General features: G+C 37.3%; 5 protein-coding genes, 1 long non-coding RNA gene, 1 other non-coding gene and 3 pseudogenes across 22 annotated transcripts; 2 read left to right on the forward strand and 8 right to left on the reverse strand.

Annotated features, from left to right (window-relative positions):
* Positions 1-9,906: 9,906 nt before the first annotated feature.
* Positions 9,907-466,724, reverse strand: LOC115065952 (uncharacterized). Of its 15 annotated transcripts, none has more exons than XM_049459696.1 (8): positions 466,612-466,724; positions 382,570-382,891; positions 285,047-285,479; positions 152,212-152,507; positions 151,969-152,019; positions 10,751-10,943; positions 10,517-10,696; positions 9,907-10,435 (listed from the first exon to the last, which is right to left on the reverse strand). In XM_049459696.1, the coding sequence occupies exons 2-6, from the start codon at positions 382,867-382,869 to the stop codon at positions 10,872-10,874; spliced, it is 1,152 nt and encodes a 383-aa protein (XP_049315653.1). In that variant the 5' UTR covers positions 382,870-382,891; positions 466,612-466,724; the 3' UTR covers positions 9,907-10,435; positions 10,517-10,696; positions 10,751-10,871. The 15 variants fall into 15 exon arrangements, with proteins under 15 accessions (XP_049315653.1, XP_049315662.1, XP_049315663.1 ...); XM_049459705.1 differs by adding an exon at positions 12,999-16,135 and having other exon boundaries at positions 10,517-10,943; XM_049459706.1 differs by adding an exon at positions 105,767-106,651 and having other exon boundaries at positions 10,517-16,135.
* LOC125779206 (uncharacterized) lies at positions 84,059-94,387 on the reverse strand. Its single transcript, XR_007423173.1, has 2 exons — positions 94,193-94,387; positions 84,059-86,483 (listed from the first exon to the last, which is right to left on the reverse strand). It is a non-coding gene; the product is annotated as an uncharacterized LOC125779206 (long non-coding RNA).
* On the reverse strand, positions 108,833-123,202 carry LOC125779125 (uncharacterized). Of its 2 annotated transcripts, XR_007423159.1 has the most exons (3): positions 114,759-123,202; positions 114,355-114,685; positions 108,833-114,286 (listed from the first exon to the last, which is right to left on the reverse strand). XR_007423159.1 is itself a non-coding variant. In XM_049459717.1 (2 exons), exons 1-2 carry the CDS (start codon positions 115,800-115,802, stop codon positions 114,476-114,478), a joined length of 1,254 nt encoding a protein of 417 aa, XP_049315674.1. In that variant the 5' UTR covers positions 115,803-123,202; the 3' UTR covers positions 108,833-114,475. The 2 variants fall into 2 exon arrangements, 1 of the variants encoding a protein (XP_049315674.1); XM_049459717.1 differs by having other exon boundaries at positions 108,833-114,685.
* Positions 159,935-160,042, reverse strand: LOC125779882 (small nucleolar RNA U3; annotated as a pseudogene).
* A 4,507-nt stretch (positions 466,725-471,231) lies between the features above and the next one.
* Positions 471,232-473,233, forward strand: LOC125779203 (uncharacterized). The gene is made up of 2 exons (XM_049459849.1): positions 471,232-472,009; positions 472,066-473,233. The coding sequence occupies exons 1-2, from the start codon at positions 471,523-471,525 to the stop codon at positions 472,503-472,505; spliced, it is 927 nt and encodes a 308-aa protein (XP_049315806.1). The 5' UTR covers positions 471,232-471,522; the 3' UTR covers positions 472,506-473,233.
* A 1,923-nt stretch (positions 473,234-475,156) lies between these two features.
* On the forward strand, positions 475,157-478,426 carry LOC125779241 (uncharacterized; annotated as a pseudogene).
* Positions 478,427-486,363: 7,937 nt separating this feature from the next.
* On the reverse strand, positions 486,364-487,332 carry LOC125779242 (zinc finger MYM-type protein 1-like). Its single transcript, XM_049459879.1, has one exon. It carries the CDS (start codon positions 487,330-487,332, stop codon positions 486,364-486,366), a length of 969 nt encoding a protein of 322 aa, XP_049315836.1.
* Positions 487,333-492,268: 4,936 nt separating this feature from the next.
* LOC125779889 (5.8S ribosomal RNA) lies at positions 492,269-492,447 on the reverse strand. The gene has a single exon (XR_007423452.1). It is a non-coding gene; the product is annotated as a 5.8S ribosomal RNA (ribosomal RNA).
* Positions 492,448-505,279: 12,832 nt separating this feature from the next.
* On the reverse strand, positions 505,280-509,192 carry LOC125779243 (uncharacterized). The gene is made up of 3 exons (XM_049459880.1): positions 509,184-509,192; positions 506,813-507,506; positions 505,280-505,305 (listed from the first exon to the last, which is right to left on the reverse strand). Exons 1-3 carry the CDS (start codon positions 509,190-509,192, stop codon positions 505,280-505,282), a joined length of 729 nt encoding a protein of 242 aa, XP_049315837.1.
* Positions 509,193-546,648: 37,456 nt separating this feature from the next.
* On the reverse strand, positions 546,649-546,778 carry LOC125779837 (small nucleolar RNA U3; annotated as a pseudogene).
* Positions 546,779-576,716: the final 29,938 nt, after the last annotated feature.

A 576,716-nucleotide genomic window follows, 5' to 3' on the forward strand; every position in this document is an offset into this window, starting at 1 on the left:
GGCCTCTGATACTGATGTATTGATAATTTTGCTGGGCAACATGCATAAAATTCCAGAAGCAGAAATTTGGTTAGCGGGCTCAGCAAGTAAAACTAAAAACAATAAAGATATTAGCTGCGTAAATTGTACTGAATTAGCAACAAAGTTAGGGGTCTCATTATGCCAAAGTTTACCGGCGTTCCACGCTTTTACAGGCTGTGACTATACTGCAGCTTTTTGCAATAAAGGAAAAGTCAGGCCTTATACAATTTTTTCAAAAAATTAAACTTATCAGAAAGTGTTTGCCTCATTGAAAAATAGTGCCGATCTTTTTATAGACGAAAAAATTGACGTGGTCCAAAAAAAATTTCACAAATGTTAATGATGCAAGATATCACATTTTTCAAAAAAATTATTCAGCCAATAAAAGTAACGAACAATTTTTGAGAAAAGTTAGAAGCTTTAATTCCAACACAATTCCACCTTGTTGGAAATCGTTGAAACAAAAAATTCTACGAACAATATACGTGAATGGCATGTGGCGTAATGCTACTGATCCGTACTGTGCTCAGCTGCAACCCGTAAATTGTGGATGGTACATAGATGACAAATTATTAAAACCAATAGAGTTCCTTGGAGATACGACGCCCTTGCAAGTTGATGACATTTTGCAGGCTACAATTGAAGAAAATGGCGACGATAACTCTGAATTCGATTTCAAGATTGCAAGTTCTGATGAATCAGATAATGAATATTTTTTTGTATTATAGTAACTAATCATAATTTAAAGATAAAAAATACTTTTATATCGTTTTATAATAAAAAATATTTTTTCAACAATTGACTACTTAAATTATTTACGTTTTTATTTCATTAATATTGAATCTAATAATATATTTTATTTTTTAATATTTAATATTTCTTTTTTTAATTATTTAATTGGTTTAAGTATGATGTAAGAAAATTTAAAAAGTAATTTAATATAAAGTAAAACTTGTTAATACACGTTAAACAAATTATGTTCTTTAATTGCAATAAATTTTAAAACATATTACAATATATTACAACTTTTTAAAGCTAATAATGATATAACGTGGTAAGGCTCCAAAATAATTTTAAGTGGGGGGAATACATTTATTTTTGTCTTATACACACAGAACTGAACTCACGCCTTTCTCTTTCTGGCAAGAGTCTTATGCGCAGCTGTAATTGTACATTCTTCTCTGCCGTACATGAAAAAAGATATAGCGCTTGCAGTCACACTTTATGTTTACAAGAAATTATTGAATTTTTAGATCGTGTCAATCATTAGCTTTGCCACGATTTAGAAAATCAATCATATATCGTTCAATTCGTAATAAAATTCTGAATATTTACATATTTAATTTTTAAATAAAAAGAATGAGGGTAAATCACTACATCCGCTTACCTGTTTACACCTGGTTGACACGTATTGTTGCCTAAAAAAAGGTAGTCAAACATTGTATGGCATTTTCTATATACTTTTTTTCTTTGATTGAGATTAAATTTATAAAGGAAAATACTGACGGTAACCAAGGAAAAAATGAAATTAATTAATTTTTAATTAGAAATAGTCTTGCTAAGATATAGACTGTCAATCATTTCTCATTGGATTAATCAATAAGTTTTATTATTAAAAATATTATTTTATCACGGAAAAGAATGAGGGGTGTTGTTCTTAAACCGGATCTTAGACTAAAATAGGTACAGAGAGGACTACGAAGAACTGAGAACGACGGGCCGATAAAAAATTATAAAAGAGTAAAACACAAGAGCGAACGGTATTTTCGAATCACCCCCTTGCAAAATATTCATGTAGCAAACATAAAAAGATCAGATTAGATAAAGTAGGGATGGAAAATGAAGATGATAGGTTAAGCACAATAGTACACAATGGCGATGCATTTGAAAGTGTTAATTCACGAGTTAACACATTAAATACAATATATCGTATATATTATACATCCGAAAAGCTAGCAAGTTTGGTAGAGGAAATCATTGTAGAAACATACAAGTAACAAACAATCATATGGTCGTCAACAGCTGAGATCACCTGATCGAATTGCAGTATAGGCGCGTTAGCAATATTTTTTGGGGTTTAGGCCTGCTTTCACACATATAAAATATATATAAAAATACTAAATAAAATTCTTTGTAATAATTTAAACAAAAAAAGATAGATTCTTCAAATATAAAATAGAAAATATTTACCAATATTTTGATACAATAAATAAAATTTTAATCAAAACTAGGTAAATTTAATCTTTACGAATTTTTTTAATCGAAATATATTTGAAAATTTAACAAAAACGTACTCAAGATAATAAATTGGATAGCATAACACGGCAACACACTAGTGCCTTTTCTAAGGCATTTGGCCGTTTTAGTAGTAGAATATTGTATTTAGGAAGCCCTAACGAACTGCCTGGGCGTTTGCCCTGAGTCTTCCTTCATTCTATTGCATTCTTAATGTAATTTTTGTCATTCTACGAGCTTTCGCCTGTGTATGTATGGGTGAAAATGATAGGATTTGTTACTTGTAGGTTTATACAATGGAGGAAATGGAAGAAAACATAAGACAAGCAGACATAATTACAAAGCACCGCTTTTTAACAAAATTAAAGTAATTAAAGCAAAAACTAGATCGATTACTCCCAAGGAAGAGGGAAGAAAGAAGAGAGGTGTAAGCAGTTTTGGAGGGACAATGTACTCGTATCAATGAGCAGATTATCGTAAATGAGCATTTTAACGATTCAATTAATTTAATGAAAGCAATAGTAAAAAATGACAGCAGTCAATTACAATGATAAAATGAATAAATTAAGACATGTTGAAGGAAAGACACATGAAATTCAAAATAACATAGCCGCCGCTAAAAACAATTTATTACATCCGGGGATGTTAACAAAAGAGGAAATAGATATTTTCGACATAGATTCTTATAAGCTGAAACTAGCCAAAGTAGGAGTAGTAACTTTCAAGAATGAAACATTTGTGTTCGCCATTGAAATACCAAAAAGATATTTTTCTACAGATTTGAAATTAATTACACCAATGCCGAACAGGAATAATTTAGAATTTAGATGAGGAAATAGTAATGTTAGAATCTAGACATTATCAATACAAAGTTAATACATTGTTAAGAAAATTAAAATTAAGTGAAAATTGTATTTTTAATGATAATTGTATATTTAAGTATAATAATAAAAATTATATGCATGAGTTGTCTGATGATACTCTGCTAATTAAAAATGCCAATAATAATGAAATGATCCAAAACTCTGATAAGCGAAAATTTACACTTCCAAAAAAATTATATAATTTTGGTAACTGTAGAATCGAAATAAAAAATAAATCATATGAAAATTGCAAAAAAGAATTTTGACAAATATATACAGTGGCGGACAAAAGTCTACATACACCCCCTGTTTTCTTCGATGTGAGAGTACAAAAAGTTTTTAGAAAAATGTATTTATACAGTTTTATTCTAATATTTATTATAATAGCAATTAACTAAAAAAATCCATTATTTAACATAAAACAACAAATTTATGGAAGAAAAACTCAAAAATTGCTTTGACAAAAGTCTACATACAGTTCGAATCTCATACATTGTTATATTAACAGTAAGGTAACGTTAGCCTTTTTCTTTTATTTCAATATGTTTATTGTTTGATATTTATTGAATTTAGTTGTGGTTTAAACACTTCAATAGCTATAATGGCTCCGCGAAATGAAATATCAATTGATGTAAGAAATTTGGTAATAAAACAAAGAAAAGAAAACAATCATATGATCAAATTTCTAAAATTTTAAACTTGAGTCGAGCAACAGTACAGACAATTCTAAAAAACTTTAAAAATAATGGTTCCAACGAAAATAAACCGCGCAGTGGACCCCCAAAAAAACAATCTCGTAGATACGTCAGCCTGATTCTCAACGAAGTAGACCAAAATCCAAAAGTAAATGCTCCAAATATAGCCGAACGCATAGCGAGTACGTCACAAATGAGTATCCAACCAAGAACAATAAAAAAAACTCTAAACGATAACGGATTCCACAGTAGAACACCACGGAAGAAACCTTTTATTTCTGAAAAAATCGGAAAATTCGTTTAAAGTTCGCCAAAAAACACAAAGAAAAGGAAATGGATTTTTGGAAAAAAGTTTCATTTACAGATGATTCTAAATTCACTCTTTTTGGTAGTGATGAAAGTGCTAAAATTTGATGGAAAACTAACGCCACGCTTGAACCGAAGAACGTAGTATCAATTGTGAAGCTCGGTGGCGGCAGCGTAATGGTTTGGGGAGTTGTTGCGGCCTCTGGAGTTAGAAATTCGGACTTTATTGAAGGTGAAATGGACGGTTATAAGTATAAGTCTCTCTTGGAACATAATTTGAAGCTTTTGGTGGATAATTTAGGGCTCGGTTCCGGTTGGACATTTCAACAAGATAACGATCCGATGCATGTGGCGCAAATTGTTAAGGAGTGGTTGCCTTATTATACTCCCAGGCAATTAAATACACCGCCTCAAAGCCAAAATTGGAGTATTATTGAACATGTCTGGGAGATTTTGGAGCGTAGAATTAGAAAGCACCAAATTTCTAGCTCTGCTATACTCAAAGAGCGCATATTGGAATATTGGAACAGCATTACATCTGCAGCGTTGACAAATTTAGCAGAATCAATGCCACGGCGTCTTCAAGCAGTTATAGATACCAATGGGGACCCAACTAAATACTAAAACGTCTTAATAACTAGCATTTTTTACAGTTTTTCGCACTGAACTAAGATATTTTTGTACTGTATGTAGACTTTTGTCAACACAATATTAAAGTTTTTATTCCATAAATTTGTAGTTTTATATTAATTAATGGATTTTTTAAGTTTGTTGTTATTAGAAAGAAGATTAGAATAAAACTGTATCAACACATTTTTCTAAAAAGTTTTTGTACTCTCACATCGAAGAAAACAGGGGGCGTATGTAGACTGTAGTCCGCCACTGTATATCCTGCACTAGGTCCTGTTGGTATGTAGGTTCTGGTGTTGGCAGTGATGGGACTTCATTTTCGGCTGTGTTGAAGTAGTGGCTGTAGGGAGAGGCTTACATATATCATTTAGCCAATACCATTCCAAAGATATGGAATTTTTTGTCCCTCTACCACCCTTAACAGGTATGGCACAGTCATGGTATGAATGAACAAACATTTTTTGCACATTATTAAAGGTGAATATTTTCCGCGTTGTGTCACATACTTTTCAGTCTTTCTTAGCGTGAAGAACACATGGAAAATTTTAATTGTTTGACAAAAAATTATGTAAAATATTATTATTTAAACAAGTGGATCGTGAAAAAATGTCTATATTGTAGCACGAACATTTTCTTTGACTTCAAAAATTTCATCGATTTATCTGTATCAATTTATGAGAAAATAGTTTTACAATTTTATAGTGCTCTAAATTTCAAACTTCAAAACCATAACAAAAAATATAATTTTGATGAAATATTTATATGACGGGTTTTGCGTCTTATCCCCTTTCTAATGAACTACTAATTTTCAAAATCGATGATTTTGCGAAATTTTCATGGATCACTTGACGTGGTTTGACCCAGAATATACAATTATACGAGAGAGTGATATACAAGTTAAAGCTTTCGATGATCGATGGAAAAGTGTTAAGCGTAGTTGCTGATTTATCTTAACGAAGATCTGACCTTTGTAACGCTACGCACAAAATAATGAATGACCTAGATGTCATTTGCAATTTGCCCAGATACAGTGACTTACTCAAATTCGGACTATCTTCTTACTTTATTAGTGGATTTACCAATGGAAGGTTCTGGCAATGCTAATAGTGGGAATACGGAATAATTACACATTGTGTGCACATTGTGCACTGCACAAACAACCGGAGTGAACCGGGAATTAAATAAAAGGGTTTCAATGATTCTTCGCTATATGGCTTCTGGATATACCAAAAACATTTATAGATTTTGCAAATATGCTTTCGAAACTGCGCGGATTTTTTTCAATAGAATATCCGTGGTTCTGCATGCCTTCCTCAATACACAAGGTAACGGGTGATTTTTTTGAGGTTAGGATTTTCATGCATTAGTATTTGACAGATCACGTGGGATTTCAGACATGGTGTCAAAGAGAAAGATGCTCAGTATGCTTTGACATTTCATCATGAATAGACTTACTAACGAGCAACGCTTGCAAATCATTGAATTTTATTACCAAAATCAGTGTTCGGTTCGAAATGTGTTTCGCGCTTTACGTCCGATTTATGGTCTACATAATCGACCAAGTGAGCAAACAATTAATGCGATTGTGACCAAGTTTCGCACTCAGTTTACTTTATTGGACATTAAACCAACCACACGAATGCGTACAGTGCGTACAGAAGAGAATATTGCGTCTGTTTCTGAGAGTGTGGCTGAAGACCGTGAAATGTCGATTCGTCGCCGTTCGCAGCAATTGGGTTTGTGTTATTCGACCACATGGAAGATTTTACGCAAAGATCTTGGTGTAAAACCGTATAAAATACAGCTCGTGCAAGAACTGAAGCCGAACAATCTGCCACAACGTCGAATTTTCAGTGAATGGGCCCTAGAAAAGTTGGCAGAAAATCCGCTTTTTTATCGACAAATTTTGTTCAGCGATGAGGCTCATTTCTGGTTGAATGGCTACGTAAATAAGCAAAATTGCCGCATTTGGGGTGAAGAGCAACCAGAAGCCGTTCAAGAACTGCCCATGCATCCCGAAAAATGCACTGTTTGGTGTGGTTTGTACGCTGGTGGAATCATTGGACCGTATTTTTTCAAAGATGCTGTTGGACGCAACGTTACGGTGAATGGCGATCGCTATCGTTCGATGCTAACAAACTTTTTGTTGCCAAAAATGGAAGAACTGAACTTGGTTGACATGTGGTTTCAACAAGATGGCGCTACATGCCACACAGCTCGCGATTCTATGGCCATTTTGAGGGAAAACTTCGGACAACAATTCATCTCAAGAAATGGACCCGTAAGTTGGCCACCAAGATCATGCGATTTAACGCCTTTAGACTATTTTTTGTGGGGCTACGTCAAGTCTAAAGTCTACAGAAATAAGCCAGCAACTATTCCAGCTTTGGAAGACAACATTTCCGAAGAAATTCGGGCTATTCCGGCCGAAATGCTCGAAAAAGTTGCCCAAAATTGGACTTTCCGAATGGACCACCTAAGACGCAGCCGCGGTCAACATTTAAATGAAATTATCTTCAAAAAGTAAATGTCATGAACCAATCTAACGTTTCAAATAAAGAACCGATGAGATTTTGCAAATTTTATGCGTTTTTTTTTTTAAAAAAGTTATCAAGCTCTTAAAAAATCACCCTTTATTTTTACTTATTGTTAGTATCTTCAAATCAAGTAATAAAAGGTTAAGCAAATTCCATCCTGAAACTAGATTTAATTCCTTTTCTTAAACTAGATTGGTCAAATCTATGCAGCGTGGAGACTGCTGACTTTCCATTACACGAAAAATATTCGACTTTTTACATCTTGCAGCACATTTAGAAAACGGACAGCGTGTTTATTGTAATGAGAATACATTTAAACCCTAGACGTGCTTTGTTAGTCGATTCGACTAACAATTATCGTGTTTTGCAAACAGTAGCAAAATAACGATGGCCATCCTCCAAAACAACACTGAGTGAATTTTTCAGTCAGAGCGATCCTTTCGCAATGATATTAGTTTACCCTGAGGTTCCCCGTTATTATACATGGAACACCTCAAGAAAAGAATGGCATTGTCGTGTACAAGGTATACCTGTTCAAAATCATCTTGAGATTAAATCATCGGACGCTCTTTGTCGTGTCTGTGTATGTCACTATATCGTATTCAATGTTCAGGAAGGTCAAAATTATGGAGAAGCATCTGAAGCTCGGTGAAAATGATAACCAATGGGACAAAACTATAAATGAATCTTTAAAATGTCAATCACCAGATAAAATAAGGCAACTTTAAGCAACTTTTATCTTCTTGCGGTTTTGCTAATCTTCAAACACATTGGGACAAGTACAAAGAATAAAGGGAGGAAGATAGTTTACTATACATGAATGGTAGAAAGTGCATCCAGATATAACTTTCACAAATACATACACCCTGTCCAGAAAGTATCGGGAACTCTTTATTTAAATCTTCCGCTTATATGGAAGACAGGTAAACTTTTTTTTAATACGTTGGTACAACTGTCCTTAATTATGATGTCAAAAATTAGCGCGATCTCTCAATAAGTGTGTTTATGTGTGTGTGTCAGTAATCAAAACTGGATTAATGCGCCAGTGTTGGCACCAACAAATGAAGTGATTGATAGAAGGAATACCGAAATTTTTAAAGAAGTGCAAGAAGAGATCAAAGAGTATTTGACAATGGACACAATCGTAGAATCAGAATTAAGTACATCATATCTTGTAGAGCTTTTAAATTCATTTGAAATATCGGGTGTACCGTCACCCAAACTTAAATTGAAACTAATAGCGGGATTCTGTAACCAGTCTCTATTTGTGACTAGTTACTATTCACTAAACAGTCTCTGCGTTAGTCTCAAAATATTGACTTAAATTTGAGACCTGATAGTTAGCAGGTCACAAACAAAAAATAACTCTTGCTGCCATTTTGAATATACTGAATAGAGATCATCATAGATATTAATCGATTGTCGTTGTTGCGCCAAGCGACATCTTTTGTAAATCTAAATCTAAATTAAAAAAAAATAAATTAAGCATATAATTATATAATTATGAAATTGAATTTATAAATATTGATTTGTACAAAATAGCATACTTACCTTAATAATACATTTATATTACCTTCATTTATTACTTACCTTAATTCTATTACAATATTTAACGAAAGATAATTACTTACCCCTTGTATTTACATTACCACTAGCTTAAGCCGTATGTTTCAGATACAAAGAAGGGGTTAGATAAATAAATAAAAATAAATATAAATAAATAAATAAATTTTCTCTTAAAGATTTTGCACGAAATTTGGGATCAAGGGCACAATCGGCGCAATCGATTGTACCCATATTGGGATTGTTTCACCCTCAAGCACAGACGCCACTACTCCTCTCTCACTTTTCATGCACCGGAAAGGATTTTACAGCCTTAATGTAGAAGCAGTACGTAATGTTCTATTTTATACAAACTATTTATCAATCTTTCTATTAATACATATGTATATATCTGCATTTTTGGCAGGTTTGTGATCATCGACTTCTGTTCACCGCTGTCAATGCGAGATATCCCGGGTCTTGCCATGATTCTGGTATTTGGACCACATCCCCAACACGTATGCACAAGTATCTATAACACGCAAAGTGATTCGTGGTTGTTAGGTGACCAAGGATATCCATTGGAGCCATGGCTGTTAACTCCAGTCGCTGAACCTTCAAATGTAAGGGAAGTGCGTTACAATAAGTTGCACGCCAAAGCACGTAATACCATTGAGAGAGCCTTTGGTGTTTTGAAGTCACGATTCCGGTGCCTCTCAAAACACCACATTCTTCATTACATCCCTGAAAAAACGTCTTTGATTATTTACGCGTGTACAATTCTTCACAACATTTTACTGAAGCATGGTGTGACTGCAGACCTTGGTTTCGAAGAAGTTTAAGAAGAATCACAAGACACCGAAATTGTTTTCGAAACCTCCAATTTTAAGGAGGGTGCTAGAGTAAGAGAACGTTTTATCATGTCTTTATAATATACATATATATGTACATATTTCCAGTGGCGTTATGTACTATAAATATATATACATATTATATATACATACATATATGTAAATTACTTACTGTCTCTGTACATTTTACTTCCTCTAAGAATGAATAAAATGGCATCTACATATGTATGTTTAAATAATTCATTTTATTTTATTACATTTATTAAATAATTTATTTTATTTTATTTTATTTATTTAATTTTTTTTATGTTTTTACATTTTTACTTCATTTTTTTTTTTACATTTTTAGCAGCGAGGTTAGTGCTTGTGTCATTTGGGTCAGCACCCCTGTCATCTGCACATTTTGCTCTACAATTTTCCTTTGTAGAGCAATGGCCTCCTCCTCTCGTTTTTCTCGATCCTCCATTTTTTTTAGCTCTGTCCCAAGCATCTTCGCTGCAGTCAATTTTTCAGAAAGGATGTAAGAAAGCGATGGCATAAGAGAAGATAAGATGGGAGGAGATAAGGAAGAAGATGGAGGTGATGGTGAGGAAGAAAAATGAGGTGATGGCGAGGAAAAAAAAATTTATAGACAGAGCAGGAGAAGCTGGAGCAGGCGATGTGACTGCTGGTGAGGGTGCTGGAGCAGGCGATGCGACTGTTGGTGTTGGCGAGGAAGCTGGAGCTTGAGCTGTATTTAAATACAACGGCAAAACCTGTAAGTATAAAACGGACCAATTATTGCCTCATGTAATAATAAAATATATAGTCCGACAAATATTAAATTAAAATATTACCTGGTGACCCAAAGTCGCAACATCCGGCAATCCATCCACCGCTACTGCCCCAAAAGTTGTAATTGCTTGCTCCTCGAATTCAGTCATTCCATTTATCGGAGGGCCTCCACCAGTCGCTTGCGCATGTGCCTTCAGTTTGCGCGCTCGCGATCGCTACTGATGTTTCCATTGCATCAATGGCTATGGAAACATATTTTAATAATTTGAAACGTACACAAGCATTTATGAACTTACCTCCCTCCACTTGGCTGCCGACCGAGTTGGACCTCTTAAGGCATTTAAATTATCTGCTAACTTCGACCAAAGAATTCGCAGCCCTTGAGGGTTGGTCGGAGTTAGCTTCCTCCGTTGCAACTCAGGATGCTGCTTGCAAAACATTATTTAATGTTGCAGCTGCTCCTGAGTTGTCCTTTCCGTTTTTGTACGCCTAGGAATATATGAAATTATTGAATATATATATATTTAAAATTTGCAAAATTACTTACACAAATGATTATCCATTTGTGTGTCAATTTGTGTTTGCCTATTTTTATTAAAACAGCTGTTTGACAGCAAAAAACTTTTTACCTCATGTGGTGATTTTTTTAAGCTTTTTTCTTATGAGGTTTGAGCAAGAATAGCCTCACAAAATATGCCTCACAAGAAATGTTTCAAATTTTTCCTCTCAACTCAGTTGAGAGGTTTTTTCAGAATAGGGCTGTTGGGCTAAGCAATTCCAAGAACGGAATAATTGAAGCATTGTATTAAAAACCTTGAAATCGAACGGACGTGCCTTTTTCATTATCGAAATATTTTGCTATCATGACAGGCAAAACAAGTGCAAGTCAAAAAAGTCTTGCGGTATTTTCGCTAGTTGGCGCTGAAAGCGCGTAGTTCTAGTTACAGTAGAAACTCGTTTATCCGGCCCTCAGTTATACGGATTCGCGATTATCCGGACTACCAATCGCGACCAATTTATATGTACCTACGTAGAAATTATGGAATCATGAACGTGTCGGAACTTGCGTATTCCGCTCGCGCAGATGGGGTCGTTGCCGCTGCCCCGCGCGTTTCATTATTGTTTTAGTTCATTTGCAATTGTGACTCCGCTCTGACGTGCGTGTCACGTCTACATATTTAAACCTGCCAACGCTATATGACTTTATGTAAAATGTCAGCTAAAACAGGGTTGCAATTATATTTTTCCATGACATTGCACGCAAACATACATGGTTTTTGGTCTGACATATTTTACAGCCCTTGCAAATAATTTTCTGCGTGTGTTTGTTGTTGTGCCGGTGCACCGAGAGGAAATATATGCAATTCTTGCACCGTGCAAGGGGTTTGCAAGAGCGAGAGAATACCCCTAGAGTGATACTGTGAGTCTACTACAACTGAAACGAATTCGTGATATAGCAGCAATGAAGAGAAAAAGTTGCTTACGTCAAATGACAATTACCAAATATTTTAAACCAAATTAAACTTATTACCTACCTACTTATTTCATGATTACCAAATGCAAATTACCAAATACATACATATTGTAGACAAATTATTCGTACATACGTACCTAAATATTTTATTGTATTTCATGATTAATGCTGCAGTTTAGTATTACGTATGTAGTGTAATCTAAGAAAATATGTACATACATACATAAGTAAGTGTTCATTTCTTAATAAACATTGATTTTCGTTGCAGGATATGAATATCTATTTGTTTTTCTTCATACATTCGATTATCCGGATTTTCGATTATCCGAATGCCTATCGACAACAATTAGTCCGGTTAATCGAGTTTCTACTGTATTTTATACATTTTTGGAAAACTCATTTCACGCGCTAACACGTGTTTGATTGATTGTCGTTTCTTTTAAGTCGTTCGTGAGTTATAGCGTCGCAAACATGGAGCAAAATAAAGAGAAATACGGCATATTTTACAGTACTACTACGATAAAGGCAAAAATGCATCTCAAGCCGCCAATAAAATTTGTGCATTTTATGGACCCGATACAGTTTCCATTTCCACCGCACAACGATGGTTTCAACGTTTTCGTTCTGGTGTAGAGGTATAGCATGACCCGATGTAACGAATAAAACTAGAACTACGCGCTTTCAGCGCCAACTAGCGGAAATACCGCAAGACTTTTTTGACGACCCAAAAACCCAGAAACTGTAATTCTTAATTTTTCTAAATTTGTTTCATCAAAATCGGACAAGTGGTTCGCGAGTTATGTTAAACTACGTTTTTGCCAAAATATTACAACTAAGCGAAAAAACATCAAGATAAGGAAAAAATTAAAAAGGTCATAAAAAAAGTGACACATACGAACGCCAAACCCTTTGATGGTTTTACTATACTACCTATACTATAGTACCATCACCCTGATTTGGAATTTCTCACCCCCCAGATTAGCTGTTGTACTGTGTAATACATTTATATTACCTTCATTTATTACTTACCTTAATTCTATTACAATATTTAACGAAAGATAATTACTTACCCCTTGCATTTACATTGCCACTAGCTTAAGCCGTTAGTTTTAAGATTTTGGCTAAGCAATTCCAAGAACGGAATAATTGAATCTCCAAAACGCTTGAGATTTTTCAGTCGTTCTTTTATATGCAAAAAGGTTAAAAATAAACCATTTTTCCATAAATTTTGTAATTATTATGAAACAAAGTCAACATATATTTTTATTTTTATTGATAATGATGTAGTCAAAAATGTTATAGAAAATTTAATATTTGTTATCGACATATTTATATTCCTTCAATTGCAAAAACATCTCTGAATAATGAAATGTAATAGGTTTTGTGACTGTCACTTACAGAATAGCAAAATCGTCTCAAGTCTCAAAAATTGTCTCTAACTCAAAATCTCAAATTTAGAGACTTGAGACTGTATCACAGTACAGAATCGCACGGTAAATGTACCAATAATGCTTCTCCGTAATCGAGATGCTCCGAGGTTGTTATGTAGTAGAATAAGGCTTCGGTTTACAAAATTGACACAAAATATTGTTGAAGCCACTATAATAACAGGTGTTGGTACCAATTAAATTTTAACTTTTGTAAATTGCCCTGGACGGGCAAAGATTTAATGTTCTTTGATATTTATAGAAAGGATTCGGGGCGAAAGATGCCGTGGGTAAGGCTACTACATGTAAAAATGATGATGATGATGAGGTGAGTTGAATTCCGATTGAATTTCTGTACGACCGTGAAAGCTGTGAATTGAATAAAGACTGATATTGATAAAACTTGGTGCCACTTATCCCACAGCATCACCAGAAGTTCGTTGTTGGATGGGCTAAGCCGAAAATTAAGATACAAAACTTTAATTTGAGACAGTGAATCGCAGTAGGAACGGCGATCTGCGGTGTGAATAGTTTTAAAAGTGGGCATAAACACTTTCAATAAAATTAATGTACATATCTCACAAATCACTGAAGCTATATTGAAATATTTTCGGCACGCACCTTGCAAACAGTGAACCTTCAGTGGACTGATGCAATGGGATGAACTGCTTTTATATATTATAACTGCTTGATAGATGGCAATCCTAATTAATATTTCAAAATGTTTTGAGATTATTGGTACTAAAGAAATATATGACCTTTAGTACGTTTTGTAACTGATACACTTCAGCTGTAATTAGATCAAGTCGTGGTGCTGTCTTAACTTTAAGTTTCAAGAATGATTTGTTTGCGAGTTTATTTCTTAAATATGGATTGAGGAATTTTATTCGAACCTGTTGTACATTGTTGAGCACAATTTTGAAAATATAGGGTAATCGTTCTGAAGGATTCGTGGGGTAATGATGGGGACTTGTAAAGTATGATCTTTTTCCGTCGAGATATAACTTCACATTTCAATTACCTACTCAGAGTAGTTGTTCTTCATAGTCGGACAATAGAACATCCATTTCATTGTCATCGATTGAAGAATTCAGATCGCCTTATGTACCAATGCACTGTCACAGCCGTTCAGCAGGCTGAACAAGCGTTCCTCCCATTAATTCAGTATGATGTAGGTATCAGCTGCTAAACAACCTCTTTGTGTCCTTCACGAGTATCCCCTGTTCTGTTGATCTTACCAAAAACCAATAATTTCGCTTGCAGTTTTACGTAAGAAGCACACTTAACAAAATTTTAAGAAACGCAGGCGAAATTGCTAACAAATCGTCCACGCGCAAATTGTCTGCAAAAAGAATGAGGCAAGGTAAAGAAGCCCAGGTGGAGCAGGCGTTAATGATATGGTTTATTCAACTGAGATCCTCTGGAGCAGTAATCTCTTCAAACTTAACGCTGGAAAAAACCAAGCAGCTTGCAGTGAAGCTAAAAAAGATTTTACGTCAACGCAAGGATGGCTCTGGCAATTACAGAAGCACAATGGCATTCAGCTAAGAAATATTCACGGCGAAGAACGCTTCACTGATAAGGAAAATGCAGAAATATTTCTGAGCACAACTCTTTTACATATTACAGCGAACTATGATCAGGGGAATATTTTTAATGCAGACGAAAGTGCATTGTTCTTTGAAGCATTGCCGCAAAAAACGCTTACACATAAGGGACAAACAGTAAAAGGGTTCAAGACCTCTAAGGACCGACTAACGCTCATTTTTATTTGCAATGCCACAGGAGATTTTAAGGAAGTCATTGTATCAATTCAAAACTGTTTCAAAAAGGTAAGTTCGTTATAATTTCACAATTTTTGCTTATTATATGTATTCATTAATGTTTTTTTTTATTATTTTTTTAACAGGCAAAATTTATAACAACACTCTTCTTCTTCTTCTTTACAGGCGTAGACACCGCTTACGCGATTATAGCCGAGTCAACAACAGCGCGCCAGTCGTTTCTTCTCTTCGCTACGTGGCGCCAATTGGATACTCCAAGCGAGGCCAGGTCCTTCTCCACTTTGTTCTCCCAAAGGAGTGGAGGTCTTCCTCTTCCTCTGCTTCCCACGGCGGGTACTGCGTCGAATACTTTCAGAGCTGGAGTGTTTTCATCCATCCGGACAACATGACCTAGCCAGCGTAGCCGCTGTCTTTTAATTCGCTGAACTATGTCAATGTCGTCGTATATCTCGTACAGTTCATCGTTCCATTGAATGCGATATTCGCCGTGGCCAATGCGCAAAGGACCATTAATCTTTCGCAGAACCTTTCTCTCGAAAACTCGCAACGTCGACGCATCGGTTATTGTCATCGTCCAAGCTCTGTCCTCTGTACCATATAGCAGGACGGGAATTATGAGCGACTTATAGAGTTTGGCTTATGTTCGTCGAGAGAAGACTTTACTTTTCAATTGCCTACTCAGTCCGAAGTAGCACCACTACACTCCTTGATCAGCAATTTGAAGATACAAGCGCTGAAGTAGAAAAAATAGTTAAGAGCCTGGCAGGTGCTAATACACAAAGCTCATTTGAAGCATATCTTCTATGTGATGACGACATTGCGTGCTATGGCAATTGGACTGATGAGGAAATTGTCAGTTCCATTGTTGATACAGAAGCAAATCCACTGCAAATTGATAACGACGGGTCTGAAGATGAAGAGGAGACTGAGAAAGTGCTAAAAACACCGTCACTTGCGGAAGTTCTGTATTGCATTCACAGCCTCAGAGCCCACTTTCTGCCAAAAAATAAATACATTGCTGAATTAGAAAGCATGAAAGGAGACATTCTCCGTTCTCCAATCTAAAATATCAATTTTTTTTAATGTAATTTTTTAAAATAATGTAATTTTTTAAGACTTCGTTCTGTGCAAAATTTTTTCAAGCATGGGCGACAAAAATCTCATTTTGATGTTTTGTTTTTTATATGAATTTTACTTTCGTTTTTTCTTTTCACTATGTAGTGATGAATACATATACTGAAGTACTTTTAAAAAGTGTCTATTAAATATTTACATATTTGTAGCTTAAAAAAGTAGTTGTTTCATATGTGAACTTTTATATAAGCCTCAAAAGGTACCTAAAGGGGGATTTTTATATAAGCCCCAAAAGTGCTATTAACCGGAGTTTTCATATAAGACTTCCCCGCATAAAGTGTTCCAATTTTGAGCATTTCGCTCGGCTCTTATATCCGAAAAATACTGTAAACATTTTTTCAATAAAATGCGAATATGGCAAACCAGGTTTTGCGAAGAATCATGAAAATTGTTTCTTGAAGGAAATTCAAAGTAATCGTTAAATTCATCCTAAATTAGTTAAAATCATTATTATGAAGTATATTTCATTTTGAAATGTTGTATAAAACTTACCAATCATCAGCAGCATTCCTTAAATCGCAATGAAAATATTTATGTTACTACACACATACATACTTACATATTACGCACAAAGTTTTTTTTCTTTGCTTATTCTCTCTTGCTCTTCTAATGTGGGTTGTTCACAAAAAGCTGTTAAAATTACTTGAAGAAATAATGTTTTTTTTTTGAACAATTACTTAAGAGCTGAATGCGGACCTTAAAGGTTGGTACGCAGCTCTCAAGTAATTGCTCAAGAACAAAAATACATTATTTCTCAAGTAATTTTGACAGCTGGTTACGCATTGTGAATGATCCACACTAGAAGAGCAAGAGAGAATAAACAAAGTAAACAAACTTTGTGCGTATGTATGTATGTATGTATGTGTATGGTAACACAAATATTTTCATTGAGATTTAAGGAATGTTGTTGACGATTGGTTGGTTTTATACAACATTTCAAAATAGAACATACTTTATAATAATGATTTCAACTAATTTAGGATGAATTTGACGATTACTTCGAATTTCCTGCAAGAAACAATTGTTGATTTGATGTTTCTTTGCAAAACCAGGTTTGCCATATTCACATTTTATTGAAAAAAAGTATTAAAAATTAGTACTAGATTTCTTGAGAGCTGCGTACTAGCACAAGTAAGTTTATCGCAGGAACGTTTCTGGACCGTTTCTTAAGCGTTTTTTATATGAAGTTTTTACGTTTCTTGAGAGCTGCGTACTAAGCTTAACAAGCAAACAAAGACATTCATTTTTTTGAGCCACCCTACTGCAGTTCATTAGGAGGGCGACTAGACGCATACCCCATGATATATAAATTTTATCAATTGAGGAGAGTTACGAGTTACGCTTGAAAAAAGACGAAAACACTCCAGCTCCGAAAGTATTCTACGCAATACTCGCCGTGGAAGACCTCCACTTCGTTGGAAAGACCAGGTGAAGACCAGGTGGACCTGGCTTCGCTTGGAATTTCCAATTGGCCCAACGACAGGTCTTGATAAAAATATATCCAATTGAATTGTACTAGTTGTATCGATGAATGAGTTTGGCCTACTATTTTTCCTGTTTCCCTTAACGTTTTGGTTTTATCATGTGTTTTCTTTCACTGGTACCAATTTGCCTTGCCTTTCATTATTTAACTCTTTCAGTCGTGGTGGTTAGTGTCAATAACCACCTCTTTCCGATTTTGCCATCTACGACAATCGCGTGAATTATTATGTACCTTTTTTGACAAGGTGCGACCGGTTAGCGGCATATTCGATGAATGACAGTTCATTTGTTTTCATTTGAAAATTGCGCTAACGTACATTTTTTCTTGTGTTTGAAAAAAAATATCTTTGAAGCGGGTAAGTAACGTGTTTCTTTAATGTTTTGTATTCAACTTATTCTCCTATATCTATTTCATATGTATGTGTATGAAACTATCATTAATTTTTTATTTTCAATGTGTATTAACGACGAAAATATAGTGGTTAGTAAACTAACCACCGTGACTGCTGCAGGTTTATAGGTTTAATCTACATATGAGTTAGGCATGTAAGTATTCATGTATTTTTATATTTATTTCAGTATGTCGCGCAAGCTAGATATTCCTTCAGATAGCGAGAGTATTTGTAGCGATGAGGATACAGAAGATCAGCCAAATCCGCTGGTGTTAGGCGATTCGATTGGAGAAGTTCAAATTACTGATTATGACAACTTTGATTCCGATGATGACATCCCTCTGTCTAACTTAGTACTTCGGAATCCTGAATCTACAGAGTCTAACACTATAAACTCAAACAGACCGGCTGCAATGGATCCAAAATGAAAGAAGAATTATAGAATGGACGTACCTGGTGAATTTACTGAAAATGTGTGAATATCCGATCAAATTCTTAGCATGGAGAATGTGCAACCTCTTCTACTATTTTGCCTTTTTAGGACAGAGCATTTACAAGATATTTTATGCTTTCAATCTAATCTTTACGCTACTCAATCAGGAAAGCTTTATACACCCACCACTACAGGAGAGCTTGATGTTTTTATTGCTTTGAACTTGGTAATAGGTACAAAGAAATTGCCGAGCTACAGAGATTACTGGTCATCAGCACCTGATTTGCATGACGGCTATGTACTGAGGTCCATGAGCTTCAATAGATTCAGTTGGCTTTTGAATTACTTACATGTAAATGACAATAGCCTAATGCCCAATAGAAAATGCCCAGATTTTGACAAAGTTTATAAAATTAGACCACTACTGGACGTCATGCGAACTAATTTAAAAAAAAACTACAAACCATCAGAAAAAGTTGCGATTTATGAAAGGCATATCATTTATCATAGGCAGGAACTATCTGAAACAATACATGCCGAAAAAACCTACTAAACGAGGGTACAATTTTGGATGAGGTGTGCATGGTCAGGTTATTGCCTAGATTTTGATGTTTACACGGGAAGACAGGGTGCTAGCGTTGAAACTGACTTAGGTGGTAAAGTTGTAAGAAATTTTTGCGAAATTTGAAACACAAAAATCATAAAGTCTATTTTGACGATTACTTCAACTGTAACCATTTGCAAGTTAAATTACGAGAAGATAATATTTTCGCCTGTGGAACTGTGAACTCAAATAGAAAGTTCTTAACAACGCTAAAAGAAGACAAGCATTTGCAAAGACAGAACATGATTACCGGATGAGTGACACAAAAATATGTTTTTTGAAATGGAAAGATAAGAGATCAGTTTTCATGTTATCAAATTATCATGACCCTAAGGATGTCGGAAAAGTTACCCGCCGAGAGCGTGATGCTACCAGTATTGAAGTATCATGTCCGGAATCAGTGAAAGATTACAATGCGAATATGAACTTCGTTGATAAATTCGATCAACTGAAAAAAAGTTATGCTGTTGATAGAAAATCCCACAAGTGGTGGCACAGGATTTTCTTTCATTTTCTTGATTATAGTATTGTCAATGCTTTTTTAATTTATAAAGAACTCTTCACGCAGGGATCTATGCCTTTTGACTTTGAAAGCAGCGTATACTAGGGTCCCTCAGCATATGTCAGAGACAAACGAAGGCCCGAATCAGTGAAAAGCAACCGCAATTCTACAGCTTCTTCTACAGGCCCTGCATTTATAAAACGTCACAAGCCAACAGTCCCTTCAGAAATTCGTCTTGAATCCAGTCGCCATCAACCTGAAAGAAGGCCATCAAGAAGATGCTGTCTATGCAGCACTAAAATATTTCCAGCCCGTACTGTATGGCAGTGTGGTACATGCAAAGTGCCTCTTTGTCTACGCAAGGGAAAAGCTTGTTTTTTCAGATTTTCATGAAAAAAATGGACCTTAGTTTCATTCCGGAGAATTTCATTATATCATATAATATTAATAAACAATATAAGTAACTCATAATTGTTTTGTTTCTATCAATAGTCACGGTGGTTAGTGCCACTAACCACCTCATACCTCGAAAACCTTCATACGTAGATTTTTTTCATACTTTCAGTGATATTTTAGCTGTAGATAATGCCAAAACAATAATCGAAACATTCATCATATTCTTAATCTAAAAGCGTGACTGAAAGCGTTAAGTTTATTTCTTAGTCACTTGAAACAAACTACGGTAAAATTGCACAAGTTATCAGGAAAAAACCAAACTAACGGAACTCGTGCATTGCTGATGTGCTGCTGTACGCAGACTTTTTCGTGTATTTCACTTCGTGATGGCAAGTGTATAAATGTGTATATTAAAGGAAACTAGGATATTAAAAGAAATAGGATACTTAGTAATCACAATCTCTTTTTATCATTCAACCAAATAACCAAATATTCTCCTGTTACTAAAACTTTTTTCAATAACTTTAAAAAATTGTTAACGTTTTTTACGGTGTCACAAAATTCGACGAAATCTTGATTAGATAATAATCAAATTTAGTATTTTATTAATTTATGTTGAAGGTCATAAATTCAATTATTTTTGTACTCTTGCAAACAGTTGCTCAGAGCATTATAGTTTTGTTCACCTAACTGTTGTACGTATCACCTTAAATTAATCGAGATAGATATAGGGTTATATATACATATGTACATATACAAATGATCAGGATGAAGAGAAAAGTTGAAATACGGTAGATTGTCTGTATGTCCGCCCGTCCGTCCGTCCGTGAAGGCTCTAACTTGAGTAAAAATTAAGATCTTGATTTAACTTCGTATACAGGTTCCGTAGCACAAAAAGAACTCGCCCACAAACCACCATTAACCGAAAACCTATAAATGCCATAACTTTGCATTAAATTGAGATATAGAACTGTAATTTGACACAGGGAATCGCAATAATATCGGCTATAATCGCGTAAGCGGTGTCTACGCCAGTAAAGAAAAAGAAGATCGCAGTAGTAAGGGGCACCTGTGGATAAATTTTTTTGTAAAAGGTGGCGTGACCCCGCCCCCTAATATGATTAATGTGCATATCTCCTAAACCCCTTAAGCTACAACCACCAAATTTGCTCAGCATAAATATATCACAAACTACTACCTATGGCTGAAAATCATATGAAAATCTCGCTCACTGCCCATATAACGGTACTGTTTAAAAGTAATAAAAATGCAATAAATCAATAACTGAATGCGCCAGAAACGAAAAATTTTGCTGCCTGGATAGTAGGACAAGGCGTTATAAAAGCCGGGGTAAAAATCGGACAATGGGGGTGGCACCACCCACTTTATGATGTAATCCCATATCTCGGAACCCGATTGACCGATTCCGTCAAAATTTGGAACGTGTCCTTTCATATTCCTATGTCACTCTGTGAAAGTGAGTGAAATCGAACAACAACCACGCCTACCAACCATAAAGCACAATTTTAAATTCCACTTGATTCGTTCAGTTTCCAGTACACAAATCAAGAAGAAATTAATATAATGGGATTAAACTTTGCACGAATAATGCCTTTGGTATATGCCACTTTATGACAAAAAATTGTTCAAATCCAACCAAAACTGTTCAAGACCCTAGGTACCGTATATGTGGACCCCAGTATCTATAGTTGACTTTTGTTCGAAAATATCGGTGAATGTGTGAGATCTGCAATAGAAAATCAAACAGAATCCTTTTCCTGCAGTACTAATTCTGTGTATCAAAAATGGATGGAATCGGGTCAATACTTCCCTCAGCCTCCATATACCTAATATAAAGATTTTTGAACTTCCTGGTGACTTTATACTAGATATATCGGCCAATATTTGAGTTATTTTTGTAGCATAGAGCGGTGTCCCATTTTGCGTTTGAGACACTGTATATCGATTAGATTTAGGTGATACTGACAACCGTTAGAAGAACAAAACTGAATTCCTGTGTAGCAGCTGGTTGCAAGAGTATAAAAAAGCAAATTTACTAATTGGCGCCCAACAACGTGGTACTTCTTAAAAATTTCTAACCACTGCACTGTCATATTCAAGGACATTAAAGAAGATCACCAATTACCCTGAGGACAAGATTGATAATTATATTTAAATTCTCAGGAAAACTTGTAATAATCCAAATTCAATTGGAGGATGGAGTCATGTGTAGAAGTTCACGCAAGGGAGTGGCCAGAAACTATTCTTTTACATATGGCTCAATCAGCTCACGACTTCCGGTCTTTGAACAAGTATCCTCTGGGTAGCCGAAAAACATCCGTTTGAAGCGAGCTAAAGTGAGAAGGCAAAACATCCCCTGTATAGGGTTGTGGGCTGGGTTTGGTACCCGCCACGTAAAAAAACATCCCCAATGAATATTAACAATCAGCCTCCGATGAGAGACCCCCTCTTTTGATGACGACCGTAGCAAACGAAATAAGGACTAAGAATTGAGGGCATGCACCTGGAATGTCCGGTCCCTTAATTATCCTCGTTAGAGTGAAGGCTGACAGCACTGCCGTCCAAGAAATGCGATGGACGGAACAAGAACTAAGACGAGTAGGTCCTTGTGGCATTTACTACAGTGGCCATATAAAAGAGCGCAAGTTTCGTGTGGGGTTCGTGGTGGGAGAGAGACTGCGTCGCCCACTACTGTCATTTACCTTAGTAGATGAACGTCTAGCCACAATCCGCATCAAAGCGAGGTTCTTCAACATATCGCTAATTTGCGCCCACGCCCCGACGGAAGAGAAGGACGATGTGACCAAAGATGCCTTTTATGAGTGCTTGGAGCGCACCTATGTGAGATGCCCCCGCCACGATGTAAAAATCGTGCTTGGCGACTTCAACGCCAGGGTGGGCAAATAAGGTATCTTTGGCACCACGGTCGGTAAATTCAGCCACGAGGAAACATCCCCAAATGGGTTGAGGCTGATCGACTTCGCCGGGACCCGAAATATGGTTATCTGTAGTACTAGATTCCAGCATAAGAAGATACATCAAGCCACCTGGCTGTCTCCGAATCGAAAAACCACCAACCAGATCGATCATGTTGTGATAGACGGAAGACACGTCTCCAGTGTCTTAGATGTGCGTGCGCTCCGAGGTCCTAACATCGACTCGGACCACTATATTGTTGCAGCTAAAATTCGCACCCGCCCCTGTGCAGCAAAAAACGCACGCCAACAAACACAAGGAAGGTTCGACGTCGAGAAGCTGCAATCACACCAGACAGCCGAACGATTTTCTACTCGACTTGCATTCCTGCTCTCTGAGAGCACTCGTCAACAACTCGGTATAAGGGAATTGTGGGACGGCATTTCAAAAGAACAGCTGGTACGACGAGGAGTGTCGTGTCGCAGCGGAAGGAAAACAGGCTGTCTACCTCGCAACGTTACGATCGACCACAACACGTGCGGGATGGGACAAATACCGAGAGTTGAAGAGGGAAGCAAGACGATTTGCAGACTGAAAATGAAATAGGCTGAAATGCGTGAGTATGAAGAGCTTGATAAGCTAGCCGACAGGGGTAATGCTCGAAAATTCTACGAAAAAATGCGGCGGCTTACAGAAGGTTTCAAAACCGGAACATACTTTTGTAGAACCCCCAAAGCAGATCTACCCGCCGATGCCCAAAGCATACTTAAATTATGGAGGGAGCGACCCGATAAATTGACGTTGAGCAACACCAAAAGCTCCGTCAGGATCGGGAAGGACATCTTGAGCCGTTCGATACCAAACGAGGTTTCAGACAGGGCGACCCCCCATCGTGCGACTTCTTCAATCTGCAGCTGGAGCTGGAGAAAATAATTCGAGCTGCCGAGCTTAATCGAACAGGTACAATCTTTTATAAAAGTGTACAGGTGCTGGCGTATGCCGATGATATTGATATCATCGGTCTCAACAACCGCACCGTTAGTTCTGCTTTCTCCAGACTGGACACGGAAGTAAAGCAAATGGGTCTGGCAGTGGACGAGGGCAAGTCGAAATATCTCCTGCCATCAAACAAACAGTCGTTGCACTCGCGACTTGGCTCTCACGTCACTGTTGACAGTCATAACTCTGAAATTGTAAATAGTTTCGTACATTTGGGAACCAGTATAAATACCCCCAACAGTGTCAGCCTGGAAATCCAATACAGGATAACTCTTGCCAACAAGTGCTACTTCGGACTGAGAAGGCAATTGAGAAGTAAAGTCCTCTCTGAACGAACAAAAACCAAGCTCTATAAGTCACTCATAATTCCCGTCCTGCTATATGATGCAGAGGCTTTTACGATGAGAACAACTCATGAGCCAACGTTGCGAGTTTTCGAGAGAAAAGTTCTGCGAAAGATTTATAGTCCTTTGCGTGTTGGCTATGGCGAATATCGCATTCGAGATATACGACGACATTGACATAATTCAGCGAATTAAAAGACAGGGGCTACGCTGGCTAGGTCATGTTGACCGAATGAACGAAAACACTCCAGCTCTGAAAGCGTTCGACGCAGTACCCGCCGGGGGAAGCAGAGGAGGGGAAAGACCTCCACTCCGTTGGAAGGACTAGGTGGAGAAGGATCTGGCTTCGCTGGGGATATCCAATTCGCGCCACGTAACGAAAATAAGAAACGACTTGCGCGCTGTTGTTAATTAACTCGGCTATAATCGCGTAACTGATGTCTACGCCAGTAAAGAAGTTCAAAATCATAAAAAGTAATAGATTAGTGTTTAAAAAAAAATACTTTAGAGTCAAAAAGCATTGTTAAAAAACTCGTGCAAAGTGTGAAAAGTAATTAAAATTATTTCATTTAAACAATAAGGTTTACGCTTTTCTAAAATGTCATAAAAGGGAAACGTTAAATACTAGCAATAACACAATTCTTCCAGAACGTTTTATTCTATAAATTCAGTATTTTTACCGCAATAAAGGTAATAAAATGAACTAAAATCAATAATACATATGTGTTTTTGTAGTTCTTAGAAATATTAAATGTAATGTTCAGATCTCAAAGTGCATAGAGAGTTATAATCCTCGATCTGGCTTAGTAAAACGGTATTTTTCATTATTCGCATATCACATTGAATAATTCGCTTTTTCTCCAATTTTCAAATTAAATTTGTTTCTTAAAACAGTAGTATCTCTTCATATTTGCTACCAACTACGATTTAAAGCTTTTTAAAAAAGAAAATTAATAGTTTTTAGATATCAACATGACCTTTAGCAGGGAACAAGTTCTAGAAATAGTTAGCACTGCTACTGAGCGGACTAGGCAAGCATTTTCCAATTAGCTTGATCAATTAACTTCACGATTGAATCGATTAACGTCTCCTACTGTTCAGACTTATGCTCCGGTATTTATTGACCCTTTAGTTGCAGATAATAATGCTAGCTTGGACCAAATTAAGTTGTTGCCTGAGTTTAAAGGCGATTCGTCATCATATCCGGCATGGCGTACCGCTGTCCGGTTTGCAATGAATTATTATAAAGAGGGTTCGGTAAAATACTACATGGCAACGGGAATATTTCGAAATAAGATTACTGAATCTGCTAATTCGACTCTTTCGTCGTTCAATGCAGTGCTTAATTTTCAAGCAATCATTGCAAGGTTGGATCAATCGTACTCCAAAAAAAGACCATTGTATGTCCTGGAGAACGAACTTAGTGTGTTAAGGCAAGGTAGGATGTCAATTTCGAATATTATGACAAAGTTGACAAACAATTAACTCTCATAATTAACAAACAAAAAATAACGCATAGGAGTAATAGGGAAATTGTTGCAGCTCTTAACGATCAAGCAAGAGAAAACGCTTTACGGGTATTCATTTCGGGGCTTTGTCGTCCACTATGCGACACTCTATTTTCGGCAAGGACAAAGGATCTTCCCTGCGCACTCGCAGTAGCTCAAGAGCTTGAATTTACTCACATGCGTCATGACTTTGCCCGCGATTTGCCGCAGGAAACTCATTAACAGCAAAACCTTATTCGCAACCGCATACTGAACGCATTACCCACAATTTTCAAAACACTCATACTAGGTAATACGAAATGCTCCGCCACAGTAGCCTTTAACGATTTATCCTACGATATTTAAGCGATCACGCGAGCAATCAGACACGCCTAAATAAAATGCAAAAAGTTAACTTTCCGCCTGATCTTTGATCAAGTAGATTGCGAAGGATATAACGAAGAGTATTCTCAAGGCGATAATTTCAGAAATTATGCTGAAAGTTGTTACCTTCATGATGATACTAATAACCATAATCAAGTTGAAGAAATTAATTATTTAAACTGAAGTCGCTCTTGCCGTTTATAACTAAAACTTCCAAAAGCGGTCAGGAGCTACACCTTTTAATCGACAAAGGAGCTTCTAAGAACTATGTTAAAAAGTTTTCGTTTCTGCATGACATCAAAAGTATCGGTAAACCTTTCAAGTTAAAGTCTATCAATGGGACAAATTTAATACATAAGGAATGCCTGATGAATGTTCTCGATCATACCTCAACATTTTACTTACTTCCCAACTTAAGTACATTTGATGGTATCATTGGATACGATTTTCTAAGGGAAATTGAGGCAAATGTAACGGTAAAGAGAAATACCAGCATCTCTTATGCAACCAAAGCAATACGTTCTCCATATAATCCCCCATCCATGTTGTATACAAAAAGGGTTTATGAAAGTGGTAATCCGAAGCTAAGACTGGTAATCGACTATAGGAAAATTAACGAACAAACAGTTCCTGATCGATATCCAATACCGGACACAACTATAATTTTAGCCAATTTGGGAAATTCAAAATATTTTACCAGCTTAGATTTAAAATCTAATTTTCATCAGATTGTTATGTGCGAAAAAGATAGAAAAAAAATGCATTTAACATTAACAACGACGAAAACTCACATTTGGCTAGCATCGATAGAATCTTAAGTAAGTTGGAAAAAGTGGGAATGAGAGTATCGACAGAAAGTTCAAAGTCTTACAAAACCGAAGTTGAGTTTCCGGGTTTTTAGTTTCAGAAAAAAGTATAAGAACTTGTCCAGATAAAGTCCACGCAATATTGAATTATAAACTTCCAACAACACTGCGCGCACTGCGATCATTTCTCGGTCTATCAGGTTACTATCGTCGCTTTGTAAAAAATTATGCCGATATGGTAAAACCAAGTATCTTCGTGGCTAGAACGGACATGTAGGGGCAAAAAAATAGAAAAATGTTGAAATTGTACTTAATTGTGAGGCGCTGAAAGCTTTTGAAAAAGTAAAGCGAGTGTTAGCTTCCGAAGACGTTCTTCTTCAATATCCAAATTACACCCAAGCTTTCGATCTGACAACGGATGCCTCGTCAACCGCTTTGAGTGCAGTTTTGTGTCAAAATGGCCGCCCCATTACAATGATATCGAGAACTCTTTCTGCTACAGAACAAAATTACGCCACGAATGAACGAGAGCTTCTTGCTATCGTATGGGCTTTGAAAACGTTGCGACATTACCTTTACGGTCAGTTTTCGACAGGTGCTCGCTCTGAGAAGTCGTGTTTCGCTCTTTACGTATTGTTGACTGTTTAAACGTGGACAAGAAAATGCTTTGATATTTTTCAATAGAATTTCCTTTAATTAAATACATATGTATATGAATTTGGACACTTCACATTTAACAATAAAAATTTATGATAAGTATATAAAGGCATTCAATACATGAAAAGATACGATCGTATAAATGAAAATGACGATATGTGCAGGTTCCCGGTCGAATTAGTTGTTGAATAATGAATGCAGGATTGATCCGATTTAGTATATGTATGTATATGATGTATAAGCGAGAGATACTTGCAGCGCGCGGATTGGGTGTGGAAGCAACGAAAATTGATGTGCGAAGTGTCTATGACGAATGTTGACGTGCGAAAGTTGATGTGTTGAAGGGCGAACTGCTGCTGACGAATTATGAGCTTGCGCACGAGAGTGGTGTGTTACATTGGTGTTGTGTTGTAATGTCATCAGCTGTGGTGAATTAAGCTGGCGTATTAGGATGCGTCAGTTTTACCGTGTAGAGGGGGTGGATGCTTAACTCATTTAAACATCTTGGGCCCCCTAGGCGAATATTTTGCCAAATTTTCCACGAATATGTGGTTGTCTGTATTTTGGCATACTGCTGGTGGAGTAGCCGAGGCGCAGAATACATTCTGACAGCAGAAGTATTTGATGATGCAGTTGTAATATACTCACATTTATTCGGGTGTGCAGAAAACGGATTTTGATTTAAACATGACACAGGTATTTTGTATGCATTTTAATTTGCGTGCAGGTATTTAAAAGAAGCAAAATATTCTTATTTGAAATTTTGTTTATTTGATTTGCTATTTTTTTGGGAGTCATTATTACAGTTTACAAGTGTATGCGTTTTTTTTTTGCTTTTATTCATTTCATTGGCGGTCTTTTAATTTTTAATTTCATCGGTATGGAATACCGGTTGTTTATTATTTGCCTTTTCTGTGTTATCGGCTTATAAAGGATAGTATCTCCCTAGCCTTGGAGTTAGGGCTGTGCCAATAGAGGGATCTTGCGAGAGAGTAGCCGGTAATTGCGAACGGCTTCATTTAGAATTATAATTTTTTAAGTGGGGTGTTCAAGTTGTACAACAGATTCCCATCCACTAACCTTATGTGTAGCGCTTATGCAGGGACGATAAGAGCGACCTCTGCTTTTGTTAGTTTTTTTTTACTTATTAAGCAATATTTATGAGAAGTGTCGATTTTCTATCCTTTTGGAACAATTATGTTTAAGTGCGTATGCATTAATTTTCCAAGTAGTAGCCCGCCACCGCTCAAGGATTTATTCAGGATTGTTTTTTTCCATTATTGGCGAAAGCCATCCTGCGGGGTCGAAAAGTAACATATATTTGAGTTTTTAATATTGTTAGAACGAAATCTTACTTAGTTTTTTCTACCAATATGTGAGGTATTGGAAAATTGTGGCTCTAGTGGTAGTCGTACGCCGTACCGGCCATTATTTGATCGAGTAATTGTAGCTTTAGAGCAGTCTTCACAATACTGATCTTCTAGAGTTTGAAATTTCCTTAATTGTGAATTAAGGTATTTATTTGTATTGTACTCTACTTGAGTTGGTATAGTTGTAACTAGTTCGGTAACTAGTCCACTTTGTGTTTGACTGTAGAGCGTTTGAACTTTTTGTGCCTTTGGGCAACATGCTGTGCCTTGGCAATTTTTAGAATTGTGGATTTCGGGATTTGCTTTTGTTAAACGCGTGGTTCTTTTTGTGTAAGCGCTTTTTTGGAGTGAGTTAGGATGTCTGCTGTAATAAAGCATTGAATGGTGTCTTTTGTGACAATGTAAGCAATTAAATTTGCTTTTGCAATTTTTATATGTATGCGCATATGACAGACAATTTGTGCAAAGTCTTTTTGACCTGACAAAATTATTTCGTTCGTTAACTTTTAAGTTTTTAAACCTCTTGTAAGATTTAAGTTTATGCCCTCTTTTACATAGTTCGCATGACGTATGTTTTCGTTGTTCAGATGTCAACGATTGTGTTTTGTTAGAAATTCTTTTTGATTTGGTTTTGCTTCTAGCTTGGGGTCTACTTAAGCTTCTATTTTGGTCGTGTGTAATGTTCTTAGTTTTGATTATATTTTCTTCTAACCTTTCTGCAATTTCATATTGGGTGGTGAGAAAATCTTTCATTTGTTGCCACGTTGGCAACTTTTTCCGTGATGAGAGCGATTGCTCCCATAGAAGTAACGACATTTCTGGTAATGCGGAGGTGCAAATGTTTACCAGAATAGGATCCCAGCTGTCTGTGGGAATATTTAGTGTCGATAGAATCGACAAGCAATTTGAAACAGTGGATTCTAATTTGATGAATTCTACACTTGTTCCTTTCTTAACTTTTGGCAAGTTCATTAGTGTCGTTACTTGTTTATCGACCAGTATTCTTTCGTTTTCAAATCTAACTTTTAGAGCTTCCCAAGCCAAATTGAAATTGTCGTCATTTAATGCGAACTGTTTAACTATTTCGCCTGCTTGACCTTTTGTTTTGTATCGGAGGTGATACAGTTTTTGTGCCTTTGATAGTTGTGGATGGTTGATGTAAACGGCTGTGAATATGTCCCGGAAGGACGGCCATTCTTCATAACCTCCGTAAAAGGTTTCTGTATCACAAGCGGGCAACTCGAGTTGGATGCCTGAACTTGTTTGTTATGCTTTGTTCGTAAGCAATTGAGAGCTCGTTAGAGAGATCAATTCGCTTTGCGCCTAAGTATGCACAAATTGTTTGTGCTAATGTATGATGGCAAGGAATAAGCTGTATTGTTTTGTAATTCTGTTTGGTTTGTTTTTGTTCTTAAGCAATTGAGAGCTCGTTAGATAGATCAATTCGCTTTTTGTACGCAATCCTGCTTGTTTTTGTTTGCCAAAGAACAAAAGGTATTGCCGTATAGTTGCCAATCTGGACTTTGGATATTTGTTTGTACTAATATGTGCCACAGGCAGATTCTTTGCCATGTCTTTGTATATAAATGTAAATATATTTGTTTAAAAAAATGAGAGCGAGATTTAAAACGGAATTGAAAAAATGTTTTTTTCCTTTTTTTATTTTCGTTCTGCTTTTATGTATTAGACCCGCCGTCTAATATGCAATACAGATATACATATGTACATACATATATAACCGTGTAGGTTATATATATTTTGTTTCTGTTTTTATATTTTCAAATATTTCTTTTCGCAATTGTTTTGACTCACTCCTAGTTAATGCTTTATTTAGCATAAAGAGTATTGTCGGAAAATATTGCAAGTATGTAAATAGGTAATAGAATTTGTTTTAATTTTTTAATTTTGTTTTTGTTAAACATATGTATTTGTTTTAATAAACAAAGCTGAGTATAGAAGGCATCGAAAATTTTAATATTTGTATTTATGTATGCATGCATATGTGTATATACATATATTAAAGGACTTGATACGCTCACTTGGTATGATATGGTTTGCTGGGTATACATATGTTCATATGTTGCGCTAATGCGTTTTGCGTTTTGTTCCTCTTTCAGGCTACATCCTTCTGCTGTTGGTTTGTTGTGTGTATGTATATCTGTTTTAATGTTCGCGCCCGTTTGTTTCGTTTTATTGGTGCTTTAGTTTTTCGCGCCCGATTTATGTTTTGTGCTTAGGTTTCGCCCGTTTTCGTTTGTTGAAATTGTTTTGTTTATTTTGGGAGTTTCGCGCCCGTTTTATGTATGTGTTTTTTGTTTGTGTTATATTTGAACATTTATTATTTTTGCAACTTCACCGTGTTTTTTTTTTTGAACTGCTTGGTAAATGACTCTTTTAAATGCACTTTCCGCTGATTTCCTTTTTTGTTTATTATGTATATATGTATGTATATAAGTATATGTTTTTTTGGCTGGGTCACTGCACTTTTTTTTTGTCTTTTTTCCACTGCACACTGTTTTGTTTTTTTGTTTAGTTCACCGCACAGATTTGTATATTTATATGAGTTTTGTGGATTTTGTTTCTCCACTGGTACCATTCTGTAAGGCTCGAAGGACCATGTTTAAACGGGGACAAGAAAATGCTTTGATATTTTTCAATAGAATTTCCTTTAATTAAATACATATGTATATGAATTTGGACACTTTACATTTAACAATAAAAATTTATGATAAGTATATAAAGGCATTCGATACATGTTAAGATACGATCGTATAAATGAAAATGACGATATTTGCAGGTTCCCGGTCGAATTAGTTGTTGAATAATGAATGCAGGATTGATCCGATTTAGTATATGTATATATATGATGTTTAAGCGAGAGATACTTGCAGCGCGCGGATTGGGTGTCGAAGCAACGAAAATTGATGTGCGAAGTGTCTATGACGAATGTTGACGTGCGAAAGTTGATGTGTTGAAGGGCGAACTGCTGCTGACAAATTTATGAGCTTTCCCGTTGTCCCTTCCTTTTGTGCGTTGGGTTGCGCACAAGAGTGGTATGTTACATTGGTGTTGTGTTGTAATGTCATCAGCTGTGGTGAATTAAGCTGGCGTATTAGGTTGCGCCAGTTTTACCGTGTATAGGGGGTGGATGCTCAACTCATTTAAACATTCTGCGCATCGTACATTTTCGGATACGTACACATGTTTACATTTCCAATCTTCTTGAATTCTTTCAATCCATAAGTGTATCGCAGATAAGTGCATCAAGTGTGAAGATTTGTTTGATATGGCCCCCGGGCCGCCCAACCTTGGCGATAACAGGTTTGCATTGCTTGCCCCTGGATCCCAGCCAAAAAGAAAGAAACCCACCTACTCCCCCCTCAACTTTCCTGACCTGCCGCAGGCCAAGAAAGAAAACCCGAAATATATCTCATTAATGCAACTGACCCAAACAAGCCAATTTCGAAGTATTCTTGCTTCGCTGTCCACAAGGCCTTAGAAGCTATTAGCAAAGAAATCATCTCAATTTCTGAGCTGCGTGCTGGTAATCTTCTGCTGCTGGTAAAAAATAACCAAATTGCCCAAAAGTTCATTTCAACCAAAAAACTTCCTGGTGTGTGTGAAATTGAAGCGAAATACCATGACAACCTCAATAGCGTGAAAAGTACAATCTTTGCTCCCTGTCTCAACAATGTCAGCGAGAAAGAGATAATATAAAACATGAGAAGACAAGGTGTAGTCGATGTTTACAAATTTACTAGGCGGACGGAGGGAGTACCACTACCCCAACCCACGGGTGTAGTTTTACTTACCTTTGATCTTTTTGAGTTACCTGAAAAGGTAGAAGTATCTTGGAGAAGTGCAAAAGTAAAACCCTATTACCCCAACCCAATGCGATGCAAATCTTGCCAACTGCTTGGGCATACCGCGAAACGATGCAATAAACCTCCCGTGTGTGCTTCTTGCAGTCTTCCTATTCATTCTTCACCATGCACACACACACTATGTGCAAACTGCTCAGGAGATCACCCATCCTCTGCCAACACTTCCCCAAAATATGTGCAAACGAAGGAGATACTAAAAATAAAATGTCAAAATAAATGCTCCATGAGAGAAGCAATTAAACTTCACAAAGCACAATCACCATCAATATTGAGCACTTCTTTCGCCATAGTTGCCAGAGAAGCACAGCTGTCAAATAGTAACACTATGTCAACCTCCAATTCTTTTGATATACCTACACACTCTTTAGTCAAAATCACCCATTACGATTTCACACGATCTTTCTTCCAAGAACTCACCACCGGAAAAATCACCTCAAAACATCAGCAATCAGCAAGTCAGCAATAGCTCAGCCTCCTCTTTCACTCCTGCTTCACAGTCTTTCATACACACACAACTAAACCTCGAATCAACTCTCGCCAACATTATCGCTCAATCCAACTCCTATCAATATAACGCAGGTTCACCTGCATTCTCAACAGAGACAACTGATACCTCCGTTATCAATCTCTGTCTCACGCAAAACAATTTAGATGACAAAGCCAACAACGATGCTCTGATCATGTCAGTAGACGACGGCCACTAAGTATCCACCACTCACAACATAGCATATAAACACCTCCTTAGCAACAATGTTTAATATCTTACAGTGGAATATGCACGGATACTACAACAACTTTCACGAATTGGATATACTAATTAAAGAATACGCTCTTAAACAGTTCGTGGGTGTTTTGCGGGAGTAGCGTTTTTATTTTGTACATAAGACAATCTAACCATACTCGATCAAAAGCCTGCGCGACATCAAGAAATATTGCAGAACAATATTCCCCTTTTTCAAAAGCTGTTCGAATTTCAGATGTGATCCTATGTACTTGCTCGATCGTTCCATGCTTTTCCCTGAAGCCAAATTGGTGAGATGGTATTATGTTGTGGGTTTCAAGATGTGGCTTAATGTGGAGCATAAGAAGTCTTTCAAATAATTTCGACATGCACGATAACAAGCTGATGGGCCTATAGGAGGATGGCTGCGTTTTGTCCTTTCCAGGCTTAGGTATCATCACTATAGTTGACTTTTTCCATTGTTGAAGAAAGTGAGCTTGTTTTGTGATTGCATTGAAAAACATACAGATACAGATTATAGCACAATTTGGTAGCTCAATAATCATTTTTGGAGTAATTAAGTCGTGCCCAGGAGCTTTTCTTGGTTTCAATTTCTCCAAAATTATTTTTGATATCTCTTCAGGTACGAATTTCACTGGCTGAGATTCCATCAAATAGGGTACGGTTGGAAGTGTAAAGTCATTAGTTTCTGGGTTTGGCTGGAAGACATTTTTTAGATGAGCAGCGAAAGTTGCTGACTTTTCTGCATCACTCCGAGCCCATTTGCCATTATTGTCACGTATTGGCATTTCACACTCTATTGGCGCACTTAGAGTTTGATGTGCTTTCCACAACGGGTGCTTTGTACTAGTCGGTGACAGCTTTTGAATATACTGGTACTGCGCACGCTGTTCCTCACTTCTGACGGCTCTCGTCAGTGCATATGTGGCCGCTTTCAACAGTTGTTTTGAGGCTGGTGATCTATGAGCCTACCACTCCCTTTGTAGGCGCCGTTTTTGTGATATTAGTATTTAAATTTCCCTATTAGTTAAGCTGTGCTTTTTGTTTTCCATATAACCTTTTTGAGTAGTTGAAATTTTGGCGGCTGTTATAATGGTTGATTCGAATGCTGCGATGGTGTTTTCAATATCTACCGGTGTATGTAAATTTGGTTCAAGTTCTATGTTTGTGCTGATGTATTTTTTGTAACTTAACCAGTTTGTAGCTTTTGTCGTGAGCATATAGGGTAACTCTTTATAATGTGACTGATGCCGCAAAGTGAAGAGAACTGGTGTGTGGTCTGCTCTTGTTACTGCGAAGTCAATTAAATCTGGCAGCTTATTCTGGTCTGTCGGCCAATATGTAGGCTTTCCAGGAGACACGTAGTCCAGTTTGTTTCTTTTACATATATTGTATTTATTGGTTAAGTGAGTTTCTGCAAGAAGCATTATATCTCATTCCTTGTCGTTGAGAAATTTTGACAGCTCCAGTTTATGACGAGGTATACCATTTGCATTCCATAAAACAATTTTAAGCGAGCTCATTATTTTGAACTTTGATTAGCAAGCAGTTGCAGCAATGTGTTTTGATTTCGCATGAGTTCTTGCATGAAGATCATCATGCTATGTTGCATTGACGCTATCATTGCTTCGATATTCGATTGACTACCGGATTGCACGTGGGGCTTGCAGCTCAATAAGACTCGCTGTTTCTGTGGTTGTGGGTTTTCCTATGCCTGATTTTAAGACGTTTGCAAACGATACGCCCTTGACGGTTTTTGATGGAGCTGTCAGGGGATTCATATTGGAGGATACAACGTTCGGTACATTATGATTGCGATCGGAGACTACACGTTGGTTGATCCGATTTTTTAGCTCCTTGTAGACTGGACATCCTCTGTAGTTTGCTGTGTGGTTTCCACCGCAGTTTCCACACTTTTTTGCATTTGGGTCTTTTTTGTTTGACGTGCAAGTGGCAGAATCATGCAACTCTCCACAGACTACACATACTGCGCGAAGTTTGAAGTAAGACCTGGTGTGACCATACTCTTGGCAATTGGTGCATTGTACAGGGCCGTTTCTTTTATGCGGTTCCTCCACAGTGATCCTACGATGTAGCAAATATTGAAGTTTGTAAATGGGGTGCTCACAATTTTTTTCAAGTTGTTTGTTTTCTGGTTCTAACTCAACCTTGAACATAGGCTGTGGGATTTTATTTTTATTAAAAATATTTGCAACATTTTTGGGGTTAAACCCGTGATCTTTAAGTGCTTCGTGGATTTCCATGGGTTCTACACTTGGCTCAATACCTTTAATAACAACTTGCAGGCCTCTCGCACTTTTAAGTTGAGAAGTGTAGAATTTAATCTTTTTCTCAATTAGGTATTTTGACAATGTACGAAAGTTCTGTTCGGAGTATATTTGCACTTTCGTTTCTCGAATGTTTCCCTTCGACAGCGGAACTATAGGAAAGTGATTATTGCCGATAAGTTCAGTAAATATTTTAACGAGAGCGCCAGAGTTTTTCTCTCTTACGTATATTGGCGGAGGTTTGGTGTTAGTGACTTTTGTAAGGCTTTCAGGAGTTTTGTTACTCTCACCGTCAACGTTGTCACTTAAAAGCGCAAATCGATTTGTGCTTAATGGCTCAGTTGCATTTCCTCGGTCTATTTTTTGCTTAGCGTTTGTTGAGTTTTGCGGACTAAGCTTACGCTTAATGGTAATGTACCGATCCATTCCGGTCTGTATAGCCACTTTTTTAGGTGTTTGGGTTTTCTTATCTTGCGCTTTGCTTTTGTTCCCGGAGTCAGAGCATGCACCGACCTCAACTTGTAGAACATCAGCCATAACGAGCTCTGCCGTTGGAATCGTTGACATTGAACAAGATCGGACTTTTAAATTTGGAGGGGGTTGAAGCGTGGACGATGAGTTTGATTTTACGCTTTCACTGTCACTCTGAGACCTGATCGAAAAGTATGCATTGTTGCGCTGGACGGAGAACCGGCGTGCATCTTGTTCGCGTTGTCTCTGGGCACGGATATCGCTTTGGCTCATGATTTTATCATTTAATAATATGGCACACCAACACCAACTTAAGTCGCTAGTGGAGAGTCATCCAGCACCAATACACTGTAAATAACCCAGATAGGAGCAAACCAACCTATCCACCAAACTGTCGATGTAACGATGTTAAATCATTTGTCCGCATACGTTTAGGGCACACAATAGCCACACATTCGTACTTCTTCAATCGGTCCAGTCCGCCTTACTGCCAACTAGGACTAGGACTATCTTCGATAACCAACCACCTACAACACTTTTGAAAACTACGTCTCTCGAGAACATTACAAAAATATCAAAATATGTGGATAAGTGCGGTCTAAAACATTTAATATGACATTTTACCTAGCTTAGATATGAATTTTGTTTTTGTTTTACTTAAGCGTGTATATAGATTTTATGAAGATTTTAAATATATAAAGCGTGGACAATAGAACTTAATTTTTAGTCATCTAGCCTTAGATCCACCAGCGAGCTGAAGGTCCTGGCAGCCAGTGCTCCTTTTTTCGTGTAAAAGTAATTGTATTATTTTTTTCACATTTATAAATAAATAAATATCTTTACGGTGTAAAAAATTTAAACATTTTTACCGACCGCAAACCCCTTATTTTTTCAATATCGGAAAAAAACCCAAATGGTAAAATGAAAATATGACTCGCATTTATAGAAGAATTTTCGCCAAATTTTCACTATAAACCTGGAAAAGAAAATAAGGTAGCTGACGCTCTCTCTAGGCAGTACGTTAATAATTTGAAAGAATCTGTAACAATCGAAACCGCTCAATGTGAAGAGCCATTTTGTGACACTATAAAAACTATAAAGCAACCTGTTAATCAATTCAAAAATCAACTCATCTTATCTAAATCGAATACTTTCAATAAAAACACTAGAATTTGGTTCCAGAAATTTATTCGACACACCATTTTTTTGATACTGTTGAAAAATTAATAAGCTACCTAAAATCTTCATTAAATTATAACGTAACAAATGGTTTTCATTGTAACCTTTTTACTTCAGCGGAAATACAGAGTCCCATATTATCCAAATTTCAAGGCGTTAAATTTGATTACACCGACTTACTCGTTATTGATTTGGCAAACAGTCGCTACTGAACATAATGGAGCACACCGCTGTTTTTTGAAAACTTTCGCCAAATTTCCAGAGAATATAATTGTTAGATTTGCTTGGAAAATAAGTACCAGCGCAAGCCACCAAACCCTGGCATTGGTAAAACTAATATCCCAAATTTTCCAGGGGAAATTCTTCATCTCGATAATTTTACTACTAGTTACTAAACATAACTTTTTGACATGCGTCGTCAATTTTTCAAAGTTTGGCGTTGTGAAGGCAATCGCATTAAGATCCACTGTTGATGTCAAAGATGCTCTTCTACACGTTTTATTAACTTTCAACAATACAAAAACCGTTGTATCCGACAACGAAAACGCTTTCACCTCCACTTTAATAAAAAAACACTATTAAGAGATCACTTTTTATTCGATCAATTCTTCATTTCCACACTTCACAGCGAAAGCAACGGCCAAGTGGAAAGGTTTCACCCTACCTTGCTTGAAATACTTAGCGCGTTGTATTAAGGAGCAGCAGCAAATATATGAAACTACTGACCTAATTTTTCTATTAACCCACAAATATAATCATAGCATTCACTCTGTCATAAACGTTAAGCCTATTGACGTATTTCACAATTATCCAGCTGAAAAATTAAATGGTGTTAAAAGAAGGTTAGTAGAAGCGTAAGAAAAAACTCTTAAAAGATTTAACGCAAGTAAAACTCTTAAAACATATGAAGTTGGAGAAAAGTTTTTTTGAGAAGAAACAAACGATTGGTAATAAAGAAACAGATCTCGGTACTGCATTTATGATCGAAGGGAAAAGAATCTACAATAGCAATTTGCGGTAGTTTTCTTTTATGATTTCCTAAAAATAAAAATTTAATTTAAACAATAAAATCAATTTGAATTATTACCATTTCTTTAAAACTACTTTGTAAGTCTGGCTCTGAGCAACTACAACTGTAACAAAAAACACAAAAAAATGAATATTTCTTTTCTCATTATCACATCGACTTATTACCATTTGTGAGAACTAAATATCTATACAGAATTTAGTCCACACAACCCATAAAGATTCACCCTATTGTTCACAACACAACGGGAAAGCCACGCCACTTCTAGAAACACAAGAAGATTGAGAAACCAAACATGCAGATGAAATGGCAACAGGCATGCAAGTAAGCAACATTAAAGTTAACTGCGATAAACAGAATTCCAGCATTATTCCGCAGTTAACTTTAAACAATATATCAATCAACATCCGGCACGCGCAGTATAAACTACAGCCAGGAATTAATGCTGACCTACAATAATGCAGCCATTGCAACAATTGTCGGACCATTAACAAATCAACATCCGGCACACGGGGAATAACGAGACAAATAAATAAATCAATAGTGCTAGCATAAGTAATTTTTAAGTTATAAATAATTGATAATTAAAATTGTAATTTAGTCTTAGCAGAACAATTAACAATAAAGGTCATCTTGACCAAAAAAATACAAATTTTTTTAGCCGTTTCAATTTAACCGGTAATAATTGGCGCCCGAGCTTAAATAAAGCTTGTTCGGTTCGTGAAGGTCTAAAAGTCCCGTTAAGAAATATAAAAAGAAAACGCCGCGAAAAAGACAGTGTTAAGAAAAACCAACACACAGAGCGTGAAAAGGATAGGAAAAGAGACTTCCTGGATGCTCCAACGATACCAACAAGAAATAGCAACGAAAGCCTACAGACAAGGTAACAAAAACAGTGTGAGAAGGTGTACCTCAGTACGAACAAGGAAAAGGGATAAATACACTATCATCGGTTACGAGGATAATGAAGCTGTATATAGTGTAAGTATCATAAGAAATATAATTAATAATAAAAAAAACAGAGAGGAAAAAATTGTGAAAAAAGTTAAAAAAAAAATGTTCTTAACCCCTTCGCTATATTGTATCCATATGGATACACTCAACTTTGCAAGCATTTAAAAATACGCCAAGGCTAAGAATTGACTTACATTTCGACACTATACTGTTTTTTAAGACCTTATGAATCATTCTACATAAAAAACATTGGGATATTTATAAAACTGAGAATAATATAGCATTTTTAAAAATTGACTTTTTTTTTTGTGAAAGATGTTTTTTATTTTACAAATAACATTCATATAATTGCATTCTTTTAAAAGAAAAATACACTCAACATAAAGAAAAGTACTTATTTTAACTTTTCGCATCATTAAATTTATGGTTTAAACAAAAAAAAAGCTCTACGGATTTTTTAAACATTGCATGTATGATGCTGCTATGATACAGACGTTCTTGTTTTAGCTCTGATATCATCTATTTAATTAAAAAATGCCAAGAGAATTAAAGGACGCTGAAATTGAAAAAAAATTTAAATAATTTTGTCAATTCCGATGTTTCTGATTTAGACGAACCAGAAGAATCTGAAGTTATTAACAATTTATTTGGTGCACTCGATAGAAATAACAGCTTTATACTAGAAGAACTTTCTAGGGAAGGTCCGTATGAGATCAACATAGAAGATATTAATGTAGACAATAACGAAGATGATTGATAGATGATTGATATAGTAGACAGTAACGTAGTTGATGGGGCAGTTCAGAAGAGTCCAATAATTTTTAACACTCCACAGGTTCCATTTAAAAAAGTTCAAAAATTTCGTTGGAAAAGAGCATCCTGGACTAGTCCAGAAACATCGTTTTCTGGAACATACCCAAAGAAAAATACAAAATTACCTATGGAGTATTTTTTAGAGTACTTTACAGAAGAATTTCTTCAACAAGTGGTATTTTCAACAAACCAGGCTTCAATTATTAAAAATGGAAAAGGCGTTAATTTAACCAAAGAAGAACTTCTGAAATATCTAGGTCTACAAATAATGATTGGTACCATTAGTTATCCGCGTTTGGAAATGTATTGGACTATTGGTACCGTATTACCGTCATTCCCGGAAAATATGTCCAGGCAAAGATTCCATTTTGTACGAAATAATTTAAAGGATGAAATGATGGTCCCCTTTAAAGGTAGAACCTGTCTGAGACAGTATATGCGCAACAAGCCCATCAAATGGGAATGAAGATATTTTGTCTTTGCAGCTCAAAAGGCATAGTTTACGATTTGGAAATATATCAGGGAAAAGGGAAAATTTTGAGTGGCTCAAAGCTGGGATTTTGTTCTGATATAGTGATTCATCTAGCAAAAACTATTCCTGAGGAAAAAAATCATAAGCTATTTTTTGATAATTATTTTACTACTTTGAATTTAGTATTACATTTAAGACAAAAAGGAATTTAGGCTACAGGTACTAGGAAATAGATTCGGAAAAATTAATTTAAAATCTGAAAAAGAACTGAAGAAAGAAGGCCGTGGAAGTTTTGACTATCGTGTCGAAAGAGCAGATAATATTTTTCTTCTCAGATGGTTAGATGGGGGCATTGTACAACTTGTGTCATCAATCCATGGCCATGAACCCGTGAGTAAAGTCTCCCGATTTTCTTCTGATAAAAAGAAAAATATTGAAATAATACAACCAAGTATTGTATCAGAGTACAATATCAATATGAGAGGAGTAGATAAAATGGATTTCCTCCTTTCTTCATACAGAATTTCGATAAGATCTAGGAAGTGGACTCTTAAGATTTTTGAACATTTCATTGATTTAGCGGTGCGTAACTCGTGGTTAGAGTATCGAATGGACCACGAAAATAACAACCCGAAGAATAAGTGTTTGGTCCTATTGAGCTTTCGCACCGATATAGCAAATGGGCTTTCAGCTCAGTCCAATCAACAGGCATGTTCCCGTAAAAGAGGACGCCCAACGTCAAGCCTAAATCAAGATATTAATATTACTCCCATGACCACAAACAAAAAGCGTATTACTACTGCCTCAACTTCTTCACGATATGACGGAAATCAACATTGGCCGGAACACACAAAAGACAAGGGAAGATACAAACTGAAAGGATGTAAGGGTCAAACAAGATACAGATGCTCAAAGTGTAATGTTTTGCTGTGCATTTCCAACGGATCAAGAAATTGCTTCAAAGAATATCATTATTTATAAAATATATGAATTATTAGTAAGATATTATTACTTCCTTTAGATTATATGGAAGTTAAAAAAGTTTTTTCACTGAATTCCAATAGAATCTTTTCCAGAACCTGTTCAATGCAACCGGGTTTTAGAGAAAGGTTTCATTAGAACTAATTTTAAAAAATATTCTTGTAACTTTTAGCCTCTTTTTATATTGTAATAATTTAAGTATGTAAGCTTTCTCAGTATTTGCTTTTATTGTAATAAATGAATTTTAAGTTTTATAACTTCTGAAATAAATAAAAACTTACAAAAAAACACACTAGCATTTTTTACTTCTGAATATATAATAAGCATTTTTCTTTACCATAAGCGAAGTATGTATCCATATGGATACAGTCCAAAAAACACATTTTTGATAACTTTTTTTTTCAAATCGAGCATTGATTGTTGTTGTTAGGGCCAAATATAGTAAACACTCAAAAAATTGGATTTTTTTGCAACTGAGTAAATACTTGTAGCGAAAGGGTTAATAATAAATAAATTATTAAGTGAAAGGAAAATTTTAATAAATTATTAAGCTACAGAAAAATTGTAAAAGAAATGTAAATATTGCCTTAGTTTTGCGAAAAACAAAAGAGAGAGATTTTAAAATTAACCAAAAACTTTATGCATTTATATTAATAAATCAAGAACCAAACAGAATTCTCGTTTTAGCTATAATGTAAGTAAATATTATTAACCAAAAAAATAAAATACGGTTTGTACAGCCAATAACATAAACTAAACTGAAAATAATATTGCTTAACTCTGCGATTCCGTAACCAACTCAGGAGTTGACCGGGTAAAAAAGCCCCGTTCCTAGAAGGTATAACAAAAAATATAAATATTCAAACTAAAATAGTGGTATAAAATTTTGAAAAAAATAAAAAAAATTTAAAAATGGCAAATCCAAACAATCTAATTAGACCCCCCGAACTCAAGATTAATTCTCCTGCTGCATCAACAGCACCGTCATGCCCTAATAACACAATTCCGCCAGAATTGGCGAACATGATAAAAAACATGGTAACTTTAGCAATGGAGGCAAGTGTACCTAATGTAGTACATAATATTCTTAATAATAAAATAAACCCGGGCATTACGGACCAAACAATAGACGAATAATTTAAAAAAAACACGAATCAAATAGATAAGATTCCAGACGTTGTGAGATTCCTAAGGGAATTTTCAGGAAATGCCTCAGAAATTAGTTCCTAGAAAAAAAGTGTCGAACGCATTTTAAGAATCTACGAACCCTCAAAAGGGACACCTAAATATTTCGGCATTTTAAATTTCATCAAAAATAAGATATCTGGAAAGGCAGATATAGCCTTAGAATCCTACAACACCCCCCTAGACTGGACAGCAATCTCCCGCTGCTTAACTACTCACTACGCAGACAAACGAGACATAGGCACTCTAGAGTACCAAATGACATGTCTCATACAAGGACGAATGAGAATTAACGAATTTTACTAAAAGGTGTACGGAAACTTATCTTTACTTCTGAACAAGATAGGATGCATGGAAATAGAAGAAGAAGCAGTCCACTTGTTAACGCAGAATTACCGCGCTAAAGCCCTCGATACTTTTATAAGAGGACTTTCTGGTGATCTTCCCCGGCTACTTGGCATTAAATAACCAAAAAGCCTACCCAAAGCCCTCTAACTTTGTCTCAAATTAGAAAACCAAAGCTTCATAGCTTCTCACGCTAATAACCAAACCTCTATCACACCATCAACTTCTCGTCAACAACTCATAAATCAGCAACAGCCACGACAGCAATACACCCACATTCAAATTTTATCCTGAACTAGCTTACCTTCGTAAAAGAATTATATGTGCAAAATTTTTTTTCAGTGTATCTCGAGAATTAATAACGGTAAATTTTTTTCCAGTACGCAGTATTCGTCGTTCACATATTTAGTTTGTATATAAGGTTTAACATTCTTTCATTTGTTTCATTTGAATTACCGTTAATTGAAAATGTCATTGCGATTTGTATTTTTCATAGAAAATAATTATATGTGCAAATTCATCTATTTGTGCTCTGGCAGCTGAACAGACAACATATAAAGTTTGTTTTTTAACTAAAGTGAAAAATTGGTAAATAAGTAAGTTATAGGTATTAAATATAGTGCGTAGAATAATAATATATTATTTTTGAATAGTTATATAGTTAAAATTCCACGTGGTACAGAACTATCGGATGAAGAGCGGGGTAGGGTAATTGGAATGCACGAAGCCGGCATAAGCATTGGACGAATTGCTGCGTCAGTGAACCGACATCGTAATACAGTTTCAAATTATTTGAAAAATCCTGAAAATTATGTTGGTTACCAGCAGTTGATAAGCGCACCAAGAGACGCATTCATCAATTAGCAATTAGCGGAGGTATGAGTTGCAGGCAGATAAAAGTAGAATTAGGCTTACCAATCACTAGACAGCGTGTTCAGCAAAGTATGAAGCATGAATTGGGCCTCAAGTTTGAATCAAAACTAGCTCAGCCGCGAATGAAAAAGCAACATAAAGATGCTCGTATTTCATTTTGCGACAAATATCGGTTTTGGGAGGAGGAGTTTGAAAATGTAATTTTTGGTGACGAAAAAAGTTTAATTTGGATGGTCCAGATGGTCATCACAAATATTGGAGAGATACAAGACATCTAAGAGAGACTTGCTATAAGCGAAACCATGGTGGGGGATCTTTAATGGTATGGGCTGCCTTTAGTTCCAAAGGAAAATCTCGTATGTGTTTTTTACCTACTAAAGTGAATTCCGAAGTATACATTGATCTACTAGATAGTGAGCTCATCCCTTTTGCTGAGGATTTTCATGACGACAATTGGATATTTCAGCAAGACAACGCCCCCATTCATGTGTCTCGCGCTACGAAAGCATTTTTTCAGTCCCGAAATATCCAATTATTGGATTGGCCAGATTTGAGTCCTGATCTTAATCCCATAGAGGACCTTTGGGGCATACTTACTGCTAAAATATATGCACATGCAAAGCAGTATGATACTATTAAGCAGCTAAAAAGTGCCATTGTATCAGAGTGGGAGAAAATTGAGCTAACCACTCCGCAAAACTTAGTAGGATCCATGCCACGAAGACTGTGCATGGTAAAACTGCAAAAGGGTAATACTATTACATACTAAAAATATTTAAAACATCAATTACTTAAAGTTTTTTTTATTATATACGTGTTAAGATAACATTGGATATGAATTTTGAGAAGTTTTCTATTTTGCACATATAATTATTTTCTATGGAATTAAAGTAAAATCGTTTTTTTTTTTATTAAAAAAATGTATAAATAATTCGAATTTTGTTTTTCTTTAATACATCTTATAAAGCCATAAATAATGTATATAGTCCACAGCAAAACATTGATCGACCTCACTGACGTACATTTTTTAGACTAAATAGCTTTTCGATACTTTATTTCAAAAGCAGGACGAAGAGCGGCGAAATAATGCAAATATTAGTACTCACCGGATCCAATAAAAATTACATACAATCAAGCTTAGTAGAAAAAGCAATAGCGAACAATACTACTTTTCTAGCCAACTCAGTAGGCGGCAAAATAAAAATTACTCACCTTACATATCTAAATCTTTTCAATTTGGAAAATTGCAAATTAAAATTTTTCCTATTGCCAACACTCACCACTTTCCATGCCATATTAGGAAACGATACCTTAAAAGCACTTTCAGCAATCATACACACAAAAGAAAATTACATGGTAATAGCAAATACGAAAATAATCTATCTGAGACAATATAGTGTACAGGACGTTAATTTAATACATATCCGCGACGAACATATGAGTACAGTAGAAAAACATGCAATTAGAAAACTTGTACAAAAGCACCGAAACCTATTTTCGGAACCGGGCGAAAAACTAACCTACACAACAAAAGTAGTTGCAGGAATCGAACAAATTCAGACACGCCTTTATACTCCAAGTCCTACCCTTATCCTATTAGTCTTAAACAGGAAGTTGAAAAGCAAGTAAATAAATTATTAGACGACGGTATCATACGACATCACCCTATAACTCACCTGTATGGGTGAGGTAAGGATTCTGACGTGGAAAAAACAGCATTTTCGGTGAACAATGGGAAATACGAGTTCACCCGACTTCCGTTTGGTTTGAAAAATGCCAACGACGCTTGGCGACATACTAAGACAATACATAGGCAAAATATGCTATGTATATATAGACGATATAATTATACTCGCATTAGGTTGTCAAAAAAGTCTTGCGGTATTTTCGCTAGTTGGCGCTGAAAGCGCGTAGTTCTAGTTTTATTCGTCGCATCGGGCCATGCTATACCTTTTTGGAGAGCTCATTTCACGCGCTAACACGTTTGATTGATTGTCGTTTCTTTTAAGTCGTTCGTGAGTTATAGCGTCGCAAACATGGAGAAAAATAAAGAGAAAATATGGCATATTTTCAGTACTACTACGATAAAGGCAAAAATGCATCTCAAGCCGCCAATAAAATTTGTGCAGTTTATGGACCCGATACAGTTTCCATTTCCACCGCACAGCGATGGTTTCAACGTTTTCGTTCTGGGGTAGAGGTGGTCGAAGATGCGCTACGCTACGGAAGGCCTGTCGTCGAAAATTGCGATAAAATCGCTGAATTGGTCGAAAGAGACCGACATAGTAGCAGCCGTAGCATCAGTTAAGAGCGGGGCATGAGTCATCAAAAATTCATTTCAATTTCAATAAAAAAAAAAATTCAATAAAAATACCGCAAGACTCTTTTGACAACCTACTATTTCGTAGAGACGAAAAATCACACTCCGAACACATAGACACAGTTTTTGATACCCTCAGTAAAGCAAACATGAAGGTTCAAACCGATAAATGCGAATTCTTCAAAAAGCAGGTCGAATTCCTAGGATTCGTTGTATCTTCCAAGGGAATTTCTACAAACGCTTCCAAAGACAATTAATATCAAATTTTCCATACCCCCAGACGATCAGGGACTTACGATCATTCTTAGGCTTATCCGGATATTATAGAAGATTTATCAAGGATTATGCCAAATTGGCCAAGCCACTTACATCCTTTCTTAGAGGTGAGGAAGGAAGAATGGGGAAAAGAAGCTCGAAAAAAATCCAAATAAATCTAAATGAAGAAGCTAAATCTGTATTCAACAAAATTAAATCCACACCGACATCTAAATACGTAATTTTACAATATCCTGATTAGAAGAAAGAATTTGACCTAACTACTGACGCCTCAAAGTATGCCATAGGCGCCGTTTTAGAGCAAAATGGCACACCAATAAACTTTATATCAAGAACATTGAACAAGGCCGAAGAAAATTACGCAGTCAACGAAAAAGAAATGCTTGCCATTATATGGGCACTGAACTTATTTAGAAACTATCTACACGATACAGCTAAAGTTGTAATACATACAGACCACCAACCACGCTTACATACGCTCTCAGTAATAAAAATAATAACTCCAAACTAAAGCGATGGAAAGCCATACTTGAAGAATACAATTATGATTTATAGTACAAACCTGGGAAAGCCAATGTATTTGCAGATACATTATCCAGGCCTTTTGAAGTAAACTCCCTATCAGTTGCTACACATTCCGACAAAAGCTCATCACACAATCTAATTCCAGCAGTAGTAGGACCCATAAATGCATTCAAATACTTGGATCTCGTTAGCAGATGAAGACAGCTACCAATTTAAAATACCATTCCCGACCTACCATAGACATACAAGACAAATAATCCCCAAACCAACTTAGCAACAGAGAACTTAATTTCACTATTGAAACGATACCTTAATCCCTCAGTGATAAATGGTATATTTACCTCTGAAGAAATAATAGAGAAAATCCAAGAAATTTAACCACTTCACTTTGGTAATTATAAAATTCGTTACACCTAAACAGAAGTAAAGGACATAACAAGCGAGGATGCACAAAACGAGGAAATACTAAACGAACACAAGCGGGCACATAGGAATAGAGACGAAAATAAAAAACAACTAATACAAAGATGTTACTTTCCAAAGATGAAAACAAAAATAGAAAATATAATTAAACAGTGTAGAGTCTGCAAGGAAAACAAGTATGACCGCAACCCTAATAAACCGCAACTATTAGAAACCCCAATACCTCAATACCCTGGAGAAAATGTGCATATAGATATTTACAGTACGGAAAAAAAATTAGTTCTAACAGCAGTAGATAAATTCTCCAGTTAAAATAATAGAGTCAAAATAAATAGAAGATATCAGAGAACCTTTACGACAAATACTTTTCGCTTTTGGTATACCCAAAACAATAGTTATCGACAACGAGAAATCTTTAAATTCAGCTTCCATACAATTTATGGTCGAAGATCAACTCGGTATTAAAGCTTTTAAAACTCCCCAATGCACACGCACAGTTTACGGACAAGTAGAAAGATTTCACTTTACCCTGTCTGAAATTATGCGCTGCCTTCAAACGGAACGTACACACCGCTTTGTGACATCAATTTTCAAAATTTGTGATGTACAAACGTGAAATTTATTGGTAAATAAAAAATATTGTATTAAATATTTATAAACACAATCTTTGTTTTTTAATACTTAAGTTGTAACGAAGCTTTTTACTCCCCCTGCTTCTTACAAGTATAACTTGCTGAGGTATACTCGCCGTGCCCAGGGTTCGTTACAATAAATTTGTAAACATTAGGGCTCTTCTGCGAATCGTACTTTATTTTATTTTATATTATAATTTTAGTCAAAAATTATCTCCCGCGATATAGTTTTTTATATAGCTACAAATGCCCCAAGAAAGAGTGCATTTAACGGAGTTGAACGACGCATGGCACCTATCAGTCGCGAACTTACTCAACGCAAGTTAGTCATTGATAATTTTCCAGTCGTTGCTGAATGTGTTGCACCAACAGGCTATGATTTTGAAAAATAATGCTACTTGGTATGCTAATCATGTACGTGAATCACATAATTTTTTACAAATAGTTAAATGTGAAACTATTGCATGTTGCGGTGTAAGACGTTCTAGTCTTTGGAAATTATTAAAAGAAGGATTTTTACCACCACCTGTATTAATTAAATAGACAACAGAAGGTTTTGGAGTCACAGGGAGTGATGACAACGACGCTAAGTTTGCTCTATTATTACTACAGATATTATTAAATCTCCAACGAACATCCTCTTTGAAACAAGTTCCATGTGATAGTTATTGCCCTAGTGTCAAGTCATACTTATTTAAAAGATCGTGTAGTATATGTGACCTATATTTTTCTTCATATAAAGCCACCAATCAACACAAACAATCACATAGAAAACAAGAGCTGCTACCTATCTCGAAAATTCGTCATCAAAGAATTGCGGCTAGACGTGCACGAGAGATTCTCTGTTTAATGAATGATGACGATGCTTTATGGATGGAAGAAGGCGATGTTGATACGAAAGATGTTCCTGACATCCAAATTCAGAACGAAAATTAAGTGCCTGATTTACCAGTAATAAATGATATAAAGGAGTGGGTCAAAAGTTCATGGACACAAGATGATTGAGTTTCGTATTTTTAATTAGCATAATGAAGTATCTATTATTTCTTGACTAGTCATTCGTTGTGTCTGTACTTTAATATTTAACTAAATGTTGATTTTATTAAAGATTATTCAATAAATAGAAGCATAAATAGCATAACCTGTTTCTTTTTATTTTTTAAGACCTTATGAATCATTCTACATAAAAAACATTGGGATATTTATAAAACTGAGAATAATATAGCATTTTTAAAAATTGACTTTTTTTTTTGTGAAAGATGTTTTTTATTTTACAAATAACATTCATATAATTGCATTCTTTTAAAAGAAAAATACACTCAACATAAAGAAAAGTACTTATTTTAACTTTTCGCATCATTAAATTTATGGTTTAAACAAAAAAAAAGCTCTACGGATTTTTTAAACATTGCATGTATGATGCTGCTATGATACAGACGTTCTTGTTTTAGCTCTGATATCATCTATTTAATTAAAAAATGCCAAGAGAATTAAAGGACGCTGAAATTGAAAAAAAATTTAAATAATTTTGTCAATTCCGATGTTTCTGATTTAGACGAACCAGAAGAATCTGAAGTTATTAACAATTTATTTGGTGCACTCGATAGAAATAACAGCTTTATACTAGAAGAACTTTCTAGGGAAGGTCCGTATGAGATCAACATAGAAGATATTAATGTAGACAATAACGAAGATGATTGATAGATGATTGATATAGTAGACAGTAACGTAGTTGATGGGGCAGTTCAGAAGAGTCCAATAATTTTTAACACTCCACAGGTTCCATTTAAAAAAGTTCAAAAATTTCGTTGGAAAAGAGCATCCTGGACTAGTCCAGAAACATCGTTTTCTGGAACATACCCAAAGAAAAATACAAAATTACCTATGGAGTATTTTTTAGAGTACTTTACAGAAGAATTTCTTCAACAAGTGGTATTTTCAACAAACCAGGCTTCAATTATTAAAAATGGAAAAGGCGTTAATTTAACCAAAGAAGAACTTCTGAAATATCTAGGTCTACAAATAATGATTGGTACCATTAGTTATCCGCGTTTGGAAATGTATTGGACTATTGGTACCGTATTACCGTCATTCCCGGAAAATATGTCCAGGCAAAGATTCCATTTTGTACGAAATAATTTAAAGGATGAAATGATGGTCCCCTTTAAAGGTAGAACCTGTCTGAGACAGTATATGCGCAACAAGCCCATCAAATGGGAATGAAGATATTTTGTCTTTGCAGCTCAAAAGGCATAGTTTACGATTTGGAAATATATCAGGGAAAAGGGAAAATTTTGAGTGGCTCAAAGCTGGGATTTTGTTCTGATATAGTGATTCATCTAGCAAAAACTATTCCTGAGGAAAAAAATCATAAGCTATTTTTTGATAATTATTTTACTACTTTGAATTTAGTATTACATTTAAGACAAAAAGGAATTTAGGCTACAGGTACTAGGAAATAGATTCGGAAAAATTAATTTAAAATCTGAAAAAGAACTGAAGAAAGAAGGCCGTGGAAGTTTTGACTATCGTGTCGAAAGAGCAGATAATATTTTTCTTCTCAGATGGTTAGATGGGGGCATTGTACAACTTGTGTCATCAATCCATGGCCATGAACCCGTGAGTAAAGTCTCCCGATTTTCTTCTGATAAAAAGAAAAATATTGAAATAATACAACCAAGTATTGTATCAGAGTACAATATCAATATGAGAGGAGTAGATAAAATGGATTTCCTCCTTTCTTCATACAGAATTTCGATAAGATCTAGGAAGTGGACTCTTAAGATTTTTGAACATTTCATTGATTTAGCGGTGCGTAACTCGTGGTTAGAGTATCGAATGGACCACGAAAATAACAACCCGAAGAATAAGTGTTTGGTCCTATTGAGCTTTCGCACCGATATAGCAAATGGGCTTTCAGCTCAGTCCAATCAACAGGCATGTTCCCGTAAAAGAGGACGCCCAACGTCAAGCCTAAATCAAGATATTAATATTACTCCCATGACCACAAACAAAAAGCGTATTACTACTGCCTCAACTTCTTCACGATATGACGGAAATCAACATTGGCCGGAACACACAAAAGACAAGGGAAGATACAAACTGAAAGGATGTAAGGGTCAAACAAGATACAGATGCTCAAAGTGTAATGTTTTGCTGTGCATTTCCAACGGATCAAGAAATTGCTTCAAAGAATATCATTATTTATAAAATATATGAATTATTAGTAAGATATTATTACTTCCTTTAGATTATATGGAAGTTAAAAAAGTTTTTTCACTGAATTCCAATAGAATCTTTTCCAGAACCTGTTCAATGCAACCGGGTTTTAGAGAAAGGTTTCATTAGAACTAATTTTAAAAAATATTCTTGTAACTTTTAGCCTCTTTTTATATTGTAATAATTTAAGTATGTAAGCTTTCTCAGTATTTGCTTTTATTGTAATAAATGAATTTTAAGTTTTATAACTTCTGAAATAAATAAAAACTTACAAAAAAACACACTAGCATTTTTTACTTCTGAATATATAATAAGCATTTTTCTTTACCATAAGCGAAGTATGTATCCATATGGATACAGTCCAAAAAACACATTTTTGATAACTTTTTTTTTCAAATCGAGCATTGATTGTTGTTGTTAGGGCCAAATATAGTAAACACTCAAAAAATTGGATTTTTTTGCAACTGAGTAAATACTTGTAGCGAAAGGGTTAATAATAAATAAATTATTAAGTGAAAGGAAAATTTTAATAAATTATTAAGCTACAGAAAAATTGTAAAAGAAATGTAAATATTGCCTTAGTTTTGCGAAAAACAAAAGAGAGAGATTTTAAAATTAACCAAAAACTTTATGCATTTATATTAATAAATCAAGAACCAAACAGAATTCTCGTTTTAGCTATAATGTAAGTAAATATTATTAACCAAAAAAATAAAATACGGTTTGTACAGCCAATAACATAAACTAAACTGAAAATAATATTGCTTAACTCTGCGATTCCGTAACCAACTCAGGAGTTGACCGGGTAAAAAAGCCCCGTTCCTAGAAGGTATAACAAAAAATATAAATATTCAAACTAAAATAGTGGTATAAAATTTTGAAAAAAATAAAAAAAATTTAAAAATGGCAAATCCAAACAATCTAATTAGACCCCCCGAACTCAAGATTAATTCTCCTGCTGCATCAACAGCACCGTCATGCCCTAATAACACAATTCCGCCAGAATTGGCGAACATGATAAAAAACATGGTAACTTTAGCAATGGAGGCAAGTGTACCTAATGTAGTACATAATATTCTTAATAATAAAATAAACCCGGGCATTACGGACCAAACAATAGACGAATAATTTAAAAAAAACACGAATCAAATAGATAAGATTCCAGACGTTGTGAGATTCCTAAGGGAATTTTCAGGAAATGCCTCAGAAATTAGTTCCTAGAAAAAAAGTGTCGAACGCATTTTAAGAATCTACGAACCCTCAAAAGGGACACCTAAATATTTCGGCATTTTAAATTTCATCAAAAATAAGATATCTGGAAAGGCAGATATAGCCTTAGAATCCTACAACACCCCCCTAGACTGGACAGCAATCTCCCGCTGCTTAACTACTCACTACGCAGACAAACGAGACATAGGCACTCTAGAGTACCAAATGACATGTCTCATACAAGGACGAATGAGAATTAACGAATTTTACTAAAAGGTGTACGGAAACTTATCTTTACTTCTGAACAAGATAGGATGCATGGAAATAGAAGAAGAAGCAGTCCACTTGTTAACGCAGAATTACCGCGCTAAAGCCCTCGATACTTTTATAAGAGGACTTTCTGGTGATCTTCCCCGGCTACTTGGCATTAAATAACCAAAAAGCCTACCCAAAGCCCTCTAACTTTGTCTCAAATTAGAAAACCAAAGCTTCATAGCTTCTCACGCTAATAACCAAACCTCTATCACACCATCAACTTCTCGTCAACAACTCATAAATCAGCAACAGCCACGACAGCAATACACCCACATTCAAATTTTATCCTGAACTAGCTTACCTTCGTAAAAGAATTATATGTGCAAAATTTTTTTTCAGTGTATCTCGAGAATTAATAACGGTAAATTTTTTTCCAGTACGCAGTATTCGTCGTTCACATATTTAGTTTGTATATAAGGTTTAACATTCTTTCATTTGTTTCATTTGAATTACCGTTAATTGAAAATGTCATTGCGATTTGTATTTTTCATAGAAAATAATTATATGTGCAAATTCATCTATTTGTGCTCTGGCAGCTGAACAGACAACATATAAAGTTTGTTTTTTAACTAAAGTGAAAAATTGGTAAATAAGTAAGTTATAGGTATTAAATATAGTGCGTAGAATAATAATATATTATTTTTGAATAGTTATATAGTTAAAATTCCACGTGGTACAGAACTATCGGATGAAGAGCGGGGTAGGGTAATTGGAATGCACGAAGCCGGCATAAGCATTGGACGAATTGCTGCGTCAGTGAACCGACATCGTAATACAGTTTCAAATTATTTGAAAAATCCTGAAAATTATGTTGGTTACCAGCAGTTGATAAGCGCACCAAGAGACGCATTCATCAATTAGCAATTAGCGGAGGTATGAGTTGCAGGCAGATAAAAGTAGAATTAGGCTTACCAATCACTAGACAGCGTGTTCAGCAAAGTATGAAGCATGAATTGGGCCTCAAGTTTGAATCAAAACTAGCTCAGCCGCGAATGAAAAAGCAACATAAAGATGCTCGTATTTCATTTTGCGACAAATATCGGTTTTGGGAGGAGGAGTTTGAAAATGTAATTTTTGGTGACGAAAAAAGTTTAATTTGGATGGTCCAGATGGTCATCACAAATATTGGAGAGATACAAGACATCTAAGAGAGACTTGCTATAAGCGAAACCATGGTGGGGGATCTTTAATGGTATGGGCTGCCTTTAGTTCCAAAGGAAAATCTCGTATGTGTTTTTTACCTACTAAAGTGAATTCCGAAGTATACATTGATCTACTAGATAGTGAGCTCATCCCTTTTGCTGAGGATTTTCATGACGACAATTGGATATTTCAGCAAGACAACGCCCCCATTCATGTGTCTCGCGCTACGAAAGCATTTTTTCAGTCCCGAAATATCCAATTATTGGATTGGCCAGATTTGAGTCCTGATCTTAATCCCATAGAGGACCTTTGGGGCATACTTACTGCTAAAATATATGCACATGCAAAGCAGTATGATACTATTAAGCAGCTAAAAAGTGCCATTGTATCAGAGTGGGAGAAAATTGAGCTAACCACTCCGCAAAACTTAGTAGGATCCATGCCACGAAGACTGTGCATGGTAAAACTGCAAAAGGGTAATACTATTACATACTAAAAATATTTAAAACATCAATTACTTAAAGTTTTTTTTATTATATACGTGTTAAGATAACATTGGATATGAATTTTGAGAAGTTTTCTATTTTGCACATATAATTATTTTCTATGGAATTAAAGTAAAATCGTTTTTTTTTTTATTAAAAAAATGTATAAATAATTCGAATTTTGTTTTTCTTTAATACATCTTATAAAGCCATAAATAATGTATATAGTCCACAGCAAAACATTGATCGACCTCACTGACGTACATTTTTTAGACTAAATAGCTTTTCGATACTTTATTTCAAAAGCAGGACGAAGAGCGGCGAAATAATGCAAATATTAGTACTCACCGGATCCAATAAAAATTACATACAATCAAGCTTAGTAGAAAAAGCAATAGCGAACAATACTACTTTTCTAGCCAACTCAGTAGGCGGCAAAATAAAAATTACTCACCTTACATATCTAAATCTTTTCAATTTGGAAAATTGCAAATTAAAATTTTTCCTATTGCCAACACTCACCACTTTCCATGCCATATTAGGAAACGATACCTTAAAAGCACTTTCAGCAATCATACACACAAAAGAAAATTACATGGTAATAGCAAATACGAAAATAATCTATCTGAGACAATATAGTGTACAGGACGTTAATTTAATACATATCCGCGACGAACATATGAGTACAGTAGAAAAACATGCAATTAGAAAACTTGTACAAAAGCACCGAAACCTATTTTCGGAACCGGGCGAAAAACTAACCTACACAACAAAAGTAGTTGCAGGAATCGAACAAATTCAGACACGCCTTTATACTCCAAGTCCTACCCTTATCCTATTAGTCTTAAACAGGAAGTTGAAAAGCAAGTAAATAAATTATTAGACGACGGTATCATACGACATCACCCTATAACTCACCTGTATGGGTGAGGTAAGGATTCTGACGTGGAAAAAAACAGCATTTTCGGTGAACAATGGGAAATACGAGTTCACCCGACTTCCGTTTGGTTTGAAAAATGCCAACGACGCTTGGCGACATACTAAGACAATACATAGGCAAAATATGCTATGTATATATAGACGATATAATTATACTCGCATTAGGTTGTCAAAAAAGTCTTGCGGTATTTTCGCTAGTTGGCGCTGAAAGCGCGTAGTTCTAGTTTTATTCGTCGCATCGGGCCATGCTATACCTTTTTGGAGAGCTCATTTCACGCGCTAACACGTTTGATTGATTGTCGTTTCTTTTAAGTCGTTCGTGAGTTATAGCGTCGCAAACATGGAGAAAAATAAAGAGAAAATATGGCATATTTTCAGTACTACTACGATAAAGGCAAAAATGCATCTCAAGCCGCCAATAAAATTTGTGCAGTTTATGGACCCGATACAGTTTCCATTTCCACCGCACAGCGATGGTTTCAACGTTTTCGTTCTGGGGTAGAGGTGGTCGAAGATGCGCTACGCTACGGAAGGCCTGTCGTCGAAAATTGCGATAAAATCGCTGAATTGGTCGAAAGAGACCGACATAGTAGCAGCCGTAGCATCAGTTAAGAGCGGGGCATGAGTCATCAAAAATTCATTTCAATTTCAATAAAAAAAAAAATTCAATAAAAATACCGCAAGACTCTTTTGACAACCTACTATTTCGTAGAGACGAAAAATCACACTCCGAACACATAGACACAGTTTTTGATACCCTCAGTAAAGCAAACATGAAGGTTCAAACCGATAAATGCGAATTCTTCAAAAAGCAGGTCGAATTCCTAGGATTCGTTGTATCTTCCAAGGGAATTTCTACAAACGCTTCCAAAGACAATTAATATCAAATTTTCCATACCCCCAGACGATCAGGGACTTACGATCATTCTTAGGCTTATCCGGATATTATAGAAGATTTATCAAGGATTATGCCAAATTGGCCAAGCCACTTACATCCTTTCTTAGAGGTGAGGAAGGAAGAATGGGGAAAAGAAGCTCGAAAAAAATCCAAATAAATCTAAATGAAGAAGCTAAATCTGTATTCAACAAAATTAAATCCACACCGACATCTAAATACGTAATTTTACAATATCCTGATTAGAAGAAAGAATTTGACCTAACTACTGACGCCTCAAAGTATGCCATAGGCGCCGTTTTAGAGCAAAATGGCACACCAATAAACTTTATATCAAGAACATTGAACAAGGCCGAAGAAAATTACGCAGTCAACGAAAAAGAAATGCTTGCCATTATATGGGCACTGAACTTATTTAGAAACTATCTACACGATACAGCTAAAGTTGTAATACATACAGACCACCAACCACGCTTACATACGCTCTCAGTAATAAAAATAATAACTCCAAACTAAAGCGATGGAAAGCCATACTTGAAGAATACAATTATGATTTATAGTACAAACCTGGGAAAGCCAATGTATTTGCAGATACATTATCCAGGCCTTTTGAAGTAAACTCCCTATCAGTTGCTACACATTCCGACAAAAGCTCATCACACAATCTAATTCCAGCAGTAGTAGGACCCATAAATGCATTCAAATACTTGGATCTCGTTAGCAGATGAAGACAGCTACCAATTTAAAATACCATTCCCGACCTACCATAGACATACAAGACAAATAATCCCCAAACCAACTTAGCAACAGAGAACTTAATTTCACTATTGAAACGATACCTTAATCCCTCAGTGATAAATGGTATATTTACCTCTGAAGAAATAATAGAGAAAATCCAAGAAATTTAACCACTTCACTTTGGTAATTATAAAATTCGTTACACCTAAACAGAAGTAAAGGACATAACAAGCGAGGATGCACAAAACGAGGAAATACTAAACGAACACAAGCGGGCACATAGGAATAGAGACGAAAATAAAAAACAACTAATACAAAGATGTTACTTTCCAAAGATGAAAACAAAAATAGAAAATATAATTAAACAGTGTAGAGTCTGCAAGGAAAACAAGTATGACCGCAACCCTAATAAACCGCAACTATTAGAAACCCCAATACCTCAATACCCTGGAGAAAATGTGCATATAGATATTTACAGTACGGAAAAAAAATTAGTTCTAACAGCAGTAGATAAATTCTCCAGTTAAAATAATAGAGTCAAAATAAATAGAAGATATCAGAGAACCTTTACGACAAATACTTTTCGCTTTTGGTATACCCAAAACAATAGTTATCGACAACGAGAAATCTTTAAATTCAGCTTCCATACAATTTATGGTCGAAGATCAACTCGGTATTAAAGCTTTTAAAACTCCCCAATGCACACGCACAGTTTACGGACAAGTAGAAAGATTTCACTTTACCCTGTCTGAAATTATGCGCTGCCTTCAAACGGAACGTACACACCGCTTTGTGACATCAATTTTCAAAATTTGTGATGTACAAACGTGAAATTTATTGGTAAATAAAAAATATTGTATTAAATATTTATAAACACAATCTTTGTTTTTTAATACTTAAGTTGTAACGAAGCTTTTTACTCCCCCTGCTTCTTACAAGTATAACTTGCTGAGGTATACTCGCCGTGCCCAGGGTTCGTTACAATAAATTTGTAAACATTAGGGCTCTTCTGCGAATCGTACTTTATTTTATTTTATATTATAATTTTAGTCAAAAATTATCTCCCGCGATATAGTTTTTTATATAGCTACAAATGCCCCAAGAAAGAGTGCATTTAACGGAGTTGAACGACGCATGGCACCTATCAGTCGCGAACTTACTCAACGCAAGTTAGTCATTGATAATTTTCCAGTCGTTGCTGAATGTGTTGCACCAACAGGCTATGATTTTGAAAAATAATGCTACTTGGTATGCTAATCATGTACGTGAATCACATAATTTTTTACAAATAGTTAAATGTGAAACTATTGCATGTTGCGGTGTAAGACGTTCTAGTCTTTGGAAATTATTAAAAGAAGGATTTTTACCACCACCTGTATTAATTAAATAGACAACAGAAGGTTTTGGAGTCACAGGGAGTGATGACAACGACGCTAAGTTTGCTCTATTATTACTACAGATATTATTAAATCTCCAACGAACATCCTCTTTGAAACAAGTTCCATGTGATAGTTATTGCCCTAGTGTCAAGTCATACTTATTTAAAAGATCGTGTAGTATATGTGACCTATATTTTTCTTCATATAAAGCCACCAATCAACACAAACAATCACATAGAAAACAAGAGCTGCTACCTATCTCGAAAATTCGTCATCAAAGAATTGCGGCTAGACGTGCACGAGAGATTCTCTGTTTAATGAATGATGACGATGCTTTATGGATGGAAGAAGGCGATGTTGATACGAAAGATGTTCCTGACATCCAAATTCAGAACGAAAATTAAGTGCCTGATTTACCAGTAATAAATGATATAAAGGAGTGGGTCAAAAGTTCATGGACACAAGATGATTGAGTTTCGTATTTTTAATTAGCATAATGAAGTATCTATTATTTCTTGACTAGTCATTCGTTGTGTCTGTACTTTAATATTTAACTAAATGTTGATTTTATTAAAGATTATTCAATAAATAGAAGCATAAATAGCATAACCTGTTTCTTTTTATTTTTTGATAAATCCATAAATTGGAAAACTTGTGACGCCACCAAAGGGCGGGCTAGTTCAAAATGTGACAACTTGTGACAAGGACCGGGGGAGTGGTTAAAAAGTCCTTAAATTCGTGTGACGTAATTTATGGATGGCCCCCAATTAGCAAATCCACATCCGGCACACGCGGAATAACGAGACACAAATAAATAAATTAAAAGTGCTAGCATAAGTAATTTTTAAGTTATAGATAATTTAAATTTTAATTTAGTCTTAGCAGAACAATTAACAGTAAAGGTCATCTTGACCAAAAATATACAAATTTTTTTAGCCGTTTCAATTTAAGCGGCAATAATTAGCATACGCAGCGTTAAAACCACGTCACTGCCAGCAGACATGTTGCGAATGTTTTAGCACGCAACACAGGCTTGGTGGGGAGTTAGATGGCACCCATAATCAGTCAGTCAGCACGGGACTGTGACAGCGTACACACGCTCAGCATCCGACAACGCAGTGTGTTTATCTTCTAACTAGTCTTGGTACCCTGATAGCGCCACCAGCCAAAAACGTAGACCCGTGGCCCGTGTCAGCTGATACGATCTAGCGAAAAACGCTACTCTCTTTGCCGTAGGAATCCACGGCATTTGGATTTTTGCCGTAGAAACGTGTCAGCTGATTGCTCCCTCACAACGCAGGGTTGCCAATCTCGATATACTGTAGTAATTATAAAAGTTGTCTTTAATATGTTTGAAATTTTCTTAAAATAACTCAAAATCAGAGTCGAATGCTATTATTTATAAATATATAAACTATTTTTAGTAGCTTGTTTTCAGTTTCGATATTCTATATTATAAAAAATTGTAATTGAAAACATATATGTGTACAAAACTATATACGAGGTGTCTTCAAAAAGTATCGCGAATTTTGTGTTTTTTCAAAAATTATTTATTTATTCATGAATATCTATTTTGTCCTCTTCAAAGTAATCCCAACGGTTTTTCCAATCTTCGAAGCACTTCAAAAAATCATTGTTTTTATCTTCTTCAGCTCCTCCTTCTATGCTGTCTTTATCTCGTCAAGAGAAGCGTAACGTCGTCCTTTCATGGGCCTCTTCAGCTTAGGGAACAAGAAAAAGTCACAGGGGGCCAGATCTGGGGAATACGGTGGCTGCGGCATCATTAGTGTGTTGTTTTTGGCCAAAAAGTCGCGCACAAGCAACGATATGTGAGCAGGGGCGTTATCGTGGTGCAAAAACCAATTTTTGTTCTTCCACAAATCCGGGCGTTTCTGGCGGATTGCTTAGCGCAAATTGTGTATAACTTGCAGGTAATATTCCTTATTGACCGTTCTTCTCTGTGGCAAGAACTCATGATGCACCACGCCCCTGCAATCGAAGAAAACTGTCAGTTACGATTCGCGATACTTTTTGAACACACCTCGTATGCGTATTGAGCAATGGCAACATTGTTCAAATGAAAATAAACAAAGATGGCTGATTTCTGCATTTTTACCACGGGCTCAACTTTTAACACATTTTGAACGCAAAGGAAGGAAAAGGAAGGAAGGGAGTAGCGTTTTTGGCTGTTTCTGCTATTACTTGTGAACGCCGTCTGTTAAGAGTGAGCCTGGTAGTGAGTTCATCCTCTGACCAACTCAACCTTTAACATTGCAGTTGCTAACGCAGTCTTCCGTGGTCCGGTATCTTTACGCGGCAAAAGTGGTTGAACAGGACATCACCAGCGTAGCAGAGGAGCGTCAACGTGTATACCAGGGCAGCGTCATTGAAGCCTACACAAGTGTCGGCAGAAGTAACCGAGCGTAGTCGTCGTATCACGCGAGTGTCAACGTATACGTCAGGACATCATCATCGAAGCATACAGGAGCGCCAGCAGAAATAGACGGGCGCAGTCATCGTAGCAGAAGAGCGTTAACGTATACGCCAGGGCACCGTCATTGTGGCCTACGCGAGCGCCGGCAGAAATATCATCGTAGCACGGGAGCGTCATCGCACGCCGCAGGACATCGTCATTGAAGCCTACGCGAGCGCCGGCAGAAGTAGCCGAGCGTGATCGTCGTGGTACATATCAGCCAGTCGTCTACCACCCAGGAGCGCAGCAGAGCGGGAAACGGTATTGCCCTAACGGACCACACCGAACCGTTAGCCTGACAGCACTTTCCTCGGGCGACGACATTACAAGGCGGGAGACAATTTTGTAACTTTAATTAAAATTATAATATAAAATAAAATAAAGTACGATTCGCAGAGCCCCAATGTTTACAAATTTATTGTTACGATCCCTGATCACGGCGAGCATACCTCAGCAAGTTATACTTGTAAGAAGCAGGGACAGCAAAATGCTTCGTTACAATTGGCGCCTTAGCAAGACCCTGCGGATCGTATTATATCAGGAATATATTTAGCACGAAAATGGCGGGTCTCGTTTAGACAACGTGTCCAAGGAGCAACTAATCTGCTTCGCGCAGAGTCTGAGAGTTGACCACATAGTCACCACGCGGGAGATTCGTAAGCGCATAACTACACCGGCAGCCAAGGCGCACGAAAACCCCGAAATAGAGGAAAAATTTAAAAAAATGGAAGCTACATACAAAACAAGTGAGATCGCTTTACGAGACGAAGGCGATCAGAAGACAACATTCCCACCAGAGCAACTTCGCAGAATCATCACAGCTATAGCCGCCACCAACAATCAGGTTACTTCAACAGAACCACATGGTCACATTCGCACCCATCATCGACCAGGTGAGGAAGTGGTCCGTGAAAGACGACGGTGGGCGAGATCCATTAGCGTTCGTCCAGCGATTGGAAGAGCTCTCCGAAGTTTACATGATAAACGTTGACATCCTTCCGAGAACCATGCCCGAATTACTGTGCGGTACCGCTCCCCCATTGGTATCGCAACAATAACGAACATTGGGAGAGTTGGACCATTTTCAAAAAGGACTTTCTGCGCTTCTTCTTACCAGTGCGTCACTCGGACAGACATCGCTAAAGGCAGTGTTACATGTGATGCCCGGAGCGATTGATGACGTCATACTCGGATTGGATACACTGGGGAACATAGGAGCTATAGTATGCTCCGGAGGTCACCAGGTAAGGCTGAAAGCGTCAAATGCTCAGCAATCAACGGCTTCCCGCACCACGTCATCCGAAGCCGTAAGCAATGTGACCCTTACTACGCCAGACACACGCCTGCTAAAGCGCAAGATGAAGGGAATAAACGAAAGTTTAAGTGCAGGAGGGTCAATCGACTCAAGACTTCATCGATCACCAACCAGAGAATCGAAGCGGCTCGCATTCGTGACTTCTTAGAGAAGGAACTTCGAAAATTCGAAAGCATGAGTAGAGTGACGACCGTGGCGGAGCATAAAATCACTATGACCGACGACCGGCCTATCAAGCAACGGTATTTTCCAAAGAACCCAGCGGTGCAAGCAATTATAACCGCTGAGAGCGACGAGCTGCTGTCGAATAGATGTATCGAGCCATCTCACAGCCCGCACAGCGCGCCGATTGTATTGGATCGGAAGAAGAACGGTAAGTGGCGTTTATGCGTAGGATATCGGAAACTCAACCCCCGATCTGTACCCGACACATACCCCTTACTTAGAATACAACACATACTTGGCAAATTACGAAGAGTAAGGTACATTAGTAGTCTGGACCTCAAGAACGGCTACTGGCAGATACCTTCGGTGCAAGGCAGCCGCCCATATACAGCCTTTACCTTACCTGGGCGTTTCCTATTTCAATGGCGCGTCATGCCATTCGGTTTACATTCGGCACCAGCAACGTTCCAGAGAGTACTCGACCAGGTCATATGCCCTGAGATGGAACCACACGCCTTCGCCTACCTTGACGATATAATCATCATAGGCTCTACATTCGAGGAACACATACAGAATTTACGAAAGATACTGCAGAGACTACAGCAGAACAACCTTCGAATTAACCCTGAAAAATGCGAGTTTTTCAAGAAGGAACTTCGATAATTAGGTTATGTGATAAGTGACAAAGGCATCCACCCCGATTCTGAGAAATTTGCAGCAATCCAGGAACTGAAGCCCCCAACTAACGTGAAAGAAGTACGTCAATATCTTGGGATAGCCTCCTGGTATCGTCGCTTTGTTCCCGACCTTGCGACCATGAGCCAGCCACTCACAGCTCTCTTGAAGAAAGGAAAACACTGAAAATGGGGATCTAAGCAACAATCAGCATTTCAAAGCATCAAGCGAAAGTTAACAAAGGCTCCCGTCCTGGCAAGTCCGGATTTCAGCCAGACATTCACTTTGCAGACGGACGCCAGCAACATCGGCCTTGAAGCTGTGTTGACACAGAATATATTGTTACAAAAAGTAGTATTAAGTTGTATTTGTATTGCTATATGCATCCCTTATTATGAACAATAGCTGTAGGTATTTGGAATAGCATTTGTCTTGTTGTAGACATCTGGCGCCGCGGCTGTCTGCTTGTCGAAACAATAGACATCTGGCGCCGCACTGTCTGCGTGTAGACTTAAACAATTGCTGAGTCTGGCGCCGCGGCTGTCTGCTTGCGTCTGGCGCCGTATAGCATTATGTTCTGGTAATTTCCAGACGCAATATTCTAGAAGGACACGTCGGCATCAGCGAAAAGTGCGTGGCTATATAAGCCGTGGCAGCGCCAACGTAATCAATCAGTGCTAAGAGTAAACTGCTATAGTGTAGACGAGTTGTGAAATAAAGAGTTGTTGAATTAAATTAAACAGTTGTGGTTTTATTTGTCAATCCAGAGATACGAACCTAACAAAGTGAACTAGCAAGCAGTAAAATCGTAACAATTGGTGTCAGAAGTGGGATTGTCAAATAATCCAAATTCAAGATGGTTAAATTCGGAGAATTGAGAATTCAGCAATTAAAACGGAACTGGAGGAGCGTAATTTGCCGATAAGCGGGCAAAAGGCGGATCTGCAGGCGCGATTACGTGAAGCAATGGAAGCGGGTGGAATTAATGTGGACGAGTTCGAATTTGATGGGCCAGAAACTTTTACAAAGGTAGAAGAACAACGAACATCATCAAGTGTGGACATGAACATGCTGTTAGTGGCTATACAGAATAGCTGAAAATACAGAAAATGCAGTGCAAACAGGAAATCGTCTGGCACAGCAAATAGCCGAAATGCAGAAAATGCAGTGCAGGCAGAAAATCGTCTGGCACAGCAAATAACGCAAATAGCTGAAAATACATCACAGTTAAAGTCTTGCCTTACACAACAAATGACTGAAAATAATACGCAGTTAGAAAAGCGTTTGGTACAACAGATTACAGAAAATAATACACAAGTGCAAGAGAAATTTTCAAAATTTGAAGACGAATTAAGCACAATAAAAAATGACGAAGAAAATTTAAGATCAGAATTTCTTCAACTGAGTAATCGTGTGCGAGAACTGCAACTACATGGCCCTGCACCATCAACAAATAATCAAAGATTGAAGGCACCCACATTCGATGGAAGTATTCCATTTCAAATTTTCAAACTTCAGTTTGAAAAGACAGCAATGGCCAATAATTGGAATGCAGCGGACAAGGTGGCGTCCTTGTTTGTATCATTGAAAGGACCTGCGGCAGAAATCCTTCAGACAATTCCAGACTGTGAACGGGACAACTATGAGGCATTGATGAGTGCGATAGAAAGACGATATGGTAGTGAGCACCGGAAACAAATATACCAGATCGAACTGCAAAATAGGGGTCAGAAGATGAACGAGTCATTGCAAGAGTTCGCAACTGAAATCGAACGACTGGCTCATTTGGCAAATGCAGATGCACCTGTGGATTACATTGAGAGGGTAAAAATTCAATGTTTCATAAATGGAATTCGTGATGTGGACACCAAACGCGCCACATATGCATTGCCAAAAAGAACGTTTGCTGAAACGGTTTCGCACGCCCTCACACAGGAAACAGCTTCCCTACTAAGTAAACCAGCACACAAAGTACAAAGAGTTGAAATGGAACAACCGGCGCTGATGGAAGAAATATTGAAGACTCTGAAGACAATTGCTGCACCGCGAGTAAATACAACAGGAAGATGTTTCAACTGTGGAAAAGCGGGTCACTTTGCCCGAAATTGCAATATAAAAGTAAACCCATCAAAACGGAAACAACCAACAGATAACGAGGACGGAGCATCCACATCTCACAAGTCGTTAAACTAAAACGGAACAGTTCAAAGGGGCGTGAGCTGGTTCCCACAACTATTTGCCCCACCATCTCGATATCACAAATAGGTCGCCATGACAACAATCTTACTATCAACGCATCGTAAATGGACGACTGTCAACGCTTACTTTTGGTTACTGGTGCCACACATTCAATTATCCGACCGGATGTGGTGAGAGGAACGGTTGAACCATTAGTTGGTTGCAAGCTTCGAACGGCCACTGGAGAGGAAGCAGCTGTTGAGGGAAAAGTGTTTTGCGAAGTCATGATTGGTACCCTGGAAGTTAATCACACCTTCATCGTAGCAGAAATCACCGATGAAATTATAATGGGATTTCATGATTGATCACGGGGTTACTTTGGATTTAAACAAGCAAATGCTGTTTTGCCAGAACATGGAGATGCCTATAAACACCGGATATGTGACCAACGTTGAAAGTAAGAGGGTGATTGTTGATGATAATCAGAGTATTCCACCAAAATCTGAGGCGATTGTATGGGCTAAAGTGAATGGAGGAGGTGGGACTGAAGAGTTGTGGATTGTGGAACCAACAAAAATAGATACACCCATATTGGTAGGAAGAACGCTTGTGAAAACTAGAGAAGACGCTACCATTCCGGTCAGAGTATTGAATGAATTCAACACGCCTATAAGTCTGAAGAAAGGAGCAGTAATTGGACAGTGCTAGAATATAAGTGCAATAGCACGATGCGAACGGTCACAACAGAAACCTACTATTGAGCCACAACAGATAAGTCCTACACTCCTAAATAATTTGCTGAACGAACTGCATGGAAATGAAAAATTAAAAGCAGAAAAACTATTAGAAAAATACGCATCCATATTTGCAAACGAAGGAAACACAGGAAGAACCGGCATTGTCAAACATCGCATAAATACTGGAGACGCTAAACCAATCCGACAAGCTCCGCGTAGGGTTCCACTAGCAAAACGTGAGGATGCTAACAAAATTATTGAAGACATGCACAAAAATGGTGTAATCGAACCTTCAATAAGTCCATGGAGCTCACCTATCGTCTTAGTTAAAAAGAAAGATGGTAGCACCCGTTTCTGCGTAGATTATAGGAAGTTGAATGATGTCACAAAGAAAGACAGTTATCCTCTACCGAGAATCGACGATACATTAGACACCTTGTCTGGAGCGAAATGGTTTTCTACATTAGATCTACAAAGTGGATATTGGCAAGTCGAGATTGATGAATGTGACCGTGAAAAGACCGCTCTCAGTATGGGCGACGGGTTATGGGAATTATCTGTGATGCCATTTGGGTTATGTAATGCGCCTGCAACGTTCGAGCGACTGATGGAACATGTGTTAAAAGGACTCAACTGGAAGACATGTTTGGTGTATCTTGATGACATTATCATAATGGGAAAAAGTTTTGATGATCATCTGAAAAATCTAGAGGAAGTCTTTCAGCGAATAGCATCAGCCGGATTACGCTTGAATCCCAAAAAGTGTTCATTATGGAAGAAGCAGGTCACATATCTCGGACATAAAGTGTCAACTGAGGGGATTCACACCGAAGAGGGAAAAATAAAAGCAGTTAAAGATTGGCCTCAACCCACCAACATACATGAACTCCGCAGCTTCCTAGGCTTATGCACGTATTACCGCCGTTTTGTACCTGGATTTGCGAACGTGGCTAGAAGTTTACATGATTTAACAAAGAAGAATCGCCCGTTTGTATGGCAGTTAGAACAAGAAAAAGCGTTTGAGCAGCTTAAAGAACTACTTTGTACGGCGCCGATGTTAGCTTATCCAATACCTGGAAAGAAATTCATCTTGGATACAGATGCGAGCGCTTATGGAATTGGAGGTGTCCTGTCTCAGCTCATCGACGGGCAAGAAAGAGTAATTGGGTATTACAGCAGAGTGCTCGGGAAACCAGAGAAAAACTACTGTGTGACGCGAAAAGAACTACTAGCTGTGGTGGAATGTGTAAAACATTTCCACAAGTATTTGTATGGACAACGATTCTTGCTGAGGACTGATCATGCAGCACTAAAATGGTTATTACAGTTTAAGAATCCGGAAGGTCAAAATGCACGATGGATCGAAAGATTACAGAATTACGACTTCGAAACGGAACATCGAAAGGGGATTCACCACAAAAATGCGGATGCATTATCACGTCGCCCTTGTCCACTGGAATGTAAACATTGCTCCAAATCAGAAGGAAAAGAAGGTATAATCGACGTGCGATTACTGAATATAGAACCTGAAGATGATTGGACTCCTCACCGCATCAGAATCAATCAGCTGGAGGACCCTGATCTTGCAAAGCTGATAATAGCCAAAGAAAATGGGGTAGGACCACCAAAGGAACAAATAAGTAGCGAGAGTCCAACGGCAAAAGCATATTGGGCCCAATGGAACAGCATAAACCTCGTTAATGGATACCTTCATCGTACCTGGGAAAGCGAAGATGGCAAACAGTCTCGTCTGCTGATCATAGTACCGAAGTCTATGATCCCGAAAGTATTGAAAGAATATCACAATGGACCTAGTGGAGGGCCCTTGGAATTACAAAAACTATAGAGAAGATTAATCAACGGTTCTACTGGATCGGTTGTCGAGATTCCATAGCAGAATGGATAAGTAATTGCGTAGAGTGCATGGCAGCTAAAGGTCCTAAAGCCAAAAGTCGCGGTAGGCTACAACAGTACAACGTGGGATCACCATTTGAACGAGTCGCAATGGATGTTGCAGGTCCGTTCCCAACCGGTACGGCCGGAAACAAATATCTACTGGTTGTCATGGACTATTTCAGTAAATGGCCTTACAAAACCAAGAAGCGAAGACAGTAGCCGAAGCGTTTGTAGAAAATTGGATAACAAGGTTCGGAGTGCCCGTCGAATTACACTCAGGTCAAGGCAGGAATTTCGAATCTTCCATTTTCCAAGAAGTCTGTACATTATTGGGCATCCACAAGACACGGACAACAGCGTTACATCCACAATCAGATGGAATGGTGGAAAGATTCAACCGAACGCTCGAGGAACATCTGCGGAAAATCGTTAATAAAGATCAACGGAATTGGGACAAGTGCATCCAGATGTTCCTGCTGGCGTATCGTTCAGCAAAGCACGAGACAACTGGTTACACGCCAGCAAAGATTATTTTCGGATCTGATCTGCGACTCCTTGCTGATCTTAAGTTTGGAACGAATCCTACAGCTGTAAGAAATGATGGAGATTATTGTTCTGCCTTAAAGGAAGAAATGAAAGAATTGCATCTAATGGTAAGACAGCATACGCATCTGATGAGCAATAAGATGAAGGACCGGTTCGATCAAGCGGCAAATTCAAAAGGTTTTGAAGAAGGTGATCTGGTCCTGTTGTACAATCCACTTCGAAAGAAAGGCTTGTCCCCGAAACTGCAGACAGCCTGGGAAGGACCCTATATGGTGATGAAACGACTTAATGACGTGGTATACCGCATACAAAGAAATGGGAAAGCACGATGTAAAATGAAAGTAGTACATTTGGAGAGGCTCGCCCCATTTGGTTCAAGAGGATTTGTGCCTAATCGGGACGATTAGGCTTTAGTGGAGGGCAGTGTTACAAAAAGTAGTATTAAGTTGTATTTGTATTGCTATATGCATCCCTTATTATGAACAATAGCTGTAGGTATTTGGAATAGCATTTGTCTTGTTGTAGACATCTGGCGCCGCGGCTGTCTGCTTGTCGAAACAATAGACATCTGGCGCCGCACTGTCTGCGTGTAGACTTAAACAATTGCTGAGTCTGGCGCCGCGGCTGTCTGCTTGCGTCTGGCGCCGTATAGCATTATGTTCTGGTAATTTCCAGACGCAATATTCTAGAAGGACACGTCGGCATCAGCGAGAAGTGCGTGGCTATATAAGCCGTGGCAGCGCCAACGTAATCAATCAGTGCTAAGAGTAAACTGCTATAGTGTAGACGAGTTGTGAAATAAAGAGTTGTTGAATTAAATTAAACAGTTGTGGTTTTATTTGTCAATCCAGAGATACGAACCTAACAAAGTGAACCAGCAAGCAGTAAAATCGTAACAATATAATAGCCTACGCCAGCCGAAAATTAAACGAGGCGGAGAAGATATATTCAACTACCGAAAAGTGGTGCCTCGCCATAGTCTGGGGAATTCGTAAAATGAGACACTACCTAGAAGGATATCGACTTAAAGGTGATAACTGATCATAAGTCACTGAAGCGGCTGAATTCCATAGGGAGCCCTTCCGGTCGTGTAGCACGATGGGTTTTAGAATTACAGCAGCATACCATCGACATCGAGTATCGTAAAGAAAAACTCAACCAAGTAGCAGACACACTGTCCCGACAGCCGCTAGAGACTATAGGGCAAGCGACGACGATGGCTCCACAATACAAATGGTGGCGAAAGCGAGTAGACGAAGTTCGCGCAAACCCAGAAAAGTACGAAGATTACATGGAAAAAGAGGCTTTACCCTGGAAGCTATGTGTGCCTCGGGTGCTATAAGAGACGATATACATAGTGCCGGACACATGGGCATACGCATACTAGTGCACTATGCCAACACTATCTAAAGGAATAGGGGTAAGCCAGCAATTTACCGCACCTTATACCCCTCAAGAGAATCCCACGGAAAGAGTAACCCGTACGATCAAGCGAATTATTGCGCAACTCAGCAAATCACGTCACCAGCAATGGGACGAATTTCTCCCAGAGATCGAGCTCGCAATAAATTCCAGCATCTTGGCCTGCAGAGGGTATAGCCTGGCATTTCTCGTACAAGGACAAGAACCGCGACTGCCAAAGGCCCTCTTCGACGAAGTTAATATCGGCACAGGTATGATACCCACGACGGCTGAAGCAAAGTACAACAGGATGCAGGAAACCTTCAGAATCGTTAGACAGGGTGTATGAATTAGCCCCCACTGAATTAACCCCCACCGGGCAAAATGACTTAAGCCCCACCAATTTTACAACAAAATTAAAAATGGCGGAAAGTGGGGCTAAAGTCATTTTCGGGTGTATGAATTAGCCCCCACTGAATTAACCCCCACCGGGCAAAATGACTTAAGCCCCACCGATTTCTTAGTGAATCTTTCCCCACCAAAAATGACGGAATCCCCACGAAAAAAAAATGAATTAAACCCCACGAAAATGCCCACCAATTTCTTAATGAATCTTTCCCCACCAAAAATGACGGAATCCCCACGAAAAAAAAATGAATTAAACCCCACGAAAATGATTTTATCCCCACCAATCGAAATGAATTAAGCCCCACCAAACGTGGGTGTTCTTACATGACAGAATCCCCACGAAAAAAAAAATGAATTAAACCCCACGAAAATGATTTTATCCCCACCAATCGAAATGAATTAAGCCCCACCAAACGTGGGTGTTCTTACATGACAGAATCCCCACGAAAAAAAAAGGAATTAATCCCCACGAAAATGACTTTAGCCCCACTTTACTTCATTTTTAATTTATTTTGCTTGCTTTAAACGTCAAGTTTTTAAATCAAAATTTTAACAAAAATTCAATTATACATATGTATGTAATATTTCAAAAGAGAAAGGTTAAGAATTAAATGAAAATATGAAAATGTGAGAAAAAGAAAATAATTAAAGAAAAATATGTAAATATTCGTCAACATCTTGACGACAAAAAGGGCATTTAAATTTATTAAAATTGTTTGCCACACTCTCTTATGTGAAAAGTATTAAAATCACTAATAGTGCACATTTCGTAAAAGGAGAAACCATAATTTTGCAAATTATAAAATAATAGAAGGGAATTTTTCCTTTTACGAAAGGTTAAAATCACAGTGTACATTTCGTAAAAGGAGAAACCATAAGAGAGTGTGGCAAACAATTTTAATAAATTTAAATGCCCTTTTTGTCGTCAAGATGTTGACGAATATTTACATATTTTTCTTTAATTATTTTCTTTTTCTCACATTTTCATATTTTCATTTAATTCTTAACCTTTCTCTTTTGAAATATTACATACATATGTATAATTGAATTTTTGTTAAAATTTTGATTTAAAAACTTGACGTTTAAAGCAAGCAAAATAAATTAAAAATGAAGTAAAGTGGGGCTAAAGTCATTTTCGTGGGGATTAATTCCTTTTTTTTTCGTGGGGATTCTGTCATGTAAGAACACCCACGTTTGGTGGGGCTTAATTCATTTCGATTGGTGGGGATAAAATCATTTTCGTGGGGTTTAATTCATTTTTTTTTCGTGGGGATTCCGTCATTTTTGGTGGGGAAAGATTCATTAAGAAATTGGTGGGGCTTAAGTCATTTTGCCCGGTGGGGGTTAATTCAGTGGGGGCTAATTCATACACCCGTTAGACAAAACATGGAGAGAGCGACCACGGATCAAGCCCGCCATTATAATCTAAGGCGTAGAAAATGGTCCCCCGCGATCGGAGAGCTAGTTCTCGCGAAGGAACATCATATGTCTAAAGCCGCAAAGGCTCGTAAGGTGCAGAACGCCATGAGACGTACTATCGCAGCGCACGTACGCACGACCCACCGAGCATCTTGGAGTGCAGCTTTTCAAAGAACCAACCTGGCCGCGGCGCCATGTATCGTCTTCCGAGTCAGCAGCAGCGAAGCGTCTACATCAGACGACGCCACCATTCTATGGAGATCTCTAAAGAAGATACGCTGCCGGAGAACGAGAATGTGGAACTTACCTTCCCAGCGGGGTCAAATGGAGTCTGCCTATACCGAGCAGACTTACAATCCCTGGAGAACGGATCTTGGCTTACAGACACAGTCATCGATGCCTATGCGAAGCACCTTGAAGCAGAATTTGGCCCGAAAGGTACAATATCTAGCCTATTCATTGTCTGGCATCTGAACCAGCCAGGAAGACGTGACGAAAATTTCCGCCGCATTCACCGATGGATCCACAACGTGGACATATTTGGACAGAGGGTAGTTCTAGCTCCACACAACACGGCGCATCACGGGTACCTCCTCGCCCTATCCAACCGCGAGCTCACGCACCACGTCACGGACACAGTCTGCTTTCACCCCCACCAGATATGGACAGCAGATTCCTGGGTGAGGGGTAAGGTCACCCACGCAACCACGGCCTGGCGCGAAGCCGCAGTAGCCTCAAGGACCTCTTAAACGGCATAGGGAAGCACCGACCGAATTCAATACGTCCAAATACAAAGTGGTCATGTACCGGTGGTTGTCCACATTAAAGCGAAGGCCACAACAACAACCACGACAATTGCAGGACCCTAAGAGGATTTCTTTTCTAATACTTTTTCAGATTTTTTTTTAAATTAACAATTTTTTTTAATTTTTTTTATTTTAAATAACCATTGTAAATGAACAATGCAATTAATTGAATTTTGCACGGAATGCAAAACTCTCCGAAGTGGGGGAGTGTGAGAACTAAATATTTATACAGAATTTAGTCCACACAACCCATGAAGGCACACCCTATTGTTTACAACACAACGGGAAAACCACGCCACTTCTCGAAACACAAGAAGATTGAGAAACCAGACATGCAGATGAAATGGCAACATGCATGCATACACAGCGGTAAAACCACGCCACTGTCAGCAACATACGCCGTCCCAGCAACACATGCCATCCCAACGCAACATGTTGCAAATGTGTTAGCACGCAGCACAGGCTTGGTGGGGAGTTAGATGGCCGATGATCAGTCAGTCAGCACGGGACTGTGACAGCGTACACACGTTCAGCATCAGACTACGCAGTGAGTTTATCTTCTAACTAGTCTTGGTACCCTGACTTGTGAACGCCGTCGGTTAAGGGTGAGCCTGGTAGTGAGTTCATCCTCTGACCAACTCAACCTTTAACATTGCCGTCGCTAACGCAGTCTTCCGGTGCGGTATCTTTACGCGGCAAAAGTGGTTGAACAGGACATGACCAGCGTGGCAGAGGAGCGTCAACGTGCTCTCGGCTCTCCCTCCAGCGCAACAATGCGTACTTTTCGATCAGGTCTCAGAGTGGCAGTGAAAGCGTAAAGTCAAACTCATCGTCCACTCTTCAACCTCCTCCAAATTTAAAAGTCCAATCTTGTTCAATGTCAATGAGTCCAACGGCAGAACTCGTTATGGCTGATATTGTACAAGTTGAGGTCGGTGCATGCTCTGACTCTGGCAACGAAAGCAAAGCGCAAGATAAGAAAGATAGGATAACCCAAACACCGCAAAAAATGGCTATACAGACCGGAATGGATAGGTACATTACCATAAAGCGTAAGGTTAGTCCGCAAAACCCAGCAAACGCTAAGCAAAAAATAAACCGAGGAAAAGCATCTGAGCCATTAAGCACAAATCGATTTGCGCTTTTAAGTGACAACGTTGACGGTGAGAGCAACAAAACTCCTGAAAGTCCTACAAAAGTCACTAACCCCAAACCACCGCCAATATACGTAAGAGAGGAAAACTCTAGTGCTCTCGTGAAAATATTTACTCAACTTATCGGCAATAATAACTTTCATATAGTTCCGCTGCCGAAGGGAAACATCCGAGAAACCAAAGTGCAAATATACTCCGAACAGAACTTTCGTACATTGTCCAAACACCTAAATGAGAAAAAGATCAAATTTTACACTTATCAACTTAAAAGTTCGAGAGGTCTGCAAGTTGTTATCAAAGGTATTGAGCCAAGTGTTGAACCCATGGAAATCAACGAAGCACTTAAAGATCACGGTTTAAACCTGTGTGCACCCCATTTACAAACTTTAATATTTGCTACATCGTAGGATCACTGTGGAGGTACCGCATAAAAGAAACGGCCCTGTATAATGCACCAATTGTCAAGAGTATGGTCATATCAGGTCCTACTGCACACTTCGCGCAGTGTGTGTAGCTTGTGGAGAGTTGCATGATTCTGCCACTTGCACATCAAACAAAAAAGACCCAAATGCAAAAAAGTGTGGAAACTGCGGTGGAAACCACACAGCAAACTACAGAGGATGTCCAGTTTACAAGGAGCTAAAAGATCGGATCAACCAACGTGTAGTCTCCGAAAGCAATAATAATGTACCGAACGTTGTATGCTCAAATATGAATCCGCTGATAGCTCCATCAAAATCCGTCAAGGGCGTATCGTTTGCAAACGTCCTAAAATCAGGCATAGGAAAACCCACAACCACAGAAACAGCGAGTCTTATTGAGCTGCAAGCCCCACGTGCAATCCGGTAGTCAATCGAATATCGAAGCAATGATAGCGTCAATGCAACATAGCATGATGATCTTCATAATATTCATGCAGAACACAAGGCAAGAACTCATGCGAAATCAAAATACACTGCTGCAACTGCTTGCTAACCAAAACTTCAAAATAATGAGTTCGCTTAAAATTGTTTTATGGAATGCAAATGGTATACCTCGCCATAAACTAGAGCTGTCAAAATTTCTCAACGACAGAGAAATTGATATAATGCTCCTTGCAGAAACTCACCTAACTAATAAATACAACTTTAATGTACCGGGATATATCTTCTATTGTACTAATCATCCAGATGGAAAGGCGCATGGTGGAACTGGTATCTTAATCAGGAGTCGCATTAAACACCATTGTTTAACTGGAACTGCTGAGAGTTATCTGCAAGCAACATTAATATGCGTCCAGACAAAGCAAGGTGACATTACTTTGTCCGCCGTTTATTGTCCCCCACGTTTCACGATTACAGAAAAACAATTTAAAGATTTCTTCAGCTCGCTGGGAGAGTGCTTTCTTGCTGCAGGTGATTATGCGAAACATACTGGGGTTCCCGGTTATGTAATCCTAAAGGCAAACAAATATATAACGCCCTTTTATGTAAAATAAACAAACTGGACTACGTGTCTCCTGGAAAGCCTACATATTGGCCGGCAGACCCGAAAAAACTGCCAGATTTAATTGACTTCGCAGTAACTAGGAAAACTTCTCACAGCCTTATTACTGCAGAAACAAGAGCAGACCACACACCAGTTCTCTTCACTTTGCGGCATCAGTCACATTATAAAGAGTTACCCTGTTTGCCCATGACAAAAGCTACAAACTGGTTAAGTTACAAAAAATACATCAGCACAAACATAGAACTTGAACCAAATTTAGATACACCGGCAGATATTGAAAACACCATCACAGCATTCGAATCAACCATTATAACAGCCGCCAAAATTTCAACTCCTCAAACAGGTTATATGGAAAACAAAAAGCACAGCTTAACTAATAGGGAAATTGAAATACTAGTATTACAAAAAACGACGCCTACCAAGGGAGTGGCAGGTTCATAGATCACCAGCCTCAAAACAACTGTTGAAAGCTGCCACACATGCACTGACGAGAGCCCTCAGAAGTGAGGAACAGCGTGCGCAGTACCAGTATATTCAAAAGCTGTCACCGACTAGTACAAAGTACCCGTTGTGGAAAGCACATCAAACTCTAAGTGCGCCAATAGAGTGACAATAATGGCTAATAGGCTCGGAGTGATGCAGAAAAGTCAGCAACTTTCGCTGCTCATCTAAAAAATGTCTTTCAGCCAAACCCAGGCACTAATGACTTTACACTTCCAACCGTACCCTATTTGATGGAATCTCAGCCAGTGAAATTCGTACCTGAAGAGATATCAAAAATAATTATGGAGAAATTGAAACCAAGAAAAGCTCCTGGGCACGACTTAATTACTCCAAAAATGATTATTGAGCTACGAAATTGTGCTATAATCTGCATCTGTATGTTTTTCAATGCAATCACAAAACAAGCTCACTTTCCTCAACAATGGAAAAAGTCAACTATTCAACTATGATGATACCTAACCTTGGAAAGGACAAAACGCAGCCATTCTCCTATAGGCCCATCAGCTTGTTACCCTGCATGTCGAAATTATTTGAAAGATTTCTTATGCTCCGCATTAAGCCACATCTTGAAACCCACAACATAATACCATCTCACCAATTTGGCTTCAGGGAAAAGCATGGAACGATCGAGCAAGTACATAGGATCACATCTAAAATTCGAACAGCTTTTGAAAAACGGGAATATTGGTCTGCAATATTTCTAGATGTCGCGCAGGCTTTCGATCGAGTATAGTTAGATGGTCTGATGTGCAAAATAAAAACGCTATTCCCGCAAAACACCCACGAACTGTTTAAGTCCTATCTTTATGATCGAAATTTTGTAGTTCGATGTAACACCACCACATCTGAAGCCCAAACGATTGAAGCCGGTGTACCACAAGGCAGTGTTCTCGGCCCAATGTTATATGTTTTATACACTTTAGATATCCCAGTAAACGACCGCTTGACTATGTCTACTCTTGCCGATGACACTGCAAAAATCAGCCGCTCCAAGTGCCCAATTCATGCAAATGCGCTCTTAGGAAATCATATCGAAGCTGTGGCCAACTGGCTCGCAAACAAGAGGATAAAGGTTAACGAGCAAAAATGTAAGCACGTTACATTTACCCTAAACAAGAGCAGCTGTTCGCCTTTGACACTGAAGAACGTACAAATACCACAAAACAATCATGTTACCTACCTAGGGGTTCATCTGGATGGGCGACTCATTTGGCGAAACCACATAGAGGCTAAAAAGACTTACCTTAAGTTAAAGACAGGTTCTTTGCACTGGCTTATTAACTCTCACTCAGCTTTGAGTCTGGAGTATAAAGTCATTATATACAACACAGTTTTAAAACCTATCTGGACCTATGGGTGCGAGCTGTGGGGCAACGCGAGTAGCAGCAACAGCGAACTTCTACGTCGTGCGCAATCAAAAATTCTTCGTACAATCACCGGAGCACCGTGGTATATCCGAAATGAGAACATCCAACGCGACTTAAGAATTCCAGACGTACGAACTGAAATAGAGCAACGAAGCGCGAAATATGCCTTGAAACTATCGGTTCACTCAAACCAACTAGCAAGATCGTTATTGCGTGTGAACAGGAGCTCAAGATTACGTAGAAATGGCTTACCAGCCCAGACTTAATATATTTTAGGCCCAGTTTAAAAAAATAATCACCTACATGGGTGTAAATTAAGTGAGTAGTTTAAGATTCGCAAACTTATTGTTAGGCTCTTAAGTAGGATTCAATAAATAATAGTTAAGTAGATTCAATAAATAATAGAAAAGTTAATAAAAAAAAAACGTGTATACCAGGACAGCGTCATTGAAGCCTACACGAGCGTCGGCAGAAGTAGCCGAGCGTAGTCGTCGTAGCACGCGAGTGTCAACGTGTACATCAGGACAGCGTCATTGAAGCCTACACGAGCGCCGGCAGAAGTAGCCGAGCGTAGTCGTCGTAGCACGCGAGTGTCAACGTATACGTCAGGACACCGTCATCGAAGCATACAGGAGCGCCGGCAGAAATAGCCGGGCGCAGTCGTCGTAGCAGAGGAGCGTGAACGTATACGCCAGGGCACCGTCATTGTATCCTACGCGAGTGCCGCCAGGTATAGTCGAGCGTGGTCATCGTAACCCGGGAGCGTCAACGCACGCCGCAGGACATCATTATTGAAGCCTACGCGAGCGCCGGCAGAAGTAGGCGAGCGTGATCGTCGTGGTACAAAGCAGCCAGTAGTCTACCACCCAGGAGCGCAGCAGATCGGGAAGCGGTACTGCCCTAACGGACCACACCGAACCGTTAGCCTGACAGCACTTTCCTCGGGCGACGACATTACAACGTGGGAGATAATGTTATAACTTTAATTATAATTATAATATAAAATAAAATAAAGTACGATTCGCAGAGGAGCCCCAATGTTTACAAATTTATTGTAACGAACCCTGGACACGGCGAGTATACCTCAGCAAGTTATACTTGTAAGAAGCAGGGGCAGCAAAAAGCTTCGTTACACGTTTCATTAAAACAACATTGTAAACCTAGTTATAAGCTACTACAATTGTAAAAAAATATTTCCCACTATCATATTGATTTTCGTGATTCACAATGACTTTGTCGAAACGCGGCCGCTTCGAGCTTAACAAGGGGAGAAGTTAAGGTACACCTGTTTTCAAACACGAGGGATAATAAAATCTGACACAAAGGTTAATGCTATAATCTGAGCTAAACCTATTCGCTGACTGGCTAGCATACCAATAAACAACAACTCCCGCATAGCTCTGTTTTCCCGCCAAGATCTGCAGCTAGAAGAAACAGTACAGTTTCTCCGTGGAGCAAAACAAGCAAGTCAGGTCAGGTAGAAGTGGAATGCTAGAATTCATTAAGCAGTAAAAAATAAAGGGAGTAACATCGTTGTGAAAGTAAGAAAAAGGCATTTTTACTAATTTGTATATGGCGGCTAAGAGAAGCCTTCATCCGATTCAACATTTTGGGCACACAAGCACACTGCTGTCAGAAAAGAGTCTTCTTCGAATTTTAATAACGTATCTCACACATTGACCGATATTTTCTACAATATGTTTTCTGTAGAAACTGGTGTCACGTTTTCGGTTCGTTTGGGGTCTTCAACCTTTGTGGTCCGACTTTGATAATTTTGGCGGTGCCACGGCCATCGGTCAGATTTGACACCGGCTCTTATTAAACATTCCCGTTTCATCTTCAGTGTAAAATTATATATTTCTGAAGCATTTATTTATTGATTTGTCGTACTTTTAGTAGTTTTTAACGGACTGTCGAATGGGGAGTGGGAGGGGTTATCATCCGATTTCATTATTTTTCGCACTGTCAGTAGGGGTTCTTATCTACTTATCTTGTTCTAAGTTAATTATGCTATTGAAGCTTTTTATTGAATACGTACTTATAAAAGATACGTAAATTAAACTTAATACAGGGCGGGGCCATTTTATTTTTTCAGCATATTTAGTCCACAGATGCCCCTTGTTACTGCGATCATCTGTACCAATTAATATCTTAATTAAGCACTTAGTTATGGTATTTTATAAGTTATTGATTAATAGTGGTTTGAGTGGGAAAAGGTGCTCCCTCTGCCTGGCTCACCGACTGTACAGTTATCAGCGATTCCAGGCACCAAAACGATTCTGATATATTTACATGACATACTAAATGCAGAAATCAACGTAGCACTTAATTCTCATGAGTTTAAAAAATTCATATTATATAAATAAAGCAAATTGACCTTATGACACGATACGTTCACGAGAGGCAAGCCTGTTGCATACACGAAAAATTTTCTTTCTGCACGTTTTAAGAGCGGAAGAGGCGACAAACAGTTCAATACCTTTTGAACGGCATGAATGAACAATCAGTTTTGCAGATTATTAAAGGTGAACATTTTCCGCGTTTCTCATATACTTTTCAGTTTTTTTAGCCTGAAGAACACAACAAAAATTGCAAGCAAAAAATTATGTTAAATATTATTATTTAAATAAATGGATCGTGAAAAATTATCTATAATATACCACGAAAATTTTTTTTGACTTGGCAAAATTTCATCGATTTATCTCTAGAGGTTTATGAGAAAATAATTTTATCGTGCACTAAGTTTTGACTTCCAATAAAAATAATTTTGACAAAATTCGATAACAAATCAAGTCAAAGAAAAATGTTCGTAGTATACAAGTATATTCGGCATAAGATTTGTTAGAAAACCCGAAATCATTATGCATAGTCATTATACAAAATCAGCCGGATGTTTGTAAATCCTTCTAATGGTTATATGGGGGCTAGGTCAAGTTTGTATCCATTTTATGCACAATGATATACAGTTATGAGTAAAATACATTGTGAAATTTTCATTGAAATAACTCAAATATTGGCTAATATGTCCAGCATAAAGTCAAAAGTTCAAAACTCTTTATATTAGGTACTAGAGGACCCGTCCACGCTTCACTGTGGCTAATAAATAGATAATACTACTACCATCTATATGATTTCTATTAGTTGGATTATAATTATTAGTTAATGGGATATAATATTTTGTGAAGCAACTTGTGTTAGTTTAAAAAAAAAATGGATCATAAAGCATTTCGTGTGTTAATAAATCATTGCTTTTTGGAGGAAAATACTGTTGAATTTGGGCTCAGGGAAATCCACCGATGAAAAGATATTTGCTAAGTTTATAGAGGCGAAAGCTCTGTGCAAAGTGAGTGCCTCGCAAGTTCATAATCCAACAAAAACAACAAATAACTGATTCTGAGAAGTGTTTAAGTGCTCTCTAATCGTAATAAAGCCGAAATTTTTCGTCAGTGATAGAAACATAGCTCCATCATTTCCCCCCGGAGTCCAATCGACAGTCATTGTAGAGGACTGCACATGATGAACCGGTTCTCAGGCATGGAAAGACGAAAAAGTCGGCTGGAAAGGTTATGACATCAGTATTTTGGGATGCATGTGTTATAATATATACTCAGTGACTGATTACTGAGCCAGTTATAATCTATTTCACTGCGTATTTGGTTGCAGTTCTTTTCTTCTATTCCAAATATTTAGCAATTCTATTATTTTTGAGAAGACTCTGTTTACAATTGTACACATACATATGTATATTTAAATGATTCCTACAAACATGAATTTTGAACAAATTCTTATGATTTTGAATACATTTTTTGTATTTATAAGGTGTATTAAACTTTGACATAAAGAGATAAAAGGTATCCTATGTCCTTACCCTGGTTCTAAGCTACCTCCCCACCAATTTTCAGCCAAATCGGTTCAGCCGTTCTTGAGTTATAAATGGTGTAACTAACATCAACTTTCTTTTATATATATAGATATGGGGGCTGAGGGAAGTATTGACCCGATTCCATCCATTTTTGATACACAGAATTAGTACTGAAGGATTCTGTCTGAATTTCTTTTGCATATCTCATACATTGTCCGATATTTTCTAACAAAAGTCAACTATAGGTACTGGAGTCCACATATACGGTACCTAGGGTCTTGAACAGTTTTGGTTGAATTTAAACAAGTGGAATACACTAAAGGCATTATTCATGCAAAGTTTAATTCCATTACAGTCGAAACTCTCTATAACGAACTCCTATATAACAAAGTTTTCTTTATTACGAAGCAATTAGAAGAACACTGTATTTTGGGTCTACTTTGAGTATAAAATAATCTTCATATAACGAAACATTTTTTGGCGACCGTAACGTAAGATTAAAGCGATTTCAATCTCCATATACCGAATTTATTCAAATATTTTTTCGTTTTCATTTAAATACAGCACTGGTAGGCAAAACTGACCGCACACGTTCTTTTTATTGGTGTTATTATTCTTGCTCCTGTGTACTTTATTGCTTTCACAACGCACAAGCAGTGACGGATGCTTTGAACCGTTTATTTTCTGAAAAATTTAAAGTGTATTTCGGGGAACCACTGAACTATAACAGTGGCAACTAAAATCATTACCATCTCTCATATTTCTTGCACTCGCTAATAGTTGCCTTTGCATGTCGCGATAGAAAGTTGTACGAGTAAAATGACTCCCCGCATTAGAAATTTGATCCTTCCAGTAGATTACCTTCGATTTTAAAAAAAATTTTAAGCAATATTTAATACTTTACAAAAAAATTTAAAAATGACTTAGGGAAACAGGAAAAATAGTAGGCCAAATTAATCGATCGATACAACTAGTACATTTCAATTGGATATATTTTATCAAAACCACGTGTTGCTCGTCCAATTCTTTTAAAAAATCGAAAATTACGGCGAACTTGTAGATTAAATGCCAATTTTTTATCACTTTTCTGTCCGCAAACTTGCGAAGAGTCTTTCCATGTTGTTTTGGTTCAATCTTCTTCTAGTTACTTTACTGGCGTAGAAACAGCTAATACTATTATAGCCGAGTTAACGACAGCACGCCAGTCGTTTCTTCTTTTCATATCATCGCGCCAACTGGAAATTTCAAGCGAAGCCAGGTCCTTCTCCACCTGGTCTTTCCAACGAAGTGGAGGTCCTCTCCTTCTGCTTCCCCCGGCGAGTATTGCGTAAAACACATTCAGAGCTGAAGTATTTTCGTCCATACGTACGACATGACCTAGCCAGCTCAACTTGTAACGTCGACTCATCAGATATTGTCATCGTGCCTCTGCACCATATAGCAGGATGGGAATAATGAGTGACTTATAGAGTTTGGTTATTGTTCGTCAAGAGAGGACTTTACTCCTCAATCGCCAACTCAGACCAAAGTAGCAGCTGTTGCAAGAGTTATTCTGCGTTGGATAACGAGGCTAATATTGTTGTTGCTGTTAATTCTGGTACCAAGATAAACGAAATTATCTACAACTTCAATGTTACGACTGTCAACAGTGATATGTGAGCCTAGTCGCGAGTGCGACGACAGTTTGTTTGATCAAAGGAGATATTGCCTCTTGTCCTCGTTCACTACTAGACCCAGTTTATTCGCTTCTTATCCATTCTGGAGAAAGCAGAACTAACAGCGCGATTGTTGAGGCCATTAATATCAATATCATCGGCATACGCCAGCAGCTGTACATCATCGTCATAAAGACAGCTCCTTTTCGCGGCACCTTGCCAATTAAGGGACCGGACATTTAAGGTGTATGCCCTGAAATCGTCGTCATAAAATGGGGAGGTCCCTCATCTGAGACTGTTGGTGATTTTTCACTGGGGGCGTTTTTTACGTGACGGGTCCCAAACCCAGCGCACAACTCTGTAGAGGGGATGTTTCGCCTTCTCACTTTAGCTCGCCTTCAAACGGATGTTCTTTGGGTACCCAGAGGATAGTTGGTGTAAGCCCGGAAGTCGTGAGCTGCTTGAGCCATATGTAATAGAATAATTTCTGGCCACTCTCAAGTGAATGGCAATCAGAGAATTTTCCTCACTTGCGTGAACTTCTACACATGACTCCATCCTCCTTTGAATGCATTTCCGATTTTCTCTTTCAAGTTAATTTTACGATTTTTTTGTGATGTTCGAAGCCCTATTCGGGCAAGTGTATATATGTATGTACATATATGTATATACATGTATACATACATATTTATAAAATTACTTATATGAAATAGTAGTAAAAATATTCCAAAATTCATTTCACCTACAAAAACAATACCCATTTTTGGCAATTTTTATATCAGAAAGAATGCTTAATAAAATCATGTTTAATAGTTAATTTGCATAATAGTTATTGCTACTCGCCACTGTTCATTTTCCAAAATCTGTATCTCTCGGTTAAGTCATTTCGCCCGTATTTGAATCATCTGATCGCTCAAAATAATATTGCAGACAAAATAAAAGTGTTCAGATATCTGGAACATGAACATGCTTATGCTTACCATGGATAATGCTGAGTACTATATATACTATATAAAACAAAAACAAACGTTTTTATGTGTTGATGCATTTACGAAAGCATAAACCACACAATAATACAAACATACTTATAACATAAACCAGAACATATACGAGTACAAGCCATAACATATACATGCATAGTCACAAATTTGTACAATTGAAAAAATCATAACATAATTCGAGTATCTATGTATAAAATATACCCACATACATGAACCAAAAATCAGCACACTTATTATTGTTAGGTTTGGGAGATGTGTGGGGTCCGTATGCCGTGGAGATTTCAAAAGCTCAAATTCTCACAATTTCCTTACAAATTTGTGATGTCTGAAAGCAAGCCTGGTTGTGTTTGTTTTGTTAATTTCAATATTTTTAAAGTAAGTTGCAATTTTTTTACTGAAATAGAATGAATCTTATATATAAAAATTAGTTGGGGTTTTGTCTGTTTGCTATAGCTGACTACTTAATAAACATTAACAATGTGTATAGTTAATGGAGAAGTCCACTTAATAGGGCGTCGAGAATTGGTAGTGTTATAGGGCAATAGTGTCACCAGGAATGATAGTGTCAACGAAATAAACGATCTAAGTATTCAAAAAGTTCCCGAAGGAATAAAAAATACAAATCGATAGACACCCTGACTAATATCGAAGACGCAGTCAATTATCCCCAGGTGTTTTCAAATTCATTAAACTCTTCTAGACTGCCACCAAATGAATTGGTTTTAAAAATTGGAATTCCAGTTATGCTTTTAAGGAGTTAGGTCTTCCAAGCATGTACAGATGGACAAGACTGCTTATTAAGAAATTGAAGGACAATTTAATTGTACATAGCAATCATTACCACCGACCCATCAGCTGGTCTATTATAAAAATAAGTATTTGTCTATTACATTAAATATCTAACTTACGGTCTTTGTACATTTTACTTCCTTCTAAATATGAATAAAAGGACATATAAAAATTTGTGTTTAAATAATTCCGATAAGGTTATTTGTAAATAGATATGTTTGTTTATGCGACTTCTGATCATATGACATTTCGCCCCTCAACACACAACTTACAGCATTACACCACGCAACCCAACACAACCATACCACATCATACATCTTACCAACCACACTACACACCAACATGTCAATAATCGTTTTCACCACCACCAACCGATCAAAAAAATTGGTCAGAGCGGGATGGCCCCCAATTCGATTTTCGCTCGTGATAGATGTTTCACCAGCTTTTCTATCGCTTATCCGTACGTCAAATTTTGATTTCCAATTTGTGGCCCAAGTTTTGGAGCCCCTTTCGATCGCGTGTGTGTGTGTGCCTACAATTTTTCTAATTTCTAAGCAACAGTAGTGGATACCTTAAGACAAATTTTATTACAAATATGTAAATCCTAGTAGTGATTGATGCCCGCAAAAAGTAAATTGCTTGAATTATTGTTAATGTGCACAAATTTTTAATTTTTATTTTAATTAAAAAAGGGAACATAATTAAAAGTGAGTATAACCCCCACATTTCACGTGAAATTAAGTGCAACTTCGAGCCTCTTAGACAGACACCTAAAATAAATAACAGATCCCATAAAATGGTGAAAACTCTTAGAACGTAAGATTAATATTTGTATCTACGCTTAAGGAAAATATTGTATTTAAGAAGAAACAAAATAAAGAAAACCACGGAGTTGCTCACGGGCAGTTGCCCGTGGTTGCCCACCAAACACCAACCGAATAATTAATTGGCGATCCTGCCAGGAGAATCGTAAAACTCCTGTTGGACCAAAATGTAATAATAAAATTCGGCGGTAACCATTTAAGGGGACAAACAATTCCCGTGTTACCGTTTGAAAATCAATCAAGTATCCTCAAATAAAGAGAAAAACAAAAAAACAAAACACAAACAAGTATCGCGAAAAAAAGAAATACAAAAATAACATTGTTATTTTATGCAAAAGCATAAAAATCAAAACCCAAAGAAATAACTAGTGTGTTACTCAAAACGTACGGTAGCAATTAGAAACGCGCTAACCAATTCAAGCGAAGCCAGGTCCTTCTCCACCTGGTCTTTCCAACGAAGTGGAGGTCCTCTCCTTCTGCTTCCCCCGGCGAGTATTGCGTAAAACACATTCAGAGCTGAAGTATTTTCGTCCATACGTACGACATGACCTAGCCAGCTCAACTTGTAACGTCGACTCATCAGATATTGTCATCGTGCCTCTGCACCATATAGCAGGATGGGAATAATGAGTGACTTATAGAGTTTGGTTATTGTTCGTCAAGAGAGGACTTTACTCCTCAATCGCCAACTCAGACCAAAGTAGCAGCTGTTGCAAGAATTATTCTGCGTTGGATAACGAGGCTAATATTGTTGTTGCTGTTAATTCTGGTACCAAGATAAACGAAATTATCTACAACTTCAATGTTACGACTGTCAACAGTGATATGTGAGCCTAGTCGCGAGTGCGACGACAGTTTGTTTGATCAAAGGAGATATTGCCTCTTGTCCTCGTTCACTACTAGACCCAGTTTATTCGCTTCTTATCCATTCTGGAGAAAGCAGAACTAACAGCGCGATTGTTGAGGCCATTAATATCAATATCATCGGCATACGCCAGCAGCTGTACATCATCGTCATAAAGACAGCTCCTTTTCGCGGCACCTTGCCAATTAAGGGACCGGACATTTAAGGTGTATGCCCTGAAATCGTCGTCATAAAATGGGGAGGTCCCTCATCTGAGACTGTTGGTGATTTTTCACTGGGGGCGTTTTTTACGTGACGGGTCCCAAACCCAGCGCACAACTCTGTAGAGGGGATGTTTCGCCTTCTCACTTTAGCTCGCCTTCAAACGGATGTTCTTTGGGTACCCAGAGGATAGTTGGTGTAAGCCCGGAAGTCGTGAGCTGCTTGAGCCATATGTAAAAGAATAATTTCTGGCCACTCTCAAGTGAATGGCAATCAGAGAATTTTCCTCACTTGCGTGAACTTCTACACATGACTCCATCCTCCTTCCTATTCGGGCAAGTGTATATATGTATGTACATATATGTATATACATGTATACATACATATTTATAAAATTACTTATATGAAATAGTAGTAAAAATATTCCAAAATTCATTTCACCTACAAAAACAATACCCATTTTTGGCAATTTTTATATCAGAAAGAATGCTTAATAAAATCATGTTTAATAGTTAATTTGCATAATAGTTATTGCTACTCGCCACTGTTCATTTTCCAAAATCTGTATCTCTCGGTTAAGTCATTTCGCCCGTATTTGAATCATCTGATCGCTCAAAATAATATTGCAGACAAAATAAAAGTGTTCAGATATCTGGAACATGAACATGCTTATGCTTACCATGGATAATGCTGAGTACTATATATACTATATAAAACAAAAACAAACGTTTTTATGTGTTGATGCATTTACGAAAGCATAAACCACACAATAATACAAACATACTTATAACATAAACCAGAACATATACGAGTACAAGCCATAACATATACATGCATAGTCATAAATTTGTACAATTGAAAAAATCATAACATAATTCGAGTATCTATGTATAAAATATACCCACATACATGAACCAAAAATCAGCACACTTATTATTGTTAGGTTTTTGGGATTTGTGAGGTTTCCGTATGCCGTGGAGATTTCAAAAGCTCAAATTCTCACAATTTCCTTACAAATTTGTGATGTCTGAAAGCAAGCCTGGTTGTGTTTGTTTTGTTAATTTCAATATTTTTAAAGTAAGTTGCAATTTTTTTACTGAAATAGAATGAATCTTATATATAAAAATTAGTTGGGGTTTTGTCTGTTTGCTATAGCTGACTAATTAATAAACATTAACAATGTGTATAGTTAATGGAGAAGTCCACTTAATAGGGCGTCGAGAATTGGTAGTGTTATAGGGCAATAGTGTCACCAGGAATGATAGTGTCAACGAAATAAACGATCTAAGTATTCAAAAAGTTCCCGAAGGAATAAAAAATACAAATCGATAGACACCCTGACTAATATCGAAGACGCAGTCAATTATCCCCAGGTGTTTTCAAATTCATTAAACTCTTCTAGACTGCCACCAAATGAATTGGTTTTAAAAATTGGAATTCCAGTTATGCTTTTAAGGAGTTAGGTCTTCCAAGCATGTACAGATGGACAAGACTGCTTATTAAGAAATTGAAGGACAATTTAATTGTACATAGCAATCATTACCACCGACCCATCAGCTGGTCTATTATAAAAATAAGTATTTGTCTATTACATTAAATATCTAACTTACGGTCTTTGTACATTTTACTTCCTTCTAAATATGAATAAAAGGACATATAAAAATTTGTGTTTAAATAATTCCGATAAGGTTATTTGTAAATAGATATGTTTGTTTATGCGACTTCTGATCATATGACATTTCGCCCCTCAACACACAACTTACAGCATTACACCACGCAACCCAACACAACCATACCACATCATACATCTTACCAACCACACTACACACCAACATGTCAATAATCGTTTTCACCACCACCAACCGATCAAAAAAATTGGTCAGAGCGGGATGACCCCCAATTCGATTTTCGCTCGTGATAGATGTTTCACCAGCTTTTCTATCGCTTATCCGTACGTCAAATTTTGATTTCCAATTTGTGGCCCAAGTTTTGGAGCCCCTTTCGATCGCGTGTGTGTGTGTGCCTACAATTTTTCTAATTTCTAAGCAACAGTAGTGGATACCTTAAGACAAATTTTATTACAAATATATAAATCCTAGTAGTGATTGATGCCCGCAAAAAGTAAATTGCTTGAATTATTGTTAATGTGCACAAATTTTTAATTTTTATTTTAATTAAAAAAGGGAACATAATTAAAAGTGAGTATAACCCCCACATTTCACGTGAAATTAAGTGCAACTTCGAGCCTCTTAGACAGACACCTAAAATAAATAACAGATCCCATAAAATGGTGAAAACTCTTAGAACGTAAGATTAATATTTGTATCTACGCTTAAGGAAAATATTGTATTTAAGAAGAAACAAAATAAAGAAAATCACGGAGTTGCTCACGGGCAGTTGCCCGTGGTTGCCCACCAAACACCAACCGAATAATTAATTGGCGATCCTGCCAGGAGAATCGTAAAACTCCTGTTGGACCAAAATGTAATAATAAAATTCGGCGGTAACCATTTAAGGGGACAAACAATTCCCGTGTTACCGTTTGAAAATCAATCAAGTATCCTCAAATAAAGAGAAAAACAAAAAAACAAAACACAAACAAGTATCGCGAAAAAAAGAAATACAAAAATAACATTGTTATTTTATGCAAAAGCATAAAAATCAAAACCCAAAGAAATAACTAGTGTGTTACTCAAAACGTACGGTAGCAATTAGAAACGCGCTAACCAATTCAAGCGAAGCCAGGTCCTTCTCCACCTGGTCTTTCCAACGAAGTGGAGGTCCTCTCCTTCTGCTTCCCCCGGCGAGTATTGCGTAAAACACATTCAGAGCTGAAGTATTTTCGTCCATACGTACGACATGACCTAGCCAGCTCAACTTGTAACGTCGACTCATCAGATATTGTCATCGTGCCTCTGCACCATATAGCAGGATGGGAATAATGAGTGACTTATAGAGTTTGGTTATTGTTCGTCAAGAGAGGACTTTACTCCTCAATCGCCAACTCAGACCAAAGTAGCAGCTGTTGCAAGAATTATTCTGCGTTGGATAACGAGGCTAATATTGTTGTTGCTGTTAATTCTGGTACCAAGATAAACGAAATTATCTACAACTTCAATGTTACGACTGTCAACAGTGATATGTGAGCCTAGTCGCGAGTGCGACGACAGTTTGTTTGATCAAAGGAGATATTGCCTCTTGTCCTCGTTCACTGCTAGACCCAGTTTATTCGCTTCTTATCCATTCTGGAGAAAGCAGAACTAACAGCGCGATTGTTGAGGCCATTAATATCAATATCATCGGCATACGCCAGCAGCTGTACATCATCGTCATAAAGACAGCTCCTTTTCGCGGCACCTTGCCAATTAAGGGACCGGAGATTTAAGGTGTATGCCCTGAAATCGTCGTCATAAAATGGGGAGGTCCCTCATCTGAGACTGTTGGTGATTTTTCACTGGGGGCGTTTTTTACGTGACGGGTCCCAAACCCAGCGCACAACTCTGTAGAGGGGATGTTTCGCCTTCTCACTTTAGCTCGCCTTCAAACGGATGTTCTTTGGGTACCCAGAGGATAGTTGGTGTAAGCCCGGAAGTCGTGAGCTGCTTGAGCCATATGTAAAAGAATAATTTCTGGCCACTCTCAAGTGAATGGCAATCAGAGAATTTTCCTCACTTGCGTGAACTTCTACACATGACTCCATCCTCCTTCCTATTCGGGCAAGTGTATATATGTATGTACATATATGTATATACATGTATACATACATATTTATAAAATTGCTTATATGAAATAGTAGTAAAAATATTCCAAAATTCATTTCACCTACAAAAACAATACCCATTTTTGGCAATTTTTATATCAGAAAGAATGCTTAATAAAATCATGTTTAATAGTTAATTTGCATAATAGTTATTGCTACTCGCCACTGTTCATTTTCCAAAATCTGTATCTCTCGGTTAAGTCATTTCGCCCGTATTTGAATCATCTGATCGCTCAAAATAATATTGCAGACAAAATAAAAGTGTTCAGATATCTGGAACATGAACATGCTTATGCTTACCATGGATAATGCTGAGTACTATATATACTATATAAAACAAAAACAAACGTTTTTATGTGTTGATGCATTTACGAAAGCATAAACCACACAATAATACAAACATACTTATAACATAAACCAGAACATATACGAGTACAAGCCATAACATATACATGCATAGTCATAAATTTGTACAATTGAAAAAATCATAACATAATTCGAGTATCTATGTATAAAATATACCCACATACATGAACCAAAAATCAGCACACTTATTATTGTTAGGTTTTTGGGATTTGTGAGGTTTCCGTATGCCGTGGAGATTTCAAAAGCTCAAATTCTCACAATTTCCTTACAAATTTGTGATGTCTGAAAGCAAGCCTGGTTGTGTTTGTTTTGTTAATTTCAATATTTTTAAAGTAAGTTGCAATTTTTTTACTGAAATAGAATGAATCTTATATATAAAAATTAGTTGGGGTTTTGTCTGTTTGCTATAGCTGACTAATTAATAAACATTAACAATGTGTATAGTTAATGGAGAAGTCCACTTAATAGGGCGTCGAGAATTGGTAGTGTTATAGGGCAATAGTGTCACCAGGAATGATAGTGTCAACGAAATAAACGATCTAAGTATTCAAAAAGTTCCCGAAGGAATAAAAAATACAAATCGATAGACACCCTGACTAATATCGAAGACGCAGTCAATTATCCCCAGGTGTTTTCAAATTCATTAAACTCTTCTAGACTGCCACCAAATGAATTGGTTTTAAAAATTGGAATTCCAGTTATGCTTTTAAGGAGTTAGGTCTTCCAAGCATGTACAGATGGACAAGACTGCTTATTAAGAAATTGAAGGACAATTTAATTGTACATAGCAATCATTACCACCGACCCATCAGCTGGTCTATTATAAAAATAAGTATTTGTCTATTACATTAAATATCTAACTTACGGTCTTTGTACATTTTACTTCCTTCTAAATATGAATAAAAGGACATATAAAAATTTGTGTTTAAATAATTCCGATAAGGTTATTTGTAAATAGATATGTTTGTTTATGCGACTTCTGATCATATGACATTTCGCCCCTCAACACACAACTTACAGCATTACACCACGCAACCCAACACAACCATACCACATCATACATCTTACCAACCACACTACACACCAACATGTCAATAATCGTTTTCACCACCACCAACCGATCAAAAAAATTGGTCAGAGCGGGATGGCCCCCAATTCGATTTTCGCTCGTGATAGATGTTTCACCAGCTTTTCTATCGCTTATCCGTACGTCAAATTTTGATTTCCAATTTGTGGCCCAAGTTTTGGAGCCCCTTTCGATCGCGTGTGTGTGTGTGCCTACAATTGTTCTAATTTCTAAGCAACAGTAGTGGATACCTTAAGACAAATTTTATTACAAATAACGGGTGATTTTTTTGAGGTTAGGATTTTCATGCATTAGTATTTGACAGATCACGTGGGATTTCAGACATGGTGTCAAAGAGAAAGATGCTCAGTATGCTTTGACATTTCATCATGAATAGACTTACTAACGAGCAACGCTTGCAAATCATTGAATTTTATTACCAAAATCAGTGTTCGGTTCGAAATGTGAAAATCCGCTTTTTTATCGACAAATTTTGTTCAGCGATGAGGCTCATTTCTGGTTGAATGGCTACGTAAATAAGCAAAATTGCCGCATTTGGGGTGAAGAGCAACCAGAAGCCGTTCAAGAACTGCCCATGCATCCCGAAAAATGCACTGTTTGGTGTGGTTTGTACGCTGGTGGAATCATTGGACCGTATTTTTTCAAAGATGCTGTTGGACGCAACGTTACGGTGAATGGCGATCGCTATCGTTCGATGCTAACAAACTTTTTGTTGCCAAAAATGGAAGAACTGAACTTGGTTGACATGTGGTTTCAACAAGATGGCGCTACATGCCACACAGCTCGCGATTCTATGGCCATTTTGAGGGAAAACTTCGGACAACAATTCATCTCAAGAAATGGACCCGTAAGTTGGCCACCAAGATCATGCGATTTAACGCCTTTAGACTATTTTTTGTGGGGCTACGTCAAGTCTAAAGTCTACAGAAATAAGCCAGCAACTATTCCAGCTTTGGAAGACAACATTTCCGAAGAAATTCGGGCTATTCCGGCCGAAATGCTCGAAAAAGTTGCCCAAAATTGGACTTTCCGAATGGACCACCTAAGACGCAGCCGCGGTCAACATTTAAATGAAATTATCTTCAAAAAGTAAATGTCATGAACCAATCTAACGTTTCAAATAAAGAACCGATGAGATTTTGCAAATTTTATGCGTTTTTTTTTAAAAAAAAGTTATCAAGCTCTTAAAAAATCACCCTTTATATAAATCCTAGTAGTGATTGATGCCCGCAAAAAGTAAATTGCTTGAATTATTGTTAATGTGCACAAATTTTTAATTTTTATTTTAATTAAAAAAGGGAACATAATTAAAAGTGAGTATAACCCCCACATTTCACGTGAAATTAAGTGCAACTTCGAGCCTCTTAGACAGACACCTAAAATAAATAACAGATCCCATAAAATGGTGAAAACTCTTAGAACGTAAGATTAATATTTGTATCTACGCTTAAGGAAAATATTGTATTTAAGAAGAAACAAAATAAAGAAAATCACGGAGTTGCTCACGGGCAGTTGCCCGTGGTTGCCCACCAAACACCAACCGAATAATTAATTGGCGATCCTGCCAGGAGAATCGTAAAACTCCTGTTGGACCAAAATGTAATAATAAAATTCGGCGGTAACCATTTAAGGGGACAAACAATTCCCGTGTTACCGTTTGAAAATCAATCAAGTATCCTCAAATAAAGAGAAAAACAAAAAAACAAAACACAAACAAGTATCGCGAAAAAAAGAGATACAAAAATAACATTGTTATTTTATGCAAAAGCATAAAAATCAAAACCCAAAGAAATAACTAGTGTGTTACTCAAAACGTACGGTAGCAATTAGAAACGCGCTAACCAATTCAAGCGAAGCCAGGTCCTTCTCCACCTGGTCTTTCCAACGAAGTGGAGGTCCTCTCCTTCTGCTTCCCCCGGCGAGTATTGCGTAAAACACATTCAGAGCTGAAGTATTTTCGTCCATACGTACGACATGACCTAGCCAGCTCAACTTGTAACGTCGACTCATCAGATATTGTCATCGTGCCTCTGCACCATATAGCAGGATGGGAATAATGAGTGACTTATAGAGTTTGGTTATTGTTCGTCAAGAGAGGACTTTACTCCTCAATCGCCAACTCAGACCAAAGTAGCAGCTGTTGCAAGAATTATTCTGCGTTGGATAACGAGGCTAATATTGTTGTTGCTGTTAATTCTGGTACCAAGATAAACGAAATTATCTACAACTTCAATGTTACGACTGTCAACAGTGATATGTGAGCCTAGTCGCGAGTGCGACGACAGTTTGTTTGATCAAAGGAGATATTGCCTCTTGTCCTCGTTCACTGCTAGACCCAGTTTATTCGCTTCTTATCCATTCTGGAGAAAGCAGAACTAACAGCGCGATTGTTGAGGCCATTAATATCAATATCATCGGCATACGCCAGCAGCTGTACATCATCGTCATAAAGACAGCTCCTTTTCACGGCACCTTGCCAATTAAGGGACCGGAGATTTAAGGTGTATGCCCTGAAATCGTCGTCATAAAATGGGGAGGTCCCTCATCTGAGACTGTTGGTGATTTTTCACTGGGGGCGTTTTTTACGTGACGGGTCCCAAACCCAGCGCACAACTCTGTAGAGGGGATGTTTCGCCTTCTCACTTTAGCTCGCCTTCAAAGGGATGTTTTTTGGCTACCAAGAGGATAGTTGGTGTAAGCCCGGAAGTCGTGAGCTGCTTGAGCCATATGTAAAAGAATAATTTCTGGCCACTCTCAAGTGAATGGCAATCAGAGAATTTTCCTCACTTGCGTGAACTTCTACACATGACTCCATCCTCCTTCCTATTCGGGCAAGTGTATATATGTATGTACATATATGTATATACATGTATACATACATATTTATAAAATTACTTATATGAAATAGTAGTAAAAATATTCCAAAATTCATTTCACCTACAAAAACAATACCCATTTTTGGCAATTTTTATATCAGAAAGAATGCTTAATAAAATCATGTTTAATAGTTAATTTGCATAATAGTTATTGCTACTCGCCACTGTTCATTTTCCAAAATCTGTATCTCTCGGTTAAGTCATTTCGCCCGTATTTGAATCATCTGATCGCTCAAAATAATATTGCAGACAAAATAAAAGTGTTCAGATATCTGGAACATGAACATGCTTATGCTTACCATGGATAATGCTGAGTACTATATATACTATATAAAACAAAAACAAACGTTTTTATGTGTTGATGCATTTACGAAAGCATAAACCACACAATAATACAAACATACTTATAACATAAACCAGAACATATACGAGTACAAGCCATAACATATACATGCATAGTCATAAATTTGTACAATTGAAAAAATCATAACATAATTCGAGTATCTATGTATAAAATATACCCACATACATGAACCAAAAATCAGCACACTTATTATTGTTAGGTTTTTGGGATTTGTGAGGTTTCCGTATGCCGTGGAGATTTCAAAAGCTCAAATTCTCACAATTTCCTTACAAATTTGTGATGTCTGAAAGCAAGCCTGGTTGTGTTTGTTTTGTTAATTTCAATATTTTTAAAGTAAGTTGCAATTTTTTTACTGAAATAGAATGAATCTTATATATAAAAATTAGTTGGGGTTTTGTCTGTTTGCTATAGCTGACTAATTAATAAACATTAACAATGTGTATAGTTAATGGAGAAGTCCACTTAATAGGGCGTCGAGAATTGGTAGTGTTATAGGGCAATAGTGTCACCAGGAATGATAGTGTCAACGAAATAAACGATCTAAGTATTCAAAAAGTTCCCGAAGGAATAAAAAATACAAATCGATAGACACCCTGACTAATATCGAAGACGCAGTCAATTATCCCCAGGTGTTTTCAAATTCATTAAACTCTTCTAGACTGCCACCAAATGAATTGGTTTTAAAAATTGGAATTCCAGTTATGCTTTTAAGGAGTTAGGTCTTCCAAGCATGTACAGATGGACAAGACTGCTTATTAAGAAATTGAAGGACAATTTAATTGTACATAGCAATCATTACCACCGACCCATCAGCTGGTCTATTATAAAAATAAGTATTTGTCTATTACATTAAATATCTAACTTACGGTCTTTGTACATTTTACTTCCTTCTAAATATGAATAAAAGGACATATAAAAATTTGTGTTTAAATAATTCCGATAAGGTTATTTGTAAATAGATATGTTTGTTTATGCGACTTCTGATCATATGACATTTCGCCCCTCAACACACAACTTACAGCATTACACCACGCAACCCAACACAACCATACCACATCATACATCTTACCAACCACACTACACACCAACATGTCAATAATCGTTTTCACCACCACCAACCGATCAAAAAAATTGGTCAGAGCGGGATGGCCCCCAATTCGATTTTCGCTCGTGATAGATGTTTCACCAGCTTTTCTATCGCTTATCCGTACGTCAAATTTTGATTTCCAATTTGTGGCCCAAGTTTTGGAGCCCCTTTCGATCGCGTGTGTGTGTGTGCCTACAATTTTTCTAATTTCTAAGCAACAGTAGTGGATACCTTAAGACAAATTTTATTACAAATATATAAATCCTAGTAGTGATTGATGCCCGCAAAAAGTAAATTGCTTGAATTATTGTTAATGTGCACAAATTTTTAATTTTTATTTTAATTAAAAAAGGGAACATAATTAAAAGTGAGTATAACCCCCACATTTCACGTGAAATTAAGTGCAACTTCGAGCCTCTTAGACAGACACCTAAAATAAATAACAGATCCCATAAAATGGTGAAAACTCTTAGAACGTAAGATTAATATTTGTATCTACGCTTAAGGAAAATATTGTATTTAAGAAGAAACAAAATAAAGAAAATCACGGAGTTGCTCACGGGCAGTTGCCCGTGGTTGCCCACCAAACACCAACCGAATAATTAATTGGCGATCCTGCCAGGAGAATCGTAAAACTCCTGTTGGACCAAAATGTAATAATAAAATTCGGCGGTAACCATTTAAGGGGACAAACAATTCCCGTGTTACCGTTTGAAAATCAATCAAGTATCCTCAAATAAAGAGAAAAACAAAAAAACAAAACACAAACAAGTATCGCGAAAAAAAGAAATACAAAAATAACATTGTTATTTTATGCAAAAGCATAAAAATCAAAACCCAAAGAAATAACTAGTGTGTTACTCAAAACGTACGGTAGCAATTAGAAACGCGCTAACCAATTAACGGCAAAGTAAAAAAAAAGTTGAAAAAACGCTAAGTCCAATAAGCAAAAAAATCTCAGCGCCACATAGAAAAATATTGAAAAAATTTCGAGTATGTGTTTGTGCCAATATGCTATTTCATCAGTGCCGTAGCTACAACTTCGGGCGCCCAGGGCCAAGGATGTTCTGCCGCCCCCCTTTAACTACGTACCTACAAGTTTCATGAGGTGGTTCGCACAAAAGTGAATTTTTACAAAATATCTTCGATATTAATTATATAAATTTTAGGAACTAGAAGAAATTGCGTAATTCGGAAGTTCCAAAATTCTCACAATACGGTTTTTGAGGAAATTGATAGAAAATTTACAAGACATCTTATTAAAAGCCGTAGAAAAAACCCATTTTCGCCCTATATCTTGTACACTTTTGACACAATTTGCAGGAATTTTTGCCCGAATTGGAGTTTTTAAATACCATTTTTGAAAATTTAGAGAAATAAAAGTATTTGTTACATTCAAAGCATAGGGTAACTGTGAGAGTGCCACGTCGTGACGACAGAGTAAAAATAAAGATACTGTTGCGATGAAAGCTAGAAAAGTGCATCTTTAAGTTCTATCACTATTTTTAAGAAAGACATAAGCCAAAAGATATAAGACAAATTCAAAGACTGCAGAGTATTCGAGTGAAAATTAATATTTTTCATTGTTATTCAGATTATTACATTGTGAGCGTATTTATCTGAATATTAAAAAACAGCGAAGATAGTTTTGCCGCCCCCAAGACGTTGCGCCCGGGGCGACGGCCCCCTTCGCCCCTCCCTAGCTACCATGAAACTCACAAATATACAAAAAAAAAACTGAAAAATAAATTAAAGGAAAGATAAATGTAATTCTTTGGTAGCAGAGACTCCTAAAGCCCCAGCTGAAAATTTATACCAGTAGAGTAAAAAGAATTATAAAAATACATATATTGTGGAATAAAAAAGGTCTAGAACGCCAGCCGAAGTTCATACCGGCTAAATAAAACAAACAAATAACGGTAAAAAATATAAAATAAATATAAATATATCTTAATATATAAAAATCACGTGTCACATTGTTTGTTTTCGATGGACTCCTAAACTACTGAACCGATTTTAATGAAATTTTTAACACTGTGTGCAGTTTGGTCCAACTTGAAAGATAGGATAGTTTATAACTCTCCTTATAGTCGCATTATTTATTTATTGTAAATTATTTGTTTATTATTAGCAAGAAGCTATCCACCAGTTGATGGCGCTAAGTGCGGTATGTTACGTTTCTTTCTAAATTTTCATGGATTTAGGCTGTCATAACAAAAGCTGCCACTTGCTAAAAACATTAAATGAAAATGCGTTGTTTGAAGTTTATATTATTTGTGGTAAAGTTATACGATTCTATGACTTCCAATATTCTAAACTTAAGAAAAAATCACATACAATCCGTGAAATAAATAAAGTTATGTACATATGTATGGTCAGACAAATAAGCAATGCTGCCACTCTTTTCCAGTAAATCTTCCTCGAATTTTGGAGATTTCAGAGGAATTCAGGAAATCGCAGAGTTGATTTCTGCATGTATTTCCTAAATGCAAAAAAAATTTCATTTGGTTGCATTTAGGTATATGTAGAATTTTGCCCGGTTTCACAGTCCATACTTAAGTTGTGCCTAAATAAAATCTTAGCTAAGTATTGTTGCAAACTGAGTAGTCGTTTGCGTTTCATAGTCATTGGTTAATTTCTATAAAATTTTATTATGATATATGGCAACGTTATGGGCAACATATGTTTTACAAATGTCATTCATAAAAATATGTTTGAAATATTTAAATTATAACAGACAGCACATAAATTTGCGAGGGAAATTATATCAAAAATTGATGAAAACAACAAAAGAACCCCAAATTTCATCACCAGCGAGTCGGAGCACGTATGGGAACTGAAGGGAAAGCATGAGCTGTTATTGAGTGCAAACGAACGGACACTTGCCCTACGCAACGAAAGATGTCGCTGAAAATTCAAAGGAAATTTAAAACAAAAATCAGCTGTTATTTATTATACGGCTGACGTTGTAAGGTAATTGAATAAGTGCGGTGTATTAGGCTAGATGGCGCTATAGAAGCAGATGTTGTTATTTTAAAAGTCCAAACGTTTATTTTAGCTAAAATTTATTAAACGTAAAACGTATGTTTAAAATTTATCATTTATTAAACGGAAAACGTGTGTTTAAAATTTAACATTTATTAAACGTAAAACGTGTGTTTAAAATTTACAATTTATAAAACTTAAAAAGTGTGTTTAAAATTTATCAGACTCGGCCACGCTTTGCTTTCTTTTTATTATTTAAAACTGTTTAAACGAAGTAAATAAAAGTAAGTATTATTAGCTTGCTTTTCATTTTATTTATTAAATCTTATTTTGAACTTTGAAGTAATATTTTCAATAAAATGCCACCAAAAAAATCGAACCTCAATAATGCACGGAGTAGAGCGGCACAACGCCAAAGAGTTCAAAGAGTTCAGCAGCCTGCAGAACAAATCGCAGCAAGAAACTCAGCTCAAAGAATCAGGACAGCAGAGAGTCGTGTACAAGAATCCCAAGAACAGCGTGATAGACGTCTGCGACAAACTCTTACCAGAACAAGAGCGGTGCGTGAACAACACATAGCTACAGCACGATTACGAGATGGACAGAGACAGCGGACCAGCCGCTCATTAACACGTTCAACATTCGTTCGTCTTGCGTTCGAATATGAAACAGATACTGATTATTCTGCGCATTCAAAAATTGCTATCGGGAAAATGGATAAACTATGTCCATATTGTCATGCATTAAAATTTCGCAATGAAACACCCGGCATGTGTTGTGCATCAGGAAAAGTTCTGCTGCCACCTCTTCCCACTCCGCCTGAACCTTTAATATCGCTTCTTGCTGGCGATTCAGATAATTCAAAAATATTTTTGCGAAAGATACGCAAATTTAATTCTTGCTTCCAAATGACATCATTTGGGGCAACTAAAATTTGCGATCTCGCAGCCGATGGACGTAATTTTAAACCTACATTTAAAATACAAGGTCAGGTGTACCATAAAATTGGGTCACTGATGCCAATGCCTGATGATAATCCAAAGTTTCTACAAATTTATTTTATGGGCAGTTGTGAAGAACGCGTGACAACTCGGTGCCATTATAATTTTATAGAACAAACAGAGGAAAGAGCAATTGTGATATTGTTGGAAAATTTTTTAGAAACTCAGAATAAACTCATTCAATTGTTTAAAAGAGTATCACCACAATTGCTAAGTGACAACTATCAAATCGTCATCAAAGCCGACAAAGTTCCATCAGGAGAACATGCTGGAAGATTTAACGCGCCAACTGTTGATGAGGTAGCTGTTATTATGGTTGGTGATCCAGTTGAAAATAGAGCTATAAAAATTACACGGCGGGACAACACTATTAGTACGATTTCGGATCTGCATCGTTCATATGACGCACTCCAATATCCATTAATATTTTGGCAAGGACAGGATGAATATCACCTTAACATCAAACAGTGTGATCCAAATACTGGTAAATTTGACAATTAACTATTTGATTTCTTACATATGTATTGCTTTTAATTTCTTATTTAATTTCTTTATTATTCATTTTAGGTAATACAAGAGATAAAAAAGTAAGTTTAACATGCAGGAATACATACAGGATGCGATGACTTACGTACGTAATTACGGTCGTCCAGATTTGTTTATAACTTTTACATGTAACCCGAATTGGGAGGATATACAAACGTTATTATTACCAGGACAACAAGCAATACATTGACATGATATAACTGCGCGTGTGTTCAAACAAAAACTGAAATCCTTAATTGATTTCATTGTTAAATATTCAGTTTTCGGTAACACACGTTGTTGGCTTTATTCTATTGAGTGGCAAAAGCGAGGTTTGCCTCATGCCCACATTTTAGTTTGGCTTAAAGATAAAATCCGTCCAGAAGAAATTGATCAAATAATTTCAGCCGAAATTCCGGACCCATCAATTGATCGAGAATTGTTTGATGTTGTTACCAATCAAATGATACACGGACCGTGCGGTACTTTTAACATGGCATCGCCATGCATGGACAATGGAAAATGTAAGAAGCATTTCCCAAAGAATTATACGAATGATACGATCACGGATACTGACGGTTATCCTATGTATCGCCGCAGAAATGTTGCGAATGGTGGCCACACATTCACAATCCGGCAATCAAATAATACAAATCAAGTAGAAATTGGCAATCAGTGGGTGGTACCATATTCACCATTACTTTCAAAAACGTATAAGGCTCATATCAATGTCGAGCTTTGCAGTTCCGTAAAATCAATTAAGTACATATGTAAATATGTCAACAAAGGTAGTGACTTGGCCGTAATTGAATTACAAAACCTAAATAAGAATGATGAAATAACACGATACCAAATGGGTAGATACATCAGCAGCAACGAAGCAATTTGGCATACTCTTAGCTTTCCCATACACGAAAGATACCCTTCAGTCCAGCATTTAGCAGTGCATCTTGAAAACGGTCAGCGTGTATACTTCACTGAAGAAAATGTTCTCCAAAGAGCGCTTGAGGCTCCAAAAACGACACTAACTGAATTTTTTACATTGTGTCAAAAACCTGGTATTTTAGGCCAATTCGCAAAGACGCTACTATACACTGATGTTCCACGCTATTTTACATGGAACAAATCAGGTAAAAAATGGGAGCCACGGAAACAAGGAAAACCACATCTTTCTATTACAGGCATATTCAAAGCTAAGACATTGGGACGACTTTACACGGTACATCCAAAACAACGTGAATGCTTCTATTTACGTTTGTTATTGGTGAATGTTCCCGGACCAACGTCTTTCAAATTTTTGCGAACAGTTAATGCCCGAGTATTTCATACATATCAAGATGCATGTCGCGAACTGCAATTGCTAGAAGACGATAACCATTGGGACCTAACACTTGCCGATGCTGCGTTCACATCAACGCCAAATAACATTCGTCACCTGTTTGCAATTATTTTGACGACGTGTTATCCATCACAAGCAACCACTTTGTGGGAAAAATATAAAAATTGTATGACGGAAGACATATTGCACCGAATTAGACAAACAGAGCAATGCCCAAACATAGATTACACGCCAGTGATGTATAATGAAACGTTAGTGTTGATCGAGGATTTATGTATTTTAATTTCAAATTTACCACTAAATTATTATGGTATGCCATCACCTGATCGTCCGACCACCGACTTAATTAACACCGATTTACAACGAGAAAAACAATATGACCATGGTAGTTTAGCTACAATTATCGCGAACAGTGAGCCATTATTGACAGCTGAACAAAAAATTATTTATAATCAGATTATGCTGACTGTTGCTGCTAAACAAGGCGGCTTTTTCTTCTTGGACGCACCAGGTGGAACCGGTAAGACATTTTTAATATCGTTGATTCTTGCCAAGATACGGTCACAACAGAAAATCGCATTGGCAGTTGCATCATCAGGCATTGCGGCTACTATGCTAGATGGTGGGCGAACGGCACATTCAGCATTCAAGTTGCCATTACAAATTCATAGCAACCCAAACGCAATATGTAACATAAAAAAAAATAGCGCAATAGCTGCAGTGTTGCAAAGAAGTTCTATCATTATTTGGGATGAGTGCACAATGGCTCACAAATATTCACTCGAGGCATTGCACCGAACTATGCAAGATTTGAACGGCAATGATAAACTTTTTGGAGGTGCTGTCATATTGCTATCTGGTGATTTCCGACAGACGTTGCCGGTCATACCTCGCTCTACTTTCGCCGATGAGATTAACGCATCTTTAAAACAATCATTTTTATGGAGAAATGTTAAAACACTTCGATTGACTATAAACATGCGCGTACATTTACTAAATGATCCATTAGCACATATATTTTCGGAACAATTGCTAGATATTGGGAACGGTACAATAGAACGGCAACCAAACACGCAATGCATTAAACTGCCAGACAATTTCTGCACTGTTGTTCACACAAAAATTGAATTGATTGAAAGTATTTTCCCGGATATACAAAATAATTATTTAGATCATAACTGGCTCAGTGGGCGGGCTATTTTGGCAGCCAAAAATGTTGATGTTGACGAAATTAACTTTCAGATACAACAGTTGTTGCCAGGCGATCTGATGTCTTTTAAATCAGTCGATACTGTTGTTGATGAAAATGAAAGTGTAAATTTTCCAACTGAATTTTTAAACTCTCAAGATATACCCGGAATGCCACCACATATTCTTCGGTTGAAGATTGGTTCAATTATTATTCTTCTGCGTAATTTGAATCCCCCTCGGTTATGCAACGGTACACGTTTGGTCATCAAAAAGTTAACAGGGAATATTCTTGAAGCAACCATTTTGACTGGAAAGTTTAAAGGAGAAGTGGTCCTGTTGCCCCGTATTCCAATGATACGTCAGAATCTACGATACCATTCAGAAGACTACAGTTTCCTATTCGGTTAGCTTTTGCCATGTCCATTAATAAGTCTCAAGGCCAAACAATGTCCATTTGTGGGTTAGATTTGGATAATCCATGTTTTTCCCATGGACAATTATATGTTGCATGCTCACGTGTGGGAAAACCATCAAATCTATTTGTGTTAGCTCGAGACAGGTTAACCAAAAATATTGTGCACCAATTAGTGCTAAGTTAAATTAAAATGTTTATAATTCAAAAAAATAAATACTACTATTAAAAATTAAGAATTATCTATCCTAAGATTATAAAATTAAATGTTACATGTTATCAACTAACAATTTTGTAATTAACTTATTTGTTAAAAACTTGAATATAAAATCAAAAATGAACTATTTTATGAAAATTTGTGCTTATTATCAACTCTAGGAAAATTTTCATCAATAATTTTAAAAATTTTGACCTCAAGTTCAAATCTCAATCCCGTAGGTTTTTATACCAGATATATACTAAGGTTTCCGTCTTTATTCATAAATAATAATTTCACTGTAGTGAATAGTTTACTACAACACAGCAAATCTAAAAGTGAGGAAATGTTCATTCTGAGAATTCGAATGATTCAAACCGATTTATCGTTTAAGTTCAAAATTCTACAGTTTCATATGTACATACATAGGTATGTATGTGGCATGTTAGCGTGTTGGAGAGCCATCTTCTTTATTTGTTTACACGCTACACAACAAAACAAAGAACGAACTTCGCCAAAAATAATTAAATTTATCAGAGACGTTATTCCCTGAATATATTAACATTCCGTACAAATAAATGGCCTTGAACAGACTTCAAAAAGCGTTTTAACTATTTCAAATAAAAATTGGGCGGGGCGAAGTTCGCCGGGTCAGCTAGTATATATATATATATCAAAATAAAAAAATGAAACATTGTACTTTGCCAAGATGTAATTAATAGATTGTAAGATGAACCATTCCACTTGGAACATATGGTCTATCTTAAGTGGATTGTAGATGTACTTCTTAGAATGTAGGATTAATATTTGTATCTAGGCTTAAGAAAAATATTGTATTTAAGAAGAAACAACATAAAGAAAAACACAGAGTTGCCCGTGGTTGCCCACCAAACACCAACCATATAATTAATTTAAATACATACATACATATATATTAAGTGGTTAAATTAAATCAACACAATGGGTGCGAAATAACTAAAAATTAAATACTGACGCGTTACAATTCCAAAAAAGCAAAACAAATAACAAGACCTACAGACGGTATCGCAGACAACTATAACTCAACACGGAAATACGGAAAACGCCGAACAAAATTAAAACCCGAAAAGAGAAGTAACAGGAGAAAGAAGAAAGTATTGCTACCCAAAAACCCTTGGCGGAGAAAAAAGTAAGTCCATTCCAATTAAAGTTTTAATATAATTATTTTATGCACACATGGTTGTTTAATATACAGTTTTAACTGTAATTCGGCATACAGCTCATTGTAAAACTATTCTTAACAGAAAAACCAGTTAAACAGTTTGGCATATATGTACATAGGTATGTTGCATATATGTACCGAAATAAATGAAAAAATTAAGGTACCTGCCTACTATTCATTTCGTGTTTCCAAACACACTGTAACAGTTATCAAAATCAAAAAAAAAAAAACAACTCAGTCAAGAATACTTACTTGCAAGTTTGGGTGTTACCCTTTAGGCTGAACCCACACCGGGTTAGTCAAAACAGTTTTTCTTGTCTCATGCGCAACTGCTCATAGCTTCATATGTGACAACCCACACCGAACAAGACGAAGCGAAAACGCATGTTCGTGACTTGTTTGAAGAGCTGTTGTCGAACTTCTTATGTATTTGCATACGCCAACGCACATCAAATGCGACAAAACCGTCTTTGTTGCCGATCAACACATGCTGAGCTACGACGCAACCCACACCGAATGGAATGGAACAAGACACGACAGAAAAACACGTTTCGTTGCTTATAGCTGAACTGTTGGTTTTCATAGTCAAAATTACGCATTTTCTTTGTGCTTTTATTCGGCATACACTTTGTTAAAATGAACACTGGCGAGTTCAATATATAATTATAAAAATAAAGATCACACAAATAAGTTAATAACAGAAAAACTATGGGACGAAATAGCTACAGAAATGAATAGTGACGGCAAGTTTAGTTTATTTTATTTATACCATTTGTACATACATACGTAATGTTGATAAGTATTTAAAAATATAGTGAAAATCAATTGTAGATATACAGTACAAAACTAAGAAAAATTAGATAGCGTACTTATTTTGCCAAAAAACTGATCCAGTGGTAGAGTTAAAATATGATAGAAACTGGTCACGTATGTATGTAACGCGCACCATTTGATGGCTTTGTGTTTTCAATATTTTGATTTGTAGCCTCTTGGACTATATATTCCATAGCATCGAGTTCACTATATTTTTCGTAAAGCAAATGTTCTCGCTCCCGAATCATATTATGTAAAGCACAAGCAGCTAATATAATAGTTTCCACTTTATACAACAGAATTTCTGTATGAAAAATTCGAAACTTGTTTGCAAGCATACCAAATGCGCATTCCACTACTCGTCTTGCTCTTGATAAACGGTAATTGTATATTCTTCGCTCATTTGTCAAGTTCCTTCGTGCAAACGGTCTTAGAACATTCGTAAGTAGTGGAAAGCCTTCATCGGCGACAAAAACAAATGGTATGCTTTCGCAGCTTTCTGGACATAGCTTTTGGTTTACCACATAATTGTTTTTGAATAAGTTTTTCCAAAATTAGAGTGTTTGAAAACACCACTATCGCAATTTCGCCCAAAGTCGCCAACATCAACACAAATGAACTGACCATATGCATCAACTACAGCTTTTAAATGTATTGAATGAAATTTTATATAATTAAAATAATCTGATCCTGCTTTTGGAGGGCACTGTATTCTTATGTGTTTTCCATCTATAGCTCCTGCACAATTAGGAAAGTTCCACATTTTTTCAAACGCATCCGCTATAGAAAGCCATTTCGCAACATGGGGTTTTGGAAAGTAAATCGGTGATAATATTTCCCAGACAGCTTTGCAGGTTTCCATTACAATGTTTTCAATTGTAGAAGCCTCACATCGAAAAAAATACGAAAGCGACTTAAATGATTCCCCAGTTGCCAAATACCTGAAATTATAATATAATTATATAAAATATTATTTAAAAATTCCAAATTTTATATCTTGCAGTAGGAACATGTAAAAATAAATGGACAAATTTACGGAACTCATATTCGAGGTATTTGAGGGAAGAAAAAAACATACCATCTGGATCGAGTGGTAAGCAGAAGCGGAAGTGGTACTTGGCTGATGCAATGTGTTTTTTTAAGGAATTTGTACATCAGCATCGTGAAATGAGCAGTAATTTACCTATCAATAGCCCTGATGTCGAAGAAAAAACTACCGACATGTCGCAAAATAATTTTACCGATGCAGTAAGTACTGACAAAAGCAGTCCAATACCTGCGAAAAAGAGTAAGATGTCTATATCTGAGATGATAGCAGGACCAATGATTGAGTTCCTAAACTCCAAAACGAAGGAGAAACCATAAGAAAATGAATTATTTTTTAAAAGTTTGCTGTCTGATTATGAAAAACTCTCCAACAAAAGGCAAAGAATCAATTTCAAGAAGAAGAGGAAAATGAATATGTAAGTAGTTCAACGTCATCATCGGTCATGGGATTATCTAATATAGTACATGAATAAAAATAATTATTTGTGTAATTAATAATTTATATTTTCATATTGATCATTGTAAAATTTTACCAAAGAAGGGATTTTGAATTAAAAATACATTGATTTTAAGTTTAAAAAGCTATTGGTTTTTACTTACCGTAGTGTTATAATTAATTTTTCCGCAGGAGTTATGCTTTTACGGTAGTTCGTATTTTACTTACAAATTAAATTTTTTATTAAAGACAGCAAATAATCGAATGTTGATACCTGCACTCTTGTAAAATTTCTAAATTTTCTCGGACGCATTCTCAGTTCAGAAATCAGATTTCTATTAACATTTTCAGAATCGCGCTTCTGATTGTACGGATGCACCCACCATTCTCTTTTATTTTTTTCGCTTCATTCACAAAATTCAATTACTGAAAATAGGACTGGCAGAATTTCATCGTCCGAATCCAACGACATCTTTGCAAGAACTGATTCGTTTTCTTCTTTTTTCGTTTTATTTCAATGCACACCAAGCGAGACAAAAAGACAAAATGTCGCATTGTGCTTCGCTTGGTGTGGGTTAGAGCAGAAGATGTTTTTGTGTTTTATTAGTCAAAGACGTTTTTGACTAATCCGGTGTGGGCCCAGCCTTAGGCTGAACCCAGTTAGTCAAAACAGTTTTTCTTGTCTCATACGCAACTGCTCATAGCTTCATATGTGACAACCCACACCGAACAAGACGAAGCGAAAACGCATGTTCGTGCTTTGACTTGTTTGAAGAGCTGTTGTCGAACTTATGTATTTGCATACGCCAACGCACACCAAATGCGACAAAACCGTCCTTAGCCTTAGGCTGAACCCACACCGGATTAGTCAAAAACGTCTTTGACTAATAAGACACAAAAACGTCTTGTGCTCTAACCCACACGAAGCAAGCACAATGCCACATTTTGTCTTTTTGTTTCGATTGGTGTGCATTAAAACAAATCGAAAAAAAAGAAGGAAACGAATATTTTTAATAATTGAGTTTTTTGAACGCAATGAAAAAAAAAATAAAGAGAATGGTGGGTACATCCGTACAACCAGAAGCGCGATTCAGAAAATATTATTACACACTTGATTTCTGAACTGAGAATACATTCGAGAAAATGTCGAAATTTTACAAGGAGGCAGGTGTCAACATTAGAATATTTGCGCTCTTTAATAAAACATTTAATTTTTAAGCAAAATACAAACTACCGCAAAAGCATAACTCCTGCAAATAGATTAGTTATAACATTTTGCCTATGAAAAACAACAGTGCAGCTATAAGCAACGAAACGTGTTTTTCTAACTTGTCTTGGCTGTTTCATTCGGTGCGGGTTCCGCCGTAACTCAGCATGTGTTGATCGGCAACAAAGACGGTTTTGTCACATTTGGTGTGCGTTAGCTGTATGAAAATACATAAGAAGTTCGACAACAGCGCTTCAAACAAGTCAAAGCTCGAACATGCGTTTTCGTTTCGTCTTGTTCGATGTCGGTTGTCACATATGAAGCTATGGGCAGTTGTCGTATGAGACAAGAAAAACTGTTTTGACTAACCCGGTGTGGGTTCAGCCTTAGGCTGATAAAGCGGCAAGCAGGATCGCCTATAATAAATAAGCAAAGGCGAGCAAAAAAGAATTTCAAATACATAAAAAATACAGAAAAAAATTAAAAAGCTGTATCATGAAAACTAGAGCTGATAGAGACAAACTGATTACAGATTTGCAAAATTTTTTTTCAGGTCTTAAATTAATTGGAAGGTATAAAAAAGCTATATCATGAAAGCTAGAGCTGACAGAGGCAAACTGATTAAAAATTTAAATTCAGCGCACCCAAATTAACTAGAATCAGTTGATAAATTCAAAGAAGCAAATTGAGTGTTGGCCTGTGTTATACTTACCAAAGTATGTATACTACTGTGATCAAATTGAAAGGTGAATTTTTAATTTACACTTCGCGTGTTTTTGAATCGGTAATTTTTTTTCAAGTTGGTAGTAGTCTTAACGCCATCTGTACTTAATTCTCGTCAAAATATTAATTAGTATTGGAGATACACATCGTTTTGTGAGGCTTTAAATGTGAATTCTTCGATTTATTGAACTAAGAAGTGCGATAATGCACCATCTCATACTATAATACATTGGTTATTCGTGATCATTCCGCCACATTTTCTACTATTGTCGTGCCGCAACCACCGCATTCGCTTTACCTTCATGTAACTTCTGGCTATTCAGCAAATTCACATGATCACTCCGAGGACACCGTTTTGACTCAATTGAGGATATAAAAGCTGAATCGAAGAAGGCTCTGATGGCCATCACGACGGAGAATTTTTCCAAGTGCTATGATGACTGGAAAATTCGTTGGCATAAGTGTATTGCAGCGAGAGGGGATTATCTTGAAGGAGATAAAATGGACAAAATTCACCTTTCAATTTTATCTCAGTAGTATACATACGAAGGCGAAACATTCCCTCCGCAGGGTTGTGCGCTGGGTTTGGGACCCGCCACGTAAAAAACAGTACCAATGAAAACTAAACGACAGCCTTGCTGTTGTTAACTCGGCTATAACCGCGTAAGCGGTGCCTACGCCAGTAAAGAAGAAGAAGTATATATAGACATACATACATAAGTCAACTGCATCAAGAAATTTGAAAAAAAAAAAAATTACTGTTGTTCAACTACCTGCCTTCAAGCTTAATTCGTGTCTCCAAATACACTACGAAAAAAACCAAGCCAATTTTTTAAACTCAAGTATTCTTACTTTGGTTAGGTTCGGCGATACCGCTTGGGCTAACAAAGCAACAAACATGATGCTATAACATATGTATGTACAGTCTGTCTAGTAGAATCGTGATCGGCAAAATTTGCACATAAAGTGCCGTTATCGAAATAATTTGAATGCACCTTGGTAGCGACATCATTTTTGTAGTACGCATTGCAAAAACTGTCAGTTTCGTGAAACTATTACAAAGTGCACGTTGTTTTAAAAAATGAGTTCCGCGTACGAGAAGCGATTTGAAGCTGTATTTCTTTGTCTACACTCTAGAGGGCCGAAAATGTCACGTTTAGCTGCAGCAAAATATATGAAGAAGTCGAAGTCATTCATAACGAAGTGAACGAATCGGTATTTAGAAGTAAAAAATGTCGACGATTTGCCTGGGCGGGGCCCTAAAAAAAGGACCTCACCAAAGCAGGACAAGAAGATCCTTGATTTGTTTGCGACGAAGCCGGGCTTATCGTTGCGTAAAGCTAAAGAAGTTGTAGCGAAAAGTGTTCTTAAAATATCGGTAGAGACGATTCGAAAACATTTGGGTGCTAACGACGTCAAATAGCGCAGATTTCTTAAAAAACCGTTGCTCTCATCATCACACGTTGAAAAAAGACTCGCCTGGGCCCGCGCCAATTCAGAACGGAATTGGAATAATGTAATATTCACGGATGAATCTTCATTTTGTGCAAATAGTAACATAAACCGATCTTGGTGTACCGCTAACAATCGATTGCTCCAACGAACTGTTAAACACCCAGTGAAGGTCCATGTTTGGGGATGTTTCTCAGAAAAAGGATTTGGACACCTTTTCGTGTTTACCAGCAACTTGAATGCGGTTTTGATGAACAAAATTTATCAAACAGCTTTATTACCATCGGCTGCGAAGATTTTCGGGAGAAGAGGACACTCTTGGATTTGTCAAGACAAATTCGGCTGATTTGGAAACTATTGCCTCGGCAACTTGCTAAGAACTTAGTGCAAAGTATGAGTCGGAGGTGTGAGGTCATAATAGCGAATGGCGGTGACTATACATGTTATTAAAAATATTGCGTACAATAAATATTATAAACGTGTAAAATGTTGTTTATTTGAAACGAATCGGACAAATAAATTCCAAGTTATGGCGATCACGCTTCTACTAGACAGACTGTATTTATAAGCAAAAGTAAAAGAACAACAACAACATAACAGTGGATATTTATGTATGTATGTACATACTTGTATGTATATGTACATATATCGGAATCCAACCATGTCGCTCTTTTATCCTCATCTCTCTTACCTATTCTTTGTAAATATATACAAACGTACAAATAAAAAAGTAACAAATATATACATACATACCTGTATACACATAATCGTATATATAAAATTAAGTTGGGTTTTTTTCTGTTCGCTATTGCTAACTAAACCGTTGCATGAAATGAAAAATGGTCCGAACCACTTTGAAGATAATCCAATAGGTATGGTTTGTTAAAAAAAAATTCACAAAACGTAAATTTTTTACTGACTTACGACCGTAAATAATAAAAAAAATGCATTACTTGCATATAACAGAGAATGTTAAATTTAGACAGAGAATTATAATGGAACTGATAAAAGTGATTAAATTCTGAAAGGTTCGAGCAAAATGTACAATACCCAACGAACAGTTACCAAATTGTACAAACTGAAAAATGGAGTGGAGAAAAAAATTTGCATGAGTCAGCGTATATTTTCTTTTACTTACTTTTTTATTTGTACTTATTTACTTTTTTATTTGTACTTACTTCCTTTTTTATTTCTACGCTTGTATATATTTAGAGAGAAGAAGTAAGAGAGATGAGGATAAAAGAGCTAAATGGTTGGATGGCGATATATTTTTTAAGTTTAAAATTTTGTTAGAAATAAACAAGATAATTTAAAAATGGTTTATACCTGCAACGCAGCCTCGCTACCAGGCAAAACCCATCGTCTATCTTACGAGGTGTGTTCAAAAAGTATCGCGAATTTTGTGTTTTTTCAAAAATTATTTATTTATTCATGAATATCTATTTTGTCCCCTTAAAAGTAATCCCCATGAGATATTATACACTTGTGCCAACGGTTTTTCCAATCTTCGAAGCACTTAAAAAAATCATTTTTTTTTTATCTTCTTCAGCTCCTCCTTCGATGCCGTCTTTATCTCGCCAAGAGAAGCGTAACGTCGTCCTTTCATGGGCCTCTTCAGTTTAGGGAACAAGAAAAAGTCACAGGGGGCCAGATCTGGGGAATACGGTGGCTGCGGCATCATTAGTGTGTTGTTTTTGGCCAAAAAGTCGCGCACAAGCAACGATGTGTGAGCAGGGGCGTTATCGTGGTGCAAAAGCCAATTTTTGTTCTTCCACAAATCCGGGCGTTTCTGGCGGATTGCTTCGCGCAAATTGCGCATAACTTGCAGGTAATATTCCTTATTGACCGTTCTTCCCTGTGGCAAGAACTCATGATGCACCACGCCCCTGCAATCGAAGAAAACTGTCAGTTACGTTTCGCGATACCTTTTGAACACACCTCGTATATATAAAAATGAAACGCCTTTTTTTCTATGTCCGCGCATTACGGTCGAACCACAGCACGGAAAGAAGGTTCTAACGCCGATCCCTTTTGCAATATGTATACATTTATAACTCAAGAACGGTTGAACCGATTTGACTGAAAATTGGTGATGAGGTGCTTGGAACCTCGGGAGGGGCATAGGCTACTTTCCATCGTTTTATGTTAAAAGCCAAAACACTTCATAAACCAAAAAACATAAATTTCAAAACATAAGCATGAGTTTTTGTGGTTTCAGTGTTTTTTTTTTTAGTATAGTACGTATATGAATTATAGTGATAGTTGTAACTGAACAAGAAAAAGTTAAATCATAATTTGAGATGAGTGCATAATAGCTGACAAATATGTATTTTGAAGCATTAGCAATAATTAAAAGCAACGTTTAAGTCTGTGTTTATTCACGTGTAGTATCTTGGTTTTATCAGTCGATTTTGCAATTACATTCGAATGTTGAACAAAACATTACCATATGAATAGGGCGTGAGACGCGCCCTCTTCTGATCTACGCCTGCACTGTTATTCACTACAACAAGAAGCATATACTCGTATATACTCGTAGTATGTGTAACGATATACGATGCAGAGACTGTGAAGATGTTGTTATACCATAGGTATTTATGTATGTATGTACTATTTCTTAAGTGATTTACGAAGCAATAACAAATTCTATTATATTCTTATCACGATAAATGATATCCTTGACAACAAGGAGCGACCTTTTTGCATTCGAGTGTTCATAGTGTACGGACGTGTTTTTGAATTTGCTCCGTGATTCTGATTTTTGCAAAAAGTAAGCAAACAATAACAATAAATAAAAACAAACAAACAAATAAAAAACAGTGCACACAAACTTTTAATAATAAACAGTAGGGCGGGTCGATTTAAAAATCACTCATTGCTCTGTGAAAATCGTATTCTAGGGATCAAAATAAGAAACTTTGTCGAAGGAACCATACCTCTAAAACGAATTTTGATGTCCCGCAATTTGGGTCGAACTTTTGGGTAGGGGCAAATTTTGAAAAATCCCACTTTGACCCATTTAGAGTGCTCCAATCGAGTCCAAATGTAATAACTTTGGACGGCCGATCCACCCATGCCAGTGGCACACCCCCTGGAACTCCCCTGGGGGGTTCCCCATACAATAATTTCAAAAAATCACCATTTTTGGCCTTTACATGAAAAAATCAGCTAAATGGCTATGTTTTTTCTTTATTTTTATTTATTTATTTATAATAATATCTATTTTTTCTCTTAAGAAATTTATTTAGTCGGAATATGTGTATATGAAAAAATTAATTTAAGTGAGTTATAGAAAAGAAATAAAAAAAAAATTATTGTTTGAAGTATTTTTTACTTTCAAGTCTCGGCAATTTCGCACGGCTCTCTAATGTCGTCGCCATAACAGCCTCTACATTTTCCGGTATAGCCCGTTTGGAAACGCTAGCTAGCAATTGAACATGTCGTTCCGTTCCTTGTATGTGTGATGGAATTTTTGGATCATTAAACGGTGGATCATCTTGATTTAAATATTCTTTCAATGTATCGTACGGAATGCTTCGCGAGAATGGTGGTTCAAATACGATATTTATATCATTAAAATTGATCATTTCCGTATAACTTGTGCAATTAAAGTTTAGATCTGGTTTTTTATAAACTCTAAGTTCCATTGGCTCGTCAACATCGGTTCGATAGCGTAGAATTTTCTTGATGGCACAGTCGCGCTTTTCTTTCCTATCATCAAACAACATTGATTACAAGATATTTTCCGAATGTGCATAATATGAATTATCTTTAATTACTTGATTGACAATTTTGCGTAAACGAGGTTCTAGAAATCGTAACCAACCAGTGAACTTGGCACATAACATTTAATTACAAATTCAACCAGAATTCTTAAATTTGCATCTGGATTTTCCGTTGTCACATATAATCGCAATAATCTAGCGGCCTTGGTGAGCCACCGAGAATGTGCAATTTTCCCTGGTTTGATGTTAGCCAGATCCACCGGAACCACGTCGCTAGAAATTGCATGGGCCATGTCGTATAAGTACTTCGAATCGGTGGAAAATTCTTTTTATCTGGAGCAGGGGGCATATTTTGCAACTCAATTTTCTGGAAGCCGTTCACCACCTAAAAATATATAATAATAAAATAATTAAAAATGGTTGACAATTATAATAAATGAGTGATAGCAATAACTTACCGGAAGAGTTTCACAAGTTTCGATTTGACGGCTCAGTTTTCCGGTTGCCAATCTTGGTCCAGTGCTGGTTGATTTATCCAAAGCTTCAAACAAATGCCGAAACGGAAGTTCTTTGAAGTGTAGAAGGCAAACAAACCAATGCAATGGTCTTTTTAACAGCAATTCGAATCGTCGTATAATTCCACCGTGTGGGCCAGTGTTTGTTGGCTCATCGTCAGTGCATATTCCAATTAATGTATCCAGTGATATATTTTTATCGTTGAAAAAACCATATAATTTGGTTGTTTTGTATTCAGCGTTTTTATGTTCCAGTTTAACGTAACCAATCAATTCAGAATTGGGTTCTCTCAAAATAACAAGATAAGGTTCTTTTACCATCCTATTATGATACTTCTCATCAATTTTATCTATCGTATCTTTTCTGCCATCGAATGAAAACGCTAACAAAGTGATATCATCTAACCGTTTGCGAAGCACTTTTTGTCTGCATTTCTCTTTTTCTCTGCGAACTTTCGATTTATCCATGATGAGATGTTTCCCATGCTTATCTTTAATTTTAAAATCTTGCAAAAGAGCGGTTCCCAATGCTGATGCTACTCTGTCAGGCACACCAAATCTGTCACATACCAAGGCAAAGTTAAAACAATCGTATCTCTCTGTGTATTGTGAACTTGTGCTTCTATCCATATCTTCTTGAACCGGTGGCGGTGCGTATGTTGAATCATAGGGATCTTGGTATGTTGGCATTGATGACATAGACGTTGCTCCTTGCTCTTCAGTTTCCATCATAAATGCATTCATTGTTAGTCTTCTCTGATTATGTTGATCGTGCATGAACTCTTTGAGGCGTTCGGGAACACAGCCGCATGCACATGGAGCTGCCTTCAAATCGCATTTACATTTTCCAATGTAAAAAATTGTTTCCAGAGATTTTACATACTCTGTAAATTGTTGGGTGTTGTTTCTTCTCTTGATTTGCTCTTGATACTTGTCAAGCAATTTATTCAATTTATTACATACACTTTTTTTCAGCATTATTTCCATACCAAGTTTTTCCCAAATTCCAATCAACTTATCTTGTACTTGAATAGTGAATGATTTATGGGAAAACTTTTTTGTTCTGTTTTAGCACGTTCGCTTAGGTAAAAATAATATCTCAAGATATCCAGATGGGTTGGTAAATTAAGATCAGTCAAATCAGTAGACACACCAAAAACAGTAACATCATGCTTGGGTATATGACTCATTGGGTTTTCGATAGTTGTTGATGTAGTTGCTTCATCTTGCGGTGTAGAAGATGGTGGATTCATTGTAAATTTTTTGATTTGGAATGATCACTTCACTTATTATTTTTTTTGAAATACCATAGTGGTTATTGCTTTAGTTCTCCTCACTTTCAGAGGTAATAAGAATGAAATGGTAATTTCAATTCTATTTCAAAATTTGCCCCTACCCGAAAGTTCGACCCAAATTGGGGGACATCATAATTCGTTTCAGAGGTATGGTTCCTTCGGCAAAGTTTCATATTTTGATCCCTTGAATATGATTTTCATAGAGCAATGGGCGATTTTTTTGCCTTCCCACAAATCGACCCGGCCTAATAAACAGTGTACAAAACAAATATATAAAAACAAAAGACAAAACAAAAAAACAAACAATAATTATAATGAGTGCTTCGCAGCCTCATCTGCAAAACCGTAGGCATTCCTTAAATGTCTACTTTAGCTTTGTCGAGCCAACAAAAGCAACGCCTGGATCAGATCAGATGAAAGATAGACTAAGCAAGCGCTGTCAGCAGAAGCAGCAGTAAGCAGCAATCGGGCAACAACAAATCCACTGACAGCAGCCACTATGCAGGTACCATAAAGCACCCGGACAGCGAAGGAAAATAAAATGCAAGGTATGAATGTACCAAGCAAAAAAGGGCCATCAGTTCAGACTGGTATTGATCGCTACATTAATGTAAAAAGGAAATTGAGTCCTATTAAAACAGCGGTCAATACCAAAAAATTTCAAGCAGGCATGCCAAACAGTAAAAAGCCAGAAATTCTTATTGGCAACAGATTTGCCTTATTAAGCAAAGAGCCTAACGACGAAGCAAAGGGTACCACCACGGTAGTGAATGCCAAACCCCCTCCAATCTGTTTGCGTGAACGTAGCTCAAATGCGCTTGTTTCCAAAATGAGCAATATAAGAGGCACAAACAATTTTCACATTGTGCCCTTGAAAAAAGGTAACATAGATGAAACAAAAATTCAAATATACACTGAAAAAAGTCTCATGGATATTGTATTATTCCTATCAAATAATAACAAGAATTACTACTCTTACCAACTGAAGAGCTCAAAAGGCCTAGTTGTTGTAATAAAAGGTATAGAGTCTTCGGTAGACTCTAACGACGTTAAAGAAGCACTAGAAGAAGGTGGTTTTAGCATTAAATCAGTAGTAAATATTTCAAAATAGAACTGATGCCAAATTGTAACCAACTAAAGAAAAATGAAATACTCGTACACCCGATTTACAATTTAAAATATCTGCTCCATCGCAGAATTACCGTTGAGGAACCACATAAGAGAAATGGTCCAGTACAATGTAACTACAAACTGCCAAGAGTATTGATACACGAAAGCATATTGCACTCTACGCAGTGTCTGTGTGGTGTGTGGTAATCTACACCCTACTTCTAAATGTACTCTTAAAAAAGAGGATTTAAATAAAAAATGCAGTAATTGTTGGGGAAATCACACTCCCAACTACAGAGGTTGCCCCGTATATAAAGATTTGAAATCGAAGTTGTCACAGAGCATTCAAGCACGTCGTAACCAAATGTTACAGACACCCCGTAATGAAATAATAGCACCCTCAGAAAAAAGTTCAAATCAGTTTACTTCTAACAATAATAATATGCAAGGAAGCTATGCAAATGTGGTGAAAGGAAACACTGTGCAAACGCAACTGCCGCAAAACCCTCCAAATGGAGGTATTGAAACTTTGATTATAAATCTTACACAGTGTATGATTCAATTTATGTCTACCATGCAAAACATGATCCAAGATTTAATAAAATCACAAAATCAAATGCTGCAAAATTTATTAAGTAAAAAATGAGCTTACTAAATATCTGTATATGGAATGCTAACGGTGTTAACCAACATAAATTAGAGATAATCAGATTTCTGTCTGAAAGGAATATAGATGTAATGCTTATTTCAGAAACTCATCTAACAAATAAAAATAATTTCAATATACCGGGATTTAGACTATACGTTACAAATCATCCGGATGGAAAAGCGCATGGTGGCACGGCAGTTTTGATTAGAAATCGTTTAAACCACTATGCTCTAGAATCTCATGCTACACCACAGTTACAAGCTACAACAATATCACTAAAAAATCGGGGTTGTGACTTAAACCTTACGGCTATATACTGCCCACCTCGTTTTAAAATTACAGAAATCGAATTTAAAGACTTTTTTGGAACACTAGGTCAAAGTTTTCTAGCAGGTGGAGATTATAACCCAAAACACACGTACTGGGGCTCACGTCTTATTAATCCGAAAGGACGACAGTTATACTACACTATTATGAATAAGCATAATAAGCTGGATCTAATATCTCCTGGTAAGCCGACATACTGGCCCAGTGATAGAAGAAAAATACCAGACTTAATAGATTTTGCTGTAGTCAAAAATATAGATAGATCGCTTATGACAGCTGATACATGTACAGACTTATCATCTGATCATTCTCCTGTTCTAATAAAGTTATACGAACAGCCCATGATATTCGAGCCGAAAGTTTCTCTAACATCACATACAACTAACTGGTTGAAATATAGAAAGTATATCAGCACCCACATCAATACTGATTGCAAAATAAATACAGATAGAGACATTGATAAAAATATAAGAGAAATTAATGACGTAATAACTAATGCAGCTGTATTGGCAACACCAAAAAGAAACAACAAACCAGTTGGTTTTAGAAAGATCACCAATAATGAAATAGAGAAATTTGTAAATGAGAAAAGGCGAGCTAGGCGGGAATGGCAGTTAAATCGATCCCCTTCAACTCTGCTTCAACTGAAATCTGCTGTACGAAAGTTAAAAAAAAGCGCTTAAACGCGAAGAGGAACACAACACTGAAAATTATATAAAGAAACTGTTTGGAAAGCACAAAAGTCTTTCAAGCCACCAGTAGATTCCAACATGCCTCTAAGACAGTTGAATGGTAATTGGGCACGTAGTGTCGAGGATAAGGCAAATTGCTTTGCAAATCACCTAGAAAAGGTATTTCAACCCAATTGCCCAAAGAACAACTTTGAGTTGTCAACCTTGCCCAATACCGCAAACGAGTCGCATGTGTCTATTAGGACTTCTACTTCTGAAGTTACTAGAATAATAAAAGAACTTAACCCCAAAAAATCACCAGGACATGATAATATTACCCCAAAAATGCTAATTGAGTTACCAAATATTGCCGTAAAGGTGCTCTCTTTGCTCTTCAATGCAATTCTTAATCTCGGACACTATCCAAATTCATGGAAAAAGTCGCAGATCATCTTGATAGACAAACCTGGGAAAGGCTTAACACAGCCGTCTTCATACAGACCAATCAGTCTTCTACCCTGTCTTTCTAAGATATTTGAAAAATTGTTACTATCAAGGATGACTCCTTTCCTCCATGAAAATAATAATATACCAACGCACCGATTTGGGTTTCGTGAAAAACATAGCACGATTGAGCAAGTAAATAGAATTACTAACGAAATAAGAAAAGCATTTGAGCACAGAGAGCACTGTTCAGCTATATTTCTAGACGTGGCTCAGGCGTTTGATAAGGTGTGGTACGAAGGTCTTTTATATAAGATTAAAAAAATTCTACCTTTAGAATTGTATAGAACCTTGGAGTCTTATCTAAAAAATAGAAAATTTATGGTAAAAGTGGGAGATTTCATATCTGATGAAAGACAGATAAGGGCTGGTGTACCCCAGGGCAGTGTTCTAGGCCCAACACTATACATCATATATACAGCAGATCTTCCAACAGCTAACAATGTATTAACTTCTACTTTTGCGGACGACACAGCTATAGTGAGCCGTAACAAATGCCACATAATAGCATCAAGAATATTAGCCGAGCACTTAAAGTTTGTCGAAGAATGGCTAGCTAACTGGCGTATAAAGGTAAATGAACAAAAGTGTAAGCATGTTACATTTTCGCTTAGACCAAAAATGTGTCCAGCAGTAAAAATTAACAATGTTTTAGTACCCCAAGCGAATGAAGTAACTTATCTTGGTATTCACCTAGATAGAAGACTTACGTGGAAAAAACATATATGTATCTAGTAAAATAACTTGCATGAAGATAAGAGCTGCAAATTTAAATTGGCTATTAAATAAAAACTCCAAACTTAGCCTAGACAACAAAGTGCTTTTACATAATGCGGTCATAAAGCCGATTTGGATGTATGGCATTCAACTGTGGGGTACGACCTGTGCAACTAATATAAACATAATACAAAGGTTCCAATCAAAAATGCTTAGATCAATCACGTGTTCACCATGATACATGTCATTACGCATGTCATTACGGAAATATCCATAAAGACCTTGGTATTTCTATGGTAAGGAAAGAAGTAGAAGACAGCAGAATTAAATATATACATATCTAAATTCCGTAATCACCCAAACCCTTTGGCTAATGCTTTGGTACATTCCTGCGATCAAACACGTCTTAAAAGAAGAGATATGCCCGCGTACTGAGGAGCAATGTATCACCAAAACAGCTCAATCACTTGCTTGAGCGTGTCTAGTTCTTAAATAGGTTTAAGATTTTATTACTTATTGTTAGACTTTCAAAACAAAAAGCAGATTCAATAAATAAAATGATATTGAAACAAAAAAAAAAGGAGCGATCGGAGCCGCGGGTTTAGACTAATATACTATGTATAAAAGAGAAAGAGACATTTTATATATAGTATACACCTTATCTAGATAGTATTGGAAATTCTTCATTTAAATCTCCCTCTTACATGGAAGAAAGTAAATTTTTTTTACTAGGTTGGTACAACTGTCCTTAATTATGATGCTAAAACTTAGCGCGATCTGTCAACAAGTGTGTTTACAGCAGCTGTTTATGTCAGTCGACCTCAGCTGTCGCGTCGAATTTTTTTTGATGTCTTCAAGTAACTCAAAGCGGTTTCCCAAGAGCGGTTTTTTGAATTACTAGAATAGCCAGAAGTCACATGGAATACGGTGCTTGCCCAATGATATTTGTTTAGTGTTTGGCGAAAATTTAACAAAAAAACGCTAAAAAATTTTGTAAAATTCGACAAAAACTGTGTATGTATGTTACTCGTAGAATGGATAGATCGATTTTAATGAAATTTTAGAACGATCTTCAGGATGGCCCAGGACGTGTTCCTGTAAAGTTTTATGGTGATCGATTTGATTTTTATGTTCACACCTGTTTTTATACGTATACCTTCTTAGATTTTTAAATACATGTACGTTGTCGCTCACTTCTCCCTGCCTTCCGAAAAGAATATTTCAACTCTGCACTTTTACTTTCAACAACGGAACAGTTGAACGGCCGTAGGCACGGAAGGGTAAGGGGAGGAAATGTCTCATAATTATACTAGTTTTTTTTATTAATCGAGTTCCTTTAATATATTTTTAATTTTACGTAAATATTTTTATACTACGAAAATATGCTGCAAGGTAGTTAGTTTTTGAGTTATTCGACAAATAACAAAGAGAGCTCGGGCACTTCAAAGCGCTAGTGTGAAACTTTAAACGCGTTTTTTTCAAAACTTGGTTTTTTGAACTGGTGACACCTGTAAATCGAAAACCGCTCAGTAGATTTTAATGAAATTTATACAGCTTTTAGAATACATAATAAACTCGGGCTTTTCAAAAATTTCGATTTTTTAAGACCAATTAACTGTTGATTTTTTCCCAAAAATTTAGAAAAAAATTTCCTGAGGCCGCCATTTTGTTAATTTTTGAAAAACAAAAAAAAAAACAAATCGATCGATCAGACCCGAGTTTATCTATTTATAAAACTAATTTTTTTGTCCGACTGATTTTAAATCCAAGGACTTATAGTTGTCACAGCAAGTACCCTCTTTTGGAACTGGGCCAACAAAAAGACCTATAACTTTGAAAATTAAGTTTTTTTTTGAAATTTTCGTGACTTCAAGTCAACACATTATATAATAATACCATATCAGTACTATTGTAAAATAACACGATTTAATAGGAAAAAAAAATACTGAAAATTCTCATTTTTTTGTACCTTTGACTACACCTAACCCCTTAAGTATTGTTATAATAGGATTAACTCTACCGTTGAGCCTCTGCCTCTGTCCATGGAAGTAACAGCGAGTTTGGCAAAGGCGAGGCGGAGCATAAATTGCATTGCACATATTGCCGCGAAGTTAAAAGAGTTTCTATGCATCGACATCTCGCGGCAACGTCGACTATGTTTACACTTTTGTTAATTCTGCAGGCTTTATTATCCAAAATTGACTTATGATCTTTTCAAATACTAAGATTTTTTGATTGGGCTGCATTTTCATAGCGTTGAATATATACAAGTAAAATAGACTAAATGGAAATACTGTGAAATAATATATTAAGCTAAAATATAAAATAAATATGTGGCAGAACACAAGAGTTCATATAAATGGCAATTTTATAATTTAATACCATATATATCTTCTTGTTCTTTATTGGCGTAGACACCGCTTACGCGAAGATAGCCGAGTTAATTAACAACAGCGCGCCAGTCGTTTCTTATTTTCGCTACGTGGCGCCAATTGGATATTCCAAGCGAAGCCAGATCCTTCTCCACTTGGTCCTTCCAAAGGAGTGGAGATCTTCCTCTTCTTCCGCTTCCCCCGGCAGGTACTGCGGGTACTTTCAGAGCTGTTTTCGTCCATCCGGACAACATGACCTTGCCAGCGTAGCCGCTGTCTTTTAATTCGCTGAACTATGTCAATGTCGTCGTATATCTCGTACAGATCATCGTTCCATCGAATGCGATATTCGCCGTAGCCAATGCGCAAAGGACCATAAATCTTTCGCAGAACCTTTATCTCGAAAACTCGTAACGTCGACTCATCGGTTGTTGTCATCTTCCAAGCGTGTGCACTAGAGATGGTAAATATTTGAGTACCTGTGACTTTGTCACTGCTACTTAAAAATCACTGGTCACAGCTGTGACAAGTTTCCTAAAGTAGCAGTGACAGGAATTAACGCACAAAGTAGCAGTCACAGTATCACATGAAAAATTGCGACTGTGACAAAATAGCATTCACAGTATCATATGAAAAATTGCGACTGTGACAAAGTAGCAGTCACAGTATCATATGAAAAATTGCGACTGTGACAAAATAGCATTCACCGCGGAATATAAAAAATTGCGACTGTGATGAATTCATATTCATTAAAGCTATGAATTTTCTTTAATTTTAGATAAGTATAAATTGGTTAACATATAAAAAGTTAATTTATCTTTAAACGGGTAATATTCATGTACAAATTAAATTGATTACAGAAACCTCAATGCTGTAGTAAAGCCAATTATAAAACTTTTAATCTTAAAATTGCATCAATTTATATAGTAATTTAAAAAAACTTATAAAAAGTATTTTATAAGTAACGAAATATTTTTAAAAGTATGTTTTCGTTTACTTTAAATAGCTTCTATTGAGTATCCTTATATTGAAAAAAACCTTCAGAGAATATATTTAGTGCGACTTTAAAAATGTGCGTCTTAAAAAATAACGAATCATTTACATTAATTTTTGTACGAAACTGTTACAAATCAGTTTACTTATACTTAATAAAAATTAAAGGTGTCCGTGTCAAAAAGAACCAAAATGAGTTATGTGTGGCAATTTTTTAAAGAAGTGGATGCTGTTTTCGCAAAATGTGATATTTTGACCTTCTTTTCCATTTAATGTAAATATTTTTAACACTATTTAATTTTATCTTTTATGTATATACTTTGTATTTGGTGATTTTCTAAAAATGAATTTACTATGTTAATTTCTGTTTATTCTAATAAATATGTACATTGTACCTAAATGAAAAAAGAAAACAATTTTGTTCTACTTTATTGGCCTATGTCTGTTACAATTTTTATTCTAGTCAAAGTCACAGTTTAAAATCGCTGCTACTACAAAGTCACAGTCACAAGTAGCAGTGTTCCTTAAAAGTCACAACATCGCCCATCACTAGTGTGCACTATATAACAGGACGGGAATTATGAGCGACTTATAGAGTTTGGTTTTTGTTCGTCGAGAGAGGACCTTACATTTTAATTGCCTACTCAGTCCGAAGTAGCACCTGTTGCCAAGAGTAAACCTGCGTTGGATTTTCAGGCTGACATCGTTGGTGGCGTGCTGGTTCCAAGATAGATGAAATTATCTACAACTTCAAAGTTAAGACTGTCAACAGTGACGTGAGAGCCAAGTCGCGAGTGCGACGACTGTTTGTTTGATGGTAGGAGATATTTCGTCTTGCCCTTGTTCACTGCCAGACCCATTTTTTTCGCTTCCTTGTCCAGTCCGGAGAAAGCAGAACTAACGGCGGGGGTATTGAGGCCGATGATATCAATATCATCGGCATACGCCAGCAGCTGTACACTCTTAAAAATGATTGTACCTGCTCGATTCAGTTCTGCAGCTCGAACAATTTTCTCCAGCAGCAAATTGAAAAAGTCGCACGATAGGGAGTCGCCTTGTCTTAAACCTCGTTTGATATCGAACGGCTCGGAGAGATCCTTCCCGATCCTGACGGAACTTTTGGTGTTGCTCAACGTCAGTTTACACAGACGTATTAGTTTTGCGGGGATTCCAAATTCAGACATCGCGGCATAAAGGCAGCTCCTTTTCATGCTGACGAAAGCAGCTTTGAAATCGACGAAGAGATGTTGTGTGTCGATCCTTCTTTTACGGAACTTTTCCAAAACTTGGCGCATGGTGAATATCTGGTCAGTTGTTGATTTTCCAGGTTTAAAGCCACACTGATAAGGTCCAATCAGTTTGTTGACGGTGAGCTTTAATCTTTCACACAATACGCTCGATAGAACCTTGTACGCGAAGTTGAGGAGGCTTATTCCACCGTAGTTGGCGCAGATTGTGGGGTCTCCCTTTTTATGGATTGGACATAGCACACTTTACAATCGTTGGGCATGCTTTCGTCCGACCATACTTAACAAAGAAGCTGATGCATGATCCTTATCAGTTCTTCGCCGCCGTGTTTGAATAGCTCGGCCGGCAATCTATCGGCACCCACCGCTTTGTTGTTCTTCAGGCGGGCAATTGCTATTCGAACTTCTTCATGGTCGGGTAATGGAACGTCAGATCCATCGTCATTGATTGGGGTATCGGGTGCGCTTTCTCCTGGCGGTGTGCGTTCACTGCCATTCAGCAGGCTGGAGAAGTGCTCCCTCCATAATTTAAGTATTCTCTGGGCATCGGTGACTAAATCACCTTTGGCGGTTCTACAAGAGTATGCTCCGGTTTTGAAACCTTCTGTAAGCCGCCGCATTTTTTCGTAGAATTTTCGAGAATTACCCCTGTCGGCCAGCTTATCAAGCTCTTCATACTCCCGCATTTCTTTCATTTTCACTCTGCAAAAGCGTCTCGCTTCCCTCTTCAACTCTCTGTATCTATCCCATCCCGCACGTGTTGTGGTCGCTCGTAACGTTGCGAGGTAGGCAGTCTGTTTTCTCTCCGCTGCGACACGGCATTGATTTTGACGGCAGACAGATCGAAATGACTAGCAAGGTTAAATGCCTGGGTCTTACGCTGGATTCTACCCTGCGGTGGAAGCAGCATGTGAACCAAACGTTAGCCAAAGCAACAAAAGCATTAATGGTGTGCAAACGACTGGCGGGTAAATCCTGGAGCTGTAAGCCAAGAATCGTTAGGTGGTTGTATACCATGATTGTGCGACCGAAAATTACATACGAGGCGGTGTCCTGGGCCTCCAAAGCGTCGCAGGCCTCGGTGGTAACCCAACTATCGAAGCTTCAGCGGCCAGCATGTGTTTGCATGACGGGCACCATGCGCACCTGCCTGACGGCAGCTCTGGAGGTCCTGCTGGAGCTCACACCGCTCCATATGGTGATAGGTCAAGTAGCCAAGCACTCACTTCTGCAGATTACAGCAGAGGGATGTGGCAAAGGCAAAATAATCTCGTCCCAGAGGATGGAGAGGATAAGTGGCAACATTCCTATTGCCTTCCTCCCGAAGGACGGTATTACCAAAACAATTCGCTTCACGAAGAAGTTTAAGGTTACCCTCGGTAGCAAGAGTAGGTGGAACGACCCCACTCTTGAGCAAATGCTAAGGGATAGCACATTGAGGTGGTACACCGACGGCTTGAAAACGTCGGAAGGAATAGGTGCAAGTATCGCAGGTCCGCGTACAAAGCTCTCCATACCGATGAGAAGCTTTCCGAGCATCTTTCAGGCCGAAGTCTTGGCTATAAGTCGGTATATAGAGATAAACCTCCACCGCAACTATCGCAATGAGCGAATAGCTATACTTAGCGATAGTCAAGCGGCACTAAAAGCGATCTCCTCCTACGAGATCAAATCGCTACTAGTGCAGGAGTGTAGGGAACGGCTGAACAACCTAGCTGAAAAGAACCAGGTGCACCTGATCTGGGTGCCTGGTCACAGGGGTATAGCCGGCAACGAACTGGCTGACGAGCTTGCCCGCTCTGCAGCCTCCACCAATATGGTTTGGCTCGAACCGTTCACTGGGGTGGATCCCTACGAGTATACTGTGAAGGAGCTGCTCCGCAAGGAAGAAAGAGTGTGCAGGGAAAGGCATTGGCAGCGATCGCACGGTATGCGTCACGCCAAGCTGCTAGTTGGGGGTATAACCAGAAGAGGTTCAAATGGATAATAAACCTCCCAAGGGACAAACTTAGGCTTCTGGTCGCATTTTACACCGGTCACTGCAAGTTGAAAACGCATTTATCTAACATGGGTCTATCATCTTGCGCTAACAGTCGGTTTTGCGACAGGGAGCCTGAAACCTCAGAGCATCGCAGTCTGTAGGCGCAGGTCGAAGGCCCTTGGATCCATGTTCCCGGATAGGGATCACATCGCCTCGCTAGCACCCAGCACGATATTGGACTTCATCAATATGCTGGGGCTAAGTGAGTCCCTGTGAGTTAGGAGAGGGCACAATAGACCAAAGGTCGCGGTGCATTCCTCAATTATTTATCTTATCTTATCTTATCTTGTCTTTCAACATCCGTTGAAGCTTTTCATACCTATTTGGAAAAGAAAACCAACGCTAAATACTGTGTTTGCTAAATGTATTAAGAAATTAAAATAACTGATTACTACAAATAAAAGATGTTAAAAAGAAAAATATCTTTTTTCTCTAGCGGATTTTCTTTATAGTAAAATAAATATCCAGCCCCTTGGAATTCGTTATAGAGATTTTCGACTGTAGAATCATTTTACCGCGCATTTCGCTATTTTGCACATAAGTACGTATTACATATGGGGTATTCCATACCAAATCGACCACTTTTGAACCCGACCCCTTTAGATTTTGCTGAAACTTATCCATCCCTTTCAAAACAATACAAAAAATTATTCCATAATTGACGCGGATTTGAAGGCTGATATGTCGAAATGATCATCGCGAAAAGTATGCGAACTTCAGTGGGCGACCGATAGTAGCGCGACCTCTTCGTGGCTTCAGTGATGGATTACCGCCTAGGCCCGCGAGGCCTGGGCCTAGGGCGGCACAATTTGGGAGGCGGCAAATTTTTCAGAATGTCAAAATTTTAAGTCTGATATAATGTAACGACAATAGAATGTAATTCATTTTGTGATTAACTTTTTTATTCGTTCTTATTTTGTTTTCAATTATTCCGGTGTTTCATATATGAATTGATATAAGTATTCATTTAAAATTCATCTTTCTGTTTGTATATAAAAATATTTTTATTCTTGTAGGGCTATAAAGCTTTTTCTATAACCGCGCAAATTCACAAAAACAGCGAAAAGTAAAGCCAAATTGTATCAAAGGGCCGAGTAACGACACTGTAAGGTGGTCAGGTATTAGACTAACTTTATTTGTACAATTCTTCTCCTTACATAATATTCTATACAATATTTCGATACCGCTTAATATGTACATAATTCCGCTTTGTATTAATTCATATATACATATATATGTTATGTACTTCTAACAGTCCATAAAACTAAGTACCTACTTAACGCTATTGCTTCTTCATATTTAATTTAGATATTAAGATAAGAGAAATGTAAAAATGGGAATGCAGCATTGCAATATGCTACATACATATTAAGCTTAGTACATGCTAAGTAGGGCTAACTAATTTGCACAAACAAACATACGTGTAATTGCCTGAGCCAAGCATAGCGTTAGCAAAAGTATACAGAGCAAACGCAAGCAAACACAATGCAAATACAATTATTAACTGCATTGAGGTGAATGACTTCTAATGCTTAACCTTGAATATTAGGCAAATAAGAAGAAGTAGAAATAGCAAAAAATATATAAGAACATATGGTTTAAGAATGCAGTGGTTTGAAATCGGTGACCCAACATCCCGGCCCCGTTGAAAGACATTTCAAACAGGTAGTAGTGCTAGCTTGTGAATTGGTCGCCGAATGATTCCCTTCGTTGTTCGAATGTCCACCACACGTATTTTAGAGTCCTTTCCTGGAATACAGTTTATAACTCTTCCAATATGCCATTTTTGTGGTGGTAAGTTGTCTTCATGGATGATAACCATTGAGTTGTTGTTGATGTTTGGCTGTTCCGAAAACCACTTTGATCGTATTTGCAGTTCGTTGATATAATCATTTGACCACCTGTTCCAAAACGTCTGTTTAATGCTAGTGACTTGATTCCATCTGTGTAAGCTGCTTATTTCGCCTGACAACCTTCGCTCTGGGAGTGCCGTTAGTGCGCTACCAATAATAAAATGCCCCGGAGTTAATGCTTCATAATCGTTTGGGTCCGATGATAATGGTGTTAGTGGCCGAGAATTTAACACAGCTTCTATCTCCACCAACACTGTTGTTAGTTCCTCAGCCGTGAGTCTTGCATTTTTGATGGTACGGTTGAGATGACCCTTAGCCGATTTAACTGCGGCCTCCCAAATACCGCCAAAATGAGGTGCTCTGGGAGGAATGAAATTAAAATTTACAAATTCATTAGCACAGTATTTTACAATTTTATCTTTGTTTTCGGTATTAAATAGAAATGATTTTAGTTCAGCTAGTTTGGTGCAAGCGCCCACAAAATTTGTTGCGTTGTCACAAAAGATGTCAGAAGGTAGCCCTCTCCTTCCAATCATCCGCTTCAATGATGCTAAGAACGCGTCCGTGGTTAGGTCCGATACAAGTTCGATGTGAACCGCCTTCGTCGCTAGACAAACAAAAATCGCGATGTATGATTTATAAGGTGTTTTACCTCGAATACGCAAATATACGTTGACTGGTCCGCAGAAGTCAATACCGCAACGCGCAAAAGGGCGAGATGGAGTCAATCGCTCGACAGGTAACTGTCCCATTACCTCATTCATCAGCTTTGGCTTGTAACGTATACAATGTGTGCACGATCTGACGATACGTCTTGCTAAATCGCGTGCATTGACTATCCAAAACTGAAGTCTTATTAGTGCTACGAGTGCCTTTGGTCCTGCATGGTAGTGTTTTCGATGTAGGTGGCGAGCGTAATGCACAACGAATTCGCATTTGCTTGGCAACAGCATTGGGTGTTTCCTTTCTTCTAGAATATCTGCTGATTCCAATCGACCTCCAACTTTGAGTATTTGAAATCCTTCGGTATACTCTAAAAACGGATTTAAATAACGCAATGGACCTTTTGTCGTGAGACCTTTCTGTAAGAGATGAATGTCATTAGCAAAATGTATATGTTGAATGTTCCAAATTATGCAAAGTAAGGCGTGATGCAACTCTCGTGGTGAGAGAGTTGATGATTCGTTAAGTTGTGCATTATGTCGACAAATATTGATGAAGCGGAACATCCAAGCTATTAATCGAAGGCTGCTAGAATAGTTACTTCGCTGATTCACGATTTCCAAAATGTAATTGGTGCTAACGATTGATTTGAATGCAGATTTTCGCTTCTCCTTTTCGACAACTTCCATGTCGATATCATTGCAGTTGTCCTTTGGCCCTTTATTTGAATTTTCGTATAGGAACCCCGGTCCGGTGTACCATATTGAATCAACAAGTTCCTTTACAGTACATCCTCTAGACGCAACATCCACCGGGTTACAATGAGTTGGTACATGTCTCCAATGGGCACCTTTGGTTAAGTCCTGGATTTCCGAAATTCGATTGCCAACAAAGGTCGAAAGTGTTGCAGAATGCATCTTCAGCCAATGTAAGACTATTTGTGAGTCTGTCCAAAGAAAAATATTAAAAGATTTATGAGAAATTGTTGGTTTGATTTTAGCTAATAAACGAGCGAGGAGAAGAGCGCCACACAGTTCTAATTTTGGTAACGATTGCTTTTTGATGGGTGCAACTCTGGACTTAGCAGTGAGTAAGCGAATAGTAGCAGTGCCAGATTTGTTGATAAAACGAGTGTAAATTGCGCAACCATATGCACGAATCGATGCGTCACAAAATCCATGTATCTGAAAAGACTCCATATCTGCTGAAAAACAAGGCCTTGGTACCTTGATTAATGAAAGATCCGATAAGGAATCCAGAAAGTTTTTCCAAGCCCATTCAATATTCTGTGGCACTGATTCATCCCAATCCAACTTTAGTAGCCATATTTCTTGCAACAAAATTTTTGAAGCTATAACAACAGGAACCAAAATACCGAGTGGGTCGTAAAGTGACGATGCAACAGAGAGGATGGAACGTTTTGTAAGACGACCACTGAGTCCTAGTTTTGCTTCAAATGAAAAAATAAAACAATCAAGATTTTGGTTCCATTTTAGTCCAAGTGCGTTAGTGATAGAGGAATCTACGTTTAAATCCTTTAACGAGTCGTCTTCTCTGAATCGATGATGATTAGAATGCCACTTTGTTAATTTAAACTTTCCTAATTCTAACAGTTGTGTTACCTCTTGCCTTATCTGCGAAAGTTCGGTTAGACTGTCAGCACCACACAGAAAGTCGTCTACGTAAAACGATGACTTCACGATCCTTGCGCCAATTGGGAATTGTTTTGAATGTTGTTCAGCTAGGTACAACAAACTCCGTATAGCAAGATATGGTGCAGCAGCCATTCCATACGTTACAGTATTTAGTTGGTATGTCCGAATCTTCTCAGTCGGTGAACTCCTCCACAGAATGTACTGGAACTTTCGATCATCTTCGTGCATTAGTATTTGCCGATACATCTTGACTATGTCCGCAGTGAGTGCAAACCTATTGAATCGGAAACGAAGAAGAAGAATAAAAAGTTCGCATTGGATTGTAGGACCAACCATCTGAATATCGTTTAGTGATTTTTGGGATGTAGTTCGACAGGAGGCGTCAAATACGACTCTAAGCCTCGTTGTTGTACTTGTTGGTTTAAGATCGCAGTGATGTGGTATAAAATAATGCGGTTCGCTCAGATTCGGATTCCTTACGATGCTCATATGACCCAGGCTCTCGTAGTCGTTCATAAATTCAACGTACTGTTCTGTCAATTGTGGTGATTTGGCTAATCGACGTTCTTGTGCATTGAATCGTCGCAACGCCGTAGTGTATGACTCACCCAAGCACGTCGGATCATCCTTGAAAGGGAGTTTGACTACTATTCTGCCGCAAGGTCTTTTTGCCACGGTTGTATAAATTATCACAAATCTGTTGTTCACGAGTCCAAGGCTCTGGGATGGTAGTGACTTCTTCCAATTTCCACAACTTTTCTAATTTGGCATCTAAAGATTCATTGGCTAAAAATAAACAAGATGGCTTAGATATATTGTTACTGCCGGTATTATAGCGTCCCGAAACGATCCAGCCTAAGAGCGTTTTTTGCAAGATAGGTAAATTAGACCCAAGATGGATTTGGCCTACAGATAGCAGACTGAAAAACGTTTCCGTACCCAGCAACATGTCGATCTTCTTTGGAATATTAAATTCATCATCAGCGAGTACTATATTTTTTGGAATATTCCATGTTGAAATGTTGATTTCCGGATCTGGTTGATAAGCAATGTGCGATGTAATAAAAAAAGTTAATGGAAGCTCGAAACCGGTGACTTGAGACTTGATGTTAGTTGAAGTTTTGAATTTAATATTTGTTGATGACGAACCGATGCTTTGAATTTCTATGTTTTGTTTGTTTCTTGGCAGCAGCAACCTTTGCGAAAAATCATCTGTGATGAAATTGACTTGCGAACACGAATCTAGCAACGCTGTACCCAATCTATAGCTTCCAGTTGAATCACGAACGAAAATTTTTGCTGTTGCAAGGATTACATTATCCAACGATGAATTATTCATATGAGTATGTACGGCTGCCTCCTGTGTAGGAAATAGTTGAGTAGTTTTTGGTTGGCCTGAAGGTGACCCGCGGTGAAGTAAACTATGGTGTTGTCGTGCACAAACCTTGCACCTGTGCGATGATGAACAATTGGCTACTTGATGTCCTTTTGATAAGCAATTGATGCAAAGTCCAATTTTCTTTGCATGATCGAAACGTTGAGTTATGTTTAGCGACTTAAACCGTTCACAGTTAAAAATCATGTGGTTGTTGTTAAAACAGAATTGGCACGATATGGTAGAGCAGGAAAATGTGTAACCTTTTGGTTGACTCCTTGATTTCGGAGTGGAGTGCTTGTTAAAACCTTGAGCTGGCGAAGTACTACCATGCGGGTTGTCGAGTGACTCCAGATATTGGCAGTGTCTTTCCAAAACTGCGATGAAATCCTCCCATGACGGCAGCGTTCTGAAATCTAGCGACTCCTTCCACCTTTTGTTGGTCTGTTCATCAGACTTCTGCAATATTAGGTAAATTAGCATTGCTTGAGAAATTTGCCTGTCATTACCCAGTGATGTCAAAGAACCATAAATAGCAGAAGCTTTGTCAATCAAACTTCTTAGCTGAATGCCATTTGGTTTCATAACTGCAGGTAAATCAAATAGCGAATTTATTCCTTCCAAGAAAATTAGTGGTTTGTTGTCATAACGTACCTTCAATCGTTCTAACGCCTTTGGGTAGTTTTCGTTTGTAACCTGAAACGCATTTACAGTTTCTAAGGCTTGACCTTGGAGACAATTTCGTAAATGGTTGAATTTTTCAATATTTGTTAAATTGAACTCGTGATCAATTATTTGTTTGAACGAGGTAATAAAATTTTGATAATTCGAATACTTGCCATCAAACGTAGGAAGCTTAAGTGGTGGAAGTTTTGAACTTGATTGTACCACGCAAGTTGTATCCGAAAATGAAACGTTGTTATCTTCTGCCAGTTGTGATTGAATAACCAATTTAGTTGTTATGTAAAGTTCTTTCAGGTCAGCACGTCCTCCGTCCTCAGAATCCAATCTTTCGATGTCCGTTTGAATTGAGAGAATCTGCTTGAAGTATGACTCCAGGATGCCTAGACGACATTTGTATTCCGCTACTGAAAGAACTTTTCCACCTGGTCGTAAGCTAGCATCGATGATATTTTTAATTCGTGTGATATTTTTCTTGGTGCTGGTGCGTTGTTGTTTTAGTTCGTCCAAAGACATTGTAGAACGATCTATGTGCTTTATACTGACTTCAAATTATTTCAAATTATTATAATTTTCCTTCTAGTGAGTAGTTGAGTAATAAATGATTTGTTAATTTATTGTAAAATGGTATCAACGGAATTTAATATTGTATATATGCGAAACAAATATGCGAATATCACCTGGCGGAAGTGGTACTAGCGAAACGTAGCGGCGACAAGTAGATGTGCAGTTCTGTGTGCGATCGCTGCTGATGTGTCCAATGGTAAAGATGACCAATGGTGAAGATCCAATGATGATGATGTCCCACGATGCAGTCTAATACTGACCACCAAACTTCGAAAGATATGCGAACAACGAAACAATTTACTCGTGCCCCACGTTGGGCGCCAAAAAATGTAGGGCTATAAAGCTTTTTCTATAACCGCGCAAATTCACAAAAACAGCGAAAAGTAAAGCCGAATTGTAGCAAAGGGCCGAGTAACGACACTGTAAGGTGGTCAGGTATTAGACTAACTTTATTTGCACAATTCTTCTCCTTAAATAATATTCTATACAATATTTCGATACCGCTTAATATGTACATAATTCCGCTTTGTATTAATTCATATATACATATATATGTTATGAACTTCTAACAGTCCATAAAACTAAGTACCTACTTAACGCTATTGCTTCTTCATATTTAATTTAGATATTAAGATAAGAGAAATGTAAAAATGGGAATGCAGCATTGCAATATGCTACTTACATATTAAGCCTAGTACATGCTAAGTAGGGCTAACTAATTTGCACAAACAAACATACGTGTAATTGCGTGAGCGAAGCATAGCGTTAGCAAAAGTATACAGAGCAAACGCAAGCAAACACAATGCAAATACAATTATTAACTGCATTGAGGTGAATGACTTCTAATGCTTAACCTTGAATATTAGGCAAATAAGAAGAAGTATGTAGAAATAGCAAAAAATATATAAGAACATATGGTTTAAGAATGCAGTGGTTTGCAATCGGTGACCCAACAATTCTTAAAAATGATTTCTATAGAATCAAATAAATGAATATATTCATTTTATAGCCAATTTTTTGAAAAATAGAAACTATTTGAAGAAAATAAAAATTTAACAACAATGATGTTTCATTTTCGCAATATTGTGAGTTATATTGACGAATATTAACGAACTTTTATATCTTAAAGCAATATAATGCTTGTATTTATATAATTATTGTAAAATGTTATTAAAATTAGTGTATAAGTTATCGCGAGAAAGCGACACACCCTAATTCCCGTCGTAATAAGAGCCTACCACTCTGCACATGTCGCTAAGTTAGCACATTTTGCGTGAGAACATTGGCCAGACATCAAAGTAAACTAACACCATGCACGAGGCGCAAGGTCAGCAAAACGTCAGCAGAGAAGCCACAACGCGATGCGGGTTGGTGGCTTGAGCTAAGTTAGGGATAATTATAAGTTGCACTTTGTACTTGACAACTAAGCCGAGATGACGGCAAATAAAGTAATTTTGAATTAAACATTACATTTGAATAATTTATATATATGTCGATATATACAGCCGTGGTCACGCAAATAGCACACATTGTCATAAGAAGCAATAAGAGCTTATACAATTGACAAAGTTCTTTAAAAGGCTAAAAAGGGCTAAAAATATCATTATTTGATTATTAATTTATCCATTTAAGTAATGCAATGCATGTCGTAAAAAAACCCGAAAACTTCAGGCTGACGAGTCACGGGAAAATGAAAGAACAGCTTTATCTGGAGAAGACAATTTTCGAACCAACGTTTACTTTCTAATTTTAGATATTTTAAATGTACAATTGACAGGACGTAAAAATGTTTATCATAATCTTTACGAAAAATTTAATTTTTTTGACAATTTATATAAAATAGATACCAATGAATTAAAAATTCGCGCAGATGAATTAGTTACTAAGTATTCTGATGATTTGGAATATACCTTCGCGAATGAATGTATTCATTTGCACTGTCAACTCAAAGATTCTCTAATGAACACAAAAGATATTCGTTCCGCACAAGGAATATAAATTTTTTTGCATTCTCAAAATATTCAAGATGTTTGTCCAAATGTAGACATTGCTCTACGTATTTTTTTGTGTATTCCAGCTACGAACTGCTCAGAAGAAAAATCTTTTTCCACCTTGAAAAGAGTCAAAACGTATTTACGCGCAAGTATGGGCCAAAAGAGACTCAATGCTTTAACACTACTGTCAACTGAAGCCCAACTAGTTCAAGAAATTGATTACAACCACATAATTAATGATTTTGCTCAGACGAAAGTCAGAAAGAAAATATTTAAAAATTAAGTTATACATTATAGTTTAAGAAAAATGACTGTTATTTATGTTGTTAATACTTTGTATTGTTTAACAATTATACTTTTATGAAATAAATATTATATCTTAATAAAACTCAAAGAAATAAAATTTCATCCTTTAAAAAGGGCGGCTAATCAGACAGGGCCTAGGGCGGCAAAATAGTTAATCCGCCACTGCGTGGTTTCGTAATAAATTTCAATCTGTGTGAAACACATGTAAAGTTTTCACTGAATAATTTTCTATAATTTTTTTTGAATTGCCGGAATAAAAAAGTAAGCGACCGAAATTAAACGATTCAAATAATTTACAAATCAAAATACTGAAAAACAAATCAAACAAAAATTAAAAAAAAAAGTGTATGGAAAAAAGTTACTTTTTGGAACTATCCGTTTTTCCGACTTTTCCTAATTAAAAGTATAAGGTATTTTCATTTCTAAACCTTCCTCGATCCACAACGAACAACCTCTGAAAATTTCATCAAGATTGGTGCAGCCGTTCTCTTAGGGTTACTAGCAGACATTCGTTTGTATGGGAAAGAGAAAAGGGCTGTTTTTAAAGAGTTTCCAGCAATTATACGAATTTTTCTTGCCGTAAAAACCATCCTTGAACCTCAACGAACGTTTAAAAAAAGAATTGGCAAAATTGGTGCAGGCGTTGTTGAGTTATGCGCTTAGCAACACAAATAATTATCAAATTTATATAATTAGTATTATTATATATAAATCTTCTGACCGTGTGTTTGCATTTGAACTGCTCCTAAATGGATGGACCGATTTTGATGAAATTTTGTGTGTATGTTCAAGGAGATTTGAGAATGGTTTAGATATACAATTTGGTCCACTGGAAAATGTTTTTTAAATTATTTTTTCATTTTTAATCAATTGTTAATTTTGGAATGTTTGACCGATAGATGGCGCTACCGTCGCAGTATCCCATAATCAAACCTTAAATTGGCGTAAACGTGCATTAAAGTAAACGATGCCAAAGTAAAAGGCGACATCTGTGGATCAAGTTTTTATATTGTGGACAGAGTTGTTCGTTCTTAAGTAATACATCTATGGGCAGCTATAACATTTTTTTCATACCTGCTAACTATTGGAGGCGGTATCTTGACAGGCAATTTAAAATTGCAAAAGGTCTGGCATAAAAAATAGCGGCATAACTGAAATGTTGATAAAAAAATTTGAGATACACAGAAATCTTTTTGAAGCATTGCACAGAGCAATGCAATATTTAAACGGGAACGATGAATACATATGTATATGCGTACAATTTCAAACTGATCCTTCATGAAAAATAATAAAATTACTAAATATTGGGAATGGTAGAATAGAACTGCAATCAAATACACAATGCAATGAATTAAAACTGGCTCATTTATCATTCGATGAATAATATACCACGGGCATCCCAAAAGACTGATGCCATAACCTTGCCAGCCGATTTTTTGGTCTTTCCACGCTTCTCGAATCTCCTTGAACATACATACAAAATTTCATCAAAATCGGTCCATCCGTTTAGGAGCAGTTCAAATGCAAGCACACGGTCAGAAGATTTATATATATAAAGATAGATTCATAATAAAAATTTCAATTAAATTCTTCCTTACACAATTGCTCATATTACCAATTTTTAAATGCACTTCAAAGCAAAACATTTTTAAGCTCAAAGCTTCCAATTTAATTCTGTAAATACAATCTGAGAAATCAAAAGAGGTTAAACCAAAAACACCTCAATTATTTGAAATTTCAGAAATGGCTGATGATGATAAATCACAAACCACACCTGCAGAAGCTACGCGCTCAAAGCAGGGTGTCAAACAAAAAAGAACCAAACATAATTCACTGTCAAGGTTCATAACTGAAAGTGACAATTTTATTAGATACCGCACACGATTTTCGGCTTCTCGCATTAATGACAGCAAAAAACCGGTTCAAAATTCAAAGCATATATAGAATATGGGCACGCCTCCTGGCAGCGTACAATATAGAACAAAGATCTGAACTCCCAAAAAACAGCTTCGGGGTCAGCTAAATATGAAAACTGCCTCGAACAATACGAAACTACGAAGGAAATGATATCAGACTAAATAAATTTATTAAGCCCATGTAGAGCCACTACTCTTCCTCCGAGAATAGTTACAACTCAAAAAGAAGACCTAGATACAGGTATATTCTTGAAAGTACCAGCTTGTGAAACTGAAGTTTTTCACGGAGATTATGATGAATAGCCGTCCTTCCGGGACATGTTCACTGCTGTATACATAAACCATCCTACACTGTCATGAGCACGTTTTTGTGAAGTATATTTTTTTCGTATTAATATGATTATATATTTTTTTAATTTTTATAAAAAGGCCTTTACCAAATATATGTTACTTTCTCTGCTCTTGAAAATTATATATTGAGTCAGAGCTTCCTTGTAAACGATATTTAATGTTAATTTATTCTGTGGCAACAATTTAAATTGATTTTCAGGAGCTCCGATCAGCGATGGACATGTAAAGCGAAATAAGTTTCACCGGAAATCACTTCGGATCATCGGAATCCTCGGTACGGGCTACTGGATCGGTGATTATGATTGATACAATTAAATTGTCCTTTAATTCCTCAAAATTGGAAATCCAATTACTAAAGCATATTCATGTGGGTTTAGTGGATTTAAAAACTCCTGGGGATAATGGATTGCGTCTTTGATATTAGCCACGGTGTCTATCGATTGGACCTTATCCTTTAGACCTGGTAAATCAACAACCGACCAGATATTCACCATGCGCCAAATCATGGAAAAGACCCGTGAAAGGAGAATCGACACTCACCACCTATTCGTCGATTTCAAAGCTGCTTTCGACAGCACGAAAAGGAGCTGCCTTTATGCCGCGATGTCTGCATTTGGTATCCCCGCAAAACTAATACGGCTGTGTAAAATGACGTTGAGCAACACGAAAAGCTCCGTCAGGATCGGGAAGGACCTCTCCGAGCCGTTCGATACCAAACGATGTTTCAGACAAGGCGACTCCCTATCGTGCGACTTTTTCAATCTGCTGCTGGAGAAAACTATTCGAGCTGCAGAACTGAAGCGAGCAGGTACAATCTTTTATAAGAGTGTACAGCTGCTGGCGTATGCCGATGATATTGATATTAGATAATTTCGCCTATTTAGGAACCAGCATTAACACCACCAACAATGTCAGCCTGGAAATCCAACGCAGGATTACTCTTGCCAACAGGTGCTATTTCGGACTGAGTAGGCAATTAAAAAGCAAAGTCCTCTCTCGACGAACAAAAGCCAAACTCTATAAGTCGCTCATAATTCCCGTCTTTCTATATGGTGCAGAGGTTTGGACGATGACAACAACCGATGAGTCGACGTTGCGAGTTTTCGAGAGAAAAGTTCTGCGAAATATTTATGGTCCTTTGCGCGTAGGCCACGACGAATATCGCATTCGATGGAGCGATGAGCTGTACGAGATATACGACGACATCGACATAGTTCAGCGAATTAAAAGACAGCGGCTACGCTGGCTAGGTCATGTTGTCCGGGTGGATGAAAACACTCCAGCTCTGAAAGTATTCGACGCAGTACCCGCCGCGGGAAGCAGAGGAAGAGGAAGACCTCCACTCCGTTGGAAGGACCAAGTGGAGGAGGACCTGGCTTCGCTTGGAATATCCAATTGGCGCCATGTAGCGAGTAGAAGAAACGACTGGCGCGCTGTTGTTGACTCGGCTATAATCGCGTAGCGGTGTCTACGCCAGTAAAGAAGAAGTCTATTTTAATTTTTTTGTGAATTTTTGAATAATTAGATCGTTTATTTCGTTGACACTATCATTCCTGTGTGACACATGTGCATCGCTTCAAATGGATGTTACTTTGAAGGCGATAAAATAAATTTGGATGAGGATTGAAAAATTTTCGTTTTATTTATAAAATCCCGATACTTTCTTGACAGGGTGTATTTCTTAAATATACGAAAATAAAAAAACCAAGAAAAAATAGTCAAATTATAATCAAATCTTTAATCATCGTTCTCTAATATTTTTTTTTTTAAATTTCAAAAATTTTGCATCCATTTAAAGTGAAAACTGCTTTTTTCTACTAAAAAATTAAGCCATTTTGTGGGTGTAAAATGTAACGTAATATAAAAAAAAATTTACCAAACGATAGGGGTAGGTATTTTAAATGTCAAAAATGTGTACAAAGTTTGAAATTAATCGGTGAAGCAGTTTTGAAATGACAGTGAACACGGAGTTTGAAAAAGTAGTTTTGAGAAAAACACGTCTGAGTTTATAAATATATATAAATATATTGTGAAAAGTATGCTCAATAATGTACAAAAGGTAAAAAAAAAATACTCAATCCATATTTAAAAAATAAATTCGCAAAAAAATTATCTATTTTTTCCCCTATGAAAACCGGTCGTTTTCAATTATCTGACTCTTAAATTTCCTTATTGTAGCATTTGCATTGTTGAAAATTCCATTAAGCGAGGAGAAAAACGTTTGTGCTGTGAGGGATCCGGTGTCGATGTTAATTTTACTCAGTATACTTTTGAGCTCATTCTATACGGAACAATATCGAGAAATTACAAACAAAAAAATAAAACGTATCCTAAAGAAACTCGAAACTCAGTCTAGATTACCGCGTAATGGACAATTTTATGAAAATCAAATCTTTGAACTACGGGTTAGATATTCGTAGCAATACTTCCAGGAAAAGAAAAAACAACAGAAAAAAGTTTTACAAATGATAATCTACAATATCATTACTGTCCGCCTGTTCTGGACAGCTGGTGTAAATGGTAAAAAGTTGAAGCTTCTGGGGAAGATTTTCAACGCCCAGCAGCACTACATCCGGAGATTCGAAAATATGTATAGCTAATATTTGAACATTTATCCAGGGATGTATTGTTCGAAAGATGACACATGGCCATACATAAAACGCGAATGAAAGTTTCACGACCGGTCCAAAATATCCACATTCAGGTTACAAAATAGTTTAAATGGAGTCATATAATACATTACAGCTGGATTGTACAATGAAGGATATTTCGATAAAATATTATATTTTTCGAGTGTTCTATTTTACGGAACAAAATTTGTTTTAAGTTAATAAATAACATTAATAAATAAAAAAAATGGTTTTTAGACCAATAGAACCGAAGCTATAATTGCAGCAGATTGAGACATCTTACTGCGAACTTCCCGAAAAAAGTTAGTGTATAGCCGCAATTTCAGCAATTTTAAAAGGTAAAAATTCTCATAATAGAATAATTGTTAAAAATCTACGAAAAAATTCTTAGCAACTTTGTAATTGAATATTTCGGTTTTCATTCGAGTGTATTCAAAGAACTTTTGTCGATAATGCTTTAAATCTTTATACAAACCGTGAAATTCGCCATATTCATCCCGTTTTACAAAAACATTTATGGGGTGCTTTTTAAATTTTATTTCCTTAATAAGATATTTAGCACAGAACTGGAAACGAAATATTCGTCATCCGGGAAATCCATAATGGGTAAGTTAAAAAAATTATAAAAATATCGACCAATGCTTTTTAGACATTTTGACCACCTTTCTGGCAATTTGTGGATACCATGCCAATAGAATTGCTCGTCTTTTGAAGCAAACCAATCAGACACCTAATTTTCGACTTCTGCGTAGTAATAGAAGTGCTGCTCAGCCAATGCTTGTTCCACTGTTGAAAACAAATAGTAAACGAAAGGGGCCAACTCTGGTGAATAAGGCGGGCAGCAGCTCCCAGACAATTTTGCTTTGTGTGCAGGTGTAAAAAAAAATTACTTTGCCGTGTCTTCTGGCCTATTCTGGTCGTATTTCGATTTATGTATGGTTCGAATTGATTATTTGTTGTTTGTAGGGATTGGTATTAACAGTTTCACCAGGTTACCCAAACCCCGCAACAAATAATAGTTTTGGTTTTAATTGTTGTAGCGGCAGAACTCTGCCGAATTGACAGTCCTTGGCCGGATAAAAATCCGGGTCCGTTCCGGTTACGCAGACCCGGCTGTCGTGGAAACGATGCATACAAATAAGTTTTTTGTCGAATATGTCGGCCATTGCACGAGCTTTCTTATATACACATGTATATTCGTGAAACGCTATTTCGGTATGCGCCCGCATAACGTCCGAACCACAGCACAGTAAGACATGAAAATTTGACAGGTACTCCATTAGATCTGTAGAAAATCCTCATCGAATTCGCAATATATGTAAATATTTATAAATCAAGAACTGCTGAACCGATTTGACTAAAATATGCAGAGGATGTAGCTTGAAACCCCGGGACGGGCATAGGCTACTTTTCATCGTTTTATGTTAAAATTCCAAACAATTCATGTATAAAAAAAAATAAGTTTTTGTTTAATAATCATATAAAACTCATTTGAATATTTTTTTTACCTAAAAAAAATAGCATCACACAGCTACTGGCAGGGTACTGTGATATCCATATCGATATACTCGTAGGTATATATAAGAGTTAGTTGGTAATTACACCATTTATAACTCGAGAATGGCTAACCAATGTGGCTGAAATTTGGTGGGGAGTTAGCTCAGAACCAAGGGACGGACTTATGATACTTTTTTCTCTTTACGTTAAAAGACAATTAGTAAATGGGTTATGCTGATTATTGCTCCTGAACAAGGCAGTTTTGTTTTTAGGACGAACCCGTGAGGATGCAAATGCATTCATAACAAAGCAAACGCCACATCTAGCATAAAAAATTAGCGGAATAACTGCAGTGTTGATAAACGGGTCTATTATAATTGGTGATATGTGTAAATATTGCATTGCATAGAGCAGTGGAATATTTAAACGGAAACGATGAAGTACATATATGCGTACAATTTCAAACTACTCCTTCCTCAAAAATAATACAATTGCTAAATATTGGGAATGGTAGAATAGAACTGTAATCAAATACGAAGTGCAATTGACTATAACTGGCTCAGTAATTGGTCGATCAATATTATACCACGTGCATCCGAAAAGAATAATGCCATAACCTTCCCAGTCGACTTTTTCGTCTCTCCACGCTTGAGAACTGGTTCATTTTGTACAGTACACTACGCTGTTTCTATTGTTACACACCGACGAAAAAATTCGGTTTTATTACGACGAGAGCACACACACACACACACTCAGAATCAGCAATTTGTTGTTTTTGTTGAATTATGAACTTGCGCAGGACTCACTTTGCACAGAGCCTCCTTAGGGCGTCCACTACCCTCATTGTCCTTGATGCTCATTTCGCCTCTTTCCTACTTAGCAAATCTCTTTTCAACGGTTGATTTCCCTGCTACAGAGCCCGTATATGAAATACTTTTCGATCCAGTTTTTGTAAACTAACAGAAGTAGTTTTTCCCAAAATGCTATTCCTCATTAGCTAATAGTTTCTCAGTTTTCAAATTTGTATGCGTATTTTTTACATGTGGGGCTGACGAGAAATCATATAAATGGTATTAGTAGTACCATCTATGTATCAGCCACAATAAAGCGTGAAGGGTTCCTGTAGTAACCATATAAAAATCATTTGAAATTTTTTTTACTTAAAAAAAAAAAAAACAAAATAGCATCACACAGCTACTGGCGGAGTACCTTAATTTGTGATACCCATATGTATAGATACATATCTTTTTATGTTAAAAGTAAAAAAAAAAAATCATATATTAAATAAAATTATAGCTGAAATCATAAGCATTTGTTCAATAATCACATAAATATCATTTGAATATTTTTTACTTAAAAAAAAGAAAAAGCTACTTGCTACTTGTTCGGTGAATGACGCGCCCTCTTCTGATCCATTTTTCACTGTTATACAACATAACAAGTGGCATATGAATGTGTATGTAACGATATACGATGTAGTATTATGCAGAGAACGTAGCATAGTTTACGTATTATTTATTTCAAGTGATAAGGTATTTGTGAAAATATTGTTAGATCATACATGTTTAAGTTTAATGGATTCCATCATGTGTAGAAGTTCACGCAAGTGAGGAAAATTCTCTGTTCGCCATACACAACCGTGTGAAGGCAAGCTAAAGAGAAAATGCAAAACATCGCGCCATGCGCTTGGTTTGGGACCCGCCACGTAAAACACAGTACCAATGAAAAGTAAACGACAGCCTCGGATGAGATACCCACATTTTGATGACGACCATGGCAAAGGAAATAAAGACTAAGATTTGAGGGCATGCACCAGGAATGACCAGTCACTTAATTGGGAAGGTGCCGCTGCCCAGCTGGTTGATGTCCTCGTTAGCGTGAAGGCTGACATCACTGCCGTCCAAGAAATGTGATGGACAGGACAAGGACTGAGGCGATTAGATGCTTGTGACATTTACTACAGTGGTTGTATATATATACATATATATACTTATATATTAGGGTATTTTTTTAGACCCGTCACGAAATTTCCTTGAAAATACCCTGAAAATTTTAGCCCTTAATTATGACATTAAGAACTGGACCAAGGCATGTAAAAATTTTCCATAGAAAATACACTCTCACATAAAATTTTCTTCTCACAATGTAATCATTGACCGCCGCAAGTTACAATTTCTTCCTATCTTTGTGGTAAAGCGCGAATACCATTCCGGTAAAACTATTCATCTGATGCTATCCAAGAATCAAGCTTCTGCCATCGAACGTTACAAATAATAATCGGACGGTGCAATGCCTTTGGAAAAGGACTTCCAATTTAAGCGTTCCCAGGTACATTTTATTGGATTTGGGGACGTAAGGCCGAGCGCTGTCATGCAGCAGAATCACTTTTTCACGCCTCTCCTGGTATTTTGGTGATAATGATATCAAGTTCCTTATATCTTAATCATTCCCAGCATTACTTCCGAATTTGAAAATAATACCTGTAGATACAAACTTTCATAACACAAATACACATATGCATGAAAAGTAATGTCACTTTTGTTTCAATTTTATAACTTAAGAATGGGTTCACCTATCCAAACCAAATCTTTAAGATTTGTTCGGACTACTTAATAGAGGGTTTATATGGTTTGCCGAGCGGTTCTTCACTTGTCACATTTTTTGTAATAAGTAAATTAAAGGATTAAGTCATGTGTAGAAGCTCACGCAAGTGAGGAAAGTTCTCTGATCGCCATTCTCTTGGGAGTGGACAGAAACGATTCTTTTACATATGGCTCAAGCAGCTCATGACTTCCGGCTTTGGACCAAGTATCCTCTGGGCAGCCTAAGAACATCCGTTCGAAGACGAAATATCCCCTATATAGGGTTGTACGCTGAGTGTGGGAACCGCCACGCAAAAAACCCCCTCAGTGAAAAGATACCAACTGCCTCGGATAAGAGACCCATCTTTTGATGACGACACAGCAAACGAAACAAGGATTATGATTTGAGGGCATGCACCTGGAATATCCGGTCCCTTAATTGTGAAGATGCCGCTGCCCAGCTGGTTGATGTCCTCGTTAGAGTGAAGGCAGACATCACCGCCGTCCAAGAAAAGGACTGAGGCGAGTAGCTCTTTGAGGCATTTACTACAGTGGCCACAAAAAGGAAGTTTGGTGTAGGATTCGTAGTGGGAGAGAGACTCCGTCGCCAACTACTGTCATTCACCCCGGTGGCTAAATATCTAGCCACAATCTGCATCAAAGCGAGGTTCTTCAACAAATCGCTGATTTGCGCCCACGCCCCGGCAGAAGAGAAGGACGATGTGACCAAAGATGCCTTCTATGAGCGCTTGGAGCCCACCTATGAGAGCTGACCCCGCCACTATGTCAAAATCGTGCCAACGACGAAACATCCCCAAATGGATCGAGGCTGATCGACTTCGCCGGGCGGTTATCTGTAGTAGTAGATTCCAGCATAAGAAAATTCGTCAAGCCAAGATGTCGAAATGCGTGAGTATGAAGAGCTTGACAAGTTGGCCGACAGGGGTAATGCTCGAAAATTCTACGAAAAAATGCGGCAGCTAACAGAAGTTTTCAAGACCGGAGCAGACTCTAGCAGATTCTCCAAAGTGACTGCTACCCAGAGCATACGTAAATTATGGAGGGAACACTTCTCCAGCCTGCTGAATGGCAGTGATCGCACAACGTCAGGAGAAAGCGCACCCGATTCCCCAATCGATGAAGATGGAGCAGACGTTCCATTGCCCGACCATGAAGAAGTTCGAATAGCAACAACACGCCTGAAGAACAACAAAGCGGCGGGTGCCGATAGATTGCCGTCTGAGCTATACAGACACGGCGGCGAAGAACTGATAAGCATTCCCAACGATTGGAATTTAAGTGTGCCCTGCCCAATCCACAAAAAGATAGACCCCAAAATCTGCGCCAACTACCGTGGAATAAGCCTCCACAAAATCCCGTATAAGGTTCTATCGAGCCTATTGTGTGAAAGATTAATGCCCACCGTCAGCAAACTGATTGGACCTTATCAGCGAGGCTTTAGACCTGGCAAATCGACAACCGACCGGCTATTCACCATGCGCCAAATCTTGGAAAAGACCCGTGAAAGGAGAATCCACACACACCACCTCTTCGTCAATTTCAAAGCTGCTTTCGACAGCATGAAAAGGATCTGCCTTTATACCGCGATGTCTGAACTTGGTATCCCCACAAAACTAATACGTCTGTGTAAACTGATATTGAGAAACTCCAAAAGCTCCGTCAGGATGGGGAAGAACCTCTCCGAGCCGTTCGATACCAAACGAGGTTTCAGACAAAGCGACTCCCTATCGTGCGACTTCTTCAATCTGCTGCTGGAGAAAATTATTCGAGCTGCAGAGCTAAATCGAGCAGGTCCAATATTTTATAAGAGTGTACAGCTGCTGGCGTATGCCGATGATATTGAAATTATCCGCCTCAACACCCGTGCCGTTAGGTCTGCTTTCTCCGGACTGGACAAGGAAGCGAAAAAAATAGGTCTGGCAGTGAACGAGGGCAAGACGAAATATCTCCTGTCATAAAACGAACAGTCGTCACACTCGCGACTTGGCTCTCACGTCACTGTTGACAATCATAACATTGAAGTTGTAGATAATTTCGTCTATTTGGGGAGCAGTATAAACACCACCAGCAATGTTATCCTAGAAATCCAACGAAGTAAAGTCCTCACTCGACGAACAAAAACCAAACTCTATAAATCACTCATTATCCCCGTCCTACTGACTATGGTGCAGAGAAGAGATAAAGTCATTGGAAATGTGAGAGTCGCTCACCTTCCAAACTTGGACAGTTGACTGGATTGGGTAGGTTTTGACGTTTTGCAATTGGAATGACTGGAACGGACAGATCGAAATTATACCAAAAATAAATGTGAACGAAGGGATTTGTTGCCGCCGTTCAACATCGCTAAAAAATATTTAAAACAATGGAAATTAAAAAAAAGGCGAAATTTAAATATATTTCATGAAATGTTTTGCAATGTGATGCATAGTAGAGTTCATTTTCAATTACCAATGATTAAAAACATTTGCTAATTGAGAACTAACAGGGTTAATTCACCTTATTAAGCATTGAAAGATCAAAAGTCAGTTGTTTTAATATACCATAAAATCATAAAAAATTATTAAAGTAGTTTCGTCATATGTTAAAAGTTCAATATATAATAATTTGCAATCGTAATAAGTGTTGGGTGTTTTAATTTAAATGCCTTAAAATTGTTATTTTGTTCGATCTTGCCACAATGGAAAATGTTATAAAAAACGCTTATTTTGAGACACTCTCACACTGGAATAAGTTGGGCATAAAAATTATCCCTGGTACACAGGCTTGGACGATGACAACAGCCGATGAGTCGACGTTGCGAGTTTTCGAGAGAAAAGTTCTGCAAAAGATTTATGGTCCTTTGCGCGTTGGCCACGGTAAATTTCGCATTCGATGGAACAATGAGCTGTACGAGATATACGACGCCATTGACATAGTTCAGCGAATTAAAAGACAGCGGCTACGCTGGCTAGGTCATGTTGTCCGAATGGACGAATACACCCCAGCTCTGAAAGTATTCGACGCAGTACCCGCCGGGGGAAGCAGAAGAAGAGGAAGACCTCCACTACTTTGGAAGGACCAGGTGGACCTGGCTTCGCTTAGAATATCCAATTGGCGCCACGTTGCAAAAAGAAGAAAAGACTCGTGCGCCGTTGTTAACTCGGCTATAATCACGTAAGGGGCCATCCATAAATTACATCACACGAATTTAAGGACTTTATAACCACTCCCCCCCTCCTTGTCACAAGTTGTCACATTTTGAACCAGCCCCCCCCTTTCGTGACGTCACACATTTTCCAATTTTATGGATTTATAAAAAAATAAAAAAAGCAGGTTATTCTATTTATGCTTCTATTTATTGAATAGTCTTTAATAAAATCAACATTTAGTTTAAATATTAAAGTACAGACACAACGAATGACTAGTCAAGAAATAATAAATACTTAATTATGCTAATTAAAAATACAAAACTTAATCATCTTGTGTCCATGAACTTTTGACCCACTCCTTTATATCATTTATTACTGGTAAATGGCACTTCATTTTCGTTCTGAATTTGGATGTCAGAAACATCTTTCGTATCAACATCGTCTTCTTCCATCCATAAAGCATCGTCATCATTCATTAAACCGAGAATCTCTCGGGCACGTCTAGCGATTCTTTGAGTTCGAATTTTCGCGATAGGTAATAGCTCTTGTTTTTGATGTCATTGTTTGTGTTGATTGGTGGCTTAATATGAAGAAAAATATAGGCCACATATGCTACACGATCTTTTAAACAAGTATGACTCGACACCAGGGTAATAACTATCATATGGAACCTGTTTCAGATGGGATGATGCTTGGAGATTTAATAATATCTGTTGTAATAATGGGACAAACTTAGCGTCGTTGTCATCACCCCCTGTGACTCCATAACCTTCTGATGTCTGTTTAATTAACACAGGTGGTGGTAAAAATCCTTCTTTTAATAATTTCCAAAGACTACAACGTCTTACACCGCAACATGCAATAGTTTCACATTTAACTATTTGTAAAAAATGTTGTGACTCACGCACGTGATTAGCATACCAAGTAGCATTATTTTTCCACGTCATAGCCTGTTCAATATCCAGTCCAGTAACAGTTGGTGCAACACATTCAGCAACGACTGGAAAATTATCAATGACTAACTTGCTCCAAATGTCAGCCAACACATTGCCCGCACTTTCGAAGTTTCGTTTTTCTAGATCTGAGACGTAGTTCGAATACTTGAATCAAGATGTGACCCAAAATCATCATGATTCAATAGTACACCAGTAAGTTCGCGACTGAGAGGTGCCATGCGTTGTTTAACTCTGTTAAATGCCTCTTTCCTACGGCATTTGTAGCTATATAAATTACATCTAAATGAAAATATTTAAAATGTTGTAAAGCTGAAACTATAACGCGGGAGATAATTTTGTAACTTTGATTAAAATTATAATATAAAATAAAATAAAGTATGATTCGCAGAAGAGCCCCAATGTTTACAAATTTATTGTAACGAACCCTGAGCACGGCGAGTATACCTCAACAAGTTATAGTACTTGTAAGAATAATGGGCAGTAAAAAGCTTCGTTACAAATTAAGTATTAAAAACAAAGATTGTGTTTATAAATGTTTAATATTTTTTGTTTACCTATAAATTTCACGTTTGTACATCACAAATTTTGAAATGTGATGTCACAAAGCTTTTGACCCCCCTGCTCCTTGTCACACAATGTCCATTCTGAATTATACCCGCCCCCCCCCCCCCCCCCCCTTCAAGTTGTGACGTAATTTATGGATGGCCCCTAAGCGGTGTCTATGTCAGTAAAGAAAAAGAAGATTATATTGTTATCATAACACTGGTAAACACATAATTTGTGACATGAAAATTGGTAGGTGTTCCTAATGCAGTTTGATACCCTGAAGTCAAATCTGAAAACAGAATTTTTCTATCACCCACAGATGTCTGTAACTTGTAGCTTTAGATTTTACAATACATAAAATTTCATTGTATTACATCATCTCGTACTTCCGGTTCTGCCTGCTTGTTTGAAGTAAACAGCGTACTTGTATTTACGATCATTTCATTTTACAAAATTTATCAGTAGTTTAACGGTGTTCAAATCCGTTAAGAGTTCTATGCTTGGATAGCAAAACGTTTTTGAGTTCATATTCTTTTACGTTTTTGCAATTACTGTATTTAAGATTTTTAGGTACAATACCTAAGCAGTCCTCTTGTGCTAAAAGCTTACAAACTGAATTTTGGTGTTAAAGTTGGGGACCAAGACAAAGCATGGGCTCCTCATATCTGCTTTAAAACTTGTGTAACATTGTTAACAGCTTGGTTATAAGGTTCAAACCGTAAAATGCTCTTTGCAGTGGACCTTGTGACAGACTGCTATTTTTGCCTTACGAATATTAATGGTATTAGACCGAAGTCTAAACTCACGGTTAAGTACTGCATTTACCATCAGCTATAGGTGCCGCACCTAATTTCACAGGGTGAACTTAATGACCTAGTTCGAGATCTAAGCCTTTCAATCGCAGTCCGAACTTTTAGCATCCAAACTAAAAGGTTGGAACCTTCTCAAAAGTGACATAAATTTTACTTTCTACAGAAAAAGGCAGAAAGACCTCACAAATAGCTTTTTTCGAGAAGGGTATGTAGTATACTATTCAAAAGTTTAACACACCAGGACAAAAACATGATCCACGTTATTGGCGTCTATTCATTGATTCCTCTAAACTTAATTTAAGGGCAGTATTGGTTCATAACAGTAACAAATATCCATCTGTGCCCTTAGCTCATGCGGTTCATATGAAGGAATCATATGAGAATATGAGAGTTCTTATAGAGTACATCCGTTATCATGAGTATTGTTGGGCAATATGTGGAGACCTAAAAGTAATAGCTCTTCTTCTTGGAATCCAACTAGCATATACGACATATAATTGCTTTTTTTGCGAATGGGACAACTGTGCGGGAGACTGACTGACTGATCCCAAAAAACCTTTGCATATTAAGTTCGGTTTAATGAAGAATTTTATTAGGGCAATGGACAGAAATGGAAGAGGGTTCTTGTATCTGAAACAAAATTTTCCAAAAGTCAGTGAAGCAAAAATTAAAGAGGGCATATTTGTGGAGTGCCTTTAAAAGCGTTGTTAAAATTTTCTTGGAAATGTGAAATCTGACAATTACAAAGATCTTGTGACGGAACTATTTACTGCCTATAACAAAAATGGGTTGCAACATGTCCCTTAAAATTCACTTTCTGGACTCCCATCTGGATTTTTTCCCCGAAAATGTAGGGGCCGTAAGTGACGAACATGGGAAACGGTTCCACCTAGACATTTGTGCAATGGCAAGTGGAGTGCCAGTTTGCTTGCCTATTACTGCTGTACACTGTTAGGGGATACTCCAAAAACAAAATATGACCGGAAAACATCGACAGTAACAGTGTAAGGCACTCTTTGGTTAATAAAATAATATAACTATCACTGCTTTTTTTTAACAAAAATCGTCATAGCAAAATATTTTTATATTTATTTTCTACATTTGTAGCAATTTTTACATAACAAACATGTTTTTCTGTTCATGTCTCAAAAAACAAGTGGATTTTTGCTTAACAGTGTCATTACGAGTACAAATATTCTTGAAAACAAGGAGCGACCGAATCCGCGGGTTTAAGCTAGTATATTTATAAAACTGCTTGAAAATATGGTCTTGCATATACCGTTGCGACCTTTTAATGCAATTTATTGGACAATTTTCCATATGGGAACCTAAAAAAAATACCGACCCCTTAGAGTTAAGCTACAGCGCCTGGTTTGAGAGAGGATTTTTTGTTAGTCAATCACTAACATTTGAAGGGGTTAGAGTTGAAAAAAAAAAATTCAAATTTTTTTTTTAAGCACCCTAATGTATACTATAAAAGCACATTGTCTTCTTTTCGTTTCTTGTATTTTTTCAGGTTAAAGTTAAAATTATTGATTAAATATCGTTATAAAAACTAAATAAATACGAAAAGTGCACATTTTATGTTTTCTTTTTTAATTGAATAGGTCGTCCAATTAAGCGGTTTTTGAAATTCTTAAGTTTACTTAATTCGTACTTGTAGTAGTATGGTATATTTATGATGTTGAGCGTACCTGTGAAGAACTTCCATTTCTGTAAATATCGATGCTATTATTATAGTCAGTCTGTGTAATGTAAAGAGAATAGATTTAGGTTAAGCATTGTTAAATACGAGTATATTGTATGAAACCAAAATTAGTTATCTTTTAATTCCGTATTTTAGAAGAAAATTTGAAACATATATGTACTTCCTTATTCTAGAGAAACCTTTGATGTTGTACATGTTTTAATATAATCACATTCATTAATTACATTACCTGTAGTGTTGAACAATATGAATTGAAGTCATTGCTGCAAGTAACATTCATATATGGTCCACAAAGATCATGAATGTTGGAATCATTACAATTAACTTTTGATTCATGGTTTTTTACATAGCAAGGATGAAAGGTTTTCTTAAACACAGTCGTTGCTTTCCTTAATTCACTATAAGATGAACTAACCGGACTAGGAGGAGGCAGTATTTCCTCCGGCTGGAGGTTTGAACACTCCAAAGTATTCTCAATTACGTCGATGGAAAGTTCATGTGATTGTGGTACATCCGCTACACTGTCTGTACAGATATATAAAAAATTAGATATATGAACAGATAGAAGCTTATGCATGTATACTTAATACTAACTTTTAATTTTAACTAAGTCAAAAAATATACAAGTTAAAAAACGTTTTGTTATTTTTATTAAAAAAAAAGGTGCGTGGAGTCCCTACGCGCGGAAGAAGTTATACTTCTTAGTGATATTCAGAAATGCATATCATTTTGTATGAAAGAAAACTAGAAAACTTAAATTCACATTTTATAAATTTATTATGCACATAAAATGAAGAATAAAGCAAAGTCTAAATGAAGGAATTTTGGCTCGGAAAGTAGTTCTGTCTCTTCGTTGCGGAAGAGAATATGCAGCGTAATCACCTCTCTTTTGTTCTTCGCCAATTTGGCTGCCATATTGACTTGTGAAGATCAATTTTTTGTTGGTGACATATTCATATGTGTACGCATATGTATGTTTGTATGCTTGTGCATTATTTGTTCGGCAATGTTTTTTTTTTGTTTCAATATCTTTTTATTTATTGAATCTGCTTTTTGTTTTGAAAGCCTAACAATAAGTAATAAAATCTTAAACCTATTTAAAAACTAGACACGCTCAAGCAAGTGATTGAGCTGTTTTGGTGATACATTGCTCCTCAGTACGCGTGTATATCTCTTCTTTTAAGGCGTGTTTGATCACAGGAATGTACCAAAGCATTAGCCAAAGGGTTTGGGTGATCACGGAGTTTAGATATATATTTTATTCTGCTGTCTTCTACTTCTTTTCTTACCATAGAAATACCAAGGCCTTTATGGATATTTTCATTGCGCATGTACCATGGTGAACACGTGATTGATCTAAGCATTTTTGATTGGAACCTTTGTATTATGTCTATATTAGTTGCACAGGTCGTACCCCACAGTTGAATGCCATACATCCAAATCGGCTTTATGACCGCATTATATAAAAGCACTTTGTTGTCTAGGCTAAGTTTGGAGTTTTTATTTAATAGCCAATTTAAATTTGCAGCTCTTATCTTCATGCAAGTTATTTTACTAGATATATGTTTTTTCCACGTAAGTCTTCTATCTAGGTGAATACCAAGATAAGTTACTTCATTCGCTTGGGGTACTAAAATATTGTTAATTTTTACTGCCGGACACATTTTTGGTCTAAGCGAAAATGTAACATGCTTACACTTTTGTTCATTTACCTTTATACGCCAGTTGGCTAGCCATTCTTCTACAAACCTTAAGTGCTCGGCTAATATTCTTGATGCTATTATGTGGCATTTGTTACGGCTCACTATAGCTGTGTCGTCCGCAAAAGTAGAAGTTAATACATTGTTAGCTGTTGGAAGATCTGCTGTATATATGATGTAAAGTGTTGGGCCTAGAACACTGCCTTGGGGTACACCAGCCCTTATCTGTCTTTCATCAGATATGAAATTTCCCACTTTTACCATAAATTTTCTATTTTTTAAATACGATTCCAATGTTTTATATAATTCTGAAGGTAGAATATTTTTAATCTTGTATAAAAGGCCCTCATGCCATACCTTATCAAACGCCTGAGCCACGTCTAGAAATATAGCTGAACAGTGCTCTCTGTGCTCAAATGCTTTTCTTATTTCGTTGGTAATTCTATTTACTTGCTCAATCGTGCCATGTTTTTCACGAAAGCCAAATTGGTGCGTTGGTATAATATTATTTTCGTGGAGGAAAGGAGTCATCTTTGATAGTAACAATTTTTCAAATATCTTCGAAAGACAGGGTAGAAGACTGATTGGTCTGTATGAAGACGGCTGTGTTAAGTCTTTCCCAGGTTTGTCTATCAAGATGATCTGCGACTTTTTCCATGAATTTGGATAGTGTCCGAGATTAAGAATTGCATTGAAGAGCAAAGAGAGCACCTTTACGGCAATATTTGGTAACTCAATTAGCATTTTTGGGGTAATATTATCATGTCCTGGTGATTGTTTGGGGTTAAGTTCTTTTATTATTCTAGTAACTTCAGAAGTAGAAGTCCTAATAGACACATGCGAATCGTTTGCGGCATTGGGCAAGGTTGGCAACTCAAAGTTGTTCTTTGGGCAATTGGGTTGAAATACCTTTTCTAGGTGATTTGCAAAGCAATTTGCCTTATCCTCATCACTACGTGCCCAATTACCATTCAACTGTCTTAGAGGCATGTTGGAATCTACTGGTGGCTTGAAAGACTTTTGTGCTCTCCAAAGAGAGTTTTGCTTGTGAGAATTTGGACACAGTTTCTTTATATAATTTTCAGTGTTGTGTTCCTCTTCGCGTTTAAGCGCTTTTTTTAACTTTCGTACAGCAGATTTCAGTTGAAGCAGAGTTGAAGGGGATCGATTTAGCTGCCATTCCCGCCTAGCTCGCCTTTTCTCATTTACAAGTTTCTCTATTTCATTATTAGTGATCTTTCTAAAACCTACTGGTTTGTTGTTTCTCTTTGGTGTTGCCAATACAGCTGCATTAATTATTACTTCATTAATTTCTCTTATATTTTCATCAATGTCTCTTCCTGTATTTATTTTGCAATCAATATTGATGTGGGTGCTGACATACTTTCTATATTTCAACCAGTTAGTTTTATGTGATGTTAGAGAAACTTTCGGCTCAAATATCATGGGCTGTTCGTATAACTTTATTAGTACAGGAGAATGATCAGATGATAAGTCTGTACATGTTTCAGCTGTCATAAGCGATCTATCTATATTTTTGACGACAGCAAAATCTATTAAATCTGGTATTTTTCTTCTATCACTGGGCCAGTATGTCGGCTTACCAGGAGATATTATATCCAGCTTATTATGCTTATTCATAATAGTGTAGTACAACTGTCGTCCTTTCGGATTAATTAGCCGTGAGCCCCAATACGTGTGCTTTGCATTGTAATCTCCACCTGCTATAAATCTATGGCCTAGTGTTTCAAAAAAGTCTTTGAATTGGTTGACTGTAATTTTAAACCGAGGTGGGCAGTATGTGGCCGTCAGATTTAAGTCCCCGCAGCGATTTTTTATAGTTATTGTTGTAGCTTGTAATTGCGCTGTGGCATAAGATTCTGATGTTTGGTGATTTAACCGTTTTCTAACCAACACTGCTGTTCCTCCATGTGCCTTTCCATCTGGATGGTTTGTAACATAGAGTCTAAATCCCGGTATAAAGAAATTGTTTTTGTTCGTAAGATGAGTTTCTGACAATAGCATTACATCGATACTATTTTCATCCAGAAATCTAATAAGTTCCAATTTATGTTGGTTAACACCGTTAGCATTCCATAAACAAATGTTCAATACACTCATTTTTTACTTAAAAAAGTTTGCAACATTTGGTTTTGAGATTTGATTATCTCTTGAATCATATTTTGCATTGAAGCCATAAATTGTGTCATACATTGGGTAAGGTTTAAAATCATAGTTTCAACGCTTCCATTTGGTTGGTTTTGGGGCAATTGCATTTGTGTAGTATTGCCTTTCACAACGTTTGCATAACTCCCTTGTGTAGCATTGTCTTTAAGATTTACTGGTTTTGAAATATGGACGGGGATTTTAATATTTTCATTAGATGGAATATTCATCATTTGATTACGACGTGCTTGGATACCCTGTGACAATTTCGATTTTAAATCTTTGTAAACAGGGCAACCCCTGTAGTTAGCAGTATGATTTCCTCCACAATTGCTGCATCTTTTATTTAAATCCTCTTTTTTAAGAGTACATTTTGAAGTGGGATGTAGATCACCACATACTACACAGACACTTCGTAGAGTGCAATATGCTTTCGTGTGTCCATATTCTTGGCAGTTTGTACATTGTACTGGACCATTTCTCTTGTGTGGTTCCTCAACGGTGATTCTGCGATGGAGAAGATATTTTAAATTGTAAATCGGGTGTATTTCATTTTTCTTTAATTTGTTAGAATCTGGCATAAATTCTATTTTGAACATTGGTTGTGGGACTTTGTTCCTGTTAAAAATATTTACTACTGATTTAATGCTAAAACCACCTTCTTCTAGTGCTTCTTTAACGTCGTTAGAGTCTACCGAAGACTCTATACCTTTTATTACAACAACTAGGCCTTTTGAGCTCTTCAGTTGGTAAGAGTAGTAATTCTTGTTATTATCTGATAGGAATTTTACAGTATCCATGAAACTTTTTTCAGTGTATGTTTGAATTTTTGTTTCATCTATGTTACCTTTTTTCAAGGGCACAATGTGAAAATTTTTTGTGCCTATTATATTGCTCATTTTGGAAACAAGCGCATTTGAGCTACACTCACGCAAATAGATTGGAGGGGGTTTGGCATTCACGACCGTGGTGGTACCCTTTGCTTCGTCGTTAGGCTCCTTGCTTAATAAGGCAAATCTGTTGCCATTAAGAATTTCTGGCTTTTTACCATTTGGCGTGCCTGGTTGAAATTTTTTGGTATTGACGGCTGATTTAACTGGACTTAGTTTCCTTTTTACGTTAATATAGCGATCAATACCAGTCTGAACAGACGGTCCTTTTTTGCTTGGTACATTCTCACCTTGCTTTTTGTTTTCCTTCGCTGACCGGGTGCTTGCTGGTACCTGCGTACTGTTTGCTGTCAACGCATTTGTTGTTGCCCTTTTGCTGTTCTCTGCTGCTTCTGCTGGCTCCGCTTGCTTACATGCTCTTTCAGCTGATCGCTGCGATGATGAGTCATCGCCGTTAATTTTGTTTTTGCCAGGAGTTACTGTTGTTGGCTCGACAAAGCTAAAGTAGGCATTTAAAGAATGCCTACGGCCTTGCTGGTGAGGCTGAGTAGCACTCATTTTTTTTATTTGATTATTTTTCTTTTTTTGTTTTTACTTTTTGTTTCGTGCACAATTTGTTTATGTTTACTTATAACAATTTGTGTGCACTGTTTTCTATTTGTTTATATTCTATTTATTCGATTTTTGGTTTTTTAATTTTTTTTTGCTTGTTTGCGTTTTAATTCACGGAGCGAATTAAAATACGTCCGTACACCTTGAACACTTGTATGTATGATGATGTATGTTCGGCAATGTATGCAAATATATGTATGTACATATAAGTAACGGGTGATCACGTGGGATTTCAGACATGGTGTCAAAGAGAAAGATGCTCAGTATGCTTTGACATTTCATCATGAATAGACTTACTAACGAGCAACGCTTGCAAATCATTGAATTTTATTACCAAAATCAGTGTTCGGTTCGAAATGTGTTTCGCGCTTTACGTCCGATTTATGATGAGGCTCATTTCTGGTTGAATGGCTACGTAAATAAGCAAAATTGCCGCATTTGGGGTGAAGAGCAACCAGAAGCCGTTCAAGAACTGCCCATGCATCCCGAAAAATGCACTGTTTGGTGTGGTTTGTACGCTGGTGGAATCATTGGACCGTATTTTTTCAAAGATGCTGTTGGACGCAACGTTACGGTGAATGGCGATCGCTATCGTTCGATGCTAACAAACTTTTTGTTGCCAAAAATGGAAGAACTGAACTTGGTTGACATGTGGTTTCAACAAGATGGCGCTACATGCCACACAGCTCGCGATTCTATGGCCATTTTGAGGGAAAACTTCGGACAACAATTCATCTCAAGAAATGGACCCGTAAGTTGGCCACCAAGATCATGCGATTTAACGCCTTTAGACTATTTTTTGTGGGGCTACGTCAAGTCTAAAGTCTACAGAAATAAGCCAGCAACTATTCCAGCTTTGGAAGACAACATTTCCGAAGAAATTCGGGCTATTCCGGCCGAAATGCTCGAAAAAGTTGCCCAAAATTGGACTTTCCGAATGGACCACCTAAGACGCAGCCGCGGTCAACATTTAAATGAAATTATCTTCAAAAAGTAAATGTCATGAACCAATCTAACGTTTCAAATAAAGAACCGATGAGATTTTGCAAATTTTATGCGTTTTTTTTTTAAAAAAGTTATCAAGCTCTTAAAAAATCACCCTTTATATATGAATGTATGAACATGCAAGTCAATGCGCGCACATGTAATACTCGTAAGTATATTGATAAGTGATGAAAATATGATTTCAATTTCTGAACGCGAACATGCGTATACATACACTCATATGAGCATGTGCAGATACACAAGATAGGATAGAAGATGTATGCCTTTTAACATCGTATACTATACAAATAAATATTTTTCTTACTAATAGAAATTTAATTTATCACAGCAATATACATAATATACATATACATAATATTTCTGTGAAAAATTTAATTTCTATTAGTAAGAAAAATATTTATTTGTATGGTATACGATGTTAAAAGCAAAAAATTAAAAATTTATTCTGTCGAGATTCGAACCTGTGTTAGTATCTTGACTTTCCAAGCGACTACCACCAACACCACCATTGACACTTAGTTTGCGTTCGTACGCCGGTCAAATTTCTATACAAAAATCGGCTGAAATGTGTGAGAAAATAAAATGGACAACTAGGGCAAATAGTTTTTAAAAAATGTATTGATAATTAAATATAAATGAAAATACATTTAAATTTGCTTAAATTTATTGAAATTTCGTTTCGCTTTTTTCGGCACTTTCATAAGTAAAATTCACGACTTAACCCGCACACGTCTTATCCGCTCAAAATTTCCAACTTTATGAAAATTGGCGCAATTATTGACACTTCAATTTTATGTAAAGTTTAAAACATATTTACATATAAATATATAATATATTGGATTTTGGCGCAATTATTGACACTTGTCTTAATATACAAAATTGGGCCAAAACGAAACAATAAAATACATAAATACTTTTGCATGTCAATATGGAAATGCCGACGGCAAAACGCAAAGGCATATATTGCACATACATACAAGCGATTTCTTGGTTGAAAGCAAAAATTTAAGCATGAGAAATTGAAATGCCTACGGCAAAACGAAATTGCTTACATTCGTAAATTGCGTATGAATCATGAAAATATTATCATAATGTTTAGGTAAATCTTTTATATATTTAAAATGAGTTATTATAAAATAAGATCAAATTAACATTAAATAATTTGAGATATAATAAATCAAAAATAAAAAAAGTTCTACATACATATTTCCATACAAAATGGAACATTCACATTTCCTATGGAATATCAAAGAAATCATTTTTCTTCAATATTCTCTGTTTGCGAGTATCATCATGGGCATGCATACATATGTACATATATTTATGTCTCTTCATATTCTTGGGTATGTGAGACAGAGAACATAAAAGAATGTCTTTATGTTCTCTGTGTGAGAGGTGTATTTTGTACACATTTTTCGCTGTCAAAATGGAATAAAATATAAGCGAAAAGCAAAACGAAATTCTTCGTTGGGAGTGTATTTCTGTTTCTTCATATTCTCGGTTAGAATATGTGAGAGAATTGTAAAAAATGTTGAAATTGCGAGGCGAATTCCGACCTACAACGTTAACAAATGCGGTGAATTCCCTAATGTGAATCTATCAAATGTTTGCAGTCGAACCTGCACCTTCTCTATACTTTTAAGTTCACTGGACTGACTACAGAAATGATCCTGAGAAGTATAGTCTTAACTTTTCAACGGCCAACGCAGAGTATTTCAACCAAAAGTCACACAAAGAATTTTCAGAAATGAAACAAAAAGAAATAAAGTCACACAAAATAGTTGAGAATTTGCGGAAATGAAAGACAAACGAAAGAAAAATAATGCGCAAGCATACATAAGCGTACTATACATACTGACCAAAAAATGTAAATGAATTTTTCAAAGACCACCGCAGAGTATTTCAAGCAAAAGTCACACAAAATAGTTGAGAATTCGCAGAAATGAAAGACAAACGAAAGAAAAAGAAGTATAACTTCAATAATGCACAAGCATACAAACATACATAGTACGCGCACACATGTGAATATGTCACCAACTAAAAATTGAAACATTGTTCTACAAAAACAACAATAGCACAACAATAGCATGGCAACATTGTGTTGTTGGTAGAAAATCCGAGCTGTGCCGAAAGAAACGATCGCCGATTGTCACCGCTTCCCTTGCTACTCGAACATCTTCGCAGACAAAGATGCGCAATATGAACATCTTCGCAGACAAGGTTGCGCAATATGAATCTATCGCAACCTTTTCCGAACTCGTATAAAAAGTATAACTTCAAAAAATGTTATCTGGGAGCTATGCTCCTTTATTGAATTCCACTTAAGAACTAAATTTTACAATTAATTATACTTAACTCTAGACCTATGTTTGCCGCTGCAACGAGTACGGAGTTTGCTGACGCTGCGCTTCCCACAGTTTGGCACTTCGCTGACGTTGCGCTTCCCGCAGGTTGCCACTACACGTGTCGCACTCTCAGCGATTTAGTGGTGTCATCTTATATTACTTTGTATCATATGATATTAGTGCATCATATGATACTTTTTGAATGTATGGGGTGCTAACTAGTCCCCCCTTGAATATCAAACGTCCTCGTTGAATCATTAGGTGTATTGAAAATTTGAGTGAGTCCTTCTATTGCTGGTTGTGAGAGTTTGTTGGGTTCATTTTCTTTTTGTTTGATCAGAAGTTTCTTCCCGAAAATAAGGGCGATGAATATTAAAAGGATGATTAGCGTGATGCTGGTTCCGTGTTTTACTCTGTTTTCTGCTTCTAACAGACTTACTTCTCTTGTATTGTTGAAGTTAAGCTGTTTCAGCATCTCCAGCGAGAGGAATTCTTCTATATTGAGTGGTGCGGATGACGGTTGAAGGATGGCTGGTAGTGGTTTACTTGCTGTTCTTTCTTCGTTATAGACCTTTTTTCCATTGATAACAATTGTTATGTTGGTTTACAAAATGATGAAGGTCTCGTTTAAAAACGTAGGTTCGTTATTTATTGAAATTTCTCCGTTTTATTTATTTAAAAATATTATTCCGGGTCCCATTTCCTCTATAGTTGGAATATGTTGGTTGTTGACCTACGTGCAGTTGCTTTGTCTAGTTCTTCCTATGTCCCCGGGGGTAAATGTAACATTCCTATGAAAAAATAGGTCTACTGGTCTTTTAAGTGTAGTGGAATGAACTGAATGATTATACTCGGATACTGCTCTTTCTAAAAGTTCTTCAAAATTTCTGTGTCCACCGTTTTCTTTTATGCAGCGCATTATTTCAATTAATGTAGAGTGGTCCCTTTCCACTTGTCCGTTAGCTTGGCTTTTGTATGGAGAAGTAGTGTAAACTTCTATTCCTAACTCGTCTTTCATCATGAATTTTAAAGAGGTTGAATTTAGAGATGGCTCATTGTCGATAACTATTAACTTTGGTACTAGGAAGAAGAATATAATATCTCTTAAAGGTTTCCTGACGTCTTCTATTGCTCTGCTATTTAGGCTTTTTGTTACTGCGTATTTTGTAAATTTGTCTAAAGCTGTCATTACTATTTTTCCTTCTGTTAAAAATATATCGATATGAACTGTGTGTCCTGGATATGTTGGTAATGGAGTTTCTGCAATTTTCGGTTGATTGGGATGTCTCTCGTACTTATTTTCTTTACAAACGGTGCAGTTGGCTATTTTTCGTTTTATTTTATTTAACATACCGGGAAAATATTTTGTTTCGAGAATTTGTGTTTTATTTTCAGTGGCATTCCTATGTGCTCTTAGATGTTCTTTTAATATGACGTTCTCCTGTTCTTGTTCGTTATTAATATCTTCAACTAATTTTTGGGTATATCGGCTTTTAATGTTACTAAAATGAATAGGATAGATATTTTGCATCATACCCATTATCCTTTCTTCTGTATGAATTCCATTCATAACAGATGGGTTAAGGTATCGTTTCATGTAAGAAATCAATAACTGTTCGTTGTACTCTGGTTCTGTAATTATATGTACATATGTCTATGAACTGTTGGAAAAAATATTTTAAATTGATATGAAGATATTTCGTCAATCTTGAAAAAAAATTGATTTTTGAAAACATTGATTGGAATTTCTGTACAAGGGATTAAATTATGACTTGAGCTCTCATCGCTATGAATCGTAGGTGTGAGTGAATTTATTTGTATTGGTATCATTGAAAGGGCGTCTGCAACTACATTGGTTTTACCAGGTTTGTAAGTTAGTTCGTAATTATATTCTTCTAAAATGGCTTTCTATCGCTCCATTTTACTATTAGTATTCTTATGGCTTAAGGCATAGGTAAGAGGTTGATGATCGGTGATAATTTTAACTTTTTTTGACTTTTTTTGAACCGTAGAGGTAATTTCTAAGTGAATTAAGTGACCATATTATACCAAGCATTTCTTTCTCATTGGTGGCATAATGCTCTTCGGCTTTACTTAAAGTTCCCGATATGAAAGTAATTGGTCTACCGTCTTGCGATAGGACTGCACCTAATGCGAAATCTGATGCGTCGGTCGTTAGTTCAAAATCTTTATCGAAATTTGGATGTGCTAAAACTATATCCTTGGATACTAAAGTATTTTTTATTTTATTAAATGCTTCTAAAGTCTCGTTGTCTAATTTAATTTCTATTTTTTTCGAGTTCCGTTTGGAGACATGGCCGGCTTCTCCTCTTAACAGTGTTGTTAATGGTTTAGCAACTTTTGCGTAATCCTGGATAAATCGTCGGTAATAACCTGACATACCTAGGAAGGATCATAATTCTTTGAGAGTTCGTGGAACTAGAAATTTAGCTACTGCTTCCACTTTATCGGGTTTGGTTTTTATCCCATTTGAACTGATTACATATCTTAAAAATTCTACCTCTTCTTTAGCAAATGTACATTTATCTAATTGGATTTTCATGCTAGCATTTTCTAGGGTTTGAAATACTATTTCTATGTTTTTAAAATGTTCTTCTTCGTATTTGCCAAATATAATTACATCATCGATGTAAACATAGCATCTTACTCCTATATGTTGACGAAGGATATCGTCTAGTGCTCTTTGGAATGTGGCTGGAGCATTTTTTAAACCGAAAAGTAAGCGGAGGAATTCATATTTTCCGTTGTTTACGGAAAATGCTGTTCTTTCAATGTCTGACTCGCGAAGTGGAATCTGATGGAACCCACTTCTTAAGTCAATAACAGTAAATAGTTGATTGTTTCCCAGATTTGCAAGGACTTCGTTAATTTCTGGTATAGGATATTTATCGGGAATCGTAACTAAATTTAGTTTACAATAATCTACGACCATTCGAAACTTTTTATCGCCAGAGGCATCTGACTTTTTATTAACTATCCAAATTGGGGAGTTATACGGAGATTTCGATCTCCTTATTATTCCGTTATCTAAGAGTTCTTCAATTTGTCGTTCGATTTCGTATTTTAATGCCATGGGATACGGGTATGGCTTAGAGTAGACGGGGGTTTCTGTTGTTGTCCGGATTTCGCCTTTTACGAGGTTGGTGTAGGTAAGTTTTTCATCAGGATCGGAAAAAAGGTTTGGACATTTATCGATAATATTATATTATTAATTTTGTTTTGTTGTTGTAATGAGAGATGTGGAGTATTGATTGCCACATTATTCATCTCGTGGGATATTCGTTATTTTAACGTTATATTTATACTTTGACAAATTGTCATTAAATTTTTGTCGGTATGAATAATTGGTTTCAATTCTTTAAGTGTGTCGTTGCCTATTATGCCGTGGAACGACCCTAGAGTTGGTAATATAAAAAATTTTATTTTTTTAGTGTTGGTCCGAAAATGTCCACGAAGGTATGGTGAGTAATTTCATTTGTTCCGGCAACTGATTTTACTGTAAAGGGCTTTTCATTCAGAATTGGATTCCTAATTCTAGCGGATTGAATGTAATTCTTATTGCATCCGGTATCGATAAGAAAATCTATTGTGTCTCCGTTCTAAATTCTGTTCTAAATTCATAATAAGGCAGCGAAGACGGCGCTTATCTAAAAAATTAATAGTATCAGGCTCATTTTTCCTGCATTTGCGTACTTGCTCGTAGGAATTGTCATCGTATATCCCGTTGGGGTCTAATTCTACTGCGTTAGTAAACAAATTTCGTTGCATTTTGCTTGGAGGGTGAGTCAGTTGTGCGAAAATCGGACGTTTCGGTGGTCGATTGTCCTGGAATGTATTGGGCCTATTCTGATAATTGATTTGTTTTGATGGTATTGATTGGTCTACTTCCATTGGATTCGGTGGATTAGGTGGTAAATTCGGTCTGTTATTAAAGGAGGTATTTTTTCTGGTAATATGGGGGTTGTTCGGGTAATTGTTGAACCTCGACATGTATCCTTGGTTATTTTGCATATAGTTGGGAGAGTGTTGGGGATATCGGTTTGATTGACGACCGAATGGATGTTGGTCGAAACTTCGTCTGGCGGAGTGGGAATATGTTAATTCGGGATAAAAAAACTCTATTATTATTGTAATTATTAAAGTTGTTATTTCGGGGAGGTCGTGGTGGTGGTTGAATATTAGGTTTGTGTGTATTGTTCGCATGATTTATTCTGTATGTCATGTTGTCAAGTTTTTGACATAAATGCAATGCTTGTGGCAGGGTTGTCGGTTCTCTCATGCTGAGAAGACGAAGTAAATCGCAATTTAGTCCTCTGATAAATGTGTCAAGAGCTTTGTCCCTATATGAGTTAGTCATAGCCCGTATGGACTCGTCGCTTAGCTCGAGACATGAAATTTTGTTTAAAATAAGTGAAAGGTGTTGGTAGACCTTTTGGTAGAAGGTCGGAATGTCGTCATAGCGTTGGACCAGAGTAGTCATCTGGTATTCGAGGGTACCAATCGAGTGGAGTATTGTATGATTCTAATGCGGTGTCGGCATCGCCAATTATTTTGTACGTGATCGCATTGAGTATCGCAAAATATTTAGGGGTATTCTTGACTCCCTTATAGGCTTTAAAAATTCTATCTTCGCTCTTCCTCCAGGAGTTAAATTCTCCTGGTCGTCCTGAAAATTCCCTAAGGCATTTCACCATGTCCGAAATCTTATCTAATTCATTTATGTTGTTCGCGTTCAGTGTCACGCTATGGTCGGGTTCTGTAAAGTCAGTTATACTTGTAGTCTGCGTATTCATTCGTTCGAGTACTTCTCGAACTACTGTCGTTATTAGAGTTGGGTTAGGGGTGGGAGGGTTTAAAGGATGGTTGGAAGGATTTGAAGGATGGGTGGTTTGCTCATAATCTAACCTCATTTGGTTTAGTTGTTCAATTAATTCTTCGGCTGTGTCTGGCATTATATTAATCTTTTTACTCTTAAGTTTGGCTAAATGAGCACCTGACCCCCCTCTTAATATAATAAAACTACACCCCACACATACACACCATACTCAACACGACTACACCATCTACATCATCCACACATCATATTCCACATCTGCATCATATTCACATCCACACCCTCACACGCAACACACCTGCACCATATACACCACACATGAGGACACCGCACATAATGAACAAAAGGGGCTGACGGACGGCGGCCGACTCTCTTTCTATTACGATCCGCGCGCATATACGCATCATTTTGTCTGCACTTTTTTCGTCGCTAATCAACGGGTGAGTACATCGGTACACGGTATCATCGAATTATATGTATATGGTCCTTCGAGCCGTAACGGACGGCACCTGTGGTAAAAGAAAATAACATATCGGTTACGGTGACGCGTTAACTAATAAAGAAAATTGTGTGTAAAAAAATTGAAAAAAAAGAAAAGAAAAACAACGGTGGTGATACAGTTGAGAAAACTGGTGTGACACAGTGAGGCAAAAAACCGTTGGTGGAACCAAAACCAAAAAAAAAAAACAAATTTTACATATATATATATACATATACACACGGAGTTATACATATGTACGTGCATATACCTCGGTGGTGACAAAATTGAAAAAAAAAGTATATAATGTATTAAAAATAAAATTTCATGTGGATATGAAAAAGTAAAAGTGCAACTGAAAACATAAAAGAATACAAAGTGGTGACAAGAGTGCAGTGTGGGAAATAACATACGCATAAACCACATACATATACATATGTACATATGTAAAGTGGAAATATAACACAAGCAACAAAAAAAAAACAAAAAAAAAAAACTAAAAAGTGTGGTGACAAAAATTGAAATTGAAGTGAGAGAGCAGAGTGGAGAAAAGACAAAAATTATAATAATTTACACCTACTATATATGTACATGTACATATATACACATAATGTAAATCAGCGGATAGTAAAGTGACCCACAAACAGAAGGAAGAAGTCAGACAAAATACAAGCTACATTACCACAACCATTCCAACAACAAAAGGACCGGAGAAGGAAGAAAACCAAGGACAGGAACAAACATAAGCAAAGCACAAGCACTAGCACACACCGGGCACACGCACAAGCCCCACACATCAGGCACATACATACATAAGTACACTCATATCATCCCCAAAAGCCCTTGGCGGAAAACAAAGTGAGTGTATCGTTTCCTTTCAATTTTTATACTATATACATATATGTATGATTGAATTTGCAAAAAGTAAAATTAGAGTTCTGACCAAATTTCCGGTCCAAAAACGTAGTGAAAACAGTTACCAAACTGTTTTCGGTACTCGGTTCATTTTCCGGGAAAAACCGAAAACCGCTAACAAAACAGTTTAGTACTGTTTATAGCGGATTAGCGATTGCCGCTAATGCTTACCGTTGTGTTATAACACAAAAATTATCCCAAAAGCCATAACAACAAAAATTTTGTTTCCAGTATTTACTTACAGAAATTCCCGCAAGACCCCTTATACTTAATCAAGTATAAGCAGGATTGCTTAAAAAGAAGCTACGGCAATCACCAGCAAGAAACAAAAACATATGTATATGCAAATTAAACCATACATACATACATATATGTCACATATGTAAAGGGTGATTTTTTAAGAGCTTGATAACTTTTTTAAAAAAAAAAACGCATAAAATTTGCAAAATCTCATCGGTTCTTTATTTGAAACGTTAGATTGGTTCATGACATTTACTTTTTGAAGATAATTTCATTTAAATGTTGACCGCGGCTGCGTCTTAGGTGGTCCATTCGGAAAGTCCAATTTTGGGCAACTTTTTCGAGCATTTCGGCCGGAATAGCCCGAATTTCTTCAGAAATGTTGTCTTCCAAAGCTGGAATAGTTGCTGGCTTATTTCTGTAGACTTTAGACTTGACGTAGCCCCACAAAAAATAGTCTAAAGGCGTTAAATCGCATGATCTTGGTGGCCAACTTACGGGTCCATTTCTTGAGATGAATTGTTGTCCGAAGTTTTCCCTCAAAATGGCCATAGAATCGCGAGCTGTGTGGCATGTAGCGCCATCTTGTTGAAACCACATGTCAACCAAGTTCAGTTCTTCCATTTTTGGCAACAAAAAGTTTGTTAGCATCGAACGATAGCGATCGCCATTCACCGTAACGTTGCGTCCAACAGCATCTTTGAAAAAATACGGTCCAATGATTCCACCAGCGTACAAACCACACCAAACAGTGCATTTTTCGGGATGCATGGGCAGTTCTTGAACGGCTTCTGGTTGCTCTTCACCCCAAATGCGGCAATTTTGCTTATTTACGTAGCCATTCAACCAGAAATGAGCCTCATCGCTGAACAAAACACGCGCGCGAAACACATTTCGAACCGAACACTGATTTTGGTAATAAAATTCAATGATTTGCAAGCGTTGCTCGTTAGTAAGTCTATTCATGATGAAATGTCAAAGCATACTGAGCATCTTTCTCTTTGACACCATGTCTGAAATCCCACGTGATCTGTCAAATACTAATGCATGAAAATCCTAACCTCAAAAAAATCACCCGTTATATTTCTATAATATAACAACAGCATAACTTGCTCATTACTAGTATACATACGAACATACATACTTTCTAAAAGCAGAATAGCATTAAATATTCTGTTCGCGGCCTTTTCTCACTGCGAACATATATACCTATGTACAAGCATATGTATATGCTGCTCAGTAATACAAATTACATACTAACAAACACGTGAATTTGAGAAAATTACCTGCGGTCGGTTAATTCTCTTTTCGTGGCTTATTCGTACCGCGAACATATATACATACATACTATATATACGCATATACATATAAGTATATTATACTTACGGGCGCATACATATATACAAAATTTTCTGAAAAATTTACTGGAAGAAGTACCCAATCGACATTGGGTACAAATTATACAACAATAAAAATAATAAAAAGGATTTTTATATAAAACACAAAATTAGTACATATGTAAGTGTATTGTCGCATATGTAGATACGCTCACTGCTTCAAGGTCCACATTGGAATATATTCCGCGATACCCCTTGGTTTTTGTCTAACAAAACCAAGCAGGATTGCGTATAAAATATATTCAAAGTCCACATTGGCATATTCCCGCAATACCCCTTGATTTTTGAGCAACAAAAACAAGCAGGATTGCGTAAAAAACCAAAGCGTAATACATATGTACATACATGCATAAGTACAAAGTGCAGTGATCTCTAATACGAGCGCTCATTAGCACATAATAAAGAAAATATCCACCTTTAGCTACACCCTATAGGACATTTGGATACAAAATATACATAAAACAAATATATATAGGAAAAATAAAACATATAAAATATTTCCGGTCAACAACAAATAATTACATCAAATATAAGCGATATTCTGTATACGCGTAATATTTTACTTTAAAACTCTTATTTACTTAAAAGAGTTCACGTCTAAACATTTCGGTCTAAACTCTTATCAACTTAAAAGAGTTCGCGGTTACAAACACTATAAAATACGTGAAGCGTTTTATCATATCAAGTTCGTTCAAAACTCTTATTTATTTAAGAGTTCACGTCTACTCATATACATATATAAATACATATATAAACGAAAATTTTTTTCGAAATCTCGGTATCCAAAAGCCATTGGTTTTATTGATTTTTTTTTTTTTTAAACTCTTACATACAAAAGAGTCTTCCATTGAACAATTTATATACGAAACTTTTTTAAACATCTGCAAGTCTAGTTTTCACTACGGCGTTTTAATATTCTATACATCTTTTAAATGAGCTCAGACTCAAAGGACAGTAAAACAACTCAGTTGCTAAAAGTTCCAAAAATGATTTCAGACGAAAAACGTCCGTGTACATCGGCAGAAGCTACACGCTCAAAGCAAGGTGCTACAAAACTAAAGAGGGGTAAAGACATTACTTACACAAAATTCATTGCTGAGAGTGACAGTTTGATACGATACTGCACTCGATTTTCATCTTCACCGATTCAAGACAATTCTGAATCGGTCTTAGAAATTAAAAAAGACAATTTAGACAATTTTTGGTCACGTCTCCAAGCGGCATATGACGTAATCGTAGAATCTGACGACTCAGATCTACCCGAAAATTTTAAATCATCAGCAATGATTTCTGATCAACTCAAGCTATTAAGAGCAATTGCACCTACTCCACAACATAGAGTAGAGCTGCCACAAAGGCAAGCCCAAGAGGCAAGTTCAGGCATTCACCTCAAAGTGCCAATATGCGATACGGATATATTTTATGGTGGTTATGAACAGTGGCCGTCCTTCCGGGACATGTTTACAGCTGTGTACATAAACCATCCTAAATTATCAAAAGCGCAGAAACTGTATCACCTCAGATACAAAACCAAAGGTCAGGCAGGCGTAATAGTGAAACAGTTCGCTCTCAATGACGAAAATTTTAATTTTGCTTGGGAAGCTCTAAAAGCACGTTATGAAAACGAAAGAATATTGGTCGACAAACATTCCCACAGATAATTGGGACCCCATTCTGGTAAATATATGCACAGCTGTATTACCAGAAAAATCGTTACTTTTGTGGGAGCAATCGCTCTCATCGCGAAGAAAATGCCCAACGTGGCAACAAATGAAAGAATTTCTTACTACCCAATATGAAATTGCAGAAAGGGTAGATAAAAAACTAGTCAGAACGAAAAACGTTCAAAACGACCTCAATAGAAGCTTCAATAGACCCCAAGCAAGTAGCCACAATAATTCAAATAGAAACTTTTTTTAAAATCAATCGTTCTCTTCCGAAAAATATAAACAAACGTCATGCGAACTGTGCAGAGGAGGTCACAAATTAAAATTGTGCGAAAAATTCAAAAAAATTATTCTTAGCGATCGAAACAATTTCGTAAGAACGAAAAAATTATGTACCAACTGTCTGTCACATGCGCATACGCTTAAAGACTGCGAAAGCAAATTTAATTGCGTTTACTGCCATAAAAGACATCATTCAATGTTACATATAACGAATTTTTCCAGCTCACCCCCGAACAATGCGAACGTAAAACGAGCAACAGGATTAGTTGCCACAACAAATTCTGAAAACTGAAGCACCATGCTGCTCAAAGGCCTTGAAAACCCAAACGCTACATAGCGAAAATCACAGTAGGGTACTATTACCCACAGCAGTTGTCTCCATCGAACACCGAGGAGAACTGTTTAAACTCAGAGCCTTAATAGACCAAGGATCACAACGATCATTTATAGCGTCTAGGGCACAAAACAGGCTACAGTTAGCAACAAAACTGGCCAACTTTGAAATCACGGGAATGGGCGGAAGAGTTGTTCAAAACTCAAATAAAATCTGCCCCATTACCCCCAAAGCGGATAAGCGCATACAAGCAGAAGCTATTGTCCTACCACAATTAACCAACATGTTACCTAGCTATCACATAAATAGCAAGCATTGGCAAAAGGTTTCACACCTAAAGCTAGCGACCCAAACTGCAATACCCCCGCTCAAATAGATCTTCTATTAGGCAACGATCTTATACCACAAACTATTCTCGAAGGTATTGAGAAAATTACCAAAACACTTCTGGCGCAAAATACCATTTTCGGATGGGTCCTAAGCGGACTAGTTTCGGAACCAGTTACAACATTGACAACTCAAGTTGAAGAAGTCTCAAATGAGTACCTCAATTCACAATTGAGAAAATTTTGGGAACTAGAAGCACTCCCCCCCATATCAGTCACAACCCCTGAAGATCAGTATTGTGAGGATTTTTACAAAGCCACAACTACTAGATCAGAAAATGGTCGGTACGTCGTACGACTACCACTTAAGCAACAATTTCCTAACACACTCGCCTTAGGTCACTCTCGCACCTCTGCAATACAGTAGTTTCTAAGTATGGAAAGGAACCTACTTAAAAAAGGCGAACTCAAATCTGAATATGATGGTGTGTTAGAAGAATACCTCCATTTAGATCACATAGAGGAAGTAAACCCTCCTTTTATCTGCCACATCACGCAGTAGTAAAGCCAGATAAAAAAACAACAAAAGTAAGAGTTGTTTTTAATGCTTCGAGAACCACTAGTTCAGGGAATTCCCTAAATGATATCCTATTTACGGGACCCACACTCCAACCACATTTAATGCTTCTGATATTAAATTGGCGTATATACAAATACGTATTCAATGAGGACGTTGAAAAAATGTATCGGCAAATAGGCGTACATAAAGACGACCAAAATTTTCAACGTATTATGTTCCAAAGATCCCCCACTAGTCCTTTACGCGACTTCAAATTAAAAACAGTTACATTTGGCGTTAACTGTGCACATATTTAGCCATTCGAACGCTCCACGAATTGGCAGACAACACAAAGTCCGAATTTCCTCTGGCAACTGAAGTGTTGAAAACTCAAACGTATGTAGACGATATTTTGTCTGGAAGTCACACTCTTCCACAAGCATACGAATCATTATCACAAGTAATCCAAGCCCTCACATCCGCAGGGTTTCCATTAAAAAAGATTACGGCGAATCACCCAAATATATTAAAAAATATACCAAAAGAAAATTTGTTGGACACTAATTTCCTTATTTTCGAAAAGGAAAGTACAACAAAAACATTAGGCATCTAATGGAATGCGATATCGGACCAGTTCTCATACACGACAGAGTCCATATCCGCATTATCAGCCATAACGAAAAGACAGATTTTATCCTCGGTGGCAAAACTTTCCGACCCCGCAGGATGGCTTTCGCCAATTATGATCCAAGCGAAAATCTTAATACAAGAATTATGGCTAGATGGAACCGACTGGGACGAACAAGTGAAACCTCTTCGCTTAGAAAAATGGTCCCAGTTCGCAAGCAATCTGACATTTCTCAGATTCAAATTCCACGATGGGTAAATTACTCTCCCGATCACAAAGTTGAATTACATGGCTTTTGTGACGCCTCAGAAAAGGCATACTGCGCTACTATCTATGTGCGCACGCAAAGTGACACCACGACCACAAGCCACTTATTAGTAGCAAAAGCAAAGGTGGCACCTTTAAAAACTATAAGTCTCCCACGACTTGAGTTATGTGGCGCGCTACTACTTTCAAAATTAGTAGCCATGGTGCAAATGCATTTAAATATTACAAAATGCAAACTATATATGTGGTCCGATTCAGAAATTGTACTAGCCTGGTTGGAAAAACCCCCACATGCATGGAAGACGTATATTTCTAACCGAACGTCTCAAATTCTTGACCTAGTGGGATCAGCCACTTGGCGTCACGTAGCCAGTGCTGACAATCCTGCCGATCTAGGTACAAGAGGGTGCAAACCACTGCACCTTGCCACTACCACCCTCTGGTGGAATGGCCCCCGATGGTTGATAGAATCTCCTGATTCTTGGCCACAATCCCACAATTAGGGCACAAAACAGGCTACAGTTAGCAACAAAACTGGCCAACTTTGAAATCACGGGAATGGGCGGAAGAGTTGTTCAAAACTCAAATAAAATCTGCCCCATTACCCCCAAAGCGGATAAGCGCATACAAGCAGAAGCTATTGTCCTACCACAATTAACCAACATGTTACCTAGCTATCACATAAATAGCAAGCATTGGCAAAAGGTTTCACACCTAAAGCTAGCGACCCAAACTGCAATACCCCCGCTCAAATAGATCTTCTATTAGGCAACGATCTTATACCACAAACTATTCTCGAAGGTATTGAGAAAATTACCAAAACACTTCTGGCGCAAAATACCATTTTCGGATGGGTCCTAAGCGGACTAGTTTCGGAACCAGTTACAACATTGACAACTCAAGTTGAAGAAGTCTCAAATGAGTACCTCAATTCACAATTGAGAAAATTTTGGGAACTAGAAGCACTCCCCCCCATATCAGTCACAACCCCTGAAGATCAGTATTGTGAGGATTTTTACAAAGCCACAACTACTAGATCAGAAAATGGTCGGTACGTCGTACGACTACCACTTAAGCAACAATTTCCTAACACACTCGCCTTAGGTCACTCTCGCACCTCTGCAATACAGTAGTTTCTAAGTATGGAAAGGAACCTACTTAAAAAAGGCGAACTCAAATCTGAATATGATGGTGTGTTAGAAGAATACCTCCATTTAGATCACATAGAGGAAGTAAACCCTCCTTTTATCTGCCACATCACGCAGTAGTAAAGCCAGATAAAAAAACAACAAAAGTAAGAGTTGTTTTTAATGCTTCGAGAACCACTAGTTCAGGGAATTCCCTAAATGATATCCTATTTACGGGACCCACACTCCAACCACATTTAATGCTTCTGATATTAAATTGGCGTATATACAAATACGTATTCAATGAGGACGTTGAAAAAATGTATCGGCAAATAGGCGTACATAAAGACGACCAAAATTTTCAACGTATTATGTTCCAAAGATCCCCCACTAGTCCTTTACGCGACTTCAAATTAAAAACAGTTACATTTGGCGTTAACTGTGCACATATTTAGCCATTCGAACGCTCCACGAATTGGCAGACAACACAAAGTCCGAATTTCCTCTGGCAACTGAAGTGTTGAAAACTCAAACGTATGTAGACGATATTTTGTCTGGAAGTCACACTCTTCCACAAGCATACGAATCATTATCACAAGTAATCCAAGCCCTCACATCCGCAGGGTTTCCATTAAAAAAGATTACGGCGAATCACCCAAATATATTAAAAAATATACCAAAAGAAAATTTGTTGGACACTAATTTCCTTATTTTCGAAAAGGAAAGTACAACAAAAACATTAGGCATCTAATGGAATGCGATATCGGACCAGTTCTCATACACGACAGAGTCCATATCCGCATTATCAGCCATAACGAAAAGACAGATTTTATCCTCGGTGGCAAAACTTTCCGACCCCGCAGGATGGCTTTCGCCAATTATGATCCAAGCGAAAATCTTAATACAAGAATTATGGCTAGATGGAACCGACTGGGACGAACAAGTGAAACCTCTTCGCTTAGAAAAATGGTCCCAGTTCGCAAGCAATCTGACATTTCTCAGATTCAAATTCCACGATGGGTAAATTACTCTCCCGATCACAAAGTTGAATTACATGGCTTTTGTGACGCCTCAGAAAAGGCATACTGCGCTACTATCTATGTGCGCACGCAAAGTGACACCACGACCACAAGCCACTTATTAGTAGCAAAAGCAAAGGTGGCACCTTTAAAAACTATAAGTCTCCCACGACTTGAGTTATGTGGCGCGCTACTACTTTCAAAATTAGTAGCCATGGTGCAAATGCATTTAAATATTACAAAATGCAAACTATATATGTGGTCCGATTCAGAAATTGTACTAGCCTGGTTGGAAAAACCCCCACATGCATGGAAGACGTATATTTCTAACCGAACGTCTCAAATTCTTGACCTAGTGGGATCAGCCACTTGGCGTCACGTAGCCAGTGCTGACAATCCTGCCGATCTAGGTACAAGAGGGTGCAAACCACTGCACCTTGCCACTACCACCCTCTGGTGGAATGGCCCCCGATGGTTGATAGAATCTCCTGATTCTTGGCCACAATCCCCCATGCGCAACATTGTCGCCCCAGTCGAAAAATCGCCACCTTTCACACATTATTGGATGATACCAGACCTCCTTGAACGATTTTCATCGTTTCCAAGAGCTCTCAGAGTAGTTGCTTATATGTTCAAATTTATAGAGCAACTCAAACGCAAAATGAAGGGATCACATAATTTCCCATGCAACACCGTGACGCACCTAGAGTTACAAAAGGCAAAGGCCGCACTAATAGCATATACACAAGCGCGCTACTTCAGCCGCGATATATCACTACTAAGAGAATCGAAGCCGGTTGATAAAAAGAGCTCACTCTTAGTTCTAAACCCATTTCTGGACACGAAAAGTCTGCTTCGTGCCAATGGTCGGCTCGCTAATTCGAGCCTAACATACAATGAACGCCACCCCATAATAATTCCAGAGAGGTCACCATTTGCCACATTATTCCTCCACTACATCCACACCTTAATGCTACACGCCGAACATCGTCTCATACAACAGATGGTACGCCAGGAGTATTATATCCCCCGTCTTAAGCCGCAAATCAAGAAGTGCATCTTCACGTGCAAGATTTGCACTATGCACAAGCAGAAGATGCGAACGCAGATTATGGCAGCACTTCCACCGGATCGCTGCATTTTCGCTCTGCCTTTCACCACAACAGGTGTTGATTTTGCTGGGCCTTTCCAGGTAAAGTCGTCCATGTTAAGGTCTCCCACTCTCATGAAAGGCTATGTGGCTGTCTTTGTATGTTTCACGACAAAGACAGTACATCTTGAGCTATGTAGTAATCTGACGACGGAGGCTTTTCTCGCGGCATTTGCTCGCTTCGTCGCTCGACGTGGCTACCCTTCAAAAATCATGAGCGATAATGGCAAAACTTTCATTGGAGCTCAGCGGGCCACAGAAAAGCAATTTGTGGATTTCTTAAAGCAAGTGTCTCCCGACATCGTACAAAAGTACGCCCCTCAAGGTATCAATTGGCAATTTATACCCACAAGCGCTCCTCTTATGGGCGGTTTATGGGAATCAGCTGTAAAAAGCTTCAAATCCCATTTCAAACGGGTAGCTGGAAATTATGAATTCAATTACGAAGAGCTCACGACGCTATTAAATCGAATTGAAGCCGTTCTCAATTCACGGCCACTCACAGTACCATCGCAAGACCCCTCAGATTTCACCGCCTTAACTCCAGGGCATTTTCTAAAAGGAGCACCCATCCTGGCCATTCCTGAGCCAGGCGTGGAGTCGCTATCTCTATTAAATCGACGGGAGCGAATTAAAATTCTCCATCATAATTTCAGCCGCCGATGGAAGGACGAATACATAAAGGATCTCCACAAAAGATATCGTTGGAGGACTCCCGAACAAGCGCCTAAACTTGGAGACTGCGTCCTCATTCACGATGATTGTCTACCCCCTACCGAGTGGCGGCTTGGCCGCATAGAAAAGCTTCATAATGGCTCCGACGGTCACATCCGGATCGTGGATCTCCGTACGCAAAACGGAACACTAACCAGACCGCTCGTGAAGCTGTGCTTTTTACCAACCCCCGACGACCGCGAATCCGAAAACCCGAAAAAACCAAACCGATAATGTCGCGATATAATACAGCCACCCAATTTAACACTAAAACGAGAAGTACGCCAATAACAACCGCAAAAAAAAAAATAATAAACCGTTCGAATTAAGACGCCGTATAAAATATCCAAGAATCTTTGCCAAAAAATTGTCGATCAATACGACGACACGTTCATGCCACATATCGTGGCACGTTCACCATGTTTGCTTATCTGATAGAAATTTATAATCAATAATCTTCTCTATACAGATTACCATGGATATAGATACGCCAGCCGCAAATACGTCAACCGCTCGCGCGGCTACGAATGTGCCACGCAACGGGCCTACCCCAGCGCCCCGGACGATAGTTGCAACAGCATCGGCCGCTGCACCGGCAACCGCACCAGCAACAACGCCGGCACCTGTACCGGCAACCGCGCCTGCAGCGGTCCTACCCTCCGCACCTCGTGGTGGCACGCGACCACCACCAAACCCATCACAGACTTCGGAGATCCGTTGGATAAGGTGTCCCATCTGTCGACGCCCTCATCGTCTCCACCATTGTGGAATATTTAGGGGTATGCGGCCTTTGCAACGGCAGCAAGTTGCTCAGGCCCACGGGCATTGCATCAACTGCTTGTCGCACACTCATGCAACTACCGAGTGTGAGTCACGTGGGTTGTGCCAAATGTGCCACCGGCCGCACCACACGCTGCTACACCGCAGCTCGTCACGCGAGGTGAATCGGCCACCCATCCATCGCGGCCGCATACCCCGATTCCAACCCTCAGCTCGTGCCGCACCCCGCGGAGCGGAACATCACTGCGGCGTCGACAGCCTGGGTCACCATCTCGTCGAGCTACGGGTCTGAGCAGCGTTGTGGCAACGCTGCAACAGCTGCAGCGCCTTTTAGGCTAAACAGTCGTTTAGGGGGGCCGGGATGGCTAAAAGAGCACCTGACCCCCCTCTTAATATAATAAAACTACACCCCACACATACACACCATACTCAACACGACTACACCATCTACATCATCCACACATCATATTCCACATCTGCATCATATTCACATCCACACCCTCACACGCAACACACCTGCACCATATACACCACACATGAGGACACCGCACATAATGAACAAAAGGGACTGACGGACGGCGGCCGACTCTCTTTCTATTACGATCCGCGCGCATATACGCATCATTTTGTCTGCACTTTTTTCGTCGCTAATCAACGGGTGAGTACATCGGTACACGGTATCATCGAATTATATAGTGTTAATTAATTAAAAAAAATTGTTTCCTTTATAGTAGCACTTTCTTTGACAATATTGGAATTTTTGTGAAGCTTACATTAACTTAGGACTTTTCTTTCCTATCTTTTTATGTCAGATAATTAATTTCCTTTAATTCAAATTTATTTTCCATTAGTTTACGACCTTTTTTTTCCTTCTTTTTGTTTAAATCTCTCTCTTTTTGAATTGAACAATTTAATTTTTAATTTCTTTACAGTAACAATATCCTTTATAATAATCTTAAATTATTTTAAAAAGCTTACATTAAAGGTCTCCAGCTTTCCATGGGATGTTTTCATGCGCTCCGGGGTTGTCCTTTTCTCTATTGGTACTGAGGTCCCTGGACGTTTCTAAATCTCACGTTGTGCCTTACTTTTTTATTTTCAGGCTTTTTTTTTATTTCTTATTCACAATTACTACCGTTCGCCACTCGCGTAGCCTTACTTTTTGCTTTTCAGGCAATTACTACTTACGCGCGCTGGTCCCTGCTCGGGCGCCAGTTAAAAAACGTTTTGTTATTTTTATTAAAAAAAATGTTATCTGGGAGCTATGCTCCTTTATTGAATTCCACTTAAGAACTAAAGTTTACAATTAATTATACTTAACTCTAGACCTATGTTTGCCGCTGCAACGGGTACTGAGTTTGCTGACGCTGCGCTTCCCACAGGTTGGCACTTCGCTGACGTTGCGTTTCCCACAGGTTGCCACTACATGTGTCGCACTCTCAGCGATTTAGTGGTGTCATATTATATTACTTTGTATCATATGATATTAATGCATGATATCTATGGGGTGCTAACTTACACATAGCACCTTTGTTTATGGATTTTTTTATGCTCTTGCAACCAGTTGCTATAGAGTTATACTTATAGTTTTGTTTATTTAACGGTTGTACGTATCACCTAAAACTAATCGAGATAGATATAGGGTTATGTATGTATAAAGCATCATGATGACGAGAAAAGTTGAAATCCGGTTGACTGTCTGCCTGTCCGTCCGTCCGTCCGTGCAAACTGTAACTTGAGTACAAATTGAGATATCTTGCATCTGTATACCATGTATACAGGTTCCTTAGTATAAAAAAAAAATGGAGTTCGTTGATGGACGTAATCGAACCACTGCCACATGCAAAAATCGCCATTAACCGAAAACCTATTAAGTGTCATAACTAAAGATTTAATTAAGATATAAAACTGTAATTTGGCACAGAGGATCGCAGTAGCAAGGGGCACCTGTGGAAAATTTTTTTTGAAAAAGTTGCCGTGGGCCCGCCCTCTAAGAAGTTTAATGCACATATCTCCTAAAACACTTAAGCTACAGCAACCAAATTCACCCAGCACGAATATTACAAGAACTTCTACCGACAGTGCGATAATGTGAAAATGAAATCGGAGGATAAAACCGCTCACTCACCATATAACGGTACTGTTAAGAACTACTAAAGGCACAATAAATCAATAACTAAATATGCCAGATACATTATATTTTACCACCGAGCTGGTATGAGAGAGCTTTATGGGAGCCGGTGCAGAAAATGGACAATGGGCGTGGCACCGCTCACTTTTTCTGAAATCCCATATCTCGAGATTTGACAAACCGATTTCGACAAAATTTAGTTCGCGGCAGTCTTCTTACATTCTTTTGTCACAGTATAAAAATGAATAAAATCGGACAATAACCACGCCTACTATCCTTATAGCACAATTTTAAATTTCACTTGATTCTTTTACTTTCCAGTACACAAATCAAGAAGCAATTAATATAATGGGATTAAACTTTGAACAAATAATGCCTTTAGTGTATGCCACCTTATGACAAAAAAAAAGATCAAATCCAACCAAAACTGTTCAAGACGCCCTGTACCGAATATGTGGAACCCAGTACCTATAGTTGACTTTTGATCGAAAATATCGGTCAATGTGTGGTATATGAAATATAAATGCAGACAGGATCCTTTTCCTGCATTAGTAATTCTGTGCATTCAAAATGGGTGAAATCGGGTTAATACTTCCCTGAGCCTCAATGTACCTAATATAAAGATTTTCGAACTTCCTGGTGACTTAATACTGGATATATTGGATAATCAGAACGTATTTTACTCATAACAGTATATCATTGTACCTAAAATGAATAAAATAGGGCGAAAACTTGACCTAGCCTCCGGCTCTGGCTGATTTTGTATAATGACTACGTATAGTGATTTTGGTTTTTCTAGCAAATCTGTTGCCGATTATTTATGTAGGTCAGTGTATAAGTTATATATGGCGTATGTGTATATAAAATTGCTTAGATTCCGATCCTTTGGTTGACGTTTTACATCGCAAGGTATTTCCCTGGCTTTGATTCTTGTAAGTTGTAAGATTTTCGGTTGCACCCGAACTCTTTCTCTACTTGTTAATATATAACAAATTTGGATTGGTTCCTCGTGTTCTTTAATAGTACAGAATAATGTTAGAATTCATTGTTAAAGCAAAAACAAAATCAAAATACGAAAACTATGGCGTAATAAGCTTTCTTTTTAATCGGATGTGCTAAAAAAGCGTCTGTTGTACATCTCATCATTTATAGATGACAGTTTTAAGAATTATGTTAGTCGCAATTGCATTAAGTTGCGCTTTAGGATTTGTTTAATTGCAAACCTTTTGTTCACTCGGATGTCGGTGATATACTCACTTGTTGCACTTGCACTTGCACTTTCACCTGGAATTTTTAACTCTCCGAATTTCTTTGAAACAAAGAAAAGAAATATTTCACCTTCAAATTAATTTGTTGTATTTATTATCTTTTTTTCTTTTAATAATTATGTTGTAATCACAACTGTTTAAAAAATGGTTTTGTACAAATTTCACTCGCACTTAACGATTCTAAAACTTGTGCAGCGTTGTGTCGACGAACGTCTCGATGGCGGAAAAACCTTAGCGGTCACGGGTAAAACGAGAAAAAGCCCTCATTCCGATGTGAACAATTCTTTTGTATCGGTTGTGGGTGGTGAAAAAGGCGAAGTGTTGGTGTGTAGTGTGGTTGGTATGATGTGTAGCTGTGGTTGTGTGGATGACATGTTGTGTTGTATTGGGTTGTGTGACCTGTAGTATGTTGTGTGTGGATTTTGTGCGATGAGTGCTGCGAGGATGATTATGCGGCGTAGCAAAATATCGCACGACCGGATGTCGCATAAACATCCCGGCCCCCCTAGGCGGATTAGTCGCCTAGAAGTCTTTGCAACCGTTGCAGAGTGCTCACTACGGCGTTCAGTCCCGTTGGCTTACGTTGTGGATTACGATGACCGTAGGTTGGTGCAGGTGGTCGTGAGTGCGCTCCCCTGGTGCGTCTGGAATGGTGCCCTCTTCGGCGCTGGACAGGATCCTCTTGTTGTCTGTGTCTATCACTTGCGTGGTTTGCTGGCGGATTGACTCGACGAGGGAATCGATGAAACAGTGTATGATGAGGGCGTTGACAGTATTGGCATGACCCGTCGGTTGGACATTCGAAGGTGGTGTGGGAGTCTCCCAAGCAATTCATGCAATGGCCGTGTGCGCGGGCGATCTGTTGGCGCTGAGCTGGCTTCATGCTTTTGAAGATTGTGCACCTCTTCAGAACGTGGGGCCGATGGCATAAGCTGCATCGTGGAGACAAGTTTTCTTCGAATGGATCTTCTAACGTATCCCTGGGTGTTGCAATTGTTGTATATATGTATATACCCGTATATATGTTTATAAAAGTATGTGCAATATAGCAACAATGCTAAATGCACATAAATGTATATATGTATCTGTAAACGGTCGATGAGAGCGCGGAAAATATTATATATGTATATAATGTGTTATATTAAAAAGATTATAAGTATTTGTTCCCATATGTACATATGTATGTATCAATTGTTTTTATAAGGATCTCTCTAGTGAGAGATTGAGTACGGAAAGAGCATGAGCATAAAGGTGAGCGTGATTGCGGTATAAATTTCGGCGGGAGACATGCAAATGTAAAGGTAAATACATATGTGCACATACATAAATTTTGCTTATTACCTTTTGTGGTTCTCTCTTTGCCTTTGCTTATGTTTAAAGCGATCTTGCTTCTTTAGCCCAAGGGGTATCGCAAGAATTATTGCAAGTTATAACGGGTGACTTTTTAAGAGCTTGATAACTTTTTTTAAAAAAAAAACGCATAAAATTTGCAAAATCTCATCGGTTCTTTATTTGAAACGTTAGATTGGTTCATGACATTTACTTTTTGAAGATAATTTCATTTAAATGTTGACCGCGGCTGCGTCTTAGGTGGTCCATTCGGAAAGTCCAATTTTGGGCAACTTTTTCGAGCATTTCGGCCGGAATAGCCCGAATTTCTTCGGAAATGTTGTCTTCCAAAGCTGGAATAGTTGCTGGCTTATTTCTGTAGACTTTAGACTTGACGTAGCCCCACAAAAAATAGTCTAAAGGCGTTAAATCGCATGATCTTGGTGGCCAACTTACGGGTCCATTTCTTGAGATGAATTGTTGTCCGAAGTTTTCCCTCAAAATGGCCATAGAATCGCGAGCTGTGTGGCATGTAGCGCCATCTTGTTGAAACCACATGTCAACCAAGTTCAGTTCTTCCATTTTTGGCAACAAAAAGTTTGTTAGCATCGAACGATAGCGATCGCCATGCATCTTTGAAAAAATACGGTCCAATGATTCCACCAGCGTACAAACCACACCAAACAGTGCATTTTTCGGGATGCATGGGCAGTTCTTGAACGGCTTCTGGTTGCTCTTCACCCCAAATGCGGCAATTTTGCTTATTTACGTAGCCATTCAACCAGAAATGAGCCTCATCGCTGAACAAAATTTGTCGATAAAAAAGCGGATTTTCTGCCAACTTTTCTAGGGCCCATTCACTGAAAATTCGACGTTGTGGCAGATCGTTCGGCTTCAGTTCTTGCACGAGCTGTATTTTATACGGTTTTACACCAAGATCTTTGCGTAAAATCTTCCATGTGGTCGAATAACACAAACCCAATTGCTGCGAACGGCGACGAATCGACATTTCACGGTCTTCAGCCACACTCTCAGAAACAGACGCAATATTCTCTTCTGTACGCACTGTACGCATTCGTGTGGTTGGTTTAATGTCCAATAAAGTAAACTGAGTGCGAAACTTGGTCACAATCGCATTAATTGTTTGCTCACTTGGTCGATTATGTAGACCATAAATCGGACGTAAAGCGCGAAACACATTTCGAACCGAACACTGATTTTGGTAATAAAATTCAATGATTTGCAAGCGTTGCTCGTTAGTAAGTCTATTCATGATGAAATGTCAAAGCATACTGAGCATCTTTCTCTTTGACACCATGTCTGAAATCCCACGTGATCTGTCAAATACTAATGCATGAAAATCCTAACCTCAAAAAAATCACCCGTTACTTGACTTATGAAATTAGTTGCTGTCTTTTTTTTTTTTTTTTGTATTTTATTTTGTGGTGTGTTTGGAAACACGAATTAAGCGAAAAGGCAGGTCGTTGAACCTTGGCGTTATTTAATTTATGTATGTACCACTTGATTATTTAATTACATAGGCATGTACACATATTTGTGTAATAGAATAAAAAATTCGGAAATATATGCACACATGTGTTGCACTTATTATTATATATATATTAATAATGTCTATATATACATATGTATTTTCCTTATATTTTTTTTTTTTCTCTTTATTTTTTATTTTTTTGTTCGCCTTTGCTTATTAGTTGTACACGATCCTGCTTGTTGCTTATTAGCCCAAGGGGTATCGCTGGATAGCTGCAAGTTGGTATACTTGACTTTGTGAAATTTGTGTTTGGAAACACAAAATAAGCTTATAGGCAGGTCAGTTATTTCGGTACATACACACATATACACCGAACTGTCTTACCGTATATATATAATGTATATATATATATATTATCAAAAGAGTTGGGTTTTTTATAGGTAACTGTATGCCGAAATATTTCTGTTACTTAAAGAAAAAAAATACATACATATGTATATACATACGTGCATAAAACTTCAATTTTCAAAAATTAAATTGGACTGGACTCACATTAATTTCCGCCAAGGGTCTTTTAGAGGGTGAGATACTTATTAATGCCAATATTCCTCTTCATTCTCGCTCTCTGAGTTTAGTCTTTTTTTTTCCTTGTTCCGGCGTTATTGCTGTTTGTAGCATTCCTTCTCTCTGCTTTCCTGCTTGTTTCCTCCCCGTGCTTAATGTTCTGTTCTTTCTTTTCCTTTATTCTCATTAAATCGCGCCCGCTTTTAGTTTTTACTGATTTTTAAGTTAGTTTGTTTAAATTTGTTTCGCGCCCGTTTATTATAAAATCGCGCCCGCTTTTAGTTTTTACAGAGTTTTAAGTTAGATTGAGTTTTATTTTCTCTGTTAATATGTATATATGTATGAGTATCTTGTACTCTGTATTTTTCTTTTCTTTTTTTTTTTTGTTTCTCTATGTGCCTCTAAAGGAGGCACGAAGGACCATTTTTTTAATTTCAAACCTTTTGTTCACTCGGATGTCGGTCTTGCACTTGCACTGTCACCTGGAATTTTTAACTCTCCGAATTTCTTTGAAACAAAGAAAAGAAATATTTCACCTTCAAATTAATTTGTTGTATTTATTATCTTTTTTTCTTTTAATAATTATGTTGTAATCACAACTGTTTAAAAAATGGTTTTGTACAAATTTCACTCGCACTTAACGATTCTAAAACTTGTGCAGCGTTGTGTCGACGAACGTCTCGATGGCGGAAAAACCTTAGCGGTCACGGGTAAAACGAGAAAAAGCCCTCATTCCGATGTGAACAATTCTTTTGTATCGGTTGTGGGTGGTGAAAAAGGCGAAGTGTTGGTGTGTAGTGTGGTTGGTATGATGTGTAGCTGTGGTTGTGTGGATGACATGTTGTGTTGTATTGGGTTGTGTGACCTGTAGTATGTTGTGTGTGGATTTTGTGCGATGAGTGCTGCGAGGATGATTATGCGGCGTAGCAAAATATCGCACGACCGGATGTCGCATAAACATCCCGGCCCCCCTAGGCGGATTAGTCGCCTAGAAGTCTTTGCAACCGTTGCAGAGTGCTCACTACGGCGTTCAGTCCCGTTGGCTTACGTTGTGGATTACGATGACCGTAGGTTGGTGCAGGTGGTCGTGAGTGCGCTCCCCTGGTGCGTCTGGAATGGTGCCCTCTTCGGCGCTGGACAGGATCCTCTTGTTGTCTGTGTCTATCACTTGCGTGGTTTGCTGGCGGATTGACTCGACGAGGGAATCGATGAAACAGTGTATGATGAGGGCGTTGACAGTATTGGCATGACCCGTCGGTTGGACATTCGAAGGTGGTGTGGGAGTCTCCCAAGCAATTCATGCAATGGCCGTGTGCGCGGGCGATCTGTTGGCGCTGAGCTGGCTTCATGCTTTTGAAGATTGTGCACCTCTTCAGAACGTGGGCCCGATGGCATAAGCTGCATCGTGGAGACAAGTTTTCTTCGTATGGATCTTCTAACGTATCCCTGGGTGTTGCAATTGTTGTATATATGTATATACCCGTATATATGTTTATAAAAGTATGTGCAATATAGCAACAATGCTAAATGCACATAAATGTATATATGTATCTGTAAACGGTCGATGAGAGCGCGGAAAATATTATATATGTATATAATGTGTTATATTAAAAAGATTATAAGTATTTGTTCCCATATGTACATATGTATGTATCAATTGTTTTTATAAGGATCTCTCTAGTGAGAGATTGAGTACGGAAAGAGCATGAGCATAAAGGTGAGCGTGATTGCGGTATAAATTTCGGCGGGAGACATGCAAATGTAAAGGTAAATACATATGTGCACATACATAAATTTTGCTTATTACCTTTTGTGGTTCTCTCTTTGCCTTTGCTTATGTTTAAAGCGATCTTGCTTCTTTAGCCCAAGGGGTATCGCAAGAATTATTGCAAGTTATAACGGGTGACTTTTTAAGAGCTTGATAACTTTTTTTAAAAAAAAAACGCATAAAATTTGCAAAATCTCATCGGTTCTTTATTTGAAACGTTAGATTGGTTCATGACATTTACTTTTTGAAGATAATTTCATTTAAATGTTGACCGCGGCTGCGTCTTAGGTGGTCCATTCGGAAAGTCCAATTTTGGGCAACTTTTTCGAGCATTTCGGCCGGAATAGCCCGAATTTCTTCGGAAATGTTGTCTTCCAAAGCTGGAATAGTTGCTGGCTTATTTCTGTAGACTTTAGACTTGACGTAGCCCCACAAAAAATAGTCTAAAGGCGTTAAATCGCATGATCTTGGTGGCCAACTTACGGGTCCATTTCTTGAGATGAATTGTTGTCCGAAGTTTTCCCTCAAAATGGCCATAGAATCGCGAGCTGTGTGGCATGTAGCGCCATCTTGTTGAAACCACATGTCAACCAAGTTCAGTTCTTCCATTTTTGGCAACAAAAAGTTTGTTAGCATCGAACGATAGCGATCGCCATGCATCTTTGAAAAAATACGGTCCAATGATTCCACCAGCGTACAAACCACACCAAACAGTGCATTTTTCGGGATGCATGGGCAGTTCTTGAACGGCTTCTGGTTGCTCTTCACCCCAAATGCGGCAATTTTGCTTATTTACGTAGCCATTCAACCAGAAATGAGCCTCATCGCTGAACAAAATTTGTCGATAAAAAAGCGGATTTTCTGCCAACTGATTTTGGTAATAAAATTCAATGATTTGCAAGCGTTGCTCGTTAGTAAGTCTATTCATGATGAAATGTCAAAGCATACTGAGCATCTTTCTCTTTGACACCATGTCTGAAATCCCACGTGATCTGTCAAATACTAATGCATGAAAATCCTAACCTCAAAAAAATCACCCGTTATGTATGTATGTTTTACTGCTGGGTTTCGCGCCCAGTGTTTTTTTTTTTGTATGTATGTATTTTTAGTTTCGCGATTCCACGCCCGGTTTATGTGTTGTTTTTCTTTTTGTTTGTTTGTTGAAACTGTTTTGTGTTTTGTGGATTTTGTTTCTCCACTGGTGCCTTTCTGTGAGGCTCGAAGGACCATGAACGATTTTGTTGCCAAAAAATTTGGAAACAAAGCAGTATTCACTTTCACGATGTTAAATAAAAATGCGCACGTATTTCAAGTGTAAAATAATTTGACGTTTATTTAATCTTATGAAAAAATATAATATAAAATATAATGTTCTGTTTGAAATCCGAGTACATGTATACGGAGCGGGGAGGATGTCAACCGGACCGCTGAGTGATCGGAGTAGGTAGTAGTGTTGACGCGGCGCAGTATCTAAGCGAATGTGTGTTGATGCGAACTGTGTGTAACGAAGAGCGTCTGCTTTTTTTTTTGTCCAGTGGGTTCCTTTTTGCAGAGTGGGTTGGTGTACAGATGTGGTGAGTTCTGTTTTAGTGTCATCTGCTGCGGTGAACTGAGCTGTTTTATTAAGGTGCGCCAGTTTTTCCGTGTAGAGTGGGCGGATGCTTAACTCATTTAAACAAGTGTTTTGTCTTTTTCATACATATTTATAAGTTTTATTATTGTAATTAAAAACTGTTTCTGAAACGAAAGTAATTTCTCTCATTTGTTCATTTGAAATGGGCTGAATAACTTTTAATTGAACTGTGCTAAAATTTCGTACTTTTACTATTAAAAGGAGCAGTTTTTCTGCATACTGAATTGCACACATTTTTAAATGTTGCAACTTAAATAGGTCTATTTCGTATATATCAACTTCTTCACTTGTCAAAATTCCTGAATGTAATAATCCATGTTTGGCGGCTGCAATGCTATCTTGAATATGATCAATTTTTTCTTTAAGGACATGTATTCTTAAGATTTGCTCTTTAAACATGTTGTTTAATGCAGCATCCTTTAGAATTTTATCGTTTCCTCTTTCATAATCTAGTATTTTTTCCCTGTCTTGTTCTATTGTTGTTTTTAAATAATTAAATGTTTTTTCAAAATATTTATTTATTTTAACTTGTTGGTTTAAGGTTGTAATAGAATTGTGCATATTTTGATCAATCACCTTTAAGTGATCCCCAATATCCTTTCTATCTATGTCATCCATTGTTCCAAATAAATATTTATTCATTGTCCCAACCAAATTAAATAATCCTCTTTTATGCCTATTCCCACTAGATTTAGGTATTAAGGTTTTGACTTTTGTTTTAAGGATTAAGAGTTCATTCCTAAGTAAATCGCGATGTAATGGCCTCAAGAGATTTGTATTAAAAGTCATGTTGTTAATTAAATATAAAATTTCATAAGGGTCTATGGCGTGTATTATAAATTCTGATGAAACTTCAATTTCCGTTTTGGATGTACTAATTTCCACATATCCGCTGTTTTCGTGAATCGGTTGGATGGGAAAATGGACATTGCTGTTGGAGCCATTGTCATTAGTATCAAAAATATTAGTGTCCAGTTGATCTGCAAATTTATTTTCTCTTTTAATATTGGTTATATGTACATTATCTAGTTTAAGCTTCCTATATCGTGGTGCGTTCTTATGACGTACTGCCACATAATTCTTAACAAATGCTTCTTCTTTATTTATTACAACATTTTCTCTTTTTTCATTAAGTTTTTTAATATTGTTTTCTTTTGTTTCTTTTAATTTTTTGAATATTATTTCTTTATTTACTTTCCCATTTTCTATGTAAATTGGTCTTTCCTTAGTTACCGAATGAATCGATTTGTTATAAAATTCGATACATCTAAACATTTTTTCTTGAACTGAGAGAGTCCTATATTCTAATTCAGCAACTCTAAGTTTTTCGCTAATAGTATTATGAAAACGTTCTATATCCGAATTCCCTGTATGACTATTTGGCTTGGTAAAATGAACCTCCATATTTTCTATGTTAAAAAAATCCTTAACATTAACGTTATTAAATTCATTATCAGCTATAATTTTTCTTGGCTTTTCTTTAATAGAAACATATTGTCTAAGTTTTTCAACAAGAGTCAAACTATTTCTGTTTTCCAAAGGCAATGCCATTGCAAATTGTGAGAATTTATCTACAGTTGTCATGAAAGTTTGCTTTAGGAATGTAAAAGTATCAACATGAACAATATCATTAATTTCAGTAGGAGTTTGTGTTATGTGAAACTTAGGTTTCAACGGATTTCTGTCATACTTTACTTTATTACATATATCGCAATTGTTTATATATTTTTGTATTATTTCGTTTAGTTTTTTAATATATATAAGGTGTTTTAAACCATTATAATTTTCATTTATGCCAGCATGCCCAGTTTCATATTTGTGGTACTTTGAAATGTACCGATATGCCTCTGTTTCATCTGACAAGTCTTTGGCATGAAATAAACATTTAAAGAATTTGATACCATTGCCAAATATTTCGATTAATTTTAGTTGAACTTTGTTGTATTCGGAGTCAGCTATTTCTGAAAAAATTCCCGCTTTTTTAGTTTTAACATGTGTCCTTAAGATGTCTACCATGTATTCGCTATTAATGTCATCTTGGCTTATGTAAATCTTAAGATTTTTACCTATTTTTTCAGTGTCTCTTACTTTATGTTCACATAAAATAATTTGAGTCTGTAAACGATTGATGACAGATTCAAATGTAGGGATATGGTCATTTAATTCTTCTACTTGAGAGTGAATTCTAGCTGCTGTACTCATGTTATCATCTTCTTCAGAAGTTTGATTTATGAGGCAGATTTCTCCAGAATCTACATCTAATCTGCTAAGAAAGTCGGCCGATGTATTTTCTTTGCCTTATGTATATTGAATACATATATCGTATTCTCCAAGTTTCAGAAGCCACTTTTGTAATCGAGGACTTATGTCTTTTCCTTTATATTTTCTTTGTAACCACTTAAGTGGTAAATGATCTGTTAAAAGATCGAATTGCCTACCATAAATGTAGGGTCTAAAATAATTAACTGCCCAAACGATGGCTAAGAGTTCCTTTTCTGTTGTGCTATATTTCTTCTCGTGTTCATTAAGTGTCCTGCTAGCATAGCAAATGGGATGGCCATCTTGCATTAATACGGCACCAATTGCATAATTGCTAGCATCAGTTGTAACTTTAAATTTCTTTTCGGAATTGGGATATTTTAATATTGGATCGTTAACTAAAAGTCTTTTTAGTGTATAAAAAGCGGCTATAAATTGTTGATCTTTAATATTAATACGAACTCCCTTTTTAAGAAATTTTGTCATGCCAATAGCAATTTTAGCGTAATCTTTAATGAATTTCCTATAATATCCTGTTGCTCCTAAGAAAGATTTAATTTGCTTCACTGTTTCAGGAAGCTTTAATTTTTGAATTGCTTCTATTTTATTAGGAATCGGTTTAAATCCTTCTGTAGTTAAAAAGTGACCAAGATATTCAGTAGTCTTAGCAAAAAAAAATGCATTTATCGATTGGAATTTTTAAACAGTGTTCTCTTAATTTTTTAAAAACTTTTTTTATACTTTCCTTGTGTTCTTGAAGAGAGGAACTAAATATGAGAATGTCATCTAAATAAACAACGCATATTTTATTAATGTATGTATTCTCTTAAGACAGAGTTCATTAATCTTTGGAAAGTGGCTGGGCCGTTCTTTAGACCAAATGGCATTCTTATGAATTCACTAGCGGGCCCGGTGCCTGCTTCGCACGGCAAAACAAAATAAGAAAAGAAACACACTTGTTTTTGTTCCCTATTGTTCAACTTTTAATTCTAGTTTCTTACAATCTTAGAGTATGTATCACTTAAACTATCTTAGAGCTCTTTCGTAGAAACATATTTGGTTTTGCCATGAGTTGTTGTGTAGATAAAGAGAACTGAAGGTTTGCCAACACGTGAGCACGAAACATATAACCGGCCGTGTGAAAAGCAAGGATATTCTAAATCAATTCCACAGAATTCCAACGATTGCCCTTGCGCTTTATTTATTGTAATAGCAAATGCAAGACGTACTGGAAACTGTAGTCTTTTGAATTCAAAAGGTAAATCTGATGGAATCATTGGAATGCGTGGAATCAATACATCTTCACCTTTAATCTTCCCCTTTAAAATTGTTACTTCGATCAAATTGTTCATGACCTTTTTAACCGCTAATCTTGTCCCATTGCATAATCGTGGTTGATTTATATTTCGAAGCATAATAATGGAAGCACCCACTTTCAATTGTAAACGACGAGGTGGAAATCCGGGTAAATCCAATGAATTCAAAAATTCTGTCGGATAATTAACAGCGTCGTCTTGATTCGTAACCGTGCCATCTGATTGATATGTTACCACCACGCCAGGAACATGGGTTGAAATGTCTGCATTCGTTTGACCAACGTCTTTATTTTTAGCGGCCAATATAGCTCTTTCAGCCAACCAATTATGATTGCGATAATTTTCTGCAATATTTGGAAAAACACTTGACAGTAATTCTCCTTTTGTTGGTGCAATATTACAAAAGTTATCTGGTAAAGTGATTAAGCCAGTTTCACGATCAACAGCAAGTTGACCATTGCCTATTGCCCACAGTTGCCTTGAAAATGTGTCGGCCGTTGGATCGTTTTGAATTTGTACTCGCAAATTTGTAGTCAAATTGAGTATTTTTACATGTCCCCATAAATAAGATGACTTTAAACATGCTTTTAATTCATCTGCTGGTGTTGAACGGGGAATCACAGGCAATGTCTAACGAAAATCACCAGCCAACAGAATCAAAGCGCCACCACATATCTGTTGATCATTACTACGCAAGTCTTGCAATGTCCTGTATAACGCTTCCACTGATTTTTTATGGGCCATTGTACATTCATTCCACACTTTTAATTTGCATTGTTGCAGACTTTGTCCATTCCCGAATTTTTGGAAACATTACAGGTGGGATTTTCATTTACATTCATATTCAGTGGTAATTTAAATGCAGAATGGGCTGTCCGACCACCATCTAATAACGTCGCTGCTATTCCAGATGATGCAAGTGCCAATGATATATTACTCTGTGATCTTATAGTCGCTAATAGCAAGGAAATCAGAAATGTTTTGCCAGTTCCTCCTGGAGCGTCTAAAAAAAACATTCCTCCAGTTTCGTTTCGTACTGATTCCATTATGGTATCAGATGCGTGTCTCTGCTCTGGATTCAATTTACGCAAATTCAAGTTTATAAATGTGGTCAACTCATTCAAATCATATTGTTTTTCACGGTTTATTTATTGATTGAATGCATCATGCATTGGTCGATTTGGAGCTGCCAAACCCAATTGTGTCAATGCTTTATTTGAAATTACCAAACAAATATCTTCAATGATAATCAATGCCTCATTAAACATTTCAAGTGTAATCATTAAATAGTTATTTCCTGCAATTCGGCGCATTCGATGCAAAATGTCTTCGGTCATAAAATCCTTAAAATTTTCCCATAATTGCAATGGATCAGATGGAAAACATGTTGCAATAATAATAGCAAATAATGTTCGTATTTGATGAGAAGAACCTGTTGCTGATGCATCCCTAAGTGTCGCATCCCAGTGATTATCATCTTCCTGTAAATGCAATTCCTGACATGCTTGACGAAAAGTGTGACACCGTTACCTCTTTTCAAACTCAAAAAAGATGTAGGCCCACGAACATGAATCAATAGACGCAAATAAAAACATTCAGCATGGCTGGGATGCACTGTGTAGAGACGTCCAATGACTTCACTTTCAAAAATGCCACCATAACTGGTCTTCCTTGCTTACGTCTGTTCCATTTCATTCCAGATGCATTCCAAGTGTACTTGTGACGATAATATTCTCCAAACTGCCTCATTGCTACGGATATACGTTCCCATTTGATATTGTGTTATTTCATCATTTCGGTTCTCTGCAACACCAAACACAGCCACGTCGCTGCCTTTATTTACATACTTGCAGATATATTAAATCGATTTAGCAGAATTGCAATATTCTACATTGATATGAGCTTTGAATGCTTTTGATAGTATTGGCGAAAAGGGGACAACCCACCTATTATGAACTGTAATATCTAGATTATTGACTCGTAGATTTATTGATTTGCCATTATCATCTGTTGAGCGTCGGCGATACAGTGGGTAACCGTCTTTTCCATTAATTGTCTCGGAAATCAAATCTCTGGGATACCGCTTCGTGCATTTCCCACCTTTCATACATGGCCAATTAATATTTATAACACCACATGGTCTAGGAATCATACTTTTTGTAACAACATCAAATAAACCTGGATCGATTTCCTGATCAGGAATTTCTGCTGAGATGATGTCATCTATTTGATCGCTCGTTATTTTGTTGACTAACCATTACCAAAATATGGTCATGTGGTAATCCTCTCTTTTGCCATTCCACCGAATACATCCAACATCGAATTCGCCGAAAACTTGATGTTTAACAATAAAATCCATCAATGACTTCAGCTTCTGTCTAAATACTCGTCCAGTTATGTCATGACGGTCTGTAGAAGATTGCCCTTCATATAAATATTGCTTGATTTCGTCCCATTGTGAATTACATGTAAATGTAATAAACAAATCTGGTCGACCATACAAACGAACATAGCATCATAATTCTATGTGCATAACCACAAACTTATGCAAACTGTAATCAATTGCGTGATTATATCTAAATCCAGCATCAACAACAACAAACAACATTAACGTAGATTTGTACGGCACGCCTTTGAACATTTTGATTAATACTTGTCGGCCTACGATCTGAACCCGATGTTGCAACACGTTCTCTTGTATTTGCAATCTCTAGTTCTCGCTGTTCTTGCGATTGATTTTCCCTTTCGTTTGATCTATTTTGCGTTCTACGCGACCGACATCTAATGTCGTGGCATTTTAGAAGAAACTAAACTAAAGATAATAAAGAACTTCAGTAAAAAATTGATGAAATCCAGCAAATTCTGGACTCGAAAAGCTGAAAATGTGTCAAAATTCAATTAAAAATTGGCCAAAAAATCCAAGTAATTTTTAGCTCACTGATCGGACATTAAGCGAAAAAATTCACTCAATTTTTTTTTTCACAAAATATCAAATTTGTGATTATGTCACTTGTAACAATCAGAACACTTGTTTAGCAAAATCATTGTTTTTTTTTTTAATTTTGCTTAACAAAATATTCAAATTAAAACGATGATTAGAACGAAAATTAATTTATTTTTATCAAAATACTCACCAAAAAATGCGAAGAAATTAATATTTTCAAAAATCGATTATGATAAGATCAATCACCAATGACGTCCAAAGAGAAAAGAGAAATTATAACAAACTGCTATTTGCATCACTCCGTGCAATGGTCTCCAATACACAAACGACCAAAATGTATTCAATACTAATGAATGCTGTATGCGGTACAAAAAAAGCCTGCGGCAAAAACACACTAACTTCACAAACGAACCGCACACACATGCGTTATCGGATTTCAACCAAACTTCATATAAATCATATATGGACCACTGCCTACGTAGTGTGTAAGTTTGGTTGAAATCGCACGACGCGTTTATGATTAGTTCGGCGACGTACATATATGGACTTATTTTTATATATAGAGATAATGACCTAACGGTGTAGAAAATGCAGCTTTTTTTCTATCACATTCTTTTATAAGAATTTGATGGAAACCTTTGGCTAGATCAATTGTCGTAAAATATGTTGCTTGACCTAATTTTCCAGATATGCTATCTGTATTTGGAATTGGGAATTTATCAGATATAGTTATTTCATTTAGAGCCCTGTAATCTATTACTATTCTCCATTTCTTTTTACCAGAATTATCCATTTTCTTTGGGACAATCCAAAGTGGTGAATTGTATGGGGAACAGCTTTCTTTAATTATTCTCTGGTCCAGCATTTCTTTAATTTGTTTGGTTATCTCCTCCTCCTATTTGAGGGTGTTTATAAATTTTTGAATATATATATTTCAGTTGTTGTAACGATTTCATATTGTACTTCATGAGCATGGGTTAGCTGTTCATTTTCTCTAAATATAAGGTCATTATTTTTCCGTAGTATTTCCTTTAACATTTTCCTTTCTACAGTATTCATATCGGGCCTTTCTAGGATTGAAAAGTCTTTCTCAATGGGTTCAATTGAATGAAGTTCTTCCTTAACAAACAGGCATGGATTTAAAAATCAAATTTTATTGCCATTAATATAAATGTAATTTTTTTCAAAATTAATTATTGCATTTAATGGTCTCAAAATATTCTGCCCTATTAAGCAGTCGAATTTTCTATTAAAAATGGTGTTAAATGCCATTGCACGAAGTTTTCACTATTAAATTCCGTAGGCAAGGGAGTTTTCACTTCTTCAGTAATGAAAAATTCACCACTCATTGTTTTTAATTTAATGGGATTTTCTAATTTATTTTTCCTAAATCCTAAATCTACTTTACTATTTAAAACTGAAGTTGTTGAACCGGTGTCGATTAAACACTTCAATCTATTTCTACCTATAGTTAGTTCTACTATTGGTAGCTCCTCCCCCGGGCTGGTGACCGAAAATTTTCGCCCTGATTGTAATCCATATGGTCTACCTCCATGGGCACAGGCCTTTGACTTTTATTGCTATTCCTACTCTGTTGTGAATAGCTATTTCGTGATGCTTGTTGTGGGTTATTATTATTATTCATTCTACTATTATTCCCCAAAAACGTTGTTGTGTTGGAAAAGAAGGCTGAGGATTACTAGCATGTACCCTATTGTTTGAATCGTAATTATTTTGTGAGGGGTAATAACGCTGCCCATAGTTACTATATTTATTTTTATTTTGCTGGATTAATCCAGTATCCTCTAAGCAATAAAAAGCTTCCCTTAGTTTTCTAATATCCCTACTCAAAATTATGGAGGACAAATGAGGACTAATTCCGTTTAAGAAGGTTTTTAGAAAAAATGCCTCGTTGGCTTCCGGTGAAAAGGCTATGGGTTACTCACTATCAAATTCGTACTTAATATGAGTTTTATCTAAAATATCCCTTAATTTTACAAAATATTCACGTACATTGTAGTGCTTAACGTTGATTGCCTGGTGGTACAGACTCCTGTAGCTCTCCTTTACCCCGAAGTTCCGGATGAGTTCCTCCTTTACGTCGTCCCACATTGGTGTGCTTCCTACCTTCAGGGCGTCTCCATTCATTTTCGTTAGTACGTAGCGTTGAATAACAAATTCCTTTAACGATGGGTTATCGTTCCACTTCGCACAAACGAAAATTTCGTAAAATCGCTTGAAATTCGCAACGATGCGCATGCACTTCTACTCATTTCAAACCCAAAAACGAATGAATAATTACGGATAGTACAAACTAAAACATTCGATTATTCAATGTGCCGTTCGTTGCTATTGCCTGCGTTTTTTTGAAAATATATTTTGCACTCAAAATTTCTTCACACAACTTAGTTTTCAGCGCGAAATGAAAACAATTAAATGTATATTTGTTTAATGTGGTTCCTTCAATTTTGTGTTAAAGAGGACTTACACGGGCACACATGTGCGTTCGATCTGTGTGAATTCGTTTGCCCATACACGACACACAAATACATTTTGCGTTCGTTCTTCACACAGTTAACATGTGCGACAGGCAAGCGGAACATTTCTTTGAATTTATTTCTAATGTAGCACTTTTATCTATTTCTTTGTATTTCGTTAACAAGTTATTACAACTTTTATTTTTCTTAATTTTATTTTTATATTTATCACTTTTCGTTTGCTAAACTTTCTCGGCTTTTTATTTTTACGATTATTTTAATTGGCGGGCAAAGATGGAATTGGGCAAAGTTTATTATCTTTGGCATAAAATTATCTTCTATTTAAACTAAAAAAACTAGGAAAAGTCAAGTTTGAACATATTTTTAAACAAAATAAAGTAATTTTTTTGGAATTTTCTTAGTTTAACTAGAAGATAAGTTATTAAAAAACATGAATCTCTTTGAATTTTTTGTTCCTGATAAATGCATATGCGAGATGCATCGGGTAATTGCTTCCTAAAGGCAGAACATCAAAGATTTCGTATTCAAAAAATTTGTGAAAGATGTTCAAATATATGACTATAAAGCCTAGAAATTTCGCTTGAATCAATTATTTCTTTCCCTCCCAAAAAAATCCTCAAAAAAATCGATTTTTTGAAGCCTCTAAAGCAGTCTCTCTCCTTAACACTTGCAATTGTGCGCGATCTTCACTGCTCGGCGACACGAGAGAAATGAGATTTTGTGCGCTCACAACGCCATACACGATAAACATGTTCGCGCACCGATCATAAAAAAACAAACATTTTCGCGAACATGGATCGGTACGCGAACAAGCCCATACACGAGTAAACCGCATGTTTACACATACCGATCGAATGCACATGTGTGCCTGTGTATGGCCGCTATTAGTTGATGGCGTAGCAACGCGTGAGTTAGCGACGCGGAAAATAGCCTAAATAAATATCTCACTTAACCTAAACAAACATGAAAACTCCCGAATCCAAAGTGCATCAGACAGAATGCGATAAGACATAAGCTGATAAGTGTAACAAAACTATTTTAGTTTTAGCAAGTAAGCAATCATTCTCATACATATAAATAGCTATAAAATTGTAAAAAGTAGTCAGTAAAAATATATTAATAAAACAGGCAACACAAAACTAATTAAACTTTTACTCACAACAAACTAACCGTTAACTCGCTCAGCACACAGCTAATACATTAACAACAAAATCGAAAAAAAATCTAATTCTACACGTTTCACCTCAAATTTTCGGTTTAGGTTTAAGCAACTAGCATTTACTAAAAATATCAACAATTGCTCCCACCAATTTAACAGAAATGTGGAGGCATCAGTTCAAATCATAGAAATTGGGTGGCCATTCAAGGTAAGAATCTCAGAGCTCACAATGATAGATTTCGCTTCTACAGTTTATTTTCCACCATGTGATACCGAAATCCTTTGCGGCTAATATCCGACTGGAGCCTTATTTCGGGATAGGTTTACAACCTTTTATATTCGTAATCCAAGAAAAACTATTAAACCTTGTAAACTGCAATTAATCAAGAAGTGGAATGGCCGCAGAGATGGTGCTTAGACAAGACGAAATAAATTTACTTTAACTGCACTAATAAAGAGTTTACATGCGTTTGCTTATATATTCAGAATTAAATAATCCCGTACTCCACCTTTGCGAAATACCTTGGCATGAATGAATCAGCTAGCTAATCGGGAAAATAAATTCTTAAAATGTATCAATAACTGTGCAAAGATTAAAAAATAAAGTTTTGAAAGATATTGTAAAGGCCACAAGGTGCATACGCCAAGTGGATTTACACCGTGACCAATCTATATGTTGACTCAAAAAGCTAAGCTTACATAACATATTGATATACAGAGCCTATCAATCCAAATGACGTCTCAGATGAGGCCAATGTATTTCATTGTCAACAAACAAAATTGTCATTATTTGTGTGAGTCAAATATTCTTGTGGTTCAAGAAACCCAACTGCATCTCAAAAAATTGACCATTTGGTGTGTATTATAGTATGACGGGATCATCGGACCTCATTTCCTTCAAAATGAGGCGGGAAATGAAGCTACTATCAAAAGCCAGCGTTATAATACTATACTGACCGATTTTATCATCGGAATTTTTTAAAACTGATGCGGACGATCACTATTTCCAACAAAATAGTTGGGCCTCACATTCCACGTCAATACATTGCTACATTCTGAGCAAAATTCGGAGGTTCGTCAGTTTCGAAAATTGGGCCATTAAATTACCGCCAAGATCATGCAATTTAAACTTCTAGGTAATTTTTTCTGGGAGTATGTTAACTCATTTCCGGCCGCACTTGGATCCACTGCTTTGATTTCATTCAAACTTTATGTTCTGCTCCTTATTTTTCTTTAGTGGCGTAGACACCGCTTGCGCGATTATAGACGAGTTAGCAACAGCGCGCCAGTCCTTTCTTCTTTTCGCTACGTGCCGCCTATTGGGTATTCCAAGCGAAGCCAGATCCTTCTCCACTTGGTCCTTCCAATGGAGTGGAGGTCTTCCTCTTCATCTGCTTCCCCCGGCGGGTACTGCGGGTACTTTCAGAGCTGGAGAGTTTCCGTCCATCCGGACAACATGACCTAGCCAGCGTAGCCGTTGTCTTTTAATTCGCTGAACTATGCCAATGTCGTCGTATATCTCGTACAGCTCATCGTTCGAATGCGATATTCTCCGTAGCCAATGCGCAAAGGACCATAAATCTTTCGCAGAACCTTTCTCTCGAAAACTCGTAACGTCGACTCATCGGTTGTTGTCATCTTCCAAGCCTCTGCACCATATAGCAGGACGGGAATTATGAGTGACTTATAGAGTTTGGTTTATATTCGTCGAGAGATGACTTTATATTTCAATTGCCTACTCAGTCAGAAGTAACACCTGTTGCCAAGAGTAAACCTGTGTTGGATTTTCAGGCTGACATTGTTTGTGGTGTTAACACTGGTTCCTAAATAGACGAAATTATCTGCAACTTCAAAGTTATGACTGTCAAGTCGCGAGTGCGATGACAGTTTGTTTGATGACAGGAGATATTTCGTCTTGCCCTCGTTCACTGCCAGAACCATTTGCTTTGCTTGATATCAATATCATCTGCATACGCCAGCAGCTGTACACTCTTATAAAGATTGTTCCTGCTCGATTAAGTTCTGCAGCTCGAACAATTTTCTCTAGCAGCAGATTGAAGCCGTCGCACGATAGGGAGTCACCTTGTCTTAAACCTCGTTTGGTATCGAACGGCTCGGAGAGGTCCTTTACGATCCTGACGGAGCTTTTGGTGTTGCTCAACGTCAGTTTACATAGCCGTATTAGTTTTGCGGGAATACCAAATTCAGACATTGCGGCATAAAGGCTGCTCCTTTTCGTGCTGTCGAAAGCAGCTTTGAAATCGACGAAGAGGTGGTGTGTCGATTCTCCTTTCACGGGTATTTTCCAAGATTTCACGCATGGTGAATATCTAATCGGTTGTTGATTTGCCAGGTCTAAAGCCATATTGATAAGGTCCAATCAGTTTGTTGACTGTGGGCTTTAATCTTTCACACAATACGCTCGATAGAACCTTATACGCGATGTTGAGGAGGCTAATCCCACGGTAGTTGGCGCAGATTGTGGGGTCTCCTTTTTTATGGATTAGGCATAGCACACGTAAATTCCAATCGTTGGGCATGCTTTCGTTCGACCATATTTTACAAAGGAGCTGATGCATGCTCCTTATCAGTTCTTCGCCGCCGTGTTTGAATAGCTCGGCCGGCAATCCGTCGGCCCCTCCCGCTTTGCTGTTCTTCAGGCGGGTAATTGCTATTCGAACTTCTTCATGGTCGGGCAATGGAAGGTCTGCTCCATCGTCATCGATTGGGGAATCGGGTTCGCCTTCTCCTGGCGTTGTGCGATCACTGCCATTCAGCAGGTTGGAGAAGTGTTCCCTCCATAGTTTAAGTATGCTCTGGGCATCGGTGATTATATCACCTTTGGCGGTTCTACAAGAGTATGCTCCGGTCTTGAAACCTTCTGTAAGCCGCCGCATTTTTTCGTAGAATTTTCGAGCATTACCCCTGTCGGCCAGCTTATCAAGCTCTTCATACTCACGGCCGTAGTAAGCAATCATCTGCTCATCGATAGAAAAATTGAGTGAGAATATGCCAAACTGCAAGAATTTCTTATTTAAACGCCTTTACATCGTGGAGTATTTGCTCCTCTTCATCGATATTTGCCATGTCACTTATTGCAGGTGTAGTTTCCGGAGGCAAGACCACTAAGTCGACCGTATCTGCATGGAGAATGCGATTTCATGATCAACGTGCCCCATAAACTCCTCAATCTCGCTTTGACTCCAGTATCTTTTGCGAAACATTTTCGAGAGAAAACTTAAAATTTCACTGTCAATATTTTATTTAAGAACGAAATGCCTCCCAAACGCACAGCAGGGGAGCATACCTGCGAATCTCACTGGAAGACCTGCTCAGGCTCGTGGACAACAACCGACTAACTACCTGCCTGGAAGGGTTCCTTTGTATATTCCTGACCTAGGAAGCTTCTGGAAAATTCTATTCCAGAAATATCTGGAAAGAAAGCTCTTAAATGTTCCATAAAATGGAACAATTATTTACCCGATTTTTCTGATATGTAATGTGACGCTTTGTCCTGCATGTTTTTGATTATGATACTTCCTGTGTCTACTTGTTTGTGAAAGAACTCAGTAATCAAGAATTTAACAAAGCAATTTTCTGTTAAATTGAAAGTATATTGATGGCCATCATTCATTTGGAACATTGGAGTTCACAAGACACAAAAATAATGAAATGGAAATATTAGTCGTATCGTTTTCGGCTGGTGGTCGATTTATCAACCAGTTAATTTTGCATAATCCTTATCATTCTATACTACAACCGATCTGCTGAAAAATACATTCTGTGTAAAATATGTGATAAACACTACAATATATAGGAAGGTTTATTTTTTCAAAAATTTTCCCTATGTTTTCAGAATTTTTTGAAAACGTGAGGAAAAATGGGCCTTCCGAAGATCCGATAAAATAAAAAAAAAATTAATTAATTAAATAATGAAAGAAAAATTATTAATTAGTGAAAGAAAAATTTTTGTCAAGATCAGAAAGATACAAAATAACATACAATTATTGCCTTCAGGGCATATCCCGTTCATTTTCGACTCGGCGATTTTTCAAAGTTGCTGGTCGAAAAAAATGGACCATTAGCTGTAAATGGGTTAAACCAGTATTTAAGCCAATCAACCAGCAATGTTCGAGGAATTTGAAGACAACATTCAGCGTACTACAGCCGAAATGCTGCACGGGGTATCGAAAATTGGAGTAAACCATTGGATATGCAAACGGCATAAATGGCATAAAATTATGTGCAAAACGAAATTTAAAATAACTTGCAAGAAGTGATTTCCGAACATTCCCCGGAAAAATCAACCCGTAAGATTGGGATCCTAATTTTAGACGTGGGGAAATGAGCGACGAAGACGGTGAACGCAGTGGTGTTACCAAGGAAAACATCAAAAAAAAAAGTCCACAAAATAGGTTTTGATGACCGTACCGTGAAGTTGTTCGAGATAGCAAACACTATAAAGATATCAGCTGATCGTGTACGTCATTTGTATATTTCACGAATATTTGGGTGCGAGAAAGCTCTATGCAAAATCGATGGCGCGAGAGATCATATTTCACCGAATTTCATGATTCGGAGCAGTGTTTAGAAATATTCAAGCGTAATAAGTCCAGAAATGCAATCGATAATCATTCGAGTGGACTGCATATGGTGAACCCGCTCCAAAGCATGAAAAAACGCAACATTAGGCTGACAAGGTTATAGTGTTTGTATTTTGCAATGCGCATGGAATAATTTTTATTGAAAAAAGGAAGGACCATCAACTATTTTAAGGCGATGTTAGACTGTTTGAAAAACGAATCGCCGAAAAACGGTCTCCTTTGAAGAAAAAGAAAGTGCCAAACCAAGCCAAACTCAACCTAAGTAAGAAACAAATAATAATTGATACTACCACAGTTCAGGATGATGTCTGGATATACTCGCTTACTTTGCATCCGCCCAATGACTATACTAAACAACGTGGTTTTGGCAAAGTTTGTCAAATCACCGAAGTGTCAAATGTTAAGTTATTACCATGTGAAAAAAGGAAGGAAGCCTTAACAATATAATACTATAAGCAAGGTTAAAAATATCAAAAAAATGCAATACGAAGTAAACAAAAGGTAAGTAAAAAAAATGTGTGTAATTTCATAAATTTATATTACACTAAATGCTGTGGCTGATACATAAAAAGTACTTTTAATACCATATACAAATATATTATTTTTATTAGTTAGATTATCACTATTAGTTAATGAGATATAACATTTTGGGTAAAGCAACTTGTGATAGTTTACAAAAAAATGGATCGAAACGCATTTCATGTGCTAATAAAGCGTTGCTTTTTGGAGGAAATATAATGTTGAATTTGAGCTCTAAACCAGGGAAATCAATCTTTGAAAAGAGATTTGCTATGTTGGAAAGATGCAAAATGAGCATCGTAGACAAGGACGTCCAAAACATGCGAAAGCTCTGTGCAAAGTGGGTGCCGCGCAAGTTCATAATTCAACAAAAACAGCGAAATGCTGATTCTGAAGAGTTTGTTAGAACTTTCGTCGCAATTAAACCGAATTTTTTCGTCGGTGTGTGACAATAGAAACAGTCTAGGATAGTGCACATGATGAACCGGTTCTCATACGTGAAGAGACGACAAAGTCGGCTGGGAAGGTTATGGAATCAATCTTTTGGGATACGCGTGGTATAATATTCATAGACTAATTACTGATCCAGTTATAATCAATAGCACTGCGTATTTGGTTACAGTTCTAATCTCAATATTTAGCATTTGTATTATTTTTGAAGAAGGATTAGGATTATTCCACTGCTCTGTGCAATGCAATATTTATACATATCTCTAATTATAATAGAACTTTTTGTCACCACTGCAGTTATTCCGCTTATTTTTATCTAGCATCTAGCCGCGTTTGGTTTGTTATGAATGCGTTTGCGTCCTTCGCCCACAATCTGGTTAAGAAGCCGCAATGCCTTGACGACGAAGTGTTATTTTTTTACTTATTTTGAAGAAACAAAATTTGCAAATAATTTTTCTTGAATTTTGAACACTTGCTTATGACTTGAAATATAATTTTGGTATTAATGGTACCTATGTATGTCCTTCCCCAGGTTCTACGTTTTTCCCCACCAATTTTCAGCCAAATCGGTTGGCCGTTCTTGAGTTATAAATAGTGTAACTAACAGAAATTTCCTTTATATATATACAAGGTGCATTCCAAAGTAAACAAAACTTAAAAAAAAACAGAACAAATGATTTTTTGGGCAAAATCAACTTTTTTTAATCAAAATAGTCTACATCTGCTTTAATAGAGCTTTTTGCACGGTTCAAAAGCATGTCGAAATAGTGCGATAGCTCTTTGGCCGCCAGTATGCCGGTGCAAACCTTTTGAATGGTCTCTACGTCTCTCATGGGCAAATGCATTTTTTCGAAAAGGAAGAAGTCGCATGATACCATTTCAGGTGAATAAGTGGAGTGGTTAATGGTTAAAATGTGATTTTTGGTTAAATAATCGTACTTCGAATATTGGGTTTTGAGCAATTTGTGGTCGTCAGTCAATTTGTGCCAAACAAACCGTGCACACACCTTTCGTGCACACGAATGTTTGGTCAAAATGCGTAAAACCGATGTTTTGGAGATGTTCAATTCCATTTCCATGAATTTCAATGATGATTTCGGCTGATTTTTGATGAATTCATGAACAGTTTCGGTGGAATTTACGGTGGTTACGGATTTTGATTGGCCCACATGTTGATCGTCATTTACGTCTTCACGACCACTTTGAAAATGTTGAAACCACTCGAGTTAATTTTTACATTAAGTAAAAATGAGTCAAAAGAATATATTTTGGGCTGCACCGAAATGTGTACTCTTTATTTATACTCTTAAGACTAACATATTACATGGTTCTTACTTCCATTTATACTAACTAGTATGATTACTTATTACTAGTTGATAGTTTGTTTAGATACAGATTACATTATTTATTTAGGTTTGTTTACATATACTATATATTGTTTGCTTAGATACATTTGCTTTGTTTTAAGATAAGGTTGTTGTGGTATTCAAACTCAATGTTGTTTTGATACTTGTTTGTTTTGAATTGTTTGTTGCATTGATAGTGCATTTTAATTGCTCCAACTCAAGATTGTTTGTATTCTGTTTACTGAAACAAAATGTTATTTTGATGTTTGTTACTATTATAAGGAATACGCTCCTTAACTCTCGTGCACTCTGCTACGGGACAGGCAAACATCGTCATAAACTTGTTTCATTAATTGAAACGTTTTGGTAAAAGTTTTACAAATTTTAGAACAAAATGTAATGTTGGCTCTTTGTTCGAAGCTCATTTTCGCACCGATAACACAAACATACTGACATTTAAAACGCAATAACTTCACTTCCAATCGTTGAAATGTCATGAAATTCTCTGGTCAATCGATAAAGATAGCAGATTCTAACGCACCAGTCGACATATAGGGGGTGCTAGATTCAAAAATCCTGTTTACTTTTCTTTTTTTAGGAAAGAAAAGATAGAAATAAAAGAAACGGGGGGATTATAATGACAGCCCTTTTATCCATGATGCTATGATATAGTGTGTTGTGATTCTGTATGATGTACAAGTTTTTTTTATAGTAGTGCGAAGCATCGAAAGCCGCAGTGCGGAACTTTAATCCGCCAAACCTCTAAGTATCCGCTATGGAGCGGACTTGCACGTGAGTGTCGTTAAATTATCTACCGTAAAACTACCACCTTCTCTTGAATTTGAAAAGTGTGGGCAATAAAATAATACTTTGTACACGTCGGATAGTTCGGACTAATGTTATTGTGGAATCTGAAAAGATAGCTTCTTATGCTCCCATGTCCACTAAGTATTTGGGTCAGATGGAAATCCGTCTCCACATGTCGTCTATCTATCCACGAGTGGATGAACTGGTATAAGTCGGTGGATCCTGCGCCATTTGGTTCTGCTACTTTTTGGTGTTCTTGTTCCTCTCCTTTGGCTTTGCCGATACTATTTTAGGCATTGATAGCTGATATAATCACTCGAACTCATCTCCCTGGAAGTCAATGCTGCATACAATATCTCATAATCATTGCTTTATAAATATTGTTTGCTTCACTGGAGGAATACGCCAGGTTTTCTTAAATTTTAATTTGGAATCCAGTATTACTCCCATATACTTCAGTTGCGGCTGTGAAATAATCTCGCACTCCACTAGGGTTTGCTCTATTCGTTCTTCTACCTTCCTGGTGCTTATGAGTAAAACTTATATTTTGTGCTCCGACCAGTTCCAGAAGAGAACCATTGACGTAGACCATTTACGCACTCATTGCATTTATTTCTTAGGTCTAATTGTTTTGGGAACTGCTACCATCATGAGATCGTCTGCATACTCTGTTTTCACGTCTGTTGGTTGCTGTTTTCTTAGCACCCCCTCATACGTGAAGTTCCTTAATAGTGTGCATAACACTGAGCCTAGGGGTACTCCACTCGTGATAGAGTAGTTTTTGGTGTCTTCGTCGGTATCAAAAATCAGCCTTCTGTTTTTAAAATAACTCGTTATAATATTATATATACGAGGTATTCAAGGGCGCGTATTTCATCCAGAGCTTTGATTATATGTACCCATTTTGCCCTGTGAAATTCTTAACATCCAGGATAATTTGCGCGCAGTACTTTTTTGTGCCACCTTTCCATCTTTTGCCACTTACTGCACATTTCGCATTATCGACGACTTCTGCGTAGTGCGTCAATAGTGGATCTCTTTTTTATAAAGCCGTATTGTCTCGCTAATAATCCGCCAGTTCTAGATTGCTAACTCCAAGCGGTTTCTTGTTCCACTTTCGTACACTTTACCCTTTGGTAAGAGGTCGGTACGATGAAGGTTTTTCAGGTGGTTCCTTTGGTTTTGGGAGCAGAACCAAACGCTGTACTTTCCACGTGTTGTGGAACACCTCTTCTTTTATGTTGTGCATTTTAGCGAAAAGTTGAGGTTTTAAACTTATAGCTTCTTTCAGGGCTCTGTCGGGTATGACATCTTATCTTCGTTTCTATGGCCAGTAGCTCTTCTTTCATGACTAACGGGAGAACTCTACAGCTTTGTTTCGTCGCTTGTCATAGGAAATTCGGTCGTGTTGTAGGAATAATGTTTCGACGACTTTTTTTTATAAAATATACATCTTTAGGTTGCTGTTTCTTGTTGACATACAGATTTAGTAAGCATTTTCCCAAGGGTCAATTTTTGCTTCTTCTTACAGCTTCTCAAAACATAGTTTTTTGCTCCTGGTAATTGCCGACTTCATTAGCTTCTTGTGGCTTTTAAACTCTTCTCAAATTAATTTTCGTTTGTTTTCCCCTGGTTACGCTGTCTAGCTGCATGACAAAGTTTTCTAAGCTTGGAAATTTCGTCATTCCACCAATATACAGGCCGCTGGTTGTGATATGTTGTTCTACGCATTGTTTCGCCGCATTCTGTGACCAATTTCTTTCGCACTACCGATACCAAGTGGGCGAGTTTCGAGTTCCGGTGTTCATTATTGTTAAGATAACGAACTCAGGTATTCTTAAATTATGCGATGGTTTGTACATCTGCTGCCTAATGCAGTTGACCATGCATTAAAATCACCCGCTATTATAATCGGTGTTTTGCATCTGGTTTCTAAAGAGCAAGATCTAAGATAGCAACTAACAAAATATATACCCTGTGTATTCGCCCATGTGAAACAGTTATGAGCTTCTTTGGAGCAGGTCTTAAAAGGTTGTCCTTTGTAGGACCATATTGCTGCCTTGCCAGATTTGTCTGCAATCCATGTGCTTTCCGGACGCTGCGCTTTCCTTAGTATGGCAAGATCAATGTTCTTTTTTATGATTGATCTAGCAAATAGTGTGCTGTTGCCCAATGGTTTAGTTTTAACTGTAGGTTCCTCATTTACTTAGAGACTTCATCATATCGAGATATTGGGAGAAGTTGTGCTCAATATTGAGAGAGAATGGTGTTAAAGTGTGTGGATAAGTGGATGCGGTGTGGACTTATCGTGGCTTGAGTTTTGTGGGGACGGCTTAACTCATTTAGCCATCCCGGTTCAGTTCAGCGGTAAGTCAAATACAGCTGTGGTGGACTTTTGTCACACTTTATACAATTTTTTTAGTTTCGTTTTCTTTGAGTTGGGTCTTGATTTTGATTAGAATTGTTTTAGGATTTGTAACTTCCGGTTTATTACGTATATTGTTATTGTCGCTGCGTTGTGTTGTTTATGTTTTCGGTTGTATCGGTGATTAGTAAAAAACATTGTTTAACAAACAGTCGAGTTAGCAGTCCTTTATGCGTGATAAAAATTCATATTGTGTTGATAATCATTTATTTGCGATTTTTCTACTTTTTCTCAATGTAACGCAGCTTGATAGACAACATTTTTTGGTTTCTGTTCCGGTGCGTAACTGTACAGCGAAGATGGTTTTCCAACTCGTGAGCACGCCACGTATGTATATCTGGCCGTGTGACAAACATAGCATTTCCAAATTTATGCCACCCACTATGCAACTATCCTGTTGATCGTCATCTCAAATTCAATTTTCACTGGAAACGGAATACGTTTGAACTGAAATAGCAAATCATTAGAACTCAAAAGAAATAATTAGAATCAAGCATTCTGCCCCTTATTTTTGATAAGTGCGTTACAATCAGATTGCGAAACATCATAACGACAGATCCAACTTTGAGACGCAAGTGATGCGGTGGCATACCAAGCCTCTCCAAAGAATATAGAAATTCCACTGGATAATACTCGGTGTCGTCTTCATTGTCAAGAGAATTGATCGATTTGTATGACCGGAAGTATCCCGGAATTTGACTTTGAATCTTCCAGTTTAAGTCAACAACATCGGTATTTGTGGCAGCTAACATTGCACGTGCACTCAAGGAATCGCACTTACGATAATTTGGCCAATGTTCGTATAAACATTCGTGATGAGTCCATCTTTCGTGAATTGCTACACGGCATATGGAATTGATATCAAACCACGGGAAGTATCAACCGGTATTGACCCATTTTCAATCCTTAGCGTATATGATGTAAAATGTCTTCGGCAATATAATGTTTAGTCGTATCCCATAATTGACGCGGATTTGAAGGCTGATCATCGCGAAAAATGTGCGAACTTCAGTGGCATTCGAAGTAGCTATCACATTGTCCATCGCTTGATTCCAGTGATTATCATGTTCCAGAAATTGTAACTGCTGGCATGCTTCTCAAAAAGCCATTCATACCGTTCACAGTACGCAATGACTCAAATCAAATTGAACCACGTACATTGATCAAGAGCAACCGGATTCGTCCTAATGCATTAGTTGAGAACACATCTGGATGTCAATATACTGGTTGGCGTTGCTTTCTGTGAAATATTTCATTCCGAATAGCGATTGTTCCAAGTGAAAAATCAGAGTCGTTCTCTACGTATACATACTTTAAGCGGAGTTACAAAGTTTGGATTTGATTCAGAGTATGAACCTCCAATTCCGACAAAACGAGCAAAACTTGATGTCTTAACTCCTGAAGTCATTTTTGGACTCGACCGAGCTAATGTCAGCAGTAGAAATGCGATGTTTATTATTGCTCCGGTTTTATTTGCGGTAGGTATTAAAATTGAAGATACAACGCTCAGTTATAGTTCAATTCAACGAGCTCGTATGCTTCAAAGAGAAGACATTGCTAAAGGCTTTAAAGACAACTTTAAAACACACGATAAATACGTTGTGCATTGGGACGGAAAAATCCTGAATGACCTTGTTGGATCAAAATCTGTGGAACGGCTACCAGTTATTTTAACTGCATTTGGTACCGAACAATTACTTGGGGTTCCAAAAATGAATTCTGGGAAGGCAGACAATCAAACATTAGCCATTTTATCGACATTGAGTGAATGAGGTATTATTAATTATGTTAAGGCGACGTGTTTTGACACGACGGCAGTTAATACGAGTACAGGTAACTTATCAATGATAATTTAATCTAAAAAATATTTAATTATTAACGTTATAGTTTAATTTGTATTGCTTACTGAATTTCACTTTTGAAATTATTGAGAATTATTTACTCATTCGGATTTTAAACATAATCTACAATTTGTTTAAAATATTAAATTTAACGATAGTTATCTATTTTCTTTATACAGGAATGCATTACGGTGCAAGGCAATTGAAAAGACTTAGGGAAGAGAGTTAATCTGGTTACCACGTCGTCACCACATTTTTGAGATCATATTGAGAAGTGCATTTGAAGTATATTGGCCTGTGCCACCTGGGCCAAACGTACTAATGTTCGGAAGATTTAAAAAATCATGGGAATCCTAAAAAAAATAAAATCATTATAAGTAAATCTGGAATTGAAGATACTTTTGTTGCTGATATCATTTCGGATAAAAAAATGAAATATCTAGTTTAATTGCACAATCCTTGCAGGGATGATTTAACTGCGATTTTAAGAATAAAAATTTTCTTGTTCCTGACAAATTTTTAATTGTTTATGATAGTTACTACAACTCCGAGATGACTATAAAGAATAGTTGGAATTGTGGTTGATTTTCCTTGGAGAAATGCCTCAAGAAGAAATTTCTTTCAAACGTCCTGGTGCAATTCATCATACTAGGTGGATGGCGAAGGCAATTTATAGTTTAAAAATGTTTCTATTCAAAAATGAATTTAAACTTTCTAATAAAGAATTACACGGTCTTCGGCAAATTTGTATATTTATAGTTACACTGTATTTAGAAGCATGTTTTTCATCAATTTCTGCAACAACTGCTGCTAATCATGACTTGCAGTTTTATAAAAATGAAAAAAGGATTTTGCATTTTTTAAGTGATGAACTTGCCATTTTATCATTATTTGACGATACCGTTCCATTGGAAGTAAAAAAAAATATTGTTGGAGCTCTTAATACTCGTAACGGTACAGATTCTAAACGGTACAGATTCTAAAGCTAAAATTGATAAAAACGATTTGAATTCATTAACGCAGAAAAGTCTGAGTGACTTTGTTTCTAAAAAGTCCTTAAATCTCTTTAAAATTTTTGATTTACCGTAAGGATTGAAATTTGTGAGTGATTCAGCAGAACGAGCTATTGAATTAGTTAGTGAATATAATCAAAGTGTTGAAATGTTACTTGAAAAAGCAACCCTGCTAATGACAATGCATATGTTCGATTTCGAATTCGTACATAATTACATGCAATATATTGTTTCCAATTCCATTTTACTATTACTTCTAAATAAACTGTTCAATCGTTAAGACGTGCGCGTTTCATTTAAATCCTACAGGTTATGGGCCCAGGCCCCGCTATAAGTAACGATGAACAAAGTAAAGTTATACGAGTAAATTAGCAAGATGAGTGCTATGTACCAAATAGAGAAATTGGACGAGAATAATTTTGATTCTTGGAGTATCCAAATGCGAAGTGTATTGGTACATGCAGAGCTATGGAAACTTGCATCGGGCGAGTCCCCAAAGTCAGAAGCAGGTAACGAGGGTGAAGCTGTGGCAAAGTGGACGGCGCAGGATGAGAAGGCACTTGCGATGATTACACTCAGTGTAAAACCCTCACAAATAAATTATTTGAAGAACTGTAAGACGGCAGCAGATGCATGGGAAAGGCTTAGGGAAGTGTACCAGCCAAGCGGCCCCGTTAGAAAGGTGTCATTGTATAAGAGGCTACTTAACCTAAAATTGGTTGAAGGTGAAAAAGTGGCAGTGTACTTAAAAGCGTTTACCACGGCCAAAGATAAGTTGGCTGAAGTGGGCATTTCGCTCAATGATGAGCTTATTGCCATAGTATTACTATCGAGTCTTCTGAAAGAGTTTGAAAACTTTGTCATTGCGATGGAAACGCGAGATAGTCTGCCAACATTTGATGTTTTGAAGCTGAAACTTCTCGAAGAAAGCGAACGTAGAGTCAACATAGGCGACGCAGTCACAAAAGTTGAAGGTAGCGTTCAGCAGGCATTTGCAGCAAAGTCGGCGCAGGGCAGCGAAAAGAAATTTGCAGGCAAACAGTTAAAAAATGTCATTTGCTTTCGTTGTGGACAGCGTGGGCACATAAAGGCAAATTGTGTTGCTAAGCGGAGCGAGCAACAAAATGACAAGTTGAAGCAACAGAAACAGTATTCATTTACTGTGTTAGCAACATCGGGCTGCAACATGTTCAACGGAACGAAGTGGTGTTTGAACAGTGGCGCAACAGCACACATGTGTTGCGATCGCATCATGTTCTCGAACTTTGTGGAACATTCTGAGTCGATCACGTTAGCAGGTGAGAACAGTTTGAAGGCAGAGGGTAAAGGCAGCGTGAAGATTTTTACAGACACTACTGTATTGACATTAAACGATGTGTTATACGTCCTACGTATGAGGGGAAATTTTATTTCGGTTGGTCGTGCGGTTGAAATGGGATGCGATGTCAGTTTCGCAAACAAGCAAGCTAAGGTGAAAAAGCATGGTGTTGGGATTCTATGATTGAAACAAATAAACAATTTGTTTATCTTCGAAAATAAACGCAACAGCTGTTTCAGTATCATTCAGAATAGTGCAATGCCTTGGCATAATAGGTATGGGCACCTGAATTATGCGAGTTTGGCAGAACTTCGAAATAAATTGTTGGTACATGGGATAGATGAAGTGAATTTTTCTCAGAACAGCACAGCCACATCCAAAAGCAACAGAGAATAGATTAAAGAACGTGTTAGAGTTAATATGTACATACAGATGTATGTGGGCCGTTTGATACACAATCGTTGGGTGGATCAAAATATTTTTTGACATTCATTGACGATATGTCAAGGAGAATTTTCGTGTACTTTTTAAAATCAAAATCAGAAGTATTTGAGAAGTTTGTGACTTTTTGCACTATGGTAGAAAGGCAAACGGGTAGAAAAATAAAAGCAGTCAGAAGCGACAACGGTCGTGAATTTATCAACAACGCATTTAATGAATATTTTGAGAAAAATGGTATTGTAAGACAGTTGACGGTTCCCTACACTCCACAGCAGAACGGTGTAGCGGAACGGGCGAACCGAACGTTGGTTGAAATAGCCAGGAGCATGCTGGTACATTCGGGCATGAATGCGGCGTTGTGGGCAGAAGCAGTAGCTACGGCGGTGTACTTGCGAAATCGTGCGCCAACAAAGGCGCTGAATAATAGAACACCTTATGAAGCTTGGTTTAAACAAAAGCCTGCAGTGAAACACTTAAAAGTGTTTGGGTCAGCAGCAGTAGCGCTAGACAAAACTCATCATAAAAAGTTTGCGGCAAAAGGTAAACAGTTGAGAATGGTCGGTTATTCACTAGTTTCAAAAGCGTACCGATTGTATGATGCGGAGTTACGTCAAGTGGTCGAAAAGCATGATGTTTTGTTCGATGAAGCAAGTAGCATAGAAAGCGCTGAGAATGAAGAGGTGGCTTTTGAATTCGGGCACATGCAGCAATATTCAAACGAAGATAATAAGAACATAAGCAGTGCTGGTGACGCAATAGTTAACGACTGTGAAGATGATATCATAGAGAGTGGCGATAAAGCAAATCAGATGAGCAGAAACGATGAATATCTTAGCGCAGATGAGCAACCAGTTAAATATGCACCGGGTAGGCCTAAGTTGGTGAGAACGGGTAGGCCAGGGCGTCCTAAGAAGCAGTATAATGTGTTGAATGCAATGAACACAAGTGATGTTGAGATTCCACAAACATATGAAGAAGCGATGGCAAGTGAGCAGGCGTCTTTGTGGCAAGATGCGATGAACAGGGAGCACCAGGCTCTCAGTGCAAACGATACGTGGTCATTCGTAGATATGCCTAAAGGGCAGTCGGTTATTGGCTGCAAGTGGGTATATAGCCTTAAACGAGACAAGCACGGCAACATTGAGCGCCATAAGGCGCGTTTGGTCGCGAAGGGCTGTTCGCAGCAGTTCGGTGTTAATTATGTTGACACATTCTCTCCGGTTTGTCGTTTCGAAACCATAAGGTTAGTTTTGGCGTTGGCTGCAGAATTAAAAATGTTCCTGCACCAAATGGATGTATGCACAGCATACTTAAATAGCGAGCTGAAGGATGTTGTTTATATGAGGCAGCCGAAGGGTTATTGTAGTGGCGATAATCAGCGCAAGGTATTGCGATTAAACAAGGCTATATACGGGCTGAAGCAAAGTGGCAGCGAATGGAATTCCAAGCTAGATAGAGCATTGCGTGACATTGGGTTTACTCAGTGTGAGAGTGAACGCTGTCTTTATAAGCAAGACATAAAAGGTAATCTTTGTTTGATACTTGTATATGTTGACGATCTTCTCTTAGCATGCCAGTCAAAGGAAGTGTTGGTTGACGTTAAAGCAAAAATAAGTGAAAGGTTCGAGTGCGTCGACAAAGGTTCTCTCCATTTGTTTCTTGGTATGCAGATAGAGCGAGATGGCGAATTGGGCGAAATTTCAATTGGACAGTCACAGTACATAAAAGATTTGTTACGGCAACATCGTATAAGTGAATGCAGACCGGCATATACACCACTAGATGTTGGTTTTCAAGTGGCATGCAACAGCGACGTTTGCAAGAAGGTAGACCAGACATCTTATCAGTCTACAGTAGGTGCGCTGATGTGGCTAGCACTTTCGACGAGGCCAGATATTTTCCATTCCGTAGTAAAGCTGGCACAGCGCAACAAAGATCCGCATAGTGAGCATCAGGCGGATATAATGCATATATTGAGGTATTTAGCTGCAACTATAGATATGAAAATGCATTATCGTGCATGCAATAAACCACTGAAGGGATATGCAGATGCAGACTGGGGCGGCGATAGAATTGACCGTCGATCTTATACTGGCTATGTGTTTTTCTTAGCTGGTGGTGCGATTTCCTGGAAATCAGAAAAACAAGATTGTGTTGCCTTGAGTAGCACCGAAGCAGAATATTTGTCTATGTCATCTGCAGTAAAAGAGGCGTTACATCTAAGACGCATAATTATAGAAATAGGTTGTGGTGATGTACGAACATCAACAGTGTGATATGGGGACAACCTTAGTGCTCAGCACCTTGCAAAGAATCCAGTCCACCATGCAAGGACTAAGCATATAGACATCAGGTATCATTTTGTGCGAGATATAGTTGAACGAGGTGAAATCAGATTGGAATATGTATCAACAAACCAGATGATAGCTGACATATTGACGAAGAATTTACCAAAGAAGAAGCACAGCGAGCTTTTGGGGTTATGGAATATGAAATAAGATACAAAGCAAAGCAAAGAACATCTGCATTGAGGAGGGCTGTTGAAATGTTACTTGAAAAAGCAACCCTGCTAATGACAATGCATACGTTCGATTGCGAGTTCGTACATAATTACATGCAATATATTGTTTCCAATTCCATTTTACTATTACTTCTAAATAAACTGTTCAATCGTTAAGAAGTGCGCGTTTCATTTAAATCCTACACAATACTTGACAAAAATTAAGAGCTATTCCTATGCTTATTGCAAGTTGTCAAAGAACATCGAAAAGAATACCCAAACTGCAATAAAGGAAATTATTTACAGTAAAAGTGTACCGTTATCTTGAAAATATTGAAAATTATATGGCAGTTGATAATTAAATAAATAAATTCTTCGATAAAAAAGTGAAATACATGTGAAACACACTAAATTGAATTATATATTAAAAAATGCAATACTTTTTTGTTTCAATGTAACCAAACATGCCCAAGACTAAAAAAACTAATTAAAAAAATAGTTCGTAACATATTTCTATTCTTAGAAACTCAAATTTTTGTAAACTTCCCTTAAACTCGCAAAATAAATTGAAATTTTTTGAATTATTGACCAAAAACTAGAAGAATTGATATGCATTGATGTTTGACGATGAATATTTCGTAAACGCTTAACTTAATCAAAAACAAGAACAAACGTTAACTTCGGTTGCACCGAACCTAAATACCCTTCACAGGTGCATTTCTGTTAGTAACTATGTGTTCAGTTTGTATGGAAGCTATATGCTATAGTAATCCGTTCTGGAGATTTTCGGAGATTACATCGTTGCCTTAAAAAATAATCTATACCAAATTTCGTGAATATATCTTGTCAAATGTGAAAGTTGTCCATACAAGAACTTGATTCCGATCGTTCAGTTTGTATGGCAGCTATATGCTATAATTAACGGATCTGAACAATTTCTTTGGAGGTTACATTGTTGCCTTAAAAAATAATTTATATCAAATTTCGTGAATATATCTTGTCAAATGTGAAAGTTTTCCATACAAGCATTTAATTCCCATCGTTCAGTTTGTATGGCAGCTATATGTTATAGTGGTTCGATATCGGCCGTTCCGACAAATGGGCAGCTTCTTGAAGAGAAAATGACTGAGGGACTAGTTCGTATATACAATATACAGACGGACAGACAGACAGACGGACATGGCTAAATCGACTCAGCTCGACATACTGATCATTTATATATATACTTTATAGGGTCTCCGATGCTTCCTTCTGGGTGCTACAAACTTCGTGACAAACTTAATATTCCCTGTTCAGGGTATAAAAATCATAAGAGGTCATTTTTATTGAGCAGTAAATTTCCTATAAAACTATGAGTTTCACATTCATGATTTTTTTTTCATTGAGTTATAAAATTCATAAGAAATACAAATTTTTCCAAAAAATAATCAAACTTTAACCTTAATATCTTTTAAACGGTTGGGTTTACGAAAAAATCATAGGAGACCTTTTTTGTAGAGCATTCAATTTCCCACAAAATTTAAGGAACAAGATAATTTTTCAAGTAGTTGGAAGCGAGGTATAAATTTTTCTATCTGATAATAAAAAAATAGAAAACTATAAGAAGGAAGACCTTCCCGTTATGCTCATGCTTGGAGAGGCTTTCTTAGGGTGTCTAGGAACCTATTTTTCAGAGTACCAAACGAAAAAAAAACAGGACCTTCCCGTTATGCTCATGCTTGGAGAGGCTTTCTTAGAGGTGTCTAGGAACTGGCAGCACATGAGTCGATAGAAGACGAATTAGTTATTTGCTACATTGTGGACGAAATAAAGGGTGCGTGACGATCTGAAATACCCACTGTTAAGTTCTAAAACATTTAAAGAACTAAAACAGCGTTTCGGGATTATACAGCAAATGAGTTATAACTACACTAAGCTTGCGCAAAATGTTAAAGACAATGATGGCGAAAATCGCGCAGTAAGTAGACATTGTTTCAATTTTGAGTCATCTACACACGTACGTGCAGAATTTAAGGCAGAAACAAAATGTTTTAAATGCAATAGCAATGGTCACATTGCAAAAAATTGTCTATATCAGAAGAGAACTGTGAACATGCTAACGATTGATAAACGAAGTAAGCGAATGCGAATTAGCAAGTACATTTCATGTTTAATAGACACAGAAAAGTTTTGGCAGTTACAGGCTACAAAAAAGTTTTGCGAAATTGTATGGTTTGGTAAATATTGCGATTGCGGCAAAAGGATCGTTATCGTTAGAAGTTGAAGTTGATGATATAAAACTGAGCATATATATCTTTTCGTAGCTGATTTTAATAATTTCAATAAAAGTCCAACCCGATTATCTGCAGGACACCTCAAAAACGGGTTTTTTCATGTGCTGATTGAAAAAAGTAGTCAGAATTATACAGCATTTGTAACGAAAGAAGGTTTGGTTGAATTTTCTAAGGCACCGTTTGGATTTTGTAACTCGCCAGCAGTGTTATTCATGCGGTACGTAAACTATATTTTTCGGCAGATGATAAACAACGAATGTCTGAAACATGTAAAAATGGTTCTGCAGAAGGTGCAAAGTTTCGGTTTGGAAATAAAATGGTCCAAATGTAAGTGTGTAAAAGAAAAAAAATGTTCTGGACCATGAAGTGTACGGCCTGGAAAAGATAAAATCGAAGCTGTTAAAAATTTTGTTGTACCTAAAAATATCAGAGGCGTCCACACTTTCTTGTGTTTGACGGGATATTTTAGGAAGTTTATTCAAAATTATGCCATCACAGCTAGGCCATTCACACAATTACTGAAAAAAGAAGCAGAATTTCAGATTGCCCCTTCGCAGAAACAAGCAATATACGTACTTAATTTGAAGTCTGCTCTTACGAAAGAGCCTGTTTTGAAATTTTTTAAACAGATTGGTAAAACTAAAATTCATGTAGAAGTATTGGGTTTGGTGCGACATTAGTACAAGAGCATGAAGGGAAGTGACATCCCATGTTTTATTGGAGTCGAAGAAAAGGTTAGGACATCACCTTAAGAAGAAAGGTTACATATTTACTTTCTCGAAGTCAAAGCTGGGTACTTAGCAACGAACAGTTGGCGTCATTATTTAATGGTAATTCAATTTGATTTAGTAATCGATTGTTCGGCGTTTAAGCAGACTGCCACAAAAAATATGTACCCAGAGAAGTGGTTCAATGGCTTATGTATCTACAAAATTTTAACTATAATATTGAACATTGATCAGGAGATAGAATGAAGCACGTTGACAGCTTATGTCGTTATTCGGTTATGATCGTTAGATAGCAAATACAAGTACAAATTCTAAAGACGCAGCGAAATGATGAGCGTCTAAACGCGATAACTGCAGATTACGTCATGAAAAACGGAGTGTTATATTGGGTTGTCAACAAAGTCTTGCGGTATTTTTATTGAATCTTTTTTTATTGAAATTGAAAGGAATTTTTGATGACTCATGCCCAGCTCTTGACCGGTTGCTACTATGCCGGTCTCTTTCGACCAATTCAGCGATTTTATCGCAATTTTCGACGACAGGCCTTCCGGAGCGTGTCGCATCTTCGACCACCTCTACACCAGAACGAAAACGTTGAAATCATCGTTGTGCGGTGGAAAGGAAACTGTACCGGGTCCATAAACTGCACAAATTTCATTGGCGGCTTGAGATGCATTTTTGCCTTTATCGTAAGCGCGTGAAATGAGCTTTCCAAAAAGGTATAGCATGACCCGATACGATGAATAAAACTAGAACTACGCGCTCTCAGCGCCAACTAGCGAAAATACCGCATGACTTTTTTGACAACCCATTATAAGCAATGGAAGGGTCAAGAGCCATTGGTAGTACCGAGAAATATGGAGAAAGAAATTCTACGAAACGTTCACAATTTTGGTTACATGAACTCTCAGAAGACGATGCATGCGAGCCAACAAGAGTTTTTCATAGAACATTTAGAAAAGAGGGTGAGCGGCACACATCAAACTACGTTGAGTGCATAGGGCAACTATGCATGTCGATCATTTGGGTATCTTATATTCTACGCTGAAGAACTATAAGTATATTTTCGCTATCGTTGATGGTTTTTCTACATTCGTTTAGCTCTTTCCGAACAAAACAACAGAGACTCAAGAGTTAATAAAGCATTTTGGCACATGGGTCACCATTTTTGGAAACCCGCAACGTATTATCAGCGATAAAGGCACAGCATTTTTATCGAATTTATTTAAAGAATTTTATAACGAAAATAAAATTAAGCATGTAAATGTAACAACAGGCGTTCCGGGAGCCAATGAACAAATCGAACGAGTCAATAGAGTAATTCTTTCTATGTTGTCGAAGTTGTCAGCTATTGATCCAGTGGTACCAATATACAGCTATGGTACAAAAAGCTATAAACGCGTAGGTTCACTCGTCAACGAAATTTAAACCATATGAAATTATGTTTGGAGTAAAGATGGAAAGCGAAATGTCTAGCGACATTATAAAACTACTTCAAGAAGAATTGTTGGAAGTATTCGAAGAAGATCGTCGCACACTGAGATAAGAATGCAGAACACATATTCAGAAAGCTCAGAAATCGTATAAAAAGAACTTTGACAAAAACGAAAATTCAGTACAATATACCAAAAATGAGATTTGGTCACGATAAAAGTAATTCAACTTTCAAATAAAAAAGTTATCAAACAAATTTGATGGACCATATAAAGTCAACGAAATCAAACGTAATGAGAGATATGCCATCGAAAAAGCAGCGATGTTGGCAAGCAGGAACCAACTTCACATCTCCAGGAGTAAGGACAGTTGGCGAAGTAGGCAACAGCGACGAAGAGCAAAGCATCGGATAATCTATTAGGTCTACAACTTTGCTTCCGCCGTATTTTTTTTGTAAATTTAAGGCTTTATTGTATAAAAACGGTCCAAAAGTGTTTTCCCTTATTTCCTTAAAAAGCAATGCTTAATTAACACACGAAATGCTTTATGATCCATTTTTTTGTAAACTAACACAAGTTGCTTTAGAAAAATTCTATATTTTTTAATACCTAATAGAAATCATATGGATGGTAGTAGTAGAGTAATAGTATTATCTATGTATGTGTCAGCCTCAGTAAAACGTAGACGGATCCTCAGCCGCACTTTTCTTGGAAAAAAGAAAAGCAAAACTTCCCGTAAATGTCGAGAATTCGGCTCAAAAAGTGACATTTTCAGTTGAGAATAAGTTTGCGATGCAGTTTGGGATCTCTACAAATATTTTGTTGGGTTAATGTTGACACAAATGCCCAAGATCGATATAAAACGATTTAATCGATTTAATCGACAAGTGCTTGACCCTAGAGACATCTATTGGAAAACGGCGGAAGCAAAGTTGTAATAGTTTTCTATACAACTGACTACGAATTCATTATAACCCTAATAAATTATAAATAATATTTTATATTTAATAAAACATAATAACCTCTTTTTACATATATAAATTATATTTTTGTGGTTTTATTTGGAATTATTATTTAATTAATATTTATAAAGATGGATGAATACAACTGAATACGACTTTTAAGTTTATGAGGATTCAACTCTTGCTGATGGCCACTTTTATAATGATCGATCCAATGATTTTCCATTTTCTCGTAACCTTCTGACGCAGTCGACTAGCGTCAGTATTTTTCCAAATTATTAGTACCGTTATGCATTTAATGTGCTGGAATTCCCGGAATGTGACCGTCATCATCACTATTTACTTTGTGGTTGATGCAAGGTTGCTGCATTTGATAGCAAAGCATCAAAATTCTTACGTTAATCCAGGAATAAGAAAATGAAGAACAAAATAGATCAGTAAAAGCGATTTCCAACATAACCCAGCATACGAAAATGGGTTGCAAAATCAATCATCGAAAGAAGATACCTTAACTACCCCCGTTGTTAAAATCGAACGTCCTGGGACCAATTCAAGCGCGACAGAGAAGACACGTCAAACTCGCAGCAGAGGAAAACACAACGCCTTAACCAAGTGGGAGACACAAAAGAAGACGACCAGGAGTCACTTTACAATGAAGCACCTAGTGTAAGTTGTAGAAATAATAATAGACAGAAACATTTATTATAAGAAGACCACGGTCTTCCGACGTTAAGACGCACTGCAGCTAATGGAAGATTCGTGCATATACTGATAGATTCAGGTGCAACTAGTAGCTATGTGAATAAAAATTACCCATTTGCAGAAAGAATAAAATTAAATAAACCTGTTAAGTTTAAAACACTACACGGGAGTTCAACAGTTACTCACAAGAGAGAAATCAATCTAGTAGGATTTGACTTAGATTTTTTTGAAGCAGAAGAACTAAAAGAGTTTTATATAATACTAGGAGAGGACGCGTTAAGAAAAATGAAAGCAAAAATAGATTTATTTGATTACTCAGTAACATTTGAAAAAACTACTGAAGTAGGTAGGGAACAAATAAATTACTCTATAGGAGATAAAAAATATGAGAAAGAAATCAAGGAACTAATGGAGAATAATTACAATAATGAACTGTTACCTTTCACCACCACAATGCAAGCAGAGATTAGGACTGAATCCAAAGAACCTCTTTGGGTGCGACAATACCCATATCCATATGCAGATCAGGAGTTTGTCGAAAAGGAAATACAGAAACTTAAAAAAAACGAAATAATTAAAGAAAGTAAAAGCCCATATAACTCACCGATATGAACGGTATGAAAAAAGACCATAGATGAAGAAGGAAAACCAAAAAAAAGTATGGTTATAGATTTTCATAAATTAAATAAACAAACCATAGCGGACAGATACCCTATTCCAGATATAACTATGACATTACAAAACTTAGGTAAAGCAAGATACTTTACAACTTTAGATTTAGAATCTAGCTTTCATCAAATTATGATCAAACCAGAAGATAGGGAAAAGACTGCATTTTCAGTCAATGGGGCAAAGTATGAATTCCTTCGCCACGACCATGACAAACGAATTAAGGACTATAATTTGAGGGCATGCACCTGGAATGTCCGGTCCCTCAATTGGGAAGGTGCCGCTGCCCAGCTGGTTGATGTCCTCGTGAAATTAAAGGCTGACATCACCGCCGTCCAAGAAATGCGATGGACGGGACAAGGACAGATACGAGTAGGTCCTTGTGGCATTTACTACAGTGGCTATATAAAGGAGCGCAAATTTGGTGTGGGATTCGTGGTGGGAGAGAAACTCCGTCGCCGAGTACTATCATTCCCTCCTGTGAATGAACGTCTAGCCACAATCCGCATTAAAGCAGTTCTTCAACATATCGCTGATTTGCGCCCACGCACCGACGAGAAAGAAGGATGATGTGACCAAAGATGCCTTTTATGAGTGCTTGGAGCGCACTCTTAACTTAACGCCAGGGTGGGCAAAGAAGGTATCTTTGGCACTACGGTCGGAAAATTCAGCATCTACGAGGAAACATCCCCAAATGGGTTGAGGCTGATCGACTTCGCCGGGGCCCGAAATATGGTTATCTGTAGTACTAGATTCCAGCATAAGAAAATTCATCAAGCTACCTGGTTGTCTCCGGATCAAAAAACTACAAACCAGATCGATCATGTTGTGATAGACGGAAGACACGTCTCCAGTGTTTTAGATGTGCGTGCGCTCCGAGGTCCTAACATGGACTCGGACCACTATCTTGTTGCAGCCAAGATTCGCAACCGCCTCTGTGCAGCAAAAAACGCTGGTACGACGAGGAGTGTCGTGTCGCAGGGGAGCGAAAACAGGCTGCCTACCTCGCAACGTTACGATCGACCACAACACTTGCGGGATGGGATAGATACCGAGAGTTGAAGAGGGAAGCGAGACGCATTTGCAGACAGAAGAAGAAAGAGGCCGGAATGCGTGAGTACGAACAGCTGGATAAGCTGACCGACAGGGGTAATGCTCGAAAATTCTACGAAAAAATGCGGCGGCTTTCAAAAGGTTTCAAGACCGGAGCATACCCCCAAAGGTGATCTAGTCACCGATGCCCTGAGCATACTTAAATTATGGAGGGAACACTTCTCCAGCCTGGTGAATGGCAGTGAACGCACAACACCGGGAGAAGGCGAACCCGATTCCCCAATCGATGACGATGGAGCAGACGTTCCATTGCCCGATCATGAAGAAGTTCGAATAGCAATTACCCGCCTGGAGAACATCAAAGCGGGAGGGGCCGACGGATTGCCGGCCGAGCTATTCAAACACGACGGCGAAGAACTGATAAGGAGCATGCATCAGCTCCTTTGTAAAATATGGTCGGACGAAAGCATGCCCCACGATTGGAATTTACGTGTGCTATGCCCAATCCATAAAAAAGGAGACCCCACAATCTGCGCCAACTACCGTGGGATTAGCCTCCTTAACATCGCATATAAGGTTCTAAGGTGTGAAAGATTGAAGCCCACCGTCAACAAACTGATTGGACCTTATCAGTGTGGTTTTAGTCCTGGCAAATCAACAACCGACCAGATATTCACCATGGGTCAAATCTTGGAAAGGACCAGTGAAAGGAGAATCGACACACACCACCTCTTTGTCAATTTCAAAGCTGCTTTCGACAGCACGAAAAGGAGCTGCCTTTATGCCGCGATGTCCGAATTTGGTATCCCCGCAAAACTAATAAGGCTGTGTAAGCTGACGTTGAACAATACTAAAAGATCCGTCAGAATCGGGAAGGACCTCTCCGAGCCGTGCGATGCCAAAGAGGTTTTAGACAAGGCGATTCCCTATCGTGCGACTTTTGCTACCTGCTTCTGGAGAAAATAGTTCGAGCTGCAGAACTTAATCGAGCAGGTATTATCTTTTATAAGAGTGTACAACTGCTGACGTATGGCGATGATATTGATATACACCAGAACGGGAACGTTGAAACCATCGTTGTGCGGTGGAAATGGAAACTGTATCGGGTCCATAAACTGCACAAATTTTATTGGCGGCTTGAGATGCCTTTTTGCCTTTATCGTAGTAGTACTGTAAAATATGCCGTATTTTCTCTTTATTTTGCTCCATGTTTGCGACGCTATAACTCACAAATGACTTAAAAGAAACGGCAATCAATCAAACACATGTTAGCGCATGAAATCAGCTTTCCAAAAAGGTATAGCATGACCCGATGCAACGAATAAAACTAGAACTGCGCGCTTTCAGCGCCAACTAGCGAAAATACCGCAAGACTTTTTTGATAACCCAATATTTGCGATACATCGGGTTTCAAGCAAAGTGCACAAGCGGTAGCTTTATCAACGGCTGAATTTATTTCAAAAATTGACAACATTTTTGACTGCATGTGTTTAAATGAGTTAAGCATCCACCCACTCTACTCGGAAAAACGGGCGCACACTAATGAAAAAGCTTAGTTCACCACAGCTGACGACATTACAATACAACACCAATACAACTCACCACATCAATCAAACCACTCAACAAAAAGGATGGGCAGAAGGGAAAGCGCACGATTCGATCTACACAAGCACATCACAATTCGTTTACATACTGCGTCGCGTCGACACCTTTCGCCAGCACCTACAATCAACAACATTTAACCGTCAACAATTCGACCTACATAATTCGCACGTTAAGATAGACACTGCGCCGCGTCGACACCTACGTTACTCAACTTCTCTCGACACCGATCCTGTGCACTTCGGAAATCCAATTAAATTCTCAGCGGTCCTGTGTGATATGATCGTCATTACCTTGTGCCACCATTTCTTTTAATTTCATTAAAATTTAATAAAGTTAACCCTTAAAGTGTTCACTATTTAATCACCAAATAATGTGTTTTCTTTGCATTATTAATGGAAGCTGATTAAACTAAAAATTAAGTGTTGGCTGTTTCCCATTAAATTGGGCACCCTTTTATTTATGGTCCTTCGAGCCTCAAAGAAAGGCACTAGTGGAAAAACATAAACCACAATAAACATATAAATATATTAATACATTATATACTTGTGCAGTACAAAAAACCAAATAAAAGTGTGCAGTGACAAAAAGAACAAAAACAGAATAACAGTGCTGGCCCAACAAGAAAAAAAAACATACCCGTGTACTTATATACATATAATAAACAAAAATAATAATCAACAGAAGGTGTAGTGAAGTGCAGTGGCGAACCAAAAAAACCAAAAATATACAACAATAATAAAACAATATATACAAAATAAATAAACAAAGAAAGTGCCGAACTGTGCAGTAAAGATTCACGACGGTGGATAAAACAGAAAGTGAAGTGACAAAAACAAATTACATGGAAAAACAAAATATATAAAACAATTTCAACAAACAAATATACATACATACAACAAGCACAACAGGTCCAACCAACTGGAAGAAGCGAAGGAACAAAATTGGCGGGAGATACATACACATATACATACGTACATTAACCCCAAAATCAGAGTGAGAGTATTAATTTCACATTTTAATTATTAAATGCACATATGTATGTAACACCAAATCCGTTTATCAATATAATACAGCTAACAAACAGTTGGTAAAAAATATACATATACTCAAACATTTTACATAAGTTAAGCTAACCGGCAATGCCCCTTATGTTTAACAAAACAATAAGCAGGATTGAAAAAACTAAATAAGCAAAGGCATAAACAAACAAAAAAAACCAAAAAGAGAGAAGCAAACATACATACATATAAATTAACTTCCCTTGTGTGGGAAGTATTAAAAAAATATATTCCGTTCCGCTACGCGCGGTAGAAATTAAACACAAGTGTTGATTTGAGTGTGATAATATGTGGTGCGCTTTGATCATCATGATGATCACTCAATACGCTTGCCGATTATACACTGATCTTTATTAGTAAAAGCACTTATATTTATATTCTTATAATTCTATGCTTATTACTAAAGATGCTTTGGCATTACATTAAGTGATGAAATGCCAGAGCATTGGATTTCCAATTATTCTCATTATCAAAACAAATAATGGAATATTGGATTTTGCTTACTTATCAAAACAAGTGATATATTGATTTCTTATTAATTAAAGTATTCTGCTGACCAAGCAGTAATACTGTGAGAAGATACAATTTGTTTACATTTATCATTCAGTATCTGTGTGGCTGCTGCCGTTAACTCCCCCCTCTCTAAGATGAATCGTCCCCGATTCAGTATCATTTTTTGATATATTGTAAATGCTCTCTAAAATAGCGTTATATGATAATTCTTGGAATTTTATTTTTTTACTTTGCTTATTAGTTTTACATGATTTTTTTAACTTTAAAATCTTATAGATTATGTATATTATTATTAATAGTACAAGTATTACAATTATGTACCAGAAAAGTGAATGATTTTTAAATTCTTTAATTCTTTCACTCAAAATATTTATGTTTTCAAATTCAAATTCTTTGTTTTTTGTTTCAATGTATTCTATAATTTCAAAGTTATTAATATGATTATTTTTTAAATAATTCCAAATTTTACAATCAATATTTTCGTAAGTTATATTATCAATATTTGTATAATTTTCAAATGTTACAAGGTAAACTCCATTTATGGCAGAGTCATCTATAGTATTATTTCCAGAGACTAATATTGCTCCTTCTTTAATTATATCTATGTCTTTATGTTTTCCTTTAATTTTTTTACATTTCCCTTTTTTATTGGACAAAATATCTGATAGGCAAGTATTTTTATTATTAATTTTACAATAAGTATTTATCATTTCTCTTTTGCAATTTTTAATATTTATATATTCTTTTTTGCATTTCGCAATTTCATTGTTAATTATTAATTTACCATCTTTTTGTGGAATTGCTCTTACTTCATAATATTTGCAATCATATATAATTTTTGGATACTTAATATATATAACTATTACATCTTTATTTTGTACTATTTTAAAATTTGAAATATCTATTACATCAGTTATTGTCAATCGTCCATGTTCATTCTTAATTATACTTTTAATCTCGTCTAAATTTAAAATTGTCGGGTTCAAAATTCCCATTTTTCCTATAGCTATTGTATTAATCATATTTTGTAATTCAGTTATTAGGAATTGATTTTTCCGTTTCATTAGAATTTTAATATTTGAGTTTTCATTAATGTTATTGATTGTTTCAGTTAATTGGTTAATAATTCCAAAAATTTTAGAATTTGTTGTGTATTGTTTATTATTATTGTCAATTAATTCGTTTAATTTATTATTTACTAACACTAGGTCGTCATGGTCTGGTGTTCCTGCTATCCACTTCCATAATGTACCTATTTCATTTATTCCTCTCCTATATCTTGTATCTTTAATTTGTAGTTGTTCTAATAAAGTTTCTATGAGTTCTATTTCTGGATCTGTGTCTAAATCATTAATATATGCCTTGTCTTGTTCATTATTTTGTTCAAAATTTTTATATCTGAGTTTTTTATTATAATAATTTGTGTCTGAACTTATAAGTTCTCTAAAGTATGTTAAATTAGTGATGTGAAAAATATTTCCGTAGTCATTATACAGGGCTACATCTCCGTCTTCTAATAATACGTAATCTTCTCTTGTGTAGTCCACAATGTCTGTCATTGTATTGGTAATTAATGTTAGAATAATTAGGGGTATCATCCTCTAAAAATATATGATTAAGATTTAATATTATCTTTATGTACTATTCTATTCCTGTAGTTAATTCTAACTTTATTCCCTAAGTCTTCTTTTACTACCTGTTTCTTGTATCTAGGATTTAGTTTATTTCTCTCTCCTGTAATCTTTTCATATATTACATCTCCGCATAAATATGTTTTATTAATTCTACTTTTATTGTGTCTTTCTAGCATCTTAGTTTGTGCTGATAAAAGTTTGTCTGGTAAAATATCATGAGAGACTTTATTATAAAGTACTTCAAATGGTTTCTCATTAGTTACCGAATGTATAGTTTTATTATATTGTTGGGCAGCTCTAAATATTGATTCTGAAAAGCTTATTAAATTATATTCTTGTTTAATACATCGTGAAATTTCAATTATTGTTGAATGTACCCTCTCGATTTGACCATTCGTGGTACTATGATTTGGGTTACAAAAAAATATTTCTATTTGAAGTCTCTGCATCAAGGACTTAAATTGTACGGTAGTGAATCCTGGTTCATTATCAATTGTTAACTTCTTTATATTAGGGAAGCTTTGTAATATTTCTAACACTTTATCTTCTAAATTAATCTTATCTTCGATTTGCTTAATAACCAAAAATTTGGAATAGCTATCTATACACGTAATGAATTTTAAAGATTGCGCATAGAATATATCCATGTGTATCTGTACTCCTTCCTCTGTGGGTATTGGGACCTCTCCAATTGGTATTTTTATAGGATGTCTATCATATTTGTTTTTATTACATATGTCGCAATTCCTTACATATTCTTTGAATTGTTTTCTCATTTCAGGCCAATAATATTTTTTGCAAATTTGATCCAAATTTTCTTGGTAACTTCTATGTGCTCGTGTATGCGTTTGTTCAATTATAATTCCTTGGTCTTCTCTGTTTGTTATGTCAATTGCAAAATTTTTCGTATATATGAATTTATTAGTAAATGTTCCTCTTATTTTCGCTTGTATTTCGTACAGATCCTCTATTGAGCAATGTATTGCTGTAACTATATTTGGTTTGATGTATTCCTTTAATATTGTGATTAAATTATCAACAGTATCGTATTCAATTAAATGTCTAATTTTCCCAAATTCTTGAATTTGCTCATGTATTGTAAATCTATTTTTACTTAGTAAAATTTGTTGTTTAAATTGGTTTAATGGTTTTTTTGTCTCGGGTATCTGAGTATGATCACTACTTTCAGCTGAATGTTGGGTTACTGTGGTTGACGATTCGTCGGATAAATTATTAAGAAATTGTCGTGATAGAGCATCTGCTACCACATTTGTTTTACCTGGTTTATATATAATTTTTGCTCCATATTCTCCAATTAAAGCATGCCATCTTTTCATTTTGGCATTTGGATTTCTAGGTGAGACTGCAAATGTTAGTGGTTGGTGATCAGTATGAATTTCCAAATCTGAAACTCCGTATAAATAATTTCTTAGATTTTTTAATGCCCATACGATAGCGTATAGCTCTTTTTCATTAGTCGCGTAATTTCTTTCTGTTGAATTTAATGTTTTAGATATAAATGTAATAGGTTTGCCCCCTTGGCTTAAGACTCCACCAATAGCTTCATTTGATGCGTCTGTCGTTAATATAAATGTTTCGTTAAAATTTGGTTGAATTAATTCGACTTGATCTACTAATATAGACTTCATTTTCTCAATTGCCAAAAGTCCTTCTTGTTCCAATCTAATTTTAATTTTTTTGGACATATGTTGTGAAACTCTTCCGTTTTCACCTGATAAATGTATTGTTAATGGTTTTGCTATTTTAGCATAATTTTTAATAAACTTCCTGTAATATCCAATCATTCCTAGGAAACTTCGTAACTGTCGTAGAGTTGTTGGAACCGGAAAATTTAAAATAGTTTCAACTTTTTTTGGATCTGTCTTTATAACATTCTTTGCAACAATATATCCCAAAAATTCTACTTCTTCTTGGTAGAATTTAGATTTTTGTAATGAAATTTTCATATTTGCGTTTTTTAGAACTTCTATTATTATACTTAAATGTTTTTTATGTTCCTCGAAGTTTTTTGAAAATACGATTATATCGTCAATATAAACGTGACAAAATTTTCCAATAAAGTCCCTTAAAACATTGTCCATCGCCCTTTGAAATATACTAGGCGCGTTTTTTAAACCAAATGGCATTCTTAAAAATTCGTATTTTCCGTTATTTACTGAAAATGCAGTTTTTTCAATATCGTGTTCTTTAATAAGGATCTGGTGAAAACCCGATTCCAGATCTATTGTGGAAAAATATTTCGAACTTCCTAAATTTGAAAGTATTATATTGCTATCCGGAATTGGATATTTATCCGATTTTGTTACTTCATTTAATTTTTTATAATCGATTACCATTCGCAATTTCGGCGTACCGTCTTCATTTACACCTTTTTTTGGTACAACCCAAATTGGTGAATTATATGCGCTCTTACTTGGCCTTATTATTTTATCTTCCATCATTTTTTTTACCTCTTCGTTTATGAAGGAATTAGCAGAAAGAGGATATGGGTATTGTTTACTCCATATAGGAGTTTCAACAATTGTCGTTATTTCCGCTTTTATATCCGTTCGAAACGGTAAATTCATATTTATTGCAGAATGTATTTGATATATTTCATTTCTAATTTCCTCTCTTAAATTTTCAATTTCATCTTCGTTTATGTCGGTATTTCCTTCGACTGGCGCTTTAGAGAACTTTTCCTCTAAAGTAATTTTGTTTACATAGTTTTCCTCTTCTATATTGCCGGTATTATCATCGGCTGGCGTTGTAGAACTTCTTTGTTCCACAATATTTTTTGCATAATTATTACTTCTATTCTGCTGGTATAAATCTTCAGCTGGCGTTGTAGAGCTTTCCTGCTCCACAGTATTTATTTTTTTATATTTGCCGGTATTTCCGTCGGCTGGCGCTTTAGAAGTCTTTGCTTCCAAAGTATTTTCGTCCTCCTTAACAATCTTTAAATCATCCTTACTTTCTTGATGCTCATATTCGCATCCTAAGCTAAATATATCCTCCTCTTTTTCATTATTTATTATTAACTTCTTTTTTTCCAAGTTAATCACAGCATTAATGTCGTTCAAAAATTTGTATCCTATTAACAGGTCTGCTTCCAAATTTTCGATTTCGTAGAATATTTGTTTTTTACCGAATAATGTGATAATGTGATAGTAGCGTATTATCGAAAATCCATTAATTGTTTTTACTCTCTTTTGTATGTCCAATTTATTTTTATTTTTGTATATTCCCGATTTAATATAGCAACTAGTTGCTCCTGTATCTATTAATATTTTAAAATTCTGACCAGTAACCCTGTCATCTAGAAATATATATGGCAGAGTTAATTTTGGCCTAAAAAATGATCCTCCTTAATATTATTAATGCGCTGTGTCTTAGTTGGTGGCTGCACATTTTGTTGTGTACTTCCATGTGGCCTTTTTTCCAAATTGTTTTGATTAAATGTTGTTGGCTTTTGCAACATACGGTTGCGTGTATGGATGCTTGAGTCGACATCCATTGGTGTAGGTCGTGGTTGGTTATTCTGGTATCCCATTCTTTGGTTGTAATTTCTTTGTGGATAGACTTGTGGGAACCGTAAATTATTATTATAATTACCATTATTGAATCTGTTGTTATTATAAGTATATTGCCTGTCATTATTGTTAGGTTTTGAATTGTTTTGGTTTTTTCCAAATTGTAATGCGAAGGACGCTCGCATATTGTTAGACTCTAACTCTTGTGCTTTTGCCAAAGCATTTGGTAAATCGCTTGGCGATAGAGAAAATAGTATATTAGCTAAATTTCCGTTTAGTCCCGTTATAAATGTGCGTAAAGCATCCCGCCTATTTTTAGCATTGAATTCCTTAGTTACGGCGCTATCTGATCCGTAAGTCATTATGGTTTTATTTATTAGCAAGGTTAATTTCTCATTAACCTTATTATAATATTCAATTATAGAGTAATTGCCTTGACGCAGAATACTCATTTCTTGCTCGATTATATGAGCTGGTCGCTTATCGGCGTAAGCGAAATCTAATCGTGCTAATATAGCATCAAAATTTAGGACTGTTCCGTGGTTGGACAAGATGTCATTAGCATCGTGAGTGATTTTATTTCTTAATATAGTTAATGCAGCAAAATACCTACGGCTGCCTCTTATGTATAAGCTCATTGCGTTGTTAGCCGATTCCCTCCAGCTAACATATTTATTTTGCTTTCCCCCAAATTCTGGTAAAGATTTTATTACTTCTAGGGATTCGTCACAGCGAATCTCTGAATTTATTACTTCAGGTTTGTAATCTGTTATTGTTGTCGACTTCGTTAAGTCTTCTATTTGTCTGCGCATTTCAGATATTTCTAATCTAAGTGATGCATTCGTTGCGGCAATTAGTCTTGCGACTAAGGTCTCATTTTCGCTAGTTAGAGCCATTTTTATTTATTAATTTTCCTTTTCTTTAAATATGGGCAATTTTCAATTTTATGGTTGCTTTTACAATAATCGCAATAATGCAACCTTTCGTATTTTGGAGCACTTGTATTACTCCCCATTTAAAACAAATATTCCTTTTTTGATACTTCTATCATCTCTATAGTTTCAGACATAACTGTCTCCTGATTATAATAATCCTCAAGTGTGGCCTTCTTATCTTTTCCTATATATTTAAAAACTTTCTCCATACATTTAATTTTAAGTTTATCTTTATTTACATCCCTTTCTTTTTTGTTAATGCTATCGACTAATACAAATCCTTCAAGATTTCTAACTATTCTGTCTATTTCGTTATAGTCCAAGTCAGTTGGTAGAGCATCCGTCATTTTGTTTTTATTTTTTTCCTAATTTTTATTTTAATTTTTTGATCCTTTCTAGGAAAGGAGACTCTTTTATTCTGGAGGGTCTGAAGTTCAGAATCGCAGAATTGAGTTTTTATTATAAACCGGAGGGTCCCCCTTGCGGTGGTGAATCGCGGTTTTTTAAAAATATTTTATTATTTGGCTGGTCGAGCCTTCATTTAAAATTTTTAAGATTTAATTTTGTACTTTTTATTTTTGATCCTTTCTAGGAAAGGAGACTCTTTTATTCTGGAGGGTCTGAAGTTCAGAATCGCAGAATTGAGTTTTTGTTATAAACCGGAGGGTCCCCCTTGCGGTGGTGAATCGCGGTTTCAATATATTTTATTATTTGGCTGGTCGAGCCTTCAATTATTCTTAATGGTTTAAACTTAATTGCTTAAATTTATTGGCTTAAATATATATGTATATGTATATTTAATATGATTGGGTTTATTTCTCATTTAATTAATAAATATGGTCTTACTTACAACTAATTTTATGTTGTTGCTGCTATTGCTGCTGTTGTTACCTTTGCTGTTGCGCTGTTGCGGTTATTGTTGCCTTTTGACTATTGAGTTTAGTGTTGTTGTTGTTTTAAAAAATTTGCTAATCTCTTTAATTAATTCTGTTGATAAAGCTGCTGCGCTCACACCTTCGTATCACAAATTGTTGTAAATTTCCTTACTTTTACTTCGCAATTTATATGTGAGTATGTTTGTTTGTGTTTCTGCTTGCTCTTCTGCTTCTTCTTCTTCTGGTATTTTTTGCAATTAACCGCCGCTTATGGTTTATTAAATTGTCGTTAATTGATTGTCCATTAGTTATTGAGTAATATCACTTAAGCGTGTTGTTGTTTTTTTTTTTCACTTTTCTCCCTATTTTTGGGATACTTGTTTGTTTTTTTTTTAAATTTAAAGTGTACTACCTCTCGCACGAGGTTTATTGTACATTTTTCGGTTCCGGCACCGGTGTTCATTAAACGCGATTTTACGAACACGTGCCCTAACGTTGGGCGCCAATTAACTTCCCTTGTGTGGGAAGTATTAAAAAAATATATTCCGTTCCGCTACGCGCGGTAGAAATTAAACACAAGTGTTGATTTGAGTGTGATAATATGTGGTGCGCTTTGATCATCAAGATGATCACTCAATACGATTGCCGATTATACACTGATCTTTATTAGTAAAAGCACTTATATTTATATTCTTATAATTCTATGCTTATTACTAAAGATGCTTTGGCATTACATTAAGTGATGAAATGCCAGAGCATTGGATTTCCAATTATCCTCATTATCAAAACAAATAATGGAATATTGGATTTTGCTTACTTATCAAAACAAGTGATATATTGATTTCTTATTAATTAAAGTATTCTGCTGACCAAGCAGTAATACTGTGAGAAGATACAATTTGTTTACATTTATCATTCAGTATCTGTGTGGCTGCTGCCGTTAACTTATATGCATATTTTCTTACTTCTCTATACATAATTTTAACATACATACATACATATATACATATAATCATACGGCATAAAATCTGCCTGTAATTTAATACCCTACACCGGGTACTACACACTACTTTATTAAAATTATAAATTCTTTTTAATTTTCAAAAAAGGGTAATCGCAGTTTTCCGTAAATAACTAAACGGAACGGTAAAATAAAACTTACAGAATACGTTTATTGAAACGAATACAAAAAAAAATCAGTTTCACAAAAATTACTTAAGTTTGTGATCACAACCAAAAAAATTTTTATATAAATTTGAATACTATACATTCAAACATACGTACATACGTACATACACATGCTTTTAAGGTCCGCATTGGCATCTATCCGGTAATACCTCTTGTTCTTTGACAAACAAAAACAAGCAAGATTACATAGAAAAAGCAAATTGATCTCTCTAACGGGCTCTCAATTGCTTAAGAATATAAGAAAAAGCATAATCATAAGCACAAACAATTCGTGCATACTTATGTACAAAGCATATTGATCTCTGCGACGAGCTCTCAATTGCACAAACACAAGTAACTACATACAAGCCAATTATTAGGGTGTACCTAAAAATAAATAATTCGGACATCAAACATTTTAATTAATAAAAAGCGCGGTTTTGAATACCAATTAACAATTCAAATATATTTTCGAACTAAAATATAACTAAATAATATTATTTTGCAAAAATAGTTCATAACGACACAAATCAGCTACACGCTCAAAACAGGTTGTTAAATTCATTTTACAAAGTGACAGTTTATTAAGATACTGCACTAGATTTGCCTCTTTGTCGATTCATGAAAACTCTGAATCGTTACTAGAAATCAAAATTCAAAATCTTGAAAACTTTTGGACTCGCCTTCAAGCGGCTCATGACGCCATTCAAGATTCTAACGATTCAGATACGCACAATTTCAAATCATCGGCTTACGATATTTACGAAAACTGCTTAGACCAATACGAAGAAACAAAAGCTATGATCTCCGATCAATTAAAGCTAATAAAAGCAATTGCACTTACTCCACATTCGAGAGTAGAGCTGCCACAAGAAGACAGTCAGAAGGCAAGTTCAGGCATCCAACTCGAGTTGCCCCCTTGTGACACAGAAACTTTTTACGGAGGTTATGAAGAATGGTCGTCTTTCCGGGACATGTTCATGGCCGTGTACATAAACCATCCTCAATTGTCACAAGCGCAAAAATTGTATCACCTCAGATACAAGACAAAAGATCAAGCAGGCGTCATAGTAAAACAGTTCGCATTAAATGACTATAATTTCAATTTGGCTTGGGAAGCTCTAAAAGCTAGATATGAAAATGAAAGAATATTGGCCGATAAGCAAGTAACTACACTATTAAACTTGCCTAAAATCAAGAATGAAATAAGTGAAGAATTTATAACACTACAATCCACTGTTTCTAATTGTTTGTCGATTCTGTCGACAGAAAATATTCCCACAGTCAGCTGGGACCCAATTCTGGTAAACATTTGCACCGCCGCATTACCAGAAAAGTCGTTACTTCTATGGGAGCAATCGTTCTCATCACGAAAAAAGTGCCCAACGTGGCAACAAATTAAAGATTTTCTCACCACACAATATGAAATTGCGGAAAGGTTAGAAGAAAAAATAATCAAAACTAAGCCCATTAAACACGACCAAAATATAAACTTAAATAGACCCCAAGCTAGAAGCAAAAACAAATTAAATAGAATTTTTAACAAAATACAATCGTTCACATCCGAACAGGGAAAACATACGTCATTCGAACTATGTACCAGAGGGCATAAATTTGTATCTTGCGAGAAGTTTAAAAACTTAAAAGTTAACGAACGAAATAACTTTGCCAGGTCAAAAAGACTTTGCATAAATTGTCTGTCACATGCGCATACATATAAAAATTGCAAAAGCAAATTTAAATGTTTATATTGTCAAAAAAGACACCACTCAATGCTTCATTACAGCACATATTCCATCTCACCCCAAAAAAGCACTTATAAAACAAGAACCACGGGTTTAATTGCAAAAGCATATCCCGAAAACCAAAATCCGAAAAATAACCAAAAAACACCATGTTGCTCAAAGGCACAAAGAGTTCAAACGCTGCACAGCGAAACACAAAGTGGACTAGTTACAGAACTGGTCACCACCATACCAACTGAAGTTGAGTATAATACAAACAAATACCTTAATTCGCAATTAAGGAAATTTCAAATGTTAAGGAAACTTCCCCCTATAACAAACAAAACTCTAAAAGATCAGTATTGTGAAGACTTCTCTAAAGCCACAACTACTCGATCAAATAATAGCCGGTACGTCGTACGACAGATTCCCTCTGACAACCTCATATAAAAACACAAATATATGTATGTTCGTAACCTTTCGACCCCGCAGGATGGCTTTCGCCAATAATGATACATAAATACTGCTTAAAAAATCACAACGCCAAATTAGTATATAGGCACTAAAACATAACAAAATTATCTCAAAAAATAAAAACAAAAAAAAAAAAATCGACACACATGGACGCACCTACTCTTACAAAGCTAAGGTCGTTCTTATCGCTCCTTATATGGGTGGGTTATGTGAATCAGTTATACAAAGCATTAATTTAGTTAAGAAGAATTTTCTACTTTATGAATCGAGGCCGTTCTCCATTCACGGCCATTCTTTCGCAAGACCCCTCTAATGCCACAGTCCTAACTCCAGGGCTAAGGAGTTCCCATTCTGGCCATATCTGACCGGGCGTGCAGTTACTATCCTTCATAAGGCGAGAATAAATAAAGTCCAAACATTGCCGATAATACAGAAAAGGCATATAATAAACTACCAGTATGCCAAACCGATATAAATTAATAAAAGCAAACAACGTTTTTGGTATAGTAACACAATAAGCCGTCAAAGCACGCAAAATCAATTATTACCTAAAGCACCAATATTACACAAAATACAATTGGCTATTAAAACCAAAGGCATTTTCCCGATTTACAGCATGTATTCTGCGACCTCGGCAATTTTACCAGCAGTACGCCGAAATACATGTAACAGCATATACATACGCAATACTAGGCAAAATATTCGCCTAGGGGGCCCAGGATGTTTAAATGAGTTAAGCATCCACCCACTCTACTCGGAAAAACGGACGCACACTAATAAGAAAGCTTAGTTCACCACAGCTGACGACATTATAATACAACACCAATACAACTCACCACATCAATCAAACCACTCAACAAAAAGGATGGGCAGAAGGGAAAGCGCACGATTCGATCTACACAAGCACATCACAATTCGTTTACACACTGCGTCGCGTCGACACCTTTCGCCAGCACCTACAATCAACAACATTTAACCGTCAACAATTCGACCTACATAATTCGCACGTTAAGATAGACACTGTGCCCCGTCGACACCTACGTTACTCAACTTCTCTCGACACCGATCCTGTGCACTTCGGAAATCCAATTAAATTCTCAGCGGTCCTGTGTGATATGATCGTCATTACCTTGTGACACCATTTCTTTTAATTTCATTAAAATTTAATAAAGTTAACCCTTAAAGTGTTCACTATTTAATCACCAAATAATGTGTTTTCTTTGCATTATTAATGGAAGCTGATTAAACTAAAAATTAAGTGCTGGATGTTTCCCACTAAATTGGGCACCCTTTTAAATAGCATGAATAGTGGATCATTATACTCAGATAATTGTTATCGGTCTGCTATTCAACTCAACAAAGAACCACATAAATTGATTCAATTATTCTTATGCTACTTAGAGGGAGTTAAATTTGTCGACGAAAAAAAAGAGTATATTTTTTAGATGAAATGAAATTATCATTAAAATCTGCTCTTCTAATCGTCGAAGAAGTATTAAAAGATAATTCAATTCAACAAATTTTTCATTATGACAAAATTTTTAAACCAAGACAAATTAGAAAATATATTTGCTGTATTAAGACAAAAAGGCGGTAATAATACCCAGAGGGGTTGGTAGCTGAGCTGAATAATATTTTAGCCAGGTTATTGGCTTTCAAAATTATAAAAAAATAGTTCATTTAGCAACTGTGAAGAGACGCAGGATTCAATGGATCAGGTAATTACCAGTGTTTCTAACAAAGAACAGGAGTTGCTTGTAAATGAGGAAGAAGATAAATGAGGAAGAAGATAACAGCCCGCTATATGATTTCGATTTTAACGACCAATTGCATGAGAATTATTTTTTGGAAGACTCATTTTGTAACCAGTCAGATATTAGTTTAGAGCTGGTATCAATAGATATTTTGTTGGATATGTGGCATACAAAATCATTCCAAGGTTAAAATGTGAAACATGTTGAAGTTTTAACTGCTCTTAGTGAACTGTTCATTTTTCACAAAAACTATCAATCACTTACAGATTTCGGTAATCTCGTTGCTCCATCGGAAGCCCTTATGAGTGATAGTGTAAAACATGTCATAATTTTTCAACAAATTTTTAAATTAGAGCCTGAGAAATTAGGCATAAAGGCTTTCATGTTAGAATCATACAAAAATTCTACTCCCGAATGGTTCAGTGGCTGTAACCATAGACTAGAAATTTTAGATTTTATGTTATTAATACTTTTAAGAAAACACTGCATTTGGGCTGTGCAAAAAGGAAGTTCAAAACAAAGAAAATTAAAAATTATTGCTGGTCAATAGATGTTAATATTTTATTTTTTATTTAAAATTGAAACAATTAAATAATTTGTATTAAATTTATAATAAACTATATATTCTCGTTTTTATCGCAATGACTAAAAAATTATAATTATATCTATTAATACATATTTATCTATAAATTTAATTTTACAGCAGACATATAAATAATATCACAAACATATCTACATTCAGTATTTAAGAGATTTAAAAATATGAAGTACAGTAGAACTCCAATTATCCGAATTAATGGGGACCGGGACCTATTCGGATAATCAAATATTCGGATAATCGGATTTTTTTTTTAAATTGCCAGGGAATAAAAGCTACGTTTTGATATTACACTATTTTTTTATTGAATTAAATGAAAGAAACATGAAATTTTCACATGTTTTAAATATAAATAAAATGTACTTATGTACAAGTTTAGAAATAAAAATCATTGTTTTTTTAAACATCTCCGTCAATGTAAGCTGTTTTGCGGTCTTCACCGTTTTCGGGCAGCCAGGTCACGCATTCACTTGACGGTGAGCAGTTGCAAGTGGTCACACTCGGGCTGACGCTCCATCCACTTCAAAGCAGTCTCGAGGCCGGCAAATGCTTCACTAGCTGATGGTCCAGCGTCTACTTCAACATCAGCAGAAAGTTCTTCTTCCACTTCCACTTCAACATCTTCTCTCACACTTACAACAATTTCATCGTCATTGAGAATTTGAAAACCAGGGTCAGACGTGTCACAAGCCATCCACTCTCCTACATCTTCAGAACTTACTTCTGTACAACCAGGAATTTTTACAATCATTTTTCTTATTTCCTCTAGTGACAACGCATCTTCATCATCATCATCCTCTCCATATTCTTGTTTCTCACTGGCTTCGCGGGGGGAAGAATAATAGCGCACTTAGACTTTTTTGGACAATTTTTTGTGATTCGGATAATCGGCGATTCGGATAGTCGGAGTTCGGATAATTGGAGTTCTACTGTAGCAAGAAAATTTGAATTTTTTGCTAAGCAACGAAGAACCAAGTCACGCACACATACAAGGGCAACATATCACACATATTGTCGTTTATTTTTCTATCTACAAAATCAATGCTGTGCTCGACTTCGCGGCATTGCTCTATGCTTTTTCATTTTCATTTTTATTTTATTTGACTGCCAAAATTGTGAGAAACGAAGCAAGGAAATGAGGAGTCATTCGGCTACAGTTATGGCTTCTGTGCATTGAATTTTCTGTAAAGTTAACAGCGGAATGAGCAAATTTTCTGTGAACTTAACAGCAAACTAGCCCGTTGTACCAGTATGACCCGCCATACAACGTGTACGTTGTACGAGATGCGCATTCTAAATTACTTCATATTCTCTGGTACAATTCAATTCAAATCCTTAATGGAACGACCAAATATACAAATTTATTACTGTGCCCCACGTCATAGCACTAGTAATGGGCAAATAGAAAGGGTTCATTCAACAGTAATAGAAATTTCAAGATGTTTAAAACAGGAAAACAGTTTAATTAGTAACTTTGAAGCCATTATTAGAGCGGCTCAACAATATAATATACATATGTTTATTTATGTAATAAAGAAACCCACGTAGACTTGAAAGCCACGTTGAAAAGAATCAGGAAAAGATGTAACAGTACCATAATAAGAAAAGGGTTAATAATATATGAAAAAGTAATAGGAGAAAGAAATAAATCAATCATACCATATTTCGTTGATACTTTTATATATCAACAATACTATATCAGACAAAATTGACTACACAAGAGAAAGTTACTAATCGAAAGTGAAATAATAAAACGAGACAATAACTTTTATTCAGTCCAATTTTGTAAAAACAAGATAAATAATGCATTTTGTATGATAAAAATAAATAATACTTGTTTATCAGACATGTTAAATTATTAGATTAATGAAGCAAATAAAGTAATAAATATTGTAAAAGACAGTGATGTAATGTTTCCGTTTGTAAATAATCATACAATAGACGGAGTATATTTGATAACTTTTCATAATAATGTAATAACTGACAATATAAAATATGAAAAACCCACTGGAATTTTTTTTAAATATTTGAAACAAATTTAAGCCATTTTTTTGTTAAATATATATTTAGATAACAAATATTAATTTAAGATTGGAAAACTTTAACATGTTAACCCCAATAAAACAAGAAATAAGAAATCCTGTTTGGTGGGCATTTAGTACTTTATTACTGATAATCATATTAGTTTTTTTTATTACTAATGTAATATAATACATTAAATAATAAAATTTAAAATTCAAAGGAGAAAGAGAAAAAGTTAATAAAACTATCATCACAAATTAATAACTTACAGAATATATGTATATTCGAAGACGGGACGCTTCAATTTAGAGGTGGTAGCTCCCCCACAGCACTTATGTATTAAATAAACAATAAGTATATAATTTCTTTATTAAATGAATGTGTCAAATATGTCATTGACACATCGCCAATTAGGAACTTATAGAACGCTTTAAGTAGAATTAGACAGCACATCATCTAACACCTAAGATATGCATTTCCTAGAATGTAAGATGAAACTTAGTATCTGGACTTAAGAAAGTAATTGTACAAAAGAATGTGAAATAAAGATATTTCAGTTTAGTACGTTAACAAAACTCACTAGTTTCACGTCTTTCGTGATCTTTTCGAAAACCACCCCGCGTACGCGCAAAACATAATTTGCATACGAAAAGTAGTGTTCTCCCGCATTAGCTCTGTGTCATAATTTTTCACTTATTTCTTTCGTTTTTGAAGTAATACAGTTTTCAAATAATTCTTTCACGAAATTTAGAATACATGCTTATGATTTGAAATATAATTTTGGTATTAATGAACTGTTTTGACTTTTAATGTAAAGAGATGAAAAGTATCTTAGTCATTACCCTGGTTCTAAGCTATGTACCTCCTAACCACTTTTCAGCCGAATCGCTCAAGCCGTTCTTGAGTTATAAATAGTGTAGGTAACATGACTTTCTTTTACATATGTAAATATGTATACCGTAATAAATCTATATCTATTATATAAAATTTCCATGTCACAATATTAGTTACCGTACTCCTCCGAAACGGCTTTGCCGATTTTTACCAAATTTTATATACGTAGTCAGTAGGTCTGAGAATCGGCTACTATCTATTTTCCACACCCCTAAGCTCCAAAAATTAACTTTTTTCAACACAATTTTTTTTTTTAATTTTTTTTGTTTTGTTTTTAAATACTTTGCTTTGTAAAATATTTGAATCGTTCAATTTCGGTCGCTTGCTTTTTTAATCCGGCTATTCAAGAGAAAAATTATTCAATAAAACTATTGAAAATTATACAGTAAAAATTTTTCGTGTGTTTCACACAAAATTATCAATTACAGATTGAAATTTGCTACGAAGCCACGAAGAGGTCGCGCTAATATCGGTCGGCGTTCTTTTTGCCATCAACGAATGACAGCCCAAGACACATGAACGAGTACTCCCCGTATGCCATGACATACGTGTGGATACATGTGGAATTATGGATCGCGGTTAATCAGCAAGCGATCGACTTTTCGAACAACAACTGCGATGTTTGTTGGACTTTAAATTTAAGCAACGTATGGTATATATGGAGCTGTAGATGGTGGTTACACCAGATCAAATTTATGAAATCATTTCTGCGGAAATTCTTGATCCCGAGATAGATCCAGAATTATACGAAGTGGTGAAAACCAATCTGGTTCACGGACCTTGCGGACATCACAATCCCACTTCGGTTTGTATGTCTGACAATAATTGCATTAAACACTATCCACGTGCTTTTCTTTCAGAAACGCAAACTGGAAATGATGGATATCCACTCTATCGGCATAGCTCACCAGACGACAATGGCAGAATTTTTAGTATTCGTAACGTAAAGGAGAAGATGGACATTCAGGTGTGTTCTCAACTAATGCATTAAGATGAATTTACACAATCCACTCGAAAAACGACAATTGCTTCTACCTTCGGTTGCTATTGATTAATGTACGCGGTTCATCTTCATTTGAGTCATTGCGTACTGTGAATGGTACGGTCTGTGTAACTTTTTTAGAAGCTTGCCAGCAATAACAATTTCTAAAACATGATAATGTTGTCGCTGGAATCGAACCATGGACGATGCGATAGCTACTTCGCATGCTGAAGTTCGTACACTTTTCGTGATGATTATTTCAACATATTAGCCTTCAAATCTGCGTCAATCGTTTAAAAGCGGACAAGCAGGCACTCATCAACGGCAATATAGTACAATGCACCAACGGCATTGCACCAATTTAGAATCCCGTGCTAATGTTAGTAAACGTCGAGCTGGAGATGCGTTAGAGCGAATCAGTGAAACTCATCGATCATTTGACGCACTACAATATCACTTGAGATACAACATGATCAATCCGGTTAGTAAAGAATAACGACCATTTTTAATTGTAAATTCATTTTTTGGTAACATTTGCTGTCGAGGCAAATAATGAGGTCAGTGCAATTAGCTTGTATGCGTATCGATTTATGTTTCGCGAAGAAATTGACAACCATCCTAGAGATATAGCCGATCTGAAGAGTATATTCACTTGCGAGATGAGGTCAATAGCAATGAAGATGTGACAAGCCTTGGCCGACTCACGATTTTGCCATTAACATAAATTGGTAGCTCAAGGCACATGTACGAGTACTCGCAGGATGCGATGACATATGTACGTTCGGAATTATGGACGGCCGGATTTGTTTGTTACATTCACTTGAAATCCAAAATGGTCACAAATATTATAATTATTGTATCGCGGTCAATTAGAAAGGGATCGTCACGATGTAACAGAGTTTTCAAATAACAGCTACGATGTTGGATTGACTTTAAAGTGCAGCAACGTATACATATGTATATGGTGCTGTTAGATGATGGATATGTTCCGTTGAATGGCAAAAAAGATATTTGCCGCACACAAACATTCTTCTTTGATGAAATCATTTCTGCGGAAATTGCTGCGGGCACTACAATCCCACTTCGGATTGTATGCCAGACAATAAATGCACGAAACACTATACACGTGCTTTTCTCTCGGAAACGCAAACTGGAAATGATGAATATCCATATCTGGCGTCGCTCACCGGATAAGTAAGGTTGTATGCAATTTTCATAGATTTTTTAATACATCTATATATATATATATAAATGAATCGCAAATGTGTTGGTAAGTGCATAACTCAACAACGCCTGGACCAATTTTGCCAAATCTTTTTTTAAAATGTTCTTAGAGGCCCAAGGAAGGTTTTTACGGCAAGAAAAATTCGAATAATTACCGGAAAACTAATGTTTGTTTATTAGTAACGCTGAGAGAACGACTGAACCAATCTTGAAGAAATTTTCAGAGAATGTTCTGTGGGGATCGGGGAAGGTTTAAAAATAAAAAACCTGTATGCTTTTTGTGAGGAAAAGTCGGAAAATTGGTCAATTCCAAAAAATTAAATTTTTCCATACAAATTTTTTTTTCAATTTTTTTGTTTTGTTTTTCAATTATTTGAATCTTTCAAATTTGTCGTTTGTTTCAAAAATTTTTGAAAATTATTCAGTGAAAATGTGTGTTGCAAGTGATCAATTACAGATTGAAATTTGCTACGGTCGGCGTTCTTTTTGGCATCAACTTACATTAGCAGCCGAAGGCACATGACCAAGTACTCCCAGGATGCGATGCCATACGTGCGGTAATATGGATCGCGGTCAATTAGCAAGCGATCGTCACGATGTCACACCACGACTTTTCAAACAACAGCTATGATGTGTGATGGACTTTATCTTGAAGCAACGTACATACATATATGTGGTGCTGTTAGATGCTAGATGTACTCTTTTGAGTGGCAAAAGAGAGGTTTGCCGCACGCATACATTCTTCTTTGGATGGTGGATGGTGGTTACACTAGATCAAATTGATGGAACCATTTCCGCGGAAATTCCTGATCCAGAGAAAGATCCAGTATTACACGAAGTGGGAAACCAATATGGTTCATGGACCTTGCATCCACTACAATCCCTTTTCGGTTTGTATATCTGACAATAAAAGCACGAAACACTATCCATGTGCTTTTCTCTCGGAAACACAAACTGAAAATATCCACTCCATCGGCATCGCTCACCAGATAACAATGCCAGAACATTCAGCATTCAATTTAGAAGAGTAAATATCGAAGCTGACAACACATGGATCGTACTATATTCCCCACTGTTGTTTAATTCACATTCAAAACTCATATCAATATTGAGTATTGCAGTTTGGTGAAATCTATAAAATGCGTTTGTAAGTACTTTACCAAAGGAAGCAATACGATACGGTCGATACGTGAACTGCAATAAAGCGCTTTGTACGATATTTACTTTTGCAATTCATGAACGTTTTCTGACTGTCGTGCGTCTCGCATTTGATTAGGAGAATGACCAAAGAGTGTATTTCAACCTAGAGAATGCAGTACAGCCAGTAGAAATACCGCCAGCAACAAAATTAACATTTAGGAGTTTTTTCTCAACTTTCGTCAGTGATCCTCAGTAGATGCTCATCCAGGTGTGTTATCAACTAATGCATTAGGACAAATTTACACAATCTACCCGAAAAACGACGATTGTTTCTACCTTCGATTGCTATTGATTAATGAACGTGGTTCAACTTCATTTGAGTCATTGCGTACTGTGACTGGTACGGTGTCTTCGAGTTTTGGAGAAGTAAACCAGCAGTTGCAATTGTTGGAAAGGGTCAATCACTGGAATGCAAATGAAGTTCGCACACTTTTCGCGATAATCATTTCGACATATCAGCCTTCAAATCCGCACCTATTATGGGAAACGAACAAAAATATCATTGCCGAAGACATTTTACATCGTCTTCGCTAAAACTTGGAAATGGGTCTATTACGGTTGATACTTCCGGTGGTTTGATATTTATTTCATTCACCGCTTATCAATTCACGAAAGATGAACTCATCACGAATGTTCGGCCATTGCCAAAATATCGTAACTACGGTTCCTTAAGTGCACGCGCAATGTTAACTGCCAAAAATACCGATGTTGTTGACTTAAGGGGGTATTCAACTCTAGAATTTTGAAAAATATCCTCTAATAGATTTTTAAAAATTAAAATTATTTTAAGAGCTACAGTTACTTTAGTGACGCAGTACCTAGCTCGGTTCGGCCGTATCGAATTTTTTAAACGCGTTTTTCTCGAAACTACTTTTTTCGCACGGTACCGGCATTACCTCAAGTTCTATACAACCGATTTACTTGAAATTTTGTGTTAACCTTCTTTATATAATCCCTTATCCTTTATCTTTATATAATCCTTAATCCTTTGTTTTTAATATTTAAAAAAAAAATCAGGAATTAAAAAAAAAAGTGTAAAAAATGATTTTTATTTTCAGGCAGTCGCCATTTTTAAAAAAAAATTGTTTTCGTGTTCCCTGAGGTAGGAACTATAACAGCATCCTTACTGATTAAGAATTTCTTTTGATTTTTTTTCAGACCACCATGAGAGTCAGGATCAATGTCACCAGGATGCGCCATGTTTTAACACCTGTCTCTCCCCCCTCCCTCTAATTATTTTAATTTTTAATATTATTTTGTAGAATATTTTTCTGTATTCTTAAGATATCAATAAAAACACCTTACAAATGGATAGTAAACATATTTTTTGTTTTTTCTTAAATAAAATTCAAAAAACTGCCCAAAATTTGATTTCTAGACTAGAATACCCTCTTAAACTGGAAGATTCAAAGTCTAATTCCGGGAAACTTGCGCTCATACAAATCTATCGATCGTATTGATAATGAAAACAAAGCCGTGCGTCTCAAAGTTGGATCTGTCGTTATTATGTTCCGCAATCTGCGCTATTGAATACAAGGGGGCAGAATACTTGTTTCTAATAATTTCTTTGAGTTCTAACGATTTGCCATTTCAGTTTAAACGTATTCCGTTCCCAGTGAAAATTACATTTGAGATGACAATCAACAGAAAACAAGGATAGTCACATAGTGCGTAACATAAATTTGTAAATGCTCTGTTTTTCACACGGTCAGATATACGTGGCGTACTCACAAGTTGGAAAACCATCTCTTCTGTATACCGGAACAAAAACCAAAAAATTTTGTTTATCAAGCTGCGTTACATTGAAAAAAAATGCAACGTTAAATTTAACTTTCTTTTCATTTCAAAACACATAATTTTATGCAGGACAACGGCTGCGGGGTCAGCTAGTCTTATATATAAAAAAGAATCGCAAAATGTGTTGGTGAGCGCATAACTCAAAAACGCCTGGAGTAGTAGCGCTAAGGGAAAGCCTGAACCAATCTTGATGAAATTTTCAGAGAATGTTCTGTGTGGATCGGGGAAAGTTTAGAAATAAAAAAACCTGTATGCTTTTCGTGAGAAAAAGTCGGAAAATAGGACAATTCCAAAAAGTTAATTTTTTCCATACAAATTTTTTTTTCAATTTTTTTTGTTTTATTTTTCAATTATTTGAATCGTTCAAATTTGTCATTTGCTTCAAAAATTTTTGAAAATTATTCAGTGAAAATGTTATGTGTGTTGCACACAAAGTGATCAATTACAGATTGAAATTTGTAATATCGGTCGGTGTTCTTTTTGGCATCAACATACACTTGGCACTTGACCGAGTACTCCCATACTCCCGATGACATATATACGTGCGGTATTATGGATCGCGGTCAATCAGCAAGCGATTGTCACGATGTCACAGCAAGACTTTTCAAGCAACAGCTTCGATGGACTTTATCTTGAAGCAACGTATATATGGGGCTGTTAGATGCTAGATGTACCCTGTTGAGTGGCAATAGAGAGGTTTGATTTGAAGAATGGCCAAAGAGTGTATTTCAACCCAGGGAATACAGGTCAGCCAGTAGAAACACCGCCAGCAACAAAATTAACATTTACGAGATTTTGCTCAACTTTCGTCAGTCATCCGTTTGCGGGGACATTCGGAAATACCTTGATATTATACATGGAATGCATCGTTTAGGAAATAGTTACGCAGAAAGCAAGGCCAACCAGTAGGTGGTCATCCGGTGTGTTATCAACTAATGCATTAGGACGAATTTACACAATCCACCCAAAAAACGACCATTGCTTCTACCTTCGGTTGCTATTGATAAATGTACGCGGTTCAACTTCATTTGAGTCATTGCGTACTGTGAATGGTACGGTGTGTGAAACTTTTTGAGAAGCATGTCAGCATTTACAATTGCTGGAACATGATAATCGCTGGAATCAAACGATGGGCGACGCGATAGCTACTTCCCATGCTACTAAAGTTCCCACACTTTTCGCGATGATCGATTCAACATATCAGCCTTCAAACTGCGTCAATTATGGGATACGAAAAAAAATTTCGTTGCCGAAAACATTTTACATCGTATTCGCTAAGAATGGGAAATGGTTCAATTCCGGTTGATACTTCCGGTGATTTGATATCAATTCCATCTGCCGTTTATCGATTCACAAAAGATGAACTCATCACGAATTTTTATCCGAACATTGGCCAAATTATCTTAAATACGATTCCTTGAGTGCACGTGCAATGTTAGCTGCCAAAAATACCGATGTTGATGATTTAAACTGGAAGATTCGAAGTCAAATTCCGGGAGACTTGCGCTTATACAAATCGATCGATCCAGTAGAATTTCTAAATACTTTGTAGAGGTTTGGTACGCCACCGCATCATTTGCGTCTCAAAGTTAGATCTGTCGTTATTATGTTTCGCAATCTACAAGCGCCGAAACTGTGTAATGGAACCCTACCGATTGTGATGCACCTATCGAATACAAGGGGACAAATGCTTGATTCTACGAATTCGTTTGAGTTCTATCTATTTGCCATTTCAGTTCAAACGGATTCCGTTTCCAGTAAAAATTGCATTAGAGATGACAATCATCACACAAGGATAGACGCTAGAAATGTGTGGAATAAATTTGGAGCCGCTATGTTTTTTACACGGCCAAAAATACGTGGTGGTGTTGAGTACGAGTTGGAAAACTATCTTCTCTGTACATTTACGCACCGGAACAGAAACCAAAAATGTTGTTTATCAAGCTGCATTACATTGAAAAAAAAGAAATGATAAATTTAACTTTCTTTTCATTTCAAAACACATACATATGTAATTTTACGCAGACAAACGGCTGCGGGGTCAGCTAGTACCATCTATAAAAATTCTATAAAGCCTTACTTAAAAAACCGAATATCTCGAGAAGTATTAATGATAGCAATCAAAATTTGTCATGAACATTTTTTCTAAAGCTCCTCTCATTTACGAGATATATACAAAAAAAATGCGAAATTCTTGGAAAAATCGGGTTTAGAACCCCGTACTACCTTGCCGGTATGAGTTTCGACTTTGTTGCACTGGGCACTTTTGTAGAGTGAACAATGCTGAGAAATATGCGTCTAAAGTCAAAGCGATGTCATAAAATACCTCTGATCTGTAGGAATTCAAAGATAAAAACTCACGAGTGTATTTTCTATGGAAAATTTTTACAGGCCTTGGTCCAGTTCTTAATGTTAATATTAAGGCCTAAAATTTTCAGGGAATTTTTTGTAGGGTATTTCCAAGGAAATTTCGTGACGGGACTGAAAAAATTAATAGTCAAAAAAAAAAAAACACCCTAACCACCAGCAATGACATTGACGACTTTTTTCTCAACTTGCGCCAGTGATCCGTTTGCGATAACATTGCTTTATTCGGAAATGGCTCGATGTTATACATGGAATATATTGTCGAAGAAATGTTTACGCAGAAAGTAATCCCAACTAGTAGATAGACATCCAGATGTGTTCTAAACTAATGCATTAGGACGAATTTACATAATGCACCCGAAAAACGATGATTGCCTCTACCTTCGGTTGCTATTGATTAATGTACGCGTTTCAACTTAATTTGAGTCATTGCGTACTCTGAATGTTACGGTGTGAGCATGATGGAACATGATAATCATTGGAATCAAACCATGGACGATGTGATAACTACTTCGCATGCCACTTTTCGCTATGATCATTTCGACATGTCAGCCTTCAAATTCGTGTTAATTATGGGATATAGTACGAACAAAAACGGCATTGCCGAAGACATTTTCCATTGTATTCGAGTGGCAACAGGGAATTCAGAATTGAAAATCAATGATGACATTTACAAAGAAGCATGGGTGCTGATTGAAGATTTGTGTTTGCAAAGTGGCAAACTATTGACTGAAATTCATATGCCTGTGCCAAATCGTCAAATCAGAGATGTACTGAATCGTGAATTGGAACGTGAGCGTGTATACAACAAAATAATATTAAAACAAGTACAAAGAAATGTTCCATTAATGAACGAGCAGCAAAATAGTACCTATGATGAGTTGATTAAGGCTGCCAACGCTGGAAACGGTGGACTCTTTTTTCTTGATGCGCCCGGCGGAGCTGAAAAAACGTTCCTGATACCATTGATTTTGGCAGCAATACGATATCAAAATTGCGTTTCGTTGGCTTTCGCATCTACCGAAATTGTTCCAGCGCTACTAAAAAATGAAAGAACAACACATTCGACACTAAAGCTTCCTTTAAACATGAAAAACAATGAAACTCATGTTTGCAACATTTCAAAGCAATCAGCTATGGCAAAAGTGTTGTAGAATTGTAAACTAATAGTATGGGATGAGTGCACAATGACTCACGCACAATTTATGGCGGTTCGAGAAAACCATACGATTGGCTATGATTATGCGAGTTTTCCTGCATTAGGATAGTACCGTAGAAGTTTTCTCTAAAGAACTGCTAAAAATTAGATATGTAAGGCAAATTTCGGTTGATTCCACCTGCCTTTTGTGTCGATCGTGTTAAAAATGATGATAAAGCCGTGAATTATCTTTGAATTTCTGCCATGCTCCCGCATCATTTGCGTCTTGGAACTGTCATTATTATGCTTCGCAATCTTCATGCGCCGCAACTGTGTAACAGAACCCGACTGGCCGTGACGCAGCTATCGAATAATGTGGTAGTTACAAGAATTTTGAAAAGGACTTACAGAAGGACAGAATTCTTGAATCCACGAATTCCTTTGAGTTCCAACGATATGCCATTGCAGTTCAAACGTATTCAGTTTCCACTGAAACTTGCTATCGCGATGACAATCAACAGGACACAAAGACAATCGCTGGAAGTGAGTGGCATAAGTCTGCAAATGCCATGTTTTTCACACGGCCAGCAAAAAGTGGCGCGTTCAGGAGTTGAAAACCATCTTCTCTATATATTTATGCACCGGAGCAGAAAACAAAAAATGTCGTTTATAAAGTTGCGTTACATTGAAAAAAATTTGGAAAAATCGCAAATAAATAATTTTCAACAAAATATAAATTCAACTTTCTTTTAATTTCACGCAGGACTTGTGGAGTCAGCTAGTAAATACATGTATATAGATTTGTTAAGCATCAACTAAATTGTATTGAAAGTCCAAGCCAGCAATACACTTGTTCTCTGGCGGACAAAAACAAGCAGAATGCGTTAAATAAGTTAACACATAAGTATGCTCACTGTACCGTTCTTAGAACTACTCCACTCCAGGCAGCAAGCGCGGGAATAGTCCGCGACAGCGTTTCCCATCAACTTGCAATCTCTTGCGCTAGTTAATTTTTACGTGAAGTAAAAATGAGTCAAAAGAATATATTTTTGATCTGCACAGAAATGTGTACTCTTTATTAATACTCTTAAGACTAGCTGGTTCTTCCTTTAATATATTTATTATTATTATTTTTTTTATTAACTAGTATGTTTACTTATTACTAGTTAGTTGTTTGATACAGATTACTTGTACATTATTTGTTTAGGCTTGTTTACATATTAATTGTTTTCTTAGATACATTTGCTTTGTTTTAAGATAAGGTTGCTTTGGTATTCAAACTCAAGGTTGTTTTGATGTTTGTTGCTATTACAAGGAATACGTTCCTTTAACTCGCTACAACAACAGGTTCATATTTCAGCGCAGTAACAGCGATTCACCTGTTGTTTAAAAAACAACAACAACCGCCAACAACATCAGGTGCAATAGCAGCACTAACGCCAAAATTGTGCCAAAAGTAGGAAAATAAAACAGGGCTTATATTTTTAAGTTTTAGTTCTAATGGTATTTTAATAAAAGCACATATCGCACGCTCTGCAGAATAGAGAAAGCACAATATTTTTAAATAAGCACATAGTGTTGAGCTAATAATTTAGATTCAAAGTCCACTTCGGCATCTTTTCATCAATATCCCTTGATCTCTAACAAACAAAAGCAAGTGGGATTGCGTACTAAACATAAAAGCATAAACTAATCGGTCATACATATGTACATATGAATAAAGTGCAGTGATCTCTCCACGAGCTCTCATTTATAGGGATTTCCCTCATCTCGGCTACGGCAGCCTACCGACGTCAGAGGGTACGCAAACACGCAGTTTTAAAAGCGCCAGGCAACTTCTGACCGTCAGACAGGGCCAAAATTTCAAAGGGCGAATCATTTGAACCAAAATAATGCCAACGAATCAAGCAAAGAATCGTATGAAGATTTAGCGGAGCCAGTCTTTGAAGATTTAGAGACAAAGGAAGTAAATTTTTTAGGGTCGCCTGCCTTGGTTTGCAAAAAACACTAGGGGAGTGGAACATAAACTTTCTTATTGACACGCTCGCCTTTAAAAATTAATAAGGCCTCTAGAGGGTTTTAAAGGGATTAAGCCAGTCAATAAGGAATTTACAGTGAAATTCATACATTGGTTCAATGTTAAAAAAATGCAAGGTGAACTTATTTGGCGTAGGTCAAAGTTTTTTATTCTACCTGTTTGAAATATGTTAGATGGAATCGTAAGTCTAGACTTACTAAATAAGGTGCACGCAAAAAAGGGCTCGATGAAAAGCAATAGAAGATTCTTACCTAATTCAAAATGTGGATATTATATTATCAAAATTGGGCAAAGCCCAACTGTTTACATTCTTCGACCTGCAACGGTAAGTGCGAGTTCTGCCGTCTTGCGTTTGGCCTAAAAAATGCACCCAGCATTTTCCAGAGGGCAATTGATCACGCCCTTAGGGAACATATTGGCATATATTGCTTTGTATATATTGATGATGTGATAATTTTTTCCAAAAAACAAGATAACCGTTTAGCGCATGTGGAAGCCGTTTGAAGGAGCTTGTTGGAAGCAAATATGAGAGTTTCTGTGAAAAATCGAAACTTTTTAAAACAGAACGCGAATACCTTGGTTTTCAGATATCAAATGGGGGAATACAAACTTTTCCACAAAAAATTGAAGCAATTCGAAGTTTCCCACAACCAATAACTTTATGGGGTGTTCTGTCCTTTTTAGGAATGGCAGGACTACGAGGCGAATATGGTGAGGTGTCGGCCTCCCAATCAAAGAAAAATAATAATAATCTCATTCGAGCTAGATGAATTGCCAGTAATGAGAGGGAGCTTCTAGCCATCGTGTGGGCCTTCAAGAGCCTTCAAAAGCCTTACGCAGTATTTATATTGTGTCAGGGAAATTATAATTTACACCGACCATCAACCCCTTACCTTTGTGGTATCAGATCGCTACCCGAAACCAAAAATATAAACGTGGAAAGCTTTCATAGAAGAATATAACGCAAAACTTCACTATAAATTAGGGAAAGATAATTTGGTAGCCGATGCTCTATCACGCCAATTTAAAAAGCAATCACTTACCTACACCATAGAAACAGTCTGTAAACCGGTAAATGTCTATCGAAACCAATTAATTCTAGAATCATCCGTCGAATAAAACATTTGTGCTTTTCTGAAACAAATTACGTCACTTTCTTATAACCGGATTAATTAACTTAATCAGATCTAAATTAATAAACAGCTGATTGTCATTTTTATAATATTTTCAACGAATGCTACCACAGATATACCAATGGCTAATATTATAACAACATTCCCAAGTCAAATAAACGTTAGGGAAATAACCTTCCTCCTTTGTACGCCGGAGGTGTGGTACAAGAAGATCTGGGCTCCACTGTTAGGGTTAATGGTAGGATATTTCATAACGCTAATCTGGGTGAGTTAAAAACCATAAGTTTTCTCCTCGTCTCCATCCACTTTTCTTCATGCCAATCCTTACGGTCTCTTTGGCTTCTATACTTACCAACGGCAAAATTGGGACTACTCTCACTCGGACTATTTACCAATTACGGATGGCGATTTTATCCTATGGCACTCATTGATGATGGCCGACCTCGAACGAATCGACAAGCTCCTCCGAACAGTAACTGGATCAACAAGACATCAGCGAAGCTTGAACATCTTAGGAAGTGCCCTAAAGGTAGTTGTAGGTACGCCTGACTTTAACGACTTTCAAAAGGTAACGATAGAGCTTGATAAACTTAAGGACAATACCAATAGGGAATTAGCAATCAATCAAAAATTCAAAGAATTAATAACATTGGTGAAAATCATTTTTTAAGGTAAACTCTGAGTTGCCCTATATTATAAGAACAGATGTGAAAATCGGGCAAATCATTACAATTTTAATAAATACGGAGCCAACCAGTTCATATATACGAACTGGAATTTATAATAACAAAAACACTTTTGTGATTAAGAAGAGAGAAAGAACCATTAATGGTTCGACCATCATAAAATATTTTCATAATATTAATCTATTAATATATATAATTTGTTGCCCTTAATTTGGACACAAAATTTTTAACCACTTTAACATAAATTATTTAATGCAATTTACTGGGTTTACAATCATTTATTGAACTGAAATTTATAAAAAATAACAAATTATATTTAAATTTAATTATTTTATTTTATTATATTTGAACGACGAAAGTATGTAGGTAGGTGTATGGAGACCACCGGGGGATCGCAGGAGGGATTTTCGTGGCTCCGCGTATGATCGAAACGTATGTATGTATGAAACGAAAGTTAGCGGAAATTGCAACGCGCGGGATGGGTGTCGGAAAACGAATGTATTAGCGTAGGTGTCGACGCGGCGCAGTGTGTAAGCGAATGTAGACAAACAGCGATGATCCAATCCTTTTGATAGTTGACATCTGCTGTGGTGAAATCTAATGTGTCCCCCGGTGTGGTGTATTGGTGACGATGTGGTCGGTTGTGCTAGGGTACGCCAGTTTTTCCCGGATAAAGTGGGGGAGGTTTAACTCATTTAAACATACTGGGCCCCCTAGGCAAATATTTTGCCTAGAATTACGCGTATGTGCCATATATGCGATTGTATGTATTTCGGAGTACTTCTGGTAGAGTACCCGAGGGTGCAGAACACCTGTAAATGCTAAAAACGGACTTAGTCTTAAACATATTTGGTATGCATTTGCTTTCGTTTCCTTGATAGTATTAATATTGTGGTTTTATTTAGCATTACTGCAGTATTGGTTTGTTAAGCTAGCTGTTTATTATTTGCCTTTTCAGTGTTATCGACAATTGTTGCATTTTTTATGATCGGCTTATTAAGGATAGCCTGGCTCAGATGTGGCCAGAATGGGTACTCCTTAGCCCTGGAGTTAGGACTATGAAATTAGAGGGATCTTGCGTGAGAGTGGCCGTGAATGGAGAACGGCTTCATTATAATTATAATTTTTTTTTAAGTGGTATGTTCAATTTGTACAACGGATTCTCACCAACTACCCTTATGAGAAGCGCTAATGTAGGAGCGATAGGAGCTACCTTTGCTTTTGTTAAGTCTAGGCGCGTCACTGTATCGCATTGGGAGTGGTGATGCCTTAACTTCCTTTGGAGATTTTACTTGTCGATCGTTTATGTGTCGATTTTTCGACTTTTTGATACAACTATGTTATATTATACGAGTATTTAATGTTTTAGTGCGTGTGCACTAATTTGGCGTTTAGTAGTCCGCCACCGCTCTAGGATTTGTTTAGAAATGGTTTTTTGTTTTCATTATTGGCGAAAGCCATCCTGCGGGGCCGAAAGTTTTATGTGCTTTTAATGTATCGTCTGTGAGAGGTAACTCTGACTTTGTTTTTTATACCAATTTGTGGAGTATCGGAATTTTGTGGCTCTAGTGGTTGTCGTGCGACGTGCCGGCCATTATTTGCTCGAGTAGTTGTGGCTTTGGAGAAGTCTTCACAATACTGACCTTCGAGAGTTTTGTTTATTGTAGGGAGAATTTTCCTTGACTTTTGAAATTTCCTTAATTGTGAATTAAGGCATTTGTTATTATAGTGACCTTGTTTTGGTATGGTGGTAACTCGTTTTGAAACTGGTCCACTTTGTGCTTCGATGTGCAGCGTTTGAGCTTTTTGTGCCTTTGAGCAACATGGTGTCTCTTGGCAATTTTTCGAATTTTGGGTTTCAGGATTTGCTTTTGCAATTAAACCTGTGGTTCTTTGTGTATAAGAGCTTCTTTGAGGTGAGATGGGATATCTGCTGTAATGAAGCATTGAGTTGTGTCTTTTGTGACAATATAAGCAATTATATTTGCTTTTGCAATTTTTTAGATTGTGGGTATGGGACAAGCAGTTTGTACAGAGTCTTTTTGACCTGACAAATTTGTTCCTTTCGTTAATATTTAAGTTTTTAAACCTCTGGCAAGATATAAGTTTATGCCCTCTTTTACATAGTTCGCATGACGTATGTTTTTTCTGTTCGGATGTGAACGATTGCGTTTTGTAAAAGTTTTTGTTTGAATTGATTTTGTTACTAACTTGGGGTCTATTTAAGCTTTCATTCTGGTCGTGTTTGTTCTTAACTTTGAGTATTTTTTCTTCTAACCTTTCCGCAATTTCATATTGGGTGGTGAGAAAATCTTTCATTTGTTGCCACGTTGGGCACTTTTTTCGTGATGAGAGCGATTGCTCCCATAGAAGTAACGACTTTTCTGGTAATGAGGCGGTGCAAATGTTTACCAGAATAGGATCCCAGCTGTCTGTGGGGATATTAAGTGTCGATAGAACCGACAAACAATTAGAAACAGTGGATTCTAGTTTGATGAATTCTACACTTGTTTCTTTTTTAATTTTAGGCAAGTTTAATAGTGTCGTTACTTGCTTATCGACCAGTATTCTTTCGTTTTCATATCTAGCTTTTAGAGCTTCCCAAGCCATATTGAAATTATCGTCATTAAGGGCGAACTGTTTTATTATTATGCCTGCTTGACCTTTTGTTTTGTATCGGAGGTGATACAATTTTTGCGCTTGTGATAGTTGAGGATGGTTTATGTACACGGCCGTGAACATGTCCCGGAAGGACGGCCATTCTTCATAACCTCCGTAAAAGGTTTCTGTGTCACAAGCGGGCACCTCGAGTTGGATGCCTGAACTTGCCTCTTGATATTGTTGCATTTGTGGCAGCTCTACTCTCGGATGTGGAGTAGGTGCAATTGCTTTTATTAGCATTAATTGATCGGAGATCATAGCTTTCGTTTCTTCATATTGGTCAAGGCAGTTTTCGTAAATATCGTAAGCCGATGATTTAAAATTTTGTGGTAGATCTGAATCGTCAGAATCTACAATGGCGTTATAAGCCGCTTGGAGGCGAGTCCAAAAATTTTTTAGATTTTGATTTTTTATTTCTAGTAACGATTCCGAGTTTTCGTGAATCGGTGAGGAGGCAAATCTAGTGCAGTAACTTATTAAACTGTCACTTTGTGAAATGAATTTAGCAACCTGATTTGAGCGTGTAGCTCTTGCAGGTGTATTTGGATTGGTGTCGTTATGAATCATTTTTGATATATTGTGTATTAAAATATTTCTCAAACGAATTAAATTTTCTTCAGAGTAAACTTATTTGAATAAGGCAATTAAATTGAAACTTTTTTAGGCAAATGTTTTTATTTTCAGTTTTGGTTGTTAAAAAACGAATATGTTATTTCGTGTTATTATTACCGCTTCTATTTATTTGCAAAAAAAATAATAATATTTATTTATTTTATTTTAGTTTTAAGTTTGCAAATATCCGCACTTTTAATTGAATAACACTTTTTCGTCCTTATGTTAGTATTTAGGTACACCCTAATACTTGGACTTATACGAATGTATATATGTGCTTACGAAAGTACTTATGTTTTGTGCAATTGAGAGCTCGCTGAGGAGATCAATGCGCTATTTACATAAGTATGCACGAATTGTTTGTGTGCTTATGGTAATGCTTTGTTCGTAAGCAATTGAGAGCTCGTTAGAGAGATCAATTTGCTTTTTGGATGCAATCCTGCTTGTTTTTGTTTGCCAAAAAACAAGAGGTATTGCCATATAATTGCCAATGTGGACTTATAACATGTGTGTGTACAAATGTGTTATTAAATATTTTGCATAGTTCTTGCAAAGTATGTATATTTTGTTGTTTTTTTTTTTTCTTTTGAGGGAGAGGTATTAGAAAAAGCTATTTTCTCTTATGTACATATATGTTTATATGTAAATAAATATGCACTTTTACAATTAGAACCCTCGTCTAATATGTATTATAGATATATGTTGTACACATATGTATATATTTTGCGCTTGGCAATTATGCATATGTACATATGTAAGTATGTTATATGTATATGTATATGAATGTTTCCACTAAATATATATCTGCATATATGTATGTATGTAAGTGTAGTTATTTTTATTCTTTTTGTGTTTTTGTCTTTTCTATACTAAGTATACGAGTATACAATCCCGCTTACTGCTTTATTATGCAGAAAGGGCTTGCCGGAAATTTTTCACAAGTAATTGATTAAATTTTAGTTGCCGTTAAAGCGGATTTTAATTACAGGTATTGTATCAACTGCAATTTTGGGCATACATATGTGCATATATTAAATTAATAAAGGACATAATACGCTCACTCGGTACTCAGCATGGTATGTTTCGCAGGGTGTATGTACGTGCATATGTTGATTAATGCCTATATGTCTTCTGCGTTTTGTTCTTCTTCCTATGTATCCGGGTGGCTACCTCCTTGTGCTGTTGTTTTGTTGGTATGTATGTTTATTTGTTTTACTGATCGCGCCCGTTTCTTTCGTTTTTTGTTTGTGTTATTGGTTAGGTGCTTTTACTTTTCGCGCCCGATTAATTTTTTGTTGTGTTTGTAAAGTCTTGTGTATTTTGTTTTTGTAAGTTTATGTTTTGTCTCCGCAGCTTTGCTTCTGTTTTGCTCCACTATACTTTTTTTATTTTTTGACTTTTGTTATATATGTATGTAAACATAACATCTATTAGTTATTATTTTGCCATTTCACCGCACTGCACCAGTTTTTGTTTTTTAATGTGTAACACCTCTTTGTTTTTTGTTTTTTGGCTGGGTCACTGCACTGTTTTTTTTTTGTTTGTTTTTGTTCGCCACTGGCACTTTGTTTTATAGCATGTTTTGGGTTTTTTTTTTTTTGTTTTAATTGTTTGCCACTGCACTTAATTTTGCTTTATTTTGTTTTGTTTATTAGTTATATGTAAGTATATGTTATTGTTTTTTGATTTTTGTTCTGGATGAGTTGCTGCACTAGTTTTTTCACTGCACATAGTTTTTTTGTTTAATGCTTCGCCACTGCTATTCTCCGCACTGCACTGTTTCGTTTAAAACTCCATAGTGCCTGTCACTATCCGGCTCGAAGGACCATATATAATTTGTTGCCCTTAATTTGGACACAAAATTTTTAACCACTTTTACATAAATTATTTAATGCAATTTACTGGGTTTACAATCATTTATTGAACTGAAATTTATAAAAAATAACAAATTATATTTAAATTTAATTATTTTATTTTATTATATTTGAACGACGAAAGTATGTAGGTAGGTGTATGGAGACCACCGGGGGATCGCAGGAGGGATTTTCGTGGCTCCGCGTATGATCGAAACGTATGTATGTATGAAACGAAAGTTAGCGGAAATTGCAACGCACGGGATGGGTGTCGGAAAACGAATGTATTAGCGTAGGTGTCGACGCGGCGCAGTGTGTAAGCGAATGTAGACAAACAGCGATGATCCAATCCTTTTGATAGTTGACATCTGCTGTGGTGAAATCTAATGTGTCCCCCGGTGTGGTGTATTGGTGACGATGTGGTCGGTTGTGCTAGGGTACGCCAGTTTTTCCCGGATAAAGTGGGGGAGGTTTAACTCATTTAAACAAATATATTCTTGGATGAAAATATTCTACAACGCCAGGCGAAAAAATTAAGCAAAAAAAAGAATGGTGAAAAACCAAATCTTCTATATAACAAGTAAGGAAGGGCTAAGTTCGGGTGTCCCCGAACATTTTATACTCTCGCATGATAAAGTGATAATCGAGATTTCATTATCCGTCATTTACATATTTTTTTATTTTGCTGTAAAATTAATTACAAATAAATTCTGGGAGATTTACCGATATTTTCGGTGAAAAATTAGGTTAGGTTAGGTTAGGCACTGAGTTCTTCGTGTTCGATATCAGGGACCTTGAAAAGTTATAGTCCGATCACGACAATTTTTCCACAAGGGATACCTCAGCTCAAATACCGTATTTGTGTAAAGTTTTATTATATTGGAAGAAGGCGTGGTTGTAAACCGATTTCACCCATATTTCGTACATGTCATCAGGGTGTTAAGGAAATATTATATACCGAATTTCATTGAAATCGGTCGAGGAGTTCCTGAGATATGCTTTTTGGTCCATAAGTGGGCGACGCCACGCCCATTTTCAATTTTAAAAAAAAGTCTGGGTGCAGCTTCCTTCTGTCATTTCTTCCGTAAAATTTTGTGTTTCTGACGTTTTTTGTTAGTCGGTTGACGCACTTTTAGTGATTTTCAACATAACCTTTGTATGGGAGGTGGGCGTGGTTATTACCCGATTTCTTCCATTTTTGAACTGTATATGGAAATGTCTGAAGGAAACGATTATGTTTGGTTGACATAGCTATAGTAGTTTTCGAGATATGTACAAAAAACTTAATAGGGGGCGGGGCCACGCCCACTTTTCCAAAAAAATTACTTCCAAATATGCTCCTCCCTAATGTGATCCTTTGTGCCAAATTTCACTTTAATATCTTTATTTATGGCTTAGTTATGACATTTTATAGGTTTTCGGTTTCCGCCATTTTGTGGGCGTGGCAGTGGACCGATTTTGCCCATCTTCGAACTTAACCTTCTTATGGAGCCAAGAAATGCGTGTACCAAGTTTCATTATGATATCTCAATTTTTACTCAAGTTACAGCTTGCACGGACGGACGGACAGACGGACGGACGGACGGACGGACAGACAGACATCCGGATTTCAACTCTACTCGTCACCATGATCACTTTGGTATATATAACCCTATATCTGACTCTTTTAGTTTTAGGACTTACAAACAACCGTTATGTGAACAAAACTATAATACTCTCTTTAGCAACTTTGTTGCGAGAGTATAAAAATGAATCGCAAAATGTGTTGGTAAGCGCATAACTCAAAAACGCCTGGACCAATTTTGCCAACTCTTTTTTTAAAATGTTCGTTGAGGCTCAAGGATGGTTTTTACGGCAATTATTCGAATAATTGCCGGAAAACCCTTAAAACAGCCCTTTTCCTTTTCCCATACAATCCAATGAATGTTTGTTGGTTAGTAACGCTAAGAGAACGGATGTACCGATCTTGATGAAATTTTCAGAGGTTGTTCTCTGTGGATCGGGGAAGGTTTGGAAATAAAAAAACTGTATGCTTTTCGTGAGGAAAAGTCGGAAAATTGGACAATTCCAAAAAGTAACTTATTTTCATACACATTTTTTTTAATGTTTGTTTGTTTTGTTTTTCAATATTTTGATTTGTAAATTATTTAAATCGTTCAATTTCGGTCGCTTGTTTTTTATTCCGGCTATTGAAAAGAAAAATTTTTGAAAATTATTCAGTGAAAACTTTATGTTTGTTGCAGATTGAAATTTGTTACGAAGCCGCAAAGAGGTCGCCGTAATATCGGTCGGCGTTCTTTTTGCCATCAACGTATGCCAGCTCAAGGCAAGGCAAGGCAAGAAGTACTCTTAGGATGCGATGACATACGGGCGGAATTATGGATCGTGGTCAATCAGCAAGCGATCGTCACGATGTCACAGCACGACTTTTCAAACAACAGTTAGGATGTTTCATGGACTTTATCTTGGAGTAATGTAGGTATATGTGGTGCTGTTAGATGCTAGATGTATTCTGTTGAGTGGCAAAATAGAGGTTTGTCGTACGTACATATTCTTCTTTGGATGGTGGATGGTTGTAACACAGAGAAAAATCCAGTATTATACGAAGTGATGAAAATTAATATGGTTCATGGACCTTGCGGACACCACAATCCCACATCAGTTTATATGTCTGACAATAAATGCACGAAACACTATCCACATGCTTTTTTCTCACAAACTAGAAAGATGGAGTCATGTGTAGAAGTTCACGCAAGTGAGGAAAGTTCTCTGATTGCCATTCACTTGGGAGTGGCCAGAAACGATTCTTTTACATGTGACTCAAGCAGCTCACGACTTCCGGTCTTTGACCAAGTATCCTCTGGGTAGCCTAAGAACATCCGTTTGAAGGCGAGCTAACGTGAGAAGGCGAAACATCCCCTGCATAGGGTTGTGCGCTGGGTTTGGGACCCGCCACGAAAAAAACACCCCCAATGAAAATCAACTATAAGCCTCGGATAAGAAACCCCCCTTTCGATGACGACCATGGCAAACGAAATAAGGACTACGATTTGAGGGCATGCACCTGGAATGTCCGGTCCCTTAATTGGGAAGGTGCCGCTGCCCAGCTGGTTGATGTCCTCGTGAAAATAAAGGCTGACATCACCGCCGTCCAAGAAATGCGATGGACGGGACAAGGACAGAAACGAGTAGGTCCTTGTGACATTTACTACAGTGGCCATATAAAGGAGCGCAAGTTTGGTGTTGGATTCGTGGTGGGAGAGAGACTCCGTCGCCGAGTACTATCATTCACTCCGGAGAATGAACGTCTAGCCACAATCCACATCAAAGCGAGGTTCATCAACATATCGCTGCTTTGCGCCCACGCCCCGACGGAAGAGAAGGACGATGTGACCAAAGATGCCTTTTATGAGTGCTTGGAGCGCACCTATGTGAGATGCCCCCGCCACGATGTAAAAATCGTGCTTGGCGACTTCAACGCCAGGGTGGGCAAAGAAGGTATCTTTGGCACTACGGTCGGTAAATTCAGCCTCCACGAGGAAACATCCCCAAATGGGTTGAGGCTGATCGACTTCGCCGGGGCCCGAAATATGGTTATCTGTAGTACTAGATTCCAGCATAAGAAGATACATCAAGCTACCTGGCTGTCTCCGGATCGAAAAACTACCAACCAGATCGATCATGTTGTGATAGACGGAAGACACGTTTCCAGTGTTTTAGATGTGCGTGCGCTCCGAGGTCCTAACATCGACTCGGACCAGAAGGTTCGACGTCGAGAAGCTGCAATCACAACAGACAGCGCCGAACGATTTTCTACTCGGCTTGCACTCCTGCTCTCTGAGAGCACTCGTCAACAACTCGGTATAAGGGAACTGTGGGACGGCATTTCAAACTCCTTACGTACAGCTGCAACCGAAACCATTGGTTTTCGGAAAGTGCAAAAGAACAGCTGGTACGACGAGGAGTGCCGTGTCGCAGCGGAGAGAAAACAGGCTGCCTACCTCGCAACGTTACGATCGACCACAACACGTGCGGGATGGGATAGATACCGAGAGTTGAAGAGGGAAGCGAGACGCATTTGCAGACAGAAGAAGAAAGAGGCTGAAATGCGTGAGTACGAACAGCTCGATAAGCTGGCCGACAGGGGTAATGCTCGAAAATTCTACGAAAAGGTGCGGCGGCTTACAGAAGGTTTCAAGACCGGAGCATACTCCTGTAGAACCCCCCAAGGTGATCTAGTTACCGATGCCCAGAGCATACTTAAATTATGGAGGGAACACTTCTCCAACCTGCTGTATGGCAGTGATAGCACAACACCGGGAGAAGGCGAACCCGATACCCCAATCGATGACGATGGAGCAGGCGTTCCATTGCCCGACCATGAAGAAGTTCGAATAGCAATTGCCCGACTGAAAAACAACAAAGCGGCAGGGGCCGACGGTTTGCCTGCCGAGCTATTCAAACACGGCGGCGAAGAGCTGATAAGGTGCATGCATCAGCTTCTTTGCAAAATATGGTCGGACGAAAGTATGCCCAACGATTGGAATTTAAGTGTGCTATGCCCAATCCATAAAAAAGGAGACCCCACAATCTGCGCCAACTACCGTGGGATTAGCCTCCTCAACATCGCATATAAGGTTCTGTCGAACGTATTGTGTGAAAGATTAAAGCCCACCGTCAACAAACTGATTGGACCTTATCAGTGTGGCTTCAGACCTGGTAAATCAACAACCGACCAGATATTCACCATGCGCCAAATCTTGGAAAAGACCCGTGAAAGGAGAATCGACACTCACCACCTATTCGTCGATTTCAAAGCTGCTTTCGATAGCACGAAAAGGAGCTGCCTTTATGCCGCGATGTCTGAATTTGGTATCCCCGCAAAATTAATACGGCTGTGTAAACTGACGTTGAGCAACACGAAAAGCTCCGTCAGGATCGGGAAGGACCTCTCCGAGCCGTTCGATACCAAACGAGGTTTCAGACAAGGCGACTCCCTATCGTGCGACTTCTTCAATCTGCTGCTGGAGAAAATTATTCGAGCTGCAGAACTTAATCGAGCAGGTACAATCTTTTATAAGAGTGTACAACTGCTGGCGTATGCCGATGATATTGATATCATCGGTCTCAACACCCGCGCCGTTAGTTCTGCTTTCTCCAGACTGAACAAGGAAGCAACGCAAATGGGTCTGGCAGTGAACGAGGGCAAGACGAAATATCTCCTGTCATCAAACAAACAGTCGTCGCACTCGCGACTTGGCACTCACGTCACTGTTGACAGTCATAACTTTGAAGTTGTAGATAATTTCGTCTATTTAGGAACCAGTATTAACACCACCAACAGTGTCAGCCTGGAAATCCAACGCAGGATTACTCTTGCCAACAGGTGCTACTTCGGACTGAGTAGGCAATTGAAAAGTAAAGTCCTCTCTCGACGAACAAAAGCCAAACTCTATAAGTCGCTCATAATTCCCGTCCTGCTATATGGTGCAGAGGCTTGGACGATGACAACAACCGATGAGTCGACGTTGCGAGTTTTCGAGAGAAAAGTTCTGCGAAAGATTTATGGTCCTTTGCGCGTTGGCCACGGCGAATATCGCATTCGATGGAACGATGAGCTGTACGAGATATACGACGACATTGACATAGTTCAGCGAATTAAAAGACAGCGGCTACGCTGGCTAAGTCATGTTGTCCGGATGGATGAAAACACTTCGGCTCTGAAAGTATTCGACGCAGTACCCGCCGCGGGAAGCAGAGGAAGAGGAAGACCTCCACTCCGTTGGAAGGACCAAGTGGAAAAGGACCTGGCTTCGCTTGGAATATCCAATTGGCGCCACGTAGCGAAGAGAAGAAACGACTGGCGCGCTATTGTTGACTCGGCTATCATCGCGTAAGCGGTGTCTACGCCAGTAAAGAAGAAGAAGAAGAAACATGGATATCCGCCACTGTTGTATAATTCACATTCAAAACTCATATCAATGGTGAGTATTGCAGTTTGGAGTAATCGATAAAACACGTTTGTAAATACGTCACCAAGGGAAGCAACATGGCGGTTACTGGTCTTGAACGATACCGTTGATACGTGAACTGCAACAAAGCGCTTTGTAGGATATTTACTTTTACATTTCATGAACGTTTTTTGACTGTTGTGCGTCTCACAGTTAATTTGAATGACCATTTCAACCCAGAGAATACAGTACAGCCAGGGAAACACCGCCAGGAACAAAATTAACATTTACGAGTTTTTTCTCAACTTTCGCCAGTGAACCGTTTGCGAGAACTTGATCTATTCGGAATGAAATATTTACGCAGAAAGCAAGGCCAACCAGTAGATTGACATCCAGGTGTGTTCTCAACTAATGCATTAGGACGAATCCGGTTGCTATTGATCAATGTACGTGGTTCAATTTGATTTGAGTCATTGCGTACTGTGAATGGTATGAATGGCTTTTCGAGAAGCATGCCAGCAGTTACAATTTCTGGAACATGATAGTCGCTGAAATCAAGCGATGGACAATGTGATAGCTACTTCGAATGCCACTAAAGTTTGCACATTTTTCGCGATGATTAGCCTTCAAATCCGCGTCAATTATGGGATACGACTAAATATTATATTGCCGAACACATTTTACATCATATACGCTAAGGATTGGAAATGGGTCAATACCGGTTGATACTTCCCGTGGTTTGATATCAATTCCATATGCCGTTTAGCAATTCACGAAAGATGGACTCATCACGAATGTTTATACGAACATTGGCCAAATTATCGTAAGTGCGATTCCTTGAGTGCACGTGCAATGTTAGCTGCCACAAATACCGATGTTGTTGACTTAAACTGGAAGATTCAAAGTCAAATTCCGGGAGACTAGCGGTCATACAAATCGATCGATTCTCTTGACAATGAAGACGACGCCGGGAATTATCTAGTGGAATTTCTTTGCGTCTCAAAGTTGGATCTGTCGCAATCTGATTGTGACGCACCTATCAAAAATAGGGGGCGGAATGCTTGATTCTACGGATTTCTTTTGAGTTCTAATGATTTGCTATTTCAGTTCAAACGTATTCCGTTCGAGATGACGATCAACAGGATAGTTGCGTAGTGGGTGGCATAAATTTGGAAACGCTATGTTTTTCACACGGCCAGATATACGTGGCGTGCTCACGAGTTGGAAAACCATCTTCGCTGTACATTTACGCACCGGAACAGAAACCAAAAAATGTTGTCTATCAAGCTGCGTTACATTGAAAAAAAAAGTAGAAAAATCGCAAATAAATGATTATCAACACAATATGAATGTTTATCTTTTCATTTCAAAACACATAATTTCACGCATGACAACGGCTGCGGGGTCAACTAGTAAGAATATAAAAATACAAAATTTAAACTACTTGGGACAAGAAAATCCTAAGGCGCCAGTCGAAGATAATACCGACAATAAAATAAAAAAATATATTCCAAAAAAAGAAGGTACTAATATGTTAAAAATAAATAATTTCAATATTACCGATGAAAATAATTTCGAAGAATTTGCCGAAAAATATAAAAAACAATAGTAAAGAAATTAAAAATATTACAGGGTCCGGCACTCCAATTAAAAAAGCCATAAATTCGGATTGGAAATTTATTTTTATTTATTTTAAAGTACAAAATGTGTGAAAATAATCATAAATTCAAGACCAATTCACTTTTGCTCGATATGACCACCTTTGCCTTAATTGTGGCCTTGAGACGGTCAAAAACGAGTCGCCAGCTGCCCGAATGTGACTTGCAGGTATTTTGGCCCACTCACGGACAATGGTTTTCTTCAGCATCTCGAAATTGGTGTATTTTTTACTCCGGACCATGCTCTCCAAAATGGCTCAGAGAGAATAATCCCTTGGATTCGCATCTGGTGAATTCGAGAGCCATTGTGTGGTCGTAATGATGTTCGGAACGTTGTTTTTCAGCCATTCTTGGCTTTGTGCGCGTTTTGTGAGTGTTTTTGAAACGTACATGGTTTGCGACCGAAATGTTTGTTTACCCACGGCCTCCAGAACACTTTCCCGATAATATTTCGCATTTACTTTGACGCCAGGCTCGATGAAAACAATTGGAGAGCGCCCATCTGGAAAAATTGTTTTGTCATAAAACACAATGTTCGGAGTTTGACCGCTTTCGGCCAAGCAAAGCAACCGCTTCACTCCCTGAAGTCTTACTTGTTGCTGCTTCGGTGTGAGATCTTGAGCCCTTTAAAACTTGTAAGGCTTGACCTTGAGCTCATTTTTCAATATGCGTCGGATGCTGCGGTCGAATATTTTTAGTTCTTTAGCCATTTGATTGACACTTCGTCGTAGATTTCGCTCAAGTCGCTTCTTCACTTTCACTTCGAGAGGTCGCTTTTCAAGCAACTTTGATTTCTCTTTTCTGAAATAGCGAGTTTGTGTATATAATATTAGACTGACCTTGGCAAGTTGAAGTCGGAATATGTTAGTTGTACGTTAGAATCGTTTGATATTCTTTTCACCTTTTGTTTAAGTTTATGAATGAATTTGTGCATGTAAGCAACTACCCTCCGTGCTCGAGGAAATGCTGAAAATCTGTGGAGAATATCATCCTCTTCTGGAGTGATATGAACATTTTCTATTTTCCGACTTTCCGGAGGTATGAATGAGCAGGCGACTTTGGCCAGCATTCTTGTGATTCTGTTAGCCATGTAGGACGGTTCCACCAGAGTGTAGTGCTGGTGAGGTAGAGTGGTTTGAAACCTTTTGTCCCAAGATCCATTGGGTTATCTGCACTTGCAACATGAGTCTAAGATTTGAATAGAAATTGTAATTCTTAATTTTTCTAAATTTGTTTCATCAAAATCGGACAAGTGGTTCGCGAAAAAACATCAAGATAAGGAAAAAATTTAAAAGGTCATAAAAAAAACTGACACATACTAACGCCAAGTCCTTTGAGGGTTTTACTATACTGACCTAGTACCATCACCCTGACTTGGAATTTCTCCCTCGATGGGTAAATTTCACCCCTAACATAAACGCAGAATTACACGGTTTCTGTGATGCCCCTGAAAAGGCTTATTGCGCAACAGTACCATCACCCTGACTTGGAATTTCTCACCCCCCAGACAATAATCCCAAAAATGTTCCACAGTATTATTAGCAAATTGAACCCATTTTATTAAACGTACAGGTTTTACCTGTTCATCCCTTGAATGAGAATTTTAGCTTGAATCATTATTGGCGAAAGCTATCCTGCGGGGTTGAAAAGTTCATTAAGTTCATTATTTAAATATTCGTTTGTGAAATCTTTCACTTGTGTTGTAAAAGAATTTATTTTTTCAGTGACTTGGCCATTTATAATCCATCCAAAGATTGTATTTTGGGCTAACAATTTATTGGAGATTTTCTCTATACCATCGAGAATTATTTGAGGTATAAAGTCACTGCCTAATAATATGTCGATTTGTGATGGTTTATGACAGTTAGGATCTGCTAATTTAAGGTGTAAGCATTTTTCCCAGTGTATTTTATTTACTTCATAGCTTGGAAGCAAATTTCTAAGTTGCTGTAGAACGGTGGCTTGTGCATTTATTCTTACATCCGCATTTGGAGAAACTATGGTGATTGGGCATATTTTATTTGAATTTTGAATAATTCTTCCTCCCATTCCCGAAATTTAATAATTGGAATGTTTTATTGGCAATTTTAGCCGATTTTGAACCTTTTATGATATAAAGGATATTTGAGAGCCATGATCTATTAACGCTCTTAGTTTAAATAAATCATCTTTATGCTCAATGGAATAACGGAGTAACAATTGCTAAACCATTAACCAAACATTTGAAAGGACAAAATGGAAAAATATCACAATATATGTAGGTCAAAGAAAGCAGATTTTGAAAAAAATCTAATCACTGATGCGTCAAATGTAGCTGTAGGTGCAGTCTTCTCCCAAGAAGGAATACCAATTACATTCATTTCAAAAACCTTAAATTCTACCGAGCAAAATTTTGCAACTAATGAAAAGATTTTATTCGCCATAGTATGGGCATTCAAACTTTACGACATTATCTTCATGCAGTACAGGATTTCGAAATCCATACAGATCATCATTAGCATTCGCAATGTTTGAAAAAAAAATGTCCAAACGTAAAAATGAAAAGATGAAGAGTTTTCATTGAAGAATTTTCACCAAAAATAATTTATAAACCGAGAGCAACAAATGTGGTTGGTGAAGCAGAAAGAGAACAGATATAGAAAATAGTTACAAGAGACTTAAGAAATAAAATAAAAATACAAATTAGAAATAGAATAATACATAAATACACATTGAAGACATTTTTACATATTTCGTTGAAACTTTTACTCGTATATATCAACAATACATACTTAGGGGTTTCAATTAGTCTCATAAAGTTATAAGTTATAATATAACGATCCGAAAACATAGCGTTCAGAGTTGTATTTGCGTAAACTTATTTTAGTATGCTATCCAAAAACAAATTTTTTGAACTAGTATAAAAATTTATAATATTATATTATGATTTTCCGATGCTTTATGACACGTTGTGAGTACCCCAACAATGTCAGACATACATAATTGAATACACAAGAGAAAATTACTAATCGAAAGTGAAATAATAAAATGCGAAAATAAGTTTTATTCAGTCTAATTTTGTAAAAACGGGTTAAATAATGCATTTTGTATGATAAAAAGAAATAATACTTGTTTATCAGAACATGTTAAATTATTAGAATGAAGCAAATAAAGTAATAAATATTGTAAAAGACGGTGCTGTAATAGTTTCCGGAACACATATTGTGAATAATCATACAATAGAGGAGTATATTTGATAACTTTTGAAAATAATGCAGTAATTGAGGAGGAAATGTCAACACAAATGAATAACTTACGGAACATATATTCACTTTAGAGGTGGAGGTAGTTCCAGCACTTACATTTGTATTAAATAAACAATAAGTATATAATTTCTTTATTAAATGAATGTGTCAAATATGTCATTGACACATCGCCAATTAGGAAGCAGCCATCAACTATAACTTATAGCACGCTTTAAGGGGTAATTTTTTTTTTTCATTTTCTGTTTCCTTTATACCCTTAGAATTAATTTAGAACCACTACTCTACCATTGAAAGGTTTCGAAAAAGGCCCAAAGATAATAATACCGCTCGACGTTCGGAGTGCACACCTCAAACTTTCTTTTTTCTCAAAACACACTTTTTTAAATTGGCGGACATGATTCCGGTCGAACTACTCAACCTATTTGCTTAATTTTTTTTAATGTTCAAAAAATGCTGGCTATCCCTACTAGATTCATAATTGTTTATAATTTTGTGACAATGTTATGACAAACTTTATGTAAAAGAACATGGGGAAAATAAAAAAAAACGTTAATTATTTTTTTTATTTATCAACATTGTTTCATGATTCTAGTAGGAACGATAACCATCCACGTAAATTGGGTTTGTGTGTTTCGGATGATCCAAACATGAGAAATCGTGTCCGGCAGCGAAAAAACGCATCTTATTCTCCCAGCCATTTCTCCGCTATTTCCAGCACTTAGTCACCAGGAAGTTCAAAAATCTTTGTATTAGGTATATTGATGATCTGGGAAGTATTAACCCGATTCCACCTATTTTGAATACGCAGAATTACTAATGCAGGAAAGGGAGCCTGTCTGCATTTCTACATATTTCATATCACACACACATTGACTGATATTTTCGATCAAAAGTCAACTATAGATACTGAGGTACACATTTTCGGCAAAGAGGGTCTTGAACAGTTGGTTGGATTTGAGCATTTTTTTGTACAAAGTTTAATCCCATTATATTAATTCCTTCTTGATTTGTGTACTGGAAACTGAACGAATCAAGTGGAATTTAAAATTATGCTATATGAGAAGTAGACGTAGTTATTTTCCGATTTCAATAATTTTCACAGAGTGACATAGGAATATGAAAAGAATGCCACATTCTAAATTTTCCAAATTCGAAATCGGTCAGTCGGGTTCCGAGATATGGAGTTTCACCAAAAAGTGGGCGGTGCCACGCCCATCGGCGGCATATTTTTACGTTTCTCACGTATTTTGTTATTGATTTATCGCGCTTTTAGTAGTTTTGAACAGTACCGTTATATGGAGTGAGAGTGAGCGGGGTTTTCATCCGATTTCACATCATCGGTAGTAGTTCTAGTAATATTCGTGCTGGGTGAAGTTGAATATTTTAGCTTTATTGGTTTAGAAAATATGTACATTAAACTTGTTAGAGGGCGGTGCCACGCCCACTTTCTTAGATTTTTACCCACACGTGCCCCTGGTTACTGTCATCCACCATGCAAAATTACAGCTTTATATCATAAGTTAGTGCTTAGTTATGGCAGTTAGTAGGTTTTCGGTTAATGTCGTTTTGTGGGAGTGGCAGTGGTCCGATAACGCCCACCTACGAAGTCGTTTTTTTTTGTACTGGGGAACCTGCATATCATGTTTCAGCAAGATATCTCTATTTGTACTAAAGTTACAGCTTGCTCGGATGGACGGACCGACAGACAGTCAACATTATATCTATCTCGCTTAGTTTTATGTGATACGTACGACCGTTAGGTGAACAAAACTATAATACTTTGTAGCAACTGGATGCAAGAGTTTAAAAACATTCATACTATTGTTAAGCTCGATGGTGGTAGAGTGATTTTGTAGTGTTGCAGCGACAGGAGTCGCTGAACTTTATAGAAAAAATAATGGACAAACACCTAAATATTTTAAAAGAATTTTTGGAAAAAGTGTCTGACTGCTTAATATAGAGCCCTAATATCACTCCCAACAGCAAAGTTGTGAATAATAGTTCGCAGCGTTGTTTTCCCATCTATTTGGAAAAAGCCTAAAGGGGCACAACCTAATGCCAGAAGACATACATAATTAATGTATAACATAAAATATGTTGTCTATCAACATTATCATATTTAACTACGAAAGATATAATATCTTCCTCAGTGGCAGAGTTCTTAAAGGCAGACAAGTAAATCCATTTCTTGAGTATGACGACATCGGGATCACGATTGGCTTAACGCCAACAACAGTTGGAGCAGCTGGGGATTTTTTGTTCCTAGTGCTCACTTTTAATTACAAATTCTCATTAGCATTAATTGAAGTAGAAGAGTTCGAATTAACAGAATCATCAGAGGCAACTGTATGAGTAGCATTAACAGCTACCTTTGTGGCGATCTGGTTTAGCAGCAGCTGTTGGATTGTTTTTGGCAATAGCTTTCGAGTGAGCGTTGATATACCTAGCAACAGCGTCAGCATATGTATTGGTTATTAGTTAGACTATAACAATTAGCTAATGAGATATAGAATTTGGGGTGAAGCAACTTGTGTTAGTTTGCGAAAAAATTAATCGAAAAGTATTTCGTGTGTTAATAAAGCATTGCTTTTTGGGAGAAAAATATTGTTGAATTTGGACTGAGCACCAGGGACATCAACCGTTGAAAAAAAATTCCTATGTTTGAAAGAGGCGAAATGAGCACCGAGCACAATGACGCCCTAAAGAGGCGAAAGCTTTGTGCAAAGTGGTGCCACGCAAGGTCATAATGTAATTAAAACAACAAATTGTCGATTCTGCGGAGTGTTTAAGTACTCTTAATTGTTGTAAACCGAATTTTTGCGTCGCAGTGTGACAATAAAAGCATAGCTCCATCGTTTTACATTTGAGTTCAATCGACAGTCAGCCTAGTGGACTGCATATTATGAACCGGTTATCAAGCGTCGAAGGTCAAAACAGTCGGCTGGCAAGGTTATGACATTAGTATTTTGGGATGTATGTAGTACAATATTCATCGATTAATTACTGAGCCAGTTTTAACCCATTTCGCTGCGTACAGTTCTTTTCTACTAATCCCAATAATTAACAATTGTATTATTTTTGAGGAAGGATCAGTTTTAAATTGTGCGCATATACTTCATCGTAATATAATTTTCATGTAATTTTTATATTTATGAATTGTATTGAACTTTAACATAAAAAGATGACCTTCCTAGTGTAACTAACACGGCTTTCTTTTATATAATGAAAAGGATATTCTTTCCATTCATTGTACATCTACTAACAGTAGATGTCACTAGGTACAGTATAAAACTAGACTTAAGATATAATCGAACAGGTATAAAAATGCGTATACAAAGGAGCAGACGATAGAAGCACTGTAAATAAAATAGACGAATAATTGGCATTAAATGTCGTTTCTCTTAATTTTAGGTAAATAAAAATGTAAATAATGTAAATAGTGTACAATTAAATAAAAAACTCTTAATTTTAGCTGAAACAACAGTGTCAATTATTTTCCAAAATAATACTTCATTATAAAACGACATTTTCGTCATAACATAACCAAAAATAAAGGAGAATATAATCATAATGGAAAAGTTGAAATTTACTTTCGTTATCAAAGCCGCACAAGGAGGTAAGAGTAATTTCATGGCTGTAACCCAAATAGAAAATACATTGGAAGAAAAATTTGAGATCCCAGAAGATCAACAACCTATCTCACTCCATACCACATTAAAAGGAACGAGTGAGTTCGCAAGAGTAAAGGAAACGTTGACGAAACGACATGAAAAACGGAGCGTTTGGATTTTATTGACCCCAGAGCTAAACCAATGCTATATGGATAAGGCAGGAAATATGCTTTTTGGGGACATATTCCTTGAACAAATCCAAGACAAGGTTGAGCCAGAAGAAGGGTTACTAAAAGACCTTTTAAAACAACTACTTGTTGAAAAAAAGAAGAACACCACAGAGAATTTAAGTAAAAAAGCTGAGAAATTCGTTATAGATTAATTTTCGAACAGAAACCCAAATGCAGAGCAGTGGATACGAGAATTCGAAACTGAATGCAGAAGATTGGAGGTAAAAGAAAATCAGATGATTGAGATGTTTAAATTATTTCTAGACCGGTCGTGTCTTGACTGGTACTCGTCCATGATGCTCAAATTGACCATAAATTCAAATTGGGCAGATTGGAAAAACAATTTTATCGAAACCTACGCAAGTAAGGGTTGGGCACCTGTCAGATATGCATTGGGGTATAAATACCATTCGGGGTCTCTGGTAGACTTCGCGGTAAAAAAAGAGCGACTATTATTAGAAATTCGTAAAACCACGGACACGGGAATGCAGAACGACCTGATTACAACAGCTCTGCCAAATTTTATTACTGATAAGCTAGATCGTGAATCATTGAAAAAAACTGAAAACTTATTCGGCGCGTTAGGAAATCTGGAACACCTAGCGGAGAAAAAAAAAGAACGAAAATCCGACACCCAGAAGACCAAACCTGAGAAAAATGCATGCACAATATGTGAAAAAAATAATAAGCCCGGACGGCGCCACTCGGAATCGCACTGCTGGTTCAAGAATAGAGAAAATGGAGAACAAAAAAATGGAAAAATCAAACATGTCAATAACGCGGAATTAGAGGTAGAACTAGAACACGATAGTCCAAAAAACTAATCTTGACACCACTGATTAAAATAAAAGTATTACTTAATGATTTCCTTGAATTGGACGGAATCTATGATTCCGGATCAAACGTGTCATTAATCAATTCAAAATTCTTAAAAAAAAAGAACGTAGTCAATAATCAGGGAAATAATACTAATAATTTACAAACAATCAGTGGTGTAAAGAAAGCCGAAGGTTGGATAGAGGTAAAACTTAAAATTTTCGAAATGGAAAAAAAAAATTAAAATATTTGTTGTTGATGATATGAATTTCAAATACGATCTCCTACTTGGTTTAGATTCAATAAAAGAATTCAAATTGACTCATGACGAGAATTTAAACATCAAACAGAGTTGTTTGAACACAAAAAAAATTGATAACCAAGAAAATATTTCAAAAGAAACGATAAAAAAGAATAATGATATGAGATTTGTTATAAACTTCAATGAACATACAGTAAAAGAAAATTTCCAAATTCAAATTAACCACTTATTATGTGAACGAAAAAACGAAATCAATAAATTAGTTGAACGATACAAAAGTGTATTTGCCAAAGATAAATACGATATAGGGACAGTGAGGAACTATGAAGCTCACATAGATCTAGTCGTTGAAAAATACCCCAGTAAACGTCCATATAGGTGTACTATAGATGATAAAAAAGAAATAGAGGAGCAGATAGCGAAGCTGTTAGAAAGAGACCTGATCGAGGAATCATATAGCCCCTTTTCTGCCCCAGTCACATTGGCATACAAACGGGACGAAGGGACGAAATCTAGACTGTGTATAGACTTTAGGGAATTGAACAAAATCGTAATACCTGAATCTCAACCTTTTCCTCTAATCGAGGACATAATGGAAAAAGCGCGAAATTGTAAATATTTTACAAAATTAGATATAAATTCTGCTTTTTGGTCAATTCCCCTAAAGATTACAGATAGGCAAAAGACAGCTTTCGTAACTCAAGAGGGTCACTTTCAATGGACCTGCTTACCGTTTGGCCTGAAAACAGCACCAGCAATTTTTCAACGGATATTAAGTAACATTATTAGGAAAAATAAACTAACGGATTTCACAGTAAATTATATTGATGATATTCTTGTTTTTTCTAAAAGTTTCGATGAACATGTGAATCACATCGGGCAATTGCTGGAGGCTGTATTGAAGGAAGGATTTAGACTTAAATTTTCAAAATGCACGTTTGCGGAAAGTTCGGTAAAATACTTGGGCCACATAATAGAAAATAATAATATATGTATATCCAATAAATGATAATTTAGTAGCTATAAAGGCCTTTCCGACACCAAAAACTAGGAAAAATATTCGTCAATTCCTTGGAAAAATAAATTTTTATCACAAATATATCAAAGATAGCACAAAGATTCTGGAACCTTTGCATAATTTATTACGAAAAGATCAAAAATGTATATGGACAGAAAGATGTCAAAACTCATTTAATGATATAAAAAACCTTCTATGCTCAAAACCAGTGTTGGGGATCTTCGATCCAGATAAACAAATACACATATACACTGACGCAAGCATACAAGGACTCGGAGCGATTCTAAAACAACCACAAGAAAATAGGGACGAAAAACCTATTGCATACTTTTCGAAAAAACTGACAAAAAGTCAAACCCAAAAGAAAGCTATTTACTTAGAATGTTTAGCTATAAAGGAGGCTATACAATACTGGCAATACCGACTAATGGGAAAGAGATTCACTATTTTTACTGACCACAAACCTCTATTGCAAGTAAATGTAAAATCACGAACAGATGAAGAACTCGGAAACATGACACTCTTTTTATCACAGTACAATTTTGATATCAAATATAATCCGGGAAAATATAATACTGAAGCCGATTGTTTGAGTCGGAATCCAGTTCTCGAACCAACCGAGGAAGAAGACAAAATCCTAAAAATCGTGAATCTCGTTAGCTTAAACGAAATCTTGGAAGACCAGAAAAAAAACCCAGATTTACAAACAAAAAAAGGAAAATTGGTACTAACAGATAAAATATATTATAAATGCGTAAAAAAGACAAACAAAATTCTGCTATCGGAAAACATGGGTGTTGCATTAATAAAGAAAATTCATAACCATTACTGTCACATAGGTAGAGAACAAATAAAAAGCAAAATAAGCCCGTACGTCACGTTTAAAAATATGACAACACACATAAAAGAGAGTTGTAAGAAATGTACTATATGCATAAAAAATAAGACTAGAGGCCAGGAAAAGTTTGGATTAATGTCTCATTTAGGACCACCAGAAAATTCTTTTGAAATAGTATCCATAGATACAATTGGTGGTTTCGGCGGTTCTAGATCAACGAAGAGATATTTGCATCTTCTAACAGACCATTTCATTTTCGCGATATGCCTATAACTTAACATCACAGACTCAATCGGCAAGAGACTTCACAAAACTCGTAGAAAATGTAATAAAATCGTACAAAATTGAAATAATACTAGCTGATCAATACCCTGGAATAAACTCTACAGAGTTTAAAGAGTTTCTACAGAAAAAAGGCATAAAAATAATATTCACTTCGGTTGATACTCCCTTTTCTAATGGCCTAAATGAGAGACTAAATCAAACGCTGATTAATAGGATAAGATGTAAATATAATGAAGGGGAATCAAAAACTGCGTGGACAACAATAGCTCACGAATGCATAAAGCGTTACAACGAAACGGTGCATTCCGTGACAAAATTCAGTCCAAAATATTTGTTAGAGGGTGACGATGTAAAAATTCTGCCAAAAGAGCTGGATAAAGAACATAAAGGCCTAAAACATGATAGAGAAATCGTGTTTACAAATAGTCAAAGGTCCCACAATTATAATAAGAAATTGTTTGATAAATCAAGAGTCGGGTATGAATTTAAGATCGGAGAAAAAGTATTTGTAGAAAATGGCAACAAACTGAATAGAAAGAAATTAAGCGAAATCAGAAGCGGTCCTTTTGAAATACTTGAAAAAATATCAAAATGTATCTTTAAATCTTTAAAATAAGTACAGGATATAAAAAAGCGGAATCAAATTTATTCCATGTATCAAAACTACTACCAGCTCCTAAAGATGAGATTAGGTAATTGTTGTACATTTTTTTTCTTTTGTAGGTCAAAAAAAAAAAAAAAAAAAACTCAGTCAGGGGGGGAGATGTAATGAAAAGGATATTCTTTCCATTCATTGTACATCTACTAACAGTAGATGTCACTAGGTACAGTATAAAACTAGACTTAAGATATAGTCGAACAGGTATAAAAATGCGACAGTAGATGTCACTAGGTACAGGATAAAACTAGACTTAAGATATAATCGAACAGGTATAAAAATGCGTATACAAAGGAGCAGACGATAGAAGCACTGTAAATGAAATAGACGAATAATTGGCATTAAATGTCGTTTCTCTTAATTTTAGGTAAATAAAAATGTAAATAATGTAAATGGTGTACAATTAAATAAAAAACTCTTAATTTTAGCTGAAACAACAGTGTCAATTATTTTCCAAAATAATACTTCATTATATATAGATAAAAAATCGCAATATTCCCAACACGATCACCCATTCTGAGGCCAAGCATTCATTATTGGATAATATTTGACCGAATAGACTACGCCCAGTATGCAGCGAAGAAAATATAGCAAGCATAGGTGAGACTGTACACGAAGACCGTAGATAGTCGATTCGGCGCCATTCGTAACAACTCGGACTGACGTATGAAAAGGTTTGGCGCATTTTACTTCGAGATCTTAAATTGAAAGAATACAAAATACAGTTTGTGCAAGAACTGAAGCTGCTCGACCTTCTCACGTTTTCGAGCCAAATTTGTTCAGCGATGATACCCATTTCTGGCTTAATGGGTATGTTAACAAGAAAAATAGCCGCGCTTAAGATGAAGAGCAACCTGAAGAGATTCATTTAGAAAAAACAATGACTTTGTGTGGCTTGTGGGCAAGTGGAATCATCGGTCCATATTTCTTTAAAAATGATGCCGGTGAGAACGTAACCGTCAATGGCAACCATTATGGTGACATGATAACCGACTATTTGATGACTGGAACTGTACCACGTGATCTCAGCGACATTTGGTCTCAACAAGACGGCGACCCTTCCAACATATCGCATCAGTCAATGAATTTATTTAGCAAAGTAAATAATTTCACATTTTGGACTGGTCGATTGGCCACTAAGATTGTGTGAGATCACACCATTTAACTTTTTTCTGAGAAGATATGTCAAACGGTCAATTCCGCTTCGGATCCTACATAGTGTTCAAGGTGTACGGACGTGTTTTTAATTCGCTCAGTGAATTCTAAGTTTAGAAAAAGCAAAGAAGCAAAAATTAAAAAACTGATTAAATAGAAAACAAACAATTAGCAAACAGTGCACACAAATTGTTATTATTAAACATAAACAAATTGTGCACGAAACAAAAAAAAAAAACAAAAATGAGTGCTGCTCAGCCTCAACAGCAAGGCCATAGGCATTCTTTAAATACCTACTTTAGCTTTGTCGAGCCAACAACAGCTACTCTTGGCAAAAACAAAACTGACCAGCAACCAGTATGCAGGTACCAGCAAGCACCCGGACAGCGAAGGAAAACAAAATGCAAGGTGAGAATGTACCAAACAAAAAAGGACCATCTTTTCAGACTGGTATTAATAGCTATGTTAACGTAAAAAGGAAATTAAGTCCAGTTAAATCAGCGGTCAATACCAAAAAAATTATGGCTTCAATGCAAAATATGATTCAAGAGGTAATCAAATCACGAAACCAAATGTTGCAAACTTTTTTAAGTAAAAAATTAGTGTGTTGAACATTTGTTTAAGTTGTTAACCAATATAAATTGGAATTTATTAGATTTCTGGATGAAAATAATATTGATGTAATGCTATTGTCAGAAACTCATCATACGAACAAAAACAATTTCTTTATATCGGGATTTAGACTCTTTGTTACAAACCACCCAGATGGAAAGGCACATGGAGGAACAGCAGTGTTGATTAGAAAATAGTTAAATCACCACGCATTAGAATCTTATGCCACAACGCAATTACAAGCTACAACAATAACTATAAAAAATCGCTGCGGGGACTTAAACAGTTTAAAATTACAGACATCCAATTTAAAGACGTTTTTGGTACACTAGGCCATAGATGGAGATTACAATACAAAACACACTTAGGACGACAACTGTATCAAACTGTTATAAATAGGCACAATAACCTTGAAATAATATCTGCTGGTAAGCGGACACTTTGGTCAAGTGCTCGTAAGAAAATACCAGATTTAGTTGATTTTGCTGTAATCAAAAATATAGATAAATCGCACGTAACCGCTGATATGTACATGTACTGATCTATCTTCTGATCACTCTCCTGTACTAATGAAGATATGTGAACAACCTATATTCGTTGATCCAAAAGTGAGTCTAACTTCTTATAAAACGAATTGGCTAAAATATAAAATATACGTTTCAGAAAAATCACTAATAGAGAAATAGAATAGCTTGTAAATGAAAAAATGGGGACAAAATGTGAATGATAGATAAATCGTTCCCCTTCCACTCAGCTTCAATTAACATCGGCTCTACGTAAATTAAAAAAAACGCTTAAATGGTGAGGAAGCTTTGAACACCGAAATGTATATAAACAAGCCGTGTCCAAATTCAAACAAACAAAATTCCCTTTGGAAAGCCCAAAAGCTCATGTGAGCATTTTTATTTAACAATCGTGAAAGTGGTTAGTACTTTTGTTTGCAAATTTAGGCAGATAATTAATCATATTTTGTACATCCAATCGATTCATACCTAAAGGTGCCACAGCTAACGGGTGATTTTTTTGAGGTTAGGATTTTCATGCATTAGTATTTGACAGATCACGTGGGATTTCAGACATGGTGTCAAAGAGAAAGATGCTCAGTATGCTTTGACATTTCATCATGAATAGACTTACTAACGAGCAACGCTTGCAAATCATTGAATTTTATTACCAAAATCAGTGTTCGGTTCGAAATGTGTTTCGCGCTTTACGTCCGATTTATGGTCTACATAATCGACCAAGTGAGCAAACAATTAATGCGATTGTGACCAAGTTTCGCACTCAGTTTACTTTATTGGACATTAAACCAACCACACGAATGCGTACAGTGCGTACAGAAGAGAATATTGCGTCTGTTTCTGAGAGTGTGGCTGAAGACCGTGAAATGTCGATTCGTCGCCGTTCGCAGCAATTGGGTTTGTGTTATTCGACCACATGGAAGATTTTACGCAAAGATCTTGGTGTAAAACCGTATAAAATACAGCTCGTGCAAGAACTGAAGCCGAACGATCTGCCACAACGTCGAATTTTCAGTGAATGGGCCCTAGAAAAGTTGGCAGAAAATCCGCTTTTTTATCGACAAATTTTGTTCAGCGATGAGGCTCATTTCTGGTTGAATGGCTACGTAAATAAGCAAAATTGCCGCATTTGGGGTGAAGAGCAACCAGAAGCCGTTCAAGAACTGCCCATGCATCCCGAAAAATGCACTGTTTGGTGTGGTTTGTACGCTGGTGGAATCATTGGACCGTATTTTTTCAAAGATGCTGTTGGACGCAACGTTACGGTGAATGGCGATCGCTATCGTTCGATGCTAACAAACTTTTTGTTGCCAAAAATGGAAGAACTGAACTTGGTTGACATGTGGTTTCAACAAGATGGCGCTACATGCCACACAGCTCGCGATTCTATGGCCATTTTGAGGGAAAACTTCGGACAACAATTCATCTCAAGAAATGGACCCGTAAGTTGGCCACCAAGATCATGCGATTTAACGCCTTTAGACTATTTTTTGTGGGGCTACGTCAAGTCTAAAGTCTACAGAAATAAGCCAGCAACTATTCCAGCTTTGGAAGACAACATTTCCGAAGAAATTCGGGCTATTCCGGCCGAAATGCTCGAAAAAGTTGCCCAAAATTGGACTTTCCGAATGGACCACCTAAGACGCAGCCGCGGTCAACATTTAAATGAAATTATCTTCAAAAAGTAAATGTCATGAACCAATCTAACGTTTCAAATAAAGAACCGATGAGATTTTACAAATTTTATGCGTTTTTTTTTTTTTTAAAGTTATCAAGCTCTTAAAAAATCACCCTTTATTTGTTCCAAAATTTTTACTGCTCGGCTATCAAACTCACTGTATTGGCGTTGGCTACATTTATTGCATTACTATAGAAATGTATACCTATGTATATATGCAAAACAATGTGACAAAAAATCACCCGGAAATAGTAATTAAATTCCTCGGGTAAATGATATTTTAAAAATTTGTATTTATTAGTAGGACTGTCTTTAATTACCCTTCCAAATATGAGCGCGATCTGTCAACCAGTTTGCTTACAGCAGCTACTTAAATCGGTACACCTCATTGCGGTGCCATTTTTACAAAGGATAAAAAAATCGAACAAAGAATTTGTCTCAAATTTTGTATTTATAACAAACGTATACGGAATCGGTGCGAATGTTTGAGAAGTTTTATCGAAACTACTATTTTTCTCAATAAATTAGTATGTGGTAAGCAATCATACTCAGTAAAATGAAAAAAAAAATCTTAGTATCAGTTATATGGGGGCTATGTTAAGTTTTTGCCCAATTCTATCTAATTTTTCCAAAAAGATACACTTTTATAAGTAAAACAAGCTCTCTTATTTTAATATGGATACCTCACATATTAACCGCTATATGCGGTACAAAGTTATATGGGGGCTATGTTAAGTTTTTGCCCAATTCTATCTAATTTTGCCAAAAAGATACACTTTTATAAGTAAAACAAGCTCTCTTATTTTAATATGGATACCGCACATATTGACCGCTATATGCGGTACAAAGTCACACGGTAGTTCGAAAATCTTTATATTAAGCATATAGGGGCTACGGAAGTATTGGTCCGATTGAACCAATTTTTTACATACAGACATACCATTATAAAAGAAAGATAATCCCTTAATTTCATTGTATCTCACAAATTGACCGACATTTTGGATCAAAAGTCAATTATAGATACCGAGGTCCATATATTCGATACAAAAGGGGCTTGAACAGTTTTTGTTAAATTAATACTCACCGATCCAAACGGGGTTAGATCGCCAAAAAAACAGCCCTTCGGCTGTCGTGAGAATTGTTTGTTTCAAGTAGGTACTGACCGCCATTCACATGCAACTTCATCAGCACCTTCACTGACTCCCTTCCAGCGAATGGCGTTCTTGGAGTCAAATCACCTCCAATTGCAGGCAAAGAGCTCGAGTTGCCGCGAGAAACGCGAGTGACCTTTGCGCAGCTTCGTTCTGGATATTGTAGCAGGTTAAATTCCTACTTGTCCAGAATAGACCCTGACATATCCAACATATGTCCTACGTGCAGTGAGTCTCCGAATGACACTGGCCACCTCTTTGCAAGCCCCGCCAACCCTACTTATCTGATACCCTTTTCCCTTTGGTCCGACCCAGTCGAAACAGCACGTTTCCTTCCGTTAGATGACGTCAACGACAACTTGGATAATCTTCACCACCCTAACGGGGATCAGATAACTCCGTTTAAACAACAACAACAATAGTTTTTGTGGGATTTAAAATATTTTTGGGCATAAGGTGGCACACACTAAGGACATTATTCGTGCAATGTTTTATGCCGTTATATTTATTGTTTCTTGATTTTTGTAATGAAAACTGAATGAATCAAGTGGAACTTAAAATTCGGCTTTAAGGGAAGTAGGCGTGGTTGTTGCCCGATTTTCCAATGTCGAAATCGGTTGGTCGTGACCCGAAATATGAGATTTCCCCAAAAATTGAATGATGATGCCATACCCATCGTCCAATTTTGAAAGCAGTTCCCATAAAGCTATCTCATACCATCTCGGTGGTAAAATTTAATGTCTCTGGCGTATTTAGTCTTTGATTTATCGCACTTTTAGTAGTTTTTAATAGAACCGTTATATCGGAAGTGATCGAGGTTATCCTCCGATTTCATCCATTTCAACTTTTCTCGCCATCCTGATCATTTATATATTTGTATAACCCTATATCTATCTCGCGTAGTTTTAGGTGATACGTACAACCGTTAGGAGAACAAAACTATAATACTCTGTAGCAACTGGTTGCAAGAGTATAAAAATAAATTCCAATTCTTTCGAATGTTAATAAACATTCGCCATTAAGTTTGAAGTTTCTGTGTTTTTTCTTTAACAAACTAGGAAACCTCGAAATGGATCACCCTGTATAAAAACCCAAAATTCGTTCTTTCGATTTTTTTGTAAAAATCTAGGAAACCTCGAAATTGATCATCCTGTATAAAAATCCAAAATTCGTTCTTACGGTTTTTTTGTGATGGTGGCGTACCTTCAAAAGTAAGTTAACGTAATGACGAAAACTTTTGTCTAATTGTGTACGTTTTTATAACATCAACAATCAATTATAATAATTTTTTAAAACGTTTGGAAATACAGTGCGGCTATTTGCTCATTTTTATAATCTTTTATATTTTTATTATACGAGTGAGTGTTTCGTGAAAAAAACCCTAAAGCTTCGTTAGAAAAGATGTCTTCCCTTTTCTTACCAATTAAAAACTTGTTCTATATAAGAACTTTGTTTTGTCCGGTCGGTTTGTACTATGACAGCTATATGCTATAGTTTTCTGATATCTGCGGTTGCGACAAACGGGGAGAAAATAGCATGTGAAAAATTTCAAACCGATATCTCAAAAACTGAAGCTCTACTTCGCGTATACTTGGCGAGATTGTTCTTAAGACTAGTAGCTTTAACTTTAATTCAAATCAGTCCAGGTGATACCCTTATAAAACGGTTAAAGCAAATCAACGCACACTCCTATAGCCAACAGCGTTACCAGAGATTTCTGTTAAAGTTTCTACCTTACCTTATGATTTGCATGGTGTGTTTGTTAGTTTCCGCGCTAATTCATTCAATGTATGTGAGTTTCAGTAACCGAAACTTTCTTGGTAATAACCGTTAATCATTTTGAGCCAACTGGTTGTGTTAATTCGCTATGCCAGCATAAAAGTCAAATTCTTAAAATTTTTTAGAGTATATAGTAAATAAAATCGTTTGTTCCGAAATTTAGCACATTCTTTTCATATTACTAAAAGAGATAAATATTTCAACTTATTCATACATACCTTTTTTTTTTTGATTAATATACTTGCTAGGGTTTCTTTGTCTTAAATCATTTAGAACACTTTCAGTATCACTCGGTGATTCAGATACGTTTGCATCAATTGCTGTTGAATCAACGTGCGATGAAAATATATGAGGTTTCGAATAAATTATGTTAGATATACAATCTTCAGTTTCCAGCGTATATAAGGAAGATTTTGCAAAATTTATAGCATCTGATATAAGTTTTTCGCGTGGATTCTGTTGTGACAAACAAATAGCCTTCTTTTCTAACTGTCGTTTGTGATGAGTCAAAGCCGCTAATTGTTGATCTAATACAGCAGGAATGTCTAAAGTAGCGCTAGGTGAAGATTTATGCAAAGCATTAGATGTACTGTCCATTTGTTTGGAATAGTGCGCTTTACAGACTTTATCAGTAACACACCTCATTGACATCTAAAATATAGAGAAAATCAGTAGTATACAAAAGACTTTTTATGTATGTATTGTATATTAGGGGGCTTCAAAAAAAATTTTTGAATTTTTTTTCAACTCTAACTCCCTCAAAGGTTAGTGATTGACAAAAAAAAAAATCCTCCCTCAAGCCAAGCAACTCTACGGGGTCGCTATTTTTTTTTTTAGGTTCCCACACATTTAACACAGGAATTTTCGTTTTTTCATTCAAACTAAAATTTCACCAATAAATTTTCGTTTAAAAATCTAAAAATTCCCGCGACAAAATTATTATTCTCATAAACTTTTTTTATTTTTATTGAAACAATTTCAAAATTTCAAATCATCATGTTTAATCGCCTAATTGAGATAATCAAACTCTGTCGCAGAAATTTTTAAAGTTTGGCCGATATAAGTCGACATTTTCGATCAAAAGTCAACAATAGGTACCAGGGTCTAAATACTCGGTACCTAGAGGCTTGAACAGTCTATATTGGAGTTAAAGATATTTTGATCATAAGGTGACTCACACTAAAGGAATTAAAGAAACTGAATGAATCAAGTGGAATTTACAATTTTCGCAACGTGATATGGAAATATTAAAAAAATGCCACGTACTAAATTCAGTCGAATTCGGTTGGTCGTGTCGTAGCCATCATCCAATTTTTACACCAGATCCTATAAAGCTCTCTACCATCTTAGTGGAAAATTTTATGTCTCTGGCATATTTAGCTATTGATTTATCGCGTTTTTAGTAGTTTTTAACAGTACCGTTATATTGGGAGTGAGCGGGGTATCCTCCGAGTTCATCCATTTTCGCATCGTCGGTAGCAGCTCTTATAATATTTGTACTACGGATTTCAAATTTTGTCGTCATCCTGATCATTTATATATATTAAGGTGGGCCAAAAATTAGTTTATATTTTATTTTTCGTATTTACCATGAAAATCTCATTCAACATGACTAAAAACAAGTCCTGGTAAAATCTGAGCTCTTTATATTAATATTAAGAGGTGCCTCATCGACATTTTCGATTTCCCATATAAATTACATGGAAAAAAAATCATTTTTTTTTGTGGTGGTTATTGTGCGGAGGTTTTAATGTGCACGCGATGGCGGTCAGTAGGGATGGTAAACTCGATTCCGATACTACTCGAGAATCGAGTTTTCTCGTAAAATAATCGATTTTTCGAATGTCAAGAACCGATTCTTAATCGACTTCGACTACTGAAGATCGATTTTGAAAAATCGATTATTTAACGAGAAAACTCGATTCTCAAGTAGTATCGGAATCGAGTTTATCATCCCTACTGGCCGCCATCGCGTGCACATTAAAATCTCCGCACAATAACCACCACAAAAAAAATGATTTTTTTTCCATGTAATTTATATGGGAAATCGAAAATGTCGATGAGGCACCTCTTAATATTAATATAAAGAGCTCAGATTTTACCAGGACTTGTTTTCAGTCATGTTGAATGAGATTTTCATGGTAACTACGAAAAATAAAATATAAACTAATTTTTGGCCCACCTTAATATATATATACTAGCTGACCCCGCAGCCGTTGTCCTGCATGAAATTATGTGTTTTGAAATGAAAAGACAAAAATTCATATTGTATTGATAATCATTTATTTGCTATTTGTCTACATTTTTCTTCAATGTAACGCAGCCTGATAAACAAAATTTTTTGGTTTCTGTTCCGGTGCGTAAATGTACAGAGAAGATGGTTTTCCAACTCTTGAGCACGCCACGTATATCTGGCCGTGTGAAAAACATAGCATTTCCAAATGTATGCACCCACTATGCGACTATCCTGTTGATCGTCATTTTAAATTAAATTTTCACTGGAAACTGAATACTTTTGAACTGAAATGGCAAATCGTTAGAGAATTTAGAAATTCCACTGGTAATTCACGTTGTCGTCTTCATTGTCAAGACGATCGATCGATTTGTAAAACCGCAAGTCTCCTGGAATTTGACTTTGAATTTTCCAGTTTAAGTCAACAACATCGGTATTTGTGGCAGTTAAGATTGCCCGTACACTCAAGGAATCGTACTTACGATAATTTAGCCAATGTTCGTATAAACATTCGTGATGAGTACACCTTTCGTGAATTGATAAACGGCATATGGGATTGATATCAGACCACGGAAAGTATCAACCAGTATTGACCCATTTCCAATTCTTAGCGTATACAATGTAAAATGTCTTCGGCTATATAATTTTTGGTCGTATCCCATAACGCGGATTTGAAGACTGGTCATCGCGAAATGTGCGCGAACTTCGGTGGCATTCGAAGTAGCCATCGCATCGTCTTTCGTTTGATTCCAGTGATCATCATATTCCAGCAATTGTAATTGCTGGCTTGCTTCTCAAAAAGTTACACCGTACCATTCACAGTAATTAAAATGTATACTAGATGTATTGGGGAGCACTCACCACTGCATTAAATTAAATAAAAACATCCAGTTTATTTTGTATACATTTGGTTTTTTTCAACAATTTTATTTAAATTGAAATGTATTGATTTTATTATAGTGTAAACTCATTAAATATGATATGGAAGGGAAGATGCTGCGATACTCCAATTCCGGGAACGATTTGTCACTGCTGGCGATTGAGTGTACACGGATCGTGGTTGAATTTTTTATTATAAACGGAGGTGTCGACGCGGCGGAGTGTGTATGCGAAAGTTGATGGTCGAATGTGTGTCAAAGTGTTCACGTGGCGAATATTGGTACCGAATTGTGCCTGCTTTCCCTTTGCCCATCCTTTTTGTTAAGTGGGTTTGCTGGTGTGGTGAGTTATGCTGTAGTGTCATCAGCTGTGGTGAATGGCGATGTAGCATTAGGATGCGCCAGTTTTACGGAGTAGAGGGGGTGGATGCTTAACTCATTTAAACATCTTGCGCCCCCTAGGCGAATATTGTGCCTAGTTTTATATATATAATCTGATGCATGTAATTCGGCTTACTGTTGGTGGAGTAACCGAGGCCGCAGAATATTAGCTGTAAGAAGCGATTTTGGTTTTAATAGCCAATTGTATTTGGTGTAAATAGTGGTGCTTGAGGTAATAATTGATTTTGCGTACTTTGACGACTTTTTGCATTATTATACCAACAAAGTTCTTTGCTTTTATTAATTTTATTAGCTGTTATTTACAATTTATTATTTATCGGTTTGGCATACCGGTAGTTTATTATATGCTTTTTCTGTATTATCGGCAATGTTTGGACTTTATTTATTCTCGGCTTATGAAGGATAGTAACTCCACGCCTGGCTCAGATATGGCCAGAATGGGTACTCCTTAGCCCTGGAGTTAGGGCTGTGACAATAAATGGATCTTGCGAGAGAGTGGCCGGTAATTGCGAACGGCTTCGATTCGTGGAGTAGATAATTTTGTATACTTAATTTGAAACTTTGTATAGGTGATTTCCATAACTCACCCATATGAGGAGCGCTTGGTTGGATGCGATAAAAGCGACTTTAGCTTTGTAAGCGTAGGTGCGTTAATGTATCGCATTGGGAGTATTGTGATCCTTAATTTTATTTTGATTTTTTTTTTTGAAAATTTGTGCCTCAATAGGGCATCATTGTATAAAAAGTCGTAGATTTTTCGACTTTTGGAGACACTTTTGTTATGTTTATGTTTTAGTTCTAATTTGGCGTTTAGTAGCCCGCCACCGCTCTAGAATTTGTTCAGAATTTTCTTGTTTTTCATTATTGGCTAAAGCCATCCTGCGGGGCGAAAAGTTGTACGTGCTTTTAATAATTTGGACTGTCAGAGGTAACTCTGACTTTGTTTTTAGTTCCAATTTGTGGAGTATTGAAAATTTGTGGCTTTGGGGGTAGTCGTACGACGTACCGGCCATTATTTGATCGAGTAGTTGTGGCTTTCGAGTAGCGCTTACAATACTGATCTTGTGGAGTTTTATTTAATATTCGGGGAAGTTTCCCTATCTCTTGAACTTTCCTTAATTGTGAATTAAGGCATTTTTTTGATTTTTTCTCAACTTGAGTTGGTGTGGTGGTAACTAGTTTTGTAACTAGTCCACTTTGTGTTTCACTGTGCAGCGTTTGAGATTTTTGTGCCTTTGAGCAGCATGGTGTCTGTTGGCAATTTTTAGTATTTTCAGTTTCCGGATTTGCTTTTGCAATTAAACTCTTGGTTTGTTTTATAAAAGCGCTTCTTTGGGGTGAGATTGGATATCTGCTGTAATGAAGCATTGTATGATGTCTTTTATGACAATATAAGCAGTTAAATTTGCTTTTGCAATTTTTAAGATTATGTGTATGGGACAAGCAGTTTGTCTTTGAAAGTCTTTTTGATCTGACAAAGTTGTTCCTTTCGTTTATATTAAGTTTTTTAAACTTTTCGCAAGATTTTAGCTTGTGCCCTCTAGTGCATAGTTCGCATGACGTATGTATTCTTTGTTCGCATGTGAACGATTGTATTTTGTTAAAAATTATGTTTGATTTGTTTTGCTTCTAGCTTGAGGTCTATTTAAGCTTCTAGTTTGGTTGTGTTTAATTTTCTTAGTTTTGATTATTTTTTCTTCTAACCTTTCCACAATTTCATATTGGGTGGTGAGAAAATCTTTCATTTGTTGTCACGTTGGGCACTTTTTTAGTGATGAGAGCGATTACTTTTCTGGTAATGCGGCGGTGCAAATGTTTACCAGAATTGGGTCCCAGCTGTCTGTGGGAATATTTTGTGTCGACAGAATCGACAAACAATTAGAAACAGTGGATTGTAGTGTTACAAATTCTTCACTTGTTTCTTTCTCGATTTTAGGCATGTTTAATAGTGTCGTTACTTGCTTATCGACCAATATTCTTTCGTTTTCATATCTAGCTTTTAGAGCTTCCCAAGCCAAATTGAAATTATCGTCATTAAGAGCGAACTGTTTTACTATGACGCCTGCTTGACCTTTTGTCTTGTATCGGAGGTGATACAATTTTTGAGCTTTTGATAGTTCTGGATGGTTGATGTAAACGGCTGTAAACATGTCCCGGAAGGACGGCCATTCTTCATAACCTCCATAGAATGTTTCTGTGTCACATGGCTGCAACTCGAGGTGGGTGCCGGAACTTGCCTTTTGACTTTCTATTTGTGGCAGCTCTACTCCACTGTGGGGAGTAGGTGCAATTGCTTTAATGAGTTTTAATTGATCGAAGATCTCCGCTTTCGTTTCTTCATATTGGTCCAAGCAGTTTTCGTAAATATCGTAAGCAGATAATTTAAAATTTTGTGGTAGATCTGAATCGTCAGAATCTACAATGGCGTCATAAGCCGCTTGGAGGCGAGTCCAAAAATTTTTTAGATTTTGATTTTTTATTTCTAGTAACGATTCCGAGTTTTCGTGAATCGGTGAGGAGGCAAATCTAGTGCAGTATCTTATTAAACTGTCACTTTGTGAAATGAATTTAGCAACCTGATTTGAGCTCCTGCAGGTGTATTTTGATTGGTGTCGTTATTAACCATGTTTGCGAAATAATATTTTTTATTTATATTTTAGTTTGAAAATATATTTGAATTAATTACTTTAAAAAAACGGCGTTTTTTATTTATCAGAATATTTGATGTCCGAATGATTTTTTATTTAGGTACACCCTAATACTTGGACTTATATGCATGTTTGTATGTGCGTATGAAGAGATCAATATGTTTTGTACATAAGTATGCACGAATTGTTTGTTATGATTTGTTCGTAAGCAATTGAGAGCTCGTTAGAGAGATCAATTTGCTTTTTGTCCACAACCCTGCTTGTTTTTGTTTGCCAAAGAACAAGAGGTATTGCCGGATAATTGCCAATGTGGACTTTGAATATTTGTGTGTACTAATCTTTATGTGTTAATTTTGGTTGTTATTGTTTGGCAATATATTTGCACGACGAAAAGAGAGTGCTAAAACGGATTAGGTAAAATTTTTTCCGTATGCACTATTATATATATGTATGTACGTATGTAAATAATTATGTGTTCTAATATTTCTGTTATAAGTACGTAATTTGTATGTTAAAGCTTCTGCGAATACGTTTTTGTGGTATGTAAATGTATTAATAATATACATATGTATGAGGATAAATATGTTTCCACTAGGTATACTATATGCGAATATGTATGCATATATATGTTCAAAAATTTGTTTATGTTAAGCTGGGTTTGTTTTTGTTGGATTTGAATAAATTATGTATGTATGTATATATTTTACCAATTTGTTGTATTGTTAACTTTCCCACGTCATTTGTTGAAGCATAGGCAGTTTGTATGCCGTATGTTTATATTCTTTCGTAATAGAGAGAGGGCGCGAAAACGAAATAGAAAAAAGGTGTACTATCCGTTTTCCTCTTATACATATATGTAATTTAATATATAAATATGTATAGCAATTACACTTGTTAGGTAAGTAAGTGAAATATATGGTATTTTAATATGCACATATACATATATGTATTATTTTTATTTGTTTTTCTCTATCGCATTTGAGTTGATTGCTTATTGTTCTTGTTAACCCTCCATTACTAACCTTAGGGTCGAATCGACCCAGACACGCAAACTTTTTAAATTAACAAAAAATAAAGAATATTTTTTAACGCAAGATATATGTGTAATCTAAATTTGTACATATTTAAACGTTTATAAACAATAAGAATAAGAATCATGTAAAATATTATGCATAAAAAATTGTTTTAAAAAATACCCTGGGTCGATTAGATTACATAATTGAAAAATTTTTACATTAGTCATTCCAATTTTTCTTTTTAACATTTTACTTTTATATTTCAGGTTTCAATTGCACTTTATTTGAAGTCAATATCTTTAAAACTTATCATTTTATGCGGAATCTAGCTGGATAACTTTTTTTTCACTTTTTTAGCTATGTTGCAATGAATACAAACTTAATTTCAATTTAAATATATAAATTAATTTTTTAACACATCATTTTATAAATTTAACAATAAAATACTACAATATACTAAAAGACGTATACGTTTTAGCAATTTATAAGTTTAAACGATTTTAAAAGATAATACAAATGAGGGTCGATAAGACCCATGGTTAGTAACCATGCGACATGATTTGAGGTTAGTAATGCAGGGTTAAACAAAAGGGGTATTGCTGGAATATCAATCTTATGTACTTGTTTAAACTGTTTGTAATAATGCGGCAATTTGAATTACAGCCCTGAATTATTACAGTTTGGGTACTGATGTTTCATTAGGTTTTAAATAGGAAAACCCTAACTTAAAACATACATACATATTTACGTGCATATATTAAATTTAAAGTGAAATTGATACGCTCACTTTGATTTGGGGATAACATATGTATGTATGTACATGCCCCTTTTATCGCCAATTCTCCTCTCTTCTTTTCGTCCTTAAAGATGTTGTTGCTTGTGGTTTTGTTTTTTTTTTAAATTCGCGCCCGTATTGTTATTGCATTTATGTATTTTTTGTTTCAGGGTTTCGCGCCTGTTTTGTGTGTTGTTTTATTATTTAGGAACTTTTACATTTCACGCGCGATTCTCTGTGTGTGGTTTTTATTGTTTTCTATTTGGGGGTTTCGCGCCTGGTTTATGTGCTTTTTGTGCTTGTAAATTTGTATATTATAGTTTTGTAAGTTTCTGTCTTTTTCACCGCAGCTTTGTTTTTGTTTTTTTGTTTTTAAGTTCCACTGCACTATTTTGTTTTATATTTTAGCATTGGTAAATATGTTTGTATTTTTCAGTATATCTATATTTTCCGCTCTTTTGATTTGGATTTTAGTTTTCTTTTTTGTTTTGGTTCGTCTCTGCACTTTATGTTACTGCACTTTGTTACACTTTGTTTTGTTTTTTGTCACTTCACCATTACTGTAACACTTCGTGAATATATGTACATATGTACATGGCTATTTTTTGTGTGTCACTGCACTATTTTTCTTCTGTATTTTTTTTTTTTTTTTGAGACACTGCACAGCTCCTGTTTTGGTTTTTGTTCACTACACAAATCTTTTTTTTCTTGTTTTAATAATCCATAGTGCCTCTCAATCCGGCTCGAAGGACCATAATTAAAATGTATACTAGATGTATTGGGGAGCACTCACCACTGCAATAAATTAAATAAAAACATCCAGTTTATTTTGTATACAATTGGGTTTTTTCAACAATTTTATTTAAATTGAACTGTATTGATTTTATTATAGTGTAAACTCATTAAATATGATATGGAAGGGAAGATGCTGCGATACTCCAATTCCGGGAACGATTTGTCACTGCTGTCGATTGAGTGTACACGGATCGTGGTTGAATTTTTATTATAAAACGGAGGTGTCGACGCGGCGGAGTGTGTATGCGAAAGTTGATGGTCGAATGTGTGTCAAAGTGTTCACGTGGCGAATATTGGTACCGAATTGTGCCTGCTTTCCCTTTGCCCATCCTTTTTGTTAAGTAGGTTTGCTGGTGTGGTGAGTTATGCTGTAGTGTCATCAGCTGTGGTGAATGGCGATGTAGCATTAGGAAGCGCCAGTTTTACCGAGTAGAGGGGGTGGATGCTTAACTTATTTAAACACACAGTATGCAATAACTCAAATGAATTTGAACCGCGTACATTAATAAATAGCGACCGAAGGTAAAAGCAATCGCCGTTTTTCGGGTGGATTGTGTAAGTTCGTTCTAATGCATTAGTTGAGAACACACCTGGATGCCCATCTACTGGATGACCCTGCTTTCTGCGTAACTATTTCTTCGATGATGCTTCCCATGTATAATATCAACGTATTTCGAATAGAGGCAATGTTCTCGCAAACGGATCACTGACGGAAGTTGATCCAAAGATGCCAATGTTAATTTTGTTGCTGGTGGTGTTTCTGTTGACAGTACTGTATTCTCTGGGTTGAAATACACTCTTTGGTCATTCTCCAAATTAACTGCGATATGCACAACAGTTCATGAATTAAATATCCTACAAAGCGCTTTATTGCAGTTCACGTATCGACCGTGTCGTTCAAAACCAATAACCGCCATGTTGCTTCCTATGGTGACGTATTTACAGACGTATTTTATCGATTACACCAAACTACAATACGCAACATTCACATGACTTTTGAATGTGAATTAGACAATAGTGGCGAATATGGTACGATCCATGTGTTGTCAACTTTGACGTGTTGTTAACTTCGATATTTACGCCTCTAAATTGAATGCTAAATGTCTGCCATTGTCGTCTGGTGAGCGACGCCGTGGATATCCATCATTTCCAGTTTGTGTTTCCGAAAAGCACATGGATAATGTTTCGTGCATTTATTGTCAGACACACAAACCGAAGTGGGATTGTGGCGTCCGCAAGGTCCATGAACCATATTGGTTTTCATCACTTCATATAATACTGGATATTTTTCTGCATCATCAATTTCCGCAGAAATCAGTTCATCAATTTGATCTGGTGTGACAACCATCCACCATCCAAAGAAGAATATGTATGTACGTGCGACAAACCTCTCTTTTGCCACTCAACAGAGTACATTTAGCAACTGACTGCACCATATACGAGGGCTGTCCGATAAATAACCGACCTAACCATGATGCACACGACTTTTTCAAAATTTTTTTTTTATTTTTCTACTTAGTCTCCTTGTAACTCCACACACTTCTCCAAGCGATGCTCCCATTTCTGCAACCCTTCTAAATAGTACTTGGCGTCTTTGTCTGCAAAATACGAGTTCACGAAAGAGATTGCCTCCTCATTTGACGAAAATCTCTGGCCGCCGAGCGCAGTTTTAAGTTGAGGAAACAAAAAAAAGTCGCTTGGTGCTAGATCCGGTGAATAAGGTGGATGGTCAAGCAGTTCGAACCGCAATTCGTGGATTTTCGCCATGGCGACTGTTGAGGTGTGAGATGGTGCTTTGTTTTGGTGGAACAAGACTTTCTGTTTTTGCAAATAAGGCCGATTTTTCGAAATTTCTTCCTTTAGCTTGTCCAATAATGATGCGTAGTATGCTCCTGTTAAAGTTTTTCCTTTTTCAAGATAGTCGATAAAAATAATTCCATGGCTGTCCCAAAAAACACTCGCCATCACTTTCCCAGCCGAATACACAGCTTTAGGTTTTTTTGGGGCTGGTTTCCCCTTTTCAATCCACTGTTTAGATTGGTTTTTTGTTTCGGGCGTATAATGATGAAACCAAGTTTCGTCTACAGTTATCAATCGGCGCCAAAACTCGGACTTATTGCCTCTAAACTGAGCCAACAGAGCGCTGGAAATGTTCATGCGCGCACGTTTGTGGTCTAGCGTAAGCAAACGCGGCACCCAACGCGCGGACAGCTTTCTCATGCCCAAATCTTGGTTTAATATGTGGCAAACAGTTTCTTTTGACATCTTCATAATCTCAGCTATTTCCCCAACTTTAATCCGGCGGTCGTCTAGTACCAATTGATGAACTTTAGCGATGTTATCGTTAGTGGTTACAGTTTTTGGACGCCCAGGACGTTCATCATCTTCCAAGCTCCTGCGACCACGTTTAAAGTCAGCTGCCCAAAATTATACGGTGGTAAACGATGGTGCAGAGTCACCATACACAGAGTCCAACTCATCTTTGATTTGTGAAGACGTATTGCCTTTCAAAAATAAAAATTTAATTACAGCTCGATATTCAATTTTTTCCATTTTGGGGAAATCACCGAAATAGACTCACAAACACGACTGTCAACAGATAATTGCGCAAGATAAATTTCTGAAATTTTGGCGAGTAGCTATTATAATATGCACAATTTGAAGTAGAAACTTTTTTTTCAGATGTGCCGCTAGCTTCACGTTGAGGTCGGTTATTTATCGGACAGCCCTCGTATATATATGTTGCTTCAAGATAATGTCCATCGAAGCTGTTGCTTGAAGTCTTGCTGTGACATCGTGACGATCGCTTGCTGAATGACCGCGATCCATAATACCGCACGTATGTCATCGCATCCTCGGAGTACTCGGTCATGTGCCTTGGGCGGCTAATATATGTTGATGCCAAAAAGAACGCCGACCGATATTAACGCGACCTCTTCTTGGCATCGTAACAAATTTCAATTTGTAATTGATCACTTTATGAGTAACGCCCATAACATTTTCACTGAATAATTTTCAAAAATTTTTGAAGCAAACGACAAATTTGAACGATTCAAATAATTGAAAAACAAAACAAAAAATGGAAAAAAAATTGTATGGAAAAAATTAAATTTTTGGAATAATCCAATTTTCCGACTTTTCCTCGCGAAAAGCATACAGGTTTTTTTTTATTTCTAACCTTCCCCGATTCACATAGAACATTCCCTTGAAAATTTCATCAATATTGGTTCAGCCGTTCTCTTAGCGTTACTAACGAACAAACCTTCATTCGTTTGTATGAGAAAAAGAAAAGGGCTGTTTTTAGGGGTTTTTCGGCCATTATTCGATTTTTTTTTCTCCGCAGAAACCATCTCTGAACCTCAACGAACATTTTAGAAAAAGAATTATAAAATTTGGTTCAGTCGTATGAAAGTTATGAGCGTACATACATTTTGGCGATTCATTTTTATTTATATAGATATAGATATATAACCTTATATCTGTCTCGCTTAGTTTTAGGTGATACGTACAACCGTTAGGGGAACAAAACTATAATAATTTGTAGCAACTGGTTGCAAGAGTATAAAAATAGCATCGTAATAACAAATAATACACATACAAATAATAATAAAATTCTTGTCACATAACAAACACGCGCACATGCGTTGACTTTTACAATTATGGGGCATCTCGACAGGGAAAAATTTTTTATATACTAACTGTATTGCTGTGCGTATTGCCTGTGGAGGCCCCATATTGACTATGGAATACAATATATGCCTTAATAGTTTGTATGTCATATATTGCATGCAATGAACTGTCACTTCAGTAGTGTGACAGATCAGTTTTAATTTCAATGAAAATTTCGAAGAGGCAGCACAGCTCATTTACGTATGTATGTACCGACGGCAGATTCATTTCGGTAATTTTAAATGTTGTAGCGCGAGTATTTAGACGGTTGTGTTAAATTATATAAATGAAGGATGAAATAACACTGTGGAACATTTTTGGGATTATTGTCTGGGAGGTGAGAAATTCCAAGTCAGGGTGATGGTACTGTTGCGCAATAAGCCTTTTCAGGGGCATCACAGAAACCGTGTAATTCTGCGTTTATGTTAGGGGTGAAATTTACCCATCGAGGGAGAAATTCCAAGTCAGGGTGATGGTACTAGGTCAGTATAGTAAAACCCTCAAAGGACTTGGCGTTAGTATGTGTCAGTGTCAGATTTTGATGAAACAAATTTAGAAAAATTAAGAATTACAGTTTATGGGTTTTTGGGTTGTCAAAAAGTTTTGCGGTATTTTCGTTAGTTGGCGCTGAAAGCGCGTAGTTCTAATTTTATTCGTCGCATCGGGACCTTTTTGGAAAGCTTATTTCACGCGCTAACACGTGTTTGATTGATTTTCGTTTCTTTTAAGTCGTTCGTGAGTTATAGCGTCGCAAATACGGCATATTTTACAGTACTACTACGATAAAGGCAAAAATGCATCTCAAGCCGCCAATAAAATTTGTGCAGCTTATGGACCCGATACAGTTTCCATTTCCACCGGACAACGATGGTTTCAACGTTTTCGTTCTGGTGTAGAGGTATTGCATGACCCGATGTGATGAATAAAACTAGAACTACGCGCTTTCAGCGCCAACTAGCGAAAATACCGCAAAACTTTTTTGACAACTCAAAAACTGTAATTTTTAATTTTTCTAAATTTGTTTCATCAAAATCGGACAAGTGGTTCGCGAGTTATGTTAAATTACGCTTTTGTCAAAATGTTACAACTAAGCGAAAAAACATCAAGATAAGGAAAAAATTTAAAAGGTCAGAAAAAAACCGACACATACGAACGCCAAACCCTTTGAGGGTTTTACTATACTGACCTAGTACCATCACCCTGACTTGGAATTTCTCACCCGCAAATTAGCTGTTGTACTGTGTAATAAGTACGTTTTCAATATAATTTAATATATTTTCCCAAAAATTTAATATTTAGTTTAAAATTGTTAATTTGCAGAAAAATCATGCCAAATGGATGGGCGAATGGACCAAGTCTTAAATTTAAAAAAGCTACACAAGCATAAACCAAAATATTTTGATGAAAATTTGTATTAAAAAGTTATTAAAATATCTAACCTCATTACAGGTACATTTACCATAATTCAACCAATCCTTAGCGTGTGAGTATGTGTATTAGGGTGATTCAAACAATTTTTTTTTTTCGATTGGTATTCGGAAAAATAGGTTCCTAGACACCTCTAAGTTTTGAGTTATTAATTGTAACGGGAAGGTCCTCCTACATACAGTTTTCTATTTTTTCTTATTATCAGATAGAAAAATTTATATCTCGCTTCCAAATAATTGAAAAAATAGCTTGTTCCTTGGATTTTGTAGGAAATTGAATGCTCTACAAAAAAGGTGTGATTTTTTCGTAAACCCAACCATTTAAAAGATATTAACTGTTAAAGTTTGATTATTTTTGGAAAGTTCCGTTCTGGTGTAGAGGTGGTCGAAGATGCGCCACGCTCCGGAAGGCCTGTCGTCGAAAATTGCGATAAAATCGCTGAATTGGTCGAAAGAAACCTGCATAGTAGCAGCCGTAGTCATCAAAAACTCATTTCAATTTCAATAAAAAAAATTCAATAAAAATACCGCAAGACTTTTTTGACAACCTAATATATGTATATTTGTTGTTATTTACATAAACTTAGTTTATCGTAATGCCATTGGATGTACAATATTTTTGGTTAATTCGATGGCTTTCCAAGTTGGGGCACAATCACGATTTCTTTGGCGCCGCGATCTGAAGGGATCGTCCTCCCAATTAAAAAAATATATGCGTTATAGGTACGGTAATTCCTCTTTCTTTATTTAGCAATCTTAGTTCTAATAAAAACAAGCGTTTATAAATTATATAATATTTCAAATTAAATATAGATATTTTCTCATTTAAATTTAAAAAACAACTAAGTAATATGAAATAATAATATTACGCAATAAAAATACTTATATTTTTAAAGGACTACTACGCAAAAGTGCTTCAGTCACCCTGAGTGTTGACTCGACCAGGGTTATTTTTTTAAAGCGCGGCCAGTGCCTTTAAAAATAGGAATGCCCTATGACAATACTTGTTTAATATCATTTGAAAGACATCATTTGGCATTTATTTGTTGAAGAATATCAAGTGTTGGCCGCGACTACGTCTGTTGAGTCCAACCAGCAAAACCTTGTTGTGGACAAGAAGATCCCAGGATCTGTTGCGATTTACACAGGTTTGGAAGGACTAAGGTCACTGAAGCCTCAAAAACCCAGTGGCTAACGGCAAAAAGACTGCGGAACTCTGATCTAGACTCCTGTTGGTCTTCATAATTGTTTTTTACCTATCTTCCAGATTAACTGATTTTAAGCCATGAACACTTTCATCTTAATGAAAAGTCCTCTTTCATTAGCAATCAAACATTCAAGCCTCTTCATTACAATCGCTAGAACTTTAGACATTGTTTTATGAAAGCAAGAAATCATTATAAAAATATATGCATACACACTCAACAAAGAGCCTACCCTTCCTTAATTTCTGGATATTTACATATACACAAAGAAATCTACAATCTGCGTATGGAAATGTAAGTTAACCCTTTTTTGAATATTCTGATTTTAACAACAAATTAGGTGGAACATATCCCATGCATCGACATTGAGCTGTACAAGCATATTTATCCAACAGCTAGGAGCCACTGCTCTCTGGAGAAATCTTCGCTAAGACGCAAGCACATTTCAGAGGCCGACCTCCCTTTCAAAAACACACGCACAATAGCAACTCAAATGTAAGAAGAGTACATAGAGTATGCCACACAAGAGTCTGGCAAACAGTCGGGACATAAAACGCAGAAAGGAGTATTTCGCGAAAGTACTTCACTCACCTCGATATAATTTAAATTTTATAATATTATCAAAGAGTTTTACTTAATTGTGTATGTATATTAAATATAAATCACATATTATACATATATATATGTATGTATTCAATAATGACTTGAAAAATGTTGGAAAGTATTTTTTTTTGTAGTTAATATAGAAAAAAGGATCACGAGAAAATACAAACAATGAAAAATCATTGAAAATCGTTTTCCTCATATTTGTAAAATATCCAACCTTTTCAACGATGAGTGTGCAAAGTGATTTTTAAATTAATAAATTTAGCTAAAATACAACAAAATAAAAGAGAAATACGAATTTATTTCAATATTTAGAGTGTATATTTAAATATACCAAGTGAAAAAGGAGGATAGAGTCATGTGTAGAAGTTCACGCAAGTGAGGAAAGTTCTCTGATCGCCATTCGTTTGGGAGTGGCCAGAAATGATTCTTTTACATATGATTCAAGCAGCTCACAACTTCCGGTCTTTGACCAAGTATCCTCCCCGTAGCCTAAGAACATCCGTTTGAAAGCGAGCTCAAGTGAGAAGGCGAAACATCCCCTGCATAGGGTTGTGCGCTGGGTTTGGGACCCGCCAGGTAAAAAAATACACCCCCAATGAAAACTAACAACCAGCCTCGGATGAGAGACCCCCCTTTTGATGACGACCATGACAAACGAAATAAGGACTACGAATTGAGGGCATGCACCTGGAATGTCCGGTCCCTTAATTGGGAAGGTGCCGCTGCCCAGCTGGTTGATGTCCTCGTAAAGGCAAAGGCTGACATCACCGCCGTCCAAGAAATGCGATAGACGGGACAAGAACAGAGACGAGTAGGTCCTTGTGGCATTTACTACAGTGGCCATATAAAGGAGCGTAAGTTTGGTGTGGGATTCGTAGTGGGAAAGAGACTCCGTCGCCAACTACTGTCATTCACCCCGGTGGCTAAATATCTAGCCACAATCCGCATCAAAGCGAGGTTCTTCAACATACCGCTGATTTGCGCCCACGCCCCGACGGAAGAGAAGGACGATGTGACCAAAGATGCCTTTTATGAGTGCTTGGAGCGCACTTATGAGAGCTGCCCCCGCCACGGTGTCAAAATCGTTCTTGGTGACTTTAACGCCAGGGTGGCTAAAGAAGGTATCTTTGGCACTACGGTCGGTAAATTCAGCCTCCGCGAGGAAACATCCCCAAATGGGTTGAGGCTGATCGACTTCGCCGGGGCCCGAAATATGGAAATTCGGAAAGTGCAAAAGAACAGCTGGTACGACGAGAAGTGTCGTGTCGCAGCGGAGAGAAAATAGACTGCCTACCTCGCAACGTTACGATCGACCACAACACGTGCGGGATGGGATAGATACTGAGAGCTGAAGAAGGAAGCGAGACGAATCTGCAGACGGAAAAAGAAAGAGGCCGAAATGCGAGAGTACGAAGAGCTTGATAAGCTGGCCGGCAGGGGTAATGCTCGAAAATTCTACGAAAAAATGCGGCGGCTTACAGAAGGTTTCAAGACCGGAGCATACTCTTGTAGAACCCCCAAAGGTGATCTAGTCACCGATGCGCAGAGCATACTTAAATTATGGAGGGAACACTTCTCCAGATTGCTGAATGGCAGTGAACGCACAACGCCAGGAGAAAGCGAACCTGATTCCCCAATCGATGACGATGGAGCAGACGTTCCATTACTCGACCATGAAGAAGTTCGAATAGCAATTGCCCGCCGGAAGAACAACAAAGCGGGAGGGGCCGACGGTTTGCCTGCCGAGCTATTCAAACACGGCGGCGAAGAACTGATAAGGAGCATGCATCAACTTCTTTGTAAGATATGGTCGGACGAAAGCATGCCCAACGATTGGAATTTAAGTGTGCTATGCCAAATCCATAAAAAAGGAGACCCCACAATCTTCGCCAAGTACCGTGGGATTAGCCTCCTCAACATCACATATAAGGTTCTATCGAGCCTATTGTGTGAAAGATTGGAAGCCCACCGTCAACAAACTGATTGGACCTTATCAGTGTGGTTTTAGACCTGGCAAATCAACAACCGACCAGATATTCCCCATGCGCCAAATCTTGGAAAAGACCCGTGAAAGGAGAATCGACACACACCACCTATTCGTCGATTTCAAAGCTGCTTTCGACAGCACGAAAAGGAGCTGCCTTTATGCCGCGATGTCTGCATTTGGTATCCCCGCAAAACTAATAAGGCTGTGTAAGCTGACGTTGAACAATACCAAAAGCTCCGTAAGAATCGGGAAGGACCTCTCCGAGCCGTTCGATACCAAACGAGGTTTCAGACAAGGCGACTCCCTATCGTGCGATTTCTTCAATCTGCTGCTGGAGAATATTATTCGGGCTGCAGAACTTAATCGAGCAGGTACAATCTTTTATAAGAGTGTACAGCTGCTGGCGTATGCCGATGATATTGATATTAATGGCCTCAATACCCCCGCCGTTAGTTCTGCTTTCTCCAGACTGAATAAGGAAGTAAAGCAAATGGGTCTGGCAGTGAACGGGGGCAAGACGAAATATCTCCTGTCATCAAACAAACAGTCCTCGCACTCGCGACTTGGCTCTCACGTCACTGTTGACAGTCATAACTTTGAAGTTGTAGATAATTTCTCTATTTAGGAACCACCAACAATGTCAGCCTGGAAATCCAACGCAGAATTACTCTTGCCAACAGCTGCTACTTCGGACTGAGTAGGCAATTGAAAAGTAAAGGCCTCTCTCGACGAACGAAAGCGAAACTCTATAAGTCGCTCATAATTCCCGTCCTGCTATATGGTGCAGAGGCTTGGACGATGTCAACAACGGATGAGTCGACGTTACGAGTTTTCGAGAGAAAAGTTCTGCGAAAGATTTATGGTCTTTTGCGCGTTGGCCACGGCGAATATCGCATTCGATGGAACGATGAGCTGTACGAGATATACGGCGACATTGACATAGTTCAGCGAATTAAAAGACAGCGGCTACGCTGACTAGGTCATGTTGTCTGGATGGACAAAAACACTCCAGCTCTGAAAGTATTCGACGCTGTACCCGCCGCGGGAAGCAGAGGAAGAAGAAGGCCTCAGCTCCGTTGGAAGTCCAAGTGGAGAAGGACATGGCTTCGCTTGGAATATCCAACTGGCGCCACGTAGCGAAAAGAAGAAACGACTGGCGCGGTTGTCAACTCGGCTATAATCGCGTAAGCGGTGTCTACGCCAATTATGAGGAAAAATGTGAAAAATTTAGTACAACGTTGTGAAATACTACAAAGTAATCGGAATCGTGCCTAAAGGTAGAATGCTTTTAATCTTATATATTTACAAGGCCTTCATTCCACGTGCGTTGGTATTGTATTATTATCGTGGAGCAACGGAGACACCATTGATAGTAACACATTTTCCAATATTTTAGAAAGACAAGATATAAAACTTGGTCTGAATGAAGACGGCTGTGTTAAATTTTTACCAAGCTTATCTATCAAGATAATCTCCGACCTTTTCCATGAAATTGGATAGTATCCGAAACTAAGAATTGCATAGAAGAGCAAAGAGAACACCAATATTTGGTACATATATAAATTAGCATTTTTGGGATATTATGATCATTTCGTGCCGACTTGTTTGGATTAAGTTCTTTCTTTTGGATTAAGATACTAATACTTTCAGAAGACTCAAGCGACTCGTTAGCTAAGATTGACATTTTACAGTTGTTCCTTGGGTTATTAGGTTAAAATACCTTTTCTCGGTGACTTGCAAAACAAAAAGCACCTCGCCACTTCGGACACAATTTCCATCCAAGTCTCATATAGGCACTTTTGGTCCTTCCAAAGGGATTTTCGATTGCTTGAATTTTGACACAGCTTCTTTATATACATTTCGGTGTTGAATTCCACGCGTTTAAGCGTTTTTTTTATTTACGTACAGCTGATTATAATTGAAGCTGTTTGGTATTGCTAAGACAGCTGCGTTAGTTATTACAAGTATTTCATTTATTTTGTACTCAAGATTGTGGCTACTCACTAATTTTTCTACATTTTAACCAGTTCGTTTTATAAGATGTTAGACCTACTTTTGCATCAACGAATATGGGTTGTTCACATATCTTCATTAGTACAGGAGAGTGATCAGAAGATAGATCAGTACATACATACATCAATTATTATGTGTGATCTATCTATATCATATTAGTTATAATAACAACAAATTAAAATCATATTTTTAAAGGAGTACTACGCAAAAGTTCTTCAGTCACCCTGAGTATTGGCCAAGGCTATTTTTTTAAAACGCGGCCGAAAGCCGCCAACATGGAAAGGTCTACTACGTGAAAGTACTTCAGTCACCCTGGGTATTGGCTCGACAAGGGCTCGATATGATATAAATTTTATAATATAATCACAGAGTTTTAAATATTTGTGTATATTAAATTTAAATTATATATTATACATATATATACATATATGTAGTTATGTATACGAGTATAGTTTATCTGCAATTTGTCTTGATGAGAGACTATCTGTTGTCAATGTCACGATGCTGTTTTCTAATTCAACAGATATTTTCTTCATTTTTTTTTTAAGTAGATGTTATCTCGTCAAAAAACTTTAAAAAAGTGAAACACGTGCACAGAATGTGCAAAACGTGCAATTCTGAGTAAATGCGACATTGCAAAGATTTCGTTTTCTAACTGGTCGTTCCAATTTTTTTCATAAACGCGATAGGAGGCTTTTGTAAGAGGAAAAATAAGTGAACAAATTCCAAAGGATTGTTAAAATTGATGAAGTACTAAAATTTTTACGAGACCATACATGCAGTATTGATAACCATTTACTCAGTTATGCACGCCACTGTATATATACTTATATATAAGGAAAAAGTGTTCACAACTCAATTATAGCTTGAAAATGTTGGAAAGTATTTTTTATTATAGTTAATATAGAAAAAATAATCACGCGAAAATACAAACAAAGAAAAATCGTTGAAAATCCTACATATTTGGTGTTTAAGATGTGGCGAACTCGTTTTCCTCATTCGTAAACAATCTAACTTTTTCAACGAGGAATATGCTAAATGATTTTTAAATTAATAAATATAGCTAAAATATAACCAAATAAAAGCTAAATATTAACTTATTTCAATGTTTAGAGTGTATATTTAAATATACAAATTGAAAAATGTGAAAAAAGTTAGTGAAACATTGTGAAATACTAAGTGCTATTATAACAAATTTTTGAAATTTTAATCGGTAATATTTTAAAAAATATAAGTGTTCCCCTGGAGAAGCTCCCCCATCCGTACATACCCCATTTGTACCGAAATTCATGTTTTTTACCCGAACGCCAAAGTAATCGAAATCGTAGCAACACTGGAACATGCAACATATGGTTGACCGTGAGAGAAACACGGATTTTCTAAATATAAACCACAAATAGACATGGTATTGGAATACGTTTTGTATGTACATTTTCCATTGTGCATACATGGTGACCTCATGTTTACCACAAGGACCATGGATAATATTAGTAGTATAAATGTCAAATAATTCTTGATCAACATTCGGATCTGGAATTTCCGCTGAAAATATATTGTAAATTTCTTCTGAGCGTACTTTATCCACCAACCAAATTAAAATATGCGCACGAGATAAACCTCGTTTTTGCCATTCAACAGAGTAAAGCCAACAACGTGTTTCACCAAATACCGAGTGATCAAATGTATCGAAGATTTCAATTTTTTGTTTGAAGACACGTGCAGTGATACCATGCAATGCATCGATGTTTGACCTGACAAAAGCAAATTTTTAATTTCATCTCAGTTTGGATTACACGTCAAGATGATAAAAAGATCAAGTCGGCCGTATGCAACTACGTAAGTCAAAGCGTCTTGAATCTATTCTTGCATATGACGCGGACTACCAAAGTATGATGATGGGAGGATATATGCAGTACCGATATTGTTGATATCATTTTTTGCATCTCCGTTACCGATCACGGCATCACACAAATTAATGTAATCCTCTGTACGAAGTTTTGCTTGATTCTCTCTCTTTCGATATTTATATACATTTCCACAATGTACTGATGAAATACTCGTAGTTGTCTGTATCGGAGAATGTTGTTGTCTTCATAAACACGAATCATCAACCGATTTGCTTAGAAATTCATAGCACTAACTGTCTTAATCAGTTCTTGGCCTGCAAATGAATATATCTATCAGATAAACAGAAATTATTGACTTAGAAAAATTTTAAGATAATATATAAGTTGTACCAGTAGTTGGATTTCTTTGTTTAATATTTAAATGATATCATCTTCTCCTTCCCAAAATAGCAACGGATACTGCAAAACATAGTAAGAACGATGATTGTCTTGAATTATTTGCATCGTATTATCTCTCGTTGTATGCGTATGTCTATACGTTTACATGGGTTACAAGCCATAACAACTTCAACTCCATTAACAGTTGGATCATTATATCGCTCATTTGCTGCAAGACCGGCATAATTCAAAAAACGTGATTTTGGAGTTAATGCTGCAGAATTGTTCGTTATATCATACTTCATGTTGAGTGAAAAATTCATATGAATACCTCTTATATGCTCGGCTTGAGAAGAGGTGTAAGGTTGGAGTCACCGTGTAAGGTTGAAGTAAGTTGAAAACTTTAAACGCGTTTTCTGGCGAATCGATTTTTTTGACTTATGCCGGTCTTGCAGCAAATGAGCGATATGTGCCAGTGTGCTCTCCATAGGGCACTTTGTCTGCTTTAATGACAATGACGTAGTTGTCGTTTTGCAGTCTGTTAGAAAGGGTCTTGAACAATTGTACCAATTGGTTATAGTTTTTGAAAAACGTTTCCAAAATGTCCTCAATTTTTCGTTCTGCCTTCTTCTGTATATGGTTGTAAGCGCAGCGTGTATGAGATTGTGCCTCCTCATTTCCTTTAAAATAAATTTGTAAAAATTCGGCATCAGGCATTGGAAGCAATGAACTGATTCAATGGCACACTTGACCTTGAATCTTGAATGTAGATTCAAAATTGCGGCCATCTTCATGATGAACAATTTTTGTTGCTCCAAACGACGTCATTTGTAAGCATGAATGGAATTTTCGAATTTTCCGCAAAAACGATTTCGATTGAGATGTGATTCCAGCTAAAAGTGTTTTTAAAGATTCCGGTTGTATATTGAGCGGTGGCAATTGTTCTTCAGATGAATAATTGCTATTCGAACTTCTTCATGGTCGGGCAATGGAACGTCTGCTCCATCGTCATCGATCAGGGAATCGGATTCGCCTTCTCCTGGCGTTGTGTGTATACTGCCATTCAGCAGGCTGGTGAAGTGTTCCCTCCATAATTTATGTATCCTCTGGGCATCGGTCACTAGATAACCTTTGGGGGTTCTACAATGCTCCGGTCTTGAAACCTTCTGTAAGCCGCCGCATCTTTTCGTAGAATTTTCGAGCATTACCACTGTTGGCCAGCTTATCAAGCTCCTCATACTCACGCATTTCGCCCTTTTTCGTTTTCTGTCTGCAAAAGCGTCTCTCTTCCCTCTTCAACTCTCGGTATGTAACGCATCCCGCACGTATTGTGGTCGGAACGTTGCGAAGTAGGCAGCTTTCTCCCCGCTGCAACACGGCACTCCTCGTCGTACCAGCTGTTTCTTTGTATTTTCCGAAAACCAATGGTTGCGGTTGCAGCTGTACGTAAGGAACTTGAAATGCCGTCCCACAGTTCCCTTATATCGATTTGTTGACGAGTGCTCTCTGTTGTTATTGCAGTTTCTCGACGTCGAACCTTCCTTGTGTTTGTTAACGTGCGTTCTTTGCTGCACAGAGGCGGATGTGGGTCTTGGCTGCAACAAGATAATGGTCCGAGTCGATGTTAGGACCTCGGAGCTTACGCACATCTAAAACACTGGAGACATGTCTTCCGTCTATCACAACATGAACGATCTGGTTGGTAGCTTTTCGATCCGGAGGCAGACATTCGGCTTGATGTATTTTCTTATGCTGGATTCTAGTGCTACAGATAACCATATTTCGGGCCCCGGCGAAGTCGATCAGCTCAACTCATTTAGCAATGTTTCCTCGTGGAGGCTAAATTTACCGGCTGTTATACCAAAGATATCCTCCTTACCCGTTAAAGTTGCCAAGCACGATTTTGACATCGTGGCGGGGCAGTTCTCGTAGGTGTGCTCCAAGCGCTCGTAGAAGGCATCCTTGGTCACATCGATCGACGATGGGGCTAGGGTTACTTTAACAGAGGAAGAAACTATAAATTAAATTGGCCTTCGGGGCAGAAAGGAATTGCTTCGTCTCAAATGGTTTGATGACCAAACCACCAGCGGGGTCTCAAAGCTTGTGAACTTAGAAATATCGGGTTCAGTAAATAAAAATAAACTGTTTTGTATCAATGGCGTCCGAACTACAAAAAAGTTAATTTTTCCTTCTCAAACGTTACGTGCGGAACTAATTAAAGAACAAAATAAGGAGTTACGGAGTTTACCAATCGAAAGTTATTTTGATGCAATGCTAAAAATTTTAATTGGAATGCCTTATATAAACTTAGTTCGACCATTGAATGTAGTTAACTTTAATGAAGGTTTTACTGTTCAGGAGACTAAACTAGGCTGGATTAGAGCCGAGGAGATCTTGCGCAGTACAACGAAGTTTGTGGGTGATAGGTACGAGACAGGTCTTTTATGGAAAAACGACAAAATATCTCTGCCAATGAGCAGCTCTAAAACGATTTCAAATTGTAGAACGCAAAATGACAAATGATATGAATTACGAAAAATGGTATATGGAAAATGTAAACGACTACGTGGAGAAGAGTATTGCCAAAAAAATTACTTCGGATGAAGTTGATATACACAGCGACCGAATATGGTATTTACCCCTTTTCGCGGTTTATAATGTAAACAAAGACAATAAACCAAGATTGATGTTTGATGCACCCGCGACAGTAAATAATATTTCTTTGAACTCTATGCTTATGGAAGGTCCTGATTATTATCAACCGAAACCATTGTAGTCCATTTTATTCAAATTTCGTGAAGGGAATATAGCTATTTGTGGTGATATTAGAGAGATGTTCCATCGCATAAACATACGGGAAAAAGATGTTAATTCACAACGTTTTTTATGGCTTGAAGAGGTTAGGCAGCCTGATATGTATGTCATGAAGGCAATGATTTTTGGTTCTGCCTGCTCTCCATGCTTTGCGCAATTTGTGAAGAATTTTTTTGACGATTATGTGGATAGTCTTACCACCGTTGATGAAGGTTTATGTGTATCGGAAAAAGTGACAGAGATTCACAGCAAAGCAGAGGTCGAATCGTTACATCCGTGAACGTATCACTCCCCACGTAAAAGCCTGTATTTCGTGTTATGACATACGTGATCGTAACGCTTCTAACGTAATCTGGCATGATGACATATATAAACGTATCCGTTCGTTCGAATCGTCGTCCGAACGCAAACTACCAATCCTAATAGACAAATTTATGGAAATGTGAGCAAAACTTTTTTTTGGTCGATTGCTGTAAAACGGTTCGCTACCCCGTTGTTCATTTCTTGTGTGTGATAAGAATCATAATTTTTAGGGTCGTAACTTATTGTAAATTTTGTGCAGATATTATGTAATGGCTCACAAACGTTAGCAAATCTTCCACTTTTGTGCTTTGATACCTTCCTTTCTTGCCATATCCTAAAATACTCCACCGTTTTTTTAAGATTCCAATGCTTTGTTCAACGATACATCACAAAGAAAATTTTATTAATGAGGATTCAACATTTTCTTTATACCTACGCTATTGCTACGACCTCCTAGCTATCTCCACACTATTTTTTTTGCCCATCGCTTTCACTAAAGGTCAAATAAAAAAAAAAGTTGGATTAATTTTGATATTTAATTAGTTTTTGTTAGTTTATTGAAAATTTCGCAATTTTGACAGTTCCACATCTATTGTGACCTAAAAATACGATCCAAAGCAATGTTGAATTTAAAAAATTTTGTGAAATGAAAATACATTACGATCCGTTCGCTATCGTATGTCATAATGCCCATCACCGTATAAGTTTGACATATCACGTAATTTTCTTTCGTATGTTTGCCGATCCGTCCACGGATGTAACGATTCGACCCCAGGATTCGTTCTCAGAGACTTTGTTTCGAACTCCTCTAAATTATTGATAGCTATTAACAGAAACTCTGACCCAAAGTGTATCTCAAAGAATATGTGTGGATCAAAATCATCAAATGATAAGGTATTAGGGATGCACTGGGATGCTAAGCGAGATGTATTCTTTTATAATTTAATATTCGCTAGAATACTGACATCAGTTTTAAATGGCAGTCGACGTCCAACAAAAGCAGAATTATTGGGTTTAACGATGTCGATATTTGATCCATTTGGGTTCCTCGCAAATGTTACTTTGATTCCCAAAATTTTGTTACAAATATTATGGCAATCTGTGTTGTCATGATACAATTCCCAATGATATACATATGCGATAAATGGTAAGAGTGGTACAAATCTCTTGAAAACACAAGAGAGTTCAGAATACCTAGATGTTACAGCCCATTTCTTAAAGACCCATCTTGCGAAATACAATTGCACATACTCGTAGATGCTAGTGAGTTAGCGTTTTCTGCCGCCGCGTACTTTCGTAGACGATGTTATAACCAAATAACAGTAGTTTTCGTCGCGGCAAAATCTCGTTGCATTCCTCTGTAACCAATGTGAATTCCTAGGTTGGAACTACAGGCTGCAGTACTCGCAACACGTTTACACAAAACAATTGTTGAAAGTCACATAATAAACATTGCGTAAATAAATTTTTGGTTGGATTCTAAGACTGTTATTCAGAGGATTCATACCGAAGCCCGTCAATATAAATAATTCATAAGCAATCGGATTTCTGAGATTCCTCATGAGTCTGAAGTACCGCAATGGAGATGGGTTCCTGGATCGCTTCATTCTGCTGACAATGCTACACGCCCTCAGTTATTAACGGGACTGCTTGAAGATTCAAAGTGGATTAATGGACCACAGTTTTTAAAGTAGAGTGAAGAAAATTGGCCTGTACTCCCAGATCTTCCTACAAATGAAATTGACATCGAGAAGAAAGCAAAACAACTTTTCACTATATACGCTCCTGAAAATGTCATACCATTCACAAAATATTCTAATATTTAAAAATTTCTTAAAATTATGAATTGTACACCGTTAAATGTAACAGCTAAGTCCATCAAAGAAACAGAAGAACTAGTAGATCGACTGGTTCAAGAAGCCGTTATCCCGGACGAACTTTTTCTATTAAGGAATAGTAAGCTTATCCCAAAACAGAGTCCATTATTAGCACTAACAGCCATCATTGACGATAGGGGACTACTATGTCTTGGAGGTCGAATTGATAATGCTCTGTATCTACCTGTTTACACGAGAAGTTCAGTAATTTTGCCAAAGAATCATCTACTGTCACGACTAATAGTTCGCCATTTTCATGAAGCGTTTTATCATCAAAATCAGGAAGCTTTTATCTGTGCAATCCGAGCTAAATATTGGATACCAAACGTTCATCGCCTTCTTAAATCTGTGAGAAGTGAATGTCAGTTCTGCAAAAATGCAGCAGTTACTCCAAGGCCTCCTCTTCTTCTTCTTCTTTACTGGCGTAGACACCGCTTACACGATTATAGCCGAGTCAGCAACAGTGCGCTAGTGGTTTCTTCTCTTCGCTACGTGGCGCCAATTGGATATTCCAAGCGAAGCCAGGTCCTCCTCCGCTTGGTCCTTCCAACGGAGTGGAGGTCTTTTTCTTCCTCTGCTTCCCGCGACGGGTCCTGCGTCGAATACTTTCTCTCGAAAACTCGCAACGACGACTCATCGGTTGTTGTCATCGTCCAAGCCTCTGCACCATATAGCAGGACGGGAAGTTATGACTGTCAACAGTGACGTGAGTGCCAAGTCGCGAGTGCGACGACTGTTTGTTTGATGACAGGAGATATTTCGTCTTACCCTCGTTCACTGCCAGACCCATTTGCGTTGCTTCCTTGTTCAGTCTGGAGAAAGCAGAACTAACGGCGCGGGTGTTGAGGCCGATGATATTGATATCATCGGCATACTCCAGCAGCTGTAAACTCTTATAAAAGATTGTACCCGCTTGATTAAATTCTGCAGCTCGAATAATTTTCTCCAGCAGCAGATTGAAGAAGTCGCACGATAGAGAGTCGTCTTGTCTGAAACCTCGTTTGGTATCGAGAGGTCCGTCCCGATCCTGACGGAGCTTTTGGTATCGCTCAACGTCGGCTGTGTAGTATTAGTTTTGCGGAGATACCAAATTCAGACATCGCGGCATAGAGGCAGCTCTTTATCGTGCTGTCGAAAGCAGCTTTGAAATCGACGAATAGGTGGTGCGTGTCGACTCTCCTTTTACGGGTCTTTTCCAAAATTTGGCGCATGGTGAATATCTGGTCGGTTGTTGATTTTCCAGGTCTAAAGCCACACTGATAAGGTCTTATCAGTTTGTTGACGGTGGGCTTTAATCTTTCACACAATACCCTCGATAGAACCTTATATGCGATATTAAGGAGGCTAATCCCACGGTAGTTGGCGCAGATTGTGGGGTCTTCTTATTAATGGATTGGGCATAGCACACTTAAATTCCAATCGCTGGGCATGCTTTCGTCCGACCATATTTTGCAAAGAAGCTGATGCATGCTCCTTATCAGTTCTTCGACGCCGTGTTTGAATAGCTCGGCCGGCAATCCATCGGCCCCCGTCGCTTTGTTGTTCTTCAGGCGGGTAATTGCTATTCGAACTTCTTCATGGCCGGGCAGTGGAACGTCTGCTCCATCGATCCATCGATTGGGGAATCGGGTTCGCCTTCTCCTGGCGTTGTGCCATTCAGCAGGCTGATGAAGTGTTCCCTCCATAATTTATGTATCCTCTGGGCATCGGTCACTAGATCACCTTTCGGGGTTCTACAAGATAAAGCTCCGGTCTTGAATCCTTTGAAAGCCGCCGCATTCTTTCGTAGAATTTTCGAGCATTACCCCTGCCGGCCAGCTTATCAAGCTCTTCGTACTTACGCATTTCGGCCTCTTTCTTTTTCTGTCTGCAAATGCGTATCGCTTCCCTCTTCAACTCTCGGTATCTATCCCATCCCGCACGTGTTGTGGTCGATCGTAACGTTGCGAGGTAGGCAGCCTGTTTTCTCTCCGCTTCGACACGGCACTCCTCGTCGTACCAGCTGTTCTTTTGCACTTTCCGAAAACCAATGGTTTCGGTTGCAGATGTACGTAAGGACTTTGAAATGCCGTCCCACAGTTCCCCTATACCGAGTTGTTGACGAGTGCTCTCAGAGAGCAGGAATGCAAGCCGAGTAGAAAATCGTTCGGCTGTCTGTTGTTATTGCAGTTTCTCGACGTCGAACCTTCTTTGTGTTTGTTGGCGTGCGTTTTTTGTTACACAGAGGCGGGTGCGAATCTCGGCTGCAACACTATAGTGGTCCGAGTCGATGTTAGGACCTCGGAACGCACGCACGTCTAAAACACTGGAGACGTGTCTTCCGTCTATCACAACATGATCGATCTGGTTGGTGGTTTTTAGATCCGGAGACAACCAGGTAGCTTGATGAATTTTCTTATGCTGGAATCTAGTACTACAGATAAACATATTTTGGGCCCCGGCGAAGTCGATCAGCCTCAACCCATTTGGGGATGTTTCCTCGTGGAGGCAGAATTTACCGACCGTAGTGCAAAAGATACCTTCTTTGCCCTCCCTTGCGTTAAAGTCGCCAAGCACGATTTTGACATCGTCCTTCTCTTCCGTCGGGGCGTGGGCGCCAATCAGCGATATGTTGAAGAACCTCGCTTTGATGCGGATTGTGGCTAGACGTTCACTCACCGCAGTGAATGATAGTACTTGGGGACGGAGTCTCTCTCCCACCACGAATCCAACACCAAACTTGCGCTCCTTTATATGGCCGCTGTAGTAAATGCCACAAGGACCTACTCGTCTCTGTCCTTGTCCCGTCCATCGCATTCCTTGAACGGCGGTGATGTCAGCCTTTATTTTCACGAGGACATCAACCAGCTTGGCAGCGGCACCTTCCCAATTAAGGGACCGGACATTCCAGGTGCATGCCCTCAAATCATAGTCCTAAATTCGTTTGCCATGGTCGTCATCAAAAGGGGGTCTCTCATCGGAGGCTGTTGGTGATTTTTCATTGGGGGTGTTTTTTTCGGTGGCGGGTCCCAAACCCAGCGCACAACCCTATGCAGGGGATGTTTCGCCTTCTCACTTTAGCTCGCTTTCGAACGGATGTTCTTAGGCTACCCAGAGGATACTTGGTCAAAGACCGGAAGTTGTGAGCTGCTTGAGTCATATGTAAAAGAATCGTTTCTGGCCACTCCCAAGTGAATGGCAATCAGAGAACTTTCCTCACTTGCGTGAACTTCTACTCATGACTCCACCCTCTCATGGGGCAATTACCAGTTGATTGTTTATCATCATACGTTAGAGATTTCTCGTACACCGGTCTTGACTTTTTTTGGCCAATAATAGTGTCCATCGGACGACGGCAAGAAAAGAGGTGGGTGGCCCTGTTCACTTGCTTGACGATTCGAGCGATACATTTAGAAGTGGCCAAAGATTTGTCAACTGATTTCGTAATTTTATGTCTGCGCAATTTTGTCAACCGTAGCGGAATTCCCGTCCATATAAGAAGCGACAGAGGGACCAATTTGGTTGCATGTTTTTAAAGATGTATTATAGAACAGGAATGTACTCAGCGTGGTATTGAGTGGGTGTTTAATCAACCTTTCCATCTGCATGTGGGGCATGGGAGCATATGGTTCAAAGCGTTAAACGTGTGTTGGCATTTACTTTGAAAGAAAAAGCTCCTCACATTGAGACATTGCAAAGCTTATTTATCGAAGCTGAAACTTTAATAAATTCTCGTCCATTCACACATTTATCAATTGAAAGTTGTAATGATGACCTAACTGCTAATCATTTTCTATTGCGATGCCCAAACTACATTCAAACTCCTACCGAATCAGATAAAGTATATTTGCAAAGGCAATGGCAAATGGCAGTTAATCCCATTCGTGTTGCAGATGTTGTTATTACCTGCGATACCAATGAAAATTTGCGGGTCTAGGACCAGATGAACAAGTAAAGTCAGCGCTTATTAAGACATCAACGGGCAACCTAAGGAGACCCGCCTCAAAGTTAGCAGTTCTTGATGTTTCTGGTAACCCTCAACTTGCAGATACTCCTTCGGTTCACGGGGACGGGATGTTCCTGACAGATGTTTTTAGCTTTATTTTCCACATATTTATTTTAATCGTAAGGCAACTCTGTTTAACTACACTAAAAGATGTAATGGCTTCTTCCGGCTTTACTTTCTTACAAATAGCCGAGGAGAAACCACGGATAAGTAATAGAAATTATCAATTTATATATATAGGACAGTACATTTAATCCCATTCCTTTTACAGATATCAAAACATTTCTCCCTTTCGCCTTTGCAAATGTTTCTTTAAATAAAGTGTTTTAATATATTCGTGTCTCTTTTCTATCAATTGCGACCGCAACAATTATAAATAGGCACAATAACCTTGACATAATATCTCCTGGTAAGCCGACATATTGGCCTAGTGATCGTATCAAAATAACAGTTTTAATTGATTTTGCTGTAATCAAAAATATATGTAGATAAATCGCACATAACAGTTGATACCTGCACTGATTTACCTTCTAATCAATCTCCTGTACTAATAAAGATATGTGAACAACCTATATTCGTTGATCCAAAAGTGGGTCTAACATCTTATGAAACGAATTGGCTAAAATATCAAAAATACGTGAGTAGCCACATTAATGTTGAGTACAAAATAAAGAGATATTGACGAAAGCATAAGAGAACTTAATGATATAATAACTTGCGCAACACCAAACAAAAACTAGAAGCCGCTTGGTTTCAGAAAAATCACTAATAGAGAAATAGAAAAGCTTGTAAATGAAAAAAGGCGTGCAAGGCGAAGAATGACAGATAAATCGCTCCCATTCCACTCAGCTGCACGTAAATTAAAAAAAGCGCGTAAGCGTGAGGAGGAATTCAATACCGAAATGTATATAAAGAAGCTGTGTCCAAATACAAGCAAGCAAATTTCTCTTTGGAAAGCCCAAAAGTCCATGAAGCCACCAACTGACTCCAACATGTCTATACGAGACATGGGTGGAAATTGGGCTCGAAGTGACGAGGAAAGGGCTAATTGTTTTGCAAATCACCTAGAAAAGCTATTTCAACCAAATTGCCCAAAGAACAACTTTGAGTTGTCCAGCTTACCCAACACAGTTAACGAGTCACTTGAGTCTTTTAAGACTTCACCTTCTGAAATTATTAGAATAATAAAAGAACTTAACCCAAAAATCTCAACAGGACATGATAATATTACCCCGAAAATGCTAATTGAGTTACCAAATATTGCTGTAGAATTTCTCTCTTTGCTCTTCAATGCAATTCTTAGTTTCGGATACTATCCTAATTGATGGAAAAAGTAGCATATTATCTTGATAAATAAACCTGGGAAAGACACAGCCGTCTTCATAGACCAATCAGTTTTCTACCCTGTCTTTCTAAAATATTTGAAAAAGTGTTATTATCAAAGATGTCTCCTTTCATCCATGAAAATAATATAACACCAACGCACCAATTCGGGTTTCGTGAAAAACATAGCACGATAGAGCAAGTAAATAGAACTACTAACGAAATAAGAAAAGCATTTGAGCACAGAGAGTACGGTTCAGCTATATGTATTTCTGGACGTGGCTCAGGCGTTTGATAAGGTGATTATATAAGAATAAAAAAATTCTACCTTTACAATTGTATAAAACATTTCAGTATTATTTGAATAATAGACAACATATGGTGAACCACAGGACAGTGTTGTAGTTTAGTGTTTTAGGCCCAACTCAACTGGCGTATAAATGTGAATGAACAAAAGAGTAAGCATACTACATTTTCGCTTGGACTAAAAATGTGTCCCGCAGTAAAAATAAACAATATTTTAGTACCCCAAGCGAATGAGTTAACTTATCTTGGTATTCACCTAGATAGAAGACATACGTGGAGAAAACATATAGCTAGTAAAATAACTTGTATGAAAATAAGAGCTGCTAATTTAAATTGGATTTTAAATAAAACTCTAAACTTAGCCTAGATAACATGATTTTATATAATGCGGTCATAAAGCCGATTTGGATATATGGCATTCAACTGTGGGGTACGACCTATGCAACTAATGCGAAGATTCCAATCAAAAATGCTTAGAGCAATCACTTGTTCACCATGGTACATGCGTAATGAAAATATCCATAAAGACCTTGATATTTCTATGGTAAAGAAAGAAGTAGAAGACAGCAGAATTAAATATATATCTAAACTCCGAGATCACCCAAACTCTTAGGCTAATGCTTTGGTACAGAACAGTATATACTGTAGAAAACCTTTTCGTGGTAGCTTTCTGAGGGGTGAATAACGGCCATCTTGGATTTTCACTGGTAGCAACGCAGTGCTGTATATATTAAGGTAGTAAATAAGAGGCAAAAACCACAAATATTGTTATTTAATATAAATCAAAAATTATTTATATATGATATATTTTTATCAATACACGCTTTAAATGTCATAGTGTGTCGTATTTCGTCCTTAAAACATTGATTTACTGATAATCAGATTTTTTGCAAGTAGTGAGTTGTTCAGTACAAAATGTGTCCCTGGTATTAGATTTCTCGGTGGTGAGTTTGTTTGTTTACATTAGATCGACAGAAAACATAAAAGCTGCTTTCCTAAGCCAATCTTGTTTTTTAACTTTAAATTCGCTTCTTTTATTTATAAAATTATAATCTTTAGATATATGCAAGTTCTAACTAATTTTTTGTTGTAACGGCTAACTGATTTGTATATGTCAAAAGACAGCTTACCACCCAGGACTGTGTCTTTTTGCATGCAAAAGTTAAGACATTTTTGAAGCGTATTTAACACTTGTTAAAAAAAAACTTACATAACAAGTAATATCCCAGGAAAATATAAGAAACATGCAAAGTGATAAATAATAATAATCACTTAAATAATGTAAATAATTGCATTTCATAATATCTATTAAAGTGTAGCTTATCAAACTTTAAAATTTATATGTAGCTTAAATGCTAACACAACACCCTGATTAACATGAAAGTAGCAAAAAAAGTGTTACACAATACCCTAAAATTTTCTAGAGTTGAGTACATAAGAATTAGAAATTCAGTTGAAACTGTAAATTTCCAAGAATATACAGAGAATGAAATAATAGAATAACTGACAAACAGTGCAGCCAGATGTGATCTTGTCCAGAGATAAAGAGATGTCCAACTCCTCTCTCCCTGGAAGTGAGTGAGCAATTGCTAAACGTCAAAACCTACTGAACTTTGACTGCTAATCGAGTTCAGTAGGTTTTGACGTTTAGCAATTGGAAACGAGCGATGGCCAGATTGAAATCTTACCAAAAAAATATGTAAACGGAGAGATTTGTTGCACTTACAAAAAATGTAAAACAATGAAAATTAAATAAATTTATGAAGTGTAAATGTATTTGGTGAAACATTTTGTAATGTCAAGCATCATAGTATTATTTTCGATGGGAAATTATTAAAAACATTTATTGATTAAGAGCTAAAAAGCTTAAAACCTTTTATTGGTTATTGAAAAGTCAAAAGTCAGTTGTTTTAACATGCCTTACAAAGATTTAATTAGATTCTCTAGGTATTAAATAACCACTAAATAGTAATTTTTATTCTTACTAAGTGTTGGGTATTTTAATTTAAATGTCCAAAAATTAGTATTTTGTCCAATCTGGCCATAATGGAAAATGTTATAAAAAACGCTTATTTTGAAACGCTCTCACACTGGAATAAGTTGGACATTCCTTTATTCCTGTCTTGTCTGTGTGCCCACACTGTATATACTGAGTCAAAGTGTCGAAGCAATGACGTGGCGACAAAGTGTCATTATGCCATTATGTTGTCAGTAGAAAATCCGAGCTGTGTCGGAAAAACACAAACGAAGGAACACCGATTGTCACCGTTTCCTTCGCCGCTGTAACAGCTTCACCTACAAACCAGCATAAATATAATATATTGTTACAAAAGTAGTATTAAGTTGTATTTGTATTGCTATATGCATCCCTTATTATGAACAATAGCTGTAGGTATATGGAATAGCACTTGTCTTGTTGTAGACATCTGGCGCCGCGGCTGTCTGCTTGCGTCTGGCGCCGTATAGCATTATGTTCTGGTAATTTCCAGACGCAATATTCTAGAAGGACACGTCGGCATCAGCGAGAAGTGCGTGGCTATATAAGCCGTGGCAGCGCCAACGTAATCAATCAGTGCTAAGAGTAAACTGCTATAGTGTAGACGAGTTGTGAAATAAAGAGTTGTTGAATTAAATTAAACAGTTTTGGTTTTATTTGTCAATCCAGAGATACGAACCTAACAAAGTGAACTAGCAAGCAGTAAATTCGTAACAATATAATATATGTGTTTACTAGCCTAAACCCATGTCTCCGCTCGCTCTTTGTTGTCAAGGATATAATTTATCGTGGTAACAATATACTCGTAATAGAATAGGCAATCTACATTTTTTATTGACATCGTAAATCACTTAAGGGTGGGTTTCAGAGGTTCAAAAAAAGTATATCCTTACGATTTTTTTAATAGTTATAATTATATATTTTATTTATATTATATGATATATTAAAGATACATATTTAAATGGTATTTTCTGAAATTTTTATAAAAAGTGTTGAAAAATTCAGCCATTAGGACCTCCTCTCCCTAGCGCCTCAAAAAAACTGCTGTTTGCGTGTGCGTGTTTGAACGAAGGTAAAGAAAAAAAAATTAATATTAATTTTTTAACGAACTTTAAACAAAAAGTCTAATTTTTAGATCAAGTCTTCGCCATTTATTGGATCGAAAAAATTAGTTGTAACATAAAAAACATAAATTCCTTCGGTCAATTACTAGATAATGTTATTTTAAAGATGCTTGCAAAATTTGAACAAAATCGGTCCATAACTTTTCGGTAAATAGTGTCCACTGACTTCAAAAATGGAGTTTTGAGAAAAACGCATTATACCTGCGGTGCGCTACCGACGTGGCCTAATGGGCGGAACTTCAGAATGGTCTATCTCTTAGAATTTTACTCGGATCGATTTTCGGGAGAATAATTTAAAAATATTGTACTACTTAAACTAAAGAAATATTTCAGATGTCTTGGATATGAACATGTGGCGAAAGCATGCAGCAACTTGGAAAACAGGAGCAAGTACTTTATTGAATTCGGAGAGAGGGGTAATTTTGCGAAAGGCTCAGTTAACAAACCCTCCTGCAAGGCTTGTAAACACAGTGGAAGAACAAACACAGAACATCAAATAGAAAGCCGGAAATGCCCCAGCATACAGCAAAAAAACCTGAAAGGTGAAAATCCTACAAATAGACTTGAACCACTGTGAAGCGGCCCAGGATATCTTGACGCAAAACATAAATGAAAATAAGATTGACGCTGTATTAATTTGTGAACAATAGACAAATAATGACTCCGACAAGTGAATTTTTGACACTTTTTTTTTTTATTTTGTTTATACATTGCAACCTGTTCAAATAAAAGAAAGGACTAACAAGCAACTTGAATATGATTTAAACATATAATTACAAAATTACAAAACTATTATGAGAGTATTGGCTAATTTGAAAGATCGCTGGGTTTGAGGCGTTTGAGTCGTCTAGGTGGTCCATCTCTAGAAGTTAACACATCTACTTTTTACAATGCTATAGTTATCTTGCACTATGTGCTGTTGCAATTTTTAAAATTTTGACAATTTGTCTTAGTACTTTGTTTTGAATTTGTTGGATGACTTTCTTATTGTTTTCGTTAGTACATCCCCAGGATTGTGCACCATAGCTCCATATCGGTCGGAGTATTTGTCTATAGATAAGTAATTTACTTTTGATGGATAATACTGATTTGTTACCGATTAACCTATCATAATTTTTGAGTCGCATGTCCAACTTCTTATGTTTGTTTTTTACGTGAACTTTCCACCATAGCTTAGCGTCAAGCGTCATTCCTAAGTATTTAGCGGAATTAAAGTACGGTATTCGTACACCGTCTATGTAAATCGGTAAATCCTGTATCTTGTTGTATGTGAAAACAATGTGTGCAGTCTTAGCTTCATTCAGTTTTATCTGCCATTTCTTTGCCCATTGTAAGACTTTATTTACAGCTTTTTGGAGATTAGTAGTGGACTCGTGTTCACTACTACCAACAGCAAGCAACGCGGTATCATCTGCAAATGTGGCTGCTGTATAATTGCAGTCTACTGGGAGGTCGTGCGTGAATAGAATATAAAGAAGAGGACCCAACACACTACCTTGTGGAACTCTTGCTTTTATTTCCCTAAGAACAGAATATTTGTCTCCTTGTTTAACGCGAAAGTAGCGATCTGATAAATACGATTTTATGATGTCATAATGCTGTTTCGGTAAAATCAGTTTCAGTTTTGAAAGCAGTCCTTTGTGACAAACTTTATCGAACGCGTTTGCAACATCCAAAAACACGTAAGAACTAATATATTTTTCCTCAAAGTCTGTTTCAATAATGTGTGTAATCCTGTGGATTTGATCAATCGTAGAATGAGTGGCTCGAAACCCAAACTGATGCGCTGGAATTATGGATTTTTGTTCAAAGATTTTATTGATATGTTTTATGAAAATTTTCTGAAAAAGCTTCAATATTATCGGTAGAAATGATATGGGCCCGTAAGAAGAGACTTGATTATGATAATTTCAGCAGCATTGAAATGCCGCGTTAATAATTTTTACTATACTTATTTGAGGAAGTCCTTTTAGGACCTCGGCAGTAATCAGGTCGTAACCGGGCGATTTTTTGTTTTTCAGATTTTTGATTTCCTCACTTAGCTCATTGCTTGTGCAACTTGAGATTTTTTTGCTTTCTTGACTGGAAGTGGTAGGATAATCTTCTTGTGTTTCATATCGAGAATATTTTGCCTAAATAATCCGAAAATACTTCTGCTTTTTTTGAATCGTCTCTGACCCAGCTATCTGCATTTATTTTAATGGGACATACTTGAGTTTCTGGTGTTTTACAGCTTTTCCAAAGTAGTTGGAATTTCTTCCATTGCTTAGTGAACGAAGATATTTTGCGAAACTTTCATTTTCCGATTAAGATCTTTAAAAATTTATTTAAAATAGATTTATCAGCTGGGAACGAGTTTGATGCCACTTGTGTCGCAGCTTTCTCTTTAGTTTAATTATTTCTCTTATATCACTAGGATATTGAGAGTTTACAGCAATTTTTTTTAATTCCGATAAGTGTAAAATTTCAAATTCTAACTGGCCTTTATTTAATATAGCGTCATATTTACTTTCGTAATATTCCATGATCGTTCTAAAGTATTCCCAATCTGTACGTTTATTAAACAAGGCCGCTGTTTTGTCTTTAAAGATGACGGTTTCACTATAGCTTAAATAAATTGGGGAATGATCCGAGTTAAGGTCATAACCCTGATTGATCGACAAATAGTTCCGGGATATTTTGCCGACAATGAAAAACTCTATCAGGTCTGGAATCTTTTGATTATCTGATGGCCAATGTGATGGTAAATTCGTCGAGGATGCGTAACTTCCGGTTGACTGCAGTGCTATATAGAGTTCTCTCCCCTTTGTAGTCGTAAGTCTTGACCCCCCAGTACGTGTTCTCTGCGTTGAAATCTCCACCCATTATGAATCTATACCTGTGTGTGTTCATTAAGTGATGGTACTCTTCAAATTGGATTTGATGCCTTGGAGGGCTGTACACAGAGGCAAGTGAGAGTGGACTTTTAACTCCGTAAATAGTCACTTTTGTAGCTTGAAACTTATCAATTGAAAGTTTTTCTTCCTCAAAATTTTTAATCGTATTTTTAATTAATATTGCGCCACGGGCGCAATTGCTAGGATGAATTGTATGGTAAGTTTCATAGTTTTTAATTTTAAAATAGGTTTGTGACGTAAAATATGTCTTTGATATCATACAGACGTCAATATTTTCCGAGTTCAGTACAATTTCGATTTCATTCTTATGTTTGGTTAACCCATTTGAGATCCATAAAATTTTTTTTATAGATTTAGACATCTTTGGTATTTAAAAGATATTTTTCAAGCTTGCATAAGCGATTTTGTAAAAAAGTGTTGAATTCGTCTTGTTTTTTGAGTTTCTGTAAAATCTGTGATAAAATGAAGTTATTGAATATATAATCATTATTATTTGCTTTTACAACATGAGCAAAAGTAAATTTTTTTGATATCTCAGCTGTAATTTTAGAATCTTCTTCTTGTTGATGTTCATTGTTTTTTGTTCTAAAGTCTATGGAACCTTCTACTTTTTGGGCTAGTCCATCACCTTTTTTGTGCCCAATTGTATTAGCTGGTATTTTCCGTAATTCTTTGGAAACGATAATGCTGTTTCGCCAGTTTCGAACATTCAGATGTCTTATGCTTACCGGCGCATTTAACGCATCTTGGTTGTTTGCCACAATAGTTTTATGTGTGGCCAAATGATTGGCAATGTTTAGATTAGGGGTATTCAGATCAGCTTTATTAATTCGTTAGTCGTTACTCGGTAATTTTTTACGTGGGTTTTGTTTTTTGGCAAGCAAGATAATATCTATAACACTAACCTTGACATCATGCTACACATCGCACAGCAACATCGCTCACCCAAAGGATGCAATCTTGCGGTAACCACGAGTACAAAGTCCAAACAATATCACACCATATGCCATTCAACAATAATCTATTTGTAGAGTAAACAAATAAATACTAGTGTAGTAAGTAACTAACATTAGTGTGAGTACAGAACTAAAAAATATATTTTTTGATTCATTTGAATCAGGAAATATTAATTGGCGCCCAACGTGGGGCTACGCGTCCAAAAGGATTCAAAACAAAATCCTTCAAAGTGTAGTCAACTAGGATATAGTCCTATAAATCAACAAGGAATATAAATTCCATATAAATTAAAATTAGTGAAATAATAAATTTAATGCCCAAAAATTAATCAACCGGAGATAAATGCTCTAAACGAAATAATTCAGGACCTCCAGAGAAGGCTTGCCTAGATGGAAGCTACGCAAAGAACTGGAGCAATCCATGAATATCAAGATCAACTATGCCCCTACAACGACCCAGAGGAAGTTGACTTAAATATCATCATGACTATCGGAACTGGGGAAAAATGGCATGTACATTAATGCAAAACATTTCCAGATTCCAAGGACAGAATATTTAGTATACTCTGAAGCTCTAATAATGGTTAGAACAGAGTTCGCAAATACTCATCACTGAGAAGTAAAATTTCTATCTTCCTCCTCAGTACAACACAATTGAGGAGCAATAAATTTTGATTTCCTCAATTGTGAGTTCAAAGGAAAGAGTGTTCTTCTAGAATATTTCTCTTTAATACTTTTCTTATCTTTTCGCTCTAATATTTACCGCAAACGTACGTGCTCCTCAAAATAATACTCCTCACAAGAGCGCAAAGTTTTTTTTTCTCATCTCAGGTTTCAGCACTCAGTATTTTGTATCGCTGATAAACTCAGTGATGCAGCAGAGAGTGCTCTTGAGCAATTTCTTATTCTCTTAGAGTATGTATATTTATAAATTTATGTTAAAGTTTAATTGTTGTTGGTGTAAATATTAACAGTTTTGGGTACATGCATGATTAACCGTTAATTTAAGTTGTATTGTGTGTATGTAAATAATTTAAAAGATGAGTTTTATTTTTCGCATCACTTGAACACTCAGAGCGATAAAAATAAAGATGATGCGTTAGGCAAATAGTTATCTTTTAAAAATGCTCGCTCATGCTAATATATGAGTGAGCCAAATACGTGAGGAGTTTTTTTGTGATGAGAATGTTAGTTAAGCTTGCGCTCCTGAGTATTTGAAATGATGTCCTCTTGCGAAATATTACTCATCAGAGCAAGAGCGTATTTTGATGGTTTTACGAACTCTGGGTTAGAAGCAAAATCACCGAAAGAGCAGCACAAATTTTAATCAACAGCAATAATAAACAAAACTTTGATGCCATCATAGAAAGATAGAACGACTCCTACGCCGATCAAAGGCTACTCTATGGTTTAGAAGAAGAAATGATGAAGATCAGACATGTTACATGTGTACTATAATAGACTAAATCAATCACTAAATATAGTCTTATCAAAAATCGAAGTGACACATAAAAATGTATACGTTGCCCAAGCTCTAAGCAAGGAGGTACAATCAAAAGCAGTCCGCACATTCATTACAGGACTCACGAGCTTAACTACGAAAAACGCTCTTTATTCTCGAGGATGTCGAAATATCACCGAAGCCTATGGGATAGCAAGAACCATGCAGCACGATTCACAGTATCAACAGCTAGTATACTTCCCACGAATGAATACAACTGTACCAAAGTACAACCCTTTCAACACGCATCAACCAGCACAACGAGTCGAACAAATGGAAATCGACCCATCATCAGCTCAATTCCGCAGACACACACGTCATCATCAACAACCGGTTCAACCAGCCAACGCCCAGCAACAAGCAAATCAACAAAGAATCACACAGCAACAGCGACCTGGCATATTCAACAAGCAACGCATAAACACATTCATGAAGCGAGCAAATGCTTCATACTCTGAACAACATGGAAAGAAAGAGAGAGTAAATCAAATGAACTGCAACGAAGACATCGAAGAAGTACAGTCACTATACAACGAGCCAGCTAGTAATGAAGAAGAACAAGAGCAGACGCATTTTTTATAAATTATGAAGAATCGCACAATATGGTAAGCCCGTGCACATATTAATAGATACTGGTGCCACAAGTAGTTATATTAGAAATGATTATCCTTATGCAAAGAAAGTATTATTAAACAAAACAGTGAAAACAAATACACTACATGGATGTTCCATGATTACTCTCACAAAAGAAAGATAAATTAAAAGATTTTGACATTATATTAGGGGAAGATAATCTAAAAAAATAAGCATGATTAACTACTCGATTAGTTTCTCAAAAAACAAGAATAGAAACATTAAACTATACGATAGGGAATAAAACGTACGAAAATGAAATTTAAGAATTAATGAAACACAATTACTGTGGAAAGAACTTACCTTTCATCACAACTATTGAAGCGGAAATTAGAGCAGAATCAAAAGATCTTGTGTGGGTTAGACAATACCCATACCCGTATTCAGACCACAGCTTCGTAAAGAAAGAAATTGAAAAACTATTAGAAAATAATATAATACAGCCTAGCAAAAGTCCATACAATTCTCCAATCTGCACAGTATCAAAAAAGGGAAACGATGAGGAAGGTAAACCTAAGCGAAGAATGGTCATAGACTTCCAAAAGTTAAACAAACAAACAGTAGCAGATAGGTACCCCATCCCAGATAACACAATGACACTACAGAATTTAGGGAAAGCAAGTTATTTTACAACACTTGACTTAGAATCAGGATTCCATCAAATCATGATTAAAAAAGAGGACCGCGAAAAAAAAGCCTTCTCAGTAAATGGAGCTAATTACGAATTCCTTAGACTACCATTCGGGTTGAAAAACGCACCCTTCACCTTTCAAAGATGTGTTGACGATATACTTAGGCCTTTCATCGGGAAATGTGTATACTGACGATGTCCTGATATATTCCAGCTCACCAGAGGAACATATGAGAGATATCACCAATATTATACACACACTCCAGAAAACAAATTTCATAAAGAGGATGGAGTCATGTGTAGAAGTTCACGCAAGTGAGGAAAGTTCTCTGATCGCCATTCACTTGGGAGTGGCCAGAAACGATTATTTTACATATGACTCAAGCAGCTCACGACTTCCGGTCTTTGACCAAGTATCCTCTGGGTAGCCTAAGAACATCCGTTTGAAGGCGAGCTAACGTGAGAAGGCGAAACATCCCCTGCATAGGGTTGTGCGCTGGGTTTGGGACCCGCCACGTAAAAAAACACCCCCAATGAAAAAGCAAACACAGCCTCGGATGAGAGACCCCCCTTTTGATGACGACCATGGCAAACGAAATAAGGACTATGATTTGAGGGCATGCACCTGGAATGTCCGGTCCCTTAATTGGGAAGGTGCCGCTGCCCAGCTGGTAGATGTCCTCGTAAAGATAAAGGCTGACATCACCGCCGTCCAAGAAATGCGATGGACGGGACAAGGACAGAGACGAGTAGGTCCTTGTGACATTTACTACAGTGGCCATATAAAGGAGCGCAAGTTTGGTGTTGGATTCGTGGTGGGAGAGAGACTCCGTCGCCGAGTACTATCATTCACTCCGGAGAATGAACGTCTAGCCACAATCCGCATCAAAGCGAGGTTCTTCAACATATCGCTGATTTGCGCCCACGCCCCGACGGAAGAGAAGGACGATGTGACCAAAGATGCTTTTTATGAGTGCTTGGAGCGCACTTATGAGAGATGCCCCCGCCACGATGTCAAAATCGTGCTTGGCGACTTCAACGCCAGGATGGGCAAAGAAGGTATCTTTGGCACTACGGTCGGTACATTCAGAATCCACGAGGAAACATCCCCAAATGGGTTGAGGCTGATCGACTTCGCCGGGGCCCGAAATATGGTTATCTGTAGTACTAGATTCCAGCATAAGAAGATACATCAAGCTACCTGGCTGTCTCCGGATCGAAAAACCACCAACCAGATCGATCATGTTGTGATAGACGGAAGACACGTCTCCAGTGTTTTAGATGTGCGTGCGCTCCGAGGTCCTAACATCGACTCGGACCACTATCTTGTTGCAGCCAAGATTCGCACCCGCCTCTGTGCAGCAAAAAACGCACGCCAACAAACACAAGGAAGGTTCGACGTCGAGAAGCTGCAATCACAACAGACAGCCGAACGATTTTCTACTCGGCTTGCACCCCTGCTCTCTGAGAGCACTCGTCAACAACTCGGTATAAGGGAACTGTGGGACGGCATTTCAAACTCCTTACGTACAGCTGCAACCGAAACCATTGGTTTTCGGAAAGTGCAAAAGAACAGCTGGTACGATGAGGAGTGCCGTGTCGCAGCGGAGAGAAAACAGGCTGCCTACCTCGCAATGTTACGATCGACCACAACACGTGCGGGATGGGATAGATACCGAGAGTTGAAGAGGGAAGCGAGACGCATTTGCAGACAGAAGAAGAAAGAGGCCGAAATGCGTGAGTACGAACAGCTTGATAAGCTGGCCGACAGGGGTAATGCTCGAAAATTCTACGAAAAAATGCGGCGACTTACAGAAGGTTTCAAGACCGGAGCATACTCCTGTAGAACCCCCAAAGGTGATCTAGCCACCGATGCCCAGAGCATACTTAGATTATGGAGGGAACACTTCTCCAGCCTGCTGAATGGCAGTGAACACATAGCACCAGGAGAAGGCGAACCCGATACCCCAATCGATGACGATGGAGCAGACGTTCCATTGCCCGACCATGACGAAGTTCGAATAGCAGTTGCCCGCCTGAAGAACAACAAAGCGGCAGGGGCAGACGGATTGCCGGCCGAGCTATTCAAACACGGCGGCGAAGAACTGATAAGGAGCATGCATCAGCTTCTTTGCAAAATATGGTCGGATGAAAACATGCCCAACGATTGGAATTTAAGTGTGCTATGCCCAATCCATAAAAAAGGAGACCTCACAATCTGCGCCAACTACCGTGGGATTAGCCTCCTCAACATCGCGTACAAGGTTCTATCGAGCGTATTGTGTGAAAGATTAAAGCCCACCGTCAACAAACTGATTGGACCTTATCAGTGTGGCTTCAGACCTGGAAAATCAACAACCGACCAGATATTCACCATGCGCCAAATCTTGGAAAAGACCCGTGAAAGGAGAATCGACACTCACCACCTATTCGTCGATTTCAAAGCTGCTTTCGATAGCACGAAAAGGAGCTGCCTTTATGCCGCAATGTCTGAATTTGGTATCCCCGCAAAACTAATACGGCTGTGTAAACTGACGTTGAGCGGGACCAAAAGCTCCGTCAGGATCGGGAAGGACCTCTCCGAGCCGTTCGATACCAAACGAGGTTTCAGACAAGGCGACTCCCTATCGTGCGACTTTTTCAATCTGCTGCTGGAGAAAATTATTAGAGCTGCAGAACTGAACCGAGCAGGTACAATCTTTTATAAGAGTGTACAGCTGCTGGCGTATGCCGATGATATTGATATCATCGGTCTCAACACCCGCGCCGTTAGTTCTGCTTTCTCCAGACTGAACAAGGAAGCAACGCAAATGGGTCTGGCAGTGAACGAGGGCAAGACGAAATATCTCCTGTCATCAAACAAACAGTCGTCGCACTCGCGACTTGGCACTCACGTCACTGTTGACAGTCATAACTTTGAAGTTGTAGATAATTTCGTCTATTTAGGAACCAGCATTAACACCACCAACAATGTCAGCCTAGAAATCCAACGCAGGATTACTCTTGCCAACAGGTGCTACTTCGGACTGAGTAGGCAATTGAAAAGTAAAGTCCTCTCTCGACGAACAAAAACCAAACTCTATAAGTCGCTCATAATTCCCGTCCTGCTATATGGTGCAGAGGCTTGGACGATGACAACAACCGATGAGTCGACGTTGCGAGTTTTCGAGAGAAAAGTTCTGCGGAAGATTTATGGTCCTTTGCGCGTTGGCCACGGCGAATACCGCATCCGATGGAACGATGAGCTGTACGAGATATACGACGACATCGACATAGTTCAGCGAATTAAAAGACAGCGGCTACGCTGGCTAGGTCATGTTGTCCGGATGGATGAAAACACTCCAGCTCTGAAAGTATTCGACGCAGTACCCGCCGCGGGAAGCAGAGGAAGAGGAAGACCTCCACTCCGGTGGAAGGACCAAGTGGAGAAGGACCTGGCCTCGCTTGGAATATCCAATTGGCGCCACGTAGCGAAGAGAAGAAACGATTGGCGCGCTGTTGTTGACTCGGCTATAATCGCGTAAGCGGTGTCTACGCCAGTAAAGAAGAAGAAGAATTTATTTTATGCAAAGTATTGTTAATGATATATTGTAAATATTTACGTTGCTTGACACTGAAATATAAAACGTGAAGAATATTTGTGATTAAAAAAATGAATACTTAAATTATAGGAAACATCGGCTCTAAAATTGTCTCTTAATACATATATCTTACAATGTTAAATTTTTTTTATTGTTCAAACGAATTATTATAGCCTATAATATCAAATTATGTTATAATATATATTTCTTCCGGAACCCTCTTAGTAAAATTGAACTTTCGAATTTGTCCATGAATAAATTAATTAAAACGCTTAAAAATATATCGCATATTTATTCATATCAAAATGATATAATATAATTTTTTATTAATAGCATTAAACAACATTCCATAGCCAAAATTGAAAATTGTTTTAAATAATTATTACAGTATTTTATGCTTTTTGCAACCCGTTTTGACCTCTCGTGACCCTGACTAACCATGATTCACCAGAGGCGGCCATGATGGTTTTATTGTGAACGTGCACTTAGGGGGTAGGTTTCTACTGTGAATGGTCAATCTGTCAATGCTGTGTCAATATATTAAGGAGTGCTCCCACACTATCTTCTGTCTCATTTACACATTAATTTGTCTTAAATGCGTTTTTTAATATTTCACTGTTTGATTTTTTATAATTTTCAAACATGCAAACCTCATCCTGACAATAACGAACACATTAAAATAATTTACTTACTATTTGCCGATATTTTACATACGAGTTTCAGGCCTGTTCTGGCCTGTTTCTTTGACACTTTTTTTATAGAAATTTTTATTCTACAACAGAACTTTTTTCACATATCATGAGGTATATTGTAGAGTGTATAAACACATTTTTTTCGGAATTCTTTGATGACTGAGTGAATGAGATGCGTTTTTTCACTGGCGGACACGACTGCTCATGTTTGGATCATCTGAAACACAAAAACCCAATTCATTCTTAAAAAGTACGTGAATGGTTATCGTCCCTAATGGAATCATGAAAAAATGTTGATGAATAAAAAAGTCATTATCGATTGTTTTTTTAATTTTTCCCATGGACATTGAAGGTAATAAATATTTTTATGCGGAATTTCTGTTAATAACAATCGAAAGTGATGATGATGCAGTGGATGCAGTTTTAGAGGACCAATGGCCGACAATATATCTGTTGTTATCGAATGTCGTGGAGGAGTTTACAGCACAATACCTATGTCAGACATATGGCTTTCAGTGAAGCAGACGGGTTTCTTTGTAGACCCTAAACATTTGCGAAAACTCTTAGCCATAATTAGTGAAAGCATCGCAGTTTTGTTAAAGACTTACCGGGAGACAGAACCATTTAATTTGGATACTACACCCATTAAACAGATACGTAAAATCTGATTACAAATTTTATTTTTACTTACTTGCCCCTTTTCGTGGTAAATTATATAAAATAAAATTTAAATTGATATTTTGCCCATATAAACGCGAAGCAAAACGTGCACTTACCTTTTAATCTGCCGTTTTGTTGTGTTCAATCAGCTGTTTATTCTTCTTCGTTGCCTTTGGTTATGGCATTGCCAGCCGTTAAAAAAGCAACTTAGGTTTTACGACAAAGAACTGAACATACCCATGACAGGTATTCCCAACTATTTTTTGGCGGAGGTATGGCCTATAAAAGTAGTTTGGGGTTTTCACCAGAGAATTCTTTTCAGAGAAATCCGAAAATTTTGAGAGCGACTTCAAAAAGCAAAAATGAGGAGTCCCCGCTACTGAACCGATAAAAATTTGTGAAAATTACGACCAATATAAAAAAGGCGGAAAATCTGAACAAGTGCAGAACAGTGAAACTGCCAATATTTTTTTTAAACTGGGCACAAAATCAAGGAGTTCGAAACTATGATGTCTAGTGAGAGACATATAAATCAAGCTGCTTAGTATTAATCCCCAAACTAAAAAAAAGCACCAGATGAACCTTCTTCGTATCGACCTCTGTGTATGCTCGAAACAATGGACAAAGTCTACGAAATCATAATAAGAAATCGTCTGAAGTTTGCAATCCAGGAAGCCGGCGGACTATCAGAAGGACCATACGGCTTAAGAAAATAGACGCCCTCTTATCGATGCACTGAAAAAAAGTTGTCGACGCTGCGAAAAATGCAATAAGTGGCAGAAGATGGAAAGGTGATACAAAAAAATATTGTGCGGTGATCACCCTGGATGTGAAGAATGCATTCAACTCTGCTAAATGGACAAACATATTCCCAGCCTTATATGAAATACGCGCCCCTCAGTACCTCATAAATATCGTTATGAGTTAATTCGAAAATAGAAGGCTGATCTACGACATTACCGAAGGCATCATGAGCTGGAGTGGAGTACCACAGGGTTCTGTTTTAGGCCCTTCTTATAGATGGGGTGCTAGGAATTCCACAACCAAAAAACATTAAACTAATCGCATTCGCGGACGACCTTATAGTGGTAGCAGTAGACCTCCAAAATAAATGTAATGAATGCATAAATGGTCTGCGCCAATGGTTTTCTTCCAGAAGTTTGGAACTGGCTGAGCACAAAACAGCGGTATTGCTCATAAGCACTAGGAAAATTGAGGAAAAAATAACTCTCACTATAGGAGAGTGCGTGATTACTTCACAACCACAGTTGAAGTATTTAGGGTTAATATTGGACTCCAAATTGAAATTCAAGCAGCACTTGGAAAACATATCAAACAATTTTTATAATGCCTTATCAATAATGATGGCAAATAGAGGCTTTGTGGGCTTCGGCGCCCGACTTCTAATCGCTGAAGCGACGAGCTCAGTTATACTATATGCAATTCCAGTATGGATACTGGCACTAAACATAAAAGCGTATGTCAGACCAATAAATGCGGTGCATAGCTATAAGAGTAACAAATGCTTTCCGAACTATTTCCAGCGACGCAGCTGAAGTACTAGCTAGTCTGTTGCCCATAGACATCCAGGGAGACGAGTTCACGAGATTATATGAAGTATCAGCACCAACTACAGAAATCCAAAAGAGAGAAAGAAGAGCTTAACTATATGGCAGCAACGGTGGCAAACCTCAACTTAAAGTCGATGGACCCACAGACTTGGACCTGGATTTCCCTCTGACCCAAATATTAAGCGGGCATAGGAGGTTCAAAGGCTATCTATACAAATTTCAAAATGACGTCAGTCCGTATTGTTCGATATGTACGAAGTCAATAGAAGACTCTGAACACGTGTTTTTCCATTGTCCTCGGTTTCTGAACATAACGGAAAATATAGAAACAGCACAAGGTGATAGCTTAACGGTGGAAAGTTTGGCTGCACTTATGTGTCAGTCCTCTGACAAGTGGAAAGGTTTTCGCGAAGCGGCAACTTTCATCACCATAAAATTATGACAGCTACAGCAGACTAGGCACCAGTCCGTCCGTGCTATAGAGGAGACGTAAAATGTCTTGTCACTCCCATGAAGTAATACCTTATCTGGTGGTTCCCTGGGAGACTCTTCTCTACTATAAAAAAAAGACCATATGCTGAGAGATGTTTTTACGCATGGAAAATTTGCTCATACATGTTTTGCCACACATGACTCAAATTAATCCAGCAGAAAACATGCTGTGCTCGTAGCTTACTCGCAGTTACACATTCGTTCGATTCAAGGAATCGTCGCAACGCTATAAACTGACATGATACGATTTGAACAGAAGTCAGCAATACCGTTGACTCGGTGTGATTACCGAAGAACAGATTGTTCATGTTGCATCAAATCAGTTGACGCTTGTCGGTACTTGAATTTATCATCAATGTTGCCTATGATGAACAGAGTTGATTTGATTGTGTTTTTGGCACGACTGTTTCTTCTGATTTAATCATACTCGTTGCAGCTTAGTTTAGTTGCAGCAGGGTTTATAATTTTATATGCATTTTTGATTCTTAATTATCGTAAGATTATTGCATGTAAATGAATATATGTATTTGTATGTATGCATTGCCTCGGCATATTTATGATAAACATGTTCAAAGATATTTTAACATATCGACATAAGAAAGGAAAGGACGCAACCGATCATTTTATACTCCCGCAACTTTCAAGAATCAAAGCCAGGGAAGTACATTAAAGTACAAAACGTCAACCAAAGGATCGGTTTTTTTCGACCCCCAAAAGTTGAGTGCTGGGATGACATCGCGGCTAGAAATAGTCTTTGATGACTTCTTCCAAACGTAATGTATACCGTCTGACGTGTGAAGATTAATCTGTCCAAATCATTCACATATTCTTCTGGCGTCTAGTTTTGGAACGCTTTAGCAAAGTTTAGACGTACTTTAGGCCGTTGTTTTATCAACTTGCGTGATAAAGTCTTGCGAGAAACTTGTTTTCCGTAAGTCCTCTCCGGTTTTTTTTTAATCTGAGTACCTGATTTTACTGCTCCTGAGGTCACCAGGCAGATGATAGTTCGTCTATCGTGATTATTTAAAACGGATCGTCGGCCAGATGTTTTGGTACTGATATTTCAAGACAATTTGCAATATTTTCACTGACCCCAACGAAATTTCAGCTAAATTTGCTACTAGCCGATCATCATTCAATCATTGAAGCACAGATTTTTTAAGAAAGCCAGCAGTTTTCTTTAATTTTCTTTAAAAAAAAAGGACGAAATTAAACAGCTTCACAAAAAATAACCTTTCTAATTCTATTTATCGTTTATAAAATTAAAAACACTTCTTAAATTGAGCAAATGTGCACGTGACACAATGACGAAAGTGTATCGTTATATTTCGGCGAAAAAAACTCAGTTAGTGGCAGAAATTTAAATCTGGACAGTTAAAAAGTCATGGGTTTTCTTATTTTTTCGGCCTAGTGACTTTGTTTTGGATGTTTAGTATGATGTGTTCTTATTATATTCCGAAATAAAGTTAAATGAGAAAAAAATTGCTTTCTTATTAAAATGTATTTTTTTTTTGCTATTTTTGTATAGTTTGCTGTTTTAGTAGTGAATTATAAATGTTTATATAATTATTATAAATAATTTTAAATTGTCAGGTAAAGTTAATATTAGACACTCCAAAAATTTTAAAATTAATATTTTGTTGAGTTGTTGTTCCATTTTGCGAGAGGAAGTGGAGTATTTTACCTAGAAAAAATAAAAAAAGATACAATTAATATTGTTAATGAAATAATTTATGTAAAACACAGGCATGGAATAAAATTATACTTACCATTTTGGCGCGATGACATGGGGCAGAATCATCCTGGAGATTGAGATCTTTGCTGCTCATGAGCCTGAGTTTCTACTCAGAGACCCACTGTATTGAAATTTTTTCAAAAAAATCCTCGCCAGTAGAATTCTTAAGTTCAATTCTTTCACTGATCTTCCGTATACTAAGATTTTTTTCTTTCTAAACTGTGTGTCCCAAAAAGCAAATCATTAATTAACGAAACATCACATATTTCTAGTATTCATACAAAAACAAACTTTTTCAAACAAATCTTGCACCTGGTACACTAATATCAGTAAAACAACCTCTTCCATTTTCATTGAGATAACTCAAATGTTAACCGATATGTTCGGTATAAAGTCACCTGGAAGTTTGAAAATCCCTCAGGTGTATGGTAGCTACGGGATGTATTGATCCTATTCTACTTATTTTTGACACAAAGACATATCATTGTGAAGAAAGGATTATTTAAGTCAACTATAAGTACTCGGTTTCAAGTATTCGGTAATGACGGGCTTGAACAGTTTCTGTTTGACAATTTTTGGTCATAAAGTGGCATACTCTAAAATCATTATTTCCACAAAGTTTTATTTCGTTATAATATGAAAAAAAATATTCTACGAAGTGTTCATAATTTGTACACTAAAACGCAAAGAGTCAGGTGGAATATACAATTATGTTATATGGGAATTAAGCGTGGTTGCAGTCTGATTTCACCCATTTTTGCACTGGTTGATGCCCTCGTAAAAATAAAGGCTGACATCACCGCCGTCCAAAATCTGCAATGGATGGGACAAGGACTGAAACGATTGTGATATTTACTATCACTATAAAGAGAACATATTCCTGATTGGAGAGAGACTCCGACGCGAAGTCTTGGCGTTCACAAAATTCTTCAACATATCTGATTTTCGCTCACGTCCCGAGGGAAGAGAAGGACGATGCGACCAAATCTGCTTTCTATGAGCGAACTATGAACTATGGCACAATAGACGGTAGAGTATTGCAGCCAAGATACGCACCCGCTTCTGTGCAGCAAAAAACGCACATCAAACACAAGGAAGGTTTGACGTGGAGAAGCTGCAATCACAACAGACAGCCGAACGATTTTCGACTTGTACTCCTATTTTCTGCGAGCACTCATCAAGAATTCGGTATAAAGGAACTGTGGGACGGGATTTCAAACTCCTTACGTACAGTTGCAAACGTAACCATTGGTTTTCGGAAAAGGCAAAAGAACAGCTGGTATTATGAGGGTTGCCGTGTCGCAGCGGAGAGAAAATAGACTGCATACCTCGTAATGTTTCAATCGACCACAACACTTCCGGGATGAGATACTTGTAGATACCGAGAGTTGAAAAGGGAAGAGGGACGAGAGACACAAAAGAAAGAAATGCGTGAACGGCTTGATGAAGATGCGGCGACCAACAGAAGCTTTCAAGACCGGAGCATACTTCTGCCAAACCATCACAGGTGATCTAGTGACAGATGCTCAGAGCATACTTTGGTTTATGGAGGAAACACTTCTCCAGAATGCTGAATGGCAGTGTAATCATAACGCCAGGAGAAGGCGAAACTGATTCCCCAATCGACGACGACAGCGCAGACGTTCCATTGACCGACCATGAAGAAGGTCGAATAGGAATTACCCGTCTGAAAAACAACAAAGCGGCGGGGTCCGCTGGAATGTCGGCCAAGCTAATCGAACACGGCGGCAAAGAACTGATAAGCAGCATCAGCATCAGCTTCTTCGTAGAATATTTTTTTGTAATAGTTCTTCATTTATTGAATCTGCTTTTTGTAATAAAAGCCTAAAAAACTAGACAAATTCAAGCAAATAACTGAGCCGTATTGGTGATACGTTGCTCTTTAGTACGCAGGCATATATCTTCTTTTAAGGCGTGATTGATCGCAGGAATGTACCAAAGCATTAACCAAAGGGTTTGGGTGATCTCCGAGTTTAATTATATATTTAATTACCACTTCTTTCTTTACCATGGGAATACCAAGATCTTTATGGATATTTTTATTACGCATGTATTATGGTGAACACGTTATTGTTCTAAGCAATTTTGATTGGAACTTTTGTATTTTGTCTATATTAGTTGCACAGGTCGTACCCCACAGTCGAATGCCATTTATCCAAATCAGTTTTATGACCGCTTTGTATAAAAGCACTTTGTTGTCTAGGCTAAGGTTAGAGTTTTTGTTTAAAAGCCAATTTAAATTTGCAGCTCTCATCTTCATGCAAGTTATTTTACTAGATATATGTTCTCTAAACGTAAGACTTCTTTCTAGGTGAATATCAAGGTATGTTACTTCATTTGCTTGGGGTATTAAAATCTTGTTCATTTTTATTGCCGGGCACATTTTTGGTTTAAGCGAAAATGTAACATGCTTACACTTCTGTTCATTCACATTTATACGCCAGTTGACTAGCCATTCTTCGACAGAATTCAAGTACTCTGCTAATATTTTTGATGCTAAAATGTGGCAATTGTTACGGCTCACTATAGCTGTGTCATCCGCAAAAGTTGAAGTTAATACATTGTTAGCTGTTGGAAAATCTGCTGTATATATGATGTATAGTGTTGGGCCTAAAACACTGCCCTGTGGTACACCAGCCCTTATCTGTCTTTCATCAGATATGAAATCTCCCACTTTTACCATTAATTGTATTTTTTTTTTAAATAAGACTCGAATATTTTATACAATTTTAAAGGTATAATGTTTTTAATCTTTCATAAAAGACAGTCATGCCCCACCTTATCAAATGCCTGAGCCACGTCCAGAAATACATATAGCTGAACAGTACTCTCTGTGTTCAAATGCTTTACTTATCTCGTTAGTAATTCTATTTACTTCCTCTATCGTTCTATGTTTTTCACGATCCCCGAATTGGTGCGTTGGTATTATATTATTTTCGTGGAGAAAAGGTACCATCTTTGATAGTACTTCGCAAAGACAGAGTAGAAGACTGATTGGTCTGTATGAAGACGGCTGTGTTAAGTCTTTCCCAGGCTTGTCTATCAAGATAATCTGCGATATTTCCATGAAATTGGATAATATCCGAGACTCAGAATTGCATTAAAGAGCAAAGAAGGCACCTCAACAGCAATATTTGGTAACTCAATTAGCATTGGCAGAAGATCCACAACAACCAATCTGTTTGTTTATGTTAATTACATACTTGAGTCTATGAATGCTGGTACTAGTGTTCATGCAGTGTACACTGACTTCAGTAAGGCATTCGACAAAGTTGACCATGATACATTATTGATGAAACTCAAAAACTATAGTGTAAACGGCACGGCACTCAAATGGTTCCATTCTTACCTAGTTAACAGACATCTTCAGGTCAGAGTTGATGGTCATCTGTCAAAAGAATACGATGTGCTGTCTGGAGTCCCTCAAGGTTCACATCTAGGTCCTTTGTTATTCAATATATTTGTTAATGATATTGGTAAACATTTCAAGTCGGAATACTTGCTGTACGCGGACGACCTTAAAATCTTCAGGACGATACATGATGAACAAGATATAATCGGTTTTCAGCATGACTTAGATACTCTAAGCACCTGGTGTAATACCAATAAAATATACTTAAATATCACTAAAATTCTGCAAGTCACTGTCATTCTTTATAACTCGGCAAACATCAACAGCAGCAGTGGGGGATGCAATGAAAAAGTTCCAGATTAACCCTCTATTGATTCGGCGTAAACTGGCGGACTTAATGTTCTTTTATAAAGTAATGAATGGTCTCATCGATGCTCCGGAGGTACAAGACAGCTTTAAAATGATCACAGACGGCCCAAGTCTCAGGCGCAACCGCTTTATTAGAACAACCGAATCAACTAAAAATTATGTCATACATGGTCCCAGTAACAGGATAGCTAATTACGTCAATGACATGACTCCTCAGATCCAGTTCTTCGGAGGTTCCATCCATTCCTTCAACTTTAACCCGAGAAAACATCTGTACGACCACCACAATAGCTAAAACTCGGATTGCATTTTTTGAATTCTTTGTATTATATTTCATTTTCTCTGATATAGCGACTTAATTTATTCTTGCAATATTAATATTAATAATAACATTATTTTTCCTTTTTACTGTATATTGCCGATTGGCGTTCATAAATGAATGAATAAATGAATAAATGAACTTTTCGGGTATTATGTCATATCCTGGTAACTTTTTTCAGGTGAAGTCTTAAAAGACTCGAGTGACTCGTTAGCTGTGTTGGGCAAGCTGGATAGCTTAAAGTTGTTCATTGGGCAATTGGCTTGAAATAACTTTTCTAGGCCATTTGCAAAGCAATTAGCCTTTTCCTCGTCACTTCGATCCCAATTTCCAACTAAGTCTCGTATAGGCATGTTGGAGTCAGTTGGCGGCTTCATGGACTTTTGGGCTTTCCAAAGAGAATTTCGCTGGCTTGCATTTGGACACAACTTCTTTACATACATTTCAGTGTTGAATTCTTCTTCGCGTTTAAGCACTTTTTATTTTACGTATAGCAGATTTCAATTGAAGCTGAGTGAAAAGGGAGCGATCGATCTGCCATTCTCGTCTTGCACGCCCTATATCATACAATATTTTGCTTTGTAGACATAAATTGTGTCATACATTGGGTAAGGTTGAAAATCATAGTTTCAACGCTTCCATTTTGTTGGTTTTGGGGCAATTGCATTTGTGCAGAGTTGCCTTTCACCGCGTTTGCATAGCTCTCTTGTGTAGCATTGCCTTTAAGATTTACTGGTTTTGAAATTTGGACGGTGATTTCAATATTTTCATTTGGAGGGACGAAAGCATGCCCGACCACTGGAATTTAAGTGTGCTCTGCCCAATCCGCAAAGAGGGAGACCCCACAATCTGCGCCAACTACGGTGGAATAAGCCTCCTCAACCTCGCGTATAAGGTTCTATCGAGCGGATTGTGTGAAAGACTAAAGCCCACCGTCAACAAACTGATTGGACCTTATTAGTGTGGCTTTAGACCCGGAAAATCAAAAACCGACCAGATATTCACCATACGCCAAATCTTGGAAAAGACGCGTGAAAGGAGAATCGACACAAAACCTCTGCCTCTATGCTGCGATGTCTGAATTTGGTACAACTGTCCTTAATTATGATGCTAAAAATTAGGGCGATCTGTCAACAAATGTATTTACAGCAGCTGTTTATGTCAGTCGACCTCAGCTCTCGCGTCGAATATGTTTCAAAACGGTTTCCCATGAACGGTAGCCAGAAGTCTTCTTCTTTTTCTTTACTGACGTAGACACCGCTTACGCAATTATAGTAACAGTATTTCTCAAAAGAAATTAATAACTATTATAATAGGATTAACTCTTCCGTTGAGCCTCTGCCTCTGTCCATGGAAGTAACGGCGAGTTTGCGCAAAGACGGGGCGGAGCAAAAAATTGCATTGTGCATATTGCCGCGAAGTTGACAAAGTTTCTATGCATCGACATCTCTCGACAACGTCGGCTATGTTTACACTTCTATTAATTTTGCAGGCTTTATTAATCAAAATTGACTTATGCTCTTTTCAAGTACTAAGATTTTTTGATTGGGCTGCATTTTCATAGCGTTGAATATATACAAGTAAAATAGGCTAAATCGAAAAATTATGAAATAATATATTGAGTTAAAATATAAAATAATTATGTGGCGGAATACAGGAGTTCATATAAACGGCAATTTGATAATTTAATAAAATATATCTTCTTGTTCTTTATTGGCGTAGGCACCGCTTACGCGATTATAGCCGAGTTAATTAACAACAGCGCGCCAGTCGTTTCTTATTTTCGGTACGTGGCGCCAACTGGATATTCCAAGCGAAGCCAGGTCCTTCTCCACTTGGTCCTTCCAACGGAGTGGAGGTCTTCCTCTTCCTCTGCTTCCCGCGGCGGGTACTGCGTCGATTACTTTCAGAGCTGGAGTGTTTTCGTCTATTCGGACAACATGACCTAGCAAGCGTAGCCGCTGTCTTTTAATTCGATGAACTATGTCAATGTCGTCATATATCTCACACAGCTCATTGTTCCATCGAATGCGATATTCGCCGTGGCCAACGCGCAACGGACCATAAATCTTTCGCAGAACTTTTCTCTCGAAAACTCTCAACGTCGACTCATCAATTGTTGTCATCGTCCACGCGTCTTTCTAATATAATATTATTATTATATAAATATATTCTAATGTCATGCCGTTGGATGTCAATATATGGTTCTATGTTAAGTAAAGGTCCGTGTAGTGTCTTTCAACATCACACCAATGTCAATGTAACTTGACAAATTAATGTCAAAAAAAAGAGATATACAATACTAAAATAAAATTAATGAGATCCGTTCCAGTGACAGTGACAGTTTACTCGAAAGCAACAGATCTACAATGCAAAAAAAAATAATCAAAACGGATCCAGTGATTTACACGAAAATTAACTAGTTAAGAGAAAAAACTCGCAAATACTCACAGTGTATGAAAAATAATACTCTTGACAATAAACAATTCATGCATAAAAAGAGAGTTTTAGAAGAAATATTTCTAAAATAAATAATAATTTTACCGATATCTATTACTTAATTTTGTTAAGATAATTTGATAAAAAAAGCACTATATAAAAAAATAATTGAACTTAATCTATACACTGCTTTTATCAATACGCGTTGAAGAAGAGTTAGAAACTATAGACAAAAATTTGAGCTCTCTTAGTTTAAATAAAGAAACAGCAATGACCAAAGAAAAAGATAAGCGGAATCTCGTTATGCAAACCATTAGGCTGATTCAACCGTTTGACGGCAACATGAACTACTTGGCGATGTACACTGAAGAGCAAAACTGGAACATTAATTACATAAATGAACTTTAAATGTACTGTATAGATGGATTATTTGTTTTATTATTTTATTTAATATCTCGTTTTTAGGTGGGTTGAATTACCCTGTGACTAAAAAAAATTGTAGGAAATTATGTGACAAGGCCTAAAAAAATAAAAAGTATGACATAACTACATTGTTCCAGTTTTGCACCCACTAAGTAAATATTGCAATTTAATATTCAAATTGAAATTTCTGACACAATTTTTTATTCCTTCATTGTCTTGCGGTAAAATTCGTTTACAATGCGTGGTGTAAGTGAAGAAATTAAAAGAAAAATTGAAAGATATTTCTCTGCTGAGCAATCTGCCCGCGATATTGGCAAGGAGCTCAGAATCAGCCATACAACGGTTTTACGGATAGGAAAGAATAGCAACCTAGAAAGGCTAACACGCAATAAGGGCGCGAGACCCAAAAAAATTAAAATTCGTGAAGCTAGACATGTTCGACGACTTTTTATATCCAACAAATTGACTACCCCAAACCAAGGACTACCGCTTTTAACGCAAAATGTAAGTGTATGGATATTGGTTCGTTGAAAGATGCTGGTTACAAAGCGAAAGAGAAGAAGAAACCCGCCTTGACAAAAAAAAATGTTTCTGCCCGAAAGATTTCCTGGCACGCCACGAATACTGGACGTCTTTGAACTTCTTTAAGGTAATTTGCTTAGACGAATGGAATAATGATTGAAAACACACACGCAGCGAAAGTGAATTTGCAAAACGGTCTTGTAGAAAGGATATATAAAAACGCACATGAATTTGAGAATATTTCAAGCCAAAAGGGAAATTGTAAAACGATCCTGGGATAGGATGTTTAAAAGTGAAAATGAAATTTGAAATCAGTCTTTGTTAAAGAGCGTTTATATGTATATTATAAGCACACTCGTATTATATAATATACAAGGGAAGTTTTGTGCGTTTTGAGAAACACACATACCGCTGTAATAAGACTTTTAATTTAAATTTCGCTCGTAAACCCATTCGTCGAAATATTTTTTTCTAGGTTGGTATGACTGTCAATGACGTCTGTGCCAAATGTCACATTAAAATAATCATTGATGTTTTGTATTCGCTTGTCTTTCTGAAGCAGAGTTCGTAAAACTATCAAAATACGCTCTTGCTCTGATGAGTAATATTCCGCAAGAGAACATCATTTCAAATACTCAGGAGCGCAAGCTTAACTAACATTCTCATCACAAAAAAACTCCTCACGTATTTGGCTCACTCATATATTAGCATGAGCGAGCATTTTTAAAAGATAACTATTTGCCTAACGCATCATCTTTATTTTTATCGCTCTGAGTGTTCAAGTGATGCGAAAAATAAAACTCATCTTTTTTTACTTGTCATTAGTATTGTCTCTTATTTAAAGGAAAAAAAAGCAAAGGCCTATACATATGTATTTACAAATAAAGAATAGACACTCAAATTTTTATTTAGTTATTTTCCGTACTTGTACATACATATGTACGTGCATAAGTAAGTACTTATTTATTAAAACAAACAAAACATGTATATATTTCAATACATAGAAAGAGAACACAAGTAATTCAATAAATAAAGTTGATAATTTTTTGATGAAAAATTACCTTAAGAAAAATTCATATTATTAAAAAGTTCTTCATTTAACCTTATCAAAAGCAAGTTATTGATATTTTGTGCGTTGAGCCTGGAACGATGCTTAGTTAAAATTAACGAAAATTAATCCAAAATGACAATTGAAAAAACGCCGAGTATGGAAAAACCCATCACAAAAAAAAAAAAAATCATTGTATAGAGAAATTCTTTTAGAGAACAGTATTTTTGCATCGTCTTCCTGATTAAAATTATTTACATACACACAATACAAATTAAATTAACGGTTAATCATACATGTACCCAAAACTGTTAATATTTACACAAACAACAATTAAACTTTAACATAAATTTATAAATATACATACTCTGTAAGAGAATAAGAAATTGCTCAAGAGCACTCTCTGCTGCATTACTGAGTTTATCAGCGATACAAAATACTGAGTGCTGAAACCTGAGATGAGAAAAAGAAACTTAGCGCTCTTGTGAGGAGTATTATTTTGAGGAGCACGTACGTTTGCGGTAAATATGTATTAGAGCGAAAAGATAAGATAAGTATTAAAGAGAAATATTCTAGAAAAGCACTCTTTCCTTTGAACTCACAATTGAGGAAATCAAAATTTATTGCTCCTCAATTGTGTTGTACTGAGGAGGAAGATAGAAATTTTACTCCTCAGTGATGAGTATTTGCGAACTCTGTTCTGAAGTACATAAAGTGCATTCAGCGATTTTTACGATGAGTGAAATTATTCAACAAAGAAGTTCCATTAAATTTTACGTGTGGAATCAAATGTCTGGTGCCGAAACGTTCAGAATATTGGAAAAGGGCTTCAGTGATAACTGTTTGTCGCGAATAAGTGTTTTTGATTGGTACAAATTACACCGGCCGACATCATTTTCCTTGTTCAAGTTCGGATTATTTTTTCCACTAATTTGGTAGTGCTGATCACGAAATTATACCTCATTTTATCGTATCACATCAGGTTAAAAAAAAAAAACACTGTCTACCTTTCGGTAGACCTATTGTATGGAGAGAGCAGACAAATCGTATTGTTGATTTTTATTTTTGCTGTACAAATGTTAAAGGTTTTACGTTAATGCTAAAAATAAAAATAGAATTGTCTACGCAAATGTAACTTCAGTTACAAGGCCGATTCCACATGGTCCAGTCATGCCAGTACCTCTTCCAAGCTCAATTTCTGATCTTAGTTCAACATCATCAGAACAAAATTTACAGCGTCAAGAGTAACTTCCATATGAACAAATTTTCCACAGAAATTTACTCAAGGTGAATTAAATGATTTAGTTAGAGGTCTAAATCTTTCTAAATAATCTGCTCAACTCCTTGGATCTGGACTTCATGCAAAACATCTGTTAGCTCCAAATACATATTTTGCATGGTATAGAAAACTTGAAGCAGAATTTGTACCTTTTTTTAGTCAGGAAGAATCATTAGTTTATTGTAAGAATATCCCCGATCTTATTGAAAAGTTAGGACTAAATATAATTCTGGAGATTGGAGACTTTTTATAGATTCTTCGAAGCGGAGTCTAAAAGGTGTTCTTTTACACAACACTAATCAGTATGCTTCTGTTCCAGTCGCTCAATCTGTTCACTTGAAAGAGACTTATAAAAATTTAGAAACATTGTTAGATAAAATTGGATATGAAAAACACGGTTTGCAGATTTGTGGAGATCTAAATATTATAACTATTATATTAAGCCAGCAGTCAGGATATACAAAATTTCCATGCTTCTTGTGCGAGTGGGACAATAGAGCACGAGACAAGCACTACGTACAAAAACAGTGGAATCCTCGTAAAAATCTCAAAGTAGAAACAAAAAACGTTATACAAAAAATTTAATTCGTCCAGAAAAAATTTTACTACCTCCGCTTCATATCAAACTCGGTATGATGAAACAGTTCGTTAAAGCATTAGATAAAAACCATGCTAGTAATGCAAATACCTGTCTAAAAAATTTCCAAGATTATCTGATGCAAAAATTAAAGAAGTGTTCGATGGGCCGCAAATCAGATCTTTGATGGCTGATGAAAAATTAGATGCTACAAAGAATATCACTGAATCAGAAGCTTGGCTGGCGTTTAAAGATGTTGTCAACAATTTTCTAGGAAATAATAAACACCACGACTATAAAAATAAGGTTGCAAATTTTTTAGATAAATATCGAAAATTGAGATGTAATATGAGCATAAAACTCCATTTTCTAGATTCATATGTGGACTTTTTTCCAGATAATCTTGCTGATTACAGTGAAGAGCAGGGAGAAAGGTTCCACTAGGACATAAAAACTATGGAGACAAGGTACCAAGGTCGATGGAATGTGAATATGATGGCTGATTACTGCTGGTAACTGACACGTGATATTACTGAAGATCCTCACAAAAAAACTATACCTAGACGTAATTTTGTCACGAAACGTAAAAGATCTCACTCCAAATAGTCCTGTATCATTGTTTAGACTCAATGTTTTCTTTGTAAATGTTCAAATATATGTTTTTGTAAAATGATTATTGTTTTTTTCTTTATATTTTAAAAAAAAATGCTTTTTCCTTCCTTAAAAAAAAATCTGATGTGATAGGGCAAGCAAATATGTAGGTGTTTTCGAGTTTTAAATAGTAAAAGTTGGTGATATTTGTGGCTCAAATACAAACAACGTTCAAAAAATGTTCATTTGTCGGCCGGTGTTATTCAAAGAGGGTCGAGAACGCGTTAACAGCCATCAACATGAAATGATAATCAACACGTCTATAAAATAGAGGAATTGATGCTTGAGAATCAACGATTAACAGTCAGAGATCCAACTGGCTTCATTAGAATATGGAACGGATCAGAGAATATTATTTTGAAAGATCATTTGGGCCTCAGAGAAGTTAAAAGACGATTGGTACCATAATCTAAATTTTACGCTGTTTACTTCAAACAAGGAGGCAGAACCGGTCTAAACCGGATAAATCCCTGTTCGTATGAAAATATCAGATGATGCAATATAATGAAATGGGCATCGTTCTTTGGGTTGATCTTAGGGTAGCACTACTGTCTCACGGTGATAAGGGTCTGGTCACTATCCTTTTTTAAGTATTTACACATATAGCTGATAGCCCGGACCGAAATGCAAAATTCTACATTTATGAGAGCGAATTTTGCAAAGCAGTGGTGAATATGGGACCATCCAACCAATACTCATGAACCCGTTTTCTGCGTTGCCTCTCAGACTAGTATTAACAGTTTTCATTCGTTTGCGTATCTTTTAAGAATGCGCGTGGATATATTTTTGAGCATTTTCCGTCCTTTAAGCAGGGAGCTGTACTGTTCAGTACGCGGCATTAAATTGAGCAAATTTTCTGTTACTTCGATAAACTTTTTTGTCATTCCTCTACAATAACATCTTTGAACATGTCCATTCCGCTGTCTTCTAATTTGTATGTTCAGGTGCGTCTATATATGATCGATGAGGTTAAACCCCCATTCTTTACCAATAGTGTCTTTAGGATCATTGTCCTGTTGAAACACCCAAAAGTGCTTATTCATAGTGCTTTCTATGAAAGTCAAATTACCAATTTCACCTGCCACCATGCACCCCCACACCATCACCGAAGCGCCATGTAGTTGTTGTTGTTCCAGCGGGTACTCTTAGTTTTATTAAACGTTGGTCTAAAGGATTTAGAGATCCGTTTACCACAAAAACTCTTTTTACATCTCTGGTGAGGCCTATATTAGAGTATGCTTCTGTGGTTTGGAACCCTAGTTACCAACTCCATTCAGATAAGTTAGAGTCCGTTCAAAAACAATTTTTACTTTTTGCCTTAAATTGTTTGCATTGGGATTCCAGTTTAAATCTTCCCCTTTACACTAACCGCTTAAAACTTATAAATCTCCCGACACTCGCTAGTCGTAGGGAGATGCTTGGCATAATATGTCTTGTAAAACTCATGAATGGTCGTCTGTAGCTCATCTCTCTTATCTGATATTAATTTTAACGTCCCCGCTCGCTCTACCAGCCAGTTTAGACCCTTACTTTTAAAATTTTCTAGAACAAATTTTGAGTTAAACGAACCATTCCGTCGTATATGTCATGATTTCAATTCTCATTCCAGCACATTTAATCTAACAGACTCACTCTTTACCATTAAAAAAATTATCTTATCTACTCTCAACAAGTAACATTTAAAAATTATAAACTTTAATTTAATTCTTAATTTTGGCTGTTGAAATTTTAGTTTCTGTAGCTGAGCAGCTTAAGATCGCAACGCTTAAAACTCTCTTGCCTTTTATGACTCGGCTAATTCCGCTCGTTCGCGGATTGCGCCGCTCGCGTCGGTTGGGTGGGAGGAGGGTGATCGTTGGGTATTATTATTATTATATAAATAAAATACAATTATCTTTACTTATCACTTCACAAACTTTTTTTCAATAGTATTGCAATAAATAAATAACTAAGAGTACCGATATGTAATGCACACACGCTAACGAACTATCCAAACTGACTGCAGCGAATCAACGACGGAAACTGTACTATACAGCTTATATTCGTTTTACGGCATTCTCGAATGTTCCTGAAGTACAAAGCAATTCAGAGAGTGACCTGTTTCCCCACCATTCGAGTTCCACGCAACTGGCCTTTGTAAAAACGAGAAATTTACGTTAGAGCAGCGCGCGTTTTATTCCTGATTTAGGACTATGAAGGTGTCTGTACATATTTTTTATGGTCCATTCAAGTAGAAATGCCTTTCTAAGATGTCAATAAATAGATCCTGGTAGAATGCACTCAATTATTTTTACGTATAACGCACTTATACGCACGAAATTGCGTACGGGTACCCAGGTACCCTAGGTGGCAGACAGTGCGATTTTTTTTGGGTGGCAACACAAGGGATAAAATTTTTGACATCCACTTTGTACAGATTTGACACTTCATATGGATTTCCCGTTACATTTGTGATATACGCGCGAATAATGAGATAATTTACGTAAAATTTAATATGACGCACACTGGACATACGAATTAGATGTGGAGATTTCACAAAAACGAAGCTCAACAGAACCCTAACAAACATTTTGTTTCCAAATTGTACAACATATATTTTTAAAGTTTAGAATTTTGTAAGAAATAAACAAGATAATTTAAAAATGGGTTTATACCTGCAACGCATCCTCGCTACTAGGCAAAAACTTCTTGTACTACAATATACAGTTAGTCACATAAGTAAGTATACACTACATATATCTGCATTATTTTTGCGCTAGATTTCTTAAATAACACAAAATATAAGAAAAATGTATTTTATTCACTTGAATGAAACATAATTATAATACTCAATTCAAAAACGCATACAAAATGGCAGAAAATACAAAAATTTTACCAATTAAAAAAAATTTGGTATAAATTCATATCACAAAAGTAAGTATACAAAGGCACAAATATTCAATTAATTATAAAAATATTATTTGAAAAGTCGACTTCTAGTATTTGGTTGGATAACCATTGGACTTAATAATGGCTTTAAGACGTGAAGGCATTGATTTCACCAAATTTGTGGTTACTGCTTGCGGTATTTTATTCCATTCTTCCTGGAGCGCACTTTTTAATTGTTCCTTGCTTCGTATCGAATATTTACTTATTTGCCGCTTTAGATGTTCCCATAAATGTTCAATGGGGTTTGTATCCGGTGATTGGGGTGGTGTTTTAAGCTGTTTTTTCACATTGTATAAGAGTCATTCCCGCACAACTTTGGACGTGTGCTTGGGATCATTATCCTGCTGGAAGATGAATGACTCCTCCAGCCCCAATTTAATCGCGCTTTGCTTCAAATTATTTTTTAAAATGTTAAGGTAACCGTATCGGTCCATAATAGTTTCGATAAATACCAGATTGCCTACCCCATTTGCCGCCATATCCCCAAACTATCACCGAGCCACCACCATGCTTAACCGTGCCGGTCATCATAATAGGATTCAGCTCTGTGTTAGCTTTCCTCCATACTTTTTCGCGACCATCGGATCCACTTATACAAATTTTGGACTCATCTGAAAATATAACGTTGATTTTTTGCAAATGATATCCGTTTACATCGATTGACCCTGCTCACGAAGGGCTTCTTCCTAACATTACGTCCATGGTAACCAGCATTATACAGGACTCGGCGAATAGTTTGAGTACTACACTGCTTCCCATATTCTTTTTCGACTTCAGCTTTTAACTTTGGGGCACTTTTTTTGGGTTTTTCTTTGATTTTACGAACAATCAGGCTACTTTCCCTGTCACTGAATACCCGTGGGCGTCCGGAGCGAGGCTTATTATTTGTTTTGCCAGTACTTTTGTACTTGTTTACAATCTTTTGAATTGTAGCAACACTTTTATCAACTATACGAGCGATTTCACGCAAAGATTTATTCTCTTTGTGGTATTTTATAATTAATTTTTTTAAGTCATCAGAGAGCTCTTTTCCTCTTCGTGCCATTGCCGCAAATTGTTCAGTAATTTAAAGAAAAATGTGAAATTCTTTAATAATATTCTTAACAGTGTCCTTTTTGTTTAAATTGATTGAACTTTTTAAATTTAAAATTATACTATCGCGTTTTGTTCACCAAACAATTGTACGATGTATACTAACTTTTGTGATATTATTTTCACTCGACTCAACTAATAAGCGATGTGTGTCTAACGGTATCAACATTTTACAGCTATATTTCTGTTGATGTTAAAGCGAGTGCCAATGCACACATGCTTTGTGTAAAAACGTGCCATTAGCATATTGGGAAACACTTTAATTTTAATTATCTTCAAAAATAAAGACGGTGTAAACTTACTTAAGTGACTAACTGTATGTATGTATATGTAAATATAAATTTCGCCGCTATAAAAGATGAGTCGCGACTACGCACTATGCAGCAGTCGTGTGCGGAATTAAGTACACTTTGCTAAAATATATGTATTGTTGATAACTAATTAGAAACGTCACTTATTTTGATATAAATGATGTTATTTTCCAATAAATCCCGTATTGTTAAAGTGTTTTCACTCATTTTATTGATACTTATGTTAAACTTAAACTCTTTATAGTAAAAATTTTATTTAAAATTCGTTTTTTTGTGAAGATTTCAACAACATATGGAATTAACGATTTGAGTGCGACAACTAATTAGAAACGAAAATATTTTATCAGCAAAAAATAATGATACTACAAAAATTTGCTTCTTTTCTGTTAGTATTTTGCTGTTTAGCTTTGTTTACTTTAACATTGCTTTACATGAATTGCGAATTGGCATTACAAGACTCTGACGGTGCATCACTGGTGTTGCTTACCATGTCGTCCTAATTTCATCAAAAAGAACATCCATATTTGGAATGTTATTAGTACTTGCGACTTTTTTAACATCACTCCAGAGATGTTCTATGGGGTTCAAGTTTCCATATAACAGGTAAATATTCCACAGCTTTGTTTTTACAATGTCGACGTATTTCTCCTTGTTTAAAAATCCATCAATCTTATGGAGTGTACCAGCACCACACCAAGTAAAATATTCCCAAACCATGATAGATCCTCCACCATACTTCACTTCGCGTGAAACATAGCGGGTATCAAATTCTTGATTGATTGGATGGCGAATATTCGACCATCAGGACCTATGCGATACCTTTTTATGGACTTCTATTGAGAATATAAAATTACAGATGAATATGAGAGCTCATCTTCATGGAATCACTGATGGTGATTTTCCACAGCAACTGGGTTAATGGGTCAGGGTATACTGACATCGGGAATTTGCACGAAAAGGAATTTCATTTGTTGTGTTCTAGGGCAGGTATGATAGAGTCAACGAAATAAGCGATCTAATTATTCAAAAATTTCCCGGAGAAAAAAATACAAATCGCTAGGCACCGTGACTAATATCGAAGACGCAGTCCATTACCCCAAGGAGTTTTTAAATTCATGAAACTTTTCCTGACTGCCACCAAATTAATCGGGTTTAAAAATTGAAATTCCAAATATGCTTTAGAAGAATTGAAGCCCTCCAAGCATGTGCAACGGGACGAGGCTGCTTATTAAAGAATTGAATGACAATTTAATTGTAGCAACCATTAGCTCATATACCGAGGATTACGATGATCCCAAGTGATCTGCCAATCACATTTAAACAGCTTCAATTTCCAATGAATGCATCTTTCGAATTAATAGAGATTGACCTACGAAGAGAATTTTTTACTCATGGCTAACTGTATGTTGGTTCATCGCGGGTCGAAGATCCCAAAAATCAATTTATATTCTTCTTCTTAATTGGCGTAGACACCGCTTATGCGATTATAGCCGAGTCAACAACAGCGCGCCAGTCGTTTCTTCTTTTCCCTACGTGGCGCCAATTGGATATTCCAAGCGAGGCCAGGTCCTTCTCCACTTGGTCCTTCCAACGGAGTGGAGGTCTTCCTCTTCCTCTGCTTCCCGCGGCGGGTACTGCGTCGAATACTTTCAAAGCTGGAGTGTTTTCGTCCATCCGGACAACATGACCTAGCCAGCGCAGCCGCTGTCTTTTAATTCGCTGATCTATGTCAATGTCGTCGTATATCTCGTACAGCTCATCGTTCCATCGAATGCGATATTCGCCGTGGCCAACGCGCAAAGGACCATAAATCTTTCGCAGAACTTTTCTCTCGAAAACTCTCAACGTCGACTCATCTGTTGTTGACATCGTCCAGGCCTCTGCACCATATAGCAGGACGGGAATTATGAGTGACTAATAGAGTTTGGTTTTTGTTTGTCGAGGGAGGACTTTGCTTCTCAATTGCCTACTTAGTCCGAAGTAACACCTGTTGGCAAGAGTTATCCTGCGTTGGATTTCTAGGCTGACATTGTTGGTGGTGTTTACGCTGGTTCCAAGATAGACGAAATTATCTACAACTTCAAAGTTATGACTACCGACAGTGACGTGAGTGCCAAGTCGCGAGTGCGACGACTGTTTGTTTGATGACAGGAGATATTTCGTCTTGCCCTCGTTCACTGCCAGACCCATTTCTTTTGCTTCCTTGTCCAGTCTGGAGAAAGCAGAACTAACGGCGCGGGTGTTGAGACCGATGATATCAATATCATCGGCATACGCCAGCAGTTGTACACTCTTATAGAAGATGGTACCTTCTCTGTTGAGTTCTGCAGCTCGAACTATTTTCTCCAGAAGCAGGTTGAAAAAGTCGCACGATAGGGAATCACCTTGTCTGAAACCTCGTTTGGTATCGAACGGCTCGGAGAGGTCCTTCCCGATCCTGATGGAGCTTTTGGTGTTGCTCAACGTCAGTTTACACAGCCGTATTAGTTTTGCGGGGATACCAAATGCAGACATCGCGGCATAAAGGCAGCTCCTTTTCATGCTGTCGAAAGCAGCTTTGAAATCGACAAATAGGTGGTGAGTGTCGATTCTCCTTTCACGGGTCTTTTCCAAGATGTGGCGCATGGTGAATATCTGGTCGGTTGTTGATTTACCAGGTCTGAAGTCACACTGATAAGGTCCAATCAGTTTGTTGACGGTGGGCTTTAATCTTTCACACAATACGCTCGACAGAACCTTATATGCGATATTGAGGAGGCTTATCCCACGGTAGTTGGCGCAGATTGTGGGGTCTCCTTTTTTATGGATTGGGCATAGCACACTTAAATTCCAATCGTTGGACATGCTTTCGTCCGATCATATTTTACAAAGAAGTTGATGCATGCTCCTTATCAGTTATTCGCCGCCGTGTTTGAATAGCTCGGCCGGCAATCCATCGGCCCCTGCCGCTTTGTTGTTTTTCAGGCGGGCAATTGCTATTCGAACTTCTTTATGATCGGGAAATGGAACGTCTGCTCCATCGTCATCGATTAGGGAATCGGGTTCGCCTTCTCCCGGTGTTGTGCTATCACTGCCATTCAGCAGGTTGGAGAAGTGTTCCCTCCATAATTTAAGTATGCTCTGGGCATCGGTAACTAGATCACCTTGGGGGGTTCTACAGGAGTATGCTCCGGTCTTGAAACCTTCTGTAAGCCGCCGCATCTTTTCGTAGAATTTTCGAGCATTACCCTTTCGGCCAGCTTATCCAGCTGTTCGTACTCACGCATTTCGGCCTCTTTCTTCTTCTGTCTGCAAATGCGTCTCGCTTCCCTCTTTAACTCTCGGTATCTATCCCATCCCGCACGTGTTGTGGTCGATCGTAACGTTGCGAGGTAGACAGCCTGTTTTCTCTCCGCTGCGACACGGCACTCCTCGTCGTACCTCGTCGTTTGCACTTTCCGAAAACCAATGGTTTCGGTTGCAACTGTACGTAAAGAGTTTGAAATGCCGTCCCACAATTCCCTTATACCGAGTTGTTGACGAGTGCTCTCAGAGAGCAGGAGTGCAAGCCGAGTAGAGAATCGTTCGGTTGTATGTTGTGATTGCAGCTTCTCGACATCGAACCTTCCTTGTGTTTGTTGGCGTGCGTTTTTTGCTGCACAGAGGCGGGTGCGAATCTTAGCTGCAACAAGATAGTGGTCCGAGTCGATGTTAGGACCTCGGAGCGCACGCACATCTAAAACACTGGAGACGTGTCTTCCGTCTATCACAACATGATCGATCTGGTTGGTAGTTTTTCGATCCGGAGACAGCCAGGTAGCTTGATGGATCTTCTTATGATGGAATCTACATAGTACTACAGATAACCATATTTCGGGCCTCGGTGAAGTCGATCAGCCTCAACCCATTTGGGGAAGTTTCGTCGTGGAGGCTGAATTTACCGACCGTAGTACCAAAGATACCTTCTTTGCCCACCCTGGCGTTGAAGTCGCCAAGCACGATTTTTACATCGTGACGGGGCATCTCACATAAGTGCGCTCCAAGCACTCATAAAAGGCATCTTTGGTCACATCGTCCTTCTCTTCCGTCGGGGCGTGGGTGCAAATCAGCGATATGTTGAAGAACCTCGCTTTGATGCGGATTGTGGCTAGACGTTCATTCACCGCAGTGAATGATAGTACTCGGCGACGGAGTCTCTCTCCCACCACGAATCCCACACCAAACCTGCGCTCCTTTATATGGCCACTGTAGTAAATGTCACAAGGACCTACTCGTCTCTGTCCTTGTCCCGTCCATCGCATTTCTTGGACGGCGGTGATGTCAGCCTTTGTTTTCACGAGGACATCAACCAGTTGGGCAGCGGCACGATTCCCAATTAAGGGACCGGACATTCCAGGTGCATGCCCTCAATTCGTAGTCCTTATTTCGTTTGCCATGGTCGTCATCAAAAGGGGGGTCTCTCATCCGAGGCTGGTTATGACTATTCACTGGGGGTGTTTTTTACGGGGCGGGTCCCAAACCCAGCGCACAACCCTATGCAGGGGATGTTTCGCCTTCTCACGTTAACTCGCCTTCAAACGGATGTTCTTAGGCTACCCAGAGGATACTTGGTCAAAGACCGGAAGTCGTGAGCTGCTTGAGTCACATGTAAAAGAATCGTTTCTGGCCACTCCCAAGTGAATGGCAATCAGAGAACTTTCCTCACTTGCGTGAACTTCTACACATGACTCCATCCTCCCTTTATATTGCTGCCACAAAATTAATTAACATTGAACATCGTTTACAAGGCAGATCTGGCTCAATAAATTATTTTTCTATTATTTTATATTATTCAGTACCTAGAGGCTGAACATGTTTTATTGGATTTTAACAATTTTTGGTCATAAGGTGGCACACACCGAAGACATTATTCGTGAAAAGTGGTAGCTCGTTATATTTACTGCTTTTTGATTTGTGTACTGTAACGTGAACGAATCCAGTATAATTTTAAATTATGTTATAGAAGTAGGCGTGGTTGTTGTCCGATTTCGTTCATTTTCACAATGTGACATTAGGATGTAAAGAGAATGACACGTACCGTACCACGTTCGAAATCGGCCAGTTGGATCCAGAGATATGGGATTTCACCAAAAAAAATGCCGGTGCCACACCCATCGTCCAATTTTCACACAGGCTCTCATAAAGCTCTCTCATACTATATCGGTGGTAAAATTTAATGTCTTTGGCGAATTTAATTATTGATTTATTGCGCTTTTAGTAGTTTTGAACAGTATGGTTATATGTACTCAGCAAACTTGGTTTTATTTTAAATGGTTTAGGAGATATGTACATAAAACTTTTAAGAGGACCACGCCCACTTAAAAAAAAAATTGATAACAGGTGCCCCTTGCAACTGCGATTCTCTGTGCCAAATTACAGTTTTCTATCTTAATTTAATGCTTAGCTATGGCATTTTATATATTTGTGGTTGACTTTGTGGGCGTGGCAGAGGCCCGATTACGCTTATCTACGAACTCGAAATTTCCTGGTACTAAGAAAGTCACATAACAAGTTTCATTAAGATATCTCAATTTTTACTCAAGTTACATCTTGGACGGACAGGCAGACATACATCAACCGGATTTCAACTTTTCTCGTCATCTTCATAATTTATATACATATATACTTCTATAACCTTATATCTATCTCGATTAGTTTTAGGTGATACGTACAACCGTTATAATACTCTGTAGCAACTGGTTGCAAGAGTTTAAAAAATGTACTTTCATGTTCGAATTTCCTTCATTTTACGCATTTTTAATGACCCCACGCAAAATCGAGAAAGTATGTGTGCGAGAGTGTGTACAAAATTATAACTTTAGAAATTATGATTTAATACCTATGTGCTACTAGTGATATATATATATATATATATATATATATATATATATATATATATATATATATATTATAAAGGGTGATTTTTTAAGAGCTTGATAACTTTTTTTAAAAAAAAAACGCATAAAATTTGCAAAATCTCATCGGTTCTTTATTTGAAACGTTAGATTGGTTCATGACATTTACTTTTTGAAGATAATTTCATTTAAATGTTGACCGCGGCTGCGTCTTAGGTGGTCCATTCGGAAAGTCCAATTTTGGGCAACTTTTTCGAGCATTTCGGCCGGAATAGCCCGAATTTCTTCGGAAATGTTGTCTTCCAAAGCTGGAATAGTTGCTGGCTTATTTCTGTAGACTTTAGACTTGACGTAGCCCCACAAAAAATAGTCTAAAGGCGTTAAATCGCATGATCTTGGTGGCCAACTTACGGGTCCATTTCTTGAGATGAATTGTTGTCCGAAGTTTTCCCTCAAAATGGCCATAGAATCGCGAGCTGTGTGGCATGTAGCGCCATCTTGTTGAAACCACATGTCAACCAAGTTCAGTTCTTCCATTTTTGGCAACAAAAAGTTTGTTAGCATCGAACGATAGCGATCGCCATTCACCGTAACGTTGCGTCCAACAGCATCTTTGAAAAAATACGGTCCAATGATTCCACCAGCGTACAAACCACACCAAACAGTGCATTTTTCGGGATGCATGGGCAGTTCTTGAACGGCTTCTGGTTGCTCTTCACCCCAAATGCGGCAATTTTGCTTATTTACGTAGCCATTCAACCAGAAATGAGCCTCATCGCTGAACAAAATTTGTCGGACGTAAAGCGCGAAACACATTTCGAACCGAACACTGATTTTGGTAATAAAATTCAATGATTTGCAAGCGTTGCTCGTTAGTAAGTCTATTCATGATGAAATGTCAAAGCATACTGAGCATCTTTCTCTTTGACACCATGTCTGAAATCCCACGTGATCTGTCAAATACTAATGCATGAAAATCCTAACCTCAAAAAAATCACCCGTTATTTTTGAATACTCCTACTTTCCGCTTTTAGTCGTGTTTTTAATTTTTTAAAGAATGAATATGTTATTTTCACTCCACTTGCATCCAAAAAAATAAACTTGTTAATGTTGTACAGTTTTCAAATGGAATGGAAGGATTGTACCGTTTTTTCGAATAATTTACATATTTTCAATATCACTGCTTTAATTTTTTTTTAATTAAAGTCGTTTCAAACAACAAATCATATGACTTGTCAAAATCCAACAAAAGCCATGTAATCATGGATTTTGTTTTTAAAAATCAAATTCCGCAGGGCAAGGACTTTTTACTTTAATATTTGGCTTGTCAATATTACCTTTAAATGTACTTCTAATCGCGCTATTTCTTTTTACAACAGAAAATTAAAATTATCAAAACTTTTATGTCTCATTATACTAATAATAGAGTATGATACTATGTATGTATATACCAGAGTGTGGGGTTTATAGCCACTCATTTGTATGTTACCTTCGTTTTAACAATAAAATACAGATATGGGGGCTTAATGTTCTTTTAAACATTTTGCAACGTACAATTTACATCAGCGTCGTCACTTGCGTCTGACTACGCGTTCTGTGTTCAATTCGTCATCTCTCATTGACATTTTCAGGTTCGGAATACTATATATTATATTATTGAAACTTCTTGCGAAAAAATGTGTTTCTGTGTTGCTCAAACCCCACAACTCGGCCATCCTGCATTGTTTTCGACCTCGAACACGCCGTCGTTTTCATTATGATTTTTTTTATAAATTCTGCCCAAGTCGTCGTTTGATTTGGAACTTCAGCTTCTGTAACTTTCTTAACATCATAAGTATTATTAGTTCTGACTTTAGTACAGTAAAACCTGTAAAGTTGGACACCGTTATAATTTTGACACTCGCTCAAATTGTACAAAATGTTTTGTACCAACATAATATAACGGGTGATTTTTTTGAGGTTAGGATTTTCATGCATTAGTATTTGACAGATCACGTGGGATTTCAGACATGGTGTCAAAGAGAAAGATGCTCAGTATGCTTTGACATTTCATCATGAATAGACTTACTAACGAGCAACGCTTGCAAATCATTGAATTTTATTACCAAAATCAGTGTTCGGTTCGAAATGTGTTTCGCGCGCGTGTTTTGTTCAGCGATGAGGCTCATTTCTGGTTGAATGGCTACGTAAATAAGCAAAATTGCCGCATTTGGGGTGAAGAGCAACCAGAAGCCGTTCAAGAACTGCCCATGCATCCCGAAAAATGCACTGTTTGGTGTGGTTTGTACGCTGGTGGAATCATTGGACCGTATTTTTTCAAAGATGCTGTTGGACGCAACGTTACGGTGAATGGCGATCGCTATCGTTCGATGCTAACAAACTTTTTGTTGCCAAAAATGGAAGAACTGAACTTGGTTGACATGTGGTTTCAACAAGATGGCGCTACATGCCATACAGCTCGCGATTCTATGGCCATTTTGAGGGAAAACTTCGGACAACAATTCATCTCAAGAAATGGACCCGTAAGTTGGCCACCAAGATCATGCGATTTAACGCCTTTAGACTATTTTTTGTGGGGCTACGTCAAGTCTAAAGTCTACAGAAATAAGCCAGCAACTATTCCAGCTTTGGAAGACAACATTTCCGAAGAAATTCGGGCTATTCCGGCCGAAATGCTCGAAAAAGTTGCCCAAAATTGGACTTTCCGAATGGACCACCTAAGACGCAGCCGCGGTCAACATTTAAATGAAATTATCTTCAAAAAGTAAATGTCATGAACCAATCTAACGTTTCAAATAAAGAACCGATGAGATTTTGCAAATTTTATGCGTTTTTTTTTAAAAAAAAGTTATCAAGCTCTTAAAAAATCACCCTTTAGTACAAAATATCCATATATTCACTGCTTAATTTGGACACTGTCTATCTTGGAAGTTGGACACAATTTTTCTCAATTTTTAAGCAGCCAGCATTTAAATCCCTTTCTATCTTGGACAATATATTTAGTGTTATTTATTGTATGTTATTTATTTTTACTACACACAAATGTGTTTGTATTTCGGCATCAATTGAATTTTTCAAACGAGAATATTTTTAAAAATAAAAAGTGAGATATTGAACTAACCGGTTAATAAAATACTATCTATAAGGAAATTGACAGAAAAATATGGAGTTTCCAGATCAACAAAATTAATATGTTCTAAACAATTAGAAAATATCGCTGATTCCGAATGCAAAAGAAAAACACAAAATCAGTTACAATTTCGAAAAAAATAAATGAGGGGTAAAAATGCTTTTTAAAATATGCAGGTCTATAAATTATTCTATCAGTGGCCCAATAATGCAAGTAAAAGCTAAATTATTGGCCACTGAGTTACAAATTAAGAACTTCGAATGGGTGGTTAAGATCTCTCCCCTTGAGGCATAACTTTCAATTTAAAGCCTTAAGTGGTGAAGGAGGAAATGTATGTAGATCTTAAAGCTGTCTCAGATTAGAAGGAAAAAATTTCAAAATATAGATAGATATAGATAAAAAATTATGCTTTCTCTGATAACACATCTTGATGAATACAACAATGAAAGTGAATTTTCGAAAATCATTTCTGTTTTGGATGCTTTTCGGCGGTTAGTTTCTTCCTGGAATGAATTAGACACACTTGTGACGAGAAAATGTTTTAAACGTCCTGGATTTCCGTGCCATGATTTTCTGGGATGTCCACCGCCAGAAAATGTGAATAGTGAGTGTTTCATAAATCACAACTATCTTAAATAAATTGTAGAGGAATTAATAGCATCCATAGTTGTGGTAAATATAGAAAAATCGATAGATATATCTAAATGAACAGGTGGGTGATTCCCATGAAAATATTTTAAAAAACGTGGTAAAGGAAGTAAAACACATCTTCCAAGGAACTTTTTGAAGTGAAAGTGAAGATGAGCGCACTGAAAACTAGAATCTTCCCACTGCAAAGGAGGCTTTATCAAACATTAATAAAGTCATTGTTATCAACCAAATTTTCTGACGGAGGTTTTTAAGTTAAACACGAAATTGGAACAAAATATAAGCTTTTCAAAATTAAAACAAACTGAAATATATACATATTTTTCTAAATCATAAGTACGTATACATATACATATATATATATATTCTAAAATATGTTAATTTTTATGTTTTTTTAATATTTCTTGAATTCAATGTAAGTTTTTTATTCAGTTTTTAAAATAAAGTAAAAAAATTTAAAAATTATTTCCTCATAACATGGACACTCGTGTAACTTGGACAAAAAGTGCTGAACCGCAGATGTCCAACTTCGACAGGTTTTACTGGAATTGTTGTAACTATGTTTTCGGTTTGTATGGAAGTTATATGCCGATCTGAACAATTTCTTCGTATATTACAATATTATCTTAAAAAATAAGTTTTCCATGCGAGAACTTGATTCCGATCGTTTAGTATGTATGGCAGCTATATGTTATAGTAGTCCGATATCGGCAGTTCCGACAAAAAAACAGCTTCTTGAAGAGAAAATGATATTTGCAAAATTTCAAAACATTATCTTAAAAATTGAGAGATTAGTTCGTATATATACGGACAGACAGACGGACATGGCTAAATCGACTCAGCTCAACATACTGATCATTTATATATACACTTTATAGGGTCTCCTACGCTTTCTTCTGGGTGTTACAAACTTCGTGGCAAACTGTATATTAATTTCAAGGTATAATAACCTTATTCAGTCGCTCTATTTGACTATTGGCAGGGGGCAAGCCAGTGTTTTAACACGTTTTTGTCCTCACAATAACGCCGAAGTTCGTCAGTCGTAAAAGCTGATGCACGTTCTATGGATTGGATTTTAGAATGTTCCGGCTGATAGCAGCCTGGTGTTACAAACTTAAAAGCTGATGCACGTTCTGTTGATTGGATTTTAGAATGTTCCGGCTGATAGCAGAGACAGTATACGAGTTGTTGTTGGGTATTTTGTGAACAAATCAATTACGATGAATATATGTTTATAAAGTTTATTAGTTGACTTTAAGGGTCCAAGAAAATCTACGTCATAGGTGTAAAAGGGATTCGCCCCTTTATGAAGCGGATGCTACCCTACCCACTAAACAAAAAGGATGGACGACAGGATAGCAGACTCAATTAGTTCCACACACTGCGCACATCAACATTCGTACGTCAACCTTCGATCATCAACACAATTCACTTACACTACGCCGCGTTAACACCTCTCCGCCGATTATACAATTCACTAATTCTGAGTGCGTTAATTCAAATCGATACATCCTTAACCACCGGACTACATTCAAATCAACATTCCACCTTCTGTTGCTTCATCTGGATACCCTCTCGCATTAATTCATATTGTACATTTATCTCATATTTTATGGTAAAAATTAGCTGATCAATTAAAATCAAATATAAATATTAATTACACTTGCATTCTGTTTTTAATAAAGTGGTAGGAAGTGCATTATTGAAAAAGGCAACTAGTGGGTGTACACGTAAATAGATGCAATTCACCTTCTCTTTATACCTAATTTTTTATTTGATACAATACATGCTACGTAATTGTCATGCATTTATATTTTTTTTCAAGCTTTGCATTGAGTAATTCTCGACAAATCAAATCTTTCGCTCTTTTAACCGCAAAGTGCCCCTTGTCGTGATAGCGCGGTATTGCCTCTCTGTGCATGCTCTTGGGTACGACAAATAGCTCGATATCGTTGTCTATTTCGTGAAAAACACCACCTTTTTCAAAATAGTCATTGTTAATCGGTTTTCTTGTAGACTTTGCCGTATCGTATTCAATTCTTTGTCGCGTTTTTGAGCACGCCATAAGCAAGCAGGAGGATGGAGTCATGTGTAGAAGTTCACGCAAGTGAGGAAAGTTCTCTGATCGCCATTCACTTGGGAGTGGCCAGAAACGATTCTTTTGCATATGACTCAAGCAGCTCACGACTTCCGGTCTTTGACCAAGTATCCTCTGGGTAGCCTAAGAACATCCGTTTGAAGGCGAGCTAACGTGAGAAGGCGAAACATCTCTGCATAGGGTTGTGCGCTGGGTTTGGGACCCGCCACGTAAAAAAAACACCCCCAATGAAAAGGAACAACAAGCCTCGGATGAGTGACCCCCCTTTTGATGACGACCATGGCAAACGAAATAAGGACTACGAATTGAGGGCATGCACCTGGAATGTCCGGTAGGCAGCCTGTTTTCTCTCCGCTGCGACACGGCACTCCTCGTCGTACCAGCTGTTCTTTTGCACTTTCCGAAAACCAATGGTTTCGATTGCAGCTGTACGTAAGGAGTTTGAAATGCCGTCCCACAATTCCCTTATACCGAATTGTTGATGAGTGCTCTCAGAGAGCAGGAGTGCAAGCCGAGTAGAAAAACGTTCGGCTGTCTGTTGTGATTGCAGCTTCTCGACGTCGAACCTTCCTTGTGTTTGTTGGCGTGCGTTTTTTGCTGCACAGAGGCGGGTGCGAATTTTGGCTGCAACAATATAGTGGTCCGAGTCGATGTTAGGACCTCGGAGCGCACGCACATCTAAAACACTGGAGACGTGTCTTCCGTCTATCACAACATGATCGATCTGGTTGGTGGTTTTTCGATCCGGAGACAGCCAGGTAGCTTGATGTATCTTCTTATGCTGGAATCTAGTACTACAGATAACCATATTTCGGGCCCCGGCGAACTCGATCAGAATCAACCCATTTGGGGATGTTTCGTCGTGGAGGCTGAATTTACCGACCGTAGTGCCAAAGATACCTTCTTTGCCCACCCTGGCGTTAAAGTCGCCAAGCACGATTTTGACTTCGTGGCGGGGGCATCTCTCATAAGTGCGCTCCAAGCACTCATAAAAGGCATCTTTGGTCACATCGTCTTTCTCTTCCGTCGGGGCGTGGGTGCAAATCAGCGATATGTTGAAGAACCTCGCTTTGATGCGGATTGTGGCTCGACGTTCATTCACCGCAGTGAATAATAGTACTCGGCGACGGAGTCTCTCTCCCACCACGAATCCCACACCAAACCTGCGCTCCTTTATATGGCCACTGTAGTAAATGTCACAAGGACCTACTCGTCTCTGTCCTTGTCCCGTCCATCGCATTTCTTGGACGGCGGTGATGTCAGCCTTTGTTTTCACGAGGACATCAAACCAGTTGGGCAGCGGCACCTTCCCAATTAAGGGACCGGACATTCCAGGTGCATGACCTCAATTCGTAGTCCTTATTTCGTTTGCCATGGTCGTCATCAAAAGGGGGGTCACTCATCCGAGGCTTGTTGTTCCTTTTCATTGGGGGTGTTTTTTACGTGGCGGGTCCCAAACCCAGCGCACAACCCTATGCAGGGGATGTTTCGCCTTCTCACGTTAGCTCGCCTTCAAACGGATGCTCTTAGGCTACCCAGAGGATACTTGGTCAAAGACCGGAAGTCGTGAGCTGCTTGAGTCATATGCAAAAGAATCGTTTCTGGCCACTCCCAAGTGAATGGCGATCAGAGAACTTTCCTCACTTGCGTGAACTTCTACACATGACTCCATCCTCCTGCTTGCTTATGGCGTGCTCAAAAACGCGACAAAGAATTGAATACGATACGGCAAAGTCTACAAGAAAACCGATTAACAATGACTATTTTGAAAAAGGTGGTGTTTTTCACAAAATAGACAACGATATCGAGTTATTTGTCGTACCCAAGAGCATGCACAGAGAGGCAATACCGCGCTATCACGACAAGGGGCACTTTGCGGTTAAAAGAGCGAAAGATTTGATTTGTCGAGAATTTCTCAATGCAAAGCTTGAAAAAAAAATATAAATGCATGACAATTACGTAGCATGTATTGTATCAAATAAAAAATTTGGTATAAAGAGAAGGTGAATTGCATCTATTTACGTGTACACCCACTAGTTGCCTTTTTCAATAATGCACTTCCTACCACTTTATTAAAAACAGAATGCAAGTGTAATTAATATTTATATTTGATTTTAATTGATCAGCTAATTTTTACCATAAAATATGAGATAAATGTACAATATGAATTAATGCGAGAGGGTATCCAGATGAAGCAACAGAAGGTGGAATGTTGATTTGAATGTAGTCCGGTGGTTAAGGATGTATCGATCTTGATGTAGCGCTCTGGATTACTGACGATTTGAATTAACGCACTCAGAATTAGTGAATTGTATAATCGGCGGAGAGGTGTTAACGCGGCGTAGTGTAAGTGAATTGTGTTGATGATCGAAGGTTGACGTACGAATGTTGATGTGCGCAGTGTGTGGAACTAATTGAGTCTGCTATCCTGTCGTCCATCCTTTTTGTTTAGTGGGTAGGGTAGCATCCGCTTCATAAAGGGGCGAATCCCTTTTACACCTATGACGTAGATTTTCTTGGACCCTTAAAGTCAACTAATAAACTTTATAAACATATATTCATCGTAATTGATTTGTTCACAAAATACCCAACAACAACTCGTATACTGTCTCTGCTATCAGCCGGAACATTCTAAAATCCAATCAACAGAACGTGCATCAGCTTTTAAGTTTGTAACACCAGGCTGCTATCAGCCGGAACATTCTAAAATCCAATCCATAGAACGTGCATCAGCTTTTACGACTGACGAACTTCGGCGTTATTGTGAGGACAAAAACGTGTTAAAACACTGGCTTGCCCCCTGCCAATAGTCAAATAGAGCGACTGAATAAGGTTATTATACCTTGAAATTAATATACAGTTTGCCACGAAGTTTGTAACACACAGAAGAAAGCGTAGGAGACCCTATAAAGTGTATATATAAATGATCAGTATGTTGAGCTGAGTCGATTTAGCCATGTCCGTCTGTCTGTCCGTATATATACGAACTAATCTCTCAATTTTTAAGATAATGTTTTGAAATTTTGCAAATATCATTTTCTCTTCAAGAAGCTGTTTTTTTGTCGGAACTGCCGATATCGGACTACTATAACATATAGCTGCCATACATACTAAACGATCGGAATCAAGTTCTCGCATGGAAAACTTATTTTTTAAGATAATATTGTAATATACGAAGAAATTGTTCAGATCGGCATATAACTTCCATACAAACCGAAAACATAGTTACAACAATTCCAGTAAAACCTGTCGAAGTTGGACATCTGCGGTTCAGCACTTTTTGTCCAAGTTACACGAGTGTCCATGTTATGAGGAAATAATTTTTAAATTTTTTTACTTTATTTTAAAAACTGAATAAAAAACTTACATTGAATTCAAGAAATATTAAAAAAACATAAAAATTAACATATTTTAGAATATATATATATATGTATATGTATACGTACTTATGATTTAGAAAAATATGTATATATTTCAGTTTGTTTTAATTTTGAAAAGCTTATATTTTGTTCCAATTTCGTGTTTAACTTAAAAACCTCCGTCAGAAAATTTGGTTGATAACAATGACTTTATTAATGTTTGATAAAGCCTCCTTTGCAGTGGGAAGATTCTAGTTTTCAGTGCGCTCATCTTCACTTTCACTTCAAAAAGTTCCTTGGAAGATGTGTTTTACTTCCTTTACCACGTTTTTTTAAATATTTTCATGGGAATCACCCACCTGTTCATTTAGATATATCTATCGATTTTTCTATATTTTCCACAACTATGGATGCTATTAATTCCTCTACAATTTATTTAAGATAGTTGTGATTTATGAAACACTCACTATTCACATTTTCTGGCGGTGGACATCCCAGAAAATCATGGCACGGAAATCCAGGACGTTTAAAACATTTTCTCGTCACAAGTGTGTCTAATTCATTCCAGGAAGAAACTAACCGCCGAAAAGCATCCAAAACAGAAATGATTTTCGAAAATTCACTTTCATTGTTGTATTCATCAAGATGTGTTATCAGAGAAAGCATAATTTTTTATCTATATCTATCTATATTTTGAAATTTTTTCCTTCTAATCTGAGACAGCTTTAAGATCTACATACATTTCCTCCTTCACCACTTAAGGCTTTAAATTGAAAGTTATGCCTCAAGGGGAGAGATCTTAACCACCCATTCGAAGTTCTTAATTTGTAACTCAGTGGCCAATAATTTAGCTTTTACTTGCATTATTGGGCCACTGATAGAATAATTTATAGACCTGCATATTTTAAAAAGCATTTTTACCCCTCATTTATTTTTTTCGAAATTGTAACTGATTTTGTGTTTTTCTTTTGCATTCGGAATCAGCGATATTTTCTAATTGTTTAGAACATATTAATTTTGTTGATCTGGAAACTCCATATTTTTCTGTCAATTTCCTTATAGATAGTATTTTATTAACCGGTTAGTTCAATATCTCACTTTTTATTTTTAAAAATATTCTCGTTTGAAAAATTCAATTGATGCCGAAATACAAACACATTTGTGTGTAGTAAAAATAAATAACATACAATAAATAACACTAAATATATTGTCCAAGATAGAAAGGGATTTAAATGCTGGCTGCTTAAAAATTGAGAAAAATTGTGTCCAACTTCCAAGATAGACAGTGTCCAAATTAAGCAGTGAATATATGGATATTTTGTACTATATTATGTTGGTACAAAACATTTTGTACAATTTGAGCGAGTGTCAAAATTATAACGGTGTCCAACTTTACAGGTTTTACTGTACTAAAGTCAGAACTAATAATACTTATGATGTTAAGAAAGTTACAGAAGCTGAAGTTCCAAATCAAACGACGACTTGGGCAGAATTTATAAAAAAAATCATAATGAAAACGACGGCGTGTTCGAGGTCGAAAACAATGCAGGATGGCCGAGTTGTGGGGTTTGAGCAACACAGAAACACATTTTTTCGCAAGAAGTTTCAATAATATAATATATAGTATTCCGAACCTGAAAATGTCAATGAGAGATGACGAATTGAACACAGAACGCGTAGTCAGACGCAAGTGACGACGCTGATGTAAATTGTACGTTGCAAAATGTTTAAAAGAACATTAAGCCCCCATATCTGTATTTTATTGTTAAAACGAAGGTAACATACAAATGAGTGGCTATAAACCCCACACTCTGGTATATACATACATAGTATCATACTCTATTATTAGTATAATGAGACATAAAAGTTTTGATAATTTTAATTTTCTGTTGTAAAAAGAAATAGCGCGATTAGAAGTACATTTAAAGGTAATATTGACAAGCCAAATATTAAAGTAAAAAGTCCTTGCCCTGCGGAATTTGATTTTTAAAAACAAAATCCATGATTACATGGCTTTTGTTGGATTTTGACAAGTCATATGATTTGTTGTTTGAAACGACTTTAATTAAAAAAAAATTAAAGCAGTGATATTGAAAATATGTAAATTATTCGAAAAAACGGTACAATCCTTCCATTCCATTTGAAAACTGTACAACATTAACAAGTTTATTTTTTTGGATGCAAGTGGAGTGAAAATAACATATTCATTCTTTAAAAAATTAAAAACACGACTAAAAGCGGAAAGTAGGAGTATTCAAAAATAACGGGTGATTTTTTTGAGGTTGGGATTTTCATGCATTAGTATTTGACAGATCACGTGGGATTTCAGACATGGTGTCAAAGAGAAAGATGCTCAGTATGCTTTGACATTTCATCATGAATAGACTTACTAACGAGCAACGCTTGCAAATCATTGAATTTTATTACCAAAATCAGTGTTCGGTTCGAAATGTGTTTCGCGCTTTACGTCCGACAAATTTTGTTCAGCGATGAGGCTCATTTCTGGTTGAATGGCTACGTAAATAAGCAAAATTGCCGCATTTGGGGTGAAGAGCAACCAGAAGCCGTTCAAGAACTGCCCATGCATCCCGAAAAATGCACTGTTTGGTGTGGTTTGTACGCTGGTGGAATCATTGGACCGTATTTTTTCAAAGATGCTGTTGGACGCAACGTTACGGTGAATGGCGATCGCTATCGTTCGATGCTAACAAACTTTTTGTTGCCAAAAATGGAAGAACTGAACTTGGTTGACATGTGGTTTCAACAAGATGGCGCTACATGCCACACAGCTCGCGATTCTATGGCCATTTTGAGGGAAAACTTCGGACAACAATTCATCTCAAGAAATGGACCCGTAAGTTGGCCACCAAGATCATGCGATTTAACGCCTTTAGACTATTTTTTGTGGGGCTACGTCAAGTCTAAAGTCTACAGAAATAAGCCAGCAACTATTCCAGCTTTGGAAGACAACATTTCCGAAGAAATTCGGGCTATTCCGGCCGAAATGCTCGAAAAAGTTGCCCAAAATTGGACTTTCCGAATGGACCACCTAAGACGCAGCCGCGGTCAACATTTAAATGAAATTATCTTCAAAAAGTAAATGTCATGAACCAATCTAACGTTTCAAATAAAGAACCGATGAGATTTTGCAAATTTTATGCGTTTTTTTTTTAAAAAAAGTTATCAAGCTCTTAAAAAATCACCCTTTATAATATATATATATATATATATATATATATCACTAGTAGCACATAGGTATTAAATCATAATTTCTAAAGTTATAATTTTGTACACACTCTCGCACACATACTTTCTCGATTTTGCGTGGGGTCATTAAAAATGCGTAAAATGAAGGAAATTCGAACATGAAAGTACATTTTTTAAACTCTTGCAACCAGTTGCTACAGAGTATTATAACGGTTGTACGTATCACCTAAAACTAATCGAGATAGATATAAGGTTATAGAAGTATATATGTATATAAATTATGAAGATGACGAGAAAAGTTGAAATCCGGTTGATGTATGTCTGCCTGTCCGTCCAAGATGTAACTTGAGTAAAAATTGAGATATCTTAATGAAACTTGTTATGTGACTTTCTTAGTACCAGGAAATTTCGAGTTCGTAGATAAGCGTAATCGGGCCTCTGCCACGCCCACAAAGTCAACCACAAATATATAAAATGCCATAGCTAAGCATTAAATTAAGATAGAAAACTGTAATTTGGCACAGAGAATCGCAGTTGCAAGGGGCACCTGTTATCAATTTTTTTTTAAGTGGGCGTGGTCCTCTTAAAAGTTTTATGTACATATCTCCTAAACCATTTAAAATAAAACCAAGTTTGCTGAGTACATATAACCATACTGTTCAAAACTACTAAAAGCGCAATAAATCAATAATTAAATTCGCCAAAGACATTAAATTTTACCACCGATATAGTATGAGAGAGCTTTATGAGAGCCTGTGTGAAAATTGGACGATGGGTGTGGCACCGGCATTTTTTTTGGTGAAATCCCATATCTCTGGATCCAACTGGCCGATTTCGAACGTGGTACGGTACGTGTCATTCTCTTTACATCCTAATGTCACATTGTGAAAATGAACGAAATCGGACAACAACCACGCCTACTTCTATAACATAATTTAAAATTATACTGGATTCGTTCACGTTACAGTACACAAATCAAAAAGCAGTAAATATAACGAGCTACCACTTTTCACGAATAATGTCTTCGGTGTGTGCCACCTTATGACCAAAAATTGTTAAAATCCAATAAAACGTGTTCAGCCTCTAGGTACTGAATAATATAAAATAATAGAAAAATAATTTATTGAGCCAGATCTGCCTTGTAAACGATGTTCAATGTTAATTAATTTTGTGGCAGCAATATAAAGGGAGGATGGAGTCATGTGTAGAAGTTCACGCAAGTGAGGAAAGTTCTCTGATTGCCATTCACTTGGGAGTGGCCAGAAACGATTCTTTTACATGTGACTCAAGCAGCTCACGACTTCCGGTCTTTGACCAAGTATCTTCTGGGTAGCCTAAGAACATCCGTTTGAAGGCGAGCTAACGTGAGAAGGCGAAACATCCCCTGCATAGGGTTGTCCGCTGGGTTTGGGACCCGCCCCGTAAAAAACACCCCCAGTGAATAGTCATAACCAGCCTCGGATGAGAGACCCCCCTTTTGATGACGACCATGGCAAACGAAATAAGGACTACGAATTGAGGGCATGAACCTGGAATGTCCGGTCCCTTAATTGGGAAGGTGCCGCTGCCCAACTGGTTGATGTCCTCGTGAAAACAAAGGCTGACATCACCGCCGTCCAAGAAATGCGATGGACGGGACAAGGACAGAGACGAGTAGCTCCTTGTGATTTACTACAGTGGCCATATAAAGGAGCGCAGGTTTGGTGTGGGATTCGTGGTGGGAGAGAGACTCCGTCGCCGAGTACTATCATTCACTGCGGTGAATGAACGTCTAGCCACAATCCGCATCAAAGCGAGGTTCTTCAACATATCGCTGATTTGCACCCACGCCCCGACGGAAGAGAAGGACGATGTGACCAAAGATGCCTTTTATGAGTGCTTGGAGCGCACTTATGAGAGATGCCCCCGCCACGAGGTCAAAATCGTGCTTGGCGACTTTAACGCCAGGGTGGGCAAAGAAGGTATCTTTGGCACTACGGTCGGTAAATTCAGCCTCCACGACGAAACATCCCCAAATGGGTTGATTCTGATCGACTTCGCCGGGGCCCGAAATATGGTTATCTGTAGTACTAGATTCCAGCATAAGAAGATACATCAAGCTACCTGGCTGTCTCCGGATCGAAAAACCACCAACCAGATCGATCATGTTGTGATAGACGGAAGACACGTCTCCAGTGTTTTAGATGTGCGTGCGCTCCGAGGTCCTAACATCGACTCGGACCACTATATTGTTGCAGCCAAAATTCGCACCCGCCTCTGTGCAGCAAAAAACGCACGCCAACAAACACAAGGAAGGTTCGACGTCGAGAAGCTGCAATCACAACAGACAGCCGAACGTTTTTCTACTCGGCTTGCACTCCTGCTCTCTGAGAGCACTCATCAACAATTCGGTATAAGGGAATTGTGGGACGGCATTTCAAACTCCTTACGTACAGCTGCAATCGAAACCATTGGTTTTCGGAAAGTGCAAAAGAACAGCTGGTACGACGAGGAGTGCCGTGTCGCAGCGGAGAGAAAACAGGCTGCCTACCGGACATTCCAGGTGCATGCCCTCAATTCGTAGTCCTTATTTCGTTTGCCATGGTCGTCATCAAAAGGGGGGTCACTCATCCGAGGCTTGTTGTTCCTTTTCATTGGGGGTGTTTTTTTACGTGGCGGGTCCCAAACCCAGCGCACAACCCTATGCAGGGGATGTTTCGCCTTCTCACGTTAGCTCGCCTTCAAACGGATGCTCTTAGGCTACCCAGAGGATACTTGGTCAAAGACCGGAAGTCGTGAGCTGCTTGAGTCATATGCAAAAGAATCGTTTCTGGCCACTCCCAAGTGAATGGCGATCAGAGAACTTTCCTCACTTGCGTGAACTTCTACACATGACTCCATCCTCCTGCTTGCTTATGGCGTGCTCAAAAACGCGACAAAGAATTGAATACGATACGGCAAAGTCTACAAGAAAACCGATTAACAATGACTATTTTGAAAAAGGTGGTGTTTTTCACAAAATAGACAACGATATCGAGTTATTTGTCGTACCCAAGAGCATGCACAGAGAGGCAATACCGCGCTATCACGACAAGGGGCACTTTGCGGTTAAAAGAGCGAAAGATTTGATTTGTCGAGAATTACTCAATGCAAAGCTTGAAAAAAAATATAAATGCATGACAATTACGTAGCATGTATTGTATCAAATAAAAAATTAGGTATAAAGAGAAGGTGAATTGCATCTATTTACGTGTACACCCACTGCCTTTTTCAATAATGCACTTCCTACCACTTTATTAAAAACAGAATGCAAGTGTAATTAATATTTATATTTGATTTTAATTGATCAGCTAATTTTTACCATAAAATATGAGATAAATGTACAATATGAATTAATGCAAGAGGGTATCCAGATGAAGCAACAGAAGGTGGAATGTTGATTTGAATGTAGTCCGGTGGTTAAGGACGTATCGATTTGAATTAACGCACTCAGAATTAGTGAATTGTATAATCGGCGGAGAGGTGTTAACGCGGCGTAGTGTAAGTGAATTGTGTTGATGATCGAAGGTTGACGTACGAATGTTGATGTGCGCAGTGTGTGGAACTAATTGAGTCTGCTATCCTGTCGTCCATCCTTTTTGTTTAGTGGGTAGGGTAGCATCCGCTTCATAAAGGGGCGAATCCCTTTTACACCTATGACGTAGATTTTCTTGGACCCTTAAAGTCAACTAATAAACTTTATAAACATATATTCATCGTAATTGATTTGTTCACAAAATACCCAACAACAACTCGTATACTGTCTCTGCTATCAGCCGGAACATTCTAAAATCCAATCAACAGAACGTGCATCAGCTTTTAAGTTTGTAACACCAGGCTGCTATCAGCCGGAACATTCTAAAATCCAATCCATAGAACGTGCATCAGCTTTTACGACTGACGAACTTCGGCGTTATTGTGAGGACAAAAACGTGTTAAAACACTTTCTTGCCCCCTGCCAATAGTCAAATAGAGCGACTGAATAAGGTTATTATACCTTGAAATTAATATACAGTTTGCCACGAAGTTTGTAACACACAGAAGAAAGCGTAGGAGACCCTATAAAGTGTATATATAAATGATCAGTATGTTGAGCTGAGTCGATTTAGCCATGTCCGTCTGTCTGTCCGTATATATACGAACTAATCTCTCAATTTTTAAGATAATGTTTTGAAATTTTGCAAATATCATTTTCTCTTCAAGAAGCTGTTTTTTTGTCGGAACTGCCGATATCGGACTACTATAACATATAGCTGCCATACATACTAAACGATCGGAATCAAGTTCTCGCATGGAAAACTTATTTTTTAAGATAATATTGTAATATACGAAGAAATTGTTCAGATCGGCATATAACTTCCATACAAACCGAAAACATAGTTACAACAATTCCAGTAAAACCTGTCGAAGTTGGACATCTGCGGTTCAGCACTTTTTGTCCAAGTTACACGAGTGTCCATGTTATGAGGAAATAATTTTTAAATTTTTTTACTTTATTTTAAAAACTGAATAAAAAACTTACATTGAATTCAAGAAATATTAAAAAAACATAAAAATTAACATATTTTAGAATATATATATATATGTATATGTATACGTACTTATGATTTAGAAAAATATGTATATATTTCAGTTTGTTTTAATTTTGAAAAGCTTATATTTTGTTCCAATTTCGTGTTTAACTTAAAAACCTCCGTCAGAAAATTTGGTTGATAACAATGACTTTATTAATGTTTGATAAAGCCTCCTTTGCAGTGGGAAGATTCTAGTTTTCAGTGCGCTCATCTTCACTTTCACTTCAAAAAGTTCCTTGGAAGATGTGTTTTACTTCCTTTACCACGTTTTTTAAAATATTTTCATGGGAATCACCCACCTGTTCATTTAGATATATCTATCGATTTTTCTATATTTACCACAACTATGGATGCTATTAATTCCTCTACAATTTATTTAAGATAGTTGTGATTTATGAAACACTCACTATTCACATTTTCTGGCGGTGGACATCCCAGAAAATCATGGCACGGAAATCCAGGACGTTTAAAACATTTTCTCGTCACAAGTGTGTCTAATTCATTCCAGGAAGAAACTAACCGCCGAAAAGCATCCAAAACAGAAATGATTTTCGAAAATTCACTTTCATTGTTGTATTCATCAAGATGTGTTATCAGAGAAAGCATAATTTTTTATCTATATCTATCTATATTTTGAAATTTTTTCCTTCTAATCTGAGACAGCTTTAAGATCTACATACATTTCCTCCTTCACCACTTAAGGCTTTAAATTGAAAGTTATGCCTCAAGGGGAGAGATCTTAACCACCCATTCGAAGTTCTTAATTTGTAACTCAGTGGCCAATAATTTAGCTTTTACTTGCATTATTGGGCCACTGATAGAATAATTTATAGACCTGCATATTTTAAAAAGCATTTTTACCCCTCATTTATTTTTTTCGAAATTGTAACTGATTTTGTGTTTTTCTTTTGCATTCGGAATCAGCGATATTTTCTAATTGTTTAGAACATATTAATTTTGTTGATCTGGAAACTCCATATTTTTCTGTCAATTTCCTTATAGATAGTATTTTATTAACCGGTTAGTTCAATATCTCACTTTTTATTTTTAAAAATATTCTCGTTTGAAAAATTCAATTGATGCCGAAATACAAACACATTTGTGTGTAGTAAAAATAAATAACATACAATAAATAACACTAAATATATTGTCCAAGATAGAAAGGGATTTAAATGCTGGCTGCTTAAAAATTGAGAAAAATTAATACAGGCACAAAAAAAATTACAAGTTCGTAGATGAGCCCGCAATCCATCGGCCTTTGCCGACTTGTTGTTCTTCAGACGGGTAATTGCTATTTGAACTTCTTCATGGTCAGGCAATGGAACGTCCGCTTTATCGTCATCGCTTGAGGAATCGAGCCCACCACTTACTAGTGTTATGTTTTCACTGACATTCAGCAGGCTGGAGAAGTGTTCCCTCCATAATTTTACTATGCTCTGGGCATCAGTCACTAGTAGATCACCTCTGGGCGCACGTATTGTGGTCGAACTTAACGCTGCAAGGTAGGTAGTCTATTTTCTCTCCACTGTGACAAAGAATTTTCCGAATAGTGATAGTTTCGTTTGTAACTGTACGCAAGGAGCTAGAAATTTCGTCCCACAGTTCCCTTATATCGAGATTCTGATGAGTGCCTTCAGAGATCAGAAGTGCAAGGCGAGTAGAAAATCGTTCGGCTGTCTGTTTTGATTGCATTTTCCCGATCCTTCCTTGCGTTTGTTCACATGCGTTTTTTGCTGCAGACTTCGAAGCGTACTCACGTCTAAAACTCTGGAGACGTTTCTGTCTTAATCTGGTTGGTGATTTTTCGTTCAATTATGCTTGGGAAGCTCTTAAAGCTCGTTACGAGAACGAAAGAATATTAGTCGACAAACAAATCATAATATTAATGAATTTACCAAAAATTCAGAAAGAAACAAGTGAAGAATTTATAAAGCTTCAATCCACTGTTTCAAATTGCTTATTGGTTCTAGCGACACAAATATTCCCACAAACAATTGGGACCCCATTCTGGTAAATATATGCACATCTGCATTACCAGAAAAATCGTTACTTATGTGGGAGCAATCGCTCTCATCAAGAAGAAAGTGCCCAACGTGGCAACAAATGAAAGATTTCTTAACTACCCAATATGAAATCGCAGAAAGGGTAGATAAAAAAATGGTCAGAACTAAACACGTTCAACACGACCTAAATCGAAGCTTCATTAGACCCCAACCGAGTAACAACAACTACATAAATCGTAGTTTTTTCAAAACACAAGCGTTCACATCCGAACAAAACAAACATATGTCATGCGAACTGTGTAAAGGAGGACACAGGCTGAAATCTTGCGAGAAATTTAAACAATTTAAACAATTTCGTAAGAACAAAAAAACTTTGTACCAACTGTTTGTTTCATGCGCATGCGCTCAAAGATTGCGAAAGCAAATTTAATTGCGTTTATTGCCATAAACGACATAACTCAATGCTTCACATTACAAATTTTTCCAGCTTCGCTCAAAATAACGCTAATGTTAAAAGAGCTGCGGGATTAGTTGCAACAGCAAATCCCGACTTACAAAATTCAGAAAATTGCCAAGAAGCACCATGCTGCTCAAAGCCTTTAAAAACTCAGACGTTACACAGCGAAAACCAAAGCAGTGTATTATTACCCACAGCAGTGGTCTCCATCGAGCACCGAGGAGAAGCGGAAGAGTAGTGCAAAACTCAAACAAAATCTGTCCCATCACCCTTATTTCCCCCCAAGCGGATAAGCGCATTCAAGCAGAAGCTATTGTCTTACCGCAACTAACAAGCATGATTCCAAGCTATCATATAAATAGCAAGCATTGGCAAAAGGTTTCACACCTTAAGTTAGCAGACCCCAACTGCAACACTCCCGCTCAAATAGACATTCTATTAGGCAGCGATCTCATACCACAAATTATTCTCGAAGGTGTTGAGAAAATTACAAAAACACTTCTGGCGCAAAATACCATTTTCGGATGGGTCCTACGCGGACTAGTTGCGGAACCAGTCACAACAATGACAACTCAAGTTGACGAAATCTCAAACGAGTACCTCAATACACAACTAAAGAAATTTTGGGAGTTAGAAGAACTCCCCCCCGTATCAATCACAACCAGAAGATCGATATTGTGAGGATTTTTACAAATCCACAACTACTCGATTAGATAATGGCCGGTGCGTCGTACGACTACCACTAAAGCCGAAGTTTCCCCACACACTCGCCTCTGGTCATTCTCGCACCTCTGCTATCCAACAGTTTTTAATTATGGAAAAAAAACTACTTAAAAAAGGCGAGTTAAAACCAGAATACGATAGGGTTTTAGAAGAATACCTCCATTAAAACCACATGGAGGAAGTGAGCCCTGGCGAAAAAATCATAAAAGGTAAATACTATTAATTTTACCTGCCACATCATGCAGTAATAAAGCCAGACAAAACAACCACAAAGGTAAGAGTTGTCTTTAATGCATCAAAATCATCAAGTTCGGGGAATTCCCTAAATGACATTTTATTTACAGGACCCACGCTTCAGCCAGATTTAATGCTCCTTAAACTAAATTGGCGTATATACAAATACGTTTTTAATGGGGATGTTGAGAAAATGTATCGGCAAATAGTCGTACATAAAGATGATCAAGATTTTCAGCGAATTATTTTCCGAAAATCTCCCAATAGCCCACTACGCGACTTTAAATTAAAAACAGTTACCTTTGGCGTAAACTGTGCCCCATACCTCGCCATTCGTACACTAGCAGAAGACACAAAGTCAGAATTTCCTCTGGCAACACAAGTGTTGAAAACACAAACGTATGTAGACGAAATTCTGTCTGGAAGCCACAATCTTCTACAGGCATACGAGTCACTAGGACAAGTGACACAAGCACTCAATACAGCAGTGTTTCCGTTGAAAAAAATAACGGCGAACCACCCTAATATTTTAAAAGACATACCTAAAGAAAATCTATTAAACACTAATTTCCTTAAATTCGAAAAGGAAAGCACAACAAAAACTTTGGGGATACAATGGAAAGCGACATCTGACCAGTTTTCATACACATACACAATGAGTCAATATCCGCACTATCAGCTATAACTAAGAGGCAAATTTTATCCTCGGTGGCATAACTTTTCGACCCCGCAGTATGGCTTTCGCCAATTATGATACAAGCAAAAATTCTAATACAAGAATTATGGCTAGATGGTACCGACTGGGACGAGCTAGTAAAGCCACTTCGTTTAGAAAAGTGGTCCCAGTTCGCGAGCAATCTAAACGACATCACACAAATAAAAAACCCACAATGGGTAAATTATATCCAAGAGCACAAAGTCGAACTACACGGCTTCTGTGACGTCTTTGAAAAGGCATATTGCGCCAAAGCGTCAAGGCGACCACAAGCCACTTACTAGTTGCAAAAGCAAAAGTGGCTCCTCTAAAAACAATACGTCTCCCACGACTAGAACTATGTGGTGCACTACTACTTGCCAAACTAGCATCCATAGTGCAAACCAGAGAGCTGCAACGATCACAATTTTTTCAATCATACCCGATCATTGACTCAGATTTTTTGTGATGGAAAACTTTGCTTCAACAAAAATGAATGATCGTAAGCGAGCGTGATCAAAGCGAACAATCAGTTTCAATCACTGTTGCTTGTTTCGTAATGATTTTTCTCGATCGAACGCCTTGTGTGAGCAGCAAAGAATGTTCGAGAATGCTGCTTGCATTCCGATCGATCACAATCATACCGTTTGGTCATACCGGGTGGTTCCTGCCAGCAGCGCAGTCGCTGAGCGTTCTTTTTCTTTAGCTGGAAATATTATAACTGAAAAAAGATATAGGCTCGGACCATGTTCAGTTGATAATTTATTGTTTTTAAATTCATTTTTTAAAAGTTTTAGCGATTAAGAAACCAAGTTTGTTACCTTCTTTTAATTTTAAGTTTTTGTTGATGTCAATGAAGAAGTGATAAAAATTTGAAATTTGTGTTCCCTAATATTTTAAGCATTACCTTTGTTTATTAATTTTAAGCATTAATTGAATTTTAGTTTTAGGCGTTAAAAATGAAGAAATATATGCAGTAATGTTTTGGTTAATTGGAGGATGGAGTCATGTGTAGAAGTTCACGCAAGTGAGGAAAGTTCTCTGATCGCCATTCACTTGGGTGTGGCCAGAAACGATTCTTTTACATATGACTCAAGCAGCTCACAACTTCCGGTCTTTGGCCAAGTATCCTCTGGGTAGCCTAAGAACATCCGTTTGAAGGCGAGCTAAAGTGAGAAGGCGAAAAATCCCCTGCATAGGGTTGTGCGCTGGGTTTGGGACCCGCCACGTAAAAAACACCCCCCAATGAAAAAACACCAACAGCCTCGGATGAGAGACCCCCCTTTTGATGACGACCATGGCAAACGAAATAAGGACTATGATTTGAGGGCATGCACCTGGAATGTCCGGTCCCTTAATTGGGAAGGTGCCGCTGCCCAGCTGGTAGATGTCCTCGTAAAGATAAAGGCTGACATCACCGCCGTCCAAGAAATGCGATGGACAGGACAAGGACAGAGACGAGTAGGTCCTTGTGACATTTACTACAGTGGCCATATAAAGGAGCGCAGGTTTGGTGTGGGATTCGTGGTGGGAGAGAGACTCATTCACTGCGGTGAATGAACGTCGAGCCACAATCCGCATCAAAGCGAGGTTCTTCAACATATCGCTGATTTGCACCCACGCCCCGACGGAAGAGAAGGACGATGTGACCAAAGATGCCTTTTATGAGTGCTTGGAGCGCACTTATGTGAGATTCCCCGTCACGATGTAAAAATCGTGCTTGGCGACTTCAACGTCAGGGTGGGCAAAGAAGGTATCTTTGGTACTACGGTCGGTAAATTCAGCCTCCACGACGAAACTTCCCCAAATGGGTTGAGGCTGATCGACTTCGCCGGGCCCGAAATATGGTTATCTGTAGTACTAGATTCCAGCATAAGAAGATCCATCAAGCTACCTGGCTGTCTTCGGATCGAAAAACTACCAACCAGATCGATCATGTTGTGATAGACGGAAGACACGTCTCCAGTGTTTTAGATGTGCGTGCGCTCCGAGGTCCTAACATCGACTCGGACCACTATCTTGTTGCAGCTAAGATTTGCACCCGCCTCTGTGCAGCAAAAAACGCACGCCAACAAACACAAGGAAGGTTCGATGTCGAGAAGCTGCAATCACAACATACAGCCGAACGATTCTCTACTCAGCTTGCACTCCTGCTCTCTGAGAGCACTCGTCAACAACTCGGTATAAGGGAATTGTGGGACGGCATTTCAAACTCTTTACGTTCAGCTGCAACCGAAACCATTGGTTTTCGGAAAGTGCAAACGACGAGGAGTGCCGTGTCGCAGCGGAGAGAAAACAGGCTGTCTACCTCGCAACGTTACGATCGACCACAACACGTGCGGGATGGGAAAGATACCGAGAGTTAAACAGGGAAGCGAGACGCATTTGCAGACAGAAGAAGAAAGAGGCCGAAATGCGTGAGTACGAACAGCTGGATAAGCTGGCCGACAGGGGTAATGCTCGAAAATTCTACAAAAAAATGCGGCGGCTTGCAGAAGGTTTCAAGACCGGAGCATACTCCTGTAGAACCCCCAAAGGTGATCTAGCCACCGATACCCAGAGCATACCTAGATTATGGAGGGAACACTTCTCCAGCCTGCTGAATGGCAGTGAACACATAACACCAGGAGAAGGCGAACCCGATTCCCCAATCGATGACAATGGAGCAGACGTTCCACTACCCGGCCATGAAGAAGTTCGAATAGCAGCTGCCCGCCTGAAGAACAACAAAGCGGCAGGGGCCGACGGATTTCCGGCCGAGCTATTCAAACACGGCGGCGAAGAACTGATAAGGAGCATGCATCAGCTTCATTGCAAAATATGGTCGGATGAAAACATGCCCAACGATTGGAATTTAAGTGTGCTATGCCCAATCCATAAAAAGGGAGACCCACAATCTGCGCCAACTATCGTGGTATAAGCATCCTCAATATCGTGTATAAAGTTTTATTGAGCGTATTGTGTGAAAGATTAAAGCCCACCGTCAACAAACTGATTGGACCTTATAAATATGGCTTTAGACCTGGCAAATCAACAACTGACCAGATATTCACCATGCACCAAATTTTGGAAAAGACCCGTAAAAGGAGAATCGACACACAACACCTCTTCGTCGATTTCAAAGCCGCTTTCGACAGCATGAAAAGGAGCTGCCTTTATGCCGCGATGTCTGAATTTGGTATCCCCGCAAAACTAATACGGCTGTGTAAACTGACGTTCAGCAACACCATAGTGGTATCATCGGCCTCCACACCCACGCCGTTAGTTCTGCTTTCTCCAGACTGGACAAGGAAGCAAAGCAAATGGGTCTGGCAGTGAACGAGGGCAGAATTAACATCGACAACAGTGTCAGCCTCGAAATCCAACGCAGAATAACTCTTGCCAACAGGTGCTACTTCGGACTGAGTAGGCAATTGAGAAGTAAAGTCCTCTCTCGACGAACAAAAACCAAACTCTATAAGTCACTCATTATTCCTGTCCTGCTATATGGTATGGTGCAGAGGCATGGATGATGACAACATCTGAAGAGTCGAAGCTACGAGTTTTCGAGCGAAAGGTTCTGCGAAAAATTTATGGTTCTTTACGCGTCGGCCACGGTGAATATCGCATTCTATGAAACCATCGCTTTGTGGGATTTACGACGACTCTGACATAGTTCAGCAAATCAAAGCGACCAAGCGGCTAGGTCATGTCGACCGAATGGACGAAAGCACTCTAGTTCTGAAAGCATTCGACGCGGTACTCGCCGGGGATAGCAGAAGAAGACCTCCACTCCGTTGGAAAGACCAGGTGGAGAAAAACCTGGCTTCGCTTGGAATCTCCAATTGGCGCCACATTGCAAAAAGAAGAAACAACTGGAACACCCCACAAAAAACATTAACGACTAAAATACAGTTTGACCAAAAGCTCAGGAGATATTTTAATAAAATAGGAAAGAGGTAATACCTATATCAAACACTCATGAAATACGTGGGGTTGCCTATCAACAAAGCAAGAGCGACGTCACCCAATATGTACGCTACATAACTACATCCCAAAACAAATTGCATACCTGTAGTTTTAAGCATTTTTAGTAAAGTATAAATAGAAGAGTAACACATTATACCACGTCTTTTGTAATATAGCAATTACTCAAAAAAGAAATTTTGAGTCTGATGACGTCGAACTAAAATATATCTTTTACACGTAACTCACTCAAAGTTATTAATTCGCGTCAATACTTTTCATGATTTTTTTTCTTAATTTAGTACTATTATAAATGGCGTGAATAACAAGATGTAGAAGTAGTACTCAAATAGGAATGCTATGAAACAGGTTACTCATGGCTGGAGTAGTTTTAAATTTAATATTCAGCTTATAATTGAACGGCGCCACCCTCTTTCTCCTCGTGCTTTTAAGACTGCTACGTTTCGAAAATTATTGTGTGTACATACCTCGGGATAGTTTTGTTTCTTTTTGTAAGGTTTCGGTGGAACAAGTGGACCAACTCTTTTTGGACTATCAATTCCACAAATAACATATTTATTTATCTTTTCCATTTCACCCATGGGTTCGTCCTGCATTTCTCCATCATTTTCGCTGTTTAGGTCGGTACAGTTGGTGGTTTTTACTTCGTTAGACCTTAGAACAAAGCGTTCATTCCCAGTCGAACTTAAATTCGGTGTGGCACTAGCACTTGACATTTCATTTTCTGCATTCAGTTTTAACATTAAAAACTGTTTTGGAAGATCCATCACGTAAAATTAAATTACGACCCTGCAACGAGAAATTTTTTGGAATCAAATATTTTTGTGTCATTCGGTCTTTTTGAAAAAAAAACGTGGTTATTACTTATGGTCTAAATGGCGCCATAGAATCTATTCGGATTAACCCTCCATTACTAACCTCAGGGTCGAATCGACCCAGACACGCAAACTTTTTAAATTAACAAAAAATAAAGAATATTTTTTAACGCAAGATATATATGTAATCTAAATTTGTACATATTTAAACGTTTATAAACAATAAGAATAAGAAACATGTAAAATATTATGCATAAAAAAATGTTTTAAAAAATAGTCTGGGTCGATTAGATTACATAATTGAAAAATTTTTGCATTAGTCATTCCAATTTTTCTTTTTAACATTTTACTTTTATATTTCAGGTTTCAAATGCACTTTATTTGAAGTCAATATCTTTAAAACTTATCATTTTATGCGGAATCTGGCTGGATAACTTTTTTTTCACTTTATTAGCTATGTTGTAATGAATACAAACTTAATTTCAATTTAAATATATAAATTAATTTTTTAAAACATAATTTTATAAATTTAAAAATAAAATACTACAATATACTAAAAGACGTATACGTTTTTGCAATTTATAAGTTTAAACGATTTTAATAGATAATACAAATGAGGGTCGATAAGACCCATGGTTAGTAACCACGCGACATGATTTGAGGTTAGTAATGCAGGGTTAAATATAGTATTTAAACAAAATATAAAAATAATTTGAGTTCATTAAATATACGTTTTTTATGAAAAATTAAATTAACTTTGGATTTTTTGACGGCGTGTATGAAAGCTATATGATAAAGTTTCCTAATCTAAATAAATTTTTTAGAGTTTGTGCCTTTGACTCTTACAATTATTCTTGCGATGGTTTGTCAAATAAAAAAGGTTTCTTTACATAATTTGATTTTGATCGATAAGTATGTATGACAGCAATATGTTATAACGGGTGATCCAAAAAGAGGTACTTTTTTCAAAGCCCTTTCCTGGCAGATCACGCGTGATCATGAAAGGACTTACGCCTGAACAACGTTTACACTTTATTACGAAAAGCCAACATTATTACGAAAATTCACGTTAGGAATGTGTTTCGCTCAGCTTATGGTCAATATAATCAGCCCACTGAGCGAACTATTCGCATCACTATCACCTATTTTGAGACCCAGCATTCATTATTGGATAATATTCCACCAAATAGACCACGTCAAGCATACAGTGAAGAAAGTGTAGCAGCCGTAACTGACACTGTACATCAGTGTTTCCCAAAGTGGGCGATAACGCCCCCTTGTGGGCGCTGCAGGTGTCAAGGGGGGCGGTAAGAGAGCTCATAACATCAAAGAATGATATAGCTTACATGACAGACCTCTATAAATTGTTCAACGACATGAATCTCCAACTGCAAGGCGATAAACTAAATTTAATTAAAACAAAAAACGTCGTTGCTGCTTTCGCAGCTAAACTGCTTCTACACAAAAAGAATCTGGGCAGACGTGAGTTTCACAATTTTCCGAATTTATCAGTATCATGCAGTAACGACGAGTTGTTTGCCTACTGCCAACATTTGGAAAACCTCCACATTGACTTCACCGAACGATACCAGGACATTTTGAACTTGGAAATACCAGACTGGGTGTTGGATCCGTTTTCAAATGTCAACACAGCAATGTCACCTCAGCTGGAAGAAGAACTTATAGAATTGACAACAAACGAGGAAATAAAAATCAAGTTCAAAAATGGCTACCAAGAATTTTGGCTACAAAGACCGACCTTGCAATTGTACCCTGGATTGTGGTCAATCGTTCAACGATTCTTGATAGCATTCCTATCGTCATATTTGTGTGAACGTAGATTTAGTGCTGTGACAACACTGCTTACTAAAAATAGAAATCGTTTGCTTGTTACCGAACGTGGCGACTTGCGACTGTTCTTGAGTAAATTGGAACCTGATATCAACAAACTTATTAAACAGCATCAGATTCATCCTTCACATTAGTTTTTATATATGGATCGATTATTTTAGTTTTATTTTTAATAAAAGATTCTCTGTTTTAATACTATAAAGTTGTGATTCAAAAATCATTCTTATTGGCAGGTGGAGCCCGTAAGAGTTAACTTGAGGCCTAAGCGCCGTTGTATGTTACCTACTGCGCCTAGGTTTCAAGTTGCTGGTTATAGTAAAAGTTTCGTTTAGAATTCTACGTTAATATACATATATAGGTCACAATAATTAATTCGAAGTTATAGTGGTTTTTAAATAGGTGAAAAAAGGGGGGCGCTAAAAAAATATTTATTCTCAATGTGGGCGGTAGACAAAATAAGTTTGGGAACCACTGCTGTACATGAAGACCGTTGAGTCTTTTCGGACTGACGTATGGAATGACATGGCGCATTTTTCGTTGAGATCTTAAATTGAAAACGTACAAAATACTGCCAGTGCAAGAACTGAAACCGCTCGACCTTCGTTTCGCTCTATGGGCTCTTGAAAAGTTCCAAAAGGATCCGCCCTTTTCGCGCCACATTTTGTTCAGCGATGAGGCCCATTTCCGGCTCAATATGTATATTAACAAGCAAAATTGTCCTATTTACGAAGAACAACTTGAAGAGATTCAAAAGCTGCTATTTCATCCAAGAAAAAGCAACGGTTTGGTGCGGTTTTGGAGACCGGTGAAATCACCAGTCCATATTTCTTCAAAAACAATGACGGTGAGAACGTAAGCGTATATGGCAAACGTTATCGCGTCAAGAGAGCCGACTATTAGATGTCTGAAATTGAAGCTCGGGATCTTGGCGACATTTCATTTCAACAAGACCGCGCCACTTCCCACACATCGCATTAATCAATGGATTTATTAAGAGAACAATTCAGTGAGCAGATAATTTCAAATGCAAACTTGGATTCTTTTAGAAACTCTTTTAAACTAAATCTGAATAGGTAGACGAACAAAAGATCATCGTCCCTTTTACAAAAAAAAAGGTAGGGAATTGTCAAGTACTTGTATGTTATGTCCGTCATGGTATGATCGCATTCGTGGCATTTGGATATGTATTGTAAAATAGTTGAAATTTAAAAAGGTTTTACACGGTCTCATATTATACAAGTATTCGCGTTGTTAAGGCGATTTCGCCTATTTTCACACTTTAAAATATAGATACAAGTAAATTCTATAAAATAAATGGCATTTCATTTAAATGGCAAGTAAATTGCTTAGAAAAAATTGCAATAATAACAAAAAGTTGCAAGCAATGTACAGTGCCTTCTAATGTTATTTTAAAGTTAAGAGATAAAATAGTTCAAATTAAAAACCTGAACATGACAGCGGATTGGACAGATAATTTTTTATTCGTCTAAATAAATGTTTTTTATTACCCTACTGTACTTTAAGCAAAAGAAAACCCTTTATAAATTAGTTGAAGTCAGAAAGTAATAAGCAACAAAATGTAGATTTTGAAAAAAGATGTATATTATTTATTCAAACATTATTTATTTAAACATACATTCACGCCAAAATATCTCATCAACTGCATAAGTTTTCTGTATAAAGATTTGGATCGTCCAGTTGAAATGGCATATGCTATAGTGGTCCGATATCGGCGATTCTCACAAATGATCAGCTTGAGAAGAAAAGGAGGTGTAAACAATTTCGATATATTAAAAAGTGAAGGAGTAGTTCGTTTATATACAGACAGACGGACATACCTAAGTCATCTCCATTTGTCATACGGATAATTTATATACGAAATATTTTAGAGGGTGCACCAAATGTGCTAAATTTAATGTATGGAATTTTTAAGAAAACATCAACCAAAGGAATGAATCTCCCAGTTACATCCATATTTACACATTATTTTTAAGAAAAAGTATTAAATTACTTTCGTTAACATACTACACATACAGACAAACCTAAGCGCTATAAAGTCAGATGAAAAGTCAAATAGGTAGGAAATCACTATACCGCGTAAATTACGCTAGGACAAGAATCTAAATATTGCTTCACAAAAGTATACTCAACTTGTTTAATTGAACAACTAAAAAGTTCAAAAAAGCACTTTAAGTATTTATAGGGTTTTTCAAAAGGGCACTACAAAAAGTGACTTTTCTTCAGTAAGGTTTTCCATTTCATCATAGAAAGATATATAAAATTTATTATTTAATTTAATTCAGAGTCAGTGGCCTCAACTTCAAGAGGGGGGTTTTCAATAAGAGAGTTACAACAGTTTTCTAAAATAAAACAAAAACGGTCTGGGATATTAACGAAATTCTTTATTCCTGTGAAAGTACATTCGATGCCATTATGTGTCTTGATAAAATATAAGGATTGAAAAAGCAGCGTCTTTCCCCCAACACATGTGGTGAACAAAATAATATTCAAATTTTTTTTATGAGATGCGCTTAAAGGAGCTAACAGGGTTGATTTCATAGAATTCACTCAGAAACCCTTCGCGTCAGAAACAGTTCTGGTGCCACAGTGAAACCTGGAAAACCGGCCAACCAAGGGAGTATTTTCACCACATAGTGAAGACACATGAGCCCTTGCTTCTCGCGCCCTTCATACGTAGCGTCATAAAGGGCCATCCATAAATTACGTCACACCTAGAAGGGGGGGAGGGTATTACTCAGAAGTGACATTGTGTGACAAGGGGCAGGGAGGGTCAAAAGCACACATTTCAAAAGACAACGACGCTAAGTTTGCTCCATTATTACTACAGATGTTATTAAATCTCCAAGCATCATCCCATATGAAACAAGTTCCATATGATAGTTATTGCCCTAGTGTCGAGTCATACTTATTTAAAAGATCGTGTAGCATATGCGGCCTATATTTTTCTTCATATAAAGCCACCAATCAACACAAACAATCACATAAAAAACAAGAGCTGTTACCTATCGCGAAAATTCGTCCTCTTTGCGGCTAGACGTGCACGAGAGATTCTCTGTTTAATGAATGATGACGATGCTTTATAGATAGAAGAAGATGATGTTGATACGAAAGATGTTCCTGACATCCAAATTCAGAACGAAAATGAAGTGCCTAATTTACCAGTAATAAATGATATAAAGAAGTGGGTCAAAAGTCCATGGACACAAGATGATTAAGTTTCGTATTTTTAATTAGCATAATGAAGTATCTATTATTTCTTGACTAGTCATTCGTTGTCTCTGTACTTTAATATTTAACTAAATGCTGATTTTATTAAAGATTATTCAATAAATAGAAGCATAAATAGAATAACCTGTTCCTTTTTATTTTTTGATAAATCCATAAAATTGGAAAACTTGTGACGTCACGAAAGGGTGGGGGGGCTAGTTCAAAATGTGACAACTTTTGATAAAGACGGGAGAGGGGTTAAAAAGTCCTTAAATTCGTGTGACGTAATTTATGGATGGCCCCTAAGCGTCGCGGTCTAAATAAAAAACCACTTTAATAGATAACCATTAAAAACATCGAAAGAACTACACCGAATACAGGGCCCGAATCGCGGCAGTCGTGAGCGAGCAAGTAATCGTATCGAGTGAAATTTCGTAACGTGTCGAGTGTGCGGATCGTCGCACTCGACACGAAACGAATAGAAATTTTATGAAATAACTTTCCTGGTGTAGCTGTAAATGACATTTTCGAATACATTCAAATACGAAACAAAACAAGTATTTGAATTTGAATTCAATGCAAATCTTATATATAAAAATGAATCGCAAAATGTGTTGGTAAGCGCATAACTCAACAACGCTCAGAACAATTTTGCCAATTCTTTTTTTAAAATGTTCTTTGAGGTTCAAGGAAGGTTTTTACGGCAAGAAAAATTCGAATAATTGACGGAAAACCCTTAAAATCAGCCCTTTTCTTTTTCCCATACAAACGAGTGAATGTTTGTTTATTAATAACGCTGAGAGAACGACTGAACCAATCTTGATGAAATTTTCAGAGAATGTTCTGGGAGGATCGGGGAAGGTATAGAAATAAAAAAACCTGTATGCTTTTCGTGAGAAAGAGTCGGAAAATTGGACAATTCCAAAAAGTTAATTTTTTCCATACAAATTTTTTTAAATTTTTTTGTTTTGTTTTTCAATTATTTGAATCGTTCAAATTTGTCGTTTGCTTCAAAAATTTTTGAAAATTATTCAGTGAAATTGTTATGTGTGTTGCATACAAAGTGATCAATTACAGATTGAAATTTGCTACGATGTCACGAAGAGGTCCCGCTAATATCGGTCGGCGTTCTTTTTGGCATCAACATACATTAGTAGCCCAAGGCACATGACCGAGTATTCCCAGGATGCGATGACATACGTGCGGTGTTATGGATCGCGGTCAATTAGCAAGCGATCGTCACGATGTCACAGCAAGACTTTTCAAACAACAGCTTCGATGGACTTTATCTTGAAGCAACGTATATATGGTGCTGTTAGATGCTAGATGTACTCTTTTGAGTGGCAAAAGAGAGGTTTGCCGCACGCATACATTCTTCTTTGGATGGTGGATGGTGGTTACACCAGATCATATTGATGAAACCATTTCTGCGGAAATTCGTGATCCAGAGAAAGATCCAGTATTATACGAAGTGGTAGAAACCAATATGGTTCATGGACCTTGCATCCACTACAATCGCTTTTCGGTTTGTATATCTGATAATAAATGCACGAAACACTATCCAAGTGCTTTTCTCTCGGAAACACAAACTCATCGGCATCGTACACCAGATAACAATGCCAGAACATTCAGCAATCAATTTAAAAGAGTGTATATCGAAGCTGACAACACATGGATCGTACTATATTCCCATTGTTGTTTAATTCACATTCAAAACTCATATCAATGTTGAGTATTGCAGTTTGGTTAAATCTATATAATGCGTTTGTAAGTACGTCACCAATGGAAGCAATACGATACGGTCGATACGTGAACCGCAATAAAGCGCTTTGTAGAATATTTACTTTTGCAATTCATGAACGTTTTCCGACCGGCGAGAACATTGCCCTATTCGGAAATACCTTGATATTATTATCTGGAATGCATCGTCGAAGAAATAGTTGCGCAGAAAGCAAGGCCAACCAGGGGATGGGCATCCAGATGTATTATCAACTAATGCATTAGGACGAATTTACACAATCTACCCGAAAAACGACGATTGTTTCTACCTTCGGTTGCTATCGATTAATGAACGCGGTTCAACTTCATTTGAGTCATTGCGTATTGTGAATGTTACGGTGTCTGTGGGTTTGGAGAAGTATGCCAGGAATTACAATTGCTGGTAAATGTCAATCACTGGAATGCACATGAAGTTCGCACACTTTTCGCGATAATCATTTCGACGTATCAGCCTTCAAATCCGCACCTATTATGGGATACGAACAAAAATAACATTGCCGAAGACATTTTACATCGTCTTCGCTAAAACTTGGAAATGGGTCAATTCCGGTTGATACTTCCAGTGGTTTGATATCAATTCCATTCCCCGCTTATCAATTCACGAAAGATGAACTCATCACGAATGTGTATCCGAATATTGGCCAAATTATCGTAACTACGATTCCTTAAGTGCACGCGCAATGTTAGCTGCCAAAAATACCGATGTTTTGACTTAAACTGGAAGATTCAAAGCCAAATTCCGGGAGACTTGCGCTCATACAAATCGATCGATCGTTTTGACAATGAAGACGACGCCATGAATTATCCTTTGGAATTTCTAAATTTTTTGGAGGCTTGGTAGTTTGCCACCGCATCATTTGCGTCTCAAAGCTGGATCTGTCGTTATTATGTTCCGCAATCTGCGCTATCGAATACAAGGGGACAGAATACTTGATTCTAATAATTCCTTTGAGTTCTAACGATTTGCCATTTCATTTCAAACGTATTCCGTTTCCAGTGAAAATCGGTCAGATATACGTTGCGTACTCACGAGTTGGAAAACCAAAATAAATAAATAAATTACATTGAAATAAAAAAAATGAAATGGTAAATTTAACTTTCTTTTCATTTCCAAATACATAATTTCAAGCAGGACAACGGCTGCGGGGTCAGCTAGTATTCAATATATGTTTATACAATATGTGTAATAAATTGTATATAAATTTACTAAATTTAGTTTTTGCATTCAATAAAATGAACCCTAACGTGTTTTTTATACAAGTTCATCTGATTCAGATGAAAAATATCACGAAATGGCCATACGATTCAGGATTCGTGATAAAAGTAATTCCATGGATTTACCTGAAGCAGCGTAAGAAAATTATACCGTTTAACTTAGTATAGATCATATTATTTTAAATCATTTACAGATTCAGGAAGTGATTTAGACTGACCAAAGACGCATTTACTTTCATCATATCGGAAATAAAAATTAACGGACATTTATCAACCGCAGTACCATCAATCAGCCGGTGGGCCGGTGGAAAATTTTCAGTAAAGATAACATAAGTCGGTATATTCCTGAAAAAGTGGCAAAGTTCGGCAATGTATGTGCAGTGTTGCATACAGTTAAAAAATTCAACATATTGAAAATATTTTGTAAATGAAAACAATAATATAGAAATAGATACGGGAAATGAGACTCAATTAACTAAATTGGTCATAAAATTAGAGATCATATTATCCAGTATTTTATTATCTAAATGAATTAAACGTTCCAACAACATTTGAATTCATGTTTTGTTCTAATAAATATATTTTCAATAAAAACAGGAACTTGGAATTAACATATCGTATATATTGGTGTTTATTTCTTAATTTTTCTCTTTAAAATTTCAAGCTCATGAGTTTTAATCTGCAACTCTACAGCTTTTTTGCATATCTGCTTGATGTACATCTTCTTTTATTTGCAGCGATCTCTTCTTTTAAGCAATTAGTTTCTCAAGATTTTTACTTCTACTGCAACATCTATCCCCGTAGCATGGAGGAGTTGCTCTTCTGCTACAGTTAAAAGCTTTTCCTCGTACTGACCACCACCAGTCTTTTGTTTCGAGGCTTTTTTGAAAGAAATTTTCTTTTTTATATTGTGCTTTTGATCAGCAAATACCTATTTTTGTATTTTATTATTATCTTTATCATTCTATTCATCATTTCGTCAAAATTTAGCATCTTTCATCGGTGGCCCGGCAGCGTTAAGTTTTAGCGTCAATGTACCCCATAGCTTATTTAATGCAACTTTGCCTTGCCCACAATTAGGCAAAATATTATTTGCTAAAATTACTCATCAAATTTTTTTGGTGCATATTTGTCCTTAAATCATTATTTATAATTATAATACATGTTAAATAAACTCAATAAAAGAAAAATAACTTATATTTCACTTCCGATTAATTTTAACTGTTATATTCAAACTTTTTTTTTTAATTTGTACTATAACGGTTCTCAAATAGCTAACGAGTGAGATTTCGATTCTTTCGTACAAACGAGAACACGTTATCGAATGAGGAAATTTCAAATTTCGAAAGTGCGCATTCGATAGCGAGTACAACGATCCGAAAACAAAAAAATTTCATAAATTTCGTTCGTTAACGTGTGCCGCGATTCGGGCCCAGCATTATGACTACCAAATATTGGGCACGACTAACTTCCAACAAGTTTTGAACGCCATTCAAAACGGAGCTATTAACCCGTTTATTATTTATTGAAGTTCGTGGATTTAAAGAGTGCACTTATCAATTATGTTGATATATGTACATGACCCTGAAGTACATTAAGTGAAGGACGGAGTTATGTGTAGAAGTTCACGCAAGTGAGGAAAGTTCTCTGATCGCCATTCACTTGGGAGTGGCCAGAAACGATTCTTTTACATATGGCTCAAGCAGCTTACACTCTTTAATAAAGTTTCTTCTGGGTAGCCTAAGAACATCCATTTTAAAGCGAGCTAAAGCGAGAAAGCGAAACCTCCCGTACATGGGGTTGTCCGCCACGTAAAAAATACACCCCCAATGGAAACTAACAACCAGCCTCGGAAGGGAGACCCCCCTTTCGATGCCGACCATGACAGACGAAAGAAGGACTACGAATTGAGGACATGCACCTGGAATGTCCGATGTCCTCGTGAAAATAAAAGCCGACATCACCGCCGTCCAAGAAATACGATGGACGGGACAAGGACAGAGACAAGTAGGTCCTTCCGACGGAAGAGAAGAACGATGTGACCAAACATGCCTTCTATGAGCACTTGGAGTGCACCTATGAGAGCTGCCCCCACCACGATGTCAAAATCGTGCTTGGCGACTTTAACACCAAAGAAGGTATATTTGGCACCACGGTCGGTAAATTCAGCTAGCCACTAGGAAACATCCACAAATGGGTTGAGGCTGATCGACTTCGCCGGGCCCGAAATATGGTTATCTGTAGTACTAGATTCCAGCATAAAACAATACATCAAGCTACGTGGCTGTCTCCGGATCGAAAAGCCACCAACCAGATTGATCATGTTGTGATAGACGGAAGACACATCTCTAGTGTTCTAGACGTGCGTACACTCCGAGGTCCTAACATCGACTCAGACACTATCTTGTTGCAGCCCAGATTCGCCCCCGCCTGAGTGCAGCAACCTCTGCAAATGATAGTCACCGTGTCGTGGTGCAGGGGCTTAAGCCGCAAGGCATACTCGGCACCCCCCAACTGGTGTGGGTGGCGTTTACCAGCACTGCCCTGACTGCACTGACAGAATGACGGGTGCCGCATGCGTGCGGGAATCAAGAACTACCACCTCCTAGTCTAGGGTGTTATGCGACCCGTGCTCATTGGATGATTTGCAGCCAGGAGGTAAATTCGGCTGTATTCTAACGCCTCCCCAACACCGGGCCGAATTGGGAATAACTGTGGCCTTACCGCGTCAAGGGGCTCTGGCGCGGCGGATCTCCCAGTTCCCCAATAGAAAAGCAGACCCGGCAGCTCACCTCATTGAGTAAGGGTCGTAAGAACTAGATGGATCACATAAACAATTCAAAGCAACGACCACAACAACTACAGGCGAATCGACTAGGCAACAACAAAGAACAACGGCTACGGAACACGGCAAGGAGAAGGCAATCGGCGCAGCTGCAGGTAAGGGGAGTCAAGGAGCTAAACGTAAGTTCAGCTTCCTTGATGCTCTCTCGCCAGAGGAGCGGGCGCTGTTCGAGGAGCATGCCAGGGAGGACGAAGACGACATGCCCTCTTGCAGCGGCGCCCGGCGGTCAACAACAACTACCGCGTATGCTGCTAAAAGCACCACCAGAACCTACCTACCACCCTCTGTAGTAGGGCCAGCGGCTCAGACTGAGGGGAGTCACATCGGGCAGAGACCGACGGTGCACGTAAGAGGAGAAGGAGGAGCAGGAGGGAAGGACAGAAGCGGCAATCACAACAGATTTCAAACTCCTTACGTACAGCTGCAACCGAAACCATTGGTTTTTTTTCGGTTGCAAAAGAACAGGAGTGCCGTGTCGCAGCGGAGAAAAAACAGACTGCTTACCTCGCAACGTTACGATCGACCAAAATACGTGCGGATAGAAAAATAGCTAGGGCAAAGCGCGCGAGTATTAAGAACTTGACAAGATACACTCCACTGCCCGACCATGAAGATGTTCGAATAGCAATCACCCCTCTGAAGAATAACAAAGCGGCGGGGGCCGATGGATTGCCGGCCGAGCTATTCAAACACGGCCGCGAAGAACTGATAAGGAGCATGCATCAGGTCCTTTATAGAATATGGTCGGACGAAAGGCTGCCCAACGGTGGGAATTTAAGTGTGCTCTGCCCAATCCACAAAAAGGCTGACCAGATATTCACATTGCGCCAAGTTTTGGAAAAGACCCGTAAAAAGAGAATCGACACACAACACCTCTTCGTCGATTTCAAATCTGCTTTCGACAGCATGAAAAGGAGCTGCCTTTATGCCGCGATGTCTGAATTTGGTATCCTCGCAAAACTAATACGGCTATGTAAACTGACGTTGAGCAACACCATACTGATATGATCGGCCTCCACACTCACGCCGTTAATTCTGCTTTCTCCAGACTGGACAATGAAGCAGAGCAAATGGGTATTGCAGTGACCGAGGGCAAGACGAAATATCTCCTGTCATCAAACAAACAGTCGGCGCACTCGCGACTTGGCTCTCACGTCATTGTAGACAATTGTAAAGTGTTTAACGTAGGTTCCTGCTGTCGACAGCTTAAATCTACAGTGCTCAGAAGCACAACGGATCAATACAATGCGTTGATCAGCGCCCTGAAAGCTGGGTAAACAAACCAATTGGCAGTGTGGCATGGACACACTAACCACCTTGGTAGGGTTCGAGGCCCATCTAAAACCTCTACCGTACTATGTGCAGGGCACCAGGTTGCACATTCGAACTGACAAAGTAAGTTCTTCCCGCGATTTGGGTTTTAACCACAACCACCACGAATCTCCACAAAGGGCCAAACCCAATGAGCAGATTGTAGTTACCTCCAAGGGCTACTGCTCCCCGTGGTGCCAGGTTAAAATCTTTGGCATGACCTTGTAACCGAAGCTACAACCAGTTGAGTTTCCACACAACTCTGGACTGGTGGCCAGGATCTTAGTCGCCTCTTACGACAGGCATGCCTAACCGCGGGTATATTCGGTTTCCCCCCCGAACCCTGAGGGGGGTCATAACTTTGAAGTTGTAGATAATTTCGTCTATTTAGGAACCAGTATAAACAGGATATTGGACTTCATCAATATGCTAGGGCTAAGAGAGTCCCTGTGAGTTAGGAGAGAGCACAATAGACCTAAGGTCGCAGTGCATTCCTCAATTATTTATCTTATCTATCTTATCTTATCAGCCTGGAAATCCAACGCGGATTTACTCTTGCCAACAGGTGCGACTGAGTAGGTAATTGAGAATTAAGTCCTCTCTCAACGAACGAAAACCAAACTCCATAAGTCACTCATTATTCCCGTCCTGCTATATGGTGCAGAGGCTTGGATGATGACAACAACTGATGAGTCGGCGTTGCGAGTTTTCGAGAGAAAGGTTCTGCGAAAGATTTATGGTCCTTTGCGTATTAGCCACGGCGAATATCGCATTCGATAGAACGATGAGCTGTACGAGATATACGACGACATTGACATAGTTCAGCGAAAGACAGCGGGTACGCTGGCTAGGTCATGTTGTCCGAATGGATGAAAACACTCCAGCTCTGAAAGTATTCGACGCAGTACCCGCCGCGGGAAGCAGAGGAAGAGGAAGGCCTCCACTCCGTTGGAAGGACCAAGTGGAGAAGGACCTGGCTTCGCTTGGAATATCCAATTGGCGCCCCGTAGCCAAAAGAAGAAACGACTGGCGCGCTGTTATTAACTCGGCTATAATCGCGTAAGCGGTGTCTACGCCAGTAAAGAAGAAGATATGCCCTTGAGTCTTGTAAATAATATTATTTTTAATGTAAACTAAAATACAAAAATAATAATTAGAAATAATTTTTCTTTTTTTTTTAATTTCTATTGAGATATTCCGTCCATTGGTTTCTTCTTTATGTTCTTTAATACTAAAAATTACAAAAAACAAATCAAATTTAAAAAAAATTTGCTCACATTTTTATAGATAGTAGATATAGTAGGCATTTTTCATTCGAATGACATTTAGAACGAACGGATACGTTTATATACGATAGAAGTCTTACGATCACGTATGTCATAATACGAAAAACAGACTTTTACGTGACGAATGATACGTTCACGGATATAACGATTCGACCCCAGATTTGGTTCTGTGTGATTTTTTCTTGATCTCTAAACTAAAATTTCTATTAGGTTGAATCCGCTTTCAGTCGATCAAAGAGATAAAAAAAAATCCACTAAAGGCCACCGCAAAAAGTGCTTATTTAAAGATTTCGACGAATGGAAAAATCATTAGCATAAATGTATGATATCTGGTAGGGATTACTTTGAAGGTGACAAAATTAATAGTGATGAATAATAAAATATTTTGCGTTTTATTTACAATTTCCGGGTACCTCTTGTCACAATCAGGGTTGTTTAAATGAGTTAAGCATCCGCCTACTTTACCCGAAAAAACTGGCGCACCCTAATACGACCACGCAATTCACCACAGCTGATGACACCACAACAGAACACCAACATATCTCCCACTCATCAAAAGGGATAGAAAAAAAGGGAAAGCGGACACAATTCGACTCTCATAATTCGATCATCAACACATTCGTTCGACACACTGCGATCATCAACATCCGTTTTTTTCGCGTCCCGTCCCGATACAGTTTTTGAACATCGACAGCAGCGATCTTCACCTCATCTTCAACATTCGTTACCTAAATAATCGAAATATTTAATTTTAAGAAAAGGAATATTTGTAAAACGTCAAATACTTCTTTAATAAATTATTTTGTACACTATACACTTTAGTGCTGCGGTCTTTTTATTCCGAATGTGCGTGATTGCCGGTTTAATAATTTAATTATTACCACGGAACAAATAGAGACACATATGTACCTATTTGGTACAAAATTATTCATGGGCCTTCGAGCATCGCTGAAAGGCACCAGGGTGGGGTGCAATAAGGCCATACGCAATAAAGCCATATTGGTAATAAAGCCATATTATTTTGGTAATAAAGCCATAAATCCTATATGGCTTTGTTTCCAATTGCAATTGGTAATTAAGCCATATGGCTTTATTTCGCTTTCAAATTTGTTTCTTTCTTAGCTTAGGGGTTTCAGTTAATGTTTAGCGTTGCTGGTGAGACAAAAATTACCAGCCCTATTTGATGGACGCCACTTTCAGTATTGTTCCGCAATGTGGATACAAACAACTCCTAATAATTAATATTAGGCAATTAACGCGCATGTAAGTATACAGGAAATAAATATATCTGCATTAGCGCGAAGATGAGGCCAGCGGGGCGCGGCGCCCGGAGCTCTACGCGAAAATAATTTGATACACCCCAGTGTTGGACCGACTAGAGTTATTTTTTTTGAAGCGCGGCCAAAGGCCGCCCACGCAAAAAGGAGTTCTACGCGAAAAGAATTTGATACACCCCAGTGTTGGACCGACTAGAGTTATTTTTTTTTTAAGCTCGGCCGAAGGCCGCCCACGCAAAAAGGAGTTCTACGCGAAAAGAATTTGATACACCCCAGTGTTGGACCGACTAGAGTTATTTTTTTTGAAGCTCGGCCGAAGGCCGCCCACGCAAAAAGGAGTTCTACGCGAAAAGAATTTGATACACCCCAGTGTTGGACCGACTAGAGTTATTTTTTTTGAAGCTCGGCCGAAGGCCGCCCACGCAAAAAGGAGTTCTACGCGAAAAGAATTTGATACACCCCAGTGTTGGACCGACTAGAGTTATTTTTTTTGAAGCGCGACCGAAGGCCGCCCACGCAAAAAGGAGTTCTACGCGAAAAGAATTTGATACACCCCAGTGTTGGACCGACTAGAGTTATTTTTTTTGAAGCGCGGCCGAAGGCCGCCCACGCAAAAAGGAGTTCTACGCGAAAAGAATTTGTATATTCGCCTATTACAAGATATGGCTTTATTTCTCATTTGTAAAATTTTTTGTATGGCTTTATTTCTCTTTCCCATTGGAAATAAAGCCATATGGCTTTATTACCAAAAAATATGGCTTTATTGCCTTATGGCTTTATTGCGTATGGCTTTATTGCACCCCACCGGCACCAGTGGTGAAACAAAAACCACAATAAACATATATGTAAATATAAACTGTGCAGCAAAAAAAAAAAAATTAAAATAGACTTATATGTAATACAAAAATTACAAAAAGGTGACGTGAATAACACAAAAACCAAATAAAACATAAATTCTTACGAAATTTGAGATCACCGAAAAGAGTGCGCTACAGTACAAAAAAAAAAAAACAAACAAAGTGCAGAACAGTGCAGTGTTTATATGTATGTAAATAAACAAAAAAAGACTCACAGCGAATAAAAGACAAGGTGAAGTGACAAAAACAAAAACAAAAACAAATTACATAGAAAAACAAAATATATAAAACAATTTCAACAAGCTAATAAAAAACAAAAAAAAAACACCCACGCGCGGAACCTGGAAACAAAACCTAAATCGGGCACCAACAAAACAAACAAATCGAAACAAACGGACGTGAAACCTCCAAACTAAAAATATATATAAACAATAAACATACATGTACAAATGAGCATCTCCCCCGGGCATTTACACACCCACCACACGATCACACAGTTCAACTCAACTTCACAACATTGACACGCACCTTCATCATATCCACGTCACAAACCAACAAAGCTTACTTTCCACACTACACACCAGCTGATTCCACACACAAAAAAGGGGACCAAAAGGACAACCGCATCTTACTTCGTTTGCAACTTCAACCGCATCTTCTTCGTTTTTGCAATTTTAACCGCGACTACCACGCGTGGGCGAACCTTCTAGAACGAGCGTTTTCTCTAAACAGTGTGTCGGCGTTTTAAATATCCAGTTTTCTCTACAATCAACAGTTTTTCGGCGTTTTAAATATCCAGTTTTCTCTGCAACCAACAGTTTTTCGGCGGTTTAAATATCCAGTTTTCTCAAAAACCAACTTGCTCATCACCTATCATAAGGGCGCATCAAAAGCGGTGAGTTAGTGAAATTTACATGGTCCTTCGAGGCAAAAGGAACGGCACATTGGTGAAACGTTAAAAAAACAAAAAAAAAAAAAAAAAACGGTTTCCATATGAAAACAGTGCAGTGACACCGAGGAAAATATATAAGAACGAAGTGGCACGAAATCTACATATATACATGCATACATTCTTATATATAACATACAAAAAAGTGTGGTGAAAGAAAAAAAAAAAAAAAAAATTATTTAAACCTGAAACCGGAAAGCAGTGCAATGGAATAATATCATAATGTGCAAAATTGTGATTACTCTAAATTAACAAATAACGCATTAATCAAAAGTGGGTGCAAACTAATAAAATAAATTAATAAAATACGGGCGCGAACTTTTAACAAATAAAATACAAATCCAAAATACAAATAAAACAAAAGTGAAGAAAAAACAAAAAAAAAAAACGCCACAGGAGGATAGTGCAAAGCTAATAAATAAATAAAACATACTAAAAACAAATAAAAGAACAGAAAACGTTAACGCCGGCTGCACCGAAGCTAATCGTCACAGGGTCTCCGACGCTTCCTTCTAGATGTCACAAGCTGCTTGGTAGAAAACATACACAAGAAAGCGGAACGCCGGCGTAGGAAGGAAATTCCACCAGATAAGCAAGAAAGGATACACACCACCTTTCACCAGATTACTAAACCCAAAGTCCTTGAGGAAAAGCAGAGTGAGTGCATCAATTCCTTTTTGATTTCATTTATTATATGTATATATGTATGTAGAGGGGCACAAACGGTCAATATAAAAGAACCGAAAGAAATTAAACCCGTTTTATAAGAACGGGTTGTAAAAATTCTAAATCAGCGGCAAATTTAAGTACCGGTAGAATCCAATACGGTACATAATGTATGTATATATGTATCCACAGTATATATATATATATATATATTTAAATATATTTAACTAAACAATAGTTATTCCTTGCTTTTTAGACTTACCTTCGTGTATACAATACACACAATTCCCACAGAGAAAAAATTCAATATTTTCAAATTATTCTGGCAATACCGCTCCAGCTCATTAACTGTGAGAGGGACACTTGCCAATTATACGAACAATACCTCTTCAGCTTATTAAGCTGTGAGAGGAATTGCTTCCAAAAAGTAAGCAAAAATCGCAAGAGTAATACAGCATAAAAGAGAATAAGTGCAAACATACATATATACATATCCTCAAGCGGATTATATACATTATATAACTAAAATTGGTACATATACATATGTACCATATATACATATACATACATATATATTCTACATTAGCGCTTTTGCGCATATCTCTGAACGCGAGTACACAATCGCGAAATATTTCGATATTGCCTTATATTCTCACATGCGTATACCTATAAAAATAGGATACAATTAATCAAGAGATATTCGGAAAATATATTTGGGTGCGGAAAATTAAAGAATATTGGGTCAGAAATTAAATATTACAAACTAATTACTTACCTTTGTACATACATACACACATACATTGAAAGTCCAATTTTGGCGATTTCTAGCATTTATCTTGTTCCTTGTCACACAAGAACAAGCATAATTGCACATATTTTATTTAACGCATACTATATGCACATAAAATCCACAAGTATGTACAAAGGATATTGACCTTGTTTTAGTGCGCGCTGCAACAAGGGTATACAAATAAATCCGTAATAAAAATTTTTCCGAAAAAGAAGTGAATACGAACGAAAAAAAAAAAAAAAAGCGATAAACGCATTTTTTAAAAAAAAAATCTTTTACTAAACTAACAGTTCTTATTTAATATTTTTTTAAAAAAAAAAAAAAAGAGCTTTCGGTCACGTATATTTTACTTACAAATTTGTTCGGCAATATTAACTCTTATTTATTGAAAAGAGTTTTCGGTACCATATATCTCTATTATAATAAAATATATATACATATATATATATACATATATATTTTATTAATTAAAATTTTCTGAATGAGCACTGACTCAAAAGAATCTAAGGCAGAATTCTTAAGAATTCCGACAATGACTAATGACGATAAAAGCCCATGTACGCCTGCTGAAGCTACACGCTCAAAGCAAGGTGCTACAAAGCAAAAAAGGGGGAAAGACATTTCGTATATTAAATTCATTTCCGAGAGTGACAGCTTAATTAAATACTGCACTCGATTTGCATCTTCTCCGATTCAAGACAACTCTGAATCGGTGCTAGAAATTAAAAATAAATCTATTGACAATTTTTGGACACGCCTCCAAGCGGCATACGACGCAGTAGTAGAAACTGATGATTCAGATCTACCTGAAAATTTCAAAACTTCGGCTTACGCCAAATACGAAAATTGCTTAGACCGATATGAAGACACAAAAGCAATGATATCAGATCAATTAAAGCTTATGAAGGCAATTGCACCTACTCCCCACAGTAGAGTAGAGTTACCAAAATTACAAGCCCAAGAGGCAAGTTCAGGCATACATCTCAAAGTGCCAGCGTGTGATACGGAAATATTTCATGGAGGTTATGAACAATGGCCGTCCTTCCGGGACATGTTTACAGCCGTGTACATAAACCATCCAAAATTATCACAAGCGCAAAAATTGTATCACCTCCGATACAAAACTAAAGGTCAAGCAGGCGTAATAGTCAAGCAGTTCGCATTGAATGACGACAATTTTAATTTAGCTTGGGAAGCTTTAAGACAAAGATACGAAAATGAAAGAATATTAGTTGACAAGCAAATAACGATACTTATGAACTTGCCAAAAATTCAAAGAGAAACCAGTGCAGAATTCATGAAACTAGAATCCACTGTTTCAAATTGTTTGTCGGTTCTATCGACACAAAATATTCCCACTCACAATTGGGATCCTATTCTGGTAAACATATGTACCGCCGCATTACCAGAAAAATCATTACTTTTGTGGGAGCAATCGCTCTCATCAAGAAGAAAATGCCCAACGTGGCAGCAAATGAAAGATTTCTTAACTACCCAATACGAAATTGCGGAAAGGGTAGACAAAAAAGTAGTCAGAACTAAAAACGTTCAACAAGACTTAAATCGAAGCTTCAATAGACCCCAAGCCGTAAGCAACAATAATTTAAACAGAAGCTTTTTCAAAACACAGTCGTTCACATCTGAACAAAATAAATTCACGTCATGCGAACTATGTTCTGGAGGGCATAAGTTAAAAGCTTGCGAGAAATTTAAAAAAATGAATGTCACTGAAAGGAACAACTTTGTCAGGTCAAAAAGACTCTGTACAAACTGCTTGTCCCACTCACACAATCTTAATACTTGCGAAAGCAAATTTAATTGCGTATACTGCCACAAAAGGCATCATTCTATGTTACATCTCAATAACTTTCCCAACACATCTCATAGCAGCGCTTTTTCAAAAAAAGCCACGGGTTTAGTTGCCACAGCAACTCCCGAAACAAAACCTCAAGAAAATTGCCAAGAGACACCATGTTGTTCAAAGGCAATAAAAACTCAAACGCTACACAGCGAAAATCATAGTAGAGTACTACTACCTACAGCAGTTGTCTCCATCGAACATCGAGGAGAACTGTTCAAATTAAGAGCCCTAATAGACCAAGGATCGCAACGATCATTCATAGCGTCTAGGGCACAAAATAGGCTAAAACTGCCAACAAAACATGCCAACTATGAAATTACGGGAATGGGCGGACGAGTAGTACAAAACTCACATAAAATCTGCCCCATTATCCTAATTTCCCCCCAAGCGGATAAGCGCATTCAAGCAAATGCTATTGTCTTACCGCAACTGACAAACATGCTTCCAAGTTATCAAATAAATAGCAAGCAGTGGGATAAGATTTCACATCTCACTCTAGCAGATCCCAACTGCAACACCCCCGCTCAAATAGACCTTCTATTAGGCAGCGATCTCATATCGCAAATTATACTAGAAGGTGTTGAAAAAATTTCGAAAACACTACTGGCGCAAAATACCATTTTCGGATGGGTCCTAAGTGGACTAGTTGCGGAACCAGTCACAGCCATGACAACTCAAGTTGAGGAAATCTCCAACGAGTACCTCAATACACAATTGAGAAAGTTTTGGGAGGTAGAAGAACTCCCCCCCGTTCCAATTTCAACACCAGAAGATCAGTATTGTGAAGACTTTTACAAAGCCACAACTACTCGATCAGCTAATGGTCGGTATGTCGTACGACTACCAATAAAACAACAATTTCCAGACACACTCGCCTTGGGTCACTCTCGCACCTCTGCAATACAGCAGTTTCTAAGTATGGAGAAAAACCTACTTAAAAAAGGTGAGCTTAAACAAGTTTATGATGATGTCGTGGAAGAATACCTTCATTTAGATCACATGGAGGAAATAAGCCCATGTGAAAAAATCATAAAAGGCAAATATTACTCTTTCTACTTGCCACATCATGCAGTAGTAAAGCCTGAGAAGAAAACAACAAAAGTTCGAGTTGTATTCAATGCATCACGATCCACGAGCTCAGGTAATTCCCTAAATGATATTCTATTTACGGGACCCACATTGCAACCAGATTTAATGCTCCTCATATTGAGCTGGCGTATATACAAATACGTATTCAATGGGGATGTCGAGAAGATGTATCGACAAATACTGGTTCATAAAGATGATCAAGATTTTCAGCGGATTATTTTCCGAAAATCTGCCAATAGTCCACTACGCGACTTTAAATTGAAAACAGTTACTTTTGGCGTAAACTGTGCCCCATATCTAGCCATTCGTACACTACACGAACTGGCAGAAGACACAAAGCCAGAATTTCCACTGGCGACACAAGTCTTAAAAACGCAAACGTATGTAGACGATATCCTGTCTGGAAGCCACAGTCTTCCACAAGCATACGAGACCTTATCACAGGTAATAAATGCCCTCAATACCGCAGGGTTTCCTTTAAAAAAAATTACTGCCAATCACCCAAATATTTTAAAAAATATTCCTAAAGACCATTTGTTGGATACTAATTTCCTTATATTTGAAAAGGATAGTACAACAAAAACACTAGGCATCCAATGGAATGCGATATTGGACCAGTTTTCATACACGACTGAGTCCATATCCGCATTATCCGCCAATACCAAACGCCAAATTCTCTCCTCGGTGGCAAAACTTTTTGACCCCGCAGGATGGCTTTCGCCAATTATGATACAAGCGAAAATCTTGATCCAAGAATTATGGCTAGACGGAACCGACTGGGACGAACAAGTGAAACCTATTCGGTTAGAAAAATGGTCCCAGTTCGCTAATAACTTGAACGACATCTCGAAGATACAAATTCCACGGTGGGTAAACTATTCCCCCGAATACAAAGTGGAACTACACGGCTTTTGCGACGCCTCTGAAAAGGCATATTGTGCCACTATATATGTGCGTACACAAACCGATGTCGCAACTACAAGCCACTTATTAGCGGCAAAGGCAAAAGTTGCGCCTCTAAAAACCCTAAGTCTCCCACGACTTGAACTCTGTGGCGCTCTGCTACTAGCAAAGCTAGCTTCAATGGTGCAGACCCACTTAAAAATGGCGAAATACAGATTATATTTATGGTCCGATTCCGAGATAGTTCTAGCCTGGTTAGAAAAACCACCACATGCGTGGAAAACTTATATTTCTAACCGAACATCTGAAATACTTGACCTAGTAGGATCAGCCACTTGGCGTCACGTAGCCAGTGCTGACAATCCTGCTGATCTAGGTACAAGAGGATGCAAGCCTCTGCATCTTGCCACCTCCACCCTCTGGTGGAATGGCCCCCGATGGTTAACAGAATCTCCCGATTCTTGGCCACAATCGCCCATGCGCAACATACTTGCCCCAGAAAGTCGTAAAATCGACACTTATCATGCAACACTGGATGACACTGACATCCTTGAACGATTTTCATCGTTCCCCCGAGCCCTCCGGGTAGTTGCCTATATGCTCAAGTTTTTAGAGCGGCTTAAACTTAAAGTTAAAGGAGCAACTGATCTCCATTGCGATAAATTGACGCACCAAGACTTACAAAAGGCAAAGGTCGCTCTTATCGCATCAACCCAAACGCGCTACTTCAGCCGCGATATAGAATTACTAAGAGAGTCGAAGCCTATCGATAAAAAGAGCTCACTCTTAGTCCTAAACCCATTTCTAGATACGAAGGGTTTACTTCGTGCGAATGGTCGGCTTGCTAATTCAAGCCTAACGTACAATGAACGCCACCCTATAATCATACCAGAGAGGTGTCCGTTTGCCACTTTATTTATTAGATATATCCACATACTAATGCTCCATGCCGAACATCGCCTCATGCAACATATGGTCCGCCAAGAGCTGTACATACCCCGACTGAAGCCCCAAATAAAGAAATGCATTTTCATGTGCAAAATCTGCACTATGCATAAGCAGAAAATGCGATCGCAGATTATGGCAGCACTTCCACCTGATCGCTGCAATTTTGCTCTGCCTTTCACCACTACAGGTGTAGATTTTGCTGGGCCTTTTATGATAAAGGCATCCATGCTAAGGTCTCCTACCCTCATGAAAGGCTATGTGGCTGTTTTTGTCTGTTTCACGACAAAAGCAGTACACCTTGAGCTATGTACGAATCTGACGACGGAGGCTTTTCTTGCGGCTTTTGCTCGTTTCGTCGGACGACGAGGCTTTCCATCAAAAATCATGAGCGACAATGGTAAAACATTTATCGGAGCTCAAAGAGCTACCGAAAAACAGTTTGTGGACTTCACAAAACAAGTCTCACCGGAAATTGTCCAAAAATACGCTCCTCAAGGTATCAATTGGCAGTTTATCCCCCCAAGCGCCCCTCACATGGGTGGCTTATGGGAGTCAGCCGTAAAAAGTTTCAAATCTCATTTCAAGAAGCTAGCTGGCAACTATAAATTCAATTATGAAGAGTTCACGACACTCTTAACTAGAATTGAAGCCGTTCTTAACTCACGGCCTCTCGCTGCACTCTCGCAAGATCCCTCAGATTTTACTGCCCTCACGCCAGGGCATTTTCTTAAAGGAGCGCCCATTCTGGCCACACCTGAACCAGGCGTGGAGTCGCTTTCCTTATTAAACCGTTGGGAAAGAATTAAGATTCTCCATCACGACTTCAGTCGCCGATGGAAAGATGATTATTTAAAGGACCTCCACAGAAGGTACCGATGGAAAATCACAGAACATGCGCCTAAGCTTGGAGATTGTGTCTTAATCAATGACGATTGTCTCCCCCCTACCGAATGGCGGCTTGGCCGCATAGAGAAGCTCTACTACGGCTCCGACGGTCATATTCGCGTAGTCGATCTCCGTACACAATCGGGAACGCTAACTAGACCGCTCGTTAAGTTATGCTTTTTGCCAACCGCAGATAAAATCGAAACGTAACCGCAATCAATAAACAAAGAGATAAATAAAAGAAAAATTTATGTATATGTATGTATAATAGTAAACGCACCCATTATAAATAAATAGCCACCAAAAACCCAAACCAAAGGGAAAGTCGATCCACACGACGACTCACTCCTGCCACATTACGTGCCACCACCGGCCATATGATTATATACACATATATATATGATAATTAAAAAAAAAAAAAACCTATTTCTTAACAGGTTAATATGGAAGACGAGATGCCCACTACTCCAACGCCCTCCGTACGTTCGGCCGTGAATGTTCCGCGCCCTAAAGCTACCCCTGTAGCAGCGCCGCGAACAACCATCAATACCGCAGCCCACCGAGAAGTTCCGACAGCTCCGCGTAGTGACCCGCAAGCACGGGCTCCGGAACCAGCACCACTTCAATGCGCGCTATGCCGCCGCCGACACCGATTGCCACATTGTGGCATATTCAAGGGGATGACGCCTCAGCAACGCCAGCAGGTCGCCCAGGCCCACGGGCATTGCTTAAATTGTCTGGCGCCTACCCACCGAACTCGCGAATGTACCACAGGGTATCAGTGCCAGGTGTGTATGGGTCACCATCACACAATGTTCCACCGCAATGCCGGACCCGACGTTGAGCGTCGTCATCCCCTTCGCGGCCGTACTGCCAGCCGCCGACTCCCGCGACCGCAACCGCGAAGGCACGCCTTCCCTGCGGAGGAGTACCGCGCCAGGCGCCAGCATCACCAGGCCACCCAGCATCGGAGGCGCCATCCTAGGCCGCAAGCGCGTCGGAGGACAGGCCTCAGCAACGTTGTTGCAACACTGCAACAACTTCAGAGGCTACTAGGCTGAATACTCGCCTAGGGGGGCCAGGATGTACAAATGAGCATCTCCCCCGGGCATTTACACACCCACCACACGATCACACAGTTCAACTCAACTTCACAACATTGACACGCACCTTCATCATATCCACGTCACAAACCAACAAAGCTTACTTTCCACACTACACACCAGCTGATTCCACACACAAAAAAGGGGACCAAAAGGACAACCGCATCTTACTTCGTTTGCAACTTCAACCGCATCTTCTTCGTTTTTGCAATTTTAACCGCGACTACCACGCGTGGGCGAACCTTCTAGAACGAGCGTTTTCTCTAAACAGTGTGTCGGCGTTTTAAATATCCAGTTTTCTCTACAATCAACAGTTTTTCGGCGTTTTAAATATCCAGTTTTCTCTACAACCAACAGTTTTTCGGCGGTTTAAATATCCAGTTTTCTCAAAAACCAACTTGCTCATCACCTATCATAAGGGCGCATCAAAAGCGGTGAGTTAGTGAAATTTACAATACATATGAACGCGAAATGTAATTACAAAACATAAATCGCGCGCGAAAGGTAAAAGCTCCTATATACAGCCCTATCACGCAATCCATCGTAGCGAAGCTACGAATACGAATGTCCGCTACGAATACGCATAATTTGCTATCATTGAATTCATGTGAATTCGAAACTTTTGTTGCCAGACTTAATTTTGAATTTTGACATTTCGAAATCAGCTGTGTACAAGAAAAAATTAAAATTTTGATTAATAAAAGTGAAATCGTTTATATTCAAATTGATTTTACGAACAAAATATGTATGCGCTAACGTTTTTATTTATGTTGCTTGAGGAAGAACGTGAGAGAAGTCGGCGTGATCTAAAAATTCACCGAAAATCACTGAGGGACAAGAGCAACCCTTTCGATGTGGACGACACAATAATGTACAGTTCAAAAATCCACAAAAATTCATTGCTAAATTTTATTAAAATTGTTTTTATAAAACAGGTTTATTAAAAACTATCGCTTAAATAAGGCGGCCTTTACGTATATCCTCGATGTTCTAGAGAGGAATGCAAGTTCTTCAAGATCGTCATCTATATCTTTACTTCATCGATTGTCTTCGGTTTTACGGTTTTTAGCTGAAGGAGGCTATCAGCATGGAATGGGTAAAGACTTCGATATTCCAATCAGCTCAGTCAACATTTTGTTGCATCTTAAAAGAAGTATTGGGATTGCTTCAGTCCCATTTGTGCCCTCACTGGATAAACCTCGAGTTAAGTAACGTTCAAAAAAGTGAAGCGAAAAAGTTTTTTTTTCAGAAATACGGATTTTCAGGCGCGATTTTGTGTGTAGACGGGACACATATTAAAATCGTTGCTCCAACTAAAGATAAGTTTCTCTATTATAACCGCAAAGGATACTTTAGTATCAATGCCATGATTGTATGTTTGGTGACAAATTTGCATTTCAAACATCTTAATCAATGTTTTGCAGATATGTGACAATAAAATGAAAATACGTTATGTGAATGCTCAGTTTCCTGGCAGCAATCATGACTCGCACATATGGAAATTTATTTCTCCGTTAGCACAAACCTGTCGTACAAAAATTCCACTAAACTTAAAAATTTTCCGTTCCGAGTGAGTTCAGTGAATGCAACTTTACGAATTTCGAACTTACTTTCGGAACTGTTCGAATTGCATGATAGCAGTTTCGTAACTTTCCCGAAAAAAACACTCTACGATGGATTGCGTGATAGGGCTGATAACAAAACATACACAAAAACGGATCAAACGGGCGCGAACAATTAAAACAACTATACACACAAGCAACAGCACCTTCAAGAGCTGAAACAAGAGAGGAGAATTGGCGATAAAAAGGGGCATGCACACACATACGTTATCCCCGAATCAAAGTGAGCGTATCAATTTCACGTTATATTTAATATATGCACAAAAACATGTACATATGTATGTTTTAAGTTACGGTTTTTCGTATTTAAAAACCGCATGTTAATTATTCAAATTCATGTTTTTAATTCAAATCGTCGCATTATTAAAAATAGTTTTAAATCAAGTAGATACATAAAGCTTGATATTCCAAAAAAATTTGCCCAGCAATACCCCTTTTGTTTAACAGCAACAATAAGCAGGTTTGCATAAATCCAAATATCAAAAACAAATGCGAAGAGAGGAAAACAAATAAAATTAAATACAAACATACATATGTATATGCATATAAATATACTATATAAAAAGTAAACGTATATATGTCACTTACTTACTTAACAAGTATAATTGCTATATTTATATATTAAATTACATATATAAGAGGACAACGGAAAATACAATTTTTTTCTCTTCCGTTTTCACGTCCTCTCTCTTTGCGAAAAAATATAAACATACGGCATACAAACTGCCATTGCTTAAATATATGACGCGGGAAAATTACAACAAATTGTTAAAACATATAAATTCATAATTTATTCAATCTAACAAAAAAAAAACCCAGCTTAACATTAACAAATTATTTAACATATACAGTGACTCACAAAATTGATCACGCTTCAGTTGAATATTGATTTCTTTTTTCATTCCGTCTTGCATATGCAGTCAAACACAAATCCGACTGAATACTTATGTTGCTTTGTGTTTGATGTACCGTTATCTATATGTTTTACGTCGCCACCAAAATTAGCGGTAAAGTAAAATTTGAACAATGCGCAGAAGGCAAGCGTGATCAATTTTGAGACTTTCGCTCGAAGTGTTCGGACGTGCGCAAAAAAGTGAATTCATAAAATAGAATAGTTTGAATTATTTGAAAAATATAGATATAAAAGGTAAGAGAAAATATGCATACGTTTTTCCGCCGCTATAGTTGCTTATATCTTTGGCAGACATGGGAAAAAAGAATATGGTTATCTCCAATGGAGTTAAAGGCGAGGTGAAAAAATTGTTGATTGATGGTGTGAATCATCGCGAAATTTCTCGAAGGCTGAAAATCTCCGTTGGCATTGTGAGTAAAATTCGTAGCAAATTTGCAGATTTATTCATTAAAAATAAAGCAGGCCGTAAAAGAATTCTTAGCTCAGTTCAGGAACGGGACGTTGTTAGGAGTATAAGAAGTGGCAAATGCGAAAATGCCGTGGAAATATGCCATAGCCAGGAAAAGAATAGTAATTTAAAGGTTTCTGCAGAGACAATACGCAGAACATTACGAAATGCTGTTTTAAAAGGCCGTGCAAAAGTCAAAAAGCCTCTTCTCACTGAGAGACACAAGAAGTTGCGGCTAAATTTTGCCAAAAAATACAAGACCTGGAATGCAAGTGACTGGGAGAAGGTCTTGTGGTCGGATGAGACCAAAATAAATCGTTTAGGATCGGATGGGCGCGAATGGACCTGGAGAAGCAAGGGTGCGAAATTACAGGCACACCACGTTAAGGCTACGCTGAAGTTTGGAGGAGGCTCCATTATGGTATGGGGATGCATGACGGTCAATGGTGTTGGTAGGTTGGCCAAAATCGAAGGACGAATGACGGCAGAGTCTTATATTGAAATTCTGCGCAGTCATTTGCTTGGCACTATAGGAGACTTAGGTGGAAATGGGTCGGACATTGTCTTCCAACAGGACAATGATCCGAAGCACACAGCAAGAGCGACTCGCAAATGGCTCCAGGACAATAGTATTAGTACACTAGATTGGCCTCCGCAATCTCCCGACCTTAACCCCATCGAGCACCTGTGGGGTATATTAAAAAAATCGGTCGCCGGCGAAGTCGGCTCATTGAGCGAATTATGGCCTAAGGTGCAGCAGGCGTGGGATTCTATTTCGTCAGAAACATGCGCAAATTTGTGTTTAAGTATACCAAGGAGAATCAAAGCCGTTATAGATGCCAAAGGTGGTTATACGAAGTATTAATATTAATTTTTAACCCCGTTAATATTAAGTCACAAAATTGATCACACTGAAATATTCTATATTTAGTTTCTTTATTGCTTTTATTTGTTGTTGTTTAATGAAATATTACTTGCGTTTTATTCTTTCATATTATATCTTAAAAAACAACATAAAAAATTTCGAAAATATCAAATCATTTACGAGTTTTTTATCATCGCTTAGGTAGGTATTGATACCGTGATCAATTTTGTGAGTCACTGTATATGCATACATATTCGTATATACTTATACATTTTCATATTCAAAGACCATATTGGCAATTATCCGGCAATACCCCTTGTTCTTTGGCAACCAAAATCAAGCAGGATTGCATACAAAAAGCGAATTGATCTTTCTAACGAGCTCTCAATTGCTTAAAACAAAAACAAACCAAACAGAATTACACAAGCATTACAGCATATTGTTTGGTCATATACATTACATATATAACAATTCGAGCATTTATGTAAATAGCGCATTGATCTCTTCAACGAGCTCTCAATTGCACAAAAACGAATACATACAAGCCAATTATTAGGGTGTGCCTATCCTAAATAGAAAATACTTAAAATTAATATTGCGGCTTGAAAACAAAGCATATAAAATAAAATTAAAATAAAAAAATATAACGGTCTTAAAAAAATAATAATCCGTCTTTTACGAAAAAAAAAGTTTATACATAAAAAGTATTCAGTTCACACTGAGAAACCTATATAATAATGAACAATAACAAGAAACAAAGTACACCTGAAGCTACACGCTCAAAACAGGTTGCTAGATTTATTTCAGAAAGTGACAGTTTAACAAGATACTGCACTAGATTTACCTCCTCACCGATTCACGAAAATTCGAAATCGCTACTAGAAATCAAAAATCAAAATTTAAAAATTTTTTGGACTCGCCTCCAAGCGGCTCATGACGCCATAGTAGAATCTGACGATTCAAACGTACCACAAAATTTGAAACAATCGGCTTACGCAATATATGAAAACTGCTTAGACCAGTACGAAGAAACAAAAGCGATGATCTTCGATCAATTAAAACGCACTAAAGCAATTGCACCTACTCCCCACAGTGGAGTAGAGCTGCCACAAATAGAAAGTCAAAGGACAAGTTCCGGCATCCACCTCGAGGTGCCGCCATGTGACACAGAAACATTCTATGGAGGTTATGAAGAATGGCCGTCCTTCCGGGACATGTTTACAGCCGTTTACATCCACCATCCAGAACTATCAAAAGCACAAAAATTGTATCACATCCGATACAAGACAAAAGGTCAAGCAGGCGTCATAGTAAAACAGTTCGCTCTTAATGACGATAATTTCAATTTGGCATGGGAAGCTCTAAAAGCTAGATATGAAAATGAAAGAATATTGGTCGATAAGCAAGTAACGACACTATTAAACATGCCTAAAATCAAGAAAGAAACAAGTGAAGAATTTGTAACACTACAATCCACTGTTTCTAATTGTTTGTCGATTCTGTCGACACAAAATATTTCCACAGATAGCTGGGACCCAATTCTGGTAAACATTTGCACCGCCGCATTACCAGAAAAGTCGTTACTTCTATGGGAGCAATTACTCTCATCACGGAAAAAGTGCCCAACGTGGCAACAAATGGAAGATTTTCTCACACTCAATATGAAATTGCGAAAAGTTTAGAAGAAAAAATAATCAAAACTAAGAAAATTAAACACGACCAAAATAGAAGCTTAAATAGACTTCAAGCTAGAAGCAAAAACAAATCAAACATAATTTTTAACAAAATACAATCGTTAGCATCCGAACAAAGAATACATACGTCATGCGAACTATGCACAAGAGGGCATAAACTTAAACCTTGCGAGAAGTTTAAAAAATTAAACATTAACGAAAGGAACAACTTTGTCAGATCAAAAAGACTCTGTACAAACTGCTTGTCCTATACACATAATCTTAAAAATTGCAAAAGCAAATTTAACTGCTTATATTGTCATAAAAGACATCACACAATGCTTCATTACAGCAGATATCCCATCTCACCCCAAAGAAGCGCATTTATAAAACAAACCAAGAGTTTAATTGCAAAAGCAAATCCGGAAACTGAAAATACTAAAAGTTGCCAACAGACACCATGCTGCTCAAAGGCACAAAGATCTCAAACGCTGCACAGTGAAACACAAAGTGGACTAGTTGCAGAACCAGTTACCACCACACCAACTCAAGTTGAGGAAAAGCAAAATCAATACCTTAATTTACAATTAAAGAAATTTCGAAATATAGGGAAACTTCCTCCTATATTAAAAGCACATACAACTTTTCGGCCCCGCAGGATGGCTTTCGCCAATAATGAAAAAAAAATCTGAACAGATCCTAGAGCGGTGGCGGCCTACTAAACGCCAAATTAGTACATACATGAAAACATAAAATAAAAATAAATAATAAACACAGTTGTATCAAAAGTCGAAAAATCGACATTTTTTTTGCAAATTTTCAAAATAAATAAAATCTTCAACAAAATTAAGGTTCAACGAGTACCACACTCTCAATGCGATACAGTGATGCACCTACACTTACAAAAAGTAAAGGTCGCTTTTATCGTATCTATGTGGGATCAGCTATACAAAGATTCAAATTAAATATAGAAAATTATCTACTCCACGAATCGAAGCCGTTCTCTATTCTCGGCCACTCCCTCGCAAGATTCCTCTATTGTCACAGTCCTAACCCCAGGGCTAAGGAGCACCCATTTTGGCCATATCTGAGCCAGACGTGGAGTTACTATACTTCATAAGCCGATCGTAAATTAAATATCATAAAAATATTGCAACAATTGCCAATAATACAGAAAAATCAAGTAATAAATGATTAGCATAATAACTATCAAAGAAACAACCGCTTTATATAATAACTACGAAAAGCAGTTACAAACTCGTAAATGCGCATCATATAGTTTCATATCGTATGAACGTAAAAACAAATACATACATACGAGGGCTGTCCGATAAATAACCGACCTCAACGTGAAGCTAGCGGCACATCTGAAAAAAAGTTTCTACTTCAAATTGTGCATATTATAATAGCTACTCGCCAAAATTTCAGAAATTTATCTTGCGCAATTATCTGTTGACAGTCGTTTTTGTGAGTCTATTTCGGTGATTTCCCCAAAATGGAAAAAATTGAATATCGAGCTGTAATTAAATTTTTATTTTTGAAAGGCAATACGCCTTCACAAATCAAAGATGAGTTGGACTCTGTGTATTTTGACTCTGCACCATCGTTTACCACCGTAAAATTTTGGGCAGCTGAATTTAAACGTGGTCGCAGGAGCTTGGAAGATGATGAACGTCCTGGGCGTCCAAAAACTGTAACCACTAACGATAACATCGCTAAAGTTCATCAATTGGTACTAGACGACCGCCGGATTAGAGTTAGGGAAATAGCTGAGATTATGAAGATGTCAAAAGAAACTGTTTGTCACATATTAAACCAAGATTTGGGCATGAGAAAGCTGTCCGCGCGTTGGGTGCCGCGTTTGCTTACGCTAGGCCACAAACGTGCGCGCACGAACATTTCCAGCGCTCTGTTGGCTCAGTTTAGAGGCAATAAAACCCGTTTTTGGCGCCGATTGATAACTGTAGACGAAACTTGGATTCATCATTATACGCACGAAACAAAAAACCAATCTAAACAGTGGATTGAAAAGGGGGAACCAGCCCCAAAAAAACCTAAAGCTGTGTATTCGGCTGGGAAAGTGATGGCGAGTGTTTTTTGGGACAGCCATGGAATTATTTTTATCGACTATCTTGAAAAAGGAAAAACTATAACAGGAGCATACTACGCATCATTATTGGACAAGCTAAAGGAAGAAATTTCGAAAAATCGGCCACATTTGCAAAAAAAGAAAGTCTTGTTCCACCAAGACAACGCACCATCTCACACCTCAACAGTCGCCATGGCGAAAATCCACGAATTGCGGTTCGAACTGCTTGACCATCCACCTTATTCACCGGATCTAGCACCAAGCGACTTTTTTTTGTGTCCTCAACTTAAAACTGCGCTCGGCGGCCAGAGATTTTCGTCAAATGAGGAGGCAATCTCTTTCGCGAACTCGTATTTTGCAGACAAAGACGCCAAGTACTATTTGGAAGGGTTGCAGAGATGGGAGCATCGCTGGGAGAAGTGTGTGGAGTTACAAGGAGACTATGTAGAAAAATAAAAAAAAAAAATTTTGAAAAAGTCGCGTGCATCATGGTTAGGTCGGTTATTTATCGGACAGCTCTCGTATGTTTAAAACCAAAGCCATTTTCAGCATTTATTCTGAGCCCTCGGGTACTCTACTAGCAGTACACCGATATACATTCCAACGCATATATGTACGTACACAACACTAGGCAAAATATTCGCCTAGGGGGCCCAGGATGTTTAAATGAGTTAAGCATCCGCCTACTTTACCCGAAAAAAATGGCGCACCCTAATACGACCACGCAATTCACCACAGCTGATGACACCACAACAGAACACCAACACATCTCCCACTCATCAAAAGGGATAGAAAAAAAGGGAGAGCGGACACAATTCGACTCTCATAATTCGATCATCAACACATTCGTTCGACACACTGCGCACATCAACATCCGTTTTTCGCGTCCCGTTCCGATACAGGTGTGAACGTCGACGGCAGCGATCTATCCTCATCTTCAACATTCGTTACCTAAATAATCGAAACATTTAATTTTAAAAAAAGGAATATTTGTAAAACGTCAAGTACTTCTTTAATAAATTATTTTGTACACTATACACTTTAGTGCTGCGGTCTTTTTATTCCGAATGTGCGTGATTGCCGGTTTAATAATTTAATTATTACCACGGAACAAATAGAGACACATACATATGTATCTATTTGGTACAAAAATATTCAAGGGTTGTCATTTACTACTCCGTAGCAGCAAAATTTCTAGAATTATTGTTATGCTGCCGCTGACGTAAGCCGTAGCAGAGCCGTAACAGAACAATGTAAAAGTATGTGCTCTGCTCGCAGTTTTGTTAGGTAAGAAATTATACCTGTAGCAATAGCCAAAAATGATGTGCTGAGCTCTACTCTAGCGTAGCGTTGTCAGAGAATTGGGAGCAGTAGCGGAGCTAATTAAAAATTTCATGTGCTACAGCTCTCGCATAGGTAGCATCACACAGCTATTGGCAGGGTACAGTAATTTTTGTTTTCATATGTTCGTATATGTAGGGATTGTACTGATAACTGTTACTGAATAAGAAAAAGTTGTATCATAATTTGAGATGTATTCCTGAACTGTTGCACAGAACAATGCAATATTTAAACGGCAACAATCAAGTTTGTGTTTTTTTAACGTTCAACAAAATATTACCATACTCGTATGATTGGACATAGGGCGTGAGATGACGCCTCTTCTGCTCTGCTCATGCACATCAACACATAGTAGTAGAAAGTCGATTTTTTCTATATGTAGAATAGCATCCATTAAATAGTGCAGAAATACTGTTATTTTTAAGATTTTTAATGTGATGTCGTATATAAAATATTTTTTCCCACTTTCATTGCAAACCCAAGCTGAACCCTACAAGATTTATCAAAATAATATACTAAACAGCGTTTGAAAAGCTACGCTATTGCCTGAGGGCGATATGAAAGCAGGGATAATTGAAATTTTCATGTGCTACGGCTTTCATAGTTTATTGTTTTTTCTGATGCTGCTATTTTCGGTCATTAATAAATGAATTGAGACAAATATTTGATAAAAATATTTTATTCGGATACAAAAATCTTTTGTTTGTGTTGTCTGTAGGTATTTAGACATTTTTTACTGCGGCACATACTAATAATAAGGAAATTAGTGCAGAAATTATAAAGTCATGTCTGGAAGACGTCGTCGGTCGAACATAGGTCGTAGTAAAGTGAATGCCAAAAGAGTACGTTCAGCTAGAGATGAAGAATGCTCAATGAAATGCTCAATGAGGCTCGCCTCAGTCAGGATTGAGATAGATACATATGTATAGAGCTGAGAGAGAGGGAAAGAGAATCTTCAGTAGAGCATATAGTATCAATAGGTACTATGTCAGTAATGTGTGAATATTGGTTGGCATTGAAATTCAAGGAGGAATCGAAAGAAATATGGTGCTTACAAGGAAAAACCAAATTAGAAGAAATACTCACTCCACCGGAACCACTTTACTCTCTTCTTCTGTTTGATTATTAAAAATCTAAACAATTCATGCGCAACATACGCCGTTATAATAATGCACTTCAAATGACCTCTTTTAAGAGTAAGCAAGTCGTTGAACGTGGGTTTATGCCTACATTTAAAATTCAAGGTCAAGTGCTGCCAGCTAAGCATGTTACCACTTCAACCCCATGATCACAAATTTGTGCAAATATATTTTTGGAACGAAGTTCCTTACGGCAGGCTTGGAGAAGATAGGGATTTTGCTGCGGGACCTAACTGAAAAAAAGTGATAGTAAAACCGTAAGAAAAAACCCGTAAGAAATAACACGTAAGAAAAAGACTGTAAGATCGCTAGTTATAGCCTACCTTTAGGTTTTGCAAAATTGTGTATGCAAATTAGTTTTGGGTGAGAATTGTGCTTGCACTAAGTACGTTTATGGAGAGTTGAATTGTTGCTTATTTTTTGGCGCAGGTTGGTTAATGGTTTGAGTTTTTGTTATAATGCTGAAAATGTAGTATTTAACTTTTATTTTAGCGAAGAATTATTGGCAGTTCCTTACGGCAGGTTTGAAGGAGATAGGGATTTTGCTGCGGGACCTAACTGAAAAAAGTGATAGTAAAACCGTAAGAAGAAAAAGACCGTAAGCTCTTCAAGCTCAAAAACCCATTTATAAGTATCTTTGTTTGAGACCCAGGATCTTAGGCCCCTGTCACAAAGACTTCAGAAAGCGTTTTGTTTCCGGTATAGAAAAAATTAATGAAATGATGACGCTTCCCTCTTTATCGACTTCCAAGAGGCGTTCAATACACTTCATAATCTGGAATGCATTCGATAATAGAGTGGTCCCCTTAAAATTAATAGATTTAATAAGACGGTCTACTCTGATGTAGGTTATCAGCACACATTACTCGTATCAGCTGGTACTCTTTATACTCTTGCAACCAGTTACTACAGAGTATTATAGTTTTATTCACCTAACGATTGTAGGTATCACCTAAAACTAAGCGATCTGGACGAAGAGAAAAGTTGAATTTCGGTTGACTGTCTGTCTGTCCGAACACAAATCGTCACTAACCGAAAATATATAAAGTTCCATAACAGCGCTCAATTAAGATATGAAGCTGTAAGCACAAGGAATGGCAGTAGCTAAGGGCATCTGTGGGCACAACCTTTTGAAAAAGTGGGCGTGGCCCCGCCGTCTAATAATGCACATAGCTCTTAAACCACTTAAGCTACAACAACCAAATTTGCTGAGCATAAATCTTATAAGAACTTCTACCGACCAAAAGTGAATGAAATCGGCGGATAATCCCGCTCATTTCTACTAAAAGCACGATAAATTAATAACTAAATACGCCAGAGACCACCAGGACGGTATGAGAAAGCTTTATGGGAGCCGGTTTGAAAATTAGACGATGAGTGTGGCACCGCCAACTTTTTGTTGTAATCTCATATCTCGAGACCCGACTGACCGATTTCGACAAAATTTAGTACGTGGCATTCTTCTTATATTCTTATATAACATTGTGAAAATGGACGAAATCGGACAACAACCATGCCTACTTCCCATATAGCCTATTTTCAGATTTTGTTATGTATTCTTGTAATGTTAAAATAATAAAAAAATTATATTAAAAATATTAATTTACATTTTTTACTTGAAATTTCTGAATCTAGACTTAAATATTCCCTTAACATCGTATTGGACGGAACGGGAGAAATAACCTGGGGTCATAGTAGAAGTTTCAAAGATCTAGACTATATGGAGACATTATATGTTTAATAACACACACCTTTGCAAAAAGAAACCTATCAATAGGGCAAGAAACTGCAGCGAAAGGAAGCCTCGGCTAAATCAAAGAAATGCATATAAACACCACTTATACCCAAAACTTCCAAGTCGCTTGTAAAGAACTCGGAAATGTGAAATTCTTTGAGTTACTTGGGCAAGTTATAGGCATGCACATTTGGTTTTATCAAACTTGACTATTATTTTGTTATTTTAGTTATTAATTTGAATTACAATCTGTTTTTTATTTTACGCAATTCATTACGAACATTTCTTAAAATGCTAAATTTTCTTAATACTTATCTGTACTTAAATAAAAACTAATCAGCAACATTTTTTTGCAAATTGTATCGATTCTACATTAGCCGAAGGAACTTCGTTCCTACCTGGTGTCGCACGACACCACATTTCTTTTTTTTTTATTGCAGATCCAGATACACAACCATCTACGAGGTGTGGAAGTGTCGTACAGCCAATTGATTTTATTAGATCTCTCCGGCATTGCCACTACTCTTTTGGAAGCAGGCCGAACCGCGCACTCTACATTCAATTTTCCACTGAAAATCACCACCGATGATAATAGCAGCGTCTGCAGTATTTCTAAACAAAGTAATACAGGAAAATTGATATGTGGTTGCTCATTAATAGACTGGGACGAAGCTACCATATCAAACAAAACGTCTGTGGAAGCACTGGATAGGACAATGCGGGATTTGCACAACGAAAATTCACTTATGGGTGGATGTACAACTCTGTTCTCAGCAGATTTCCATCAAATCCGACCAGTTGTGACTCGAGGAACACGTGCTGACGAAATAAATGCTTCCCTTAAAAGATTCAACCTTTGGCCACATGTCAATAAATTACAGCTTAAAACTAATATGAAAGTTTCGTCAGCTTTACATGAGAACAGACTATTCAGAGATGCTGCTAAAAGATGGCAATGAAGAGTTAACACAAAATGAGGGAAAGATTGATCTAAAAAACCTTTGTGTTTTGATATACACTATCCAAGAGTTAGTCAACAATGTCTATCCATTGATAACATAAGTTATAAAACAATATCTTGGTATAAAAATGAGCGATTCCGTCACCAATTAACGAACAAGTAGATAAGGTAAATAACTTGATTCTTTCAAAGATTAATGCGCCGACGAAAATATACTACTCGATCGATACTGTCCTCGATTTAGAAGAAGTTGTTAATTTTCCTACAGAATTTCTAAAACCTTTGAATCCGTCTGGACCTCCTCCTCACAAAATGGTGTTGAAAGTAGGTTGTCCTGTTATTTTATTAAGAAACCTGAATCCACTATTTTTCAGATCATCCAAGAGTAACGTCTAGACAAGCTGTGAACGCTGTATATAGGGACATTCTGTAATGTATTAATTGTTTTAAAAATAAAATAAATAGGTAATAATGTAGTGTATGAATTTAGATATTCCAAAGATAGTAGAAAATCTTTATGGTTCATAATATAACAAAAACCACGAATTGTTGCTGATTGTCCTCGGTGCTCATTTCGCCTCTTTCCAACTTAAAAAATCTCTTTTGAACGGTTGATTCCCCTGGTTCAGAGCCCAAATTCAACAGTGTTTTCCTCAAAGAGCAATGCTTTATTAACACGAGGAATGCTTTATGATCCATTTTTTTGTAAACTAACACAAGTTTCACAAAAATGCTATATTTCATTAATAACTAATAGAAATCATATATGTAGATGGTAGTAGTCAACCACAGTAAAGCGTGGACGGGTCATCTAGTTTATACAATATCACATGAATTTATACAATATAATAAGAAGTATATGTATGTACTTATGTATCTGCAACGATATACGATGCAGTATTATTAAGACTGTGACATATTTACGTATTATTTATTTCAAGCGATAAGAAATTTGTGAAAATGTTGTTACTCCGTACGTATTTATGTACTATGTCTTAAATGATTTACGAATTTATTAAAAAATTTAGATAGCTAATTTATATATTGCATTATATTGTTATCGTCATTAATGATATTCTTGATAACAAGGAACAATCGGAGCCGCAGGTTTATGCTAGTTATAATATTGTTACGATTTTACTGCTTGCTAGTTTACTTTGCTAGGTTCGTATCTCTGGATTGACGAATAAAACCAAAAACTGTTTAATTCAATTCAACAACTCTTTATTTTACAACTCGTCTACACTATAGCAGTTTACTCTTAGCACTGATTGATTACGTTGGCGCTGCCACGGCTTATATAGCCACGCACTTCTCGCTAATGCCGACGTGTCCTTCTAGAATATTGCATCTGGAAATTACCAGAACATAATGCTATACGGCGCCAGATGTCTACAACAAGACAAATGCTATTCCATATACCTACAGCTATTGTTCATAATAGGGTGGGTCGATTCCGGACTTTTTTCGATTCGGTATTTCTAATAGTGCGGAAAAGTTGCCTTAGTACTTCCTGATTCCAATGCAACTTTTTGTTTTGAGATCGGATTGCATCTTCAACCCGAACCTCGGCCTTGAAATTTCGGAAATTCGCCTAAAATCGTGAAATTGTCTACCTAGCACCTGAAATACGCATCTCATGGCAAAATGTATAAAACAAAAGTTATTTGTCACGTCATTTGCTACCGAAATGGTATATGTGATCATGGCCGTAGGACGAACCGTTCCCGAGATACGAGCGAAAAGGCGGCGCGCCACAGCGCAAGGTCAAAATTGTTGCAGCTCTCAGCTAACCTGTATTGGTCACCCAGAACCCACCGCGTGGAGGTAGCTGCTCTTCGGGTTCGTCCCAAGCCCAACCCAACCAACCAACCATATGTCAGGCTTGTTTTAGTCTGAATCTGTGTCAAATTTATTGATAAAATCAGATTTTGCACTAAACTTTGGCACTTGTTGCCTATATTTCAGTGTAGATCGTATAAAACGATCACGAGATTGGGGGCCAATAACTTTAGAAGATACCCCTGTCACCAGTTTGACGGATCCCTCGACTGCCACGATGTGAGAGGGCAACTCACTAAATATCTATACCTCTGCAGTGTCTCCCGACAGCCCTTTTATGAGTTCTTCGTTAGAAACTGAACAAAGAACTGGTGGAACCGTCAAGATAATAGTCTTCCAGTTAATCATATCGTAATAATTATTAGCTTTGAAATTCAGCTTTGGCACTTTATTACATCAAACCCTTCCATTTACAGTGTCAGACTCTGCTTCTCTGGCTGCCAGAAGACTATTAAGGGCAAACTTTCTGACTTCTATCCGTTCGTCAGACATCATACTAAGGAGAATGTTTTCTGGAAGAGCAAAGAAAGCATTCTGTTGAATGGATGAATCGAGGTGAGCCAGCGAGATTTGCACATGTTACCTGGATGCATCGACGCTAAATCTGAGGAACATTGACCGGAAATAACAGCTTCTGATATTTTATAGAGATAAGCTTGGTCTGTGCTAAGTTGGGTCGGATTAATAACCTCAGAAGGTAATTGGCAGGATGGAAAACTTTCAAATTTGACAACAGGCAACTTCTCACAATAAGGGAGCAGTTTACCTATGTCGCCAGAGAATGTATTTGGACTCTTTGAGACACCATCTATGTGTTCGAAAAGAGCACGGAATGGAAGTTCGTAGAAATGTAGAAGACAAACAACCCACTGTAATGGCCTACCTATTCTTTCTTCTAGTTTCCGAATGATTCCACCTTTCCAACCTGTGTTCGTGTTGGTGCCATCAGCACCGACAACTTCTAGATGTTCCACATCAACTGAATTGTCTTGTAAATGTTGCCATATAGCTTGCGTCTCATCCTCAGCTGACCCGGAAGGAGAAGTGACGTGGCCAAAGTAATGACAACCAGGTTCCGCTATAAGAGAAATTTGTTCCTCTTTGACAGTGTCGCGGTAGTACTTTTCACCTTCGCTGACTTGTGTAAGTGTATTGTCTTTGCGGCCGTCAAAATACAGCCCATATACGGAGTCAATACTTTCGGTGTTCTGGAGCTTAACACCAACACTTTTTTTTGCCCGACTAATCTTGCATTTGTCAGTGACAAAGCTAGCCTGATCCTCTGTTATCAAACCTGCTTTTTTGGCTTCCAGAAAAGCCGATGAAACAATCAAGGCCGCTGCTCTATCACTTACTCCAAACCTTTGGGCAGCTAAAGCAGTGTGTTGTAATTCATCATCACCATCGTTTTTCGAAGAATCAATGTGCGACGCGCCTACATTTTTGTCGCCTGTATGAGAGTCTGGCTGATCTGAATGGTCACGTGTTCTAGCTGATACTTTTCTGGTAAGTGTTGATGTTGAATGACGTTTTGAAAGCTTTTCTTTACGTTCATTTTTCTTTGTAATCTTTTTTGTTTCAGGTAGATCAACACTTCCAATGCGACCAATTCTTGTGGTTCTCTGGTCCAAGAGAAATGGTTGTTCATTGATAGGAACTTTCCTTTCCTTTGGACAAGTGCAAGAAGAAAAATAAATGCATTTATAAGCAGCGATGTCAAATAATTTTCCGGCAGAAGAGACAAAGTCGTCTCTTTTAGAGCTCAAACCTATTGGGTTCCTTAAAAACATTTTTTTTAAGAGTCAGAAATTTCTTATGGTATGTGGTAAGCATTTGTACAACTCTGGTGTGTGAAACTATCGGAATAGATGACTTTTTGAAAGTATTTTCAACCTTTTTTGCAACTATTTCTGTAACCTCTTTACTCCTAGGTTCATAGTTGTCGCCTCGGAGTCGCCCTATAGCAAATCTTTCAAACTGATAACACAAAAGAACATCCTGGTAAGTAGATAACTGGGACTCAGAGAGATTGTACGGATATATGCCAAACACAGGACATTTCTGTCTTAATTTAAATTTAGATACAGACATTTTGAGTTCTGTGTTCTGTTGAGAGAATATAAGTGATAGCACCTGGCGAAATCAACGACAAGAGTGAAGGAACTCGATGAAAAAATATTTATGTGGAGACCTATCCGAACGTGTCCTTTGGCGTAGGTGAATGAATGTGAGTGATAGCACTCGGCGAAATCAACGTCAAGAAGTGTGGCCGCAAGCCGATTTTCACCTTGCGCTGTGGCGCGCCGCCTTTTCGCTCGTATCTCGGGAACGGTTCGTCCTACGGCCATGATCACATATACCATTTCGGTAGCAAATGACGTGATAAATAACTTTTGTTTTATACATTTTGCCATGAGATGCGTATTTCAGGTGCTAGGTAGACAATTTCACGATTTTAGGCGAATTTCCGAAATTTCAAGGCCGAGGTTCGGGTTGAAGATGCAATCTAAGTTGTACTAAGGCAACTTTTCCGCACTATTAGAAATACCGAATCGAAAAAAGTCCGGAATCGACCCACCCTAGTTCATAATAAGGGATGCATATAGCAATACAAATACAACTTAATACTACTTTTGTAACAATATTATAATAAAGACAATTTTCTAAGTTAAAATACTAATTCATACAATAGCCTCAATAATAGGTACTCTGTTACGTGACTTGGGGCTCTCAGTGCCCATAATATTTCTTCACATATTTTGTATGAAGAAGAGTAATTTTCTACCGGTTTTGATTATGCATTTCTAACTAGTTTCACGTAAAAATTGAATGTGAATAGTTTATTTTTAGTTGTGACAAATATAATTTTGAAGAATTGGAGATTTATTTAGCCAACCTACAGCGTGAATTGACGGAAGATGGGGAGAATATTTCAAATTGTTTGAATGCTAATGATAGCAATGATGATGATGTGGAAGAGAACCCAAATTTGGGGTGGCCACGAATCGATACCCAGTAATCGGTCTGGCTTCCAAGATGATAATACTCAGCCGATTAGAGATCCACTTTTCGAAGAATATATCCGCGAGCTAGATGTAGAAATCACCCTGACGAAAACAGATTTCATTTGTCAAATACGGCTATCGAGGGTAATTGTGGAGAAAAATATTGTGGTTTGAGAAGGAAACAATCAAACTGTATGGTGGTCAAACCCAAGGCAAATTGAAAAACGGTGATTGGTAATGCGTAGACAATCAACATCACCATTCACGAAAAGTTTTGGATCTAAAAGCGATGCCTTCAATGCGCAGAATATTTTTGAAAGAACTCTTTATGGAGCTAGCGCAGAATCAATTACAAAACCGATGCAAAACAAAAATTAATTTGACAGCTTAAATTGCAATGAACTTGATAAATTTCAAACGGGTTCCTGGAGTGGCGAGATCACGTCCAACAATGCAGGTAGGTTACGATATTCATTTTATTTCAAAACTAGTTCATTTTCGAATACTTTTCTCCATTTTCTTTTCTTGCTACAAAACTGCAAAGATCGATAATAAAACAACAGCAGTTTGTGATCATTGCCTTATTCCAACATGCTCCAAGCACTATATAAGGACATCTGAAAAGTGGCAATGTGCAAAATACAGTGCCAAAGCTGATACGAACTCAGACAATGATGAAGATCAGACAATGCTTCAACAACGTCTACACCCAATCAAAAAGGCAGCGAACAATTTCACCGATTTGAGCACTTCGTAATTAAAAATTTATTTGATCTTCATATTCTTAAATAAAAAATACCTTTGTTTCTTACAATAGACACAAGTTTCATTAAATTATTTGCAAAAACAAGCGAAATATTGGCGTTTCTATAAAAAATATGTCTTAAAAGCCTAAATTTCCATACAAAATACATAACAAGTCACACGATTAAGTTGTATAATAGCTATATGTCACGGTTCTAAGGTTAAACTTAAAAAAATTATATCGATTCGTGCTTTCTATGAAAATTTCTTATTTGCTTAGTAAAACCTAATTCACTATATGATTGCATCATTTTATTAAATTAACTCGGGTAAATTTTAGAATAGCATTCTCCTATGTTATGAAAGAGAAGGTCCTCTAGATGAAAAAATATATACGAGGTGTGTTCAAAAAGTATCGCAAATTTTGTGTTTTTTCAAAAATTATTTATTTATTCATGAATATGTATTTTGTCTCCTTCAAAGTAATCCCCATAAGATATTATACACTTGTGTCAACGGTTTTTCTAATCTTCGAATCACTTCAAAAAATCATATTTTTTTTTATCTTCTTCAGCTCCTCCTTCGATGCCGTCTTTATCTCGTCAAGAGAAACGTAACGTCGTCCTTTCATGGGCCTCTTCAGTTTAGGGAACAAGAAAAAGTCACAGGAGGCCAGATCTGGGGAATACGGTGGCTTCGGCATCATTACTGTGTTGTTTTTGGCCAAAAAGTCGCGCACAAGCAACGATGTGTGAGCAGGGGCGTTATCGTGGTGCAATTTTTTTGATAGGTAAAAATCGAAGACGATCCAAAACACGTGCAAGCAAAGCAGCTGTCAACAATTAAATGAACATTCAAAATGGCCGAGCTTGACGGCATAAGTTAGAGACATGAGTACCAACATAACACAACAAAAAATTCGAAATTCGAGTATACGTAACCCGCGAAAATTCAAAATTCGCGATACTTTTCGAACACACCTCGTATACTCGTACATATAGCTGCCGCTGACAGTATTGCTTTTGAGATACTTGTATTTAAAGTTCAAAAATTCGACTATTTAATATGCGTTTTTCTCCCATCCTTAATGAATTTTACTCTATACTTTTAACTTTTATATCCACAACTATTTCACTTATTCGCTTCTTTTACACTTAAATTGTTAACTTTTTTTATCTACTACCTATTTATTTTATATAATTTTTGGTTCTTTCGCAGAGAACTCTCTTTGGTTTCGGCGGCCTTCGGCCGCTCTTTAAAAAATTACCGTAGTCGGACCAACACCCGTCCGTCTTTAATTCTTTTGCGTTGAACTCATTTTTGGCACAATTCGGATCACTTTGTTCGCCGGAAGGGTTAGTGTTTTAGAACGCGGCCGAAGGTCGCGAATGCAGAAAAATATTGGCACGAACAGGGAAATTTGTTTAAAGCGTGGCAGAATTTTATAATAAGTTCTAGGTGATAGTGTAATATATGATATTATATTCAGTCTTATCGTATCGATATTCGCGAGAATAAATTAATTCCATGTATTTTTATTTTCACATGGACGAAAAATGTGTATCGCGAATTTCATGTGAAATGTTCAAATTTCGACTATGCTATTGTGATCTTCGGCAAGCTGTCACATATGGTTTTGTTTTGATTTAGTGGGTTTGTAACTTTGTAAACTTATAAAGCCAATCATTCGATTATTTTAGCTAATACACGTAATTTCATTTTAATTTTTTTTTATTAGCAGCATAAGTATATTACGCAGATAAACATTTCCTTGTCTATTGGTATGGAGTCATGTATAGAAATTCACGCAAGTGAGGAAAGTTCACTGATCGCCATTCACTTGGGAGTGGCCAGAAACGATTCTTTTGCATATAACTCAAGCAGCTCACGACTTCCGGTTTTAGACCAAGTACCCTCTGGATAGCCTAAGAACATCCGTTTGAAGGTGAGCTAAAGTAAGAAGGCGAAACACCCCCTTCACAGGGTTGTGCACTGGGTTTGGGACCTGCCACGTAAAAAGTACCCCCAATGAAAACTAACAACCCACCTCGGATGAGAGACGCCCCTTTCGATGACGACAATGGCAAACGAAAGAAGGACTACGAATTGAGGGATGCACCTGGAATGTCCGGTCCCTTAATTGGGAAGGTGCCGCTGCACAGCTGGTTGATGCCCTCGTGAAAATAAAGGCTGACATCACCGCCGTCCAAAAAATGCGATGGACGGGACAAGGACAGATACGAGTAGGTCCTTTTAGCATTTACTACAGTGGCCATATAAAGGAGCGCAAGTTTGCTGTGGGATTCCTAGTGGGAGAGAGACTCCGTCGCCGAGTACCATCATTCACTCCGGTGAATGAACGTCTAGCCACAATCCGCATAAAAGCGAGGTTCTTCAACATATTGCTGATTTGCGCCCACGCCCCGACAGAAGAGAAGGACGATGTGGCCAAAGATGCCTTCTATGAGCGCTTGGAGCGCACCTATGTGAACTGCCCCCGTCACGTTGTTAAAATCGTGCTTGGCGACTTTAACGCCAGGGTTAACAAGGAAGGTATCTTCGGCACAACAGTCGGTAAATCCAGCCACGAGGAAACATCCACAAATGGGTCGAGGCTGATCGACTTCGCCGGGGCCCGAAATACGGTTATCTGTAGTACTAGATTCCGGCATAGAAAAATTCATCAAGCTACTTGGCTGTCTCCGGATCGAAATACTACGAGCCGCTGCCCTGTCAACGCAACCTTGACCGCAAGGCGAGGTGGCGAAAGGGCAGCGCCTTTGGTCACCTACGCATGACGCAGGAGCCCCCTAAGCTCCAAAGACGGCGCAGATATGCGGATGATGTAAAAGGCGTCCGCATAGCTGTACTGCTTTTAAACTACCCGGCGGAGACGTTGGAGTCGGAAGAGCTTACCGTGCTCCAGAACCTCCTCATGGAAGAGGTATTCAGAGGAAATGAATACGCAGCGTCCTTCCTTTATGTGGATTTCACAGAAGGCATGTTGCAGGTGGACTGCAAGGTCGAGACGTCCGCCAACTGGCCTCGGGAGTTCTCTCCCAAGTTGGAAGGATGGAAGGGTCCCGCCCTCTGCGCAAGAAGGGCAGAGGACATACCGATCATGCACAGCATGACTATTTTCTTCGCCCAGTGCGAAGACAAGCCATACGAATTTGACCTAGGTCTGGTCAAGAATCAGAATCTGGGCCTCAGTCTCGGCCTGGCGCGTAGTCAACAGCAAGGTTGAGAAAAAGGATGATACAAAGGAATGGAGACTAAACTTGTACATAGACGACGAATCGCCCACAGCGCCCACCGGGAGCAAGGAAGCGGATGAGGTTGCTACTCAACCCTGCGGAAGTAAAGCAGAACAGGTTGCGACTGTTGCGGCCTCGGAAGTGGAAACGATGTAGGTAAATAAGGTTGCTACTCAACCCAGCGAGAGCAAGGCCGATCAGGTGGCGACTGTCGCGACTTTGGAAGTTCCCTATAAGAGGACCTGCGATCAGGGAGAGGAGCTACCCTCGACGCAGGAACTCCTTGAGGGGCTAGGAGACCCGATGGATGTCAGTGCGAACGACGGCGCGGATGAGAATTTGCCCATTATCGAGCCCATATTATAGTGGCCGTCAACGTGGAAGTTGCCCAGGTGAACCTGCACCACCCAGCGGCAGCCTCGGCTGTCATAGCGAGCAGGTTCACTGCAGATAAACTGGGCATCCTGCTGATCCAAGAGCCTTGGGTCTACAGAGGGGAGGTTAGAGGCCTCAAGACAGATTTCAACAAGGTAATCTAGGATCTCTCTATCGAGATGTCAGGAACAATGTTGACTTCTTCTGCATTTAAGAGTTCCTGACGCAGGTTCTGGTGGCGGTGCAAGCCAGGGCCTTTGAAGGCATCAGCCTATTTTCCAGGTAGGAGCATCCACAGCACCCTGAGAAGCTGTGGATAGACTAGTGACGTACTGCAGGAGGCACAGACTAATCCTAATCTAATCATTGGCTGTGATGCGAACACCCATCACATGAAATGGGGCAGTACGGACTGCAACGCACGAGGTGAGCCTCTTTTACAGTATACATTAAGCAGTAACTCAGCTATAGAGAATGAGGGGTGTGAACCCACTTTCATTACTATAAGCAATAGAGAGGTTCTTGACATCACCTTGAGCAACGATCCTACGAATGGGTTGGTTTCGCAATGGAGAGTTTAAACGGAGCCCTCCTCGTCAGATCATAGAATCATAAGGTTCCCCTAGACGTAACCCTCGGAAAGCAAACTGGGATACTTTACGGGATGTGCTAAGTGAAAATTTAAGCAGAGAGGGGCAGACTGACCATAGCGTTACAAGCCCAGGAATGGAGAGCAGGTTGTCTGCACTAAATGGGTCAATCATAGACGCGTATCATTGCAGCCGTCCCCTAAAGGCGACCACAGACAGACGCAACTATCCCTAGTGGTCAAGAAAACTCGCAGATCTCAGGAAAAAGGTACGGGTGCTGTTTAATAAAGCGAAACGTACGGGGGTCTGGAAAGAATATTATAGATTAGGTCTGCAAAACAGGCAAGCTTCAGGAGATTCTGTGGAAATGTCACCTCCACACCAGAAGGCACTGGCTAGAGGCAAGACTGACACAGTACTAGCAATGAAAAGAAGCGATGGGACATTTACGACCTGCTCAGCAGATAGAGCGACAGGGCTTCTGCGGGCGCACTTCCCGGAAACAATTCGGGAAGACCAGTGTGAGATAGAGATGACCAACAAGGTTAAATATATTGGCATCATGCTGGATTCCACTTTACGGTGGAAGCAGCATGTTGACCTGACATTGGTCAAAGCGACAAAAGCATTAATGATGTGCAATCGGCTGGCGGGAAAATCCTGGGGCTGTAAGCCAAGGATCGTTAGGTGCTTGTACACCATGACTGTGGGACCGATAATCACGTACGGAGCGGTGGCCTGGACCTCAAAAGCGTCGCAGACTTCGGTAGGGCTCCAACTATCGAAGCTGCAAATACTAGCTTTTGTCTGCATGGCTGGTGCAATGCGCACCTGTCCGACGGCAGCACTGGAAGTCTTGCTTGAACTCACACCGCTTTATTTAGTGATCAGTCAAATAGCCAAGCACACACTTCTGCAAATAACGGCAGAGGGGTGTGGCAAATATACCATTAGCCCTACTCCCGAGGGACATCATTACCAAAATAGTTAACTTCACGAAGAAGTTCAAGGTTACCCATAGCAGCAAGGATGAGTGGAACGATTCCAGTCTCGAGCTGCTGCTGAGGAATAATATGATCAAGTGATACACAGACGGCTCGAAAACGTCGGAAGGAATCGGTGCAGGGATCGCAGGTCCACGCACTAAGCTCTCCATACCTATGGGAAGTTTTACGAGCATTTTACAGGCAGAAGTCTTTGCCATAAGTCGGTGTATAGAGATAAATCTCCATCGCAACTATCGCAATGAGCGGATAACCATACTTAGAGATAATAAAGCGGCACTAAGAGCGATCTCCTTCTACGAAATTAAATAGCTACTGGTGCAGGAGTGCAGAGAACGGCTGAATATCCTAGCGAAACGAAATCAGGTACACCAAGTCTGGGATCCCGGTCACAAAGGTATAGCCGGCAACGAACTGGCGGACGAGCTCGCCCGCTCCGCAGCCTCCACCAAGATGGTAGGACCCGAACCCTTTACGGGGGTGGGTCCCCATACCATGAAGAAGCTGCTCCGCAAAGAGGAAAGAGTAGACAGGGAGGAGCATTGGCTACAAGCTCATGGTATGAGGCACGCCAAGCTGCTAATGGGAGGATACAACTTGAAAAGGTTCAAAATTGTAATAAACCTCCCCAGGAACAAACTCAGGCTGCTAGTCGAATGGTACACTGGTAACTGCAAGCTAAATAGACATCTGCACAGCATGAGCCTATCAGCTTGCGCCAACAGCCGTTTCTGCGACAGGGAGCCTGAAACCCCGGAGCATCTGCTGATTGACTGCACAGCAGTCTGTAGACGCAGATCTAAATCCCTTGGAGTGTTCTTTCCGGATAGGGATCGCATTGCCTCGCTATCGCCAGGTAGTCTACTAGACTTCATTAATGGGCTGGGTCTAGGCGTGTGTGAGTAAGGAGAGGGCCAAAGGTCGCAGTGCATTCCTCATAATCATTCATTCATTCTACAGAAATATAATTTTTTTTATTCTTTTTTCACTACACAAAATGTGGCAACACTAATATTTGTAATAAATGTAAAGTCACAAATCTTTTGAAACTGTAGGTGCGCTAAATAGTTTTTAAAAAGTATTTATTTTCTTAAAAAATGCACAACAAATGTAAAATTTAAATATATTTCAATATGTACGGAGTTACTAAAAATTTATTTATTGAAAAATGTGTGCAATTTGAGTAAACATAGTGAAATAGTGTGTATCACTTTCAGAAATTTTTGAACTTTAAATTCAAATATTTCGAAAACTATAAGAGAGGGAGATGAGGTCTCAACGGCCGAATTTTCAACTTTTTTATATCAAAATTTCAGGAGACATTGTTAAAATGGGTACCTTTGATATAACATATTAAATTTTTCATATATATATGATTATTTATGTTAAAAACAATATCGTAAAAGTGCCCAGTACCTCTTAAACCCTTAATAATTAATTATATTATTTAAAATATTGCAAAAACGATTGTAAAATTTTTAAATTTAACACAATTTAGTTGACTTTACTCTAATTGTGTAAACTCGCAACATTTCAACGATTTTCCATGATTTTAGCTCTGAACTCAATTCTAAATTATTATATAATATTATGAACGTTTTTTTATAGTTAATAATGAAAAAATCAGGCAAAAGTACAAACAAAGAAAAACCTTGCGTTGGAAAATCCTTCATATTTGGTAATTTATGTGTTAAGTTATCTGCCTCATAATTTTAAACATTCTAACCTTTTCATCCATGAGTGTGCTAACTGATTTTTAAATTAATAAATTCGGCTAAGAAATAACTAAATAAAATTTAAATGTGAACTTCTTTCAATGTTTAAAGTGTATATTTTTCAATATACATAGTGAAAAATGTAAAATAAGTGTTGGCAACATTATTTTAGCATATTTCACCTCTGAAGAAGCTTCCCTATCAGAACATACGCCATTTATACCGAAATTCGTTTTCAGTACCCGATTATATAATACATATTAATTATTTCTTTATTAAATTTAAATAAGAAAATACCCAAATGAATGGAAAGAATGTTTTTAAAAATTTTAATTTTTAATATATGGGGTACTCACAACGTATCATAAAGCATCGTCAAATCATAAGTTTTTATACAAGTTTAAAAAGTTGCATACTAAAATAAGTTTACGCAAATACAACACTGAACGCAATGTTTTCGGAATGGTATAACTTATAACTTTATGAGACTATGTCAAACCCCTAAATGTCTATAGGCACTTGTTTTTAGAAGAACTTAGATTGCTACATAAATACACTCGTATTTTTAACTAACACTTTAAATTTAGTATGTTTGGATAGAGGAGATTCTCTATTTTATGAATATTTGTAATTATAGCCGCAGCAAATAATATTTTTCGAGATATTTGCATTTGCAGTTGAAAATTATCACTATTTGAAGTATATAGGAATGGTCGGATAGAGGAAATTCTCCAGATAAAGAGTATATATAGTTATAGCCGCCAGAAACCAATAGTTTTTGAGAATTAGTAAAAAGCTAGGGGATATACAAGTGCAAAATATAAGTGAATTATTAATTTTAAATCGACAAAATTCGTAATTTAAATAGTGGTAATAATCAACTTTAAACGCAAATATTTCGAAAACTATTGGTTTCCTTCGGCTATAAATACAAGAATATATATATTCTTGATCCGAACCTCCTCTATCCGACCATACCCATTTCATTTCTGAAATCCTAGGACGGTATTTCAAAGTTTTCTCATTGCATTTAAATTTCAAAAATTCAACTATTTAAAATGCGTGTATCTCCGATTTATAATGCATTTTGCACAATATTTAACTTTTCGCAGTTCGACTACAGCTCTCAGGCGAATAAGTTCGTTAATCAACCGTCTATACCTCTACACTAGAACGAAAACGTTGAAACCATCGTTGTGCGGTGGAAATGGAAACTGTATCGGCGACGCTATAACTCACGAACGACTTAAAAGAAACGGCAATCAATCAAACACGTGTTAGCGCGTGAAATGAGCTTTCCAAAAAGGTATAGCATGACCCGATGCGACGAATAAAACTAGAACTACGCGCTTTCAGCGCCAACTAGCGAAAATACCGCAAGACTTTTTTGACAACCCAAAAACCCAGAAACTGTTATTCTTAATTTTTCTAAATTTGTTTCATCAAAATCGGACAAGTGGTTAGCGAGTTATGTTAAATTACGTTTTTGCCAAACTGTTACAACTAAGCGAAAAAACATCAAGATAAGAAAAAAATTTTAAAGGTCACAAAAAAAAAAACTCACATACGAACGCCAAACCCTTTGAGGGTTTTACTATACTGACCTAGTACCATCACCCTGACTTGGAATTTCTCACCCCCCAGATTAGCTGTTGTACTGTGTAATAGATACAAATGGAATAGTCACATCGACTACCTAGTATCTGCACTTAAAAAACGACTCGACATCATAAAATGCCTCCAAGTACAAAATACAATTGCAACACAGTGTCATTACTATTAGCAGTAAAATGAAAAAATGAAACATGAACATACTATTATTTCGCAGCATACTGTATAATTAACATCAATCACTCTTACCACTCACACTAACATTCTTAAATTATTTGCACTACTGTATTATATTAGCTTAGGGCCTCAGATGCCATTGCTTCTACTTTATATATTATTCTGTAATTTAGTTATAGTTTAAATATTCTTGTAAATAAATAAATATTTAACTTTTATATCCACTAACACTTCACTAATACGTTTCTAATCATTTATTTTATATTAAATAGTTCAAAAATAACTTTAATTCCATATCAAACTTTAGTTGAAATCCATTTATTCATACAAAAAGAAAATGGTTGCAAAAACCAAAATTTTAGTGTTACCATATTTTTAATGGAACAAAAATAAGAAAATAGAAAGATTGTGACGTCAATACTAAATTCATTATCGTGTGATGTGTAATGTAAAATCTTTCAGAATTCTGATTATCTTGATAAATCCATGTGTGATGTGTTATTTTTTTTGAAGCGCGGCCGAAGGCCCCCAACGCAAAAAGGAGTTCAACGCAAAAGAACTGAGCACGCCCAGGTGTTGGTTCGACCAGGCTTATTTTTTTGAAGCGCGACCAAAGGCCGCCAACGCAAAAAGAAGTTCAGCGCAAAAGAACTGAGCGCGCCCAGGTGTTGGTCCGACCGAAGGTTATTTTTTTGAAGCGCGGCCGAAGACCGCCAATGCAGCAAGAAATTCTAATGTGTTATATATTTTCTGTCTTTGGGGTTTTATTTCTTTTAGTTCTTCTGTAAAATATGAACGTAAGGTAGCACTGATTATTAGTTAGAATACAACCCTTTTGTTATTGTGTCAACAAAAATCTTTGTACAAAAGTTGAATGTTGAATAAAAGTTATTTTGGGTAAGTTTTAGAATAGCATCCCCGGGTTAAAATGAGTATATACGGATAGAGGAGGTCCTCTAGATTAAGAAAATATATACATATTGTTGCCGCTGATTAATGGTTTTTGAGATATTTGCCTTTAAAGTTCAAAAATTCAACTATTTAAAATGGGTGTTTTTCCCATTTATAATGAATTTTATGGTTATATTTTTAACCATTAAATAGTGCAAAAATAACTTTTATTTAACATTTAACTTTTGTTCATTAATTTTTGTTCGTAAAATAACAAATGGGTTGCATTCTAACTAATAATCAGTGCTACCTTACGGTCATATTTTACAGAAGAACCAAAAGAAAACAAATAATACCCCAATGACAGGAAATATATCACACATTAGTTTTCCGTATAGAATTCCTTTCTGCATTGGCGGCCTTCGGCCGCGCTTCAAAATAATAACTCTTGGTCGGACCAACACCTGGACGTGTTTAGTTTTTTGCGTGAACACCTTTTTGCTCTAACCAACAACGGGATTTATCAAGATAATGAGAGTTCTGAAAGATTTTACATTACGCAACACACGATAATGAATTCGTTTACGAAGTCATAATCTTTCTTTTTTCTTATTTTTATTCCATTATAAAATATGCAGGGGGTTGTGGAATCCAAGACAGAATTGCTTAGCTGTCAGAATTGCAAACCAATTCTGATTACCAATGGTGTCACAGAATCTGATTGGATTTTAGTCTTTTCGAACATATGCAAAACCAATAATCGAATCTGCTGTTTACTAATGTGACAAAACTTGCAAATGAATACATTTGGAAGCAATCCTATTAAAGTTTGAATCAGTTCCGAATTAAAGAAAGATTTTAAGAGATAACATTTATCGAATAAATAAAGGCTCATTTGGGTGTTAAGTTACATTTATTACGTTTTGTAAATCTTCTTTAAGGGGGAAGCGTGCTTTAGAAGCTTAAAAAAATTATCTAAGAATATGTCCCTAAAGTTATAGATGGGAATTTGAAATATTGTCGAAGCTGGAAGGGAAATAGTGACCGAACGTCTGGCAGATATATGAGCGCTTGGGTAGAAAGCGAAAACCTTGACCCGTTTTTTCTTTTTTGCAATTTTTCTTAATTGGCGGGCAGCATAGAAAAAACTAAACGTATGGAATTGGGGCAAAAATTTTATCTTTGGCATTAAATTATCTTCTATTTAAACTAAAAAAACTAAGAAAAATTAAATTTGAACATATGTTTAAACAACATAAAGTAACATTTTTTTGGTCAAAAACCATTTTTTTTTCAAATTTTTAAAAATTTTAGATTTTTACACTTTTTAATATTTTAATTAACAAATATGGCACGATTTCCATTACTTTGACGGAGGGATAAAAAAATTAATTTCCGTATAATGGGGTATGTTCGGATAGGCGGGCTTCTCCAGAGGAGGAATATCCAAAAATTATGTAAAAATAGCTAATATTTTTAAAAATATTCACGTTTAAAAATTCAAAAATTGCCCTAAAAATACGTGTTATTTCTCCATGTTTCACAGAATATTTTCACGTTTTTCACTCACTATATTTAAATATACACTCTTAATATTGAAATAAGTTCACTTTTCACTTTTATTTTGTAATTTTTCAGCCAAATTTAGTAATTTAAAATCACTTATCAAGTTTATGGCTGAAAAGTTTAGAGTGTTTATATTTACGAGGAAAACCAGCGTTGCCACCCCTTAAAAACCAAAAGTGAAAAATGATTTAGCGTTTCACAGCGTTTTCTTTGTTTGTACTTTCAAGCGATTCTTTTTTCTTTATTAACTATAAAAAAACTATAAAGAAGATTTTTCAAGCTAAAATTGAATAAATATGAATACTTTTGCATATACATATTATACATACATACATATATGAATATATGAATAATATGTGATTTATATTTAATAAACACAGATAAGTAAAATCGTGTGATAATATTATAATATTACGAGCGAATACCCGGGGTGACTGAAGTACTTTCGCATAGTACTCCTTTCTGCGTTGGGGGCCTTCGGCCGCGCTCTAAAAAAAATAACTCTGGCCGAGCGAATACCCGGGGTGACTGTAGTACTTTCGCGTAGTACCCCTTTCTACGTTGAAAATAAAAAAATATCTTGACTTTTTGTTTTAAAGTGGTTATAATTTATGGTTATCATGCACTCAAAATTTAAGTTTTCGTTATAAAATGGTAAATTTTGGTTATTATTTTAGGCAACTATATATATATTATTACTAGCTGACCGGGCAAACTTCGTTCTGACCAAAACAGATTTTTTTTTTTCATTTCAAAAATTACACCGCTATTGGTTTTAATAGAATATGACCGATTTTTCCTAATTTCATTGTGTATACTTTAAATACCGCCTTTTTTGTCCTTGACAAATTCCCGATATTGAAAAATAGTGAAGAAAAAATTATTGCTGAGTTTTTTGAACTGTTTTTGATAAAAAATTTAAATAAAAAAACATGATATACAGGCAGGTTCTGCAATTTACTTCCGAGTGAAATTTTGCGGAAAATACCTTCTGTATCTAATTTGACAAAATTTTTACAAATTTTACTCGGAAGTGAATTGCCAGAACCTGCCTGATAAACATTTTTTTCGAGGATACATTAATGCTTTTTGAATTTAATTACTTAAAAAATGCTACTCTTTTCAATAATGCTGACACATCGCGTCCAGGATTTGTTGACAATTTAATAAAATTAAGTTTGCACTATTCTCATTCAATTTTATTAGTTTTAATCGAGTCTCGAAAATATATAATTTTAGTACATATTTCTGTTCCGCGGCGTAAATAAACAGTGAGGAAGGTTTTCCAACACGGGAACACGCCACATAGAGCTGGCCATGTGAAAAGCAAGACATTTTTAAATTTATGCCGCATACTTTCAGCGACTGCCCTTATGACTTGTTTATTGTCATCGCAAATGCAAGTTTCACTGGGAACTGCAAACGTCTGAATTGGAATGGCAAATCTGTTGAAGTTAATGGAATTCGGGGAAGTAAGCTTTCCTCTCCCTTGAACGGGCCTTTCAAAATGCTTGCCACTATTAAATTGTCCATTAGCTTGGTCACAATCAATCGAGTACTATTGCACAGTTTGGGAGCATGAAGATTCCGTAGCATAATAACTACAGACCCAACTTTGAGGCGCAAATTATGAGGCGGCATCTAGGCGGCATCAAAGAGTTTAAGAACTCCACTGGGTAATTTACTACCTCGTCTTAATTTTCAACCCGATCGATTGATTTATATGACCGCAGAGATCCCGGAATTTGATTTTGAATCGTCCAATTCAAGTCGTTGACATCCATATTTTTTGCTGCTAAAATTGCGCGCGTGCTTAACCAATCGTAGTTACCATAATTTTGAGCAATATTTGGATATACACTACTGATTAGTTCATATTTATTAGATGTGAATTGGCAAATCGTAGTTGGAATCGATATTAATCCACTGAAGGATCTATCGGAACTTGTCCATTTCCGATTCGCAGCAGCTCCTTTGAAAAAACCTCCGCAGTTCTATCGTTTTGCAGCAAAACTCGCATATTCATGGTCAATGAAATGGTTTTAACAAACCTCCACAAATGCGATGACTTCAGACATGCGTTTAGCTCATCCGCCGCTGTTGATTTTGGAATCACGGGAAGTGTTTGTCTAAAGTCGCCCGACAGTAATATCATCACTCCTCCAAAGCAACGATTATTGTTGCGCAAATCTCTCAGTGTTCGGTCGAGTGTTTCTAATGATCGTTTGTGGGCCATTGTGCATTCATCCCATATGATTAACTTACATTTTTTTAAAACTTGTGCCATTGCTGATTGCTTTGAAATATTGCAAACAGGACTTTCGTGTATTTGCAAGTTTAATGGAAGCTTTAATGCTGAATGTGCCGTTCTTCCACCTTCTAACAGTGTTGCAGCAATCCCGGTAGATGCAAGAGCTAATGCAATAACACCTTGACCACGTATTGCTGCTAGTATTAAAGACAATAGGAACGTTTTGCCAGTCCCACCGGGCGCATCGAGGAAAAATATGCCACCGTTTCCACTATCTACAGCATTTATTAGCTGATTGTATGCACTGTTTTGCTGTTCATTCAACAGTGGAACATTTGTTTGTACTTGTTGTTGCAAGTGAGTTATATCGTAAGCACGCTCGCGTTCCAATTCGCGCCTCACTAAATCCCTTGTTTGACGACTTGGTGCCGGCATATGAACTTCAATCAATAGTTTTTCACACATAAGTAAACATAAATCTTCAATAAGGACTAATGCTTCATTGTAGATGCCAGCGTTCAATTGTAAGTCGACATTTCTCGTTGCTAATCGCAGGCGATGCAAAATATCTTCTGCCATGTCATCTTTGTACGTATCCCATAATAGACGCGGGTTTGAAGGCTGACATGTCGAAATTATAATAGCGAAAAGTGTACGAACTGCAGTGGCTGGTGAAGAAACTATTGCATCCGCTAGCGTTTGATTCCAGTGACTGTCGTGTTCAAACAATTGCAATTGTTGACATGCTTCTCGAAATGTTACACAAATGGTACCATCTACAGTCCTCAATGATTCAAATGAAGTTGAACCGCGTACATTAATCAAAAGCAAACATATGTAAAAGCAATCATCGTTCTTTGGATGGATTGCGTAAATTCTTCCCAATGCATCAGTTGAAAAAACACCTGGATACCCATCTACCGGATCGCCGTTATTCCTGCGCAACCATTTCTTCGACGATGCATTCCATGTATAATACCGAGGCATCTCCGGGTAAAGCAATGTTCTCGCGAACGGATCACTGGCGCAAGTTGCAAAGAAACTTGTTAAAGTGGTTGCTGGTGGTATTTCCGTTCACTGTACTATGTTATCTGCGTTGAAATTAACTCGCTGGCCATTCTCCAAATGAGCTGCCAGATGCACAACATTGGGATGACGTTCATGAATTGCAAACGAAAATATTCTCCAGATTGCTTCATTGCAGTTCACATATCTGCCCATTTGAAATTTGCTAATTTCATCTCGTTCAACGCCAATAACCGCCATATCGCTTCCTTCGGTGACATATTTGCAAACATACTTAATTGATTTTATTGAACTGCAATACTCAACATTTATATGTGTTTTGAATGCCTTAGGCAAAATTGGCGAATATGGAACGATCCATGTATTATCAACCACGAAATTCTTTCCTTTCAATTGAGTGATGAATGTTCTGCCATTGTCAGCGGTTGAGCGACGCCGATAGAGAGGGTATCCGTCGTTTCCAGTTTGAGTTTCCGAAATAAAAGCACGGGGATAGCGTTTTTTCATTTACTGTCCGACATACAAACCGAAGATGGATCGTGTTCTCCGCATGGCCCATGAACCATATTGGCCATGGTCAGGTCAGGTCAGGTGTAATTTTCTCCACCATCCAAAGAAGAATGTGTGCGTGGGGCAAACCTCTATTCTGCCACTCCACTGAGTACATCCAGCATCGAACAGTGCCATATACACGTTGTTGCGTAATAAAGTCCATCAAACATCTGAGTTTTTGTTTAAACACGCGTGCTGTAACGTCGTGGCGATCGCTTGGTGATTGACCGGGAAGCAATAGATTCGTAATGTCTGGCCATTTTGGATTGCAAGTAAATGTAACAAACAAATCCGGCCGTCCATAATTGCGCATGTAAGTCATCGCATCCTGGGAGTACTCATGCATGCGTCTAGGACTGCCAATGTATGTCGATGGCAAAATATAGAGTCGACCAATATCTGTAATATCCGCATCACCATTCATTGCATCTCTTAAGTGAATATACTCTTCAGATCGCAACTTCGACTGATTGTATCGCATGTAATTAAGTCGTTCTGTCTCAACTTTAACGTACATGTCAACAGCATACTGTTGAAATAACCCTCCATATCTCAGTAAGTGGTTGTCATAGTTTTGGCGAATCATCATTCGATATACGTAATACTTCATTGAACTGACTTTTTTATTTGTCTCGACACCTAAAAGCTTAAATTACCTATATGAAGTTGCAAACAAACATTTTTTTTACTAACCATTCACCGGATTTATCATCTTATATCCTAAGTGATATCCGTCTTCTCCACGGCAGAACATGGGCGGATATTGCATTGCGTCGTAAGACCGATGTGCCTCACTTATCCGTTTTAGTGCGTTTTGATTTCTACGTTTGATAACAATATCACGCGACTGCAAATTTTCTCCAACAACAACAACTGATATTTTGCTAATTGTAGGTGCATTATTTTGTCTTTCATGTGTCCCTGTTGGTCTTTTGTCCGCTTGTATGATTATACTATGATCATCTGTTGGCATACGTTCCAACGAAATCGTAAACAGTTTAATGAGGCCATTGTGTTCGTGTAACATTTGCTGCAATTGTTCGATTATTTCTCTTTTCGTTGTATTGAAGATAGCACAGCGCCGATATACTTCATCATGTGAATCTCCCAGAAAGTAAATTTGGAGATATTAGTGTTCTTGATCTGGATGCGGCAACAGCGATCCAGCGAGATGAAAAATTTGCCCATGAACCTGTATAATTGGAGGAAAGCTCTGTAGTTTCTGTCGAATATTGTTTGGCAAAAATACCTTAAACGATGGATTGCAGTTTTGTTCATTTACAATTTCACCGCCAAACGACGTCATTTGAAAACAATCTTTGTACATTTTAGTGTGCTTTAAGAAATGGCTCGAGTGAGGAGATTCACCGTAAAGCAGCTGGAACAATGGCTGTGGTGGTGGAAGCAATTCTGGCAACTTAACATTTCCCCCGGCGCAACATAACCCTGGCGGTTCATTTTTAATTTGACTGCATTGCAATATTGACAAACTACTGACATCTGACCGATTTGAACAGATGCGCTATATTGAATGTTTGGCTCATATCGAAAACCTGCCCGTTCAATGTTCACAAAAGAAAGATGTTGCCGCTGTTGTCGTCGAATAATCGCATGTTGTGATCTTACTTCATCACTTTGGCGAGCACGAACTTCCCTTCTTCTCGATCGTTGTTGCTGATTGTGAACTTCCCTTCTTCTCAACCGTTCTTGCTGATTGTATATTTGGTTGACATCTTCTTACTGGTGCGTGCTATTCTCCAGCAGTCTATTTCGTGGTGATACCCTCTCAATAACACTTTCCCTTTGACGTGCTCTGCTATTTCGTGTTCTCCTTGCGGCCTGGGAACTCCGAGAAGTGTTACCATACGTACTGATTCTTGGCATCGTAACAAATATCTAATTGGAAATGATCATTCATTTGCATAAAGTTCATATAAGGTTTTACGGACCAATAACTTACCTTTGAAAACTCCAAAAATGAATGAATTAAACTAAGGAAGCAGATCAATTGAATGATAAATTCCAATGTACATAAATCAGTATTCGCCAACACGCTAAATCACTTTCACTAAATAACTCACTTTTTAAAACAAAATATATCAATATATCAGCAAAGCAAGGCGCATTTTTATTGCCCTCTAAATTTTGCGTGTTCGATTGCAAAGCAAAATTGACGTTTAATTTAATTTGTGTTTGCTTCATAAAACTGCCATTTCCATAAACCAAAAATAGCACGTAACACAACCAAAATTACGATATAACCGCTACTGTCACCGATAAATAAACAAAAATAGCAAGAAACAACCAAAATGTCGTGCTATGTGGAAAATGAGATAAATATATAGTGGATTAACAACCAAAATAATTAAAGATTGTATGGGAGGTACCACGCCCCCTTTTTCGATGACGCCAAGTTTTATGGGTGAGAATGGTGTTTTTTCCTTTAGCTCTATACCAATTTTCATGTTCCTACCTTAAACACTTTTGAAGATATTCACCTTGAAAAATTCAGTTGGTATAGTGTATGGGAGGTTCCACGCCCCCTTTTCCGATTCTTTTATGTGTAAGAAGGCTTTTGATACCATATAGGTCTATCCCAATTTTCAGGTCCCTACCTTGAACCCTTTCACAGATATTCTGCTTAAAAAATTTAGTTTGTATGGGAGGTACCGCGCCCCCTTATTCGATAGCCCCCGGTTTTATAGGTGAGAGTGGTGTGATTATCCTGTAGCTTTGTACCAATTTTCATGTTCCTACCTTAAACACTTTTGAAGATATTCGACTTGAAAAATTCAATTTGTATGGGAGGTACCACGCCCCCTTAATATTTTGTTCTGATTTTAAGACATGACCTGCGCGTGGTAAAAACAAACAAATCCCCCAAAGGAAGTATTTCATTTGGTTCAGCCGTTTTCGAGTTTTAGCGTTACAACTATACACCATTTCATTTTTATATATATAGATATTTAAAATATGAGTTTTGGGTATGAAGTGGTTATATTTTTCGGTTATCATGCACTCATATTGAAAGAAAATTTGAGTTTTCGTACTGTACTGTATACTTTACACTTTATTACGTAATATTATTATACAATATTACTTATACATGTGTATATATAATATTATTATATAATATTGCTAATACATGTATATAATATTTCTTACTTACTTAATACATTTAAAAAAGAAAATATCCATATGCATGAATAGAGGAATTTTTGCGAAAAAGAGGAATTTCAGAGAATTGCCTTATCATCACATGGCAGCGCTCCATTTCGTCGTAATTTTTGGCAAACAAATGAAGTTCAAACGAGTGTAAAATGTGGATTCATTTAAAAGATTATAGTGTAATTTAATTAATTTGAAGAAAAAAATGTGAATAAAGTGTGTTTAATGTGCTGAAATAGCTTCTTGAAATGGTCCAATTTGGCGAATTTTCGAACTTTAAGGCCGAATATCTCCCAAACTAAGCGGTTGCGGACCCTATAACCCTATATGTCAGGAGGACTTCCTCTTTCCAACGGTACCTTCAAATCGCGGCGCCAAAGAAATCGGAATTGCGCCACAACTATGTATATCTTTGAAGTTTTAGTTTCCCATAGAAATTGCGACCTGCATACACCCCGCCGTCCGACAAATGCACACGCGAGATGCATCAGGCAATTGCTTCCCTAAGACAAAATATCAAAGAATTCGTATCCGAAAAATTTTCGAGTAATGTTGAAATATATAACTATAATCCCTAGAAATTTCGCTTTAATCAATTATTTCTTTCCCTCCCAAAAAAAACATCAAAAAAATCGATTTCTTAAGCCTCTAAGGCAGAATCCCCTTAATATCCGCATTTGGGGAAACTTTAGTATACCATCCCACAATTTCAGGGTTAAAAGTGGTATGGTTGGATAGAGCTGCTGCTCCAGATAAAGAAAATATATAATTGTTGCCGCCGCAAACTTATAGTTTTCGAGATAGTTGCATTTAAATTTGAAAATTTTGCAAATTTTGTCTTGCAATTTCTCGATTTCTAGTAATTATTTATTTCATATTATGCACTTTTTATGCACTTATACTTTATTACATTGTTTCTACATATTTATTTTTTAGTAATTATTTAGTTATTTGCTTAAAATAAGCATTTTATATTTTACACAATTTTCATTCCATGCACAATAACAAAAGTATTCCGTGTTTGCAGATATTAAGTGTTGCCATAATTACACATTTATCAAATGAATAAGAATGGATATAAAAACTCAAACGCTGTGGGGACAGGGAAACCCTATAGTGGCTTGGTGCGAGCCAGAGTCTGGCAACTACGAGCAGCATCAGAAAAGTATCCTACAAAATTTAAAAAGACAAGTCGCGTTTGAAAAGCGGAGAAGCGAAGACGAGAACGAAATTTTGGTGTCCGCAGCATTTTAATAAATTCATTTTAAAAACTGTCATTTCCTTTCAAATCGTTTATTTCATTATACTGTAACAATTAATGTTAACAAATTTCTAATTAAATTAAATAAACCTTAAATACGTTTTTTAACTAATTTGTGCGACCTGCGGGTGCAATCCTACAACGCAGAAAACAAATACCATCTGAAATAAATTTTCCATTGTAATAAAAAAAGTTTTAAGGCTTATAAGTATGTTTAATCTAATAATTTAATAAAAGGATCATAATGATTATTTGCAATACAACAAAGGTAAAACAGGGTAAACATTAGTCCATTCGCGTCCCACTTCTTTCTGCATTGGCGGCCTTCGGCCGCGCTTCGAAAAAAATAACCCTGGCCGATCCAACACAGGGGTATATCAGGTTTTTTTGAGTAAAAGTCCTTTTTGGGTTGGCGGCCTTCGGCCGCACTTCAAAAAAAATAACCCTGGCCGATCCAACACCGGGGCGTGTCAGGTATTTTTTTGAGTAAAAGGCCTTCTTGCGTTGGCGGCCTTCGGCCGCGCTTCAAAAAAAAAATAACCCTGGCCGATCCAACACCGGGATGTGTGACGTTTTTTTTTGAGTAAAAGTCCTTCTTGCGTTGGCGGCCTTCGGTCGCGCTTCAAAAAAAATAACCCTGGCCAATCCAACACCGGGGTGTGTCAGGTATTTTTTTTGAGTAAAACTCCTCTTTGGCGTTGGCGGCCTGCCCGATCAAAAATCATGATGTATGAAGAAAAGGGGCAATGATTTATGTATTTGGGGTATAATTTTATTTTTGATTCATTTTTATTCGTTTGATAAATGTGTAATTTTGGCAACACTTATTATCTGTCAACACGGAATACTTTTGTTATTGTGCATGGAATGAAAATTGTGTAAAATATAAAATGCTTATTTTAAGCAAATAACTAAATAATTACTAAAAAATAAATATGTAGAAACAATGTAAAAAAGTATAAGTGCATAAAAAGTGCATAATATGAAATAAATAATTACTAGAAATCGAGAAATTGCAAGATAAAATTTGCAAAATTTTCAACTTTAAATGCAAATATCTCGAAAACTATAAGTTTGCGGCGGCAATCTTATATATAAAAATGAAACCGTTTTCGTTGTCACGGCATCACGCGTGAATGGCTGAACCGATTTGGCAGATTTGTTTTTTTTGCTGTATTTGTTATTATTAGGAGAAGGTTCTTATGTAAGAAAAAATTACAAAAGTTTCCGGAAAACCCCTAAAAACAGCCCTTTTCTTTTTCCCATACAAACGTTTTATTTTGTATATACATACATACATATGTACATATGTATGTAAGTAAAAATGATTGTTTGTTTGTTAGTAATGCTAACGCTCGAGAACGGCGGAACCAATCTTCATGAAATCAGAAGTTGTTCGCTGTGGATCTGGAAAGGGTTAGATATAAAAAAAACCATATACTTTTCATAAGGAAAAATCGAAAAATTGGAAATTTCCAAAAAGTGACTTTTGATACAATTCTTTTTTGTTTCGTTTTTCAATATTTTGATTTGTAAATTATTTGAATCGTTCAATTTCGGTCGCTTGCTTTTTTATTCCGGCTATTTAAAAGAAAAATTATTGAAAATTATTCAGTGAAAACTTTATGTGTGTTTCAAACGAAGTGATCAATTACAGATTGAAATTTGTTACGAAGCAACGAAGACATCGCGCTAATATCGGTCGGCGTTCTTTTTGCCATCAACGTATGGCAGCCCAAGACACATGAACTACATGAGACTCCCAGGATGCGATGACATATGTGTGAAATTATCGATTGCTGTCAATCAGCAAGCGATCATCACGATAATACAGCAAGACTTTTCAAACAACAGCTACGATGTTTGATGGACTTTATCTTGAAGCAACGTATGTACAAGTTAGCACAGGTAACCAAACATCCGGCAAAAATATCACTTGCACCGAATTCGCTGACGGTGCGTCTGCAACTTTATAAGAACTCAATACCGCATTAAGTATGCATCCGGCCATTATGCTGATCGAACGCTTTTAGCCTTGCGCATGACAACAACAAAGTGTAAGCAACTAAGAAGTCACGCGGCCAATAACGTGCAGCAACTAAAGTTAGGGCAAAGTAGTGTAGGTATTTAGACGCTAACGTCGCTCGTATGTAATCAGTTATTTCAACTCTTCCGCTGAGACCGGCTGCTCTTGGTATTACCAAGGGAAATAAAATTTTAAAAACAAATTCAAAAGAAATTACTGGTGCCCAACGTGGGGCCAAACAAAAGAATCCTTATAAAAGGACACGCGAGTTTGGCCGTGGGTTCGGATCCACCTCCTTACTAATTTACTTAAACCATCAGTGCCACCATAGAAGTGCCACCAAATATTATTTAAAAAAACCTCAGTGCTATCATAGAAGTGCCATCAAATATTATGAGCTAAAAATTTTAAACCAACAGTGCCACCATAGAAGTGCCACCAAATATTATTTTAAAAAACTATCAGTGCCATCATAGAAGTGCTACCAAATATTACGAGCTTAAAATTTTAAATGAAACCTGTAGATAAGAACGTTAAGCACCACAATAAAATCAATAAATCATCAAGCCACGCAGAGGCCTTACCTTCGAGGGTCAATAATCAAGCATCAATCATCCACTAAAGACCGAAAGCAACTTAACATGGGAATATTTATGTAAGTAGAAAGTTCAGCAGCTACTATTCTGAGAATTCCATTCGAGAGCAATATATTATTCGAATCAGATAATTTGATAAATTGTTAAAATAAATACAATTACAAATACAAAATCAGAGATTTTTTTTTTAATTCTAAACCATGGACTCCCAAACCCTCCAGATCCTTCTTAATACCCCAATCCGTACGGCAACGGAACATTCAAGGCAGGAATTCCAGACATAGATGAGTTGACAAACAGGCTAGCCAGAATTGAAACTCCAACCCAGGTCGTCCAATATGAACCAGTCACAATCGAACCAAACGTAGTGTGTGACGAATCTTTGGATCTGGTAAAAACCATGCCAGAATTCAAGGGCGACCCTACCCGCTATGAATCTTGGAGGCAAGCCGCGCACACTGCCTATAAGGTTTTTGAAAATTTCCAGGGTAGCTCTAGGCACTACCAAGCCGTAGGCATCATCAGGAATAAGGTGGTAGGCGCAGCAGATGGTGTTCTGTCGTCCTTCAACACCATATTAAATTTTCATGCAATTATTTCACGGCTAGACTTCGCCTACGCCGATAAGAGGCCTATCCATTTAATAGAGCAGGAACTCTCCACTTTGAGGCAGGGTAAACTTTCAGTGATAGGATTCTACGATGAGGTTGAAAGGAAGCTGACCCTAATAATTAACAAAACCATTATGACCCATGGTGGAAATGCCACCCTAATAGAATCACTCAATAATAAGTATCGCGAAGACGCTCTTCGTGTTTTTATCTCAGGACTGAATCGTCCTTTGTACGACATATTGCTTTCCTCCAGGCCTAGCGATCTCCCATCTGCATTAGCTTTAGCACAGGAGCTTGAATCAAATCATGCTAGGTCAATGTTTGCCCAGTCCTTTAACAGGCAAACAATTCAGGCTCCCAACCAATTTTCATATTTACCACAATACCGAACGATTCGGCCTGACCAACAGCGACAAACTCAGGCACAAAGGATCGTACCAATGGATGTAGATCCATCGCTCTCAAGGTTCAGACAAACTGGACCCCCACAAATAAACAAGAACAAAGGCTCCATCAAGGAGCCTATCCAAGAGCTCCTCGTCCGGGTATTGGCAACCCCAGTGGCTTGTCCAACCCACTCAAACCTACGGAAAACAGGTACCAGATTTTTTGAGTAGGGAAAGGCCAGAGAAAAGACCACACGGAAGTGGCCAGCAGGCACTACCAAAGGTACAAAGGATAAACAACCTTACCCATGAACAGGATGAGTCTGAAGAAGAATATTGGAATAATGACAATAATGATTATTACCACCAGAGCGCGGTTTATGAAGAGTTTAAACCAGTCGAATACCAAAACGAAGCAAATGACGAGGTGAATTTTTTAGGGCAAAATCCCTCTTACCCTACAGCGAGCGGACAATCGGGGGAAGAGGTATAAAATTCCTTATCGACACCGGTCCCGCGAAGAGTTACATAAGATATCTCAACGATCTAAAGGGAATCAAACCCGCAAACCGCACCTTTACAGCCAAATCCATCCACGGCACCACTGAAATTGACAAATATTGTACCATCAATATTTTAACAAAAATACTAGATTTTTTATCCTACCGAACCTGGACACTTTTGACGGTATCATAGGTTTTGACCTATTAACTGAAGTAAACGGTAAAATAGATTGTAAAAATGGTCTTCTTAATTATAATGGTGGGCAGGAAAGGCTCTTTTATCACTATTGCCCGGACGTGAATAAATTAATAGAAACAAATGTGAGCGAGTTGGATATTCCTAAGTTACTGCAACAACATGCTAAAGTTTTCGCGGACCCCAATGAAGCTCTACCCTATAACACCAATATCATAGGAACAATAAGGACCACCGATGACCTTCCGGTTTACTCAAGAAGCTAGCTAGCTTCAGCCGAGTTTGTCTATAAGGAGATTTCGAACCTCTTGCGTGATGGTATAATAAGACCATCCCGCTCTCCCTCTCCTTATAATAATCCGATTTGGGTTTTAAGTAAAAAGGGCTCTCCTTATAATAATCCGATTTGGGTTTTAAGTAAAAAGGGCGTCGATGAAGATGGCAATAGAAGGTCCAGACTCGTGATAGATTTTAGAAAACTGAACAACAAAACGGTTAGCGACAAGTATCCAATTCCGGATACTTCTGTAATTCTGGCTAACATGGGAAATGCCAGGTTTTTTTCAACAATAGACCTCAAGTCCGGCTTCCACCAAATTAAGTTAGCTGAAAAGGATCGGGAAAAAACAGCATTCTCAGTCAATAACGGCAAGTACGAGTTCTGTAGGCTCCCTTTTGGCTTAAAAAATGCGCCCAGCATCTTCCAGAGAGCTATCGATGACGTATTAAGAGAAGAAATCGGTAAAATATGCCATGTCTACGTGGACGATGTGATAATTTTTTCAGAAAGTGCTGAGCAGCATTCAAAGGACATAGACCAGGTACTACGCAAACTTCATGCCGCTAACATGCGAGTGTCCGCTGAAAAATCCAAATTTTTTCAAGAAAGCGTCGAATTTCTGGGCTTTACAGTGTATAAAGAAGGTATAAAGACATGCCCCGATAAAGTCAGGGACATTTTGGACTTCGCTGTTCCCAAATCCTTGAGAGCCTTACGCTCATTCTTGGGATTGGCCGGCTATTACAGACGATTCGTAAAGGACTACGCTGCGATTACAAAGCCTCTAACAAAATACTTGCGAGGGGAAAATGAAAATATCGGTGCTAACCAATCCCGGAAAATCGAGATAACATTAGATGAAGAAGCACTTAACGCCTTTGGTAGAATTAAAAAGATTCTTGCATCAGAGGATGTACTGCTCCTTTACCCAGACTACAAACAGCCCTTTGATCTGACAACGGACGCCTCTTCACATGCCATAGGCGCTGTTCTGTCGCAAAACGGCAGACCCATCACCATGATCTCGACAACTCTGTCTCAGACAGAGGAAATCTATGCGACCAATGAACGAGAGCTCTTGGCGATCGTATGGGCCCTGCAAAAATTGCGCAACTATTTGTACGGCGTAAAACACCTTAACATCTATACAGATCATCAACCACTCACCTTTGCTCTGTCCGATAAAAACCCAAATGCAAAGATGAAAAGGTGGCGCGCTTTTGTTGAGGAGTCTTCACCCAAGTTTCACTACAAACCCGGCAAAGAAAACTTTATTGCCGATGCACTTTCCCGGCAATACATAAATGCCTTGGATCATGAGGTAGACACAGAAAGTATGGCCACCAACAGCGAGTTGTCACTCACTCAAGCAATACCTACAGTAAAGAACCCCATTAATTGTTTCCAAACTCAGATTATTCTGGAAGAGGGAGCCAAATTACCGGTTAGCACGTCAATCCTCTTTAGGACACGAGTGAGGCATCGAATATCGTTCAGTAACCTACAGGAATTACTGAAATCCATTAAACAATGTGTTAACCCGAACGTTGTTAACGGGTTGCTTTGCGAACTCCCCACTCTGGCACTGATCCAAAGCGAACTTACCACATCTTTCCCGGGAATAAAGTTCCGTCACACTACAAAACAGGTTATCGACGGTTTCAATAAGGAAGACCAAAGAGAGATCCTCCAAACCGAACACAGTCGCGCACATAGATCCTGTCGCGAAAATGAACAACAAGTCTTAGAGAATTACTACTTTCCTGACTTAAGGAAAATGTTAAAAGAAATAGTTTCAAACTGCAAAATTTGTCACGAAGCCAAATACCGACGACATCCCCCAAACCCTGAAATAGGGTCAACCCCCATACCTTCCTTCCCTGGAGAAATCCTTCACGTTGACTTTTATTCAACAGACAAAACGCACTTTCTCACAACAATAGATAAATTCTCTAAATTTGCAATAGTTTTTCCAATAAAATCTAGAGCCATAGTAGATATTAAGGAACCAATCTATGAACTCCTCAACCTTTACAAAAATACTAAAGTTCTGGTAATAGTCATAGTGCGACTAACGGCCAAGTGGAAAGGTTCCACAGTACATTAACGGAAATCGCACGCTGCCAAAAGCTCGAGACCTGCATTTCCGACACTGCCGAATTAATCCTGCTAGCCACGGTTAAATACAACCGCACCATACACTCCGTAACAGACAAGAAACCCATAGATGTCATACATGCAGCGCCTGACGAACTTCTTAACGAAATAAAAAACAAACTTATATGCACCCAACAAAAGGACTTAAGAACACATAATATAAAAAAACAAACAAGACAATATAAGTCAGGAGAAAAAGTTTTTGTAAAGACCAACAGGAGAATAGGAAACAAATTTACTAGACTTTACACCGAAAAAACAGTCCAAAACGATTTAGGTACCTATGTTTTGATAGACGGACGCAAAGTTCACAAATCCAACTTAAAAAACTAAAACTTCTCCCTTAGGATAACCCTACTCTTGGCAATGAACCATTGGACTACCGCGAGGATATTCAACTATACCACCTCTCACTACGTTCCATTAACAACAGGGAAAGTAATCCTCCATGAACATTACGAGTTTTTACTACACAAGACAAACTTTTCAGAATTCGAGACGATAGCCGAAGAGACGGACACAATATAAAAGCAATTTCCGCATTTCCACGCCAGGCAACTACTTCGAAACGACGCTAACGAAATATTAAAACTACTAGACGCGGTCAGAGAACATCACCAACATGCGCGAAGCATCAATATCCTAGGGACTGCATTAAAATACATAACCGGCACCCCGGACTTTGATGACTTTCAAGCAATTGAGACCAGAGCTGAAGCCCTAATAGAAGCAAACGAACAGCAGGCAACAATTAATTTAGTTACACAGAAACAAATAAACGAATTGACAGTGACAGTTAATAAACTTTTAGCACAGGCAAAACAGACACAGATCGACACTGGAAATCTCTTTTCTTTAGTCAGTACTAGAAATAGAGCGGTGATAATGGAATTAGAAACCATTATAACGTCGGTAGCTCTGGGAAAAGTAAATGTTATTAACCCCATTCTGCTTAATGGCATGGAAATAAATAATATATTAGCTGCTGAGCTCTCTACAAATACCAGTATAACTGACATACTTTCTGTTTCTAAACTTAAGATATTTCAAAATACACAATTTATTTATTTCATTATTAAATACCCAAAAATGGCTAGAGTTTGTAATAAAGTAAAGTTGCTGCCCGTAATCCAGGAAGGAAAGATTATTTCCTTAGAAACAAATCTTATTGCCGAATGCAACAGAGAATACATCCCACTTTATAATTGCAAGGAAGCCATAATAGCAAACTTCTGCCAACCCTTGAAAGAAAGTTCCTGCATACGACAACTATTGAACCAGCACTTCGCAGAATGCAAATCCAAATCCGCCGATCACGTTCCCGCCCTTGAGGAGATCGATAACGGCGTAATTCTAATTAATGATCAACCCACTGTAAAAAAAATGAAAATTTGACAAAATTAGCTAGAGGAACCTTTTTGATAACATTCAAAGGCGAAATTACGATAAACTCCACCGTTTATAGCAATTGGAATGAAGTAATACTTTCGCATCCTGAAGCAGTACCCGCGCAGCACGTTAACTTTACAGAACATATCGAGTTGTTATCACTCCCACACCTACAAAGAGTTAATATAAAAAACCTCAGGCACATAGCGCACCTACAGAATCTTATTGAAACCCGCTCCATACAATCGGGAACCGCCTTGATCCTAATCCTAATTGCCACAGCTATGAGCATAGCAATATTTCTGCGAAAACGACAAAGAAATATGGTAGTACTGAAGAACATCATAAAGGAAACCGGGGACGCTTTCACTTCAAGAGGGGGAGTAGTTAGCACAGGTAACCAAACATCCGGCAAAAATATCACTTGCACCGAATTCGCTGACGGTGCGTCTGCAACTTTATAAGAACTCAATACCGCATCCGGCCATTATGCTGATCGAACGCTTTTAGCCTTGCGCGTGACAACAACAAAGTGTAAGCAACTAAGAAGTCACGCGGCCAATAACGTGCAGCAACTAAAGTTAGGGCAAAGTAGTGTAGGTATTTAGACGCTAACGTCGCTCGTATGTAATCAGTTATTTCAACTCTTCCGCTGAGACCGGCTGCCCTTGGTATTACCAAGTGAAATAAAATTTTAAAAATTCAAAAGAAATTGTTTACTTACATATATACAAGTATGGTGCAGTCAGATGCTGGATATACTCTGTTGAGATGCAAAAAAGAGGTTTGCCGCACGCACACATTCTTCTTTAAATGGTGGGTGGTGGTTACACCAGATCAAATTGATGAAATCATTTCTGCGGAAATTCCTCATGCAGAGAAAGATCCATTATTCTACGAAATGATGAAAACCAATATGGTGCATGGACCATTCGGGCACCACAATCCCACTTGCAATAAATGCACGAAACACTATCCACGTGCTTTTCTTTCGGAAACGCAAACTGGAAATTATGGATATCCACTCTATCGTCGTAGCTCATCCGACGACAATGGCAGGAAATTTACCATTCAACTTAGAGTAGTGAATATCGAAGTCGACAACATATGGATCGTACCATATTCGCCACTATTGTCTAATTCACATTCAAAACTCATGCCAATGTTTGATATTGTAGTTTGGTGAAATCGACTTTCCGACTGTTGTGCGTTTCGCAGTTCATTTGGAGAATGGCTAAAGAGTGTTTTTCAACCCAGAGAATACAGTACAGCCAACGGAAACACTTCCAACAACAAAATTTACATTGACGAGTTTTTTCTCAACTTGCGTCAGTGATTCGTTTGTGAGAACATTGCTCTATTTGGAAATGCCTTGATATTATGCATGGAATGCATCGCCGAAGAAATAGGTACGCAGAAAGCAAGGCCAATCAATAGATTGACATCCAGGTGTGTTCTCAACTAATTCCTTAGGACGAATTTACATAATCCACCCGAAAAACTACGATTGCTATTAATAAATGTATGTCGTTCAGTTTGATTTGAGTCATTGCGCACACTTTTCGCGATGGTCATTTCGACATATCAGCCTTCAAATCCGCGTCAATTATGGAACACGAACAAAAGTACATTGCCGAAGACATTTTACATGGTGTTCGTTAGGAATTGGAAATAAAATCTATTAAATATATTTGCAAGTATGTGAACAAAGGTAGTGACATGGCTGTCTTCGGAGTTGCTGCCGAAAATTCAAATGATGAAGTCACTCAATATCAAATGGGCCGCTATGTTAGTAGTAACGAAGGCATGTGGCATATATTTTCGTTTCCAATACATGAACGACACCCTACTGTTGTTTACTTGGCCGTACATTTGGAAAATGGTCAACGGATGTATTTTACAGATGCAAACGTATTACAACGAGTTGACAGGCCACCATCGACAACATTAACCAGCTTCTTTGAAATGTGCCAGAATGATGATTTTGCTAGAACGCTACTTTACTCCGAAATGCCAAGATATTATACCTGGAATCAATCATCCAGAAAAGTTCAACGACGAAAACGAGGACAGCCAGTTTCAGATTACCCACAAGTATTTTCCACCGATGCACTAGGCCGTCTTTATGCAGTCCATCCCAGTCAAGACGAGTGTTTTTATTTGCGTTTATTGTTAGTCAATGTTCGTAGTCCAACATCATTCCAACATCTGCGAACTGTTAATGGTGTATTGTGTGACACATACAGAGAAGCCTGTCAACATTGGGGATTGTTAAAGAATGACACTCATTGGGACCAGACTCTCGAAGATGCTGTGATTTCGTCAAATGCTAAACAAATACGAACATTATTTTCTATAATTTTGTCTACATGCTTCCCATCAGCACCGAATGATTTATGGCATAAATACAAAGATCATATGGCGGAAGATATATTGCATCAGATGCGTCTTAGAACATCGAATGCAGATTTGCAAATGAACGAAGAAATTCACAATGAAGCATTAATTTTAATTAAGGACATGTGCTTGATGCTTACCAACAAAGTATTAATACAAATAGGAATGATAGGACCCAATCGCCCAATGTTCGACTCATTTGATCGAGAATTGAGACGCGAAGCCCAATACGATTCCGAAACATTACGAGAAATGGTTGATATAACAGTTCCCCTTTTAAATCAACAACAAAAATATGCTTACGATGCGGTCATGAAAGTAGTGAACGATGGAACTGGCGGATTTTATTTTTTAGATGCTCCCGGTGGAACTGGGAAAACTTTTTTGTTATCATTGATTTTGGCAACAATTCGGTCGCAAAATGGAATTGCACTAGCCCTAGCTTCATCAGGTATTGCAGCTACGTTGTTGGAAGGCGGTCGAACAGCTCATTCAGCCTCTCAAGCTGCCGTTAAACCTTCAAATCAATGAAACTCCAACTTGCAACCTTTCGAGGAATTCTGCGATGGTCAAAGTGCTGCAGCAAACAAGATTGATCATTTGGGATGAATGTACGATGGCATTCAAAAAAATCTTTAGAGGCATTAGATCGCTCGATGCAAGATTTACGAAATAACAAAAACCGGATTGGTGGTGCAATGATACTATTGGCAGGTGATTTTCGACAAATATTGCCAGTTGTTCCACGCTCAACGCCAGCTGATGAACTGAATGCCATGTCGTCCATTTTATGGAAATACATTAAAACACATAAAATAAGTATAAACATGAGAGTCGAATTGCAGGAAGACCAGTCTGGAGAAGTGTTTTCCAAACAACTGCTCGATATTGGTAATGGTATTATTACTGTTGATACATCATCTGGATACATTACATTCCCTACCAATTTTTGTAACTTTTGTGAATCAAAGGCCGAACTCATGGAGGTGGTTTTCCCAAACATTGCTCAAAATTACGTAAATCACATTTGGTTAAGCGAACGTGTTATATTGGCCGCAAAAAATGTTGATGTGAATGAAATGAATTTTCATATTCAAGAGAAAATAGCTGGCGAATTGAAGAATTACAAATCAGTTGATTCCATTACTAATGAAGATGAAGTTGTCAATTATCCAACAGAATTTTAAATTCGCTGGAATTGCCCGGCTTACCACCTCATAGTCTGCAATTAAAAACCGGATCAGTAATTATTATGTTACGGAACATAAACCCGCCACGTCTGTGTAATTGTACCCGGCTTGCGGTGAAGAAGTTATTGAACAACGTCATCGAAGCCACAATTTTGAAAGGGAAGTACAAAGGCGAAGATGTTTTAATCCCACGCATCCCTATGATACCGAACGACATACCATTCAGCTTTAAACGTTTACAGTTTCCAGTGCTGCTTGCATTTACTCGTACAATGTCAATAAATAAATCGCAAGGGCAGTCGTCAAGTGTATGTGGCATCAACCTAGAAAATCCATGTTTTTCACATGGCCAATTATATGTCACCTGTTCCCGTCAACATCAACCATCAACATTATTTATTTATGCGCCAGAACATAAAACTCAAAATATAGTTTATCAAAAAGCATTAGAATAGAGAGAAGCAGTGAAGGGTCTAGAGGCTATTAGTTGCTTTCTAGAGCGCGCGTGGTGTTGAGCTCAGTGTTTACTTCAAAATGCCAAGTTGTTCAATAGCGATTTGTAAAAATATAAGTGAAATTATGGAACCCCATGGAATAAACGCTATTATGAAAATATATATTTTGTTTTTCATTTAATAAAATTAATAAAGTCCTCCTCAGGTATGACGAAATCCACCCGAAAAATGACGATTGCTAATAACTTCGGTTGCTATTGATAAATGTACGTGGTTCAATTTCATTTGAGTCATTGCGCACTGTGAATAGTAGAGTGTGTGTAACTTTTTGAGAAGCATGCAAGCAATTACAATTGCTGGAACATGATAATCAATGGAAACGATGGACGATTCGATAGCCACTTCGCGTGCCACTAAAGCACACTTTTCGCGATGGTCATTTCGACATATCAGCCTTCAAATCTGCGTCAATTTTGGAATACGAACAATATTACATTGCCGAAGACATTTTACATCGTAGTCGATAAGAATTGGAAATAGGCAAATTTCGGTTCCAGTGATTTGATATCAATTCCACCTGCCTTTTTTCAATTTACTTCAACGAAATGTCATCACGAATGTTTATGCTAAATTTGCCAAATTATCGTAACTACGATTGCATGAGTGAGTGCCAGTTATACGTGGCGTGTTCCCGAGTTGGAAAACCATCTTCTCTGTACATTTACGCTCCGGAATAGAAACTAAAAAATGTTGTTTATCAAACTGCGTTACATTGAAAATAGTTTAGAAAAATCGAAAATAAAAGATTTTTAACACAACGTAAAATCAACTTTCTTTTCATTTCAAAACACATAATTTCATGCAGGACGACTTATGCGGGGTTAGCTAGTAATTATATATTTTCTTAATCTGGAGCAATAGACAATAGACAATAGAATTACTTGAGGTATGCACTGCGACCTTGGGTCTATTGTGCCCTCTCCTAGCTCACAGAGACTCACCAAGCCCCAACAAATCGATAAATTCCAGTATTTTGCTGGGAGCTAGTGAGTCGATGTGATCCCTATCCGGAAATGGGTTTCCAAGGGCCTTAGACCTGCGTCTACAGACTGCGATGCAATCGATCAGCAGGTGCTCCGGGGTTTCAGGCTCTCTGTCGCAGAACCGGCAATTGGAGCAAGAGGCAAGTCCCAAGTTGAACAAGTGCCTTTTCAACTTGCAGTGGCCGGTGTAAAATGCGACCAAGAGCCTGAGTTTGATCCTAGGGAGGTTTATTATGGATTTGAACCTTTTGAGGTTGTACCCCCCTATCAGCAACTTGGCATGCCGCATGCCCTGCGCCCGTTGCCAATGACCTTCTCTGCCCTCTCTTTCCTCCTTACGGAGCAGTTCCTTTATCGTGTGGGGGCCCACCCCGGTGAATGGTTCGGGCCCTACCATACTTGTGGATAATCTGGAGCAGCACCTCTATCCAACCATACCACTTTTAACCCTGAAATCGTGGGATGGTATACTAAAGCCGACCCCCGCATTTTTTCCAAAACTCAAAATAAAGATAAATCAATTCGTAACAATAAAATAACTTGATTTCTTAACTTACATTTCAAACCTGTGTGCAACTATCTTCTTGATTTGTCTCTGACAGCAAAACAGATAAAATTGGTTTCAATTCTGATTCCGACAACTATCAGAATCCACAACACCCCCGATGGTAACACTACAACCACTTTCATATTTTATGAATACAGTACGCTCCGCGTATAAGAAACCCGCTTATAAGAAAAGTCCATTTATAAGAAATAATTTTGAAACACCTTGGACCACTTAAGTATTTTCATCTAAATAAGACGGCTTAAAAGAAAAACCGGATAAAAGAAAATTTTTCCCCTCACGAAATTTATCTGCCCATACAAAAAAAAACCTCTTAAAAGAAATAATTTTCAAAAGTTTGTACTTCATGCCACAAATAGGATTTCACACCAAAAAGCATTGAAATTGTATTTTTACCACCGTGTACTACAAGTCTAATTCAACCTTTGGACCAAGGTTTGCTATACCAGCATTTGCCAATTTTAAGTTTCATGTCAGTCGCAACCGAGTTGTCAAACCGTACGGTCGCATTTTTCTTTTTATCTCGCGGTCATTCTAGTGGTGTCTGTGTTATAACGCTACTTTACAGTTGTGCACAAATAACTTTTTTACTGTTAATTTCTCGCTGTGTTTATTTCTTATTGTTAACTGGTGCTACATTCATAAATTTTTGCATACATAAAAATTAATATTTTCACAATGCCCCCTGGGGCCAACAATCTGGGTGATAATAGGTTTGCCCTATTATCCTCAGCCCAGAAGTCTAAAAGAAAAAAGCCTGAACAAACAACGTTGGAACTATTTCCGGAACTCCCCATAACTAAGAAGGATGACCCCAAATACCTCGTCATTAAGTCGCGGGATGCCAGTAAACCAATTACATCCATTTCCTGCTTCGCGATTTATAAAGGTATTCAAGCTATCAGTAAAGATGTTAACAACATCTCGTCACTTCGCGATGGCAGCCTGATAAATTCCTTTTCACCCCGGTGCAGGTGCTGTTGAAGTCGCTCTTCACAGCACTCTTAACTCAGTCAAGGGCACAATTTATGCTCCCTTTATTTGCCAACTTAGCGACGATGAAATAATTGAAGGTCTCAAGGAACAAGGTGTCACTGCAGTCCACAAGTTTAACAAAATAGTTAAAGGCGTTCGTGTACCTACTGGTGCCGTATTATTAACATTCAATAAATATACACTTCCTAACAGAATTGATGTAGCCTGGAGAACCCTAGATGTCCGTCCGTACTACCCTAATCCTATGCGCTGCAAAACTTGTCAGCTATTAGGACACACCGCTAAACACTGCGTAAAAACTCCTTCCTGTGTCATTTGCAACCTTCCTCCTAACCACTCTCCTCCTTCTGATTGCACCAGAGTTTACTGCGCTAACTGCGCAGGTGAACACCCCTCGTCCTCAAATGCTTGCCCTAAATTTATTCAATCGAAAGAAATATTAAAGATTAAAACTATACACAAATGCACCATGCGGGACGCCATTACCATGTATAAAAATCAACAGCCTTCCACCCCATCCCCCTTCTCCTTCGCCAACGTGGCAAAAATTCCAACTAACAGCGATATAAATTCAAAAAATCCTAATAACAAAGATAATAATTCAATATCTAAAAATTCTAACCTCAATAATAACGCAACAACAACAAAAACTAAAACGATTCATCCTCCACCAACAATCCATTGCATCACAGTGAACTTCCAGAAACTTCAAAGAACTCCCCCCTTCTACTCCCCACACCCTTGAATTCTTCCCCCTCCCCATCTTTCTCTCCTCTTTCTCACGTCTCATCGCCCTCCTCACACTCCTTATCTCCCCTGGCATCTTTTGCCATCTCTCCTCTTGCTCATAACACCCTTCCAACCTCCTCCTCCCTTTCATCTCCGTCACCCTCGTCGATGGAACAATAAATTCCCATAACCTCATGTTATTATTTTTTCTTTATTTTTCTACCCATGTTATCCATCCTTCAGTGGAATATCAACGGATACTTAAATAATTACATCGAACTCGAACTTTTAATTAAAACTTTCAACCCCTCAGTAATATTATTAAATGAAACTCATCTTGCCAACAATATTGTAGCTCATACCCCCAAGGCATTTATAGGTTATTTTTATAACCTCCCCAGCAATACCACCAGCAAACAGGGAATAGCCATTCTGATCAATAGTAAAGTACCACATATCACCCTCCCCCCTACTCCTTCGAACATCTCCTCCTTCTCCATAGAAATTCTTTCTCCTATTAAACTCATCATTACTTGTGCCTATTCCCCTCCCAATGAACCTTTCACTTTAAGTGATATCTGTCATCTCTTCCCGTCTGGAACTACTCCTTTCTTTCTGGCCGGTGATTTTAACGCTTGGAGCCCCCTTTGGGGGTCTTCCTCAGCTAATCCGAAAGGTCGAATTATTGAAGATGTTATACTTAGCTCTAACTACATTGTTCTTAATGACGGTTCCCCCACCCACTTTTCCACTCACTCTTCCTTTACACATATTGACCTTTCGCTTTGCTCCCCATCCCTACTCACCAAAACCGAATGGCTCCGGATCGATGACCTTCATGGCAGCGATCACTTCCCCATCCTTTCTAAAATTTCCTCTCCCCATCCTACGTCCCGGTTTAAGACTAGAGTATGCTTTAAAACAGACTTGGCTGATCCCGTCGTTTCCCCATTTCGTCCAATGTCCATCAGGAGTCCTCACGTATTCAAAAAATTATCCGTTCTGCAGCCAATTATTCCATACCTCAGTCCTCCTCTAAATCACCCAAACCTGCACCTCGTTGGTGGAATAGTGAACTTTTTGCGTTTAGGCAACAAAAACAATTTGCTTGGCACGAATTCAAGCGCACTCGTTCAAATGTTAATTTAATGCAATACAAAAAAGCTAATGCGATTTTTCGTCGTAAGGCGAAAGCTGCTAAAGTACTCTGCTTTCAAAAGTTCACTAACGAAATCAATTCCTCATCTAACCCAAAAAAGATCTGGGCTGATATAAGGAGACTGTCTGGCTTAACCTCCTTTTCTCTCCTCAATTCTCCTCGTGGAAATCTACTATATCCGCAAGATATAGCCTTAGAATTTGCGCTTCATTTTTCCAACGTTTCCTCGGATTCCAGTTTTTCTCCTGAATTTTCCTCCAGCAAACTGTCCGTTCTTTCCTCCCCTTACCGGCCTCCCTCGAACTTATCTTCTTCAGCTAGGTTTTTAGATTCTGATATATCCATTCTTGAACTCCTCTCTGCACTCTCTGCAGTTAAAGGCAAAACCCCTGGGATTGATAAAATATCCTACCCTATCATTAAACACCTCCCTCCCTTCCTGCTATCCCGTCTAATTAATCTTTATAATAACATCCTTCGGTCAGGTAACTATCCTCTACATTGGAAGACCAGCGCTGTCATTCCCATTTTAAAACCTGGTAAGCCTCCCAGCGAAGTCAATAGTTATCGGCCTATATCCCTCCTGCCTTGCCTAGGAAAACTAATGGAGAAAATCATTGCAATCAGGCTATCCTGGTATGCTCAATCTCACAATCTTATTCACCATAACCAGTTTGCATTTAAGAAGGGGCAGGGGACGTTAGACGCTCTTCTGCATCTTGACCAATTTGTCTCTGATGCACTATCCCACAAAAATCATGTGTCGATACTTTCACTTTTTTTTTTTTAAAAGCTTTTGATCGTATTGGTATACACGTGGTATTAAGGCAGCTTAGTAAATGGAAAGTCGGCTCTCATATATATAACTTTGTTAAATCTTTTCTCTCTAAACGCAAAATTACTGTACTTGTTTCTAATGTCCGATCCTTTATACTACCTCTCGATAATGGAACACCCCAAGGTTCCCCCCTTTCAGTCATACTTTTTATTATCGCATTTGATGAAATCAGTACAATTTTATCTGACTTCCCTAACATCAGTCACCAAATCTATGCTGATGATTTAGTATTATTTTCTAATTCCGCCGATTTGTCCGTTGTCACGTCCTCCTTTCCTAAAATCTTATCCCTCTTATTCCATTGGTCCGGTTCTTCGGGCACGTCAATTTCTTCCTCTAAATCTAAGTTATTACATATTTGTAAGAAACATCATTGTAATACACTCACACTTACCGTTAATAATATAAATTTAATCTGTACAGATAGTTTTAAGTTCCTAGGCCTTATATTAGACTCTAAGTATTCATTTAAGCAACATTATCAATATGTAAGAAAAAGACTATTTGTTAAATTAAACATAATCAAGTATCTTTAATGTAAGCGCTCACTCATTGGCCCGGCTCTACTGGTTAAGGTCACCAAAGCTCTCATCTTATCAATAATTAATTATGGCCTAGAAATATATGGACACCATTCTAAAAATTATATCAAGATGCTTGCTGCACCATATCATGCTGCTGCCCGTCGTTCTATTCGTGCGTTTCCTACATCTCCGATAAAAAACATATTGCCTGAATCTGGACTGCCTTATTTAAAAGACAATATGGAAGACAGCTTATTTAAATTCTATCCTAAGCTCTCAATCAATCCCAGTTTTTTTCTGAAGAAGGATTTCCACTCAGCTCTGACACGAATACGATCGCCAAAGATTCAATCATCGTTATACAAATGCGCCATGTTTGTTAAAGTAAATGAGTTATCGCATAAAATAGCTTTACCTTGGAGTACTAAACACCCCCCGTGGCGTGTGAGTGAAGCCTCATTTGTTTCTGATTTAGCTCAACTACGAAAGAACAATACTCCTTGCAATGTTTATAAAGCCCACTTCCTGGAAGTAACAGCTCCTCTCAAATCAGCTGGTTGGAAACTTTTATTCACAGACGGATCAAAAGGAACTCACACCTCCTTCGCTGCAGTTAGTGAAGCTGGAAACCCTATTTCGTATGGCCTGCTATTTTCTTTCTGTTCAATTTTTACAGCTGAAGCTACCGCAATTCTTAAAGCTGTTCAATACTCAAAGCTAAACAAAGGAAAATATATTATCTGTACTGACAGTTTATCCTGCTTCCTAGCTTTAAAAAACTGCAATAACTCCAATTACATCATTTCTGCCATCAGAGACATTTTGATATCGCTTCCACATAAACTCAGAATTATGTGGGTTCCCAGCCAATCGGGTATAATTGGTAACATGCTTGCGGACTCAACTGCCAAGGAAATGTATCACTCTCCCACTATAACCTCATCATTTTTCGTTAAGGGCGATATCTACCGGCTCATCGCTCAACTGAGAAACACCAATTTAGCTGTGGATTGGGTACTTTACAATCACCATTACTCAAGAATTAACCCAAATCGCATGAAACCTAACTTTCTGTCCTCTCTGCCAGTCAGACGTACGTCAGACTCCGCATTGGACACACTATCATTACCAACGCACACCTTCTGGATGGTAGTCACATCAGCCAATGTCCCTTTTGTGAGTCAACGGTTAGTGTGCTACACCTACTCGTTTTTTGTCCTGCTCTGGACAGCCTCAGACTCAAAAACTTTAATAACGATGATCCTGTTCAGCTTTTAATGAACCCAACTATTAATAACATATCTAAAATTTACAATTATCTGAAGGATTCAGATCTCCTTCGTTGTATTTAAAACAAGTTTCTATTTTTCCCACCAGTCAGCCGAAAGCCTATGATGCTAGCGCTGCGTACTTTAGTTTATATAATAATTTGTTTATTATGTAAGCTTTAATAAAATAAAATAAAAAAAATAAAAAGTTTCATGTCTTTTTATTTGTTATACATTCAATCTTTCAAATCACATTATAGAAAGTGTCTAGTTCGCGAACAGATACTAGCAGCAGAAGGTGGATTTATGGCTAATATCTTAAAAAGCGTTAATATTTTGAGAGTCTTGTACATTGGTGGCTCGTGACTCCTCAAACAATTCAAAATTGTTAAAAAAAAGCCGGAATTTACGAAGGAATCCCTGTAATGGATGATGATACTACCTCAGAGAATATTTATTGTGAAACCGAAAACAGTGACTCAAATGATGACTTTTGCGAGATTCAAGACAATAACTCTTTTTTCGAAAATTTAGTTGATTTGGAAAAGGAGAACTGTTTTGGGGCTATAAACGAAAATTATATAATAGACGAAATACTAGAAGATGAGAGTGGAGATAATATAGATGACTCTGCAGATAGTGCAGTGCCACCTAGCAGAGAGGAAGCGTTACAAGCCTTGTTTGTATTGAAGCAATATTTAAATGATGATGATAACTTAGTAAATACTCAGAAAATTCTCTTTAATGAACGTGACAAATCTCTTGTTCAAAAAAAAAAAATAAATAACTTCTTTTCAACGTAAAAAAAAATGATAAATTTATATGTACATAAACAAAACATGCAATATTTATTATAAAAAGCAACTGTCACAAAGTGCCGCCTTTTTAAGTTCCTATACATCTAATATGAATTTTCTATGAATTTAAAGCTTTTTAATTTTTGTTAATGTTTATTGTTTTTTTTATTAAAAATATTGAATGAAATAAATGATATCAAATAAAAGATTTGTTTTCGTGCAACATAACGCGATGTATGGTCATAAGAAGTTTGTGCATGGAATTTGTCAGATATCCGCTTATGAGAAACTATTTCTTATAAACGGACTCCGCCTAAAAGAAAACACCGGATATAAGAAAAATGTTAGTGGCATTTTCAAAGTTTCTTATATGCGGACTATACTGTAAAAGGATTATAATTAAACTTTGATATGGAATTAACGTTATTTTTGCACTATTTAATATAAAATAAAAAGTTAGAAACAAATTAGTGAAGTGTTAAGGGATTTAAAAGTTAAAAAAATAACTATAAAATTCATTATAAATGGGAGATGCACGCTTTTTAGTTGAATTTTTGAACTTTAAATGCAAAAATCTCAAAACCCATAAGTCAGCGGCAACTACACTTACATATGTACATAAGTATTGTATCTATATATTTTTCTTGATCTGGAGGTTTTCTGTCCGTGCATACATATTTTAACCCCAAATCGGGGTATGCTGTTCTAAATCCCAGCCAATTTTATAAAACCTATATAAAGTACCAACAACATATACATAAATCTATAGTACGTAGTAATTTTTCACCACAAATAACATTAAAAAAACCTTTTGTTACTATAGAACGGACAACAATCGAATTGACCAGGTGTTATTTATACTAATAAGTATTTAGAAATATCGTATCTCAACAGCGTTTCTAACTTAAATGGGTACTACCTAATTAATTCACTAAAGTAAATGCAGAAACGAAGATTCACTCCACTAATTTATAGTACACAGCAAATAACTATAATAGGGTTGTCGAAAAAATATCGATACATCTATATAATTTTTTCAATGTAACAATATTTTTGAGCGATATTTATTGTTTCGATATATCGAGGTATCGATATAATATTATAAGTATTGAAAAGGTATAAAAACGATATTTTTATGATCAAAAATTTCTAAATACTTTTTTATACTAACTATTTAATCCAAACAAATACTCCTCTACATTACTCTCACAAATTACGTAAAGTAATAGAAGCGTAAAGCAGAGGAGTATCAACCGTCCAAACTTCACTCAAGAGGCGAAAGAGGAGAAAAAGAAAACAACTTTTCCCGCGTTTTTTACAAAAGGATTGTGGGCACACTGTTCTTCAGAGTTAGGTGTCATACGAGATCTGATAATATTGCTTACCCCATTTAAGCAAGCTACTGAAGAAATTAGCGGCGATCAGTACGTGACTTGCAAACTTACTTCAGAGAGTCATTGAACAAGTAAAGCCTTTCACCGAATTTGGTATTGCTGTTCAGAAGAGTTTGCTAAATTTAGTTATTGCAAAACTAGAACCACTAGAGCGACATTTACATCTGGCCAAAGCAACAATTTTAGACCCACGCTTTAAGCGTATTCATTTTAGTTCAGCGCTAGCTGCTTCCACTGCAATAACCGAACTGAAAAATTCCGAAAAATCTTCGCCGTCGTTGTGGTCCGGACATGAAAAAATTATGATAGATATTGCTGCAGCTTCAGCCAACTCTTTACTTTCAACTTCAACCGGTGATGGTATGCCTAGCGAACTAAACCATATCTAGATCAGCCTATAATACCCAGAAAAGAGAATCCAACAAAATTCTGGTTTGATTGCCGTCATTTTACCGCAGTCCTTTCCGACATAGCTCTAAAGTATTTGATATCGCCCGCGTCCTCGGTTTCCTCGGAGAGAGTGGCATCTGTTGTGAATCTCGCAGTACCCAATAACAGAAGTCGGCTTACAGCCGAGCACGTAAATCAAAGAGTTTTTCTTATGTCTGTATCAGATAAATATTGGTTTGATTAATAAATAGTTAATGTTTTAATTGTTGTTCTTGATTTATTAAAAATTATGTCTATTGGTTAGTATTTATCTAGTAAAGTAAGATGATTAAAGTAGATTAGGCCAAATATTTTTTTTTTTCATATCATACCGATATATCGATATATCGATATTTTGAAATAAAAATATCAATGTCGATATTGATATATTCAAAAATTACCGATACAATATATATCGATACTTTATTCCATTTCCGACATCACTAAACTATAATGTATTTTCTACATACATTGCGTTGGCACGAAATACGCGTTACAATGGCAAGTTTAGTTAGCATATTGCATCCGGATCCACTGCCATAATTATTACCTTTCAACTAACGCAATTATTCTGACTTACTGACAAACAATGCCATAACCAACCTATTGTTTTTGTTGTCAAATTTATTGCCAATGTGGATCACAAAATCCCTGCAAGACGGGTAGCTGTTAGCAAACGTGTGAGCGAATTGTTATTCACTTTTGCATTCGTTAAAATATTTGTTACTTTTGTTCAGAGAGTGGGAAAAAAGTAACACATAGCTATTTGATGTTCAATGGTTATCTCGCTCTAACCAATGGCAAATATCGCATGCTGCCTTGTTCTAACAGAATACACACATTTGTTAGCAAATCTCTTCACAGTATGTTACGGGTAACAAATTATTTTGTTAGCGCATAGCTTACCTATGTGTTATGGATAACAAAAAGTATTTGTTACCCGAATATCTGTTAGTGTTATTATTTTGGTTATCAGTTTGTTACCTTTAACATATAAGCATGTTAGGAAGAACAAGCAGTAACAAGATTATCTGTTACCCATTTGTTTCTTCTAGCAAATTCAATTCTTTTAAATAAAACTCAGTTTTTTTTATTATTTCGCTTTATTTAATAATAAAATCATATTTACTTAAACATAAGATTAAGTTTACTTCAGTATAAAAGTTATTAGTTAAAAAAGCATATTTGTAAAACTAAATTTAGAGACTTCAACTTAGAACTAATATATACAACTTAGAACTAATATTTACAACTTAAAACTAATATGTCAAACTTAAAACTAATATTTACAACTTAAAACTAATATCCATTTTCATTTGTGACTGTTTGTCCCCGAAGCACCCGTTCTCTTCCGATGACATAGGCAATTTCGACTCGAGCTCCACGTAATGCTCATCCTCCAAGTCACCGGTGATGCGGCTAATTGAAATGTTTGTCTTTGCCGCTATGACGCGGCATGCGTCTGCATCTCGGCCTTTTCTGGCATCTAGAAAATTAATATATAAAAATTAACTTCTGTTTTAAATTGGTAATGTAATACTGCGTTACTTACTTTGTTTGTTAGGGACTTTTAAATTGCAGTGAGACGGCTCTTAATGGCATCCAGCTTTTGGGTTATATCTGAAAAACATAAATATATTTTTTTGAACACATGTATAGTAAAAAAAGAAAATTAAATAAGACAATAAATACACATTTAGGGTATTGATACTTGGTTACAAAATATTCAATCTTTTTATTTACATAAATGGTTGAAACAAACACAGCAACGAGACAAAATTACATAATACAATGAAAATTCAGTTAAATGAATATGTAGGTAAATGTTCACTATAAAATATTCACTTATATTGATATCTTTTATTAATATTCACTTATATTGATGTTAACTTTTGATGATATTCATGATTTTGTATGCCTGCAATACAACGAACAACGAACAAAATTTGAACTCGTCACTGCGCAATCTTTGTTTTTATCATTCTTGAATCTGCGTTTTTCGGTTTCTTCTTCTTGAAAAATTGAGTATTCGTCTCTCCTATTCCAGCTAGTTAACATTACAATATGTTTAGAATGTCGTTAGTTGTTCTCTATCTTACTTACGTATTCTCCCATGCAATTGAAAATCGCACAAAATGTAACAGTGTTAGTGAACAGCTGAAAATGTTTCAATGTGTTTGTGCAATCTGTTACCTCCGTCTTGCAGGGATTTGTATGTGGACATTTCTAACCATGACAAAATTGTTTTGGACATGGCGTCAGGTAGGATGTTGCAAGCTTTTTTATTTGGTCGAGAAAAGTTTTTGAGAGGAATGGAAAAAGTAGAAAATCAACTTGGACCAGGTATCTTTGATATATAAAATTTAAAGGTTCAACATATAAAAAGGGTCGGCTTTAGTATACGATCCCACGATTTCAGGGTTAAAAATGGTATGGTTGGACAGAGCTGATGCTCCAGATTAAGAAAGTATATAATTGTTGCCGCCGCAAACTTATAGTTTTCGAGATATTTGCATTTAAAGTTGAAAATTTTGCAAATTTTATCTTGCAATTTTTCGATTGATAGTAATTATTTAATTCATATTATGCACTTTTTATGCACTTATGCTTCATTACATTGTTTCTACATATTTTTTTTCCAGTAATTATTTAGTTATTTGCTTAAAATAAGCATTTTATATTTTACACAATTTTCATTTCATGCACAATAACAAAAGTATTCCTTGTTGACAGATAATAAGTGTTGCCATAATTACACATTTATCAAACGAATAAAAATTAATAAAAAATAGGACTATACCCCAAATACATAAATTATTGCCCTTTTTCTTGATATATCAAGATTTTTGATACACCCCGGTGTTGGATCGTCCAGGGTTATTTTTTTGAATCGCTGCCGAAGGCCGCCAACGCGGAAAGGAGTTTTACTTAAAAAAAACCTGATACACCCCGGTGTTGGATCGTCCAGGGTTATTTTTTTGAATCGCTGCCGAAGGCCGCCAACGCGGAAAGGAGTTTTACTTAAAAAAAACCTGATACACCCCGGTGTTGGATCGGCCAGGGTTATTTTTTTGAAGCGCGGCCGAAGGCCGCCAACGCGAAAAGGAGTTTTACTTAAAAAAAACTTGATACACCGCGGTGTTGGATCGGCCAGGGTTATTTTTTTGAAGCGCGGCCGAAGGCCGCCAACGCGAAAAGAATGCAGAAAGAAGTGGGACGCGAATGGACTAATGTTTACCCTGGTGTTGGATTGGCCAGGGTTTTTTAAGCGTGGCCGAAGGCTGCTAATGCACAAAGGTAATCTAAAAGTTATTTTAAATAGGGTATATCTCCCTCTTTATACTACATTTTCTATAACGGATATTGTTACAACTAAACAAGGTACCGTTCTTTTTGTTGTCCGTTTTGTCATTATCTTCACATTTATCAATTCCGCGTTTCCCCTTTTTAAACTACATTTTCTATAACGGGAATTGTTACAACTAAACAAGGTACCGTTCCTTTTTTCCCGTTTTGAAATAAGTTTCATATTTATTTCATTTGAATTCCGAGATTGGATGCAGCCATAAATTTAGGATACAAATTTAAAGAGCATAAAATTTAAAATATAAAAAAAAGTTGAATTTTAAAAAATGAGTGCAAGTTCATCAGGTAAGTAATATAAGTTTTTAACTGAAAAAATTATAACTTAAGGTATTTAAATATATTGTGTCGGAGCGTCAACGAGCCGAGGTGGCATAAAGCGAGTGCGTGCAAATTCATCAGGTAAGTAATATAAGTTTTAAATTGATAAAAATATAACTTAAGGTATTTAAATAGATTGTGTCGGAGCGTCAACGAGCCGAGGTGGCATAAAGCGAGTGCGTGCAAATTCATCAGGTAAGTAATATAAGTTTTAAACTGAAAAAAATATAAGTTAAGGTATTTAAATAGATTGTGTCGGAGCGTCAAACAGCCGAGATGTTATAAAGCGAACCAATGTGCTTAAAGCGGCGGAAGTGAACTGAATGTGGAATATTGTAAAAATATTCCAAACATTTGACACAAAAGAGAAATGTATTTCCTTTGCCGAAGAACAAGGTTTGATTTTAAAAGCCAAAATTTGCCGTACGCATAAAATGCCAATGACGCTATCGTTAAAAAAAAGTAGCAGTGTTGGGGTGTTCCGATGCCTGAAAGGGGGTTGTCGGAACCGAAGTGCGTTGGCAAGGTCGAGCGATACCTGGTTCGAAAACGTCAAAATCCCACTTCCGCAGGTATTTTATCTAATGTATGCGTATGCATCTCATTGGTCACATGCGGAAGTGAGGAAAAACAGTTTTATCAGGGAACCAGTTTTATCTAGCGCTACAATATGTGACTGGTATAATTACTGCCGCGAAGCTGTAGTATTATACCAGGTTGACCATCAGGTAGCGGTAGGTAAAATTGGTGGCCCTGGTAAAACTGTTCAAATAGACGAAAGCAAATTTGGGAAGAGAAAATACAACAAAGGTAATAATAAAAATATAATTTTTTTTATGTAATTAATATATCTTTTCTTATTTTAGGGCGGAGAGTCGAGGGCCACTGGGTTCTTGGGATGGTTGAGGATGGGAGTGACGGTCTTAGGCTGGAGGTATGTCCCGGCAATGTCAAGTCTGCTGATGTGCTCATACCTTTGATAGAGAAGCACGTGGCAAAAGGCAGTATCATATGTACTGATTGCTGGAGGGCATACGACTGTCTAGCCAGTCACGGGTATGAGCACCGACGCGTTAATCACAGCGACCCCGATAATCCGTTCGTTGCTGAGGACGGGACGCATACTCAACGCATCGAGTCCCAGTGGCGAGTAATTAAACGTTTTTTTATTAAGGATAATTATAATAATAGCGAAGATTTTTCTAATTTAATTTATGAATATACTTGGAGAAAAAATATTGCAAATAATCATGACGATCCTTTTGTAAAATTATTAGATGCAATTAAATATACATATAAGCCTTAAAACTTTTTTTATTACAATGGAAAATTTATTTCAGATGGTATTTGTCTCTTGGTTTGAGTTTTTATATTCATTTTTATTTGTTTGATAAATGTGTAATTATGGCAACACTTATTATTTGTCAACAAGGAATACTTTTGTTTTTGTGCATGAAATGAAAATTGTGTAAAATATAAAATGCTTATTTTAAGCAAATAACTAAATAATTACTGGAAAAAAAAATATGTAGAAACAATGTAGTGAAGTGTAAGTGCATAAAAAGTGCATAATGTGAATTAAATAATTACTAGCAATCGAGAAATTGCAAGATAAAATTTGCAACATTTTCAACTTTAAATGTAAATATCTCGAAAACTATAAGTTTGTGGCGCAACAATTATATATTTTCTTAATCTGGAGCATCAGCTCTATCCAACCATACCACTTTTAACCCTGAAATCGTGGGATCGTATACTAAAGTTTCCCCCATAAAAATTTCAATGAAATAAGTAAATATGTGTTTTAGAACGGGTTGTTTTACGAGGAGCCCAAAACACGTGGTACATTTTAGAATAGCATCCCCCGATCTCGGGGTGCACCTCCTTTGAGAATATATTAATTACATTTTCAATATTTCGCTGGAATTTGTTATTTTAGTAACTTTTATAATTATAATGCTTTCTATAAGTATATATTTTATATTTATAATTCAAATTTTACAGGGAATCAATGGCCACTTTTATAATGATCTATCCAACAATTTGGCATTTTCTCGTTACCTTCTATCACCGTCATTATCCAAATATTACTGCCGCTATATTTCCAAATTATTATAACCGTTATGCAAAGGTGCTGGACTCTTTTTGTTTGTTCTAACAGAATACATACATTTGTTAGCAAATCTCTTCACAGTATGTTACGGGAAACAAATTCTTTTGATAGCACATAGCTGACCTATGTGTTATGGATAACGAAAAGTATTTGTTACCCGAATATCTGTTAGTGTTATTATTTTCGTTATCAGTTTGTTATCTATAACATATTGTTACGATTTTACTGCTTGCTAGTTTACTTTGCTAGGTTCGTATCTCTGGATTGACGAATAAAACCAAAAACTGTTTAATTCAATTCAACAACTCTTTATTTGACAACTCGTCTACACTATAACAGTTTACTCTTAGCACTGATTGATTACGTTGGCGCTGCCACGGCTTATATAGCCACGCACTTCTCGCTGATGCCGACGTGTTCTTCTAGAATATTGCGTCTGGGAATTACCAGAACATAATGCTATACGGCGCCAGACGCAAGCAGACAGCCGCGGCGCCAGACTCAGCAATTGTTTAACTAGACAAGCAGACAGTTTGGCGCCAGATGTCTATTGTTTCGACAAGCAAACAGCCACGGCGCCAGATGTCTACAACAAGACAAGTGCTATTCCATATACCTACAGCTATTGTTCATAATAAGGGATGCATATAGCAATACAAATACAACTTAATACTACTTTTGTAACAATATAAACATCTTAGAAAGAACAAGCAGTAACAAGATTATCTGTTACCCATTTGTTACTTCTAGCAAATTCAATTCGTTTAAATAAAACTCAGTTTTTTATATTATTTCACTTTATTTAATAATAAAATCAAAATAATCAAATATTTACTTAAACTAATAATTTGCCTATTATTACTACATTCGGCAGAAAAATAATACAAATTAAGTTTATTTCAGTATAAAAATTATAATTCTAAAAATTCATATTTATAAAAGTCAAATTAGTAACTTCAACTTAAAACTAATATTTACAACTTAGAACTAATATAGTTACAACTTAAAACTAATATGTGCAACTTAGAACTAATATTTACAACTTAAAACTAAAATATATAAGTAATAATAAGAAAACGTATGTTAATTTTGCCTTAAGTGTATGCTATTTTTCTTAAAACGATTGTGACTTAAGGCCACAAATCTCCGGAACTCCCCTCAGATAGTGTTTTTTATCCTTGTCAGGAAATATATCTAAAATGAAACGGTATAAGTTAAGGCATTTAAATATATATCAGTAAAAAAAAACTACCAATAACTAACCCTACGACCTTTAGCTTTAGTAGGGATCCCTTCTCCTTGCGTCCCTCTAAATTGTAGTGGTACATTAGATCGTCAGAAAACATACCACGCAGTACGCCGTTCACACTGCCTTTTGCGCCCTTTGACTTCAATATTAGCCGCATCTGTAAAAAACATACAGTAAATTATATTACAATATATTTACCATAGAATCCGTGCTTTCCTTTTGTGAAAGTTTGTCTTCCATGAAGTGTATGTGCTCTTCCGATGACATGGGCAGTTTCGAAGCGAGCTCCACGTAATACTCGTCCTCCAAGTTTTTGCCGCTATGTCGCGGCATTCGCAATAATTTACTTTATGCCTGCACCTCGGCCTTTTCTGGCATTTAGAAAATTAAAATATAAAAATTAGCTTCTGTTTTAATTTGTTAATATAATACTGCTTTACTTACTTTGTCTGTTAGGGACTTTTCAATGGCAGTGAGTCGGGTCTCAATGGCATCCAGCTTCTGAATTATATCTGAAAAACATAAATGTATTTTAATAAAGCAAACACTAATACATTTATATAATAATACATTATACCTGCATGGCCGTCAGAAGATGGTGACGGTGTCACAATTTGGTATGGTTCTACTTGAGGAACGCAAACGAGGTTGTAAGATATTGTTTTAAACACTTTATCTGTAAAAAAATATTATTAAAAAATTAAAAATATTTATGTTCAATACAACCACTATGGGGACTCAACGGATAGGAATTAAATATCCACGTCGCAAACTGAATTAAAAAAAAAATATTAAGTAGTCATTTAATTCAAAAATACCGATGTGTAGTACTTTTTGTTAATAATATTTTAAAGTTAAGTAGTTTATAGCAACAAATATTAGTTTAAAAAAGATTTTTGATTTGTAAATACATACTTACAAATAGTATATTACAGGAGGAAAATATATTTGAGAAGTGTCTTTTTAAAAGAGAATATCTACTTCTTAATTAATTTTTCTATAATGAGAAAACATTATAAGGGAAACATTTACTGAATAATAGTACATATTTCTGCTTAGGACTCACAATTTAACGTTTTTTTACTTGCGAAATTTCTTCTTGAGATCAACATCCAAGTAAAGAAGTTGTTTATTTCAGCACTAAGGATTCATTTGCTCACATTATTTTATAGACTTTAGTGCAAAAATTGGTTTTAATATACATTTCAATTATTGTTGAATTATTTTTATTTTAGAATAACAAATGAATTACAAACTGTCAAATAATCAGTGTTACCTTATCAACATCATTTGTAAAAATAAATTTGTAAATTTGTCAAATAATCAGTGTTACCATACTAAAATATTTTACAAACTAAAACAAAAAAAAATATAAGGAAATATTATACCCTAAATACAGGAAACATAAGGCCGCCCACGCAAAAAGGAGTTCTAAGCGAAAAAAATTTGGTACACCCCGGTGTTGGACAGACCAGAGTTATTTTTTTTTTGAAGCGCGGCCGAAGGCCGCTCACGCAAAAAGGAGTTCTACAAGAAAAAAAAATTTTGTACACCCCGGTGTTGGACCGACCAGAGTTATTTATTTTGAAGCGCAACCGAAGGCCGCCCACGCAATAAGGAGTTCTACGCGAAAAGAATTTGGTACACCCCAGTGTTGGACCGAACAGGGTTATTTTTTTTGAAGCGCGACCGAAGGCCGCCCATGCTATAAGGAGTTCTACGCGAAAAAAATGTATACACCCGGTGTTGGACCGACCAGAGTTATTTTTTTTTGAAGCGCGACCGAAGGCCGCCCACGCAATAAGGAGTTCTACGCGAAAAAATGTATACACCCGGTGTTGGACCGACCAGAGTTATTTTTTTTGAAGCGCGACCAAAGGCCGCCCATGCAATAAGGAGTTCTACGCGAAAAGAAATTGGTACACCCCGGTGTTGGGCCGAACAGGGTTATTTTTTTTGAAGCGCGGCCGAAGGCCGCCCACGCAATAAGGAGTTCTACGCGAAAAGAATTTGGTACACCCCGGTGTTGGGCCGAACAGGGTTATTTTTTTTGAAGCGCGACCGAAGTCCGCCCACGCAAAAAATAGTTCTACGCGAAAAAAATTTGATACACCCCAGTGTTGGACCGACCAGAGTTATTTTTTTTTGAAGCGCGGCCAAAGGCCGCCCACGTAAAAAATAGTTATACGCGACAAAAATTTGATACACCCCAGTGTTGGACCGACTAGAGTTATTTTTTTTGAAGCGCGGCCAAAGGTCGCCCACGCAAAAAGGAGTTCTACGCGAAGAAGTAGCAATGTCATAGAGGGTATGTTAGTTAGGTTAGGTTAGTATGGTAACACTGATTATTTGACAAATTTATTTTTACAAATGATGTCGATAAGGTAACACTGATTGTTTGACAATTTGTAATTTATTTGTTATTCTAAAATAAAAATAATTCAACAATAATTGAAATGTATATTAAAAGCAATTTTTGCACTAAAGTCTATAAAATAACTATGTGCAATTGAATAAGTGATGTGTTAGTGTACATAAAATTGAAAAATATAAGTGCAAAATTAATTTTATATATCGAATATATGTTAATAAAATATTGCAAATTTTAAACTTTAAATGCGAATAACTCGGAAACTATAAGCTTCCTGCGGCTATAACCATATATATCCTTGATCAGGATAATCTCCTCTATCCGACCGTGGGTTGTCTCAATAGGTCATGAGTTTGTTAAGTGGCTAACTGGAGATGCGTTGGAAGAAACAACTAGCAAGTTTTTACAAAGGAGGCAAATATCAGGTGTTATTGGTGCTATTGATTGTACCTACATAACAATTAATGCACCAATAAAAGACAAACATATATATTTTGATCGAAAACGTAATTATAGTGTTGTTCTACAGGCCATTGTCGATGCTGATAAAAAATTTATTGATATTTATTGTGGTGAACCCGGATCATATCATGATTCTAGAGTGTTAAAAGGTCAGCATTTTATAGAAAAGCGGAAAGTAATATGGAAAGTTTATTTCCAAATTCTACTTTTATTCTCGGGGACTCGGCATACCCTTGCTGAAATTACCTCATACCGGTGTTTAAAGATTATGGTTCGTTAACGCCTAATCAAATCAGCTTTAACAAAACACATTCTTCAGCAAGAATAGTTGTTGAAAATGCATTTGGAGCACGACGATACAATTATTGACCATCAAATTGAAAGTGCTAATGAGCTGGCGAGAGAAGCAAGTGGAGATCGCCGGAATCAGTTGCTTATAATTTTAACACGAAGAAATTAATAAATTTGAATTTTTTTTAATTTTAAAATATACTTTTGAGTAACATTTTCCATTTTCAATCTCAAATAATAAAATTGTTTATAATTTGAAAACACATTTGTTCAAGATTTGTACGTAAAAAATGTTTATTTTATGATAAGCTTGATTATATATGTTAAATAAAACAATATATATTCGTTATGAAATCAAGTGGCTTTTCTAATTTTTATTCATAAACGACTGCTGTAAAATTTTTAATTTTTCTTCTTCTATTTTCAGTTTTTTTTGTTCAATTTCTATTAGAATATCTTGTATTTCGGCCAAATCCTGCATTCGTTTTTCTATATTCGCGTAAAACTTCGCCTGCACTTCAGCACTTTTCCTTTTTTGTTCGATTTTTTTTTATCAAAATACCGTTCTTTAGCGCTTTTCCGATAACGCCGATTTGGAACAGGATTTGCTGCGTTCGGCTCCTGTGAATACACTGCATTTGGTCTGCATATACTACGGCTTAGTGCAGACCGGCTCTGCCTAGAAGTACTTGGCATATCGTCGAGCATTGTTTGAAAATCAGTTGAATCCTTTAACAACTCCTTACCTGTTTAAAAATATAAAAAAGCGAATGCAATATAAGCAATACATAATGAACATTAAATTTTAACTAACCACTAGACTCAACCAATGCCCCTTGAGGATGCAGGACATACATTAGGTATGCCGAGGTCGATTCTGGATAAGTAGGAGTTTAACCTGCTACAGTATCCAGAACAATGGCCAGTCTGCTTCTCGTTGTCTTTCGCTGCTTTGTAGAAATTCAAAAGCGTTCGCATTTTTTAAACAAGGACAGCCGCATTAATTGTTGTGTCCTGTGGAAACAAATGTAATAAATTTTTACAAAATAACTTTAAAATATTCTTACTGTAAATCCTTGATATATCATGTTCTCCATGACGTTTTCATATGCGAACTTTTTCTTCCACACATGCAGGAACTCATCCCTCCTCTTATTGCAGCACTTCAGGAATAGAAGTGTCTCGGCCTTCGTCCAAACTTTTCTTTTGCTGTATATAAACGAAATAAATAATTATTTAGTTTGTGAATTTAAAAATTCAAATTTTTTTTTATATATTTTTCTCTATGTCAAACATGTCGTTGCAATAAATTGAATTTCAGCTGATTGTTATTGCTCGCGTTGCCAACATAATGCATATTTAAGCGAAAATGTGAAATACGCTAAATGCGTTTTATTTGTCCATGGTTTAGCTATCAGCTTATGATGGTCAAATAAAACACGGCTTATGTTCACTTTTATTTATTATGAAACACTAATGATGTTTGTATTCTGCATACGAACAGATATCTTGGACGAACAAATGAACATTTCTAGTTATAGAGGAGGTTCTCCAGTTCAAGAATATATATAGTTATACTCGGGTGAATATTCGAGATATTTGCGTTTAAAGCTGAAAATATCCACTATTTGAAGAACGTATTTTTCAATTTAAAATTAATTTTACACTTATATTTCGCATTTTTATGTCCACTAACACTTCACTAATTCGTGATTTTTTTTTGATTATTAACTTATTGTTCAATTATATTTATTTAACGTCAACTAAAGGATTGCATTATTGATCTGAAGAACCTCCTCTATCCGACCATACCCATTTTATTCCCGAAATCCTGGGACGCAAGGCCGTAGCCAGGATTTCATTTGGGGGGGGGATTAACTAAAAAAAAACATTTCAAATTCAAATTACATATGTACATATCTTTATTCAGGCTTTACAGTGATTATTTACATATAATACATACTTATACATCTTAAAAATATATTAAAAAATCATAAAATAAAAAAACTAAAAATATTTCATTTATTATGTACATACATATTGTTACGAATTTACTCTTGCTAGTTTACTTTGTTAGGTTCGTATCTCTGGATTGACAAATAAAATCAACACTGTTTAATTTAATTCAACAACTCTTTATTTCACAACTCGTCTACACTATAGCAGTTTACTCTTAGCACTGATTGATTACGTTGGCGCTGCCACGGCTTATATAGCCACGCACTTCTCGCTGATGCCGACGTGTCCTTCTAGAATATTGCGTCTGGAAATTACCAGAACATAATGCTATACGGCGCCAGACGCAAGCAGACAGTCGCGGCGCCAGACTCAGCAATTGTTTAACTAGACAAGCAGACAGTCGTGGCGCCAGATGTCTACAACAAGACAAATGCTATTCCATATACCTACAGCTATTGTTCATAATCAGGGATGCATATAGTAATACAAATACAACTTAATACTACTTTTGTAACACTGCCCTCCACTAAAGCCTAATCGTCCCGATTAGGCACAAATCCTCTTGAACCAAATGGGGCGAGCCTCTCCAAATGTACTACTTTCATTTTACATCGTGCTTTCCCATTTCTTTGTATGCGGTATACCACGTCATTAAGTCGTTTCATCACCATATAGGGTCCTTCCCAGGCTGTCTGCAGTTTCGGGGACAAGCCTTTCTTTCGAAGTGGATTGTACAACAGGACCAGATCACCTTCTTCAAAACCTTTTGAATTTGCCGCTTGATCGAACCGGTCCTTCATCTTATTGCTCATCAGATGCGTATGCTGTCTTACCATTAGATGCAATTCATTCATTTCTTCCTTTAAGGCAGAACAATAATCTCCATCATTTCTTACAACTGTAGGATTCGTTCCAAACTTAAGATCAGCAGGGAGTCGCAGATCAGATCCGAAAATAATCTTTGCTGGCGTGTAACCAGTTGTCTCGTGCTTCGCTGAACGATACGCCAGCAGGAACATCTGGATGCACTTGTCCCAATTCCGTTGGTCTTTATCAACGATTTTCCGCAGATGTTCTTCGAGCGTTCGGTTGAATCTCTCTACCATCCCATCTGATTGTGGGTGTAACGCTGTTGTCCGTGTCTTGTGGATGCCCAATAATGTACAGACTTCTTGGAAAATGGAAGATTCGAAATTCCTGCCTTGATCTGAGTGTAATTCGACGGGCACTCCGAACCTTGTTATCCAATTTTCTACAAACGCTTCGGCTACTGTCTTCGCTTCCTGGTTTGGTAAGGCATATACTTCTGGCCATTTACTGAAATAGTCCATGACAACCAGTAGATATTTGTTTCCGGCCGTACTGGTTGGGAACGGACCTGCAATATCCATTGCGACTCGTTCAAATGGTGATCCCACGTTGTACTGTTGTAGCCTACCGCGACTTTTGGCTTTAGGACCTTTAGCTGCCATGCACTCTACGCAATTACTTATCCATTCTGCTATGGAATCTCGACAACCGATCCAGTAGAACCGTTGTTTAATCTTCTCTATAGTTTTTGTAATTCCAAGGTGCCCTCCACTAGGTCCATTGTGATATTCTTTCAATACTTTCGGGATCATAGACTTCGGTACTATGATCAGCAGACGAGACTGTTTGCCATCTTCGCTTTCCCAGGTACGATGAAGGTATCCATTAACGAGGTTTATGCTGTTCCATTGGGCCCAATATGCTTTTGCCGTTGGACTCTCGTTACTTATTTGTTCCTTTGGTGGTCGTACCCCATTTTCTTTGGCCATTACCAGCTTTGTAAGATCAGGGTCCTCCAGCTGATTGATTCTGATGCGATGAGGAGTCCAATCATCTTCAGGTTCTATATTCAGTAATCGCACGTCGATTATACCTTCTTTTCCTTCTGATTTGGAGCAATGTTTACATTCCAGTGGACAAGGGCGACGTGATAATGCATCTGCATTTTTGTGGTGAATCCCCTTTCGATGTTCCGTTTCGAAGTCGTAATTCTGTAATCTTTCGATCCATCGTGCAATTTGGCCTTCCGGATTCCTAAACTGTAATAACCATTTTAATGCTGCATGATCAGTCCTCAGCAAGAATCGTTGTCCATACAAATACTTGTGGAAATGTTTTACACATTCCACCACAGCTAGTAGTTCTTTTCGCGTCACACAGTAGTTTTTCTCTGGTTTCCCGAGCACTCTGCTGTAATACCCAATTACTCTTTCTTGTCCGTCGATGAGCTGAGACAGGACACCTCCAATTCCATAAGCGCTCGCATCTGTATCCAGGATGAATTTCTTTCCAGGTATTGGATAAGCCAACATCGGCGCCGTACAAAGTAGTTCTTTAAGCTGCTCACGTTCGCAAATCCAGGTACAAAACGGCGGTAATACGTGCATAAACCAAGGAAGCTGCGGAGTTCATGTATGTTGGTGGGTTGAGGCCAATCTTTAACTGCTTTTATTTTTCCCTCCTCGGTGTGAATCCCCTCAGTTGACACTTTATGTCCGAGATATGTGACCTGCTTCTGCCATAATGAACACTTTTTGGGATTCAAGCGTAATCCGGCTGATGCTATTCGCTGAAAGACTTCCTCTAGATTTTTCAGATGATCATCGAAACTTTTTCCCATGATGATAATGTCATCAAGATACACCAAACATGTCTTCCAGTTGAGTCCTTTTAACACATGTTCCATCAGTCGCTCGAACGTTGCAGGCGCATTACATAACCCAAATGGCATCACAGAGAATTCCCATAGCCCGTCGCCCATACTGAAAGCGGTCTTTTCACGGTCACATTCATCGATCTCGACTTGCCAATATCCACTTTGTAGATCTAATGTAGAAAACCATTTCGCTCCAGACAAGGTGTCTAATGTATCGTCGATTCTTGGTAGAGGATAACTGTCTTTCTTTGTGACATCATTCAACTTCCTATAATCTACGCAGAAACGGGTGCTACCATCTTTCTTTTTAACTAAAACTATAGGTGAGCTCCATGGACTTATTGAAGGTTCGATTACACCGTTTTTGTGCATGTCTTCAATAATTTTGTTAGCATCCTCACGTTTTGCTAGTGGAACCCTACGCGGAGCTTGTCGGATTGGTTTAGCGTCTCCGGTATTTATGCGATGTTTGACAATGCCGGTTCTTCCTGTGTTTCCTTCGTTTGCAAATATGGATGCGTATTTTTCTAATAATTTTTCTGCTTTTAATTTTTTATTTCCATGCAGTTCGTTCAGCAAATTATTTAGGAGTGTAGGACTTATCTGCTGTGGCTCAATAGTAGGCTTCTGTTGTGACCGTTCGCATCGTGCTATTGCACTTATATTCTGGCACTGTCCAATTACTGCTCCTTTCTTCAGACTTATAGGCGTGTTGAATTCATTCACTACTCTGACTGGAATGGTGGCGTCTTCTCTAGTTTTCACAAGCGTTCTTCCTACCAATATGGGTGTATCTATTTTTGTTGGATCCGCAATCCACAATTCTTCAGTCCCACCTCCTCCATTCACTTTAGCCCATACAATCGCCTCAGATTTTGATGGAATACTCTGATTATCATCAACAATCACCCTCTTACTTTCAACGTTGGTCACATGTCCGATGTTTATAGGCATCTCCATGTTCTGGCAAAACAGCATTTGCTTGTTTAAATCCAAAGTAACCCCGTGATCAATCATGAAATCTACTCCCATTATAATTTCATCCGTGATTTCTGCTACGATGAAGGTGTGATTAACTTCCAGGGTACCAATCATTACTTCGCAAAACACTTTTCCCGCGACAGCTGCTTCCTCTCCGGTGGCCGTTCGAAGCTTGCAACCGACTAATGGTTCAACCGTTCCTCTTACCACATCCGGTCGGATAATTGAATGTGTGGCACCAGTATCCAAAGTAAGCGTTGACAGTCGTCCATTTACGATGCCGTTGATAGTAAGATTGTTGTCATGGCGACCTATTTGTGATATCGAGATGGCGGGGCAAATAGTTGTGGGAACCAGCTCACGCCCCTTTGAACTGTTCCGTTTTAGTTTAACGACTTGTGAGATGTGGATGCTCCGTCCTCGTTATCTGTTGGTTGTTTCCGTTTTGATGGGTTTACTTTTATATTGCAATTTCGGGCAAAGTGACCCGCTTTTCCACAGTTGAAACATCTTCCTGTTGTATTTACTCGCGGTGCAGCAATTGTCTTCAGAGTCTTCAATATTTCTTCCATCAGCGCCGGTTGTTCCATTACAACCCTTTGTACTTTGTGTGCTGGTTTACTTAGTAGGGAAGCTGTTTCCTGTGTGAGGGCGTGCGAAACCGTTTCAGCAAACGTTCTTTTTGGCAATGCATATGTGGCGCGTTTGGTGTCCACATCACGAATTCCATTTATGAAACATTGAATTTTTACCCTCTCAATGTATTCCACAGGTGCATCTGCATTTGCCAAATGAGCCAGTCGTTCGATTTCAGTTGCGAACTCTTGTAATGACTCGTTCATCCTCTGACCCCTATTTTGCAGTTCGATCTGGTATATTTGTTTCCGGTGCTCACTACCATATCGTCTTTCTATCGCACTCATCAATGCCTCATAGTTGTCCCGTTCACAGTCTGGAATAGTCTGAAGGATTTCTGCCGCAGGTCCTTTCAATGATACAAACAAGGACGCCACTTTGTCCGCTGCATTCCAGTTATTGGCCATTGCTGTCTTTTCAAACTGAAGTTTGAAAATTTGAAATGGAATACTTCCATCGAATGTGGGTGCTTTCAATCTTTGATTATTTGTTGATGGTGCAGGGCCATGTAGTTGCAGTTCTCGCACACGATTACTTAACTGAAGAACTTCTGATTTTAAATTTTCTTCGTCATTTTTTATTGTGCTTAATTCGTCTTCAAATTTTGAAAATTTCTCTTGCACTTGTGTATTATTTTCTGTAATCTGTTGTACCAAACGCTTTTCTAACTGCGTATTATTTTCAGTTATTTGTTGTGTAAGGCGAGACTCTAACTGTGATGTATTTTCAGCTATTTGCGTTATTTGCTGTGTCAGACGATTTTCTGTTTGCACTGCATTTTCTGTTATTTGTGATATATTTTCAGCTATTATTTGCTTAAAAGCCACTAACAGCATGTTCATGTCTGCACTTGATGATGTTCGTTGTTCTTCTACTTTTTCTTCTACCTTTGTAGAAGTTTCTGGCCCATCAAATTCGAACTCGTCCACATTAATTCCATCCGCTTCCATTGCTTCACGTAATCGTGCCTGCAGATCCGCCTTTTGCCCACTTATCGGCAATTTACGCTCCTCCAGTTCCTTTTTCAATTGCTGAATTCTCAATTCTCCGAATTTAACCATCTTGAATTTGGATTATTTGACAATCCCACTTCTGACACCAATTGTTACGAATTTACTCTTGCTAGTTTACTTTGTTAGGTTCGTATCTCTGGATTGACAAATAAAATCAACACTGTTTAATTTAATTCAACAACTCTTTATTTCACAACTCGTCTACACTATAGCAGTTTACTCTTAGCACTGATTGATTACGTTGGCGCTGCCACGGCTTATATAGCCACGCACTTCTCGCTGATGCCGACGTGTCCTTCTAGAATATTGCGTCTGGAAATTACCAGAACATAATGCTATACGGCGCCAGACGCAAGCAGACAGTCGCGGCGCCAGATTCAGCAATTGTTTAACTAGACAAGCAGACAGTCGTGGCGCCAGATGTCTACAACAAGACAAATGCTATTCCATATACCTACAGCTATTGTTCATAGTCAGGGATGCATATAGTAATACAAATACAACTTAATACTACTTTTGTAACAATATGTTAATCTACACCTGTAAATTGTTAAAAACACATATTATATGTCTATATACATATGTATTTATAAAATTAAATTTAATCGGCGAGCTTTTTTCCCAGCAAATATGTCAATAACTTCTTTTGTTGGCACATTTATACGGCGATGAACCGACATCAATGCCAAACCATTTAATCTTTCCGTGCTTGTTGAGTTTCTTAGGTACGTCTTTAACCTCTTCATAGTTGAAAAAGATCGCTCGGAAGAGCATGTAGTAACTGGCAAAGTTACCAAAATTTTTAAAAGAAAATGCACATTTGGAAATAAATCTTTATTGCAGGCTTCAAGCGATTCTATTGCTGAATTAGGCATGTTTATTTCGGGTTCGTTGCGCCATTTTGTTTGCCAAAGCTGCAATTCAGACTTAATCTAATTGTCTTTTAAAAATTTTTCATAAAATGAAAAGGTGTTTTCGTGAAATACTGTGCCAGCCTTTACACACTCTTTTGGTAGCAATTTGTAAAGTTGTGTCACTGTTACATTATGCTTTTCAAATCTTAGTTTTAATTGGTTAATGAAATCATCTAAAAGTGGAAGTAAAATGGTTATTCGCTAGTATTTTTTTGGATCTTTTTCAACTATGTTTGCGCGGTTTTGCTGTCGCCCAGTTATTCGAGGCAACGCTATTGTTTCACCCAGAAACTCAAGCAAGTTCTCAGCATCTTTAAAAATATCTACGAACTCTGTTTCTGAGTTTGTACGCATATTTTTAAAATTGTTTATAATGAGATCGACGTGCTGTACAGCAGCCGCTAGGTCGCATGAAGTTGTTTGAAGAGTTTTGCATAATGGTAAGGTATATGCAAATATACAATTTAGGCAGCACAAGCTTATCACGAACTAGCTAGTTGATATTGATCTTATAAAAGAAAATGCTTTTGATGAAGTATCGCAATCGCTATTACCACTTAATTCTTCTAATGCACCAACAATCGCTTTAAAAATCTCTTTAAACCTTAGCAGCCCATCATGGTTTTCAACCCATCGGGTCTCGCACATTGCAGTTAATGTTCTCCATTTTGTTTCTGGCATATTTTGTTTAATATATTCTGTTAAACAATTTGTTCGTTTGGCGGAGGATTTGAAAAAGAGCCCTATTGATTTTATAATGCCAATTGCATTTCTGATGGGTTGAATTTGGCATGAGTGACACAAAGCTAAATTTAGCGAATGAGAGCTGCAGTGCACATAGAGAGCTTCAGGATATTTTTCTCGGATTATTGCCTGTACACCATTCACATTGCCTTTCATGCTTGCAGCACCATCGTAGCCTTGTCCAACTAAATAATTGCAGTCAATTTGCATATTGTGTAAACTTTCCAGAATTGTTTGAGCTAAAGAAGCTCCTGTTGTGCTTTCAACAGTAACAAATGTAAGAAAATCTTCTCGTACGATATAAACATTGTTGTGGAGCTCGGTGTATCTTACACAGATGGACATTTGTTCCTGTCGTGACATATCCGTTGTTTCATCAGCCAGCAAGGAAAAACTCTTAGCATTATTAATAGCCGTCACCAGTTGTTTTTGAATTATTTCACCACAAACAGAAATCAATTCATTTTGTATAGTTGGACTATAATATGTAGCATTTAACTGCAAAGTTTCATCATGTTGCTTCAAATCTATATCGCCACATTTATGACGCATACGTAATATAGCTCGAAAATTACCATCATTAATATCTGGTTCAGACTCATTGAATTTGATACATCCGAAATCGCAAGTTCCTCTTAATGATAATTCTTGTCGTCCACACAGCTTAATGGTTTCAACAATGGGAACCAGTTTTTTCCTATTTTTGGCAATCATAGCGGATCGCGCGATGTCTAGTTGACTCCTTATGTCTATTTGTTTTTTTTCATATACGCTTATAAAATTATCAGCAAATAATGTGCAGTCTTGATGATACTTGCTTTGCTCATGCCGCTTAAAATCCGCGATCGCGTCTTTCCACTTGTTTAATGGCTTCACAACCAATAAGCTCAGTTTTTGGTGTGCACCCTTCCCAGCACATTCAGCTGCAAATAAAACGCAAATCTTGCACAAAGCACCTTCAGGCTTTTTTAAGGTATAGACCAGCCAGGAGAATTGATCGAATCATTTGTGCTGAAATTTCAAATGTCTTTTGTCGTCTGTGATTGGGAATTTGTAAGATTTCTCTGGTACCCAGGATTTTTTCAATAACGCATATTTTAGTTCATCATCAATTTTTTGTTTTGAATTAGCATAAGATCCTAAAACCAATTTGTCAAGCGGGTTAAACGTAGTTTCGTCTCCAGAAGAACTGGTAGTGGCGGCGACATGAATAATAGGAGTTGAGCTATCAGTAGACACTGATGAACACTGATCTGGTTCTGGTTCCTTAGCACTATCATCATTTTTTTGTTTTTTTCCAAGTATTTGAAAAGTGTGTTGTTGCTTGAACGCTTCGACATCACAAAACTATTTAAAAAAAATTTAGTATACCTACGAATACAACACAACTTCTTTCTAACAACATAACATTGCACTTTACTTACCTAATCAATAAAATAAACTTAAACTTTTTATTTATTCAAGCAAACTTAACAATATTATTAACCAAATTAACTATAACGAACTTGCCACTGTTAAACGCACTTCAAAAGTGACAAAATTGATTAAATATGTGATCATATGCGCGAAATAAGAACCGTTATTAAAATTTACAAAGAAGGAAATGGCAAAACAAACTTGCATGCAACTTTTGTTGCGGCAATTCGTACTTTGTGGGAGAGAGAGCGACGAGGAAAGGGGAAGGGCACCGAGTTGCTCGTGCTCGGGCAATTCGCTTTGTGTTCTCATATGCTGTTTACAATGCTTACGACACGACACGACAGAACGACAGTGAACTGAAAATGGCGTTGTGCATCTTACTACATGAACATTCGTAAGAATGCAGCAACATAACAATGGCCGGCATGTAGACAAGACAACGCAGTTGTCCATTTTGCATGTACACAATTTCGTTGTGGCCATACTAATACCTTTCACTTCAATGAAATTTTAATATTTTGTTCAAAGTGAAATTGTTTATGCAAAAAATAAGTAAATAGGTAAACTAATTTGTTTTAAATTATCAATTGTTATTACAAATGGTAAAATAGAGCTATAATAGAGCTATTTTATGCTTTTATTTGTAAAATAACGTCAAGTTTGTTAGAGCTGTGAATAATTTTACATTTTACATATTAGTGGCATCCACTCTTTCTCATCTCTCTATCTTCCATTCTACTGTCAACTCTACTGTCGTCCTACTGTCGTTGGCAAATATAGGAGAATATTGAAGTTAGCGAGAACGACAACTGTCGTTGTAGTCGTGTCGTCGTCAAAATAACAGTGTCCATAGGAACGTGTGTATTTTAATATTTGACAGATGTCGTTTGTCGTCTATCGTCGTATTGTGTTCAGCACTTCACTCTTCTTAGTATTTTAGTACTCTTGCTTCACAGCCTACAAAAACAAATACATGGGATGGAGTTGCTGTGTGTGAACGCGATGGGCAATTCCAAAAGAGGAATTGCCGAAAATGAGCAACAAAGTTGCCGTGTCTGAACTACGGCTTACCAAAGTTGCAAGCGAAAATGAAACAAAACAAAATATGCGTCCCCATTAGAGCGTTCAATTTGTCTAGTACAGCGTTGTCCTTAAGCAAAAAAAGTACCGTACATTAAAATTTCATAAAAATAAAAACGATAAAGCAAGCGTGCCACAAAATATATGCGTACCTATCTATAAAGATTGTCGTTAGTTCAGTAGTAAAGCATATACATACATAGTAGATACAAATAATAATTGAGACTAACTTTTTACATGATTTCTATGCTTCTAAAAAATACAATTAAGCATATTTACATTATAAAAAAAATTTAATCGCATTAATTTCGGGGGGGGATTGATCCCGGCCATCCCCCCCCCCTAGATACGGCCTTGCTGGGACGGTATTCTAAATTTTACACAATTATAATTGTAACCGCACAATTCGTTTCAATTTAGATTTTAACTTTTTAACATATATATTAGAGTGTGCCATTCTGAGGCAACCTTTTCTTTTCAACTGAAAAATAGGCTCAAAACTTTCGAAAATGTGTAAAAAAAAAAGTCACCTAAAAGATGAGCTCCTAATATTAATATTAAGAGGTGCCTATTTCAAATTTTCTGTTTTCCATTTAAATTACATGGAAAAAAAATAATTTTTTTTTGTGGTGGTTATTGTGCGGAGGTTTTATATGTCCCCCGATGGCTGCCAGTCTTCTTCTTCTTCTTTACTGGCGTAGACACTGCTTACGCGATTATAGCCGAGTCAACAATAGCGCGCCAGTCGTTTCTTCTCTTCGCTACGTGGCGCCAATTGGATATTTCAAGCGAAGCCAGGTCCTTCTCCACTTGGTCCTTCCAACGGAGTGGAGGGCTTCCTCTTCCTCTGCTTCCCGCGGCGGGTACTGCGTCGAATACTTTCAGAGCCGGAGTGTTTTCATCCATTCGGACAACATGACCTAGCCAGCGTAGCCGCTGTCTTTTAATTCGCTGAACTATGTCAATGTCGTCGTATATCTCGTACAGCTCATCGTTCCATCGAATGCGATATTCGCCGTGGCCAACGCGCAAAGGACCATAAATCTTTCGCAGAACTTTTCTCTCGAAAACTCGCAACGTCGACTCATCGGTTGTTGTCATCGTCCAAGCCTCTGCACCATATAGCAGGACGGGAATTATGAGCGACTTATAGAGTTTGGCTTTTGTTCGTCGAGAGAGGGCTTTACTTTTCAATTGCCTACTCAGTCCGAAGTAGCACCTGTTGGCAAGAGTAATCCTGCGTTGGATTTCCAGGCTGACATTGTTGGTGGTGTTAATGCTGGTTCCTAAATAGACGAAATTATCTACAACTTAAAGTTATGACTGTCAACAGTGACGTGGGAGCCAAGTCGCGAGTGTGACAACTGTTTGTTTGATGACAGGAGATATTTCGTCTTGCCCTCGTTCACTGCCAGACCCATTTGCGTTGCTTCCTTGTTCAGTCTGGAGAAAGCAGAACTAACGGCGCGGGTGTTGAGACCGATGATATCAATATCATCGGCATACGCCAGCAGCTGTACACTCTTATAAAAGATTGTACCTGCTCGATTAAGTTCTGCAGCTCGAATAATTTTCTCCAGCAGCAGATTGAAGAAGTCGCACGATAGGGAGTCGCCTTGTCTGAAACCTCATTTGGTATCGAACGGCTCGGAGAGGTCCTTCCCGATCCTGACGGAGCTTTTCGTGTTGCTCAACGTCAGTTTACACAGCCGTATTAATTTTGCGGGGATACCAAATTCAGACATCGCGGCATAAAGGCAGCTCCTTTTCGTGCTGTCGAAAGCAGCTTTGAAATCGACGAATAGGTGGTGAGTGTCGATTCTCCTTTCACGGGTCTTTTCCAAGATGTGGCGCATGGTGAATATCTGGTCGGTTGTTGATTTACCAGGTCTGAAGCCACACTGATAAGGTCCAATCAGCTTGTTGACGGTGGGCTTTAATCTTTCACACAATATGCTCGACAGAACCTTATATGCGATGTTGAGGAGGCTAATCCCACGGTAGTTGGCGCAGATTGTGGGGTCTCCTTTTTTATGGTTTGGGCATAGCACACTTAAATTCCAATCGTTGGGCATACTTTCGTCCGACCATATTTTGCAAAGAAGCTGATGCATGCACCTTATCAGCTCTTCGCCGCCGTATTTGAATAGCTCGGCCGGCAATCCATCGGCCCCTGCCGCTTTGTTATTTTTCAGTAGGGCAATTGCTATTCGAACTTCTTCATGGTCGGGCAATGGAACGCCTGCTCCATCGTCATCGATTGGGGTATCGGGTTCGCCTTCTCCTGGTGTTGTGCGTACACTGCCATTCAGCAGGCTGGAGAAGTGTTCCCTCCATAATTTAAGTATGCTCTGGACATCGGTGGCTAGATCACCTTGGGGGGTTCTACAAAAGTATGCTCCGGTCTTGAAACCTTCTGTAAGTCGCCGCATCTTTTCGTAGAATTTTCGAGCATTACCCATGTCGGCCAGCTTATCGAGCTGTTCGTACTCACGCATTTCGGCCTCTTACTTCTTCTGTCTGCAAATGCGTCTCGCTTCCCTCCTCAACTCTCGGTATCTATCCCATCCCGCACGTGTTGTTGTCGATCGTAACGTTGCGAGGTAGGCAGCCTGTTTTCTCTCCGCTGCGACACGGCACTCCTCGTCGTACCTCGTCGTTTGCACTTTCCGAAAACCAATGGTTTCGGTTGCAGCTGTACGTAAAGAGTTTGAAATGCCGTTCCACAGTTCCCTTATAAATTTCTAATAATAAACATAAAATCTTTTCATCCCAATTCAAATTATTAATACATTTCATATTATTAAAATATATATTTTAAATCACTCAACCTCCACTTTTTAAATAAATACCATTTAGGGACTTAAGGTCTAGGCCACAAATAATATATTTTATGCTAGACTGTCCTCGTAATGTATTTATTTAAATATATTTTAAATAATATTGAAATTTTTTTGTTTATTTTGGGAATACTAAGATTCTCATTTATTATAAAATTTCGTTCAAATATGAGGTATTCAAGAATATATTGTATATATTTCTTTTTATGCTACTAATATTATGGATTGGAAAATACAATCTAATAATATACCATATGCTTAAATTCTTTTAATTAACTAAAAGAATAAGCAACTAATTTAGCATAGTCTTACAACCCTCAACCATATGTAGTCCAAGCAGCACTTTAAAATTAATTAAAGTACATAACAGCATGGACCGCAATATGCGTTCAAAATGTCGATGTTCATGTGTCCTGCAGTTCACACGATGACGCACAGTTTGCTGCGTTCTTCATCGACCCATGAGCCGAGTGATCCACCGCTTAGAGTAAAAATTTTTTGTGTTTTTTGATTCAAAGTCAAGAGTTTTTAATTTATTGAAAGAATAATAATAATATTTATAACAAATTTTTAAAATAAAATTCCAACACATCTTTCAATAAATTGTAATTTTAAACCCAAACATTTGCAAGCTGCGCATGTCTTAGGTCAACAAAAACAGCAATACCAGTTTTTAGTTATTCTCTTTTATTTGTGCATTTACCACAACTTCTTGAATAAAAACAGACCAGAGTATATTTATATACTATACTACGTATATGATATGTATATAACATATACTTATACTAACGTATATGACACATGTATATAACATATACTTAAACACAAATAGAAAATAACCATAAAAAAGGAATTGCACGTTAATGTGAACAAATTAACTTATCATTTTTATAATAATAAGTACAGCTATATATGTTTAAAGGTTTTTTACCGTTCAAATACAATGTATGCGAAATTCCCAATATATGTATAATATACTGTTCATAATGCATTACAAGGAGTAAAAAACAAAGAAAAAAAAGAAAAACACTCAAATATGTTTTATACGAATTATTGATGTACCCATGGATTTATATAATAATTATCAATAATTCAAAACATATCGAATGAAAAGAACAAAAAGAAAAAAAAAAATATATTTTATTATTAATTAATTATATTTTTTTTTTCTTTTTTATTCTTTTTTTTCTTCTTTTGTTTTGTTTTTTTTTTATATATATATATATTTTTTTTCGGATAGGAACACAATAATGATCCTTCCGCAGGTTCACCTACGGAAACCTTGTTACGACTTTTACTTCCTCTAAATAATCAAGTTCGGTCAACTTTTGCGAAACAACGGTGAAACACAAGGCGTCACAGTGATCACGTCCGGAGACCTCACTAAATAATTCAATCGGTAGTAGCGACGGGCGGTGTGTACAAAGAGCAGGGACGTAATTAATGCGAGTTAATGACTCACACTTACTAAGAATTCCAAGTTCATGTGAACAGTTTCAGTTCACAATCCCAAGCATGAAAGTGGTTCAGCGGTTTACCCGGACCTCTCGGTCTAGGAAATACACGTTGATACTTTCATTGTAGCGCGCGTGCAGCCCAGGACATCTAAGGGCATCACAGACCTGTTATTGCTCAATCTCGTTACTGCTAGACGCAATTTGTCCATTTAAGAAGCTAGTGTCCTTATAATGGGACAAACCAACAGGTACGACTCCACTTATATAAACACATTCAAACCTTTCCATTCAAGATGAACGCATGAATGAAGGCTATATAAGCTTCAACACCATAATCCTGAAAGCATCTATTTAATATATTTGAGTCTCGTTCGTTATCGGAATTAACCAAACAAATCACTCCACGAACTAAGAACGGCCATGCACCACCACCCATAGATTCGAGAAAGAGCTATCAATCTGTCTTACACGCTTATGTTCGGACCTGGTAAGTTTTCCCGTGTTGAGTCAAATTAAGCCGCAGGCTCCACTCCTGGTGGTGCCCTTCCGCCAATTCCTTTAAGTTTCAGCTTTGCAACCACACTTCCCCCGGAGCCCAAAAGCTTTGGTTTCCCGGGAAGCGACTGAGAGAGCCATAGTAGTAGCTACACCCAATTGCTAGCTGGCATCGTTTATGGTTAGAACTAGGGCGGTATCTGATCGCCTTCGAACCTCTAACTTTCGTTCTTGATTAATGAAAACATCTTTGGCAAATGCTTTCGCTTAAGTTAGTCTTTCAGTCATGTCAATTTGAAAAAATTTGTGCAGATTTGTTATAAATGTTTGCTGCCACGTTGACCTCACCAACCCGAAATCGTATGGAAAATTTACTTTGACCCATTTAAAATTTACAAACTCAAATATCCACAGGTAATTTATATGATTTTCAGAGCTATCTATGGTTATAAGCAAACTTATAACATCAAAAGTATTTTTGCACTCTGTTTTTTTTTTTTGAAAATTTATTACTTATATGAAAATTTATTATTTACATGACTTTATAAACTTAATACTTATATGAAAAATTATTTACCTGTATGACTTTCAAACTTATTACTTATATGACTTTTACACTTAATACTTATATGAAAATTATTTACCTGTATGACTTTTAAACTTATTACTTATATGACTTTTACACTTAATACTTATATGAAAATTATCTACTTGTATGACTTTTAAACTTATTACTTATATGACTTTTATACTTAATACTTATATGAAAATTTATTACTTACATGACTTTATAAACTTATTACTTATATGACTTTTACACTTAATACTTATATGAAAATTATTTACCTGTATGACTTTTAAACTTATTACTTATATGACTTTTATACTTAATACTTATATGAAAATTTATTACTTATATGACTTCTTGACTTATATAAACTTAATACTTATATGAAAATTTATTACTTACATGACTTTATAAACTTATTACTTATATGACTTTTACACTTAATACTTATATGAAAATTATTTACCTGTATGACTTTTAAACTTATTACTTATATGACTTTTATACTTAATACTTATATGAAAATTTATTACTTATATGACTTCTTGACTTATATAAACTTAATACTTATATGAAAATTTATTACTTACATGACTTTTTAAACTTAATACTTATATGACTTTTATACTTAATACTTATATGAAAATTTATTACTTACATGACTTTATAAACTTAATACTTATATGACTTTTACACTTAATACTTATATGAAAATTATTTACCTGTATGACTTTTAAACTTATTACTTATATGACTTTTATACTTAATACTTATATGAAAATTTATTACTTATATGACTTCTTGACTTATATAAACTTAATACTTATATGAAAATTTATTACTTACATGACTTTATAAACTAAATACTTATATGACTTTTATACTTAATACTAATATGAAAATTTATTACTTATATGACTTCTTGACTTATATAAACTTAATACTTATATGACTTTTACACTTAATACTTATATGAAAATTAATTACTTGTATGACTTTTTGACTTATACGACTTTATAAAGTTAATACTCATATGAAAATAATTTACCTGTATAACTTTTTAAACTATATTCTTTTATTTGTATTTCTATATTACTTTTGGTATATTATAATATTTGTCAAATGAGATTTGCAACATTTACACCATTTTGTATTTTGCGTAAAAATAATTAGTTTTGTGTTATTATTATGTCAAATATTTATTATAATATACCATACCCACCGTTTTGTATGACTATATATATGATTTTATTTGTATATTATAATGGAATCACAACACTTATAATTCTCTTAAACATTTATTATAATATACTATATCGTTTTGTGTTACTATATATATGCTTTTTTTATTTGTATATTATAATAGTTTAATAAGAATCACAACACTTATACTTTGCCTTCAAATAATAAATATTGAGGAAAACAAAGTGTTAGTGTTGGTATGTATATTATAATATTTGTCAAATGAAATTTACAACATTTAAACCATTTTGTATTTTGCGTAAAAATACTTAGTTTTGTGTTATGATTATCTCAAATATTTATTATAAATACTCCATGCCATCGTTTTGTATGACTGGATGGAATCACAACACTTATACTTTGCTTTCAACAATAATTGTTGTGAACAAAGTATTTTGAGTTCAAATTCTTAGTTTGATGTTATAATTCTATTAAACATTTATTAAAATATACTATATCGTTTTGTATTACTAAATATATAATATATGCTTTTTTATTTGTATATTATATAATAGTTGTTTAATAAGAATCACAACACTTATACTTTTTACCTTCAAAAATAATAAATATTTAAGAAAACAAAGTATTTTGCGTTTATAATATTTTTATTTTCATTTAATGATTCTCTTAAACACTTAATATAACATATACCCAATTTATATTTATATATATTTAATTTCTATACATTTTACTTTTTAGGGTATCTTTATATATATAAATCTTCTGACCGTGTGTTTGCCTTGGAATTGCTCCTAAACGGATGGACCGATTTTGATGAAATTTTGTGTGTACGTTCAAGGAGATTCGGGAATGGTTTATATTTACAATTTGGTCCACTGGAAAATGTTTTTTAAATTATTTTTTCATTTTTAATCAATTTTTAAATTTGGAATGTTTGACCGATAGATGGCGCTACCATCGCAGTATCCAATATTCAAACCTTAAATTGGCGTAAACGTGTATTAAACAAAACGATGCCAAAGTAAAAGGCGACATCTGTGGATCAAGTTTTTATCACATCGCTTAATATCTATATATATAAAAGAAAGTGATGTTAGTTACTACGCTTATAACTAGAGAACGCCTGGACCGATTTCGGTGATTACCACCAATTCGGATAGGTCTCCGCCCAAACAAGGAGAATACTTTTTTTTTTAGGATAATTCCAAAAAGAATCTTTTTTCCATAAACATTTTTTTTCAATTTTTGTTTGTTTTGTTTTTCAATATTTTGATTTGTAAATTATTTGAATAGTTCAATTTCGGTCGCTTGCTTTTTTATTCCGGCTATTCAAAAGAAAAATTATTCAGTAAAAACCTTACGTGCGTTTCACACAAAGAGATCAATTGCAGATTGAAATTTGTTACGAAGCCACGAAGAGGTCGCCCTAATATCGGTCCATCAAAGTATGGCAGCCAAAGGCAAGGCAAGGCAAGAAGTACTCCCAGGATGCGGTGACATACGTGCGGAATTATGGATCAATAAGCAAGTGATCGTCACGATGTCACAGCACGACTTTTCAAACAACAGTTACGATGTTTCAGGGAGTTTATCTTATCGCACGTACATATTCTTCTTTGGATGGTGGATAGTTGTCACACCAGATCAAATTGATGAACTCATTTCTGCGGAAATTAATGATGCAGAGAAAGATCCAGTATTATATGAAGTGATGAAAACCAATATGGTTCATGGACCTTGCGGACACCACAATCACACTTCGGTTTGTATGCCTGACAATAAATGCGCGAAACATTATCCATGTGCTTTTCTGAAACACAAGCTGGAAATAATGGATATCCACTCTATCGGCGTAAATATCGAAGTTAACAACACATCAAAGTTGACAACACATGGGTCGTACCATATTCGCCACTATTGTCTAATTCACATTCAAAAGTCATGTGAATTGTAGTTTGGTGTAATCGATAAAATGCGTTTGTAAATACGTCACCATAGGAAGCATAGGAAGCAACTGTGAACTGAAATAAAGTGCTTTGTAGGATATTTCTTTTGAAATTCATGAACGTTTTCCAACTGTTGTGCGTCTCGAAGTTAATTTGGGGGATGACCAAAGAGTCTATTTCAACCCAGAGAATACAGTACAGTCAACAGAAACACCACCAGCAACAAAATTAACATTAGCGAGTTTTTTCTCAACTTCCGTCAGTGATCCGTTTGCGAGAACATTGCTCTATTCGAAATACGTTGATATTATACATGGGATGCATCATCGAAGAAATTGTTACGCAGAAAGCAGGGTCATCCAGTAGATGGACATCCAGGTGTGTTCTCAACTAATGCATTAGAATGAACTTACACAATCCACCCGAAAAACGAATGCCACTGAAGTTCACACACATTTCACGATGATCAGCCTTCAAATCCGCGTTATGGGATACGACCAAAAATTACATTGCCGAAGACATTTTACATTGCATACGCTAAGAATTGGAAATGGGTCAATACTGATTGATACTTCCCATGGTCTGATATCAATCCCATATGCCGTTTATCAATTCACGAAAGATGGACTCATCACGAATGTTTATACGAACATTGGCCAAACTGTCGTAAGTACGATTCCTTGAGTATACGAGCAATCTTAGCTGCCACAAATACCTATGTTGTTGACATTCAAAGTCAAATTCCAGGAGACTTGCAATCATACAAATCGATCGATCGTCTGACAATGAAGACGACACCGTAAATTACCAGTGGAATTTGTAAATTCTTTGGAAAGGCCTGGTATGCCACCGCATCATCGCAATCTGATTGTGATGCACCTATCAAATATAAGGGACAGATTGCTTGATTCTACGGATTTCTTTTGAGTTCTAATGATTTGCCATTTCGGTTCAAAAGTATTCCGTTTCCAGTGAAAATTGAATTTAAAATGACGATCAACAGAATAGTCGCATAGTGGGTGGCATACATTTGAAAATGCTATGTTTTTCACACGGCCAGATATACGTGGCGTGCTCAAGAGTTGGAAAACCATCTTCTCTGTACATTTACGCACCGGAATAGAAACCAAAAAATTTTGTTTATCAAGCTGCGTTACATTGAAGAAAAATGTAGACAAATAGCAAATAAATGAGTATCAATAAAATATGAATTTTTGTCTTTTCATTTCAAAACACATAATTTCGCGCAGGACAACGGCTGCGGGGTCAGCTAGTATATTATAAAAATAGTTGTTTAATAACAATCATATTTATTCGTTCAAAGATTTTTCTTTTTATTATTATAAATGAAGATTCTTTTTACACTGTTATAAATATATAATATATAAAATATATGTTTTATATAATTTATTATATATTCTTATATAAAGTACTTAATCTAATTTAATAAATAATTATTTAAAATTAGATTTTCCTTTTATATTGTATATATAATATTTTTTATTATATTGTATAAATAATATACAATAAATTTTATATATATATACATATTATAAGGGTGATTTTTTAAGAGCTTGATAACTTTTTTTTAAAAAAAAACGCATAAAATTTGCAAAATCTCATCGGTTCTTTATTTGAAACGTTAGATTGGTTCATGACATTTACTTTTTGAAGATAATTTCATTTAAATGTTGACCGCGGCTGCGTCTTAGGTGGTCCATTCGGAAAGTCCAATTTTGGGCAACTTTTTCGAGCATTTCGGCCGGAATAGCCCGAATTTCTTCGGAAATGTTGTCTTCCAAAGCTGGAATAGTTGCTGGCTTATTTCTGTAGACTTTAGACTTGACGTAGCCCCACAAAAAATAGTCTAAAGGCGTTAAATCGCATGATCTTGGTGGCCAACTTACGGGTCCATTTCTTGAGATGAATTGTTGTCCGAAGTTTTCCCTCAAAATGGCCATAGAATCGCGAGCTGTGTGGCATGTAGCGCCATCTTGTTGAAACCACATGTCAACCAAGTTCAGTTCTTCCATTTTTGGCAACAAAAAGTTTGTTAGCATCGAACGATAGCGATCGCCATTCACCGTAACGTTGCGTCCAACAGCATCTTTGAAAAAATACGGTCCAATGATTCCACCAGCGTACAAACCACACCAAACAGTGCATTTTTCGGGATGCATGGGCAGTTCTTGAACGGCTTCTGGTTGCTCTTCACCCCAAATGCGGCAATTTTGCTTATTTACGTAGCCATTCAACCAGAAATGAGCCTCACCGCTGAACAAAATTTGTCGATAAAAAAGCGGATTTTCTGCCAACTGATTTTGGTAATAAAATTCAATGATTTGCAAGCGTTGCTCGTTAGTAAGTCTATTCATGATGAAATGTCAAAGCATACTGAGCATCTTTCTCTTTGACACCATGTCTGAAATCCCACGTGATCTGTCAAATACTAATGCATGAAAATCTTAACCTCAAAAAAATCACCCGTTGTATATCTTTATATATATAAATCTTCTGACCGTGTGTTTGCATTTGAACTGCTCCTAAACGGATGGACCGATTTTGATGAAATTTTGTGTGTATGTTCAAGGAGATTCGAGAATGGTTTAGATTTACAATTTGGTTCACTGGAAAATGTTTCTTAAATTATTTTTTCATTTTTAATCAATTGTTAGTTTTGGAATATTTGACCGATAGATGGCGCTACCATCGCAGTATCTAATATTCAATCCTTAAATTGACGTAAACGTGCATTAAACAAAACGATGCCAAAGTAAAAGGCGACATCTGTGGATCAAGTTTTTATATTGTGGACAGAGTTGTTCGTTCTTAAGTAATAAATTGGGTGATTCATACATCTATGGGTACCTGCTAACTATTGGAGAGGGTATCTTGATATGCAATTTAAAATTGCAAAAGGTCTGGCATAAAAAAATAGCGGCATAACTGAAGTGTTGATAAAAAATTTGAGATATACAGAAACCTTTTCGAAGCATTGCACAGAGCAATGCAATATACATATGTATATGTGTACTATTTCAAACTGATTCTTCCTGAAAAATAATAAAATTGCTAAATAGTGGGAATGGTAGAATAGAACTGCAATCAAATACACAATGCAATGAATTAAAACTGGCTCATTTATCATTCGATGAATAATATACCACGGGCATCCCAAAAGACTGATGCCATAACCATGCCAGCCGATTTTTTTGTCTTTCCACGCTTGAGAACCGTTTCTTAATATGCAGTCCACCAGGCTGACAATCGATTGGACTCGATTGATTTCACTGATGCACAACCCAAATTCAATAGTATTTTTTCCCCAAAAACCAATTCTTTCTTAACGCACGAAATGTTTTTTGATTCATTTTTGTTGCTTCATCAAAAATGCGATTATTCCTTAACTAATACTTATAATCTAACTAATAGAAATCATATAGATGGTATTAGTGGTACTATCTATGTATCAGCCACAGTAAAACGCAAGCGGGTCCTCTAGTATATATGTATATATATATATATTTATAAACAGTATGATCGAATCATCAAGCAAAGGATAAGCTTCAGCGGATCGCAGTATGGCAGCTGATCTACCACTTACAACACCTTGCCCGTTACCAAAGTCGTTTACAATTGATTCTAGGTATTGACATTGTATTAAATAATGTTTTAATAAGTAACTAGCGCGTCATACAGGTGATATTTAATCCTCCCGCATTTGCTATGTTACAAATAACATTGGCATCACAATCCATTGTCGTTTATAAATAAAATTTATAAACTTTAAATGGTTTAGAGAAGCCATACAATGCACTTGCCCCATATTTATCATTGCAGTCCATATTGATATTGATATCATCGGCCTCAACACCCGCGCCGTTAGTTCTGCTTTCTCCAGACTGGACAAGGAAGCAAAAGAAATGGGTCTGGCAGTGAACGAGGGCAAGACGAAATATCTCCTGTCATCAAGCAAACAGTCGTCGCACTCGCGATTTGGCACTCACGTCACTGTTGACAGTCATAACTTTGAAGTTGTAGATAATTTCGTCTATCTTGGAACCAGCGTAAACACCACCAACAATGTCAGCCTAGAAATCCAACGTAGGATAACTCTTGCCAACAGGTGCTACTTCGGACTAAGTAGGCAATTGAGAAGCAAAGTTCTCTCTCGACAAACAAAAACCAAACTCTATAAGTCACTCATAATTCCCGTCCTGCTATATGGTGCAGAGGCCTGGACTATGTCAACAACAGATGAGTCGACGTTGCGAGTTTCCGAGAGAAAAGTTCTGCGAAAGATTTATGGTCCTTTGCGCGTTGGCCACGGCGAATATCGCATTCGATGGAACGATGAGCTGTACGAGATATACGTCGACATTGACATAGCTCAGCGAATTAAAAGACAGCGGCTACGCTGGCTAGGTCATGTTGTCCGGATGGACGAAAACACTCCAGCTCTGAAAGTATTCGACGCAGTACCCGCCGCGGGAAGCAGAGGAAGAGGAAGACCTCCACTCCGTTGGAAGGACCAAGTGGAGAAGGACCTGGCCTCGCTTGGAATATCCAATTGGCGCCACGTAGCGAAAAGAAGAAACGACTGGCGCGCTGTTGTTGACTCGGCTATAATCGCATAAGCGGTGTCTACGCCAATTAAGAAGAAGAAGTCCAGCACGAATACGACCTTAAAGGCGTTCAGGCATAATCCAACGGACGTAGCATCATACCACTGTTCGCTCGAACAAGTTTTGTACCATTGGTCCGTACCTGCGGTTCCTCTCGTACTACGCAGGAATGCTGTCGCAATAACAATTGTCATTAGTAGGGTAAAACTAACCTGTCTCACGACGGTCTAAACCCAGCTCACGTTCCCTTGAATGGGTGAACAATCCAACGCTTGGTGAATTTTGCTTCACAATGATAGGAAGAGCCGACATCGAAGGATCAAAAAGCGACGTCGCTATGAACGCTTGGCCGCTAAAAGCCAGTTATCCCTGTGGTAACTTTTCTGACACCTCTTGTTAAAAACTCTTTAAACCAAAAGGATCGATAGGCCGAGCTTTTGCTGACTCTTTGTGTACTGAACACCGAGATCAAGTCTGCATTTGCACTTTTGCTCTATGTGTGGTTTCTGTCCGCACTGAGCTGGCCTTGGGACTCCTCCGTTATTATTTGAGAGATGTACCGCCCCTGGCAATGTCCTTGAATTGGATTATACCTGAGTGTTGGAGTTATACCAAATTTTAATTATAATAATAACACCGAAATGCTATCATTTCATTAAAATAAGTTTACAATTATATAAAAAACTCGTGGTACTTTGATCAAGAAGCTTGCATCAAAACCCAATACCATAAGATATATAAATATACCCATATAATGGCTAAGCAATGATACACGTTCCACTTAATCAAGTTAGTAAGGAAACAATAAGAGTAGTGGTATTTCATTGTTGATATATAACCGAAATTATGTATCTCCTATCTATGCTACACCTCTTATGTCTCCTTACACTGCCAGACTAGAGTCAAGCTCAACAGGGTCTTCTTTCCCCGCTAATTATTCCAAGCCCGTTCCCTTGGCTGTGGTTTCGCTAGATAGTAGATAGGGACAACGTCCGGTGTGTTTTACGTAGGTACCTGCTGACGACAACCTTACTCTACGGTACTCAAAAGTACAACGGATCAAATCAATGCGTTGATCAGCGCCCTGAGAATGCTATGCATTTTCTGTATCAATTGGCAGTGTGAAATGGACACACTAACCACCTTGGTAGGGTTCGAGGCCCATCTAAAACCTCTGCCGTACTATGGGTCCGGCACCCGGTTGCAATGCAACTCCACATTGAGTGATCGAAACACTCTTCCCGCGTTTGGGTATAAACCACAACCACCACGATAGTCCCCAATACTCCCAGTAAATAGGGACAACGTCCGGTGTGTTTTACGTGGGTACCTGCTGACGACAACCTTACTCCACGGCGCTCAAAAGCACAGCGGATCAAATCAATGCGTTGATCAGCGCCCTGAGAATGCTAAGCATTTTCAGTACCAATTGGCAGTGTGGAATGGACACACTAACCACCTTGGTAGGGTTCGAGGCCCATCTAAAACCTCTGCCGTGCTTTGGGTCCGGCACCCGGTTGCAATGCAACTCCACATTCAACTGACAAAGTCAGTTCTTCCCGCGATTTGGGTTTCAACCACAACCATCACGATACTCCCCGAGGGGCCAGTCCGCATGAGCAGGCTGGAGTTACCTCCAAGGGCTCCTGCTCCCCGTGGTACCAGAATTAAGTCTCTGGTCAGACCTCGTAGCCGAAACTACTACCAGTTGAGCTTCCATACTGCTCTGGTCTGGTGGCCGGACCCCATACATACATCACTTGCACACACCAATCACACAAAAAACTAAAAACCCTAACTTCCAGCTAACCGCCTTCGCCGCTTAAATAATTCACGCGCAAACGACCCTAACTGTTCGGTATTCCGACTAGTGGAGATCACACCACTAACATCTAATCGTCCATCAGTCCAGCTAATCCCCATACCACCCAGATCCCTAATGTCCGAGTACATCGGGCACTCCGCAATTAAATGCGACCAATTTTCTAACCCCGCCCCACAAAAACACCCTGATGTATATCTATGGGGCTTGTTTTGTTGTTTTGGTAATTGCACGTTTGATTTTTTTCTTTTCTTTTCTTTGCTTTTTTAACAGTTTTTTTTGTTTTTTGGTTTTGGTAACTGCTCTGTTGGCCTGTTCTTAAAGTGGTTTATTATTAATACTTTATTGGAACTGCACTCTATGCTTCACATGCGATAATGTTTTTTTGACCATGAATATTGCACACTTGCACCTACCACTCGCTTTGAACTTTCACCTTCTTTGGAGTAGAAACGCTCGGGGTTATACATACTAATTCTTTACTTTGGGATTTATTTCAGAAAGATTAAACACGACAAATGCTTCACCGTAGTTTTTAATATATTTCAATACCTTAATCACTAAGTTATTATGAATGGTGGAAGTATATAAGATATGTATATTTAGATTTTGGGGAAAAAATGGTTTACAATCTTTATGCTGACACGCAAATGCTTTAATCACTAAGTAATGATATATACAACGGATTTGAAAAAAAAAATTGTTCACAGTGTTTATGCTGACACGCAAAGGCGTTGATCACGAAGTAGGCGTAGCAGGGCGGTGATCGAAAATGACGATACCTTTAATTCCCAAATGCCCAGCAAATCTGTTGCAAAACTACCAAATTTTCATACCATCAAAACATTGGGTCTTATTTCTCGCTTTTTTTCTGTCAAAAGCCTAATAAATTCATAGCGACCATATTAACGAAATTGACGAAGGAATACAAACAGGATCTTAATTTCACAGTCGATGGCGTTAAAATTCTGACTGTCAACACCCTACATTCAGGGAATTTAAGCAAATAAATTTTAAGGTTAATTCTCGTCTAAATACATCTGATAAAAAATATTGTCTGCCAACCATAATACCAAAGCAAATTAAACTACCATCAACGAAACGTTGCTAGTAATTGACTGCCTAAGCGAAACTACGATAGATAATCAGAATAGGCTTACCAGAGATATTTAAGATGTCGTACGAGGAAGCGGTCAGACTTTTCAATTACGCAGTTATCGTCCCTGGTAAATCTGGAAGAAACATAGTATTCGATTAGTTTTAGGTGTTATTTTTTTATACGTAATTTTCAAGAAAGTATATACTTGTAAGTGTGTATGAGATGTAATAATAATTGAAAGAGGGAAAAACATGGTGTGCCTAAAAATAAGCCAGAAACAAACAAACCTTGTGACTTATTCATCGTCTTAGCGAATGTAACTCTAAGTGTAAAATAAGTGCGTTTAAATTCAATTGGCACAAGAATCATAGATTCGTGGTAGCAATACATTTTCGCCACAGAAATTGTCATTCAAAATTCTGGCTTCGATAAGGTTTAATTTTTTGATGACAAATCTTTTGACTTTGCAAAGCCGTGGTGGTTTCAAATTACGAAGCAAAATAACTTAAGATCCAACCTTTAGCTGATGCTGGAGCATCGCCGGCAAACTCAATGATTTCAATATAAAACAGTTAAGAAAGGGCTCAGTTCGGATACAACCGAACATTTTATATTATTACAACTTGCTAGAATCAAAAGTCAGGAAAATACCTTAAGTTGTAAAACGTCAACCAAAGGATCGTTATCTAAACAACTTTATATATACGTATACCGATAATTCGGGTGGTGGAGCACGGTGCTCGCTCCGGGAAACGGTCGGCGCAATTATTCCACAAATGTTAAATAAAAACCAAAAAGTTTCATATAATATATGTAAATTTAATATAATAAATTGGACAACCACTTACCTACGTCTGTATCGCTAGGATGTCGCAAAAGGAGAGAGCGCGCAACTATTTAGTTAGTGTTTAGTTGCGCGCGAATTAAAACTTCGCAAAGAGAAAAAGAAAAGATTGCTCTGCCGATACAGACGTGGCAAAGAAATTGGGCGGGGGCGGCGTCAACATTCTCCCCGCCTTGCAGTATTACTGCAAATGCAGTTTACAATCAATTACTTAAAACTAACTTAACTATCTGGCTCCTGCGCTTCCTCTTCCACGTCTTCTTTGCAGATGGGGTGGCCGACGAGACGAATCGAGTCTGGTTCGGTCCGGGAAATGCCGCTGAGATGAATCGAACCCCAGTCGGTCATTGCCATGCCGCCAATTTGCATAAAAGTCACCACCTTCCGAGGTCGGCGAGACGACTCGAGTCTAACTCGATCCTGGGTAAGTGGTGAATGTGAGAGGCGTTGACAGCCAGTGCACTTTATTGTGCCGATGTTAGATGACGCCGGATATGATATATCCCGGCGACGTATTTTGGGCGATGAGTTGGCCCATTGCCGCTGGTTGTAACCCGAGCAACATGAGCCGGGAGTAAACGTCCGTAGTGCTGCTTGCCTATCTTTGATGATACGGCGTGCATCTGCTTGACGTCGAGCGTCTCGTCCACGCCTTCGCTTTGGATGGGGTGGCCGACGAGACGAATCGAGTCTGGTTCGGTCCGGACAATGTCGCTGAGACGAATCGAGTCTCAGTCGTTCGTTGCCATGCCGCCAATCCGAAAGGAAGTTACCAGCATGCCGAAGTCGGCGAGACGACTCGAGTCTTCTTGCTGCGATTGCGACGGCGGCGCCTGCTGTTGCTGGTGATTATAGGCTGTTTGCAGTTGATAATGCTGCTCGTATTGTTGTTGTAGCTGTAGATGCATCTGCTGGTGGTGAAAGGCATCCGATGCGTTGCTCGTGGCATAGTGTTGCTGGTGTGGTGGTGGATAGTGCGCTGTTGCTGATGAGGCCGCCACAGCTGATGATGGCGGCAACGATTGTGATGGGGGTGGTAGTGGTTGTTGTAGCTGTAGATGCATCTGCTGGTGGTGAAAGGCATCCGATGCGTTGCTCGTGGCATAGTGTTGCTGGTGTGGTGGTGGATAGTGCGCTGTTGCTGATGAGGCCGCCACAGCTGATGATGGCGGCAACGATTGTGATGGGGGTGGTAGTGGTGGCGTTGCTGCGACAGCATGTCGGTGCGTTGCAGCTGTGACAGCCGTTGCTGCCACCGTTTCAGCGGCGCCCATGTAATAAGCGAAATTGTTGGTATTTGTCGCTTCAGCGCTGCTCGGCGGTGTGCTGCCTACGGATGTTGCTGACAGAGATAGCGCTGCTGTAGGCAGTGTCGGCACACCAACGCTACCATGCGTATCGGTGTGATTCGATGAGCCGGGCGCATCATTTGTTTCGCCATCATCGTTACTTTGATTCCGTTGTAGCTGGTGCTTCTGCTGATGTTGTTTCTGTTGAGTAAATATAAAATTAGTATTATTTACTTTACAAAAATGATTTTGTGTTATTGTTGAATTTTGTCTGTCGCCTTTGCCATTTATTTTTGTTTCTTCGGAGGGAACTGTACGTTGTGCTACGAGGGATCCGAAGATTTTCGATTTTACCCCATTTAGAATGATTTTCGGGTAAAAATCCGCTCCGATCAACAAGTCAACCTTTTGACTCGTATAGAAATTATTATCCGCTAAGGGGATGTTGGGTAACCTTTTTACAATCGAAGAGTTAATTGATCTGGATGGAAGCAGTTCAGTCAATTGTGGCAGTACCAAAGCTTCCGCTTCTAGTTTCAAACTTTTGTTACGGGGCGAGCCAATTGTGATCGAGCATACCGATTGAACTCGTCCTGATACGGTATTATTCAATCCTGAAACTCGCGCGCTGACCCTTTTGGTTGCCAGATGTAAGCGTTTTTGCAGACTATTGCTTACGAAGGTGGCTTCAGATCCCGAATCAATCAGGGCTCTGACAGTGAAGGTGCTCTCGTTGTGACATATGGTCACCATGGCTGTACCTAAGAGCATGCTTCGACTGATAGGCACATTTGAAATATTGGCCTTTGTTTAAATGAGTTAAGCATCCACCCCCTCTACTCGGTATAACTGGCGCATCCTAATGCTACATCGCAAGTCACCACAGCTGATGGCATTACAACACACCACACAACAGCTGTTCCCCAACCCAACCAACAAAAGAAATGGACAACGGGAACGCTCGATCTAAACAAGCCGGACATCAACAATCGGTTTTGATACATTCGTCACTCATAATTCGTTCGATACACTGCGCCGCGATAACGCCTCACGCTACTCTACAAAAAACATTTCACCGATCCTGTGCGCGTTAATTCGAATCCTCAACCATCCAGAGCGCTACATCATATTCGTTCTGAACATTTCGAGCCACACAAGCCGCACATTAAAATTCGCTTCGAATAGACACTGCGCCGCTACTCTACCGCGATTAGACCTTTCGACCTCCATCCCCGAGAACTCGATCGCCAGCTCCAGCAAATCGGAACAGGATTTTCGCCGCCCTGTTCGCCACTTATTTTTATTGGAATTAAATTGTGAAACATTTGTATTATATTTCCGTTGGTAAAATTGTGAAAATACAAACAAAATTCATTTTTAATAAACATAAATTTCGTGTACTTTTACTCAGCCTTAATAGAGGCCACATGAGATTTAGTAGAAATCTCAGTAGCGTCTGTGCTGTCAGATGTCTGAGCTATTCCCTCACTCTGATCCCGGTGAATCAGAGAGTGATGTCTCTGTTTACATTTGGAACAATTAAACAGACTTTTACAATTTTTGACTTCATGTGAGTCGGATAAACAGTTTAGGCAGACGTGGAGTTTTCTGACAGCATTTAATCGTGCGTTAGGCTGCATCTCCATGAATCTTTGACATGTTTTCAAAACGTGTGATTGAGATGAGCACAGTTTACATTTGATATGGTTTGTCTTGGCGTGATGGGTATTGAGGGGTTTGAATCCAATCCTTGACTGCAAGGTTTGTATCCGATCTTCACCATCAGCCGACTTAATTTTGGGTTGAGTACTCAACTCGCCTTTGAGGTTTGATACTCTCTCAAGAGTTTTAACCCGTTTGGTTAGAAACTTGTCTAACTCGACCCATTTTGAGATCTCTGAATCCGAATCCAGAGATTGTTCCCAAAGCGATAGTGTATAGTCCGGTAGTCGGATTGAACACAAATACGTAAAAATGGCATCCCAGCTATCTACATTGATGCCATGTATTTGTAAAGCTGAAATGCAGCTATTAATCTCCCGCTGTAAATTTCTGAGTTCGGTCTCAGATTCTGTAGAGATGTGCGGAAGCTTGAATAGTAAATTTAATTGTGTGTTGACAAGCACTCGCTTGTTTTCATATCTGCTCAGCAAATTATTCCAAGCCAATGCGAATCCGTCATTTGTCAGTGGCGCTTTGGAAACGATAGCTTTTGCCTCACCTCGCGTTTTTTGATTCAAATGGAATAATTTTTCTACCGGAGATAGCCTTGGATTATTCCCATATATAGCGGCAAATAAATCCCTAAAAACATCGCCATGAAATGTTTCGGTATCACATGGCGGTAAGTTGATAGAATACCTCACGGGTTCTACAGTTTGTTGTAACCGCTCAGGTTGAATCACCGTTGAATTGGAAGTAGGGCTTTGGTTGAACCCTGTGAGGTTGTGGATGTGTTCGCCCATCAAGGCCGCGCAACACACATAAGAGTGGTAACATCTTGTATATTTAAGTTTAATGTCGTCAATTGATCTTGTGTCAGAAGGATCCACTTTTGTCAAACACAACTTGTATTCTGACTTTACCTCTGCCCACAGAGATTTCAGTTCAGCTTGTTGAACTTCAAGAGAGTAGGTACTTTGATTGTTTGCTGTTGGAGTAAAAGACTCCTCAAACTCCAGTAGAGCGTCTGCAGCTGTGGTAAAGGCTCTGATTGATTCCATTGTTTTCAAAAATTGAACCGTAACTGCAAAAATGTTGCATAAAATCGGATCTGAACTTGAAATTAAAATTTAAAAAAATATTTGCAAATATGTTGCAAAAATTCAAAAGTTATAGTACCAATCACGGACAGACTCTAAATTAGTAGTGCGTTGTTTCTTAGTGAAGCGTGAATATTCGAAAGCACAAAAAAATTAATCAATTTAGTAAATTATTTCTGAAAGTATTTTTCCGAATTTAATTAGTATGTGCTTGTTGGGTAATCGGCCCAATGCACTTGTACTTGCACTTGCAAATTTAGTGCAATCCCAAATTTAATTTGAAAGTGCTTGCTGGGTAATCGTCCCAATGCACTTGCACGCATAGTCCTTGACTATGTACACAAACAAAATTGATTTGTGTTTAGTTGCTTTATTTGAATGCAAATGTAAATACAAATAGAAATTCAAAAGCACTTATTTGATTTATGTCCACTATTCACTTTCACTTTGTGCACTGGGTTATTTTCGAACTATTTCGATTTCACCACTACACTCTTTTGTTTGTTGGGATGGCTGCTGTGCTGCCTTGCCTTTGCTGCTTTGCCTTTGCTGCTCTTCCTTTGCTGCTTGGCCTGTGCTGTTTCTCTGTGCTGCTTTGCCTTTGCTGCTCGCACTTTGTTGCTTGGCCTTTACTGCTCTCCCTTGGCTGCTGTCACTTCGCTGTTTGGCGTTCTTGGCGTCGCTCACTTCACTTTTCTAATTTTTTAATGTCACTCACTGCACTTTGTATTCATTTTTGTATTTTGTTTTTTTTTTGTTCACTCGCGAAACTGCAGCTGCGTTATTGCTGCTTGCCGTTATTGCTATTCGAGCAATATATGGGAAGGCAGAGTTGAGCGACTAGACTCAAATTAAACCACAAGGAAAAACAAAAACCCGAGAGAGATTGTTAACGCTCCAGACGATTTTGTGCGTCCAAGAAATTTATAACTTTTTAACTTTTTCTCGAATAACAGAGAGTGTGGGTTTTTTTTGCAAAGTGAAATAGTGCATTTGCCAGGTGTACTTGTTGTTGTACTTAAATGAAGTACAATACTACCTGCAATCTTGTGCTTTGATTTTGTGGGTAGAGTGCCAAAAATAAGTTTTGGTCACTTTACACAGCACAATGGGGTTTTGTACATAAATGATGCACAAATTAACCAATCTATTGCCTTTAGCTTGCAGAGCACAAATCCAAAATATGTTTGGCTGTAACTTGCGAGTTACTAAAGCGGGCAAATTATGCACTTTCACTTTAATAAAAATCGACTTGTTACCTGTTATCCGGCTCGAAGGACCAATGATAATTCGGGTGGTGGAGCACGGTGCTCGCTCGTTCCAATGATGTGGTTGGCCGTGGGGAAACGGTCGGCGCAATTATTCCACAAATGTTAAATAAAAACCAAAAAGTTTCCTATAATATATGTAAATTTAATATAATAAATTGGACAAACACTTACCTACGTCTGTATCGCTAGGATGTCGCAAAAGGAGAGAGCGCGCAACTATTTAGTTAGTGTTTAGTTGCGCGCGAATTAAAACTTCGAAAAGAGAAAAAGAAAAGATTGCTCTGCCGATACAGACGTGGCAAAGAAATTGGGCGGGGGCGGCGTCAACATATACTATATATAAGATTGGCCGACATATTCGGCATAACGTTTGTAAGAAAAACGAAAATCATTACATGTACTACATGTGAGTTGGGGTAGTATCCACACGATTTCATTTATTAACTACGATATTATCATGCCACTTTCTAAAAGAAAATATTTTTTGGGTTTAATTAAAGTACCTAACATACAATCACCAATCATATGGAGTAAAACCAGCCGGATGTTCGAAAATCCTGGTAATAGTTATATAGGGGTAGGCCAAGTTTTCGCCGAAAAAATATATATATTTTTATGAGCAAAACCTGTTCCCTAATTTTCATTGATATAACTCAAATATTGGCCGATATATCCCGCAGAACATCACCTGGAAATTTCAAAATCCTTATATTGGATACATGCTCAGAGAACAATTGACCGATTTCACCTATTTTCACACTGCGGTGCCACCCCCCTCGTCCAATTTTCACACCGGCTTTCATAAATCTATCTTATACAAACTCGTAATTTTCTTGTACTAAGGAACCCACATACCAAGTTTCACCGAGATATCTCAATTTTTATTCAAATTACAGCTTGCACGGACGGACGAACGGTCGGACAGACAGACAGTTAACCGGATTTTAACTCATCCTGATCATTTATATATATAAAACCTTATATCTATCTCGCTTAGTTTTAGGTGATACGTATAACCGTTAGGCGAACAAAATTATTATACTCTTTGGCAACAGGTTGCAAGAGTATAAAAACTCAAGTGGATAATTCACAGCTTCGTTGTCATTGGAAACAGCATTGATAGATTTGAACTAATCCCCTGGCAACGACTGTTGTATCATTGAATTTAATCCATTGACGTTCACATTCTTTTCAAGTTTTTTTTATTTTGAATGAATGTCGAGAAATACATATATTGTCAATGAGGGTATTTCATGAGTTTATTATTGTGCAGAAATCAGTAGGTAAATTTATACATCTATTACTTAAATGTAACGCAAATTTTTTATTTCCAATATCTAATACAATAATGTGTATACATTAAATTATATTCAGCCCTATCACGTAATCCATCGTAGCGAAGCTACGAATACGAATGTCCGCTACGAATACGTATAATTTGCTATCATTGAATTCATGTGAATTCGAAACTTTTGTTGCCAGACTTAATTTTGAATTTTGACATTTCGAAATCAGCTGTGTACAAGAAAAAATTAAAATTTTAATTCATAAAAGTGAAATCGTTTATATTCAAATTGATTTTATGAACAAAATATGTATTCGCTAACGTTTTTATTTATGTTGCTTGAGGAAGAACGTGAGAGAAGTCGGCGTGATCTAAAAATTCACCGAAAATCACTGAGGGACAAGAGCAACCCTTTCGATGTGGACGACACAATAATGTACAGTTCAAAAATCCACAAAAATTCATTGCTAAATTTTATTAAAATTGTTTTTATAAAACAGGTTTATTAAAAACTATCGCTTAAATAAGGCGGCCTTTACGTATATCCTCGATGTTCTAGAGAGGAATGCAAGTTCTTCAAGATCGTCATCTATATCTTTACTTCATCGATTGTCTTCGATTTTATGGTTTTCAGCTGAAGGAGGCTATCAGCATGGAGTGGGTAAAGACTTCGATATTCCAATGGCTCAGTCAACATTTTGTTGCATCTTAAAAGAAGTATTGGGATTGCTTCAGTTCCATTTGTGCCCTCAGTGGATAAACCTCGAGTTAAGTAACGTCGAAAAAAGTGAAGCGAAAAAGTTTTTTTTTTCAGAAATACAGATTTCCAGGCGCGATTTTGTGTGTAGACGGGACACATATTAAAATCGTTGCTCCAACTAAAGATAAGTTTCTCTATTATAACCTCAAAGGATACTTTAGTATCAATGCCATGATTGTAAGTTTGGTGACAAATTCGCATTTCAAACATCTTAATCAATGTTTTGCAGATATGTGACAATAAAATGAAAATACGTTATGTGAATGCTCAGTTTCCTGGCAGCAATCATGACTCTCACATATGGAAATTTATTTCTCCGTTAGCACAAACCTGTCGTACAAAAATTCCGCTAAACTTAAACATTTTCCGTTCCGAGTGAATTCAGTGAACGCAACTCTACGAATTTCGAACTTACTTTCGGAACTGTTCGAATTGCATGATAGCAGTTTCGTAACTTTCCCGAAAAAATACTCTACGGTGGATTGCGTGATAGGGCTGATTATTACTAGCTGACCCCGCAGGCGTTGTCCTGCGTGAAATTATGTGTTTTAAAATGAAAAGAAAGTTTAATTCATATTGTCTTAAAAATCATTTATTTGCGATTTTTCATTTTTTCAATGTAGCGTAGTTTGTTTCGGTGCGTAAATGTACAAGTTTTCCAACTTGTGAACGCGCCACATATAGCTGGCCATGTGAAAAACATGGCATTTGCAGATTTATGTCACACACTTCTAGCGACTATCCTTGTGTCCTGTTGATTGTCATCTCAAATGCAATTTTCCGTGGAAACTGAATAGGATTGAACTGAAATGGCAAATCGTTGGAACTCAAAGGAATTTGAAGATTCAAGCAGTCTGCCCCCTTGTATTCGATAGCTACCTCACAATCAATTGGGTTCCATTACACAGTTTCGGCGCATGAAGATTGGGAAACATAATAACGATAGATTTAACTTTGAGACGCAAATGATGCGGCGGTATACCAAGCCTCTCCAAAGAACTTAGAAATTCCACTGGATAATTCACGGCTTCGTATTCATTGTCAAGACGATCGATTTGTATGAGCGCAAACCTCCCGAAATTTGACATAGAATCTTCCAGTTTAAGTCATTAACAACGGTATTTTTGGCTGCTAAAATTGCGCGTGCATTCAAGAAATCGAAGTTACGATAATTTGGCCAATGTTTGACAAAAGGCAGGTGGAATTGATATCAAACCACTGGAAGTATTACCGGAATTTGTCTATTTCCAATTCTTATCGAATACGATTTAAAGTGTCATTTTTGTTCGTATCTCATAATTGACGCCGATTTGAAGGCTGATATGTCGAAATGATCAATGCGAAAAGTGTGCGAGCTTCAGTGGCATGCGAAGTAGCTATCGAATCGTCCATTGTTTGATTCCATTGATTATCATGTTCCAGCAATTGTAATTGCTGACATGTTTCTCAAAAATTTGCACACACCGTACCATTCACAGTACGCAATGACTCAATTGAAACTGAACCACGTACATTTATCAATAACAACCGAAGGTAGAAGCAATCGTCGTTTTTCGGGTGGATTGTGTAAAATCATCCTAATATTTTAGTTGATAACACACCTGGATGTCCATCTACTGGTTGGCTTTGCTTTCTGCGTAACTATTTCTTCGACGATGCATTCCATGTATAATATCAAGGTATTTCCAAATAAAGCTATGTTCTCGACGTTCAATCCGATTACTGATGCAAGTGGAGAAAAAACTCATAAACGTTAATTTTGTTGCTGGCGGTGTTTTCACTGGCTGTACTGTATTCTCTGTGTTGAAATAGACACTTTGGCCAAATTAACTGCGAGACGCACAACAGCCGAAAAACGTTCATGAATTGCGAAAGTAAAATATCCTACAAAGCGCGTTTTGCAGTTCACGTATCGACCGTATCGTTCAAGACCAATAACCGTCATGTTGCTTCCTTTGGTGACGTAATTACAAACGTATTTTATCGATTACACCAAACTGCAATACTCAATATTGATATGAGTGTTCAATGTGAATTAGACAATAATGGTGTATATAGTACGACCCCTGTGTTGTCAACTTCGATATTCACTCTTCGAAATTGAATGCTGGAATTGTTCTGGTCATATCGGTTTTCACCATTTCGCATAATACTGGGTCTTTCTCTGCATCAGCAATTTCCGCAGAAATTATTTCATCAATTTGATCTGGTGTAACCACCATCCACCATTCAAAGAAGAATGTGTGCGTGCGGCAAACCTCTCTTTTGCCACTCAACAGAGTACACCTAGCATCTAACAGCACGTATAAGTTGCTTCAAAATAAAGTCCATCAAACATCGTAACTGTTGTTTGAAAATTTGTGCTGTGACATCAATTCATATATCCGCACGCATTTTGGGAGTACTTCCTGCCTTGTCTTTCCTTGGGCTGCCATACATTGATGGCAAAAAGAACGCCGACCGATATTAGGGCGACCTCTTCGTGACTTCGTAACAAATTTCAATATGTAATTGATCACTTTGTGTGAAACCCACATAAAGTTTTCACTGAATAGTTTTTCTTTTGAATAGCCGGAATAAAAAAGCAAGCGCCCGATTAAAATACACCCAATCTCAAAAATCCGTGTAAAAAAGAGGCGTTTCCTATAGAAAAAGAGTGGAAGCGTTCCATGTCATCTGAAAACCGTGTAAGATTAAATAAAGAGCTATATTTACTTCGAAAAACAGTGAAATGTTGAAAACTATAAAATATAAGATATGCATACTGAACAAATATATAACCACTGTTTGCACCTTTTAATGATGCCGCTCTAAATCCATTTTATTAACAAAAAAATACACATAGGTTTAAAATGCATTTAATTTGCAGAGTAAATTGTTTGGTTTCACAATAAAATTTGCAAAAGCAAATTCACTGGAGCATCGATCCAAATCCAAGTTGATCGGTGGCACGTAAGATCAACGGCGATCGAAATGAAGACGTGCAGAATCGTATTCCAATCCAAGTATGGATGCTGTACCGTAGGATGCTGTATTCGGATGGTGACGTTGTCGAAGTGTTAATGTGTTGTTGATAAAACGTATGTTGAAAGCGAATGTGTTGTTCGATTGAATTGCGTAAAACGAATGTGTTAGCTTCCCCGTTGTCCATTCTTTTTGTTGGTTGGGTTGGAATAGGTGTGGGGAGTTATTGGTTTTGCTTTGGAGTAGCATCCTGTGGTGAACTGCGCTGTAGCATTAGGATGCGGCAGTTTCACCGGGTAGAGGGGTGGATGCTTAACTCATTTAAACATCCTGGGCCCCCTAGGCGAATATTTTGCCTAGTTTTATATATATAATCTGAGACATTTAATATGTAATGGTTTTAATAGAGAATTGTATTTTGTGAAAGTAGTGGTGCTAAGTGCTTTTGCGTGTTTTTACGACTTATTGTGTTATTATAGCAAAAAAGTTGTTTGCTTGTATTAATTTGTTAGCGGTTATTTAAAATTTCTTATTTTATTGATTTGGTATATCGGGTATATATTCTTTGCTTTTTTGAAATGGTTTTCATTTATTTTTATTTTTATGAAATATAGCGACGCCACATCTGACTCAGATATGGCCAGAGTGCGTGCTCTTTAGCCTTGAGTTTTGAGCTCTGGAATTAGAGGGTTCTTACGAGAGAGTGCCCGGTTATTGCGAACGGCTTCACTTCATACAGTCCAGAATTCTTCATAAGTATTTAATGCTTTGTATAGCAGATTTCCCTAACCCACCGATATGAGAAGCGCTTGGATAGATACGATAAGAGCGACCTTTATCCTTTTGTAAGTGTAGGTGCGTCACTGTATCGCATTGGGAGTGTGATGATCCCTTAACTTGCTTTTGAAATTTTATTTATTTGAAAATTTAAGCCTCTTTGTATGAAAAGTTTTCTTTTGGACTTATTGAGACATTTTTGTTATATTTTATGTTTACGTGCGTACGCACTAATTTGACGTTTAGTACCGCGCAAAATAACTTCAGAGTTTTTAAGCAGGATTTTTGTACCATTATTGGCGAAGGCCATCCTGCGGAGTCGAAAAGTTACGAACATATATTTGTGGTTTTAAATGAGGTCGTCCGAGGGAATCTGACCTTGCTTTTTCTACCTTTATGTGGGGTATTGGATAATTGTGGCTCTAGTGGTAGTCGTACGACGTACCGGCCATTATTTGATCGAGTAGTTGAGACTTTAGAGAAGTGCTCACAATACTGATCTTGAGTTTTATTTAATATTCGTGGAAGTTTGCCTACTTCTTGAAATTTCCTTAATTGTGAATTAAGGTATTGATTTGAGTTTTTCTCAACTTGAGTTGGTATGGTGGTAACTAGTTCAGTAACTAGTCCACCTTGTGCTTCGCTGTGCAGCGTTTGAACTTTTTGAGCCTTTGAGCAACATGGTGTCTCTGGGCTTTTTTTTAAATTTTGGTTTCGGGATTTGTGTTTGCAATTAATCCCGTGGTTCTTGATTTATTAGCGCTTTTATAGGGTGAGTTGGGGTATGTGCTGTAGTGCAGCATTGAATTGTGTCTTTTGTGACAATATATGCAATTGTATTTACTTTTGGAATTTTTAAGATTGTGTGTATGGGACAAGCAGTTTGTGCAGAGTCTTTTTGACCTGACAAAGTTGTTCCTTTCATTGGCATTCAATTTTTTAAACTTCTCGCAAGTTTTAAGTTTATGCCCTCTTGTGCATAGTTCGCATGACGTATGTTTTCTCTGTTCGGATGTGAACGCTTGCATTTTGTTAAAAATTCTATTTGATTTGTTTTTGCTTCTAGCTTGGGGTCTATTGAAGCTATTATTTTGGTCGTGTTTAATGTTCTTATTTCTGATTATTTTTTCTTCTAACCTTTCCGCAATTTCATATTGGGTGGTGAGAAAATCTTTCATTTGTGGCCACGTTGGGCACATTTTTCGTGATGAGAGCGATTGCTCCCATAGAAGTAACGACTTTTCTGGTAATGCGGCGGTGCAAATGTTTACCAGAATTGGGTCCCAGCTGTCTGTGGGAATATTTAATGTCGATAGAACCGACAAACAATTTGAAACAGTGGATTCGAGTTTGATGAATTCTACACTTGTTCCTTTCTTAACTTTTGGCAAGTTCATTAGTGTCGTTACTTGTTTATCCACCAGTATTCTTTCGTTTTCGTAACGTGCTTTTAGAGCTTCCCAAGCAAAATTGAAATTTTCGTCATTGAGAGCGAACTGTTTTACTATTTCGCCTGCTTGACCTTTTGTTTTGTATCGGAGGTGATACAGTTTTTGTGCCTTTGATAGTTGTGGATGGTTGATGTAAACGGCTGTGAACATGTCACTTTCTGAAATAAATTTAACAACCTGTTTTGGGCGTGTAGCTCCTGCAGGTGTATTTTGATTTTTTCCGTTATTAACCATTTTTATATGTATATTGTATATTTTTGTATTAAAATATTGTTAAAGTTTTTCTCAGTATAAACTGATTTATGGTATCTAATAGAAGAGATAAGTGTGATAAATTGTATACTCTTTTTAAATAAATAAGAGTTTTTTCAGATTATATCGGTACAAACGTATATTTTATTAATATCGTTTTGTATTTATTTGCAGTGGTAATATTTTAATTTATGTTTTATTTTGAATTGTTAATTACTATTAAACCGCGTTTTTATATATCAAAATATTTGATGTCCGAAGATTTTGTATTTAGGTACACCCTAATACTCGGACTTGTATATACATATGTATGTACGTATGTACTTATAGTTTGTGCAATTGAGAGCTCGTTGAAGAGATCAATATGCTTTGTACATACGTATGCACGAATTGTTTTTGCTAATGCAAGTGGGCAAAGAATGCTGTAATGTTTTTTTTTTTTTTGTTATTTGTTTTTCTTCTAATCCTGCTTGTTTTTGTTTGACAAAGAACAAGTGGTATTGCAGAATAGGTGCTAATATGGTCTTTAACAAGATGTGTATGTTTAAATGCCCATTTGTATATGTACATATGTACGTTGGAATATATATCTGATTTTTTTGCACACGTTTCAATAAATGTATTTTGTAAAAGTCAATTTTACTTTGCCTTACCGTTTAGTTTTTTACGGAAATTTAAGATAAACCTGTTCTTTGAAAAAGTGATTAAAATTATAATTTTAATAATTTATCTCCTGGTACCCAGTGTAGGGTATAAAATTACAGGCAGAATCTATGCCGTATGATTATATACATATGTATGTATGCAAGTTAATACCACCAGTTCATATTACATGAACATATTGTATTTCTGTTATAAATATGTAACCCATATGGTACTTTCCTAATACTGTCCGCCTTAGGTGGTCCAAAAATATAACTCATAGATTGTAAGATGAATCTTTCCACTTGTAACATATGTCCTTCATATGTCCCATCTCAAGTGGATTGTAGATATACTTGTAAGATTAATATTTGTATCTAGGCTTAAGCAAAATATTGTATTTAAGAAAATGTAATAAAGAAAACGAGTCAGTCGACCACAGGCAGTTGCCCGTGGTTACTCAAAAATCAAACAACTTATTAATTTGCATATGTAAGTTCGCACTAGAACGAGAGCGCGAAAGCGAAGTCAGTAACATGCAGGTATGCTCCCGTATGAACTTTGTATATATGTATGTTTGTCAATTTGAACATACATACATATGTATATCTAGTATGTATATTGAAATTATGTATAAAAAGGAAATAAATTTGTATAAATGTATGTTTGTTTTTTCTCTTTTTGTTTTATGTTTATGCCTTGCCTTACTTAGTTTATGCAATCCCGCTTACTGTTTTGTTTAAACATAAGGGGTATTGCCGGAAAATTTTGCAAGTAAATTTGAATTTTTGTTTATTTGCGTGTTTGAATACCCGAAGGAAAGCTAGTACATAGGCAATAAATTAATAATATTTATTATTGTTATACCAAACTGTGTTCGGTTTTTTCCGGAAAATAAACTCGAAACTGTGACAGTTTGGTAACCGATTTTCGCGGAAAAACGGATTTTAAAATACGGTTTTTATGTTAGTATATAAAACGTATTTTTTACATACATATATACATATATTCACAATAAATGAAATAAATACGCTCACTTTGTTTTTCCACAAGGGGCGTTTTAGGTGTATGTACAAGTACGTATGTATTTATGTACGTGTTTTGTCGCCAATTCTCTTTCTTTTCCAGCTGCTTATGGGCTTCTCGAGTTTTGTCCCTCTTTCTGTGCTCAGGTAGCTGGAGCGATGCTGTTTTGTTTGTAGTATATTTGTTTTAATTGTTCGCGCCCGTTTGTTCCGTTTTTGTTTAGGTGCTTTTACATCGCGCCCGATTTATGATTTGTTTTTGGCTTAAGTTTTGTTTTTAGATTTCGCGCTCGTTAGGTTTAATTTGTTAATACTATTTTGTTGTTTTTGACACGTACTTTTAACATATGGATAAACATATGTTTGAAGTAATTTGTTTTTATTTTTAAATGTATGTATGTATATGTACTTGTATATATGTAGATATGTTCGTATGTATGTTAATATCTTTTTCTGGTTTCTGTACTACTGCACTATAATGGCGATTTAGTGTTTTTTTTTTCACAATCCTTCCCTTTTGTCAACTCTTTTTAGGTTTTGTGCTATGCGCTTTGGTTACTTAATATTGCATTATATATCTCTTTTGATTGTTTAGTGTTGTTTTTATTAGGGTCACTGCACTTTTACCGCACTGCACTGGATATTGTTTTACTTCACCATCGTTATCGCATTTTGTTTATTTCGTTTTTTGTTTGTGGTATTGTTTAGGGCTTTTATTTTTCGCGCCCGATTTTTGGTTTTTGTGTTTGTAAAGTTTTGTATATTTTGTTTTTGTGTCCACAGTTTTGCATAAGTAAGTATATTTTTGCCGAGTCACCAAACCTTTTGTTTTTGTTTGTTCCACTACACTTGTGGTGTTTGTGTGTCTTTTGTTGTATATGTTACTTCTGTTTGTACAGCTAGTAGTTATTAGTTATTATTATTATTTTTTTGTCACATCACCGCACTATACCCGTTTTTTTGTTTTAGTTTAAAATTTTTTCATCACGATTTTGAAGTATTTTTGATTGGACGAAACCAATAGCGCCATTCGGAATGGCTCGAAGGACCATGAACAAATATATAACCACTGTTTGCACCGAGTTTAAAATCCATTTAATTGGCAGAGTAAATTGTTTGGTTTCACAATAAAATTTTCAAAAGCAAATTCACTGGAGCATCGATCCAAATCCAAGTTGATCGGAGGCACGTAAGATCAACGGCGATCGAAATGAAGACGTGCAGAATCGTATTCCAATCCAAATATGGATGCTGTACTGTAGGATGCTGTATTCGGATGGTGACGTTGTCGAAGTGTTATCAAATTTAAAAAATGCAGCGCGCGGGTTAGTTGTTGATAAAACGTATGTTGAAAGCGAATGTGTTGTTCGATTGAATTGCGTAAAACGAATGTGTGAGCTTCCCCGTTGTCCATTCTTTTTGTTGGTTGGGTTGGAATAGGTGTGGGGAGTTATTGGTTTTGCTTTAGAGTAGCATCCTGTGGTGAACTGCGCTGTAGCATTAGGATGCGGCAGTTTCACCGGGTAGAGGGGTGGATGCTTAACTCATTTAAACACATACAAATTGTATGTCCATATGGCATTTTACTGAGCATTAAAACTTGAAATACATAATTCATACAGGTGAAAAATTGGTAGATTAAGCAAAAAGCAAAAGAAATCTGTTAATCCAGAACTAAGAACAGAAAAATTAGAATATAAATAAGGAAAAAATATTAACATTGGTACATAATTATTCGTCGCTACTTGATAACAAGCGCCATTGTTTGTGACGAACTGGACTAAAGTCGGTATATTCGCTGGCAATGTAAATATCATACGAACTAAATGTGTAGATAAGAGTTATAGAATAAGGTGATTTCCCAGTTACTACTATGTATGTTCATTTCAGCAATGGTGTTAAGTGTGATAAAAACAAACAAAATTACAAGACAGTGATTTAAAAACCGTAGTAGATTAAAAATTGTTTACAAAAAACAAAAAAAAAAAAGACATGTGGCATTCGGGGACTGCCGCGGGAAAGCATTTGCATAGCATTTTGTATCAACTTGTGCAATTATAATTATTTATTTATTTTATTCATGCAGTATTTCTTTTTCTTTGATATTAATTCAAGTTACACTTTTTGAGCGTCACCACGATAAGAAAACAAATTTTTCTATATTTTTCCTAATGAGTCATCCTGTATGCACACACTTCCTTTACGGTAGCGCCTTTGTGGCGTGCAACATTTTTTGTCACCGCAATTTCTTTTTCACGCTACACAGCGCTACCTGTGTGCGACATTTTGCACAAAATATTTTTCCACATGAGTCATCCAGTATACATACACTTCCTTTTCAGCTAGCGCTTGCGGGGTATGCAAGATTTTTCGATATTACACCACCGTGCCCGTCGGAGTGGAGAGCGTGACGCCAAGCCCATTTTCAATTTAAAAAAAAGCTTACAAATTGAAGAAATTAAATCAGGAGCGATATTAATTACACAGCACAATGGGTTTTGTACATAAATGATGCACAAATTAACCAGTCTATTGCCTTTAGCTTGCAAAGCACAAATCCAAAATATGTTTGGCTGTAACTTGCGAGTTGCTAAAGTGGGCAAATTATGCACTTTCACTTTAATAAAAATCGACTTGTTACCTGTTATCCGGCTCGAAGGACCAATGATAATTCGGGTGGTGGAGCACGGTGCTCGCTCGTTCCAATGATGTGGTTGGCCGTGGGGAAACGGTCGGCGCAATTATTACACAAATGTTAAGTAAAAACCAAAAAGTTTCATATAATATATGTAAATTTAATATAATAAATTGGACAAACACTTACCTACGTCTGTATCGCTAGGATGTCGCAAAAGGAGAGAGCGCGCAACTATTTAGTTAGTGTTTAGTTGTGCGAGTTAATACTTTAACCCTTAACCACAATCTTATCTTTCAGTAAACATTAAAGAAAAATCATCAAAACAACTTTATCTTAGAACAATAGAAGCGCACTATCAGTACAACAAACAATAACAACCCAAATAGTTATTTACTAGTAAACAACTAGCATCTCAATAGTATGAGCAGCGATAAGCATAGCCTATATAAGCAACTGGAACAATAGCCTCGAGGTCACTTTACCATTATCGACTGCCGAGTAACAAGTTACCACTTGTAACACTTGTACAGATAAGTGTAATATATTCAATATTGTAGTACATGTGTATACGTTGAAATATTATACAAATAAAGGATCAGTCAGAACCAATCTCATTGGCTGACTTAAAATTATATATTTATTTTATTCATAACGAGTAAATAAATTAACTGGCGCCCAACGTGGGGCAGCAACAAAAAAGGATCATCAATAATATCCTTAGTCAGTCTGCCTGAAAGGGAAGAACCTAGTCCCTGGAAACAAAAAAAGGATTAATTTAAACCATCCAAGAAGTTTACCAGTGCATCATCCCACACAACGTCAATCAAAAGGGATTCACATAAAAATCCTAATACGACAACAAATTGAAAGTAAAGGATCAATATACCATCCTTAGCAAACAACACGCTTTCATAGAAAGAATACCATATCAAGCAGCGCTCCAAGAATACAACTGGAGACCGATTTTTAGTAAAATAAATTAACAAATAAACCAGCAAGATGACAGAACAAGCAAATTTAATTGCATTAACCCACGTAGTCGCCGATCTGCAACGACAGCTATCCGAACTACAATTAGGAAGAAGTGCAACCATTCCACAACGAACAGAACAAATATGTTCTTACACCAGACCAGAAGAAGTGGATCTGAATATGTTTAAAACACTAACACAATTTAATGGTGATTACCACGAATACAGGAATTGGAGGAAAGTAGCAACCACAATAATGGAAGACATACGACAATTCGAATAATATATATGCCCAAGCATTAATAATGATCAGAGGAAAAATTACTGACAAAGCAGCACAGATCCTGATCAACCACAACGTAAAGAGAAACTTCCAAGACATCATCGATAGGCTAGACGATTCCTATGCCGACAAACGACCAATATACGTTCTGGAGGAAGATATGATGAAAATACAACAAAAAGAACTACCACTGCATGTATATTATGACAATCTGAACCAGGCATTGAATGTAGTGCTATCCAAGATTGAGATGACACACAAGGAAGAACGAATAATCCAAGTATTGACACAAGAAATCCAAGCTAAAGCAATCAGAGCATTCGTCACTGGACTGAGAAGTGTAGCTATCAAGAATGCCATTTATGCACGAGCCTGCACAACATTAGCAGATGCCTACAGTATCGCCCGTACAATGCAACATGATTCACGCCATCAGAACCTCGAGTACATTCCACGATACAACCATCATCAGAATCATAATTTCAGCAATCATCATCAGAATAATTATTCTTATCAACAACAACCCCCAGTTGAACCAATGGATATCGATTCATCTACCATATTCCGTAGACCAACGAGACAAGGTTACAACAAGAATCAGCAACAACCACCACGAAATCCGCAGCCTCGACAGAATTATCAAAATCCATTTAAGAAAGTAGCAGGTGCATTGGGATACAAACGAGAGCGAGATAATACAAGTCATGCTAATTGGCTAAATGAGTCACCGACCCCCCTCACAATATTACACTCCCACACCACACACATTACATACACCACATCATCATTCACCACCATATCTTAATTACACACCACATCATCATTACATTCCACATCACACGCTCACAAATACTACAACACGATTTCAACATACCAAAAAAAGGAACAAAAGGGACGGACGGACAAGGCACCAGCCTCTTTCGCTTGACCGATACGAACTCGAAAGCATCGCCAAAGTTCCTCCGCATATTCGCTTTTCCGTTGCTATTAATTTTTTTTCTTCCCATCTGAGATAAGTGTCGCGAAAACCTTAAAGTGCTTATCTATTGGCACATACGTATGTACGCGCTTAGAAACTCATTAAAGTTTACATGGTCCTTCGAGCCGTCCCGGACGGCACTTGTGGTGATATAAAATATAAAAAATAAATAATATTTAATAAAAATTTTGTACCAAAAACGGTGGTGATTAAAGAAAAAATAATTATATATATTTATGTATATGCATACATATACTAGTGGTGATATAAAAAAAAAAAAAAATATTTAATAAAATTTTGTAAAAAAAACGGTGGTGATTAAAGGAAAAAAAATTATAAATATATAAAAATACATATATAAAGGTGAAAAAATTCTGTGAAAAAAAAGAAAAAAACTAACAGTTGGTGACAAAAGCGAAAGGTACCGGTAGGGCTAAACGTTTACAAAAAAAAAAAAAAAAAAGCTAATGTACCGGTAGTGCCAAAAACAAACAAAAAATATATATACATACATATATACATATATCTACATATGTGTACAAGTGGAAAAAAAGCGGTGTCATATTAAAATTGAAAAAAAGTGCAAAAAAGAGAAAAAAGTGAGGTGAAATTGGGGTGTACAAATTTATACAATAAAAAATATATACATACATATATAATAACAATCGGGCACGTTGGAACAATTAAAGGAAATACTTAAAACGGTCGCGTTAAACAAAAAAAAAATATAATAAAAGAAAACGGGCGCGAAACTACACCAACATAAAACAAACAAAAAACAACATCAACGCGGGAGCAACACAAACTACGCACCTAACCATCTGGACATCACAGAGACCTGCACACTACCATCAAACGAGGAGGAAGAAGAGAAGGCAAACATAGCACATACACTTATACCCCCCCACAGAAAACAAAAAAAAAAGACCCTTGAAGCACGTCAAAGTAAGTGTATCGTTTTCATTTTCATTATATATACATATATGTATGTTTGTACTGGCAACTAAGCCAGAAAAACCCGTTTAAACAGGTTCAAAAAACGGATGCCTGTGAACTAAAAAAAAAAAACACCTATCGGTATTACATTTCCCCAGTCCTTTAACGGAGCAAACGGAAAAAACCGATATACCAAAAAAAAAAAGATTAAAACATACATATCACTTTACTTATATTATTGCTGCCTTTTCATGCGATTATACCTTTGTGTACATATGTATACACACATAACACAATACAAAATATAAATTCAAGTATCTACATGCACTATTCTCCCGCAATACCCCTTCTGCTTCTTAAAGCAGTAAGCAGGATTGCTTATAAAAAACGCAAGCTAAGGCAGAACTATAACAAAAGCGGAAAATAATGAAAAAAAAGCAAATTAATATAATACAAACATACATATATACACAAATTGGTACATATTTGAATATTTGCATATACATTTACATATACATACATATATCTATATAGAAGCCGTAAGCATAAGTGCAGACAGCAAAAATAGCTGCGCTTTATCGGCATATCTTCTCTCACGGTGAAAATATTGCGCAAAACCAACAAAAATTACGCTTCAAAGTCCACTTTGGCATCCATCTCGCAATACCGCTTGTTCTTTGACCGTCAAAAACAAGCAGGATTGCATATAAAAGCAAAATACAAACATATACATGTACATATATAAATACAGGTGCAGTGATCTCTAAACGAGCTCTCACTAGCGCATACGATAGTTACAAAGATCCGCTTATAGGTATACCCTATAAGAATTACGGTCACAAAATATATATCAAAAAAAATAATAAAATTTAAATATATAAATATTATATATATACATATATACATACAAAATATATATATTACAAAATATATATAGGTACATATATATTCATATATGCATATATAAAAAACACTTTCTGCGGTTATTAATAACTAATTACAACCAAATTAAATCTAATTGAATCTAAAGCAATAGAGTCACTAAAAGTTCCAAAAATGATTTCAGAAGAAAAGAGCCCATGTACACCTGCTGATGCTACACGCTCAAAGCAAGGTGCTACAAAGCAAAAAAGGCTGAAAGATATTTCATACTCTAAGTTTATTGCTGAGAGTGACAGTCTAATTCGATACTGCACTCGATTTTCAACTTCACCGATTCAAGATAATTCTGAATCGGTATTAGAAATCAAAAAAGAAAATCTAAGCAATTTCTGGACACGTCTCCAAGCTGCGTATGACGCAATTGTAGAATCTGACGAATCAGATCTACCCGAAAATTTCAAATCTTCAGCATACTCCAAATATGAAAACTGCTTAGACCAGTACGAAGAGACGAAAGCTATGATCTCCGATCAATTGAAATTAATTAAAGCAATTGCACCTACTCCACAAACGAGAGTAGAGCTGCCACAAGTTCAAAGCCAAGAGGCGAGTTCAGGCATCCACCTCAAGGTGCCCGCATGTGACACTGAAATTTTTCATGGTGGTTATGAACAATGGCCGTCCTTCCGGGACATGTTCACAGCCGTTTACATAAACCACCCAAAATTATCTAATGCTCAAAAATTGTATCACCTCCGATACAAAACGAAAGGTCAAGCTGGCGTCATAGTAAAACAGTTCGCATTAAATGACGACAATTTTAATATGGCTTGGGAAGCTTTAAAATCAAGATACGAGAATGAACGAATATTGGTCGATAAGCAGATAACAATTCTGATGAACTTGCCAAAAATTCAAAAGGAAACCAGTGAAGAATTTATCAAACTTCAATCCACTGTTTCCAATTGTTTGTCGATTTTATCGACCCAAAATATTCCCACAGACAACTGGGACCCTATACTGGTAAATATATGCACAGCAGCATTGCCAGAAAAGTCTTTATTATTGTGGGAGGAATCGCTCGCATCACGTAAAAAATGCCCAACGTGGCAACAAATGAAAGATTTTCTCACTACCCAGTACGAAATCGCAGAAAGGGTAGACAAAAAAATAAATACAAGTAAACCAAAAGGTATTCAGCAAGACTTCAATAGAAGCTTCCACAAGCCCCAAGCCAATAGCAACAACAATTTAAATAGAAGCTTCTTCAAAACGCAATCGTTCTCATCTGAACAGAATAAATATCGATCATGCGAACTATGTACAGGAGGGCATAAGCTCAAATCTTGCGAGAGATTTAAAAAATTTAATATTATCGACCGCAACAATTTCGTGAAAACTAAAAAACTTTGTACAAACTGTCTGTCACATGCGCATACACTCAAAGAGTGCGGAAGCAAATTTAACTGCGTCTATTGTTATAAACGACACCATTCGATGCTTCATATTAATAATTTTTCCAGCTTACCCCCAAACAGCGCAAATATCAAAAGAGCCGCGGGTTTAGTTGCAACAACAAATCCCGAAGTGCCAAATTCACAAAATTGCCAAGAAGCACCATGCTGCTCAAAGGCATTAACAACTCAAACGCTACACAGCGAAGATCAAAGTAGGGTACTACTACCCACAGCAGTCGTCTCCATCGAACATCGAGGAGAACTGTTTAAGCTCAGAGCCCTAATAGACCAAGGATCACAACGATCTTTCATAGCGTCTAGGGCACAAAATAGGCTAAATCTGCCAACAAGACAAGCCAACTTTGAAATTACGGGAATGGGCGGAAGAGTAGTTCAAAACTCTAATAAAATCTGCCCCATTACCCTATTTTCCCCCCAAGCGGATATAAGAATACAAGCAGAAGCTATAGTCTTACCGCAATTAACCAATATGTTACCAAGCTATCACATAAATAGCAAGCATTGGGAAAAGGTTTCACACCTTAAGTTAGCAGATCCCAACTGCAACACCCTCGCTCAAATAGACCTTCTATTAGGCAGCGATCTCATACCACAAATAATACTCGAAGGTATTGAGAAAATTTCAAACACACTTTTGGCACAAAAGACTATTTTCGGTTGGATCCTAAGCGGACTAGTTACGGAACCAGTCACAACAATGACAACTCAAGTTGAGAAAATCTCAAATGAGTACCTCAATACACAATTGAGAAAATTTTGGGAGATAGAAGAACTCCCCCCCATTTCAATCAAAACCCCAGAAGATCAGTATTGTGAAGACTTTTACAAAGCCACAACTACTAGATCAGATAATGGTCGGTATGTCGTACGACTACCACTAAAACAACAATTTCCCAACACAATCGCCTTAGGTCACTCTCGCACCTCTGCAATACAGCAGTTTCAGGGTATGGAAAGAAACCTACTTAAAAAAGGTGAACTAAAACCAGAATATGATGGTGTGTTGGAAGAATACCTCCATTTAGATCACATGGAGGAAGTAAGCCCATGCGAAAAAATCATAAAAGGCAAATACTACTCATTTTACTTGCCACATCACGCAGTAGTAAAGCCAGATAAAAAAACAACTAAAGCAAGAGTTGTCTTCAACGCCTCAAGATCCACTAGCTCGGGGAATTCCCTAAACGATATCCTGTTTACGGGACCCACGCTCCAACCTGATTTAATGCTGCTCATTCTAAACTGGCGTATATTCAAATACGTATTTAACGGGGACGTCGAAAAAATGTATAGACAAATAGTCGTACATAAAGACGATCAGGATTTTCAGCGAATTATTTTCCGAAAATCACCCAATAGTACACTACGCGACTTCAAGCTAAAAACAGTGACCTTTGGCGTTAACTGTGCCCCATACTTAGCCATTCGAACACTCCATGAATTGGCTGAAAACACCAAGTCAGAATTTCCTCTGGCAACACAGGTGTTAAAATCACAAACGTATGTATGTAGACGATATTTTGTCTGGAAGTCACAGTCTTCCACAAGCATACGAATCACTATCACAAGTAATCCAAGGCCTCAAATCCGCAGGGTTTCCATTAAAAAAGATTACGGCAAATCACCCAACTATATTAAAAAATATACCAACAGAAAGTTTGTTGGACACTAATTTCCTTATTTTCGAAAAGGAAAGTACAACTCTGGGCATCCAATGGAATGCGATATCGGACCAGTTTTCATACACAACTGAGTCCATATCCGCACTATCCGCCATTACAAAACGCCAAATTCTCTCCTCTGTGGCAAAACTTTTTGACCCCGCCGGATGGCTATCGCCAATTATGATACAAGCCAAAATCCTGATACAAGAATTATGGCTAGATGGTACCGACTGGGACGAGCAAGTAAAACCACTTCGTTTAGAAAAGTGGTCCCAGTTCGCGAGCAATCTAAAAGATATCACACAAATACAAATCCCAAGATGGGTTAATTACATCCCAGAGCACAAAGTCGAACTACACGGCTTTTGTGACGCCTCTGAAAAGGCGTATTGCGCCACTATATATGTTCGCACACAAAGCGACAAAGCGACCACAAGCCACTTACTAGTTGCAAAAGCAAAGGTGGCTCCTCTAAAAACCATAAGTCTACCACGACTAGAACTACTACTACTACTACTACTTGCCAAACTAGCATCCATAGTGCAATCGCAACTGAATATGGCAAAAAATAAATTATATCTCTGGTCCGATTCCGAGATTGTATTAGCCTGGTTGGAAAAACCACCACATGTATGGAAGACGTATATCTCCAATCGAACGTCTCAAATTCTTGACCTAGTGGGATCAGCCACTTGGCGACACGTAGCCAGTGCTGACAATCCTGCTGATCTAGGTACAAGAGGGTGCAAACCTCTGCACCTTGCCACCACCACCCTCTGGTGGAATGGCCCCCGATGGTTAACAGAATCTCCCGATTCTTGGCCACAATCGCCCATGCGCAATATTATTGCCCCAGAAAGTCGAAAGATCGACTCCTTTCACACAACATTGGATGATACTGACATCCTTGAGAGATTTTCATCTTACCCCCGAGCCCTCAAGGTAATCGCTTACATGTTCAAATTCATCGAGCGACTCAAACTTAGAATTAAGGGAATACGCACCGTATATCCCCAAGGCGATACAGTGACGCACCTAGACTTACAAAAAGCAAAGGTCGCTCTTGTCGCATCTACTCAAGCGCGCTACTTCAGCCAAGAGATATCATTACTAAGAGAATCGAAGCCAATTGACAAAAAGAGCTCACTCTTAGTACTAAACCCATTCATAGATACGAAGGGTCTACTTCGTGCAAATGGTCGGCTTGCCAATTCAAGCCTAACGTATAACGAACGTCATCCCATTGTTATACCAGAGAGATCGCAACTTGCCACGTTATATCTCAATTATGTCCACGTACTATTATTACACGCCAAGAGTTTTATATCCCAAGACTCAAGCCAAAGATAAAGAAATGCATTTTTTCGTGCAAGATCTGCACTATGCATAAACAAAAGATGCGAACACAGATTATGGCAGCACTTCCACCGGAACGCTGCAACTTTGCTCTGCCCTTCACTATCACGGGTGTCGATTTTGCTGGGCCTTTTCAAATGAAGGCGTCCATGCTAAGGTCTCCCACACTGATGAAAGGCTACGTGGCTGTCTTTGTCTGTTTTACGACAAAAGCAGTACACCTCGAGCTATGTACTAATCTGACAAAAGAGGCTTTCCTCGCGGCATTTGCTCGCTTGGTCGGACGACGTAGTTTTCCGTCAAAGCTCATGAGCGACAACGGCAAGACATTTATAGGTGCTCAAAGAGCCACCGAAAAACAGTTTGTGGACTTTATCAAACAAGTTTCATCTGAGATTGTACAAAAGTACGCTCCCCAAGGCATTAACTGGCAGTTAATCCCTCCAAGCGCTCCTCATATGGGTGGTTTATGGGAATCAGCGGTAAAAAGCTTTAAATCCCACATTAAAAAAGTAGCTGGAAACTACAAATTTAACTTCGAAAAATTTACAACATTATTAATTCGTATTGAAGCCGTTCTCAATTCACGGCCATTGACGACACTCTCGCAAGATCCCTCAGATCTAACAGCTCTTACACCAGGGCACTTTCTCAAAGGAGCACCCATTCTGGCCATACCTGAGCCAGGCGTGGAGTCGCTTCATAAAAGATACTGGAAAACTCCTGAAAAGGCGCCAAAGCTTGGAGATTTTGTCCTAATACATGACGATTGTCTCCCCCCTACAGAATGGCGACTTGGTCGCATAGAGAAGCTACATCACGGCTCCGACGGTCACATACGAGTAGTGGACCTCCGTACTCAAAACGGAATTCTAACGAGACCGTTCGTTAAACTATGCTTCTTACCAACCGCAGATAACACCGAAAATACACATAATAAACAATTTAATGACTAAAACCGAAATAAACCGCAAAAAACAAACCGATGTTCCCGCTATACAGTTAACTAATTAAATAAAACGTTAAAAAACGAGAAACACGCTAATACCAACCGTTAAAAATAATATTCCGTAAGCAATTAACAAAGAAAACTAATCCCAATGGTCGATCATTACGACGACCCATTCATGCCACATACCGTGGCACGATTGCTCATATCTAATCATGACAGATTTATAACTAACAATCTCCTTTATACAAAGTAGATTACCATGGACCTAGATACGCCAGTGTTAGCCACGCCAACCGTTCGGTCGGCTACCAGCGTGCAACGCACCGGGCCTACCCCAACGCCCCGAGCTGCAGTTGCAACAGCACCGGCAACCGCACCGGCAACAGGCAATCGTTCATAACGGGTCTTGGACGGGCATCGTATAAGATGCCCCCTATGCCGCCACCCACATCGCCTGCACCACTGTGGGATCTTCAGAGGGATGCGGCCGTTACAACGACAGCAAGTGGCCCAGGCACATGGGCACTGTTTCAACTGCCTATCGCAGACGCATCGGCTTCAAGAGTGCGAGTCGAGGGGTTTGTGCCAAGTTTGCAGCACACACGCTGCTTCACCGCACCACGAGGCGCGATGTGAATCGGCCACCGATACCTCGCAGCCACGCAACAAGGCATCAACCCGGAAGTCGAGCCGTGCATCAGCGGGTTGGAACATCGATTCGGCGTCGACAGCCTAGGCCCCAGCCACGGCGATCGGTGGGTCTTAGCAGCGTCGTGGCAACGCTGCAACAGCTGCAGCGACTCCTAGGCTAATCAATTGCCTAGGGGGGCCGGGATGGCTAAATGAGTCACCGACCCCCCTCACAATATTACACTCCCACACCACACACATTACATACACCACATCATCATTCACCACCATATCTTAATTACACACCACATCATCATTACATTCCACATCACACGCTCACAAATACTACAACACGATTTCAACATACCAAAAAAAGGAACAAAAGGGACGGACGGACAAGGCACCAGCCTCTTTCGCTTAACCGATACGAACTCGAAAGCATCGCCAAAGTTCCTCCGCATATTCGCTTTTCCGTTGCTATTAATTTTTTTTTCTTCCCATCTGAGGTCATTGTCGCGAAAACCTTAAAGTGCTTATCTATTGGCACATACGTATGTACGCGCTTAGAAACTCATTAAAGTTTACACTAATATACAACCGAAGAATCAACGGATCAACCAAATTACACACGATCAACAATCAAATACAGAATACGAACAGGAAGAATATTTTTTATTCTAAGGCATGGGTTACCAACGCTTGTAAGGACCACAGAAGAAGGTAACTCAGTGTATATTTTAACTGATAGTGGTGCAGAAGAAAATTATGTTAATCCGAAATTCCCTCACGCAAAAAGGATAGAAGTAGAAAGTAAAAAACAAACCGCTACTTTACACGGTAAATCATTAATTAAATATAAAAAGAAAGTGAATATAATAGAATTCAGTATGGAATTTTTAGAACTCGATACCTTACAAGATTTCGATTTCTTGATAGGAATTAAAGGTTTAAAGCAAATGAAAGCAATGATAGATACCGAAAGAAATGTATTAATTGTGAAAAAGAATAAATTAACAAGAATAAATTATATGATAGGAGAAGAAATGTATAAAAAAGAAATAACTAAATTAATGAAAAGAAATGACCAGAGTAAAACATTACCCTACGAAACTACAGTAGAGGCAGAAATCAGAACAGAAACCAATAATCCTATTTGGGTCAGACAGTATCCATACCCCCAAGCGGATAGAGCATTTGTAGAAACTGAAATAAAAAAAATTATTAGATAATGAAATAATACAGCCAAGCAAAAGCCCGTACAATTCACCCATATGGACAGTTTCTAAAAAAGGGAATGACGAGCAAGGCAACCCAAAAAGACGCATGGTTATTGACTTCCAGAAGTTAAATGCGCAAACAATCGCTGATAGATATCCCATTCCGGACATCACCATGATGCTCCAAAACCTAGGAGAAGCACAATACTTCACGACGTTAGATTTAGAATCAGGATTTCATCAAATTAAAATAAAAAAGAAGACAGGGAAAAAACAGCATTTTCAATAAATAACGCCAAATATGAATTTCTACGACTATCATTTGGACTGAAAAACGCACCGTCGATCTTTCAAAGATGCGTTGACGACATCCTCAGACCATTCATAGGAGTATGCGCATACGTGTATATAGATGATGTCCTAATATATTCAGCTAACCCTGAACAACATATGAAAGATATCACCAATATAATACACACTTTACACGCAGCCAATATGAAAATCTCGGATGAAAAGTCAAAATTTTTTCAAAGACAGACAGAATTTTTGGGACATATAATTAAAAACGGTAGAAGTACAGTAGATCCAGGAAAAATAGAAGCTATAGATAGGTACAAAACCCCTACAAATTTGAAAGACTTAAGATCTTTCTTGGGAATGACCTCATATTATAGAAAATTTATAAAAGGATTTGCGTCCATAACGAAACCATTAACACTCTACCTACGAGTAGAGAATGGTAATATTTCAAAGAATAAAAGTAGCTCAGTACATGTAAAATTAGATGACGAAGCACTTAAAGCACTTGTCACAAGGCAAGAAACCTATAGCATTCATTTCACGTACATTAACGCGAACTGAACAGAATTACTCAACAAACGAAAAAGAAATGTTAGCAATCGTTTGGGCACTGAAGAAACTTAGGAATTATCTGTATGGTCTCACTAGTAATACTACTATTTACACCGATCATCAATCCCTAATTTTTTCAATATCAGAGGACAACCCAAATTCAAAATTAAAACGATGGAAAAATTTTATAGAAGAATACGGAGCAAAAATTAAATATATTAAAGGAGATTTAAATGTAGTAGCCGACGCACTCAGCCGTCAAGTAAACGTAACAACGAACGACTCAATACACTCGCAGGAATCATCCTCGTCAATCAGAATTAAAGATGTCAGAGCTCCACTGAACCAATTTAAAGCACAAATTGTGATAAAAAAATGTGAACAAAATGCATTAGAAAGAGCAACAATTTTTGCAAACCACGAGAGATTTTATGTTAATTACGTCACATCACAAGACTTGATAGATACACTAACGAAAATTATCAAACCCAATATCACGACCGCATTTCACACTACACTAGAAACCTGGTATGAAATTCATGATATTGTAAACTCTTCATTTAATATAGAGAAAAAGGTTTTTTGTCAAAATCTATTAAAGGATATTACGAGTGAAGAGGATAGAGAAAATATAATTAAACATACGCATGAAAGAGTACATAGCAACGCAAAAAATAATACATTAGAGATACTAGAAACTTGCTATTGGCCAAATGTAAAAAATGATGTAATCCGACTAACTAGAAATTGTAGCATTTGTAAAGAGAACAAATACGAACGCCACCCGACAAAACAAGTTTATGCAAAAACACCCATACCTGAAGGTATAGGCACACAAATACAAATGGACATATTTGAAATCGATAAAACATTGTATCTCTCATGTATAGATAGATTCTCAAAATACGCATATATGAGAAAATTAAACGACAAAAGAGAATTCTACAAAATATTAGAGGAAGTACTCATACAAATATTCCCATTTTGTAATAAACTAATGACTGATAACGAGACTATATTTAATAGCATAGCAGCAAAAGCTCTATTCCAACGGCTATATATTGAACATTCAATGACCGCAGCAAACCATTCAACATCGAACGCTCAAGTTGAACGGCTGCATTCAACCATTCTGGAAATTACTAGAATTCGCATTAAACAAAATAAATCAACTGCGACTGAAGAACTATTCAACGCAATCAAGGAATACAATAGGACAATACATTCCGTCACAAAAAGGAAACCTATCGAATTATTTTTTGAAAGGAGCAAGACTGAAGGAATAAAAGAACTGATCGAAAATAAGCAGGAGTATATGCTATCATACCACAATAAAAAACGAACACAAAAGGAATATAAAACAGGACAAACAGTTTATGTGAAACAAAACCGACGAAATAAAACAAATCCACGCTATTTGAAGAAAACCGTACAAGAGAATCGTGAGGACACAATTTTAACAACGGAGGGGAAGATCGTACACAAGGACAACCTCGGAAACAATGATGATGATAACGCTAACATTAATCCTAGCAACATCCTTAGCTCAGGAAATAACCGACTTACAAGATCGCAAGTACGTGTTAACCGAGACTGACCCATCATTTTTGTATCAAGAACATGAGTACCTATTCCATATGACGAACTTAAGCAAAATACTTAAACCATACTACAAAATCGCCGAACATAAAGGAGAGATGCCTAGTGAAGACGCAACAGAAACAGCATTGTTCAACAGAATAGAAATCCTCAGAAAACAACTACTGAATAATGGACGAGCTAGACGCTCAAGATCTCTTGATTTCTTAGGATCGATTTTGAAATTTATCACAGGAGTCCCAGACAACGTCGACCTGATTGAAATTAAAACAATACTCAACGACATAATTGAAAATAATAACAAACAAAGACAAATTAATTCCAACTTTGAAATAATGATGAAAACATTTAATATTAAGACAATTAAACAAAAAGTTGTATTGCAGGAATTATACAAGGAGTTATTTGACTTAACTATGACAATTAATTTCGCGAAGAACGGAAATTTTTATTCAGCAGCAATAAATACGGACGAGATTGAAAGGATATTAGGAAAGGGACAAACTAGTATACCGGTTATTGACATACTCGAATATGCAGACACGCATGTAGGTAGATTAGACGACACTTTCATTGTAATTTATAAATATCCAGTCATTGAAAAGAAATGCACAACATACAAAGTTACTCCATTATCCTATCGTCAAGGCATTTTGGATATGAATAAAATCGTAAGTAAATGTGGAGATAAAATAATATTAGCATCTAAATGTAAAAGTAATTTAAGTAAATATATTTGTAATGACAATTGTACAATACCTATGATCAAAGGTTACGAGCCCATTGTAATGTTATCCAAGAAAATAACGCACCTATTATAGATTTAGGACATGGTAATGTCGTATTACAAGGAAAACATATTTTAAACGGAAAATCAATTGAAGGATTGAATTTAATACAATTTAATGAAACAATTATTATTGACTCAGAAGTATTCCACAACCAGGAACAAGAAATTAAAGATTATATTATAGCTAATGGAAACGAAAGAATTCACATTCTTGAAATATTGAAATCAGAAAACGAATATCAATTTGACAACATTAAAAAATTAAACAAATTTTTAATACCATTTGAAGAACACCCAATCAAGAATATGTTCATTACTATAGGAGTACTTGTAGTCCTAGGATTAAGTATATTTGTAATATTCAAACTATATATAATTTATCAAACAACTGTATATCTAAGAAACTACAACGCTACCATAGAACGTGTAGGAATGACTCATCTACTCAAAACTCAAGTATAGATCAGGAGATCTATTTTTCACAAGAGAGGGGAGAGTTAATACTTTAACCTTTAACCACAACCTTATCTTTCAGTAAACATTAAAGAAAAATCATCAAAACAACTTTATCTTAGAACAATAGAAGCGCACTATCAGTACAACAAACAATAACAACCCAAATAGTTATTTACTAGTAAACAACTAGCATCTCAATAGTATGAGCAGCGATAAGCATAGCCTATATAAGCAACTGGAACAATAGCCTCGAGGTCACTTTACCATTATCGACTGCCGAGTAACAAGTTACCACTTGTAACACTTGTACAGATAAGTGTAATATATTCAATATTGTAGTACATGTGTATACGTTGAAATATTATACAAATAAAGGATCAGTCAGAACCAATCTCATTGGCTGACTTAAAATTATATATTTATTTTATTCATAACGAGTAAATAAATTAACTGGCTCCCAACGTGGGGCAGCAACAAAAAAGGATCATCAATAATATCCTTAGTCAGTCTGCCTGAAAGGGAAGAACCTAGTCCCTGGAAACAAAAAAAGGACTAATTTAAACCATCCAAGAAGTTTACCAGTGCATCATCCCACACAACGTCAATCAAAAGGGATTCACATAAAAATCCTAATACGACAACAAATTGAAAGTAAAGGATCAATATACCATCCTTAGCAAACAACACGCTTTCATAGAAAGAATACCATATCAAGCAGCGCTCCAAGAATACAACTGGAGACCGATTTTTAGTAAAATAAATCAACAAATAAACCAGCAAGATGACAGAACAAGCAAATTTAATTGCATTAACCCACGTAGTCGCCGATCTGCAACGACAGCTATCCGAACTACAATTAGGAAGAAGTGCAACCATTCCACAACGAACAGAACAAATATGTTCTTACACCAGACCAGAAGAAGTGGATCTGAATATGTTTAAAACACTAACACAATTTAATGGTGATTACCACGAATACAGGAATTGGAGGATAGTAGCAACCACAATAATGGAAGACATACGACAATTCGAAGGACATAATATATATGCCCAAGCATTAATAATGATCAGAGGAAAAATTACTGACAAAGCAGCACAGATCCTGATCAACCACAACGTAAAGAGAAACTTCCAAGACATCATCGATAGGCTAGACGATTCCTATGCCGACAAACGACCAATATACGTTCTGGAGGAAGATATGATGAAAATACAACAAAAAGAACTACCACTGCATGTATATTATGACAATCTGAACCAAGCATTGAATGTAGTGCTATCCAAGATTGAGATGACACACAAGGAAGAACGAATAATCCAAGTATTGACACAAGAAATCCAAGCTAAAGCAATCAGAGCATTCGTCACTGGACTGAGAAGTGTAGCTATCAAGAATGCCATCTATGCACGAGCCTGCACAACATTAGCAGATGCCTACAGTATCGCCCGTACAATGCAACATGATTCACGCCATCAGAACCTCGAGTACATTCCACGATACAACCATCATCAGAATCATAATTTCAGCAATCATCATCAGAATAATTATTCTTATCAACAACAACCCCCAGTTGAACCAATGGATATCGATTCATCTACCATATTCTGTAGACCAACGAGACAAGGTTACAACAAGAATCAGCAACAACCACCACGAAATCCGCAGCCTCGACAGAATTATCAAAATCCATTTAAGAAAGTAGCAGGTGCATTGGGATACAAACGAGAGCGAGATAATACAAGTCATGCTAATTGGCTAAATGAGTCACCGACCCCCCTCACAATATTACACTCCCACACCACACACATTACATACACCACATCATCATTCACCACCATATCTTAATTACACACCACATCATCATTACATTCCACATCACACGCTCACAAATACTACAACACGATTTCAACATACCAAAAAAAGGAACAAAAGGGACGGACGGACAAGGCACCAGCCTCTTTCGCTTGACCGATACGAACTCGAAAGCATCGCCAAAGTTCCTCCGCATATTCGCTTTTCCGTTGCTATTAATTTTTTTTCTTCCCATCTGAGATAAGTGTCGCGAAAACCTTAAAGTGCTTATCTATTGGCACATACGTATGTACGCGCTTAGAAACTCATTAAAGTTTACATGGTCCTTCGAGCCGTCCCGGACGGCACTTGTGGTGATATAAAATATAAAAAATAAATAATATTTAATAAAAATTTTGTACCAAAAACGGTGGTGATTAAAGAAAAAATAAATATATATATTTATGTATATGCATACATATACTAGTGGTGATATAAAAAAAAAAAAAAAATATTTAATAAAATTTTGTAAAAAAAACGGTGGTGATTAAAGGAAAAAAAATTATAAATATATAAAAATACATATATAAAGGTGAAAAAATTCTGTGAAAAAAAAAGAAAAAAACTAACAGTTGGTGACAAAAGCGAAAGGTACCGGTAGGGCTAAACGTTTACAAAAAAAAAAAAAAAAAAGCCAATGTACCGGTAGTGCCAAAAACAAACAAAAAATATATATACATACATATATACATATATCTACATATGTGTATAAGTGGAAAAAAGCGGTGTCATATTAAAATTGAAAAAAAGTGGAAAAAAGAGAAAAAAGTGAGGTGAAATTGGGGTGTACAAATTTATACAATAAAAAATATATACATACATATATAATAACAATCGGGCACGTTGGAACAATTAAAGGAAATACTTAAAACGGTCGCGATAAACAAAAAAAAAATTTAATAAAAGAAAACGGGCGCGAAACTACACCAACATAAAACAAACAAAAAACAACATCAACGCGGGAGCCAACCATCTGGACATCACAGAGACCTGCACACTACCATCAAACGAGGAGGAAGAAGAGAAGGCAAACATAGCACATACACTTATACCCCCCCACAGAAAACAAAAAAAAAAGACCCTTGAAGCGCGTCAAAGTAAGTGTATCGTTTTCATTTTCATTATATATACATATATGTATGTTTGTACTGGCAACTAAGCCAGAAAAACCCGTTTAAACAGGTTCAAAAAACGGATGCCTGTGAACTAAAAAAAAAAAACACCTATCGGTATTACATTTCCCCAGTCCTTTAACGGAGCAAACGGAAAAATCCAATATACCAAAAAAAAAAAAGATTAAAACATACGTATCACTTTACTTATATTATTGCTGCCTTTTCATGCGATTATACCTTTGTGTACATATGTATACACACATAACACAATACAAAATATAAATTCAAGTATCTACTTGCACTATTCTCCCGCAATACCCCTTCTGCTTCTTAAAGCAGTAAGCAGGATTGCTTATAAAAAACGCAAGCTAAGGCAGAACTATAACAAAAGCGGAAAATAATGAAAAAAAAGCAAATTAATATAATACAAACATACATATATACACAAATTGGTACATATTTGAATATTTGCATATACATTTACATATACATACATATATCTATATAGAAGCCGTAAGCATAAGTGCAGACAGCAAAAATAGCTGCGCTTTATCGGCATATCTTCTCTCACGGTGAAAATATTGCGCAAAACCAACAAAAATTACGCTTCAAAGTCCACTTTGGCATCCATCTCGCAATACCGCTTGTTCTTTGACCGTCAAAAACAAGCAGGATTGCATATAAAAGCAAAATACAAACATATACATATACATATATAAATACAGGTGCAGTGATCTCTAAACGAGCTCTCACTAGCGCATACGATAGTTACAAAGATCCGCTTATAGGTATACCCTATAAGAATTACGGTCACAAAATATATATCAAAAAAAATAATAAAATTTAAATATATAAATATTATATATATACATATATACATACAAAATATATATATTACAAAATATATATAGGTACATATATATTCATATATGCATATATAAAAAACACTTTCTGCGGTTATTAATAACTAATTACAACCAAATTAAATCTAATTGAATCTAAAGCAATAGAGTCACTAAAAGTTCCAAAAATGATTTCAGAAGAAAAGAGCCCATGTACACCTGCTGATGCTACACGCTCAAAGCAAGGTGCTACAAAGCAAAAAAGGCTGAAAGATATTTCATACTCTAAGTTTATTGCTGAGAGTGACAGTCTAATTCGATACTGCACTCGATTTTCAACTTCACCGATTCAAGATAATTCTGAATCGGTATTAGAAATCAAAAAAGAAAATCTAAGCAATTTCTGGACACGTCTCCAAGCTGCGTATGACGCAATTGTAGAATCTGACGAATCAGATCTACCCGAAAATTTCAAATCTTCAGCATACTCCAAATATGAAAACTGCTTAGACCAGTACGAAGAGACGAAAGCTATGATCTCCGATCAATTGAAATTAATTAAAGCAATTGCACCTACTCCACAAACGAGAGTAGAGCTGCCACAAGTTCAAAGCCAAGAGGCGAGTTCAGGCATCCACCTCAAGGTGCCCGCATGTGACACTGAAATTTTTCATGGTGGTTATGAACAATGGCCGTCCTTCCGGGACATGTTCACAGCCGTTTACATAAACCACCCAAAATTATCTAATGCACAAAAATTGTATCACCTCCGATACAAAACGAAAGGTCAAGCTGGCGTCATAGTAAAACAGTTCGCATTAAATGACGACAATTTTAATATGGCTTGGGAAGCTTTAAAATCAAGATACGAGAATGAACGAATATTGGTCGATAAGCAGATAACAATTCTGATGAACTTGCCAAAAATTCAAAAGGAAACCAGTGAAGAATTTATCAAACTTCAATCCACTGTTTCCAATTGTTTGTCGATTTTATCGACCCAAAATATTCCCACAGACAACTGGGACCCTATACTGGTAAATATATGCACAGCAGCATTGCCAGAAAAGTCTTTATTATTGTGGGAGCAATCGCTCGCATCACGTAAAAAATGCCCAACGTGGCAACAAATGAAAGATTTTCTCACTACCCAGTACGAAATCGCAGAAAGGGTAGACAAAAAAATAAATACAAGTAAACCAAAAGGTATTCAGCAAGACTTCAGTAGAAGCTTCCACAAGCCCCAAGCCAATAGCAACAACAATTTAAATAGAAGCTTCTTCAAAACGCAATCGTTCTCATCTGAACAGAATAAATATCGATCATGCGAACTATGTACAGGAGGGCATAAGCTCAAATCTTGCGATAGATTTAAAAAATTTAATATTATCGACCGCAACAATTTCGTGAAAACTAAAAAACTTTGTACAAACTGTCTGTCACATGCGCATACACTCAAAGAGTGCGAAAGCAAATTTAACTGCGTCTATTGTTATAAACGACACCATTCGATGCTTCATATTAATAATTTTTCCAGCTTACCCCCAAACAGCGCAAATATCAAAAGAGCCGCGGGTTTAGTTGCAACAACAAATCCCGAAGTGCCAAATTCACAAAATTGCCAAGAAGCACCATGCTGCTCAAAGGCATTAACAACTCAAACGCTACACAGCGAAGATCAAAGTAGGGTACTACTACCCACAGCAGTCGTCTCCATCGAACATCGAGGAGAACTGTTTAAGCTCAGAGCCCTAATAGACCAAGGATCACAACGATCTTTCATAGCGTCTAGGGCACAAAATAGGCTAAATCTGCCAACAAGACAAGCCAACTTTGAAATTACGGGAATGGGCGGAAGAGTAGTTCAAAACTCTAATAAAATCTGCCCCATTACCCTATTTTCCCCCCAAGCGGATATAAGAATACAAGCAGAAGCTATAGTCTTACCGCAATTAACCAATATGTTACCAAGCTATCACATAAATAGCAAGCATTGGGAAAAGGTTTCACACCTTAAGTTAGCAGATCCCAACTGCAACACCCTCGCTCAAATAGACCTTCTATTAGGCAGCGATCTCATATCACAAATAATACTCGAAGGTATTGAGAAAATTTCAAACACACTTTTGGCACAAAAGACTATTTTCGGTTGGATCCTAAGCGGACTAGTTACGGAACCAGTCACAACAATGACAACTCAAGTTGAGAAAATCTCAAATGAGTACCTCAATACACAATTGAGAAAATTTTGGGAGATAGAAGAACTCCCCCCCATTTCAATCAAAACCCCAGAAGATCAGTATTGTGAAGACTTTTACAAAGCCACAACTAACGGGTGATTTTTTTGAGGTTAGGATTTTCATGCATTAGTATTTGACAGATCACGTGTGATTTCAGACATGGTGTCAAAGAGAAAGATGCTCAGTATGCTTTGACATTTCATCATGAATAGACTTACTAACGAGCAACGCTTGCAAATCATTGAATTTTATTACCAAATCAGTGTTCGGTTCGAAATGTGTTTCGCGCGCGTGTTTTGTTCAGCGATGTGGCTCATTTCTGGTTGAATGGCTACGTAAATAAGCAAAATTGCCGCATTTGGGGTGAAGAGCAACCAGAAGCCGTTCAAGAACTGCCCATGCATCCCGAAAAATGCACTGTTTGGTGTGGTTTGTACGCTGTGGAATCATTGGACCGTATTTTTTCAAAGATGCTGTTGGACGCAACGTTACGGTGAATGGCGATCGCTATCGTTCGATGCTAACAAACTTTTTGTTGCCAAAAATGGAAGAACTGAACTTGGTTGACATGTGGTTTCAACAAGATGCGCTACATGCCACACAGCTCGCGATTCTATGGCCATTTTGAGGGAAAACTTCGGACAACAATTCATCTCAAGAAATGGACCCGTAAGTTGGCCACCAAGATCATGCGATTTAACGCCTTTAGACTATTTTTTGTGGGGCTACGTCAAGTCTAAAGTCTACAGAAATAAGCCAGCAACTATTCCAGCTTTGGAAGACAACATTTCCGAAGAAATTCGGGCTATTCCGGCCGAAATGCTCGAAAAAGTTGCCCAAAATTGGACTTTCCGAATGGACCACCTAAGACGCAGCCGCGGTCAACATTTAAATGAAATTATCTTCAAGTAAATGTCATGAACCAATCTAACGTTTCAAATAAAGAACCGATGAGATTTTGCAAATTTTATGCGTTTTTTTTTAAAAAAAAGTTATCAAGCTCTTAAAAAATCACCCTATACTAGATCAGATAATGGTCGGTGCCAAAACTTTTGTCCGTCAGTGTATATTAGTATTTCAAATAAAGATTTGATTTGAATTTGGCAATCCACAAGAACCACACGTGTTCGCATTTCATCCGCGCGTTCGCGGATATAAAATATATATTTTTTTTTAAAATTCCCTCGTTGCGAGAATTAATTTGCACGTTAAGTACACATGGAAATTTGTGTAAATTTGTAGAATTGGATCTTTCTTATTTATATACAGTGGCTCCATCGCATAATCGGACAAGAGTTTTTCTAACATAAATGTCCTCCAAACATTAAAATAAAAAAGCAGAATGTGTTGTTTTTTTGCTTTTATTTACACTTCATATTATCGTCTGCTTTAGTGATAAAGAAAGGTAACTTTTTTAAATATAAGCTGTCAATTTCAGAAATGCATATCATTTTGTATGAAAGAAAACTAGAAAACTTAAATTCTCATTTTGTAAATTTATTATGCACATAAAATGAAGAATAAAGCAAAGTCTAAATGAATGAATTTTGAATCAGAAAGTAGTTCCGTCTCTTCGTTGCGGAAGAGAATATGCAGCGTAATCATCTCTCTTTTGTTTTTCGCCAATTTGGCTGCCGGATTGACTTGTGAAGATCAATTTTTTGTTGGTGACATGTTCATATGTGTACGCATATGTATGTTTGTATGCTTGTGATTTATTTGTTCGGCAATGTATGCAAATATATGTACATATAAGTATATATGAATGTATGAACATGCAAGTCAATGCGCGCACATGCGTATACATATACTCATATGAGCATGTGCAGATACACAAGATAGGATAGAAGATGTATGCCTTTTAACATCGTATACTATACAAATAAATATTTTTCTTACTAATAGAAATTAAAATAAAGAAAAATATTTATTTTTATAGTATACGATGTTAAAAGCAAAAAATTAAAAATTTATTCTGTCGGGATTCAAACCTGGGACCTGTGTTAGCATCTTGACCTTCCAAGCGCTTACCACCAACACCACCATTGATAATTACGTTGCGCTGACTTAAGTATGATTTGGTTATGAATGCAAGAAACATACGATGGTTCTAATAATTTTGTTTAAGTATAGAAATATACATACTTTGTAGAACATTTGCTTTCGCAATAAATTTATCACAGCAATACATATGCATAATATGTATATACATATACATAACATTGTTATGATGCCCTGAGAAGTATAGTCTTATAACAAATTTATTTTTAATTTTTTGCTTACTAATAGAAATTAAATTTATCACAGCAATATTATGTATATTGCTGTGATAAATTTATTTTCTATTAGTAAGAAAAAAATATTTATTAGTATAGATTTCCAAAAACACAGAAATGATTCTGCGAATTTATTCATTAAAATCGCCACTCAGAAGTCATTTTATCCCTTGTAAGCGAGCGATTTTCTTAAATCTCACGCTCCCAGATAAAACCATATACCTCGTCCTCGTGGGTCAGTTTCAAAAACCACAGAAATGATTCTGTGTGATTCTGAAAGGCCAACGCAGAGTATTTCAACCAAAACATACGTAAAATAGTTGAGAATTCGCAGAAAGGCAAACGAAAGAAAAAGAACTATAACTTCAATTATGCACAAGCATACAAATATACATATGCGCACACAAGTGAATATGTCACCAACCAAAAATTGAAACATTGTTCTACAAAAACAACAACAGCATAAGCATGGAACATTGTGTTGTGTTGTTGTGTCGGCCGAGCTGTGCGGAAAGAAACGAACAAACGATCGCCGATTGTCACCGCTTCGCTTGCTGCTCGCACATCTTCGCAGACAAGGTTGCGTTACATTCATATGGATGGAGCGAGGTTGCGCAACTTTGCGTTACTTTTATATGGAAGGTTGCGCAACCAGAATCTATCGCAACCTTTTCCGGCGTCGTATAAGAAGTATAACTTCAATAAAAATACTAAAACAATTCAATTTTTTATGCTCAACGAATAATCGGACAAAACAAAATAGAGCTACTTAATATATAAAACAAAAGGAGTCAATACTTGGTTGCATAACCCTTGTTATCCAGAACAGCCTGTAAGCGCTGCGGAACAGATTTTACCAAGTTTTGACACACCTCCGGCTCTATGGAATTCCAAGCCTGTAATAAGGCCTCCTTCAGCTCACCTAACGTGTTAAACTTTTTCTGATACACTCTTCTAGCTAATTCCTCCCACAAATGCTCGATTACATTAAGGTCAGGGCTCTGCGGTGGTGTTTGTAGGGCAGTTGTGTATCAACCAAATCTTTGCAACGCCCGATGTGTGCTTGGGGTCGTTGTCTTGATAAAAAGCAAACTGGTTCGCGATACCCAACTTCTCCGCACTTTGCTTAACATTTTGTTTCAAAATATTAAGTTAGCCAAATTTGTCCATTTTACCATCAATAAAATGCAAATTGCCTACTCCAGCACTTGACATGCATCCCCAAACCATGACAGAGCCCCCTCCGTGCTTCACAGTGGCTTTTGTATTTTTATGAGCAAATTCGGCATTTGGTTTACGCCACACAAACATTTTGCCATCTGATCCATGCAAATTAAATTTGCTTTCATCAGTGAATAAAACCTGAAAACAGGGAAAACTATCAAAATAAATGTATTTTGAGATGAAATAATGTGAAACTACCTGATTCCAAAAGTCTTCTGATTTTAATAAATACTCCTTAGCATATTTGAGCCTTTTGTTTTTATTTTGATGGCTAATGAAAGGTTTTTTTCTTGCAATTTTACCATGGTAATCGTATTTGTGTAACGTATTACGAATAGTATTTAGGCAGACATCTTTACCACAACGATTTTTTAAAGAAATTTTAAGTTCTTTTGCCGTTTTGAAAGAATCTTTTGCGATTTCATTTACTATAGAACGCTCTTCTCGAACAGATAATATCTTGCCTTGACCTTCTCTGCTTCTATTAGCCAATCTGAACTCATGATGGAACCTCTTGATCACATCATGGACCGTGGATTTGCTTCTTCCTACCAATTCAGCGATTTCTCGGACGGGTTTACCTTCACCATTCAATTTCACTATTAGTTGCCTTATTTCGAGGGAAGTTTGCTTGCCGTTTGGAGCCATTTTAAAAATAATTTACAAAATTCTAAACTCTTCTGCGACTAAATAACATTTATGACTAAATAAGACCAAAAAATGTGATTGTAAAGTGCGCATTTACAAAATAACGGCACATTTAACATTGCTATTTTGGTTTGTCCGATTATTCGTTGAGTGCAAAAAATTGAGATATTTATGTTTTGCTACTCAAATTTACAGTTATCGTAAAGGATAACTGTTTTTTTTTATTGATGAGAGAGACAGTATTATGAAGGGTAAATCAAAGCAAAAAAAAATTTACATTCTGCTTTTTTATATTTATGTTTGGAGCACATTAACATTAGATAAACTTCTGTCCGATTATGCGATGGAGCCACTGTATATTATATACATACATATATACAGTGGCTCACAGCTTATTTTATGCACTATGAATTTATGTGTTTAAAGTGCTGTAACAAAAAAAATAAAATGAAAACGGTAAAATTTTCAATGCAAATTTTAAAACATATGTGTAGCAAAAGGGTTAAAGAAAAAAGAAAGGAAAAAAACTCAACTCCCTCACTGCCAGATGATAAAAAGCAAACAAAGTAACAGAATTATGCTCACAGCTTAATTTATGCACGCATTTCTTTTCTTTTTCTCTTCTTTCCTTTGTTCTTTTTTTGCATTTCTATGTGCACGACAGTGTTCCTGGAATTGTTATTAGTTAATAATTAGTCTTATCGCGCACGTGAGAGTGTCAATAATCGTGTTTTTACGAAATGGGTCGTCGCACAACGATTGAGCAGCGCGAGCTTGTAATTCATCACTTTAAACGTGAAATGTCGCAGCGAAAAATTGCTGAAGTAGTCAATTTAACCTTCAAGCGGGCGCGCGTAGTCGAATCGACCGCGCTTAGTACATTTACGTTCATATTACTATTATTACCCATTACATTTATTTGTCACTTCTAGTAGCCTGTCGCTATGTCATTGGGAGTAAAACAAAGTATAAAACGTCGCTCGGAGCGCTCTCCACACTCCGCAGATCGCAATTGTTTTAGTCCCGGTTCAGTCGTCGAAAAGACTACACGCGCCTGTCGTCGAAAAGGTTACGCGCGACGCTCAATGCGACATAACCTCGTTCAGGCTCATAGTAGTTCTTCGGCCATCATTCATTATTATTGAATTAAGTTTGGATTTTTTTAATATAAAATGAGTCGTGGACGGTTATTACGAGGAATTACTAAATTAAGACGATGAAGAAAGTGAATCGGAGCTTAGCGACCAAGGCTCTGAAACTTCCGACCACATAGTTGCAGAGGAACCTCTATCTGCCGAGGAATCAAACTCCTCGGACTCAGAAGAGGATGATTTGCCACTTTCAGAAATAAATAGCTGCTTTACAGGGCGCGATAAAGTAACGAAGTGGCAAAAATCTAACAATAACAGAGTGAGGCGTCGAGTTCACAATATTCTAACGGAAGATGCGGGTATTCGTAGGAATGGTGTGGGTGTGACGATATTTACGCAAGCTTAGAGTTTATTCATTTCAGAGAATATTATACATGAAATCAAAGCCCGATAAAGACGGAATCAAACTTTATCCACTAGTAGATGCCGCTACGTTTTACGTCCTAAATATTGAACTTTATGCTGGCAAGCAGCCTTAAGGCCCATATCAAGTGAGTAATGCTGGGTCAGACGTCGTAAAGAGGCTAATTACACCAATTTCTGGCACTGGGAGAAACCTTACCATCGAAAATTGGTATACCAGTGTGCCGCTGACAAACGATTTGGCCAAGGATCATAAGATTTCTGTTGTGGGTACCATCCGCAAAAACCAGAAAGAAATACCTCCTTGCTTTATAGATAAAGAGCAATCTGAATATTCAAGTCAATTTGGATTTTCAGATACAGCAACTCTCGTATCTTACGTGCCTAAAAAGAAAAGATCTGTAGTTCTTATATCATCACTTCATTGTGCTGCAGAAATTGATGAAAGTAAATAGTACAAATGAAAAGCGCAAACCCAGCATAGTTACTTTTTACAATAAAACAAAGGGCGGTGTCGATGAAGTTGACAAAAAAGTAAAAATGTATTCGGTTTCAAGGAAAAATAATAGATGGCCATTGACACTATTCCTTCGTCTTCTGGATATTGCAGGCATAAATAGTGTGGTGATATTGAGGGCAAATAAGGTGATTCTAAGGAAAAGGCGAATGTGTTTACGGACATTCGGCACTGAATTGACAACAGAATACGTCCAAAGAAGATCAACGATAGTAGGCCTTCTAAGAAAACTAAAAAGAAACATAAGGGAACATTTGAATATGGAGGTTGGTGTTGCTGATACAGGAGCAGTTAGTTATGGCACATCCAGAGGAACTTGTAAAATATGTCCAGCCAAAAAGAGGAGGCAATCAAAAACGCAATGTATGAAATGTATGAAAAATATTTGCAGAAGCCATACAACATTTATTTGCAATCAATGTTATATGGACGAAGAAACTGATTCTGATGAAAACTAAACCAAATTTAATTCATTTTTATTCTTATTTTGTATTTTCTATTATTATACTAAGTATGTATACTAGTCTAAGATATGTGAAATGGTTTTGTATTCCTATTTTTGTTTTGATCCAAAGAATATTTGAGTTATGTTAATTAGTTTAATAATTGTTTTTTTTTTTTAAATAATTTTAATTACTTTTTTTGACAAAATAAACATTCAGAACAATGATAATACACCTAAGTGCAAATAAATAAATAATTACTGAATAATTAGTGCTTTATTTCTTTTATTCATCCCAAACGTCTTTTCGGTTACGCGCGTCCGCTCCCGTTACAAATGACCGCGCGCCCGCTTGAAGGTTAAATGCATCGACTGTACAAAAAATTATTGAGCGGTTCATTCATGAAAATCGGATCGAAAATAAAGGCAGAACTGCTCCCAACAAAATTTTTAATGCTACCGACGAGCGCTATATAGTCCGTAAAGTAGAGGCAAATCCCAAATTATCGATACCAAAGCTGACCAGCGAAATTGCGAATGACTTGGGTAAAACGTGTTGTGCTGAAACTGTCCGTCGAGTGCTGCGTCAACGTGATTTGCATGGTCGAGTTGCTAGAAAGAAGCCATTTATAAGCAAAAAAAATCAGCTAAGTAGAATCACCTTCGCCAAGGAGCATGTAACCAAAACACCGGACTTCTGGAATAGCGTCATATTTGCAGACGAGTCAAAATTTAATATTTTTGGTTCAGATGGAATGAGCTATGTCTGGCGAAAACCAAATACCGAGCTCCAAAAGCAAAATCTTAAAGCTACGGTAAAGCATGGTGGAGGAAGCGTCATGGTTTGGGCCTGTATGTCCGCAGCTGGCGTTGGAAATTTGATTTTTATTGAAGAAACGATGAATAAGTCTGTATACCTGGACATATTGAAAAACAATTTGCTCCAAAGCGCCGAAAAATTGGGAATACGACATAACTTCCGTTTTTATCAGGATAATGACCCCAAACACAAGTCGGCAGTTGTGCAGTCTTGGCTAATTTGGAACTGTCCACACTTAATGGCGCCGCCAGCACAGAGTCCTGATATGAACGTGATAGAGAATTTATGGGCGCTTTTGGATAATAACATTAGGAAACATCAAATATCTAGCAAGGAGCAGTTGAAAAAAGCACTTGTAGAAGAGTGGAACAAAATTCCTCCAGAAACCACTCAAAAATTGGTAGATTCGATGCCAAAAAGACTGAATGATGTGATTAAAGCCAAAGGCTACCACACTAAATATTAAATTTATGTTTAAATATATGTAAATAGTTAGTTTTTAAGATACATGCAATCTGCATAAAATAAGCTGTGACCTGAAATATAGCAGTATTTTTTGTTTTTACCTTTTAAGTTAAAAAATATATTTTTGAAAAAAATTGAATTCCTATTTAAAAATAAATAATTTACATATGAATAAAATAGCATTTAATTTTATTTTATATAACATTCAATTTTGGTGTTAGGACTCTGTAAAGTTCAAAAAAAGCTCTGCATAAAATAAGCTGTGAGCCACTGTATGTGTGATGTTGTTTTCCAACTTTGGTTGTTAGTTATATGTCAATATATGCATGGATAAGTATAAAATATAAATATAAGTATCTGCATATATGTATGTATGTTGTCTTTTGTTCTTTTTGTTTTTTTTTTTACTTTTCGAACTTGTCCTTATTTACTTTTTGCGCAATCCTGCTTATACTTTTGAAGCATAAGGGGTATTGCCGGAAAATGTGGTCAAATGTATTTTTTTTTTTTAATTTATGTGTTTGGATACACAAGATTCTTAGATATGTATATGCTAGTATATATATAATTATATATTATAGTACATACTGTTCATACATATATTTGAAGGTACATACATATGTATATAGTGTACCAAACTGTTGGGTTTCCCGGAAATTAACCGTAAGTTAAAACAGTTTGGCAGCAACCGTTCTCTTAAAATGTTAACCGACTGGAATACAGTTTTCATGGATATGAACTGTAAATGTTAACAAGGGTCTAAGGCCTGTTACTGCAATAAAGATGGGGGGATATGCCGATGCGTGCGATCCGTTTCCTTTTCTTTCTTTTTTATATTTACTATTTATTATTACATTATGTTCTTTTCGTTTATATTAATTTTTTGTTGTTTTCGCGTCCGATTATTGCACTATCATTAAACACACCCGTTTTGATATTTGTGCAACTTTTATTTTTCACGGCCGGTTTTTGAAGGGATTTTTTTTCACTTTACTTTCGGCTTTTGTAACACAATCTTTAATCTGTATGATATTTTTATCACTTCATTTGTGAATATATATATGGGGCTTGTTTTGTTGTTTTGGTAATTGCACGTTTGATTTTTTTCTTTTCTTTTCTTTGCTTTTTTAACAGCTTTTTTTGTTTTTTGGTTTTGGTAACTGCTCTGTTGGCCTGTTCTTAAAGAGGTTTATTATTAATACTTTATTGGAACTGCACTCTATGCTTCACATGCGATAATGTTTTTTTGACCATAAATATTGCACACTTGCACCTACCACTCGCTTTGAACTTTCACCTTCTTTGGAGTAGAAACGCTCGGGGTTATACATACTAATTCTTTACTTTGGGATTTATTTCAGAAAGATTAAACACGACAAATGCTTCACCGTAGTTTTTAATATATTTCAATACCTTAATCACTAAGTTATTATGAATGGTGGAAGTATATAAGATATGTATATTTAGATTTTGGGAAAAAAATGGTTTACAATCTTTATGCTGACACGCAAATGCTTTAATCACTAGGTAATGATATATACAACGGATTTGAAAAAAAAAAATTGTTCACAGTGTTTATGCTGACACGCAAAGGCGTTGATCACGAAGTAGGCGTAGCAGGGCGGTGATCGAAAATGACGATACCTTTAATTCCCAAATGCCCAGCAAATCTGTTGCAAAACTACCAAATTTTCATACCATCAAAACATTGGGTCTTATTTCTCGCTTTTTTTTCTGTCAAAAGCCTAATAAATTCATAGCGACCATATTAACGAAATTGACGAAGGAGTACAAACAGGATCTTAATTTCACAGTCGATGGCGTTAAAATTCTGACTGTCAACACCCTACATTCAGGGAATTTAAGCAAATAAATTTTAAGGTTAATTCTCGTCTAAATACATCTGATAAAAAATATTGTCTGCCAACCATAATACCAAAGCAAATTAAACTACCATCAACGAAACGTTGCTAGTAATTGACTGCCTAAGCGAAACTACGATAGATAATCAGAATAGGCTTACCAGAGATATTTAAGATGTCGTACGAGGACGCGGTCAGACTTTTCAATTACGCAGTTATCGTCCCTGGTAAATCTGGAAGAAACATAGTATTCGATTAGTTTTAGGTGTTATTTTTTTATACGTAATTTTCAAGAAAGTATATACTTGTAAGTGTGTATGAGATGTAATAATAATTGAAAGAGGGAAAAACATGGTGTGCCTAAAAATAAGCCAGAAACAAACAAACCTTGTGACTTATTCATCGTCTTAGCGAATGTAACTCTAAGTGTAAAATAAGTGCGTTTAAATTCAATTGGCACAAGAATCATAGATTCGTGGTAGCAATTAGTGATGAGCGATATTTCACTGCCGGTGATTTTTTCACTGTGATTGAAAAATCGCAAATCGCAACTGCGATCACTTTTTATAAATAGCAGTTCGCAATCGCAGTTCGAAACTGTGATCGCAGTTCGAACCAGTGATTGCGATCGCAGTTCGAAACTGTGATCGCAGTTCGAACCTGTGATTTACGATAGCAGTTCGAACCTGTGAATTACGATCACAATAGCAAATAGCAGAAAAGTAACAACTTTCTTCAGGGTATTGTATATATCGTATATGCTATTTTTCGTCATAGCGGTTTGAAGTTTTGAGTGTAACGTTCTTATAATTTTTAATAATGGCAGGAAATGTATCAAGGAAAAGAAGTGAAGTGTGATGTTTGAAGTGGTAGATGAAATATAATCAAAATGGAATATTTTAATTTGTTTTAATAAAATTTTTAATTTTACTTATTGTTAAAACCAAATTTGAAAGCTTTTTGTGATGAAAACAAGAATTGTAACTAATTAATTTCAGAAAAAATGATGGAATAAAAAAATTACGCGTTTTTAATATATTCCCAAAGATTAGGAAACTCGCGTTAATTATTTGGTCTTGAAAATATTAAAAGCGGGTATACTAAACAAACAAATTATCAACCACACTAATGGTAATTCCTTCTAAGAAATATGTGAAACTATCATACCAACATATAAATGAACTATGCAATACGCTCTAAGTGTCAGGTAGCCGAACCACTCCAACATTTGCGAAAATGTAGTGAAAAGAAAGGCGGAACAACTTGACTCGAGTTACAGGAGCCAAAAGAGAATTTGCCGCCAATAACGACAAAATGTTTCCGTCGTTCCCATGACAGTCGGGTCTACGTAAGTGGAACAGACCCGGACTTTTATTCGGCCAAACAGTGTCAAATTGCCGAAATCTGCCGCTACAACAACAACAACGACGTTCGAACGTCGACTTAGTTGCGATCGCAATAGCAATATAAAATCACAGTGATTTAAAAATAGCAATCACTGAAATCACAGTGATTTAAAAATCGCAATATCGCTCATCTCTAGTAGCAATACATTTTCGCCACAGAAATTGTCATTCAAAATTCTGGCTTCGATAAGGTTTAATTTTTTGATGACAAATCTTTTGACTTTGCAAAGCCGTGGTGGTTTCAAATTACGAAGCAAATTAACTTAAGATCCAACCTTTAGCTGATGCTGGAGCATCGCCGGCAAACTCAATGATTTCAATATAAAACAGTTAAGAAAGGGCTCAGTTCGGATACAACCGAACATTTTATATTATTACAACTTGCTAGAAACAAAAGTCAGGAAAATACCTTAAGTTGTAAAACGTCAACCAAAGGATCGTTATCTAAACAATTTTATATATACGTATACCGATAATTCGGGTGGTGGAGCACGGTGCTCGCTCCGGGAAACGGTCGGCGCAATTATTCCACAAATGTTAAATAAAAACCAAAAAGTTTCATATAATATATGTAAATTTAATATAATAAATTGGACAACCACTTACCTACGTCTGTATCGCTAGGATGTCGCAAAAGGAGAGAGCGCGCAACTATTTAGTTAGTGTTTAGTTGCGCGCGAATTAAAACTTCGAAAAGAGAAAAAGAAAAGATTGCTCTGCCGATACAGACGTGGCAAAGAAATTGGGCGGGGGCGGTGTCAACATTCTCCCCGCCTTGCACTATTACTGCAAATGCAGTTTACAATCAATTACTTAAAACTAACTTAACGAACTGGCTCCTGCACTTCCACTTCCACGTCTTCTTTGCAGATGGGGTGGCCGACGAGACGAATCGAGTCTGGTTCGGTCCGGGAAATGCCGCTGAGATGAATCGAACCCCAGTCGGTCATTGCCATGCCGCCAACTTGCATAGAAGACACCACCTTCCGAGGTCGGCGAGACGACTCGAGTCTAACTCGATCCTGGGTAAGTGGTGAATGTGAGAGGCGTTGACAGCCAGTGCACTTTATTGTGCCGATGTTATATGACGCCGGATATGATATATCCCAGCGACGTATTTTGGGCGATGAGTTGGCCCATTGCCGCTGGTTGTAACCCGGGCAACATGAGCCGGGAGTAAACGTCCGTAGTGCTGCTTGCCTATCCTTGATGATACGGCGTGCATCTGCTTGACGTCGAGCGTCTCGTCCACGCCTTCGCTTTGGATGGGGTGGCCGACGAGACGAATCGAGTCTGGTTCGGTCCGGACAATGTCGCTGAGACGAATCGAGTCTCAGTCGATCGTTGCCATGCCGCCAATCCGAAAGGAAGTTACCAGCATGCCGAAGTCGGCGAGACGACTCGAGTCTGGCTCGATCTTGGGCATGTGGTATGTGGGAGAGACGTCGTTGGTCAGAGCTTTGAGTGACTGATGACGCCCGTTGACACGGTTGTTGTTGTTGCTGTGTGGCGTGTGTCAACGCGTGCGTCATTGCTGCAGGTTGCTGCTGCTGTGTTGTTGTTGCTGCTTGTGATGTGTTCGTTGTGTGGTGTGTGGCTGTCGACTGCGTTGTTCGTCTGTTGCTGCGCGCTGCATGTTGATTTACTGTTGTTGTTGTGGCCGCCGCATGTTGGTATTGTGTAGACGGCTGTTGTGACGTCACGTACGTTGCTGATTGGTCTTCTTGCTGCGATTGCGACGGCGGCGCCTGCTGTTGCTGGTGATAATAGGCTGTTTGCAGTTGATAATGCTGCTCGTATTGTTGTTGTAGCTGTAGATGCATCTGCTGGTGGTGAAAGGCATCCGACAATGGCGCCACTGCGTTGCTCGTGGCATAGTGTTGCTGGTGTGGTGGTGGATAGTGCGCTGTTGCTGATGAGGCCGCCACAGCTGATGATGGCGGCAACGATTGTGATGGGGGTGGTAGTGGTGGCGTTGCTGCGACAGCATGTCGGTGCGTTGCAGCTGTGACAGCCGTTGCTGCCACCGTTTCAGCGGCGCCCGTGTAATAAGCGAAATTGTTGGTACTTGTCGCTTCAGCGCTGCTCGGCGGTGTGCTGCCTACGGATGTTGCTGACAGAGATAGCGCTGCTGCAGGCAGTGTCGGCACACCAACGCTACCATGCGTATCGGTGTGATTCGATGAGCCGGGCGCATCATTTGTTTCGCCATCATCGTTACTTTGATCCCGTTGTAGCTGGTGCTTCTGCTGATGTTGTTTCTGTTGAGTAAATATAAAATTAGTATTATTTACTTTACAAAAATGATTTTGTGTTATTGTTGAATTTTGTCTGTCGCCTTTGCCATTTATTTTTGTTTCTTCGGAGGGAACGGAACCTGTTAAAACAGAACCGAACACTGTACGTTGTGCTACGAGGGATCCGAAGATTTTCGATTTTACCCCATTTAGAATGATTTTCGGGTAAAGATCCGCTCCGATCAACAAGTCAACCTTTTGACTCGTATATAAATTATTATCCGCTAAGGGGATGTTGGGTAACCTTTTTACAATCGAAGAGTTAATTGATCTGGATGGAAGCAGTTCAGTCAATTGTGGCAGTACCAAAGCTTCCGCTTCTATTTTCAAACTTTTGTTACGGGGCGAGCCAATTGTGATCGAGCATACCGATTGAACTCGTCCTGATACGGTATTATTCAATCCTGAAACTCGCGCGCTGACCCTTTTGGTTGCCAGATGTAAGCGTTTTTGCAGACTATTGCTTACGAAGGTGGCTTCAGATCCCGAATCAATCAGGCCTCTAACAGTGAAGGTGCTCTCGTTGTGACATATGGTCACCATGGCTGTACCTAAGAGCATGCTTCGACTGGTAGGCACATTTGAAATATTGGCCTTAATAGAGGCCACATGAGATTTAGTAGAAATCTCAGTAGTGTCTGTGCTGTCAGATGTCTGAGCTATTCCCTCACTCTGATCCCGGTGAATCAGAGAGTGATGTCTCTGTTTACATTTGGAACAATTAAACAGACTTTAACAATTTTTGACTTCATGTGAGTCGGATAAACAGTTTAGGCAGACGTGGAGTTTTCTGACAGCATTTAATCGTGCGTTAGGCTGCATCTCCATGAATCTTTAACATGTTTTCAAAACGTGTGATTGTGATGAGCACAGTTTACATTTGATATGGTTTGTCTTGGCGTGATGGGCATTGAGGGGTTTAGATCCAATCCTTGACTGCAAGGTTGGTATCCGATCTTCACCATCAGCCGACTTAATTTTGGGTTGAGTACTCAACTCGCCTTTGAGGTTTGATACTCTCTCAAGAGTTTTAACCCGTTTGGTTAGAAACTTGTCTAACTCGACCCATTTTGGGATCTCTGAATCCGAATCCAGAGATTGTTCCCAAAGCGATAGTGTATAGTCCGGTAGTCGGATTGAACACAAATACGTAAAAATGGCATCCCAGCTATCTACATTGATGCCATGTATTTGTAAAGCTGAAATGCAGCTATTAATCTCCCGCTGTAAATTTCTGAGTTCGGTCTCAGATTCTGTAGAGATGTGCGGAAGCTTGAATAGTAAATTTAATTGTGTGTTGACAAGCACTCGCTTGTTTTTATATCTGCTCAGCAAATTATTCCAAGCCAATGCGAATCCGTCATTCGTCAGTGGCGCTTTGGAAACGATAGCTTTTGCCTCACCTCACGTTTTTTGATTCAAATGGAATAATTTTTCTACCGGAGATAGCCTTGGATTATTCCCATATATAGCGGCAAATAAATCCCTAAATGAGGGCCATTGTAAAACATCGCCATGAAATAAACAACAAGTACTCTGATAGAGTACATCTATATAACGGCATTCCTCAAGGCTCGCCTATCTCCGTAATTCTTTTTATCATTGCCTTCAATGAAATTAGCAAAATAATAAGCAAACAGGGACTAGAACATACTCTTTACGCAGATGATGTCTTGATTTTTCAAAAACAAACTGCGTATCCCAAACCCTGAATAGGCTATCGATTGTTATGGATGAAATCTATATCTGGTCAAAAAGGTCAGGAGCTAGTCTATCTTACGGAAAATCAAATTTTCTACACATATGTAGAAAGAAAAATTGTCAAAACTTTAATTTTGTATATAGAAATTACAATATTACTAACGTTAAATATCTCAAAATTTTAGGTATTATTTTTGATAAGTCTCTTAACTTTAAGGAACATTGTAAATATATAAGAAAAAAACTTAACGCTAGATTAAACATCATAAAGTACTTAACCTCTAAGCACAGTAAAATACACCCGGATACTCTTATAAATATAACAAAATCTTTGCTATTGTCAGTGATTGACTACGGTCTACCTATTTATGGACAGTGCGCTAAAAGTACAATATCGATTTTATCTGCACCCTATCACAACGCGACTCGTAGGAGTCTTCGTGCCTTTCCTACAACACCAATAAAAAACCTGCTGGCAGAGTATGGTCTCCCTTTCATTGGCGAACGTTATAAGCAAAGCCTTCTCAGCTTAATAAGTAAACTATACTTCACAAACAACGCGATTCTGCACAAAGACGTAGCAAATGTAGCCAAAAGAAGACGTCGGATGAAGACACCTTCAGCTATATATAATGCATTACAGAACGCGAAGGAAGCTAACATCCTTTACAATCCTACACTTACTAAATCAACAAAATTTCCTCAGTGGATGCTCCCTCCATCCGTTTTTATCTCGGTACTTTTAGACTACCCTAAACAATCAACAGCCTCACAATATATCAAAAAACTTTTTGGAATTGAAAAGCAACTCAGAGAGAAAAGGCTGGAAGTTCTTATTTACGGATGGCTCCAAAACAACTCAATCGACGTCCTTTGCAGTAGTATCTGAGAAAGGGTAGGTGGGACTGATTTTCCCGCACAGCTCGGTTTTCGGGGCTGAATTAATCGCCATATACCATGCTATTATGCACTCTACAACAGCTAAGGGAAAATATATAATCTGCTCCGACAGCAAGTCGTCCGTCGCTGCGCTGCAAAACCCACACAATAAAGAGCCTCTTATAGAAAGGTCAAGAGATCTGTTGATACAACACTCTTCAAAAATAAAAATCATGTGGGTACCTGGCCATTGTGGCATCATCGGAAACGAATATGCAGACATCGCAGCTAAAGAAGTCTACCAGACACCCTGTATATACTTCGAACCTCTGGTAAAAACAGACATCATTCGACAAATAAACAACCACGTTAGGAAACTAACTGCGACTAACTGGCAAACGTATCAACATGGATACAAAGTTTACAATCAAAATCGCATCAAGCCAACACTCCCGGTCTCAGCGACGGCAGATCAACTTCGTATTACCACCAGATTACGACTGGGTCACACAAAGTTAACGCACGAATATTTGTTAAAAGGGGAACCGCCTCCTTATTGTGCAGCGTGCAACTGCGCACTGTCCATAAAACATATCCTCGATGAGTGTATAAAATATAATAATGCGCGAGTCAATATATTTGGAAATGAATTGCCCACAAATATGCTAAAGACCTTAGATATTGAAAACATAAAAAAAAACTTTAACTTAGTATACCAAACTCACCATTTGCACCTTGTTTAATCATTTATTTACTTCGATGCTTATTTTTTAATATTATCTTATTCTAGAGTATTTTATAATAAAATATAAAATCTTTTAGTAATAAGTCAGGCCGATGGTCTTAGTTACTAATTGCCTTGTTAAATGTAATGTAATTATTTATAATTATAGTTCATAAAAATAAATAAATAAATAAATAAAATTTTGTGGTATTTTAGTTTTAGTGAAACTCTTTTTTGTATGTGCTCCTTTCAATTCTACTTTACATCCAACGTCATACCAAGATATTTCACCGAGGTGTGGTAAGGGATTACTTCATTTCCAATAAGTAAGGGTATGTACGTAACACTTTTGTTAGCGAAGTTTATATGGAGAGACTTCAACTCGTTTAAAGCAATGTACTATTTCTGTGTCCATTCTACAATTTGATTTAGTGAAGATTGCGTTCTGTGCGACGACTCAACTTCATTTTTGCCGGTAGTAATGATGCAGGTATCATCTACAAATGTGGCGATTGCATATTTTACCGGCGTAGGCATATCGCTAGTAAGCAAAATGTATAAGAGTGGTCCCTGGACACTTCTTTGGTTTACACCTATTTTATCGGCTGTAACGTAGTATATGACTGTTCCTGCTTGATCCTGAAGTAGCGGTTGTTCAGGTAAGAGTCAACTAGATCGGTTAGATACTGTGGAAAGTGAATTTTTAATTTATGAAGTAAGCCATTAAGCGATACTCTATCGAACGCCTGGGATACGTCAAGAAAAACAGCTGTGCAATTGCGCTTTTTTTCCATCACATCTACGAAGACGAAGTTCTGAAGTCTCCTTATGATTACAGCTTCAAGTAGTTTTTACAAAATAGGCAACAGTGAGATTGGACAATATGACGAGGCTTCATGTGCGCTTTTGACAGGTTTTCGCACCATACTTTCCATGGCAGTGGGACGTATCTGAGATTTAAGCAACCGTTTATTATCGTCGTAAGTTTTGCTATTGCTTTTTGCGTTAGATTTTTTAGTACATCAGTAATCACAAAGTCGAAGCAGGGAGCCTTTTTTGGTTTAAATCTACTTTTAATAATATTTTCTACTTTATTTTTTGCTGGTTGGATTTCGGATTGCGATTCTTCCAGCTGCAGTAGAGTACCATGGAACGCAAAAGGACTAAACGTTTTAATTGGCTTCTCTGAGAAAACTTCCGCTTTTTCTTCGTCGCTTCTATCCCATTATCCGTTCGGCTTTCTAAGGGGTGCATTCGACAATATTGGTTTCCTTGCATTTTTTACAGCTTTCCAAAGGGAATAATCCGTATGTTTGCTTGTTAGAAATATTTTGATTTGTAAATAACTTTATTTTGGTACTGTTCTCGTAAGTGGCGAACTCACCTTTTGTTTTACCGAAACTCACTTTTCTAAAGAATAACGAAAAGTACGGGGTTTTTTCTTTTTAAATATTCTTATATGTATATATGTATTATATTTCGGATTAAATGTAGCAAAGATTTCACTATTATAATTTGATCGTCTCCAGGGCACTTAAAGTGCCGTCAAACAGTGCATATGTGTTAGTGATGTTCAATCGTGTGTTGCCCGCAAACGTTCAAATTAACACGTCAAACATCAGTTTATTTTTGATCTCGTAGCGAACGGTCGTCATGTCATCGTCGGATGATGATTATCTTTTATTGGCATGTGCTGCAATTCTTATGAAAAAAAAAATTTTAAAATTTTATCATTTTAATTTATTTGATTTTATTTTATTTTATTTTATTTATTTTATTTATTTTATTTTATTTTATTTTAGTTTATTTATTTTATTTTATTTGATTTTACTTTAATTATTTTATTATTGTAATTTATTTTATTTGATTTTACTTTAGTTATTTTAATTTATTTGATTTGATTTTATTTATTTTAAAATTTTACGCTTATTTCACTTAACTTTTTTCTTCTTCACTTCACTCTTTTTCGCTTCACTTCACTTTTCCGCAAGTATGTATGTCCTCTTCGCTTGAAGTCTTCACTGCAAATGAGTCATGCTTGTCAAACATGAGTGGCACACAGGGCACTTAAGGAAAGGTGCGTAAACAGTTCCCTTGTTGTAATTCAAGTGCTCGTGATATTTTGCTTTGACTGGGCAGATGCCGTATAATTCTTTTAAGACTAGGAATTTCTCTGCAACACTTACACTATTAACCAACAGGAGTAGATTGCCATCGCGAAGTTCGGAGATTGAAAGAATTTCTTTGCTAATTATATTGATAGACCGGTGGACCGCGAAACACGAATGTTGAGATAGAGTTTTATTCGTATCAAGGGATTCTAGCACCACAAACTTAGGATTACTTTTTTGCACCGTGGGGAGTTCAGGGAAAAGATCTATATTTTTGCAAATTGAAGCTTTCTTTTTTTTCTTTTTAACTTTGGAGTTTTCGGCTAGCAAGGCGAACCGATTAACCCCAATGATGGGGGGCCCAGAGGGCATTTTAGCTTTAATTACCAGATGTCAAGAAATTTAACACAAAATCCAAATCAGGTAGGAGTTTCAAAGAATAAAAAGATAATGTAAACTGAAAAACTGAAAACACGTGTATACGAACACTATGAGAAAACGCGCTGCGAAAAAAAGAGAACCACTCAGCACAAGTGACAGTCGGAGACTGACCACAAAATAAACTGGTTGTTCGGCAAGAAATCACTTTTAAAAACATCAAATAAAATCCTAGTCTACAATCAAATTTTGAAACCTATTTGGACATGTGGAATTCAAGTATGGGGATGCGCTGTCCCGTTATACATCGAAGCGGTGCAAAGATTCCAAAACAAAGTTCTGCGAAAAATGGTAATTGCCCCGTGGTACATATGCAATTCGGATCTGCATCGTGATCTTCATTTACAAATGGTGCGGGTCATTTGCGAAACATGCAAAAAGTTTACAAAATCATGTAAACACTGAAGCCCGGCAACTAGGAAAGACTAGAAATAGCAGGCGCAGACTGAAAAGAACAACGTAAGAAAATAACAAGTATCATTGTATTTAGTTTAAAAAAGAAAAGCTTGTTACTACAGCTTTTATGGTTGTACTTCATAAATTGAGAAAAATATTGCCTGTTAGTTTACATTCATCTTCTTCTTCTTTACTGACGTAGGCACCGCTTACGATTACGATTATAGCCGAGAAACATTCCTCACTAGTTTACATTCTTCACTAGTTGCAATTTCAATGAAATGTAAGACTATCATTGATTACGTTTCAATATAAAAAAGAACTAAATAGGGAAGTTACAATCTTCTATTAGAGTGTTCAACTGCTGGCGTACGCCGTTCATTGACCTCAACACCCGCGCCGTTACATCTGCTTTCTCCAGACTTGATAAGGAAGCAAAGCAAATGGTTCTGGCAGTGAACTAGAGAAAGACGAAATATCTTCTGTCATCAAACATTTATCACGGAATCAGCATTAATAGCGACAATGACATTGTCAGCATTGAAATCCGACGTAGACGTCATTTTCGTCCTGATATATGATGAAGAGGCATGGACGATGACAAGATCTGTTGAGTTGACGTTACGAGTTTTTGAGAGTAAGGTTCTACGAACGGTTTATGGTCCTTTGCACGTTGGCCACGACGAATATCGCATTCAAAGGAACGATGAGCTGTAAGAGATATACGACGACATTAACATGGTTTAGCGAATCAAGAGACAGCGGCTGACTAGGTCATGTCCTACGTATGGACGAAAGCACTCCAGCTGTGAAAGTAATCGACGCAATACCCACCGGAGGATGCAGAGGAAGAGGAAGACCTCTACTCCGTTGGAAAGACCAGGTGGAGAAGGACCTGGCTTCATTTGGAATTTCTAATTGGTGCCAAATCGCGAAAAAAGAAACGACTGGCGCGCTGTTGTTAACTCGGCTGTAATCTCGTAAGCGGTATCTACGCCAGTTAAGAAGAAGAATATGTATGTTTGTACTGGTTAAACCAGAGAAGCCCGTTTAAACAGTTTCAAATATCGGGTACCACTACATACACATATCTTGTTGGCGGATGGTAAAGTAAAACACCTATTTTGAGACGATTCGTACTTTATTTAATTTCAATAATTCGATCGTTCACTAAAATAATTGTGCTCTTATAGGTGTATTACCACTCCACCAGTGAATCAAAAGAGAATAAGCCAACGCAAAAGGGTAAGCCACAGGTGAGTTAGCACAGACAAAAAGCGGGACATACGTCTACATGGATGCACTTTAATGCACAATTAAAATTTAATAAATCCTAACAGTTGTATTTTAATGTACATTACCCCCTCCGTGACCACCATCCTCTAATGTGGGGTTCACTTTCAGATCTAGGCGCGCAAGTTTCACTAAAGGCCACGTTATTAATAATATTTTCGACGTCGGCTAAGGCTGTTCTTTCTCCCGTATAACTTCTTTTGGTAATATGTCCATCAATACTGTACCAGGTTATATTGTTCCGATTTCATCTAGACGTAGAGTCTAAAATTATAGCCGTTGTGGAAGATGAGTCCACGTGGAGCCTCGCTGTGATATAAATAATTTCAACACTAGGAGGAATAAGTCGTTAGATAACGATGATGAAATCTTAATATGTACAGCACGCATGGTCATGCAGATAAAAAAAACTCCAAAGCTTATCATGCCTTCTGTTAATCGTCACGTCGAAGGGTCCGAAATTGTCCATTCCTGTATAATCGAAGGGATTAGTGAATGACGCGAGGCGCTCTGGTGGTAGCTTTCCCATTTCTGGTGGATTCGCTGTGGCTCTCCGATTACAACTTTGTTGACTACTTTTGATATCATTCGCTCGCACCAAATCTTGTTGACCTTTTATGCAGAATCACTCTCGCATCTCATTTACCACTATCTCGTTATGGTGGTGATGGAAATTTCAATGATAGAAATCTGTGATCAGATGAGTCACAGTATCATTACGGGGAAGTATAATCGGTTGTTTGCGATCGGTTGCTTGCGATCTGTTTTCACTCCTTATGCTTTTTCGATCCGACCCTTTACGCGTAGCAGTCCGAGCTTGTCTATAAATAGAGAAAATTTGTAAATTGAGCTTTTTCGAATTGCGGAATTTGATCAAATAAGTAAACTCGCGGTAGAATTTACTTATTCGATCAAATTTCGCGCCATAGCATTCTTGCTGGCACTTGCGAAAGAGAAAGAGTTCGGCACTTGTACAGGTGTTGTCGGAAATAATCGTCTGAGTAATTGGTTTTCTCGTGGTGTCTTTCTTAGTCAAACGGAAAAAACAAAGAACGCACATCTGTACAACGCGTAATTTTTCCCACTTAGTAAGACTTGTGTATCTGGTTGCGCATCATCAACTTCCTTTGACGAATCAATTGTTACGCTGTATACAGTTTCTGTTAAGGTCTGTGGCTCTTTAGAATCGGATTTTGGCCAGAGAGTTTTGTTTTTCGTTAGCACCCACCGTCACTCGTTTATTTGCGCACCCTGTAGAATATCGCCAAAGCGTACAGCTACAAACTGGTGAAACTTTCTAGCATTGGACATAACCCAATATTGTATATCTTTCGAATGGCACCAGAAGATCCGACGGTTAATTTGTATGGAGAGTTCTTTTTCTATGAACATACAGTGGCTCACAGCTTATTTCGTGTAAGCAACATTTTTGATAATACTGATATGAAATTAATATTTTTTGCTCTGAACTAAATGAACGAATAATGCAATTATATTGATAATTTAGTTTTAAATACAAAACCTGTAAACAAATTTAGAAAAGTATTCAAATTCAGTATTTTATTAAACAAAAACCAAAAACACTCATAATTCATGGGTCACAGCTTATTTCGTGCGGTATAAAAATTCTTACTAAAAAGTTATAAAAAGTAAACAAAAATAAAATTTCAATATTTTGTGGAAAAGCCTTTTTGCTCGATTACAGCTTTCATGCGGTTTTGCATTGATTCCACCAATTTTTTGTATAATCTGGCGATATTTTACCCCACTCTTCCTTCAAAGCCGCTTTTAGAGTTTGGACGCTAGAAATGTGGTGTTTTCTAATATTAATTTCCAGAACGTGCCATAAATTTTCAATCACGTTCAAATCTGGTGACTGTGCAGGTGTTTGGATGAGGTGTGGACAAAGAGTAAATTATTGCGCGTATGCCGCGTTATAGTGGCAAAGACGAACCTTTCAATTAGCCGGTTCGGTTTCACGGTTTCACCGGTGACTTGGAGGATGAGCATTACGAGGAGCTCCCGTCGAAATTGCCCATGTCATCGGAAGAGCACGTGTGCTTCGGGGAAGACAAACATTCACAAATGAAAATGAATATTAGTTTTAAGTTGAACATATTAGTTTTGAGTTGTAAATATTAGTTCTAAGTTGTACTATTCGTTTTAAGTTGAATTCTCTAAATTTACTTTTACGAATATGCTTTTTTAACTAACTTATAACTTTTATACTGAATTAAATTTAATTTTATGTTTAAGTAAATATGATTTTGTTATTAAATAAAGCGAAATAATAAAATAAAAACTGAGTTTTATTTAAAAGAATTGAATTTGCTAGAAGTAACAAATGGGTGATAGATAATCTTGTTATTGCTTGCTCCTGCTGTTCGTCGCACTTAGTTTGGGGGGTATACTTACTCTTGCCAATGGTTATGTATATCAAACACTTGTGTTTCCGGGTAAATTCAATCTTTGCACTTGAATTCAGTTCACTAATTTTTATATTTGTTGTATAAGTATACCATAAAATTTCCCTTTTTTTAACAATATTTAAAGGTTTAAAAACTACGGATGTATGTATATGTGTACATACATATATTGTATTGTATTTGGTGTATATGAATTTTCACTGCTGCTGCTGCCGGTGTACAACCCCACGACCGAACAGATTTTTTCGAAGGACCACTACCTCGACGACAGGAAAAAAGGCTCAATCGCTGACGGGACGCGTGTTGATTCTGCGGGTGTATAGATCGAATTGTGTTCACCCCCATCTAACCAATCCTTTTTGATCGGTTAGGTGGTGAAACGATAACGTGTGGTGTGTAGTGTGGTTGGTTTGTTGCGTGGGGTTGCGTGGGGTTGCGTGTATCATGGTGTATGTTGTGTGCTGAATGTTGTGTTGTATGATGAGTGTGAGTTATGTGATGAATGTTATGTTGTGTGCTGAATGTTGTGTGGTGTGATGAATGTTGTGGTGAGGGGTGAGATGCCATGAAGTCGCATAAACACCTGCTAACATGTTTATATGGTATAGGTAACAAACACAGATATCCGGGTAACAAATACTTTTTGTTGTCCATAACACATAGGTAAGCTATGCGCTAACAAAATAATTTGTTACCCGTAACATACTGTGAAGAGATTTGCTAACAAATGTGTGTATTCTGTTAGAACAAGGCAGCATGCGATATTTGCCATTGGTTAGAGCGAGATAACTATTGAACATCAAATAGCTATGTGTTACTTTTTTCCCACTCTCTGAAAAAAAGTAACAAATATTTTAACGAATGCAAAAGTGAACAATAACAAGTCGCTTACACGTTTGCTAACAGCTACCCGTCTTGCAGGGTTATGAGTGTTTTGGGTTTTTGTTTAATAAAATACTGAATTTGAATACTTTTGTAAATTTGTTTACATGTTTTGTATTTAAAACTAAATTATCAATATAATTGTCTCATTCGTTCATTTAGTTCAGAGCAAAAAATATTAATTTCATATCAGTATTATCAAAAATGTTGCTTACACGAAATAAGCTGTGTGCCACTGTAGCTAGACAAGGTCCTAAAATGGCTGCCAGCAGCTCAAGCCTTGGCACCAACAGTGGCATCAACGGAGCCACCCGTGCCTAGTCGCTTATACTTGAACGTAGGTCACAGCCACTTCTGCCGAAATTCTAGCATCAACGAAGATGCGAAGTTGGTTGTCGCTGCTGCGATTTGCGAAAGTTTAGCACCTTGAAAGTCAGGTTTTATCCAGGGTTCTCATTTACTACTCATTTACCGCTCTCACTTTTCCGGGAGCCACAGCATAGTCTTAGCATAACAATATAACAGAAGTGCTCTACTCTGCTCCGAGTTTTGTTAGGTAAAACACTATAGCTGGAGTGGGAGCAAAAAAATAAATTCTGCGCTATGCTCTGGCGTAGCGGTAGCAAAAAATTGGGAGCGGTAGCACAGCAGAGCTAATGAAAATTTTCATGTGCTACAACTCCCGCATGTGTTTGTTGTTTTTTTTCTTTTTTGCTATTTTCTGTCATAATATTTGAATTAATTGAATAATTCAAACAAAAAAATGTTATGCAAATCATTTTGGCACTTGTTGCGTCAAGTGACTTTATAAATCTAAAATCAAATATTTAAGGAAATATATTAATAAAACCAATTAGATAATAATTGAATAAATTATATATATTTTTTATTATGTAAAATATTTACCACTTTTATATTACCAAAAACATCATCTATTCCAAATGTATTACAAAACTCAATTACTATGAATGTTCGAAATTAATTTTAACTACATTACTTTCCCCCTTTATTAAATACATTAGGGTGTTTTTTTTTGAGCTATTAATTTTTTTCAGTCCCGTCAGGAAATTTCCTTGGAAATACCATACAAAAACTTCCTTGAAATGTTTAGTCTTAAATATTAACATTAACAAGTAAGGAAGGGCTAAGTTCGGGTGTCACCGAACATTTTATACTCTCGCATGATAAGGTGATAATCGAGATTTCATTATCCGTCATTTACATATTTTTTTTATTTTGGTTCCTAATGTATATACATACTCGTATTATACATAGAAGGCATCAGATGGATTTCAAAATAGCGTTATATTGGAAGAAGGCGTGGTTGTGAACCGATTTCGCCCATATTTCGTACATGTCATCAGGGTGTCAAAAAAATATTACAAACCGAATTTCACTGAAATCGGTAGAGTAGTTCCTGAGATATGGTTTTTGGTCCATAAGTGGGCGATGCCACGCCCATTTTCAATTTTCAAAAAAAGACTGGGTACAGCTTCCTTCTGCCATTCCTTCCGTAAAATGTAGTGTTTCTGACGTTTTTTGTTAGTCGGTTAACGCACTTTTAGTGATTTTCAACATAACCTTTGTATGGGAGGTGGGCGTGGTTATTATCCGATTTCTTCCATTTTTGAACTGTATATGGAAATGCCGGAAGAAAACGACTCTATAGAGTTTGGTTGACATAGCTGTAGTAGTTTCCGAGATATTTCTTCCAAATATGCTCCTCCCTAATGTGGTCCTTTGTGCCAAATTTCACTTTAATATCTTTATTTATGGCTTAGTTATGACACTTTATAGGTTTTTGGTTTCCGCCATTTTGTGGGCGTGGCAGTGGACCGATTTTGCCCATCTTCGAACTTAACCTTCTTATGGAGCCAAGAAATACGTGTACCAAGTTTCATCATGATATCTCAATTTTTACTCAAGTTACAGCTTGCACGGACGGACGGACAGACAGACATCCGGATTTCAACTCTACTCGTCGCCCTGATCACTTTGGTATATATAACCCTATATCTGACTCTTTTAGTTTTAGGACTTACAAACAACCGTTATGTGAACAAAACTATAATACTCTCTTTAGCAACTTTGTTGCGAGAGTATAAAAACTGGACCAAGGCATGTAAAAATTGCCCATAGAAAATACATGACAATCCTGATTTTTATACTCTCGCAACAAAGTTGCTAAGGAGAGTATTATAGTTTTGTTCACATAAAGATATAGGGTTATATATACCAAAGTGATCAGGGTGCCGAGTTGAAATCCGGATGTCTGTCTGTCCGTCCGTCCGTGCAAGCTGTAACTTGAGTAAAAATTGAGATATCATGATGAAACTTGGTACACGTATTTCTTGGCTACATAAGAAGGTTAAGTTCGAAGATGGTCCAAATCGGCCCACTGCCACGCCCACAAAATGGCGGAAACCGAAAACCTATAAAGTTTCAGAACTAAGCCATAAATAAAGATATTAAAGTGAAATTTGGCACAAAGGATCGCATTAGGGAGGGGCATATTTAAACCTAATTTTTTTTGGAAAAGTGGGCGTGGCCCCGCCCCCTACTAAGTTTTTTGTACATATCTCGGAAACTACTATAGCTATGTCAACCAAACTCTATAGAGTCGTTTCCTTCAGGCATTTCCATATACAGTTCAAAAATGGATGGATGGAGAAATCGGATAATAACCACGCCCACCTCCCATACAAAGGTTATGTTGAAAATCACTAAAAGTGCGTTAACCGATTTAAAAAAAAACGTCAGAAATACTAAATTTCACGGAAGAAATGGCAGAAGGAAGCTGCACACAGGCTTTTTTAAAAATTGAAAATGGGCGTGGCGTCGCCCACTTATGGACCAAAAACCATATCTCAGGAACTACTCGACCGATTTCAATTAATTTCGTTATATAATATTTTCTTAACACTCTGATGACATGTACGAGATATGGGTAAAATCGGTTCACAACCACGCCTTCTTCCAATATAACGCTATTTTGAATTCCATCTGATGCCTTCTTTGTATAATATATACATTAGGAACCAATGATGATAGCGGAATAAAACTTTACATAATCATTGGAGATTTTAATGCTTGGAGCCCCCTATGGGGATCTACCTTCTCAAATGGAAGAGGCCAAATAATGGAAGATGTTATTCTCTCAAAAAACTTATTTGTTCTTAATGATAGATCACCAACTCACTTTTCCTCCCACAAAACTTTCACTCATATAGACATCGCTTTTTGTTCAGCTTCCGTAGCCCATAAACTCTGTTCTTATACTCTAGAAGACCTTCACAATAGCGACCACTTTCCTATCATAACTACCCTCATCACACCCATGCAATACATCATTAAGCCGAGATCAAAATTTCTTACAGATAAAGCTGATTGGTTAAAATATTGCTCCCTGCTCAACACATCAACAAGTGCTGAAATAATATCAGAAAACATAAACGCAGAAGCATCAAAAATAAAAAGGATTATTCGATCCGCTGCACATATCTCCATTCCCCAAACTAGCACAAAAAAATTTTCCGCCAAACTACCGTATTGGTCCAATCTATTAACTGCCTTGAGAAATACAAAACAAGCTCTTTGGTCAAAATTCAAACAGAACGTAACAACTGAAAACTTAATTAGATACAAAAAAGCAAACTCTAACTTCAGAAGAGAACTAAAGTCTGCTAAACGCATAGCCCTTGAAAAACTAACAGCTAATATAAAACCCACTTCAAGCTCAAAAAAAATATGGAATGACATCAAATCTCTTTCAGGAGGACACAAACAAAAAAAAATTGATTTTATTCAATCTCCCGTAGGTCCCATTTACGATCCGCAGCATATTGCAGAAAACTTTGCACGAACATGGTCAAACAACTCCAAAAATTTCAACTTTCATCCGAATTTTATTACACTTTCTAATCAAATCATTTCCCAAACATACCACAACCCATCCCCGTGTTTCGAAGCTACATTGATAGAATCTCCCAGTACATTAGAAGAGTTCGATTCTACTATCAGCAAAATGTCCGGAAAAACCCCTGGATCAGACAAAATTTCCTACCCCCTCCTAAAAAATCTTCCATACTCTTTAAAAATCAGACTTATAACCCTATACAATAACATATTAAAGCCGGGTATTGTACCTCAAGAATGGAAAAAAATTACAATTATTCCCATCCCTAAACCCAACAAATCGAGTGCCTCAATTTCAGACTTCAGGCCTATTTCTTTGATATCCTGCATTGCCAAAGTTTTGGAAAAAATTATATCAAAAAGACTCATGTGGTATTTAAAACAAAAAGGACTGATAAGCCCCAACCAGTTTGGTTTTCAAAGTGGTCTTGGCGTCATTGACCCGCTTCTTTACTTTGAACACCACGCTACAACAACAATATCTACCAAAAATCACTTATCCGTCCTCAGTCTAGATTTTGAGAAAGCGTAATTGGAGCTCATACGGTATTACAAGAATTAGGAAAATGGGATATTGGAGATAAAATGTATAATATCATAAAGTCATTCCTTTCAAATCGTAAGATTACAGTAAGTGTTAGTAACCACAACTCCAACATATACCCCCTACATAATGGCATACCCCAAGGATCTCCCCTTTCAACAACACTATTTATTATTGCCTTTAACCAATTAAGCAACTTAATAACTTCATACCGAGGTATAGACCATATCATCTACGCAGACGATGTTTTAATTTTTTCGGCTTTAAAAAATTTAAACCAGGTAAAAATCATTTTTAGCAACATCCTAACCGAAATAGCAGAATGGTCTAAAACGTCAGGAACAAAAGTTTCTGCAAGCAAATGCGCAACATTTCATGTTTGCAGAAAAAGAAAATGCGCCTTCCTTATCCTATCCTTCGAAAACACACAAATTCCTCACACTACAACTTTAAGAATACTTGGCTGAATTTTTGATAAAAAAACTAACATTTAAGGAACATTGTAAATATGTTAGATTAAGTTTACTTAATAGACTAAACATTATAAAGTTTCTCTCTTCAAAACACTGTCATATCCATATCTCAACTCTCGTAAATATTGTAAAAGCATTGATGTTGTCAAAAATAGACTTTGGACTCGCAATCTATAGACACTGTGCTAAATCCCATCTCGCACTCATTGAAACCCCTTATCACATAGCGGTAAAAAGGAGCATTCGCGCATTCCCTACTTCTCCAACCAAAGTGGTCGTAACTGAAGCAGGTCTACCCAGCATCCATCTCCGAACAAAGCAGAATACAATGATGCTCATACCAAAACTCCTCCAGTGCGAAAACTCCCTTTTGTTTAATGCGATGAAAACATATCGTACCACCAAAAAACTATCCACGATCGTACAATGTATAAACATTATAAAAAAACTTGACATAATATCAACACCACAATCGTCACTGGCTGACGATAAAATCATCCATAATAAGTACGTTATTCAATTATCAAAAATCAACCACCAACGCAGAATAATATAACCAGCTATTTAACGACGCAGTAAACACTTATAAACCAGAGTGGAAAATTATCTACACCGATGGATCAAAATCGGACACCCACACTTCGTTTGCAGTGACAAACGACCAAGGTGTCATTATAACCGTCGGTGTTTTACCACCGTACTGCTCTATACTTACAGCTGAAGCGGCTGCGATATACGAAGCGGTGCTATTTATTGCACAATCTAAAGAAAAACACATCATATGCAGTGATAGCAAATCGACAATTACCGCGCTGTTGAATGATACAAATAACTCAGTTCTGATCAAGAATATAAAAGATATTTTATACAAACACAAAAACATAATCAAGATCATGTGGATCCCTGGACACGCTGGTATTAGAGGCAACCAACTTGCAGACGATCGCGCCAAAAAGGCGAGTAGAGAACCAGTTTTCTCGTACGCACACGTCACATCAAAAGATATTCGCAACTTAGTAAAAAAAGAGCTTTACGAGTCAAAGTCTAGAGACTGGATAAACTTTCAACACCAATACAAGGAACACAATCCCACTGGTGTCAAGCCAAACTACCCATCCGACTGTTCCTGCCAATACATAAAAATATTTGTGCGCCTTAGATTAGGTCACACTTTAAGAACACACAATTATCTGTTGAACAAAACGGAAAAACCTAGCTGCACACTCATCCAAACGACTCAGTTAACCACATCCTAAACGACTGCACTGCACTAGCACAAAAAAGGAAAACCATCTTTGGAAACAGGGAACCCTCCCGTCTACTGAAAACACCAAATATTGACAACATCAATGCTATCAACAATTTTCTTAAGACATGTAAGATAAATAACATTTAAATATTATAAGCAAATAAAAACTAAGTATTAATTTTACACTTAATTTTAATTAGACATAACTATTGTAATAGATAGCCGAAGGCCCTAGCAGCCAGTGCTGAATCTCTGTGTATTAATTATTAATAATTAGTTCTCATTTAAATAAATAAATAAATAAATAAATAAAATAAACTTTACACAAATATGGTATTTGAGCAGAGGTATCCCTTGTGAAAAAATTGTCGTGATCGGACTATAACTTTTCAAGGCCCCTGATATCGAACACGAAGAACTCAGTGCCTAACCTAACCTAATTTTTCACCGAAAATATCGGTAAATCACTCAGAATTTAATTCTAATTAATTTTACAGCAAAATAAAAAAATATGTAAATGACGGATAATGAAATCTCGATTATCACTTTATCATGCGAGAGTATAAAATGTTCGGTGACACCCGAACTTAGCCCTTCCTTACTTGTTATCTTTAAATTCCTACAGATCAGAGGTATTTTAAGGCATCGCTTGACTTTAGACGCATGTTTCTCAGAATTGTTCACTCTACAAAAGTGCCCAGAGCAACAAAGTCGAAACTCACACCGGCTAGGTATTACGGGGCTCTAAACGTGATTTTTTCAAGAAATTCGCATTCGAACGAAATGTGAAGGAGAAGAGTGAAAAATTCTGAGGAAAATGCGTCTAAAGTCAAGCGATGCCTTAAAATACCTCTGATCTGTAGGAATTTAAAGATAAAAAATCAGGATTGTCGTGTATTTTCTATGGACAATTTTTAAATAATTTGTAATATTTTACATAATAAAAAAATATATATAATTTATTCAATTATTATCTAATTGGTTTTATTAATATATTTCCTTAAATATTTGATTTTAGATTTATAAAGTCACTTGACGCAACAAGTGCTAAAATGATTTGCATAACATTTTTTTGTTTGAATTATTCAATTAATTCAAATATTATGACAGAAAATAGCAAAAAAGAAAAAAAACAACAAACACATGCGGGAGTTGTAGCACATGAAAATTTTCATTAGCTCTGCTGTGCTACCGCTCCCAATTTTTTGCTACCGCTACGCCAGAGCATAGCGCAGAATTTATTTTTTTGCTCCCGCTCCAGCTATAGTGTTTTACCTAACAAAACTCGGAGCAGAGTAGAGCACTTCTGTTACGTTGTTATGCTAAGGCTATGCTGTGGCTCGCGACAAAGTGAGAGCGGTAGCAAGAGTAAAATGAAATGCTGCGGGAGTAGCGTAGTTTTTCAAACGCTGGTTTTATCAACGCAGCATAGTTTTCGTAGCCACTGCCACCATGCCGATCGTTCTTTGTCATGTACGGGTTCGGCCCAAGTTACGCCCGATCGCCACACATCTTGTAATATCATCTTAGCTTGGATTACAATAAACCTCAACATACATAAAGAGTCGAATATAGTCATCATTGCACGAAGCATTTGGCGTTGAACTTGTAAACAAAGATTAATTCGTCAGTGGTTGGTAACCACTACATACCGAGAACCTTTTTAAAGTTCTGATCCTGGCTGTATGAAGAATTTTTCGCGGGGTTATGCTTACTTGAGAGCGCGTGCAGAACTCGTTAAGAATTCGACAATAAGTTTCCCATGTCGAACCCGCCTTTGCTATAGACGAAGCGGACGTCAGTAGCGAGTCGAATCATTTCAACCTCATCGTCCATACTATGCAACCAATCGTCCACTAACGTATTTTTGACAATTGTTGCCACAGCATTTGGTAGTGTCTTCTGAAAATGAAGAGCGTTATTATCTTTTATATGATTTGCCAAAGATGGGAAACACGATGCCCCAAACATCATAACTGTCATACAGA

Source organism: Bactrocera dorsalis, chromosome 6 (genome assembly GCF_023373825.1).
Source record: "Bactrocera dorsalis isolate Fly_Bdor chromosome 6, ASM2337382v1, whole genome shotgun sequence".
In the NCBI taxonomy this organism is placed as follows: domain Eukaryota; kingdom Metazoa; phylum Arthropoda; class Insecta; order Diptera; family Tephritidae; genus Bactrocera; species Bactrocera dorsalis.

Bases quoted from the DNA above. Each gene is read 5' to 3' on its own strand.
- LOC125779125 (XM_049459717.1), bottom strand. From the start codon at position 115,802: ATGGAAATAATGCTGAAAAAAAGTGTATGTAATAAATTGAATAAATTG. The intron at 114,686-114,758 runs GTAAGTTATTGC...ATATATTTTTAG, and splicing joins AAACTTGTGAAACTCTTCCG to GTGGTGAACGGCTTCCAGAA.
- LOC115065952 (XM_049459695.1), bottom strand. From the start codon at position 440,561: ATGCCTCGGTATTATACATGGAATGCATCGTCGAAGAAATGGTTGCGC.
- LOC125779203 (XM_049459849.1), top strand. From the start codon at position 471,523: ATGTGGAATATTGTAAAAATATTCCAAACATTTGACACAAAAGAGAAA. The intron at 472,010-472,065 runs GTAATAATAAAA...TTCTTATTTTAG, and splicing joins GAAGAGAAAATACAACAAAG to GGCGGAGAGTCGAGGGCCAC.
- LOC125779242 (XM_049459879.1), bottom strand. From the start codon at position 487,332: ATGATTGCCAAAAATAGGAAAAAACTGGTTCCCATTGTTGAAACCATT.
- LOC125779243 (XM_049459880.1), bottom strand. The intron at 505,306-506,812 runs GTCTCGCCGACT...TGTTTCTTCCAG, and splicing joins GCAGCAAGAAGACTCGAGTC to ATTTACCAGGGACGATAACT.